This window comes from Hemitrygon akajei, chromosome 4 (genome assembly GCF_048418815.1).
Source record: "Hemitrygon akajei chromosome 4, sHemAka1.3, whole genome shotgun sequence".
Lineage (NCBI taxonomy): Eukaryota > Metazoa > Chordata > Chondrichthyes > Myliobatiformes > Dasyatidae > Hemitrygon > Hemitrygon akajei.
Window position 1 is genome coordinate 54,947,230 of NC_133127.1, and position 469,123 is coordinate 55,416,352.

The window sequence follows — 469,123 nt, forward strand, 5'->3', positions numbered from 1 at the left end:
ATAGATCGGTGAGTTGTTTAGTCTATCCTCTTTCTGTGAAACAGGGACAGCTCTTTTCCCCTTATTAGGGAGAGAGAGAGCCTGTGGTATGTCAAATTACTGAGTGAACGAGTAGTCTTTGGGGTACTGCAAGTCTGTGTCTTTATTGATGCTTTGCTGCACGCTTGGTGCTCAGTGGAGGGTGCAGTTGCTTTTTTGCTGATGGGGGTGTCATTTTGCTGCTTTTTATGCATGGGAGGGGGGAGCTGGGGAATTTTGGGGTTCTAACATTTAACTGTCATTCTTTGGGACATTCCTGTGTTTTTGTGGATATTTGTGAAGAAAAAGAATTTCAGGATGTATATTGTACACATTCCTCTGACAGTAAATGCACCCATTGAAAGCTATTGAAACTGCTGCACAAAACAACAAACTTCATGTCAGCGATACTAAAACTGATTCTGATTCTGATCCAATGAATGTAATGCCACTGTTGTTCTGCACCACCTTTCATATTGCAGTGAATCTGAATCTGAATTACCCACTTCCAATTATTAAAATAATTCTGTTGCCAGGAAGATAGTGATAACCTTGTAAGATTCCATCTTTTGATTCGCAGTAATGGCACCATAATCCGCACACCTCATTCTTCTGGTGTTTCATTAAGAATTTTAGTCAACTTGGCTGTTTTAGAGATGATATTGCCTCATTTAATTGTAACAATGTTCCCTCTGCTGGTCAAAATACAGAAGAACATGGAAGTCAAATATTTTCTTCTTTCTGATAATTTTATTTGAAACAGGAATGATGAGAAAAATCAAGAATCTTGCCTTTTACAAAAGAGGTCAAAAACAATTAAAACATCCAATCCAAGAAAGGAGCTTCATAAAATATTATGGCAAAGGACGAAATACCAATTTGAGTTGCCAGAAACATTTCTAAATCTCACACAGATTTTCACCGTGAAATAACTAAAAGCAAAGGGAATATTTAACTGTAGGTTACACTATACAGAGCAGGCCATTACATTATCTGGGAGGATGGTTTGAGCAGATGCTTACATAATTGGGTATTCCATTGTACATTAGAAGTAGTGAGTAGAGAAAAGATAGTTTAGTAAAGAGCTAAAGGAAGCATGATTCATTCAGACCAACCCAGACAATATGCCACGAAATAGATAGGCGTCTGGGGATGACTGAAGAAGATATTGTGGAAGGAATATCCTGTCCCTGTGCAGTACAGTTCTAAGTGTGTGCTAGAGTCAGGTTTAATAATGAAATTTGCACTGGATTGTACCTCTGCTCAAGAGGATTTGTAAGGGGCTTGTAATATTACACTGAAATACTAGTTGCAAAGGCCATTTCTTGTACCTCATGTGACATATTATTATCACAAGCACCCACTAATGCTGTGCCATTAGCCACCAAAGAGAAGCTATGGACACCAGCCTCTGTAATGTCCAGCAATGAGAATCAATAACTGCAGCAGCTACTCCAGACACAGCTGATGTTGAGCAGGATTGGTGGCTTTTCCTTTATGAAAGCATGCACCGGCAATGTCGACATAGCCATTTAGAAAATGACTTGGACATCTATTATGAACCTTTCTTAGAGCCTTACAGCACTGAAGCAGACCCTTCAGACTATGGAGTCCGTGCAGACCATCAAGCAACCATGAATCACCTTCTCACTCGTGTTACCTTTGTCTTTTTATGTGACTATGGCAAAGTGAAATCATAACCAAGCAGAAAAATCAATCACTGCACTTGTGACTCAACCTCCTGGTTGCTGTAGTCTGACTCCTTATGCCTACAACAGAAGCAAGGAAAAAAAAACTCTGCAATTTGCTTCCAATGGGCTTGTGAATGGTATAAACAAGATCAGCACACAGAAGTGATTGTCGAGCTTACCATCTACTGTTGTTCCTCTGTGCAGAAAGCTAACTTAGTATTCATTTCAAAGTTCAGAAGTTCAAAGTACAGAGTAAATTTTGTTATCAAACTACATACGCAACCCTGAGATCTATTTTCTTCTGGGCATACTCAATATATCTGGAGCATAATAACATTACAGAATCAATGAAAAACTGCCCAACTAGGGTGTTCAGCCAGAGTGTAGCAAAACAAACTGCAAATACAAAAGAAGAAATAATATTAAGTAAATAAGCAATAAATATTGAAAACATGATATGATGAATCTTTGAAAGTGAGCCCATTTCATTGAGAGGGCAAGTGAAGTTATCCCTTTTGGTTCACCAGCCTGATAGTTGAGGGGTAATAACTGTTTCTGAACCTGGTGGTGTGAGTCCTGAGGCTCTTGTACCTAACAGTACCTCCTTTTGGCAGCAGCAAGAACAGAGCATTCCCTGGGTGTCAGGGTCCCTGATGATGGATGCTGCTTTTATATGTAGATGTGCTCAATGGTTGGGAGGTGGTTACCTGTGATGGACTGGGCTGTATCTACTACTTTTTGTAGAATTTCCGTTCAAAGGCATTGGTGTTTTGAAAACAGGCTGTGATGCAGCCAGTCAAAATACTCTCCACTACACTTCTATCGAAGTTTGTCGAAGTTTTAGATATCATGCCAAATCTCCACAAACTCCTAAACAAGTATGTGCTCTCTTCACCATTTCAATTACATGCTGGGCCCAGGACAGATCTTCCGAAATAATAAAACCTCAGAATTTAAAGTTGCTAACCCTTTCCACCTCTGATCCTCCAATGAGGACTGGCTCATGGGTCTCTGGTTTCCTTCTACAGTCAACTCTTTGTTCTTGCTGACACTGAGTAAGAGAGGTTGGAAATCTAGAGGGCACAGCCTCAAACTTAGGGGCAACCCTTTAGAACAGAGGTAAGGATGTATTCTTTTAGCCAGAGAGTAGTAAATCTAGGGAATGCACTGCCACAGACTGCAGTGGAGCCCAAGTCCGTGTGTATATTTAAGACTGAAGTTGTTTGTTTCCTGATCGGTCAGGGTATCAAGGGATATGGTGAGAAGGCAGGTGTATGGGGTTGAGTGGGATCCAGGATCAGTCATGATTTATTGGCGGAGTAGGCTCGATGGGCTGAATGGCCTTGTTCTGCTCCTACGTCTTATGGTTGGTGTTATGACACCACTCTCTCCTATATGCAGATTCGTTGCCACCTTTGATTTGGTCTGCAACAGTGGTGTCATCAAGAAACCTGTATATGGTGTTGGAGCTGTGCTTAGCCACAGTGTAAAGTGAGCAGAGCAGGGCACTCTATTGAAAACAAGTCCAACGTATTTTGCATCGGAAGTTATTAAGAATGTTAATAGTGGAATACATTAAGTCTTCAAATGTGTTAAGTCTAAGATAGACATTGGTGTTCCACTGATACATAGTATTATGAAGTGTTTTCATACTGGAAAGTTAACTCTCCTTGTCTTTCCATTCTCCAATTTCCAATGCTCTTGATGTTCAAACGGTTCCATTTAATGTCAGAGAACGTGTACAGTATATAACCTGAAGTACTTAGTCTTCACAGACATCCATGAAAAGCAGAAGAATAAACGACAGAAAAACATTATAACCCCAAGGCCCCCTCTCCCCGCTCCCCTGCAACAAGCAGAAGCAAGGCATCAAACTCCCCTTCCCCCACCACACTGTCAGTGCCCAGCACCCACCAAGCAACCGCAAAGCACCCAAACAGAGGTCATGATCTGCAGTCAGCACAAACTATTGTTTACCTGACAGTTCGATAGGCCACAGGCTCTCCCTCTCAATAACGAGGGACAAGTGTCTTGACAATTCTACAGCATGCAATTAACATCATTTCAGCAGGGAATCTGTTGGTGTGAGATTGCAGAAAGGGTAATACAACCTTGCTTGGCTCCAGTGTGAAGGCACAAGATCAATGATGGGCCATTGGTTGAGGTCAGGTCATGTCGTCATTACTTAGCGGATATAAGAATGGTAATGCATTTTTGAGGACAATGTATTTGAGAAGGATTCTTCATAATTCCCTTTGTTGACAGAGATAGTGGCTCTTGTGTGCTTGAAAAGGCAATGCACAAATGTTTGTGCTATTGTCTACATTTTTCTTGTTTGTCCTACAATGAAGTATCATATCCATTTGCCCATTTTTACCTTTTAATTGACAGAATCTATATTCAAATCTGCAAGGGTCACTTAAGCCACTGGGAGGATTCATTTGATGTGTATTCTTGTGATGACTTTCTCCTGGCTCCCAGAAACAGACCCATTGTATTTACTGGAATTGGACATCTTGAAAGTAAACATCATTACAGTGTCTCAGTCTACCTGATCATGGCTCTTGCACTTTATACGTCTGCCCACGCTGGGCTTTCTCTGTAACTAGAGCAATATATTCTGCATTCAGTTTTCCTTTTCTGTACGGCCTTGGTGTCCTTATGTCTGGAGTGTTCTGTCTGGATGGCATGAAAGTAAAAGCTTTTCACTGTATTTTGGTACATGTGACAATAATAAACCAACTACCAATGATTAATATTCAGGCCCTTAGCTGTTGGATCTCCTGACAGGTCCCGAATCTTAGACTGAGGAGCAGAAAATCTGAGAGCTATCAATCTCTGCTGATGTGCTTTCTTCATCATTGAGACTTGATTGAAATCCAAGTCCAAAAAACAAACCTCACATTTATGAACAGTTAGCTCCTGGATCTCCTGGTTATTGTCATCAACCTATTCTTGCTGTTACCTAATATGGAAGTCAGAGAATGCTAATTACGGAGGCATCCAGGGTAGTTCAACAGCTGTGGCCACTCCTGTTGGGCAGGGGTCTTCAGGTTGTCCGTTAGGGAATGGCTCAGCGGAATACCTTTCACTGCTTTCTTCATTTCCCTTACTTTCGATTTACTGTCAGTCCTGGGAGAGATGAAACCTTCCAGCTGACTACAGCTGGCTAAGGTACTCACTCCTGACATCGATGGCCAGAAACACTTATAGTCAGGCCAACTTCTGGACACTAACTGCAGCCATCCTGGACTGTTAAATTTTGCCTAGCACAATTTCGTTCACCTATTTAAGAGAGGATATGCTACCATTAGATGGAATCCAAAAGAAATCCATTTAGGTAATTCATGAGATGAGAGTGTTGTAGTTTCTGTGTTGTACAAATCACATGTGGAACCAGAGGAGCCAACACACTAGGCCACTGTTATGCTACCATCAAGAGCCCTTCCCATGCCAACACACAGCCACACATTGGGAAGTCTGATTACCTGACTGTACTACTAATCTCCGAGTATAGGCAGAGACTCAAGACCGAAGCACCAGTAGTGAGACCAAGAAGGTATGGACAAGGGAGGCACAAGAGCACCTACAGGACTGCTTTGAGTAAGTGGACAAGACTGTGTCCAAGGATTCATCTTCAAGTTTGAATGAGTATGTCACTGACTTCATTAAAACTTGCGTGGATGAGTGAGTGCCTACAAGAACATACTAAGCATACCCGAATTGAAATCCGCGGATTAACCAGGAGACTTATAGTCTGCTAAGAGCTAGATCTGGTGACCCAGGCCTGTACAAGAAGACCAGGTATGACTAATGGAGGGCTATCTCAAGAGCAAAAGAACAATTCTGAACGTGGTTGGAGGCGGAATTGGATGCACGTCAACTCTGGCCGGGTTGGCAAGCCATTACTTCCTACAAAGCGAAACCCAATGTAATGAATGGCAGTGTTGCTTCACTCCCAATACCTTTTGTGAACGCTTTGAAATGGAGAATAAAACTGCAGCTAAGAGGTTCCCTGCGACCCCCAATGACACAGCGATCTCTGTCTTGGAGGACAACATCAGATTGTCTTTCAAGGGAGAGAACCCTCGCAAAGTGACAGGCCTCAGTGGAGTGCTGGTAGGGCTCTGAAAACCTGTGTCAATCGACTTGCGGGTGTATTCAAAGACATTTTTAATTTCTCATTGCTACAGTCAGAAGTACCGACCTGCTTCAAAAGAGCAGCAATCATACCAGTGCCCAAGAAGAGCAGGATTATCGTCCAGTAGGACTCACATCTGCAGTGTTGAAATGCTTTGAGAGGTTGGTTATGGCTAGAATCAATTCCTGTCTCAGCAAGGACCTGGAACCACTGCAATTTGTCTATCAGCACAATAGGTCTACAGTGGATGTAACCTCATTGGCTCTCAACGCAACCCTGGATGACCCAGACAGTGGCAATACTTACGTCAGGATGCTGATTATTGACTACAGCTCAGTGTTTAAAACAATCATTCCAACAGTTCTGATTGAAAAGCTCCAAAACCTGGGCCTCTGTACCTCCCTCTGCAAATGGATCCCCAGCTTCCTCACTGGAAAACCGCAGTCTGTGCAGATCAGAAATAATGTCTCCTCCTCGCTGACAATGAACACTGGCACACTTCAAAGATGTGTGCTTAGCCAACTGCTCTACTCTCTCTACACCAATGACTGTGTGACAAGGCACAGCTCAAATGCCATCTATAAATTTGCTGGTGATGCAACCACCATTGGCAGAATTTCAGATGGTGACAAGAGGGCACATAGGAGTGAGATACATCAGCTAGTTGAGTGGTGTCAAAGCAATAACCTTGCACTCAATGTCAGTACGACCAATGAACTGATTGTCACCTTCAGAAAGGGTAAGAGAGGAGGCACAGAGGCCTGAATGCACCCAGTCAAGGATTAAGGAACAGCTTCTTACCCTCTGCCATCAGATTTCTGAATGGACATTGAACCTATGAACATTACCTCACTACTTTTATTTTGCACTGCCTGTTTAATTCAAATATTATATATATATATGTTTACTGACTGTAATTCATGGTTTTTATTATGATGTGTTGCATTGTACTGCCGCTGCCTGTGATATTAAACCTGTTTCTGATTCTGTCAGTATGTGCTGCCTTCAATGATGGATGCACCAATTCATAATCAGTAGTGGGGACTCTCACATTCTCAACACTAGATGGTGCAATAAGTGTAGAATTGAGTTGCTGAATAAATCAGTGTATCTGGAGATACTCGACAAAATCTACATTACAAGCATGATTTCAAGAATTAATTGTTTTTATAAAACGATTAATTATTCCTTGCTGTTTCCTCCGATGAACACTTATTTGGACAACTTACCTTTGCTACGGAGTCAGTGCAGTTTATTCCACATTCTAAAAAAAACAGAAGTAGAACTATACAATGTGGAATAATTATTCAACAGAGAAGTTTAATTCTGCATACCCTTATTGCCAGCGGGCACATACTGCGGCAGGAACCACTATCCTGTGAAGTTCAACTTCAGAGAGGGCACTTGTGTTAAAAACTTGAGTGAAATCAATTCCTTGTGGGCAGATTTTCTAGAGTTGTTGGCGAGAATTTAAACTAACTGGCAGGGGGATGGGATTAGCTAAAGGTTGAAGCAGTTGATATAAAGTTAGATGCAACATGTAGAGAGATTGTAATGAAGGACAGGCAGTGGATAGGGCTTAAAAGCAGTCAGTTGGATGGGTTAAATGTGTCTAAATGTTAATTGAGAAGTACCAGGAACAAGGTTGATGAACTTAAACCATGGATCAGTGCAAGGAACTGCGATGTTGTGGCCATTACAAAGACTTGCCTCTCTCAAAGTCAGGAATGGCTGGTGGATGTTCAGGGTTTAGATGTTTTAAAAGGGACAGGAAGAGAGGTAAAAGAAGTGGTGGAGTGGCATTGCTAATCAGGGATAGTATCACAGCTATAGAAAGGGAGGGCATTGTGAGGAATCATCTCCTGAGTCAGTGTGCGTATAAGTTAGAAAGAGAAAGGGAGCAATCACTCTATTGGGCATATTCTATAGACACCACCCTGCCCAATAGCAGCAGAGATATCGAGAAATAGATTGGGAGGCAGATTTTGGAAAGTTGCAAAAATAACAGGGTTGTTGTCATGGGTGACCTCAACTTCTCTAATATTAATTGGCACCTCCTTAGAGCAAAAGGTCTAGAAGGGGCAGAATTTGTTAATTGTGTCCAGAAAAGATTGTGAAACAGTATGTGGACAGGCCGACTAGAGGAGGGGCCATACTATATCTAGTATTGGGCAACAAACCAGGTCAGGTGGCAGATCTCTCTGCTGGTAAGCATTTCGGGGACAGTGACCACAACTTCTAGACCTTTACCATAGCCTTGGAGAGGGCGAGGACCAGATGGAATGGGAAAACATTTAATTGGGGGAACTTGCTATTAGGCAGGAATTTGTAAGTGTAAATTGGGAACATATATATTCAGGGAAATACACAACAAAAATATGGTTGTTGTTTAGGAGCACTTGTATGGGCTTCCGATCGGTATGTTCTATTGTGACAGGGTGGAGGAACCATGGTTGACAAGAGAAGTGGAACCTCTGGTTAAGAGAAAGAATGAAACATATTAAGGTTTAGGAAGAAAGAAGATAACTTAGAGTTATAAGGTAACCAGGAAGGAGTTTAAGAAGGGACTTAGGAGAGCTACATGGAGACATAAGAAGGTCTTGGTGAATAAAATTAAGGAAAACACCAAGTCATTCTACACGTACACAAAGTAAAGTAGGATGAATACAGTGAGGGTAGGACCAATTAGGGATAGAAGAGGAAGCATCTGTCTGGAGTCAGAGGAGGTATGAGGAGGTCCTTAATGAATACTTTGCTTCAGTATGCACCAGTGAGAGGGGCCTCAATGAATGTGATAATAGCGTAGAACAGGTTAATGTGCTGGAACGTCTTAATGTTAAGAAACAGGATATGAGAGAATTTTCAAAAATATTTGAATAGATAAGACCCAGGGCCAGGCAGGATATACGCCAGGGTGCTATGGGAAGTGAGGGAAGAGATTGTTGTATCTTTGCGATGATCTTTACTTCCTCACTGGCCACAGGAGCAGTATCAGAAAATTGCAGGGTGGAAAATATTATTCCTTTGTTCAAGAAAGGTAATAGGGATCATTCTTAGAATTATAGACCAGTGACGTCTTACATCAGAGGTAGGCAAATTATTGGAAAATGGTCTTAAAGACAGGATTTGCAAGCATTTGGAGAAGCATAGTCTGATTAGGGATAGTTAGCATGGCTTTGTGAGGGGACAGGTCATGCCTCATAAGCCTGATTGAATTCTTTGAGGAACTGACAAACCAAATAATGAAGGTAGAGCAGTAGACGTGGTGTAGATGGATTTTAGTAAGGCGTTCGACGAGGTAGGCTTATTCAAAAAGTCAGGAGGTGTGGGATTCAGTGAGAGTTGGCTGCATGGATTCAGAATTGGCTTGTCCACTGAAGAAAGTTGGTGAATGTGGTGGTTGTCCATCATATCAGACAATGACAAGAAACCCCTGCTGGAGAGTTTTTAAAGTGGAAAAGCCATTCCACTCCTTCAATCTCAGAGGTCTGGATCCAGTGATACGTTCAAGCATCACAAAATGTGGTCTTCCTTGGTCGCAGTGGATGTGCAGGATGTCTTCTGTGCCTTTGTGCTCTTCACCCTCCATGAAGCATTACATTACCAGCTTCTTAAGAATTGGATCTCACTGTAGATTTCACCGCCCAGTCCCACAGAGCGGATTTCACATACTAGGACAGGCACGTCATTATCTCACTGGCTACCCTCACCTGGTTTAGCCCGACTGTTGAGTGGTGTCCTGGGGAGTCACGTGCAAACAGCTACTTGGAGCCACAGGTGACAGCTGAATGTCCATTGGGGAGAAAAAGATGAGTGAGCTGCCCCAGAATGGACATGACAAGCTCCTTCACCCCGTGCACCCCACGTGGTGATAGGAGACGATGCATATTCTGGATAGAAGTCAGTGACCAGCGATTTTCTGCAGAGAGATCTTTGTGATTTTTTTAATATAAAAAATGACTTGGATTAGGTAGCAGAAGGGCAGTGTTGTGTTCGATATTGAGGGAGTGGCAGAGCACACCAAAATGCTAGCCTTTCAGGATATTCAGCTGAACTTTATTAATAACACTGCTTGTACAGTAAGTGAACTCCTCCCATGCAGGGTGGCAAAATGAGTGACATAGGAATAGCACCACTAACGACCATGACCTCTCCCTTTTTTGAAGAACAAGACAAACTAGGCATGTACTTCATGTATACAGAGCTACATTGAAATTATAGTCACTGAAATTAGACTATAAGACGTAGGAGCAGAATTAGGCCATTCTGACCATCGAGTCCGCTCTGCCATTTCATCATGGCTGATCCCGGATTCCATTCAACCTTGCACACCTGTCTTCTCATTATATCCTTTGATGCCCCAACCATTCAGGAATCTATCAACTTCCACTTTGAATGTATCCAAAGACTTGGCCTCCTTTGGCTAAAAAAAAATTAATCTATACTTCTAGTCCTGATGAAGAGTCTCAGCCCGAAACGTTGACTGTACTTCTCCCTATAGATGCTGCCTGGCCTGCAGTGTTCCACCAGCATTTTGTGTCTGTTACTCATCTATACTTCCGTTCTGAAAGATCCCCCCTCAATTTTGAGGTTGTGCCTCTAGTTCTGGATACCCCCATCAGAGTGAACATCTTCTCCACATCCACCTTACCTAGTCCTTTCAACATACTATAGGTTTCAATGAGAACCCCATGCCTTCTTCTAAATTCCAGTGAGTACATAACCAAAGCTGCCAAGTGCTCCCCACATTCCCAGAATCAAGCTCATGAACCTCCTCTGGACTCTCTCCAATGACAATACATCATTTCTGAGATAAGGGGCCCAAAACTGTCGACAATACTCCAAGTGTGGCCTGACTAGTGTCTTAATAAAGCTTCAGCATTATCTCCTTGTTTTTCTATTCTATTCCCTTTGAAATAAATACCAACATTGCATTTGCCTTCTTTACCACAGACTCAGCCTGTAAATTAACCTTGTGGGAGTCCTGCACAAGAACTCCCAAGTCCCTCTGCACCTCCAATGTTTGAATTTTCTCCCCATTTAGATAATAGTCTGCACTATTGTTCCTTTTACCAAAATGCATATTTTCCCACACTGTGTTCCATCTGCCTCTTTTTTGCCCATTCTTCCAATTTGTCTAACTCCAGGTGCAATCGCATTGCTTCCTCAGCACTAGCTACCCCTACCCCTCCACCCATCTTTCCATCATCTGCAAACTTTGTCACAAAACCATCAATTCCACGATCTAAATGACTGACAAACAATGTGAAAAGTAGTGGTCTCAATACTGACCTCTGAGGAACACCACTGGTCACTGGCAGCCAACCAGAAAAGGCCCCTTTTATTCCCACTCCTTGCCTCCTGCCTGTCAGCCATTCCTATATCCATTCCAGTATATTTCCTGTAACATCAAAGGATTTTATCTTGTTAAGCAGCTTCATGTGAGTCACTTTATCAAATGGCTTCTGAAAATCTAAGTAAATGACATCCACTGCCTTTCCTTTGTCCTCCCTGCATGTTACTTCCTCGAATAATTCTAAGAGATTTGTCAGGCAAGATTTCCTTTTTCAGAATCCATGCTGCTTTTAACTTATTTTATCATTAGTCTCCAAGTACCCTGAAACCTCATCCTTAATAATGGACTTTTCCAACACTTTCCCAATCACTGAGGTTAGGCTAACTGGCCTATAATTTCCTCTCTTTTGTCTTCTTCTTTTCTTAAAGAGTTAGTGACATTTGCAATTTTCCACTCTTCCAGGACCATGCCAGAATGAAGTGATTCTTGAAAGATTATGACCAATGCATCTGTTATCTCTTCAGCAACCATTTTCAAGACTCTGGGATTTAGTCTTTCTAGCCCATGTGATTGCAATGGCATTTACTCCTGCTCCCTGACACTCACAGACCTTTGACACACTGCTAGTGTCTTCCACAATGAAGACAGATGCAGAGTACCCAATAACTTCATCTGCCATTGTTTTGTCCCCCATTACTACCTCACCAGCACCATTTTCCAGTGGCCCAATATCAACTCTCACCTCTTTTTTACTCTTTACATAAATGAAAAACCTTTTCGTATCCTACTTTATATTATCGGCTGGTTTACCCTCATATTTCTTCTTTTTCCTTCTTATAGCTTTTTTAGTTGCCTTTTGTTGGATTCTAAAAGCTTCCTAATCACCACCTTCCCACTCACTTTTGCTACCTTATACGCCCTTTCCGTGGCTTTTACGTAGTCCCTTGTCAGCCATGGTTGCCTAGCCCTTTCGTTTGAGTACTTCTTTCTCTGTTGAACATATATATTCTGTGCCTTGTGAACTATTCCCATCAACTTCAGCCACCTCTGTCTGCCATCTTCCCCGCCAATATTCCCCTCCCAACCACCTGGGCAAGCTCCTCCTCATGCTTCTGCAATTCCCTTTATTCTATTGTGATACTGATACATGTGAGTAGGCTTCTCCCTTTCAGATTGCGTTATGAATTCAATCCTATTATGATCACTGCCTCCTAAGGATTCCTATACATTAAGCTGACTAATAAGATCTGGGTTATTACACACACTCAATCTAAGGTAGCCTTTCCCTGAATAGGCTCAAGCACAAGCTGCTCTAAAAAGCCCATCTCATAAGCATTCAACAAATTCCCTCTCTTGCAATCTGACAACAACCTGATTTTCCTAATTCCTTTGCATATTGAAGTCCCCCATTACAATTGTGACATTACGCTTTTTATATGCCCTTTCCAGCTCCTTTGCAATCTCAACTGTACATCTTGGCTGCTATTTGGAGGCCTATATATCTTTCCCATCATGGTTACTTCATCCTTGCAGTTTCTTACCTCCACCCACAAAAATTCAACATTCTCTGATCTGATGTCATCTCTTTCTAAAGATGTAATTCCATCTTTTACCAACAGAGCCACACCACCACCTATGCTTTTCTGCCTGTCCTTTTGATACAAATTATATCCTTTGATTTTAAACTCCCAACTATGAGCTTCTTTCAGCAACGACTCAGTGATGCCCACAACGTCATACCAACTGATCTCTAATTGTGTCATGAGTTTGTCCACCTTATTCCGAATGCTGCGTGCATTTAAATACAGCTCCTTCAGTTCTACATTCTTCGCCCTTATGAATTTTGGTAAAACTTAACTCTTTGCTCTTTCTGTAGTTGCACCCAGTCATTGGCTCCTTCCTTACATTCATATTACACCAATCATCTACTTGTAAACCTGCTGGCTCCTCCTCAGCTCTATCATTCTGGTCCCAAGTCCCTGTCATATTAGTTTAAACCACTCCCAACAGCTCTAGCTAACCTGCCTGCAAGGAGAATTGAGCAATTCAGTTTATTTTACTCATAGCATGTAACTTATGCTCCTTACCTAAACATTAAAAAAATTGGGAACATTATAACAGTCTTTCTCTTTCTTTGTTTTCCTCTTTTTTTACCCAATACCTTTTTTTTCAGGAACAATCTCGTTTTGTGAAATTTTTTCGACATTAAGACACTAAATCTAACGAAGGTCAGGGTAGACTACCTGAACACTTTGGCATTATTCTGCCTCTTTAGTCACTTGCCCTAAGCTATTAGGCTGTGGAATTTACCTATGATGGGACAGATGAACAACCTGATCTGGTGCTATATGTTCCTGGAAGTGTTGGAGCGCATGGAAATTCTTGAATTGGTGCATCCACCTCAGGCAAGTGGTCCTCATCATAAGGAGCAGGCCACTCTATTTCTTTCTCTAACTTTCGTGGACTTTGAAGGCTTTGGAGCACATGCCTGTTCCGCCTGATTTCACCTTGCGACATTCTGATCACAAATAATTGTAGTGCATGCTGCTGGACTATTGTTCCTTTGGTCAATTGGTCTGAAACCCTAACAGCTTCACCACTCCTAAGTGGCAACAAAGACTTTGCTCTGTGTCTTTGATCATGCAAGCTCTTGTTTTTCTCACGCAGTGTTGTCTCAAAATTTCTAACTTGTCTAAGTCAGGTAAGTGATGTTCTCAATCTCTGGCCCATTTATAGCTCTGATGGACTGTAGCCATTCGCAAGAGGCATGGAACAATAAGCTAGCAGGGCCTTGTAGGGATCTTTTGCCTTCTATGGGAGACACTTAGCACTGTCTTTCTGCTTTTTCATTTGCCTGTGGGTACTGCGAGCTGCTTGTTTTGTGTTTGAACTTATAGTTCCTAGCAAAGGCTTTGAATTCTGAGTAGCTGAATTGTGGACCATTGTCTGACACAAGTGTCTCTGGTATTACATGGTGAGTGAATACAGCTTCCAGGTGCTTTATAGATGCTGTTGACAAGTAGAGGACAGCTTGGACACCTCAGCATTCCATGAGTAGTAATCCACACTGAGAAGATATTTGTCTTTTCTCAGCTGGAAAATGTCTGTGTCTGCAATTTGCCATCAACAGTCTGGGAATTCTGTGAGACAGAGAGGTTCAGCATGATTTTTGTGAACTTTTCTGCATGCCTCACATTGCTTTACATAATCTCCCAGTTGTGTGCTCAGCTGGTCACCACATGGATTGTCTTGCTCTTAAGTGACTTTTTTCATGCCTTGGTGAATTCGATTAATGATATTGGTGTGCTTAGAAGCAGGAATGACGAGTCTGGAGCCCTTTAGCTGCAAGCTATCAAGAATGATGTCTGTCTCTCTGTCAAGCCAATAAGGTCTGAGTTCCTGAGCTCCTTTTGGAGCAGCTGGCCACACATGCTCAGATTTGCTCCAGATCTGGTTGTTTGTTTAATTCAGCACAAGTTTCATTCAGTTTACTCTGTTGCAGGAAAGCTTTCATATATCTGAGCTAAGTAGATGTTGATGTCTTCCATGAGGACGGAGTCAGCTTCCATCCACTCACTTTTGCATGGCCTCCTTGACAGAGTGACTGGTGTTGTGAAAGATTTGCTGCGGACATGTTCAATAACAGTATCACAAAAGCTTCATTCTGAATCTTTGCAGACGTGGAGGTAAGCCATCCAAGTGTTAGAGCCGAAGAGGCTGGCAGGTGGCAAGGAGTCCTGATGAAGGTTCTTGGCCTGACATGTCGACTGTACTCTTTTTCATAGATGCTGCCTGGCCTGCTGATTTCCTCCAGTATTTTGTGTATGTTGCCAACATCTCCTTTTTGATTTGGGTGTAATGCCGTCAGTGGGAGTCAGTGTTCCTGATGCATATGCGACTGGTTTCCATACACCTCTGCAAATTTGCATGAGCACTCTCCCTAGGCCAAAGGAAGAGGTGTCTGCTGATACCTTGGTTGCTTTGTTTGGTTCAAACAACAGCAATGTTGGCGAAGAGATAAGCTCCGCCTTAAATGATGAGAATTACCCCTCCTGTGGTCTGTACCAGGTCCAAACACTTCTCTGAGGGAGGAGGTCACGCAGTGGCTTTGTTTTCTTTGCCAAGTCTGGAATGAACTTACCATGCAAAGGAAATTGCAAATCTCTGATACATTCATAGGTAGTTTCATGTTTCAAGCTCTTGCCAGTTTCTCTGAATCTGGTTGCTCTCCCTCTGCAGACAGTTGGTGGCCTAAGAAATTCACCTCCAACTTTGCCAATTTTCATTTCTTTTTTTTCAGGCTGATTCCAGCCTGTTTCAGTTCTCCAAGGCAGCTTCCACTCTTTTGTCATGTTTCTCACTTGAGTCTTCGAAAATGAGTATATCATCCATGTGGCAGACTACTGCTTCCAGTCACTCCAAAATTTGTTTCATCCTCATCTGAAAGAGTTCAAGGACTGATGATATGACAAAAGGGAATCTCTTGTAGGAATAGTGTCCAGGTGGTGTGATAAAGATTGTGAGTTTCTGTGACTCAGGAGCTAAACGGATCTGCTGGAACCCTGAGATTGCAGCTAGTTTGGTGAAGAACTTTGCTCCACCCAGCATACCCAATGTGTACTCAACAGCGAGCAGAATAAAATTCTCCCACCTCACTGCATTATTCAAGTTTTGTACATCAACACAGATCCTCACTGTGCCATCTGGAACAGTAACAATACCTGCACACCAGTCGGTAGAGCCATTCATTTTAATTATGATGTAGAGAGAGAGCATATCGTGCAAACAATAAAAGTAAGCAAACAGCAATTAGAAGGTTATCCACTTTGGGAGTAAGAACAGGAAGGCAGATTATTATCTGAATGGTGTAGAGTTGGGTAAGGGAGAAATACAAAGAGATCTCGGAGTCCTTGTTCATCAGTCACTGAAGGTGAATGAGCAAGTGCAGCAGGCAGTGAAGAAGGCTAATGGAATGTTGGCCTTTATTACAAAGGGAATTGAGTACAAGAGCAAGGAAATCCTTTTGCATTTGTACAGAGCCCTGGTGAGACCACACCTGGAGTATTGTGTACAGTTTTGGTCTCCAGGGTTAAGGAAGGACATCCTGGCTGTAGAGGAAGTGCAGCGTAGATTCACGAGGTTAATTCCTGGGATGTCTGGACTGTCTTACGCAGAGAGGTTAGAGAGACTAGGCTTGTACACGCTGGAATTAAGGAGATTGAGAGGGGATCTGATTGCAACATATAAGATTATTAAGGGATTGGACAAGATAGAGGCAGGAAATATGTTCCAGATGCTGGGAGAGTCCAGTACCAGAGGGCATGGTTTGAGAATAAGGGGTAGGTCATTTAGGACAGAGTTAAGGAAAAACTTCTTCTCCCAGAGAGTTGTGGGGGTCTGGAATGCACTGCCTCAGAAGGTAGTGGAGGCCAATTCTCTGGATGCTTTCAAGAAGGAACTACCGTAGATAGGTATCTTATGGATAGGGGAATCAAGGTTAATGGGGACAAGGCAGGAACTGGGTATTGATAGTAATTGATCAGCCATGATCTCAAAATGGCGGTGCAGGCTCGAAGGGCCGAATGGTCTACTTCTGCACCTATTGTCTATTGTCTATTGTATAAAAGTGAGTTCTCTGTCACGAAACCTGGAGCAGCCAGAGCAGGCCCACAGTCTCAGCCCCAGTTTGGTACTGAGCAGAGTAAACTTCACAGAGCTTGGAGCAGCAGGGGCAGTCTCACAGCCTGATTATGATAAGCCCCTGAATATTTTGCATAGATGTGTGTTTTACGGTAAATTCTTCCTTGTTGGGGATCACACTTGGGATTGTCGTTCCAATACATTTACGATCCATCACTTTTGACACCATGTTGTTTTCATTATTGACAGTGCAAAGTGCCACTTTATTGAAAACTTTGGTTGCATAGTATATGAACTCCTGCCATGTGGGAGTGGCTAACTGAGTGGCATAGGAATAACCTATTAACTACCACCGCAGGTGGGTTAATAAGTTTGCAGAGGGCAATAAGTTTGGTGGTGTTGTGGATATTGTGGAAAGATGTACTAGGTTACGATGAGACATTGATATGATGTGAAGCTGGGCTGAGAAGTGGCAAATGCAGTTCAATTTGGGGAAGTGTGAAGTGGTACACCATGGAAAGTCGTACTTAAAGGCAAAGTATAGGGTTATTGACAGGATTCTTAGCAGTGAAGGGGAACAGAGGGACCTTGGGTGTGTTGGCCTTCATCAATTTGGGGGATTGAGTTCAAGAGCCAAGAGGTAATGCTGCAGATCTATAAAACTCTGATTAGACCAACTTGGAGTATTGAGTTCATTATTGCCTCATTATAGGGAGGATGTGGAAGCTTTAGTGAGAGTGCATAAGAGACCTTCCAGGATGCTGCTTAAAATAGAGAGCATGTATATGGGGAAAGATTGAGTAGCTAGGGCTTTTCTCTTTGGAATGAAAGAGAATTAGAGGTGACTTGATGAAGTTGTATAAGATGATAAGAGAAGTACCATAGATACAGAAGATAGCCAGTGCCTTTTTCCCAGGGTAGAAATGGCTACTGTGGTGTCAAAGGTAAGTTTTTTAAACAGAGACTGATGTGTGTATGGAACACACTACTAGGGGTGGTGATAGAGGCTGATACATTAGGGACATTTCAGTAACTCTTGGATGGGCACACGGATGAAAGAAAAATGGAGGGCAATTAGATTGGTCTTGGAAGGTTGGCACAACATCATAGGCTGAAGGACGTGTACTGTGCTGTACTTCTCTATGCTATATGTTTTTGCACTATATCTTAATTTAACAATTTAATATACATATACCTACTCACTGTAAATCAGTTTTTTTCTATATTTACAATATATTGTATTGTACTGCAGCTGTGAAGATAACACATTTCAAGACATATGCTGGTGTTATTAAAACTGATTCTGATTTGGATTCTAATTATTTCTCCTTTCATCCATCTGCATCATTATTCCATTTACCCATATGTCAATCTACAGTATCTATTCTCCCGTAAACATAGCATGTTTGTTTCTTATAAGGATGTCATATTTCAGATGTGTTATTTAATATGCTATGAGCGTTATTTTTCTGTGCCAAGGAAAATCATGGGCTGAGAGTCCTACTGTATTTATTGAGTTTGAAGAAGAAGCTGAAATGAGATCTCATCTCAAAAGTAACAGTACAGACTGGCTTGACTGTTCAGTTTTTTTTAATGTTTATTGATAACAGAAGCAATTTACTTAGTATAATTTATCATTCTCTTTTTGTGATACATTTCAGATTCCTCTCACGACCTTTTGAAGTATGTTCATGGAAATGCATTATTTCATTGAGGGATAAAATGGTGAATACAGTTTGAAGTGTCGCCACGTTGCTTGTTCATATTACATTCAACTCTGGGTGTGTATATTTGCAATGTCCTTGAAACCTAAAGGTCATTGATAACATGCAATTTTTAAATTACAGCATAAAATTCCCTGCCTTTGCTGGGGTTGATTGAATTTTGTTTGATCATTACCAAAATATTAACAAGAACTTTTCCACTGCAGCAAATGTCATGAAGTTATGCTGTGCATTTTAGTGTATGAATGATTAACATGATTTCTTTTGATTTATAATATGTTTGATATAATTTTATATTGAGTGATGGATTTTTAGTACTACTGCCTCACAGATCCAGCACCTCACTCCTGGAATCCAGTGCGGTCTGTGCGGAGTCTGCACACTCTCTGGTCCGCTTGCTCCAGGTGCTCCAGTTCTGTTCATCCCAATGCAATGGTGGTAGGTTAATTGGTCACTTTGAATCGCATTTTAGTGTAGGTTAATGGAAAAGAATGTCAAGGTGTGTTAATGGGAATATGTGACAAGAGAATAAGTTGCAGGTATGTTTATAAGGTTGGGAGACAAGAGACTCAATGGAAAAGCTTTAAAATGCTCGAGTCCAGGGATAGCAAAAACATAAATGACAGTTTTGGAGAAAGATGAATTGAGATGGATTAAAAGTAATGGTAGTGGAGTGGATGTTAAATACAGCACTAAGTTTGCAATGGTTTGTTTCATTCTCAGTGAGTTACTATGAAAGGGAAAGGATATACGGCTATTTGTTTTATTATAATAGTGCCAGAAACATTACACTGTTATACGTAAACATGTACCTCGCACTGTATGTCAACCTGTCAATCTTCAGGCCGTGCCACTCAGGCACTCGTGCTAATATGTGACTATATGTGCTGGATCATAACTGTATGTGCTGTGTGAGACAAAATAAACTGTGTTTTGCACATTGGCACCAGAGAAAAGATGTTTTGTTTAGCTATATACATGTGTATGATTGAGTGACAATAAACGAGAACTAGAACTTGACTTAAATAAAGTTTTGGTAAAGGTCAAAGACAACTACTCTCCCCAACATTACTGGAAGGACATTGGGCTGTAAACGAAGAGAGTGACGAGTCAGAAACAATCAGCGATTCAAAAGCAAAGTGGTGGTTTGATGCAGGTGGGTTTAGTCAGCTGGAAAATGAGTGCCTTTCTGAATCCTGAGGGGTCCCAAGTGCATGAGAAATTGGATAGATTCCGAAGTATTATTGTAGGAGCTGGAAGGAAAATAGTTATTAGTTTGTCTCTGGTTTTGAGTGGATAGTTTAAAATCAAAGATTCACTGATGTTTAAGGATTTTAAATGTTAAGTATATCAGATTTTGCTCATTTGTGTACCGGGGTGGGGGGGGGGGGAGAAGATATATTAACAATGGTGTATTAACAATCAGCATAATTACATTTTACAATCATAGACCTATCTACAATCATTAACAATCTGGTTGTTGTGCAGGGTTAATTAATTCCAAAACTTGATGATTGTGTAGAAGTAGCTCTTCTGTACCTCCTGCCTAAGTGTAGCAGTGAGAAGATGGCATGGCCCAGACATTGGGAATCTTCAATAATCCACGTTACCTTCTTGAGACAGTACTTTACGTAGACGCTTTCAGTGGTAGGGAGGGCTGTGCCCATGATTGGCTTTGCAGATGACACAAAGGTTGGTGGTGTTGTGATTAGTGTAGTAGATTGTCGAAGATTGCAGAGAGACATTGATAGGATGCAGAAGTGGGCTGAGCAGTGGCAGATGGAGTTCAACCCAGAGAAATGTGAGCTGGCACACTTTGGAAGGACAAACTCTAAGGCAGAGAATAAAGTAAATGGCAGGATACTCGATAGTGTGGAGGAGCAGAGGGATCTGGGGGTACATGTCCACAGATCCTTGAAAGTCGCTTCACAGGTAGATAGGTTAGTTAAGAAAGCTTATGGGGTGTTAGCTTTCATAAGTTGAGGGACAGAGTTTACGAGTCATAAGGTAATGATGCAGCTCTATAAAACTCTGGTGAGGCCACATTTGGAGTACTGTGTCCAGTTCTGGTCGCCTCACTATAGGAAGGATGTGGAAGCATTGGAAAGGGTAAAGAGGAGATTTACCAGGATGCTGCCTGGTTTAGAGAGTATGGATTATGATCAGAGATTAAGGGAGCTAGGGCTTTACTCTTTGGAGAGAAGGAGAATGAGAGGAGACATGATAGAGGTATACAAGATATTAAGAGGAATAGTTAGAGTGGACAACTGACACCTCTTCCCCAGGGCACCACTACTGAATATTAGAGGACATGTCTTTAAGGTAGGGGGTGGGAAGTTCAAGGGGGATATTAGAGGAAGATTTTTTACTCAGAGAGAGGCTGGTGCATGGAATGCACTGCCTGGGTCCGTGGTGGAGGCAGATACACTAGTGAAATTTAAGAGACTACTAGACAAGTATATGGAGGAATTTAAGGTGGGGGGTTATATGCGAGGCAGGGTTTAAGGGTTGGCACAACATTGTGGGCCAAAGGGCCTGTAATGTGCTGTACTATTCTATGTTCTATGTTGTGTCCTCAGCTTTCTGCAGCCTCTTGCATTCCTGTGCATTGAAATTACCCTATCAGGTCATAATGCAACTGATCAGGACACTTTCAACAGAGCATCTGTAGAAGTTTGTTACAGTATGTACAGGCATACCAAATCTCCTTAAGCTTCTAAGAAAGTAGATGCAGTGGTGTACTTCCTTCAAGATCACATCTATGTGCTGGGTCCAAGACAGGTCATCTGAAATGTTAATGGCCAGGAATATAATTATGCTTACTCGCCCCACCTCTGATCCACCAAGGAGAAATGGCACATGCCATCCAACTTCTCCTTTTGAGATCAACAATTTGCTTCTTGGTTTTATTGATGCTGAGCGTGAAGTTGTTATTGTGGCACCACTCATCCAGGAGTTCTATCGCACTTCTGTATGCTGATTTATGGCTTTCTTCCTTTTGGGAAAATTGATTATCAATGTATGCGTTTCTGAGGACGACTGCTTTCAAGACATTGTCATATCATTGGTATGATAACTTAGAGGAAGTGGAACATAGGGACAGAAGTGACTAATGGGAGTGGAATCCAGCCATGGTACAGGACTAAACTGAAAGTAGTGTTGTTCTTATTTCACCACAAGAAACAATTCCAAAGTGACTCTGCTAAACATATATATGTGTTTTACCTTGATTCAAAAAGTCGGTTCTATAAAACTGGAATACAATTTTCACCCTTTCAGATCTCTTTGCTGTAAATCGCAATAACTGTTGAATAATAGTTGAATGAACTGGAATGATATTTTATATATACACTACTAAAATTAAATGAGGGTACTGTAGAATTAAAAATATTTCAATATTTAACTATTTTGACCTCCTAAATATATGTCTTTAGATGATATTAGAGGAACAAGGATTGAAAGAACTAACTGTGATGTTGGTGTTATAGCCTTGAGGAAATACTTCAAGGTGTTCTGTTGGTCTTAGGCAGGTAGCTGGCTGGGTGAATGGGGAAGATTTTCAGACCTTGCTTGTTAGCTGTCTAATCTCCTGCAAAAGATCATTAATACAATTTTGTATAAAATTCTGGGAGTTCCCCTTCATTCAGGTGGCTGCTTCTACAACCTTAAATATAGAGTCATCATAAAATTGCTGTAGTGTGATACTGAAGTGGATATTGGCCAAATTAGCTCAATTTTAACTGTGGTGCTCACTAGGGAAGCGATCTTGGTTTAGGTGGGTGTGCTTGTTGGGGGCTTCTGTTAAAATTAACAGTTTTGAGTCTTACGACAAGTATCTATAACTGATGAAACATTATGATAAATACATAATAGTTTGAACTTAATGTTGTTTTTAATCTCAAAGTCCATAAAATCATGTAGAAAATATATTTTGTAACTTTCTGGGACAAATAGTTCCCTGGACATATTTAAAAGTTGAGTCTCAGTGTTTCCAAAACAAATCAAATATAGTTAACAATGTGCAACCAAATTCAGTTGTGGTTATTATCTCAATGCACATAATTGCACAATATTAGTCTTTTTGAATTCTGTTGCATGAATTTAGTTGTTTCATTAGATGCCAAATGGAAATAATAAGCAATTCTGAAGTTAAATAAAATAGTAAGACGATGCCTGAAGTTAAATTGTTTATTAGTTTATATGCAAAATTCATAATGTACTGGAATCCTGTTTAGCACTGCTCTGCAAGCCACCTTTGTGCTGGGAACTTGGTGCAAATTCAGTAATGAATCAACAAGGGGGATGGTTGTGAAATAAGGGGCTAGTGAATGATAACTGAGGCGCATAGAAATTTCTTCTTTCAAAGTGTAGAAAGTCTCTGGAATACCCTATCCCTGAATTGTTGGAGGTCAGGTCACAAGATATACAGTGTATCCTGCATTACTCAGGGGTTGTGTTCCTAGAAAACTGTCTATGTTGTGAGTTTCGGCAATGTGAGTCATTATTTTCACGTTAAGTTCTATGTTACAAATGGAGATGCATTCCTACTGGAAGTTTATTTGCCAATAGTGATGCACAGTGTATGGCAGGTCTATAGAGAAGGAAGTACTGATTCTACTGTAGTGTCTGCTGTGATCATATAGAATCGTGGGGCAGGCTTGAGGGGCCTGGTGCTGGCTCTTGTGTTCCTTAACCAAACATGGCACAGTGTAAGGTGTAGTACTGGCCTGGGAAAAGGATAGAAATGTCGGGCCTAGGTTGCAGCCTGCCGGCAGTAGCAGTGACAGACCGCACGGATCCTACGACTTCTCACCTGTATGTAATGACTTTATCTCCATCTTAATTCACCTGAGAAAGCCTGAGCTGGGGAGAGATGTGCAACCAAGTAAAGACTCATCGTGCTGGCCTGGCTGCATCTCTGTAGTTCAGTTCTCAGCCCTTAATGGTCAAGTCACTTGCCCTAGTCTGCACAGTGCCAACCTCTACATGCTGAGAATTACTGATACATGGCTGGATTCTTGGCAAGACAGTGTGTAGTAGTGAAGAGGGCAGGGGATTGAATGAGTTTACCTTGTTTTCCTTTCCACAGATGCTTCCTCATCTCAACAATTCAAAGATTCAAAGTACAGTTATCGTCAAAGAATGTACAAATTATACAACCTTGAGAGTTGTTTGCTTACAGGTAGCCACATGACAAGAAACCCCCAAAAAAACCCAATTAAAGAAATATAAATAAATAAAAGACCAACACTTGAAAGAAAAGTAACACAAATCATGCAAACAATTGAAGCGAACAATAACATTCTGAACTAAGTTAAGTCCTGAGATCTGAACCCCGGAGTAGGCCCAAAGCCTACTAATGGTACTAATGGTTTAATGGTTCATCATAATAGCAGGCATAGAGCACAGCAGCTGGGGCAGTCATTACAACACATTAATAAATAATTACTATACTTTCTTTTTGTATATTAGCTTACCTGCATCTGTAGATTTGGTTTTCCCATATTATGAAGCCTTTCTATATTTCTTTGAAACATTGTGCCCTTCAAGTAATTGTTGGTTAATAGAACAATTCCACTAATCCTCACTAACTTTCACTGTGGTTATTCCCTCTACTTTCCCGTTAATTCCCACAGATTTTACCATTCACCAACACACTATGGGCAATTTGCAGTGGCCAATTAACCAACTGAACCAGACATCGTTGGAAAATGGGAGGAAACTGAACTAGAGGAAGCCCACCCAGTATTTGGGAGAACACACAAATTCCACACAAGTAGCATCAGAGGTCAGGACTGAACCTGGGCCAATGAAACTTTGAAGCAGTGACTGTACTAGCTCTACTTGTCTGGTAAAATCCATTTTGTACAATTATTCTGTAATTTATATTTTAAATAATTGTTATAATCTTATTATTTCAATTGAATACCATCTATTCACATTCATGTTTCTGCATAAAAGCTCTGAACGCATGTCAGACTATCTGAAGAACCTCTTCTTGCAAATTGCAACAATCATACTTGATTAATTTGGCAGTTTCCAAAGAAACAGGAATGAGTTGCAGCTACACTGCTTAAAATTCAATGTTATTTTAAGCATACTAATTATTAAAAGTTGTGAAATAATAATATACTGTATTAAAATACTTATTTGTTGCGAGGGAGTTTAAGTGCAGAAAAATCGACTGATAGGTTACACAAGCTGATCCATTCACTATCCATTAAAGAAGCGGAGCAGCCAAAGACGACTATCCAACTTCATTCCATTATACAAAATAAAAATTCCTAAAAGGAAGCAGGGCCATAGGCCTAAACGGATAGCAGCAAAGCGAGAGGGAGTCATCAATAACCCATTGAAATGCCGTACAAAAGGGAAGGCTAGTTTGTTTTGTCCTTTTATACCTGCATTCTTTCATCTGGGAAACTGGCAAGAGTAGTGAATCTGGGTCAGCATGAGGTGCAGTGAGTTAATGAATGAAAAGGTTTCAAGCAAATGGGGAACCAGTATTTATTGTACCCGGATGGCTGATAATCATTGAGTTCAAGAAACACTGAATAAACAGCTATACATTAAAAAAACTAATTTCTTTCACAACATCTACATCTCTATAGTTCTATGCTACACCAACTAGACCAAGAGGATTTGGGGACAGGATAAAATTCTGGAGGCCAGATTTAGTGCAAGATCCAGATAAATTACTGCACGTGGCTTTTTCCAGTCCTTTTGGTTGCAGGACTAGGTGCACTAAATACAGTCCAAGGTTCAAAATAAATTAGTGGTTTCACACTCTCTTATATGTTCTATAATTTATGCTGTTTGTGGCCTGGTTCACTGACTGCTTATTGACATATTTAGTTGTCCCCCTCTAAGGGTGGGGATGGCCTGGAATCTTGGTTTGTAATGTAATCATCTTGCTCAGATGCTGAAGTTACATAAAAGAACCCCTTCCCCATAATGAATTGACTGAGATTATCATATACTATATAAACAAAGACTTAACCAACATGAAGATAATAAAATAATGTATTTCAGCCAAATTATTTATGGTACTTATTTAAAATACATAGTTACAAGGCAGCACTAGTGAATGTGTTAAACCAGTTGGTGCCATTATTGCCAAATGGACAAAGTTTAATGTGAAACCTCGGGGAATTAAAAAAGGTAACACTCCTCTCTCAGAGATTACCCTTAGCATTATTTTGACAAGATATAGTCCAGCACCCATCTAGGTCTATAGAAAAGAGATTTCTGGATAATTCCAAACTGCAGAGCAAATCAACATTCTGTTTTCTTATTGTGTTTCTGACCAATCTCTGTATAATTATAAAAATGAAGAATGCGTAAAGCATTAAATATTTAACATTTATCTCTAGTAACTGGTACTGCATCAAGACTTTGATTCTCAGGACTATGAGAAGTCCTGTGAAGAAGCAACTTGACGAGATAACGTTGGGGAATAGTCTCCAATGAAAGCACAGAACCGATACTCCAGAGGATTCACACGTTCCAGTTTCAACTCCACCAATGATTTCCTCATATTCTGATCCTAAAATTAATAAAGCAAAAATTAATATGCAGAACTCTAAATGATTGAAAAGATTTAAAACCTTATTCTCTTTATTCCCAAAAGTAAACAAGTTTATTGCACATTGACTTTGGATGAAGCATAGCATAAGTCACATCAACTATGAGTTACAAAAATCTTGTAAGTGGGTATTCTCCAAATGTCATTATTGTTGATAATTTCCCCACATTAGCAACTTAGGCACAGGCACCGATGCATCAACCAAATAAAGTTATTTAAGTTTCAAAGTCGCTGAATGGCTCGATAATTGAATCATCACTTTTCCAACTGACAACAATTAAGCACTACTAGCGACGGTGAAACAATGCAAGCTTGTTGATTACAAACAAGAGAAAATCTTGAAATACTGGAAATCCATTTCTGACACCTCCCTCCCCTTCCTCGATCTCTCTGTCTCTATCTTTGGAGACAGCTTATCTATTGATGTTTATTATAAACCTATGGACTCTCACAGCTACCTGGACTATACCTCTTCCCACCCTGTTACTAGTAAAAACACCACCCCTTTCTGTCAATTCTGCCACATCTGCTTTCAGGATGAGGCTTTTTATTCAGAATGAAGATGTTCCCTTTTTCAAAGAAAGGGGCTTCTCTTCCTCCACCATCAAGACTTCCCTAAACCACATCTCTTCCATTTCAACACGTCTGCTCTTACCCCATCCTCCCGCCACCCTACTAGAGAAAGCATTCCTCTTATCCTCACCTACCACCCCACCAGCCTCCGCATCCAGCACATAATTCTCCGGAGCTTCTGTCATCTCCAACTGGATCTCACCACCAAGCATATCTTTCTCTCCACCCCAATTTCTGCTTTCCATAGGGATTGCTCCCTATGCAACTCCCTTGTCCATTTGTCCCTCCCCACTGATCTCCCTCCTGTCATTTACCCTTGCAAGTGGAACAAGTACCCTACAATTCATCTCTCACAACCAACCAGGGCCCCAAACAGTCCTTCCAGCCGAGGTGGCACTTCACTTGTGAGTCTGTTGGGGTCATATACTGTGTCTGGTGCTCCCAGTGTGGCCTCCTGTATATTGGCGAGACCCAGTGTAGATTGGGAGACCGTTTCGCTGGAGACCGTTTCGCTGAACACCTACCCTCCATCAGCCAGAACAAGTGGGATCTCCCAGTGGCCACCATTTTAATTCCACTTCCCATTCCGATATGTCAATCCGTGGCCTCCCCTACTGTCGTGATGAGGCCACACTCAGGTTGGAGAAAGAACAACTTGTATTCCATTTGGATAGCCTCCAACCTGATGGCAGGTACATCGACTTCTTGAAAGGCCCCCCCCACCCACCTCTCCTTCACCATTCCCCATCCCTTTTTTCTCTCTCTCACCTTATATACTTGCCTGTCCATTGCCTCCCTCTGGTGCTCCTCCCCCTTTTCTTTCTTCCATGGCCTTCTGTTCTCTCCTATTAGATTCCCCTTTCTCCAGCCCTGTATCTCTTTCACCAATCAACTTTTCAACTCTTTACTTCATCTATCACCTATCACCTAGTGTTTTTCTCTCTCCCCTTCCTTTTAAATCTACTCCTCATTTCTTTTCTCCAGTCCTGCTGAAGGGACTTGGTACTTTTTCCATAGATGCTAAGTTCCTCCAACATTTTGCTCAAGTTTGTTGATTGCTTTGATTCAAGACCAGTAAAATATCCTTTTTACATCACTTTCTGAAATATTCTGAAAATAATAGTTCCTATTTGCTCTCAGCACATTTGTTTTTGCAGTCAAGAAATATTCATTTGTAATATATAATGGCACATGTGCTATAATAGTTGAACGTCAATTGAACCCTATGCAAAGATACTTTCTTCCAACATTATGCACATTTTGTTACAACTGACTCAGAATATTTTTTTAAAAATGTTTTATTTTTGTTTTTTGACCAATAATTTTTTCTCCTTTTTTACTCAGTGTAAGTTCTAGTCAATTGGCAGGCCATGCCTATTCATTCTCTACTGGTCAGGTATGATTTTCTACAATAGTTGTGCAATATTACTCCACCAGAAGGAGTCATCAGATGCTATGAGTTTTCCTAAGTCTGATCAATATTTTGCTTCTTTACAGCCATCTCTATTCAGACAAGGTATTCCAGCAGAGACTGTTAACAGATGCATGTCTTAAATATCTTGTGGGGCAGAGATATCCAATAACCTGAGAACAGTATAGTTTATGCCCATGATATGATGAAGGCTTTGAGTAGTGAAAACTGGTGGGAGATTGGAGATTCAAAGTGATAGGGAACCAGGGCTCAGAGTCAGCAGAGTGTTAAGGTCAGTATTGGGAGTTCTATTCCTCTTCCTCTCTGTTCCAGATTCACCTAAATGAATGCAAGAAACCTACTTCGAGGCTAATTGGGAAGGTTTTACAGAGTGGAGATACTGGCCTAACTAGACTTATCAGGGCCTTAAACATGTCCATTATTGCATAGACGGATGGGCCAATGATAATTCAGACTTGTCCATGCATGCTTATTTTGTTTCCTTTGTCTATGTGATGGGCAGCAGACCATACTAATGGTGTTTTTCCACAGATGCAACCTGACTTGCTGAATTTTTATTTCACAATTGTCAAGTCTACAATTTTCCTTTTTTTATATATTTAGAAGATCCATCGCGGTAAGAGACTCTTCCCATCCAATGAGCCCATGGCACTCAATCATACCCATGTGACCAATTAACCTACTAATCAATATGTCTTTGCAATGTGGGAGGAAACTGGAGCATCTGGAAGAAACCCACATGGTCATGGGGAGAATGAACTGTGCAAAATCCTTATAGGAACTGAACCTGGGTTACTGGCACTGTAATAGCATTCTGCTAACTGTTGCAGCACTGTGCTGCATGTACAGTATACACTTACCAAAAAACATTCCACAAGCTTAACTGGTAGAAAACCTTTACGAAAACTGCACAATTGAATTTAAAGGCCAATATGCTTTATATATTTTTCATAAAATATCTTCTAAAAAAAGTAATATCCTTTACTTCAGAATTTTCGTCCTCTTGCAAGACTGCCATGCTTGCATAATTCTTTCTTCTTTGCTTCTGATGACATTGGAGCCGGTGCTGTAATTTGTGTTCAAAGTTCTTGCCTTTGGGAATGCTAGTCATCAGAAGATAAAAGAAATAGCAAATTTCAAAAATTCATTTCTCAGCATCTATAGTTAAAAGGTCATTAATGCAAACCAGGCACTATATTAGTTTGAACAGTACCTCTTATAATCCCAGGGCACAGAAGTGGGGGGGGGGGGGGGGGAGCATAGGGTACTGCTGGTGGAGGGGAAGGAGAAAAGGTTCCTGCAGGATCTAAAGAACTGCAGGAGGTTAAAACTGCCAGCAGGATCTGTGGAAAGAGATCAAAAGGTGCTAAAATGAACATGGAGGGAAAAAGATGAATGGCAGTGAACTGACAGAAGGCAACCAACTAAGAGCCAAAATTAATTAGTATCAAGAGGTGTGACAGGACAAATATAATGCCCTGGGAAATGTCTCACCGCTAATCTCTGTAGCAGCAGTGTTTGGGTTATGACTAGAGATAACAAGGAAATTGCGGCGTATGATGAGGGGAGGTTGTTCTTTCATATATGCCCAAGAGCAAGGGGTTGGCGGAAGATGGAGAGAGAAGATGCCAGAACAGAGAGGTCGTAGACTGCAGGACTGAGTGGATGTGGAATAGGGTCAGGAGTTAACAATGCCCGGGGAAAATCAACGGAGAACAAACAGACGGGAAAATCATGAGCTTCAATGTGCGCATTAGACTGTTTCATTAAAATTAGCCATTTTCTTTTTGTTTTCTTTACTTATCCTCTAGTCAAATTAAGAATTATAAAGCTAAATTGCTTAATTGCATATGGTGTACTTTCTGTTATTTCTTGGTACTGATTTGTAACGGGGAACACATCACACAGCATCCATCCAAATGAGATTTTACCAGTTTGGTGGGGCGGCAACTGCCTTCCCCTAGACTAATGCAGCCCCCTGAATCTGGGGCTACACAAAGTTTACATATATGAAGAGGTAAAGGGTACAGAGTATCTCTGTGTTGAAGTGAAGGACCAGTCAATTAAAGACCATAAGATACTGGAGCAGAATTAGACTATTTGGCCCAAGGAGTCTGCTCCCCTATTTCATCATGGCCGATCCAATTTTCCTCTCCGCTCCTATCTCCTGCCTTCTTTCTCTTGAGATGAATGCTAACATTGCATTTGCCTTCATCACCACAGACTCAACCTACAAATTAACCTTTGGGGAAGCTGCACAAGGACTCCAAAGTCCCCTTTTGCCTCAGTTTTGTATTTTCTCTCCATTTAGAAAATAGTCAACTCTTTCATTTCTTCTACTGAAGTGTATGACCATACACTTCCCAACACTGTATCCCATCTGCTATTTCTTTGCCCATTTTCCTAATCTAAGGCCTTCTGTAGCCTCTGGCTTCCCCAAAACTACCCAATCTTCCACCTATCTTCATATCATCTGCAAACTTTACAACAAACCTTCCATCATCCAAATCATTGACATATTAGGTAAAAGAATCAGTCTAAACACAGATCTCAATGGAACATAACTAGTCACTGGAAGCCAAGCAAAAAGTTTCCCTTTATTCTCACTCTTTGCCTCTTGGCAATCAGCCACTGCTTTACCCATGCTAGAATCTTTCCTGTAATACCATGGGTTCATAACTTGTTAAGTAGCCTAATGTGTGGCACCTTGTAAGAGGCCTTCTGAAAATCTGAGTACACAACATGAACTGATTCTCCTTTATCCTGTTTGTTATTTCTTCAAAGAATTCCAACAGATTTTTCAGGCAAGATTTTCCTTTGAGGAAACCATGCTGACTACGACTTATTTTATCATGTGCTTCCAGATATCCTGAGACCTCATCCTTAAATATCGACTCCAACATCTTCACTCCAACTGAGGTCAGACTAACTGGCCTATAGTTTGTTTTCTTTGGCCTCTCTTCCTTCTTGAAGACTGGAGTGACATTTGCAATTCTTCAGCCATCCGGAACCATTCTAGTGATTCTTGGAAGGTCATTACTAATGCCTCCACAATCTCTTCAGCCACCTCTTTCAGAAACCTGAGGTATACACTGTCTTGTCCGGGTGACTTATCTACCTTCAGACTTTTCACTTTCCCAAGAATGTTCTTTCTACTGATGGTAACTTCACATATTTCATGACCCCTGAAACTTGCAACTTCTGCCATAATGCTTGTGTCTTGCACAGTGAAGGGTGATGCAAAATACTTATTCAGTTCATTTGCCATTTCCTTGTCCCCTATTACTACCTCTCCAGCATTGTATTCCAGTGATCCGATATCCACTCTCACCTCTCTTTTACACTTTATGTTTCTGAAGACACTTTTGGTATCCTATTTAATATTATTGGCTAGCTTACTTTCATATTCCACCCTTACCTTCTTAAAGACTTTTTAGTTGCCTTCTGTTGGTTTTTAAAAGCTTCTCAATTCTCTAACTTCCCACTATTTTTTTTGCTCGATTATATTACCTCCCTTTGGGTTTTACGTTGGCTTTGACTTCCCTTGTTATCCGCGGTTGTGTCATCTTGTCTTTAGAACACTTCTTCCTATTTGGGATGTATATATCCTGTGCCTTCTGAATTGCTTCCAGAAATTCCAGCCATTGCTACTCTGCCATCACCCCTGCTAGTGTTCTTTTCCAATCTATTCTGGCAACTCCTCTCTCATGCCTCCATAATTTCCTTTACATTGCAGTACTGATACATCTGACTTTAGCTCTGCTTCTCAAATTTTGAGGTGAATTTGATCATATTATAATCACTTATCTTAAGGGTTCTTTTACCTTAAACTCTCTAATCAGTTCTGGTTCATTGCACAACACCCAATGCAGAATAGCTGATCCCTTAGTTGGCTCAACCACGAGTTGCTCTAAAAATCCATCTCATAAGCACTCTAGAAATCATCCCCCCCCCCCGGGAATCCAGCAAAAACCTGATTTCCCAAATCTACCTGCATATTGAAATCCCCCATGACTACTGTAGCATTGCCCTTTGGCATGCATTTTCTATCTCCCGTTGTAATTTGTAGACCACATCCTTACTGCTGTTTGGCAGTCTGTATACAACACCCCTCAGGGTCCTTTTAATCTTGAAGTTCCTTAGCTCAAAGTAGAATGATTCAACACCTTCCAATCCTATGTCACACCTTTCTAATGACTTGATTTTAATTTTTACCAACAGAGGAATGCCACCCCTTTGCCTTCCTGCCTGGCCTTTTGATATAATATGTATCCTTGGACATTAAGCTCCCAGCTATAATCTTCTTTCAGCTATGATTCAATGACGCCTACAACATCATACATGCCAATCTGTAACTGTGTTACAAGTTCATCTACTTTAATCCATATAAATGTAACACCTTCAAACCTGTATTCACCCTTTTCGATTTTGTCCACCTTTTAAGTTGCTAGTCATCCTGCTGACTGCAATTTTGCCCTAGCAACAGCCTCTCCTCAGTACACATTGCCTCTGTTTGTAAACCAGCTACCTCGTCTTCACCACTATCATCCACCTTTCCTGCAATACTTCTTGCATTGAAATATACGCAACTCAGAATCCTAGTCGCATCATGCTCAACCTTTTGGTTCCTAATTTTGTCTGCAGTCTTACCAACATCTTAAAGGAAGAGACAGTCACAGTGACAACTGAGAGGAGTGAAGATATGGGTGATCTTTTGAATATTGATAAACACAGGTGTTCCTAAGAATTACAGAGTAAAACAGCAGAGAAACAGTCCTTTTGATTCACTGTGGCATTGTCAACCTGTCAACACTAATCCTATTTTCTAGTATATGCTCCTTGGATTTCTATGTCTTGATGATTCAAGTACAAATCTAAACACTTCTCAAACACTGAGAGAGTCTCTCCTTTGGCATCCTCCTCAGGCAGTTATTAACTAATGATTCTTTTATACAACTGATGCAATTTCCCTTTTCTTAAGTAAACCTGAAGTGACTGACAATTTAAAAACAGTTTTTGTCTTCTTAACACCAGGTAAAGGAAACCAATAGTATTGTTCTGGTCAACATATATTCCTCTATAAAAACCAATGAGCACAGATGAACTGGCAATCTGTATCATTTGGAAGAGGGAAGAGTTGCTGATGTTTGAATGAAGCATAGAAGTAGCATGGATTATTGGTACAAATGGCTTGTTACTGCATCTTTTGTCCCAGAAATCCTTTGCAATTTGTGATTGGAGACTTTGCAATAAACAAGTTAGTTGAAGGGTGTTTCTGTATAATGACAGAGATCACAGTTAAGTCCCTGTATAAAACCGAGACAAAGGATATCTATATTAAAATAAACTCTTCCTTCAATTTGGGTAAATTCTTTTATACAGTATTTGCATCATTCCCTTCAAAACGCATTTCCAGAACAAGCTGGTCCTTATCCCTGGCAGAGAGACCTTTTATGGCTTCCCACATTTAAATTTCACACTACCACAACTCTTTTTCCCAATTAAGTTTGTCTCTCTCTGGTTGTCTTCCCTCAGTTCACTGCCATGCATGCCCCCCCCCCCCCCCTCCCTGTTCATTTTAACACCTTTTTGCTCAGATCATGCTTCCAAAGGGCATGGAGCATTTCAGTTTCATGTCAGAGAGGAAAAGAGGATTTTCCCGATACATTGCTTATGGTACACTTACCATAGGAATGCTGATAGAATGGTTCCTAAGATATCTCATATAGGATATTGGGCATCCTATGGCCAGATCCTCCAAGCCTTATACTAATAAATCCTCTGGGTCCAGTACATGGACAAGGCAGGATATCCATGGAAGACACAAGTTCAGTAAAATCTTCTATAAGCAAATAAAGCTCCGTGTGCATGGTAGAGCGCCAATATGGAATTTAATATTTATTTGTCATAAAGCATTGAAGTGCAGAAGCACGGCCTTTGGTCTACCACACCGACGCTAACTTTTGTCTGACTTTGTATTCTCTCAATCCTTCTTCTTACTTTGGAAATTATTTATTCCATGTTTTTTCCCTATATTTAGGGGGATAGCCCATCCACCTGAAATGTTAATCACTATATTTCTCTCTTCTAACTTGCTGCATCATCTCTTGAGTATTTCCAACATTCTACATTTAGTTTGGATATTAAGGGGCCTACAGCTGAGGGATGAGGGAAAGGCCTATTAACCTGAATGCCCTCTGAGATGTCAGAAAGAATGGAGTAATGACTAAAAGTCAAAATAAATGCAAGTGTTCAAAATCTGAAGGGAAAGCAGAAAATAAATAAAATACTCAGCAGATCAGGCAGCATCTGTGAAAAGAAAAAATGGAATTAATATTTCCAGTCAAAAATTCTTTATCAAAACCTGCATCAGGAAGGAGGTACAAGAGTCTGAGGATGCACACTCAACATTTAAGAGATAACTTCTCTGAGTCAGAGTCAATATCAGAATCGGGTTTAATATTGCTAGCATATGTCATTCCCCTTTGCCATCAAATTTTTGAACGGTCCATTACTACCTGACTATTTTGCTCTCCTTTTGCACTCTTTATATATTTTTATTTATTACTTATTACAACTTAAAGTGATTTTCATGTATTGAACTGTACTGCTTCCAGAAAACAACAAATTTCACCACATATGTCGGTGAAAATAAACCTGATTTTGATTCTGATTCAGAGACAAAGAAATTGAGAAAATGAAATGAAATGCAGTTGGGTAGGAAAAGCATAGTTATGACAACTCTGGAGATCTGAAGCATAGCACTAATTTTCTTTCCACAGATACTGCCTCATCTGTTGTGTGCTTCCTGTACTTTCAATTTTTATTACCACCTTCTGCCATCTGTATCTTTCGGTTTTCATTTACTTGTTATGAATGTGTGTCACTGATCTATCTCCCATGAGATGCAGACAGAGAAATCCTAAAAAAGAAGGAAAGAATCAGAGATAAACTCTCTTTAAGTGAGAAGAAGGTGGAAAATTGGAGTAAAATGGTGACAATTTTGAGCTCTGCATGAGTTTAGGAAGATTTGGCAATGTATGAGAAACAGTGTTGAGAGAGGGAGTTTGAATAGAATTAAAATAAACACTATTCCACAGTAGAATGGAGCAATGAGTTATACACCAATATTTGCCGGGTCTTCCTGCCCAATTTAGATCTTAAAGTGAATTCAGACCTGGGATTTTAGGTTGGTTTGTATTCAAGGTACAATGTCCACTACAGCGCAACAATACTTTTGATAGCTTGATGAAATTAATATCACACATTAACATCAAATGATACATTTACTTTTCAGAGTGAAAATAGCTTTTAAAACTTGACTCTTCCCAGGTATGGTTGAGCAACTTACATTAGCTTTTTTGCTTTTCCTTCTTCAGCTTTTCCTTCAGTGTTCTCTTCTGCAAAGGTGTTTATCGCCTCTTCATTCTTCTATGTTCATAATGTAAAGACAGAAGAATTAATATACTGTAATTGTTTAATGAAACTGATGAAACTACCTTCTCATTTGTGATTCCAGCTGATATTTCATGAAAGATCATCCTAAAAATAAGAGAACCTTTTGATAATAAGGTTTACTTCCAACTCAACACAAAGCCAGATGAAGATTGAACCAAGCTCGCTGCACTGGTATTAGAATCAGGGTTATTATCACAGATATGATGTGAAATTTATTGTTTTGCAGTAGCATTACAGTGCAAACCCACAAACAGATAGAAAGTTTATTGATCCCAAAGGAAATTACAGTGTCACAGTAGCCTTAAAAGTGCACAACTATGCAAATATTAGAAAAGAAAAAAAAAGATGTATAATGATTTACAAGTCAAAGATTACAAGGTCACTTGTAATAGAACAAAGCTACTATAAATTACAAAATAAATACATAGTGCAATAATAAAGGAATGATGAGTTCATGGACTGTTTCTGAATTGTTGAGTATAGGCCTTCAGGCTTCTGTATTTCACTGCTGTGCCATTGGCCAACATATTACCTGTAATATTAGTGTTTGTAAACATCTGCAATGTAGCTTATTTCCACATCCTTTTTCCCTTGTAACTAGCTACCTTATTGTCTCTTATGCTGCCTCAACATCAAACCCATTGAACTCTTGGCAGAACTTTTGGGCATAACAATGGCAAAGACATTTGTAGTGTTGGATCGGAGTTCAGGTGGAAACCCCTGCCCAGATAAACCAACTGTTAGAAGACTCCTATCCCAAATATTTATACTGCGGTACTTGCATTAGTTCCACTGGTAATTTATGGATTGACTGGAAGTCTATGCAATAAATCATCATCATTATGTGCCATGTTATATGATGTAGGCAATTATGGTGTCAAGACCATGGATTATTCCTGGCAAATTTTTCTACAGAAGTGGTTTGACATTGCCTTCTTCTGGGCAATGTCTTTGTAAGACAGGTGAGCCCAGCCGTTATCAATACTCTTCAGAATTTGTCTGCCTGGAGTCATTGGTTGCATAACCAGGATATGATATGTGTACCAGCTTCTCATACGACTATCCACTACATTCTCTCATGGCTTCATGTAACCCTGATAGGGGGGCTAGGCGGTGCTGCACCTTTCTCAAGGGTGACCTGCAGGCTAGAGGTGGGAAGAAGGGCCTTACACCTTCTTTGGTAGAGATGCATATCCGCCCCCCCTCCTCCACCCAAATAAAAGCTAACTGAAATTGAACCATTTAATTTGCAAATATCTTTATTTCTATGAGCGTAAGAAATACAGAAGTAGTAAATCTTAATGCCCTTGGAATCCTCTCCACTATTTAATAAAATTACAATCAATCTGATTTTCAACTTCAGTTTCTTACCTGATCCTTATACTCCTTCTTCCTCCAGAATCTGAAAGTCCGTCTCCCTCAGCCTTCAGACACAAGAGGGACTGCAGATGTTGGAAATATGGAGCAACACACAGATAGTTCTGGAGGAACTCAGCAGGTCAAGCAGCATCTATGGAGGGAACTAAATAGTCAACCAGGTGAAGAGTCTTGGCCTGAAATGTTGACCGTCTATTTCCCTCCACAGATTCTGACTGACCTGCTGAGTTCCTCCAGCATTTTGTGTGTGTTGTTCCCTCAGCTTCAAGTATACTTAATGATTCAGCATTCACCTCTGGATAGAGATTTCTAAAGGCTCTCTGTGCCCTGAGAGAAGAAATTCTTCCTCATCTTTGTCTTAAATAGGTGACCCTTATAGGGAGATTCTGATCCCGAATTGCAGATTCCCCACCAGATGAAATAATGTCTCAGCATTTCCTCTATCAAGTCCTCTCATGGCCTTGGATGTTTCAAAAAGATCATTTATTTCCTTTTATTCACATTTGAAGAAAATGTGAGAGAACCAACAATTGAGAATATTATTTTGTCATAATATTATTTAATAGATGAAAATCATACTTGCACAGTGCATAGATAATGCCACACCATTCGTAAGTTACAGTCAAAGTTACATGTAAAGGGATGGGATAACTATTGCCACTTAAGCAGAATCTTCATTAACTGGGAGGTCCAAATAATATTCTTCCTTTCTGTATATTAAAACTGAAGAGGATATGTAGGAGCGCCAGTCAAATTTAGCTTTGGATCTAATTTGTATGCTGTGAGGTAGTTGCAGGCACCCCAAAGCAGCTAAAAGCAAACTGCTGGAGGAGCTCAGTGGGTCAGGCAGCATCTGTGGAGGGAAATGGACAAGCTGATATTTTGGGTTGAGATGCTGCATCAGTCAAGTGAATCTCATCACTTGTGGGAGGGGACAGGAAGTCAGGTCTGGGATGACAATGATATGGATCAGTGGTAAATTCCTATATATACTTGGTCAGGAGCCATTTTATTAGTTATTAGTTACTTTATTAGTTACCTCATGTACTTGATAAAGTGGCCACTAAGTGTATATTTGTGGTCTCTTGCTGCTGTAACCCAACCACTTCAAGGTTCGATGTGTTGTGCATTCAGAGATGCTTTTCTGCGCACCACCATTGTAGCGTATGTTTATTTGAGTTATTGTCACCTTCCTGTCAGCTTGAACCAGTCTGGCCATTCTCCTCTGGCCTCTTTCATTGACAAGGCGTTTTCACCCACAGAACTGCCACTCACTAGATGTTCAGTTTTGCACCATTCGCTATAAACTCTAGAGAATTTTGTGTGGGAAAATCCTAGAACATCAGCAATTTCTGAGATACTCAGACCACCCCATCTGGCACCAACAATCATTCCACAGTCAAACTTCCTTACATCACATTTCTTACCCATTCTGATGTTTGGTCTCAACAACTGAACCCCTTGACCATGTCTGTATGCTCTTTTGCATTGAGTTGACTCATTAGATACAGTGGATTCCAATTAGATGGGCCTTCAATTAATCGGGGTACCAGCTTACTTGGGACAACTCTTAAAGAACAAAAGCTATTTGAAAAAAATACCTGGGATTCCCTTTGTTTATTTGGGATACTATTTCACTTACCTAGGCACGAGATTGTTGCCAAACACTTTCTAACAAGCGCCAGTCATGTGCAGATGTGGCAGTTAGAGCAAACAGTGCTTAGAGCAAACCGTTTTTAAATAGTGTCAGTTGCGTATGCTTGTGTTATGTTATCTATTTGGGCTGATGGATGACAATTCAAAAAGCAGTGATTTATGATCATTTTGCTTTTTATTTTGATATTTAAAGATTTCAGACTCCTGCCATGATACCACAAAAAGATCTGACACTAACTGAAAAAAATTAAAAGCTTAACACCACTCATCGTCAGCTGGCAGACATAATGGGAGTGCTGAAATCTACAATTGCACAGTCAATACATCTACAAAATAAACTGCGAAAAGAATGAGCATTACACGAGGGACAACAGGGATCATTGCAAAAATGAAAGCATGAAGGTATGGATCCAGATGTTGAAGAGGATTTCCATTATAACTGGATAAGAAGCGCGTGTTAGTGGACCAATTAAAAAAAACCAAGTTAGAGCGGCTCGATAGGAAGCCAGTCACGAAGATTTTAAAGCAGATGGTTGGTTGTCTGGATGGAAATGTTGGCACCATATTAAATTCAAGAAAGCACATGGAAAGAAAGATGGTGCTAGTGCAGTAAGTGCAGAAACATAAAAATTTACAAAACCCCCGACTTGTTTCAAAAGTTTTGTGCAGATGATAGCTACGATGCTGATAAAGTAGGCCTTTTTAAAAATTCTGCCACACCAAACAGTGCCCTTGGTTATAAACACACAACACTATCAGGTTCAAAGAAAGCAGTGGATCAATTACCTGCACAAAGTGTCTGCGTTCTGCGTTCATTTACAGTCAATTAAAAAACATGGCAGCATGCACTGAATGAATTCCTCCCTCAATAAATTTAGGAACTAATATACATTTGTATAGTACTGTAGTAGTATTTGCATTAGTTTAATTTTTTCTGTATTTTTTAAATTCATAATTTGTTACTCAGTTAAATGGTGGTTTGTCTTCTTTTATACTATTTCAATGAAACTTCAGCTAATTGGGGAAGGTGCTTCATTGGACCAAAATCTACAAAAATGGTCCTGATATGACTCTTAACTGTAATCCACCATATATGTATTAATCAGCAGGTGTACCCAGTAATGTGGCCACTGAGTATATATGGAAAGTGATTAAATGTAAGTACAAACAAGAGAAAATCTGCAGATGCTGGAAATCCAAGCAACACACACAAAATGCAGGAGGAACTCAGCAGGCCAGACTATGGAAAATAGTACAGTTGACATTTCGGGTCAAAACCCTTCAGCAGGACTGGAGAAAAAAAGCTGAGGAGTAGATTTAAAAGGTAGGGGGAGGGGAGAGAAACACAAAGTGGTAGGTGAAACCTGAATGGGATGGGGTGACGTGAAGAGCTGGGAAGTTGAGTGGTGAAAGAGATACAGGGCAGGAGAAGGGCGAGTCTGATAGGAGATGACAGAAGGCCATGGAAGAAAGAAAAGGGAGAGGAGGAGCACCAGAGGCAGACGATGGGCAGGCAAGGAGATAAGGTGAGAGAGGGACAAGGGGATGGGTAATGGTGAAGGAGCTAGGCTGGGCTACATTATTGGAAGTCTGAGAAATCAATGTTCATGTCATCAGGTTGGAGACGACCCAGACGGAATATGATGCGCTGTTCCTCCAACCTATGCGTGGCCTCATTACAAAAGGGATATCAGAATGGGACTGGGAAGTGGAATTAAAATGGGTGGCAACTGGGAAATCCCGCTTATTCTGGCGGAAGGAGCATAGGTGCTCAGTAAAGCGGTCTCCCAATCTATGTCATGTCTCATTAATATACAGGAGGCCACACCAGGAGCACTGGACACAGAGAATTACCCCAACAAACTCACAGGTGAAGTGTCGCATCACCTAGAAGAACTGTCTGGTATGGTAGTGAGGGCGGAAGTGTTGGAGCAGGTGTAGCACTTGTTCCACTTGCAAAGATAAGTACCAGGAGGGAGATCAGTGGGGAAGGACGAATGAACAAGGGAGTCACATAGGGAGCGATCACTGCGGAAAGCAGAAAGTTAGGTGAAGGGGAAGATGTGTTTGGTGATGGGATTCCGTTGGAGATGGTGGAAGTTCTGGAAAATTATGTGCTGGACGTGGAGTCTTGTAGGGTTGTAGATGAGGATAAGAGGAACCCTATCCCTAGTAGGGTGGCGGGAGGATGGGGTAAGAGGAGACAAACATGAAATGAAAGTGATGCAGTTGAGGGCAGCATTGATGGTGGAGGAAGGGAAGCCCCTTTCTTTGAAAACGGAGGACATCTCCTTTGTTCTGGAATGAAAAGACTCATCTTGAGAGCAGATGCACTGGAGACAGAGGAATTGAGAGAAGGGGATGGCATTTTTACAAGTAACAGGGTCAGAGGAGGTATAGTCCAGGTAGCTGTGAGAGTCCATGGGTTTGTAATAGACATTGCTGTGAGAGTCCATAGATTTGTAATAGACAAGCTTTTAGGGAGAATTATCACCTTCTAAAACTGAAATTCTTGTTTTCGATAATCCTTTGAAAGGAAGCTGAGGGAGGTCATTAACAGTAAGTTGAAGGGAGTTAAGCACATTGAACTTTCTGTTTATTTCTGACCTCCCAAGGTTTGTTTTTGACTGCTTTGGTTAATCAGAGAAAAATATCTCAAAATTTACCTGAGTAAATGGTAGGTTGTTGGAATACATATCTGGGCTGTTGCTGTTAGTAGTGCTAAGAATACCAAGATTAAAGGGAATCAAGTGCAAATATAAGGGAGTATGAGCAGTAAGAGGTTAAGAAATGTCTGACAAACATTTGTCTAAGTACTACAGTTCCTTTCCCATGTCTTTGGTGTGTGTCTGCCACCCCACCCTATTTTACTGTCTTCTGACTTCAATGCATTTGGCTCAGCTGTAAAATCAAAGGTGCAATCAATTTCATCAGTGTTGTGAGCTCCAAATTGTTAAAATTAACCTTGTTGCTCCAGTGGAGTAAGCCAGAACAAACAGCTTAAATACTAGGAAATCTCTTCATGTGTAAAGAGATAGCCTTAGATGCTGGGTAAATTATAATGTTTAATCGGAGATCAATAGATTTTCATTAGATGAGGATAACAAGGGATTAGAGGTCAAAAATGGAATTGATATTCAGATCAGCCAAAACTATTCTGATTGGTTAAACAGACTTGAGGGTATAATTCACCCAATGTGGTTACTATTCTATGTTACCATAGTCCTATTTTCATTCTCTCTCCCACATTCACTAAAGCAAAGAATATATATATTATTTATGCAGGGTTTACCATGCCTTTAACAATGCAACTGTTCACTTCCTGGTAAAATACTATCACTGGTAAATACTTCCTGGCAAAATCTAACAAGACTGTCACTGACCATAAACGAAGAATCTATTGAAACAACATTTATTTGAGACATATAGAGTCACAGATATATGTTTTGGAAAGTCCTGCAATTGAGAGAATCACACTGTGATTTCACTGTATTTTCTTTCCACAGGTTTCTACCTGTCTCCCATATATTTTCAGAGATATGGTTTCCCAGACATGCTCCAGCATAGGACCAAAATATATAGGAGCAGAATTAAGCCATTCAGCCAATCGATCTGCTCAGCCAGCAATATTAATATATTTGTTCTACTAATAGAGAGTGGTAAGGGACAGGGTGGGGATGGTGGGTGAAGAACGAGGTAATCCTGATCATATGGCAGTGGCTTTAATGAGCAATGAGCAATTAAAAAATAATTTACAGATTCAGCATTTCATTAAAAACAACAGGAATAAAGGGTTAACACAATGGACAATCTGCTATAAATGCTGAACTGTAGTTTACCTGAACAGTCTCTAATGGTGTCAGCTTGACATCTTCCTTTATTTCATGTTGTATATCCTGTTTTGTTAATTGCTTCTTCTTCCTTTAAATACATTAAGTTATATTTTTATTAATCATCACATCAGTTTTAACAGACAAAAACTTTAATTTAAAAATCATATTACAACCCTTGAAATTTAAAATTGCAACCTGCCTTCTGTGGTTCAGTCATCCTAAATGCTGAATGAGCGTCCTTTCCTTATTTGAGTGACAGTAATTGAGAGTGACAGTATTAGCAAACTGTTGTGATTCAATCAATAAATTCATTTCTCTAAGCTATTTGGTATGAGAAAGGATCTCAGATTATGATACAAAATCATACAACTGCTTTATTTTTTAGGACTGTCATTATGATTGGACTTCTTTTGAAGAATCTGTGTGTAATGAAACAGAAAGAGGAACAATCCAGGGTAACGATTCAATTAAAGAAAACATTCTGTTTGATGCCTTCTGTATACTCTAGACAGAAGTAGTTGCTATCTACATTAATTTAGAATTTTTTTCACTAAACTCCCTGATGTTTTCCAATAATCTTCCTCTGTTAACTGGGAACTTTTATTCAATGTATTTAATTTTCACCTAGCTTTTGGATTTTGTGATGCAGCAAGAAACCAGAATCAAGTTTATTATGTTTGACATATATGATGTAAAATTTGTTGTTTTCCAGCAGCAGTGTAGTGCAAAGACATAAAACTATATAAGTTACAGAAAAAAATTAATAGTGTAGTAGTGAGTGGTCCAGTGACACAGAGACAAAGATTCAGTTTCTCTTGGCGCTCTACTTTTGTTCTACATCCCAAAGATATGCTGGTCATTGGATTAACTATCTCATAAAAGTTATCCTGAATATCAGAGGGCATGCATTTAAGGTGACAGGGAAGTCGTTTTAAAGGATGTGAAGTGCAGGTTTTTATTTTTCACAGAGAACAGTGGGTGCCAGGAATGCAAGGCCTGGGGTGGTAGTAGAGACAGATATATTAAAGACTTTTAACAGACGTTTAGACAGGCTCATGAATGTGAGGAAAGTGGAAGGATATGGACATGGTGTAAGCAGTAGTTTAGTTGGATATTTGATTACTAATTTAATTGGATTGGCACATCATTGCAGGCCAAAGGGCATTTTCCTGAGCTGTATTTATGTGGGTGGTTGGTGAGAGAATCAGAGGGATATTAATGAGCAGGGTTGGGGGCATAAGTTACATGAAAATCAGTCGAGGAATTGAGGTGATAGGATTGCTCTGGGAGCTGGCATAGACTCAGAAGTCTCAGTATCCTCCTTGAATGTTATTTGGAATATGAGACTAAATATAGAAACACACACAAAATGCTGGTGGAACTCAGCAGCTCAGGCAGCATCTATGGAAACAAATAAGCAGCCGACTTTCCAGAAGGCCATAAGACATAGGAGCAGAATTAGGCCATTCAGCCCATCAAATCTCCTCTGCCATTCCATCATAGTTGATCCTGGATCCAGTCAACCCCATACACCTGCTTTTGATGCCCTGATCAATCAGTGCACTATCAAATTTCACTTTAAATATACCCACAGACTTGGCCTCAACCTCAGTCTGTGGCAGAGCATTCCACAGGTTCGCTACTCTCTGGCTAAAAGAAATTCATACTTATCTCTGTTCTATGAGGTTGCCTCTCAATTTTGAGGCTGTGTCCTCTAGTTCTGGATACCCCCACCAAAGGAAACATCCTCCCCACATACACCTTATCTAGTCCTTTCAAAATTGGGTAGGTTTCAATGAGATTCCCCAAACTTCTTCTAAATTCCAGTGAGTGCAGTCCCAAAGTTCCCAAACACTCCTTATGTGTTAACCCCTTCATTCTTGGAATTATCCTTGAGAACCTCCTCTCGACTCACCAATGACAATACATCCTTTCTGAGATATGGGGCCCAACACTATTGACAATACTCCAAGTGCAGCCTGACCAGTGTCTTATAAGCTTCAGCATTATCTCCTTGCTTTTATATTCTATTCCCCTTGAAATAAATGCCAACATTGCATTTGCCTTCTTTACCACAGACTCAACCTGTAAATTAATCCTCTGGGAATCTTGCACAAAGACGCTCAACAAATTCCCTGTCTTGTGATCTGACTCCAATCTGATTTTCCTAATCCCCTTCATATTGAAGTCCTCATTACAATTGCGACATTACCCTTGTTACATGCCTTTTCCAGCTCCCTTTGCAATCTCAACCCCACATCTTGGCTACTATTTGGAGGCCTATTTATGATTTCATGTTAGTTATTTTTATCCTTACAGTTTCTTAACTCCACCCACAAAGATCGAACACTCCCTGACCATATGTCACCTCTTTCTAAAGATGTAATTCCACCTCTTACCAACAGAGCCACACCACTGCCTTTGCCTTCCTGCCTGGCCTTTTGATACAAAATATCAGGCCAGGACCATTCATCAGGACTGGAAAGGAAGTGGGGGAGTTGGGAATTGATAAATGCAAAAGGCAAAGGGCAGGAGAAGAAGGAATCTCATAGGAGAGGACAGTGGATCATGGGAGAAAGGAAAGAAGGGCACCACGGGGAGGTGATAGGCAGGTGAAAAGAAGAGGTAAGAGGCCAGAGTGGAGAAATGAAGAAGAACGAGCAGGGAGGGAAAATACATTACATAAGTTGGAGAATTCAAGGTTCATGCCATCAGGTTAGAGGCTACCTAGAGGGATATGAGAGTGACAACATCATGGCATAAGAGAGGCCATGGGTCTACCTGTTGGAAAGGGAATGGGGATAGAAATTGGTGCAACACACATAAAATGCTGGAGGGACTGAGCAGGCCAGGGAACATCTAGGAAAAGAGTGCATTCAACATTTCGGGCTGAAACCCTTCAACAGGACTGGAGAAAAAAAACTGAGGAGTAGATTTAAAAAGTGGTGGGAGGGGAGAGGGAAACACAAGGTGATAGGTGAAATGTGGAGGGGGAAAAGATGAAGTAAAGAGCTGGGAAGTTGATTGGTGAAAGAGACAGAAGAGAGAGAAGTGGGGAGGAGCACCAGAAGGAGGTGATGGGGGGAGCGCAAGGAGATAAGGTGACAGAGGGAAAAGGGGTTGGGAAATGGTGAAGGAGGGGGTGTGGGCACATTATCAGATGTTTGAGCAATTAATGCTCATGCCATCAGATTGGAGGCTATCCAAACAAAATATAAGGTGTTCTTCCTCCAACCTAAGTGTGGCCTTATCATGTCTGTGGAGGAGGCCATGGATTGCCATATCGGAATAGGAATGGGAAGTGGAATTAAAACAGGTGGCCACTGGGAGATCCCGCTTTTTCTGGCGGCTGGAGCATAGGTGCTTGGTGGAGTGGTCTCCCAATGTATGTTGGGTCTCACCAGTATACAGGAGGCCACACCGGGAGCACTGGACACAGTACATGACCCCAACAGACTCACAGGTGAAGTGTCATCTCATCTGGAAGGACTGTTCGGGGCCCTGAATGGTAGTGATGGAGGAGGTGTAGGGGTAGATGTGGCACTTGCTCCACTTGCAAAGGTAAGTGCCAGGAAGGAGATTAGTGGGGAGGGATGAATGGACAAGTGAGTTGCGTAGGGAGTAATCCCTGCAGAAAGCTGAAAGTGAGGGGAGAGTCTGTGGGTTTGTATTAGACATTGGTGGATAAGCTGTCTCCAGAGGTAGAGACTGTGAGATTGAGAAAGGGGAGGGAGGTGTTAGAAATGGATCAGATAAGTTTGGGGACAGGGTGGATGTTGGAGGCAAAGGGAGTGAAGTCGACAAATACAGCACGGGTGCAGGAAGCAGGGCCAAAGCAGTTGTTGAAGTAGTGCAGGAAAAGTGCGTGACAGTCACCAGTGCAGGCTTGGAAAATTTTCTCTTGCTTGTGGGGGCAGAAATTGAAATGATTGGCCACTGAGAAATTCCACTTTTTGCAAATGGAGCTGAACATAGAAAATCTGTAACCATGGTTAATCAAAATATTATTATTCACAAGTTTCTAGATTCGCCATCATATTCTTACAATATAGGTGCTATTATTTCTGATAGCCTCCTCTGGTACTTCATGTTCATAATATGAATTGACCCTGCATCACAGCACCACATTTTCTCTTCCTTTCTGTGTAACACTCTAATTCTCAATAATGTTGAAAAGTGAATGGAATCTGGTGGAAGCAAGACAACGACGATCTGATTCACTCAAGGTGTTCGGATGTAATCGAAACAACACATTACAATTCAATCCACAGGCTTAGGGCTCTGAGAAAAATATTTTCTCTAAAATATGCAGAGTTATTCAGAACTGGAAGTCATTAAACACGACCCTGGATTTGTTATCACATTTATACCAAAGGGCCTTCAGACCCAAAGGAAACTGATCAGTAATTGCTAAAAGAGTTCAATTTCACAAAGAATTTTCATGAAATCATAGAATCACACAATAATAACAACACAAGATGTCATTTGGCCTTTCACACCTGTTAACAATCTTCTTTTCTGGCTGACACAAGAAGGATTTGACACCAGGCTAAATAACGGAAATTTGTAAAAAAAAGTTTTAACTAAAAGAATAAAGATAAAATAAATTCTTGCAGGCAGTGATTGTGTGCAGATGTCAACATGTTTCAGTATATAGAGAGAGGAGTTTTATTTACACAGAGAGTGTTGGATACATGGAATGCACTGCGGGGATAATGGTAGAGGCACATACATGAAAGAAAGATGGAGGGTTAGATTGATCTGAAGAGTATGTTAAAGGGTCAGCACAATATTGTGGGCTGAAGGGCCTGCACTGTGCTGTTCTATGTTCTATGCCAGAATCAGAATCAAATTCAGAACAGGTTTGATATCTCTGGCATATGCCATGAAATTTGTTGTTATGTGGCAGTAGTAAAATGCAATACATAATAATAAAATATTATTATTGTAAATTACAGTAAGTACATATATCTGTCGTGGGCAAAGTACTGGAGAGTTTAACATCGGTAGCTGAGCGAAGGGCGCTGAGTAGGCTACGGTCAATTATGGAAAACTCTGAACATCCTCTACATAGCACCATCCAGAGACAGAGAAGCAGTTTCAGCGACAGGTTACTATCGATGCAATGCTCCTCAGACAGGATGAAGAGGTCAATACTCCCCAATGCCATTAGGCTTTACAATTCAACCGCCAGGACTTAAGAACTTTTTAAAAGCTATTATTAATGCTTTTTGAGATAGTGATTTAGATGCATATCATATTTTTTACTGAGTTAAGTATTGTATGTAATTAGTTTTGCTACAACAAGTGTATGGGACATTGGAAAAAAAGTTGAATTTCCCCATGGGGATGAATAAAGTATCTATCTATCTATCTATATTTAAAAAGTTAAACAAGTAGTGCAAAAAGAGAAAAAAAAGTAGTGAGGTAGTGTTCATGGGTTCAATATCCATTCAGAAGTCTGGTGGCAGAGGGAGAGAAACTAATCCTGAAATGTTGCGTGTGTATCTTCAGGTACCTGTACCTCCTCCCTGATGGTATCAATGAGAAAGGGCATGTCCTGGGTGAGGTGGTCCTTATTGATGGATGATGCTTTTTTTAAGGAATCCTCCTTGAAAATGTCCTAGGTGCTTGGGATGCTGGTGCCCATGATGGAGCTGACCGAGTTAATAACTTTTATAATAATCCTAAATCAATTAGAATTCAAAAAGAGTGTTGCACTCTGTCAATCCATATTCAATTTTTTGTTTGGTGAATTCCTGGATAGCTGGAGTGAACTCCATGAATATTATAATGAATTCTATTAATTTCAAACTCCAAGAAACAAATCCATTAGGATTTGAATCTGCATCACTGTCTTACATGACTTGCCAGTAATTGCTTTGTGGATGAGAAACCACTGGCAGTTGTTTCAGATGCAGTCTTTTCAATATTTCATATTCATCAGCTACAGCATAAATTGTTCACTAAGCCTAAATGTCTTGTAGGAACTGAAATTTCTCCTGTTTAACTAAGAGTGCAGAACTCTCCCTGATAATTCCCATTTGACTTTCTTTTGCTCTGGTAATACGAGACCAGGCAAATGCATGTGGAAGACTTTTCTTTATTGAAGCACTGCAAGTTTATTTTTGGCCCATTATTCACAAGGTTACAAATGAAGGAAAAAATCTTATTATCTAACTTCTCAAGCTTTGGGATTTTATCTTTCCTGAGTAATGCATAGCAGTAGCACATCTTTCATACTGCTCTTTGTGATATAAAGCAGCTTTTTAAAAATTTCTGTACCCTGAATAATGATAACTTGATTTTTTTCCTGACAGGATAAGGGAGAATTTCATACTCAACTTTTTCTTGATTTATTTGATATTAATGTCTTTCCTCCTTTGGAATTCTAAAATGATGTTTAGCACAAACACTCACTTTGAATGTCATAACTGCTAACTGGATTGATCAATTCAAATTACTTTATTTTATAAATAGGCTTTTATTTATAATAAACACAAAAGATTCTGCAGATGCTGAATATTCAGAGCACCACAAACAATGCTGAAAGAACTCAGCAGGTCACGCAGCATCTGTGGAGAGGAATAAACAGTTGATGTTTTGGGCTGAGACCCTTCACCATTTTGCTTATGCACATCACAACCAGCCCAAGGAAAAAAATTATCAGGGCCCAGCATTCTGAATTGCGTTGTCAGCTTCTGATGCTTTAATCAAGTACAGTACATGTCTAATGGTAGCCTAAGTTCCTGGGGAGAACTAATCAGGTAACACAAAAGACTGCAATGTTATTTGATGTTATACCTTTGAAATATACCCTCCTAACAATGTATTTTGTTAGCAATTTTTTCCAAGACCATTGCTGCAGTTCTTTCATGTATCAGATACAGGCATGGAAGTATTGAAAGAGTAGGATTTCACCACACCCAACTGACCTCCACAGTTATGGTACAATTAATGCCCTGAGTTTGGACCTTTCCTGCATCAACCAAAGGGGATTATACTGGTAAGAGCAAGCCACCAAAAATAAAGGAGAAATCCAATAGACATGTGGTTGCAATGAGAGAAGATCCAGCAAGGGACATCAAAGTGACAGAGCAACCAGAGTTCTGGTTTAATGTACAATTAAATACCTTTGCTATCAGAATCAGAATCAGCTTTGTTATCACTGACATATGATGTGAAATTTCTTTTGAGACAACAGTACAGTGCAAAGACAGAAAGAATTATAAATTACAAAAATAGAGAAATAGTGCAAAACATAGAATAACGATGTAATGTTCAACGTAACAACGTGAAGAAACTGTTTCTAAATCATTAAGTGAGGGCTGCTGCATCTCCTCTCTAATGGTAAAAATGAGAAGAGGACTTAGCTAAGGATGTGAAGGTCCTTAATGATGGATGCTTCCTTCTTGATGCACCATTTCGAGATGTCCTTGGTGGTGGGAGGATTGTACTTGTGATAGGGCTGGCTGAGTCTACAACCCTTGGCAGCTTCTTGTGCTATTGTGCATTGGGGCCTTCATACCAGGCTTTGATGCAACTAGTCAGAATGCTCTCCACAATATATCTATCCTGATTTTTGTTTTGTGACACACTAAATCTCTTCAATCTTCTAACAAAGTAGAGCCGCTGCTGTTGTCTTCCAAATGCATTAATGTGTTGGGCCCAGGATCGATCCTTTGAGATATTGATACCCAGGAACGTGAAGCTGCTCACTCTTTCCACTGCTAAGCCCTCATTAAAGATTGTTGTGTGATCTCCTGACTTTTCCCTCCTGGTCCACAATTAATTCCTTAGTCTTACTCATGTTAAGTGTGAGATTGCTTCTCTGACTCCACTCAAACAGCTGATGTACCTCACTCCTGTACACCTCCTTTTGCGCACCACAGTTCCCGAGGAGACACTGGATTGTGTAGAGGGAGAGGCAGTTTAAAAGAAGCGAATGGTGGCAGTAGGCACGTTTTGCATGCCACAGTTCCCAAGGAGGCATTGGATTTCCCATAATTAGACACTTAGCAAGATCCAATAAAGTTAGGTTTAAGTGGAGAAGCCATTGTGAGAGAGGTCCAGTGTTTGAGTGGCTCATTGAGGCTTCGGTGAGGAGAGACATAGGCCATAGGTAGATTTATTCTTTCTTTGCAATTGCACATTTAGAGCAGTGGAGATGCAATGCAGGATAGTGGAATGCTCCTCTTTCGGGATATGGGAAGGCCGGGAGACCTTCACTGCCACTTACGACTACAGCCATGAGAAGTGCATCCAGCTGCAGCTTCTAACAGACCACATCATAGAGGTGGAGTTGGAACTGGATGAACTCCGGATCATTCAGGAGGTTGAGGGGTTGATAGACAGTACATACAAGGAGGTAGTTACAGTCAAGGTGCAGGACACAGGTAACTGTGTGGCTTTCAGGAGGGGGAAAGGGGATAGGCTGTCATTGCAGACTACCCCTATGGCTGTTTCCTTCAACAACAGTTATACCTCTTTGGATAGTGTTGGGGGTAGACGACCTAGTGGAGGAATGCCACAGCAGTAAGGTCTCTGGCCCTGTGCTTCAGAAGGGAAGAAGCGAGCTGTAGTGAAAGGGGATTTGTTGGTTATGGGAACAGAAAGGAGGTTCTGTGGACGAGAACTCGATTCCCGGATGGGTTGTTGTCTCCCAGGTGCCAGGGACAGGGACATCTCTATTCATGTCCAGAGCAGTCTTAAGTGGGTGGGTGAGCAGTCAGAGGTTGTGGTCCGTGTCGGTACCAATGACATGGGTAGAAGGGCTGATGAGGTCCTGCAAAATAAGTTCAGTAGTTAAATGCTGCATTAAAGGATAGGACCTTCAGGGTTGTGATCTCAAGATTTCTGCCTGTGCACATTTTTGTATCATTGGGCTCTCTTCCAGTGAAGGTGGGACCTATATAGAAAGGATGGCTTGCACCTAAACTGGAGGGGGACTAATATCCTAGTGGGATGGTTTGCTAGTGCTGCATGGGGTGGGGGCAGTGTTTAAGCTAGAGATGCAGAGGTATGGGAAACAGAGAACCAATACAGATAGTGGACTGGTAAGCCTAGATACAAGTCAGAAACCAAAAGGTTGAGCATAATGTAATTAATGTTCTGAGTTGCATATATTTCAGTGCAAGGAGTATTGTAGGAAGGAAGATGAGCTTAGGGCATGGATCAAAGTGGGATTATGGCATTGCTGCCATTATTGAAACTTGGTTGCAGAATGCCAGGACTGGTAGTTCTATGTTCCAGTAGTTTTAGACATGATAGAGTGGGAGGAGTTAAAGGGGGGAGAGGGCATTACTAGTCAGTGAAAATGTCATGGCAGTGCTCAGACAGGAGAGATCAGAGAGCTTGGCTAGGGAGGCTTTATGGATAGAGATGATGAATAAGAAATGTATGACCATGTTATTAGGACAATATTACCAACCACTCAACAGTCCAAGAGATTTCGAGGAACAAATTTACAGAGATTGCAGACTGTTGGAAAAATGACACAAGTTCATCAAAGTAGGTGATTTTTAACTTTCCATACATAGACTGGGACTTTAATATTGAAAAAGTAAAAGTTTTTTGAGGAAGTTACCAGGAAATTTGACGAAGGCAAGGCAGTGGATGTTGTCTACATAGCCTTTAGCAAGACCTTTGACAAGGTCCGGCATGGACATTTGGCCAAGATGGTTTAGTTGCTCAGACAGACAGACATACTTTATTGATCCCAAGGGAAACTGGGTTTCGTTACAGCTGCACCAACCAAGAATTGTGAAGAAATATAGCAATATAAAACCAGAAATAATTAAATAATAATAAGTTAATCATGCCAAGTGGAAATAACTCCAGGACAAGCCTATTGGCTCAGGGTATCTGACACTGCGAGGGATTCAAGATAAGGCAGTAAATTGGATTAGATATTGGCTTTGCAGGAGGTGGTTGCTTCTCTGACTACAGGCCTGTGACTAGAGGTGTGCCTCAGGGATCTGTGCTGGATCTTGTTGTTTGTGATCTGGATGATGATGTGGTAAACTGGATCAGAAGATTTGCAGATGACACCAAGATTGGGGGTGCCGTGGACAGCAAGGAAGACTATCAAAGTTTGCAGCTGGATCTGGACCAGCTTGTAAAATATGACGAAAAATGGCAGAAGGAATTTAATGCAGTCAAGTGTGAGGTGTTGCACTTTGGGAGAACCTATCAGAGTAAGTCTTACATGGTAAGTGGTAGGGCACTGATGTGTGCAGAATAACAGAGGGATCTGGGAATACAGATCCATAATTCCTTGTAAGTGACATCACAGGTAGATAGCATCTTAAAGAAAACTTTTGGCACACTTGCCTTCATAAATCAAAGTATTGAGTACAGGAACTGGGATTTTAGGCTAAAGTTGTATAAGACATTGGCGAGGCCAAATTTGGAGCATTCTGGTCACTTACCTACATGAAAGATGTAAATAAGATCGAAAGAGTACAAGAAAACTTTCAAGGATGTTGCTGAGACTTGAGGACCTGAGTTACGGTGCAAGGTTGAATAGGTGAGGATTTTTTCCCCTTACAGCATAGACGATTGATAGGTTATTTGATAGAGGTATACAAAATTATGAAGAGTATAGAAAGGGTAAATACAGCAGGCTTTTTCCACTGATATTGGGTGAGACTATAACTTGATGTCATGGGTTAAGGGTGAAAGGTTTAACGGAACATGAGTGAGAACTTCTTCACTCAGATAACGGTGTGAGTGTGGAACAAACTGCCAGCCCAAGAGAAATTTGGATAGGCACACAGATAGACAGGACTAAGCAAATTATTGGTTCGGCACAAACTAAATGGGCCAAAGGGGCTGTTTCGGTGCTGTAGTGTTCTACGACTCTCTGACTCCTGATTGTCATTTGAGATTCCACAACAGCAGTGGGGTCATCTGTGAACTTATAGATGGCATTTGAGATGTGCTTAGCCACACAATCATGAGTTCGGAGAGAGTATAGCAGTGGGCTAAGTATGCACTCTTAAAGTGGGCCTATGTTGATAGTCAGTGAGGAAGAGATGTTATTACTGATCCACACTGACTGTGGTCTCCTGATAAGCAAGCCAAGGATCTAGTTGCAGATGTATAGAGGCTCTGGTGTTGAAATGAGTTATTAGTCCTGAGGGAATGATATTGTTGAATACGTGGTTGTCCCAGAATGTCTTCCAGCTCCAGTAATGCATTCTTATTTCTGATATGTCAGAAGATGATGGAGTTTCAACCTCTGAATGTTTTCCAAGCAATCACACCACAGGTAAATGGAATCATAATTAAATATATAATATGAAGTGTTGCATCCGACCTCCTACATTGACCTTGTATATCTTAACGAAAATTGTTGCCAAGCATTCTGCTGTAGTCCTCTGGCAAACATTATGAAAATAAAGTACAATGAAGCCTTGAAAATAAATACTTAAAAATGACAAGCAATTTTGAAACCATTTTATGGTGGCTTGAAGGTGGTTTTCATTTGTGACCCACTACTCAATGGCCGAACATCTGCTTGCAAAGCTCTAGGTGCCAAAAAGTTGGTGAAGGTCAACAGTTGGCTGCCATTAGTCTAATGCTTGTGAGATGATCATTTACTGTATTTTAATAATCAGTAACCTGGCCACCAAAAGCACTTCTCCTATTCTGATTGTGAATTTAATACAGTTCTTTATACTTATTTTATTCTTATTTTCCATATCTAGCTTCAGTCATTCAATGAAAACATTAAATATGGTTTGGCACATTTTTGTTCTATGTCTGCTACTAGATGAGGAAAGGGAACAGAGAGACTAAGGAAATTAGAAGGCCTGTGAAACCCACTCACAGAAAGAAAGGGGATCTTAAACCATCACAGCAACCAAACAGGAGGGAAAGGGAGATTCACCTCCTGAGAAGTGAGATAAAGATCCTGAACAAACAATTCAAAAACAACTCACCTGATGAAAAAGAGGGTGTCAAAGAACTAACCAGCAAACTGCGGGAACAGCTGCACAAGCTTAGGAGGGTATAACAGCTGTGAAAGTGAAGAAAGGAGAAAGAGATGAAAGCGCAATCTGTTTAAAAACAATTCAGGTTCTCCAGGGTTCTCAGCCAGCAAAAATCTGGCATCCTAACCAGCTCAAAGCAGGAGGTGGAAGAACTTCTGCAGTAATCACACAGTAATCCCCATAGGAATCAGGGACGAGATTTCAGTCTGAACGTCCTCCAACCAAGAGTCCCAGCAACTTGGTTCTGGGAAACCAAGCATCCCAGAACATGGCAGAGCCCACAAGGCAGGAAGTCCAGGATATCATCAAGAGAGCAAAGCCATCTGCCACCCCAAGACCAAGTGGTATACCCTACAATGTATATAAAAAATGCCCAAAACTCCTCGGGAGTTTGTGGAAGATAATGAGGAAGATTTGGACCAAAGGCTCTATCCTGCTGGAAACTCTATGAAGCTGGAGACTGGCTGAAGGATGCTTTGTTCCCAAGGAAGATGATTCCTCTACAATCCCCCAGTTCAGGACAATCTCCCTCCTCAGCGTGGAGTGCAAGATATGCTTCTCAGTGCTTGCAAAAAGGCTGACATTTACTGAATGGAGAACCACTACATCAATACATCCATCCAGAAAGGTGGCATCCTGATTTTTCTGTGTACCTTGAACACACCTCAATAATCAGCCATTTGATCCATGCAGCCGGGTTGAAGAGGCGACCGAACAATTGTCTGGTAAGGTCTAGCCCACACTTAGGGATCAATTCCACACATCCTCATCCAGGTTGGCCTGGACCACTGCCATACCCTGCCAGTAACGCAAGGCATGATCACCAGTTCGTAGGAGGATTCAAGCTACACTTCATTTCAGCTCACTATACAGCCAGGTAGCAAGGCCTCCAAAAAGGGATCCCAACTGGCTGTACCATCTCCCCCACCTTGTTTGCCATAGATATGAACCTCCACAAAGCAGCAAACGTAACCCGAGGTCCAGTGTTGGAGCCTGGAATCCAACAACCTGCAATACGGGCGTTCATGGATGACATCACAGTAACCACTGTAACCCATGCCAAACAAGATGGGCACTGGAAACCCAGAACAACATAGCTACCTGGGTTTTTCTTCAGTGGGGCTCTACATAAGATCAGGCCTGCTACAGCTCTCGCTGTCATTGGCGGTGGAGGAGTATAAGGTGGCAAAGTGTAGAGTTGTGTTAATACTGAGGGGCTCTGATGACAAGCTAATAAATCAAGTAGGAGTCACAACAAGATCAGGTCGAAAGTGGCCTGCCAACTCAGCCACAGACCCAGCACTGAGCTTCCTGCAATTGAGAGACATCATCGGCAACAAATGCCTGGGACGGCAAGGCCTCGGCTCTGCATACTTCCAATGATGGGGAGTGCAAATGCAAGGGGTAGGTGTGACACGGTCCAGGCAGAGGTACGGAACCGCGAGAACGAAAGGTGATTATTGAAGGCGTGGAGTTGGGGTTACAGGTTCCCGGACAAAATGGGATCTTCCCAAGCACAAGATCACCTGGGCAGAGCTTTGGAGACTGCAGCTCTTCCATATTTCTTCCCCCTGCGGTCCGTGTATGACACTCTTCCTACAGCATCAGAGCTGCATTGATGGAGGCTGAGAAAGGACCCTAATTGCAAGCTTTGTGGTCAGCAGGGTTCACTGGCACACATACTCTCAGGATACAAAACAGCTTTAACACAAGGACAGTATAGGTGATGCCACAACAAGGTCCTGTTGTCCCTTGCTGACACACTGGAGCAGGAGAGGTCTAAAAGGAGACCAGCTGGCAGAGAGGCAAACAGGGTAGTTATTTTCATTAGTCACATCAAAGAGGCCTCAATCCAATCTGCTGCTAACTGCCAAATCACGGGAGCTGAGGCTCGATGTGGGGAGGAAGCTGCAGCTCCTGGAGGTGATGCAAACCACACTTCGACCAGACATCATTCTGTGCTCCACCGAAGACAAGAAAATCATCCTGGTGGATCACACAGTACCATGGGAGGAAGAATGCGAGGAGGCTCACAAGAGGAAGGCCCTGCAGTACCAGTCCTTAGTCCAGGAGTGTAGGGACAAAGGATGGCAGACGTGACTATTCTCCGTAAAGATTATTATATTAAACAAATCTCAGTGGTGCTGCTTTCTAAAATTGGCTAAATGCTTCGCCTGACTTTGAGGACAGTAAGTGAAGACTGTCCTCTTTAGTAATGGGGCTAGATTTACTAATTAAACACATCCTCCTTATTCTTATGCAGTTACCACTGGAAATTGCACCGGTATAGGTAAGTGGTCAAATCTGCAGGAGTTGATGAGAATGTAGAGAGAATGGGCTACTAGGAGAATCAGAATGCGGCTGGGATTGCATAGACTCAATAGGCAGAATGGCCTGCTGCTATGTTACACAGAAACATGGAAATCGATTATGGAGACAAGGGGCGTGTCAGGAGACTGAATATTCTGGAGAAGTTGCTGACCCACTTGCCTCTCCTATTTTGTCTCCGAGTCTCATAGTTCGTTGATCTATTGTAGACAGTTATTCTTTTATCATTATGCCATTATCCCAGAATTCTTTAATGCAAACTAAAATATTAGAGCACCACCAATATAAAGATTTCAAGTCAAAAAGATCAAATATCACTTTCCCAAGGCAACTGATTAGAAATTTCTTTGAATGTATCCAAAGCAGGGAAGGCTATATCTTCATTTTTATTTATTTTATGAAGTGATCATGAAAATACTGAATAAAAAGATAAATATGCTTCAAGTCTTTTAGCTATTTTAAGTGAATGGATGAACAAAAGAGCCAGAGAAATTCATCCATTTTTGGTTTCCTGTGGCTTAAACCCAGCCAAGCAACCAAGCAAATTTGAATCCCGAGAAGAAGACATTGCAAACAAGAAATTTATTCCAAGGCAGATGTCAAACTCAGGAAATTTTAATGCAGAATTCACATAAGCACATGTGGAAAATATTATTTTAGGATTATGCACATGGGGCCAATTCTTATAACATTTGCTTCAACATATGGATTTCAGAGGTCACATTTAATCATACGCTTACCTTTGGACTTGTTCTGTGTAGTTTCGCTTTTCCAACAATTCATTGAAAGCAGGAAGATTTTTCTCTTTAATTATTCTCTTCTGATGTAAGTTTCCATTGGTGTTTGCTTTAATATCAAAGTTTTGCCTGTAGTCACCACTGTGAGTATAATATTTAATTAGCTTATGAAGACAGCCTTCAAAACACCAAAGAGAATAGCTAAGGTACTTAGTTGAAACTGATCTCTGATTGAACAGGCATACACAAGCTCAAAGAAAAGAAAATCCAGTAGGTGTTAGGAGCTGCCAAGTTACTATTGTTATTTGGCAATTATGTTCTATAGAAATAGAAATGGACAAAGAGGTTAAAACCAGGAGTAAGTCATTGAATCATTCAAGACTGATGTGCCATTTCATATGATCATGATCCATATTCAGTATCCTGGCCCTAGCCTTTACTCCATATCCATTCATCTCTTTATCCATTTATGTTACACCCAATTCTTCTTGGAATATATTTGACAATTTGGTTTTAATTGCCTTCTGTTGTAAAAACTTTCACAGTTTCCCCACTCTTTGATTGAAGAAAATTTTCCTCATCTCAATGCTAAATGGCCTATCCTAATTTCTTAAGGCATGTTTCCTGGATTCCTCAACATTTTTTTGGATCTAGTTCCATCAGGATTTCATAAATTTCAATGACATCCCCTTTTATTCTTTTAAACCAGAGTGAATTTAAACTCTGTATTCCTAATCTCTCTTTATTATTCAATCTTTTCATTCCAGGAATCAATCGGATAAACCCTTCTGCACACCCTCCATAGCGCATATGTCCTTCCTTCGATAAAATAACACAGCAGTGAAACTAATAGAGTTCAATCCTGACCCTTTTTTTTCCTGAGTGGAGCTTGCACATTCTCCTGGTGACTGCAGGACTTTCCTTTAAATGCTACAGTTGTCTCCCACATGCCAAGGAGTTTAAGTTAGTAAGTCGACCTGCCCCTTGAATGTAGGTGTGCAATATAATTTGGGAGCTAGATGAGCAGAATCTGGAGATAATAAAAAGGGACTAGTGCAGGATTAGCTTTAATGGGTGCTTAAAGGTCAGTCCACACTTGATGGGACAGAGAGCCGGTCCAAGCTGGATCAATGTCTGATTCCATGTCTCTATGAAGAAATCAACTGCTCTCTCTAAGGGCCTGTACAAGTGCAATAAAATATCTCTGCTCTAGTACTCAATTCCTCTTTCTGTGAATGCCAACATAGCATCTGCCTTCATAACCTTCTGCTGTGCCTGTATACTTATTTTAGAAACATGGAAAATAGGTGCAGGAGTAGGCCATTCGGCCCTTCAGCCCTTCACCACCATTCAGCATGATCATGGCTGATCATCCAACTCAGAACCCTGTACCTGCTTTCTCTCCATACCCCCTGATCCCTTTAGCCACAAGGGCCATATCTAACTCCCTCTTAAATATAGCCAATGAACTGGCCTCAACTGTTTCCTGTGGCAGAGAATTCCACAGATTCACCACCCTCTGCGTGAAGAAGTTCTTCCTCATCTCGGTCCTAAAAGGCTTCCCCTTTATCCATAAACTGTGACCCCTCGTTCCGGACCTCCCCAACATCAGAAACAAGCTTCCTGCATCTAGCCTGTCCAATCCCTTCAGAATTTTATACGTTTCAATAGGATCCCCACTCAATCTTCTAAATTCCAGTGAGTATAAGCCTAGTCGATCCAGTCTTTCTTTGTCAGGGCTGCACAAGAGCTGCTTCACCTCTCACTTTTCTAATCCCATGCTATTCAGACAATAATCTGTCTTCTTGTCTTTGCCACCAAAGTGGATAACCTCACATTTATCTGCATTGCACAGCGATTGAGAATTTCATTAAGTCTGAAGCAGCTGCCCATCAATACAGCTTAGTGTACAGGTCTCTTCCATATGACAAAATGGTTTAATTCTTAGTGAGTGCTTAGTTATATGAAAATTCAGAGTGGGAGGCACAGCAAGTCTTAACTTTTAAGGGGATTCTAGTTATTATAGTTGGTAAGAAATGTCAGAAGCTAGTCAACATCCTCCCAGTAAAGGGGCAGTAAATCAAAAACAATGTACCCACCTTCTAGAAACTGAAACCTACAGACTGAAACTTACAAGCCTTTCATCCAATAGCTACTGCGGTCTGATAAAAAAAAGTGCAGATACGTAACAGATTTTTAAAAACATAATTGTTTATTTCTTTAAAAGATTTCCCCATAACCTGATCAAAAAGATTGTTAAATGTAACCATGAGAGCACACCAACACCTCTATGCTCAGGAGGCTAGGCTTCTCAAAAGGCCCAGGAAATATAGCTGGTCCCTGATTTTTATAAGTGCACCAATGAAAGTATCCTATCTGGATGTATGTCAGATTGGGATGGTAACGGCTCTACCCAAGACCACAAGAAAATGTAGAATGTTATTTATGCAGCTCAGCCCCATAATGAAAATCAGCTTTCCCTCCATGGACTCTGTCTAAACTTTTCACTTCTCAATCACCTCAGAAAAGCAGCCAGTAATCAAAGACCACTCCCACCCTGGACATTCACTCATTCAGCTCCTTCCATCACGCAGAAGATGGAAAAGCTTGAAAACATGCACTGCTTGTATCCCACTGTTAGAAGACTTTTAAATAGACTTCTTGTATGTTAAAGATCAAAATCTACCTCATCATGGCCCTTACACCTTACTGTGATCCAGCAGTACACTTTCTCTATTGTTGTAACAGTAGCACTATATTCTTCCCTCTGTTACTGCTTTTCATATATTTATTTAACAGTACAACGTAGAGTAGGGCCTTCCGGGGGCCTTGTAACCCCCGACAAACCCAATTAACCTTAAATAAGTCAAGGGACAATTTACAGTGACAGATTAACCTCTGCGGTACATCTTTGGACTGTAGGAGGAAACCAGAAGACCCAGAGAAGATCCATGCACTTCGCAAGGAGGGCGTACAGAGACTCCTTACAGAATGGCATGGGAATTGAACTCTGAACTCTGGAACGCCCCGAGCTGCAATAGCTTCATGCTAACTGCTATGCTACGGTGGACTTGTAAAACAATAGAGGTTTTTCAGTATACCTTATCCTTCACTGCAGCAAATACAACCTCATTAAGTAACCAATTGAATTAAATAAATCCCCTCATTGTAGCAAACTTTTTTAAGAGACTATTCAGTTTAAAATCAAATATTTGATCACCTAAATCAAAAATAAATTTAAGAACCAAGGTTAGAGTTCCACAAACAAATCTTCTTCAGTGTCAGGTACTTAACCAGCTTACCAAAAGTAATGCAATCACTGAGCATATTTTGAGAAAACGTTTGGAAAAGTATGGCTTTGATTTTGTTTTCTGTTCTGATTTCCAAGAGACAACAGAGCATTCGGCTGGTTATCTATCAGCTGCTATGATGCATAAGGCATCATTACAGCAAGATGTTTGATGTTTTTTATTTTGGTGCCTGTGTCTATGAGGTCATAAGCCAAATAGAAAAGGGAACAAAATCAAAAGGCAAAAAAATCCTTGAAAACTGAAGTGACCCTCCCTTGTAAAGGAAAAAAACCAAATCTCTATTAATGAACTTTCCAGGCTAGCAGGCTTGAGGTACCTTGGAGAGCCACCCACACCAAGAGCCATGCATTGCTGACATGCGCCGGAGAGGAAGAGTGGTGGCGGTGGAATGGGAACATGCGCCTAGTGAACGACATATGAGATTGGGACTAATGAGCTTATGTCAAACCTGACAGGTTTCCTTTACAAAATGAAAATAGTTTGGCATTAATTACAATCAGAACCTCAAGTTATCGAAGGACATTAATTCTAAAAGGCTTGCTTATCTGCGAAACAAATCAATGGCATTTTTGTAACTGTATTAGACCATAAGACAGAGGAGCAGAATTAGTCCATTTGGCCCGTCAAGTCTGGTCCGCCATTCAATTAAGACTGATCCTCTTTTTCCACTCCTTAGCCCCACTTTCCGGTCTTCTCCCCATAACCTTTGATGCCGTGTCAAATCAAGAATCTATCAAACTCCGCTTTAAATACACCCAATACACCCAGCTTGACAGCTGAACATGGCAACAAATTCCACAGATTCACCACCCTCTGGCAAAAGAAATTTCTCCACATCTCTGTTTTAAATGGATGACCCTCTATCCTGAGGCTGTACCCTCTTGTCCTAGACTCTCTCACCACGGGAAACATCTACTCTGTCTCAATCTTTCAACATTCGAAAGGTTTCAATGAGATACCCCTCATCCTTCTGAATTTTAGCGAGTACGGACCCAGAGCCATCAAATGTACCTTGAATGATAAAGCTTTCATTCCCGGAATCATCTTTGTGAACCTTCTCTGAACCCTCTCCAATGCCAGCACATATTTTCTTAGATGAGGAGCCTAAAACTGTTCACAATACTCAAGGTGAGGCCTTACCAGTGCCTTATAAAGCCTCAGCGCATATCCCTACTCTTGTATTCCAGACCACTGGAAATGAGTTCTAACATTGCATTTGCCTTCCTCACCACCGACTCTACCTGCAAGTTAACCTTTAGGTTGTTTTGCACAAAGACTCCCAAGTCCCTTTGCATCTCAGATTTTTGGATTTACTCCCCATTTAGAAAATAGTCTGCACATTTATTTCTACTACCAACGTGCATGACCATGCATTTTCCAACATTCTATTTCATTTGCCACAGTCTTGTCCATTCTCCTAATCTGTCTAAATCCTTCTGCACCCTACCCATTTCCTCAACACTACCTGCCCCTCCACCAATCTTTGTATCATCTGCAAACTTAGCAACAAAGCCATCTATTCCATTATCTAAATCACTGATATACAGCTTAAAAAGAAGCAGTCCCAGCACCAACCCTGTGGAACACCACTTCTTACTGGCAGCCAACCAACCAGAAAAGGATCCTTTTATTTCTACTCACTGTCTCCTAGCAATCAGCCAATGCTCTAACCCCATACCAATAACTTTCCTGTAATACCATGGGCTCTTAACTTTGTAAGCAGCCTCATGTGTGGCAAAGGCCTTCTGAAAGTCAAAATATACAACATCCACTGCATCCTCTTTATTAATCTCCTCAAAGAATTCCAACAGTTACAACAGGCAAGATTTTCCCTTATGGGAACCATGCTGACTTTGTGATACCTTGTCCTGTCTCTCCAAGTATTCCATAACCTCATCCTTAACAGTTGACTGCAACATCTTCCCCACCACAGAGGCCAGGCTAACTGGTCTATAATTTCCTTTCTGCTGCCTTCCTCCTTTTAAAGAGTGGAGTGACATTTGCAATTTTCCAGTTCTCTGGCACCATGCCAGAGTCCAATGATTTTTGAAAGATCATTACTAATGCCTTCCCAATATCTATCACTACCTCTCTCAGAACCCTAGGGTGCAGTTCATCTGGTCCAGTGACTTATGTACCCCTAGGTCTTTCACTTCTCTTCCCTCACACCCGTCAACATCTGGCACACATCTCTAGTGCCTTCCACAGTGAAGACTGATGCAAAATACTCACTTAGTTCATCAGTCATCTCCTTGTCCCCCATTTTTATTTCTCTGGCCTCATTTTCTAGCAGTCCTATTTCCACTCTCATCTCTCTTTTATTTTTTACATACTTGATAAAACTTTTACTGTCCACTTTGATATTGTTTGCTAGCTTGCTTTCATATTTCATCTTTTTCCTCCTAATAATTCTTTTAGTTACTCTCTGTAGGTTCTTAAAAATTCACCAATCCTCTGTCTTCCCACTAATTTTTGCTTTGTTGTATGCCCTCTCTTTTGCTTTTACATTAGCCTTCACTTCCCTTGTCAGCTACAGTTGTACTATTTGGAGTATTTCTTTGTTTTTGGAATGCATCTATCCTGCACCTTCCTCATTTTTCCCAGAAACTCATGCCATTGCTGCTCTGCTGTCATCTCTGCCAGCAGCTCCTTCCAATTTACTTTGGCCAGCTCTTCTCTCATACCACTGTGACTTGCTTTACTCCACTGAAATACTGCTATGTCAGACTTTGCTTTCTCCCTATCAAATGTCAAGTTGAAATCAAACACATTGTGATCACTGTCTCCTAAGGTTTTTTTTACCTTAAGCTCCCTAATCACCTCCGATTCATTACATAACACCAAATCCAGTACAGCTGATCCCTTACAAGCTGCTCTACAAAGCCATCTCATAGACATTCAACAAACTCACTCTCTTGAGATCCATTACCAACCTGATTTTCCCAATTGACCTGCATGTTGAATGACTATCATAATATTGTCCTTTTGACATGCCTTTTCTATTTCCTGATGTAATCTGTAGTCCACATCCCAGCTACTGTTGGGAGACCTGTATATAACTGTCATCTGGGTCCTTTTACCCTTGCAGTTTCTTAACTCAACCCACAAGGATTCAACATTTTCCAGTCCTATGTCACATCTTTTTACTGATTTGATGCCATTCTTTACCAGCAGATAAATGTCACCCCCTCTGCCTACCTTCCTATACCTCTGGTACAACCTGTAACCTTGGACATTTAGCTCCCAACTGCAACCATCCTTCAGCCCTGATTTAGTGATGCTCACAACATCATACCTGAGAAACTGTAATAATGCAACAAGATCATCCACCATCTACCTTATTTCTTATACTCCGTGCATTGAGATATAAACACTTTGAATACTGTATTTGCTATCCTTTTTGATCCTGCATCCCTAACGTACCGACACTCACTTTGCTAGCTGCAATTATGTCCTATCATCTGCCTGCCCTTCCTGACAGTCTGATTGCACGCTATCTTTGCTGTTTTACCATCCGTCCTATCCTGAGTCCATTCACTCCGGTTCCCAACCCCCCCGCCAAATAAGTTTAAACCCTCCCCGACAGCTCTATTAAACCTGCCTGTGATAATATTGGTTCCCCTTGGGTTCATGTGAAATCCATCACTTTTGAACAGGTCATACTTCATGAGATTCTGATGATCCAAGACCCTGAAGCTCTGCCCCCTGCACCAGCTACTCAGCCACGCATTAATTTGCCAAATCATCCCGTTTCTACCCTCACTGTTGCATGGCACATGCAGCAATCCAGAAATTACTACCCATGAGGTCCTGCTTCTCAGCTTTCTACCTAGCTCTCTAAATTCTCTTTTGAGGACCTCTTTGCTTTATCTTCCTACGTCACTGGAACCTGTACATACCAAGACATCTGGCTGCTCTCCCTCCCACTCCAAAATGCTGCGGACACAATCCGAGATGTCACTGTGCCTGGCACCTGGGAGGCAACATACCATCCGGGTGTCCTGTTTATGTCCACAGAATCTCCTGTCTGTTCCCCTGACTACTGAGTCCCCTATCACTACTGCTCCCCTCTTCTCCGTCTTTCCCTTCTGCACCACGGACCTATACTCAGTGCCAGTAACCCCACCTGCATGACATTCCCCTGGGAGGTCATCTCCCACAATAGTATCCAAAGCAGTATACTTATTTTTTCAGGGGAATGGCCACAGAGGTGCTCTGCACTAATTGCCTATTCACATTTCCATTTTTCCCTGACAGTCACCTATCATTATGTACTGAGATCTTACAGCATTCTTAACGTTCATCATTCTGTTACATTCAATTAAGAAATCTGAATGAACATGTAGATGAAATAAGTAGTTTCTTAAGATAAGAATATTGAATTAAGGAAATGAGTAGACATTTAGAATTGTATAATGTAGCAATGGAAATATGTTAGCAATTGTCTACTTATATTAATGTCTTCTTTATTAAAGTGATTGACTCATTGCAGGAAAGATAGAGTTTGTTGCTGATATTGGGATTCATTATCCAGCTCTGCTTTTAAGAAGGTGGGTGAGCTGCCACCTTGAACCACATTGGTCTATTCTGAGGGGTAGCGAGTTTGCAGACATCAAGTCAGCAGTATTGGAGAACATGGATGGAAATTGTAACCTACAGAGCTTCTCCAATTTATGAAATTGGTTTAAACAATGATTTACATTGGATTATAAAACATGTAATTTAAACACTGCTGATGCAAGAAACCTGAAATAAAAGCAAGATATGACCAAAACACTCAACAGGTAAGGCAGCAACTGTGGGGCCAGAAACAGAGTTACCATTTCAAGCTGGAGACCATTTGTTAGAACTGCTAAAAATTATTAATTTTTCTTTTGTTGTTATTTTGCTTTCAGATTGCATTATTACAATAATTACATAATTGCTAATTTGCATGATAAAATATTACATACCTTTGTACAATATTTTTTCTGTTGTTTACAGGATTGTGAATGAATTTGTGATGAAGTGTTTGACCTTGGATCGATATTAATGAATCTGCGGCACTTGGAAGTTTACATCCACTCTGGGTATTGGAATGACCCTCCAGTGAATTATGTATCTTTATTACTTTATGATGTCGATTTGATTTTGTGATGGAGTGATTGGGATCTGAAGAACATAAGTAAGAAACTAGCACTGTCAATAAAGTAATAAAAGATTGTATACTGTTATAGAAGATCTTTACTCCTTGAAATTTAAACCAATGAGAGAGTGTTCCTTATGGCTATTTTAAAAAAATCTTTTTTTGCTAATAGGCCACATTGATTTGCAAAATGACTCACTATCCTGCCAAAAAATGGAAATTCAGATAAAAGCTAGTTCTGCCATAACCAATTACAAAAGTCTGTTGACAAGATATAACTAATTTTAGATAGTTAGCATAAACAAGGTGAAATTCATCTCTGGTGAGCACACAAAATGAGTGAAAATAGAGCAACAGCCACAATCAGTAACTTGCTTCTTGTATGATTTGTATTGGATCTGTCAAAAGCATTTTTTCCACTTTTCTTTTTAAAAGCTTTTCCCACATGTCCTAGTTTTAACTAAATATTGCAGTTAGATGGTTGGGTACAGATGTTCCAACACATTCTGCATTGGATCCCTTGAATGTTGTTAGACAATGTTGAACATTGATGTTAACTTGAAATTAAATAAGTTATGACTGAAAGCAATCCAGCAGCAGTCCTGGTCCAGGAACAACAAGTCTGCTCCACCATCTCATCATGGCTAATCCAATTTTTCTCTCAGCTCCAAACTCCTGCTTTCTCCCAGTATCCCTTCATGTCCTAACCAATCAAGAATCTAGCAACCTCTGCCTTAAATATACATAAAGTCTTGACCTCCACAGCTGCCTGTGGCAAAGAATTCCACAGATTCACCACCCTCCGGCTAAAGAAATTGCTCTTCATCGCTATTCCAAGAGGACACTCTCTGTTCTGAGGCTCATCTCTATTCTAAAAGGACACTCTCCTCTGGTCTGAGACTCTCCCACCATCAGAAACATCCTCTCCACATCCACTCTATCAAGGCCTTTCACCATTCGATAGGTTTCAATGAAGTCACTCCCCCCCTTTCTGCTGAATTCTAGTGAATACAGGCCCGGAGACATCAAACGGTCTGCATATAACAAGCCATTCAACCTTGAAATCATTTTTGTGAACCTCCTTTGAACCCCTTCCAGTTTTAGCACATCCTTTCTAAGATAAAGTGCCTAAAACTGCTCACAATTTCCCAAGAGAGGCCTCACCACTGCTTTATAAAGTCTTAACATTACATCCTTGCTTTTATATTCTAGTCCTCTTGAAATGAATGTTAACATTGCATTTGCCTTCCTCACCACAGACTCAAGCTGCAAATTAAATTTAGGGAATCCTGCACAAGGACTGCCAAGTCTCTTTGCACCTCAGTTTTTTTAGTATTTTCTCTCCATTTAGAAAATAGTCAACCCTTTCATTTCTTCTATCAAAGTGCATGACCATACACTTCCTGATATTGTATTCCATCTGCCATCTCCTTGCCCATTCTCCTAAACTGTCTGTCCTTCTGCAGGCTCTCTGCTTCCTCAAGCCTACCTGCCTCTCCACCTATCTTCATATCATCCGCAAGCTTTGCAACAAAGCCATCAATTCCATCATCCAAATCATTGAGATTTAACATAAAAAGAATTAGTCTCAAGACAGACCCCTGTGGAACACCACTAGTCAGTGGCAGCCAACCAGAAAAGGCTCCCTTTATTCCCACTAGTCCCAGTCTTTCCTTCCTGCCAATCAGCTGCTGCTTTATCTATGCTAGAATCTTTTCTGTAATACATGGGCGTGTAGCTTGTTAAATAGCCACATGTGTGGCACCTTGTCAAAGGCCTTCTAGAGATCCAAGTACCAATTCTCTTTTGTCTATCCTGCTTGTTACTTCTTCAAAGAATTCCAAAAGAACTGTCAGGCAAGATTTTCCCTTGAGGAAACGATGCTGACTACTGCCTAATTTTATCATGTGCCTCCATGTACCCTGAGAACTCATCCTTAATAACTGACTCCAACATCTTCCCAACCACCAAGGTCTGACTAACTAGACCATTGTTTCCATTTTTCTGCCTCTCTCCCTTTTTGAAGATTGGAGTGACATTTACAATTTTCTAGTCTTCCAGAACCATTTCAGAATCTAGTGATTCTTGAACAACTGTGTTGGGATGTTTTGGACTTTTTTCATTCGGATTGAAAAAACAATCCCACTATACTGGAAAGCACAATACAGTTCTCTTATGTATTATTAGGTCAAAATAAAAACACTAAGCTTCCTTCATTAAAATTAAGTTTGGTAGATGAAAAGAAGACCGACCCTGCACAATTATTAATTGCACATTTGTCTTGTGATTGGCTGAAACAGGGTATGCTTTAGGTCAATAAACAAAACATTGGAGGAATTCAGTGGGACAAGCAGCATGACAAGTACATTGATTTCCTCTCTGACAATACATTTCTTCTTAAAAGAATTCATGCAAGTGTAAAAAATGTTATTATATAAATTAATATTTGATCTGTGATTAATAATTTTGCAGCAGTGTAGGTAAATCAGCGAGCATCAATAAAAAGAGAGAATACCGTATCCCAACAGTTGGTTACAAAGTGGTCTTTATTGGAAATAGGATACTTGTAAAGTTAGAGCAACACACATAATTTGCTGGAGGAATTCAGCAGGCCAGGCAGCATCTACGGAAAAAAAATGCAGCCGACGTTTCGGGCCGATACCCTTTGGCAGGACTGGGGAGAAATAGCTGGAGTATATTTGAAAGGTGGGGGGAGGGGAGAGAGACATGCCAGTTGATAGGTGAAACGCGGAGGGGAAGGGATGAAGCAAAGAGCTAGGAAGTTGATTGGTGAAAGAGACAGAAGGCCATGGAAGAAAGAGGGAGGGGGTTGGCAGAGGAGCACCAGAGGGAGGAGATGGGCAGGCAAGAAGACTACATGAAAGAGGGACAAGGGGATGGGAAATGGTGAGGGGGGGGGGGGGTGGAGGCATTACTGGAAGTTTGAGAAATCAATGTTTATGTCATCAGGTTGGAGACTACCCAAACAGAATATAAGGTGTTGATCCTCCAACCTAAGTGTGGCCTCATCATGATAGTGGAGGAGGACATGGATAGACATATCAGAATGGGAATGGGAAGTGGAATTTAAATGGGTGGCCACTGGGAGATCCCACTTGTTCTGGCGGATGGAGAGCGTAGGTGCTCGGCGAAGTGGTCTCTCAATGTAAATCATATCTCACTGATATACAGCAGGTCACACCAGGAGTACTGAACACAGTATATGACCCCAAAAGACTCACAGGTGAAGTGACACCTCACCTGGAAGGACTGTTTGGGCCCTGAATGGTAGATCTGCAGATCAATCATCCGTGGCATCTGCAGATTTTCTCTTGTTTGTACTTTTAAAGTTACTTGACAATAACTCCATTGAGAGTAAATTGGTGTTTTAAATTTACTGTTAGATATTTTAACATTATGTAGATGATATAACAGTTCTTGCTGGTTTCTTCTGATAATTAATCATTGTGTGTTATATTTTACAAACTGTGCATACCTTTTCTCACAAATCTTTCTGGTAAATTCAGTGGTGTTGGCTTCAGAATTTAAAGGAATTGAATAGTTTGCTGAAGAGAAGAATCAATATTGATGTTTGATAAATGGATCATCCTATGTAATTTCCATTACATGTGTTCTGACATGCAAAGCCCTTGGATTCACCTTGCACGGAAAAGGTTCCACTTTGGATAATAGCTACTTAAATTTAAGGCATTCAAAATAATAATATAATTCCAAGACTTACCTGTTTTGTGATTTAGTGTCTCAGGAAGGGATTTAGTGGCTTGCTCTCGAAGAAAGGAAAGTATAATTTGTGTGCCTAAATTCACTACATCTGAAGGTGGAAAGTGAAGTGGACAGTTCCTCAGATTAAGCGCTTTAAGAGTTGATACATTTCCTGAAGAAACGAAGCATAATAATTTGTTATGGCAGGAGGCAGTACAGTGAAAAGATAATTTAATATCTCAAATTCTATACTTGCAAAAGTAATACTTATACAGTCACTAAAATAAACCAGCATTGAAACAATATGCATTCCACTAGATTATTAAATGATAGGTTTAATTTAAAATATTATGTCATAATACTTACCTAGTTCCACGGGTAACTCTCTAAGTGGATTTGTCTCCAACAATAGTGTTCTAAGACATCTGCAAAATAACCCTTTGATTACATTAGATATTAAATTTATTCTATTGCTTAAATACTGAGTACCAAGCACATTTCTGTTTTACTACAAATATGTATTTCTTGTGTTCTTCTCATTCCAAGCACAAGAGTAACATCAAATACAGATCTCTTCTTAAGCGAATATGTTTTTTTTCTAATTATTCATTATCATCCATCAGCTTTCTTCTTTGGTAGTTGGTAGGGGGTTGACTTTTTTAATATAAAATATTTCTTTTATGATGTATGACCTATCTTTAAATTTTTGATTACGGAGTGGTATACCTTTATGTGATATGCTATAACATTTTGATCAATTTTATTACAATATATGAATGTACACACTTTATGTTGAGATGTATTACACTCTGTAAATCTTGCTTTTTCTTCTGAATAAAAATACTAAAAAAAAAGAATACAGATAATTGCAAAAATTAATAGCATTCATAAATACTTCTAGTTTATATTATCATTATTCCCAACAGGCTGAGTGATCAGTTTTAAAATCCCCTGAATATTGAGGTTAAACAACATAATTCATGGTGGTGACAACTCTTATAATATTACTCTTGTTCCCTATATAAAATGATGAAGCATCAGCTTATTGTGTATGTTCTAGTCTTAGAGAGAGGTTTGCAATAATTCTCTGATTCATGACCAAGATAATAACTACTAGAGTCAAAACAATACATTAAAACATTTATTTTGAAACAACCCAGTAATTCTGGAAACAGGACTTCTAGAAACAAATGCCCAATTTTGCCTGAAGCGATGTTATGTAATTCTGCTAGAATGGAATTGAGCTGAACATTAACTCAATTTCACCCTTTCTTCATGCTACCTGGCCTGTTGTGTATTTTCTGTTTTACTATAATGGCATATTTCTTTTGTTATTTACATCAGGAATGCAAGATTGATCTTTTCATTTCAGTAATTTAAAAACTATAATTATAATTTGAATGTTTAGCAAAATGTTGAAAGTAGTTGAACAGTAACTTCCAAATGGGAATTATGTACGCAAATAACAGAACAATCTGTAGAACAGAGGACACAGATGGATCAATAGATAGATAGATACTTTATTGATCCCAAAGGAAATTAGTGTCACAATAGTATTACATGTGCATAGATATACAAATATACAAACATTAGAAGAGAAGTAAGAAATATTAAAAAATAAGTTCCCTCAAACAGTCCAACAGGAGGGGTGTCATCACTTCCCCAGCTATACGTTGACTTATTATAACGGGTAAGAATGACTTCATATAGCACTCTCTGGGGAAGTGTAATTGTCTAAGTCTATTACTGAAAATGCTCCTCTGTTCAGCCAAGATGGCATGCAGAGAGTGAGATACATTGTCCAGAATTGCCAGGGTTTTCCATAGAGTCCTTTGTTTTACCACAGCCTCCAGTGTGTCCAGTTCGATAGCAGAGCCAGCCTTTCTAATCAGTTTATTGAGTCTGTTGGCATCTCCGGTGTTGATGCCATTGCCCCAGTGCACCACCACATAGAAGGTTGTATTGGCGGTAACAGACTGGTAGAACATGTGAAGGAGAGGCCTGCATACTCCAAAGGACCTCAATCTCCTCAGGAAGTAGAGGCAACTCAGGACCTTCTTGAAAACAACATTTGTGTTGGTGCTCCAGTCAAGTCTGTCATCCAGGTGCACCCCCAGATACTCAGAGGTCCTCACCATCAATTGTAACAGGGAGCAGTGCAGGCTTAGTCTTCCTAAAGTCCATCACCGTCTCCTTTGTCTTACTGATTTTGAGCTGCAGATGTTTCAGCTTGCACCATTTGACAAAGTCCTCCACCAGGACCCTGTATTCATCCTTTACACACCCAACTACTGCTGATTCATCAGAAATTCTACAGATGACTTGACTTAGAGTTATACCTAAAGTCCGAAGAATACAAGGTAAACAGGAAGGGACCCCTGTGGGGTCGCAGTGCCGCTTACAGCTAAGTCTGACACACAGCTCTGAAGCCGCACAAACTGTTGTCTGCCGGGGACTGAATCTAAATGGTGATTTATTCCAAGACGTAGCACAACCATGATAGGCTTAATGGCTGCCTCCTCAGCTGTGTGGTTTTTATGATCTGTTGAGAACAGCGAAGTGTTCTTCATGATGAGAACATTTTGTGGTTTAATTTAAAAGTCAAAAAAGTGAAAACATACCCACTGCCATATGTGGAAAACATGCAATACAAAAACAATTCCATCATTTACTCCTAGATTTTTGAGGAAATCTCACTTACACATTTTTAATCTCTCCCATGCTAGCAAAATATTGATGTGTCACCTGTGGTGGATTATATAAACTCCACTCTCGGAGCAATAAAGTGGCCTGTTTGTTCAGAACCAGATGGTTTCAACAAATTTTTGGCTTTGCTGGATGCAAGCAATGCCATCAGTACTTCTCTGCCATTCTGATGAACCCTTTTCAACTATTCAAGTAATTTCTTTCCTAGCATCTGGGATGGGGTTAGCGGCTAGTACACGACACAGCTGGGTGCTCTTTGTTTACATTTATGTCAGCAAGGTGGGCTCCCAGATATTCTTAAACCAATGATGCTTCAAAATATCAGTGGTGTCTTGAAAGATGATTCAAAAATATTATTGTTAAGATCCCCACTTGGAATAATTTTTGTTGCTCCCTCAGTCTGAACGATACGAGCTTACAGATATATTTTCCAAAGTCCACGGACTTGCGGAAAAAAAAACTATTACTCATTCAAGATACCAGATTGTTTAATGTTATTTTCAGTACACAAGTGTAAAGGAGAATAAAATAATTGTTACTCTGGGTTGGATGCAGCACAAAAAGAAACACAATAAGATAAAGAACTCAATAATAAAAAACAATAAATATAAACAAAGATAGCTTATACACGTATATTGATTGAATGTCCATAAAGTGATTTCAGGCACTGGAGTGTCTGTATATATTGTGACTATTGTGAATATTGATGATGAATGATAATAAATATTCTACTAAGGGGAACATTGCCATTTCAGAAGTGGTTCAATGAAATAGCAATCAACTCGGAGTCAATGATAGAATCAGCAGTAATGCCCTCCTGTAACCAATCCAGTGGGTTCTGATTCCATACCTGTGATTTCCAATTCTAGTGGGTATTTTCTGGAGTCTGTTCTTCCTTAAGTCCAACCACACGAGATGTGGCAGGTGATCAAACAGTTCCTCTGGTAATTCTTGAAGTAAGTTGCCCTCCAGATATAGATGCTTTAGAAGAGGAGAAGATATTTATAATAGGAGTTGATAAAAGAAGGTATTAATCTTTGCATACACTTTCAGAAGATTTGCAAGAATTAGAAAAATTGAATTATACAAAGAGGCTGGGCAGGCTAGGGCTTTATTCCTTGGTATGTAAGAAATTGAAAAGGTGACTTTATAAAATCCTGCCTGGCACAGATGGGGTGAATGTTCACAGTCTTGTTCTCTAGAAAAGAGGACCACAAACTCAAGAGCATAGGTCAAGATAAGACGGAAAGAATGCAAAAGGGACCTGAAGGACAAATTCTTCATTAAGAAAGTGGTGTAGTGTATATAAGGAATGAACTGCCAGAAAAAAGTAGTTCAGGCAGGTACGATAGCAATATTTAAGAAACATTTGGATAAGTTTAAGAATGGGAAAGGTTTAGAGCAGAGGTTCACAAACTTTTTATGCTTTGGATGCCTACCATTAACCGAGGGGTCTGTGGACCCCAGGTTGGGAACCCCTGGTTTAGAGGGGTACAGGCCAAACACAGACAAATGGGACTAGCTTACTTGGGTATCTCTGTCTGCTTGGATGAATTGGGCAAGAAGGCCTGTTTCCAGGCTGTTTTACTCTGTGACTATGACTCAAATCCCCACGTACACACATTTGCCCAAAGTAGTTCATTATTATTATTTTTTATTTATTTAGAGATACAGCATGGAATAGGCACTTCTGATCCTTTGACCCAGGCTGCCCAGCAGTCTCCCAATTTAATCCTAGCCTAATCAAGGGGCAATCTACAATGACAGATCAACCTACCACTTTGGACTACGGAGGGAAACCAGAGCACAAGGAGGAAATCCACGTGGTCATGGGGAAAATGTAGAAACGTTGATGGGAATTTAACCCGGGTGGCCTGTACTGTAAAGCGCTGTGCTAACCATTATGCTACTGTGCCTCCATTCTAACCATACCCTACTGGAGCCCATCAAGAGCGTTTTGGCCAGTTGCATCACCATCTGGTATGGGAGTTGAAAGCCATCTGGTCTCAAGACCCTGCAACGGATGGTGAGAAGTGTTGAGAGAATCAACAGAGTCTCTCTTTCCACCCCCACCTCCATCCAGTATATATACCACAAGCTCTGTGTTCACAGAGCCCCTCAGCATTGACAAGAAGACCTCCCACCTGAGCCACAATTAACTTAACCTCCTACCATCAGGTAGAATAAGAACAAGGGGCTGCTAGGTTGGGTAACAGCTTCTTCCCTCGGGCTGTGAGACTTCTGAACACTTCCCAGTACACATTATTTATGTCAGCAGCAGTAGCATTATACTGTTTAACTATATGCCATGTATGCATTTTATGAATATTTGTTCCATTATCTGTTAATATTATTTTATGTGCTGTATGTGAAATATGTACTGTGTTTTGCACCTTGGTCCCAGAGAAACATTGTTAAGGTTTAGCTGTATACGGTTGAATGACAATAAACTTTAAATTGAACTTGAAGTGGCATCAAACTGAACAAGAAATTTGATTACTATCAAGAGAAACTCTGCAGATTCTGTTAATTTCCTGCAACACACACAATACTGGAGGAACTCAGCAGGCCAGGCAGCATCTATGGAGAAGAGTACAGTCGATATTTCAGGCTGAGACATTTCATCAGGGCTCATGAAGGTCCCGATGAAGGGTCTCGGCCTGAAATGTTGACAGTTTACTCTTTACTGTCTATGCTGCCTGGTCTGCTGAATTCCTCCAGCATTTTGTGTGTGTTGAAAGAAATTTGATGTCTGAAAACTAATTTTCTTAATATTCTTAATCTAAATTAAGCCTTGTACTTCTAAATGACCACCAATTACACCTCAAATTATGGATTTGAATAGTTTGTCCACAAATAATATTCTAACTACTACATCTAACTACATTATGCCCCAATTTTAGCTTCTTAATTATAGAATTGATTTTGTAAATTTTTGACTCTGGCATAATCCAAGCTACATTTCTAAGATTGAAAGGGAATCAGAATATGCAGTGTATATAATGGGCAGATCAGTTGAGTTGAGTTCATCCAGAATCATTCTTAAACTCTGCCAGTTTAACTTATTGTGTTATTCATTTGTCTGCATTTCTGTGGCCTGCTTTACTGAGCCAGATATTATCAAACTCAATTTGGACACATCTGTGAACATGTGCATTCCTTTCTATTACAGATTTTTAATGAAAGGGGTCGTCTCTTTGATATTAGTCACTGAAAAGCAGAACATTTAGAAGGAAGTTGTGGCCATGGGCAATGTCCCAGAAAGTGGAAGATCTGAGGCCACTGCATTCTCTAAGAGAATTTGGACACAATCTGAAAAACAGGAAGACACAAGATTAGGCTGTAACTTTAGTCTTAGATTTTTCTAGAAATATAAATATTTCAGGCAAAAAAAAATGATCCGGCCAGTAAAGTTCCTGAGTTCCTCCAGCATTTTATATGTGTTGCTCTGGACTTCCAGCATCTGCAGAATCTCTTGTGGTTATCTTGCCAGTACAAAGACAAATGTTGTGCATGGAATGGATGATGTCAGAGGAATTGGGGTTGATTATACACGCCTCAAATAAATTCATTCAGATACTCATACAGAATTTATACTCAAATAGCTCCAAACATAATTCTTATCTCCGAGTAACTGGCTGTCAGCATTATTATGTATTTATTACCAAACAACTGGTCAATCACTAATCAAGTCCATGCCAGCTTCCAATGGAATAATTCCATTAGTCATACCCTCTCTCCTTATTCCCCTGTATCTGTGCAACCTCTTCTCTCTCACATACCCATCAACTCACTGTGATTCTTGTGGTTCCTATTTACACTAAAGAGCCAATTTAGTCTACTACCTCTTCTTTGGGATATGGAAGGAAACTTGGGCACCCATTGCAAGCCCACAATGTCACAAGAGAAAACATGCCAACTGTATGTAGGTGGTATGTGAGGTCAGGATTAAACCGTTTTCCTAGGAGCTGTGAGACAACAGTACTAATTGCTGTGCCACCATTGGACTCTCCATTCTTCCCATATGAGTAAATTAGGAGATCACATTTTTGAGCTCAGGAGAATGAACAACACAAGGAATTTGCATCAAATTTCTCCTTACTCTTTCTATTGCCTGGCCTTCCTGGGCTTCAGATTGTCTCTTGGAACCCAAATTTCAGGAAACTGTGTTTACCTGATGCATTGCTTCATGTAACTGGAGTCCCAAAGGGGCAGGTGCCAGCAGTGTTAGCACTGGGGCCTGTGGGTCAATGCACGTCGCACAGAATCTTCAGCAGAAACTGCTCTCCTGGTCTGCTGAATGCACCGAGTCTATAGTCCACCACTCACTGATGTTACCATGGAAGATAGGTACAGTATTGCACAATAACAGGCCCTTCAGCACACAATGTCTACAGAAAGTTATGCAGAATTAAACTAATTCTTTTCTGCCTGCACGTGATCCTCATCCCTTCATTTCTTGCATATTAATCCAATAACACTATTGTATTTGCTTCCACCATTTACCCAAGCTACCGCTTTCTGCATACATAAAATTTTACCCTACACAACTCCTTTAAACTCCTCCCCTCTCACATTCAAATGCATGTGGGATTTTACCTCAGAACATTGTTGCACTGCCATAGACGTGTCTCTCCTTGTTTGTGTATTAATGCTTCATTTTTGCAGTCTTTTCTTTACCCTTTGTATAATTTACCTACAGTTTATGTGTGGCCCGCTGTCTGAACCTGCCTGTCTGTGATCTGATGCGAGCAAGTTTAAGTTGTTCCTGTACTTCAGTATACTTGTGCTCACAATAATCTCGACGATTGAACGAGGCCCCCAAAGTGGCCAAACTTTTAAAAAAAAATGCAATATGAATTGAGAACTGTGGTCAATTTTCAAAAGTTCATGCATCGGTCCTTTCAAAAAACAACACAAAGAACAGGCAGATTTACATTTGAAATTCTAAACTAAGTGAAGCAAATACACAAAAATAAGAGCCAACAAAACTAGCGAGGGCCGATTTACCTCGATACATCTTGGCATGTCACAACTCAGACAGGTTAAGTTGTTCTTGCAAAGATTGAGTGACTTGTCGCTGCACCAGACATGAGGCGGCCTATCATTCTCGCCTTCCTCGTTGTCCGAAGTCGGGGTGCAGGGGTGTCGAACTTCGGGCTTAGACCTCGCCGAAGGGTCCGGGCGCTGACTGTTGAGTTCCATGAGGAGTTAAAGCCACCACACGGTAACAGTGTCAAAGCGACCTGCAAAGTAGCACAGGCAGCTCTGGCGTCGTGCCATGCAGGATCCTGTCAGCCTGAGACTCTCACGAACCGAGGCAGAACAGCTCAAGAACTAATCAAAGCAATCTTCATTCCAACGAATGAAGCGTCCAAGCGACTAGTATTAAATGATGCTTAAAATTCAGTGAAGGGTATAAGGAGCTTTTACTTCTAAACTTTCCGACGGCAATGCTGGGAAGTTTTCTCAATTTCAGAGCAGTGTAACACCAACGGTGCGGTTACCATAGAGATTTCTGTAACATATGGCCGCTGACAACCTATTTGCATGTGGGCTTGGCGCGGTCTTTAGGTACCAGGCGTCCATCTTATATGACAAACGAGCACAACTCTGGGCGAGTGGGTGCAGGCTCCGTACGGCGCTGCCCAGCCAAATGCCTAGGTTCGGTGACATCGCGGTTGTAGGTATTGACCTGACGCACACGGGGATATAGCGCCTTTCATATAAACCACCGGAAGTGTTTCTATCGAACATAATCAAGCACCAAGCTACTGAAGAAGGTATCAGAGCAGGCGAGAAAAAAAAACTTACAGAAGAAGAAAAACAAGTTGCAAAACTTTTGAAAAACGAAGAAAGTCCACTGGAATTTTGTGAAAACAATTGGAAATGTTGGGGGTATTCAGCAGGTCAGAAAGCATCAGTGGAGACACGAGACTGCAGATACTGGAATCAGGAACAGCTGAGCAGCATCTGTGTGTGTGTGGGAGGTGAAATTGTTGACGTTTCCGGTCGAATTCCCGCTGATGAATTCGAACCCAATCGTTGACGATTCAATTCCCCTCACAAATGTTGATCCAGTAGATTGTTGCGGTAGGCAGGTTATGTGGAAGGAGAAACGAAGTTATATGCCCGATATAAATATCCCTTGCAGACTAAATAGATGTTCTGTAAATATGTTGTCTGAGCTTTTTGTTCCTTCTAATACAGACACGAAATAAGTACAGATTGGGATTCCTCTTTTAGAAGATCCTTCACTCAACAACACAGTAGCATAGCAGGTAGCAACGCTTTACAGCGCCAGCAATCGGGTTTAATTCCCGCCGTTGTATCTATGGTGTCTGTACGTTGCCTCCTGTAAGGTGTCTCCTCATAACCATGTGGGTTTCCTTAGGGTGCTCTAGCTTCCTCCCACATTCCAAAGACTACCAGTTAGTAAGTTAGTATGTTGAGGTCATCCAAACCATGGCAACACTAGCAGACCACCTCCAGCACATCCTCAGACTGTATTGGGCATTGATGCAAATTATGTATGTTTGCATGTTTCAATGTTCATGTGACAAATAATGTTAATCTAACCTATTTCTCTAAATCAGCCCTCAAGGTCAACCCAGAGCATCTATTCTAGGTTATAGCAATCATAGCAATGTAATTTTCTAAATGTGCGGACAGCACATTGTCATCCCTCTAGGCATGTAGCAGCCCTTGAGATTCAATAATGAAATAAGTTCAATAGGTCCCAATGCAAGGTTATCCACCTTTAACACTAACTTAGTTTCTCTCTCTCTACAGATGTCTCCTGATATACTGAGTATTATCTCTCTCTCTCTCTCTCTCTTTCTCTTTACCGTCCTTATTCATCCTCCCAGTATTTTACTCCTTTGGTAGTGAAAACAATTGTGTCCTGGACAGCCTTGGTGTCCACCCAATCACAGACACCCCAATCTGCCTGCTCTTCAATTTATTGGCATGCTCTCCCCCTCACATTTCCAATTCTAATGATGAATTACTGACCTGAAATGTTAACCCTGTTTCTATCTCTACAGATGCTGCTTGATCAGTTGAATATTCTCAACATTTTTCTATTTTCTTGCAGAATCTTGCTGGGTTTCAGGAAGCATGTTCAAAATGAAAATGACATTGAGATATTTTAATCTTTGGTAGCTGAAAATGTGATGGTCAGTGGTTTAGCAATTAAGTCTGAGAAAGAATGAGATCTCGGAGGCAGTTGATTGTAGATATCTTGGAGAGTTAAGGCAATGGTGAAGATGACTGAGATGGGGGAGGGGTGACTAAATGGAGCAATTTGAACAACAAGACAAGAATTGGAAAACAGACAATGTGCATCCAGGAGTCAGAATAGGTCAGAAAATCCAGAGATTATGAACATTTAGGGATTGGCTGGGGTTTTTAATGCTGTTGAATTCACTGAGCATTCAACCAGGAGTAGGCTTGACATAACAAAGAAGCTTACAGGGATTTCAGCAGCAGATTCCCTGGGGCAGTGGAGTTAAGTGACTCCATAGACCTTGAAATAGGCTGTCTTGGTGGTGAGGTTTAAATATATCTAAAGGTCGACTTGTGGTCAAGTATAACACCAACATTTCAGATTGAAACTACAGAAAAAAAGATGGAGGTGGTTCCAATGTAACAACTTTTGTGATGGGGCCAAAGAAGATTATGTCATTAAAAAGATTCTTAAACAATGTAAAGGATGGGAAACTGCATGTACCAGGGTGATAGTATACAACAGCTGTCATAAAGCATAACCTTACATAGAAAAATAAGGACTAAGCCTTTCAGAATACAAACAGCTTTGAAAGGGTAGATGTGTATAAAGTATTGCCACATGATAGAGAGTTTACATGAGCGAAAGTAAGACTTCATCAACAAATTCAATAAGGAATTCAGGAGTATGTTTACTGAGAGATTGGTTGAACACAGAATCTGGTATCACAAGGAGTATTTAGAGAAAATGGCACAGACATTAATGGAGATGCTACATAAACACTGGCGAGCATATGAGGTGACAAAGAGGGAGGGGGAAGGCTACTCATGAAGTATAAATATTGACACAGACCAGTTACACAGAATGGCCTTTTTCTGTGAAGTATATTTACATAATCTTATGAAAACTGTGATTAGAAACAGAGAATTTCTGTTCACCAGTGAAATACTATAGTTGCTTATGTTTAGCTACCATATTTTTAAAAGTGTAACATTAGATTTAAGAAGGTAATGCATGGACGATGAGATAAAGAAATCTTTATTAGCAAAAAGAACTTTAATTCAAAATAGGCTTATTCCTTTTACAATGGATAATAAACTTTTACATAATTGGTTCCAAAAGGGGATTAAATATATAGGTGATTGTTTTGAAGGAGGTATATTGATGTTGTTTGATCAATTAAAAAATAAATATAAAATATCAAACAACACTCTTTTCTGTTATTTTCAATTAAAGCCTTATTTACGAGAAAAGCTGGGTCAAACAATGTTGATGCCAAAACCTAGCAAAATAGAAATACTAATTCAAAAAGGAAAATTTAAAAAAATTACATCTTGTATGTACAATTTGATTCAAAAACAGACAATTAAATCAGGAATTCATAAATCAAGACAAAAATGGGAATCTGATTTGAATGTTAAAATTGATGGAAAAAGCTGGTCAAGATTATGTTCTGATAGTATGATAAATACAATAAATGTTCAACTTAGATTAATACAATATAATTTTTTACATCAATTATATATAACACCACAGAAAATAAATAGATAGAGATAGATAGATAGATAGATAGATAGATACTTTATTCATCCCCATGGGGAAATTCAACATTTTTCCAATGTCCCATACACTTATTGTAGCAAAACGAATTACATACAATACTTAACTCAATATAAATTCAAATATGTCTGACCAATGTTTTCGATGTAATCAAGAAATTGGTACTTTTTTACATTCTACTTGGTCTTGTTTTAAAATTCAACCATTTTGGATAAATCTAAGACTTTTATTGGAACAAATTACTGGAGTACAACTGCCACATAGTCCAATATTATTTTTATTAGGAGATATTGAAGGGACAATACCGAAACTTAAATTGAATAAGTATCAGAAAAAATTTATAAAAATTGCATTGGCAGTAGCCAAAAAAGTTATCGCAGTTACTTGGAAATCTGATTTATATTTAACTATGGATCGTTGGAATAATGAAATATATAGTTGTATTCCACTTGAAAAAATTACATATAATCTAAGAAATTAATATGATATATTTTTGAAAATTTGGCTCCCATACCTACAAAAGATAGGATTAAATACATAGGTCCTTTGAAGATAAAATTATAAAGTAATTGGGGAAAGTAAAAATAAATATTAAAATTATTTTGAACTCCATGGAGCATGTGGGGATCCTCCGATATCCAGGCAATCTTTCTTTTCTTTCTTTCTTTTTTTTTCTTTCTTTAGATAAGGGTTGGGGGGGGGGAGGATTAATATTATTTTTCTCTTTCTTACTATTTTATCATCACATTTATTCTTTGTAATTTTCTAAAAATTTAACAAACAAACAAATAAATAAATAAATAAATAAAAGTTAATGCATAAAAGCATTATATTAATGTATTAGAAGAAAAGGAAAAACAGTGAAAATGCTGATTTAACTTAATTTGCACCTTTTGATTCTTTAGGCTTAGATTTAGAAATATTCAAGGATTATTTTTTTCAATGATGGCATCTCAAAGTTGCAGTGTGCCAGAGGAAACATACAATTGACAAACTTTGCTTTTATATAACATGATGCCTTATGAATAATTAAGCAGAATGTTGTTGATAATAGATGTCTTATGAGATAGCAATTTGTCTTTATATATGGAGCTCATTCACTCCACACCAAGGAACCCATAACTTGATGGAGAAGTGCAATTCACATTATGTGAATGCGGAAGCTAATCTTTCACTGCTGCTGATTTAAATGTTTTGCTCAAAACATGGGTTGTGGGCATCATAAAAGGATTCAAGAAATTAATTTGCAAGAGACAGATACATAATTCTGTTCACACTGTGACACTCTACCAGCAGAAATGGTGGATGCAGTATCAATTTCAATGTTTAATATAAGTTTGGATAAGTATGTGGATGGAAATGGTATGGAGAGCTATGGTCCAGGTGCAGGCAGATGGGACTAGGCAGAATAATAGTTTGGAATGGATTAGATGGGCTGAAGGGCCTGTTCCTGTGCTGTAGTGCTCTATGCATCCTAGAGCCAAGGTCCTCTAAACCTCAGATGTCAATTTGTAACAATTAGATGATGCTTGCGCTTGCACACACTCAACTTCAAGTCATCTTCGACTCCTTCACTGGAGTATACACTAGAATGGGTGTTAATCACTATGTCTGTAAACAAAGATTCTCTACAAATCTGCTCCCAGGATACACTGCCATACCACAATGATAAAGGTTCATCAAGGTTAACATAAGTGCTATCAATCATCACAGAATCCACAAAACTATAGTGGAAGTGAACCATCCTTAATTCTGAAAGACTATCAAAGAAGTTAATACTCCAAAAGAGGTGTTATATTAATTAATAAGTAAACACAGAAAATTAGAGTAAAAGTGGATAGTCAAAAAGGTTATCAAAAGATACCACAGAATTATTCACAAACTGAGTGCAGAAATGGCAAGTGGTGTTTAATCTAGACAAGTGTGAGCTGTTACACTTTGGGAGGTCAAATATAAGAGGAAAATATACAGTAAGTGACATTCATGTACAGGAAAATCTTGAGGTGCAAGCCTTTAGCTCCTTGTAAGATCCAACACAAATGGATGGAGCAGTAAATGAGTAAGGATTGTTTGTCTTCATTAGAGCGGACATTGAGTATAAAAGCTGGGAGTTCTGTTGCAGCAGTATAAAGCTTTGTTTAGAGCACATTTGGAGCATTATGTGTAGTTCTGTTCACGGCATTGCAGTAAGGATGTGAAAGCTTTGGAGATGGTACAGAAGAGATTCACCAGGATGCTGCCTGGATGAGAGAGTATTTGTTGTAAAAAGCAGTTGGACAAACTTGGACTGTTTCTCGAGTCTGAGAGGCAAACTGATCAAACTATATTAAAGTATGAGAGGCATAAGTAAGGTCAGCATCGTTGTCCTAGTGTGAAAATATCAGATAAGCTTTAAGGTGGGACAGGAATCATTAAAGGAGATCTGCAATGCAAGATTTTACACAAAGTGGCAGTACCTGGAACATGCAGCTAAGAGAAGCATGTTCCTGGCATGAAAGCAGAATTAATAACAAAATTTAAGGAGCAGTTTGAAAGTCACATGGGCTGGCAGGGAATGGAGGAATATAGATCATTTGCAGAGAATGGGAATAGTTTAATTTGGCATTGTGTGGCACAGATGTCTTGGGTCAAAGGGTCTGTTTCTGTGTTGTACTATTCTACTGAATGTTATGTGAGTGACTGCACTATACTTTGTGCTGTTCTGTAAGGAATGAAGATTTTGGTGGTCAATTGGGTACCAGTAAAGTGAGGTTCTTTGCTCTGGATGGTGTGGAGCACCATTTATGTACAAGAACTGGGATGAAATGTTGGTAAAAGAAGATTTATTAATGATTTTCAAAAGAGGATTGCATATCAAGTCAAAATGAAAAACATAATATAAGAATATTTACTAATAATCATGAAGTGAATTTGATTTGGTAACCATTCAAAGAATAATCATTTGCCCAAAGCGCCAATAACCTCTTGTATAGAAACAGCAGTGCCAACAACCACACAATTGACAAGACAAGAATACATTTCAAATTGAAACATAGTCATTTATTTTGCTAATATTGTTCACTCACTTTTGTACAATCCAGCAATAATCAGCGAGCCAAAATAGTTTTAGTCCAGTGCCACACTACACCTCTCATATAACACACATAAATTGATTAGATCATTGAATACAATGTACCAAATGGTTTTATATAATCCAAGTCTGCACTATCCTATTAGAACTAGCTCTGTGGTTAAAATAACGTGGTGGGTTTTCATATGGAGAGACTGTTGGAATAATACAAAACGTGTGATACCACTGAATCTGTTAACCCAAAGGATTCACTTTAAGTTGTCTTCTTGAGGTTCTGGGGGTGGAGGCCGTTCTAGTGCCGGGCAATCATCAGTGAGAAACACAAGATCCTGAAGGGGGGGGAAAACAACTGTAATTATTGACCATGCGGTAAGTGCAACGTTATCCAATTAGAAAGCAAATCAAAATCAGGATAAGCATACAGATAGTAAGCTTGGTAATGTATTCAGAATATAAGCCGCATGAATTGAGTTAAAGTTCCACTAACTATTTAGTTTAAATTTGAAAATTGACGATAACCGATTCTATGTTAATGTTAAGTAATGGAATAACACTATTTGTTTGAAAATATTGATTTGAATGATATTTTAGATCTGTTATATGAATAAAGTACTTTTTGAAATACATATGTTTTTATCTATAGTCCTCGCTCAAGACCTGACGTTCGACTTGAGGTGTCAACAAGATCTATACTGTATACGTTACCCGGCGGCAGAGTCGGCTGATCATTGAATACAATCGCGCAATACGGAATTTCAGAAAAGCAATTCTTTTTAATTCTTTGCATTTGGCAGTGATGAGATTTTCCAAAGCATAGATGTGATCGCGAAGTTTGATCAACACGCAAGCGTTCTGGAACACGAATATACTTAATCAATATTTTCATTAAGAACAATAGCAACAAATCACTGAAATAGTAACTGCGCCAACGGTGCTTTCCTGAAGTCGAAAGTACTTACGTGTACATCAATGTATAGTTTGGGCAAATGGGCAACACAACGGCTCTGTGGAAGAAACATATTCATGTAACTATTCTGCAAGCACAATCCACTAATCAAGACAACAGATTGCCTTTTTAATTTACCGTGACAGGATATTTCTCTAATCTTTCCATTGTCACCATAATTCCTTTGCTTAATTTCAAAACAGCCGAATAACAAGTCGGCGGGGCGGAATCAACGATTATCAGGAGAGTGGACAAGAGGACAACTTTTCTTAGCAGATCCCATAACTCGTTAAAGTATGCAGCCAGCTGTAAATCCTAAAGTGAAGTTCCCCTCCTGGCGCCTTCCTTCTATTTCCGTGAAGTTTGAAATGTGCCCATTCCGAAATATGCTCCAGTTTATGAATCCAGCGCATGACCCCTGGATTCGGTGATGACTATTGCTGACGTCAGTCTGGATGTATTCCAACAGAAGGATCCCAAATGTGAACCAGACTATATTGAACTAAATTTAGGAGCATGGTTCTCAAGTTCCTATCAAAACCACAACACAAAACCGTTTTGTTGACTAACTTTAGACCAGGTTATAATTAACAGAAGCGTTCCTGTTCATACAGGGTGCCATTTGATATTTCAGGTTTGCCTTGCCTTATTCACGGCCATCGCTAATAGCTGTTGTCCTAATTCCTTATGAACCTTAACAAAAATCATACATCGTGTGAATTGGAATGCTAAACATTATAGTCCAGACTCTGTCATCATAGGTAGGTGAAATTAAATTATTTTAAGGAAATTGTATTATAAAAAGCTGGGAGCTGGAAACCAATTCTAAATCAAGTCAACATACACATAGTGCAAAAAGCAACAGAATGAAACATCCTGTGTGTTTTTATTCTGTTTCCTAACATAGGCAATAACTTAGTATGGGACTTGGACATGGAGAATTACGCATGAAGAGCTAATTAACACAACTAAATCTACACTGGCTCTTTAGAGGAGCAATCTATTTCCTATTATTTCCATAAATCCCACTCTTTACTTTTTAAGTATTTGCCAAATGTCCTTTTGAAGACTACCAGTGAGTTCCTATCTTTCTTATATTCAGCCAGTGCATTTGAGATCTGAGCCACCCATTTATTTATTTATTTACTTACTTACTACTTACTTATCTATATATCTGCCTATTTATATATTTATTTATTTGGTTGGTTGTTATTTAGTGATATAGTGATGAACAGGCACTTCTTTGAGCTGCATCAATGAACTGCACCTCCCAGCAACTCATCTATTCTCCCATCAATTCTAGTCATTTTGTTAAAGGACTCAAACCTGTGCTTCTGGTTCTTGGCTGCTTTAGTTTGGAAAAATATTCTCATTACTTAAATATTCTCATTACATTAGTTTGGAAAATATTCTCATTACTTAACTCTGTCTACTCTAAATCCTCTGTGATTTTACAACGAATCAAATCTCCCCAAACTTTGATGAAAGAACCTTAATCCATCCTAAACTTCCATCTTCCTGCAGTCTTTTTAATAAATCAGTTAATCTCATTTGTTAGTGATGTAAATTCTCTCTACTGAGTAACAATTGAAGCACTGTTTTTCTAATCTAAGCATGCTTAACCCATTGTGACTGCTTACAATAAACAGGCTAATGTGGAAAGTTAAAGATTGGAGCTTGGACAATCCCTATGTCTTTTGGTTGGAGACTTGTTAGCACAATGAAACTTTCCATTGCTACAGTAGGAGCCTCTATTCCATGGTCATCGTGGGACTCGGATTTATTGCTAATTCCACAATCATTGGTACCCTTGGAAACAAGAGTCATCATAGTTTCTGTTTAAATGTACAGAAAACTATTATTGATCTTGTTCAGTTTTTCAATTGCTCTGGGAGCAATAATCTCATGAATGGTATGATCTAGCAATGGCCTCGTTCTCAGAGAGCCTGCCATTCCTTAATTGGAAACAAAGAGTTATTATGATGTAGAAAGGTTCTGTAGGAGAGGACCACAGTATAGAGTTCTATCACTACTGGACAGGGAATGGCCAGGATGGATGAATAAACCTCTCAGATGGAAAAGTTCTGAGATGCAATGGGACTTGGGAGTCCTCGTGTAGGATACCCTTAAGGTTAACCTCCAGGTTGAGTCGGTGATGAAGAAGGTGAATGCAATGTTGGCATTCCTTTCTAGAGGAATAGAGTATAGGAGCAGGAATGTGATGTTGAGGCTCTATAAGGCACTAGTAAGACCTCACTTGGAGTACTGTGTGCAGTTTTGGGCTCCTTGTTTAAGAAAGGATGTGCTGATGTTGGAGAGGGTTCAGAGAAGTTTCACTAGAATGATTCCGGGAATGAGAGGGTTAACTTATGAGGAACGTTTGACCACTCTTGGACTATACTTAGAATTTAAAAGAATGAGGGAGGACCTCATAGAAACTGTTTGAATGTTTATAGATTATAGCAATTGGCAGAAAATTGTGTATAGTATGATTTGTACATCGTGTCATAATGTGTGGAGATGAAGGGAAATCCTGTCTCATATAATATTAGAAAAAAATGCTGGAAATTCTCAGTGAGTATACACCAAGTCCATGCAGAGAATCTCTGTTTCTGATATAGTGGCCCTACATTATATAATACATTTTGTGTTTCGTTCTGTAGAGCTTATTGTATACCAATTACAATTTGACATAGAGAAGGCATGTAAAAGGGCAATGTTGTGATAGTCAAGGGGGATTTCAATATGCAGGGAAATTGGGAAAATCAGGTTGGCGCTGGATCCCAAGAGAAGGAATTTGTAGAATGCCTATGAGATGGCTTTTTAGAGCAGCTTGTGGTTGAGCCCACTAGGGGAAAGGAAATTCCAGATTGGGTGCTGTGTAATGAACCAGATTTAACAAAGATTGTTAAAGGAAAAGAACCCTTAGGAGGTAGTGATCGTAATGTGATAGAATTCATCCTGCAGTTTGAGAGGGAGAGGCTAAAGTTCGATGTCTCAGTATTAGAGTGGAGTAAAGGAAATCACAGATGTATGAGAGAGGAGCTGGCCAGAATTGATTGGAAGGGAACACTACCACAGATGATGGCAGAACAGTGTGACTGGAGTTTTTGGGGACAATTCGGAAGGTGCAGGATAGATATGTTCCAAAGACGAAGAAGTATTCTAAAGGTGGATGAAACAACTGTGGCTGACAAAAGAAGCCAAAGGCAGCATAAAAAGAAAAGACAAGACATATAATTTAGCAAATATTAGTGGGGAGAGTATTGGGAAGCTTTTAAAAACCAAGAGAAGGCAACTGAAAAAGAGAGAAAAGATGAAATATGAAGGTAAGCTAGCCAATAATTTAAAAGAGGATACCAAAAGTTTTTCCAGATATATAAAGAGTACAAGAGAAGTAAGAGTGGATATTGGACCACTGGTAAATGATGCAGGAGAGGTAGTAATGGGAGACAAAGCAATGGCAGACAAACTTAATAAGTACTTCACAGAGATTCAAAGATTCAAAGAACACTTATTATCAAAGAATGATAAATTATACAGGTTGAGATGAATTTGCTTAGAGGAAGCCACAAAGCAAGACACCCAAAAAACCCAATTAAAAAAAAAAGACCAGAAACCACAGCGCAGAGAAAGAGAAAACAAAACACAAATCATGCAAACAATGGAAGTAATCTAACAGCATTCCAAATTAGACTGAGTCCCCAGATCCATTCTCAGAGCAGCTGGAGTAGGCCCAAGCCTTAGTCCTAATTCATCACACCTGCAGGACAAAAACACACAGTAACTGGATCAGTTCACAGCCTCAGCACCACAGAAAAAGAATGAGTATTGGCAGGAGAATGAGCAAGTCACCCTGACCCTCACCTCTATTCCCAACACTTGGGCTTCCAGTCTATCTGTACCAGCGTTTAACTTGTCCAAGCACCAGCTGGCACCTCTCCCTAGGACCTGTACTGCAGTGCCACGATACGCATGTGCTGCCCAGCTCGAAGGTATTTTTGATCTCACCAAATTGGCTCAGTGCTTGGAATGATCCAAGCTCACGCCCGGGTTAGGTGGACGGGCATTGAAACTCTTCTGCATTGACTCCTCTCCAAATCGCTCACTCCATCTCCAGCAGCGACAGGAGCTCTATCTGCTACCCCGGTTTGAACATGCTCTCCTAGCACAGTACATCCCCAAACCAATCTCACCTCTGCCTGCCTCCTCACTGTCTGCGGCAACAATTCACCACAATTTGCTTCAAAAATGATATGATAAATAACGGTTTTAGTCAAATCTCTTGCCTTCCAAACTACCAGTAAGCCGTCACACATCTCAGGTAGCACCATTTTGAACCAGAAGTACTTGTCTCAGTCTTCACTGGGGAAGACGTTATTGGAGTGCCAGAAATGCGAGAGTGTCAGGGGGCAGAAGTGAGTGTAGTTGCTATTAATAGGGAGAAGGTGCTTGAGAAGCTGAAAGGTCTGAAGGTAGATTAGTCACCTGGGCCAAATGGACTACACCCCAGGGTTTTGAAAGAGGTAGCTGAAGAGATTGTGGAAGCATTAATAATTATCTTTCAAGAATGACCAGATTCTGGAATGGTTCTGGAGGACCGGAAGATTGCAAATATCACTCCACTCTTTAAAAAGGAAGGGAAGCAGAAGAAGGGAAATTATAGGCCAGTTAGCCTGACTTCAGTGATTGGGAAGATGTTGGAGTCCATTATTAAGGATGAGGTTTTGTGATATCTGGAGGCATATGATAAAGTAGGCCAATGTCAGCATGGTTTTCTTAAGGGAAAATCTTGCCTGACTAATCTGTGGGATTTTCTTGAGGAAATACCAAGCAGGAAAGACAAAGGAGAAACAGTGGATGTTACTTACTTAGATTTTCAGAAGACCTTTGATAAAGAGCAGCACAAGGGGCTGCTTAACAAGATGTGAACCCATGGTATTACAGGAAAAGTACTAGCATGGATAGGACATAAGCTGACTGGCAGAAGGCAAAGAATGGGAATAAAGGAGACTAATTCTGCTTGGCTGTTGGTGGCTAGTGGTGTTTCACATGGGTCAGTGATGGAATCACTTCTTTTCACATTATATGTCCATGATTTGAATGAAACATATGATGGCTTTGTGGCCAAGTTTGTGAACTATTTGTAGATAGGTGGAGGGGCAGGCAGTGTTAAAGAAGCAGGAATTCTACAGAAGGACTTAGATGAATGGGCAAAGAGCACAAAAAACTGAGACCTCAAGCAGGGTCCCTGAAGATTAACTTGCCGGTTGAGTCAGTGTTAAGGAAGGCAAATGCAATGTTTGAATTCATTTCAAGAGGACTGGTATATAAGAGCAAGGATGTAATGTTGAAGCTTCATAAGTCATTAATCAGAGTATTGGAGCAGCTGGAGTATTGTGAGCATTTTTAGGCCCCTTATCTGAGAAAAGATATGCTGCAATTGGACAGAGCATTGGAGAGGAGGCTCATGAGAATGAATCTGGAAATGAGAGGGTTAATGTATAAGGACTGTTTGATCGCTTCGGGCCTGTATCCGCAGGAGTTTAGAAGAAAGAGGGGAGATCTCATTGAAACCTATTGAAAATTAAAAGGCCTCGATAGAGTGGATGTGGAAAGGATGTTTCCTATAGTGGGTAAGTCTAGGACCAGTGAGCACAGCCTCAGAATAGAGGGACGTCTTGTTAGAACAGAGATTAAGAAGAATTTCTTTAGCCAGAGAATAATGAATCTGTGGAATTCATTGCCACAAATGGCTGTGGAGGCCAAGTCATTGAATACATTTAAAATGGAGGTTGATATTTTCTTGATTAGTCAGGCATCGAAGGTTATGTGGAAAAAGCAAGAGAATGGGGTTGAGAGGGATAATAAAACAGCCATGGTAGAATGGCAGAATAGACCCGATGGGCCAAATGACCTAATTCTCCTTCTATGTCATATGGTCTTATCAATGTTGATCTGACCTGTTAGTTGTCAGCAACAGACAACTATGGACCACCTCTTGCAGTACCATGGACTTGTCTCTGATTGTGTTTTTTTGGCAAAATATCTTTGTTTTTGAGTCTTTTTCTTCACTGAATTGTATAATTTATGTATAGTCTATGTATATTTTATGCTCTGTGTGTTGTTTGAATCTACATGTCTGGACTACAAGCAAATTTTTTCATTGTAATTTACCTCACCTTACTTATGAGGATGTCAATAAACTTGACTTGACTTGATGTGAAATGTCAGATGGTAAAATATATATAGATCACCTGATTTGAGGTGTCAAGGAAAATTGATGAACTGAAAAGTTGGGTAAATGAAGCATCTTTATGTGTTGTAACACTGAGAGCTGGCGCATATTGCTACAGTAACTACTATCGCTTGGCATTAACATCAAGGCAGATTTATATTCACAATGAACTTAACTTTAAATATGGATACAGCTGTGTCAACCGTTTTAGGAAAGGAAACAGGAGAGATCATAGATTGAACAAGAACATAGGACAGTACAGCACAAGAACAGGCCCTTCATCCCACAACATTGTGCTGAACCAATTAAATTGGTAATCTAATAGCCAACTAAACTAATCCCTTCTGCTTGTAATGTCCATATCCTTCCATTTCCCTCACGTTCTTGTGCCTATCTAAACATCTATTAAAAATCCTGAAATGTCTTCCTCTACCGTCTCTCCAGGCACCTACCAACACTCTCTGTATAAAACTTGCCCTTCACATCTCCTCTGAACCTTAAATGCATGTCCTCTGGTTTTAGACATTTCAACCTTGGGAAAAATATACTGTATTTCTACTCTATCTAATCATATAAACTTTGATCTGACTGCCCCACAGACTCTGCCACTCCAGAGAAAACAACCCAAGTTTGTCCAACTTCTCATTATTGCACCTGCCCTCTAATCCAGGCAGCATCCTGGAAAACCTCTTCTGCTCCCTCTCCAAAGCCCCGACATCCTTCCTATAGTGGGGTGACCAGAACTGTATGCAATACTCCAGATGAGGCCTAACAGGAGTTTTATAAAGCTGCAACATAACTTCCTGAGTTTGGAATTCAGTGCCTTGACGAATAAAGGCAAGCATGCCATATGTCTTCTTAACCATGTTATCAAGCTGTGTAGCCACTTTAAGGGGGCTGTGGAATAAGATCTGGGGAGGGAAGGGAGAATGTCAGATAGTGGAGAGCACCCATGTGGCTGTCTCCCTCAACAACAAGTATTCCATTTTGAGCACTGTTTGGTGGGGACGACCTACCTGAGGGAAGTAACAGCAGCCGTGCCTGTGGCACTGAGTCTGGCCCTGTGGCTCAGAAGGGTAGGGAACTGAAGGAGATGGCAGCAGTCATAGGGGACTCTATAGTTAGGGGACAGATAGGTGATTCTGTGGATCGAAAAAAAAACATGGATGGTTTGCTTTCTAGGTGCCAGGGTCTGTGATGTTTCTGAAAAGGGAGGGTGAGCAGCCAGAAGCCATAGTACATATTGGTACCTATGACATAGGTAGAAAAAGGGAGGAGGTCCTGAAAACAGAATATAGGGAGTTAGGAAGAAACCTGAGAAACAGGAATTCAAGGGTAGTAATCTTGGGATGTGTGAGGGCGTGTGCCATGCAACAGTGAAGATAGGAATAGAGTGAGGTGGCAGATAAATGTGTGGCTGAAGAATTAGATTCAGATTTCAGGATAACTGGGACCTCTTCTAGGGCAGGTGGGACCTGTAAAAATGGCACAAGTTGCATTTAAATCCGAGGGGGACCAATATTCTTGTGGTCATATTTACTAGAACTGTTGGGAGTGGTTTAAACCAGGGCTCCCCAACCTTTTTTGCACTGTGGACTGGTTTAATATTGACAATATTCTTGTGGACCGGCGAACAGGTGGGGGGCGGGGGGGTTGGGGTGTTCAAGTAGGGTTGCCAACTTTCTCACTCCCAAATAAGGGACAAAAGTAGCAGTCAAATCCGGGACACGTGTTTACCCCGAGAAAGACTACCATGACCATGACGCCTTGTGCAGGCACCTGTGTGCGTATGCATGATGTGTGCATACATGATGTGTGTATGCGTGTACGTGCCGATTTTTTTCTCTACAAATCAGTTTTGGCTTAATCTTCCTGATTCTGTTAAGTGAAACTACACTGTACATACATTATTTCTACTTTATATAGGCTGTGTATTTATCATATCATTCCTGCTTTTACTATATGTTACTGTTATTTTAGGTTTTATGTGTTATTTGGTTTGGTAGGTTACTTCAAGTTCAACAGTGCGTGACAGGGAATGAGGAAAGGTGCAGCTGACTCATATCGTTTCGTATTGTCAAATCATATTGTTTCCTCGCGGCCCAGTAGCACATGCTTTGTGGCCCGGTGGTTGGGGACCACTGGTTTAAGCTAAAATGGCAGGGGGGTGGGAACCAGTATGATAGATCTGAGGAAGAGCCAGCAAGCTTACAAGTAGATGCTGGATATAACATCATTGCAAGGAAGGATAAGCCAATGATTGGGTATACATGCAGACAGAGCAAAGAGTTAAATTGCACCAGAGGCAAAATTCAAAAGGGCGAAGAATGCAGGACTGAAGGTGCTGTATTTAAATGCACATAGCATTCGGAGTAAGGTGGATGAACTTGTGGTGCAATTACAGACGTGGGCATCACTGAGTCGTAGCTGAAAGAAGGCCATTTTTCAGAGTTGAACATCAAAAAATATACCTTGTATCAAAAGGACAGGCAGGAAGGCATAGGCGGTGGTGTGGCTCTGTTGGTAAGGGATGGAAATACATCTTTAGAAAGAGGTGACATAGGATCAGAGAATGTTGGCTGGAGTTAAGAATCTGCAAGGGTAAAAAAACATTATGGAAATTATATATAGGCCTCCAAATAGTAGCCAAGATATGGGGTTGAGATTGTAAAGGGAGATGGAAAAGGCATGTAATAAGGGTAATATCATAATTGTAATGGGGGACTTCAATATGCAAGAGGATTGGGAAAATCAGGTTGATATCGGATCACAAGAGAGGAAATTTGTTGAATGCCAGCAAGATGGCTTTTTAGAGCAGCTTGTGCTTGAGCCTACTCGGGGTAAGGCTGTCTTAGATTGGATGTTGTGTAATAACCCAGATCTTATTAGGGAGCTTAACGTTAAGGAGCCTTCATGAGGAAATGATCATAATATGGTTGAATTCATACTGCAATTTGAGAGAAAGAAGCACAAGTCACATGTATCAGTATCACAATAGAATAAAGAGGAATTACGGAGGCATGAGAGAGGAGCTTTCCCTGGTGGATTAGAGGAGGGCACTGGCTGGGATGACAGCAGAGCAGAGGTGGCTGAGGTTTCTGGGAATAGTTCACAAGGTGCAAGATAGATATATTGCACAGAGGAAGAAGTTCTTTAACAACAGGGCCAGGCAGCCAGGGCTGACAAAGGAAGTTAATAAAAGCCAATGATAGGGCATATAAGGTAGCAAAGGTTGGATGATTGGGAAGCTTTTAAAAGCCAACAAAACTCAACCAAAGAAAAGCTATAAGAAGGGAAAAGATGAAATATGAAGGCAAACGAGCCAATAATATAAAGAAGAATGCTATTTTTTTTCAATCATATAAAGAGTAAAAGGAAGGTGAGAGTTGATATTGGATCACTGGAAAATAATGCTGGTGAGGTAGTAATGGGGACAAAGAAATGGCAGATGAATTTAATGGGTACCTTGCATCAGTCTTCACTGTGGGAGACACTAGCAGTGTGCCAGAGGTCCGTGAGTGTCAGGGAGCAGGAGTGAGTGCTATTGCTATTGCAAAAGAAAAAGTGCTAGGCAAACTCAAAGGAATTAAGGTGGATAAGTCACCTGGATTACATCCCAGAGTCCTGAGTGAGAGGTCACTGAAGAAATAATTGATGCATTGATCATGATCTTTCAAGAATCACTTGATTCTGGCCACATATGACGCTGCTTAACAAGATAAAATCCAGTGGCATTGCAGGAAAGATGCTGGCAAGGACAGAGGAATGGCTGACAGGCAGGAGGCAGCGAGTGGGAATAAAAGGGTCATTTACTGGTTGGTTGCCAGTGACTAGCGGCATTCCTCTGGGGTCGGTATTGGGACAACTACTTTTCACATTGTTTGTCAATGATTTGGATAATGGAATTAATGTCACAACCACGGATTCGGCAATTCCATCCGTGAATATGCACATGTCAGGTAATTATTATTTCATTGTGATAGTATTTAACTCCATTCATTCGGTTGTAGTGTTTCTTGAGACTTGGACACAGCTACGCTTCGTTATCTGCATTCTGCCTTACCTGAGAAATTGGACTGTCGAGTCAACTGACTCTGAAGACTCATGGTATTCGTTTTATTCTTGGTTGTTCTTTTCAGCCGCAGCGTAGGCTTCGTTTTCCATTTGAGTGTTTTAGTCAGTGGCCCTGTTTGGCCTAGAGTTTATGATTTTCTTTTCCCTTTAACACTGTTTGCATTAAGGTCTGTGAACTATCGACCTGCTTCAGTGTCTCTCACTTCTCACTTGGGCCATACCCATGCCATACCCATGCCATACCCATGCCATACACTTGGGCCATACCCATGCCTGGTGACAATTAATGGCTTTGTGACAAAGTTTGTGGATGATACGAAGATAGGTGGAGGGGTAGGTAGTGCTGAGAAAGCAATGCAATTGCAGCAGGACTTGGACAAATTGGAAGAATGAGCAACAAAGTGACAGATGGAATACAGTGTTGGGAAATTTATGATAATGCGTTTTGGTAAAAGGAAGAATAGTGCGGATTATTATCTAAATGGGGAGAAGGTTCAAACATCAGAGGTGCAGAGGGACTTAGGAGTCCTTGTGTAAGACTCTCAGAAGGTTAATTTACAGGCTGAGTCTGTGGTAAAGATGGAAAATGCAACATTGACATTTATTTCAAGGGGAATAGAATATAAAAGCAAGGAGATAATGCTGAGGCTTGATAAGACACTAGTCAGGCTGCACCTGGAGTATTGTCAACAGTTTTGGGTCCCATATCTCAGAAAGGACATGTTACCATTGGTGATAATACAGAGGAGGTTCACGAGGATGATTCAGGGAATGAAGGGTTAACATATGAGGAGCATTTGGCTGCTTGGGCCTGCACTCACTGGAATTCCCATAAGGTATATAGAGGTATAGAATTGTGTTATCATTCTTTGTTTCATGATTTTTATATTTGTTTCAAAGTAACTGAGTTTTCACACTAGCTGTGTCTTTTTTTGTCATTCCAGCAGCAGTACTTTTATCCCCCAGGACATCAGCATGCTTCACATATTCTTCTTTATTTATTTGAGGAAATAATATTTTTAGAGAGACTCCAGGATGCCTGTGGTTGCTTTGGACTAGGCGGAAATCTGAGGACCAAGTATAAAATATTTTGTTTTCCTCAAATTTCTCTAAGGGACAACATTTTAGCAATGCTTAGTTTGAATATTTTATTACAGCAAGAAAAGTGTATAAGCAGTACAAACATTTTCTGTAAGTTTTATAACTTTATATTAGTCAACAAAAATCTTCCAGAGTGATATTAATTTGCACAACTATGTGATTCATAAAATATAATGGAATGCACAAGTTTCTAAGATAACTATTAATGTTTAGAAAATGTAGTAACTTGTCCAATTATGTACTAAAGGTCCGTGTACATTCTAATATCAGTGTCTAGAAATTAAGTGAATTATTTGATTGTTAACAAGGTTCTATGATAATTATCTATTCACTTTAATTTCTCTGTTTTATATAACATAAATATATTGTGCAGGCATTGTCCATAACACAAGACAAATTATGAAGGAGTATTTGTGGTAGTGTTAAAACCATAAATTTGGTATGAAGAACCATATACAGAGATTGAGATCTCTTCATTCATAGTTATAATGATTAAAATGATTGCATCCAGAAGGAATAATAGAACATTGCAGGCAACCCACAAAACTACTAGGTATATTTCTTCTGGACTATGATCACTGCAATCCACAGTCTGCAATTTTCCTGTAGGAAATATACTTCTGAACCATCCAAACAAATTAGAGATTTTATGATCTCTTGAAGGATCCGATGAATTTGACTCTAGGGAATGCAGGTATGGTGCCTTGAGGAAGAAGGGCAGCCATCCGTGGGGTGAACTACACGTTAGGTTAAAGTGTCTAGGACCAAGAGCAGAAAATGAACAGGTATTCAGCCTCACTACTGTATGCTGATTAAAATGCCAAATTAATATGTCGAGGCCTGAGAGGGGAAAACAAACCGGTGTTCAGCCTCACTACTCCAGGCCAACCGAGATCCCACACCTGGGACTGTCCCAACGCCTGGTTTTGTCATGAGCTCTGCAAACTTTGGTTGTTAGCATTGGGCTAGGTTTCTCAAGCACCTGTATTTGTTGTCCTAATTGCAGCCGTTGAGCACTTGTGCTTTTTGTATAATCTTGACAAGTTTATTTTGACTGGCATGGGTTTTCTGCATCCTGTGATTATTTAAAGCAGACTCCCGATTAGCGTCCCTGTCCTGAGAATGATTCATCTTGTGGCGTGGCTTGTTTGTGCACTGATGTTCTGTCAGAATTGCTATGTATAAGCTCTTGTTTCTAGCTCTACGTGAGAGGGTTGTTCCTCCACACCCGGGTTCAGTCGTTGCTAGTGCTCACCATGACTGTGTTTGACCTGTTGCCCTCGTGTCTCACTATTCCCTTTGGGTGGGAGGAGCAGGCGTCTCAGATTCCAAGCTGCCAGGTTCAGGAGCAGCTGCTGCCCTTGACAATTGAGCTCCTGGACGGCCTCAGCACTGAGCTGACTCTGTGAACGCTCTTTTGGGCACTCTGCTGTTCACGTTGGAAACCTGGAAACCTGAAGATGAGCAAACACCAGGAAATCTTCAGATGCCGGAAATTCAAACAACACACACAAAATGCTGGTGAGACACAGCAGGCCAGGCAGCATCTATAAGGAGAAGCACTGTCGATGTTTCAGGCCAAGACCCTTCATCAGGACTAACTGAAAGGAAAGATAGTAAGAGATTTGAAAGTAGTGGGGGGAGGGGGAAATGCGAAATGATAGGAGAAGACCGGAGGGGGTGGGGTGAAGCTAAGAGCTGGAAAGGTGATTGGCGAAAGTGATACAGAGCTGGAGAAGGGAAAGGATCATGGGATGGGAGGCCTCAGGAGAAAGAAAGGAGGAGGGGGGAGCACCAGAGGGAGATGGAGAACAGGCAGAGTGATGGGCAGAGAGAGAGAGAAAAAAACAAACAACTAAATATGTCAGGGATGGGGTAAGAAGGGGAGGAGGGGCATTAAGGGAAGGAGGTTGGAGGAACAACACCTTATATACCGGCTGGGTAGCCTCCAACCTGATGGCATGAACATTGACTTCTCTAACTTCTGTTAATGCCCCTCCTCCCCTTCTTACCCCATCCCTGACAATATTTAGTTGTTTGTTTTTTTTCCCTCTCTCTCTGCCCATCACTCTGCCTGTTCTCCATCTCCCTCTGGTGCTCCCCCCTCCCCACTCCTTTCTTTCTCCTGAGGCCTCCTGTCCCATGATCCTTTCCCTTCTCCAGCTCTGTATCACTTTTGCCAATCACCTTTCCAGCTCTCAGCTTCATCCCACCCCTTCTGGTCTTCTCCTATCATTTCGCATTTCCCCCTCCCCCACTACTTTCAAATCTCTTAGTATCTTTCCTTTCAGTTAGTCCTGACGAAGGGTCTCGGCCCGAAACTTCGACAGTGCTTCTCCCTATAGATGCTGCCTGGCCTGCTGTGTTCCACCAGCATTTTGTGTGAACCTGAAGATGAGACCTGGGTTGAGCACCCAAGTCACTGCTCAGCTTGTGAATTCCTGGCATTGAAAATGGATGCATTGTATCTGATGGTGGAAGAGTTCTCCAGGCTGGAGATGGAGCAGCTGCAATTGTACCTGCCAAACGTTGCCTCAGAATAAGACATTGTCTACCGAGGGCCAGTGAAAGTTCTGGGAAATCTACATCTGGACTGTAACACCCTTCCCAAAGTGAGATCTCAACAAACTTTAACTGTTGATAGTAAAGTTGCATTAATATTTTAAAAAAGGTGCCACTTAAATTATTGGTAGCAATTTATTATTGTCATGTGTACTAAGATATAATGAAAAACTTGGTGTGATATCCAGGAAGATCATACATACATGTATACATCAAAGTGGTAAAAAGAAAAGAAAACACAGAATGTACTGTTGCAGTTCTAGGAAAAGTGTAGTGTAATTAGACAAACTGTGCAACAAGGCACAGTAGATTAGAAGATAAGGATTAGAAGGATTATAAGATTAGAAGATAACGCAGAAGTGGCTCCTCTAACCCATATGTTTTGGTCATGTGTAAGTTTAAATAATTTTTGGAGGGATGTGTTTGGAATATTATCTAAAGTTATAGATATGGATGTTCAACCTAATCCATTTACAGCAATTTTTGGGATATTTCCAGAGGAAACAAGCAAAGTGTCTGCTTCCGCCCAACATGTGATAGCTTTTTCAACTTTACTGGCTAGGAGAGCTATTTTGCTACACTGGAAAGAATCTAACCCACATACTGTTTTCTATTGGCTCTCCTCCATTATGTCATGTCTAAGTTTGGAGAAAATTAGAAGCCAGACATTTGATACATCCTTTGATTTTGAACAAGTCTGGTGACCCTTTATTCAATATTTTCACATGATTTAATTTATCTTTATTTATTTATTTTTCTTTTTTCTCTTCGGGGAAAATCCTTATCCATGAAGGTTCAGAGATGACTGGAAGGATGTGTTTTTTTTCTCCCTCTTTTTAAAAATTTTATCCTCAATTGGACTGCCCAATCTTTCTTTTTCTTTCCTCTTTTTTCTTTCTCTTTTTTTGTTTCAGTTTAGTTACTGGGGTTTTTTTCTTTATCAATAAAATTTCCAATCTTATTTTATGATTGCTATGAGGAGTTGTAGTTTCTTTTTGACCATTGTATATATAACAGCATAATATTTTACCTATTTGATTTTGACATTATATACTTTCTGTTTTTACTATTGCTGTTTATATGTCTTTTATATTATCTACTTGTTAAACTCCTCTTTTGATTTGTATATTCTTTATTTGAAAATCAATAAAAAAGATTGAAAAATGGGGAAAAAAAGATAAGGAATTCACCTTTAGTGTATGAGAGGTCCATTCAGGGACAACAGAAAATGACCATTGGGGGAGGGATCTTGATTATATTCATGAAAATGTTTGCAGATGCTAGAAATCCAAAGCAACACATACAAAATGCTGGGGGACTCAGCAGGTCAGGTAGCATCTATGCAAATGAATGAACAGTCAACATTTTGGGCCAAGACACTTCTTCAGGACTGTAAAGGAAGAGGGAAAATTACACAATAAAAAGGTGGAAGAGGGGAAGGAGGATAGTTAGAAAGTCATAGATGAAGCCAGGTGGGTGGGAAAGGTAGAGGGCTAGAGAAGAAGGATAATGAGGAGAGAGGACCATAGGAGAAAGGGAAAGAAGAGGGTACCCAGAGGGAAGTGATAGGCAGGAGGGAAGACGTCAAAGACCAGAGTGAGCAATAGAGGAAGGGGAGGAGGAGAAATTGAGGTCATGCCATCAAGTTGGAGAGTACCCAGATGGAATATAAGGTGTGGCACCTCCACCCTGGGATGGGGAATCAGAAATGGTTAGAAAGAGGTGATATCAGATTGGTAGGTGTAGAATCTTTGTGGGGAGAGCTAAAATACCGCAAGTGTGAAAAGAGGCTGATGGGTGTTGTATACAGACCCCCAAAGATTAGTAAAGATATGGTCTACAAATTACAACAGGAGACAGAAAACGCATGCCAAAAGGGCAATGATGTGATAATCATGGGAGGATTTCAATATGCAGATAGATTGAGAAAAGCAGGTTGGTACTGGATCCCAAGAGGGGGAGGTTCCAGAGTGCCTACAAGAGGGCTTTTTAAAGCAGCTTGTGGCTGAGCCCTCTAAGAGATCAGCTATTCTGGATTGGGTGTTGTGCAATGAACTGGAACTAATTAGGGCGCTTAAGATAAAGGAACACTTGGTGTCAGTGATCATAAAGTGATAGAATTCACCCTGCACTTTGAGAAGAAGAAGCTAAAGTCAGATGTATCAATTTTGCTGTGGAATAAAGGGAATTACAGAGGCATGAGAGAGAAGCTGGCCAAAACTGATTAGAAAAGAGCACTGACAGGGAAGAAGGCAGTGCAGCAAGGCTGGAATTTCTGGGAGCAATTTGGAAGGCACAGATTATATACATCCTAAAGAAGAAGAAGAATTTTAAAGGCAGGATGACACAACCATAGCTTACAAGAGCAGTCAGAGGCAGCATAAAAGCCCAAGAGAGGGCATATAACATAGCAAAATTGATGGGAAGTTAGAGGATTGGGAACCTTTTAAAAACCAACAGAAGGCTAGTAAAAAGTCATTAAGATGGCAAAGGTGGAATATGAAAAACAATAATATTAAAGAGAATACCAAAAATTTCTTCAGCTATATAAAGTTTAAAAGAGAGGTAAGAGTAGACACTGGATCACTGAAAAATGATGATGGAGAGGTAGTAATATGGAACAAGGAAATGTCAGATGAACTGAGTAAGTATTTTGCATTAGTCTTCACTGGAAGTTCTAGAGTGTCAGATGGCAGAAGAGTGTCATGTTGCCATTAATAGGGAGAAGGTACTTGGGAAACTGAAAGGACTGATAAGTCACCTGGACAGATGGTCTACACCACAGTGTTCCGAAAGAGATGGCTGAAGAGATTGTGGAGGTATCAGTAATGATCTTTCAAGAAACAATTGATTCTGGCATGGTTCTGGAGGACTGGAAAATTGCAAATGTTACTCCACTCTTCAAAAAGGGAAAGAAGCAGAAGAAAGGAAATGATAGGCTAGTTAGTCTGACCTCAGTGGTTGGGAAGATGTTGGAGTCAAATTGTTAAAGATGTGGCTTTGGGGTACTTGGAAGCATATGATAAAATAGATCATAGTCAGCATAGTTTCCTCAAAGGAAAATCTTGCCTGACAAATATGTTGGAATTCTTTGAAGAAATAACAAACAGGATAGACAAAGGAGAATCGGTGGATGTTGTGTACTTGGATTTTCAGAAGGCCTTTGACAGAGGTTGCTTAACAAGTTAAGAACCATTGGTGTTAAAGGAAAGATACCAACATGGATAGAGTATTGGCTGATTGATAGAAGGCAATGAGTGGAAGTAAATGGAGTCTTTTCTGATTGGCTACTGGTGACTAGTGGTGTTCCATAGCAGTCTATGTTGGGACTGTGTCTTCCACTCTTTGCCTTCTATCAATCAGCCAATACTCTATCCATGTTAGTATCTTTCCTTTAACACCAATGCTTCCTTTTATGTTGAATGTCAATGATTTGTATGATGGATTAATGGTCTTGTGGCCAAGTTTGTTGATGATATGAAGATAGGAGGAGGAGCAGGTAGTTTTGAGGAAGCAGAGAGGCTACAGAAGGACTTAAACAGATTAGGAGAATTAACAAAGAAGTGGCAGATGGCATACAATGTAGGGAAGTGTATAGTCATGCACATTAGTAGAAGAAATAAAAGCATAGAATATTTTCTAAATGGAGAGAAAATTCAAAAATCCGAGGTGGACAGGGACTTGGTAGTCCTCGTGCATGATTCCTTAAAGGTTAATTTGCAGGTTGGGTTGGTGGTGTGGAAGTCAATTGCAATGTGAGCATTCATTTTAAGAAGACTGGAATATAAAAGCAAGGATGTAATGTTGAAGCTTTATAAAGTACTGGTGAGGCCTCACTAGGAGTATCGTGAGTAGTGTTGGGCCCCTTATCTAAGAAAGGATGTGCTAGACCTTGGAGAGGGTTCAAAGGAGGTTCACATAAAATGATTCATTGGGTTGACACAAAATAGTTAAGATAGCTTGTTGATGACAAGCTTAAGCATTTTCTGCCTGATGTACTGTAGACAGTTGATCACATGAGCTGCAGGAAATATCACTGCACAGGGCCAGATTCTACTACCAAACACATCTTTACCTTCCCCCTACTCTCCACTTTCTACAAGGATTACTCCCTCCATGATTCCCTTCTCTGTGTATCCCTACCCACTAATCTCCCTCTTGGTACTTACCCCTGCAAGTGGAGGGATAAGTGGTGGATAAGTAAAGCTCTGCCTGCCGATTCACCTCTTCCCTCACCATCATTCTGGTCTCAAACGGTCCTTCCAGGTAAGGCCATATTTCACTTGCAAGTTTTCGGAGTAGTCTACTGTATCTGTGTTCCTGGTGTGGTCTCCTTTACATTGGTGAGTTCTGATGTAGATCGAAGGATCACTTTTTCAAATACCTTTGCTCCATCCGCAACAGGGACGATATCCCGGCGGTTAACCATTTTAATTCCACTCCCCATTCCCATTTTGACATGTCAGTCCATGGACTCCTCTACTGCAACAATGAGACAATGTAGGAGGAGAATTGCCTTATATTCTGTTTGGTTTGTCTCCAATCTGACACATGAATATCAATTCCTACAACCCTGGTAATTTCTTACTCCTGCTCTTTCACTGCTTTTACACTCCCTATTCTGGCTCCCCCTACCTGCCTATCACTTCCCTCTGGTGCCCATCCATCACCCCTTTCTCCAATGGTCCACTCTCCTCTGCTATGAGATTTCTACTTCAGCCCTTTACCTTTATATCTCCCAGCTTCTCACTTCATTTGCCCTCCCCCACCCACTTCCCTTCCTCTTCACCTGGCTTCACCTAGCACCACACAGAAAATGCTGTAGGAACTCAGCAGGTCCGGCAGACATCTATGGAAAAAGTACAGTGGACGATTCGGGCAGAAACATCAACTCTACTTTTTTTCCATAGATGCTGCCTGGCCTACTGAGTTCCTTCAGCATTTTGTGTGTGTGTTCCAGCATCTGCAGATTTTCTCTTGTTTGTGATTCACCTAGCACCTTCTAGTTTGTACACCTTCCCCATCCTTATCCTGGCTTCTTTGCCATTCCTTTCAAGACCTGGTGAGGGGTCTTGGTCTGAAACACCGACTTTTTATTCCTCTCCGTAGATGCTGCCTGACCTGCTGAGTTTCTCTAGCACTCAGAAAATATAACTCTATTTTCACGTTTAGATCATTTTATTATTTTTAAAAATATATTTTGCTGGAAAATACGTATTTTGGATACGTGATTGACATTTGCAAAAATTCCTAAACATGTTATGTTTTTCTTTGCCCGCTACCACAACATTATTGACATTAACTAATCAAACCATCTCTGCTATTTGGTCTCGCTCTCTCAAAAAAAAATTCTGCTAGGGTTCAAACCAACTTAATTCTTGGCTGTGTGTTTTTTATATGTATTTCTAACAACACTGAAGGCTTATTCAAATATTTCTAACAGAAATAGTCGGTTTTACTGTTTCTTGGTACAATTTCGCCTTGTGTTCATTCTTAACTTGGAGAAAAGACCCATTGTGCATTCCCAGTACTGTATTATATAATTGCAAAAAATAAAGCAGAGGTTAGCATGTTAACATTCCATCCATTCATCAAAACTCCTCAAATTACAACAGTCTGGCACTTAAAGTGCATTCTACAAACGGTAGGGATCTTTTTGTGGTTGCAGTAAAAGGAAGCAGAGAACACAATTATGCTAACTGAATAGCAAGTCCTGTGTTGAAGTTTAACCCTCATTAAAGCAACAAGTGACAAACACTGCCCTTAAAGTGCTTCATCTAAAAGCATTCTTCTAATGCAAAACATGACTGATTTGCATTTATATTTTGTCTTTTACAGCTAAGGCACTTCAAGCCAATTAAGTACTTTCTGCATTGCTGGGAGACACAGACACTAGACTGTACACTAAGATCTAACAATTTTACAAACTTCTGGACAAGATTTCTTGATTTGCCTGGTTCCAAGATGAATAGAATTTTTGGCTAACCACAGGGAGTTTGAAGAGCTGCTACCTCAGAGCTCCAAGGACTTAGGTTCTATCCTGACCTCTGGTACTTTCTGCATGGAGTTACCATATTCTCATGTCAGTTGTTAGCTTCCTCCTGGTGCTCCAGACTACTCCACCACCCCACCCCCCAACAATGGCACAGATTGTCTGGATAATTGGCCACCTTAAATTGTCTTTGGAAAGACAGGGAATGGTAGAATCTGACGGGAGTTGATGGGAATGTGGGGAGAATAAAACGGATGGGATTAGATTAGTGTAAATGGATATCTGATCACTGATATAGGTTATTTTTTCCCTCTCAAATTTCAATGTGAACTCGATCATATTGTGATCACTGTTTCTTAATCTCTCATCTTGCACATCATTGCACAACACCCAATCCAGCACAGTCGATCCCCTAGTGGGCTCAACGACAAGCTGTTCTAAAAAGCCATCCCTTAGACATTCTACAAATTCTCTCTCTTGAGGGGCAGTACTGACCTGGTTTTCCCAATCCACTTTCATGTTAAAATCCCCAACGATTATCATGACATTGCTCTTCCAACACACCTTTTCTATCTCCTGCTGTAATTTGTAATCCACATCCCGGCTGCTGTTTGGAGGCCTGTATACAACTGCCATTAGGGTCCTTTTACCCTTGCCATTTCTTAACTCAACCCATAGATTGATTAAGTCTCATCTCCTGCCTGTTCTTTTTATAATTTCTGTTGCACGCTATCTTTGATTTATTTCTGTTTTCCCCTTCCTCAGCCCTATCACTCCAGTTCCCATCCCCCCCGTCAAATTAGTTTAAACCCTCCATAACAGCTCTATTAAATGTGCCTGCTAGGATATTGGACCCCTTTGGGTTCATGTGTAACCCGTCCTTTTTGTACAGGTCATACCTCCCCCAGAAGAGGCCCCAATGATCCAGGAATCTGAATCCCTGCCCCCTACACCAGTCTCTCAGCCACACATTAATACACCTGATCATGCTATTCTTGCACTCGTTAGCACGTTGCACAGGAGCAATCCTGAGATTCATACCCTAGAGCTCCTGCCTTTCAGCTTCCTACCTAACTCACTGAATTCTCTCTTTAGGACCTCCTCCCTTTTTCTACCTATGTCATTGGTACCAACGTGTACCAAAGCTTCTGGCTGTTCACCCTTTCCCTTCAGAATACTCTGCACCTGATCCGAGACATCCCGTACCCTGGCACCTGGGAGGCAACACACCATGCGGGTATCTCTATCAGGCTGACAGAACCTCCTGCCTGTTCCCCTCGCTATGGAATTTTCTATGACTACCGCATTCCTCATCTTCCTCCTTTTCTTCTGCACCACGGAACCAGGCTCAGTGCCAGAGACCCAATCGCTGTAGTCAACCTCTGTCAGGTCACCCCCCTCAACAGCATCCAAAATGAGATAACAATTACTGAGAGGGATGGCCACAGCGTTGCTCTCCACTTTCTGAGCTCTTTCCCTTACTTCCCTGACCATCACTCACTTATAAAACTCCTGCAGCCTCGGGATGACTAACTCCTCTCTATATCCTGTTCACTCTCCCTAATAAGCTGTAGGTCTTCGAGCCACAGCTCCAGATCCCTAACACGGTCTTGCAGGAACTGCATCTCAGTGCACCTGGCACAGATGCAGCCATCTGTGACACTGGATGATTCCCAGGATTCCCACATCCGACACCCAGAGCAAAATACTAACCCTACTGACATGCTCACTATTCCTCAAAAAAAATGTAAAGAAAAATCAAAAACAATTCCACTAACTCGGTGAAGCCCACCTTCACCGATACCTGAATGAGCAAAAGCCTGTCGCTTCTACCCTTGCCACTGGCCTATTCCCGACAACGGCCGCTCCACTTATCCCTTCTGTACTTTTATTTAGTTTGTGGAGCTCAGAGCCGCCGCTGAGGTGTGACCAGGTGTGTGAATTCGTGGATGACTTCCAGCACATAGTTGACAAAGTTAACGGATGGTTTGTCATCAACGTCTTGTCCATCACCTGTGCCTTCATCAGGTTGATAGTCTGGTCAAACTCTCTGCAGGCTTCCGCAAAGCGGGTCATGAGATCTTGTAGCAGTTGTGACAGCTGCATCATCGGCAAACAGGAAGTCTCTGAGGAGCCTTATCTGCACTTTGGTCCTCGCTCTGAGTCTTGATGGTCTGAAGAGGTTCCGTCTGATCCCGAACAGCAATAAATGCCCGCAGAGGCCTCCCCAAAGGACGACTTGAGCAGGACTACGAAGAAGATGGCGAACAGTGTCAGAGCGAGGACACAGCCCTGTTTTACCCCGCTGAGGATGTTAAAGGACTCTGATGTGGAGCTGTCGAACACTATGGTCCCCTTCATGTTGTCATGAAATTACCTAATGATACTGAATAGGGGGGCAGCCAATCTTGGCAAGAATCTCAAAGAGGCCCTTTCTGCTCACAAGGCTAAACACTTTAGTAAGATCAATGAAGGTGATGTAGAGTGGTCTCTGCTGTCCTCTGCACTTTTCTTGCAGTTGCCTGAGGGAGGAGGTCATGTCAATGGTGGACCGCTCAGCTCTGAACCCACACTAAGTCTTGGGATAGACCCTTTCTGTGAGCAGCTGGAACCTCTTCAGGGTGACTAAGGCAAAAAGCTACCCCACAATGCTGAGAAAAGAGATGCCACGATAGTTGTTACAATTGCTTCTGTCGCCCTTGTTCTTGTAGAGAGTGGCGATGTTTGTATCCCTCGTGTATTGGGGGTATGCTGCCTTCTCTTCAACACTGGCAGAGGATTTGATGCAGCTCTGGGATGAGGGTGCTCTTGGAACATTTGAGAACCTCAACAGGGATGCCATCTTTTCCTGGTGCTTTCCCAGAAGGAAGTGCTTCCAGTGCCTTGCTGTGTTCCCCTGATGTGGGGTCTACATTAAGTTTGATCATGGTGGGTGGAGGTTCAATGCTGTTCAGAGCTTTTTCTGTAATGATAGTCTCTCTGGCATACAGCTCTGAGTAATGTTCTACCCAGCATTCCATCTCTTGTGTTCTATCCTTGAAGACCTTTCCCATTGATGACCTTAACGGGGCAGTCTTGCTCTGTAATGGACCAATGACTTACTTGATTCTGTCATGCATTCCTCTGATGTTGCCAGTGTCAGCAGCCTCCTGGATCTTGAGGCAGAGCTGGAGCCAGTAGTCATTAGCAAACTGCCTGGTAGCCAGTTGAACTTTGTTCTGAGTAGACCAGAAAATTTGCAGGTTCTTCTCACTAGGAGAAGACTTGTATACTGTCAGTGCTTTTCTCTTCTCCTCAATCAGAGCAGCAGCACTTCAGAATGGGCTTCAAACCAGTCAGCAGATTTGACTGTCTTTTTTTAACGAAGGTGAATATTGCAGTGTTGTAGATGGTGCCCTGTAGGTTTTCCCACCTCTTGCTGACATTGGTGTAGGGAGAGCCAGGCAGAGCTTCTTCCAGGGCTTGCACAAACTTGGCTATCTTTACAGAGTCAAGAGTATCGCTGGTGTCAATGCGTGGCCTCCCCTCCCTTCTGGAATGTTGAAGTTTTACCTTGCCATAAACAAGGGAGTGGTCAGCGTCACAGTCTGCACTCTGGTAACTGCGCGTCACCTTGACAGTCTGAAGACTGCTGCGTCCTGCAAGGATGACATCAAGCTGGTGCCAATGCTTAGACCTTGGATGTCTCCATGACACTTTGTGCTGAGGCTTGGTGTTGCAGAAGGTGTTAGTGATACAGAGTCCAAGGAGGTGCTGGCTATTTTCATTCATCTCTCCAGTTCTGAACTGTCCCAAACAGGAGGGCCAGCTGTGGTGGTCTCTGCCAACTCTTGCGTTAAAGTTGCCAAGAATGAATAGTGGCTCTTGAGAAGGGACTTCTTTGATGGCAGTGCTGAATTGATCATAGAATGAAGAGTGCTGGGAATTATTGCTGCAACATTAATTGAGCCCAGTTATTGACACTGATGGTGGTACACTCATCTTTTCTCAAATTCCACTTCCTCCTCATCGCATGACCTTTTATGATTTACAAGAAGAAGATGCATAAACATCAATCTCTTGTGCGGACAGCATGGTAGCATAGCAGTAATACAATGCTTCACTGAGCCAGTGATCGGGGTTCAATTCCCACTGCTGCCTGTGAGGAGTTCGTATATTCTCCCTGTTACCAGATGCTCTGGTTTCCTCCAACATTCCGAAGATGTACAAGTTGTGGGCATGATACCAGAAGCATGGTGACACTTACAGGCTGCACCCAGCACCTCTCGGACTGTTGGTCGTTAATGAAAATGATACATTGTACTGTATGTTTTGATGTACATGTGACAAATAAAGCTAATTTCTAATCTCTCATACTTGCCTCATCTCATTGCCAGCAATCTACACTTTTACCTTTCTTCTTTCGAATAACCAACAACTCTTATCTGGCTGGACAGTGGTGGCAGCTGTTGAGCAAGGCAGAATCTAGGAAGGTACTCCAGCATTCCGTCTGACATCAGTCCTGGTGCCAGTACTTTTATGCACAGTGGAGGCAGGATTGCCCTGTAGTAAATGAAATACTAATGAGCAAAAGGATTTAGTTCCTTCCCAGTGTATATGACAAATAAACTCTTCTCAGGCTTCCAGCCAGATACAAGTATCAATTTTAACCAATATTTCAATGACAATCTCTGCCATCTTCATCAGGGATGATACCTAAGCATGTTTAGTCCAGTGGTACATATAACCCCATCATCCATCCCCCCCCGATTGGTTAGTCCTCATCCAATCAGGTTTCCACTGTTTCACCTAATTTATAATCGAATTCCAGTACTAACTTACAGTGAGCTCTTTCGATTCAATTATAAACAAGGTGGGACAGCAGAAACCTGACTGGATGAGGACTAACCAATCGGGAAGGATGGATGACAAACTAGCCATGCCTAGGCATCATCCCTGATGAACATGGCAGAATTTGTCATCAAAATGTCAGATAAAATTAATACTTGTATCCGGCTGGAAGCCTGAGAAGAGTTTATTAGGCATCAGTAGTTTGCTGCCAATCTGCAGCCATGACAATTGAGTTCAAGGATGTCTAAGGTCATTTGTTCAGAACTCTCTTTACACCCCTCTCCTACATATAATCAGCCTTTCATCAGTCAAACTGCAAACTTCCAAGATTCGATGCAGTAAGTAGTATTGGGAAGCACCAACAAACTTGTATGTTTTAGACTTGACTGAATGCACAAACATAGATCGGAATAAAGATTTAATTTGGTTTTCTCTGCTGTGACTTTGTGCCACATTGAAGCTGGAGCTGTACATGTAAATTAATCTTTACTCAGTACAAGTAGACTTTCAGGAGAAGAGCTGGTGGAAGAATCTCTCTAGGGAGAATTACTCAGCAGAATCTCTCTGAAGTCAAAGTACATTGTGTTACTTTTAAGAACAAGGTTAACAGATGATGATTAAATACTGCTTCAATAGTTACAATTGCATGATTTACTTCAATATTTTTGCATTAGACAAGTGGTTCCATTGAATTACAAATTTTTATTGGGAGTACATCTTAAAGGGCAAGAGGCCTCTGAATATTCAACCACCCTTCCTGGGACAAAGTAACCTTCCTGGGACAAAGTAATTCACATGAATGCTTCTAAGGTTTCTGAGGACAGAAACTACAGCCAGTTAAAGTTAGTGTTGTGAGTTTTGATTCTCTGGGGCACGTAAATACAGTATGTCAAGTATACCCATGACCATCTTTGATCCTTTGTTAATCATTGTCATAATGTACAAAACTACCTCAGCTGAACATTTTTGATACTTACTTTGATGCAGGGTAATTAGGCATTGTTTATGCTTGGCCAATGCATATCTAGATGTCATATGATCTGTCAGTTTACAAACCATATCTCACAAGGTCTTTTCAGACAGTAGTATTTATTCATTCAGCTGTACTTTTAATTCAAATTGATCGGTATTTGTAGTTTCCATTTCCAAATAGTTCATGAAGACTGGTACTCATTTGTATTAATAATTACCATATCTTTATTCTTTGACTAAGTAGCTTCTCCCTCACATGCTCTCCTGTTGGTCCCATGGACAAAAATCTGCCCCTGGGAGGTTGGTGGTTCTGATTAAAAGGGCTGCAATGGCTTTCACTCGAACGCTTCCCCAAGCTTACTATAAAAACATATCCATTCAAGGACCTAATTCAAATCTAACAATGATGGGAAAATATATTGGTCTAGGTATTTGATCACATTCACTTTGAGATACATTTTATATCATAGTTAAAAATTTATAATTTGACTGTAGCTGTTATGTTTCGTAACTCCAAAACATCAAACAAAATGGAAGGAAAACAAGGAGCTGGAGATAACATATCTAACTTTGTTTTTACTTTAAGCAAAGTTGGCACATATCATGTGGTGGCATGATGTATGCAGACACATTATTTTACATCTAACCCTAATAAATTATTTAAATAACAAAGTATGCTTAATCAAAGTATATATTTACAATATTACTGAAATATTAAATACACAACACTCTTCCCTACTTAGCTATAAACGCCAACTCAATATAGAATGCAACTCAACTTATATTCTATACATATATATATAAATAAATTTTAAATTGTCTGATTCAAGGCTAAAGGTTTAATTGCTGTGGAAGCTTTCTTGCTCTTGTGGGATAACATCTATTCTGACAAGTGAGATCACTCTCCTTGGCAGGTGACACTTGTGGCTGTGAAACAATCTCAGTTTCTGGGTCCTCCTCCATGGTGCTTGTAGAAGTTGACACTGGGACTGCAGGAAATGGTTCTGACAGCTTTGGCCACATTTCTTCTCAAATAAATGACAGCTCTCCTCAACTGATCGATATGTCATCTCTACATGATATTAAATACCATCTCCACTGTGTAGGAGAGTGGTCCAGTTCTGTCCTTAATCTCTCTGAGTACGCACTTTTGATCATCTCTCTAGTTTCCAATCAGGACTGCTCTAACCTCATTGTTTGATAAGCCCGCAATTAGTCTCAGCTTTTTGTCCTGCATTCTCCTTCTGGGACTGGTTTTGAGGAGGTTCACTCATGAATGCAAGGGGTGACACAGGAACGGCATAGCTGGTCAGTTGTTGGTTGTGGAATTTGCAGCACTGAGACGTGAAAGGGGAAAATTGGTGAGCTTCTGATTCAGTTTCAGTGTAGTGTGTTCTGCTGACATTGCTTGCAGTACGTATAGTGCAGATGTAATTTATCTTATTCCATTCATTTTCAGGAATGATTGAAACTGTCCATTGTCACTGACCAAGTGAGCTACACATCAGCCTTGGGAAGAGACTTCTCAACACATCAATATTGGAAGCTATGGGAACACTTCTGGCCACTTTGTAACTGCATCCATAACTACCAAAAAATTTGTGCTGTTACGTATTCAGGCAACAATAAATATATATGAGTTAGGCAAAGGTTTTTATAACAAATAGCACGTTTATTAAACACTGAAAACAAACCCCCTCAAAAGTAAACAAACTCAAATGTAACCGGAAAACAGCTGCTGTGCGGCAGATTCACAGTTCTTAATAGCGTTGCAGATCAAACAGTCTTTAAAGCGGTATTGAAAAAAAACAGTTCTTTAAAGCGGTATGCCGAAAGTTCAAAAGCTCACAGTCCATTTAAAAGGAGAGACTTTTTAAGACGATTTAAATTCTCTTCCACGTCGTTGTTCTTCGATTCCCCGGCGTCGAACTTTCCCACGAAGAATTTTATAAAACATAATGGTTTAATGGCACTAACCTCTTCTTCCACACTCTGTCCTCAATCTCCCGCTATCCCAGCGGAGATTAACACGAGAACAGTCAACGAAATCCTTCCGAATGAGGATCAAATAAGGTCGAAGCCAATCCACCCCGAAAATCAATTCTCCTCGATCTTTATCTTCCAAATTCTTATCTTCACTCTCAACCAGCAAAGAAACCGCTGGCAATGACCTTTTAAACTTTAGGCATTATATAAAACTTCATTTTTCAACTAAACTGCGTCATCGCATTAAATCACGCAGGGACATGAAGTCATCTTGGCAAATCCCGCCACGAACTGCCCCACCTGACAGGGTGGGTCTTCCTTTTATACCCTGTAAAAAAAACCTGTCACATGACCTCTACTGGCGGGAAAATGACATCACTCCACCATCACAAGACCATTACCTCAAGTCCAGTATAACTTCAACCCCAGTCACGTGACAAGGGTACCACTGTCACATGTCACGGGTACGTAACAGTGCCCATAAATAATCTGGTAAGATCTATATGAATCCTCTGTCAGGGAAATGCAAGCCACTCCCAGGATATAGATGTGCTGATCTTGGCATCTTCTGGATGTGTTGGAATCCAATACAGAGCATGGCAAGTTGCTTGATCTGCTGATCTATCCCAAGCCACCAGACAAAACTTCAAGACAACACCTTCATTTTCAACATGCCCAAATGACTAGCATTTTAGCTCTCAACTTGGATGGTGCAACAACTGTCAATCCCCACATAAGGCAAACGTCATCAAGGGCAGGTTTATCCCTGTGCTGGTAAGAATGGGGGAAGTTAAATTTCTGCTGCATATTCCAGCTATTTTGGGTTGCCACAAGTGTGGGGTCTTCTCTGCTTTCCCTCTGGATCATCTCTGACATAATAGAGGAGCTTTCAATTTTCATTAGGGAGAATACGACAAGAGGGGTCTACTCTTTGGTAAATTTTTCAGACATTTCATTTCTCAAGGGTAAATGGAACAATCCATTAGCATTTCCATGATTAGTCATCCTCTTGATGTTACAAGGGGGTGCTGGGAGCAGACCCAAGTGCAGGACACAGACACAGAGTTAGTATATTGATAGTTACTAGGAAGGCCAGGGAGTGAAGACTAAATGTCAACATGGACATAAACATTAGATAACAAACCAGTAAAATCTGGACTCGACTTGGACTAGGAACCTGGACTTGGATTCATACCCTTGATCTCGATTTGGACTCGGGACTTGGACCTTGGCTTGGACTCGGGACTTGGACCTCAGCTTGGACTGGGACCTCGATCTTGGCTTGGACTGGGACCTGGATCTTGGCTTGGACTGGGACCTGGATCTTGACGTGGACTCAGCTTAGAATTGGAACACAAAGCCTGGAACTGGAACATGGCTTGGAGCCTGGATTTGGAGGACTTGGACAACGAGGAGACAGACTACCCAACTCGGAGTAGCGGCAAACAGCCGGGCCTACTCAGCTGGAAGGACTTGGACAGCGGGCTCTCGACTTGACCCAGCAACAGCAGATGACAGGCTCTGGACTCGACCCAGGAACTGTGCACGGCCGGCTTCCGACTCGACCTGGTCTCAGCCGGCCATGAAAATGACGGAATTCGTATCTTACATGGAGTAGCGGCACATCAGCCAGCAACCCAGCTGAACATGAAAATGACTGAATTCACTAAGCGGCCACAGCACTGAAGCAACTAGAGTTGACGATTCTCAGCGGCCCCGAGACAAGCATAGCCACCTTGCGGAGATGACTGGCTTCCAGTGACTGGTTACTGGTGATGAACTTCAGACGATGGTCCTGCTATAACCGCTGTAACCCGGAGCCTTTTATGTTGACGGTACAAAATGAAGATCAGGTGCCTTAATCAAGGCATCCAATGGAACACGGGGAAAAGGAAATAACTGGAATGAGGAATCCATGGATCGGACCGTGACAATATCACCCCCCCTCAATGGGGGCCTCCAGGCGACCCAACAGGCTTGCCCAGTTTATCGACGACCTGGGCAGGGAGTGGGGTGTGTTTGGCAGGAAAGGACTCTGGTTAGCGAAAGTCTGAAGACAGTGTCTGTGTCGCTGGTGTTACGAATGTGCCACAACTCTGAGGGGCCGAAGGGTACAAAGTAGCCCCCTCCTTTTCGAGAATCGCAAGATTGCTATTAATTCGGGTCTGGGACCCAGGAAATGAGAGAGAGACGTCCAGAATACACAGGTTTTGGAATGTGCCCTGGCCCCAGAAAGGCGGAACTATTGATAACGGCCATTGTCTCTTGGAGACAGAATTGTGTATTGAATACTGTACTATTCATTGAAGCCCTCAGGGAATGACCAGAGTGGGCTGGTTGAGGGTTTGCATCATCCCAACCTGATTGACATCTGAGACCCCGTGAGTAAGGATAAAAGAGGGTCTGGGGAACAACCCCTTCAGACGCACCAGGAGAAACACTAGAAATCCCGTGATAGCGTTTAATAGTGACAGCCAGTGGGGCTCGCGTGCGTCCTTTTCCCTCGCCTGGGAATTGGCAGGCTCGCCACGGAAGAACGGCTTAGCTAAAGAAGAGGCCACCAACGAAATTTCGAAGGATCGACATCATAAAAAGGAAAAGCTGGCAAGTTTCTAAAATCTCTCTCTTGACTCCAACCAAAGGCTGAAGCCTGCATGAACTGAGTGACTTTTATATTTCCATTGGACAATACATTATCCCCTAGACAACGATAGAGCTTATTTCTTATTGATTATTATTATACCCGCACTTTTAGAGTTAGTATTGACAACGTATATTATCTGTATGTTTGCATTGATATTATTTTTGTGTATTTTTACCAATAAATACTGTTAAAAATAGTATCATCAGACTCCAACGGACCTCTCTATCTTTGCTGGTAAGTGACCCAGTTACGGGGTTCGTAACACTGGGTCCATGTTTGGCTGGTCCGTTCTGCTACAAGAGGGCGTTGGGAGTGGACCCAAGTGCAAGACACAGACACAGATGTACTATAAACAGAACAGTGTTTGTTGATAGTTACTAAGGATAGGGAGCGAGGACTAAATGTAAACATGGACATAAACTTTGGGTAACAAACCGGTGAAACCTGTACTAGGACTTGGACTTGGAACCTGGACTTGAACTTGCCTTGGACTTGACTGGGACTAGGAACCTGGACTCGGTCTCGATTTGGACTAGGAACCTGGACTAAGATTCGACTTGGACTCGGACCCTGAACCTCGACTTGGACTCAGAACTTGGACCTCAGCTTGGACTCAGAACTTGGACCTCAGCTTGGACTTGGAACTTGGATCTTGATGTGGACTCAAGAGTCAACTGGGACTCAGCCTGGACTTGGAACTTGACTGGGACTCAGCCTAGAATTGGAACACGAAGCCTGGAACTGGAACATGGCTTGGAGTCTGGACTTGGAGGACTTGGACAACGAGGAGATGGACTACCCAACTCAGACTAGTAGCAAACAGCTGGGCCTACTAAGCTGGAAGGACTTAAGCAACGAGGAGACAGAATACCCAACTCGGAGTAGTGGTAAATGGCTGGACCTACTTAGCTTGGAAGGTCTTAGACAAGAAGGAGACAGAATACCCAACTTGGAGTAGCAGCAAATGGCTGGACCTTCTTAGCTGGAAGGACTTAGACAATGAGGAGATAGAATACCCAACTCGGAGTAGTGGCTGATGGCCAGACCTACTCAGCGGGAAGGACTTGGACAATGAGGAGACGGACTACCCAACGCAGAGTAGTGGCTGATGGCCAGACCTACTCAGCTGGAAGGACTAGGACAGCATTCTCTGGACTTCACCCAGGAACAGCCGACGACAGGCTCTCGACTCAACCCCGAATCTGCACACGGTCGGCTCCTGACTCGACCCAGTCTCAGCCGGCCATGAAGATGACAGAACTTGTATCTTACTTGGAGTAGTGGCAAAACGGCCGGCAACCCAGCTGGGCACGAAAACGTCTGAATTCACTAAGTGGCCATGGTACTGAGCAACTAGAGTCTACGATTCTGTGGCTTCTGGTGACTGGTTACCGGTGACGAACTTCTGACGACGGTCCAGCAATAATCGCTGTAACCCAGAGCCTTTTATGTTGCTGGTACAAAATGAAGATCAGGTGCCTTAATCAAGGTGCCCAACGGAACACGGGGTAAAGGAAATAAACTGGAATGAAGAATCCACGGACCGGACCGTGACACTTGAATTCAATCTTGTACTGTCTCCTTCAACAAACAGAGCCTATCTCTGCATCCGTGCTGCAGCTGTTAGTGGTTCACTTTTCTGTGGATTGAAGATAGACACTAGTGGCTGGTGATCAGTAATGAAGATAAACTCCCTCTCATGGTTTAAACATTTTACACTCCAAACCAGACTTTTTCTCTGTGATGCAAAGGCTATGGCACATTTACAAATGTACTTTTATCACTCATATGACATGACTGCACTGAGAGCATAAGGTGAAGTGACACAGGCAAGCTTCACTGGATGATGTGGATCAGAATGTGTGAGTACAGTGTTGGATGTCACCATTTTCTTTACCTCTTTGAATGCCACCTCACACTGCTTCATCCATTGCTATTTCTTTCCAATCTGTTATAGTAATTGACAATTCCTAAAAAGGATTGCAAATGTGACACGTCCTTTGGCCTTGGGGTATTTCCCACTGCTTGAATTTTCTCAACACACTTGTGTAATTCTTGTGCATCAATAGTGTGACCACAATAAGTGATGCCTGATTTTAAAGAATTCATACTTGTTTTGTACTTTGAGACCGTCATCTTCTCATCTTTTGGACACTGTCTTGAGATTTTGGAGATGTTCTTTGTCATCCTTACCAACAACAATCATGTCATCTAGGTAAAACAGAGTACCTGGACTGCCCTGCAGCACCTGGTCCATAGCTTTCTGCCAGAGTGCAGGTGCAGATGCTACTCCAAAAATAAATCCTTTGTGAGTGCTTATGGTGAGAAACACTGGACTCTGCTTCAATCTCCATCTGTCGGTAGGCCTCAACTAAGTCCACTTTGCTGAGGTCTTTTTCTCCAAAAAAGGTTTACAAAGTTATCTGCTATCTCGAGCAGAGGGTATTGATCTACTTTCAGCACTGGGCTGATAGTGACTTTAAAATCACCACAGATTCTGACTGACACATTCTCCTTGGCTACTGGGACCACTGCCATTGCCCATGGCTCCATGTGACCTTGGAGAGAATTCCTTCAGCTTCCAGTCCACCCAGTTCACTGGTTACTTTGTCATGGATGGTATCAAGAACTGAATGGGTTTTGTAAAACTTGAGTGTGGCAATTTCATTTAACACTATTTTATCCTTGATATGTTTGATTTTCCCAATGCTATCTTGAGCACTGATGTTTCCACTTGACTCTTGCAAGGGGTGTGGCATGCAACTGGTGGATGGATCTCCAATCAAGTTGTTGCTGTCTCAGCCAGTCACATCCCCACAATGCTGGCCCTCCTGTTTTTACCACATTATAGCCCAATGTGACTTGTTGAATTTAATTGATTGACTTTATTACTTACACCCTTCATATACATGAGGAGTGAAAATCTTTACGTTACTCTCTGACTAAGTGTGCAATGTGCAATTTATAGTAATTTATAATAAATATTATGTACAACAGGATAGTTAATATAACATTGAAATACAGTTGTGTCAGCATGAATTAAGCAGTCTGATGGCCTGGTGGAAGAAGATGTCTTGGAGCCTGTTGGTCCTGGCTTTTATGCTGCGGTTCCGTTTCCCAGCTGGTAGCAGCTGGAGCAGTTTGTGTTTGGGGTGACTCGGGTCTCCAATGATCATTTGGCCCTTTTTACACACCTGTCTTTGTAAATGTTCTGAATAGTGGAAGTTCACATCCACAGATGCGCCGGGCTGTCCGCACCACCTTGCAGAGTCCTGTGATTGAGGGAAGTACATTTCCCATACCAGACAGCGTCAGCTAGTCAGGATGCTCTCAGTTGTGCCCCTGTAGGCATTTCTTAGGATTTAGGGACCCATACCAAATTTCTTCAATGATCTAAGGTAAAAGAGGAACTGTTGTGCCTTTTTCAACTCACCCCCAATAGGTACAGACCATGTGAGATCCTCGCTGATGTGGATGCTGAGGAACTTAAAGCAGTTCGCCCTCTCAACACCAGATCCATTGATGTCAATAGGAGTTAGCCTGTCTCCATTCCTCCTGTAATCCACAACCTGCTCCTTTGTTTTTGTGACATTGAGGGAGACGTTGTTTTCTTGACACCACTGTGTCAGGGTGATGATATCTTCTCTGTAGGCTGCCTCGTTATTATTTGATATTACACCAATCAGTGTACTGTCATCAGAAAATTTAATTAGCAGATTGGAGCTGTGGGTGGCGCCACAGTTGTGGGTATACAGAGGGTAAAGTAAGGAGCTAAAGTACACAGCCCAGAGGAGCACCTTTGTTCAGGGTCAGAAGGGGCAGAGGTAAGGGAGCCCACTCTTACCACCTGCCAACGATTTGACAGGAAGTCCAGGATCCAGGTACACAAGGCAGGGTGAAGGCTGAGGTCTCTGAGCTTCTTGTTGAGCCTGGAGGGAATTATGGTGTTGAATGCTGAATGTCCAAGAACAGCATTTTCATTTAAACATCCTTCTTTTCCAGGTATATAAGGTCGCTGTGAAGAGCTGTGGCTATTGCGCCATCTGTCGATCGGTTGTATCAGTAGTCAAATTGTAGGGGATCCAGTGTAGGTGGTAGCATGCTGAATATATAGTCCTTAATTTGCTTATTATTGAGGTGACTGTGTCAGGACGGCAGTCATATTTCACTGCTACAAATGTCATAGGGTCATAGAAAAGTACAGCCCAGAAAGAGGCCCTTTGGCCCATCTACTCCATGATGAACCATTTAAACTGCCTACCCCCATTGACCTGCACCTGAACCATAGCCCTTAATACCCCTACCATCCAGGTATCTATCCAAACTTCACTTAAACATTGAAATTGAATTACATGCACCAATTGTGCTGATAGCTCATTCCACACTCTATGGACCCTCTGAGTGAAAAAGTTTCCCCTCATATTCCCCTGAAACCTTTCACCTTTCAACCATGACCTCTAGTTGTAGTCCTGCCCAACCTCAGTGGAAAAGGCCTGCTTGTGTTTACCCTATCTGTACTTGTTATGTTTGCTCTCAATAAAGGCAAACCTGGTGTGGGTTTACATTAGAACATTTTATAACTGAACTGCTGCTCAACCCTGTGCACATGTAACTAGATCACCGGTTCCAGGTGAACTGAAGTTCTTTATGATTCACACATAATAACACATCTTCCCCCTTGAAAGAAAAACAAACACAATACTATGTCCTCATAAGCCTCCAAGGAACAATAATCCTTTCCAGCAAAAATATACACATTCAGTAGCCAGTCTCTTCCCTTTTCTTCGAGTTTTCAATTGTCTAAACATTTCAACTTCAATTGTAGTCCCCATCCACTCATCAACTTTTAATCAGTCTCTGAGATGATTTAATGGTTCTGTAGATTTTCACAAATAAACTGGAGAGGTGTTATCTATTTAAGAAAAGCCATCGCAACCCATTTATTGAACAACAAAAAAAAACTGAACTCAACAGCCTCTTAAAGTGAACCCCAACCTAATGTTGGTGGTTGTGAATTCTGTATGTTTCCACCAATTACATTACCCTATATACGCCACCCCACCCCTTCCAATGTTTACTAAAACCAGCGTTGTGAGTCTGCCCTGAGCTTGGACAAGCCTCTCAGCTCGGGTCCTGTGTTCCATGGGTGGCGGAACAACAGGTGTATCTGGCTCATCCAGAGGTGTGTTGACATACTCACAGTCATATTGTGATGACAGGGGCATGGTAGTGGTATCCTCCAAATCTTGGTGAGCTGGTTTATGATGCTCTACCAAAACACAGTCAGGTTTACCCTCTTTTCTCTCTGTTCCAGAACGCAGAACGCGGAACGGCCCATCATAAGGGGGCCTAAGGAATGTTGGCGTGCATCATGGTGGACAAAAACAAACGAGGTGGAATGTAGCTCAACAGAAACCCAAGAGTGTTGTAAGGCATGCTGGGAGTTAGGAATATGTGCAATGGAATTGAATTTCCTGAGGAGGATGGAACGCTGCTGACAAGTCAACCAGGCAGTCATAGCTTCAGAAGTAAAATCACCTGGCACTCGTAATTTTGCCCATATACCAACTCAGCCGCAGACAACTTTTGGAGCTGTTCTGATCCTCAGCATGACCCACGGGAGACAATCATGCCGACACTCATTGGTTAGGGAAGCCCTTAGAGCAGCCTTTAAGCAACAGTGAAAATGCTCACATAAGCCATTGGATCGTGGGTGATACATCATGGTGTGATGCAGCCTAACACCAGCGTTCTGGGCTATTGCAGCCCACAGGTCTAATATGAATAGTGGACTGCAGTCAGAGGAAATATCAGGTAGGGTACAAAACTGAGCAACCCAAGTGAACGCCCGAGCCATGTCTATAGACATCATCAATGCTTGCAGGATAACCTCTGGCCACCTGGTGGTACAATCCACCATGGTAAGGAGGTAAGTGAAACTGTGAGGGGGGAAGAGGACCTAAAGGGTCCACATAGACGTGGTCAAACCATCACTCAAGGACATCAAAAGGTGCTATGTTTCCCCTTGAAATGTTGTATATCAGTTGTAAATTCTGATATGTAGACCAGTTGGTGTTGCTGCTGTGCAGAGCAAGGGTCTGAATAATTTGGCTATCACACGCATGAGGGGTTTGTGGTTAATGAACGCTGTGAAATGGCAACTCTCTAGAAGAAAACAAAGATGACGAGAAGCTCATGGCCAAACGAGCTGTAGCTCCTTTCAGAGGGATGGAACTACCAGCTGAAGAAGGCAACTGTTCATGCACAGCACCCACAGCGTAGTCTGAAGCGTCAGTAGCAATGGCATTGGGAAGTGGCTGCACCAGTAGGGTCACTTTAGAAACTGTAAATGGCCCTGGAAGCTGGAACCCATGATGTTCACAGACCTCTGATGTCTTGAGGCTCTGGCATGTCAAAACTGCAAGGCAGTTGTCATTTCCGAGCATTTGTACCAAAGCGAGCATGGTAAAAACACAGGCCTGGCATCACCTATTTTACAGCCATGGGCATCCTTATTTTGGGGGCCTTGCTGAATGGACTTATTGAGGCAGGGAAAGTAGGAATAATGTCCCGTTGCCTGGCTGAGTGTAACTATTTTAGCAAGCTCCCTACAGTCCTTCACGGGTGAATTAGCGAGGGCTATACAAACTTCATCAGGCATTTGCTGCATGAAGAGTTCTTTAAAAATAAAACAAGGATAGTGATTTCCCAGGGGAGACAGTGTATGGTCCATTACCTCTGATGGCTTAGCATCGCCATAGCCAGGCAAGGAGAGCAACTCTTTGGCGCACTCTGATAGTCCGTAAGTCTGTAAAAGATGAGGTTTCAGCAATAGGTATTTATCATGTTCAGTTGGGTGTTCTAGCAGACTCTCCACTTTCACAGCCATGGAATTACTGAGCATTGCTACCCTGTAGAAATAGTTGGTGTCGTCAGCAGAGATTTCTCGCAGAGTGAATTGGGCTTTGGTTTGTACGAACCAAGCAATGGCATTTTGCTCCCAAAACTCTTGTCAATTTCAAAGCAACTGCATTGGCCAACATGTTCAATAACTTTGGAATAGTCTCAGAGAATCGGAGTCACCAAGGTAAGTTTTCACATATAGAACAACGGAGGCATTTTATGTTGAAGAAAAGTTGTAGCAACTTATTTATTGAACACCAAAAACTGAACTCAAAGCGCGGTTAAAGTACTTTATGTAATTACGTCATCACACCAGGACAGCCTCTTGACGTGAAACCCCAGCTCAATGTTGGTGGTTGTGAATTCTGTATGATTCCACCAATTACATCACCCAGCAGTCCTTTTTTGTTTGCTATGTGTTGCCACAGGTATATTGCTTGAATTTACTGCATTGATATTTATGCCCTTCTGAGAACACTGATCACTACGTTCATTTTGTACCTATGCTGGCCCCTTGGGTGCACTGACAGGTGACATGTCACATCTACTGTGTTGGAGCTTGTGATTGTAGAACCATGCAGTTCCTTCTCAGAGGTGTTCCTCGCTCTGCCTGGATGTGGTCAGAATGTGGAGCAACTTTCTCTTGCATATATCCTTGCTTGGACTGTTATGACCGCAGCCCCCTCCTTTGTGAGAATCGCAGGTGTCATGCCCGCAGTCCCCTCCCTTCTGAGAATCGCAAGAGCACTAAAGGGAGGGTGAGTCAGTGGACCCAGGAAAGGAGAGAGGGACGTGCAAGATGCCACGTCCCCGGCGATGTAAAATCCCGGGACATATCCATTGTTTCTTGGAGACACCTTTGTGGATTGCGATCCTATACTACGTGACAGCCTTCAGGGCAAAGTGGGCTGGGTGACGGGGAGAGATTGCATCATCCACCAACCTGATTGACATCTTCAACCCTGCAAGTCAGGATAAAAGAGGGGCTGTAGGAACAGCCCCCTCAGACGCACCAGAAGACACGCTAGCGATCCCGTAATAGCGGGCAGCCATTTGAAGGAAGTCACGTGCGTTCGGTTCCCTTGCCTGGAGTCCGGTGGCAGGTACCACCGAAACGATTTTCTTGAACTAACAACGGGGAACCAACTCCCCCGACTCAACGGATTGGCCTCATCAAAAGACCCGGGCAAGTTTCTTTTCTCACAAATCTCTCTCTCTCCAACAAGTGAAAACCCAACGGTCCCCAAAAGCTGAAGCCTGCAGAAACTGAGTGACTTTTATATTTCCATCGGACAATATTTTATCCCCTAGACAAATGATAGAGCGATTTCTTATTGATGATTATTACTATACCCGCGCTTTAGATTGAGTATTGACGACATATATTATCTGAATGTTTGTATTAACCTTATTTTTGTGTCCCTTTATAAATAAAGACTTTTAAAAATAGTACCATCAGACTTCAACGGACCTCTCTATCTTTGCTGGTAAGTGACCCAGTTACGGGGTACGTAACAGGACCATGTGGCAGAATTCCAATCTCAGATTCATACTTGATCTCTAGGCTTCAGGACTGGTAAGCTTTTCACAGTCTTGTCATGATGCTGCTTCTGTCTTTCTTTCCCTTCTTCTTTAACCAGATTGGCCTTATGTGCTCCTTTAGGTGTCAACAAGTTTTCATGCATTGGAAGGTTAATGTGTATGCATCGACACATCAGCATTTGGGCTGGTGAAGGGACATTCTGTAGTGCCACATTTCTGTGAATTATTAGACATTTGTGGAAATCCTCTCATCTGCCTTGCGCTTTCTTCATGAGGCCTTTCACTACCTTGACTGAACTCTCTGCTAAGCCATTAGATTTTGGATGATGTGGGCTTGAAGTTATATGTTGAACTCCCAAACATTGGTGAAGGACTCAAATTCACAGCGTGAATATTGTGGACAATTGTCTGATACCAATTCAGATGGAACCCCATGCCTCACAAACTTGGTTTTCAGGAAGACGATGAATGCTTTGCTGGATGTTTCAAACTCCATGTAATTGGAAAAGTAGTCTGTTACAACAATGTGACTCTGTCCATTACAATCAAACAAATCCACTCCAACTTTGAAGAATGGCCTCTCTGGTACAAGGTGTGATGTAAGTGGCTCTGCTTGATGCTTGGGTCTGTAGGAAGACATATATCACATGAAGGAATGATCTGGGAGATGTCTTAGTTCATTCTTGGTCACTACCTCACTTCACAAGGTCTACATTTACCACTTTCCACACCAAGATGTCCTTCATGTATCTTCTGGAGCATTTCCTTGCAAGCAACGCTGGAACCACAAACCTGGTCCCTTTAAAGACCATATCTTTCACGACTGATATTTCTGCTCTGCATGCCTAATAATCCCAAATGCATATTGAACACTCATTCTTAGCTGCTGGTTATCCTTTCCATACTGTATCTTTGAGTTATTTCATTGTTTCACCTGATCCCACTGCTTTCCTAATCTGCTCTGTTCCTTCAGGAGATACGGGAAAAGAGGTAACAATCATGTCAGCATAGGCTTGTATATCTCCATTAACCTCTTGGTCACTCTCCTCTTTCTTGTTGACTGCTTGAGACAATGCATCAGCAGCAAACATTTATTTTCCTGGTGTGTAAATCATCTTCACGTCATATTTCTGCAGCCTTATCAACAGGTGCTGTATTCAGATGGGACAGTCATTCCAGGGTTTGGACATAATTGAGACTAGTTGTTTTTTATTCTGTCTCCACTTCAAAAGCTTGTCCATAAATGTACTGATGGATCCTTTTGCATGCTTATGTGCTGGCAAGAAGCCCTTTCTCTCTCGGTGCATAGCTGGCTTCCATACTTGTTAAAGCCTTTATGCACAGGTCACAGGATGCCACGTGTCATCATGCTGCTGTAGTCAGACTGCTCCAAGGCCATACTGGGATGCATCAGCCGAGATCCGAGTACACCTTTCCGGATCATAAAACTTCAGCACGGGCCCTTCAGTTACGATGCTTTTCAGCGTCTGTAAACACTCTTTCTCGTGAGACCAAATCCACTCATTTTGCTGCTCAAGGAGTGACCTCAGTGGTGCTGACACAGTTTACAGTCGAGGGAAGAACTTAGCCAGGTAAGCCACCATACCCAAAATCATCTCACTTCCTCCTTGTTTTGCGGCCTCACCGTGCTTTCAATGGTTGATGTCTTTCTTAGGTCGGGCTTCACTCCCTCTTCAGATATGACATCTGTTAAGTAAGTCAGTGTCTTGACACCAACCTAACATTTTTAAAATTTAATTGCAAATTGACATTCCGTGTCACGTCCAGCACCTGTCTCAGTCGTGCATGATGTTCTTCCTAGTTGAACCCCCGTTAGACGATGTCACGACATCATGGTCTTGACATGAGGCATGCCCTCAGAGATCATGTGGATGGTTTTATGGTAGACTTCTGGTACAGACAGTTACCCATATGGTAACTGAAGAAAGGGATCTCTTCCCCGTGGTGTGTTAAAAGTACACAGTCTCAAACTTGACTCATCGAGCTTCATCAGCCAAAACCCAGACGATGCACCAAGCTTCCTAAACCATTTGGCACCTGCAAATCAGGACATGGTCTCCCATGTTAGCAATTTAAAATGCTCTCTCATGATGATTTATTGAGATCATTTTAGTCTAGACATATCCACAATGCTCCGATTTTCTTTTGCACAATGGCCAGTGAGCCCACCCAATCTGTTGGTTCTTCAATCTTCTGTATGACAATTTTCTGTTCCATGCTAGTTCTTGTCTAAGTTTGTCTCTAAGTGGAAATGGAACTTTCCTATATGCATGGACAACAGGTGTCACTGTCTCATCTATATGAATTTTGTATATACTGTACTAGGTAAGCATCCGTGTCCCTCAAAGACATTTGCAAACTCTTCCATGAGTGCCATGTGATCACCTTTGATTTGTGAAGCCACTATGAAAACTTGTTTCACCAGGTTGAGCTTTTCATGTGCACTCAGAGCTAATATTGGCTGTAGTCTCTTTTCTAAAATCAGTAGCTGCACTTCAGGTGCTGTCCCTTGTGCTTGAAGTTTTTTATAAAGACCCATTTTGCTGGAATGTCCTCTCCAGTATAGTCTGTCACTTTTAATTTCACTGTCTAAATCTTGCTCTTTATTGTGGGAATCTTGTATTCATCCATGGTTAACAGATTCACTGGGCTCCGGTATTAAGATTGAATGGAATTTCTGTCTCATTCACAGTCACTGGAATGACTCATTCTGTTTTATCAGCACCAACAATCTGTAGAGAATCCACAAAGAATTGCTCCATTTCAACATCAACCATGTGCACCTTTCTCTTGGTAGTCCCAGATTTATAGCACTTTGCAAACTGATTCTTCTTCCCACAGTTATTGCAGGAATTTCCATAAGCAGGACACAGCTTTGGAATGTAGCTAACTCCTACTTTTCTGCATTTTGCTTGTCTATTTTTAGTTTTAACACTGTAAATCTCAAGGCTATTCAGTCCGATGTCACTCTCATCTTTATCAGATTTTTCATCACAGCGTGCAGATTAGTGCTCTTCTTGAAACTGCTACTGGACCTTTTAGCTTTTTCTCTTCTCTATGCAGTCCTTTTTTTGGCTGCTTAACATGCTCTTTGTATATGTTCAACTTTGTTGCATTTTCTGTAAGTTTCGCCTTTAAACCTGCATTGGTCCGGTGTATGTGAGCCCCTGCCACAAGGGTAGCACAATTTTTTCAGCCGGGCCGATTTATGTTTAGAGACTGCAATTTTGTTCATGCTCACTTTCATTCTTGGCTGCAACTCAGTTGTGTCACTGCTTGCTGTTTCCATTGATACTGCAATATGTCTTTTATATGTAAATTTTGCTTCAGTTAGGAGCCACTTTTGCATGCTTTCTTATCAGATTCCACAAATTAAATGATCCTTTAGAGCATCATTAAGTCCATTACTGAACTTAATGCTCAGACAACAATTCAAAATAGACTCCACTTTCTTTTGATTCTGCTTATGAATCTCAAAGTGCTCGGCAATAAACAATAGTTTCAGTTTTAAATGTTCATGAACTACTTCCACAGCATTAGCAAAGCTTGTTTCAGCTGGTTTATTTGGAGCAGTTAGACTTTTAAGCAAACAGTACGCCTTTCATTCCAATGTACTCAGCAAAACTGGCACTTGTTTCTCATTGGCTATTCCAATACTGGTCAATCTGTTCAAGATGATAGATAGATAGATAGATACTTTATTCATCCCCATGGGGAAATTCAACTTTTTTCCAATGTCCCATACACTTGTTGTAGCAAAACTAATTACATACAATACTTAACTCAGTAAAAAATATGATATGCATCTAAATCACTATCTCAAAAAGCATTAATAATAGCTTTTAAAAAGTTCTTAAGTCCTGGCGGTAGAATTGTAAAGCCTAATGGCATTGGGGAGTATTGACCTCTTCATCCTGTCTGAGGAATGTACATATTCCAGCTATATTTTGTGTAATCAATCTTTCCAATGTAGCCAGCTATTTCTGCTCTTTTTTAATGATTATTATCACCCAGTATTCACAGTTAATTAACCCATGAATGTGTCCATTTCCTGCCTTTTTAAAAACTCAACCATATTTCTTCCCTGGTGAAGAGAAAAAAACTTTCTCAGCTGCTTTTTCTTAGTCGGACATTTCTCACTGCACTTTTTGTTAACTCGAATGTCTCATTGCTCTTCCACAGGTAGGTAGTCGCCTTGGTTTTGTTTAAAATCTCCTCATCACTACTGTTTTGTTTTGTAACTCCAAAACATCAAACAAATTGAAAGGAAAACTAGGAGCTGAGGATAAGTTATCTAACTTCGCTTCTACTTTAAGCGAGGTGCGCACATATCACGTGGTAGCGTGGTGATGTATGCCGTGCACATACTTTTACATATAAGCCATAGCGAATTGTATAAAAATAACACACACAATATGACTCAAATATGACTGAAATATTAAATACACAAGAATAGCTATATTTCCTTAACACTCCATTCATCAATCGTGGATATGCAGACTCTCAAACCATCATTGACAAGGGAAACTAAAATGGGAGCAGTGATGAAACAAGGAATAATTATTTTTATTTTTAATCACTCAGGGGATGGAGACATGACCAACAGGCCAGCATTTAATTACTGACTATAATTGCTGTTGAGAATGTGGTGACAAAGCACTTTCTCGATTCCAATCTCATGGGAAGATTAGACAAGGAATTTGAGGATTTTTACCATGTAAAAATAGAGAGCTGCAAATACATTTCTAAATCAGCATCATGCATGCTTTGTAGACACACTTTGAAGATGTAATTGTGTTCTCCTCTCCTTCAGGGTGATAGAAGTGATGGCTGGCAAAAGTTATTCAAGAGTCCCTGCTACTTTAATTTGTCACTTTAACTTTGCATGGGTTGGATAATGTATATACTGTAGTCACAATGTGCCAGTGGAACAAGGTACTGTTAGCTTGGTATTGTATAGTAATATTTTAAATATATTGTTTGATTAAGCAGCCTTTGACTGTTTACATAATTCATTATGGGTTATATGTAAGGAGTACTTGAAGGTATGTCATCACATCATCACGTCATTTGTGAGTGCCTCACTAAAAAAAAAGCAAAAAAAAACAAGTAGGTAAATATCCCGGTTCCTGTGTTTTTCTTTCGATTGGTTTCTGAAGTTACAAACCATTAATGGTGGAAATGAGGAAGTTTTAAAACAAACCTTCTGAAGCACAGCACTTTTTTCTTCTAAAGGGTAGACAGATGCTGAAGTTTACAAAAAAGGAAGAAAATGGACAAAATTAACAAGCAATGAGTACAGTCATGAGTTCATAAACAGTGAGTGCCAGGTGACAATAATAATAAAAAGCAGAGATGGCCGACAACATTGGAAAAATAGACACAATGAATTGCACAACAGATAACTGGATGATGTATAGTGAACGAATTGAGCAGCATTTTGAAGCAAATGAAGTAGCTGATGAAAAACATGTGCCAGTGTTGCTGAGTGCATTAGGTGTAAACGCATACCAGTCATTGTGTGTGACTCACTAAAGAAAAAGGATAAGAAAAAATTAAATATCCTGGCTCCTGTGTTTTTCATGATTTTCTGGAGTTACAAAAGTTAACAATTGGGGTGTTATTAAGTTTGTTTATATCCTGAATGGTGTTGAACTTCTTAAGAATTGTTAGAGAGTTGCTGCCCTCAACCAGGCAAGGAATATGCTCCCAAATCACATCTTGCAGATGTTGACTCTATCACCCTAGAATATCTATCATCTGAAGAAGCTTTTATAGCCACAGTAGTTATATGACTGACCCAGCTTTATTTCAGTAATCCTTGGGGCAGAAATGGTGACAGATTCACTAATATTATTGAATGTCAAGTGGGGGTGTTTAGATCTTTCTGGTTGAAGATAACCATTGTCAAGTACTTATGAGGTGTGAGTATTAATTGTCCTTTATCAACCCAACCCAGAATGTCACCCTTGTGATTTCAAAATAACACCATATGTTTAGTATGACCATCAAAAATTGTTACAAATCCCTACATTGAGAATATTATTAATAATGAACTGTTTTTTGTAAAAAGTATGAAACTTTTTCAGATGTAAAAAGATCTGAAATGTTTATTATGTTTTCTTCTCTCAGCAAAATTGTGAGATGTGCTGAATATTTGCAGTATTTTCTATCAGTTTCCAACAGCTTAAGTGTTTTTGTTGTTGTATTGATACAATCAACTTTCAGTTATGGTTGCTAAGTCACTTATCATAGTAATTTCTGGAAGTAGCCTAATCAATCTTCTTTCACCATAGCTCAACAAAAATACTGTGCATTAACAAACATCCTGGCTTGGGAAATTTAATAGCATTTCACATTCCACTATACACTTGCTGCCCTTTTATCAACATAATTGTTTTCATTTTGTATTTTTCTATATACCTCTGACCTTCATAGTCAAAAGGCCCTTATTTTTCCATTTTCGTAAATTATAGCCATTTTCCTTTGATAGCCAACATATAATTAATACCTGTTTTATTTATGGATCATTATCTTTCTAGTTATCAAGATTTGGTTAGTTTTTTGATATTTTTGAGGTAGTTCATTAATTTTTACAGGATATTAAGTCCTTGATTTTCATACATTTGACTGTCTTTTGTAGTTTTATGAAGTTTCATATACCTCTCCTGCCTACTCACTATTTCTTATCTTTCCTGTGCTATTTTAGATTATTGGTACACATTTGGTATACATAATATTTTGCTTTTGTATCCCAGGACTTAGAAATCTGCTGTTAATTTTTCTTCTCAGTTTACTCTCTAGCTGACCAATGTCTGAATTTGTTTCATAGGAACATAAGAAACTGGTAGCAGAAGAAAGCTCTTTGGTCCCTTAAGGCTGTCCCACCATTCAATATGATCTACCTCTAGGCCCAATTCATTTTCTGTGCTTGCTCCTCATACGTTATCTTTCAAACAATTCAAAACTTGCCTTTTTACTATATGAGGGAAATAAAAAATGGAGTATTAGTTATATGTGCAGTTTCTATTAATTTTGACAGTAAAGTTTAGCCTACTGTTCTTTAATAGACTTGATCTAAGCAAATTTAACCAAATCAGTGGAATACATTAGTGTGGAAGTCTTAGGCTCATATATATAGCTCGGGTATACAGTACTGTATTTGTCAGCATTGAGCAGAGAATGTCTTTGTATATCTGGTGGGAGCAAAGGATGCTGGAAATGGTGATGGTGACATTTCATGGGAGGTGTGTGAGACAGGTGGCAGAGAAGGAGTAGCAGTGCTAGGGTTGGTATAGGTGCAGACACACCCAGCCCTGAGACATCAGCCAAGATCATTTGAGTCCACACAATTAATATAGTAATCATCCCAACCATGAATCCCCTTCTTCCTGCAACTTCCCACTCTCCATCTACAGTAAAGTCCTATAGAAGAGTCAGGTTTATCATCACTCACATATGTCATGAAATTGGACTTTTTTTTTCTCTGTGGCAGCAATACAGTGCAATACGTAAAATTACTTCAGTACTCTGCAAAGGTCTTAGGCAACCTAGCTATGCATGTACTGTACGTGACAAAGACTTTTGCACAGAGATTGTAGTTAATTAGAGATCATTTGAAATACACAAATAAATGGAGGCCATGCTAATAATGTCAATTAGCATTGCACATTTGGAAACTCTGGTCTTGAACCAGAGCTTATGGTGATTTTTGAAAATCACCTGGTTTCATTGAAAACCCCAGCTCACCTATATTCAGGCACCTGAGAACGATCCAATATTGAACTGTGGACATTCAGAAGAGCTTGCCATGAAAGTTCCCAATTGTGAAATGTGATGCCAATGGTCTTTCATGAGAATAAGGAAAATCCACATATATAATCCTTACACCATCCTCTAAAATTGCTACAAGATTTCAGTATTTACTTGTTTCTACTACAAAGCATTGTTCAGCCAATGAAGAATTTTGAAATTTTATGACTGTGGAAATGGAGGACGTACAGTATCATTCAACCTTCCAGCATTTTATAAAACAAAATTGCTCTTTAGCATGTGAGTTATCCATAGACATATGGTGAAAAGTATATTGACTTGCCGCATCACAGCCTACTAAGGAAACACCAATGCCCTTGAACGGAAAATCCTACAAAAAGTGGTGGATATAGCCCAGTCCATCATGGGTAAAGCCCTTCCCGAGGAGCACATCTACATGGAGTGTTGTCACTGGAAAGCAGATCCATCTTCAGGGACCCCCACCTTCCAGGTCAAACTTTCTTCTTGTTGCTGCCATCAGGAAGAAGGGACAGGAGCCTCAGGACTCACACCATTAGGTTCAGGACCAGTTATTACCCCTCAAGCATTAGGCTGTTGAACCAGAGTGGATAAATTCACTCAACTTCACTTACCCCATTACTGAGCTATTTCAACAACCTGTGGACTCTCTTCATGTTCTCAATATTTATTGCTTATTTACTTATTATTATTATTATTACATTTTTTTCTTTCTTTTTGTATTTGCACAAACTGCTTCTTTTTCACCCTGTTTGTCTGTTCTTTCATTGATTCTATCATGGTTATTAGATTTATTGAGCATACCTGCAAGAAAATGAATCCCACGGTTGTATAAGATAACATATAGGCACTTTGATAATATATTTACTTTGAACTTTGAACTTTATTGCATGAAGAACATGCACTGACACTGCATTATTGAATGAATCCGCACGAGAGTGTGCAATACTGACTTTTGACTTGGGGAAGTGAGATGGAGACACACACGTCCAATATTGTGGACACTGGCCCCAGACACAGTTTACCCCACCCAATCCCCAAATTTTCCAGTCCTGGCAGCATCCTTGTAGATTTTCTCTGTGCTCTTTCAAGCTTATTGACATCTCTTCTGTAGATAGGTGACCAAAACTGCAAACAATACTCCAAATTAGGCCTCACTAATTTGTGATATATATGTGTGATATAATTTCAACATAACACCTCAACTCCTATACTGAATACTTTGATCTATGAGGGCCATTTCAAGGATGTTGCCTGGATTGGGGAGCATGCCTTATGAGAATAGGTTGAGTGAACTCGGCCTTTTCTCCTTGGAGCGACGGAGGATGAGAGGTGACCTGATAGAGGTGTACAAGATAATGAGAGGCATTGATCGTGTGGATAGTCAGAGGCTTTTTCCCAGGGCTGAAATGGCTATCATGAGAGAGCATAGTTTTAAGGTACTTGGAAGTAGGTATAGGGGGGATGTCAAGGGTAAGTTTTTTACGCAGAGAATGGGAATGGAATGAGCGTGGAATGGGCTGCTGGTGGTGGTGGTGGTGGTGGTTACTATCAGTAACTCCACAATCAATGAATTATGGATCTATATTCCTAGGTCCCTTTGTTCTACTGTGCTCCTCAGTGCCCTACCGTTCACTGAGCAAGACCTACTCTGGTTGGTCCTCCCAAAGTGTAACACCTCACATTTGTCTGCATTAAATTCCATTTGTCATTTTTCAACCCATTTTTCTAGATGATCCAGATCCCACTGCAAGATTTGATAGCCTTCCTCATTCTCCACAACAAACCCAATCTTGGTGTCATCTGCAAATCTGTTAATCCAGTTAACCACATTATCATCCAGAGTGCTGATATACATCCGAGGCGCAGAGGGACTTAGGAGTCCTCATGCAAGACTCCCAGAAGCTTAATTTACAGGTTGAGTTGATGGTAAAGAAGGCAAATGCAACGTTGACATTTATTTCAAGGGGAATAGAATATAAAAGCAAGGAGATAATGCTAAACTTTAATAAGAAACTAATCAAGATGCATTTGGAGTGTTGTCATCAGTTTTGGGCCCCATAGCTCAGAAAGAATGTGTTGTCATTGGAGAGAGTCCAGAGGAGGTTCACAAGGATGATTCCTGGAATGCAAAGGTTAACATATGAGGAGCATTTGGCAGCTTTGGGCCTGTACTCACTGGAATTTAGAATAATGCAGGGGGATCTCATTGAAACCTACCAAATGTAGAAAGAACTGAATAGGGTGGATGTGGAGAGGGTGTTCCCTCTGGTTGGAGTATCTAGAACTAGAGAGCACAGCCTCAAAATTGAGGAGAGTCCTTTTAGAACAGAGGTAAAAAGGAGATTTTCTTTAGTCAGAGAGTAGTAAATCTATCAAATGCTCTGCCAGTGTCTGCAGTGGAGGCATAGTCTACAGGTATATTTAAGGCAGAAGTTGATAGTTTCCTGATCAGTCAGGACATCAAGGGATATGGCAAGAAGGCAGGTGTAACAGGTTGAATGGTAACTGGGATCAGTCATGATGGAATGGCAGAGCAGACTCAATGGGCTGAATGGCCTAATTCTGCTCCCATGTCTTATGGACTTATGGTCTTATAGATGACAAACAACAATGGAACCAGCACCAATCCCTGTGGCACACCACTAGTCACAAGCCTCCAGAATCAGAATCAGGTTTATTATCCCCAGCACGTGACGTGAAATTTGTTAACTTAGCAGCAGCAGTTCAATGCAATACATAATATAGAAGAGAAGAAAAATATAAGAAATAAAATAAAAATAATAATAATATAAATAAATAAGTAAATCAGTTACAGTGTATGTATATTGTATAGATTTTAAAAAACGTGCAAAAACAGAAATACTGTATATTAAAAAAAGTAAGATAGTGTCCAAGGGTTCTATGTCCACTTAGGAATCAGATGGCAGAGGGGAAGAAGCTGTTCCTGAATCGCTGAGTCTGTGCCTTCAGGTTTCTGTACCTCCTACCTGATGGTAACAGTGAGAAAAGGGTATGCCCTGGGCGCTGGAGGTCCTTAATAATGGATGCTGCCTTTCTGAGACACTGCTCCCTGAAGATGTCCTGGGTACTTTGTAGGCTAGTACCCAAGTTGGAGCTGACTAGATTTACAACCCTCTGCAGCTTCTTTCAGTCTTGTGTAGTATATCCCCAGACCAGATAGTGATGCAGCCTGTCAGAATGCTCTCCACGGTATATCTATAGAAGTTTTTGAGTGCATTTGTTGACATGCCAAATCTTTTCAAACTCCTAATTAAGTAGAGCCACTGTCTTGCCTTCTTTATAACTACATTGATAAGTTGGGACCAAGTTAGATCCTCAGAGATCTTGACACCCAGGAACTTGAAACTGCTCACTCTCTCCACTTCTAATACCTCTATGAGGATTGGTATGTGTTTATAGATGGTGTTTGAGTTATGCATAGCCACACAGTCATGTGTATATAAAGAGTACAGTATTGGGCTAAGCACACACCCCTGAGGCGCGCCAATGTTGATCGTCAGCAAGGAGGATATGTTATCACCAATCCCAAGACCCGGTGGTCTTCGGGTTAGGAAGTCAAGAATCCAATGAAGAGGGAGGTATAGAGGCCCAGATTCTGCAACTTCTCAATCATGATTGTGGGAATGATGGTATTAAATGCTGAGCTGTAGTCGATGAACAGCATCCTGACACAGGTGTTTGTGTTGTCCAGGTGGTCTAAAGCCTTGTGGAGAGCCATTGAGATTGTGTCTGCCATTGACCTATTGTGGCAATAGACAAATTGCAAAGTGTCCAGGTCCTTGCTGAGGCAGGAGTTCAGTCGTAATGACCACCCTCTCAAAGCATTTCATCACTATTGATGTGAGTGCTACTGGGCGATAGTCATTAAGGCAGCTCACATTATTCTTCTTAAGTACTGGCATAATTGTTACCTTTTTGAAGTCAAAGAGGCAACCATCTGCTACCATTCTCTGGCATCTCCCACAAAGCCAATGTCTAATCCAACTTACTACTTCATCTTGAATACCAAGCAATGAACCTTCTTGACCAACCTCCCCACAGGACCTTGTCAAGTGCCTTGTTAAAGTCCATGTAGACAACATCCACTGCTTTGCCTTCATCAGCTTCTCTGGTAACTTCCTCGAAAAACTCTATACAATTAGTTACACATGACCTACCATGCACAAAGCCACGCTGGCTATCTCTAGTCTGTCCCTGTTTGTCCAAATATATATCCGGTCCCTTAGAATACCTTCCAATAACTTTCCCACTACTGATGTCACGCTCACCAGCCTATCATTTTCTAGTTTATTTTTAAACAACGCAACAACATTAACTATCCTCTAATCCTCTAGTAAGGATGATTTAAATATCTCTGCTAAGCCCCCTGCAATTTCTGCACTTACCTCCCGTAGGGTCTGGGGGAACACATTGTGAGGTGTTGGGAATTTGTCCACACTAATTTACCTCAAGACAGTAAGCACCTCATCCTCTGTAATCTATGTGGAGTCAATGAGCTTGCTGCTGCTCTGCCTCCCTTCTGTAGACTGGGTCCATCTCCTAAGTAAATACAGATGCAAAAAATCCAGTAAAGATCTCTCCCATCTTTTTTGGGTCTATGTACAGATTACCATTCTGGTCTTCTAGAGGACCAATTTTGTTCTTTACATTCCGATTGTTCTGAACATATCTGTAGAAACCTTTAGGATACTCCTTCACCTTGTCTGCTAGAGCAATCTCATCCCTTCTTATATCTCTATTGATTTCTTCTCTCTTGCATTTCTTATATTCCTCAAGTATCTCATTTGCTCCTACCTGCCTCTAACTGCTATGCTCCTCCTTCTTTTTCTTGAGGAGCAGGTCCTCAATATCTCCTGAAAATCAATGTTTCCTAAACCTGTTATCCTTGTCTTTTATTCTGACAGGCACAAGTATTGTACACTCAAAATTTTACTTTTGAAGGCCTCCCACTTATCAACTACACTTTTGCCAAAATACAGTCTGTCCTTATGTACACTTGCCAGATCCTTTTTCATACCATTCTCCAATTTGGAATCTCAACCTGAGGATCAGACAATTCATTTTCCATGTACTTTAAAACTAATGGCATTATGATTACCAGATATGAAGTGTTCTGCTACTCAAAGTTCTGTCACCTGCCCTGTCTCATCCCCTAACAGGAAATCAAGTATTGCACACAAACTCTTCTCAGTCTTCAAGCGGAGTTCAGATGGCGATAGTTAAAATCAACACCTGGACTCGGCTGGAAGCCCAAGAAAAGTATGTGTCATATACACTGGGAAAGCACTAAATCATTTCTCAAGTATTACACGCTCTCTCCTTGGGACTTCTACGTACTGAGTAAGGAAATTTACCTGAATATGTTTGACATATTCTTTCCCATTCAGCTCTTTTACTGTATGGGAGTTCCAGTCAATATGTGTAAAGTTAAAATCGCCTGCCATCACAACCTTATGTTTCTTACAACAGTCTGTGATCTCTCTACAAATCTGTTCCTCTAAATCAGAGGAACAGACAGGTTGGGAGAATAGACATATATGTGGCAGAAGGATGATAGTGCAGTTAAGTGTATAAAGGCATAGACTATTTTCTTTCTTTCTTCTTACAATATTTTTATTCAGAAGAAAAAAAACAAGATTTACAGAGTGAAACACATAGATACATCTCAACATAATTTGTGTACATTCGTATATTGTAATAAAATTGATCAAAATGTTATAGCATGACACATAAAGGTATACTAATGGCATTATGATTACCAGATATGAAGTGTTCTGCTACTCAAAGCTACTCTGTAATCAAAAATTTAAAGATAAGTCATACATCATAAAAGAAATTTTTATATAAAAAAAGTCAACCCCCTACCAACTACCAAAGAAAAAAGCTGATGGATGACAATGGATAATTAGAAAAAAAAAACATATTCACTTAAGAGAAGATAAAAATATACATAAAAGTCTGTGCACTGTTAAACTTTATAAATTGGAAAAGTAATTTAGGAAAGGTCCCCAAATATCATAAAAAGATTGTTTTGAATTTAAGACTGAGCAGCGGATCTTTCCTAAATTTAAATAAGACATAATATCACGTAGCCATTGAAGATGTGTAGGAGGGGTAGACTCCTTCCATTTAAGCAAGATTGCTCTCCTTGCTAAAAGAAAGGTAAAAACTAAAACCTGTAGGTTAGGAGTATTTAAAATTAGGAATATTTAAAGGACTATTTTCTAAATGGTGTTTTCTTATTCCTCAGTTTCCCTGTGCAGTACTAGTAAACCTTTCCACTAAGATAGGACTTACAGCAGATTGAAAATATTGAGCATATAGACATTTACATCAACGGAGCTGTAGTGGAGCGTGTATCAAGCTTTAAATTCCTTGGTGTCCACATTTCCGATAATCTCACCTGGTTCCTGAACTCCTCCATCCTGATCAAAAAGGCGCAACAGTACCTTTATTTCCTGCAGAGCATCAAGAAAGCTCACCTCTGTACTAGGATACCGATGGACTTTTGCTGCTGTACCATTGAGAGCATACTCACCAACTACATCTCAGTGTGGTATAGCAATTGTCCCGTATCAGACCGCAAATCACTCCAGCGGGTGGTGAAAACTGCCCAGCCGATTATCGGCACCCAATGGCCCACCATTGAGAATATTATCATAAACGCTGCCTGGGCAGGCAAAAAGCATTATCAAGGATGCATCTCACCCTAACCATGGACTTTTTAACTCTCCTCCCATCCGGTAGGCGTTTCAGGAGCCTCCACTCCTGCACCAGCAGGCACAGGAAGAGCTTCTTCCCTGAGGCTGTGACCCTGTTGAATGTCACATCACTGCGCTAAGCAGTATTGCACCCATACTGTGCTGTCTCAGTACTTTTGTATTTGTGTGCTGTAGCACTTACTTTTTATTCACAGTTATTTTGTAAATAACACTATTCTTTTGCACTCCTGGTTAGATGCTAATTGCATTTCATTGGCTTTGTATCTGTACTTGGCACAATGACAATAAAGTTGAATCTAATCTAATCTAATCTAAATTAAGAAAGAAGATGTGCAGGAGATTTTGGAAAGCATCAAGTTGGATGAGTCTCCGGGACCAGACAAGATATATCCCAGGCTACTGTGGGAGGTGAAGGAAGAGATTGCTGAGCCTCTGGCAATGAGCCTTGCATCATCAATGGGGATGGGAGAAGTTCCAGAGGATTGGAGGGTTGCAGATGTTGTTCCCTTATTCAAGAAAGGGAGTAGAGATAGCCCAGGAAATTATAGACAGTGAGTCTTACATCAGTGGTTGGTAAGTTGATGGAAAAGATCCTGAGAGACAGGATTTATGAACTTTTGGAGAGGCATAATATGATTAGGAATAGTCAGCATGGCTTTGTCAAAGGTAGGTCATGCCTTACAAGCCTGATTAAATTTTTTGAGGATGTGACTAACCACGTTGATGAAGGTAGAGTAGTAAATGTAGTGTATATGGATTTCAGCAATGCATTTGATAAGGTACCCCATGCAAGGCTTATTGAGAAAATAAGGAGGTATGGGATCCAAGGGGACCTTGATTGTGGATCCAGAATTGGCATGCCCACAGAAGGCAAAGAGTGGTTGTAGATGGGTCATATTCTGCATGGAGGTTGGTGACCAGTGGTGTGCCTCAGGGACCTGTTCTGGGACCCCTTCCCTTCGTGATTTTAATAAATGACCTGGGAAAGGTAGTAAATTTGCTGATGACACAAAGATTGGGGATGTTGTGGATAGTGCAGAGGGCTGTCAGAGGTTACAGCATGGTCTCAATAGGATGCAAACTGGGCTGAAAAGTGGCAGATGGCATTCAACCCAGGTAAGTGTGAGGTAGTTCATTTTGGTAGATCAAATATAATTGCAGAATATTGTATTAATGGTAAGACAATGGTAGTGTGGAGGATCAGAGTGATCTTGGGGTCCAAGACCGTAGGACACTCAAAGCTGTTGTGCAGGTTGACTTTGTGGTTAAGAAGGCTTACAATTTATATTGGCCTTCATTAACCATGGGATTGAGTTTAAGAGCTGAGAGGTAATGTTACAGCTATATAGGACCCTGGTCAGACCCCACTTGGAGTACTGTGCTCAGTTCTGGTCACCTCACTACAGGAAGGATGTGCAAACTATAGAAAGGGTGCAGAGGAGATTTACAAGGATGTTGCCTGGATTGGGGAGCATGCCTTATGAGAATAGATTGAGTGAACTTTGCCTTTTCTCCTTAGGATGAGCGATGACCTGATAGAGGTGGATAAGATGATAAGAGGCCTTGATCATGTGGATAGTCAAAGGCTTTTTCCCAGGGCTGAAATGGCTATCACTAAAGTGCACAGTTTTAAGGTGCTGGGGAGTAAGTACAGAAGAGATGTCGGGTAAGTTTTTTTACGCAGAGAGTAGTGAGTGCATGGAATGGGCCGCTGGAGATGGTGGTGGAGGTGAATATGATAGGGTCTTTTTAGAGACTCCAAGATAGGTACATGGAGCTTAGAAAAATAGAGGGCTATGGGTAACCCTAGGTAATTTCTAAAGTAAGTACAGTACATGTTTGGCACAGCATTGTGAGCTGAAGGGCCTGTATTGTACTGTAGGTTTTCTATGTTTCTATTAGTTCCCTCCAGTTAAGTGCAAACTGTCTTTTCTGTACTGGTCCCAACTTCCCTGGAAGCGAGCCCAATGATCCAGAGATCTGACGTCCTCCCTCTTACATCAACTCCTTAGCCACATATTAAGCTATATGATCTTCGTATTTCTGGCCTTACTGACATGTGGCACAGATAGCAATCCTAAGATCATAACCCTGAAGGTCCTGTCCTTTAACTTAACACCTAACTCCCTGAACGCTTTTTGTACAACCTCATCCCTCTTCTTACCTATGTCATTGGTACCTAGATAGACCACTACCCCGGCCGCGCACTCTCCCACTTAAGAATGCTAAGGACCCAGCACTTGGGAAACAACATACCATCTGGGCAATCTCATTCTCGCACACAGACCTCTTTTCTGTGCCCCTAACAAACAAGTCCCCTATCACCACAGTTTGCCTCTTCTTCTCGCTTCCATTCTGAGCCTCAGAGCCAGACTTAGAGACCTGACCATTGTGACTTTCTTCTGCTATGTCATCCTCTCCCCTCAAAAGTATTCAAGGTGATATACCTGTTGTTGAGGAGGATGGACACAGGGTACTCTGCACTGGCTGTTAAACCTTTTTCACTATCCTGACTGTTACCCGGTTTCCTGTGACCTGCACCTTGGGTGTAACTACCTCTCTGTATGTTCTGTCTATCACCCCCTCAGCCTCTGGAATGATCCATATTTCATCGAGTTCCAGCTCAATCTCCTTAATGTGGAATATTAGAAGCAGCAGCTGGATGCATTTCTTGCAGGGGAAGTCATCAGGACACTGGAGGTCTCCCTGCCTTCCCACGTCCCTCAAGGGGAGCATTCAACTATCTTGCCTGGCATCTCTACTGCCTAACTGTGCAATGAAAAAGTGGGGGGGGGGGTAAAACTGAAAAAAACATCTACATACAGCTTTTCGCCTTCTCCCACTCAAGACACTCCACACTGAAGCCTTGAAGATCTAAAGCTTCAAACCCCCTGCTCCAACACTGTCCATTTCAGCAAAAGCCATTCCACTTGCCCTGCCTTATTTTTATTTGCCCTTGCTAATGAATCCCAGTCTCTGATTGGCTACAATTCAAGTGCCGGAACTCCCATGAAGAACTGCTTTTTAATGCATATTCATCGACCTGTGTGAGTCACCTCTTCTCTGATTGATTATAAAGAGAAAATAATTACTCATATATGAAGCTGGGTGTCACTATCTTTGGCACTCAGTCCAAAGTTCAGAGTAAATTAATTATCAGTGTATACATATACAACCCTGAGATCAATTTTCTTGCAGTCATCATAGTAAATACAGAAAACATAATTGAATCAATGAAAGACCACAACAAATAAGACAGACAAACACCCAAAGTGCAAAAGACAGTAAACTGTGCAAATATAAAAAGAAAGAGAAAACTAAGTAACAATAATTAAATATGAATCAACTCTTCTTGGGCTTCCAGCTGGGTACAGGTATCGATTATAACCATTATAATTATTATCGGGCTGGAAGCCTGAGAATACTTTCTTTGTCATATGTGCTGGGAAAGAACTAGATCTTTTTTAAATATAATTAAATTAGCAATAAACATCGAAAACATGAGATGAAGATTCCTTGAAAGTGAGTCCACAGGTTGTTGAAACAGTTCAGTGATGAAGTGAATGAAGTTAAGTGAAGCTAGATAGATAGATATACAGTTAGATACTTTATTGATCCCAAAGGAAATTACAATGTCACACAAGCATTACAAGTGCGCAGATATACAAATATACAACTATTAGAAGAGAAGTAAGAAAGATTAAAAAATAAGTTACTCAAACAGCAGGGGGTGGTCATTGCTTCCCCAACTCCTTATAGAATGTAATAGCTGAGAGTAAGAAGGACCTCACATAGAGCTCTTTGGACCAGTGTAGTTGTCATAGTCCATTACTACACGTGCTCCTCTGTTTAACCAAGGAGGCAAGCAGAGTGTGAGATACGTTGCCCAGAATTGCCAAAATTTTCCATATAATCATTTCATATAACAATTACAGCACGGAAACAGGCCATCTTGACCCTTCTAGTCTGTGCCGAACGCTTACTCTCACCTAATCCCATTGACCTGCACTCAGCCCATAACCCTCCATTCCTTTCCTGTCCATATAACTATCCAATTTTGCTTTAAATGACAATACCGAACCTGCCTCCACCACTTCTACTGAAAGCTCATTCCACACAGCTACCACTCTCTGAGTAAAAAAATTCCCCCTCATGTTACCCTTAAACTTTTGCCCCCTAAGTCTCAACTCATGTCCTCTTGTTTGAATCTCCCCTACTCTCAATGGAATAAGCCTACCACGTCAACTCTATCTATCCCCCTCATAATTTTAAATACCTCGATCAAGTCCCCCCTCAACCTTCTACGCTCCAAAGAATAAAGACCTAACTCATTCAATCTTTCCCTGTAACTTGGGTGCTGAAACCCAGGTAACATTCTAGTAAATCTTCTCTGTACTCTCTCTATTTTGTTGACATCTTTCCTATAATTCGGTGACCAGAACTGTACACAATATTCCAAATTCGGCCTTACCAATGCCTTGTACAATTTTAACATTACATCCCAACTCACAATGCTCTGATTTATAAAGGCCAACATACCAAAAGCTTTCTTCACCACCCTATCCACATGAGATTCCATCTTCAGGGAACTATGCACCATTATTCCTAGATCACTCTGTTCTCCTGCATTCCTCAATGCCCTGCCATTTACCATGTATGTCCTATTTGGATTATTCCTACCAAAATGTAGCACCTCACACTTATCAGCATTAAACTCCATCTGCCATCTTTCAGCCCACTCTTCTAACTGGCCTAAATCTCTCTGCAAACTTTGAAAACCTACTTCATTATCCACAATGCCACCTACCTTAGTGTCATCTGCATACTTACAAACCCAATTTACCACCCCATCATCCAGATCATTAATGTATATGACAAACAACATTGGACCCAGTACAGATCCCTGAGGCACACCACTAGTCACCGGCCTCCAACCTGACAAACAGTTATCCACCACCACTCTCTGGCATCTCCCATCCAGCCACTGTTGAATCCATTTTACTACTTCAATATTAATACCTAACGATTGAACCTTCCTAACTAACCTTCCGTGCGGAACCTTGTCAAAGGCCTTATTGAAGTCCATATAGACAACATCCACTGCTTTACCCTCGTCAACTTTCCTCGTAACCTCTTCAAAAAATTCAATAAGATTTGTCAAACATGACCTTCCACGCACAAATCCATATTGACTGTTCCTAATCAGACCCTGTCTATCCAGATAATTATATATACACCATCTCTAAGAATACTTTCCATTAATTTACCCACCATTGACGTCAAACTGATAGGCCTATAATTGCTAGGTTTACTCTTAGAACCCTTGGAACCACATTAGCAATACACCAATCCTCCGGCACCATCCTCGTTTCTAATGACATTTGAAGTATTTCTGTCAGAGCCCTTGCTATTTCTACACTAACCTCCCTCAAGGTCCTAGGGAATATCCTGTCAGGATCCAGAGATTTATCAACTTTTATATTCCTTAAAAGCTCCAGTGCTTCCTCCTCTTTAATTGTCATAATTTCCATAACTTCCTTACTTGTTTCCCTTACTTTACACAATTCAAAATCCTTCTCCTTAGTGAATACCGAAGAAAAGAAATTGTTCAAAATCTCCCCCATCTCTTTTGGCTCCACACATAGCTGTCCACTCTGATTCTCTCAGGGACCAATTTTATCCCTCACTATCCTTTTGCTATTAATATAACTGTAGAAATCCTTTGGATTTATTTTCACCTTACTTGCTAAAGCAACCTCATATCTCCTTTTAGCTTTTCTAATTTTTTTCTTAAGATTCTTCTTACATTCTTTATATTCCTTGAGCAACTCATTTACTCCATGCTACCTATAGATAGATAGATAGATAGATAGATAGATAGATACTTTATTCATCCCCATGGGGAAATTCAACTTTTTTTCCAATGTCCCATACACTTGTTGTAGCAAAACTAATTACATACAATACTTAACTCAGTAAAAAATATGATATGCATCTAAATCACTATCTCAAAAAGCATTAATAATAGCTTTTAAAAAGTTCTTAAGTCCTGGCGGTAGAATTGTAAAGCCTAATGGCATTGGGGAGTATTGACCTCTTCATCCTGTCTGAGGAGCATTGCATCGATAGTAACCTGTCGCTGAAACTGCTTCTCTGTCTCTGTATGGTGCTATGTAGAGGATGTTCAGAGTTATCCATAATTGACCGTAGCCTACTCAGCGCCCTTCGCTCAGCTACCGATGTTAAACTCTCCAGTACTTTGCCCACGACAGAGCCCGCCTTCCTTACCAGCTTGTTAAGACGTGAGGCGTCCCTCTTCTTAATGCTTCCTCCCCAACACGCCACCACGAAGAAGAGGGCGCTCTCCACAACTGACCTATAGAACATCTTCAGCATCTCACTACAGACATTGAATGACGCCAACCTTCTAAGGAAGTACAGTCGACTCTGTGCCTTCCTGCACAAGGCATCTGTGTTGGCAGTCCAGTCTAGCTTCTCGTCTAACTGTACTCCCAGATACTTGTAGGTCTTAACCTGCTCCACACATTCTCCATTAATGATCACTGGCTCCATATGAGGCCTAGATCTCCTAAAGTCCACCACCATCTCCTTGGTCTTGGTGATATTGAGATGCAGGTAGTTTGAGTTGCACCATATCACAAAGCCCTGTATCAGTTTCCTATACTCCTCCTCCTGTCCATTCCTGACACACCCCACTATGGCCGTGTCATCAGCGAACTTCTGCACATGGCAGGACTCTGAGTTATATTGGAAGTCTGATGTGTACAGGGTGAACAGGACCGGAGAGAGTACGGTTCCCTGCGGCGCCCCTGTGCTGCTGACCACCGTGTCAGACCTACAGTCTCCCAACCGCACATACTGAGGTCTATCTGTCAAGTAGTCCACTATCCAATCCACCATGTGAGAGTCTACTCCCATCTCCGTTAGTTTGTGCCTTAAGATCTTGGGCTGGATGGTGTTAAAGGCACTAGAGAAGTCAAGGAATGTAATCCTCACAGCACAACTGACCCCCTCTAGGTGAGAGAGTGATTTGTGCAGCAAATACGTGATAGCATCCTCCACTCCCACCTTCTCCTTATACGCAAACTGAAGAGGATCCTGGGCGTGCCTGGTTTGTGGCCTCAGATTCTGTATTATCAGCCGCTCCATGGTCTTCATAACGTGCGATGTCAAGGCAACAGGTCTGAAGTCATTCAACTCCTTTGGTTGTGGTTTCTTCGGTACCGGGACAATACAGGATGTTTTCCACTGTCTGGGTACTCTTCTCTGCTCCAGGCTCATGTTGAAGATGCGCTGTAGTGGTTCTCCCAGCTCAGTCGCACAGGCCCTCAGTAATCGTGGGGAAACTCCATCCGGTCCAGCCGCCTTGCTGGTACAGATCTTCCTCAGTTGACCTTCCACCTGTGCAGCCGTAATCCTGGGCGTGGGCAAGGTCTCCTGTGAGTGGCTATTTTCCTGTGAGGGAAGTAAGCCTGGTGTGGATTTCTGCGGTGAGGATGAGATTGAGCTGTCGAACCTGTTGAAGAAGTTGTTCAGCTGGTTCGCTTTCTCCACATCTCCACTTATGTTCGCCCCCCGCTTTGGACCGCATCCGGTGATGATCTTCATCCCATCCCACACCTCCTTCATGCTTTTTTTCTGCAGCTTTTGTTCTAGCTTCCTCCTATACTGCTCCTTTGCCCCCCTTATCTGTACTCTGAGTTCCTTCTGAACTCTTTTAAGCTCCAACCGATCACCATCTTTAAAGGCCCTCTTCTTCTGGTTTAGGAGGCCTTTGATGTGACTAGTGATCCAGGGCTTATTATTGGGATAGCAGCGAACAGTTCTAACAGGGACAACTGCATCCACACAAAAGTTAATATAGTCCGTTGTGCATTCAGTGACCTCCTCAACGCCTCCACAGAGCCCCCCTTGCAGTACATCCCAGTTAGTAGTACCGAAGCAGTCTCTCAGGGCCTGTTCAGCTTCAGGAGTCCACTTCCTAAAAGAGCGTGTGGTAGTGGGATGCCTCATCATAATTGATTTATATCTGGGCTGTAACAAAACCAGGTTGTGATCAGCTTTCCCCAATGAAGGCAGTGGGGATGCACTATATGCCTCCTCTACGTTTGCATACAGTAGGTCAATAGTCCTATTACCCCTGGTGTAGCAATCCACGTACTGGGAGAAAGCAGGTAGTGTCTTGTCCAAAGTCACATGGTTGAAGTCCCCTGTAATTATCACCAGTGCCTCAGGGTGCTGTGTCTGAAGCCTAGCAACAGCGGAGCTAGGATATATTTATTGTATATCCATAGGGTCCTTTGTTCTACCACAGTCTCCAGTGTTTCAAGTTTGACTCCATATATTGGCAAGACCCGATGCAGACTGGGAGACCGTTTCGCTGAACACCTATGCTCTGTCCGCCAAAGAAAGCAGGATCTCCCAGTGGCCACACATTTTAATTCCACATCCCATTCCCATTCTGTTAAGTCTATCCATGGCATCCTCTACTGTCAAGATGAAGCCACACTCAGGTTGGAGGAACAACACCTTATATTACCAGCTGGGTAGCCTCCAACCTGATGGCATGAACATTGACTTCTCTAACTTCCATTAATGCCCCTCCTCCCCTTCTTACCCCATCCCTGATATATTTAGTTTTTTTCCCCCTCCCTTTTTTTTCTCTTTCTCTCTCTGCCCATCACTCTGCCTATTCTCCATCTCCCTCTGGTGCTCCCCTCCCCCTTTCTTTCTCCCTAGGCCTCCCCTCCCATGATCCTTTCCCTTCTCTAGCTCTGTATCCCTTTTGCCAGTCACCTTTCTGGCTCTTAGTTTCACCCCACCCCCTCCGGTCTTCTCCTATCATTTCTCATTTCCCCTTCCCCTCCTACTTTCAAATCTCTTACTATCTTTCCTTTCAGTTAGTCCTGACGAAGGGTCTCGGCCCGAAACGTCGACAGCGCTTCTCCCTATAGATGCTGTCTGGCCTGCTGCGTTCCACCAGCATTTTGTGTGTGTTGCTTGAATTTCCAGCATCTGCAGATTTCCTCGTGTTTGTCAGCCTTTTTAATCAGTTTATTGAACCTGTTGGCATCACCCATGTCAATGCCATTGCCCCAATACACCACCACATAGAAGATTGTACTGGCAACAACAGACTGGTAGAACATGTGAAGGAGAGGCCTGCATACTGCAAAGGACCTCAATCTCCTCAGGAAGTAAAGGTGACTCTGGCCCTTCTTGTACACAGCTTTTGTGTTGGTACTCCATTCAAGTCTGTCATCCAGGTGCACTTTCAGGTACTTGTAAGTCCTTATCACATCCACATCCACACCATCAATAGTAACAATAGGAGCAATGCAGGCTTCATCTTCCTAAAGTCCATAAGACCATAAGATAGAGGAACAGAATTAGGCCACTTGGCTCATCAAGTCTGCTCTCCCATTCAATCATGGCTGATCCTTTTTTCCTCCTCCTCTTCAATCCCATCTCCCGGCCTTCTCTCCATAACCTTTGATGCCATGTTCAATCAAGACCATACCAATCTCTGCCTTAAATACAACCAATGACCTGCCCTCCACAGCAGTATGTGGCAACAAATTCCACAAATTCACAACCCTCTGGTTGTGGAAATTTCTCCACATCTCTGTTTTGAATGGACGTCCCTCTATCCTGAGGCTGTGCCCTCTTGTCCTAGACTCTCCCACCATGGGAAACATCCATTCCACATCTACTCTTTCTAGGCCTTTCAACATTTGAAAGGTTTCAATGAGTTCTCCCCTCAGCCTTCTAAATTCCAGCAAGTACAGACCCAGAGCCATCAAACGTTCCTTGTATGATAACCCTTTTATTCTAGGAATCATCCTTGTGAATCTCTTCTGAACCCTCTCCAATGCCAACACATCTCTTTGAAGATGAGGAGCCCAAAACTGTCCACAATACTCAAGGTGAGGCCTCACCAGTGCCTCAGCATCACGTTCCTGCTCTTGTATTCTAGACTTCTTGAAATGAATGCTAACATTGCATTTGCCTTCCTCACTACCAACTTAACCTGCAAGTTAACCTTTAGGGTGTTGTACACAAGGACTCTCAAGTCTCTTTGCATTTCAGAGTTTTGGATTTTCTCCCATTTAGAAAATAGTCCACACATTTATTTCCACCACCAAACTGCATGGCCATGCATTTTCTAACTTTATATTTCATTTGCCACTTTGTTGCCCATTCTCCTAATCTGTCTAAGTCCTTCTGCATCCTACCTGTTTTCTCAACACTACCTGCCCCTCCACCAATTTCATATCATCTGCTATCTTGGCAACAAAGCCATTTATTTCATCATCTAAATAACTTATATACAGATTAAAAAGAAGTGGTCCCAACACCAACCCCTGCGGAACACCACTAGTCACTGGCAGCCAACCAGACAATGATCCTTTTATTCCCACTCACTGCATCCTACCAATCAGCCAATGCTCTAACCATCTTGGTAACTTTCCTGTAATACCATGGGCTCCTAACTTGGCAAGTGATCTCATGTGTGGCACCTTGTCAAAGACCTTCTGAAAGTCCAAATATACAACATCCACTGCATCCCTTTTATTATTCCTACTTGTAATCTCCTCAAAGAATTCCAACAGGTTCATCAGACATGATTTTCCCTGAAGGAAACCATTCTGACTTTGTACTATCTTGTCCTGTGTCACCAAGTACTCCAACACCTCATCCTTAACAATTGACTCTAACATCCTCCCAGCCACTGAGGTCAGGCTAACTGATCTATAATTTCCTTTCTGCTGCCTTCCTCCTTTCTTCAAGAGTGGAGTGACATTTGCAATTTTCCAGTCCTCTGGCACCATACCAGATTCCAATGATTTTTGAAAGATCATTTCTAATGCCACAACAATCTCTAATACTACATCTTTGAGAACCCTAGGGTGCAGTTCCTCTGGTCCGGGTGACTTATGTACCCTTAGGTCATTCAGCTTTTTGAGCATCTTCTCCCTTGTAATAGTAACTGCACTCACTTCTCTTCTTTCACGTACTACAACATCAGGCATACTACTAGTGTCTTCTACAGTGAAGACTGATGCAAAATACTCATTTAGTTTATCTGCCATCTCTTTGGAACCCATTATTATCTCTTTGATCTCATTTTTGAGCAGTCCTATATCCACTTTTATCTCTCTTTTATTTTTACATACTAGAAAATGCTTTTACTATCCACTTTGATATCATTTGCAAGCTTGCTTTCATATTTCATCTTTTCCTTTCTAGTGATTCTTTTAGTTGCTGTCTGTAGGTTTTTAAAAAATTCCCAATCCTCTATTTTCCCACTAGTTTTTTCTTTGTTGTATGCTTTCCCTTTTGTTTTTAAATTAGCTTTGACTTCCCTTGTCAGCCACAGTTGTACTATTTTGCCATTTGAGTATTTCTTCACTTTTGGAATACACATGTCCTGCATTTTCTTCATTTTTCCCAGAAACGCACTCCATTGCTGCTCTGCTGACATCCCTGCCAGTAGCTCCTTCCAATTTACTTTGGCCAACTCCTCTCTCATACCACTGTAATTTCCCTTACTCCACTTAAATACTGCTACGTCAGTCTTTACTTCCTCCTATCAAATTTCAAGTTGAACTCAATCATATTGTGATCACTGGTTCCTAAGAGTTATTTCACCTTAAGGTCCCTAATCATTTTCGGTTCATTTGCATAACTCCCAGTCCAGTATAGCTGATCCCCTAGTAGGCTCAATGACAAACTGCTCTAAAACGCCATCTCTTAGTCATTCAACTAACTCACTCTCTTGAGATCCATTACCAACCTGACTTACCCAGTTGACCTGCATGTTAAAATCACCATCACGATCTCCTTTGTCTTACTAATATTGGATTGCAGATGATTCAGCTTGCATCATTGGACAAAGTCCTCCCTTTATACACCCAACTATTGCTGAGCCATCAAAAACTTTCTGCAGATGACCTGACTTGACATTATATCTAAAATCCAAGGTATACAGGGTAAGCAGGAAAGGAGCCACTACAGTCCCCTGTCCCAATGCTGCTTATAGCCACGTCTGATACACAGGTCTGAAGCCCACATAAAGACAGACAGTCAATATAAAACCATAAATAATTAAATAATAATAAGTAAATTATTCCAAGTGGAAATAAGTCCAGGACCAGCCTATTGGCTCAGGGTGTCTGACACTCCGAGAGAGGAGTTGTAAAGTTTGATGGCCACAGGCGGGAAAGACTTTCTATGATGCTCAGTGTTGCATCTCAGTGGAATGCGTCTCTGGCTGAATGAACTCCTGTGCCTAACCAGTACATTATGGAGTGGATGAGAGACATTGTCCAAGATGGCATGCAACTTGGACAGCATCCTCTTTTCAGACACCACCGTCAGAGAGTCCAGTTCCACCCCCACAATATCACTGGCCTTACGAATGAGTTTGTTGATTCTGTTGGTGTCTACTACCCTCAGCCTGCTGCCCCAGCACACAACAGCAAACATGATAGCACTGGCCACCACAGACTCGTAGAACATCCTCAGCATTGTCCAGCAGATGTTAAGGGCCACAGTCTCCTCAGGAAGTAGAGACGGCTCTGACCCTTCTTGTAGACAGCCTCAGTGTTCTTTGACCAGTCCAGTTTATTGTCAATTCGTATCCCCAGGTACTTGTAATCCTCCACCATGTCCACACTGACCCCTTGGTCTACCAGTCCATTATACAGGATACAATGGAACTGCCAATTTTCATTGAATGGAGGTTTACCTCCAGCAATGAGGGCTGTATAGCATTGCAGGCACTCAAGAGCCAGTTGGCTGAGGGGCAGAGAATTTGCAAAACATATAATTTTGAAATTAAAATCCTGTGGGATAAAGTGTATTTAATGGAATTGTGCAATTAAAATGAACTATATAAATAATAAAAAGGCAAATAAAAATAAATTTGAAATTCTGATAATTCAAGGAATAAGAGAAGCCCAAAGGACAGGTTTTCAAAATATGTTTTGTATTTGATTTTAAAAATTTATCCTCTTGCTAACTTGCAAATGAATTAACCCATTAATATTTGAAAGAGCAGGCCGTACACAAAGTACAAAACCTCCGGTGTACAGTGCCTATAAAAAATATTCACCTCTCTTGGAAGTTTTCATGTTTTTCTGTTTTATAACTTTGAACCACAGTGGATTTAATTTGGCTTTCTTGGCGCTGATCAACAGGAGAAGACTCTTTCATGTCAAAGTGAAAGCAGATCTCTACAAAGTTATCTAAATTGATTACAAATATAAGACACAAAACAATTGATTGCTTAACTATTTTAATTTCCCAAATATCAATTGGCATCTCTCTAAAGCAAGGGGTTTAGATGGGAAGGACTTTGTTAGGTGTGTTCAGGAAGGTTTCTTGACACAATATGTAGATAAGCCTATATAAGATAAGAGGAGAGACTGTACTTGATCTGGTACTGGGAAATGAACCTGGTCAGGTGTCAGATCTCTCAGTGGGAGAATTTTTTGGAGATAGTGATCACAATTCTATCTTCTTTACCATAGCATTGGAGAGGGATAGGAACAGACAAGTTAGGAAAGTGTTTAATTGGAATAAGGGGAAATATGAGGCTATCAGGCAGGAACTTGGAATCTAAATTGGGAACAGATGTTCTCAGGGAAATGTATGGAAGAAATGTGGCAAATGTTCAGGGGATATTTGCATGGAATTTTCCATAGGTACATTCCAATGAGACAGGGAAAGGATAGTAGGGTACAGGAACCGTGTTGTACAAAGACTGTTGTAAATCTAGTCAAGAATAAAAGAAAAGCTTATGAAATGTTCCAAAAACTAAGTAATGATGAACATACCAAATCATCACTGGTGTAGCCAATTGGCTTTAGAGGTCACATATTTAGTTAAATGGAAATCTTATTTTGGAGAATTGTGTGCAGTCAGGTGTTTCAATTCATTGTAGTAAAAATACACCTGTATCTGGAAGGTCTAAATGCTGGTGAGTCAGTATCCTGGCAAAAACTACACCATGAAGACAAAAGAACACTCCAAGCAACTCTGAAAAGATTATTGGAAAGCACATGTTAGGAGATGGATACAAAAAAAATTTCCTTGTCACTGAATATCCCTTGGAGTACAGCTAAGTCAATCATTAAGTAGAAAGAATATGGCACAGCTGTAAATCTGCTCAGAGCAGGCTGTCCTCAAGAACTGAGTGACCATGCAAGAACAGGATGAGTGAGGGAGGCCACCAAGAGACCTATGACAGCTCTGAAGCAGTTACAAGCTTCAGTGTCTGAGATGGGAGAGACTGCACATACAACAATTGCTGCTCAGGTGGTTCACCAGTTGCAGCTTTATGGGAGAGTGGCAAAGGAAAAGCCACTGTTGAAAAAAACTCACATGGAATCTCAGCTAGAGTTTGTCAGGAGGCATATACGAGTCTGAAGTCAGCTGGAAGAAGGTTTTATGGTCTGATGAAAGCAAAACTGAGCTTTTTGGTCATCAGACTAAACACTATAGACCAAATACCACATATCATCAAAAACACACCATCCCTATTAGCCTGCATCATGCTGTGGGGATGCTTCACTGGAGCAGGCCCTGGAAGGCTTGTGGAAGATAGAGGATAAAATGAATGCAACAAAATACAGGGAAAACCTGGAGGAAAGCCTAATTTAGTCGGCAAGAGAACTACGACTGATGAGAAGATTTGTTTTCCAGCAAGACAATGACTCCAAACATACAGCCAAAGCTACACAAGAATGGCTTAAAAATAACAAAGTTAATGTCCTAGAATGGCCATGTCAGAGTCCAGACCTAAATCCAACTGAGAATTTGTGGCTGGACTTGAAAAGGACTGTTTACTCATGATCTCCATGCAATCTGAAGAGCTTGAAAAGGTTTGTAAAGAAGAATGGGGAAAAATTGCAGTGTCCAGATATGCAGATAGGGGCCTATCCACACAGACTCAAGACTGTAATTGCTGCCAAAGATGCATCTACTAAATACTAACTTCAAGGGGATGAATACTTAAGTAATTAATTATTTTGTGTTTTATATTGGTTATTAATTTAGATCACTTTATAGAGATCTGTTTTCACTTCGACACAGAAGAGACATTTTCTGTTGATCAATGCCAATACAAACCAAATTATATCCACTGTTGTAAAACAATACTACATGAAAACTTTCAAGGGGGAGGGTGAATACTTTTTATAAGCACTGTAGGTAGTATAGTCTGCACTCTCTATCGTCTGTTTGGTTGTTCACTACAGATCAATAGAATTTCCATAATCTGCTATCCAATTGTTGGGAAATCCAATTGGTTTTTATTTGGCTAGTCAGGTGATTTTTATAGTGTTACGTTAAACTCACCAGGCCCTGTATCTCATGCTCATTGAAATACATTGAGATCCTTTTCCCCACACTCTCCTGAAGTTCACTGGGTGCTCTTTCTAATTCTTTCCTTATTTGATTTTTTAAAAACATCTTTAAAAAGCATATTATTATTGTGTTAGTGTATTAAACAAGTAAGATATAATTATTTGAAAATCTACTAATCCAACACCAAAACCCCAGTATTGCAAGATTATCACATTTTTACTGTACCTGTTGGTGATGCCCCACAACAGAACAATGGGGCATTGCTTTCTGCACCGTGGCAAAATCTCTCATCAGTCTGCTTGCTTACACCTTCAAAGAATCAGGAAGGTGGAAACTTCCAAACTTTCTTAAAAGTCAACAAAGACCTTGTCATTATGGATAAAATGTCCATGGAGTTCATTAGTTGCACTGCACTAAAACCAGTTTAGTATCACAGTGGGTTTGGGATATTTCATACGAGTATTGCAGCAATAGCTTGTGAATTTTGAGTCTATTTTAAACTTCCCATCAATAGCTCTTTTTTGCTGTCCACCCAGGCTAACATGTTCAATCAAATCATCCCTTTACCCTTATCCATTCCAAGAAATACAAGTATGAATTACATAATTGCTTCTCACATTTGAACACTTTGCTATCTTCTATTGGTATTGGATTATTATTGTCACATGTACCCAGATACAGAGAAAAACTTTTTGTTTGCATGCCAGCTTGACAGAACATTCCTCACGTAAGTAGGTCAAGGCAGTAAAAATGAAATTAGAATGCAGAATATACTGTTAGATTTATGGAGAAAAAGCAATACAGGTAGACACATGAAGTGTGATGGACATGACAAAGTAGATGAGATAAATCAGAAGATCAAGCGTTTATGTTCTGGCATATGAGAGTTTGATAACAGCAGAATAGAAGCCTGGTACCTCACACTCTCTAGCTTTAGAATGTTCTGTCCAATGGGAGAGAGGAGAATAGAGAATGACAGAGTGGAGGGGCCCTTGATTAATATTCCTGTTTTCCCAAGATAGCGGGAAGTGCAGACAAAGAAAATGGAGGGGAGGCTGGCTTGTATGATGGATTGATTCGTGTTCCCAACTCTCGGCAATTTCTTGAGGTAATCTCTTTCTATAGCTTTTGTGAGGATTCATAGACCTGTAGAGTACAGCAGGCATGGTCTAACAACAACTAAAAAGCACCAACCTTTGAGATGCCAAAATGGCATTGACCTGAAAGGCTAATTTTGTTTCTTTCTTCACAGATCTTTCCAGATCTGCTGAATATCTCAGGTATCTTTTTTAAAATTTCAAGTATGACTTGACACAGTTTTGTCCAGATACCAAAACTGCATATATTCTTCTATAGTACTAATTGTTTAAAAATGAATATTCCATTACCCTTTATGGTTATTATTTATCCTTGACTGTTTATTGCAGTGATTAATCTATCTTCTTTAGTCCAATCTTTATATTTACTTGTAATGAAATTAATCATCTGCAGCCTTGCCTCCTCACTTAATACATCAAATCCCAGATTCAACTTTACACTCTTGGGATGAGGTGCAAAGTGATAATGCAGCCACAAGCAGTACAGCAGATACTTGGTATTAGATGAATGGAAACTGACTGAGGTCCAGGACTCAGATTAGATTCAGTTTCAGCTTTATTTATCACACGTACATCAAAACATATAGTGAAAATTGTTCTTTGCTTTAACAATGAACACACTCAAGGATATGCTGGGGAAAGCGTGTAAGTGTCGCCAAATATTCCAACACAAACATAGCACGCCCACAATGTTCAGTAGAACAACACATGCAGCAGGAGCAACAACAACAGAACAAAACACGCCTCTTCCCCACCCCCTCACTCACTTCGACAGGCCGCTAGCCTCAGCACGGGCTGTCTCCAGGGTCTTTATTCATTAACAGGTCATGGCTTGCAGTGATTAGCATGAATTCACATGTAGAAGTGAAGCATGCATTGTAACTAATATCGAGGTCAAAGCTGTGCATACTAAGGCTATGATTGATTCAAAAGAGAAATAAGGAGAGACTTCTTAAATATTTAGGTTTTGGAAGATTTATCTTTGTGTGAGCAACACTGTTGAATGTCATAAGAGCTTCAAGAGAAATAGCTTGAGATGCATAATACTAAACCGGTAGAGCTGAGGGGGAGTTGGGATGGGAGAAGGAGCTGAGGATAAAATCATATTCAAAGCTTTCATTCCCACTGCCAGCCAAAGCTTCAGCAAACAAGTATTATGAGTGACTTGGAGACTCAAGGGACTGTAGACTAGAGCAACACACATTCTCACATGAAGGAACTCAGCAGGTCAAGCAGAATCCGTGGGAGGGCAGAGTTTTGACCTGAAACATCAACAATTTCTTTAATCTATGCTGCTAGACCCAATGTGTTCCTCCAGCAGGTTATGTGTTGATTATTGTTTACTATTTCACTGTGAGAGGTGATATTTGTATCCCATCTATTCCTACTTCCACATTAATTCCTTTCTGCTCTTGGTCATTATTTAAAGGGAGTTATCCATTACTCAATCATGTTCCCTGTTCCCTGCTATACTTCATAAACCTATGGTTTTTATTTTCACAAGTGGGCCTGCTTTCTGTAGTCACAACCAAACTGACCTTCTCTGGACTGAGAAGACTGATTTGCTGACCCATATAGTCCTGGAACTGAACGGCAAAATTTCGAGTGTTGTCATAAGGACATAAGATGACTAGGCCATCAGCTTATTTTGCCACTTCATTAAGATCAAGACTGATCTTCTACGTCAGTTTCATATTCTTGACTATATTCCAAATCCCTTGATGCCCTTAATATCCATAAATTTTACAATTTCTGTTTTGAAGGAACTCAATCCACCACATCTCTGTGGGGTAGAAAATTCTGAAGATTCACCATCCTCACAGAGGACACATTTTTCATCTCAATTCTAAGCGGCTTACCCTTTTCCTGAGAGTTGACTCCTCATGTTATACTGTTATACTGATGCTTTAAAAGACATTGGTCAGATTGCTCCTGGATTGTTGTGAGCAGTTTTAAGCACCTTATCTGAAAAAAAAGATGGTCTGGCATTTGAGAGGATCCAGAGGAGGTTCACAAGAATTATTCTGGGTATGAAAGGGTTAACATACAGTATGAAGAGCTTTTGATGGCTCTGGGCATGTACTCGCCGGAGTTTAGAAGAATATCAAAAGCCCTAGAAAGAGTGATTGTGGAGAAGATGTTTCCAATAGTGGGTGAGTCTAGAACCAAAGGGCATAGCTTCAGAATAAAGGGACATCCATTTAGAACAGAGATGAGGAAGAATTTCTTTAGCTAGAGGATAGCAAATCTGTGGAATTCTTTACTAGAGATGGCTGTGGGGGCCAATTATTGAGTATATTTAAAGCAGAGGTTAATGGGTTCCTGATTATTCAGGGTGTCAAAAGTTACAGGGAGAAGGAAGTGGAATGAGATTCTGAGGGATAATAAATCAGCCATGATGGAATGGTGGAGCAGACTTGGTTGGCCGAATGGCTTAATCCTCCTCCTGCTTCTTTTGGTCTTGCGGTTTAATTCTAAACTCCTCAGTTTGTCGAATCCTGAAAGACTTTTATAAGGAAATGACATTTTATTTCCTAAACTCTAAGGTATGTAAGATGATGTGGGTCGGCCTTAAAAAGCCCCACATATAGAACTCCCCAGAAAATAATTGACTCAAGGCAAACCCACACCCCCAGCAATGCTGATCATCAAAGAATTTGTCAAATGCTTCTGAAGGGGTTAAAAAACGTAACAAATAACAATTTTAAAATATTTAATTATCAGCTAAAATACTGTATCTTAATTATTGGGTTAGATTAGATTTATTTATAAATCTCTTGTATATCAAAATATACAGTGAAATGCGTCATTTGCGTTAACAATCCACACCAACATAGCATGCCCACAATGGTCAGCATTTGTAAACCTTAAGCAAAACATAAATAATATCTTTAAAAATAGAATTTCTTTTCTTCACAATCCCCAGTTAAGTAAATTGGTCCATACATCCTTTAGCAACTCTTGTTTCAGCACCGGCCTCACAGAGAGTAATGAACAGAAGGCATACAGAGCTGGACACAGCATGATGCTGGGAAATTTCCACACAGAACTGCTGGGTTCTGTGGTTCTTTGTAACCTTGCTGTTTGCAAATTGGTCACAGCATTTCCTGTGATAAAATATTGATATATTTTTAAAAGTACTTAACTGGCAATAAAATGTTTTAGAATCAGTGTCAGAATGATAAAGGAAATGCAAGAAACTGCTGATGCTGGAACCTGGAGTTAAAAAACCCCCCAAAATGCTGGAGGAACTCAGCAGGTGAGGTAGCATCGATTGGCAGGAAATGGACATATGATGTTTCAGGTAGAGACCTTTCTTCTGGACTGATGAGTGATAAAATATGGAAAAGGCCCTGTGGCCCACTGTATTCCTGCCAACCGTCACACACCAGTTTCACAATAATCCTGCTCTATCCATTTTATTCTCTCTACATTCCCATCAAATCCATCAGATTCTACCATTCACCTGAACAGTAGGGGCCATCTACAGTGATAAATTAACATACAAACCTACATTTCTTTGGGGTATGGGAGGAAACCACAGCACTTGGAGGAAACACACATGGTCACAGGAGGAAACAACACACAAAATGCTAGTGGAACTCCGCAGGCTAGGCAGCATAATGGAAAACAGTACAATCAGAGAGGCCCTTTGGAATGTGCAAACTCCACTTTGACAATAACAAAGGCCAGGATTGAATCCAGGCAGGTGTGCAAGGGCAGTTATACCAGATGTCGTCACTATGCCGCCCAAAGGAAGGTTTTGCAGTGACACAGAGTGGGATGGTAAGGTGCCATGGTGAAGTTACTGGGTTAGTAAGCAGAGTTTTGGACCATTGATCCACAGAAACTTGCAGTTTGAAGTCACTAGAGCACCTGGGGGATTCCAATTTAAATGATTAAAGATATAGAACTCGAGGAGACTGAAACAATTCACTGATGTTCTTCAGGGCAGTAGGTTTGTTACAGCGTACTTAAACAGCCTGGCTGAAAGCCTTCACCAATTTTTATAGGTGCTCTAAGAGGCATCTTAGCTGGATGCATCACAGCTTGGTATGGCAATTCCTCTGCCCAAGATTGCAAGAAGCTGCAGAGAGTTGTGGACATAGCTCAATTCATCACGGAAACCAGCCTTCCCTTCATAGACTCTCTACTCTTCTTGCTACCTTGGAAAAGCAGCCAACAAAATTAAAGATTCCCCCCCACCCAGGGCTTTCTCTCTTCTCCCCTCTCCCAACAAGCAGAAAGTACAAAAGCCTGAAAACAACTACAAAATGCTCGAGGACATCTTCAACCCCACTGCTATATGACTATTGAACAGACCACATGTATGATCAAGATGAACTCTGAATCTCTTAATTTGCCTTGACATGGCCCTTGCACCTTATTGTCTACCTACATGAACTTTCTCTGTAACCCTAACCATACACTTATTATGTATTCTGTTATTGCTTATCCCTTGTACTACCTCAATGTGCTTACAGTATGTTGTGAAATAATCAATATGGATGGCATGCAGAACAAAGGTTTTTCACTCTTCCTCAGTCCATGTGCCAATAATAAATCTAATACCAATTGTATGGGTCTTTTCACTCATTGTTGTGGTGACAGTTGACTCAGATAGGAATGGACAATAGACACTAGCATTGCTCACCATGTCCACACAGGCAGATAAATAAATTTTTAAATTGCAACTTCTGTAATTTCTGTAGCATTCGGAAACTCCACACAAGTCAGAATTGATCCTGATCTCTGATGTTAGTCCATCCTACATCTGGCTGTATGTTTCCTCAGGTTTTCTCCTAGACCCAAAGATGTACTAATTGGCTACTGTAAATTACATTAAGTGTAAGTTTGTGACAGGGGAAGTAGGGTAGAGTTGATGAGGATATAAATTCAAAGTGCAAAGTAACTTTTTTATCAAAGTTCATCTATGTCACCATATAAAACCCCGAGATTTGTTTTCTTGCGGGCATACTTAATAAATCCAATGACCGTAATAGATCAGTGAAAGACCACACTAACAGGGCAGACAGCCAGTGTGCAAAAGACAACAAACTGTGCAAACACAAAGAGAAAGAAAGAAAAATAATAATAAATAGAAATGCAATATCAAGAACATGAGATGAAGAGTCCTTGAAAATTTGTTCCAATAAAACTCTTAAATTTGTCCAAAAAGGTTGAATTTTAGAACAAGACCAAGTAGAATGTAAAAAAGTACCAATTTCTTGGTTACATTGGAAACACTGATCAGATAAATTTGGATTTAATTTATTTATTTTTTGTGGTGTAATATATAATTGATGTAAAAAATTATATTGCACTTATCTTAACCGGACATTTATTGTATTTGTCATACTATCAAGACATAGTCTTGACCAATTTGTTTCTTCAATTTTAATATTCAAGTCACTTTCCCATTTTTGTCTTGACTTATGGATTCCTTGTTTAATTGCCTGTTTTTGAATCAAGCTATACATACAAGAAATACATTTTTTAGTTTTTCCTTTTTAAATTAAAGTTTCTATTTCATTAGATTTTGGCAATAATATTGTTTGACCTAATTTTTCTCTTAAATAAGCCCTTAATTGGAAGTAACAAAAAAGAGTGTTGTTTGATACTTTATATTTATTCTTTAATTGATCAAATGACATTAATATACCTCCTTCAAAACAATCTCCTATATATCTAATCCCTTTTTGAAACCAATTATATAAAAGTTGATTATCCATTGTAAAAGGAATGTCTATTTTGAATTAAAGATCTCTTTGCTAATAAAAATTTCTTTGTCTCATCATCAACATTTATCTTATTCCATAAGTCAATCAAATGTTTTAATATAGGAGATTCTTTCTTTTCCCGTATCCATTTAGATTCCCATTTATATATAAAATCTTCTGGTGTATTTTCTCCTATTTTATCTAGTTCTATTCTAATCCATGCCGGTCTATCTTTCTCAAAAAAAGATGCAATAAATCTAAGTTGATTTGCTTTATAATAATTCTTAAAATTTGGAAGTTGCAACCCTCCTAGATCGAATTTCCATGTCAATTTTTCCAACGATATTCTTGACATCTTACCTTTCCAAAGAAACTTCCTCACATATTTATTTAACTCTTGAAAAAACTTTTATTGGAACAAATTATTTGAACACAACTTCCACATAATCCAATATTATTTTTATTAGGTGATATTGAAGGGATAAAATCGAAACCCAAATTGAATAAATATCAGAAAGGATTCATAAAAATTGCACTGGCAATAGCCAAAAAGGCTATTGCAGTTACTTGGAAATCGGATTCATATTTAAGTATAGATTGTTGGAAGAATTAAATTTCCAGCTGTATTCCACTTGAAAAAATTACTTATAATTTAAGAGATAAATATGTAACATTTTTGAAAATTTGGCGCCCTTATTTACAAAAGACTGGATTAAATATATAGGTACTCTGAAGATAAAATAATTGGTTATTTGGGGAAAGAAATAAATATATATACTAAAGTTATTACGAACTCCGTGGAGCATGTGGGGATCTTCTGATACCCAGGCACTCTTTCTTTCTTTCTTTCTTTTTCTTTTTCTTTTTTTCAAGAAAAAAAGGGATGTTAGGGGGGAAGGGTATATATTTTTTTCTTTCTGTAATCATTTCTGTAACTCAATAAAAAAAGTTTAAAAAAAAGAGTCCTTGAAAATGAGACCATTGGTCATGGGAATTGTTCAGTGATGGGCAAGTAAAGTTGAGTGAAGTTATCCTCTTTGGTTCAAGAGCCTGATGGTTGAGGGGCAATAACTGTTCCTGAACCTGCTGGTGTGAATCATGAGGCTCCTGTATCTTCTTCCTAATGGCCGCAGTGAAAAGAAAGAATGGCTTGGGTGATGGGGTCCCTGATGATGGATGCTACTTTCCTCTGACAGCACTCCATGTAGATATGCTGAATGGGGGAGAGGGCATTACCTGTGATAGACTGGACTGTATCCATTATTTTTTGCGGGAATTTCCATTCAAGGGCATTGTTGTTTCCATACCAGGCTGTGATACAGACAATCAATATACACTCCATCACACACACACACATCTTTAGAAGTTAGTCAAAGTTATAGATATCATGCTGAATTGTTGCAAACTTCTAAAGAAGTAGAGTTGCTGCTGTGCATTTTTTTTTGTACTGGGCCCAAGACAGATCCTCTGAAATGATAACGCTGAGGAATTTGAAGTTGCTGACCTTCTCCACCCTGATGAGGATTGTCTCTGGTTTCCTCCTCATGAAGTTAATCATCAACTCCTTTGTCTTGCTGACATTGAGGTTGTTGTGGCACCACTCAGCCAGGTTTTCATTCTCCCTCCTAGATGCTGATTTGACACCATCTTTGATTTGGCAAGCTTAAATATGATTTTGGAGCTGTGCTTAGTCACACAATCATTAGTATAAAGTAAGGAGAGCAGGGGACTAAACGTACAGCCTTGTGGTGCACCTATGCTGATGGAAATTGTAGATTATGGATTTGGAATCACAGATAAAGAACCATAGCCTTAGACCCATCAAGTTTGTGCTGACTATCAAGCATTCATTTTCAGTAATCTGACTCAAATCCCATTTTCTCTTCCCATACTTACATCAACAATCTGCAGATTCTACAAGTCATTTACACACCAGGCAATCTGCAAAGGCCAATTAACCTATCAACCAGCACATCTTTAGCATGTGGGAGGAAACTAGGGCACACAGACAAGTCCATGCACCAGAGGCAGGTCATTTTTATTCCACATGACCTCAGAGCTGGAACTGTGAGGCAGCAGCTCTGCTGAGCTGTATCACCCGTAGGCCACAGGGAAATAGATGGGGAGAGTTGTATTGATGGGATTGTTCTAAGAACTGGCATAGCTTCTTTCAATATTGTATGAGAATATGGCTCAAAAGTTTTCAAGAGTTTTGGAATAGAAGAGATCTACTCAATATGTATCAGCCTGGTATGGTAACCTCTCTGCTCTGGACTGACAGAAGCTGCAAAGAATGGCAAACACTGTCCAGTTCATCACAGGCTCACCACTTTTCTGGTTGGATGGCATACAAAACAATGCTGTTCACTGTATCTTGGTGCTTATGACAATAATTAACCAATTACCTATTTCTAATTCCTTCCACCTAGTCTGTCTCCAGGCTGTGTTGGATTAGGAAGTTGAACGGTACAGTCGAGAACGCCTTCCACTCTTTCGACTCCCTTTTCTGTCTTCTGAGAGAAGATACAGGAGCTTGAAAGCCCTGAGGACCAACTTCAAGAACGCCTTTTAACCAGAATGTAATCAAACCTCGGAACCAATTACCTTTTCATCCCTTTCCCAGAGGTGCTGCTACCATCTTGGACTCTTAATTCCATGTGCCCAGGTTGATGTGAGAATGAACTAATCTAAATGTGAATTTAATGAGTTTAAGTTGTGCATTGTGCAGGCCGGTCTCAATCTTAGCACTTTGCGTGGAAGTTCAATTCCCAGAATTCCTTCATATGATTGCAGGCACCAACTCCGACCCTCAATTATATTGTCTTTCAACAGTACACCTGCGACCCACTTCCAACTAAGGGAAATTACAAAACATGGCCAGGAGAGCTGCAGACTCTTAATTTTTAAAAGAAACCCTGTCTCTGTTATGTAATTAAAATGCAAATTGAGACGACGTATTACAGCGGTACTATTGAAGCAATGGATTTAGGAGGTGCACATGTGCAAATAAATTAAGTTCTGTCTCGCTCGATTATTCCTTTTCGAACATCCATCTGTTTCCTGTGCACACTATTTAATTACGGCTCCAAAAGGAAAGAAAACGTATTTGCTCTGGGAAAACACTGGAACGATTTGAAAATTTCCCCGATTTAATTGCTTAGGTAGGGAGTTACTTTCATAGATACTTCTGAAGCGAATTTAAGTACGTCACACCAGCTACTGAATTCAAATTAGTGTTACGGGTAGTTTATTTTTGTTGTTTACTGACAATTCCAGATGTAGAACTAATTATTGAAATGGTTCATCCCACAAAAACATTTGCTCTCAGTACTGTGCATTTGTCTTTGTGTTGTTTTAGGAAGCATTGTATGGTGTTACTTAGCGTAACGCTGTATCCTGTGAGCATATGTCTGGTTTGCCCAAAGCGGTCTTCACAGCGTATTCACATTCAGCAGGCGATTTCAATAGTTCAAATAAAAAAAACCAGGGAACTGCCCCCACTTCAGGTGGCTAGGAATATTGCCAGGAGTGACGGTATGACAACATGTGTATGGAAGCATAATGTTGCTTCAGCAACAAACGTGAGACGGCAGAGGTTTCTGTTTAACTCCTTCAGTTTCGAATCCAGTGGAACTTGGCAAAGTGGGAAGAGTCACATTTTCCCGTGGCTTGCAAATCTGCTACGACTGGAAGCTGAAGGCTTCGAGGTTTGCATTCCAGCGCGTCACGCACAGCCCCAGAGCTCAGAACATTCTGTGTTTGCATCTGGGAAGCTTGGTGGGTGCAGCTGTCCTTTAATTGGCCAGTCGAATAATATAACGGTAACCCAGTGACCCCTGCGATGGCTTAGGTCTAGCTCCGATCGTTATCATTACCACGTTGGCGGCGATATTATGTAGACCTGCCTTTTATAAGAAGTTGTCATTTAACTGCTTCAGTCTGGAAGCAATGGGTAGAGATAACACAAGGACCCTTTTGTATAATCGCTGCAACTCAGCTACGAAGAGCCCGCGCCCTGCTGTCGGAGCAGTCCAGAAATTATTCTATTGAGTGGTCTTATTTTCCGTGGGATGCTTGTCGTTCACAGCTGGTCGGAATTCTCGGGGTATGCGGAAGAGGAAGAATATGGGCGCAAACCATTCCCATAAAACACCAGTCTTTGACGAAAACGAAGATGGTAAGATCCCATCCTTTTGTTAAATGTTTTCAGTTCTTTACTATTCAGCCCCTGCTTCTTTTGTTCGAACCACTTGTGTTGTTACCTTCTCTTGGCCGCCTGAGGTACCGGTCCTTTACTAGGCTTGAAAATAAGGAGAGAGAATTTGCCCAATCTGTTAACATTTATTTTTGTGTAATTGGCAATTCTTTCATTTAAAGTGAAACGTAGCGTTTTGGAATGAATCGCATTATTGACGCAGTTTCATAATCCTAAATTTCAACTTTTGAATACATTTTAACGGTGAAGAAACCGTGATTGAGAAATACGTTTTAGACCAACTTAACATTAGTTGGTCGTAATTTTGTTTCGGAGGCAGCTGCAATGAGTTGTCGTTTCAGGAATAATTCAATCCACAAGTGGTGTGCCGTAACCGAGCCCCGTTTTCATTCAAAACTGACGCCAACTTAATTTGGCGCAGTTAACCAGTTCCGATGTACCACTTTTTAAAACGGACTTTGATACACAGATAATTTGTATTCTTCAGCATAGCTTTGGTTGTTTTGTCTGTGCTGGCAAAGCAGATTTATTGCACTGATCTGGAGGTCTCTTGCAATAATCACACCATTGTATTCAGAATCCTCTTCGAACAGATAGCGGACACTTGGGTTTAAACTCAATCTGCGCTATTGACGGGACCGCATTAGGCGGTATATCCAGGCAATCGTATTCAGAGTTTTTGTCTGCCTAAAGTCTAACTTGTGAACTGTTAGAATCTTATAGAACTATTGCCCAAGATAGTTGATAGAACTGCAGAATGCTGGTTCTATGAATACAACCCGACAGTGTCTGATAATGCCATTTCGGTTTTGGGACATGTCTGTAATTTTAGCTTTTTTCTCCCGTTCGATTTCAGCAAAATTTAGCCTACAAAGTGGGAACTCATTAATAGTTATAATCTACTTTTACTTGCTAAATATATATGTTAACCTTGTCATATTGACTCTCTTTCTATTTACAAATATTAGAACCAATATTGAATTCAAATATAACTTACCTGATGACACAAATAATTCAGTTTTACCAAGTTTTACCAAAAGTTAGCGTTTTCTGCTGCAGTGCAGTGATCCCTTCATTAGGCAAGACAACCCATCAGGTGCATTTGGTTGTAGCCAAGTAAATTTTAAATAAATACCACACTGGTGCAAATGCAATTTAATAACTGCGCTATTCTAATCAGTAACGACAATACACTGTAACTCGTTTCTCGTTAAAGAATATTATAAGGATACTCTATTAAGACCTTGGAAATTGTTGTTTGTTTTAAGGGGTAGTCATAATAAACTTTCCAGAATGGGATTCAATTTCCTTTATCATTCTGCTTAATTGCATCCTTGAAAGAGTGCTTTTAATACAAGAATCCATTTGGCCTTTAATGTGAACATCATTATAAGTATATTTTCTGAATGGCTCATTATAACTATAAATTTATAAGAGAAATAAATTTAGCCTAAGAATAAATTTGGCATAACTACTGAACTTGATTAATAGTGAAACAATTTTCTGACCACTTGAATACAAAGTCAATTTGCAAGCTATATTTAGATGTACTGAGAGTCTCATCTGAGCAGAGTATCAAATTTAACAGAGGTATAACACCAGAGCAAAAGAATATCGGGGACTATCCATAAAGAAAATAACAGAAGGTCTAACATAATTAAATATATGAAGAGGGGCAATGAGATAGTAGCACAGGTTGCAATTGCTGGCCATCTGTTTTACAGAGGAATGACAAATCAGAAGAGTAAATCCTACTGGGCTCTTTCATACTTAATTCCATTTCTGATTTAATTGGTTACCATTCTTTTAGTAGACACCCTGCATTTTAAGCCAGAATCGTTTGGGGGGGGGGTGATGGGGGGAGTGTGAGATGGAATGCAGACTTGCATTCTTCTACTGTTGCTGATAAATTTAGAACCTCTCAATTTGTGTATTACCATTATTATCATCATTATATTAGGAAAGCACCAGCCAGTGAATATGTGGCAAAGTCCTTAAGTAGCAAAGCGATAATGAGTAGGTTCTGATGAAAAGTCATTGGCCTGAAATATTAGCCTTTCCTCGCTACATGGATGTTGTCTGACCTACAGAGTTTTTACAGCATTTGCTGATGCTACTTCAGAATTCCTGTAATATGAGCAAAAAAAGTGTTAGAATATTAGCTGAGGGATATTTATTAAGCAGAATGACAGGAAGGACTCTGCAGTTCTTCTTGAAAAGGAACCCCAAAGATCTTTAAAGAAGTTATTAATGGATCTTGGTTTAACACAAAGATGCATAATGTGTTCTGTCTTGCCTGAATGAGCAGATAAACACCTAAATCACCATTCCACTGTGACACTCTGAGCTGGAGTGGCAATTTGATCTCAGGAGTCATCTCCTGATTCTTCTTGCCACTGGAAAGAGCAGGTACTGCCTGCAAAAATGGTCTGACATCTGACCCAGATTTCAAAATTAACACCTAAAATTCTGTCAAGTGTCTCTGTAAGCATTAAAAAATTTTAAAAAATATATAGCCATTAGGAAGGAGGTACAGGAGCATGAGGTCCCTCACCACAGATTCAGGAACAGTTATTACCCTTCAACCTTCAGGTTCCTGAACAAGCAGAGATAACTTCATTCACCTCATCTGAGAACTAGTTCCACAAACAATGGACTCACTCACTTTCAACGACTCTACAACCGTGTTCTTGGATTTGTTTGTTTGTTTATTGTATTTGCACAGATTGTTTTTTGCACATTGGTTGTTTCAGTCTTTGTTTCATTGATTCTATTGTATTTCTTTGTTCTACTGTGAATGCCTGCAATAAAATGAATCTCAGGGTAGTGTATGGTGATGCATATGTAATTTGATAATGACTTGACTTTGACACTTGAAATACTGAAATATGTTTTCAGTAATTAAAATTATTAAACTGTTTTCAAAAAGTAAATACAATTAAATGATAAAACAATAAAAATAGTTAAAACAATTAAATGTACTTAGTCACAGGGCCATAATGTCATGAGGCATAGAAACAGGCCCTTCGGCCCAACTGGTCCATGCCATCCAAACTTCCTATTTAAGTGAGTAACACACACAAAATGCCAGCAGGCCGGGCAGCATCTATGGAAAAGAGTAAACAGTTGACGTTTTGGGCTGACACCTTTCTTCAAGACTGAAAGGGAGAAGTCAGAGTAAGAAGGTGGGAGGAAGAAATACAAGGAGGCAGGTGATAGGGAAACCCACCAGTCTCCTATTCTCCAGTGAATTTGGTTCCAATCTGCTCAGCTCATCTTCATAACTCAGTCCCATATGACCTAGCAGCATCCTCATAAATCTGCTCTCAGTCTTTCCACCTGAATGATATTTTTCCTGTAGCTGGGTGACCAAACATGAACCCAATATTGCAAGTGCAGTCTCAGAACCATCTTGTACAACTGCAGCATAACATCCCACCTTTTCACTCATTGCCCTGACTGATTAAGGCCAGTATGCCAAAATCCTTCCTCTCCATATTTTTCTACATTCAAAGCCACTTTCAAGGAACTGTGCACTTGTACTCTGAGATCCCTCCATTCTGCAACACTCTCCAGGGCTCCACTATTTACTGCGACCACCATTGCGCAGCATGGCTGACATACTCGTGCGGCAGGTTGTGTGATATCATACAGCACCAGTGATCAGGGTTCAATTCTTGCTACAGTCTGTAAAGAGTTTATACGTTCTCTCTGTGTCTGCATAGGCTTCTTCTGGGTGTTCCTGTGTCCTCCCCCATTCCAAAGATGGATGGGTTAGTAAGTTTACTTTATTTAGGGATACAGTGCTCTTCCGGGCTATCAAGTTGCACTGCTCAACAGCCCACCGATTTTAACAGTAACCTAATCACAAGGTGATTTACAATGGCCAGTTAACCTACAAATATCTTTGGACTGTGAGAGGAAAACAGAGAATTGGAGAAGCTGTGGGCATGCTATTTTGGTGCAGGAAGTATGGCGACATTTGTGATCTACCCCCAGCACATCTTTAGACTGTTGTACGTTAACACAAACAACACACTTCACTGTTTGTTTTGATGTACATGTGACAAATAAAGCTAATCTTTTATCTTTATCCTTTACCTACCTTAATTTATCTTTCCAAAATGCACCACCCCACAGTTTTCCAAGTTAAATTGGAGTTTAATTTGAGTTTGATATTGGAGCTTGATTTAATTAATCCACTTAATTTAGTTAACTTTAAACAAAATACACAAATTATATGAAAGTGGCTGATCTCCCCTAGAATTGCTCATCTCTCTGCAGGCTTTGAAACTTCATCATGCACACATTTGGTGGGCAGATTTCCTGAGGTTTATTATTACCAACATACATGTAAAATTTGTTGTTTCATGGCAGCGTTGAAGTGCAAGATATAAAAGTTCTTGTAAGTTATGATAAATGAATAGGAGTAGTGAGGTAGTATTAAAGGACCGTTCAAAATTCTGATGGAAGAGAAGAAGAAGCTGTACTTAAAAAATATTGGGTGTGGGTATTTAGGCTTCTGTACATCCTCAATGATGGTAATGAAAAGTGGGAATATCCCAGATAGTGAGAGTCCTTCATAATAGATGCTCTCTTCCTAAGGCACCACTTCTTGAAGATTCCTTCAGTAGTGGAGGAAGATAATGCCATAATGGATCTGGCTGAGCCTACAGTCCTGTGACCATGAGATGATGAGACATTGGAGCAGAATTAGGCCACCTGGCCCATTGAGTCTGCTCTGCCATTCAATCATGGCTGATCTTTTGCAGGCTCTTTTGATCCTGCACATTTGAGCCTCCCTAAGAGGCAGTGATGCGGTCAGTCAGAATGCTCCCCACTGGGCCGATTTGCTCTTCTTTGGTGATAAACTTGTTGAACCAGGATATATCCTCTTGTGATGTTGATAGCCGGGAACTTGAAACTGCCTAACCTTTTCACTACTGACCCTTCAATGAGGAGTGGTGTGTTTTCTCCTGATTTCCCCTTCCTGAAGCCCACAATTGATTCGTTGGTGTTGCAGACACTGAGTGTGAGGTTGATTTTGTTCCTGCCGTGAGTTTGTGCTCCGCTGCTGCTCCCCATGAGGAGCCCAGTGTTGGAGAGCAGTGGGAGATGACAAGGTGAGGTCCTGTTAAGCTCAGCACTTCGTCAGTCTGGCTTGCCTCACACAAAATAAAAAGCTGCACCCCATAGTTCTAGTATATAACAGTGTAGCACTCTCCTAGTACTGGTTAGATTTAGTGATGAAAGATCTGGAATGACACAACTGTCCAACTTGGGGGCAGAAATTATGTCACTGAACCATGGCTATTGCATAATTTTTTGTTCATGTAAAATAGCATCCAGAGTTTCAAGGGACACCAGTATGTGTGGAGAGGAATACGGAGCCAATGTTTTAGTCCCGATTAAGGATCTTGGCCCAAAATGTTGACTCTTTATTCCTCTCCATTGATCCTGACTGCACTGTTGAGTTCTTGTATTTTTTTGTGTTGTTACTCTGGATTGTCATGGCCAGGAACAGTCTGAAACAATATCTATCCATGCTCACCCACTCTTCCAAGCCACACAGTCTCACAGAGAAGTCAGAAGCTTTTCTGCAGTCCTAAAGCAGAAAGGACCCTGAAACTTGTACATAAATACTGAGGCTAAAAATCATTTAAAGCCCCTAATTGTGACTTTAACTTTTTAGCAATCAGAATTTTGCTGAATTTATTATAGATCCAGACTGTAAACCTCTCTCATCTTTAGTAGTACCTAAATTAGCTTAAAAAGGTGTTAAGGACAGAACATCATCGCTGAGAAGTGCAACTGGTCTCTCACTTACTTTCTTCCTTTTTAAATTAGTTTTTTTTTAGTCATATTATCTATTTAACTCAATGTAACTTGCCCCATTTTTTTCTCTACTTGTAGCAACAATGTAAGTAAAAGTGAAAATGTATTAAATGCCAAGTTCATATGATGTTTTTCTTAAAAAGAGATGAGTTGATTATGAATGAAGTCATGATAGATCAGTGACTTACAACTCAGTAGATGTGGAAAGGCAAAGGAAAGTCCTGGAGTTTATGCTCAGATCCAGAACTTGCAGAGAAAAGCATCTGAGAATCAGTGTTCAAATGCATCACTGAGCATTTTGCCATTGACAAAGATAACCATGTATGGGAGTAGCCATAGTTAGGGAATAAAAATAAACATTTTCTCTTGGAATTAGAATGCTGAATGAGATATGATTGTATTTCAAAGAGATTGATACTCTGCCCTACTGAACAGTTTGCATTTCTATGAGGGAGTGAAAGGTGTTTAGTAATGGAGAAAGTCAACAAAAATTGCTTGTTAGTCTATAATCACTATTTCAAAACACTTCAATCATCTTAAAGAAATGTACTGTCATCTCTGACCTTTACCATACTGCTTTTATTGTGATGTTTTAATCCTTAATGATATGTCTGCAATATTATGACCTTTATAGTTTTCATTTGATATTTTACTCACTGAAAATCAGCTAGCTAGAAAATGTGTCAGCAAAGCATCCCTTCTACACTATTGATTTGATAAGGACCGTGGAATAACATAATATTTGATTGTTTTACATCCATTTTTCTCTAATAAATCTCATTTACTGAATACATGAATGACAAATATTTGAAATTAAAATCACATTGTTAGATTATTTCACATGCACACACTATCTTAATCTCTGATTATTTATTTATAGAGCTTAATTTTATTGGATAATTTAACATTGCAAACAACATGCTTCAGAAATTCAAGTGGTGATTTCATATCCAAGCTGCTCCTTTTATTTCATTTACCTAAGCAAATCGAAGATTATTACACAAAATCGAATCAGTTCCAGCCCAGGGCAGTATTTCTTTCATAGTATGCGCCACTTAAGAAATTAGCCTGGTTTTTGAGGATCCAAACGTGTTAGTATTCCTTCTCTGGACATTTGATTCATCTTTAGAGCAGGGGTTCCCAACCTTTTTTATGCCTTGGATCCCTACCATTAACTGAGGGTTCTGTGGACACTAGGTTGGGAACTCTTGCTCTAGGGGAAAGCTTTGTGGGTGAGAAGATGTTCTTGCACCTTCAGTGATCCAGATTTGAACTTATTCTTGGGTGCTCTCTGTGTGGAGATGGCTCATTAATCCCATAACTGTAGGATTCCCTCAGGTTCTCCCATTTTTGTCCCACATGTTTATAGGTTACATAGTTACTAAAAGTAGGAAGGTGGCCAAATTAGCACAAGGAAGTTAATGGATGTGAGAGAATAAGTTGGAAGGGAGGAGGGAAATAGGGCTGATGTGATTTCTCTGCTGCGAGCTGACAAGGACCTGATGGGGGAGTGGCTTTCTTCTTTGCTACAATAGTAAGTTTCCTTAAATATTGTGCACACTAGTTGCCTTAGGCACACCTGTACTTTCAGCCTCTGGACTGGATTGACTGAGGAAGACTCTTGGGTAAGGCTGATCTTCCCAAAAGGATGAGTATGGAGAATGTATGGAAATAATCAAGTTCTCCTTTGCCTTCCCCGGATGTGGAAGAACCTCCCCAAAATATCCATCTACATAGATGTATTACAGTGGGCAAAAATGTGGAAGATAGATAAAGGATACCGATTATTTCTGATTTCTTTAGAAATCAGTCAGTGTGGGTAAAAGGGATTGAATGGCCATTTTCACCTTCCACTACATCACCATGTTGGAATAGCTATCAGTCTTTCCAGTGATTTGGAAACATGATATGCAATTTGTTTAATACGGCACTAGTGATGTATCCCTGGAGTCACTTCAGAGTGATCTGTTGGTTGCTACATTAAAAGTGAGAGGATGGGGATTATAGGGCCTTTCCAGATGGTTGCTAACAGTGTTTGAATGACTTATGGATAGTTATTTTTCAAGCCTGTAATGGTTAACTCCATATAAATTATTAAAAAAAAGTAATAGCACTGCCAGTCAAATATTATGTTTTGTTATTGGATGTGTGTGTGTGTGCTTATACTCACCTCTGTGAACAGAAGAGTTGGATCCAGGGGTTAAATGATTTTGTTTTCCCCAAGGGCCTTTCTCTGTTCATTTCAAGTTTAAGCATTTCAGATCTTGCATAGTATCCTGCTATATAAATGGTATCTGAACAAAACTGTCATTACTCGAAAAAAGTGTAGGGCATGGTATTTTTTCCTATTTAGATCCAAACTAACCAGCTTTTTTCCCCATCAGTCAATGAATTTGCAATGGCTTTACTAAAGAAATTATACTGAGCAAAAAAAATCTTCACCCCCCCCAATTAAAGCTGCCTGCACTTTCCTGAAGAGAAGATCAACCAGATAAAACCATAGAATTGATAGTCCTGTGAATGAACCCACAATGAGAATGAATACTTGTGATTCAAATCATCTACAAAATTATTCCAGACCAGGATTATTAAACATAATAGTTCCTACAACTTCTCACAATCAAAGCAAGATGAATATCTTGTATCTAATGTCAATTTTCTTTTTGTCTTGAAAACTGTATTGTTGATTTCATTTAGTTATGGATATCCTTCCTAATTATGTATAATTTCTTAAGCACAAGAAGAATTTTATTGTTCGACCCGGTAATGGTTGCTTGTGCATTTAGTGGACTGTGAAGATAGTTGATGGCTGATAGGTTTAAATTATCCCTGATTACGAAGGTAAGTGGCTCAGCAAAAGGACACTAGAATGGAATAAAATGAAAACATAAAGTTTATCCACTTTACTATTGAGAACAGAATATTTTTACATTGTGTGCTATTATAAAGTATTGGTAACCAGAAATATCTGGATAGCTTTGCAGATAAAAGTTCCCATGCCAGTATAGCAGGTACTGAAGAATGCAAGTTCAATTTTGGATTTTATTGCAAAGGAGATGGATTGCAAAAAACTTTTACTATAATTCTACATTATTTTGGCAAGGCAATGTATAGCTTTAGTCTCCTTTAATGAGGGTTTTACATGTCTTGGAAGTGAAAGAGAAAAAGGTTTATTTGGAATGGCCAATGAGGAAAGTTTACACATAGTGATGACAGGACATTGCTGGGTAATGAAGGGCTTTGTTGTTACAGATGCCTGTAAAGTTGATTTTGTGCATATAATCAGAAAATATACAAAATTCATGGTCACTATATTATCACAGTGTTGTGCTGAATGTCATCAAAAACACATAAGACTGAGAAGAAAGTACAATTATAAAAGTAGAGAGGGGATACTTGTTCTGCCATTTGTAGGAACCAAGTTATGTACATATGTTGGTCTTTTAAATTTGATATTATTGGAGCTCATTTGAATGTATGGGTGCCTATGTGACTGATGTTCTTAAATTGGGGATCGCCTGTAATGTTCTCATTGAAGCATACACCGCATCACTGCCACCAGCCTACCCACCATCAAGGACATAAACACTGAAAGGATCCTGTAAAAGATTCAGATTCAGTTTATTGTCATTTATAAACCAGAAATTCAATGCAGTTTAAAAAAAAAGACAATCCCCAATCCAGACTCCGGAGAGGCTGCTGCCTCGCTATTGTCTTAGCACGTTCCCTGGAAAGGAACTACGAACCCATCAGACAAACCTAAAGCTACAAGACATACACAAAACCACATAGTTACATATAGTTATAGTTAACGTATAGTTTCAACAGTGCAGACAATACCATAATCGATAAAAGACTGACTAACACATGGTTTCAACAATGCAAAGCAATACCGTAATCTGATGAAGAGCAGTCCATGGCACGGTTTAAAAGAAAGTCTCAAAGTCCCGACAGCCCATCATCTCACGCAGACGGTAGAAGGAAGAAAAACTCTTCCTGCCATGAACCTCCAGCGCCGCAGCTTGCCGATACAGCACTTTGGGGTCCCCGAGCACAGCCAGCTCCGAGTTCGGCCGAAAACTTCGAGCCTCTGACCAGTCCTCCGGCACCGAGCACCATCTCTGCCAAGCGCTTTGGCACCGGCCGCCAAGCAACAGGCAAAGCCGAGGATTCGGGGCCTTCCTCCCGGAGATTTTTCCGATCGCACAGTGGCAGCGAACCAGGCATTTCAAAAGTTTCACCAGCTGTTCCTCTGTGCTTCGCACGTCCATCTCCATCAAATCAGGATTGTACACGGCATCCTACTTGACAGATTACAGATATTCATTCCAAAGTGGCTGCTGCGCGCTGCGTCATGCCGCCATCTTGCATGAAAAGGCCTGCAATATCGTGAAATATCCCACCATCCTGCTCATGGACTGTTTGTCACTCTCCTGCCAGGGTAGTCTATGTTGCATCCACAGCTGGGCCACTTTGCTCAAGAACAGGTGCATTCCCCAAGAAGTAAGTATGTAAAAATACGTGATTTGCATATATCATCATGCTACCATGTGACACGTGCGCCACACTTAAAGAAAAAAATCAGTTAGACACACATTTTGGACTCCCTTGTCTTCCTTTGAATTAGCTTAATGTTTTGAAGTTACAAAGCATAACATTGGCAACAAGTTATTTTTAAACAAACCTGGTATGGCTACCAACCTGTTCAAGCACAATGAGGCATTCAAACTAAAAAACACAGCCCCAAACATGCAGAGACGATTAAGCTACAAAATGCAACACAGCACATGTTTTTTGAAGGTGAAGACACGATCGAGTTTTTTTTTTAAGTCAGAAAATGGAAGAATTCACTGTTGCATAAACAATGAGTACCAGGTGATAATAACCATAAAAAAATTAGAAATGAATGGCTACATCAGAAAGATTGAGTTTGATTACACAGTGGGTAATTGGCTCATGTATACTGAGCTATTGGAACTGTATTTTGAAGCAAATGAAAGAACCAATGAGAAGTGAGTGGCATTTTTTGCTGAGTGCATTGAATTTAAAGGCAATTTCTTTCAAAGTTTGTGCCAACCAAACCATTAGAGATGAACTTCACTACTGTTGCCAATGTATTGCAGAAACACTTACAACCAAAACCATTGTGGATTACAGACCACTTTAGGTTTCATAAGCAGAATGAAAGAAATATGTGGCTAAATTGAAGAGTTTGTCTGAACATTGTCAGTTTAATAATGGGCTTAATGATGCACTAAGAGATTGTTTAGTTTGGAATTTTAAAAGGAAGCACTCAAAAACTATTCCCAACAGAAGCATAACTCACATTTAAAAGAGCAGTTGAAATTGCTGTTTCAATGGAAACTGCAGACAGAGACACAAGTGAGTTGTAGCCTGTAATGAAAATGAGCATAAATAAAACTGTAGCAGCCTAACAGAAACTGTCTAGGCCAAAGAAATCGTGTTACCATTGTGGCAGGGACTCACTTACATCAGACCAATGCAGATTTAAAGGGGAAACTTGCAGAAAATGCAACTAAGTAGGAAACGTACAAATAATGTGTTGGGCAGACAAAAATAAACAGACTGCACTGCATAGAGAAAAAGATAAAATTTCAAGAGGAGCACTAATCTGCATGATCTTGATGAAAAATGTGATAATGGATAGAGTGATACGGAATGGTGTGAAAATTAACAATAGGCAGGCAATATGACTTATGCCAGAAGTGCACAGAAAATTAATAAAAATTGAATTGGACACTGGCCTAGCTGTTTTAGTTATTCCACAAAATAAGTTTGAGAGGCATTTCAAAGATGCTAATCAGAAGCCTGTAGATATCCAACTAAGAACTTATACTGGAGAAAACATAACTCCTGTGGGAATGATATTTGTTACTCTGAACTACAACGGCCACCAAACCACCTTGGGCTCATATGTAGTAAAAACATGAGGACCAGCATTTTGGGGCATGATTGGAGATCCAGCCACCATTTGCATACCACAGCCCCTACAATGAAGCCATCTGAAAGTGAATTAAGAAAGGCACTGGATGATGCCACACCTGTCTCCATGCTGAACACCATGAACTGTTGCCCAACAGAGGACAAACAGGTGTTGGTATCGACCTCTGTCTCTAGTTGGAAAGCATATGGAACCAAGGAAAGGCCATGCTGCTCAGAGGAAGCATGGAAGTGACTAAAGCAGTGGTCTGACTACAACAGATTTTTGTAGGTGGCATACCTGAGAAAGCTTCTGATATGTTAATCAGATAGTTACTTGTGGCTTGTTTTTAAGCTGGAAGAGGGTTCAAAGAGCTTTAGGACAATTGAAAGCATTTGGCTTTTGTGAGTATAAAGAACCAGAATCTACTCTTCATACCTTAAGGTTAATGCATGAACTTCCAAGTAGGAGACAAACAGCTGCTTGTTAAAGTAGATGCAAAGACCAAAGCCCAGATGAATGGAAGGCCAGAAAGAGTCAATAGAGATACACAAACAAAGCATTTGTCAGATGATGTCGATGAGGGAAACCAAGAGGAGAGATCAGAATGTAATATTTAATATTTCAGTTATGTCAGTACTACGTATTATGTGCACGCCTTGCTTAAAATAAACACAAAGTTAGACCTACATTTTGGACTCCTTTGTCTTCCTTTGAATTATTTTAATATTTTCAATTCATAACAAGGCTGATGAAAACTTCCAACCACCAACTCTCCTCTCCACACTCCCACCAACACTACATTATCATTTCTTGTTAGTCGCCTTATGTACAGATACTCCTGTACCTAGTATCACATTATGTATATATAATCTATGTGTATAAGCTAACTTGTGTATATAGTCTTTCTATTATTGTGGTTTTTATCTTAGTGTGGTTTGATATGCTGCATTGGATCTGGAGTAACAATTATTTCATTCTCCTTTACACTTATGTACAGGGATTGACATTGAGCGATCTTGAACTTTGACTATAAGGTTCTGAAGTATAATTTTGGCTATTTAAGACTGAGATGAGGAGAAACTTCTTCCCTCAGTGCATTGTGAATTTGGAATTGTCTGCCCTAGACAAGTTTGGATACTGTGCCATTGGATATATTGAAGGCTGGGATGTTGGGGTTTTGACAATAGGAGAATCAAGCACTATGGAGATCAGCAGGAAGTGCAGGTTGAAGACTGAATCAAGCATGCCCTTACTAAATGGTGAATCCAGCTCCCTGGGCCTTGGGTCTAATCCTGTCCCTATTGTTTATTCATATATTATCTTTGTGTTCCAAAAATGTAGATTTTTCCACCCACTTATTCATTGGAAACGGGTTCATGCTTAACATAATGTTATGAACGTGCCACAGCTCTGAGGGGCCGAAGGGTGCGGGGTAGCCCCCTCCTTTGTGAGAATCGCAAGATCACTATTAAGTTATTTTGGGAGACCCAGGAAATGAGAGAAAGACATGCAGAATTCACAAAGAGTTGGAATATGTCCTGGCCTCCGAAAGGCAGACCCATTGATACCGGCTATTGTCTCTTGGAGACGGACTTGTGTATTGCATCCTGCACGATGCACTGAAGCCCCAGGCAATGAACCGAGGGGGAGGTTGGTGAAGGGATTGCATCATCCCAACCTGATTGACACCTGAGACCCTGTGAGTCAGGATGAAAGAGGGTCTGTGGGAACAGCCCCTCAGACGCACCAGAAGAAACGCTAACGATCCCGTAATAGCAAAACCCAGTGGAAGGCCACGTGCGTCCCTTTCCGTTTGCCCCGGAATCAGTGGGCCCTGTACCACGGCAGAACGGTTTTTAGCTAACAATGGGGAAATCAACTCCCAATGACTCTCGAAGGATTGACATCATAAAAGGAATGGGCAAGTTTTAACCCGTCTTTCTCTCCAACCCAAAAGCTGCAGCTTGAATGAACTGAGTGACTTTTATATTTCCATCGGACAATACATTATCCCCTAGACAACGATAGAGCTATTTCTTATTGATTACTATTAGACCCGTGCTTTTAGATTTAGTATTGACGACATATATCTGTATGTTTGCCTTGATATTATTTTGTGTATTTTTTATCAATAAATACTGTTAAAAATAGTACCATCAGACTTCAACGGACCTCTCTATCTGGTAAGTGACCCAGTTACGGGGTACGTAACAATAGATATTGTGAACTGAAAGTTAAGTTTTTGCATGGTGCCCTATATTGGCTGCTTTCAAACATAGATGCCTTCTAGAAGGATAGGTTCTACTGGCACTTGCTGGTACCTGGACTCTTTGTCTGTGGATTGAAGTAGAGCTACTTTTCTGTGTCTCATGAGTGCCACAGTAATTGCCTTAATAGGAGAGGGCACAAGTCGTAAGAGAAATCGTATCCTGATTAGTTAAGAAGCCAACTAGCTTTTAGTCTCATGCCCTGTCTGCACACATGAAGTTCCCTTCCACAAGTGTGTAGCTTCTCATTTAGAGATCCTTCTGCAGAGGCATCTCTCAGCCTGCCTGAATCCTTTGCCACCTAACCTGCAGTGAAGCAATGAAAATAAATATGGCAGACAGTCCTACCTCTCCATGGTGTGCCTTTGTTTAGCTTCCTGGGCATGGCTTGGTTTTGGGTTTACTCAATAGTTTCAGAAGTAGATAAATGTCTTGCTTTGTGCAAACTTTTATCTTTCATTATGCTATCTAAGGTGGGTATTCAATAAAGACATTATTGCCAAATAATTACTAAGGACAAGAGGTCAAGCTACAAACATAATCTGCTCATTGTGGTTGTGACTGGCTTTTCACCTTGTGCATTAAATGGCTGCAACTTGCCTGGTTTATCCTCATAATGCTTCAAAGTGAGGTAGGTGTTGTGAGGAAGGATAAGCCAAGAAAGATTAAAACCCAGAGCATCCTACTTCTACAATACCATGCATAGTTAGTTGGAAGTTTTACAGTGAAATAAAATGGTCTCTCAGTGCCCATGATTCAAAGGTTTCATAGGTACATTTAATGTCTGGGAAATGTATAGGATATACATTCTGAAATTCTTTTTCTTCGTAACCATCCATGAAAACAGAGGAATGCTCTAAAGAATGAATAAGTTAAATGTTAGATCCCCAAAGCACCCCCAGCTCCCCCTCCAACACATATGCAGCAACAAAGCAATGATTCCCCCTCCCCCACCAGCAAAAAAAGCATCAGCACCCCCCACTGAGCACTCAGGCATGCAGCAAAGCATCGATAGAGACACAGACTTGCAGTACCCCAAAGACCGGTAATTCGACACACCACAGGCGCTCCCCCTCCCCTTCCCAACCCTCCTTTCATGATGAAATCTGTGGACAAAAAGAGAATGAAATCACCTTGTGGACCATAATATGAAATAAAGTGCAATTTTAGAGGCATTCAGTAATTGGGATGTGATACTGTTTGCCAAGGTAACTTCCTCCTTTTGATTATATTTTGAGACTGATGAGGGGCCCAAAACATTGTTGGCTTAATTATTTCCATAGCTGCTGCCTGACTCATTGAGTTCCTAAAGCATTTTGTGTGTGTTGCATTGAAGAAAAATGACTGGATCTTGAACTTCAACTACTTCCTTCAGCAGTGAGAAGTTGTACCCTGCTTTGTTGGTAGCATTCATCATCACTGTCATCATGTGCTGTGTTGTACAACGTGAGCGTTCATGGTCCTCCTTCTCTATCCATAATCTTGGCAAATTTTTCTACAAATGTGGTTTGCCATTGTGTTCTTCTGGACCAGTCTTTACAAGATGAGTAAACCTTGGAGGTTGTCTACCTGGCATCTGTGGTTGCATAACCCGGACTTGTGGCATGCACCAGCTGCTCATATGACAATCCACCTTCTCTCGTGGCTTCATGTGACCCTGATTGGGGGCTAAGCAGGTACTGCACCTTGCCCAAGGGTGACCTACAGGCTAAAGGAGGGAAGGAGTGTTGTACATCTCCTCTGGTAGAGACATATCTCTACCCTGCCACCAATTTAGCAACATTTGTGGGTTACAGTCAGGAGAGGGAAGGGCAAGAGTCGGGTACTAGAGAGTGCCCCTGTGGCTGTCCCCCTTAATAAGTACGCCTGTTTGAGTACTGTTTGGATGGTGATGGTCAACCTGGTGGAAGCAACAGTGGCTGCACCTCTGGCACAGAGTCTGGTCCTGTGGCTCAGAGGGTAGGGAAAGGAAGAAGGCAGCAGTAATAGAGGGCTCTACAGTTAGGGGGTCAGACGAGCAGTTCTGTGGACACAGGAAAAAAACACAGATGGTAGTTTGCCTCCCAGGTGCCAGGGTCTGGGATGTCTCTGAATGCATCCATGATATCCTGAAGTGAGAAGATGAACAGCCAGAGGCTGTGGTACATATTGATACCAACGAATAGGTAGGAAAAGGGACGAGGTCCTGAAAACAGACTACAGGGAGTTAAGAAGGAAGTTGAGAAGCAAGACCTCAAAAGTAGTAATCTTGGGATTGCTGCCAGTGCCATGTGACAGTGTGTATAGGAATAGAATGAGGTGAAGGATAAATGCTTGGCTGAGGGATTGGAGCAGGGGGCAGGGATTCAAATTTCTGGATCATTGGGACCTCTTCTGGGACAAGCGTGAGGTGTACTGAAAAGGATGGGTTACATTTCAGTCCAAGGGGGATCAATATCTTGGCTGGGAGGTTTGCTAAGGCTATTGAGGAGAGTTTAAACTAAAATTGCTGGGGGTTGGGAACAGAATTGAAGAGATGGAGGAAGGAGCAGTTGGCTCACAAATAGAGAAAGCTTGGAGACAGTGTAAGAGGGAGGATAGGCAGGTGATCGAGAAGGGACATGCTCAGATGGTTTGAGATGTGTATTTTAAAGCAAGGAGTATCATGAACAAAGCAGATGAGTTTAAAGCATGGATCAGTACTTGGAGCTGTGATGTTGTGGCCATTACAGAGACTTGGATGGCTCAGGGCAGGAATGGTTACTTAGAGTGCCAGTTTTAGATGTTTCAGAAAGGACAGTGAGGGAGGCAAAAGAGGTGGGGGTTTCTACTGGGTGTTTTTGTTTTATATAGACAGCTCAATAGTGACAGGGACATTGAGGAGCAGATAGGGAAACAGATTCTGGAAAGGTGTAATAATAATAACAGGGTTGTCGTGGTGGGAGATTTAATTTTCCCAAATATTGATTGGCATCTCCCTGGAGCAAGAGGTTTAGATGTGGTGAAGTTTGTTAGACGTGTCCAGGAAGGTTTCCTGACACAATATGTAGATGAGCCTACAAGAAGAAAGGTTGTACTTGATTTGGTATTGGGAAATGAACATGGTCAGGTGTCAGATCTCAGTGGGAGAGCATTTTAGAGATAGTGATCACAATTCTATCTCATTTACCATAGTATTGGAGAGGGATAAGAACAGACAAGTTAGGAAAGCGTTTAATTGGAGTAAGGTGAAATATGAAGCTATCAGGCAGGAACTTGGAAGCATAAATTGGGAACGGATATTCTCAGGGAAATGTACAGCAGAAATGTGGCAAATGTTCAGGGGATATTTGTGTGACATTCTACATAGGTACATTCCAATGAGACAGGGAAAGGATGGTAGGGTACAGGAACCATGGTGTACAAAGGCTGTTGAAAATCTAGTTGAGAAGAAAAGAAAAGGTTACGGAAGGTTCAAAAAACTAGGTAATGATAGAGATCTAGAAGATTATAAAGCTAGCAGGAAGGAGCTTAAAAATGAAATTAGGAGAGCCAGAAGGGGCCATGAAAAGGTCTTGGTGAACAGGATTAAGGAAAACCCCCAAGACATTCTACGGGTATGTGAAGAGCAAGAGGATAAGACATGAGAGAATAGGACCAGTCAAGTATGACAGTGGAAAAGTGTGTATGGAACCGGAGGAGATGGCAGAGGTACTTAATGAATGCTTTGCTTCAGCATTCACTACGGAAAAGGATCTTGGTGATTGTAAGGATGACTTTCAGCGGACTGAAAAGCTTGAGCATGTAGACATTAAGAAAGAAGATGTGCTGGAGCTTTTGGAAAGCATCAAGTTGGATAAGTCTCCAGGACCACTTACAAGGATAAGTGGCAGGAGGGAGATGCCTAGGGAGGGCTGAATGGACGAGGGAGCCATGTAGGGAGCGATCCCTGTGGAAAACAGAAAGTGGGGCATAGGGAAAGACGTGCTTGGTGGTGGGATCCCACAGGAGATGGCAGAAGTTATAGGGAATTACGTGTTGAATATGGAGGTTGGTGAGGTCAAGAGGAACCATATCCTGGGTGGGGTGGTGGGAGGGTGGAGTGAAGGCAGACGTGCAAAATCGAAGAGATGCAGTTGAGGGCAGCAATGATGGTAAAGGAAGGGAAGTCCCCTTCTTTGAAGCAGGAGAACATCTCCTTAGTTTTCGAATGAAAAACATTCTGAGAGAAGGGGATGGCAGGGACGGAGGAATTGAGAGAAGGGAATGGCGATTCTACAAGCAACAGGGTGGGGAAAAGTGTAGTCCAGGTAGCAGTGAGAATCAATGGGTTTATAATAGAAATACAATTTGTAATACAAATGAAATGCCTCATCCTAAGAGCAGACAAATACTTTCTCATTCTGATTTGTTTTTGCTTTTTCTCCAAAATAGAGAAAAATTCTGAATGACATTATTTCAGATTCACTTTGAAATTGAGTTTAATGCAAACTAATCATTGTGTCTAGCCCTTATTTAAAGGATGAGAATGAGCCAAATAAATTAAACCAGATGGAAAAATAAATTTTACTCTGGAGTATCCTTTAAACTAATTGAAGTAATTAAGGCTGATGATTTGGTTTCCAAAATGTACAAAAGTCTTGCAACACTATTTCCAAAACAGTGAGTAAAAACAATTTTTTAACATCAGTGACTGATTTTAATTAACATGCAATCAGTTTTGTTTTCAGGGAGCGTTTTTTGATGTGGCATTGCCAGTATCTCAGTATGCATTACAGACATGATGCCTGGTATAAGAAAACCATAAGTCCACTTGGCGTGATATCCATCTTGCACGCAAGTTGATTATTTGTGGTGCAAGTCGACAATTTTTTAAAGGGTATAAGGATTTGGAATACTTACAAATTTTAAGTCTTTTTATACTCGCGGAGAATATTTTGAACTTGATTTGTTAGACTTTTCCATTACACTCTCTGGGTACTTTTGATTCAGTAAAGGCAAACTTCACTCGCTACTTAATTGGGCAGAAAATCACCAGGACACACTGTCAACCTACAGGTGGACTTGGGTTGATAGAACTTTCATATCACTTTTATAAAATTGGCTTCTGATGTTCTCTTGAAGGATTGCTGTTTAGTTGATTAGAGCTTGGTGAAGATCAATGGAGTTTGTTAATTTGATTTGTATGTTCCCTGCTCCTATTGTCTGATTTTTCTGTAGCTATGAGATATCACAGTTCAAAGTCATGAGTACTATAAATGTGCACATGATACACATACGGTTTCAAAGCCTGGAAATAAAATTGCATCATGACCACATAGCGTCAGTTGTGATTAATCATGGGAGTTAAACCTGTTGAAAGATCTCCTTGTCATTAGTGCAGAAACAAAAGCAATCAGCTGTTCTTTAAATAAATAAATACATACATTGACTGTCTCATTAAATTGAGGAACATGTTCACCATTTAAGATCTGGCTTGAGGGATTTACAGTTAATGATCCAATCTAGGATTAAAATTGAAATAGCTTGACCAGGTATCTTTGTGGGAGTCAACAGAAATGCTTCTCATTCACGTGGAGCTAGAGGCAAAATATTTTAAATAAATGCTGAAAATCTAAATTAATGTAGATTATGTTGCAAACCATTCGGCATCTGCAGAGAGAGAAAGAGTTAATGTTTCAATTCCAGAATCTTTTGCCTGAACAGGAAGCAGAGAACTTACTTTCATTGGCGTGATGGTGGGGCAGGGATGGGTGGTTCAAAGGTATTATCTTAATGTGAAAGCAAATGTGTTAATGGGGGCAGTTACCAGCGCATTATTCATCTTTGTGTAATGCAATGTAAATGATGAGCCCCTAGGAGTGTTTCACCTGGTCAGTTTCTTTGGTTGCACCTAATATATGGTAGTGCCTAGTTCCTACACAATCTGCTGCTAACCTGCACAATATCAAAATGGATAGTAAAAGTATTTTTTCAAGTATGTTATAAAAAAAAAATTTAAAAAAAAAGAGATGAGAGTGGATATAGGTCTGCTAGAAAATGAGGCTGGAGAAATAATGGGGTACAAGGAAATGGCAGATGAACTAAATGAGTATTTTGTATCAGTCTTCACTGTGGAAGACACTAGCAGTGTGCTAGATGTTGAAGGGTGCAAGGAAAGAGAAGTGAGTGCAGTTACTATTCCAAGGGAGAGGGTGCTCATAAAGCTGATATATCTAAGGGTACATAAGTCACCTGGACCAGATGAACTGCACCCTAGGGTTCTGAAGGAGGTAGAGGTTGTGGAGGCAGTAGTAATGATCTTTCAAAAATCATTGGACTCTGGCATAATGCCAGAGGACTGGAAATTGCAAATGTCACTCCACTCTTCAAGAAAGGAGGAAGGCAACAGAAAGGAAATTATAGACCAGTTAGCCTGACCTCAGTGGTTGGGAAGATGTTGGAGTCAATTGCTAAGGATGAGGTTGGCAAGTACCCCGGTGATGCAGGAAAGACAGGACAGGGTCATTCAGGGAAAATCCTGCCTGATGAACCTGTTGGAATTCTTTGAGGAGATTACAAGTAGGATAGATAAAGGGGATACAGTGGATGTTGTATATTTGGACCTTCAGCAGGCCTTTGACAAGGTACCACACGAGGCTGCTTACTAAGTTTAGAGCCCATTGTGTTATCGGAAAGTTACTAGCCTGGTTAGACCATTGGCTGATTGGTAGGAGGCAGCGCGTGGAAATAAAAGATCCTTTTCTGGTTGGCTGCAAGTGACTCGTGGTGTTCTGCAGGGGTCAGTGTTGGGACCACTTTTTATGCTGTATGATCAATGATGTAGTTGATGGAAAAGATGGCTTTGTTGCCAAGTTTGCAGATGAAATTAAGAATGCTGGGGGGGCAGGTAGTGTTGTGGGAACAGGATGCAGAAGAACTTGGACAGATCAGGCAAATGGGCAGGAGAGTGGCAAATGAAATACAATGTAGGAAAATGCATGGTCATGCACTTTGGTAGAAGAAATAAATGTGCAGGCTATTTACTAAATGGGGAGAAAATCCAAAAATCTGAGATGCAAAGGGATTTGGGAGTCCTTGTGCAGAGCATCCTAAAGGTTAACTTGCAGGTAGAGTCGGTGGTGAGGAAGGCAAATACAATGTTAGCATTCATTTCAAGGTGTCCAGAACTCAAGAGTAGGGATATGATGCTGAGGCTTCACCTTGAGTATTGTGAACAGTTCTGAGCTCCTAATCTAAGAAAGGATGTGCTGGCATTGGGCAGGGTTCAGAGGAGGTTCACAGGATGATTGCATGAATGAAAGGTTTGTCATATGAGGAACGCTTGATGGCTCTGGGTCTGTACTCGCTGGAATTTAGTAGGATGAGTGGGGATTTCATTGAAATCTTTCGAATGTTGAAAGGTCCAGACAGAGTGGATGTGGAAGGGATGCTCCATGGTGGAAGAGTCTAGGACAAAAGGGCGCAGTCTTGGGATAGAGGGGCATCCATTTAAAATGGGTGTGGGGAAATTTCTTCAGTCAGAGGTTGGGAATCTCTGGAATTTATTACCACAGGCAGCTGTGGAGGCTAGGTCGTTGGGTGTACTTAAGGCGGAGATTGATAGATCCTTAATTGGACATGGCATCAAAGGTTACGGGGAGAAGGTCAGGGAGTGCGGCTGAAGGAGGGGGGAGCGGGAGGAAAAGGATCAGCCATGAGTGAATGGTGGAGATGACTCGATGGGCTAAATGCTCTAATTCTGCTCCTACATCATAGAAACATCGAAAACCTACAGCAGATTACAGGCCCTTCGGCCCACAATGCTGTGCCAAACGTGTACTTACTTTAGAAATTACCTAGGGTTACCCATAGCCCTCAATTTCTCTAAATTCTATGTACCTATCCAGGAGTCTCTTAAAAGACCCTATTGTATCTGCTTCCACCACTGTTGCTGGCAGCCCATTCTACACACTCACCACTCTGTGTAAAAAAAACTTACCACTGACATCTCCTCTGTACCTACTTCCAAGTACCTTAAAACTGTGGCCTCTCATGCTAGCCATTTCAGTCCTGGGAAGAAGCCTCTGACTATCCACATGATCAATGCCTGTCATCATCTTATACACTTGTCTTATGGCATGATTCTAACACTTATTTACAGACTGATATACAATAGGTATAAGCTACATTATAAAATATGCAATATTTGCAGGGTTCATGGTAAAATTCAAACACCTTGGGTCTGGAATTGCAGGACAATGAATAAGCAGTTCAATTCTGTTCATCCTACGACCAAGAATCTAATTATGTTTCATTCAAATTGACTTAAATTGGGATTCCAATCTGCTGTTGACAGTTGTCCATGAGATAAACAACTTACAAATTTGGCTGATTGATGTACATTCCTTGTTAGAATGCATTCCCTTCCTTTCTCTTTGGAGTTACTCACCATCTCAGTTAGGAAAACAAGTTAGTAGATTATGCTTTGAAGTCATAGTGATTTCATGAGGTAGGTCACATAAAGCAATGTATTGGGAGCTATGAGAAACACATTTTTAAGCAAACTGGAAATCATTGCTATTAATTTTGTTGGAAAAGTGCTTTTATTCTCCAATATATTCAGAGACAGTGATTAAAATGAATACAAAAAAGATTAATTATTTCTGTTTTGAACAAGGGTCTTGCAGTAATTGTTGCATGTTTAGTATAAACAACAGAGAAACAGTATAAATTGTGGATAATGGCTATCTGAATAATTTCCATGGAAATTTAATAGAAAACATAACCACTGTGGAATATAAAAGTAGTTGGATTTTTTGGTTAATATTAGAATTGGAAATATGTTCACTGTTTGTAAAATATGGCAAAGCTTCCCTACTGAGGTTAGATTAGTAGTAAAGAATTTTTTGATAATTTCTTTTATCACTTTTGTACAAATGGTTGCTTCATTTTTACTATTACAGTTTCTAATAAGTCATTGGTAGGTTTCTGAACTCAGGTCATGTGCATTGTTTCATTCAGCAGGGCCAATTTTCAATGTCTATAATCAACAGAGAGATCCTTATCAATACAAACAACTAGTTTGGTTACTTATTTACTTTCTGCTCTGATAATACCATTCTTTCTTTGATATGTGAAGACGGGAGAGGAATTATAAATAAATCTGGAAGCAAATTTCAATTATTCCATTCTTGAATGTTTAAATCATTTCAGATTGATTCTTGGTTTGGAAGTATCTTCTTTCAGCATAAAGAATGCTGGATCACATGAAGAGTCAAACTTTTTTCAAAAAAAAAATTCTACATTATAAAGCATTCATACTCACCATTATCTGTCTGCTTGTTAGGCAGTAGTCTGATTTGCCTATTATTGTGACAATATGTAACATGAAAACAATGAACATGGATAATGTTAAATAATAATAGTGTGTTTGCATTAAATTGAAAATCTAATAGAGAGCATTCAGAGCTGTTCACTATTGATATTTGCGAGGCATTTCAGCAAGAGTGTGAGGCGAAATTAAAATTTACAGCAACAAAGATGCATTTGTTATCTTGCCAATTAGAATGCTAATTGAATGATGTACAAATGTTGACTACAATTGAATTGTTCAGTAATTTTATGTACATTTACTAGGAACATTTAAAATTATGTATATTTTCCCTGATTGCAGAGCTGAGTTTGTGCTTTGGCTTGACACATTTTGAGTTGCCTTGAAGAACCCTTACTGAGAAGCACACGGTGACCCTGATGTAACTGAGCAATTCCTAAATCTGCTGACAGGAGCGTTTGGAATTGACATATTTGCTTGAAAAGAGGAAACTTGAGAGTGGTGGGAGGAAATATCTGGAATGGGTTAACCCTAGTTAACAGCTGGAACTGCTGCTGCATCCGATTTTTGTGTGGTGGTTTGGACAACTATCTGGAATGAAGTACTTGATAGCATGCTATATTTCATTTATTTTCCTGTTTTTTTTTGTGTGCCCTTTTTGCATTGAAATTAGTAATGCATGTTATTTCAGAGTTCCTCAAGCTTGGCAGTCGTCCAGTATGTCTCTCTGCAGATAAGGTTTGGACAATGAGCTGGATGTGTTTTATTTTTAATTTCCTCTACCTACTGAGAAACATTTCATGCCCTTCCATTCTTTCATCTGGTAACTGCTCAGCACCACCTGCTCTCCAAACTGAAACTTGTCACTTAAAATTTCAACTAATTAAAAATGCTCTTCCCTCCTTTCCCCATGGAGACATAATTGGTTCTAACACAATGAGTCCTTTCCCTTTATGATAACAATAAATGTAGTGCAAAATATTGTGAATTAGAAACACCTGAACTTCTATTTCACAATCCTTTCTCAACTTTTAACCTAATCACAAATTGGCATTTTACTCTTTTGTAAAATGAATAAAGAAGATTAGTGTGAAACCCTATGACCAGATTATGTTCCTTTCATGTCTGTGGGTTTACTGTTTCTCCTATTTATAGCACAACAAATAATCTGAGTACTGGAGGATTTTCAGCCCAAAGTGGAAGATAGACAAAGGGATTAAAAGGAAGTTGAGAAAGAATCTGGGGGGGGGGGGGGGGAGAAACGCAGAAGAGGACATTTGAATTGAATTTTCAAGGCATATAAATGAATTAATAAAGTATCCTTCAACGAGTAACACATAAAAACAATATAGCAACAGTACACTGTAGTAACATTTAAAGATATGACATCTAATAGAGAACTGGAAACTGGATTGATTGCATTTGAACCTAATAAGGTATGAAATATGCAACAGATGTGTATCAGCATGTGGTGGCATATGTTAGTCTCACGAGACCATGGATCTGCTCCTGGAATGATTTCCAGGATGCAGGCTTAGGCAAGGTTGTATGGAAGACCAGCAGTTGCCCATGCAGCAAGTCTCCCCTCTCCATGACACCGATGTTGTCCAAGGGAAGGGCAAGGGCCAATACAGCTTGGCACCAGACTCGTTGTAGGAGTTGCCAGAGCGAGGTTGAAGACAACGTTGGACTGCCTTAGGGACTCCAGCTCCGGATTTGTCCTCTGGGTTTACTCCCGAAGCCTTTCCCATGAGTGGGTATGGCCACAAGGCAGCGGAGGTTTGAAATCAGAGTTTCCCCTCTCTTCAATGGACTGCCTTCCCAGGCTGACGAGCTCCATCTATATTCTCCACCACACATCAGCATGCATACATAATATAATCAATGCATTTCACTCTCTCACACTCACCATTGTTGGAAGGCAAATATTATTATTGAATGCAAAAAGAGAGAAAATATCCAGGAACCTGTGTAAGTGATAAATCACAATACTGTCAGTATCAGTCCTTGAGGAATATCTTCCATGAAAATGAATAACTACTGAAAAAAACACTGTTCCTGGCTTTAGTGATAAATCTACTGTGGTGAAGATAATAATGTTAATCAGAAAGTTAATAGTTCTGAATGTGCTGCCCGAATGCATACATGGTGTCCACCAACTTATGTGATTCTGCTTTTGTGAACTTGCTTGTGGAAGCTCTCCCACAGCCACAGCCAAGCAAATGTCGTCGTGGCTTATGCAAAGTACTGACTCCATATGAATGGATGAAAAACAATAGACTTTATGAAAGAGGTTGACCAGTTTATTAACATTTTGAAGTAGTAGAACTGTGCATGAAGAGAAACCAACGGAGATACTATGCAGAGTGCAAGCAAGGTTAATGTAGCGGATAAAAGTTAATTGGATTTTTAAAAGTTGTTCATCATTTGTAGAAACAATTATGACAGGACAAGTAAAATCTCATTGTTGGTAGGCTTCTGTTTTGCTACCAACTGCAAGGTGAAGATAGCTGCTTGACATCTAAAACTTTGACAAACCTCCTATAGATGTGTGGTGGAGAATATATTGACTGGTTCCACCATGGCCTGCTATGGAAACACCCGTGCTTTTGAATAGAATATCCTACAAAAATGAGTGGATATGCTCCACTCCATCTCGAGTAAAGCCCTCCTCACTACTGAGGACATCGACATGGAGTGCTGTCGCATGAAAGCAGCTTTCATTGTCAAGGATACCCCTCATCCAGGCCAAGCTTTCTTCTGTCTGTTGCAGTCAGGAAGAAGGCACAGCAGCACCAGGACCCACACCACCAGGTTCAGGAAGTTATTACCCCTCAACCTTCAGGATAACTTCACACACACAAGTAATGAACTGTTCCCATAACCTATGGGAACATTCTCAAAGACTTTCGATCTAAAGTTCTCAATATTTAGTACTTATTATTTTTTTTCTTTCATATTTGCAGTTTGTTGCCCTTTGCACATTGGTTGTTTGTCTGTCCTGTTAGGTGTAGTCTTTCATTGATTATATTGTGTTTATTGGATTTGTCCTGTATACCTGCACAGAAATAAATCTCAGGGTGCATATGATGACAAATGTGTACTTTGATAATTATTTAATTTGAATTCTGAACTTTGACCTGGCCTAAGTGGGATTGGTCTAGGGTTGATGGATGGTCTACAACCATCAGGCTTCTGAAATGACATGGATAACTTCAATTACCATGACTTTGAAAGGAATCTACAATCTACAGACTCACTTTTTAGGAGTGTTCACAGTATTATCTTACCATCTGCACAATTTTTCTTCTCTTGCATATTGGTTGTCATTCAATTCTGTACAGTTTTTTGTAAATTCTTTTTTTTCTGTAAATGGCTATAAGAAAATTAATCTGCAAGCATATAGTATCATAAACTTTGACAATACATTTTACTTTGATTTTGAGACAGAGGACAGTATTAACAGAAATTAATAATGGCACAAGATAAAGTATATGTATTCATACTTAGAGAGAAAATTCTTAAGATTCAAGTTTGTTTTTTGTCACTTCCTGTACACAAGTGTAAAGGAGAATGAAATAATTATTCCTCCAGATCCAATGCAGCATCAAAGAACACAAGTTAAAATACATTCATAATTAAAAAACACAATAAATATAAAGAAATAAGATGGCTTATATAAACAACACACACATAGATGCTGCCTGGCCTGCTGTGTTCCACCAGCATTTTGTGTGTTGTTGTTTGAATTTCCAGCATCTGCAGATTTCCTCAAGATAGCTTATATACATGGATTGTATGTCCAGGAAGTGAAGCTAGGTGGTACATAAGGTGACTGACAGGGAATAATAAAGTAGAGATGAAGTTGGTGGGTGAATGTGTTGAGCAACCTTACTGCTTGGGGAAAGTCTGAGGATCCTGCTGTGGATGCTACATAACCTCCATCTTGATGGGAGTGAGATAAGCAGTCCATGAGCTGGATGGTTGGGATCCATCATGATGTTACTGGTCCTGTTCTGGCATCTTTCTGTAGTTATGTCCCTGATGATGGGTAGGTTGGTGCTGGAGATGCATTAGGCAGTTTTGACTACTCGTAGAGCCGTCCTGTCCACTGTAGTGCACTTTCCATAGCGAGCAGTGACGCAGCTTGTCAGGATGCTCTTGGCTGCACACCTGTAGAATGATGTAAGTATGGATGTTTAAAGTCCAGTCCTTTACAGCCTTCTCAGAAAGTAGAGGCATTGGTGAGCTTTTTTTAAACTGTGTAGCAGGTGTTCTGGGACTATGAGAGATTGTATGTGACACGCATTCCCAGGAGTTTTGCCACCAATGTAAAGGCGCGAGTTCTCCTGAAGTTTTCAGTCATCTCCATTGTCTTGTTGACATTAAGGAAGAGGCTATTTGCCTGGCATTAGGCCTCAAGTTCTTCCACCTCATCTTTGTAGGCAGTCTCATTGTTGTTGGTCACGAGCCCTACCACTGTCATGTCATCGTCGAACTTGGCAACGTGATTGCCCACGTGTTTGTCCATGCAGTCAGGTAGGAACAGAGTGTATAACACTAGGCTTGGCACACAACCCTGGGAGACACCCATGTTGAAGATGATGGGGAATGAGGAGTGGTTTTGCATCCAGAATTCTGAGGTCTGCTCGTTAGGAGGTCCAACGCACAGTGGTGAGTTTAGACTGAGTGAATTTTTCACAAAGGTCTGTGACACAATAAGTGTTGAAAGCTGAACTGAAACCCAGGAACAGAATTCTGACATTGTTTTCTAGGTGGTTCAGGGCCAGTTGCATGACAGATGCTAGGGCATCTGGCAGAGAGCGATTCTGTTGGTAAGCATACTGGTGACCGTCCAGTGCAGCAGGAATGGGTTTTTTTGATATATGCCATTATCAACCATTCAAAGCACTCTAAAGGTGATTAGTGTCAGTGCTGCCGGGCAGTAGTCATTGTGTACTGAAGGTGTAGAGTTCTTAGGCACACGGGTTATGGTGCTGATTTGAAGCAGCTTGGATGAGTGAAGTATTGAAGATGTCAGTGAGCTGGTGTGCACACTCCCTGGGTATTCGGCCTGGGATGTTGTCTGACTGGAGAAGCTAGGAAAATCCATTCAGTAAATTGGGGATGAAACTGAGAGGTTATCCCTCTTGTAAACAGTTGATCAAGATGTGGCTTTTCTCCAGATGAGGCTGAAGGGCAATAAAGTAGATGTCTTCAAGATTATAAAAGAAAATTGATGAGTCCACATCAAGTTGCTTCAATTTGTAGGTGTCCAACATTAGGAGACATTGAAACCAGCCCTCCTCTCTCATGGATTTTGTTTATACTCTTGCTGCCTAAGTAAAGCTGCCAACATAATGAAAGATGCCACCCACCTTAGACATTTTCTCTTCTCCCTCCTTCCACTGGGCGGAAAATAGAAATGCCTGAAAGCACATTCACAAGCCTGACTCAAAAACGGACTCTATTTTCTTTGGTATCAGACTATTGAATGGGATGGGTCCTTGTATGGTAAGATGGATTCTTGCCACCACAACCTACCTCATCGGGCTCTTCGACACTCACTTCACCATCCATTGAGACGTTCGCACAACTAGTGATCTCACCTTAAAGTCTTTTTATCTTGTTATTTCATGTTCTCATTATTTATTGCTATTTATTTTTAGTTGCATTTGCAGTTTGTTGCCTTCTGCAAACTCTCTAGTTGATCTTTCATTGATCCTGTTGTAGTTACTATTCTATAGATTTGCTGAATATGCCCACACGAAAAGGAATCTCAGGTTTGTATATGGTGACATATATATACGTTGATGATAAAATTTACTTTGAACTTTTTGAACTTTGTTCATGGCCTTGCACCTTTATTGTCTGTCTAATGGACTTTCTTTGTAACTGTAACAATTTATTCTGCATTCTATAATTGTTTTTCACTTGTACTAATTTATTTTCATTGTATAAATGTGATGAAATGATCTGTATGGATGGCATAAAAAAGATTTTCATTTACACGTGATAATAATAAATAAATTTATCGATTTTAAAAAGTGTCCATTATAATCTGGAAATTTGGAGGAACCTCTTCAACCAGAGGATTGTTAACACACTATTTTAAGGGATATTTGTAGCAACTAGCATAGATGTTTTTACAGGGAACACAGAAACATGCAGAAGGTAGGAAGGACCAAATTGTTATGATGCTGGGTTAGATACAATTGAGTAGACTGGGCCACCTTTAGAACATAAATGTGAACATGCTGAGCTGAATAGTTGGTTCCTCTTCTGTGTCTTACATGTAGTTTATGAAAGAAGCATAAAAATGATGAGCAGCAAAGATCTTATAAAAATAAATTTGTCTGATTTAGTTTGAATTATTAGACTGACCTAATTTTACTAGACTTTTCATTTAATCACACTGTTACCCTGGCCACTTCTATGTGCAATGAAAATAATTATAGACAAAAGACAAACCGATGTGTCATTTTTCATTAATGAGTTATATGTACAGTACAGAAATCGGTCCTTCAGCCTGTCATGACTGTGCTGACTTTTATGTCCATCTGCACGAATCCCATTTGCCTGCATTAGATACCATGCCATCCTATGCCTTTATCTGTTTTTGGCTGCAGTGCATCCTGTCTTCATTCATGTAAGAACATGTACAAAGATTACGATATTTAATTTTATGTCCTTCAAGAAAGACGACATTTAACTATTCATTGAAATAGTTCTTGTGTATTTAGAATGAACGAAAAGGTTTACCATAATTTTAATGTTGGTATTGCAGAGTTATTTTTCATGGAATTAAAGAGAGAAGTGATGATAGGGTTACTGGATGAAAGCACTAAACATCTTTTTATAATTAAACAAGAAATTCTGCAGATGCTGGAAATCCAAAGCAACACACAAAATGCTGGAGGAACCTAGCAGGTCAGGCAGCTCCTATGGAAATGAATTGATGTTTCAGGCTGAGACCCTTCTTCAGGATTGGAAAGGAAGGAGGAAACAATATTTTAATATTGTTAGCTTCAATCTTTCATGATCCCAAACCTACTATTCCTCCCCCACCCACCATTTGAAATACTTTAAACACAGTGCAGTGGGTTTAAGTATTCTTTCTGGATATCCTTTTGCAGTTAATAAACACCACATACAAAAAAAAGTGGTTCCCATTTCCACCTCTCATAGCTCCCTGCATGGTCCTCATGAAACACACATGAAAGACAATAAATGTAACTGACAGTTTGTATTACTGAGGCTCCCTTTCTCACTGAAAGGAGAGGGCAATTTTCATGAGAGTTTAGATAAGCTCCATATTCCAATAACATACACAAGTTAGCAGCATTTCTAAGTTTTTATTCAAGTGCAATAAAAACATGAAGCACAAAAGCTGAATTCAGAGGCACAACCCCCAGGGAACCATTTTTACTCTTTTTGGATGATAATGTAACTAGTCATCTTGAGATAATTATATTAAAATAATGATCAGTGGCTTCAAGTGATATCTCTTATTATTTTTCTCTGATTACTTTTGCAGAGTTCTTTTCATGAAGTTAAAATTGTGGGAAACTCCTGTTTCCATGCTTAAGTACACAAGAATTACACTCTGTGGCCACTTTAGCAGATACACTTGTACATTAATGCAAATATGTAATCATGTGGCAGACCTCAATGCATAAAAGCATGCAGACATAGTTAAGAGGTTCAGTTGTTGTTCAGGCCAAACAACAGAATGGGGATGAAATGTGATCTAAGTGACCTTGACTGTGGAATAATTGTTGGAGCTTGACGAAGTGTTTCAGCATCTCAGAAACTGCTGATGTCCTAGGATTTTCACACACAAGTCTCTAGACTTTACCAATTATGGTGTGAAAAACAACGAAAAAAAAAATTCAGTGAGCAGCATTTCTATGGATGAAATTACGTTGTTATTGAGGGAAGTCAGAGGAGAATGGCCAGACTGGTTCAAACTGACAGGAAGGCAACAGTAACTCAAATAACCATGCTCTTCTACATGCCACTGTTGTAATGCATCTCAAGTCGAACCTTGAGGTGGATGGGCTACAGCAGCAGAAGACCACTATCGTGCATTCAGTGGCTACTTCATTAGATACCAGTATTACCTAATAAAATGGCTACTGGCTGTATTTCACTGCATAACCAAATGTCAGCTGGAGCTGGAAGAGCATATAGAGTTGATTGGAAATGCAGTGTGCAAACTATCACAGAGCACTTAGAAAGCCAAGTAATGAGCTTTCAATTAAAAACTATGAATAGATTGTGGAGGAAAGTGTTGGTGAGTGGATGTTTCAGGATGATCACTAGCCTGGACACTCTCCTCATTACCACTCCAATACACACACACACTCCCTGCTCTCCCTCCCCATTCACAAGCACATGTGCACACCTAGACTTGTAGACACACACACATGCACTTGCATGATCAGTCACACATGGGATCTCGCCCTTCAACCAAGTACTTCTCCAGATCAGAGGTCCATTTCAACTTTAAGTTTGTAGGATCACAAGCCATAACATACTTCACCAGTTGATCAGCTAGATTTTGATACTCATCCACCAACTGCCATTGTTCATGAGCAAAATTCAGAGTCACCCTTCTAAGCCATTCATTCTTTCTCCTGAGTTTTTATTGTAAAATTTGTTACTTGCACGTATTCATTGTGGATGCATTTGCAATCAATTAGATAGACTATCTTGTATTTGCTGTTTCAGCTCCAGTTACAATAAAGTTAAGCGCCTCATAACATTTGGAAGAGGTGGGAGTGATTTAACTGTATGGTACTGCCTTTAATATTGCGTATGGCTATAGTACACCATTTGCTACTGTGTTCAATCACAGAGAGTGAGAGATCATAATGTACTGTGATGCTCTGCTGATGGGGACAGTGAGGGAAAATAGTGGGAACATTGTTTTGCAGAGGGTCTTAGGGCAGTGAATCAATCTTTTTTTTCTTGGTTATCTTTATATGTGGCTAAATAGAGGGTAGAGCCCTCCCTCAGAAGATAATGTGCAGTAGAATCACTGATAGCATATAGTGTAGCTTAATCATTGAAAGACTTTATTTAATGGGATGTATAATCATCCAAGTAGGCAATTTACTTATCTTAAAATACAATGTTAGAAAGTATCATTGAAACAGTTCAAATTATTTGGAATAAGTCATAGAGGATTAATATAATCAGTGATATTTTGAGCTTAAGAAGATTAGTGTATACTATAATCAATACAATCTTGCAATTGATGTCCAACTCCACTGTATGACTAGAGATTTTTGCTATATTAAAGATTGTAAGATCCACAGTCAATCTCAGTAAATTTAAAAGTCAAAGCATTGGCAGTTAAATTATTTATCTTGTCATGCCTTAAAATGGTTTTTGAAATCTTGGCCTGAAGGAAAGATTCCTAGAGGAAATGAGTCTCTCTAAGAGTAATATTATGCACTAACTAAAATAATAATTCATATCCTTTTTTTAGTTACTGCCCCCCCCCAAAAATCTATTTAGTTACTATATTTGACAGTATGATAGTGGGAAGTTTCCTCCACGTGTCATTCAAGACATTTATGTGATTAATGTGAAACTGGCAAAGATATGGAACGTGAAAGCTGTACACCTCAGACTTCAGATACAACACCAAGTCGTCATCTGCAGAAATTCTCTGATGACCTAGCAGTAGTTGGGTGTATAAAGGGAGGTCAGGAGGATGAATACAGGACCCTGGTAGAGGACTTTGTCAAATGGCGTAAGCTGAATCATCTGCAGCTCAACATCAGTAAGAGAAAAGAAATGGTGATGGACTTTAGGAAGACTAAGTCTGCATTGCTTCCTGTTACTATTGATGGTGAGGATGTGGATGTGGTGAGGACCTACAAGTACCCGGGGATACACCCGGCTGGCAAACTTGAAAGGAGCACCAACACAGAGGCTGTGTACAAGAAGGGCTAGAGTTGCCTCTACTTCCTGAGGGGATTGAGGTCCTTTCAAGTATGCAGGCCTCTCATTCACATGTTCTACCAGTCTGTTGTCACCAGAATAATCTTCTATACAGTGGTGTGCAGGGACAATGGCATCAACATGGGTGATGCCAACAGGCTCAATAAACTGATTAGAAAGGCTGGCTCTGTTATAGGAGTCAAACAGGGACACACTGGAGGCTGTGATAGAACAAAGGACCCTACAGAAAATCCTGGCATTCTGGACAATGTTTTTCAAGTTCTATGTGCCACCTTGGCTGAACAGAGCACTTTTAGTAATAGACTAAGACAACAGCGCTGATCTAAAGAACATATGAGGTCATTCTTACCCTCAACCATAGGGCTCTTTAATGAGATGACCTATTGCTGGGGAAGTGATGACCCTCCCTCCTGTTAGACTGTATGAAGTAACTTTTTTTAAAATTCTTTTTTGCTTCCCTTCAAATATGTGTATATCTGTGCACCTGTAATGCAATTGTGTCACTGTAATTTCCTTTGGAATCAATAGAGTATCTATCTATACACAGTTTAATTGGCATTTCATCTACCATCAGTGGACTAGTGTGTGCCACAGTTTGTTGCAATGTCAAGATGCACTATAAGCAATATTGTTGGATACTATAATTTTGTATTTGGAGTTCTAATATCACCTGCAATACCCTGCACTGCACTGCACAGCATTCTGACACTGCACAGCATTTTTAATATACAATAAATCTGTTCAAAATAAGAATAAACACCCAGAATCAAATTCTTTTTAATACTACAGTTCTGTGCAAAAGACTTAAGCACATGTAAAAAAAATTCTGAAAAGCAAAGGCGCTTTCAGAAAAAATGAAATGAAAAGTTTATAAATATCAAACAAAACTATAAAGAGCAGTAAACAATAAAAAAGACTGAATCAAATCAGTATGCGGTGTGAACACCCTTTGCCTTTAATATTGCATAGTTTCTCTTGGGTACATTGTTGTACAGTTTTACAGGAAAATTAGCTGGTAGGTTATTCCAAGCAGCACAGCTCTTCTGTGGACTTTGGCTATGTCACTCTCTTCTGTCTCTCCAGGTAATCCCACACAGCCTCAATGATGTTGCGATCAGGGCTCTGTGGAGACCATACCATCTGTTGCAGAACTCATTGTTTTTTTTTGGCTGAAGAAAGTTTTTTTTTAATGACCTTGGCTGTGTGTTTGGGGTCATTGTTTGCTGCAGAATGAAGCTGGGACTGATCAGATCCCTCCTTGATTGTATTGCATGATGGATGAGAATCTGCTTGTATTTCTCATCATTGAGGATTCCATTAATTCTGACCTGATCACCAACACCATTTGCAGATATGCCTCCCCAAACCTGCAGGGAACCTCCACCATGCTTCACTGTTGGCTGTTGACACTCATCCATGTCACACTCTCCAGCTTTCCTAAAGATGAACTGTTTTGGCTGAAACTGGAAAATGTCAAATTTTGACTCTTCAGTCCAGAGCACTCGCTGCTGTCATTCAGCATCCCAGTCCATGTGTTTTTATGTACAGGTGAGTCTCTGATCTGTTTCCACTTTGGAGGAATGGCCTTTTGGCAGTAACTCTTCAATGAAGATCACTTCTGACAAGACTTCAGTGGACTTCTCCAGAGGGGTATACTTGGCTTTCAGTGGTTTGACTGAGTTCAGAACTGAAAGCATCTTCGACTTTAGAAAGGACGTTGGTTTGATATATTGCATCTCTCGTCTGCTGACTCAGTTTCTGTGGCTAACCATGACATTTCTGCTTAGGAGAGACTTTGTTGATGCAGATTAACCACCTTGTGTCTTGTTGCTATGCTCACTCTTGTCACAATGTTAGATTCACAATTTGAAGGTTAAACTGTCACATCTGCCACACCCTCACCTCTTAGTTTGGTTGGGCTTCTCCCAGTTTGATTCCTGGCAAAGTGTTTCAGCCCAAAACATCAACTGTACTCTTTCCCTAAATGCTGCCTAGCCTGCAACAGTTTGTGTGTAGTGCTCAGATTTCCAGCATCTGCAGATATTCTTTTGTTTTTTATTCCTTCCATACCTGTTTCTGTTTCAGTTAATCAGGTTAGTTCATTCAAATCATTATGTCATTGATCATTAGCAACTGATTGTTATCTTTGTTTAATCATGTACTGAGCTATATACCTACAAAATGATCTAAAGTTTTTATTTGAAAAGTGGTCTAATACTTAGTATGTTACTTAATTAAATACCTAAATTTCTCTGGTAACATTTGATTTTTGGAAAATTGATGTTTGGAAATTTAAAATATGCTCTTTTCTACTAATACACTAATGCAGAAGACAAAAATCATCTAAAACAAAATTTAGATAAAATATCTGGTTACCTAGAACTTCTGCAAGTACAGTATACACTGCAATTTTATTTGTAAACCTCTAATACAGTGCGGACATGGTGGTTCACCAAGAAACTGACTCATCACTAGCTTCTCAAGGACAACAAGCAATAAATGGTGTTCTTGCCAGTAACACCCAAATCCCTATCTTTATAACTCTTTAATGTTTTTGTATGGAATGACAAGAAGTCAAAGGAACAAATTGTCAAAACAAAATTCTGAAAAGTTTTCAGTTAAGTATTGCCAATTTATGTGCCCAACAACTCTGTTTAACTGAAATAAAAAAGCACATGCTTAAAATACTCAGCAGGTTAGCTATTATCTGTGGAGAGAGTAAAAAGTGTTAACATTGCAGAACAATTATTTTCCAAAGTTGTATGGGATCCTTGATACCCAGTATAAGTCTTTTATTCAACCTCTAGATTTGGCAAAAGATTGGTAGATCTGCATTCTAGGAAAGGTTTGAGACCGAATAAATGAATGCTGGTGGTGAGCATGCATGTGCAAGTGGTAATAAGTGTAGATCTCAGGGTCCAAAGATTTCTAGAATAAATGTGCGATTGTGGGTGAAGGATTTAATTTCAATTATAATGCCACCGAAGAATTATATAGGTGTTTCAAATGACACATTTTATTGGATATAAATTGGTAATTTGCTTATTATTGTCACATTTATTGAGCTATAGTGACAAACTTTTGTTTGTATGCCAACCAAACAGATTATTCCATACCCAAGTATAGAGAGGTAATACAAAAGGGGGTGAAAGGACTGAATGCAGGATGTAGTGTTACAGTTACAGCAAAAGCACAGTTGGTAAATAAAATAGATGGGTCAAGGTGAGGTAGAACAGAAGATCAAAAGTTCATGTTTATCATCCAAGAGAACTTTTCACGACTCATATAACAAAGGGATAGTAGCTGTATACACTTCAGGAAAGGTTACGAGGAGAAGGAACTTCACTTATGCAGATACAATGGAGAAACAAAGGTTGAAAATCAAAAACCCTGCAGATTCTGGAAATCTGAAATAAGAACAGAAAATGCTAGAAATACAAACAGCATCCGTAGAAAGAAAAACAACCCACATTTCAGGTCAAAGACCCAGTTCTGAAGAAGATTCTCTGACATGAAACATTAATTCTATTTTCCCTTCCACAGATGCTGTCTGTGCATCTGAGTATTTCCAGCATTTTCTGGCTTTTGTTCGAGAAGCTGGAATTGTTCTCCTTTGAAACAAAGGAAGTTAAGAGGAGATCTGAAGATCTTACTGGGGTTTCATGAATCACAAGGTGAGTTCATAGGAATATGGGGAAAGGGTATATTTAGCTCTATGGATATGAGAATGCATTTCTAGCCAAGTTCCTTGCGTATACGTGTTTGGGCTGGTATATATACAGTGCCTATTTAAAAAAAAAATAAATAAAAAAAAAAAAAAATTCACCCCCCCCCCCTTGGAAGTTTTCATGTTTTATTGTTTTACAACATTGAATCACAGTGGATTTAATATGGCTTTTTAAAATACTGATCAACAAAGAAGACTTTTGTGTCAAAGTGAAAACAAATTTCTACAAACTGGTATAAATTTATTATAAAACACAAAATAATCAATTGTAATTACTCACCCCTTCACGTCAGTATTTAGTAGGTGCGCCTTTAGCAGCAATTCCAGCCTCGAGTCTGTGTGGATAGGTCTCTATCAGCTTTGCACGTCCGACTACACCAATTTTTCCCCGTTCTCCTTTACAAAACTGCTCAAGCTCTGTCAGTTTTGTAGAAGTCCAGCCACAAATTCTCAATTGGATTGAGGTTTGGACTCTGACTTGGCCACTCCAGGATATTAACTTTGGCATTTTTAAGCCATTCCTGTGTAGCTTTGGCTTTATGTGTGTGGCCATTGTCTTGCTGGAAAGCAAATATTCTCCCAAGTCGCAGTTCTCTTGCAGACTGCATCAGGATTTCTTTGTATTTTGCTGTATTTATTTTTGCCCTCTACATTCACAAGCTTTCCAGGGCCTGATACGGTGAAGCATCCGCAAAGCATAATGCAGACGCCACCATGCTTCACGGTGGGGATGGTGTGTTTTTGATGATGTGCAGTGTTTGGCCTACGCCTAATGTAATGTTTAATCTGATGGTCAAAAAAGCTCAATTTTGCTTTCATCAGACCACAGAACCTTCTTCCAGCTGAGTTCAGAGTTTCCTGGATGCCTTCTGGCAAATTTTAGCTATAATTCTATGTGGGTTTTTTTCATCAGTGGCTTTCTCTTTGCCACTCTCCCATAAAGCTGAGATTGGTGAAGCACTCAGGCAACAGTTGTTGAATGCACATTCTCTCCCATCTCAGCCACTGAAGCTTGTAATGCCTTCAGAGTTGTCACTGGTCTCCCCCACTAGTCCCCTCTTGCTCAATCTCTCAGTTTATGAGGATGGCCTGCTCTAGGCAGATTTACAGCTGTACCATGTTCCTTCCATTTCTTGATGATTGACTTAACTGTACTCCAAGGGATATTTAGTGATTTGGAAATTTTCTTGTATCCATTTCCTGACTTGTGCTTTTCAATAACCTTTTACATAGAGTTGCTTGGGGTGTCCTTTTGTCTTCATTGTATAGTTTTTGCCAGGATACTGATTCACCAGCAGTTGGGCCTTCCAGATACAGGTATATTTTTGCTGCAATCAAATGAAATACCTTGACTGCACATTGATGATCTCCATTCAAATAATTATGTGGTTTCTAAAACCAGTTGGCTGCACCAGTGATGATTTGGTGTGTTATATTAAAGGAGGTGAATACTTATCCAATCAATTATTTTGTTTTTTTTTATTTGTAACTAATTTAGATTACTTTGTAGAGATCAGTTTTCACTTTGACATGAAAGTCTTTTTCTGTTGATCAATGTCAAAAAAAAAGCCAAATTAAATCTTTTGCAATTATAGATAGAATAATACATCCTGTGATGCACTCTGACAGATCATCAGTGATATAACCCAGGATTACAGGGTGTTTTGGGTCTTTCAACATCCGACTCCCTCACCCAGAGCGGGCGACCCAGAATGGGCTGATCAGGCCCCGACTTGTGTCTGAGTAGCATTCTGCCATGGGTCACGCCTCCTGATCCACAGCTATCTGGAGGCTCACTCTGCTGCCTCAGTGGTGTTCCTGACGGCTTTCCTCCTCTGGGGTTCTGAGATGACCATTGGGCGGTCGACCCGGCAGAGGGATTGATCAGCAGACCCTCTGCAGCCCTCCTCTGTGGGCAGGCAGTGTGCTGTAGCACTCCTCCGTCAAGTCTTGGTACTTTGCCTTTTGCTTTTCATGGGCCTCCTCCATCTGGTCTTCGCAGAGAATGGTCAGCTCCAGCATGACCACCTGTCTAGATGAGTCTCACAGCAGCACTAAGTATGGTCAAGGAGATGTGCTCAGGGAATCTGAGCTGTTTCCCTAGGTCGACTCTCAATTGCCGGTCCTTTGCGGTTCCTGGAAGACCAGCAGGTACCTTGGGTTAAATTTGAGCCTCTCCCCTGTCTTGATAAAAGCTATTGCTTGCTTTGCTGGGCAATTGTATATAGCCTGAGAGATGGCTATGCAGAAGGTGTCTGCAACTTTCTTTTTGCACCTGGTTGTGGTGCCAACAAAAATGCTTCTCCCCCCCCCCCCCCCGGGCTTTTGGGCAGAAGCTGAGGATGTGCTCTAATGTCCCCTTCCCTTGGTGCAGAGAGCATGCTGGTGTTTCCACTAGAGGTTCGCTGGGCATGGCAAGATGTCACAGACCGACTGGATCAGGATCTTGATGCGGCGGGGTTCAGCTGGCCGAGTATCCATCCAGGAGATGTTCTGCTTCAGTCCTCGATCGCATCTTGTACGTACGCCTGGTTGCCGCATGTCAACAATCTTGCTGTCACGTAGCTCGTCCACAGCAGCTCGCACCTCCGGCTAGACAAGCTGGCACCTCGCTCTTCCCGGCACCTTATCGTAGTGGACTGTTGGGAAGCAACCCAAGCCATTGGTCATGATGCCCCTGAGCCCACCTCCTGCGCCCTTAACCTCAATGCCGGAGTGTGAGACCTTTGGGTCGCTGGACTGTCCGTACTGTAGCACTTCTCTTGCACGGGTGACCATGAACTCTCCACTCTCGCTGCTGATGGGCAGTTTCAGTCTGCTTTCCTTCCCTTACAAGGAGATGCTGCTTAGGCTCCTGGGCAGACCCAACTACCTGTGAAGGTACTGACTGATTTTACTCTTAAAGGTCTCAGGTAAAATTTCCTTTATTCCACTGAAATACCGACACATTAGATCTAATTTTCCCCCCCCTCAAATTTCCAAGTGAACTCGATCATATTGTAATCACTGTTCCCTAAGGGATCCTTAACCTTAAGCTCTCTTATCACTTCCAGATCATTGCACAACACCCAATCCAGCACAGCCGATCCCCTAATGGGCTCGACAACAAGTTGTTCTAAAAAGCCATCCCTTAGACATTCTACAAATGTCAATGATTTGCACTACGGTATTAAGGGATCTGTGGCTAAATTTACCGATGATATAAAAATAGGTGGAGGAGTGGGAAGTGTTGAGGAAACAGAGCCTGCAGAGAGACTTAGATAGTTTAGGGGAATGGGCAAAGAAGTGGCAAATGAAATACAATGTTGGAAAGTGTATGGTCTTGCACTTTGGTGGAAGAAATAAATGGGCAGACTATTATTTAGATGGGGAGAATTCAAAATGCAGAGATGCAAAGAGACTTGGGAGTCCTTGTGCAAGATACCCTAAAGGTTAACCTACAGGTTGAGTCAGTTGTGAAGAAGGCGAATGAAATGTTGGCATTCATTTCTAGAGGTATAGAATGTAAGACCAGGGATGTGATGTTTAGGCTCTATAAGACACTCGTGAGACCATACTTGGAGTATTGTGTGTAGATTTGGGCTCCTTATTTTAGAAAGGATATACTGACATTGGAGAGGGTTCAGAGAAGATTCACGAGAATGATTCCAGGAATGAGAGGGTTACCGTATGCGAAACGTCTGGCAGCTCTTGGGCTGTATCGCTGGAGTTCAGGAGAGGGGGGATTCTCATAGAAACATTCCAAATGTTAAAAGGCCTGAACAGTTTAGATATGGCAAAATTATTTCCCATGGTAGGGGATTCTAGGACAAGAGGACACAACTTCAGGTTTGAAGGACGTCCTTTTAGAACTGAGATGCGGAGAAATTACTTTAGTCGGGGTGGTAAATCTGTGGAATTTGTTGCCATGAGCGGCTGTGGAGGCCAAGTCATTGGGTGTATTCAAAGCAGAGCTTTATAGGGTCTTGATTAGCCATGGCATCAAAAGGTATGGGTGAAAGCAGCTGGAGATGACTGGATGGATCAGCCTACGATTGAATGGTGGAGCAGACTCAATGGGATGAATGACCTACTTCTGCTCCTAAATCTTATGGTCTCAACTATTGACAGTGGGACATCATAGACTAGCAGAAGCCACAGGATCCGAGGGAGAATAACATGCTAGTAAATCCAAGCCAGAAATTTGCCTGGCAGCCCTGACAGCAGTCAACCACTGCTGCAGATCTTCCCTGGCTGCTTTGTTCTGGCCTTCAATGAGCTGTTAAACACTGTGCCAAGGCTCTGTACTGGCTTCGCTGATAGGCTTGGAATTTGGGCATCTTCCATGTTAAAGTGGAGTTTGTCAGCCATCTTTCCTCTCAAGTACTAGAAAACTTGATTTCTTAGGATTGAAACTCATCCTTGCCCAAGTGGTGAGCTTCTGCAGACCTGGAGGATGTATCTTCACACTGCTGACATTGCTGTTACAGTCAGGACATCCATGAATGCTGTTACAGGTGGTTGACGAACACCAGACCTGGGTAATGGGCCTCTGCTGACTTGGCCAACGTGTTCATCACCAAGGAGGAGATGATCACAGACACTGTACATCCTGTTAGGATTCCCTTCTCAAGACAGTGCCAATCAGATGTGACTGTCCAACAAAATATAAACCAAAGGGGAGGGGATGAATACTTTTTATAGGCACTGTAAATGTCGTGGATTTTGGAGCAACTGCTTATTTGGGAATACTCTTAAAGAACAAAAACTATTCAAGAAAATATCAAGGATTCCCTTCTTTATTTGGGACTCTATGCCACTTAATTCGGGTAGGAGATGAACAGCTTCCTACTAGTGTCATTTGTGTGCACTTATGTGGCGATTAGACACTATGCCCTACTTGTGCAGTTTTTGAATAGCATCAGTTGTGTGTGTTTGTGTTCAAAAAGCAGTGATTTTTGTCACTGATACTTGGTGAGAAATAAATAGTAGGACAATTTGTAACTATTCAACGGGGTTTCAAACATTCAATCTTGGAGTGCAAGAAATGGCTGGCAGTGAAAATGAAACTAGCTCAACAAGTTAGTAACTACAAAGAATTTGAAGGTATTGACAATGTTCTTGAATATTACAATGAAAATTAAGATTTGGTGGATGCAATCATCAAAAGCATTGTATGAAGACAGTGCATTATGTACATGAGGTATCTGCGCTGATTTGGTTTATTTACATTCAATCAGAAGAACACGGCAGTATACACTGGATCTATTCCTGTCAGTAACTATTAGGAACTAACTGATGAACTCACCCCCGATGAAGGGTTTCGGCCCGGAACGTCGTCACTACCTCCTCCTATAGATGCTGTCTGGCTTGCTGAGTTCTGCCAGCATTTTGTGTTTTTATTAGGAACTAATACACAGTTCATGCAACTGTAGTAATATTGGTATTATAATTTGTTCTGTATTTCATTTAACTACGTAATTGGTACTCAATTAAATAATAGTTTGACTTTTTTTAATACCTTGTTAACTACTTTCATAATACTTTGGTTAATTGGGGCAGCCGCTTAATTGGGCCAAAATGTACTGGTCCTGATGTATCCCAATTAACCAGAATCCTCTGTGTACACACTCACTCACTCAGTCCATATCAAGGCAGCCCAAGTGTCTTTTATGGTCTGATAAAATTCCCTAAAATAAGCCTAGTACATGCAGCTGCCATCAGGAAACAAGCAGTTCAAGCTTTCCACTTTTCTGTGACATTTTTATAATGAACTTGTCTTCCAATTCAGCTTGTCATTAGTGGTGACCATTTCAGGTAACAATGTTGTACATAATATTGTGTCAATGAAGCTAAACACAACCAGTCCGGTTTTTCAGTCGCAATTTTGCAAAGCAGCATGAAGATATACCAGCCAGTGTGTTATGCTCCACCGGACATGCTATTGGGAGAGTCTTACGCTTGTAATAACTGGAAAGGCTGAATGTGGTGGGGGGAAAATATCATACAGCTATCCCTAAAATTTCCTGCAGCTAAGAGCAAACTTGGTTTCAGATCTTAAGACATGAGCAAGAGAATCTGACAAGGATTAGATGGTTCTAATAATTGGTTTCTCAATGCAATAGATTCCATTTAATTGGGACACATCAGTTCCTGTACATTTTGCTTCAGTTAAGTGGCTGCCCCAATTAGCCAACGTTTCATGGAAATAGTTAAAAAAGGTATAAAAAAAGACAAACTACCATTAAACTGAATAAAAATTATTTATTAGAATGAAATACAGAACAAACTACAATACTATAAAACCGTGTATTAGTTCCTAATAGTTATCAATGGAAGAATTCATGTGTGCACTGCCTCATAGGGGGTGTTGAAGAAGGTGTAGCACCTCTGGTGAAGGAACTTGTTGTGTCCATTCTCAAGTAGCTCACTCATCTTTGGTCCGCACTGAATACTCAGCTCTTTCTTTTGACTCTAAGCAACTATTTGCATATGACTGTGGACTGGGCAAATAAAATCATCAGTGAGATCCAACGGCCAAAAAGGCATTTCTTTATTGCTTTTTGGAGTGCGAAGGATATGAAACAGAAGAAGTCATGGTTATCCACTGCAACCAAGGAAGACCGCGGTTTGAGACATCTATACGTACCACTAGAAGACCCAGACATCTGATATTGAGAGGGTGGATCTGTCCCAGTGCAATGGCTTTTCCATTTTAAAACTCTCCCACACAAGTTTGACTGTCATCGTTGGATGCAATGGACAACTAGCACACTACTGTTTTCTTTTGATTGACTGTAAATGAACAAAATTAGTACAGGCACCCAATGCAGATAATAGACTGCCTTCATGCAATGCTTTCAATGACTACATCCATTAAATCTTCATTTGCATTGTATCATTCCAGATGATTGTCAATACCGTCACAGTCTTCATAGTTCTTGTTGAAGTAGTGAAATTGTTTCACTTTCATTCCAACATTCATGCACCACTAAGCCTGAATGCTTGAAATCACAATGAAATGAACAACTCTGGGGGGGGGGGGATAATTTTTACTGTTTATTTTTCACCAACTATTGAACACAAGCACACACAGCTGATGCTATTTCAAAACTGTTAGCTCTAAACATAGTGTAGTGTTTAACACAAGTTCATGTGACCTGACTTCTCCTGTCCCAATTAAGTGGTGTAGTGTTCCAAATAAACTAAGGAAATCCATGCCATTTTCTGGATTAGTTTTAGTTCTTCAAGATGTGTCCCAAATAAGCAGCTGTCCTGATTAGCCGATAGCCCAATTAACTAGAATCCACTGTATTACTGTATGATTTTTTTTGTTTTTGACTTGTCATACAGATTATGGAAACCACTGAAATTACACAGCAGAGTTTCACAAGAATTATACATGTAATGACAATGAGAATATAGTTATGTGAAAGGGGGCAAAAGATAACATTTTAAGAAGTAGAAAAGTATAATCTAAAGGGAATAAAATAATCATTGTCATATTATAATAGAATTTGCAAGGAAAAAGATTTGTTTTTACTGCTTGAGAAATTGATCGTGAAAGGGCATAGATTCACGAGTAGAATTAAGGAGAAATCACTCAGAGGTTGGTTAGACAGGGAGTAATTTTGCTACTGAATTATAACAATTTATTCTTAGATAGGCCTTTGGGATCTTTTATTGCTATAGAGAATCTAGGACTAAAGATGAAGAAGGCAGGAATCTGCAGAAATATTTCACAAGAATGTGCAATGGTTTGACCAATAGAACTCGAGGGAAGAACATTCCAGTGGAAGCTTATAAGTTGTGGTGACCTGAGCCGCTAAATTAGTCTTTAAACTCAACGAATGAGCTGTCTAAGGAAGTAGTTGATCCAGGTACAATAACAATAGTTATAAAACACTTAAGACAGGTGGATGGATATGACAGGTTGTGCTGAAGAACCTGCTCTCATACTGTATTAGTCTGTGACTGCATTCTTCACCAGAATGGAGTACATCATGCCACTTCTGTTTTGGCTTCCAGTCTGCTGTGTACATTCAAGCAGTGTTCTTAATGTGGATTCAATCTCACACCAACAGCATAACACTACAGCTCTGCTGTGGTTCTGATTTGGAACATTGTAGATCAAGTAGGACCACATATATCTTTAATTTTTGATATTTCTGCTTTAAATTTTTATTTGTCTTTAAACCTAGCTTACACAGTACCTGTGCGCTGTACAGCAGCTTCAATATCAACGTGATCCTCCAGCTTGATGGTTTTTAGCAAGAGTTCAAATATCGGGTAGTCCCCATGCACAACAATGTCCAAGTGGTTTCTGTTTTTTTTTAATGAGTATGTACTTCACTTTACTGAAGCCTCTTTCAACAAAGTAGGAGGATGGAGCAGTTTGGCTCTTCTCCAAAGACCAGGAAACTTCATATGACAGTGTAGTCACATACCACAAAAGTCAACATTTTTGAGAAGCATTTTTGTTTCTTCATCATTCTGAATTTCAATAATTTCATCTTGGGAGCTTTCTTCATGTTCTTCCACCTTGCAAAGAATTGGAATTTCCAGTTGTCAAATCCTTGAATCGATTCTGAAAATGCTTCTTCAGTGACTACAGATGTAAGCATTACTCTTGCAAATCACCATTATGAAAGAGAGTGGCAGACATTCCATGCAGGGAAACTGTGAGGACATTCTTCTCCCAATGTTTTGCTTTTTACCTTATATTTCCAATTCTCCAATAATAGTGGACACTGCACACTTTTTGCTGGATTAAATTGAAATTCTCACCCTGCAGTTTCATATTGTCAGACCAATCGGCTAAGTATGCCTCATATCCACATCAATGTTCAATCTTGTTTCCCAGGCTCTTGTTGATTCTGAGCAAAAATTCAACCATAGTGTCAAAAAGGTAAAAGAAATGTTTTAAACAGCAGATAGGTGGAGGGGTAGGTAGTGCTAAGGAAGCAATGTGATTGCAGCAGGACTTAGACAAATTTGAAGAATGAGCAAAAAGTGGCAGATGGAATTCACTGTTGGAAAATGTATGATTTATACATTTTGGTAAAAGGAACAATAGTATTATTACTAAATGGGGAGAAGGTTCAAACATCAGAGGTGCAGAAGGATTTAGGTGGCCTTGTGCAAGGCTCTCAGAAGATTAATTTACAGGCTGAGTCTGTGGTGAAGAAGGCAAGTGCAATGTTGACATTTATTTCAAGAGGAATAGAATATAAACACAAGGAGGTAATGCTGAGGCTTCATAAGACAGGCCACACTTGGAGAATTGTCAACAGTTTTGGGTCCCATATCTCAGAAAGAATGTGTTGTCATTGGAGAGAATCCAGAGAAGGTTCACGAGGATGATTCCAGGAATTAAGGGGTAAACATATGAGGAGCGCTTGGCAGCTTTGGGCCTGTACTCACTGGAATTTAGAAGAATGTGAGGGGATTTCACTGATTATTGAAAGGACTAGATAGGGTGGATGTGGAGAAGATGTTTCCTATGGTGGGGTTTTCCAGAACTAGAGGGCAAAGCCTCAAAACTGCATGGCGACCCTGTAGAACAGAGGTAAGGCAGATTTTTTTAGCCAGAAAGTAATGAATCAGTTGAATGCTCTGCCACAGACTGTGGTGGAGGCCAAGTCTGTGCGTATATTTAAGGCAGAGATTGATTGATTCCTGATAGGTCAGGGCATCAAAAGATATGGCATGAAGGCAGGTGTATGGGTTGAATGCGATCTGGGATCAGTCATGATGGAATGTTAGAGTAGTCTCAATGGGCTGAATGGCCTAATTCTGCTCCTATGTCTAATGGTCTTATGGTAACCACCCCTGTTGGGATTCATTGATGTAGAGTTTACAGCAAAATGGTGCAAGAAACAAAAAACATCCAGTCTGCAGCAATTGCTCTGGGCAAAAATGCTTTGTTAATGAGAGGTCAGAAGAGATTTACCAGACTGGCGCAGGCTGATAGGAAGCTGACAGTAACTCAAGTAAACAGTGGTGTGCAGAAGAGCATCTCTGAATACAATGTGTCAAATTTTGAAGTGTATAGGCTACAACAGTGGAAATCCATGAACATACACTAAGTTGACACTTTATTAGGTACAGGAATTGTAGAGTTGGAGAATCAATTAAAAAAAAATTCAAAAATCCTCAGCAAGCTAGGCAGTATTTGTGGAAAGAGCTAATCTTTCACATTGAAGACTATTCATCAGAGATGATCCAGCGGGAAGGAATAGCAGTCAGTATGGAGAAATACAAAATAGCGACAGAAAAAACAACAAAGAAAGTCTTAATTAAATTAAACAAAATAATGTGCATAAAATATTAAGGAGATTCGGGTGTCCAAAATAGCATAGTTTTGAAGTTGATGTATTAGCAGTATACAGATGAAGATATCTTATTTGGAAACCAGTTATGCAAGTTGCCATGTTGCAGAAGTAATTGGGAAGTTGATACGTAATCCGTTAAAGGAATAAGATTATGTAACCATGATGAACTTTTTTTCTCCTTCTACAGAAGAGTAGGATTAAGCTTGTAGTTAAGGAAAGTAAATTCCAAACTAACTGCAGCTTGTGTTGGATCAGTAGAACTGGTTTCATAGGAAGGTTATGGAAGCAGTTTCTGATTTCATTCAAATACCTATTCAGTAACTCTCCTAAAAGTAGCAATTTTCTGTATATAGTGATAAATGTAGCAAGCTTTGGATGTATAGTTGACCTTGCATCTGTGATTTCCTCCAGATACAAGATTATTTGTGTTTAATTTTCAAAGGTTTGGCTGGACAGTGTTGCTGTGTGACTACTATTGTAGGGGCTGTGTGGTTCCATAACTTGTTTCCAACTGGCTATATAAACTACAAGCACATCCGCAACTCAAGTTGAACCAGTTGCAGGACATCTATAGATATGGTAAACACAAAATATACTGCAGATGCTGTGGTCGAATCAAGATGTATAAACAAGCTGGATGAATTCAGCAGGTCGGGCAGCATCTGTGTCGATATGGTGCTTTCACAAACTGGAAACTTTGCAAAGTAAATGGATTGTGACACTGTCCAATTCTCCTTTGACACCAGTATTGGATCTAAACAGTGCAGCTAATGCCTTAGAAGATCATTCACACAGCTCCAATAAAAATCTTGTTAATTAAAAGTTGGCATAATCCAGTGTGGAGCAATTTGTATACAGTTCTTGTTTCTTTGAATCCATCTTAAAAATTGATCCTAATTTGCTGTTAGTTGTTCATGCTGATTCACTTGGCAACTGACAACTGTTTATTCTGTAATTCCCTCTGTAGATCCGGTTTCAGGAGGTCTGTGCGAGATCTCAGATTCCTGCTTATGAACAGCATTGCAGATGTTTGATTAGTTCAGATTCAGTTTATTGTCATTTAGAAACCACAAATGCAATGCAGTTAAAAAATGAGACAACATTCCTCCAGAATGATATCACAAAAACACATGACAAAACAGACTACACCAGAAAATCCACATAATGTTTGGCAATCCCCCAATCCAGAGTCTGGAGAGGCTGCTGCATATTAATATCACGCTACCATCTTTGCGCATTCCCTGGAAAGGAGTTCCAATCCCACCAGACAAACAAGACCAAAAACTAAAGCTACAAGACCTGCACAAAACCACATAGTTACAACATATAGTTACAAAAGTGCAAACAATAGCATAATTGATAAAAAAAAAATGTGTTATCACATGAACAGAGTTCCAATACACAAAAAGGAAGTTGTCCACCTTGTAACATAGAAAAATGTACTCCTTGTCCATAGCTTTAATGGAATTCTTGACAGTTTGAATAAACCTTTCAGCTAACCCAATCATTGCTGGGTGGTGAGGAGCTGATCTGAAATCTTTGATGTCATTTTTCTTCATAAATATTCTGAACTCTTCAAATGTGTTTTGTGGTCCATTGCCACTCATAATTTCTTCTGGTAAGCCATTCCTGGAGAGGATAGTCCTCGGACTGAAAACAGTCTTTTCTGAAGTTGACTTCATTGGTATGACCTCAGGGCACTTTGAATGAGCATCCACAGCAATCAGAAACATGGAGTCTATGAATGGCCCAGCAAAGGCAATATGCACTCTTTGCCATGATGAAGATGGCCACTCCTTTGAGTGTAATGGTGCTTCAGGGCGTGCATTTTGATCTTTGTGGCATCCCAGGCAGATTTTGGTTAAGTCTTCAATCTGTTTATCTATTCTCAGCCACCACACATAGCTCCGGTGAGGCTCTTCATTTTGACTACCCAGGTGTCCTTCATGCAGATTTTCTAACACTCCAGTGGGCAGATTAGAGGGAACCACAACACGAGCTCCACACATTAGTGTTATTTGACAAACACACGGTTGGGCTCATCTCACTGAGGACTCTGGAAACATAAACTGGCCATCCTTGAATGGTAATGTCATACGGCTCAGGCAATGGCCCAAGTGTGGAGTGAGAGATACTGAAGCGGGTTGATAGTTCACAGACTTTAATGCAAACAGTGTTAAAGGGAGAAGAAAACAGTAAATGTTAGGCCAAACAGGACCGTTGGCTAAAACTCTCAAACGGAAAACTGGGGCTGAAAAGAACAACTAAGAAATAAATGAATACCACTAGTCCTCAGATTCAGTTGACTCAACAGTCCAATTTCTCAGGCAAGGCGGAATGCAGGCAGCGAAGTGTTGCTGTCCTGAGTTCAAGTCTTGACCAATTCTACGACAGAATGAATGGAGATAAATACTATCACAATGAAATAATAATTAGCTGGCACGTGCATATTCACGAGTGCAATTGCCAAATCTGCTGTGCTGCCGAATCTGTGGTTGTGACAGGTAATGTCATAGACTTCTGACAATGTTGGGCTACTCTTTGTTCCTCTGCATTTCTGAATGCGTTACTGGCAGTTGGTCCACAAATGCTATGTGGAACACCTCTGTTGGGTCACAGAATGAAGACCTTTCTTCAGCTAGCAATAGTGGAAGATGTGACAAGCCATCAGCATTGCTGTGTTGTTTGGTATCCTTGAACTCTGTTATAAGAGTGGCTTCCTAAGAAAAGTGTCCAAGGTTGCAACTGGGTTCGGACGTTACTGGGATTCCTGTCCTGGGATTGAAAATGGATACAAGGGGCTGGTGGTCTGTCATTAGTGTAAACATCCATAGAAGTTGTGGTGGAACTTCTTTATTCCCCATACTAGACTAAAGGCCTCTCAGTTCATCTTTACATAGTTACATTCTGTGCTCTTCAGTGATGTTGAAGCAGGTGCAATTGGACATTCAGATCCACTTTTCACAGTGTGTGACAAATGTCGTAAGGGGACACATGGCACACCAGTCTGATGGGCAGAGATGGGTCATAATGGACGAGCAGTTCATTGAATGTAATTAGTCTTTTTGTTTCCTTGAATGCTCTTTCACATCCTTCTGACTACTCTCACTTTGGACAATGGGTGTAGCACAGTGGCAAAATGAAACTTGGTTGCCTACATTCATGACTGCATCCCATTTGATGTGCCTTAGTAGAGCGAATGAGGAATCATGTTTCTAGTAGCTGATTGCATCAAAGTTTCCACCAACCTTTGTGCTCCTTTGGCCATGGATGTCAGTGATGGCAATATTTTTAAGAATATTGATCCACAAAAGGATTAATTGCACCTGGAGAAAAGTAATTTAAAACACATCAAAGATTCATTGTGAGCCAGCTGTGTTTAACCAATTGGAAATGAATTTTTGATGTTGTCTCAGATAGAGTTGATAAATGTACTGCAGTCAATATATGTACATGGACTTACAGAATGTCTTTGTTAAGATACTGCATAATAGGGTTATCAGCAAAGTTGAAGGACCTGGCATAAAAAGGACATTTAAAGCATAGATACAAAGTTGGCAAGTAACAGCGAACAGAGGGTGATGGAAAATTGCTATTTATTGGAACGGAGGATTATGAATAATAGTGTCCAAAGAGATTGGGGAAAATACCATTGCTTTTAAAAAATATTCATTAATGACTCATACTTGGACTGTAAGCACAGCTTCTATATTTGGGGATGAGACACAACTTGGCAGTAATGTGGACTTTAAAGAGGATAGTGATTAATTACAGCAGTAAATTAACAAACTGGTAGAATGAATGGATCCAAGGCAGGATAAGGTTAGAAACCATAGAGGAATGGGGCATTAAAGTCATACTGAACTTTATAAAATACTAGTCCAGCTTCCAATAGATCATGCAGTATAGTTAAATTCATGTTGCTTCATTATAACAAGACTGTTTCCTCCTATAATTAATAACAGATCTTCGGTTTTGCTGACATTGAGTGAGAGGTTGTTGTTGTGGCACCATTCAGCCAGATTTTCAATCTCCCTCCTATATGCTGATTCATCACCACCTTTGATTCATCCAACAACAGTGGTGTCATCAGCAAACTTGAATATAGCATTGGAGCTGCCTCATTGTCTTTAGTATAAGGTGACTAGAGCAGGTGGATAAGCACACAGTCTCATGATTCTGATGGTGATTGTGGAAGAGATGTTGTTGCCAATCCCAACTGACTAGTCAATGAAGAGCATCCTAATGTTTTCATCTTCACTGTCCAGATGTTCTAGGGCTAAGTAAAGAGCTAATGAAATGGCATCTGCTGTTGACCTGTTGTGATGGGTAGGCAGATTAGAGCAAATCCAAGTCACTCCTCAAGCAGGAAGTTATGTATTTCATCAGCAACCTCTCAAAGCACTTCATCACAGTGGATTAAGTGCTACTGGAGAATAGTCCTTGAGGGAGGTTACCATGTTCTTCTTGGGTACTGGTATGACTGAAGCCTGCTTGAAGCAGGTGGGTGCCTCAGACTGATAAAGTGAGAGATTAAGGATGTCAGTAAACACTCCAGGCATTTGATTAGCACAGGTCCTCAGTACTTGGTCGGGTACACCATCTTGGCTAAATGTTTTATATGGGTTCACCCCCCGAAGAATGCTCTCACATCAGCCACAGAGACTAGAATTACAAGGGGCTAGGTGAGTTTGTGAAGGTGCGTCCATGTTTTGTCAATCAAATCAAGCATAAGAGTGATTGAGATCATCTTGCAGTGAAACCTTGTTGTCACATATGCCGCTTGGTTTTTACTTTGTAGGAGGTGATAATATTCAAGCCCTGCCTTAGCTGGCCAGCATCCTTCTGAGATTCAAGTTTGGTCTGGAGTGACCTGATGAGATTGCACGTTGTGTGCATACAGCTGGTGTGTAGTCTTATCCAGTCCACCAATGTAGTCACTGCACCATGGCCAAGGAGCATTAATCTGCACTCGACCATTGTGTCTGCCATGCCAAACCCACAATTATCTCCTGGACAACAAATGCGGTTTTCTTACCACTTGGCATTTAACTCCAGTGCGTCAGCCACATGCACCTGGGCAATGTGTATAATGAAAATCATTCTGCTGTCAGTAATATGGCAGAACAGGCCCAAGATCTGTGTGAGCATTTACTGCACTACCCCAACCGCTATGGAGGTCCTTGTAGTATTTGGCAGCAAAGGTTTCAAGACTCATTGTGCTTTTCTCATAGCTGCTTACCCTTGGATCACTTGGGAAGTGGTAATTATGTAAATTAATGTTAAATATAAGCCTTGATTCATTGTGATTATTTATAGTTGAGTAATGGACATATTGTGCCTTGAGCAGTATGTGAAACTTGTGTCAAAGTTAATGAGATGTGTAGCTTGAAGATGTACCCACTAGCCTTGATTGTGCAGGTGATGTCCTTAGATTCTTTGAGATGCTAAACTAGGGTGGACAAACTAATTCAGATTCCAAAGTATAAAGGTGACATATAAATTGGCTTATGGAATTCTGAATCCTGTGGAAGGATCCAAGGCTTCCACTGTAAAGGCATAAACATTTTTATTCTGAATTTTGCATCTTCACTCTGTCTGCCTCAAAAATGGGATCTCCCGATGGCCACCGATTTCAATTTTACTTCCCATTCCCTTTCCAACATATTATCTATGGCCTCCTCTACTGCCAGGATGAGGCCACGCTCAGGCTGCAGGAGCAAAACCTTATATTCTTTTTGGGTAGCCTCCAACCTGATGGCATGAAGATCGATTTCTCAAACTTATGATAATTGATCCCCATCTCTCTTCTTCAGCATTCCTGCTTCCCTCTCTCACCTTACCTCAGCTGCCCATCATCTCCCCCTGGTGCTCCTCCCCCTTCCCTTTCTTCCATGGTCTTCTGTCCTCTCCTGCCAGATTCCCCCTTCTCCAGCCCTTTATCTCTTTCACCAATCAACTTTACAACTCTTTACTTCACCCCTCTCCATCTCCCGTTTTCACATATCACCTGCCACCTTGTACTTCTTCCTCCCCTCCCTCCACCACCTTCGTTTCCACTCCTGATGAAGGGTCTTGACCTTTACTCTTTTCTCAGCTGTTTATTTTCTCCATAGTTGTTGCCTGACCTGCTTAGTTCCTTCAGCATTTTGTGTGTATTGCTTTGGATTTTCTCATGTTTAGAATTTGTGAAGATGGAAGTATCAATGTACTCCACAGGGAAAGCACACACATATTCTGCAGATTCAAGAAATTGCATTTTTCCTTCATACTATATTGCAAGAAATATTCAAAATATGCACATTAAAAGATCAACAGACTTGTATTGAAAAAGAGTGTTTGATAAATTAAATGTGGGTATAATTCATCAATTTTTTTTAATTGAACTGGTTTTAACAGATTTAAAGTAAAAGATATTTAATATTATGTACTTCTTTTGTAGCTAGTTCCCCAAACTTCTATGTATCTGATTATTGATTATTTTGGAGGAGGTCAAAGCAGCTTTGACAAAAATAAGATGGTGTGCTGTAAATCAGAATCATATTTATTTTTATATATCAGTTATCAAAGCTTTATTCTCTATAGTGAGAAGCTGGCTACATTCTTGTAGAGATTCATCATTTTAAGGCTTGATTCAGTCAATTTAATCAGCTATCACTTGCATTGATCCATTGGGACTTGACTTTATGCTTGACACTTCTTTTATAATAACCCAAAATGTCAATCACTATTGGTCATTACTGTCTGGAAAATGCTCTTCATTGAGCTAGACAGCAATGCAACAATGATGGCATTAGTGAGTATTAATAGCAGCTATCATTTCTAGGGAGATAACTTCACTCACCCCGACACCAAACTGATTCCACAATCTATGGACTCACTTTTAAGGACTCTACCATTCATTTTCTTGATATATATATATTATTTATTTATATTTACACAGTTTGTTGTCATTTGCAATTGGTAGTCCACCTTTGCCGTGTGTGTCTTTTTGTTAATCTATTGTGTTTATCTGTATCTACTCTGAATGCCCACAAGAAAATTAATCTCAGAGGGTGACAGACAGCGGCCGACAAACCCTGTGCCTTGATCCTGATACAGAAGATCCCCTAAGCTCTCTCTGCTGCCTATGAAGGCCGCTCCGTTATCCCATTTGCGGAGTGTGGGTCCACTTGATCTGGTGTGTATGGATTTCCTATTAATAGAACCTGATGACAGCAACACAGCGAATGTCTTGGTTATTACAGGTCATGACACCAGATATGCACAAGCCTTCCCTGCAACGGATCAGAGGGCGTCCGCTGTGGCCAAAGTGTTATGGGAACAGTATTTCGTTCATTATGGGCTCCCCAGGCAGATACATGGTGATCAGGGACGGGATTTCGAGAGTAGGCTCACGCATGAGTTACTGAGTATGCTTGGAGTTGAGAAGTCGAGGAACACCCTCAGGGTGTTCCCAGCCCAAGAGGTTCAACCAGACATTGCTAGACATGCTCGGAGATCAGTAAGAACAGGTGGAGCCAACATATTGGACATCTGGTCCACTGCTACAACTGTACACAGAATGAACCTACCAGGTACTTGCTGTATTACCTGATGTTTGGGCGAGGTTGCACTACATATTTATTTTTTATACATTTCTCATTGTAACTTATAATAACACTTTATGTATTGCACAGTATTACTACCCCAAAACAACAAATTTCACAACATATCAGTAATAATAAACCTGATTCTGAAGGGCAGCAAAAGCATGGGATCAATGTCACTTGGAAGTTGGCTTCCATCCCAACCTGGAAGTACATTGCTGGTACTTCACTGTTGCTGGGAGCTCCCTTCCTAACAATATTGTCCATATAGCCACACCTCAAGGACTGCAGCAATTCAAAGCAGCTCATAACCACCTTTTCAAGGGCAATTAAGTATGGGCAATTAAATGCTGGGTGAGCCTGTGAAACATATATCCCTTAAATAAATAAAAACAATGTATTATTAATATGGTGGAGATAAATATATGATATTGGCTTTCTGTCACCAGATCAATGGAGCAGGAGCATTGTTATGTACGTTGTGCAAATCATCCAATTGAATTTAAGCTGCAAGGTTTGACTTTGATATCTCAGCAACGGCCTGAATAGATAGAAAATGTTAATAGTACAAGAAAGAAAAAATGCAGGAATCCAAACCTGAAGTTGGTTAAAGGTGTTGCAGTTACATTTCTAAATTAATTTCCAGAAAACTCTTTGGGGGGGGGGGGGGGAAATCTGGTGTCAATAATAGTGATTGTGAAACTAGGGAATTATCATAAAATCCCACCTGTTTCACTATTATGTTTAAGGGACGCAAAGCTGTTGTGACCCCCACCCCCCCCACTGTGGTTGACTCTTGGCTGAAATGGGCCAGTAATCAATAAATTCTAGATGAGCAGCACTTTCCTCATCCCATCAATGAATATTTTGTTCTAAAACTGCAACATATTTATGTACTGTAAAAGAGCTGTGTAGTGTTTTATTTACTCCATCTGGGATAGTCATCAGTCAGGTTCATGGAGTATTCTTACATGGGTTAACCCTCACTAAAAATGATCAGTTAGGTACAGAGAGGATCTGTATTTACTGACAAGCATCTTTATTGTCTCAACTAACATACACATGAATTTACAAACTAACTAACTGTGTGCACACCCACTCCATGACCAGAGAATAGAAAAGGTAATAGCTGGGAAAAGGTGTCTACACTGACCAGGCATTCCTTGTGGTTCTGAAGTAACCTCCATGTTTCCATTGTGGGGTCCTTCACATCCACAATGGTTGTTCTCCAGAGCCACTGCCTGTGCTCCCAAAATTCTTGATTCTCATTCTTTTCATTATTTGATCGATCTATGACATTCCAATATAGTCGGTACAAGGTCATCTGACTGACCTTTGTCAGCTTCGCATTGGATGAGTCCCAGTGTTTCAAGCAGTATTGCTTTATCAACACACACAAAATGCTGGAGGAAATAGCTGATCATGCACCAACTATGGAAAACAGTTGATGTTTCTGCCCGAGAACCTTCTTCAGGACTCTGAGGTGATTTTTGTAGAGGATTATAAAATCATGAATGGCATAAACAGGATAAATGCACTCAGTCTTTTATTTTGGTGTGTGAAATGTAACTAGAAATCAAAGGTCTGAAGAGAGAGGGTAAAAATTTAATAGGAACAAAAATTTTAATAGAAACTTGAGAGGCAACATTTTTCACACAGAAGGTGGAATCTACTTGGAGTGATCTGCCAGAGCAAGTGATTGAGGCAGGTAGAATAAATTTAAATGGCAGATAGGCAGGTAAATGAATAGAAAAGGTTTACTAGCATATGGGTCAAACATGGGCAAATCGGATAGGCATCTTGGGTGGTATAAGCTACTTAGGCCGAAAGGCTTTTTTGCATTCAGAATAACTGATTAGTTGCCTCTAGATTTTGAATAAAATTTTTGATGCAATTTGCTGATTAGCCCATTCGCTAATATGGGAACAAGAAGGTTCAAATATGTATAGAGCCACGTTTCATAAAAGCATAAATAATTGAGTTACTGTTTTCAGCTGAAAGGATCTTAGCCCATGGATAATAAACAACTGCATAGTATGAGTTTCATGTTTAATTGGAAGACTGTAATCCAACAAGTACACATGACACTAGACAGTATGTCTATTAACTCTGTCTGCTTGGCCGGAGGTTAAATCCAGGTGACAAGTGTTTAATTTTCACAGTAGTCCAATTTCTGCAAATTCCTATTGTAGATTTGAAGAGAAATGGGGTCCTTCTACTCCAGATTAGATATTACTTCAAAAATATGAAAAATGCCAGCAATCTTTACTGCTTGTTAAAGACTGGTCATGACATTGAATATACTGTACCGTTATAGGTCATTTCATAATAAATTGCTCGCTTTCTTTGTATTTGCGCTTGTGGAAAAACTCCACATAAACGTGTTACTGAGGTCAAGGAGGAGGTAAAGTTGCTGTCTTTGAACACAGAGGTGTGAAATCATGGGACCTATGCACAAGTGCCCACAATAACTTCTGAAAATTACCTGGCTACAATAAAGAAAAAGGAGCATATACAAATACATGAAAACAGCCCTGAATAAAAGCTTATTGACAAGTCGAGGGACAGGTTGAAGTTATATTTATTTTTATTGCTTTGGATCTTAGGATTTTTATTAGTGTTTTGGAGGCAGATTCGGCAATTAAGTTTGATTTTCTCAGAAAACTGAATCACTCCTGCTGTTCTGGCATTGCAAAAATGTAATTAAGTAAAATTATTTTATAGCCTACACAGAGTTCTTTTGGGAGAACTGGATAGGTCATTATGGAGCTAGAAGACAAATAAGACAGTAGCTGGCAATCCTTAAAGGGACCACTGCAGAAAGCTGTTTTTAAAAAAAAGCTCCAATAAATATTAGCTTTCAATATTCTATTCCATTCCATATCCAGCATTTGGATATGATAAGATGTTTCTTTTATTTTATATTTCAGTTTCCAGGGGATTTGAAGTTGTTTATTTTTCACTAGAAATCTTAATTGCAGAATGTGAAGCTAATTCCATAGATCCATTGAATTCGCTGTAATCTGAGGCTGTGCTGCTCACTTTGTGCCCATCATTCATTATGATATAAATAAGACCTGCATGCAGAACTTCTGTTCCACCATCTGTATAGAATTTAAAATACAAAGCCAATTTTGCAACTAAGGAATCAAAAGTTTTGAAATACAAACTACCTCTTTAATATTACAAGAATTATATTGAAGTGAAACTCCTGAAATGCTCCCATAATGATGAAAATTGTCAGATTTCTATTTCATCAGCCAGCAATAGTTCAAATTTAAGATACTGAATTTAGTGTTCATATCCCTTCATAATCATGTTATTTCAATTCTCTGCAATGTTCCAGCCCCTTCAGGACCTCTGCACTACTTCAGTTTTAGTAAATTGCACACTCTGTTGCTTTGTCACTGTTAGAGGAGTCTTCAAAGTCAAAGTTGAGTTTATTATCATATGCGCAAGTACAGCACATGTATACACTGGTGCAATGAAAAATATGCTTGCAAAAGTATCACAGGCACATAGTATAATATCAGTCTGATTCACAAGAAAAACATAAGTTATACACAATTTTTACAAGAAATGAAATATTAAAGCAAAGTCCATTGGTTTCTTTCTTGAGCCATCATCTCCTGTAGGTACTACTGACAGTTGGGAGGTATGTGCCCGTAATATACCAGGCTGAGTCCACTACTCTCATTAGCTTTCTAAGTTCAAGTGCATTCAAATTACCCAAGCCCCAAACTCTGGCATACCGCTCCATTCCCTGTTTGGTTTGTCTCTTTGTCAAGATCCTCCTGCTATATTCCATGGTGACCATGCCTTCTGTTGTCTACTTAAGTATCTCTTTATATGGCTCAGAGCAAAGGCTGTATGATATAGTAGAATTATTTGTTCCATTGTTACATCATGGCTGTTTTTCTCCTGTCATCTCTCTGTGTCCCTTTCCTGTTAAGAACCTATCAATTTCTGCCTCAAGTACAGTCAACAACTTAGCCTCCAAGTCATGGCACTGAATTCTACAGAATCTCCATTTTCTGGCAGAAGAAATTCCTCGTCACCTCTGATCTAGTGGGACGTCCCTTTATTTTGAGGCTCTGCCCTCAGATCCTAGGCTCTCCTACTAATGGAAACTTCATCTCCACATCCGCTCTATCCAGGCCTTACAGCATCTGGTAGAATTCAGTGAGATTCCCCCTCATCTTTCTGAACTCCCTAAAGTCTGATATATTAAGCCTTTCATTCCTGGAAACTCTCCTGTGAACCCCTGTTAGAATGTACTCTTAGATGTGGGGCCCAAAATTGCTCACAATATTCCAAATACAGTCTGATCGACACCTAATAAAGCCTCAGCAATACATCCTTGCTTCTGTATTCTAGTCCTCTCAAAATGATTACTAACATTGCATTTGCCTTCTTTACTTACTTACCAACTCAAACTGCAAGTTAACCTTTACAGAATTCTGAACTAAACACTCCCAACAACACACACAAAATGCTGGTGGAACACAGCAGGCCAGGCAGCATCTATAGGGAGAAGCACTCACGACGTTTTGGGCCGAGACCCTTCGTCAGGACTAACGAAGTTAGTTAGTCCTGACAAAGAGTCTCAGCCTGAAACGTCGACAGTGCTTCTCCCTATAGATGCTGCCTGGCCTGCTGTGTTCCACCAGCATTTTTTGTGTGTTGTTTGAATTTCCAGCATCTGCAGATTTCCTCGTGTTTGCTCTTTAAACTCTCCCAAGTCCCTTTCCTCCTCCAATTTCTGAATTTTCTCAACATTTAGAAAACCTTTATTCTTCCCACCAAAAAGGATAATGATACACTTCCCTATACTGCCTTCCATCTGCTATTTCTTTGTCCACCCTCCTAACATGTCCAAGTCCTCCTGCAGATTCCCTGCCTCTACAACACTGCCTGTGTCTCTGCCTATTTTTGTATCATCTGCAAACATGGCCAAAATGCTATTATTACTTAGTTTATTAACACATGAAGCAAATAGTTGCAGTCCCACCACCGATCACAGGGGAACTCCACTAGTCACTGTTGGCCATCCTGAAAAGAACCCTTTATCTCCATCCTCTGGCTTTTTTCAGTTTGCCAAGCTTCTATCCTTTCTAGTAACTTGCCTCCAACCCCATGGACTCTTATACTGTCTATCATGTACAGTTTATTTATGTACAGCACTTTGTCAAAGCCTTTCTGAAAAGTCCTAATAACTAAGGCACACTGATTCTCCTTATTTTAACTTATTTGTTAACTTCTCAAAGAATTCTAACAGATCTCCCTTAACAAACCCGAGCTGACTTCACCCTTTTATTAATTCTGCTTACAATCTGATTTTGATGAGAACGTCATCAGCATTCAATATAATTCGGTGACTGCACGGTAGCATAGGGAGTAGCACAGTAGTGCAGTTGCTTTGCAGTGCCAGTTATCAATGATTGGAGTTCAGTTCCTGGCACCGTCAGTAAGGAGTTTGTACTTTCTTCCCATGAGCGTGTGGGTTTTCTCTGGACGTTCTGGCTTCCTCTCACATTCTAAAGAATGTTGGTTAGGGGTAGTGAGTTATGGGCACACTGTGCTGGTGCCAGAAGTGTAGTGACACTTGCAGACTGCAAACCCTAGCACAATACTTGGACTGCGTGGCTCATTGATGCAAAACAACGCATTTCGCTGTGTTTCACTGTTTCATTATACATGTGCAAATAAAGCTAATCTTTAACTCTGCTAGCATAGTGGTCAATCAACATTGCAATTCTGATAATAAAATAGACTGCATACAAATTGTCTGATTCTAGTAATGCTGTAGTCTGCATACAATCTGACTCCAGTAATATACTGTAGCTTGCATCAAATTTTTTCGAGTATTATATGATTGCCCACCTAAAGTTGTCCTCCTCCTGATCACTTATATATTTTCTTCTCTGCATGCACTGTTGGAGAACTTTCACTAGAAATTTACTGTAATCTGTACACATTTTCAATCCATTAAATCTTAATTCTTTTTGCTACAACCACAAAAACCTTTTGGGCCAGAGTTTCAAATAATATATTATTATGAAACTATTCTTTAAGATCCTCCTTAATACATGCCACTGCTTCCAAGTTTTTGTTTATCTGAGCTAAATTTTCTTCTGGCTCAGTGACAACATTTTTGTGAAGTATTGGGGTATTTTGCAGTTAAGGAAGTGAAACACAAATCACATTGTTCCTGTGATTACATGCTTCTGTTATTGTAGGATCCGTTCTGGTAAGAAGCTATATTTATATTGAGATACAGTATGTTTGGTAGACCGTTTCTATTATGAATGTGGATATGGGAAATTTTAAATCTATGGCCAGATTTCATGTATACCATGTTATTATTAGAACCAGACTGAATACAATCTATTATTACCAGTCAGTTTGTATGCAGACTATATTATTATCAGAGTCAAAATGGATGTAGACTTCATTATTAGCTGTATCCTAGCCTCTTTCTGTTAACACTTAGTTTATCAGTAAAAAATACTGCAGAACACAAGATTCAGGATTGTTTAATGTCATTTCCAGTGCCCAAGTCTAAAGGAGAACAAAATAATTGTTACTCTAGATCCAATGCAACATAAAAAAGCACACTAAGATAAAGAACAGAATAATAATAATAATAGTAATAAACAAAATAAATTTAAATATATAAGATAGCTTATATATGTAGAGTCATTATTTGTCCATAAGCTTGTAACTGACTACAGTACTGTGCAAATGCTTTAGGCAAGTAAGATGCCTAAGACTTCTGCACAGTATTGTAATTGTCAATGTGGAGTGCAAATTTGGTGAGAACAAAGGATTTTAAGAATGTTGAGGGTGGAACACCATGGGAGTGGTGTGGGACACACCCAGCCCTGAGATATAATAGGCAAGGTCATTTGATTCCAAAGAATTGGTTTATCGATCATTACAGAATATCTTTCTGGTGCTTTCCACTCGCTCCCCTCGCTCTTCCTCTTTTCCCAATCATGATTCCCCTCTCCCTGTCCCCTTCCTACTCTCAGTCCACAAAGACCCATATCAGAATTAGATTTATTATCACTCACGTATGTCATGAAATTTGCTTTTTTGTGACAGTGCAATATACAAATTTTTATGTAATAAAATATACTTAAAATTTTTATAGTGCAACACATAACATTACTACAGTACCGTGCAGAGGCCTTAGGCACCCTAACTCATATATAGTATCTGTGTGTGGGTGTGTGTGTGTGTGTGTGCCTAAGACTTCTGCACAGTACTATACAATCTGCTCATATTTCCATTTGAGTAAATATTAATTTATGTTGCCATACATTATTTGGAATTTTAAGCCAGCATTTCTCATTATAGCTTCTTATATTATGGAAGTTATTTATCTAATCACATTACCTGATAATTGTATGATCTGACCACTCGATGGCACCATATCATCCAACTCAATAAATTGCTTAAAATATGGAAAAACTTCAATTTTCATTCTTTCTCTTAGTAGTTGAAATTTGTAATATCCAAAAGCAGCTTAAGTAAATATTGAAACTAGATTATTGCTAAAAAGAATTTTACTTTGAATTGTTAGTGGTTATTTTCATATTTTTCTATTAAATCTTTTACATGACAACTTTACTCTTTGTTGAAAACTTTGACATGGGTCTTGAATGAGTATTCTGATGCTGTTGGTTGAAATTGTATGTGTGATGTCATTAATGTCAAAGGTTGCATGTATCTGGTCATCTGCCGGTCCAATCAGTGGCAGGAGCAGGCCACAGTAATGAGATTCTCACAGGTCAGTGACGCTTGTTTAAAAAGAGAGCTTTGTGGGTGTTCAGGCTCGTTCTGACAGTCCAATCTGTGGCAGGAGCAGGCCACTGCGCCGAGATTTCTTGCAGGTCAGCGACGCTTGTTTAAAAGTACAGAAGGGACAGGTGGGGCGGCCGTTGTTGGCAGTAGGCCAGCGGTGAGAATAATAGTGTCAGGCTTTGACTCAAAGGAGGCCCCAACTCAAAAGAGGTGCTGGCTCTGGGTAAACTTCTGTTAAGGTTCTTTTTTGGCTCTTACTGTACCTAGTGTAGTAAATGGGTGTTGTATTTTCTTCATGCCGGAGACCCAGAGCCTCCCGAGAACAACATCTGCATGAAGTGCATCTGGCTGCAACTCCTTGAAGACAATGTTAGGGATCTGGAGCAGCGGCTGGATGACCTTCGGCTTGTATGGGAAAGTGAGGAGATAATCGATCAGAGTTACGGGGAAGCAGATACCCCAAAGTTGCAGGAGGCAAGGAGCTGGGTGACTGTCTTGAGAAATGGAAATGTGAATAGACAGTTAGCACAGAGCATCCCTATGGTCACTTCCCTCAAAAACATTTATACCGCTTTGGATACTGATGTCTTGCTTGGTGGCACAATATTATCAGAGCACCAGATTCCAGAGCAAAGGTTCCCAAGTTCGAATCCAAGTCGGGTTGAGCGTCGAGCTAGCAACTCGGCCTCGTAAAAACAAGAATAGCTTGCTATAGAAACACCATCATGACGGTGCCCCGATAACTCCACTGACGAGTTAGGGGCTATTCTTCTTCTTCTGGGATACTGTTGTGGTGTTGACCTGCCAGAGAATTGCTATGGAGACCGGGTTACTGACACTGAGCATAAGTCCGGGGTGCAGAAGGGAAAGAGGAAGAAGAGGCGAGCGGTAGTGATAGGGGGCTTTGTATCAGAGGAGCAGACAGGAGATTCTGTGGATGTGAATGGGACACTCGGATGGTATGTTGCATCCTCGGTGCCAGGGCCAGGGATGTCTCAGATCGCGTCCACATCATTTTAGAGAGAGAGGGAGAGCAGCATATTGGTATCAGTGACATAGGAAGGAAAAGCAAAGAGATCCTGAAAAGAGAATTTAGAGAGCTAGATAGAAAGCTGAGAAGGAGGACCTCCAGGGTAGAAATTCCTGGATTGCTGTCTGTGCCATGTGTCAGTGTGGGTAGAAACAGGATGATTTGTCAAATTAATGCGTGGCTGAGAAGCTGGTTCAGGGGCAGGGCTTCAGGTTCTTGGATCATTAGGATCTCTTGTGGGGGAGGTATGAGCTGTTCAAAAGTGATGGGTTGTACCTGAACCCGAGCGGAACCAATATTCTCACGGGCAGGTTTGTTAGAGCTGTTGGGGAGGGTTTTAATTGATTTGGCAGGGGGATGGGAACCAGAGTGAAGGGACTCAGGATAGGTTGGGTGGTAAAAAAACAAAAACAAAGCATGCAGTCAGACCGTCAGGAAGGGCAGGCAGATGATAGGGCATAATTGCAGCCAGCAGGGTGAGTATCACTGCACTACAGATGCAGAATCAAAAAGGGTAGCAAATGCATGGAGTATAAGAAATTAGGTGGAGGATCTTGTTGTATTATTACAGATTGTCAGGTATGATGTTCCATCCTTCAGTGAATCGTGGCTAAAGGATGGTTGTAGCTAGGAGCTGAATGTCCAAGGTTACATGTTGTGTTGTAGGGATAGGAAGGTAGGCAGAGGGGGTGGCTGTACTGGTAAAGAATGGCATCAAATCAGTAGAAAGATGTGACGTAGGATTGCAAGATGTTGAATTTTTGTGGTTTGAGTTAATTAACTGCAAGGGTAAAATGACCCTGATGGCAGTTATATACAGGCCTCCCAACAGTGGCTAGGAGGTGGACCACAAATTACAACAGGAAATAGAAAAGGCATGTCAAAAAGGCAATGTTATGATAGTCATGGGAGATTGCAACATGCAGGTAGATTGGGAAAATCAGGTTGGAAATGAATCCCAAAAGAGTGAGTTTGTTGAATGTCTATGAAATGGCTTTTTAGAGCAGTTTGTCGTTGAGCCTATTAGGGGATCAGCTAAACTGGATTGGGAGCTGTGTAATGAATCAGTGGTGATTAGGGAGCTTAAGGTAAAAGAACCCTTAGGAGGAAGTGATCACAATATGATTGAGTTCAACTTGAAATTTGATAGGGAGAAAGTAAAGTCTGACATAGCAGTATTTCAGTGGAGTAAAGCAAGTTACAATGGTATGAGAGAGGAGTTGGCTGAAGAATATTGGAAGGAGCTGCTGGCAGGGACGACAGCAGAGCAGCAATGGCATGCGTTTCTTGGAAAAATCACAAAGGTGTTAGATAGATCTATTCTAAAAACAAAGAAATACTCAAAATAGTACAACTATGGCTGACAAGGGAAGTCAAAAGTAATGTAAAAACAAAAGAGAGGGCATACAACAAAGCAAAAGTTAGTGGTAAGACAGAGGATATGGAAGCTTTTAAAACCCTATAGAGAGCAACTAAAAGAATCATTAGGACGGAAAAGATGAAATATAAAAGTAAGTTAGCAAATACTATCAAAGTGGATAGTAAAAGCTTTTCTCAAGTACGTAAAAAAAATAAAAGGGATGAGCGTGGATATAGGACCGCTAGAAAATGAGGCCAGAAAATAATATTGAGTGCAAAGGAGATGACAGATGAACTAAATGAGTATATTGCATCAGTCCTCACTGTGGAAGACACTGGCAGTGTGCCAGATGTTGATGGGTGTGAGGGGAGAGAAGTGAGTGCAGTTAGTATTACAAGGAAGAAGATGCTCAAAAAGCTGAAAGACCTTGGGGTATATGAGTCACCCGGGGCAGATGAACTGCATCCTAAGGTTCTGAAAGAGGAAGTGGTAGAGATTGTGGAGGCATTAGTAATGATCTTTCAAAAATCATTACACTCTGGCATGATGCCAGAGGACTGGAAAATTGAAAATCTTACTCCACTCTTTAAGAAAGGAGAAAGGCAGCAGAAAGAAAATTATAGACCAGTTAGCCTGACCTCAGTGGTTGGAAAGATGTTGGAGTCAATTGTTAAGGACCAAGTTATGGAGTACTTGATGACACAGGACAAGATAGGACAAAATCAGTATGATTTCCTTAAGGGAAAATCTTGCCTGATGAACTTGTTGGAATTCTTTGTGGAAATTACACATTTGATAGATAAAGGGGAAGCAGTGGATATTGTATATTTGGACTTTCAGAAGGCCTTTGACATGGTACTACACAAGAAGCTGCTTACCTAATTAATAGCCCATGGCATTACAGGAAAGTTACTGACATGTTAGAGCATTGGCTGATTGGTAGGAGGTAGCGAGTGGGAATAAAAGCATCCTTTTCTGGTTGGCTGCCACTGACTAATGGCATTCTGCAGAGGTTGGTGTTGGGACTGATTTTTAGTTACTTTATATCAATGATTTAGATGATGGAATAGATGACTTTGTTGCCAAATTTGGAGGGGTGTGATGCTGAGGCTATGTAAGGCACTGGTGAGGCCTTACCTTGAGTATTGTGTACAGTTCTGAGCTCCTCATTTCAGAAAAGGTGTGGTGACATTGGAGAGGGGTCAGAGGAGGTTTATAAGGATGATTTCAGGAATGAAATGATTATCATATGAGGAACATTTGATGGCTCTGGGTCTGTATTTGCCGGAATTTAGAAGGATAATTGGGGATCTCATGGAATGGATGTTTCCCATGGTGGGGGAGTCCAGGCCAAGAGGGTACAGTCTCAAGATAGAGAGGTGTCCCTTTAAAACAGAGATGCGGACAAATTTCTTTAGCCAGAGAGTGGTGAAATTGTGGAATCTCTTACTACAGGAATCTGTGGAGGTCAGGTTGTTATTTGTATTTAAGATAGAGCTTGATAGATTCTTGATTGGGCAGGGCATCAAAGGTTACAGGGAGAAGGCCGGGGAGTGGGGCTGAGGATGGGAAAAAGGATTAGCGTTGATTAAATGGTGGAGTAGACTCGATGGGACAAATGGCTTAATTCTGGTCCTATGTCTTATGGTCTTTTTATATTTACAATTGCCACTTTCAGTGAATTCCAAAAATTATATGCAAGTGAATACATTTCATATTTTTTATCTGTAATTTTTTCTTTTGAACAGCGTGTGCACTCACATTTGAGAGAGAGTGAAAAATGACTAAAATTGTTTTTGCTTGTTTTAGAATGAGCATATGTTTAAAGTTCATTATGTTCACAGTTTGCATTTTCATCTGCTGCAAGCTAATCCCAATATTCATTCCATTAAACTGGACAGCTCCAAATTGGATCATCTCCCTGTAAAACCAGAATACCACCAGATAATGACGAGAAAATATCCTATTGTGCTTGTTCAAATGATAGAGTGAGATCCTTGATGAGATTTTGTTTATTTGAACTAAGTACTCTCATTGCACACCGAAGTAAGAAAGTCAGTACTCCAAAGGAGAATACACCCTATCCTCATTATATGCGGGGGATACGTTCCTCGCAGTCGACGCATAGTATGGAAACGCGTAATGTGAATAATTATTTAAATGGAGAAAATAGGGATGCGTTCTGGAGTGCTTCCTAAATATGTTTTATCTGTAATTAATTCACATTTTCATACCAATACGACACAAAAGCAGTACCACAAGGCAACATTTGTATTATATTTCATCAATTTAAGGTAATATTCTATGTAATAAATCATGGAAAGTTAACACAGTCTTTCCATCCTTATGTAAGTGCATTTCGGCATACGCTTCCTACAAAGCCCGGTCTCGTCTGCATTAAACACCTGCTTTGGTGTGATGCCTAACTCAGCTATCATAGCCTGCAACTGCACAGGGTAGCGTTCAGCAGCTTCGAGGTCAGCACTAGCTTGCTCACCATGCACAGCTAAGTTGTGAAGCCTGTGACGATTAACAAACTTAAAAAACCATCCCCTACTTGCGTTAAAGTTAACAATATCACTTGACACTTCCTCACTAGCCTCTGAACAAAGGCGACCATAAATTTCCAAAGCTTTCACACGAAGATGATCAGAACTGAGTATTGTTTTTCTCTTTGTTTCATGCCCAATGTACAAACTCAACATTTTCTCCATTGTTGTCATAATCAGGTTACACACTTTGGTAACAATCTTTGAAGACACTTGTGATGAATCAATCACGGCACTTTTTATTTTCTCAGCATTTTTCCTTATGTTTCTGATCATGGGCTCACCCAGGCTGAAGTAGCATCCCAGAGCTGTGTTACCTTCACCTGATGCCGCCCTGTTTATAACTTCCAACTTTTTTTCAAGTGTTAAAGCAGTTCCCTGCCGCTTGGCTGATGGCCCAGGACTTGACATAGGATGCTTAGGAGGCATAGTTAAATATTTCAAGCACAAAATCAGTGCACCGTAGGTAATAACAACAAAAGTTTAAGAGTGCAAAATAGCACATTCACATGCTGCCAAAACTAATGCGAGACTGGCGGGAGTGAGACTGTGAGGCGTGTGCATGTGACTCGTATTGGTGGGAAAGCGGTGCTTCTCATCCCAACAGCTTCACATAACTGGGAGTTTTGGGCGCATATAAGGAAAAGTTAGTAGAAATAGGTTCGACACATTGTCTGAAGACTCATATAATGAGGATAGGGTGTATAGATGTGAGCCATGACATGAGTATCATCGTGTATGAATAGCCAATAGTGTTAATTTGTTTACTTTTTAACTTGCATTTGCACTCTCATTTATTAGCTTATTTGCGGTAATATTACTTTGTATTATGTGTGAGTTATATGGACTGAATTGTGCACCTTGGTCCGGAGGAACATTGTTTTGTTTGGCTCTATACATGTGTATAATTGGACTTAAACTTGTTCATGGATTTTAGTAAGACATTTGACAATGTTCCATATGGAAAGCTTATTCAGAATGTCATGAGGCATAGTATCCATGGAAATTTGGTGACGTGTATTTAGAAGTGGGTTTAGAAACTCCTCATAAGGTAGAGAGATAATAGATGTAGTGCATTCTGCCTGCAGTGGTCCACAGGGATTTGTTCTAGTACCCCTGCTCTTTGTGAATTATTATGGTGGCTTGGATGAGGTAATGGAAGGGTGGGTTAATGAGCTTGCAGATGACACAAAGTTGGTGGTGTTGTGGGTAATGTACAAGGTTGCTATCAGTTACATCAGGATATAAACAGGATGCAGGGAAGTGCCAGATGCTGATCAAACTGGAAAAATGAAAAGGAATAGACTTTGGACGAATAAACCCAAAGGCAGCATACAAGCTCATGGCAGAATTCTTAGCAGTGTGGAGGAAAAGAGGGATCTTATTCATAGATCCTTCAAAATTGCCACACAAGTTGACAGGACAACCAAGGAGGTATATAGTGTGTTCGTCTGCATTGGTTTAGGAACTGAGTTCAAAAATCACAAGGTAATGTTGTAGCTCCATAACATCCTGGTTAGACAATATTTATAGAGTATTGCATTCAGTTTTGGTGGCTTCTTTAATAGGAAGGATGTGGAAACTTTAGAGAAGGTGCAGAGGAGAATTACCAGGAATTAGAGAGCATGTCTTATGAAGATAGATTGGGAGAGCTAGGGCTTTTCTCTTTGGAGCAAAGGAAGATGAGAGCTGACTTGATAGCTGCATATAGGATTATAAAAGGATAGAGTGGAGAGCATTGCAATTTTCCAGAGGACACGTTTTTAAGGTGATAATAAACACAGGCATACTTCAAGGATGCATGCTTCACTGTCTGCTTTACTTACTCCACACTCTTGACTGTGTGGCTAGGTACATCTCAAACTCCATCAATAAATTTGTCATGATACAACTGCGGTTGGCAGAATCTGAGATGGTGATGTGGAGGCATACAGGAGTGAGATAGATCAGCTGGTTGAGTGGTGTCACACAAACATCCTTGTGCTTTTTGAGAGTAAGACCAAGAAATCGATTGTGGATTCCATGGAGAGGTCAGAAGTGGAAAGAGTGAGGAGCTTCAGGTTCATGGCTGTTAACATCTCAGAGGATCCATCCTGAGCCCAAGCATGTTAACCTTGTCATGAACAAGGCATGCCAGTGCCCATACTTCATTAGGAATTTTAGATTTAGTATGTTACCAAAGACTTTAGCAAATTTCTACAGATGTGCTTTGGAGAACATTCTGACTGGTTGCATTGCCACCTTGAATGGAGGCAGTAATGCACAAGATCGATGAAAGATGCAGAGGGTTGCAGATTCAACGAGCTCTGTCATGGGCACTAGCCTCCCTTCACTGAGGCATCTTTGAAGGTTGGCAGTTCAAGAAGGTGGCATCCAATATTAAGGACCCTCACCATCAGGGACATGCCCTCTTCTCCTTACTGCCATCATTGAGAAGGTACAGAAGACTGAAGACACATACTGAACATTTTAGGAACAGCTTCTTCCCCTCTGCCATCAGATTTCTAAATGGTCCTTTCTATATTTCAGGACTCTGGAATCTCTCAACATTAGATAAAATATCTTTACTGTTTCTCCTGTCAGAAAAGAAAATTTCACATCTTGCGATATTTATAGTCCATTTGGTGGATCTTTCTTCTTCACTCAACCTACCTAAACCTCTTGATAGCCCATTTAGAGCATAGAACTGCATAGCACAGCAAACAGAAGAAACGAGATTGTAGATGCTGGATTCTGGAACAACACAAAAGGACTGCAGAAACTCAGTAGATCAGGCAGCATCTTTAAAGGAAAATGGACAGTTGACATTTTGAGTTGAGACCCTTCATCTGGACACAGAGATTCAGGATGAAGGGTCTTAACCGAAGCATTGGCAGTCCACTTCCCTCCATAGATGCTACTTGACCTGCTGAATTCCTCCAGCATTTTGGGTGTTGTAGCATCGGAATAGACTCCTCGACCCATCATGGCTATACTGACCACGCTGTCCAATGAAACTAATCCTATCATCTTGCACATGGTCCATATCCTTCCATTCCCTTTATATTCCTCTAAAAATTCACTGTAGCATTTCCTTCCACCACCCACTTCTATCCTCTTCACAATTTTCTCTCCTGCCTGTCTTTGGGTTATTTGCAAGCTTTGTGTCAATGTCTTCATCCAAATTGTTTATAGAAATTGTGAAAAGTTGAAGTCCTAATATCCATCCTTGTCACACAGCACTCATTATATCTCGCTAACCAGAAAAGAAGTCCAATTTATGCCTTCTCTCTATTTCCATTAGTCAGCCCATTTTCTATCCAGGACAAATATTACCTCCTATACCATGTATTTTTATTTTGATGTAGTACCATATCAAAAATAAATATTCACATTCTTACAACTATCTTTTTAAATGTAGCCTGAAATCCTTGGGGTGGATGTTTTTATGCAATGCAATGCCTTATCACCAAGTAATTTCCACCAAACTGGAAATAATAAGGAAAAACACATGAGAAAAAGGGAAACAACAGAATGATCAGTACAAGAGCATTCAAGGATTTCTTCAACGTGAATAAGATTTAGGTGTAACAGCAGCGACATCAATTAAGCTGTGATTGATACAAACCCAGTGGCCATCTTAGATAATTGTAAAGGGATGTGTTACAATTTGATTTGGACATTGGGAAAGCATCAATTGAATTTAAAGATCAATTTCAGTTTCAAATCTATCATGAGGTATACAGTGCTATAATGTGCTATACAGTACAATTTCCAGTGTGCAATCTTCTCACAGTTAGAAATATATTGTGTAAAGGAAATATGATGGGTGTAGATATAAATACATGAAATATTGTATCTGGCAAGCATTTTCTGTATTCCATAATTGAATCATGCTTTCAATCATGTTCTGACATTGTAAATCTTCATCAACTAGTTTGAAGTAATAAGGGATTACAAATCTTTGGAATATATCGAATACAAGGAGAGCAGATTTTACTTGATGGATTTGAAAATGAAATATGTAGGGAAACTGTAAAAGAGAAATTCTCAAGAATTTATGATAGCAAAAGTTTTAAAGAAACCCCAGGAGAAGCAACCACTAAAAAGATGCTGATTCAGCTGAATTAATCAACATACTTTGAGAAAAATATTGCTTGCAGTTTTTCCCAGAAACCACAATTTGATAAATTCAGAAACACCAGAAATACATTGTAAGCAAATTAAAACATATAAACATTTCAATATTTCATTAATGTCACCCATATATATGTATTTCTGCTGCTTGTGGTCTTCTGCATTAATTGGCTGCCACATGATTGGCTGATAATACAGGTTCACAAACCCTTAACCGAAATTCTGAAATCTGAAAAGCTCCGAAAACCGAAGTTTTTTGTTGTGGCGTGTGGAACGTGTCGTAACAAGGCTTGTTTGGCGCGCCAACAGCTGATGTCACTCAGGTGTGACGTGGCAGCACTAGCAGAGGCCACCAGACATCAGTTGTGGCTCAGTGCTCGTACTGGTTACACGTGCATTTGCTGACTTTGTGTTTAATTACACTGTGAAAATGTCAAAAAGAGAAGGAAGCATCTATCATTATCAACAATGCAGAAAGTGGAGTTATTGCAGAAGCTTGATTGTGGTGTGTCTGTGCGGCATCTTACTGAAGAATATGGTGTCGGAACTACCACTGTATATGATTAAAAGAAACAGAAAGACAAGTTACTGAAGTTTTATAGTGACAGTGATGACTATAAACTAATGAAACATAGGAAACCACTGCATAGGGCAAAAAATGAAGATCTTGAATATGTGTTGATTGAGTGGATTAGACAATGAAGAAGTGAACGTATGCCACTGAATGGCATGTTGATCATGAAACAAGCAAGAATATTACCATGAAGAATTGAACATTGAAGGTGAGTGTCAATATTCAGAGGGTTGGCTGCAGAAATTTAAGGAGCGTCATGGTGTAAAATATCTGAAAATCTGTGGTGAAAGAGCTTCTGCTGATCATGAAGCAGCTGAAAATTACATTGACGAATTTGCCAAGATAATATCTGATGAAAACCTTAGCCCTGAACAAACTTACAGTGCAGATGAAACAGCTTTGTACTGGTGCTATGTTCCTAGAAAAACATTAACAACGGCTGATGAGAGAGTACCAACAGGTTTTAAAGATGCTAAGAACAGGTTAACTATTCTTGGGTGTGCCAATGCAGCAGGCACACACAAGGTGAAGTTGGCAGTGATTGCAAAAAGACAACATCCGAGATGTCTGATAGGTGTAAACAATTTACCTGTGCATTATTATGCAAATAAGAAAGCATGGGTAACCCGAGAAATGTTTTCTGACTGGTTCAATAACCACTTTGTAACAGTGGCACGAGCTCATTGCAGGCAAGCTGGACTGGAAGAACACTGTAAAATTCTATTGTTCCTGGACAACTGCTCTGCACATACCCCTGCCGAACTTCTTGTGAAACTTCAGTTCGTTTGAAGCTGTATATTTTTATGTTTTATTGAATGTTTTTGTTGGAAATAAAATGTACTAGTGTATTTATGGTCTATAATTATCCCACTATTTCATTTATCAGTATATTACTCTATAAATAAACTGACTGTAATAGTATCTGTAAAAGAGCGCGGATCGGGAAAACCCAGTTCTTTCTCCAGCACTCGTTCTTTGAGCATGTACAGACTTTTTTCTTGTCATTATTCCCTAAACAATACAGTATAGCAACTATTTACATAGCATTTACATTGTATTAGGTATTATAAGTAATCTAGAGATGATTAAAAAGTATATGGGAGGATGTGCGTAGATCCACAGCTCCCCCGGGTCCTAAAGTCCACCCGCACTGAGACAGGTTAATCATCAATATAATTACCAATTTTCTGAAATCCGAAAAATTCTGAATTCCAAAATGCAACTGGCCCCAAAGATTTCGGATAAGGGATTGTGGACCTGTATATTTGTATTAGTGGGCAGGTGTATAAGTGTACCTAAAAAGTGACCACTGTGTATTTTGTCTGTTTAGATTTTACAAGAACACTGCACCTATTTTCAGAAATCTACATTCAAAATCTATTATCATTTACAAAAACAGGTGTGTAAAAAGGGCCCGAAGGATCAGTGGGGAACCGAGTCACCCCAACCACAAATTGTTCCAGCTGTTACCTTTCGGGAGACGGTACCGTAGCATAAACACCAGGACCAACAGGCTCTGGGCTAGGCCATCAGAATGCTTAATTCATGCTGACAGAACTGTATTTCTATGTTATATTGACTGTCCAGTTGTACATACCATTTATTATAAATTACTATAAATTGTACATTGCACATTTAGATGGAGACGTAATGTAAAGATTTTTACTACTCATGTATATGAAGGATATAAGTAATAAAATCAATTCAATTAAATTCAATTTCAAGTTCCTGCAGTTTCTTCAATGTTAAATAAAATAAGTAAGTTATTCCCATGAGAATGTGGTACACTTTGTTACTACAAGAACTCAACTTCAACGGGCTATGATGATCATGCTTAAGAAAAAGCCTACTTCCTATTTTGTAATTTATTTTTTTATTGAAGTTCATCATCGAACAAACATTTCCATAAGATGTATTTCAGACATTGTACATATAATCATATAATCATGTATATCACAAATCTCCACAAAGTATTTATCTGAGGTATACACTTATAGAAAAGGGCAGAAAGAAAAAAACAAGCAAAAGGGAAAAAACTATGTACAAGTAGGGAGTGATCTTTTTTTTACACCATATTCATTGATTTGTGAGAATAAAATCAGGCCTATGAGGCATTATGTAGTTAAACCATTTTTCCCAGTATGAATTAAATTGTTCCAGCTTATGATTAACAGATGCTGTTATCTTCATTTTGTAAATGTCCATTGTAATTTCCATCCATGCATTTAAAGTTGGGCTCTCCTGTGATAACCATTTCCTAGTAAGAGTCTTTTTACCAGCCATCAACAGTATATTCATTAAATATTTATCTCTTTTCAACCATTTTTGAGGTATATATCCAAAATATATGGTCTTACTCTCTAAGGGTATTTCACATTTAAAAATGTCTTGTAGGGCATTGTGTATCCCCCTGCAATAGTCTTTGATAACAGAGCAATCCCAAAAAATATGATAATGATTTGCATTTTGATTTCCACAATTCCTCCAGCAAACAGGGAGGTTACTATCATAATGGGATTTCTGAGAGGGTGTAATAAAATACCTTATCAAGTTTTTCCATCCAAACTCCCTCCATTTCTGTGAACTGGTACACTTCCATCGATATCTCCATATTGTTGTCCATTCTTCCTCAGATATAATTATCCCTCCTTCCTTCTCCCATTTTGTTTTAATGTATGAAGTCGAATGTGTTTTAAGATTTGACAACCCCTTATACATGTTTGAAATGATTCTACTACCATTATCTGAATTATATGCTTTTCTAAATAGCTCTATCAAGCATGTACTTGCCTTGGTTACATTTTTAAGCGTCTTATTAACATATTGTCACATCTGTAAATACCGATAAAAGTCTTGTTTTTCTAATGTGTTTCTCTTTAATCATTTCAAAACTGAACGGTGTTCCTTCTTTCATTATGTTGCAAAGAACTGTTATTCCTTTAGCTGTCCAGTCCTTAAATCTAGCATCCAATTTATTTGGTGTAAAATCTGAGTCATATGCACACCATTTAAGAATTACAATATCTCCCTCTAGAATATATTCTTTTATAGTAGTTTTCCATATTTTAAGAGTCAATTTCACCCATGGGTTATCAATAGTATTTTTGTACCTTTGCAGGTTGTTATCAGCCAAAAGTGCTTGTATGGGGATGGGAGGTACCCGCTCCTCAATGTTTTTCCATTGAGTATCATATGATGGGTTGCACCAACATATCATAGCTCTCAACTGTGCTGCAAAATAATAATCTCTGAGAGAAGGTAGGCCCCATCCCCCCTTTTCCTTTGCTAATTGCAAAGTTTTGAGATGAACTCTAGGCCTTTTACCCTGCCAAATATACCTTGATAACATCTTGTTCCGTTCATTGAATTGATTTTGATTCATCTCTATTGGTAGGGTCTGAAAGAGATATAACAGTCTGGGCGGTATATTCATTTTAATAGACTCAATCCTTGAACTGAGACTGAGAAAAGGAATCAGGTTCCATCTTGCCATATCTTCCTTAATTTTTTAATATAAAGGCTGATAATTACATTCTGATAATTTTGCCAAATCTTTTGGCATAATGATGTCCAAATATTTGAAAGACTCTGTGTGCCATGCCCAGGGATATCTACTTTCAATTTCTCTTGGTGGGCTATAGTAATATGAAAGTAATTGGGTTTTATCTATGTTGATCTTGTATCCTGATAATTGACCATATTGTTCAAAGGATTGCATCAATTTAGGTAAAGAGTATATTGGTTGCCCTAGATAGATCAAAATGTCATTCGCTTAGCAAGCCAATTTATGCTCTGTCCCTTTAATAGTAATTCCACTGATATCTTCATTTTGAGCTAATGGTTCTAGATATAATGCGAAGAGTAGTGGTGACCATGCACAACCCTGTCTCGTGCCCCTTTCTAGGGTAAGACTGATAAATATCCATTGATTTTAATCCTAGCAATAGGGTTGTCGTATAGTGTCTGTATAGTTTTAATAATTGTGTCTTGGAAACCAAATCTGTGTAAAACTCTGTAAAGAAAATTCCAATTAACCAAATCAAATGCCTTTTCAGTGTCCATGCTTATCACTATTGCTTTGATTTTTTTTGTATATGATCCATAATGTGAAGTGTCCTTCGTATATTGTCTTGTGTTTGGCGTTGTCATATAAAACCTGTCTGATCGTTACATATCAGTATGGGTAGAAACTCCTCTAATCATTTGGCCATGATGGAGGTAAATAATCTATAATCTACATTAAGAATGGATATTGGCCTAAATGACCCACATTCCGTTTTATCCTTGCCTACTTTCGGTATAGCTGAGATTATCGCTTCCTTCCAACTGGGTGGCATTTGTGCCTTTTTTAGAGCCCAGTTCAGTGTGGGGAGTAAAACAGGAATTAACTCATCTTTGAATTCTTTGTACCACTCTGCCGTATACCCATCTGATCCTGGTGACTTGCTTAATTTAAGCCTACTAATTGCAGCTTTTAATTCAACTTCATTTATGTCAGCAGTCATCATTCTATTTTGTTCTTCACTTAAAGTGGGTAACTCTAGAGAATTCAAGAAGGTGTCAGTTTGGGTTATGCTTCCCCCTGGAACTTTGGAATATAGAGTTTTGTAAAACACTTCAAAAGCTTCTTGAATTTCACTTAGCTTATTTTATTTATCATTTTCATTCTTGGGCCCCTAATTCTATGAATTGTATTTTCTGCTATTTTTTTTTCAGTTTCCACGCCAGTATTTTCATAGATTTTGATCCACTTTCATAATGTCTCTGTTTCAGAAACATTAAATTTTTCCTGATTTCTTGCGTAGCCAAACTATTGATTTCATTTCTAATTCTTTTAATTTCCCCTAATGTATCCTGTGCCAAATTCAATTTGTGTTTTTTCTCTAGTTCCTTCAGCCTATTTTGTAATTCATCTAATGTTTTATTCCTTATTTTTTTGTTATATGAAGATATCACTATAATTTTCCCTCTTAAGACAGCCTTCAGAGTATCCCATAAAATGGGGGGTGAAACCTCTCCATTATCATTAAATTCTAAGTAGAGACCAATTTCTTTTTTAATTTGTTTCTTGAAGTATGGATCATTGAGTAGACTTGAATTTAGTTTCCAAATAGTATTCTTTGGTTGTAGGTCAAAATCAACAGATAAATATATAGGTGCATGGTCACTTACATCTATTGTCCCAATTCCACAGGTGTTTATTTTGTCTTTGTCTTTTCCAAATGTTATGAAATAGTCTATTCTTGTGTATACAGAATGTAGAGCAGAATAATGAGTGTAATCCCTTCTGTCAGGGAAAAGGTCCCCCTATATATCAATTAAATCAACATCCTCAAAAAGTGGATTAACTTTCTTATTTAAAGATTTTGTTTCATAGGTTTTTCTATTGGAAGAGTCTAAGTTTGGTTGTAATTGTAAATTTAAGTCTCCCCCACATATCAGGAGACCTTCTGTTTCCGCTACCAAAATATCAGTAATTTTCTGAAAGAAACCAATATCACTTCCCAGGGGTGCGTATATATTCAATAGAGTAACTGAATTTCCGTCTATGTTCCCCCTTACCAGAATATATCTGCCCTCTTTATCTCCCATTTTGAATACTTTTCAAAATTTAGCTTACTTGAGATAAGAATAGCAACTCCTCTCCTATGTCCTGATTTATATGAGGAGAAAAACAAATTAGTGAAGCCCATTCACTTTAGTTTTCTATGCTCATTATCACTTAAATGAGTTTCCTGTAAATATACTACATGGAATTGTTCTTTTTTCATTTTGGATAAAATTCTCTTAAGTTTGATTGGATTTATTAGCCCATTGACATTAAAAGAAATGAATTTTATGTTGTCCTTAGCCATCTGTATTTATCTGTCAATGTATCATTGAAATTAGCAGAATAAAACTTAATCGATCTCCTCCCTGAACAAATAAGAGCAAAGAAATGCAAATAATAACAAAAATGGCAATGAACATGTGATTCCAAGGCTGAGGTCTCTAGTAGATGACCCTACATTGAGCTAGAGGAAATGCCTAGTTGTGGGCCCTACTTCCTATTCTTAATGCAGCCATGTCATTCCTTCATTCTCATTTTCGTAAAAATATATAATAGTGCTGGGATTTTTTTCCCCTCATATACAAGGGTGATTGATAAGTTTGTGGCCTAAGGTAGGAAGAGTCAATTTTTTAAAAACTTGCACATTTATTTTTCAATATAGTCCCCTCCTACATTTACACACTTAGTCCAGCGGTTGTGGAGCATACGGATCTTGGACCTCCTGAAAGTGTCTATAGGTGGGTGATTGATAAGTTTGTGGCCTAAGGTAGAAGGAGATGAGTTATACAGCTCCCATAACATGCACAAGCAGGTCAACTCTTTGAGTGATTATGCAGAAAGTTTGAAGTTAATAACACATCTTCTACCTTAGGCCATGAACTTATCAATCACCTATCTGTGGACACTTGCTGGAGGTCCAAGATCCATATGCTCCACGACCGCTGGATTAAGTGTGTAAATGTAGGAATGGACTATATTGAAAAATAGATGTGCTAGGTTTTCTAAAATTGACTCCTTCTACCTTAGGCCACAAACTTATCAATCACCACCCTCGTAGTTACTGGTCAAAATGTTGGAAAAAGTGAACCATGGTCTCAAGGTTTGTTGAGCATATTCTGGACCTCTTGCGAATATTGAGCTACACACACACAAAATGCTCAGAAGGCCAGACAGCATCTATGGAGTAGAATAAAAAGTAGCCATTTTGGGCTGAGACCTTTCATCGGGCTGGAAATGAAGGAGAAAGAAGCCAGAAAAATAAGGTGGGGGAAGAGAAGTAGAAACTGGCAGGTAATAGGTGAAATCAGGTGAGGGGGATGAAGTGAGAAGCTTCGAGGTGGTAGGTGGAAGAGATAAAGGGCTGTAGAAGATGGAATTGGACAGCTGATTTTATGTGGCAGCTTGTCTTCCACTGCATGCATGAGTTGCACATCTTGCAGTTGTAGCCATGAACACAGAAGATAGTCCTTGTCACACAAAACTTGTTGTTTTGTTTTGCCAAAAAAAAATCTTTATTTTCTATCTCTTGTCTGACTTTTGGAATCTCCTTATCAAACTTCTGTCTTAATTTATTATTTCTCCAAGTTTCTCCCCTGCTTTCTGTGTGGCATCCATTAAATAGAAGCACCTTCAAACAGTCTGTTTGGTTTGTGAACATAATTGGTCAGTGTAGCAGTTCCAAAAATTACATGGATAGAATGTGATTTACTGTTTCATAATTTTTGAATTTGTATAACGTCTTTCCTAGACACCTGATGAATAATAACTACTTGAATGATTGCTCTACATTTCTTGTTTCTTTTGTGTTCTTTCTACAGTTAACTTTGACCATTTTCAGATCCTTCGAGCAATTGGGAAAGGAAGCTTTGGAAAGGTAAATGATACCTTATGTTCATTAAGAAGACCATAATGAATGATAGTATCAGCAGGTTTGCAATAATAAATTTCACTTAGGTGAGTACATTTAGCGTATAGTCACAAAATAAAATAATATGAATAAACACACCTTTTTTAAGACATCTGCTATTGTGTGTGCTCTATCTGTTTGTTCAACCAGAGTCATTAGGATAACACAAAACTGTATGTTGTGGATTCTGGAAATTTGAAATGAAGTCAGAAAAATTGCCATTTCATGTCAATGACTTATTATCAAAATTGCCAGACCTGCCAAGTTTTGTTAACACTTTTTGTTAACACATTTTCCTAACACGTTTTGTTTCATAATGCAACATTTCTCAATGAATAACATATGGTTTCAAGAATCCTGATATGACTAATTACTTTTTTGTTTAGAACTTTAAAAATTAGAAGCTGCTTTAATGGCTCATATAGTCTAAATATTAATCAAAATTGTGTCAAATAATTTGGCATGTCCTATATGACGTTCGACAAAACAATAAAGAGAGAGTTAGTTGGAGTTTCTTGATAGATTTCAGTTCTCTTCTGGACTTCTGAAAGTTGTCATCATGGTCAGCTTGGCAAATTGGAAATAGTGCTCCTTGGCAGAAGTAGCAAACAATGTAATTTATAACAAATAGATCAAAGAGGATATGTAGCAAAATGTAAGCAGCATGGAATCATCTACTAGATAAAGGGAAGGATTGGGACTGATCTCATTGTGAGAGTTGATGCTTGCACTGTTCACAATGATGAACTCAAAGAAGCAGTCACAACTGCCGGACAGAGGCCCGGGCACTATACTAAGATACAGTAATTATGCCAGAACGGTAAACTCTGAAAATTTTGTACTGAATTCCTCATGCCTGCTGGGGGGAAAGCTTTAGAGACAATAATACTAAACAAAACTATTAACACCTGGAAAAATGTGACAATAAATTAAAAAGCAGTATTGATTTGTTACATATAATAAGTCATGATTGGAAAACTAACTCCCCTTAATAAATAGAACCTGGTTGATAAGGCAACAACTTGGGGGACAGAAAAGAGAACAGATTTGTATGGTTATTTTTCATACTGAAGGGATCTGCTTAATGGTATCTCCCAGGTCGGTCACTCTTTTTGACATAGGTTAATGATCCAGATTTAGTGATAAAATCAAAATGTCAAATAAAACTTGGATATGTAAAGGATGATGATGAGGACATTAATAGATCAGGAAGAACTGAAGAAATGAATAACATTGAGACAGATTATAATTCATTCAGAGAAGTGAAGTAATTTGTTTTGATTGGACAATGAATAAATTGTATTTTGTAATTTTAAAGGAAGAGAGTGAAATGGAGTGAGGATGGGCAGTGAGAGAATGTATGTAAAAGTCTTTGATTTGTCAGGCAAATTACAAAGACCACCAAAAGATATGGTGATGCCAAGACATTATGTAAGATGAACATCAGCGAAACTGAACAGAATTATGCTCAATGCTCATAAATTTAACTGGCATTTGGAGACAAAGTTTTAGTTCTGGGCAATTGAAGGTGGTTAAGGGCCGTGTTGAGTCTGAAGATGAGATTTATTAGGATAGCCTCCATTGTTAGGGAATTTGCAGGGGTGACCTAACAACCAAAGTTTCTAATGCTTTTGATGATGGAATAATTTGTCTAAAATTTCTACCTTGGTTAGTAGTGCTATATGTGTAAAACAGTCGTGTCTGTCAATTGAGCATTCATTCCAATCATTCATTCTATATACAGCTTGTCGTTAAGATGACACTACCAAATGTGTGCAACAGTTTTCTGGTAGTCAAAAAGCTAAGAAATCTGACTAAAAACAACACTAAAAATACCTTTTCTAAGATAAATTGTGAAGGGGTGAGCAATGGTGAGGCGAGTTCAGAAGATGAACCAAGATGGTGTGTTGCAGAATTGTTGTAGATGGAGTTCTGATGCCAGTATAACTGGCACGGGACAGAGGTTGGATTGCCCTGGGAGCCAAAAAGAGAAGTTGGGGCCTGGGCAAAGGAGATTTGGTGCCTGTACAGCTAGCCTGGGTGCAAGGCTGGATTGCTCTGGTCACTGAGCTAATTTGAAGAGCTTGAGAGTGACTTCAGGCTGGTCATCAAAACAACAGGGCCCAGAGCAAGTCACTGGGTGGCACAGTCTAGGCCTGGAACCTTTTGCAGCATCAGTGTCTGCCTCCTAGTGAGGTACAATTAGCTGTTTAAGCAATTTAAACGCTGACCCAGATTAGAGGCAAGAGCCAATTTTGCTTGCTTTCCACAATCTTCACCTCTCCAAGGTGCCAGAGAGTTTCACTGTTCCATTGTGTAGTCAATTTAAACTCTGGCCCAGATAGGCGGAAAAGACAGGGTGTTGGTCAAGATGGGAACTGATTTCACTTGTTCTCCACAATGGTCATCTCCATGGTGCTAAGGCAATGAATATGTCTTCAGCTGCCATGCTCCATGCCCAATAGTATGATGAACTGATAAGTGAGGCTTTGGGCCTATTCCAGGCTATTGCGGGATTCCTATCAGTGGACTTAATCAATTGCTTGCATGATTTGTACTTTTTTTTCTTTCTTTTGCATATTGGGTGTTGGTCTTTTGTTTGATCCTGTTGCATTATTACAGATTGCCAAGTGTGATGTTGTGGCCATCACTAAATCGTGGCTGAAGGATGGTTGTAGTTGGGAGCTGAATGTCCAACATTGCACATTGTAATGGAGGGATAAGAAGGTAGGCAGGGGGGGAGTGTGGCTCTACTGGTAAAGTTTGCTGGAAAGATTTGACATAGGATCCGAAGATGTTGAATCCCTGTGGGTTGAGTTAAGAAATTGCGAGGGTAAAAGGACCCGGCTGGCCGTTATATACAGGCCTCCCAATAGTGGCTGGGAGTTGGGTTACAACAGGAAATAGAAAAGGTCTGTCAAAAGGGCAACATTATGATAGTCATGGGAGATTTTAACATGTGGGTTGATTGGCAAAATCAGGTTGGTAATGGATATCAAGAGAGTGAGTTTGTTGAATGCCTAAGAGATGGCTTTTTATAGCAGTTTGTCATTGAGCCTACTAGGGGATCAGCTATACTGGACTGGGTGTTATGTAATGAACCCGAGGTGATTAGGGAGCTTTAGGTAAAATAACTCTTAGGAACCAGTGATCACAATATGATTGTGTTCAACTTGAACTTTAATAGGGAGAAAGTAAAATCTGATGTAGCAGTATTTCAGTGGAGTAAGGGAAATTACAGTGGTATGAGAGAGGAGCTGGCCAAAGTAAATTGGAAGGAGCTGCTGGCAGGGATGTCAGCAGAGCAGCAATGGCAAGTGTTTCTGGGAAAAATGAGGAAGGTGCAGGACATGTGTATTGTAAAAGTGAAGAAATACTCAAATGGCAAAATAGTACAACCGTGCCTGACAAGGGAAGTCAAAGCTAATTTAAAAACAAAAGAGAGGGCATACAACAAAGCAAAAATTAGTGGGATGCTAGAGGATTGGGAAGTTTTTAAAAACCTACAGAGAGCAACTAAAAGAATCATTAGAAGGTAAAATATGAAATATGAAAGCAAGCTAGCAAATGATATAAAAGTGGATAGTAAAAGCATTTTCAAGTATGTAAAAAGTAAAAGAGAGATTAGAGTGGATAAAAGACCAGTAGAAAATGAAGCAGGAGCAATAATAATGGGGGACAAGGAGGTGGCTGATTAACTAAATGAGTATTTTGCATCAGTCTTGGCTGTGGAAGAGACAAGCAGTGTGCCTGATGTTGTAGTCTGTGAAGGAAGAGAAGTGGGTGCAGTTACTGTTACAAATGAGAAGGTGCTCAAAAAGCTGAAAGACCTAAAAGTACATACGTCATGCAGACCAGATGAACTGCACCCTAAGGTTCTGAAAGAGGTAGCGCTCGAGATTGTGGCAGCATTAAAAATGATCTTTCAAAAATCATTGGACTTTGGCATGATGCCGGAGGACTGAAAAATTGCAAATGTCACTCCACTCTTTAAGAAAGGAGGAAGGCAGCAGAAAGGAAGTTATAGACCAGTTACCAGTTAGCCTAACCACGGTGGTTGTGAAGATTTTAGAGTCAATTGCAAGGGACAAGATGATGGAGTACTTGGTGACACAAGAGAAGATAGGACAAAGTCAGCATGGTTGCCCGACTAACCTATTGGAATTCTTTGATTACAAGTAGGATAGATAAAGGGGATGTAGTGGATGTTGTATATTTGGACTTTCAGAAGGCCTTTGACAAGGTGCCACACATAAGGCTGCTTACCAAGTTAAGAACCTGTGGTATTACAGGAAAGTAACTATGATGGTTAGAGCATTGGCTGATTGGAATAAAGCAGTGAGTGGGAATAAAAAGATCCTTGTCTAGTTGGCTGCCAGTGACTAGTGGTGTTCCGCAGGGGTTGATGTTGGGACCACTTTTTTATGCTGTATATAAATGATTTAGGTTATGAAATAGATGGCTTTGTTGCCAGGTTTGTAGATGATACAAAGATTGGTAGAGGGGCAGGTAGTGTTGAGTAAACAGGTAGAATGCAGAAGGACTTGGACAGATTAGGACAGTGGTTCCCAACCGTTTCTATGCCCCACACCCCTAGGAAATGTTTGATTAATGTTCGCACCCCCTACAAAAGTAATATCACATTTGAAGATGAAGAAGTCTAATTTCTGATTTTTGAACCACAAATTGAACCACATACAATACTACGGGTGAACAAGTTGAACTTAAAAAAATAAGCTTTTAACTCAGTGCATAAAATACAAATATAAATTGAGCAATTAGGTTCTAGTTAATTCAGAAAAAATTGTGTTATGATCCCAGCCCCCTCCTTTGTGAGAATCGCAAGAGCCCTAGTGAAGGGGGGGTCAGTGACCCAAGAGAAGAGATAGATACGTGCGGTGTCCCTCGTTTCACGGCGAGACAAAAGCTGGCGACTGTGGTCATTGTCTCGTGGAGACACCTTTGTGAATTGGGAACTGTACTACATGTATACCCTCAGGGCAACGTGGGTGGAGAGACGGAGACAGATTGCATCATCCCAACCTGATTGACATCTGAGACCCCGTGAGTTCCGATAAAAGAGGGGTTGTAAAGACGGCCCCCCAGATGCACCAGAAGACACGCTAGAAATTCTGTGACAGCGTTTAATAGTGACAGCCGATGGGGGGGGGGGGGGGGGGGGGTTCGTGTGCGTCTTTTTCCTTGCCTGGGATTGGCGACCTCACCACGAAAGAACGACTTTAGCTACCGGAGAGGCCACAAGTGAACGGTCACCCCCCCCAACGAGACTCCGATGGATCAAACTCCTAAAGGTTGGAAAAAACCCGCCGGGTAACTGTTTCATTCAATCTCTATCTCTCTCTCTCTCTAACAAAAGTGCACCACCGCGACACCCCAGAAGACGGCACCTGGTGGAACTGCAGTGAACGCAAGAGACTTTTAGATATACAGTGGACAATATATACCTTACCCCTAGACAACGATAGAGCTTATTTCTTATTGATTATTACTATACCTGCACTTTAGATTGAGTATTGACGACGTATGTTATCTGAATGTTTGTATTAACCTTACTTTTGTGCCCCTTTATAAATAAAAACATTTAAAAATGGTACCATCAGACTTCAGCGGACCTCTCTATCTTTGCTGGTAAGTGATCCAGTTACGGGATACGTAACAATTGTAAACAGTAAAATCAATCCCAATTGTGAACATAAAATTCAATGACTTCTTTGCTCCTGCTTCTCATTCATGATTTGGTCAAAACGTGGAACTTTCTTGCTGACTGCGATCCGCAGGCTTGCCTGTGGATTCAGGCGATTCCTAGATTTTGTCTTGATTGACAAAAGAGAACTGAATCCAGATTCACACAAGTATGTTGTTGCAAATGGAATGAGGACATGGAGTGCTTTTCCACCAAGTCTTGGGAATATATCCAGTGCAGCACACCAAAACTTTTCCAAAGTCTTGCTTTCAAATTGCATTTCAAGAGCTCGATTTGTCCACAAATCAATAAGATCTTTCTTCAGCTCTTCATCTGACATTTTCTCCAAATTGTAGGAATATGGATTCATGATCCATTCTTCTGAAATCTTCAGGTCTCCAGCAGCAAAATATCCATCAAACAATTCTGACAGCATTTCCAAATGAGCCACAGTTTCTTCACGCACAGTAGGAGTTATGGATCCAGCATCATCAACCAACTCTTCTAGTGAAGGAAAATTTGAGAGACTGCCTCTTTCCATCCTTCGATGCCAAAGACGTAACTTTTCTTTGAAGGCATTCGACTTTTCACAAGCCTTCAATATGTTTATCCCTTTTCCTTGAAGAGAAACACTCAGGTCATTCATATGAGTGAAAATATCAGCTAAGTAAGCCAGCATTTGGGCGAATTCCTGTGGTTCCATTGCCCCAACCAGATCACATTCACGCTCCTCCAGAAAAATTTTGATTTCTTCCCGCAGCTCAAAGAAGCGGGTTAAAGCTTGTCCTTGTGACAACCAATGGACTTATGTGTGGAAAAGCAAAACTGAATGCTCACTTCCCAGATCCTCACAAAATGATTTGAAGATGCGATGGTTCAAACCACGTTCCCTGATCCAGTTGATGATCTTCACACAAGTATCAAGGACTTTCTTCAAATTTGGAAGCAATGTTTTTGATGCCAAAGCAATGCTGATGAAGAAAACAATGGGTAACTTGCAAGTCTGGAATCTCCTTTTTCATCAATGCAGAAAAGCCAAATTTATTTCCAAACATAGCAGGTGCCCGGTCAGTGCACACAGAACCAATGAATTTGATATATATATCATGTTTGCAAAGAAGTCTTTCACCAGCTGCATCACATCCTTTGCAGTTGTGTTTGTTTTCAGATCTTTACAAAACAGGAAATCTTCCTTCACAGCACCATCATTGACATACCTCACTAATGTGATGAGTTGACTACAACTGGAGGCATCAGTTGACTCATCCAACTGAATAGAGATTTTAAGAGGACGAGCTCTGACATCTGAGATGATTCGGTCCAAAATATCTTCACTCAATTCACTGATTCGGTTGTGAATGACATTATTTGATAGGGGCACCTGTTCAAATTTTTTTCTTGCTTCTTTGCCCAGGATAATTGTTACCATTTCCATTTCACATGGCTTGATGAGATCTTCTGCAATTGTATGGGGCTTCTTGGATTTGGCCACTTTATATGCCGCTTGGTATGAAGCAAGAAGTAGTGGTTTTTCAACAGAAACTAAACCTAATTTTGGAAGAGTTCCTTGTGAATCAAAATGAGCTCTTTTGATTTTCAATGACCCAACATCATGAAGCTTGGATGGCTTCAGATTTGAGTTGTAAAACACAGCGCTACAAAGAATGCACTGGGGTTTTTGCAAGCCATCATTTCCTGTTGTGCAAGTGAATCCAAAGCACACGTAGTCATCATTCCATTTCCTTCTTTTTGACATGATGAAGGGTTAATGAAGGGTTAAGAGTAAAGAGAAAAATATGAGCTAGTATGAGAAAAACTATCTGACTAAGTCATGGATGACTGCTTTACTCAACCAGACACGCCTATAGCAAAGTATCGCGAGAAATATGCTTTAGAATATTATATTATGATATTATCTGCGGTTACGCCAAGATAAATCGTCAGGTGGAAATGCTACGGGGATGCAACGCAAATATTAGGCTACTCTCTACTGAATTTACACACCTATTTCCGATGATTACCGGAGATATGAACTCCCATCACACGATTCAAAGTCCTCGGTGCTAACCATGATACCTCCTCAACTAACACAATTCAAAATTATCAATGATTCAAGAAAAAAACCTTTTAAGAGAAAAAAAACCTTTGAAATTCAAAAACGTCTTTAATCCATTGAGACAAATACGAATGAATGACTTCAGCTGGTTTTAAAAATTTTATAATTGAATAATTTACCTACCATCTGCGGGTTTGGTTTTAACGCGAAGTTGTTACTCGATGGTTGATTCGGAATGAATAAAGATTTTGGCATTATGAGATGATTTTTAACTCTGAGATGTAACCTTCTAGCTAACACTGATGAGACTCCTCAGCTCTGAGGTGTAACTTCCCAGGTAACACTGATGAGAATCCTCAACGCTGACTCGGGCAGCGGGAGACTGGAGTGAGTTTACGTCTCTCTCGACTCGGGCAGCGGGAGACTGGAGTGTGCTTGGGGTAAACATTACTACCACTTCTCGAGGCACACTGGCAGCTGGCTGAGTGATGACTCGTGACTCGTCACTCAAGGACACAAGCACTGTTTGTTGCACCCACTGAAATTCCATCTCGCACCCCAGGTTGGGAACCCCTGGATTAGGAGAATGGGCAAGAAAGTGGCAAATGAAATATAATGTTGGAAAAGGCATGGTCATGGAGTATAGACTATTTTCTAAACTGGGAGAAAATCCAAAAATCTGAGATGCAAAGGGACATGGGAGCCCTTGTGCAGGTTAACTTGCAAGTTCAGTCAGTGGTGAGGAAGGCAAATGCAATGTTAGCATTCATTTCAAGAGGTTTAGAATACAAGAGCAGGAATGTAATGCTAAGGCTTTATAAGTCACTGGTGCGGCCTCACCTTGAGTACTGTGTACAGTTTTGGGCTCCTCATCTCAGAAGAGATGTGCTGGCATTGGAGAAGGTCCAGGGGAGGTTCATATGGATGACTCCAGGGACGAAAGGGTTATCATATGAGGAGCGTTTGATGGCTCTGGGTCTGTATTTGCAGGAATTTAGAAGGATGAGGGGGGATCTAATGGAAACCCTCTGAATGTTGAAAGGACTAGATAGAGTAGATGTGTAAAGGATGTTTCCCATGGTGGGAGAGTCCAGGACAAAAGGGCACAGCCTTAGGTTAGTGGGTGTCTATTCAAAACAGAGATGCAGAGAAATTTCTTTCACCTGAGGGCGGTGAATTTGTGAAATTTGTTGCCAGGTCATTGGACGTACTTAAGGCAGAGATTGATAGGTTCTTGATTGGACATGGCATCAAAGGTTACGTGGAGAAGGCCAGGAAATTGAGTTGAGGAGGAGTGAAAACGGATCAGCTATGATTAGATGGTGGAGTAGACCCGATGGGCCAAATGACCGAATTCTGCACTTATGTCTCATGGTCTTAAGGTCTTATTTTTACTCTTCTTTTTCTTTAATTGGGTTATTTCAGGTTTCTTGCTTTGTGGCTACCTATGATCAAGCAAATCTCAATGTATAATTTATACATTCTTTGATAATAAATATACTTGAATCTTGAACTGATAGAAAATGAAAATGCAAGTAAAAATTTCCACTGCCAGTAGGGTTTAACCGAAGGTCACAGAGGTAAATGTCAAAGGAAACAGAGGTAAAAACTACAAAAAAATACACAACAGTGGTTATAATGCACTGCCTGAAAGCAATGTTGATGAAGATTGTTATAAGTATTAAAAGTTAATTGGATAAATACCTGAAAAATTACTGTCATAAGATTAAAGAACAGAGGTGTGGTACAAATTATTTAAAGTGTCAGTATAAACATATGATCGTAAGATCCTTGTCATGGTAAGAAATACATTCTGTCGCATTTTACAAAATATAACTTAAAGTTAATCAAATAGATGAGGTTTCTCTTATTAGGTCAACAATTTCTATCAGTCAACAACATTGGTTTAAAGTGAAACTATATTTTATTTACAAAAGTTAACAGATATGGTGTAACTTACCATTTTTGCTTCTGTGGTTAGAACTTTGTTTTTAAAGGCACACCATTCACATCAATTGTAAGATATTAGCATACTGATATGATACAGCATAGAAAATGTTGCAAAGTCAGTGCACATAATCTATTGTATTTTTCAGATAAATTTTTAATATGATTTCATTTTTAAACCAAGTAAGTAGCCTGCTAATTTAATATGAGCTTCTTTTACACCACTGGAAAGGTAGAAATATGAAATCTGTGCAATTTTAGTGTAATTCTTCTAAATGCTATTCAATTAGGCACTTAATAAATAACATGGTTAAAGTCTCGGCCTGTGAAATTTTATTATTGAAGTCTTATCAAGATTTTTGTTTTTGGAAAATTTGCTCTTTGAACTGCAGATTGAATCAAAATTGGCAATTGTAAGAGTGTAAGCTTCTCTTTACATGTCAGTCTGTCCATGTCTTTGACAGTCTGTCTGTGATCTCTGGTCTTTGCAACAATCATTCATTTCATATAAGGCATTGGTAACTCACCTCAAAGTACCACTCAGGGCTCTCTTTCAAAACCACTGGGATCACAATTTCACCATTTATATCTATAATTCTCTTCCTACCCTGAAATTTAACTTTGGGTAGAGTATAGGCTGCATCACAATTTGATGATCTGCTTAAAATCCAATTTTAATTGCTTTTACAGGAATCTACTGTATACCCATTTCTCACAGGATAACACTCCAGTACATAAAGCTTTTCGATGAAATCAGTTTAAGTTGATAAATTTAGATTTCCTTCTCTTTGTGATTTTAATTAGTATTATTCTTTATTTAATTCACTAAAATAATACTCACCACACTACTTGCCTGCTTCCAATATTTTGTCTTAGTTTTCAATTAAAGGAAGTGACAGTGCTTCAACATTTATTGACAATTTGCGTTATTATTGGTAAGTCATTAAAAATGCATTGAACATTTGAAACTTAATGAAAATTTTCCTCAATGTAATTGAAAAGTTAGTTTCTTTTGCACTTTGAGTGGATTAAATTAGCAGGACATTTAAATTTAATGAAAGTTAATTGAAAATCTGTACATTAAAATATTTCAGCATTTAAGGAAAATAACATTGGTTTATTACGTTATTGCAGTTTTAAACATGATGAATTAGCAATTCACTTTATCCATTTTCAGGTTGTTCAGAGGGAATGAACAATTAACTGCTGAAAGTAAGCCTTAATGAGTGCAATAAAGGAAAGTGAAATCCACTGAAAAATGGCATTACCTAAATAAATGATGTGGTATTCAGTGTTGGTTATTTACAGTACATTAGATCAATTATTAACCATTCATTACAAACTTCAGTCTTAATTTAAATTCCTACCAACAGTGTTGTTTCTTTAAATCCCATGTCTAATTTAATCAATTAATTAACATAATTGGTTTGCTTTTTGTTTTTCTGCATGATAAAATTTAATTATATATTGGGAGTCTGAAAGCATTAATTACTTCTCCTTTGAAGTACTTTTATATTACTTGGTGTAAATATATGCTCTTGAAATGCTTTCCCCCTTATTAATAATGAATGTATTAATCATTCAACTAGATATTGCAATTTAACATCAGAATATAAGGCTAGCATAAAGTATATATTATGCAAAATATACAATATGTGTACATTCCTGTGGAATTACAATCAATAATGCATCCATCAACGTACCGCATTGTAAAGTTTCAGAAGTTTTTAAAAGCAGTACAAAGTGCTTCCACTGTGTTTGATATACTTTCATGATTAAAAAAAAACTATTCTATCATAGTGTAGTTGGTAAAGCCCCATAAGTGAGTAATTTTCTCAAAGTCTTTTCATCATCTACAAGGCAGAAGTCAAAAGCACAATGGACTGCTTTCTGCTTGCCTGGATCTGTGCAGTTCCAGCAACATTCTAAAAGCTTGCTACCATCCAGGGTAAAGCAGCCCACTTGATTGCCATTACTGACTTTCCTAAATACTTATTTCTTTTACTGTTGGCTTACATTGGTTGTTGTGTACCATCTACAAAATGTACCACAGTTACTCACTTTGGACATTTTGAAGGCACCTTCCAGATTTGCCACCTCAGCCTCAGACAAGGACATGGGCAGCAGGCGCATGAGAATGTCACGGCCTGTGAATTTCCCTCCAAGTTGCTTACCATCCTGATTTTGAAATATATTGCTGATCCTTTGTCCCTGGCTCTAAATTCTGGAACTCTCTCTCGAATGACGCGTGCCTTATTATTTCTGTAAGTGATTTTCAAAGTTCATAATTTACACCCAAGACTCCAATTTATGCCAGCTTTTATTCTGAGTGTGACCAGTGACATTATTTGGTACAGGGCTGATGCTATGATTTTCTCAGCCTCTCCAAGGTGAATATGCGTAGAAGTGCTCATGCCAATTTCCCATTTGAGTTAATTTCACCCAGAAACGCAGAATATCCTAGAGCTGTGTCTCAGACTGAGTCAGCCAGCAGCCCTCAAGAAGACAATCTTGCACTTTAATTAATCCACATATGTTCAAGCCAACCACTTTTGCAAATATATTCAATATATTTGCACTCATTTCACACAACATTAACTGAGCAACCTCATGCCATGTGATGTGTATTATGAGACACCCATGGTCTTGCCGTATGGGGAAAATTGCTTTGGAAGTTTAAAGGGGAAATTAATTATGGTGATTTATTTTAGGAAGTTTATGAAATATTGGCACCTGCCACTAACATTAAGCAAACACTTTTAATTGTATATTTCACTGCACAGCAGAATGCAAAACATGAGGCGACTTTGACCCAAGGGATGAGATAATAATGCAACAGAACTGCATTAAACCAACATGACTAGCTGCAAAATGTGATATTTTTGATTTTGAGTCATCTGAAATCACAGGTTATTAAAGGACTGACATCAAAGCAACTTGGATAGAAATCTCTTGCAAAGGATAATATCAGTCTAAGATGAATCCAAGAGCAAGATCGTTTTCATTTTCAGAGAACAGGTCTCTTCACTAGATCACAGGTTGTGACTGGAATAGGAGGAGAAAGTAAGTGCCAGGGCTGAAATTTTCTCTCAAAGCCATCAATGAAGAAGAATTGCTGTCAAAAATCAATATAGTGCTATTACTGTCATGGTGATTCTACATCACCAAGGGTGAAATAACGTGCAAGGCTTAAACTTCAATAAAGCTTGTTGTTCAGCAAACCCAAAGAATCTGGAATCAACAAAATATGTAGCAAGCATTAAGGCCAAGCTGGAGATCACCAATTACTCTGATAATTCTGAGTAAGTATTTATTATTCATTACACCAATGACAACAATCAACTATGGGTTGACATGAATATTTTGCAACTTGTGAAATTTTAAAGTGAGAGGCGAAAGATTTAATAGGAACTTGTGGAATCCACGTAAAGACTAAACAAACTTTCAAAAATCTTCACTGTTGTGCAATATTAACTTAGTGAGGAAGTTCCAGGATGTTCTGGAAACATTTAGTTGCTAATGAGATCAAAATTCAAGAATGTTAACGTGACATTAGATGTAATCCCTGGTGACTGTGATCATTTTCTGTGTTTTGATGCGTTACCAGGTCTTCACATTGTCTATGTGATGCCCTGACGTGATTGTACTAGTTGTTAAAAACAAACCTTTCAGGGCTTTTGGTTATGTGAATGCTAGTGCAGTGCCTATAACAATAATACTGAGTGAAATCTAAGCTCAACAAAGCAAAATGTTGTTCTATTCCAGAGCTAGAAATTCAGTTAGAAAAATGGGAGATTATTCTGGGACATCACACAAGTGCTGGAGGAACTCAGCAAGTCACACACCCCATGGAAATATGCTCTTTAGCCCACCTGATCCAAGTTCTCAAAAAAAAAGGTGAATTTGAAGTGTGGAGGAATGTTGTTTGTTTTTACTGTGTACTGTACCAGCAGTTATGGTTGAAATGATAATAAAAGTGACTTGACTTATTGTATGACATGCTACAGTATGAGAATCCACTAAATCATCACCATCAATATGCTGGGTTAACTGAGTTTTTCTGTACTTTGTTAGCAATTTATCTGTTTATTGAGGAGGACATTTTGTGAATGATGAAGAGAAGTACAGATTGTGGTAGCTGCTCATAAGTGGGAAGCCTGTGGAGCAGGCAGAAGATGAAGAAGTCAGCTTGGTAATGTTTTAGGAAACTCTTAGGCCAACCTCGAAGGCTTGTGTTGAGGAAATTTGTGAGCCAAACCTGCACCTGATTCAGGAATTCACATGGGGCCTTGTCACCTTTTTATCAATGGTTCAGATTGAAACAGAACACAAAGAAAATCTCTTGTACAGCAGTGGTGAGTTTCTCAAACAAGTATTCAAGTCTGTGAAAGTGTGTACTGTGGAGTAGTTTGAATGAGAGCTTAAAGTTACTCCGCTGGCCCAAAATTTTTCCAGCAGTTTATTGTATTTGCATTACAATAGTTACATGCTAATTTCACAGTTTCATCAATAGCTCACTTTTCTTTGTAGTATTTGATCTTTGTTTTAGCTGTGCAAAGGTTGCTTCCAATACCTGACAAATGGGACTTGCTTTGCCAGACCTTAAATGCATCATTCTTCCTGAAAATGGGTGTTCATTTATGATCTTGTCCTTCTGCCGTGACTTTGACCATTTTGTGTTATTATATTTGTACATAACAAAGAACTGCAGCTCCCTGTGTGCAATGCACCCAGAACTGGAAGTGATGTTGTGAGATGGTCGCACAAGCTTGTGGCAGGCTGAAGCCACTTTACTGTAAATAAAAACAATGCTAGCATGTTTACCCACGCTGTTTGTCTTTATTAAGAAAAAAAATAACACATCGGGATGAGATCTAAACATGGAATGTAAATGAAAACCTTTTGCTTCTGAAAAAGAGACACTGGTTCCAAAGGACAAAATAAAAACACACCAAGTGAGGTTGGGCAGCGAGGCGACAGAGCACATTGTGTCCAGAAGTCCGCCAGTTTCACCAAAAGAGATCCAGAAGAGAGAGACCGAAAAGACCTATAATGGGATGAGCTGAGTCCTCTGCATCCATGCATTTTACCAGCAATTTTACTGATAACTGGAAATGCGTCAAACAGTGATTCAAAACATATTTTGCGGCCAGTAGAGCTGGAGAGGCAGATGAAAAATTGAAGGTGTCTGTCTTTCTACACAGAATTGTCAAAGATGCTTCGGACATCTACCACAGCTTTCAAATTGATGAGACAGACTTTAAATTGGATACTCTGATGACAAATATTGAGGAGTATTTTGTCCCAAGTAAAAACATCACATTTGAAAGGTATGTTATTTCCTGTGATCAGAAACAAGGTGATAGCTTTGATCAATATTTAGCTGAGCTTCACACACTGAATAAGTTATGTGAGTTTAGAGATTTCAGAGACTCACTAGTTAGAGACAAAATAGTTTGTAGAATTTCAAATAATGGGCTCAGAGAAAGATTGTTCTGTGAAAAAGATTTAATGCTGGAAAAGGCTGTGGATATGTGTGAGACAGTGGAGATAACACAATCTCAACCTGAACTGTACAGGGCAGAAACAACAGTGCCTGCTGTGAAAACAAATGGCCAGAGCGCAACATTTTTTGCAAAACAAAGAGGAAGGCTCAAACAGCAAATGTGGAGGTAGGCACATTCCAAAGATGCGTCCAGGCTATGGAAAGCCCTGCAACAACCGTGGGAAGAAGAACCATTTTGCAAAGTGCTGCAAAGCATGGGGCTACCCAGAGAAAGGGGCACATGGTTGATGTTGAAATGGAGGAAGTCTTTGTGGATTCTCTACAGACTGCTGCTGCTGGTAAAACAGAATGGGTTGTTCCACTGACTGTGAATTAGACAGTAACTCTATTCAAGCTTGACATCAGGTGAATCTGTTGTCCATCAATGATTATAAGACTCTCAAATTAAAGAGCAAGATTTAGATAGTGAAGTTAATTGCATCAGGCTGTACTGGAGAGAACGTTCCAGTAAAAGAAAGCTGTTTAGTGACCTTCAAGCACAAGGGATATTACCTAAAGGCACAGCTACTGATGGTTGGAAAGTGTTAGATCTGAGTGCATGTGAAAAGCTCAACCTAGTGAACAGAGTTTTTGCAGTGGCTTCACTGACCAAAGGTGACCTCACTTCACTCATGGAAGAGTACCCAGATGTCTTTGAGGGGCTCGGACGTTTACCTGGTATACAAAAAGTTCATGTAGATGAGACAGTGGCTCCTATTGTCCAAGCACACAGGAAAGTTCTGTTTGCACTTAGAAATAAACTCAAATAAGAACTGGCACACACAGAATGGATAAATGTCACACAGAAAATTGAAGAACCAACCGACTGGGTGAGCTCACTGGTCATTGTGCAAAAGAAAAGTGGAGCATTGCGGATATGTCTAGACCCAAGGATCTCAATAAAGCCGTCAATAGAGAGCATTTTAAATTGCCAGCACAAAAGGGGGTCATGTCCTGTTTTGCAGGAGCCAAGTGGTTTAGCAAACTTGACGTGGCATCTGAGCTTTGGCAGATGAAGCTTGAGGCAAGTTTGAGACTGTGTACTTTTAACACACCAGAGCGAAGATAACGATCTCTTCAGTTACTGTATGGGATCCTGTCCACGCCATAAAACTATCCACATGATTGTTGAGAGCATATCTAGTGATGAGACCATGATGGATAGCATCATCATTTGGGGGTCCACGAAGGAAGAACATGATGCATGACTGAGACAGGTGCTAGACATGACATGGAAAGTCAATTTGAAATTAAATAAAGAGAAATGTGAATTTGGTGTCAAGACACTGACTTCCATAGCAGATGTAATATCTGAAGAGGGAGTGAAGCCTGACCCAAGAAAGACATCAGCCATTGAAAACATGGAGAGGCCCCAAAAAAAGAGGTGAGATGTTTCTTGGGGATGGTGGTTTTCCTGGCAAAGTTCATCCCTCAACTGTCTGCTGTGTCAGCACCACTCAGGTCACCCCTTAGGCAGTGAAATGAATGGATTTGGTCTCGTGAGCAAGAAGAGTGTTCCAGAGGCTGTATAGAATCCTAACTGAAGAGCCCATGCTGAAGTTTTATGATCCTGAGAGGTGTACTAAGATCTTGGCTGTTGTGTCTCAGTACATACATCCTTTTTATACATGAGGTGTAAAAATCTCTATGTTATATCTCCGTCTAAATGTGCAATGTGCAATTTATAGTAATTTATAATAAATACTATATACAACAGCATAGTCAATATAACATAGAAATACAGTTGTGTCGGCATGAATTAATCAGTCTAGTGGTCTGGTTGGGAGAAGCTGTCTCGGAGCCTGTTGGTCCTGGTTTTTATGCTGCAATACCGTTTCCCGGATGGTAGCAGCTGGAACAGTTTGTGGTTGGGGTGATTCGGGTTCCCAATGATCCTTCAGGCCCTTTTTACACAGCTGTCTTTGTAAATGTCCTGAATAGTGGGAGATCCACATCGACAGATGCACTGAACTGCCTGCACCATACTCTGCAGAGTCCTATGATTGAGGGAAGTACAGTTCCCATACCAGGCAGTGATGCAGCCAGTCAGGATGCTCTCAATTGTGCCCCTATAGGAAGTTTTTAGGATTTGGGGGCCCATCGGAGGTGAAAGTGGCACTGTTGTGCCTTTTCCACCACACAGCCGGTATGTACAGACCATGTGAGATCCTCGGTGTTTGGTATGCTGAGGAATTTAAAGCTGTTCACCCTCTCAACCTCAGATCCCTTGATATCAACAGGGGTTAGCCTGTCTCTGTTCCTCCTGTAATCCACAACCAGCTCCTTTGTTCTTGCGACATTGAGGGAGAGGTTGTTTTCTTGACACCACTGATGATGACTTCTTCAATGTTGGCTGCCTCATTATTATTTAAGATTAGGCCAATCGGTGTAGTGTTGTCAGCAAATATAATTAGCAGATTGGAGCTGTGGGTGGCGAGACAGTCATGGTTTTACAGAGAGTAAAAGAGGGGACTTAGGACACAGCCCTGAGGGGCACCTGTGTTGAAAGTCAGAGGGGCAGAGGTAAGGGAGCCCACACTTACCACCTACTGATGTGGAAACCAACTATGCACAGATAGAGAAAGAGCTTCATGTCAGCACATATGCATGGAAAAGGTTCCATCAGTGTATCCATTTGCAAGCTTTTGAAGTGGAGAGACCATAAACCATTATGTCCAAATCACTGAATGACTGCCCAATGAAAATACAGTGCATATTGATAAGGCTACAAAAATATGATGTGAAGATGACGTATACACTGGGAGAATATATGTTTGCTGCTGATACGTTGTATCAAGCATTCAACAAGAAAGGTGAGAGTGACCAAGTGATTAATGCAGCTGTTGACATGATTGTCACCTCCAGTCCAGTATCTCCTGAAAGAATAGAGAAGATTAGGATAGCAGCAGGGACAGATGAAATAATGAAAATACTCAAAGAGACAATACAGAAAGGATGGTTAGAAACTAAGAATGAGTGTCCAATGTGTATTTGGGATTATTTGGCATACGGAGCTAAACCATCAGTAGTGAAATATATGGTATTTAAAGATACGGTTTGTGATTCCAGTGTCACTACTCAAGTAAATGCTCCAGAAATACATGAAGGACATTTTGGTGAGGGAAATGTAAATGAAGAGATTGTAAAGTGATGTTCTGGCCAAAAATTAACCAGGATATCAGCTTCCCACTGCTTCATGTGAAATATGTTTACCAACAGACTAAAGCAGCATTCAAAACTGCTTACAGCACACCTTGTACTAAAAGGCTGTACTTCAAAGTTGGAGTGGATTTGTTTGAATGAAATAGGAGGAGTCATATTGTTGTAACAGACTACTTTTCCAATTGCCCAGGCGTTGCAACACTGTAAGCAACATCCAGCAAATTAGTCATTAAATTCCTGAAAGCTGTGTGTGTGAGGTGTGGAGTTCCTTGTGAACTAGTATCAGGCAATGGTCCACAATTTTTGAGCTGTGAATTTGAGTCCTTTGCCAATGATTGGGGGTTTCGATATATAACTTCAAGACCACATCACCCAAAATCTATTGGCCTAACAGAGAGTTCAGTCAAGATAGTGAAGGACCTCATGAAGAGAGTGCAAGATGGACAAGAGGACTTCCACAAAAGTCTGATGATTTACAGAAATGAACCACTGCAGAATGGCCCTTCACCAGCACAAATGTTGATGGGTTGACGCTTATGCACTAACCTTCCACATAGCCAGCACATGGTCGTAGATATGCTCAAGAGGAAATTGCTCCACATTCCCACAAGATCTAGATGGAGTGAGGAACACCTCTAGGAGGGAACTGTGTGGATCTATGACCACAAGCTCCAACCCATAGCTGTGATACGTCACATGTCAGTACACAAAAGAGGCCAGCAGATGTGAAAAATAAATGTGTTGTTCGGAGTTGTTAGAAAAGCTCTAATATTAACACAGCCAATGAAGGCAATACATTTGTGGAAACAAATAGCAGATCAAAAAGTATCATCAAATAACGACAGAGACTGATTGAAAGTTGATAAGTGAATAAGGGACTGTTTATGTTCATTACAATTGACATTAATGTAAATATCTTTGTTGGAAAGCATTATTGTTTCTTGCAAGTTTATGAGGACATAGTATCGTGGTTGTTTTTTCTTTAAGGGGAAGATGTGTTGTTATGCATGTACATTTTAAAAAAACCCCTGCAGTTCCCAGTGGGTAATTCAGGCAATTCACCCGGAACCAGAAGTGACATTGATGAGCTGTTTGCATATGCTCATGTTGGGCTAAAGCCATTTTACTCTAAATAAAAATGTGCTAGCTTTTTTACCCATGCTGTTTGTCTTTATTAAGAACAAATGTAACACATCTGATGAGCTACTTTCCTGCAATTATTCCTATCTCACAACCTCCAATTCTTTCAGCTAGCTATGCCCTGTAATCTAGTGACTGATCTGGTCATCAAATATGACCTTCAAGCTACCTCCAATATTTGTCAATTTCCCATCATGTCTTGCTAGATTGTGTAACTCAAGGTGACCAGAAATACATAAAATTCATGGATATTCCATCAGTTTTCCACCTTCTGGCAGCTACTCTGAAGTATATTGCTCAACTTTTCATTTGGTACAGATCATCACCAAGGGAAGAGCCAATGACAAAAGCCCATAGGGGCATATAATTAGCCCAAAGCAGAAACATGAAATGCACCTCTGTATTGAATGACAGGTAAATAAGAACCTTCTCCACTCTAACAAAGGAGAATCCACGAGATCCACAACAACTTTGGGAAGTGTTTGGGCAGATTTAAGGGCTGAGTAAGGAAAAAAATCATGGCCAGCTTCCCAAATGACAATTGATCCAACATGTTTTCCCAAATAAACCTGTCACAAAATCTGCATGTGGCCCCAAAGGGAGGAACTCAAACATTGTTATTTTTTTGCCTGCAGTATATATAAGGTTCTAACTGTTTGATGGAATTGAATGCGTTCTATAGAGACCAAAACTGAATATTTTACAGTGAGTTATTGCCACTGTATCTTCTATTATTGTGAAATATGTGAGTCAGTGATGAAAGCTAAAATTTTCTTACATTCCCTGCTTCATTTATGATTTGTGTTAACAGCACAGTGTAAATTGTGGTTGAGATATATATTACTTGTTTTTTGTCAGAACAGTGGTCAGATGGCCTAATTTAATCCTAAAGCTATTAATCTATTCATCAGCCTAGAAATTACTCAGTGTACTGTTTGTAAAATGAAAACTTAGCCCAATACAGTGGGTGATGTGAGTGTAATTTTCTTCACCAGAATGAAGCTGTGTGGCAACTTAGAAAAGGCATGGATGTCTAGTGCCCATGCCTAAATCTGTAAACATTGGGTTATGACATCTATTTAATGCCATTTTCAATATTTAGTGATTGACTGCAGCTTATAATGTTGAAAATTGTGAGGCCATCCACCTATAATAGACAAACAAGAAAGACAATGCAAGAAAATAGGGACAGCAATAAGGTAGCTAGTTCCTCAAGCCTGACTTGCCCCCAGTATGATCAGGGCTAATGTAGCCTAATCCTCAACTCATCCTCTGTGTGATTTCCCGTACTCTCAATTCCCCTGTCTTTCAAGAATGTATCTATTACTTCGTTAGATACCCTCAATGATCTAGTCTCCCCAACCATTCATGGCAGAGAATTGCAGAGATCCGCAACATTCTGCAAGAAGAAATTCCTACTTGCCTCAGTTTTAATGACCAAGACTTTACCTTATAACTATACCATCTTGTTTGAGTTTCTCCCACTTGTGGAATATTCTTTACATCTACCGTATCATGCTCCCTTAGCATCCTATAAATTTCAGTAATTTCAGCACTCCTTAGCAACCTGTAATAGGATAATCCTACCTTCCCAGGAATAAGTTTAGTGAATCCCTTTCGACTTTCTAGGTGGCGTTATATTGGAAGGAATCACCTGGATGTAAATATCATTGAAAAGTAACACTTACAAACTATTATGAATGCAAACAGCATGTTGGTGTTTATGAGGACATACAGTAGAACTATGCAGCACAAGAATAGGCCTTTCAGCCAGTAATGTCTACATTGACCGTGATGCCTATTTAACTGTCTATCTGCCTGCATGTGCTCTATATCCCTCCATTTCATGTGCCTATCTAAATGCTGCTTAAATCTTGCTGCTTCCACCACTTCTGTTGGCTGCATGTTGCACACACCCACCATGCTCTGTACTGTATAAAAACAAATTTGCCTTACAAACCTAAACTTTCCCCTTCTCAATATAAAGCCATGTCCTCGAGTACTTGACATTTCCTCCCTGGAAGAAAGACTGTTGACCATATCCACATCGTTCATAATTTTATATACTTCTGTTAAGTTGTCCGTCAGCCTCTGATGAAAACAATGCAATTTGATCCAATTTTTTCTGATGCTTCCAATCTAGGCAAGATTTTGATGACCCCCTTCTGTCCCTTTTCAAAAGCTTTTATATCCTTTCTGTAATGTACACAATAAAATAAATATAGTCTAACCAAAATTTTATACAGCTGCAACATGTCTTCCTGACTTTTATACGCAGTCCCCTTTCCAATGAAGTCAGGAATGATATACTGTATGCCTTCTTTCTCAGCCTATTTGCTTGTGTGGGTATTTTCATGGAGCTATGGATGTGCAACCCAAGATCCCTCTGTACATTGTTACAAGAGGGTTTGAGTGCAAATATTGATCCAATTCTTTAGGGTGTCTGTAATGCTGTAAGCAGATTTATTCTCTCTACATAGGGAAGATATACGTACTTGCAATAACAGCGATGGTCCATGTTGAATTTGGGATGGTGGAGGTTGTTTTGTATACTTAAGTTCAAAATTCAAAGTAAAATTTATTTTCAGATTACATATATGCCACTGCATACAATCCGAGATTCTTTTTCCTCTGGGCATACTTAGCAACTCTATAGAACAATAATTGTAAACAGGATCAATGAACAGCAAACTGTGCCAATGCAAGTATAACTAAATAGCAGTAAATAATGAGAGCATGAAATAATAAGATAAAGAGTCTTAAAGTGAAACCATCAGCTGTGGGAGCACCAGAGAGAGAATGAGTGTAGTTACCCACTTTTCTTCAAGAGCCTAATAGTCAAGTGGGTAGTAACTGTTCTTGAACCGGGTGGTGCAAGTTTTGAGGCAGTTATAACTTCTGCTTAATGGCAGAACAAAGGAAAGAGCAGGGCCTGGGTGGTGAGGATCTTGGATGATGGATGCTGCTTTCCTACGACAACATTTCCTACGACAACATTTCATACAGATGTGCTCAATGGTTGGGAGGGTTTTACCTGAGATGTACTGGGCTGAATCCACTAACTTTTGTAGGATTTTCCACTCATTGGTGTTTCCATACCAGGCCAAAATAGAGCCAGTCAGTACGCTTTCCACCACACACCTATAGAGGTTTGTCAAGGTTTTTGATGACATGCCAAACCTCGACAGACTCCTGAGGAAGCAGAGGCGCTGGCGTGCTTTTTTTGCAATTACATTTATATGATGTGCCTCGGACATCCTGGAGAACGTGGAACATGGTGGCAATGAGGCCATGTTGCCCCAGACCTGCTCCATTATTTAGAATAATCATAGCCGATCTAATCTTTGGCCTTAACTCCATTCTCTTGCCAGATTTTATAGCCCTTGCAGCCTGTGATCCTAATCAGCTTCAGCACGGAATATATGCAGTAATCAGCAAAGATGCAAAGCAGCGCTTGATGTGGAAGAGCAGCAAATCACTGAAAACAGCTTTTGGATTACCTGTCTTTATTGTCATTTTTTATTGGTGCAATCACAGTGATTGCTGACAGTTTCACCATCATTAGAACAATAAGACCTAACATACAGGCCCATGTGAAATGTGGTATTACAGAGAACTACATATGTATGACACTAAATAATGTCAGTTGTATTTTTGTCTTCTCTAATTCAGGTTGAAGTGTGTTGAATTTATCACCAAAATTGGTAGAAAGCAGATGCTAGAATTTTTTCAACAGAAACCTCATGATAATTCATAAACACAAGCAGATGCTAGAAATTCAGAGCAACACACAAATGCTGGATGAACTCAGCAGGACAGGCAGCAACTATAGAGGGAAATAAACTGTTAATGTTAATAAACAGTTGAGACCCTTGGGTCTCAGCCTGAAACATTGACTGTTTATTGCCTTCCATTGACGTTGCCTGACTTGCTGAGTTCTGCCAACATTTTGTGACTTGCTCATGATAATTCAACTGTCCTGAATTTTCTCAGCTGTTTTGTTTTCATAATTCATGAATGGAATGAGGTAATTCATGTGAAGAAGACCAGTATTCATTACATGTCCCTCAATTTTGGTAGGAGGGGTTTATATACAATATGATAAAATTCAACTATAGAAAATGGAGCTCTGTTCCATACTGAACGTTGCTTCAAGTGCAAGGAATTGAAATTAAATGTTCTTCCTACATCAGAACGGCACGGATTATGTGCAGCTCTTCCAGAACTCTTCCTGTAACAAGAGCTGTTATTTTTTAAATAAAGTAAAATGGCCCAGGGCACTTAATGACTTCTCCACATGTTCATAATATTGTCAGCATTTTGTTTGATGATTTCATTGGGCAAATAATAAACAAAAGAAATTTCTGTTGAATAGTATTCATTTACTGTATATGAAATATGGATAATTAATTTGAAATCTCGAATGCCAGTTATTGTAAAAGCTATTACAGTTCTATATAATATACTGAAAACAGGCAAAACCTCACACTGAACTCTTGCATTCAGCATTAATCAACTGCAGGTTTGGATACACTATATACTGTATCACTCAGTTATTCACCAGCCTTAACATAGACCATCTACCCTATCCCCATTCTCTAACATTAAAAAGTTAAGTAACTATTAATCATTTTTGAAAGTATATTTTAATTAACAGTAATATCATCCTACTGTTATCAGACTCCTGTACGATAAGATGAATTCCTGACCGCACAAACCACCATGCTATGATCTTGCACTTTATTGTTTACCTGCACTTCAATTTTTTGTTATATTTTACGCTTTATTTTGCACTATTTTAGCATTACCTTATTCTAGTTCAATGCACTGTGTAATGATTTGGATAGTACAAATAGATTGCAAGACAAGCTTTTCATTGTTTCTTTGTATGTGACAGTAATCAATAACATCAATATTTTAGTTAATTTAAATAACTAGAAGGTGGTTTGAAGTCATTTCCTTTATTTAAATATTTTTCAGTTTTATAAATGTCTCTGTAACTGTGAGTGTAGAAAAGCCTTTTAATATTGTAGACTACCAAAGTTAGGGTGGTAGTTTCAGTGATCTAACTGCCATGTGACTGCTTCACCTCACAGTCACTCTAAGTGCCAATGCAGGCAGGACACTAGGAAATTGTGTGGAGGTAAGCGTCCCAGCAGAGACAAACAACAGGCCATGGATAGGTTAAGCATGAGTTAGGCTGATAAGTTTTAAATTGTTGCATTGTTATGAAAAAAGTCAGAGAACATGAAGTCAGGAATTCCTGAGATCAGATGTCCTTGAATCAAAGGCAGCATTTAACTGTGTGGCATCAAGGATTCCATGTATAAATGGAATCTATGGCCATCAAGCACTCCACCGCCTGGTGTCTTACTTCACACAAAGGAAAATCATTGTGGGCTTTGCAATTCTCTCATCCCAGGGTGGTGTCCTAGGCTCAGACATCTCCAGCTGTTTAATGGCCTTCTACTCATCAAAATATTCAAAGTGGGGATGATTACTGACAATTATTCATCACTAATTGCTGATACAAGATTCATTGTCTTAACTTCTCTGCCATGCTTACTGAGTTTAACCCTTTCACCTTGAAGGACTCTCCTCTCCTCACTAAGAACTTAGGTGAACATTGATATTAAACTATTCAACAAAGGCTAGGATTTTGTAGCTCGGCAAGTTGACTTCAAGCCAGAAGGTTAAACGTCAGCTCTTTCATACCTCTTTCTGGACCATGGCCCCACCATTAAACATCGTATCTCCCAGACAGTCACAGATCTCATAGAAGATTTCCCTTCACAACCTCCATCCTGATTATCCCCCTAGCTCAAGCAACGCACACACAAAGTGTTGGAGGAACTCTGCAGACCAGGCAGTATCTATGGAAAAGAGTAAAAAGTCAGTATTTCAGGCTGAAACCCTTCATGATCTTTTTTTTCCTCTCCAGTCCTGGTGAAGAGTCTCAGCTCAAAATGTCAACTGTACTCTTTTCTGTAGTGCTGCCTCGCCTGCTGAGTTCCTCCAGCATTTTGTGTGTGTGTGTTGCTTGGATTTCCAGCATCTGCAGATTTTCCCTTGTTTATGATCCCCTGAGTCATGCTGCTTGCTTTTAGGAGACACGTAAGACAGCAGATGCTGAACCTAGAGCATAAGATTGCCAGAGCAACTCAGTGGGTAAGACAGCATCTTGTGGGGGGAAACAGGCAGTCAACATTTTCCTTTGAGACGTCCAGATGAAGGATTTTAACCCAGCATTTCCTAGCCCAGGAATTTGTTTTCTGCTTGCTTCTACCTACTCTCCCATTGGTCAGTCTTTTTCCACACACAATATATTCACAAGATCTCTGATGCCCTCCACTCACCATTTTGACAGTTTGTAGTTTCTTGGTTATCGCCTGCTCATCCTCTTCATGGATACTCAGTACCTCTACACCTCCATACCAGACTAGCATTATCTAAACTCCCTTCATTCCCTCATTGAACAGAGATCCAACCAATCCATAAGCCCGTTCAATCACAAACAAGAGAAAATCTGCAAATGCTGGAAATCCAGGCAACACATGCAAAATGCTGGAGGATCTCAGCAGGCCAGGCAGCATCTGTGGAAGAGAGTACAGTCAACATTTTGAGCAGATATCCTTGAGCAGTACTAGAGAAAAAAAGATGAGTAGATTTGAAAGGTGGAGGGAGGGGAGAAAGAAACACAAGATGATAGGTGAAACCGGGAGCAGGAGGGATGAAGTAAGGAGCTGGGAAGTTGATTGGTGAAAGAGATACAGGGCTGGAGAAGGGGAATCTAATAGGAGAAGATGGAAGGCCCTGGAAGAAAGAAACGGGGGAGGAGCACTTTTTTTTAATAAGGCAATGGGCAGGCAAGAAGATATGAGAGAGGATTTAGAGAATGGGGAATGGTGAAGGGGTGGGGGACATTACTGGAAGTTCAAGAAATTGATATTCATGCCATCAGGTTGGAGGCTACCCAGACAGAATATAAGGTGTTGTTCCTCCAAACTGAGTGTGGCCTCATCGTGTTAGCAGAGGAGGCCATGGATTGACATGTCAGAATGGGAATGGGAAGTAGAATTCATTAAATTGAATGTCTTCTCCTTCAACTGGTCTCACTTTCTACAAGTTAAAGGCATAGCTATAGGACTTTGTATTTGCCCACAGAAGGCCTACCACAATATCTGAAGCATAAGATAGTCTTTGTATTAGTCCATTATCCATTAGTATGACTGAATTGACACTTCCTGCACTTGTACAGGACTTAAAAATGTTTTTAACTTTTTTGTGGACTTCTTCCCTTTGTGTCCAGCCCTGAAGAAGGATGTTGGCCTGAATCGTTGACCGTTTACTCATTTTCATAGATGCTAACTGGTTTTCTGAGTTCCTCCTGCAAATTGTGTGTGTTACTTTAAAAATGTTTTTACCTTTATGCCAACTTCCACCCTGGTCTCAAGATTACATGATGCACTTTTGACTCTTCCCCTCTTTTTTTGATAACTCTCTTACTGTTCTAAGCGATTGGCTAGCTATCAATATTTTTTTTATAAGTCTTTGGTCTCCCACAGATATCTGACTGTAACTCCTCCCACTACGAATCCTTTAGTGACTCCATTCACTGTCTTTGTTGCAACTTTACTGATAGTAGGTCTTTCCAACATCATCCTCACCTCATGTCTTTATCTCTGGCATAGTTCACGTACATTATACTGTGTCTCTTCTGTTTCCTGCGCTCCTGCAGATGTTGTTGAAAAGTGGCAAATCTTTGCCTGCGACTCCAATGTGAATCATCATAAATTTCCATTTCAGATTACTACAGCTGAAATCCACAGTCACAACCATGAGTACTTCAGTAAGCAGCATCGTTTTAAGACATTTCAAAAAATCTAGCGATATCAACAGATCACGTACTGCAGACTCGGGTCTTGTGTGCAGTTCTCCTTTAAGGAAACAGAAGCATGGAAGATGAGCTGGTCTGCAGGTACTCTTGAAATGCACAGGCCTTAGAGCCACACCCAACTATCCTGCTTGCGAATGTACAGTCTCTGGAAAATAAAACTGAAGACATCAGAGCAAGATTGCATATCAGAGGGACATCACAGACTGCTATTTACTTTGCTTCACAGAAACTTGGCTCACTTCCCACCGTCGTGGATGCACTGTTGCAGCTCGATGGCTTCACAATTCTGCACAAAGGCAGCACAGCTCAGTCTTCTAACGATAGAAGAGGTGGAGTATACTTTATGATTAACTCATCATGGTGCACAGAATTGACAGTTCTGCCTCAATCCTGCTCATCTGACCTGGAACATCCAGTGGTCAAATGGCATTCATTTTATCTGCTGATGGCGGAAATCTCCCTCATCCTGTTAGCAGTGTAGATTCCACGTCAGGCCAATGTCAGGCAGGCACTGGAGGAGCTGAGCACCATGATCAGCAGTCACGAAACAGTGCCTTTTCTATCATTGCGGGGGATTTCAACCTGGCCAGCTTGAAGAAGTCTCTGAACAAGAGTCACTAACGTATCAGCTGTGGAATTAGAGGAGCCAACACAACTGGCCAATGTTATACCACCATCAATAATGCTTACCGTGCTATCCCATGCCCACACTTTGGAAAGTCCAATCAACAGGCTGCACTTCTACTCCAGGCCTATAGCCAGACACTAAAGACTGCGGTGATGTACCAGGAGATTCATATTCTGCTGAGAGCTAGCTCTGTGAAATTCAAGGCCAATGATCCAGAACTATTCAGGAAGTCCATCTACGACCTGTAAAAGGCTATTTTAAGACAGAAAAAACAATTCCAGTTGAAGTTATTGAGGGAACTAGATGCACATCAGCTCTGGCAGGGTTTGCAGGCCAGTACTTCCTACAAGCAAAACCTAACATCATGAATGGCTGTGATGTTTCACTTCTAGATGAACTCAACATATTTTATGCACACTTTGAAAGGGAGAATAAAACTACACCTGTGCAAATCCCTACAGCATCTGATAACCCTGTGATCTCTGTCTCTGAGGCTGAGGCTTCTTTCAAGGGGGTGAACTCTACCAAGGCATCAGGCCTTGACGGTGTACCTGTAGAGCATTGAAAACCTGTGCCAACAAACTGGAAGAAGTATTCAAGGACATCTTCAGTCTCTCACTGCAGCAGTAAGAGGTCCCCACCTGCTTCAATCATGCTAGTGCCCAAGAAGAGCAGGGTGAGCTGCCTCTACTGTGATGACAAGCTTTGGGAGGTTGGTCATGGCCAGAATCAACGCTTGCCTAAGCAGGGACTTGGACCTGCTGCAATTTGCCTATCACCACAACAAGTTTACAGTAGATGCACTCTCATTCGCTCTCCACTTGGCCTCGACCTGAACAATAGCAGTACCTTCTTCAGGCTGCTGTTTATTGATTATGGCTCAGTGTTCAACACAATCATACCTTCAGTTCTAGTAAACAAACTCCAAATCCTGGGCCTCTGTACCTCCCTGTGCAACTGGATCATTGACTGGATCACTGGCAGACCACAGTCTGTGCAGGTAAGAAATCCCATCATCTCCTCTCTGACAGTCAACACTGGTGCACCTCAAGGATGCATACTTATGCCACTGCTCTGCTCTCTCTACACCCACAATGTTGTGGCTAGACACAGATCAAACACCATCTACAAATTTGCCAAGGACACCACTATTGTTAACAGAATTTCAAATGGTGACAAAGAGGCATACAGGAATGAGATAGATCAGTGGTGCTGCAACAACAACCTCACACTCAGCATCAGTAACCAAGGAATTGATTGTGGACTTCAGGAAGGGGAAGTTGAGGGAACACACACCAGTCCTCATCAAGGAATCAGAAGTGGAAAGAGTGAGTAGTTCCATTTCCTTGGTGTCAAAATCTCTGAAGATCTATCCTGGGCTCAACATGTTGATACAATTACAATCAAGGCATGACTGTGGCTATATTTTATGAGGCATTTGAGAAGACTTGGTATGCCACCAAAGAGTTTTGCAAATTTCTACTGATGTACCACAGAGAACATTCTAACTGGTTACCTCACTGCCTGGTATGGAGGGGCCACTGCACAGGACAGGAGAAAACTGCAGGCAGTTTTGAACTCAGCCAGCTCCATCATAGGCACTAGCCTCCACAGCATTGAGGACACCTTCCAAAAGGCAGCAGCCATCACTAAGGACCCTCATCACCTAGGACATGCCTCTTCTCGTTGCTACCATTGAGGAGGAGATACAGGAGCCTCAAGACACACACTCAATATTTCAGGAGCTTCTTTTCCTCCACTATCAGATTTCTAAATGGATAATGAACCCATAAACACAACCTCATTATATTTTTTCTTTTTGCTCTCTTTTGGCATTATTTACTTGGTTTATATTTATATCACTTATTGCAATTTATAGGTTATTATTATTATATTGCAATGTATTGCTGCTGCAAAACTACAAATTTCATAACATATGCCAGTGATATTAAACCTGTCTCTGATTCTGATTCATACTGCTCTCAACTTCTTTTTTCCCAGTTTTGTCTTTGACTTCCACTGCACTAGCCTTTATATTTGATGGATCATTCTCCATAATTTCTGCCAGTTTCAACATTATTCTGTCACCAGTTACATAGAACCCTCTCTTAACTTCAGCATGCTAAAGTGACTATTTCCTCTGTAATTGATCCTATCATCCATCTCACCAGCTTTTCATATTTTCATGAATCTTCAAGAGATGCAGAAGCTACCTTTATAATTTCCTTTATTTCACCATCCACAGACCCAACCAACCATTCAGTTTGAAGTAATAATTCACTTGTATTCTTCCAACCTAATTTATTTACATTCAGCATTCACTTTCTGGTCTCCTCCAAAATGGAGAAATAAAAAACATGGATGGAGTGACCATTTTGCAGAACATCTCCATTCAGTCCAAAAGCTTATCCATCTCCTGTCCCTTAAATTCACCACTCCATTCCTATGTATTTGACTTTAAACATTGCTTCAATAATGCCCAATGATCACTCTAGAAATAGCACCACATATTTAGTGTGGGAATGCTACAGCTATCAGGATTTAAGTATTGAATTTAATGTTTTCAGATAAGGATTTTTCTACCTCTGCATGGAAGTACCTGAAGATATCTGTTTCAATTTGTTTCAGTTTACTTTTCTGTCAGCAAACTAGTAGCTTTTGAAGTATGTTTTACCTTGACGGCTTTGATTGACATCCTGTTATGGGCATTCTCTGTACTCTCTTTATCTTCCCATCACAGTAATATTAAACACATTTGTCTTCTCACTTCTCCAGTTCTGATGAAGAGTTCTTGAACCAAAATGTTGACTCTAGAGATACAAGTGACTGCAGATGATGGAACCTGGAGCAAAAAAGAATAAACGGGAGACAAAAGGGATTTTAGATGTTGGAATCTGGAGCAACACACAAGATAGTGGGCCTCCAACTGAAATGTTGACAGTCCATCAACCTCCATAATGCTGCCTGACCCATTAACATAAGTCGGCTGGTGGCGCAGTGAGATCAGCGCCGGGCTCGAGAACGGAGGTTCCCGAATTTGATCCAGTGACAGACCGCTCCCGAGCGTGCTCTCCATTTGTGCTGGGTTGATGTCGGGTTCACAACTCGACCTCATAATTTAAACCTCCAGTTTAAATTCCCACATGGAATATTGTGAAGGATCAACTACCCAAGCCCAAAACTTCCTCCGACAACTTGTGTGTTGCTCCAACTACTGGAAGGACTCAGCAAATTGAACAGCATCTGTGCTCCTGCAGCAAAGTGATAGTTGACTTTCATTTGAGATCCTGCATCAGACTCTTTTCTTTTCTCATTTATCCTGTCTGAACTACAATGTGCTTCTATTTCTTTGTAACAAATGAATCAAACTATGTGGTTAAAGGATTGGAATATGTTTTTGATGCTTACTATTGAAAGAACCTGCAAGATCAAAAACCCATATAACAGTTCAGAACAAAACACTACTAAAAACATTCCTAGAAGATATCCTAATTATTAGCTAAGCACTAAGATATTCCTTCAATTTAAATAGTGACTTGTTCATTTTATATAAACATACACAGTGAAACATATGCTAACTGCCTTTATTGATGAAAGAAGTGTGTATTATTTTAGATAGTAGGATGGGACAAGAATCCCTCAACTTGATAAAATCAGAGGAATGTATTTTCACACCATTAAAAATAGCAGAGTTTTCATGAACATACAGTCAGGAAATTAGAAATAATATTATCTAGAGTAATTAATTCACAGCACATTGGTTTCAAAGGTAGCAGAAATTAATTGAAATGAGGTCAATGAAGCTCTGTAATATTTAATCTCAACAGATAATGAATCTTGTGAAAGCCATTTAAAAAGAAATATAATGGATATATTTCAAACCAAGGTAAATTCTTCAAAGCCTGATGAATTATATGATATTATAGTGGCTGAAAACAAAATTTAATATTGCTGAACATATTAAAGAACTTTGAATGAATTATAAAATGATTGAAAACAACCAGCTAAATCTAGTAACTAATAAAAGATTGAAGTATGAATCTTTCATTACCATATTCTTTAGAACTAAGGTACCTCCAGAAAAATTTCATGTGCTGAGGTAAAATACCAGAACTTTGGTGTTGTTTAGGGAAGAATCTCTGAAAAAGAGATATTCAAAGTAATGAAAGTTATATAATGTAGATAGATGGGACAGAGAAAAATAGATCTTCCAGAAGAATATTCTCCAAATTCTTCCTCTAAATAAATGCACTAAATGAATGATAAACTGTCACAACCATAATGCACTCCTGTTCTAAAATTCAGTTGCGTACAACACACTGGAATTGAATATTGCACATGGTGTACAGTGCATAGCTGCGGTTACCAAAAATAAATTTCTATCCAAGAGTCTTAAGGGATATATGATTTACTTTTAGATTCATAAAGAGGTTTGATTCTGCCCAACAGAGTAAAATACTTGAGGCAAAAAGGGAAAACAGATCACAACAACACCTCTGTAAGACGTTTAGGCAAAGTTGGTATCAGACATAATAGATGCAGATGCTGTAAATTCAGAGCAACACAAACAAAATGCTGGAAGAACTCAGCAGGTCAGGCAGCATCTGTAGAAGTAAAACAGTCAACATTTTATGACAAGACCCTTCTTCAAAGAATGAGGTTTACTTTCCTCCACTATTGATGCTGTCTCACCTGCATCTCCTCCATTTCACAGGCATTGCTCTCATCCCAACTTCCCACTATCTTAACAGGGATACAGTTCCTCCCATCCTCGCCTACCACCTCATGAGCCTCCATATCCAACATATCATTCTCTGCAACTTCCGCCACCTTCAATAGGATCCTACCACCAAACACATCTCTAACTCCCTTCCCACTCTCTGCTTTCCACAGAGATCATGCCCTCTGTAATTTCCTTGTCTATTCATCCGTCCCCAGTAATCTCCCTCTTGGCACATCATTGCAAATGGAAAAAGTGCCACATCTGCCCATTCATTTCCTCCATCACCTCCGTTCAGGACCCCAAACAGTCCTTACAGGTGAGACAACACCTCACCTGCACATCTGTTGTGGTTGCCTACTGCTCCCAATGTGGACCCCTCTAAATTGGTGAGACCAAACATAGATTAGGGAATCACTTTATTGAGCACCTTTGTCCAATCAGAACAAGCAGGGTTTCCGGATGTTCAAATATTTTAATTCCAATCCCCATTCCCATTCCCATTCCCACATGCCGGTCAATGGCTTCCTCTACTACGGCACTGAGGCCACTCTCAGTTGGAGGAGCAAACTCACATATTCCGTGTGTGTAGCCTCCAACACAAAGGCATGAAATCAATTTCTTTAACTTCTGGCAATTTTTCCATCTCCTGTTTCCCTCTTCTTCCGTTCCACTCTCTGGCTCCCTCACTTCTTCTGTTCTCCTCATCTGCCTATCACCTCCCCTTGTACCTCTCCTCCTTGTCTTTCTCCCATGGTTCACTTTCCTCTCCTACCAGTTTCCATATTCTCCAGCCCTTTACTTTTCCAGCTATCACCACCCTGCTTCACCCACCCAGCTTTGACTATCACCTTTTTTTCTTGCACTCCTTCCCCTCCCGCCACCTTCTTATTCTGTCTTCTTCCCCTTCCTTTCCAGTCCTGATGAAGGGTTTCAGCCTGAAACATCGACTTTATTCATTATTCATTTCCACAGGTGCTGTCTGACCTTCTGAGTTCCTCCAGCATTTTGTGTTGATATCAGGCAACTGGCGTCCTCTAGTGTACGCAGGTTAAATGTGAAGTGAATAGCATTTCCTTTCAGGCAAAGCTTGTGGGTCATGAGAGGAGATGAGATGAGATTTCTTTTTATAATTTACTGGTTATCAGGACTAACCAAAGTTAATTTGATTTTTTATGGAGTTTCAATAGAATTTCCTAGGATTTTTCTTCAATTGAATTTTATGCTTGGGAAGGCAAGACTACTGGTGACTGATCTCTGTGCAATTTATTTGTGGAAAATTTGATAGCATGCAAGGCAGGCCTTCTCCCTTGGACACAAAGTTAATTTGATAAGTTTAGAGTTGAAGGTAGGTTCAGGGACTGCAGGAAAGGGCTTTGAGATAAGAGTTATTTAGGTGGGATCAAGTTTATCAGGTGCTGATAAAATTACCTTTCGCAATATAAATTTATATTCTATTAGTGAGAATCACCCCTTTTTATTCATTAAAGACCATTTATTTCTCTGTGCTTGTCCTTAGTAGTCCTGTTATCTTAATATCCACTTTGTTTATAGAAGATAGATAAAAAAAATTGATTACATGTCCACACCTTTTCCTGTAAGGCTTCCAGTTTCTCCTTAGCTCCATAAATGTATATAGTTAATTTTTCTCCACATCTGCTTAAAGGAGATCTTCTCGTTGCTTATTATGCTCATAGTTTTGAAATCTCCATTTTTCTAGCACTTTTGTCATGCTAGATGTTTTCATTATTTCCTTTTGATTTCAAAGTCAATCTCTCAATTGACTTAAGCACAACTCATTTGCTAAGACATGTTTGAATTGTGTACTCTCCTGTCTAAATAAACCCCAATGCTGTTTTTGCTGTTTTTGACAATTTTTGCTTCTGTTTAATTACAAGTGTTAACTCAAAATAACTTGCTTCTATCAAGAGATTTACATAAAGCTCTTCTGTTCTGTGTGTACCTTTCAAGTTAATAATGTACTAGTTTGTTTAATAATTTAACTAGAGATTACTACAGTGACATTAGAACATGAATGCTTAATGTAGCTGCATGACACTATGTATTATTTGAGTAGAGATGAGCTGTTTATTTTAAGAATCCATTTAAAGCATCATTATTTCTAAAGCTAAGTAGAACTCTGGCAAAAATTAGCCTTATTTTAGCTTTCATGTAATATATATTCCCTGAAATACAGCCACATTGCATAATGAGTTTGTAAATTGCCTGCAGTTTGAGATGCCGGTATCTCAATTTATTCAAAGCTGTTTGGCAAGTTTCATTGGCTTCAGACTTGAGAAGGGACATTGCTGACAGTGCTTCAACAGATGAGAATTGACAGTGGGTTTAAGGTTGACCTTTGTGAAGTTTCAGAAATAAAGGTACCGTTGCTGAATTGAACCCATTACCGATAATTCTTAGCAATGTGTAGGTAGATAAAATGGATAGAAACACAGTGACAATTGATTCCATGTTTGCCTCTTCATTGGCAGACATTCTACTGTAAAGGCAAAAGATAGTCTTGTGGTAGCTATCCATGTTGGACATAATTGGCGATGTTTTGCATCTCCATACCTAAACCTACAGGAGATATTTCAAAAGCCTACAAGCCGAAACTTGCAATGGTGATTAATTCATAAAAAACTTTTTAAAAAGAAGTTTTGACTCCTTGTGCCTAACTCTTCACAACTCTTTTGGTTAGAGGTTATGATCAGAGGATGGGGAAAGGAAGCTAACTTTGAAAACCCCCAGCACATGGAAGCACAAACGTGTGCTTGAAAGTTTGAGATCTGTGTTGTTTCTTTGACCTATTCTGAGCAAATTATGACAGAAGAATTATTATGCATTTCTGGAATCTGAAGTTTCTGGAATCCATTGAGCAGAATGAAACTATGTAAAAGTATTCAGTCAGAATACTATAGCAGGGCCTTTATGAAGGGAAACTTCTTGAGAAATAGTTGAAGGAAACTATGATATTCTAAGAAAATGTTGTAAATAATAACCTCACCAAAGTAAGTTGTTCATTTGAAGGATGATGTTTGCCAGTGAAGCCCATTAAGTCTATTGTCTGTTCCTTGCATTCTGTACTCAAAAAATAAATTTGTAGATGAGGAAGCATTGCACCAATATATAATCAAATAGGGGACTTTAGCTTGTGCATCTCTGCCTAGGGAAGTAGTAGAGGCTACCTCATTAAATATACTGTATTTGAGACACAGATAGCAGAGGAATTGAGTGTTATGGGGAAGAGGCAGGTAGGTAGGCTAGAGTCCACAGCCAGATCAGCCATGACCTTACTGAATGGCAGAGCAGGCTCAATGGGTCAGATGGCCTCCTCCAGCTCGTATTTCTTATGTAAACCAAGAAAACTCCACATTATATTGGCACAAACCATTTGTCTCTAATTACTGATACTTTAAAGGAGTAACTCACATACCACGAGAGAAGGCCATTCAGCCTATTGGATCTGCACTAGCTCCCAGCAGAGCAATCCTATCAGTCCCATTGACCTTAATTCCCCTTTAGCTGTACAACTCAGCAATCAACTCCCCTTCGATTCTTTTGCTATTTACCTACTAAGCCATTTAACCAGCCAGTCTTTCTGTGGGACATGGGAGGAAAGCAGTGCTCCCAGGGAAACCCACATGGTCACAGGGTAAACTCTACACTGATCGTTAGCAAAGTCAGGATCAAACCCATCTCCCTGGAACTGTGAGGCAATAAATCTAATTGGTACATCAATTCTGCTAAAATGTCTAAAAGGTAGGAAAAGACACATAAGTTATGTAAAAAATAAATCTTATAAATACAGTCACTTAGTCAGACATTTTTATCAGCGTCGCACAAAATGATGAAATCTGATAGGAGGGGACTATCCGATATCAGAAGCTGCCTGAGCCATCATTCCTCCAGCACTTTGTGACTTACTCTAGAAAGTTACCTGATCGCATTCACTCTCCTTGATAACAAGTTCCTTCATCTAGAGCTGGGTTTCCCAACCTTTTTTTATGCCGTGGACCAATACCATTAAGCAAGGGGTTTGTGGAACCCAGGTTGGGAACCCCTGATCTAGAAAAATTAGCTCAGAGACTTGCTTGTCATTATATATATTTGTTCTTGAAAGTACCTTGCAAAATAATTAATTCTTGTAATTGTAAGCATTTATGTCACTTCAAGAACACTTGTCTTATTACTTTTGTTATAGCTCTAGTTGGATGGTATACTGTAGTTCTACATTTATAAGAAATCCCTCTGATAGCATTAACTAAAAGCAGAAGGAGAAGAACACAGATATCAAAAATTATCACCATTTTGGCTTAGCATTTCCATGTAATATCAGAAAGTCTCAAACATCCTGATAAATCCTAGCTGCTTTCTTTCAGACTGTAGTCTGTAGTTGTGCTTGTCAAAGATCTTCAACTCCTGCAGTTTCCCAGCAATGTTACTAAGAAGTAAGAAGTCTATTTTAATGAAGAGGAATGGTTGCAAGGTTGGGAGGGTTGTTTCAGGGAATTTACATGATTTTATTAATGTATTTATGAACTGCTCGAATGCCCTATTCACCTACACCAGTGGTAGTTTAACCTACTAACCAGCAGGTGTTTGGGAGGCAACCAGAGCAGCTTATAGAAGCATAAAGTCCACAGTCAGAGCACTCAATGTCAGGATTGAAGCCAGATTGCTGGGACTGTGAGGTAGCCATCCATTGAATGTACTCAGACTAGGCATGAAAGCTCTCTGTGGTGCACAATTCCTTCAGGTTCATAACCAGCAGGATAGAGAAGTCTTTCCTCCGCTCAGACAAATGGGTCATTACTTAACTCTCCTCACAATCTTAGGTATTAATAAGGTAACCTCCCATTCTATAAAACACCAGAGTAAAGACCCAACCTGCTCAAATGCTCCAAATAGCATAATATCTCTTTACCTGGAGTTGATGAACCACTTCAAATGCAAGTCAAAGGTGAAGAACTGCATGTGGTACTCTAAGTGTGTTTTTATTGAAGTCTTCTAGGATTGGGCAAAGCTCTCCTGGTTTTGTACTCTATTCCCCTTACAATAAGGATAAGCATCTCTTTTCCTTCCAGTTTACTTGCTCTTCCTGCTAACATCCTGGATTATTTAGCACAAGGACACCAAAATTTTATTGGTATTAACATGTCAGTAATGTGTCCATAGATTTATATTCTGTGTGTATAAGCATACATTTGCATCATTAGATTTTCTTTTATGATCAGTCATGACATTTTCAATATTAAGCTATATCTCCAAGCTAAATCTATTTCTCAATGCATGCTCCTTTTTATTAGTATTACTTCAGATTACTATTGTAAGTGCTGCTATATATTCTTTTACCATCTTTGCAATCAATATCATTTCTCATTTGTATGCCTGACATATAGCCATCTGAATGTCCTTTTCCTTCTGCAATCCCATAAATATTAGCACAGAGATAACTTAAACAAACTTGGCATTAACAATATGATTAACCCATTGATTATAAAGCAGGCAGCACGCCAAGTTCCTGCTTCCCACATAGATCAATAATATCTGTGCAAGGTCAGCAGTAAAACTACGTATTGGCTCAAATCGTCAACACGGAGTCAACTGTTGGTATCCCTACTAATTAATCATGTTTAAAGGCACTCCACACTGTTGAATGCTAGCCCACATATATTGAAATGTTTTTAAAATTGTGTTGTGTTATGGTTCTAATGTCAGGGGTTGATTCTTCAATTGGTTTGCAATGGTGACTTCCTGTTTTTCAAAAGTGCCAAACAGCGATGGATCTATAATAGTTATATTAAAGTTCGATCTAAGTTTTGACTGAAGTTTTATATCCACAATGATGATTTTCTGCAATGTTGCACCTTAAAGAGGGAATTTTTACCCCCACTCTCCTGGTGAAAGTGGAACAGGAAGATGGTTAAAATGCAATGCTGTTCCTTCTCTTTGCACTTTCATTTTATTTTGTGCCCGTCATTATTTTCACTACTAGGTGTTTGCTGCTAATGTGACCTCTTGCTGCAGGCAAGCAATGATGTCCTTATTATTTCTTTCATAGTCCTAGAGAGATCCAGAATGGAAATAGGCTCCTCAGCTCAATGAATCCATCACCACTACATATGTTAAACTTATTTTGTTTCTCCCTATCTTCTCATCAACTCCCCTGGATTCAACCACTCACCTGCAGACTGGGGGCAATTAACCTCCCAGTCTGCATGTCTAGGACATGGGAGGAAACCAGAGCATCCTGTGGAAACAGGGGGGTGTGCAAATTCTACTCAAGTAACTCTCAGGGTCAGGTTTGAGCCTGTATCTGGAACCATGAGGTAATGGCTCCACAAGCTGCAACACAGTGTAATGAGCACCCCTGTTCACTCTTGTCATTTTCCCTTCCCACTTGTCAACAGGAACCATTCATCTGAGTCCTAATATCAGTCTGTGTTTAGTCTAATCTCCCTCCTACCTATCTCATGATATGTGAGCCTCCCCTGAATGAAGGGAGCGATGCCTCAGATTTAAAATTGAATCATATCTTCACTGTCAGAAGTGTTTTCCACAGTTCCCAGATGATCCTTGATATAACCACATTCCAAGTTAAAATTGGGACTGAGGTCTTATTCTACACAAAATCTTCTGAAGACGGCTCTTTATACACACAGTGAAATGAGTGCAACCACTGTTCTCTCTAAATTAATGAATGATGTGAAACAGTAATGATGGAGATTTGTTTAGAAAATTGCCTTCACTTATTCTTCTTTACTTCCCTTCAGCCATGTAGTTTTTAATCTGTGGATTTCTATGTATGTATAATTAACACACTTCTTTGTTGCCCATTGATGCATTTCTTCTATGTTTTTATTTATCTATTTGAATAGAAAAATGCAAAACAAGAAAAAGGATGAAATGTTTTCTCAGTGTGGAAGAATACATATTGTCCCAGAAATAGGGAAGCAATTATTTTTTGATGTGCAGTGACTCAAATTGAATAAATCACAATGTATGACAAATTCATTTTGGGAGTCTGCTTATCTCTTAAGTCCTCTCAATATCATCCTTACATGTGGATTTTGCATTGTGAGAGCTGAATAAGCACAGACAAATCGTTTGCACAATTCACCAAAGGATGAGGGCAACAGAGTTCAGGTCCTGGGATGGCTGAGGTACAAGACGATGAAAAACAAGACTTCTTGTCAAAACAAAGAGACAAGTCAATACTATGAGGATCAGTACTGAATAAAGAGCACAGGAAACAGTTGGAATCATTTAGAACAGAAATAAGAAAAGCGGAAATGGGGAACTTGGAAATGTTTTGCAATAGTGAAATACATGCTTTCCTTTGGGGATTCCAGGAACTCTAATCCTGACCTGGATTCCCTAGTGCAGCTGAGGATTTTCCTTTGCTAGAGCAGGCATATTGCTATCATTTATATATTGGCTTCTCTGACAAGTGACAGCAGGTAGCCACCAAGCATTAGGAATTTCTGAACCCTTGCGTTCCAGGCCAAGTAGTTTTCAATACATTGAATGGACTAGACAATGACATCAAGAAAGGGTGGTGGCTGTGACATTTGGTTCATGATAAACTCAGCATAGTGATTGGATGCAGATATTACGTACCCCGTAACTGGGTTACCAAGCCAGCAGAAATGGAATAATATATTGGAGTCTGGTAGTACTGTAACTAATGATGTTTATTAGTAAACTAAGTAATACAGTATCAAAAATGCAAATATACATATAAAACAGGTTAGCAATGATAAATACAGAAGTGTAGAAATAAGAATCAAAACCAAGCTCTGTCAAAGTCTAGGGGTAAATGAATAGCCTTAAGATAATGCAGAGTTCAGTTCAGTTTAGGTTGAGGTAGTTGCTATTGGAGAGAGAGGGAGAGGGAGGGAGGGAGGGAGGGAGGGAGGGAGGGAGGGAGGGAGGGAGGGAGGGAGGGAGGGAGGGAGGGAGGGAGGGAGGGAGGGAGGGAGGGAGGGGAGGGAGGGAGGGAGGGAGGGAGAGAGAGAGAGAGAGAGAGAGAGAGAGAGAGAGAGAGAGAGAGAGAGAGAGAGAGAGAGAGAGAGAGAGAGAGAGAGAGAGAGAGAGAGAGAGAGAGAGAGAGAGAGAGAGAGAGAGAGATGTGAGCAGCTGCGAGCAGCTGCAGCAGGCAAACCTTCCGTTGTCTTCTTGTCCCGTTGTACTGATGTAGTCATTCGGATATGACCCCTCCGTTCTTGGCTAGACTGTTCTTCCGTGGTGGACTCATCACTCAGGCATGAGTGGACGCACACACAAGCCCCCACCGGTCCTGCCGTCACACTGTGAGCTCTGTGACCGATCTCCGGATTCAGTCCTCCAAGCTCCCACCTTCCTGTGGGTGCACAACACTCTTACAGTGTCTCGTGGCATGTCTGCTGGTGTCTCAGCAGACCCGTATTTTATCTCCCCTGACGAGGTATCAGCCATCCATCAACTCCATGTCCATCAAACTGGCCACTCCCTGCTGTCTCCGCAGGAATGTTAACGAGCAAAGAAGAGTCCTTGTAGCAAAAAGGTAAATAATCAGTGAAGAAGCCATAATACTAAATCATGTGTGTCTCTCTCTCATCTGTATCAGATGCCTCTCCCTCTGTTCTTCATCTCTCTCTCTCTCTCTCTCTCGTTTACGGGGGGGGGGGGTCAACTCTGGACCCCATCTCCATCTGGTTTTCTCATCACACATAACACAGAGATCTTGTCTCACTCTTGTTCTCCTAATCTGGAACATTTAACAATTAAGTGTTGACTTTTCTACCTACCAAGAGAGTTATTTGTTGTGATCATGCTGGCAAACACAGATGTCATGCTAGCATTCAGCGTATTGAGTGCCATGATTAACAAACAAGGAACAACTTACACTGAAGTCTTTGACAACTTTACCAGAACTTCAGTTAGGCTTGCTGAAAGAAATCTCTGACGATCTACTATCAGCACATCACCAGCAGCACCAAAAAACATTTGACCACTGCTACACTACCATCAAGAATGCCTATTGTTCTGTCCACCAACTGCATTTCAGGAAATCTGACCATCTGGCTGTCCCACAGGCAAAGACTAAAGAGCAAGGCACCAGAGTCAAGGAAAACAAAGACGTGGGCATGGGAGGCAGAGTGACAGCTACAGACTGCTTCGAATCGATGGACTGAGCAATGTTCAATAACTCATCAGAGGACCTGAATGAGTATGTCACTGCTATTACAGATTCTATAAAGATACACATGGATGAGTGCGTCCCTGCACTATCATTCAAAGTCTTCTCTAAGTTTGCTGATGACACCACTGTTGTTGCAAGTAATCGGCATATGGGAGGGAGACTGGAAATCTGGTTGAGTGGTGCCACAGTGACAATGCCCCTCTCAGTGTCAGCAAAACCGAAGAACTGATCATCAACCACAGGAGAAAGAGGCCAGAAGTCCATGATCTAGTTCTCATTAGGGATTGGAGGTGGAGAAGGGTAGTAGCTTTAAAATACTTGGTGTTATCAGAGGATCTGTCCTGTGACCACCACGTATGAGCCTGCACAAAGAAGACACTTTCTTAGAAGTTTGCATAGATTTGTAAAGTCACCAAAACCTTTGACAGACTTCTATAAAAGCACAGTGGAGAATATCCTAACTAGTTCTATCACAGACTGGTATGGAAGCATTAATGCCCAGGAATGGAAAAGACTACAGAAAGTAGTTGATACAGCCCAGTCCCTCACAGAAATAGCTCTCCCCACTATTGAGTCCATTTACATGGAGCGCTGCCACAGGAATGCAATGTTCATCATCAAGTATCTACACCATCTGGGTCATGCTCTCTTCTCACTACTACCATAAGGGTGGAAGTACCGTAGGACCTACACCATGAGGTTCAAGACAGTTAATGCACTACAGCCGTCAAGCTCCTGAACCAGGCTGGATGACTTCACACATCAAAAACTCTGAACTGATTCTATTACCTACAGATTTACTGTCAAAGACTCTTTACAATTCATGTTCTCAATTTTTTTTATTTTCAAGTTTGGGAGGAGGCCACTGGAAATAGGCACGTGGCTAGGAAAGGTTTCAAACAATAAGGGAAATATGGTAGGGAAAGTATAAAGTTTCATCCCAGTCTCATAAGAACACTTAGGGCTGAGATTCATTTGCTCCTTTAATGGAGACATATTTAATCAGTTATTTTTGGGTAAGAGACTGTCAGGCAGTCATCAATAATTATCTCACTTATACACTGATAATTACTAGCATTAGCATTCTGTGTTGTATTTAATGAATTATCGGTTTTAAAAAGCAAAACATTCAATGTACATCAAAGTGAGGTTATGGATGAAATCACATTTGGTGAAGCTGACTGAGGCCAGCGTACTTCAACCAGGAATCTGTGGCAATCTATAATTCACAGAGCATTTCTCCCTGTTCCAAACTTCTGGCTAATTCCCCTCTCAACCAAAGGCATTCTGACTCCACTAATTTTGTTCAGCAATGTTAGCCCATAATTTTACTTTGGTTTAAAATATGGTTTGTTTCTGTAATTTATTTAATTGAATCAGGAAGCCCATTTCCTATTCCCTATCTATTGGCACATTCCTAATGTCTACTATTTCCACATAATAGGATAAATAGACTGAGGTAATAAACACTGGGCTCAATATGACCTAACACAAGGAATTATTGCTTTTAAATCTCTTGGCTTCTCTAGAACTTCTAACACAATTGAATTGAAATCCCGACTTTTGCCTTGAGAAGCTAATCTTTCATGATTTTTTTCCATTCTGAAACTCTGCTTCAAAGTAACTCACATCTAATGTTCCTAGCCTTAAGATATCCACCCAGTACTGAAGAAATTTATATTTTGACTCTGCATCTGTCTTCTTTATTAGCTTGCCCTGGTCCCCAGTGAACACCCCAATGTTCAACCTCTTAATGCGTTTCTGCCTGATCCTTTCTTTCATTGCCATTGAGCTGAGACTTTGCAACAACACGTTTACATTTCCGTTTTTGCTTCCTGTCTAAATTCTTTCTGAAGACTTTATGAAGCAGTAAATGGTTTTCCTTCTTAAAGATGCTATATAAACTCAAAGGTGCATATGAAATTCAATGATTTTTACCTTAAAACAATATAGTTCGACAAAGTACAGGTTTTCTCTGTCATTAAAGTAGAAATTAATTTAACCTTAGGAGCTACGGTGTGTTAATTAAAAACATATTCATCAATTGACCACTGATACACATTTTGCAATATTTAGTATCTTTCAAATTAAATAAAATTGTTACTATACTATTAGTGCTTGCATTGTGCTTTCGGGATTCTGAGGTCACTTGATAAGATTTAAGACAAATAAACGGCCACGTTTATTTGTTTTGTACCTTTCACTACTTCAAAGATTTTTTGCATCTATGTGACATCACTTTTTCCATTAGCACCAAATGTCAGTGAGTTCAATCCCTAACCACCCTGCAGACTTTACTTCTTCATAGGATGTAAATGGAGTTCCTTTATTTCATTTATTTAGGCTTTCTGTTTGGAAGTATTTTCCAATGGTTCCATGTGAGACGTGCATGCTGGGGGGACTGGAGATGGGGCTGCATAGCCTGTTTTTTTAACACTGCAGATGCTAATTTCCTTCAATAGTTTTGTTCACAAATGATTGAGGATTTTGACTATTTTCCACTTGCAATCCAATATTTCTGCACTGCATGTGAATACTGGAACTCTAGAGGAGTCAGTGACTCAACCTCTGTGCAATGCTAGTTTCTCCTGCAATGTTACTCTGAACTACAGCCCTGCCAGAATGGTCTCAGATAATGCAGCCAACACTATCTGTTAAACGCTGGTAGTAGTTGGTAAATGGACCCTGCCTTCCCCACATGCCCAACCCCGTCAGGATATGGTATTGAGATAATTCTCAATGGTTTGTAAGGCTGTGTTGACTGAGTTATGGTCTAGTTTGTTTGAGAAAAATGTGTCTGGTAATTGGGTAAGGAGGTTCCACTGAAATTACTGTATAAAAGGCTAAGCTTGGAATCTGAATTTATTCCTATTGTTGACACAAGTGGATGCATTGCTGGCCAAGACTGCATGGCCAACTGCTTGAAGAGGAATGGGAGGGTGAAAGGGTTGTATAGATGAGCATGTTGACAAGAAAGCTTTGAATTTTCAGGCTTGGCATTAATCAGTGAATGTTAGCTTGAGTTGGTGCAGACCATTCATGGAACTGAATCTCGTTAATATCTGCTAAAGTAATCTGAATAAATCTTGTGGCTGGTACCAGATCGAACCGATATGGGTTAATCACTGATCAGAATACATGGCCACTTTCCAGGACCCTCCAAATTAATCCCCACAGTGCCTATTGTGTTCTGCTTCTTCCGTGCCTTTCTTACTGTTTTTTCCTTTCTTTTCACTCCACCTGTTTTCATTTAAGTCTTTCCTGTTATATCTCCTCCAGTCAAAGTATCTGTGAATAACATGCCTTCAGCGCCCTCTTTCAGCTTACATAACTGCCTCTCTGTGTCATTCATATTTCCTTAGTCATCACCCCATCACATACCATCATCCACTACAACAAGACATTAAGCTTTTTAATGTCCTTTCAAGTCAACACATAGTCTTTTCAAAAGGTCATTGACCTGAAATATTCACAAACAAGAGAAAATCTGCAGGCGCTGGAAACCCAAGCAATGCACAGCTAAGTCCCTTCAGAGTCCTGCTGAAGGATCTCAGCCCAAAACGTTGACTGTGCTCTTTTCCAAAGATGCTGCCTGGCCTGCTGAGTTCCTCCAGTATTTTGTGTGTTTGACTTGAAATATTGTTGGTGTTTCTCTCCAATGATGTTTCGTGATCTAACACTTTTTGTTTATATTTATTTTCCACGTGGTTGGATTTGACTTTTGACTTGTTTTGTTTAATCACACTTGTAGCCAAATAATACAATTTAACAGTTCATGTATAAACTTGCTTTAAATAAATAGAAGTGCCGATGCAAAATCACTTATCTGATGTGATTTTATTCAATACTTTCCATGTACTTTGACCAGGTATGCATTGTCCAGAAGAGAGATACGAAGAAAATGTACGCTATGAAATACATGAACAAACAAAAATGCATTGAACGTGATGAAGTTCGCAATGTTTTCAGAGAATTGCAGATAATGCAGAGACTTGAACACCCTTTCCTTGTGAACCTGTGGTAAGTGACTTCAGTAACTATTGTACAAGCTCATAAAGTACAGCAATGTAAAACCATGACACTTTTAAGTAATTTAAAATACATCCAATATGGTGAGAATGTTTCTGAATAATAATTAATTGCTTGAGTACTTTTATATAATTAGTATGCTATAAATAAATAAACTGGAGCTGAATGCATGAATATTTGTGGAAGTAGAACTACTCTGTCGTGAGAAGAATACTTCAAAACTGTAAGGCAATATGAAAAGATATTTCATAACAGGAAGACACTTGGCAATTGAAGTTTAATGTAAAATAACACAGCTTGGGAGAAATAGTAAGGTGAGGGAATATAACTAAAAACTTTAAATTTGCTGCAAGAGTATAGGGACCTGGGGTGATAATTTTTAAATCTTTTAATGGCACCAAGCAACTGATAAATCATGATAGTAAAGTACAGTGTCCCCTCATATTATAGACAGGTTGTATTGCCAGAATACTGTCTCCATGATCTTCCACAATATAATCCCTTTTCCCCATTGAATCCTGGGTTAAGTGGAAAAGTATTCCTGCGGGCTGTTTTTTCTTTCAGCAATAATTTCCCCATGGATGTGTGGTCTTTAGGCAAGTGAATTTTGCTTGTATTGTAGACAAAAGAGAAAAAGTTGTTGTTTTAATTAATTAGAAAAGGATGTTGCATTGTTGAATAATTGTTGTCCAGGTATCAATCAGAGATTGTCTTGTCAGTTTCAAAATCAAATATTTTCAGTGTCCTCCCACTGTAAACAGCAACCTGCAATGGTTTTTTTAAATTTATGTAACCTTATTAGAAGTAAAACCCAAAGGATATTTGCTGTTATTTGCTCAATCTACTGAAAGGCGAGAACTATAACTCAATGCCGAGTTTAAGTGTTGTGAAAAAAATGGTATTTAAAAAACATTGCAGTAAATGACATTTCCAAAATCATTTGAATTTATGTCCTTGGGGAAGAATATTTAGAGAGAATAATTTCTATTTCCATTCTGCATATAACCAAGAAAGACCGTAAGTCATTTTATTAACATGCATAAAATACTTTTCAATTAATGCCAATAATATAACATTTGGAACCAATCCACCATCCAAACCAAAGTTCTGAACATAAAGTAAATACAATGCTTCAAAACACTATTCAGTCCCCAACCCTTTGTTCACATAAATGAGTATTACAACCAGGGATTTTGATCAATTTAACTGCGAATTTTTATTTGTGAATAACATGCTCCCTTTTTTTCCTATAGTAGAGCCAGAAATACAGGGAAAAGTGTGAAGTATGAAGAACTAAAATGACAGCCAGTAGACTTTTTGGAAATAACTCTATTAACTTTGCACAATGAAATGGAGCAAGATTTGCCCATTCCTCCTTCCAAAATTATTCAAGGTTTACCATGTTAATTGGGAAGCGGCGGTTGACAGCAATCTTGAGGTCTTGCCAGAGATGTTCGATCGAGTTAAGATCAGGACTCTTGACTGATCACTCAAGGTCATTAATTTTCTTCATTTGAAGCCACTCATGGTTGCTCTGGCAGTGTTTTTTTTTTGTGTCATTGTCCTGCTGACAGACAAACTTCCTCCCTAGTTTAAGCTTTCTGGCAGAGGCTAGTAGATTTTTATCTAGGGTCCCATCAATCCTGACCAAAAGCTGAAGAGCATCCCCATAGCATGAGGCTAAATCCACCATACTTTACAGTAGGGATGGTGTTACTTGGATGATAAGCAGTATTAGATTTATGAGGATTGAAGACATTCCTTCATTCTTAAACACATACTGAGAAAAAGGTTTTCAATTTAATTTTTAATAATGCATAAAATGCAATTCATGTCAAGGCTGGGAGTGCAATACCAAGTGTTTAGTTTCAGAAATTTCAGAATATCATCAAGTGATGTAATAAAGGAAATATATATATATATATATATATATACACACACACACACACACACACACACACACACACACACACACACACACACACACACACACACACACATATATATATATATATATATATATATATATATATATATATATATATATATATATATATATATATATATATATACATATATATACATATAGTGAGATAAACATATAAAAGAATATGATAAAGAGAAGAACGGATAAGCAGAATAAAGTACTTAATGTGCTGTATTTTTACAATTCTGTTTTATGTATTTATTTCTAATTTAGAAAGGGCCGCACAACTAATAAGTTTACTTCTGTCAGTATATCAGCCTTCTGCTGTAACATCGAGTTGTTACTGTCACTATACTTGATCAAAAAGGTTTGCAGTTTTATTTCTCTGAAACTTCTCCAGTCAGAAGGGAGGGCAGCAGTCAAGTCTTGGGTTAAGATGACAAATGTAAACTATTTGAACCTCATTCTCAAGATTTATTGATTCTCCTTAAAACTTTGACTGAATTGCTAACTTCAAAGTCTTAAGTAATGAAATATGGTGGAGAAAGTAGAGCTTACACATGTTCAGAACTCACACAGAAGTTACCTGATTTACCACCACATCAATGATACATCAATAAACCACAAAGAAACAAGGTGGGTGGCAGTAATAGTAGGTCCCAAACACAAGAACGTTTGCAGATGCTGGAAATCCAGAGCAACACACACAAAATGCCAGAAAAACTCAGCAGGTCAGTCAGCATCTATAGAAATGAATAAACAGTCAATGTTATGGGCTGAGACCCTTCTTCAGGTGAAGTAAGGAGCTTGTCTGTGGATTATTTTCACAGGCTAATATATTTTTAGACATGGGCAGTTCAGAAGTCTGGACTTAAATATGTAAAAATAATATGAATTAAGCAGTTTTCCAAATTGTATTTCTGAATAATAAGAATATTACTTGTAAACTAATTTTCAAGTGCATTATTTGGTTCTGTTGTACAGTATGTATCAACAGGTTAGAGTCTATAACCGAAATAGTTGTTAATTTCCCAGTACTGTCATCATGTATGAGCACAAACACCCACCGAAAAGGTAAATGAAATAGAATAATGAGAGGTATAAGTGAAAATAATTCCAGAGTAAATGGTGTGAATGTTGAACATTTATCTAGAAATAATTTCTCCTAATTAAAAGCTGCCTGAGAATAATCATAATTACAGTAGAGTAATAGACCCATGAAATAAATTGACTGTAATGGCATTTGTTATCACCCTTATTTCTTTACTTTCATGGCTAGATTGCATTTTCTAAACAGACTGAATACTGTGAATTCAGACTTTTGTCTTAATTCTCCATCCAGCACACAGCGCTGATCAATTAACTCTCTATCACAGTATATTATTTCACAATCATGTTAGGAATGCACATCATGTTCCCTCATTATTTTAGAGAGCAAAATGATAATACAGTTAGATCACAGCATACTAATTCTACAGAATTAATGGGAGATGAGATACGTGCATATATGAAAGCAATGACCAGTGAAAAGGTGTGTCATTATTTCTTTAAGTAAGGAGTCTGTGAACTATTGACATCCATTTACACAAGTCTGATCTTCCCTCCACCCCTCATCCACCTTCCCCCCACCTGGTCTCACCTATCACCTTCCAGCTTGTACTCCTTCCCCCTAACCCAACATTCTTTCTGATGAAGGGTCTTAGCCTGAAACATGTTTGTTCATTCCCTGTCATCAATGCTGTCTGATTTGTGGAGTTCTTTCAGAACTTTGTGTGTGCTGGTGGTGACAGAATGCTTTTTTGATTGGAAGTCTCTGGCCAGAGGTCCCTGCAGGGATCGGTGCTGGAGCCTTTGTTATTTGTGATCTACGAGGGGTGACTGATAAGTTCATGGCCTAAGGTAGGAGGAGTCAATTTTAGAATACCTAGCACATTTATTTTTCAACATAGTCCCCTCCTACATTTACACACTTAACTCCAGCGGTCGTGGAGTATACAGATCTTGGACCTCCGGAAAGTGTCCACAGATGGGTGATTGATAAGTTTGTGGCCTAAGGTAGAAGGAGATGAGTTATACAGCTCCCGTTACATGCACATGCAGGTCAACTCTTTGACAGATTATGGAGAAAGGTTGAAGTTAACGCATCTCCTTCTACCTTAAGCCACAAACTTATCAATCACCCCTGATGAGTATGCTCCATGACCGCTGGACTAAGTGTGTAAATGTTGGAGGGGACTATGTTGAAAAATAAATATGCTAGGTTTTCTAAAATTGACTCCTTCTACTTTAGGCCATGAACTTATCAATCATCCCTTGTATTGGTGACATGGAGACAAGTAATGTGGATAGCAAAGCAGGCTGCTTAAGACTACAATAGGATGGAGATCAGATTTGGGAAGAGCACTGTGGACGGAATTTAATCCTGAAAAGTGCAAGGTGATGGATTTTGGGATTTCAATTAGGATATATACAGAGTAAATGTTAGGGAGCTAAGAAATGTTGATTAACGGAGGGACACTGGGATTCAAGTGCCTAGTTCCTGAAAGTTGAGACAAGATACACAATGTGGTGAAAAGACACATAAACATAATTGGATTTCATAGATCAAGGCATAGAATGTAAAAGCTGGATGTTATCTTGCATCTTTATAAAACTCACAATATCCTGCACTATGTGTGCAGCTTCGGTTGGCAGACTGTAGGGATAGGCAAGTCATAGAAAGTTGTGCACTTAATGTAGGACAATTGGATTTGTGTAGATGGGCATGATCCTCAAGATCGAATGCCTCTCAAATGTTGACACACTTTAAAGAAATTTGAAAGCAGTGAGTACCAATTTGGTCAAACTATTACTTGTTGAAAGAAAAGCTTAGAAAGAAAAGTGTAGCACAAGTGTAGTGTGGAGTTTTTGGATTGATTGAATCAGATACAAATGTTATGTTTAGACTATAAGACCATAGGACCATGAGATATAGGAGCAGAAATAGGCCATTTGGCCCATCAAGTCTGCTCTGCCATTTCATTGTGGCTGATCCAATTTTGCTCTCAGCCCCAATCTCCAGCCTTCTCTTTATATCCCTTCATGCCCTGACCAATCAAGAATCTATCTACCTCTGCCATAAATATACATAAGGACTTGGCATCCAATTCTGCCTTTGGCAAAGAATTCCACAGATTCACCACTCTCTGGCTAACGAAATTCCTCCTCATCTCAGTTCTAAAAGGATGCCCCTCCTATTCTGAGGCTATATCTTCTAGTCTTAGACTCTCCTATATGAAACATCCTTCCCCCAACCACTCTATCAAGGCCTTACACCATTCGATATGTTTCAATGAGGTCACTACACATAATTCTGAATTCAAGTGAATACAGGCCCAGAGTCATCAGACACTCTTCATATGACAAACCATTCAATCCTGGAATAATTTTTGTGAACCTCCTTTGAACCCTCTCCATATCTGTTCTAAGATAAGGGATCCACACCTGCTCACAGTACTCCAAGTGAAGCCTCACCAGTGCGTTAAGTTTCAACATGACGTCCTTGCTTTTACTGTATATTCCTGTTCTCTTGAAATGGATGTTAACATTGCATTTGCCTTCCTCACCACAGACTCAACCTGCAAATTAATCTTTAAGGAGTCCCTTTGTGCCTCAATTCTTTTGTGTTTTTTTTCTCTCCATTTATAAAATAGTCAGCCCTTTCATTTCTTCTACCAAAATGCATGACCATACACTTCCTCACACTGTATTCCATCTTTCATTTCTTTGACCATTCTCCTAATCTGTCTAAGTCCTTCCATAGCCTCTCTACATCCTCAAAACTGTCTGCCCACCCTCCTATCCTCATATGATCTGTTAACTTTGTAACAAAACCATCAATTCCATCATCTAAATCATTGACATATACCGGAAAAAGAATTGGTCCTAATGCAGACCTCTGTGGAATACCACTAACCACTGGTAGCCAATCAGAAAAGGCTCCCTTTATTCCCTCTCTTTGCCTCCTGCCAATCAGCCACTGCTTTATCCATGCTAGAATCTTTCCTGTAATACCATGGGCTTGTAGCTTGTTAAACACCCTCATGTGTGGCACCTGAAAATCTGAAAATCATTCTGAAAAGGCATTCTGAAAATCCAAGTACATATCAACCAATTTTCCTTTATCTATCCTACTTGCTACTTCATCAAAGAATTCCAACAGATTTGTCAGGCAAGGTTTTCCCCCGAGGAAACCATGCTGACTATGGCCTGTTTCATCATGTGCCTTCACGTACTCTGAGACGTCATTCTTAATAATCGACTCCAACATTTTCCCAGCCTCTGAGTTCAGACTAACTGGCCTATGATTTCCTTTCTTCTGCCTCTCTCCCCTCTTAAAAAGTGGAGTGACATTTGCAATTTTCCAGTCTACTAAAACCATTCCAGAATCTAGTGATTCTTGAAAGTTAATTACCGGTGCCTCCATGAAATCTTTAGTCATCCCTTTCAGAATTCTGGTGTGTATTCCATCTGGTCCATGTGACTTATCTACCTTCAAACTTTTCAGTTTCCCAAGAACCATCTCTCTAGTTATGGTAACTCCACACACTTCATGACCCCTAAAACCTGGAACTTACACCATACTGTTGGTGCATTTGGCAGTGAAGACTGATGTAAAATACTTATTCAGTTTGTCTGCTATTTTGTTGTCCCCCAGTACTGCCTCTCCAGCACCTTTTTCCAGTGGTCCAATATCCACTCTAGCCTCTCTTTTACACTTTATGATGAAACATTTGATATGCTCTTTAATATTATTGGTTAGCTTCTTTTGTATTCCATCTTTCCCTGCCTTCTGTAGATTTTTAAAAGTTTCCCAGTCCTCTAACTTCCCATTAATGTTTAGTCTATCATATGATCTCTTCTGTTGGCTTTGACCTCTTTTGTTAACCATGGTTGTATCACCTTTCCTTTAGAATACTTCTTCCAGTTTGGGATGTATATATCCTGCTCCTTCCGAATTGCTTCCAGAAATTCCAGCCATTGCTGCTCTGCCGTCATCCCTGCCAGTGTTCTTTTCCAATCAATTCTGGCCAACTCCTCTCTCATGCCCCTGTAATTCCCTTTACTCCACTATAGCACTGATACATCTGACTTTAGCTTCTCCTTCTCAAATTCAGGGTGTATTTGATCATATTATGATCACTTGTTAAGAGGAAATGAGACAGTTATTTCCTTGATTCCTTAAGTGCTGATTCTATCACTTGAATCAGCAAGACATAGAGAGATACAGACTTCAAATGGGCCAATCAGAGGGTGCAAATGGTCAGAATGAAGATGATGGGTAGAAAGGACTTTATCTGTCTATTGAATTGACTTTATTTCTGACATCCTTCACATACATGAGGAATAAAAATCTTAACGTTATGTCTCCACCTAAATGTGCAATGTGCAAACATAGTAACTTGTAATAATTTATAATAAATAGAACAGTCAATGTAATATGGAGTGCACTCAAATCAGTGTGAGTTCATCAGTCTGATGGCCTGGTTGAAGAAGCTGTCCTGGAGCCTGTTGGTCCTGGCTTTTATGCTGTGGTACCACTTCCTGGATAGTAGCAGCTGGACTGGATTGTGGTTGGTGTGACTCGGGTCCCCAGTGATCCTATGCACTCTTTTTACAAACCTGTCCTTTTAAGTATCCTGAATCATGGGAAGTTTACAAATACAGATGCACTGGGCTGTCCGCACCACTCTCTGCAGAGTCCTGCGATTAAGGGAGGTACAGTTCCCATACCAGGCAGTGATGCAGCCAGTCAGGATGCTCTCAACTGTGCCCCTTTAACAAGTTCTTAGGATTTGGGGGGCTCAAACCAAACTCCCTCAACCGTCTGAGGTGAAAGAGGCACTGTTGTGCCTTTTTCACCACACAGCTGGTGTATACAGACCATGTGAGGTCCTCAGTGATGTGGATGCTGAGGAACTTGAAGCTGTTTACCGTCTCAACTCCAGATCCATTGATGTCAATAGGGGTTAGTCTGTCTCCATTCCTCCTGTAATCCACAACCAGCTCCTTTGTTTTTGCGACATTGAGGGAGAGGTTGTTTTCTTGACGCCACGGTGTCAGAGAGATGACTTCTTCCCTGTAGGCCACCTCCTTATTGTTTGTGATTAGGCCAATCAATGTAGTGTTGTCAGCAAATTTAATTAGCAGATTGGAGCTGTGGGTGGCGATACAGTCATGGGTGTACAGGGAGTAAAGGAGGGGACTCAGTACGCAGCCCTGAGGGGCTCCTGTGTTGAGAGTTTAACGATAAGAAGTGCATGATGACATATACAGCTATGTAGTAATGAACTGCTTTATAGACGATGTGTTCTACGTCATACAATAAAGTGCAGATGTGCTCATTAGTAGTTTGCTGCCACATAATCGCTTCATACTTTACACACTTCATCCTGCACTTAATCTTAAATTCCATTCCTTTTCAAACTAATTTATTACATAGTTCAACTTCATTTCATTTCCATGCAACAGCACTTCTTCATTAATCTAATTTATTTTAAAGCAATCCGTGTCACCTTATAATCATTAATTCAGTAACTAGCCAAATGGTTTTCCAGCAATATAGTACATTATTGCTTGTCTGTTCGAGCTGCTCATTATTATAGATCGTACACTTCTGCTGCAAAATGTGTCTGTAGGGCACCAATGGCTTGGGTGCTACAGTTATTACTTTGCATCAAATTTAGAATATGATTTGCATGACTGGCATTAACCTCCATAATGGGAAGATCAGTATCACCTGCAGAACTCTTGCCTACTCAAAGTAAATGGCACAGGCCGATTATTTTGTCATTGATCTAAGTCACATATGAAAAATTGTACATTATTGCTGCTATCAATGGTCTGTCATCAACATATGCATAGGATCAAGCATTCAGCATTAGGATAGACTCCAGTTCGTCCTTCATCGTGTGCTGTTTAAAGAAGTCAAAATTTACTTGCTGGCTATTTAGTTGACTGAAGTGGTAAAGTTTGACAAGATTGAAGGAGCTCAGGATTTTTATTGATCAGATTACGTGAAATGGCAATATGGGTTATAGAATGGATGCAGATAGGCTTCAGAGATTACAGACGGGCATGATGTAGATAAATGTGAGCTCATCTACTCTGATTGAAAAAGGATCGGAAAATGTTTGATTTATATGGTAAGAGATTGAAAGGTATTGTAGTTCAGAGAAATCTGATTATCCTTGAGTAAAAATAACTGACAATTCACATGCAGGTTCATCAAGCAATAGGAAGGTCTGTTAGTCTTTATTGATCTTGTTACGAACCCCGTAACTGGGTCACTTACCAACAAAGATAGAGAGGTCCGTTGAAGTCTGATGGTACTATTTTTAACAGTATTTATTGGTAAAAATACACAAAACTAATATCAATGCAAACATACAGATAATATACGTTGTCAATACTAACTCTAAAAGTGCGGGTATAATAATAATCAATAAGAAATAAGCTCTATCCTTGTCTAGGGGATAATGTAGATAGATAGATAGATAGATACTTTATTCATCCCCATGGGGATGTATTGTCCGATGGAAATATAAAAGTTACTTTAGTTCATTCAGGCTGCAGCTTTTTGGGTGGAGTCAAGAGAGACAGATTTTTGAACTTGCCAGAGTTTCCTTTTTATGATTTCGATCCTTCCAGAGTTCCATTGGTGGTGGTTTCTCCTTTTAGCTAAAGCCGTTCTTCCATGGTAAGGCCCCAATCCCGGCAACGGGAAAGGACGCACGTGGGCTCTCCACCGGCTGTCACTATTAAACGCTGTCACGGGATTTCTAGCATTTCTCCTGGTGCGTCTGAAGGGGTTGTTCCCCAGACCCTCTTTTATCCTTACTCACGGGGTCTCAGATGTCAATCAGGTTGGGATGATGCCATCCCTCAACCAGCCCACTCTGGTCATTCCCTGAGGGCTTCAATGAATAGTACAGTACTCAATACACAATTCCGTCTCCAAGAGACAATGGCCGTTATCCATGGCTTTGTATCGTGGAGGCCAGGACACATTCCAAACATCTCTCTCTCATTTCCTGGGTCCCCAGACCCGAATTAATAGCGATCTTGCGATTCTTGAAAAGGAGGGGGCTACTTTGTACCCTTCGGCCCCTCAGAGTTGTGGCACGTTCGTAACAATCTGAGTTAATGAATAAAGGCAGTTTATGGTAACTATATAAGGGTCCACTGAGTTCTGGTCTCCCTACCCAAAGAAAGGCATACTTTCAATGGAAGGTGTGCCATAAACGTAACCAAATAGATTCCTGAGATGGGAAGATTGTTTTGTGAATGGGTGTTAAGCCTACTGGGTCAAAATTCTGTATAGTGATGATCTTGTTGAAGATGCAAAATTATTATATGGATTAAGAGAGTCTGGCTGGGGTATCAAAAAGTTCAAAGTTCAACATTCAGAAGTTCAAAGTAAAATTTATCATCAGAATACATAGATGTCACCACATACAACCCTGAGATTCTTATTCTGCGGATATACTTAGCAGATCTATAGAATGGTAACAGTAAACAGGATCAATGGACAACAAATTGTGCAAATGCAAATGTGATTAAATAGCAATAAATAATGAGCACGAAATAACAAGATGAAGAGTCCTTAAAGTGAGACCACCGGTTGTGGGAACACCAGAGGTAGAATGAGTGTAGTTTTCGTATTTTGTTCAAGATCCTGATGGTTGAGGGGTGGTAACTGTTCTTAACTTGCACCTGCTGGTTCAAGCCCTGAGGTACCTGTACCTTCCACCTGATGGCAGTAGCAAGAAAAGAGCATGGCCTGGATAGTGAAGATCTTTGAAGATGGAGGCTATTTTTCTATGGCAACATTTCATGTAGATGTGCTCAGTGGTTGGGAGGGTTTTACCCATGATGTACTGGGCCAAATCCACAATCTGTTGTAGGATTTTCCACTCAAAGGCATCGGCGTTCCCATACCAGACCATAATGCAGCCAGTCAGCACACTTTCCACTACACAGCTACAGAGTTTTGGCAAGGTTTTTACCAACATGATGAATCTCCACAGACCCCTGAGGAAGTAGAGGTGCTGTTGTGCTTTCTTTGCAATTGATGGGTCCAGGACAGGTCCTGTGAGATAGTGACACCCAGAAATTTAAAATTACTGACCCTCTCTACCTCTAATTGTCCAATGAGTACTGGCTCATGGACCTCTGGCTTCCCGCTCCTGAAGTTTACAATCAGTTCTTTGGTCTTATTGACATTGATAGATTGTTGTTGTTACACCACTCAGTGAAGTTTCATTCTCCCTCCTGTATGCTGACTCATCACCACCTTTGATACAGCCCTCAGCAGTGGTGTCATCTGCAAACTTGTATATGGTGTTGGAGCAGGACTTAGCCACACAGTCATATGTGTTAAGTAAGTAGAGCAGGGGACTAAGCACACATTCCTATGGTGCAGCTGTGCTGATGGAGATTGTGGAGGAGAGCTTTTTGCCAAATTGAACCGACTGGGGTCTACAAGTGAGGAAATCCATGACCCAATTGCACAAGGTGACATTGAGACCCAGGTCTTAGAGTTTACTGATTAGCAATCGACAAAGAGCATCCTGATGTATGCACCTTTGCTGTCCAAATGTTCCAAGTTTGTGTGAAGAGTCATTGAGATGTATCTGCTGTAGACCTGTTGCTTCATTGGGCATACTAGAATGGATCCAGGTCTCCACTCAGACAGGAGTTCATAACTTCAAGATAGCGGCGCGATGCAGCGCACAGCGGCCACTTTGGAATGAATATCTGTAGTCTGTCAAGTAGGATGCCGTGTACAATCCTGATTTGATGGAGACGGACGTGTGAAGCACGGAGGAACATCTGGTGAAACTTTTGAAATGCCTGTTTCGCTGCCGCTGCTACTGTGCGATCGGAAAAATCTCCGGGAGGAAGGCCCCAAATCCTCGGCTTTGCCTGTTGCTTGGCGGCTGATGCCAGGGTCGAAGTGCTCGGCAGAGATGGTGTTCGGTGCTCGATGTCAGAGGGCTGGTCGGAGGCTCGAAGTTTTCGGACAGACTCAGAGTTGACTGTCGTCGGGGTCCCAAAGTGCTGCATCGGCAAGCTGCAGTGCTGGAGGTTCATGGCAGGAAGAGTTTTTCTTCCTTCTACTGTCTGCATGAGATGATGGGCTGTCGGGACTTTTAAATTGTGCCATGGACTGCTCTTTATCAGATTACGGTATTGCTTTGCACTGTTGAAACTATGTGTTATAATTATGTGGTCTTTGTCAGTCTTTTATCAATTATGGTATTGTCTGCACTGTTGATACTATATGTTAACTATAACTATATGTAATCTATGTGGTTTTGTGTAGGTCTTGTAGCTTTAGTTTTGTCTGATGGGTTTGTAGTTCCTTTCTGGGGAACGTGCTAAGACGGTAGTGCGATATCGATACGCAGCAGCCTCTCCGGACTCTGGATTAGGGATTATCAAACGTAATGTGGTTTTTCTTGTGTGGTCTGTTTTGTGCTTATTTGTGATATCATTCCAGAGAACGTTGTCTCATTTTTAACTGCATTGTATTTGTGGTTTATAAATGACAATAAACTGAATCTGAATATGCTTCAACACCATCCTCTCAAAACACTTCATCACTGTGGATATAAGTGCCACAGGATGATAGTTATTGAGACAGGTTACCATACTCTTCTTTGGCACTGGGATTATTGAAGCCTGCTTGAAGCAGGTGGGTACCACACACTGCTGAAGTGAGAGGTTGAAGATATCCGTGAACACACCAGCCAGTTGGTCAGCACAGGTCTTCACTACTCCGCCAGATACTCCATCCAGACTGGAAGCTTTCTCTGGACTTACTAGATACAAAATAAGGTGTTGGCCTTTTACGATTGACATGAGAAGAAATTTCTATGCCAGAGGGTTTGGAAGATTTGGAATGGAAGCATCGGAGTTTCATCAACAGAGAAGATTTAAGAAATATTGATGAATGCTTTATCTGAAGGCAGTCAAATACTAGTGCAGCAAAGTAGTGATAAGGTAAATATGACAACATATGGCAAAGTTTGGAGTCAAGGTGGGAAATGTGAACTTCAGTACTGATTGCAAATGATTCTACGTGTAACATGACAAACTATACAGTACATAACTCTCTATTGAACTCTGAAAGGCAGGAAACAGGATGTTTGTAGGTGTAACCTAGAACGATCTGTAAATTAGTCAGGAGAAATGGGGTTTGTTCTAATGCGAGTTGTACAATGTCAGGGTCTAAGCAGGTGCCCAGAACCTGGGTAATGTGATTAGTTGTTCATTGGCAATCCACGTAGTAATCTGTCACACTATGTTAATAGCCACAAGTAATTGACAGCAGAGTCTTGAAGAGCATATGAGTGACATTCTATAGCAGCCTCCAATTATATAGGAAGAGCACTAAACTCTATGAATCAGATAATTAGGGAGTAATGGAAGGTGCAGAGGAGCACAGAAGCAGAGGAAACTTTGGAATTTTGTCAAAATGGTGGTTAATATCAACAAAAGAGCTTGGTTTTCATTTCCTTCTTCTTTTCCCATCCAGCAAGTAACAGCTATTCAGATTGAGGGGCAGGAAGAGAGAGATCAGGACTGCTTGTGAGGAGTGAAGGGTGGATGGGGATGAGGGACAGAAGGATTTGGAATGCAATGGCATGGAAGGAAAGGGCTTGGGATAGAGAGAAGGGAATCATTTAGGATGGGATGAGGGAGAGTGGCATAAGGGAGGAAGGATTGTGCAGTGGGGATCCATTCATAGGCTCAAACCAATAAAATCAACAATTTTTCTTGCCTACACAGATGCTGACTAGCCTGATGAGTTCATACAGCAGCTTGATTTTTTTCAACTGTTTGAAGTGGTATGTTCAGAAAACATTCAAGGAAAGAGCTTGTGATGCTGATGTTAATATGGATATAGAACTGACTGGCTTACAAATGAATGGATCACTTTTAGGTTGCAAACTTTAACCAGTGGGGTGTCTTGCATTTTAATGACTGAGATGAAAACACTTGGTGTAGTGTAGTCAGATTTGTAGATAGTACAGGTAGAAAACAAGTAAAGGGGAGACTAAGTATCTGCAAGGGGATAATGAATGAATAATGGGTGCAGTTTTGGAAATATGAGGTTGTTTGCTTTGGTAGGAAAGGTAGAAAAGCGTCATATTATTTATATGAATAAATAGACTACTCCTGTGGAGAAGGATCAAAGGATTCATAAATAAGAAGCACAGAACATTAGCTCACAGGCAAAACAGGAATTAGGAAGGAAAATAAAATCTGGCCTATATTACAAAGGAACAGAACATAAATGCAGAGAAGTTTGCTAACTATACATGTGTAGTATTGCATGCTACCTTGGCTTTATTTCATTGGATATACTGCTACTGGAGACAGTTCAAAGGTTTACAAGACAGATTCCTAGGATAAAGAATTCTCTGATGAGAAAAGGCTGAGTAGGTTGGACTTACATCCATTGGTATTGAAAAGACGAGAGGTGATCGTATTAAACCAAATAGGGCTTGATAATAAAACAATTCATTTGTAAATGAAAATGTAAAAAAAATCCAGATGCTGAAAATCTGAAATGAAATCAAAATACACCAGAAACATGTAGAGTTTAAGAATCCATACATGCCAATTCAAGATAGAGAAGAGGATGATTTTTATCTCTCAGAGTTGTGAATCTTTGGACTTCCAGAAGGCCATAAGACACACGAGCAGCATTAGGTCATTTAGCCCATCGAGTCTGCTCCACATTCAGTCATGGCTGATCCTTTTCCCCTTCTCAGCCCCACTCCCCAGCCTTCTCCACACAACCTTTGATGCCATGACCAATGAAGAACCTATCAATCTCTGCCTTAAATACACTCAACGATCTGGCCTCCACAGCTGCCTGTGGTAACAAATTCCATGAATTCACCACCCTCTGACTAAAGAAATTTTTCTGCATCTCTGTTTTAAATGCTGCCCCTCTGTCCTGAGGCTGTGCCCTCTTGTCCTAGACTCCCCCACCATGAGAAACATTCTTTCCACATCTACTCTGAAGAGGCCTATCAACATTCAAAAGGTTTCAATGTGATACCCCCACATCCTTCTAAATTTCAGCGAGTACAGACCCGGGGCTATCAAAAGTTCCTCATATGATAACCTTTTCATTTCCAGAATCATCCTGTGAACCTCCTCTGAACCCTCTCCAATGCCAGCACATCCTTTCTTAGATGAGGAGCCCAAAACTGTTCACAATACTCAAGGTGAGGCCTCACCAGTGTCTTATAAAGCCTCAGCATCACATCCCTGCTGTTGTATTCTAGACCTCTTGAAATGATTGCAAACATTGCATTTGCTTTCCTCACCACCAACTCTGCCTGCAAGTTAACCTTCAGGGTGTTCTGCACAAGGACTCGCAAGTCCCTTTGCATCTCAGATTTTTGGATATTTCCCTGTTTAGAAATAGTCTGCATATTTATTTCTACTACCTAGTGCATGACCAACATTATATCTCATTTGCCATTTTCTTGCCCCTTCTCCCAACCTGTCCAAGTCCTTCTGCAGCCTACCTGTTTCCTCAACACTACCTGCCTCTCTAACAATCTTCATATCATCTGCAAACTTGGCAACAAAGCCATTTATTTCATCATCTAAATCATTGATATATAGCATAAAAAACAGCGGTCCTGACACTGACCCCTGCGGAAAACCACTAGTTATTGGCAACGAACCAGAAAAGAATCTTTTATTCCAACTCACTGCCTTCTACTAATCAGCCAATGTTCTAACTACGTTAGTATCTATGCTGTAATATCTTGGTAAGCAACCTCATGTGTAGCACCCCGTCAAAAGCCACCTGAAAGTCCAAATATACATCATCCACTGCATCCCATTTATCTATCCTACTTGTGATCTCAGAGAATTCAAACAGGTACATCAGGCAAGATTTTCCCTTAAGGAAACCATGGTGACTTTGTCCTATCTTTCCTGTGTCACCAAATACTCCATGACCTCATACTTAACAATTGACTTCAACATCTTAACCACTGAGGTCAGTTTAACTGGTTTATAATTTTCTTTCTGCTGTCTTCCTCCTTTCTTATAGATTGGTGTGACATTTGCAATTTTCCAGTCTTCTGCAACCATGCCAGAGTCAAATGATTTTTGAAAGATCATTGCTAATGCCTCCACAATCTCCACTGCTACCTCTTTTAGAACCCTAGTGTGCAGTTCATCTGGTCCGGGTGATTTATGTACCCTTAAGTTTTTCAGCTTTTTGAGCACCTTCTCCTTTGAAATATTAACTCTGCTCACTTTTTCCCTCACATATGATAAGGCACACTGCTAGTGCTTTCCACAGCGCAAAATACTCATTTACTTAATCTGCTATCTCCTTGTCCCCTGTTATCATTTTTCCAGCCTCATTTTCTAGCAGTCCGATATCCACTCCCATATCTTTTTTTATTTTTTACATACTTGAAAAAGCTTTGATTTTGTTTACTAGCTTGTTTTCCTCCAAATGATTCTTTCGGTGGCTCTCTGTAGGCTTTTAAAGCTCCCCAATTCTCCATCTGCCTGCTAATTTTTGCTTTGTTGTATGCCCTCTCTTTTGCTTTTATATTAGCTTTGACTTCCCTTGTCAGCCACAGTTGTACTATTTTGCCATTTGAGTATTTCTCTGTTTTTGGAATACATCTATTCTGCACCTTCTTCATTTTTTTCCAGAAATTCACACCACTGCTGCTCTGCTGTCATCCCTGCCAGCATCTCCTTCCAATTTACTTTGGCCAGCTCTTCTCTCCTACCACTGTAATTTCCCTTACTCCACTGAAATACTGCTATGACAGACTTTGCGTTACTGCTACATCAATCATACTGTGATCACTGCCTCGTAAAGGTTCTTTACCTTAAGCACCCTAATCACCTCCAGTTCATTACATAACACCCTATCCAGTATAGCTGATCACCCAGTAGGCTCAATGACAAACTGCTCTAAAGACTATCTTGTAAGCGTTCAACAGAGTCACTCTCTTGAGATCCATTTCCAAACTGATTTTACCAATCAACCCGGATGCTTACGTCTCCCATGACTATCATAACATTGCCCTTTTGACGTGCATTTTCTATTTCCTGTTATAATCTGTGGTCTGCATCTCAGCTACTGTTGGGCACATATATAACTGCCATCAAGATCCTTTTACCCTTACAGTTTCTTACCTCAACCCACAAGGATTGAACATCTTATGGTCCAATGTCACATCTTTCTACTGATTTTATGCCATACCAGCAGAGCCATGCCACCCCCTCTGCCTAACTTCCTGTCCCTCCTATAAATGTGTGTAATGCCCTGTTTCACATCACTGCTGTAATGCTGTAAGTATTTCCTTCAGCAGCTCTGTTCTGCTTTCAGCCTGTTTGGGTTATTGTTGATGATAGGGGATGATGTGCAACGTGTGCCATCCAATTAGTGGGAGGGTTTCTCCCTTAGAAACATGGAAACATAGAAAACCCACAGCACAATACAGGCCCTTCAGCCCACAATGCTGTCCCAAGCATGTACTTACATTAGAAATTACCTAGTGTTACCCATAGCCCTCTATTTTTCTAAGCTCCATGTACCTACCAGGAGTCTCTTAAAAGATCCTATTGTATCCGCCTCCACCACCATGGCCGGCAGCCCACTCACGCACTCACCATTCTCTGCATAAAAAAACTTACCCCTGATACCTCCTCTGTACCTACTTCCAAGCACCTTAAAACTGTGCCCTCTCATTTAAGCCCTGGGAAAAAGCCTCTGACTATCCATACGATCAATGCCTGTCATTATCTTATATCAGGTCACCTCTCATCCTCCGTCACCCCAAAGAGAAAAGGCCAAGTTCACTCAACCTATTCTCATAAGGTATGCTCCCCAATCCAGACAACATCCTTGTAAATCTCCTCTGCACCCTCTCTATGGTTTCCACGTCCTTCCTGTAGTGAGGCAACCAGAACTGAGCACAGTACTCCAAGTGGGGTCTGACCAAGCTGCAACATTACCTCTCGGCTCCTAAATTCAATTCCACAATTGATGAAAGCCAATGCACCGTATGCTTTCTTAACCATGGAGTCAACCTACGCAGCAGCTTTCACTGTCCTATGGACTCGTACCCCAAGATCCCTCTGATCTTCCACACTGCCAAGAGCCTTACCATTAATACTATATTCTACCATCATATTTGACCTACCAAAATGAACCCACCTCACACTTATCTTGGTTGAACTCCATCTGCCACTTCTCAGCCCAGTTTTGTATCCAATCAACGTCCCATTGTAACCTCTGACAGCCTTCACACCATCCACAACACCCCCAACCTTTGTGTCATCAGCAAATTTAAGAACCCATCCCTCCACGTCCTCATCCAGGTCATTTATAAAAATCACGAAGAGAAGAGGTTCTAGAACGGATCCCTGAGGCACTCCACTGGTCACAAAAAAGACACTGGTGTTTCCAGTACCAAACACAGCAATGACTGTGGATAGAAGCTTAGGCACAATTCAGTCTGATGCTGATTTTCCCCCTGAGGCTTGTCCAGTGCAAGTCCAAGTTTTCAGGTCCCATGAATCAGATTGAACCTGGGCCAGTGGATAAATGAAAGTGATAGCCAGGGATCAGAGACAAAGTGGCCAGGTTAGGCAAATTCAGTCTTCTGCCTATATTGTTCATTCTTGGCTCTGGATTCGTATAGCCTGGGTGGGTATTGTTGTATCACTGTTACACAAGAAGTAGGATCAGGCTTGTCACCATGATCAACAGAAGAAAGAGGCCTTCCAAAATTACATGAATGTTAGTGTCATAATCAAGCAAGTGGCTTATCATTAAGCTGCTTCCCAAGAGCTGTGTTATATTGAGGTTGCACTGTCTACATCTGTGACTGCCTGTACCATGCCTCATGATTACACAGTGATGGATCTGCCATAAGCAATATTGTAGCCCAGTGTTATACGAGAGGTGATTGACAAGTTTGTGGCCTAAGGTAGAAGGAGATGAGTTATACAGCTCTTGTTAATGCACGTGCAGGATAACTCTTTGAGTGATTATGCAGAAGGTTTGAAGTTAATAACTCATCTTCTTCTACCTTAGGCCACAAACTTATCAATCACCCATCTGTGGACACTTTCTGGAGGTCCAAGCTCCGTATGCTCCATGACCGCTGGACTAAGTGTGTAAATGTAGGAGGGGGACTATGTTGAAAAATAAATGTGCTAGGTTTTCTAAAATTGACTCTTTCTACCTTAGGCCACAAACTTGTCGATCACCTCTCGTATAACACTGGGCTACAATATTGCTTATGGCAGATCCATCACTGTGTAATCATGAGGCATGGTACAGGCAGTCACAGATGTAGGCAGTGCAACCTCAATATAACACAGCTCTTGGGAAGCAGCTTAATGATAAGCCACTTGCATGATTAGTGAAACTAACATTCATGTAATTTCCCAAGACCTCTTTCTTCTGTTAATATAATATAGTAAACAGACAGTTTGAACAGGTTTCCCCAACACCCTCCCCCTTCCTTCAACTTGATTTTCATTGCTGTATCCGACAACTAGTGCAGATCCCCAGCAATGGGTTGCTGCTTCTTTTCAAGAAATTACTGCTCCTCCCCAGTATTACCATTGTCAGGCAGATTTTCGCTAAGATATATTACATTCTGTGCAATATTATTGCTTTCCTGTCATGGAAAATAAAAATGTTAAATGTCTTGGGAACATGGTTAACACTTGTATAGCACACACAATATAATAAGACACATTAAATCAAGATTTCACTGCGCTTAAGGACAAGCCATGTACGCAATAAACAATGTTAGAGCAGGATTATATTGATTCACTTTTTAAATGCATTGATGTCAAAACAATTGCAGAACATTGATATTGATATGGTGGCATCTGCCTTGTCAATCATGTCCCTAATTAACCTGCTGTGGAAAACTGTGAAGAATGGCATGCATGTTTTACACTTTTTAAGATTCTGTACTAATTACAAGGTACCAATTAAGAGAATGCTATTGAGTTTATGAAGGTTATTTTCATTGATTTCTTAAAAGGCACCTTGGCTGAGGTAATTTTAATAGTCTTGCTGCTGTTGTGGAGTATGATTTTGAAAAGCCCATTCACTGGTCTTCAGTAAATTAAAATGTAGATGATTTTTCACAAAATGGAACCCAGTGTTTAAGAGATTTTGAAACAACAATTCTAATGCATGACTCAAATCTGTACAGAAGAGGATGTGAGCGCTATCAGGGTACTCTCAGACAGGGCTGTCTCTTGCAGCTGATCCAGCATCTCTGCTTCTCTCTCCTGGAGCATAACAGGCAGTATCAGACAGTTAATGCAACCTCTCTTTCAAAATGCACCATCCTTCCACTGTGGAAATTGGCTGGTTGATATAAATAAGAACCAGGAACTGGAGTAGGCTAGATGGCTTCTTGACCTTGTTCCACAATTCTGTAAGAGTTTCCTGCTCTCTCCCCATGTTCTTTGATTCCTTTGTGGACTGAATATTTGTTATACTGTAACTGGAATATATTCAATGACTCTGCCTCCACCACTCTGGGGAAAGTAATTCAACAGTTCCACAACTTTGAGAGAAGAAAATCCTCCCCATTTTTACCTTAAATTGGTAATCCCTTATTCTGATATGATGCTCCTTAGTTCTAATATTCCACTAAAATAAACAGAGGCTCTTGGAGGTCTATGAGCTAGTCCTCATAAGAGGTTTGGAGGTGGAGAGGATCGGTAACTTTAAATTTCTTCACATTATTGTTTCAGAGTATCTGTCCTGGGACAAGCATGTAGGTGCCATTGCAGAGAAGGAGCATACTTTCTTAAAAGTCTGGGCAGATTCAGGATGTCTTCTAAAACTTTGACAAATTCTAAAGATGCTCATTGGAGAGTATCTTGACTGGTTGCATCAAGATACAAAAGCCTACAAAAACTACAGGGTACAGCCCTGTCCTTCACTGGAAGACCCCTCCCCATTGAGTATGGAGTGTGTAAGAAAGCAGCATCTATCATCAAGGATCCCGCCATCCAGGCCATGATCTCCTCTTGCTGCTGCCATCGGGAATGAGATACAGGAGCCTAAGGTCTGCACTTTTTTGGCTAAATCGACTTAAAATGCATGAACTTACAGAATGCAGGCAAAGTTCAGGGTTATATATTCGTATAAAATTGCTCATTGACCAAGATCAACAGGCTCGCTTTCACTGGAGAGCTGACCTGCCATCATGGAAACCGGGACACGACACCACGACGAATGCGCACAGCCAGCCTTAGCAGCGACACCAACCGGAGCAAAAGGGCTGGGCAGGGCAGCTCTATTTTGAGCGATCACAGATCTCCATCAGCATGTACAGGATTGGGCCGATCTAACTGCCACCCATCAATAAGAGATCATTAAATCTTATTGTAATGACGTACTTCTCTTTCAATATTTTTATTAGTTTCTGCATAGAAAATAGAGTACAAGAAGATATATAAGTAAAAAAAGAACCAAATACATTGTATTAAAAATACAGTTACAATCACAAAACCCTGTATTCATAAAAAATAAATTAAATCTAATATTGAAATATAACAATTTTGTTATACAGAAAAAAATCTAAACCCACTACCAAAGTCAGAGCTGTTAGGAAAAGCAAGAAAAAAGGGGGAAAAAATCCTTATCATATAATAAAATATATTATTAGCCACCATCTGTACTTTTACAACAAATCAAAGGTTTTGAAAATAACTCAAAAATGGTCCCCACAATGTATAAAAGTCTTGACTAGATTCAAAAACTGAACATCGGATCTTCTGTAAATTTAAGCATGACATAACATCCCGTAATCCGTAATGACGTACTTCGAGACACCCATCAAACCCTTTGCTGCAGTCAAAGGACAGCGGTGACTATATCACATCCATTTAGGAGAGCGCCAACCACATCATCAAGAATAATCAGCTTCCTTTGGTATTACTGATTCATATCTTCTATCCAGCATTAGGGTAAAAAAAATATGGTCACCCTAATTATGCTACGTGGAAAGAGAAGGGGGACATTATGGTCAAGAGATGACGCCAAACGTCATCGGGAAGTGGCAAGGAGAGGGAGAGACCAAGAATTGGATGAGGCCAGGGCTGCACGACTCCAGGATCAAAGAGTCAGGACAAAAAAGATGAGAGAAGAGGAGGAGAGGCATGCACGTCTCCAGAATGACAACAACAGGCACAGGAAGAGGAGAGAGAAAGAGACAAAGGAGCTGAGAAATGCACCAAGATCAGAGACAAACAACAAACAGCAGAAGAGATGAAAAGATGATGGATAAAAGGTTTGCACGTCTCCAGAATGACAATGAGAGGCATGATGGTGGCAGATCAACCAGAAATGTTGCCATCAGAAGTGTCTTTCGTTAAACAAGGAGGAGCTATATTTGCCTTGCTACGTGTCTTTCTTCTTTAATAAACTGGCTTTTCTTCTTCAATTTCCAAAGCAAAGCGATACCAATAGCATTCAGGAAAATATAATCTTCATTCTGGTCACATCAGACTGCACTACCTTTCTCTCAAAGGGCGCCCTGAGTCACCCCATTGTCTAATATATAATATATATAAAACAGATTTTTGCACAGTACTGTATTTGTCAACGTGGACTGGAGAGTGACTTTCTGCTGGGAGCAAAGGATATTGGATTGGTGAGGGTGGAACTCTGTGGGAGGGGTGTGGGACAGGTGTTGAAGAAGGAGGTCCAGGGGTGGGGTTGGCGTGGGTGCAGACACACCCAGCCCTGAGACTCCAAGCAAGGTAATTTGATTCCAAACAACTGGTTTATTATTCATTACAGAATGTTTCTCTGGTGCATCACACTTCCTTCCCTATCTCTTCCCATTTACCCCATGATTCCCCCTTCCCTGCCTCCCTTTCCTATTCTCAGTCCACAATAGAGACCCATATCAGAATCAGTCTTATCATCACTCACATACTGTATGTCATAAAATTTGTTTTTTGCAGCAGCAATACATAGAATTCCTGCAGTACGGTACAAAAGTCTCAGGCACCCTAGCTATATATGTACATGTGCCTAAGTCTTTTGCACAGTACTGTACATACTTAGATAATAAATTTCCTTTGAACTTTGAAAATTACCCTTTCAGCATTCACCCCATCAATTCCTTTCAAAGTCTGATATTTTTCAATAAGATCATCTCTCATTTTTCATAACTCTAGTATAGGCCCAAGCTGCCTAACCTTTTGTCCGTTGTCAACATTTTCATCCTAGGGATCAACCTAGTGAACCATCTCTACTCTGGCTCCAAGCAAGTACATCTGTTCTGAAATATGGAAAACAGAAGTCCTCGTGGTGCTGCCTCACCAGTTCCCTGTAAAGCTGCAGTAAAAACATTTAACCCCAGCCCATGCCTCTTTGAATAAAGGCAAAGGTTCTATTGGCTTTCTCAATTACTTTGCTTGTACATACATGCTCATTTCTTATATTTCAGATCTTCTTGCTTCATAACATTTTGTAATCTATAATTTACTTTTTCATTCTTTTTTCTGAAGTGGATAACCTCGTATTTTCCCAAATTATACTGCATCTGACACATTATCCACTTTGCTAATCATCATCAGTCTATCTATATCCCTTTCCAAGCTATTCATACCCTCCCCACAACTTATTCACTCACCTGTCTTTCTTTTATCTGTTCTGCCCAGCTAACCACTGACAAGTAACGTTGTTTCTTGCCGCTGACAGCTCATCAGCATATTATCTACTGAACTTCTGTCTCCATTTAAACCTTTCATGGCAATCTGAGTGTCAGATTGCTGGTTGGAGAAGTTATTTTTTCATAGATTCTGGAAAAATATCTTGATTCAGTGGAGAAGTTGCACAATAGATGACTAAATGGGAATCTCTCTTTGCACATTTTATTTGGTAAGGAAGAACACAAGAGGTTGGGGGGGGTGGGGGGGGGAAAGCGGTTAGTCAGGCAACACCTAAAAAAAACCCACTCCAGCTCAGCAGGACATTCAGCTGGAAGCATCACAGCTGCCTATCACAGATTTCTGTAAGAGCTCATCTTTTATCCTTTATCCCATAACCTTCACTGCTGACCAACTGTTTTCAACTCAGAAAAAAATTACAGCTCTCCTTCGATGTGTATGTGAGTGCAATTAAATATTTATATTGAATCTTGAAGTTGTAACCTGGGGTTAGAATGTGCATCCAAAAGTACTCCTTGGAACATATCTGCACTGTTTTGGCAATAAATGTAGGCAGACCCTTGAAAGATGCTGTGCAAGTAGGTAATGATGGTGTATGGAATGCTTCCCTTCATTGGTCAGAGCATTGAATATGACATTAAGAAAGTCATGTTGCAGTTATATAAAGCTTTCATTAGGCAGCATCTGGACCATAGTGTACATTTCTGGGTGTCCCATTACAGGAAGCTTTGGAAACCATACAGAAAAGATTTACCAGGATACTGCCTGGATTAGAGGATGTGCGCTATAAGGAGAGGTTGAACAAAATTAGGTTGTTTTCTCTGGAGCATTGGAGGCTGAGAAGAGACCTAATAGAAGTTTATTATTTATGAGAGGCATAGATAGAGGACACATTCAAAATCTTTTTTATTTCCCCCAGGGTACAAATATCAAATACTGAAGAACATGCATTTAAGGTGAAAGAGGGAAAGTTTCAGGGAGATGTGGGGAGCAAGTTTTTTACACAGAGAGTGGTAGATGCCTGAAACTGGCTCCCAGGGGAACTGGTAGAAGCAGATATGACGATGCCTTTTTATAGGCTTTTAGATAGACAAATGAATATGCAGAGAATGGAGGGATATGGATCATGCAGAAGCAAAGAGAGTTAGTTTAATTTGGCATTGTGGTCAGCATAGACATTGTGGGCTGAAGGGGCTGTTCCTCTGCTGTACTCTCCTATACTGCTTTATATCAACTTTGCTGCTCATTATATATTCTTCTGCGAATATTTATAAATAGCTAAATATATATACGAACAAATTAATAATCAATGATCTAACAGAATGAAACAACTGGAGTTTAAATGATAGTTCAGTTTTGTCACTATAAATTAACATCGGTTGCAGGCACTAAAAAAGGCAGAGATTTGATCATATTTAGCATTTTTTGGAGAGTTGAATAGTTTCAATGACTAAGTTTTGCAATGCATTTCCAAATGTCCATGTTATTCTGGAAAGTAATTGAAATGTAAAATCAGAAAATTTTCAGAACTGTATTGAGTACTGGATACTGTCCATGATACATACGTTCTTTGTAAATAATAGCTGCGAAATCAATGGGCTGACCCAGCACTGCTTTCTGTACTGTTCCTCAATGCCATAATTGATTTAGTTAGTCATTTCCTTCAAATAAAGAAAAATTGTAAATATAGGATCTTCAATAAAAGCAGAAAATACAGAAAACACTATGTTGAAGCTGTATCTCTGGAAAGATGATATTAAAAGAACAATCATTGAAGTTAGACAAGCTGGGCCATTGAACTGAGAAATTAATTCTGCTTCTCTTTCCATAGATGTCACATGACCTGCTGAGTACTTCGAGTATTTCCTGTTACAATTTTGGATGTCCAGTTTCTGCAGTTTTTTTATATTTTCATTTATTTTTGCCCCTTCCTCACTACGAAACTAATTTTGAACATGTTTAGAAATTATATTTTGCAAATATTTCTTAAACATGAATTATACATGGTTTTGTTTCCTCTGTAGTGAGATATAATACATTTTATTTTAAAGATTATATTGTATAATTATATGGTTATAAGAAAATCTTATAATCTTATAATGACTATTTCTATGCAGAGATCCTTTTAAGAAATCTAGAAAGGGATTTCTGGCATATAAGTTTACACCTTTGAAAAAGGTCCTGCTCAATTAGAAAAGTAAATATGTGGGGGGGGGGAATGCATACTGCTCTCACCCTATTATGATATTCTACTCAGTACAATATCCGCTATACAGTAATAGTTCAGCACAAAATTATTATCAATTCATTCACAAGCTCGGTCATATGTCTTAAGGCATGTAATAAAGGTAACGACATAATTGTAATGGACAATTGTATGTAAGGGAATTGGGAAAATCAGGTTGGTGTCAGATCGCAAGAGAGGGAATTTGTTGAATGCCTACCAGATGGCTTTTTACAGCAGTTTGAGCTTGAGCCTACTCGGGGGAAAGGCTGTCTTAGATTGGGTGTTGTGTAATAACCCAGATTTATTAAGGAGCTTAATGTAAATGAACCTTTAGAGTAGTGATCATAATATGATTAAATTCATACTGCAATTTGAGAGGAAGAAGTATAAGTCACATGTATCAGTATCATAATGGAATAAAGGGAATTACTGAACCAGGAGAGAGGAGCTCTCCCAGGTGGATTGGAGAAGGATACTGGCAGAGATGACGGCAGAATACAGGTGGCTGAAGTTTCTGGGAGTAGTTCACAAGGCGCAGGATAGATATATCCCACAGAAGAAGTTCTCAAATGGCATGGGTAGGCAACTGTGGCTGACAAGGGAAGTTAAGAACTGCATTAAAGTCAAGGTAGCAAAAGTGAGTGGAAATCTGGATGATTGGGAAACTTTTAAAACCCAACAGAAGGCAACTAAAAATGCTATAAGTAGGGAAAAGATGAAATATGAGGGCAAACTAGCTGATAATATAAAGAATGATACTAAAAGTTTTTTGCAGTTATCTAAAGAGCAAAAGGGATGTGAGAGTTGGTATTGGACCACTGGAAAAAGATGCTGGTGAGTTAGTTATGGAGAACAAAGAAGTGGCAGATGAACTTAATGGGTACTTTGCATCCATCTTCACTGTGGAAGACACAAGTATTGCACCAAGGTCCGTGAGTAACAGGGAGCAGGAGTGAGTGCCATTGCTATTAAAAAGGAAAAAGTACTAGGCAAATTCAAAGCTCTTCAGGTGGATAAGTCACCTGGGCCAGATGGACTACATAGAAACATAGAAACTAGGTGCAGGAGTAGGCCATTCGGCCCTTCGAGCCTGCACCGTCATTCAGTATGATCATGGCTGATCATCCAACTCAGAACCCTGTACCTGCTTTCTCTCCATACCCCCTGATCCCTTTAGCCACAAGGGCCATATCTAACTTCCTCTTAAATATAGCCAATGAACCGGCCTCAACTGTTCCCTGTGGCAGAGAGTTCCACAGATTCACCACTCTCTGTGTGAAGAAGTTTTTCCTCATCTGGGTCCTAAAAGGCTTCCCCTTTATCCTTAAACTGTGACCCCTCGTTCTGGACTTCCCCAACATCGGAAACAATCTTCCTGCCTCTAGCCTGTCCAATCCCTTTAGAATTTTATACGTTTCAATAAGATCCCCCCTCAATCTTCTAAATTCCATTGAGTATAAGCCTAGTCGATCCAGTCCTTCTTCATATGAAAGTCCTGCCATCCCAGGAATCAATCAATCCCAGAGTCCTGAGAGAGGTTGCTGAAGAAAGAACGATGCATTTGGTCATGATCTTTCAATAATCACTTCATTCTGGCATGGTCCCGGAGGACTGGAAGGTTGCAAATGTCACTCCACTCTTTAAGAAGGGAGAAAGGCAAAAGAAAGGAAATTATAGGCCAGTTAGCCTAACCTCAATGGTTGGGAATGTGCTGGAGTTGATTATTAAGGATGAGGTTTCGGGGTACTTGGAGACTAATGATAAAATAAGTCAAAGTCAGCATCATTTCTGTCAAGGGAAATCTTGCCTGGCAAATCTGTTAGAGTTCTTCAGGGAAGTAGCAAGCAGACTGGACATACAAGAGGCAGTGGATGTCATTTACTTGGATTTTCAGAAGACATTTGATAATGTGCCACACATGGTGTTACAATCCTATGGCATTACAGGAAAGATACTGACATGGACAGAGGAATGGCTAACAATCAGGAGGCAACAAGTGGGAATAAAGGGGGTCTTTTCTGGTTGGCTGCCAGTGACTAGTGGTGTTCCTTAAGGGTCAGTATTGGGACCACTACCTTTCACATTGTTTGTCAATGATTTGGTTAATGGAATTGATGGTTTTATGGCAAAGTTTACAGATGATACAAAGATATGTGGAGGGGTGGGTAGTGCTGAGGAAGCAATGTGATTGCAGAAGGACTTAGACAAATTGAAAGAACGGGCAAAAAAGTGGTAGGTGGAATACAATGTTGGGAAATGTATGATAATGCATTTTTTTAAAAGGGACTATAGTACGGACTATTATCTAAATGGGGAGAAGGTTTAAACATCAGAGGTGCAGAGGGACGTAGGAGTCCTCGTGCAAGACTCCCAGAAGGTTAATTTACAGGTTGAGTCTGTGGTAAGGAAGGCAATTGCAAAGTTGCATTCATTTCAAGGGGGATAGAATGTAAAAACAAGGATATGATGTTGAGGCTTTATAAGACAGTAATCTGGCCATTGGGGTTTTGTCAATGTTGGAGTATTGTCAATGGTTTTGGGCCCTATATCTCAGAAAAGATGTGTTGTCTTCGGAGAGAGTCCAGAGGAGCTTCATGAGGATGATTCTGGGAATGAACGGGTTAACAGATGAGGAACATTTGGCAGCTTTGGGCCTGAACTCTCAGGAATTTAGAAGAATGCTGGTGTGGCGGGGGGGCAAGGGGGTTCTCATTGGAACCTACTGAATGTTGAAAGGACTAGGTAGGGTGGATGTGGAGAAGATGTTTCCTATGGTGAGGGTATCCAGAACTAGAGGGAACAGCCTCAAAATTGAGGGCCAACCTTTTAGAACAGAAGTAAGGAGGGATTTTTTAGTTAGAGAGTAGTCAATCTGTGGAATGCCCTGCCACAGATAGTGGTGGAGGCCAAGTCTGTGGATATATTTAAGGCAGAAGTTGATAGATTCCGAATCAGTCAGGGTATCAAAGGATATGGCGAGAAGGCAGGTGTATGGGATTGACTGGGATCCGGGATCAGCCATGATGGAATGGCGGAACAGACTCATTGGGCTGAATGGCCTAATTCTGCTCCTTTGTCTTATGGTCTTATGGACTGAGAGTTCACATTGTTAGTATTTTAAAATATTTCTATAAAGCTGTAAATATTTATTTAACCCCATATCTTTCAGACCCCACCATCAGCTCTTGGGTCTTTGGACCCTTCGTCTTCCACCCACCCCAACCGTCCTCCCTCCTCTGACACCACCAACTCGCTTCCCCCCTCTGATCCCAATTCTAATCCGTGCCATATCTTCACAATTCCTCTAATCTTCTCGGCAGAACTTCTGTCCTCAGTGAAGGCCTCACCTTTGTCCTCCTTTGAACATGCCTGCCACCTGTGTTGTCCTCATCTCTGTCTCTGAGCCCATTTCTTTGGCAGGAATTCCACACCCAGCTCTGACGACTCCTTTTCCTGTCTGCAAACCTCCTCCTCCTCCTCTGCTTTGACTCCCCACTCTAGTTCTCTGCTTGCTCTGCACCTTTTCATCTCGAAATGCTGATGAGGCATCAACTGTTTCGACTTGAGCACTCTCTCCTCCTCCAACTTACCCCTCAGAACATACTGCCCTCCAAACTCTCCACACCAATCCCAACCTCACCATCAAACCCGCAGACAAAGGGGGTGCTGTTGGAGTGTGGCACACTGACCTCAAGGCCAGGCAGCAACTCTCAGATACCTCCTTATACCTACCCCTCGAAGGAGTTCTCACTCTAGAGCATCAGAAAATTGACTCCAACACTGACACTGACCTCATCCACTCTGAAGAGCTCCCATCCACTGCCACCAAATTCATAGTTCCCTTAACTCGCACTGCTCACTCCTACCTCCTGCCCAAGGTCCACAAGCTGGAGTGTCCATGTAGGCCCATTGTCTCTACCTGCTCCTGCCCCACTGAATTCATGTCCTCATATCTTGATACCATTCTATCCCCCTTGGTTCAGTCTCTTCCCACCTAGATCCACAACACTTCTCATACACTTGATCTGCTCAGTAACTTTCATTTCTCTGTCCCTGACCACCCCATTTTCACCGAACAATTTTTCCTTTGGCTCCTCCACTTTCACCAAACTTGAGGGGTAGCCATGGACACTTGCATGGACCCCAGCGATGCCTGTCTCTTCATTGAATGCATAGAACAATCCATGTTTGAAGCCTTCCCTGATTATACTCCCCAATTTTTCTTCCGCTACATTGATGACTGTATTGGTGCTGCTTCATGCACCCATGCTGAACTTGTCAATTTTATCAACTTTGCCTCCAAACCTGCTCTTAAATTTACATGGCCCATTTCTGATATCTCTCTCCCCTTTCTAAATCTCTCTGTCTCCATCTCCGGAGGCAAACTGTAAACTGAAGTCTTCTATAAATATACTGATTCACACTTTTATCTTGATTCCCACTCTTGTCACCCTATCTCCTGTAAAAATGCTATTCTCTTTTCTCTGTGTCTTTGCTTCTGCCATGTCTGTTCCCAGCATGTATCTTTCCATTCCAGGACATCAGAGAACAGGGTTAAAGAATAGGAATTCCCTCCCTCCACTATTGATGACACCCTCACCTGCATCTCCTCCAGTTCCCATACATACATGCTCACCCCATCTTACCACTGCCTTAATAATGATAGAGATCCCCCTGTCCTTATGTACTACCCTATCAGCCTCTGCATTGAACACATTATCCTCCACAGTTTCCACAATCTCCAAAGGGATCCCACTACTAAACATATCTTTACCACCCCCATGTCTGCTTTCCACAGAGATTTCTCCCTCACGTTTCCCTTGTCCATTCATCCCTCCCCACTAACCTCCATCACAGCACTCAGCCCTGCAAGCAGCCTACATGCCGCACCTGCCCACACATCACCTCTAGCAGGGCCTCAATCCTTCCAGGTGAGGCAACACTTCACCTGTGCATCTGCCTGGGTCGTCTATTGTCTCCAGTGCAGCCTCCTCTACATTGGTGAGCCCCGTCATAAGTTAGTGGACCGCTTCATCGAGCACCTCTGCACCATCCACCACAAGCGGAACTTGCTGGTGTCCAAATATTTCAGTTCCTGTTCCGACATGTCAGTCCATAGCCTTCTCTTGTGCCAAGATGAGTCTACCCTCAGGGTGGAGGAGCAACGCCTTATATACTGTCTGGGTAATCTCCAACCTAATGGCATAAATGTTGATTTCTCCTTCCAGTAAACAAATTTCCCATTCCTCCTCTATTCCCCACTGTGATATTTTACCTCTTCTCACCTACCTGTTATATTCCCAGGGTTCCCTCCACCTTCCATTTTTCCTATGGTCCACAATACTCTTCTATCAGATTTCCTTGTCTCCAGCCCTTGACCTTTCCTACCCAGCTGGCTTTAGCTATCACTTCCAGCTAGCTTCTTTCCCCTCGGCCATTTTTTTATTTTGGTATCTTTCCCCTTCCTTTTCAGTCCAGAAGAAGGGTCTCAGCCTAAAATGTTGAATATCTATTTATTTCCATAGATGCGGCCTGCCCTGCTGAGATTCTCCAGCATTTTGTGTGAGCTGCTCTGGATTTCCAGCATCTGCAGGACTTCTTCGTGTTTATTATTTAACATCTGTTTTAGTAGCTTTTTGAGTAACACTGGGAGTATTTTTTTAAATTCATCTTTTGATAACAAACTTCCCTTAACTCACAAATTCCATTGCTTTAAAATTTCACTGAGAAGTGAATCTTTGTTTAAGAAATGAGGCTACGCTCATACTCTACACATTCTGGCTTTAAAAGAAGAGTTTTTTTTCTTATAGGTACTCATTTCAAGATGAGGAAGATATGTTTATGGTGGTAGATCTGCTGCTAGGTGGAGATTTACGATATCATTTACAGCAAAATGTACACTTCAAGGAAGAAGCAGTGAAGCTCTATGTGTGTGAACTGGCATTAGCTTTGGATTACCTACAAAGCTACCACATCATCCACAGGTTCGTGTGAATGAAATATATAGTACTGTGTTGCCACACCTGTTGAATTCATTTTCATGAACATCTGATCATTAGTAAATATCCTGCATGCTCATCAGCTTTTATATACATACTGTCAAAAAGAGAACAGTGCCTATGTGTTAAGGTATTAGCAAGGAAGTGTATAGAAGACAGAGACATTAAAATGTTTGAGTCATTCAGAAGTTGTATAAAAAAAATTACTTTTAACGAAATGTTTTTACTTTACTGTATATGTATTGAAAATGGACTTAACAAATGAAAAAAAATGCGCTGTTGGAGTTCTAATGATGAATTATTTGAATAATTTTATAAATGTAGAAAACTTGGTAAGACACAGAAGACACACATACAGACAGACAGACATACTTCATTGATCCCAAGGGAAATTGGGTTTCGTTACAGCCGCACCAACCAAGAATAGTGTAGAAATATGGCAATATAAAACTATAAGTAATTCAATAATAATAGGTAAATTATGCCAAGTGGAAATAAGTCCAGGACCAGCCTATTGGCTCAGTGTGTCTGACACTCCGAGGGAGGAGTTGTAAAGTTTGATGGCCTCAGGCAGGAAGGACTTCCTATGCCGCTCGGTGTTGTATCTCGGTGGAATGAGTCTCTGGCTGAATGTACTCCTGTGCCAAACCAGTACATTATGAAGTGGATGGGAGACATTGTCCAAGATGGCATGCAACTTGGACAGCATCCTCTTTTCAGACACCACCGTCAGAGAGTCCAGTTCCACCCCCACAATATCACTGGCCTTACGAATGAGTTTGTTGATTCTGTTGGTGTCTGCTACCCTCAGCCTGCTGCCCCAGCACACAACAGCAAACATGATAGCACTGGCCACCACAGACTCGTAGAACATCCTCAGCATCGTCCGGTAGATGTTAAAGGACCTCAGTCTCCTCAAGAAGTAGAGACGGCTCTGACCCTTCTTGTAGATAGCCTCAGTGTTCTTTGACCAGACTTTCTTATAAATGAAACAATTACTTGCAAAAGGAGAAATATTTAAATAGTAGCCATCTCCTGTAAATTTGTTTTATTTTGCAAGTCTGTTTATTCATTATCAGATGTATAGGACACATAAGTCTTCTCTGGTGTTAATGGGCCCACCAATCCCAAGTATTCCATGAACTTTCCATCTACACACACATGGCTGAGACATACTATTGAAAAGAAAATACTATTTGCTGATATGTATAGCATACTAATATATAGCTTAGAGCTTTAAAGTTTTAGTAGTTAGTGGGATGCTTCATATCTGAACACAAGATACAATACGCATATGCTGCAACAGAATTCTATAACAAAAACAAAGGATGTGATTTGATTACTACTTTATCATTTCCTGTCAGCCATCTTATGTACAGTGCCTAGAATGACTTTATGGGCATACAATCAATAATTTTTAAAAAATATATATATAAAAGCTATCTTATGTATTTATATTTATAGTACTTTTTATCCTTATTGTTTTTGTTTTTTGTGCTGTATGGAATTCAAAGTAACAATTATTTCATTCTCTACTACTAGTAGTGACACTACTAGAAATCTGAAATCTTGAAACTGATGATATTAATATCTCAATGATTTATCATCATCAAATCAAAGTTTTTTGCCTAGAGAAATATTTATACTTTGCTTTCATAAATTCAATTTAAGCAATAATTTGATGACTGGTATCATTTAAGTGGATATCAACATTTTGGGCTTATTTACACAGTTCTTTGCAGTCTCATTAGAAGATGCTATATATCTATAATAAGAAAGACACATTCCTTGGTACCGGATGATTGGGACAGGCTCATTGAATAAGTAATCCAATAGCCAAGCTGTCAAGATTCTGAAATGGCTTTTTGAAAATGGTGCAAATTACCAGGTTGATACTGTGATAGTGACAGCGAAAGGCCAATAGCCCTGTTTATTCAATGATGCAGTCGGAAAAAATGTGCTAGCAGGTATTTACAAAGTCTACGTCTCTAACCACATCATCAAATTAGACAACTAGATCCAATAGATTGATTGACAGGTGCTAAATTCAATGGTTTTACAAAGATTATACTTTTGAATAGGTGAGGAAATGCTGCATTGAGCTCACGTATGTCTCTTTACACCTTAATTATGCTGAGTTTTATTCAAAAAGAACATTCAATATTTTTCTTAAGTTTTCTGGATCTTTTGGTTCAAAATTCATTGGTTCAAAAATACATAATTCCAGCTGCTCACTTAATTTCTTGGATCCTGAAATGGACTCTAAACATTTTGTTCTAAACAGTAATTAAGCAGATTTCCTGACATTACACTCTGCTGCAGCTGCACTGTTTCTCATATCACTTTATTATGATGTTTACTGCTGAATGTGCAAATTAGGAATTACAATGCATTGAACCATAGCCACAACATTAATGCTGTCAAGAGCTGTGAACCTTCACTGTAATTACACTAATTGACATTACCACTTTAATGGATATTTCAATGGTTGTTACAGGAGAGATATAAAGTTTGTGCCAATGGCGAAGGAGTGTTTTTGCACCAGAGAATCTAGGGCTGGATGGTGGCAAAGTGGTTAGGATAATGCTGTACAGTGCCAGCAATCGGAAGATTGGGGTGTTGCCTGTAAGGATTTTGTATGTTCTCCCCATGACCATGTGGGTTTCCTCCTGGTGCTCTGGTTTCCACCCACATTCCAAATACATGCTGTACGGGTTAGGGTTGGTAAATTGTGAGCGTGCTACGTTGGCACCAGAAGCACGGTGACAGTTCCAGGCTGCCCCCAGCATATCCTCAAACTGTGTTGGTGGTTGACACAAATGAAACACTTCACAGTATATTCTGATGTTTCAACCTACGTGTGACAAATAAATCTAATCTAATTTAATCTACTGCCCATATGGACGTGTCTAAGGTCTCAACAGAGTCACAGATTAAGAGTTATACAGCATAGAAATGGGCCCTACAGCCAAAGTCATCCAGCCAACCAAGTTGCCTACCTGAGCTAGTCTCATTTATCTGTATTTGCTTCATAGCACTCTAAATCTTCCAATCCATGTACCTGGCTAAATGTCTTTTCAATATTGTAACTGTACCCACCTCTACTACTTTCTCTGGCAGTTTGATCCATATACCTACTGCCCACTGTGTGAATAAATTGTCCTCTAATCCCTTTTAAATCTTTCCCCTCTTTAATCTATGTGCTCTATTTTTATATTCTCCTCCCCTGAGGAAAGCAGAGTGAAAATTCATTTTACCTAATGTCCCTTGTGATCTTATATACTTCTGTAAGGTCACCCTCTCAGCCTTCTACTCTTCAGGGAAAAATAACCCAACCGTAACTCATCCCTCCTTATAACTCAAGCTCTCCAGTGCCAGGAACATCCTTGTAAATATTGTCTTCATCCTTTTCAGCCTAATGATATGCTAGGTGATTATAAGTGCACATAATGCATCCAACTGTGGCTTCAGCAATGCCTTCTACAGCAATAACATGAAATCCCAACTCCCTGCGTTGAAATGGCTAATAAGAGGGGGCATAACATTAAGGTAATTGGAGGAAAGTATAAGGGAATGTCAGAGATAATTTTCTTTACACAAAGAGTTGTGGGTGCATGGAACATACTCCCAGGGTAGTTGTAGAGACAGATACATTAGGGACATTTAAGAAATTCTTAGGTGTGTGGATGAAAGAAAATTGGAGGACTATGTGGGAGGGAAGATTTAGATTGATCTTGGAGTTGGGTAAATGTACGGATATACTGTGCTGTTTTCTGTGTAACTGTTGAAGATAACCACTGTGAGAAAGCATTTGGATTTATTGCTTCAGTTAGTAATTCTTTAGAAAACAGAAAGATCCATTATTTGTACCTTGAACAATGTGACAGTTGATTATTTTTAAGATGAGTGGATACTTGCAGCTGGAGTACATCAATACAGAGTAAGCACTGTATTTCAGCAAGTACTAGGATTTGTGGATTACACTGAAAATAAGAAACATATTTTACCTAATTGAGATCTTGTGTGGTTGACACTATTCAAATAAATAATGTGAGACATTTCTATCCCTTTTCATTTTACTTGTAAAGCTGAAATCAGAATGAAGTGATTTGTAAAATGAAATATCATCAAGTAATTTATGGTCTTCTTGATGACATTATCTTTTGAAACATGACCCTTCTTTATGCCAACATTTTAAAAACCTTAACATCAGTTTAATGAATCATTTCTTGCTTGCACATAAGTGGAACAATATTGTGGGAGTGAATCATTTGAAATCGTGCTATTAAACATGATCAAGGGTTTTCATGGAAGCTAGTATGTTTGTAGATAAGTTTATCCTTTCTCAGCAGTGAACATATGGGCTGAATTAGATGGGTGGAAAATCCAGTTTCAAGAACCAATTTGAGCCTGGTTTGTTTGCCTGGGCATAGAATGTAGAGGAAGAAATTAGTCTTCTACTGTCTTTAAGGGAGAGCATATTAAAGGAGAGGTAGGGAACAAACTATTTCACTGTACCTCAGTGCTTGTGACAATAGTAAACCAATTTACCAAATGACTTGCTTCTCCAGTTTCCTTGCTGCTAAGATGGCTGAAATGTTTTGTGGGATATGCAGATTCTGTAGTAGCTGAGAGAAGTGGCACTAGACAGAATGGGAAAGTGAGTGAGTAGTGTTGGATTTTGTGTGATCCTTTCTCTAAAACCTGTCCGCCGTTTTCAGGGCTCAAATCAGGAACGTGAAGTAATACTCACCATTTGCCTGGATGAGAGCAGCTGCAGCAACACACAAAAAAGGGCAGCGCCATCCAAACCATAGCACCCCTCCACAACCATTTACTCACTTCACCACTGATGTGCAGTGGCTGCAATTTGTACCATCTGTGGGATGCACTGCAGGAACTCAGCGAGAGTCAATTAGAGAGCACAGCCTCTACCAGCTAGAATGAGGAAGACAGCAAAAACATGGGAACACCTGCACCTGGAAGTTCCCCTTTCTGTGCAGCCATTGTGAGTGTGGTTTGTGTAAGTGTGGGGAGCTGAGGCTTCGGCTCAAGAGGTTTCAGCATGAGGAGGCTGAGTAAGTGGCCCAATTATTAGGAGTGAGAGGGGATCTTTACAAAGCCTTTGGTAAGGAAGTGCAGGTAAAACCAAGTAAGTTTTCAATTTGCTATTGAACCTTAGTACTGGATTTGTATTTATTTTGGGTTTATTTACAGAAAGTGTATACGACAGGGCTTTGTGGCCCAACAAGTCATGCTGCCTGGCAACCCCCCTATTTTAACACTAGCCTGATCACAAGACAATTTACAATGACCAGTTAACCTATTAACCAGTATATCTTTGGACTGTCAGGGGAAACTGGAGCAGATGGAGGAAACCCATGCGATCATGGGGAGTACATACAAACTCCTTATAGATGGTGCCAGAATTGAACTGTGTACTCTGACTCTGACACCCCAAGTTGTATTAGTGTTACACTAATTGCTCTGTTGCCATTGATTCTGTGCAGGCTGGATAGTAGTTAGGGCAGTGGGCTGCTCCTACTGATGTGATGATTCAGGGGTCCTCGCAATCTCCCTGATGATTGCACCTGTGAGAAATGCACTCAGTTGTAGCTTCTGACAGACTGGGTCAAGGAACTGGATCTGAAGTTGGGCCATCTGGGAAGCTGAGAGAATCATAGGTGAGGCCTTTACTGAGGGGCTCACACCAAAGGAACAGGTTTCTGATGGAGGAGTGACTACCAGAAAAAGTAAGGGGAGTAGTCAGTGTTTGGTTCCCCCTGTGGCCATTCCAGCACCAGCAGGTGCACCTCCTTAGATACTGTTGAGAGGGATGTTCTTTCAGGGGATAGCAGTAATAGTCAGGACTCTTGAACCTTGGCTGGCTCAGAGGGGAAGAGTGCTGTCAGAAAGGGCGATAATAATGGGAGTCTGAATAATGAATGGACATGGGATTCTGAGGCCATAGAGGAGATGCCAGGATGGTGCCAGGGTCAAGAATATTTCTGAGCAGTTGCAGAAAATTCTCGGGTGGGATGGGGAACATCCAGAAGTCGTTACACATGATGGGACAAAGGACATAGCTAGAACAAGGGACAAGGTTCTGTGAAATGAGCATAGGGAGTTATGAAAGTTAAGTTAAGAAAGAGGACCTCATGGGTAGCGGTCTCTAGCTATCTTCAGCTGCCAAGTGCTACTGAGGACAGAAATAGAAAGATAGGCCAAATGAATTGGCAGCTGAGAAGCTGGCGCAGAGGACAAGGATTCATGTTCTTGAAACATTGGGATCACTTCAGGAGTCAACCAACACCTGGCAGATCCTTTCTAATGCCATCAAAATTGGCTTCCCTTTAATTTGGAATCATATCCCAAGGACCTGTCCTATTCTTCTCCATAATTTTGTCATGAAATTAGTAACTTGATCTAATGCATATCCCCATTCACACTTCTGTCATTTGTCCTGTCTCGTTTCCAAACAGGAATCCAGTATTGGCTCTCTCTTGTTATATATTGATTAAGAAAACTTTCCTGAACAAATTTGACAAACTCTTTCTCATCCAGTCCTTTTAAAGTATGGAAGTTCAAGTTAATATGTGGAATCACCTATTATCAAAACCTTATTTTTCTTCAAACAGTCTGTGATCTCAGTACAAATTTGTTCCTCTAATCTCCACTGACTATTAAGTGGTCTGTAATATAATCCCATTAATGAAGACATCCCTTTATTATTCCTCAGTTCCACCTGTATAGCCTCAGTAGATAACTACCCAGTCCGTTCTGTCTCAGCACTGAGCACTGCCGTGACATTTTCCCTGAGGAGTGATAACACCCCTCCTCCATATCTATCATGTCTAAACCATCAGAACCCCAGAAAATTGATAAGGCCTCCTGCAATCAAGTCTCAGTAATGGTTACAATGTTATAATTCCACATGTTGATCCATGCTCTAAGCTCATCTGCCTTCCTTACAATCCTAGCCTCACTAGCAATTTTGAGATCACCACCCTAGAGGTTCTGTCCTTTAACATTGCATTTAACTCCCTGAACAAACTTTGCAGGACCTCCTCACCCCTACTGCCTATGCCATTGCTACCAATGTGGACCATGACTTATGGCAACTCATTCTCTCCCTTAAGAAAACCATACATTTGATCCAGGATGTCTCTGACCCTGGCATCTGGGAGGTAAAATACCATCCAGGAATCTCATTCTCATCCCCAGATCCTCCTGTCTGTTCTCTAGCCAATGACTCCACTAACATTTCTGCTTGTTTCTTCTCCCCCTTCCTTTCTGAGTCACAGAGCCAGTCTCAGTCCCAGCAACCTGATGGCTGTAGCTTTCCTTAGTTAGGTCATTCCGCCAAATAGTATCCAAAACAATATACTTGTTATTGAGGGGTATAGCCACAGGGTTACCCTGCACTATACTCCCCTTTCCCCCTCTTGACTGTTGCTGAGTTATTTGTGTCCTGCACCCCAGATGTAGCTACCTCCCTGTATCTCCTGTCAACCTCCCAAATGGACTGAAGGTCATCCAACTCCAGCTCCCCTTCCCTAACATAGTCTATAAGAAGTAGTATTGGATGCACTTCTTGCAGGTTTAGTAGTTGAGGACACTGGAGGTATCCAAGTCTTGAGAGGGAGAGAGAGAGAGAGAGAAAAAGAAAAAAGACACCCACTCGAACCCTTGCTCACACTACGGCTGCTCCACTTAAATCCAATTTATCTTTATTGGCTCTTGCCAAACACTTCATAACCCAAACATCAAGATCCTCAGAAAGTCCTGACATGCCCCACTTGCATTTTTGATCTTGGGATTAAAATCCACAACTAATGGCTTCTACAATCTCAGGATTCACATATCTTTGCACAGCTGAATTATAGCCTGATTGCATATTGTCATAACACACCAACATTCAATCCATAAACACAGAAGTGATCTTCATACTCCAGTCACTGAGATGAGACAGGAAGTATGTCAGTTGTTTTAATCACAATTTATAAGTTTGCTTGCCCATTGTTGGTTGCATAGATTAATAATCCTCCACACTTCCTGTCAAAGTTCCAGGTATGAGAAGGAAAGCAGAGAATCACTTGTATTGCTGATGAAATAATGTCTCATCCATGTACTTTATATTAGCAGGTGTAATTTCAACTGAAACTCCTCCATGTTAGTGTATTCAACCTTGTTCATAGTATCACACGCACACTTCCCTATGTACCGTTGTATGAATTACATAGTTTGATTTCTAGTTATCACATGAATATGTTCAGAGTTGATATCAGATCCTTCCTTATTTCTGGAGATTCAATGCAGCCATGACTGGAGTTAAAATGTAGTAAAATAGAGCTGTATATCTGAATTAATCAAAATATCAATAATATTTTCTTATTGGGTCCTTAGAATTTTCAAATCATTTTGTAAATCCTGTCTTTTATTTCTAATTTTTCATCTCCAAATGTACAGGTATCATTTACGTAACTGTACCATTTGGCTGCTAATATTGTGTACAGGGAACCACATCTACAGTGCAGTTGCAAGCAATGAATCTTAATGGATGTTGCTGTGAAGCCCATGGTAGCTTTTATGCAGTGTCACTTCATGAACTGAGATCTTAAAGCTGAATAATAGGATTTTTCATGCTTTCGTGAGCTGGGTATAATTGATTAGAATTTCAGAGAAATAACTCCATGATGTAGCTGTTTGCTTTATTTTAAAGACATCCATATACACAATGAACAATTGCCTCAAAAATCACAGCAATTTAAATAAAATTTCAGACATTTCCTTTTATTTGCTGATGAAATTAATGTTTGTCCCATTTTCTGAATTTCCTTTGTCACTGTAACTTGTCAGCTGGAAAATAACTTGTCAGCTGCAGTCTTTAAATCCTTGGCATTTAGATTGGCACTTTATTCTCACTTATCTTCAAGTTTTATTGTTTATTCCAGTGGATAATAAGATGGTTATTTGAATGTGCATAATAAACCTTTGTTTTTCATGCAAATTATCCACAAGCAGCCATACAAAAGAAATTTAGATTTTACACTGGAATCGTTAAGCATTCCTCCAATTATTTACAAGCATTTCTTTTACTTATTTTTCACAGTCCAGGCATGAAAAATATTTGTTGCCCAATCCTTAACTGCTCTTGAGTTCTCAATTTCCTGCAGTCTTGCAGATGAATAAAACTCTACAGTTCTGTTGGGGGAGGGAGTTCCGAGATTAATGCCAAGTGACAATGATGGAATGGTAATGTATTTCCTACTGTGCAATTCAAAGGAGAATACATAATTAGAGGCCTGAAGCCTTTGTCCTTCTTGGTAGTGGAGGTTGTGGGTTTTGCATAGACTATTTTCTGAACGGAGAGCAAATTCAGAAATCAGAAGTGCCAAGGAGCTTGGGAGTTCTAGTGCAAGATTTCCTAAAGGTTAACTTGTAGGCTGAGTCTGTGGTGAGGAAGGCAAATGCAATGTTATCATTCATTTCCAGAGGATTAGAATATAAAAGCAAAGATGTAATGCCGAGGCTTTACAAGGTGTTGGTCAGACTGCACTTGGAGTATTGTGTGTAGTATTGGTCTCCAGAACTACTGAAGCTTTGGGCCTCCTCCAGGCTGCTCTGGGGATTTGGATCTAAGGACTCAGTTTGGTTCAGAATGCTAGTTGCTGCTTGCTCTTGTTTGCATGATTTGTGTTTTCTTTTCTCTTCCTCTGGGGTTAGGCTTTTTTTAACTGGATTCTTTTGGGTCTCTTGCGGTGCGGCTGCCTGGAAGCAAACAAATCTCAAGATTGCATAATTTATACAATGTACTATGAATTCTTTGAATCTAAGAAATGGTGTGCTGGAATCAGAGAGCGTCCAGAGGAGGTTCACGAGAATGATTCCAGGAAGGAAAGGGTTAACATATGAGGAATGGTTTATGGCTCTGGGCATGTACATGCTGGGGGTTAGAAAAATGAGGGAGGGTTCTCATTGAAATATTGTAAGGCCTAGATAGAGTGAATGTGGAGAAAATGTTTCCTATAGCAGGGGAGTCTAGCAGGGGAAGACACAGCCTCAGAATACAACGAGGTTGCTTTAGAACAGAGATGACAAGGCATCTCTTTACTGAAAGGATGATGAATCTGTGGAATTCATTGCTATAAAGAGCTGAGGCCATGCCTATTTAAAGTGGAGGTTGATAGGTACTTAGTTTGTAATTGTGTCAAAAGGTTATGGGGAGAAGGAAAGGAATAGGCTGAGAGGGAAGATTAATCAGCCATGATGGAATGGCAGAGCAGACTCGATGGACCAGATAGCCTAATTCTGCTCCTATGTCTTATGTTTTTATGGTGTTTAATGAATATCCTGGACAACTGATTGCCATGCATTTTGAAAGAGTAGCATTGAAGAAGCGGTTTACCATTGGTGAAAGGAATGAATGTTTATGGTGGCTGTGAAGATGCCTGCCAATCAAGTGTGCTGCTTTGTTTTGAATTGTGCTGTGCTCCTTGAGGGTCTTTGGAGTTCCAATGAATCAGACAAGTAGAAAAATACTTTGTAAAGCAGTAAAACTAGGCAGTAGATTCTTCACCAAATTAAGGCAGGGCAATACATTGAATGATTTTCTGAAATTTGGCTACTGCTGTATGGAGTTTACACATTCTCCCTGTGACCACGTGAGTTTCCTCTGGTAATCCACTTTCCTCCCACATCCCAAAGATATGTAGCTTGACAGATTAATTGAATTTTGTAAATTGTGGAGCTGAGTTGTAGAGTCTTGGGGGAGTTGATGAAAATGGGGGGAGAAGAGCAGGTGGGATTAGGGTATGATTCATGTAAAAGGGTGATCGATGGTCAGCACAGACTCAGGAGCAAACATTTCTCATTCCATACTGTATGTCTCTGTGACTGCTTAATTCCAAATACTACTAGGATCAGGTAAAGTTCTAACTGATTAAAATTGTGTTTTTGCTTCAGTAAATCTGCAATAAACCATCACTAACAATCATTAACAATTCTCAGATGCACAATCTACCACAGGAAACTGCTACAAGTACTGGAAATCTGAAATACAAACTAAATAAAAGCCCAAACTGCTAGTAATTTGAATTGTTAAATTTAGATGCTATAATGTCCTGAGTCTAACAAGAAGATGATACTCTAAGTTGGGTCCATGTTGAACTTCAGCAGAATATGTAGTTGGCTAAGTTGTAACTGTGATGGATAATTAATGTAACTGAGGATTGCTGAGCTTCTCTAGCAGATTGGTTGTTGCCACAAGTTCCAGCATCTGCAGTCTCTTGTGTCTTCACTAAATAGATGGGAAGTATCTAGCAATGGAATTTGTCTTGCGGTACCCACTTCACCATCGTCAGTGTTGAAATTTTGAACCATCTTTTGAAATAATTCTTTGAGACTGAAGCACCATTTCATATACCTTGCAATGTTGTTATCAGAGGAACTGAACTGTCATAGTGCTTTTGAGCAACAGTACCAAAAGGTTGTTCGTGGAAAAAAAATCATCTGTGCCATATCCAGGTCAACCATACAACATGCTGACTTAAACAGAAAAGGCTTGCAATTTATGCTTCTAATTAACAGGGATTCTTTAAAGCCACCTGGGGCAAAGTAAAGAGGAAGGGCAGAAAAAAAGGCTTTTTGCAAAGGTCACATATGTTGACAATAAAGAGCTTTCCTTGGCAAGCACCCAGAATGTATTTGCCTTTGATATGCTTATATGGGGTGAAGTGCTATCAATGAGTAAAGGATATATTTCCTTACTCAAAAATTAAGATAGCTTTTTGCATTTTTTCCCTTATATATTGAAAGGTGTTGAATTTCTCAACAGCAGAATTCCTTGGAGTTTGAAGAATGAGCTATGATTTTATTTAAACATGTAACATGCTTGATAACGCAAATGGTGAAACTCTCTTAGTGGGAGAATTGAACAAAGGAATATAGTGGCAAGACAAAAGACTGGTCATTCACTACTGAGGTTTGTACAAATGTCTTCTCTCAGAGGTAAGTGAACCTCTGGAATTCTCTGCTGTTCCCAGGGTGGAGGAGGCCAGATCATTAGATATATTTAAAGTAGAATTATATATTTGAAAGACTGCTGAATGGGGAACTGGCACAGAAGAGGAGCTCAGGCTAGGACAGATCATCTGTCATCAAATTGAATGTAGGAGCACGCATCAGGGGTCTGGTGGCTTGCTCCTGCTCTTATTTTCCTGTGTTCTTGTACACATGCAGTTAAAATTAGAAAAACTTTTATTCATACACAATCAGTTAGACACTCTGCTTATTGCAAAACATATGACTTTTTGGAATGGAGTCAACTTTTGAAGTATTGGAAACTCAGCAGCCAAGTTGCACATAGCAAGGTCCCACCAAAACAAGGTAATATCATTCATTGACTCATTGAGTCAATATAATACTGACTCATTGATATTACCAGCAAGATAATTATTGACTAGGGTTAATGAATAATTGTGCTACTCTTTAAAATACAGTCATGGCATCCTTCATATCCATCTTTGTTTCAACATTTCATCTAAAAGGCAGTATCTCTAATGGTATCCATCTATCTCAGTCCTGTACCACTATCAGTCTTAAATTTCTGATGTGGGTTTTTAACACAGAACTTTCTGAAGTACAGGTATAAGAAAATATAGGTTAGTGATGCAAAATATTTACCTAATTTCAAAGCTGTCTTAACTGTTCGTTAAAATAACGATGTGAAGTGAATGTTTTGCATAATATTTCATGAGTGGCCAGATGTTAGAGAACTTGGTGTTAACACAGATGATGTGTCAATTACGAATATCAATTATAAATACTTTGGAAAAAATACTTCCGGAAATCTTTCAAACACACATTGATTTACGTTAAAGACTATTCATGAATTCTATAAATTTCCATGAGAAATGAATTGACACTGATCTATTGGCAAACATCAAGAGGAGTTTTAGAAAGTAAAAATGATACAGGAGAGAGACTGAAAATCTGGCTGAGTGGGGTCATAACAACAATCTCTCACTCAATGTCAGTAAGACCAAGGAGCTCGTGGTAGACTTTAGGAGAGTGAAATCAGAGGGCCAGAAGCTAGTCCTCATTGGAGGATTGGAGGTGGATAGGGTCAGTAACCTTAAATTCCTGGGTGTCACTATCTCAGAGGACTTGTTGTGGGCCTATTATATAAATGTAATTTCAAAAGAAGCAGGACAGTGTCTCTACTTCCTTAGAAGGCTGCAGAGATTCAGATTGACATCAAAAATGTTGACAAATTTCTATAGATGCATAGTGGAAAGTGTATTGGCTGGCTGTATTACAGCCTGGTATGGGAACACCAACTTGATTTTCCTAATCTGCTTGCATATTAAAATCCCCCATGACTATCATAACATTGCCCTAATTACATGCCTTTTCTATCTCCCATTGTAATTTATATCCCACATACTGGCTACTGTTTGGAGGCCTATTTATAACTCTCACCAGGGTCTTTTTACTCTTGCAGTATAGATTGGTTTCAATGAGATTCCCCCCTCATTCTTCTAAACTCCAGTGAGTACAGACACAAAGTTGTCAAGCACTCCTCATACATTAACCCTGTTATTCCCAGGATCAGTCTCGCTAGCCTCCTCTGGACCATCTCCAATGCCATATATTTTTTCTCAGATAAATGGCCCAAAACTGCTCACAACACTCCAAGTGTGGTTTGACCAATGTCTTATAAAGCTTCAGCATCACATTCTTGCTTTTATAATCTAGTCCTCTCATAGTGAATGCTAATACTGTATATGTCTTCCTTACCCCTAATTCAAAGATACGTGCATTTATTATCAAAGTATGTATACAGAATACAACTGAGGTTCGTCCTCACATAGACAGCCATGAAACAAAGAAGCACCATTGAACCTGTTCAAGAAAACTTTAAACACCCAAAGCGTAACAAAAAGAAGAGAGATGAGAGAACGGCAAAAAGCAAGCAAACAACACATTGAATATCAAATATCAAACCAGTAGTATTCAGCTTCAGTTCAGCACCTCACCTCACCACGAACCACTGCAGGCTACAGGGCCATTCTTCACCAAAGCACCATCATCTGCATAGATCGCCCTAATCAAACTGTTCAAAAACAGCAAAAAAAGGAGAAACCAGAACCCAGGAACACGTGCAACATGAACCTCAAAGACCCCAAAAACAAGCCCACAGCCTCGCCAATCAATCCTGACAACCTGGAGCTATGACTCCTGCAGCTAATGACAGAGAGAAAGACTGGACCAATGCGGGCAGATGGTGCTGAACATCCGCCTGTGCTCAGCTCTCATCCTCGTTGATTTCAGCCTGCAAGTTACCCTTCAGGGAATTTGGCATGAAGATTCCCAAGCCCCTTTGCATTCTCGAGAACCTCCTCTGGACCTTCTCCAATGCCAGTACCTGTACATAATTTCTCAGATAAGGGCAGAAAACTGCTCACAATACTCCAAGCATGGTCTGACCAATGTCTTACAAAGCTCAGATTTACATCATTACTTTTATTTTCCAGTCTTCATGAAATGAATGCTAACATTGCATTTGTCTTCCTTACCACCAATTCAACCTGCACGTTAAGCTGCAGGGAAATCTGATTGGGGATTCCCAAGTCCCTTTGTATTTCTGATTTTCTGAATTTTCTCCCCATTTAAAAAATAGTCTATGACTTCATTCCTTCTACCAAAGTGCATTCCCTACACTATGGGTATATTCCATCTGTCACATTTTTGACCATTCTCCTAATCTCCCCAAGTCCTTCTGCAGGCTCCGTACTTTCTCAATGCTATCATTTCTATCAATTCCATCATTGAAATAGTTGACATATAATGTGAAAAAAACAGTCCCAATACCAACCACTGCAGAACGCCACTAGTCACTGGCAGCCATCCTTTATGCCCACTGTTTGGCTTCTGCCAGTTAGCTGATATTGTATCCATGCTAGTATCTTTTCTGTAATACTATGACTCTCATCTTGTTTAACGGCCTCATGTGTGGCATCTTGCCAAAGGCTTCCTGAAATTCCAGGTAAAAACATCCACTGATTCTCCTTTATCTACCCTTGTTATTTCCTCAAACAACTCCAAGAAATTTGTTAGGCAAAATTTCCCCTGAAGGGAACCATATTGACTTTGACCTGTTTTATCATGTGCTCCAGAGTACCCCAAAACCTCCAACAATGGAGGTTCCCAAAGTACCCCCAAATGGACTCCAACATTTTCCCAACCACTATGGTCAAGCTAACAATCCAGTTATTTCCTGTCTTTTACTTCCCCTCTCTTCCTAAAGAGTGGAGTGACACTTGTAATTTTCCAGTCCTCTGGAACCATTCCAGAATCTAGTTATTCTTGAAAGATGCTTCCACTATCTCATCAGCTTTCTCTTTCAGAACCCTGGGTGTAGTCCATTTGGTCTCTTCAGTCCTTTCAGCGTTCCAAGAACCTTCTCCTTAACAATAACAACTACACTCACTTCTGCCCCCAGCACTGTCCAATTTTTGGCATACTGCTGGTGTCTTCCACAGTGAAGACCAATACAAAATACTAATTAAATTTGTCTAGCATTTCTTTGTTCTCCATTACTACGTTTCCAGTATCTTTTTCCCACAGTCCAATATTCATTCTCGCCTTTCTTCTACTCTTTACATATCTGAAAAAGTACTCTTGATATCTTCTTTTATATAATTGGCTAACTTACGTTCATATTTCTTTTCTCTCCTTTTTCGATTTCATTCTGTTGGATTTTGACAACTTCCCAATTCTCTACCTTCCAGCTATTGTTTCCTATATTATATGTCTGTGCTTTTGCTTTGAAATACTCTATTACAATGAAGTACTCCTACCCGTTAATACAAATATCTAATCAATCAATCATATAATAGCAACTCAATGCATTACAACATGCAGACATGATCAAGGGGTTCAACTGTTGATCAGAGCAAACATCAGAATAGGGAAGAAATATGATCTGATTGACTTTGACCATGGAATTATTGGTGGTGCCAGATGGGATGCTTTGAGTATCTCACAATTGCTTATTTATTGGGATTTTTACACAGCATAGTCTCATGTGGAAAAAAAAATCTAGTGAGTGGCAGTTCTGTTGGTGAAAATATGTTTGTAACTTGTTAATCAGAGATTTCAGAAGAGAATGACCAGACTGGTTCAAGCTGACAGCAAGTGACAGTAATTCAAGTAATCACACGTTAAAACAGTGACGTGCAGAAGAGTACCTCTGATGTACATTATGTCGAACCTTGAAGAGAATGGGCTACAGCAAAAGAAGACGCTGAACATACACTCAGTTGCCACTTTATTAAGTACAGCAGGTACCTAATAAAGTAACTACCGAGTGTATAAACAGTCAAAGTCCTACCTTAACTTCTGGATGGAATTATTTTTTAAAGCATGTTTATAGCACAAGATCATGGAGCAAACACTGTTGACAGTGTACACTTGTTTTATACTGGTTCAACAATCTGGCGAGGACAAATCAGCTCCATGGCAATTTTTGTTTAAGTTCCCAATTATCCAACAAAAAAATAAACACAGAATTGGGTCAACCTTTGGTGCAAATTTCAGGCTAGGACGATCCAGAAAATTGGGTGCCTGTCAAACAACTGCTGATGAGTTTTCAAAACTGGAGAAGTCTTGAATAAGTTTAAAATCCAATTCAACAAACAGCCCAAGTTATGGTTAAAATCTTTTCAAAGTTTAAAATAGCTTGATAAAGAATTACCATGGATATCTGTTTAGCTAGATTTCCTGTAGGTGCACTGTTGCCCACAGGTAAAAATAAGGCTTCAATATATGCCATGCTTACATCTATTAGAGTGTGTAGCAAATACCTCAGGAGGTCTCTGTAGAACCAATGGTAAGACAAGAAGTAGCCATCATTTTACATGATGATTGGGTTGGTATGACTAGCTGGTTGGGCTCTGCAGTCAGCTTGGACTCATTGTGCCCAAAGGCCTGTATCTGTGCTGTATGACTCTATGTGAAGATGGTTTCAAACTTTGCAACTGAGACATTAGTCCAGTACTAGGAGTACTTTCTCTGATAACTCTAAAATATTACAAGGATCTTAAAAAAAACAAGGCGAGGAGATCTAATCAACTTCCATTGATTATATCTTTCAAATTTTTTTACTTCTTAATTATTTTCCACTGGGACCTTCTAATAGATCAATGGACATCATTAGTGCAGTTTCATCCAATATTTATTCCTGATCTAACACCTAATCTAACAATATGATGTTAAACTGATGATAGTCCATCCCTTTCACTGGAGTGCTTGCATTGCTTTCGATGCTGTGCACGACTTTACTCAAGTTTTATGAAAACAAGTCTTGTAAACAAGTTACTGATTATGTATTGCTGTCGTCTTTTGCCTAAGGATTAGTAATCTCACATTTTAATTATAGAAAATTATCCATCAATTACGTGATTCACAATATAATAATATACATAAAAATGAAACATTTACAAAAGTAAGGAAGAGTACAGTTCTCCTGTTGAGGATTCTGTCTCATCTGTTAATTCTAAATTCCCAGAAAAATATGTCACAATGTAAAGATTTATGATGACCCTCCTGTGGTACTGAACACCCACTGGTATGCTACAACTTAATATTCAGATACCAACCATACAATCTACATAAATTTCTTCCTATTTTCATGATTCTGGTCTCTGTTGATAATTACAAACAAGAGAAAATCTACAGATACTGGTAATCCGAGCAACACACACAAAATGCTGGAGGAACTCAGCAGGCCAGACAGTATCTATGGAAAAACGTACAGTCGATGTTTTGAGGTGTTTTTCTGTCATTGTTAAATGTCATTTTTACAGTAGCAAGACAATGCTGGACACCAAGAACTTCAGGTACTGCAGGTCTGCCCCATCAGTGAGCTGCTCATTGGTGAAGGTGCTGGACTGGGTGTAGACTGCTACAGGAAGGCATCAAAGGCATCAGAGGCACAAAGGTGGCTTGCAGTTTAACTATGGATGATTATCTTGAATGTTTCTCTTGTGATCGCAAGACCCTCTTGGACATTAGTAACGTAAGATGCCACAGGCCTGTTTCCCTTGTTTAGTGGCACAACAGACAGCAGGGAAGCTGTGTGGCTTTGGTTGTATTGAGGACCAGGCCTCAAGCCGTGAGTTTGCCTGATGCTGCAGTCCAGGAGAGGAGCTGCTGGAGGCAGTATAGCATGGCAACCATGCTTGGTTGGGGGCTGACCTCTCCCACTGGTGCTGCCCTCCAGTGTTCGATTGGTGGATTAACAGGTGGGATTACACCCATCTGTGCACTGCTGGGAAATGTTTCATCAATTTGCAGGACATGTTGCTCAGGGGCTTGAGCTATATATATATATATATTCCCAACAGGGTGTAGGGGTTCTGTGGTGGACCCCTTTACGGGTCTAGTCTAAGAGTTCCACTCATTTTGGGGGGATAACTCTTGTTGAGACAGGTCTGATATTCTCTATTTGTACAGTTTTACTTACAGTCTTGTTTCCCCTCCTGGTCTCGACTACCACATTGATAACCTGGGTGATGAGACAAGGGTGATTCCACTTAGGAAACAAACTAGGAAAAAATAAATTATTTTTATGGAATTTCTTTTCTTGAACCCAGTCTCCTTTTTGTGGTATCTGAATGTTCTTGTCAGGTTCCTTTGCTTTCTCTTGAATTCCTTGAGGAGAGTTGTATCGGTTTTAGGCGATGGCTTGCCTAAATTAATGATCAAGCGTGTATTTAGGTGGACATTGTTCATTAAGAAATATGGTGTAACTTTCTTCTGTACTCCTATTTTCAGAAAGGGTATTTTGTTTATAGACATTTGCACTTCAGAGTCACGTGTAGCCCATTATTGGCCCCTCGAGTAGACCAGTTTTGCCAGGCCTCGTTTAATCTCCTGATTCCTTTGCTGCACCATGCCTCTTGATTATTGGTGGAATGGAGTGCTCTACTCCAAATGCATACCTGTTTGTTCACACGTGCCTTTGAATGCTGGAAGTAAGCAAATATAATCAATTTACCACACCTGCATTGGTACAGTTGGTTTTCTTTGTCTTATAGGAGATGGGCTTGTGACTGCTCCCTCACTGTATTACAAATTGCAAACATTCACTCAACATGCAAGTCCACCAGTATAACATGGCTAGTTTCATGTGAGCAGTTTGTCCACCACGATGATTAAGTCTAAACCCTTGGTGGGCTTCTCGAATCAGTGCTTCCCACTTCTGAGAAGGAGGTATTTGCTTCTTATCATTTTTAGGATGGCATTCCCAAACCTTAGCTTCACTATTGTGCCATGTTGGAAATCATTTGTGATTGGATTCAGTGATATCTAGAATTCTTAAAACATCATCCTAGTTATTTTTATTTGTTGCTTAGTTACTACACAAGTCCTGGCTTCCCTTATCATTGTAAGGTCCTTCCACACAGCTTGTTTAGCTTGTTTATTTGCCTAGCTAATATATTAGAACAGATGTGTAAGACCTGTACTAATGGTTGAGTCAATAATAATTCATAAATATCCTTCAACATGGACAAACATGGAAGCAGTTTACCCTTGTGTGTTCTCCATCTGGTAGTTGACCAGATGGGAAGGTTTCTTTCTACCACATTCTTGAGGAAATATGGTCTGCCTCAGGAATTGCTGCTGCAGTTCTACACTGCAGTCATTGAGTCTGTCCTGTGCACCTCCATCATTGTGTGGTTTGGAGCCGCCACCAAGCAGGATAGAACCAGACTACAGCGCACAGTGAGGACTGCCGAAGTCATCATGGGAGCCCCCCTGCCCTCTATTGTGGACCTGTACTCTTCCAGGTTGAAGAAGAGGGCGGGGAACATCATAAAGGACTCCTCCCATCCTGCGCACGGACTGTTTGATCTGCTTCCATCTGGTAGGCGCTTCAGATCCCTCCAGACTAAGACTAATAGGCATTGGAGAAGTTTTTTCCCTACTGCGGTCACTTTGCTGAACAGTTAACTGCCAGTTTACTGTCGGCTAACTATTACTTGGATTGCACTACCTGTATGTATAATCTATATTTTCATTTATATTTATCATTATTATTGTTATGAGCAGAGAGACAACATCTGCCGGAAGTAAATTCCTTGTATGTGCATAGGTATTTGGCGATTAAAGTCTGATTCTGATTCTGATAATTAAAGTCCGTACTGGTCCTGTTCGATTTTCTTGTTTTGGAGCTTTAGCCTCTAAAAAATGACTTGGATTATTTCTTAAAAGATGCACTTGCAACTCGTGGTTTAAAGCCAGTTACCAATGAAAATTATTTATTTTATAATCCCTATTCCTGTTTCCAGTTGAGTGGATCCATCTTTCTGGATTTTCATTGCTGGTCCATCACAGTACTATATTTGAGAATAGTGCTGTAAAGGATGTCATGGCATTAGGTGGTGGTAAAGATGCTTCTGCATTTTCCATGAAACGCAAGGATGATGTCATAGCTCTCAGGAATAGATACCCATTTTAAGGTGTTGACTTGTAGAAGTGTTTGCAGTTTCCCATATGTACTTACGGTAGCTCTCCATTCATTTGTTGGCAGTTTGCTCAAAGTGTATGGAATGCCACAGTGATTCATCGTTCTAAGCTGGTAAATATTCTGTTGGGGTGAAGTGACCATACAAGACATAGTGTATGAGAGCTTGTGTTTCTCCTCCCTGATTATGACAGATGGCTACAGCGGTCTTTGGACAAACACAAATTTGCAGAACAAGAAATTTTGTTAGGTTCTTTATCCAGAGATCTATTGCTTGCTGAACTGCATTCATCAATTTCTCCATTGCCTCATAATTTTCTGGGGGAGAAACAAGAGGCTTTCAATTTTTTGGTGTACACCTATTGTATAATGGTTTTGATTATTGATCATAGTCAGATATGAAAGCTCTAGCGTAATTCAATAGGCCTAGGGTTCATTGTAAAGCTTTTAGGGTCTTCATAGATCCTACTTTTTCCTTTAAATTCAAGGGTTAAACCATGTCCCTGATTGGTAATTATCATGCCTAGGAAATTTACTTCTGTCAATCTTTTAATGACAGTCTCAATCTGTGTTAAATGCTTGTCCAGGCAGTATATGTCATCAATGTATGCACAAGTATCTGGTATTCCCTGTAGAGCCTGAATGACTTATGCAGAAAATAGCTGTGGGCTATTCCAGACACCTAGTGGGAGTCTGATCCATTGTTATTGTGGCCACTGGGTGCTGTAAAGGCTGTATAATGTCTTTCACTTTCAAAAATTGTGTGTGACCAGAAGCCACTGGCCAGATCCATGCAAGATTTATACTTTTCATGAGTCAATCCTTGCAGAATTTGTTGTAATGATTGTTGCTGGGCCAAATTAAGTGCTGTGTGTTTATTTAGGACAATGTAGTTGATGGCCAATTGCCATCAACCATCAGACTTTGCTATGCCAACCATGGGTGAGTTAAATTGAGAAGGTTCTTTTATCAAAACACTTTATTTATGGAGGGAATCTACAGGTTCCTGTGTGGTTGGGAATATGCCACTGTTTCTAGAGTGGGAAAGTATGGCATCCTAATATAGTTGGTTCAATATCAACCATCCCACAGTGGTTAGAACGTTATTGTAGGTTGTCATACTATTTGTACAAAACATGTTTCAAATTCACTCTGATCATTTTATCCTGATGATAGTCTAGCTGTTTCTGAGTATGTGTGTCTTATTCATCTGGTGCAGTTGTATTGTTGTTGGTTTAATTGTAGCATGAATCCAACAGGAAACATCTGATGTTCCTATTAGAAGTGCTAGTTTAGTAGCAAGCTGGTGTGGACATTTTATGGCTAATTCTATTGTTCATTTAATTCTGTGTGTATGTACAGAAAACTTGTGTCTACCTCATTTCCACATATGTCTACAATTTTAATTTTTCCTGTTGATTACCCTAGTTTATTGCCTTGAATATTAGAATTTAGCATTGAAATGTCTGCACCTGTAACAAAACGGCAGGGTCAAATTTTGCCAAAAATACAAATTTGGGCTTATGAAAAGGCAGGACTAGGTAAGCCTATATTCTGTTTGTCATATGTAGCATTTTGAGTAGAATTGTTGCTGGAATTCTCCTGTGTAGTTTCTATTATATTTAATGTTGGCCTTCCTCTTCTTTACATTTTTATTTCCCTGAGCTGCAGGGAATGAGTCTATGGTTGGGATTGTAGCGTAAATGTGACTCAGACACCGCAGTATTAAACACACACGTTTATTCACCAGACTTCCATTTTACAAAACCCTTGCGTTCTGACGTCATACGCACTCTGACCTATGAATACTCACATAATACATTACATCCCCCTTCTCAAGTTTTTTTTTACAATACTGTGAATTACCAAAACAATGCCTCTAGGTATGACTTTCTAACATTACAACAGCCATGACATAAACTAATAAAATCTTAACTTCTTATGCTGTATTCTACATTGTATCTTACAATACTAACAACAGTATATTTTCTTTTACTAACATAGACTAATAAACCTTTTATTTCACACCTTGGAACTTATAACATGTGTGATTTTGTCTCAAACTGTGCGAGACTGTAGGTAGATCTAGTCTCTGTATCTAGCTGCAAGTTTGACTTGTCTCCCAGACCTTGTGCGATAGAACTGTGACTGTGCTTGTCCTTCAGAGTCAGTCTCTCGAGTAACTTCTGTGTCCGCATTTCCACCTCAGTCTGTCTGCGCCAAACTTTCACCTTCATTGCATCATGGGGTTTCGTCACGCCCCTCACTCTTGGTGTCGTTTGTTTCCATGTCTGTATCCGTGGAAATGTCCTGTGTATCTGTACGTGGAAACACCCTCTCACCTGTCTTCAGCAGATGCTTCCTGTTCCTCCTGTAGACTCTTCCATCTGGCGTGCGAACTATGAAGGATCTTGGTTGCTGATGCCTGTTCACAACCACAGCTGGCTGCCAAGTGTCTCCTCTCTGTATTCTGACATTTTCACCTGTATGCAGATCTGGTAACTGTCTTGTATGTCTGTCATAGTAGCTCTTTTGCTTTATTTGCTTGTACTTTAGCTTGTCATGTACTTGACCATTACTTTCAGGAGTCAGTAGAGTTGTGGATGTTGGCAGCTTGGACTTCAGACGACATCCCATCAACAGCTGTGCAGGAGAGAACCCCACACCCTCAATCGGTGTGTTGCGGTATTCAAGCAGAGCAACGTACGGGTCACTGTTGCTGCTTTGTGCCTTCTTGAGCATGTTCTTCACAGTTTGTACAGTTCTCTCTGCTTGTCCATTAGACTGAGTGTGCCCAGGACTGGAAGTAACATGTTGAAATTCCCAGCTTTCTGAAAACTCTCTAAACTCACCACTGGCATATTGTGGACCATTGTCACTGACGACAATATCTGGAATACCAGGTCTTGCAAATGTCGACTTCATTGCGGTAATGACACCTTGACTGGACGTGTCACTTAACTTGGTGATTTCCGGATATTTTGAATAGTAGTCCACACAAAGCAGATATTCTGCACCATTGTAGCGAAAAAGATCTGTGCCAAGCTTCTTCAATGGTCTTCCTGGTAGTGGATGAGGAAACAAAGGCTCTCTTGTATTGCTGTTTTTATTTTCATTACGAACAGCACACTGAGACACAATGTCCTCTATCTGAGTTGACATACCTGGCCAATAGAGAATGTCCCTTGCTCTTTCTTTACATTTCACTATCCCCAGGTGTGACTCATGAATTCTGTTGAGCATTTCCTGTCTCATTTGATTTGGTACTATGAGTTTTGCCGCTTCGAACATTAGTCCTGATGCATAGCTAATTTCCTCTTTAAATGTCCAGTATTTCTGTATTTCTTTTGGAACATCTTTTCTTTCTGTTGGCCATCCATTCATTGTAATGTCTCCTAGCACTTGCATTTCAGGATCTTCTGCAGTCGCTTTCCTGAACATGTTCAACTTCTCCTCAGAGATGGGTAGCTGAGGTGTAACCCAGTTGACCTCCAGCTCTCTTCCTAGCAACTCTTCCTTTTGCTCTTTGAGGTAAGCATGGCTCAAAGCATCAGCGATGTGCAGTTCTTTTCCTGGCTTATAGGCAACTGTGAGAGTGTACCTCTGTAGCCTGAGAAGCATCCTTTGCAGCCTCATAGGAGCTTGATGAAGTGGCTTTTTGAAGATGCTCTCAAGTGGTTTGTGATCACTCTCAACCTGGATTTCTTTGCCATATACATATTGGTGGAACTTCTCACACCCATAAACTATGGCAAGTAATTCCTTCTCAATTTGAGCATATCGGCATTGACAGTCTGTAAGTGCTTGTGATCCATATGCCACAGGCCTCCCATCCTGCAGTATAACAGCTCCTATTCCTTCCAAACTGGCATCCACAGACATTGTCACCGGTTTATTGACATCATAGAACATGAGTGCTGGTGCATTGGTAACCAACTGCTTCAATGTGTCAAAACTTTTCTTTTGTTCATCTTCCCAATGCCATTCAGTATTGCTCTCTAGTAGTTTTCGAAGTGGAGCACTGATCTCCTGTACCACTTCAATTGTTCCAATGAACATGTCACTGTTGCACTCACTCTGTTCCACAGCATGCATTTTCCTTGCTTGCTCCTGCGATTTGCACATCTTTGCAAAGTGATTTCTCTTTCTGCATAATTTGCATGTCTTACCAAAGACTGGACATTTTCTGTATCCGTGTTTATAACCACATCTGTTGCAGTTAACTTCCTTTTGATTATCCTGTGGAGCTGGCTTTGTCCTACTCTTGTCAGTTTTCACAGCTTTTATTTTGTATACTTCAGTCTCTTCATTAAGCATTTTAACCTGACTCGACGTGATCTTGCTAGCACGGCACATATCAATCGCTTTTTCCAATGTAAGCTCCGCCTCTCTCAACAGCCTGCCTCTCACATGATCATCTCGTATGCCGCAGACAAACCTGTCGCGTATTAAAGAATCATGCAGTTGTCCGAACTCACAGTTTTTTGCCTTGTTCTTCAAATCTGTTACGTAGGCGTCTATAGTCTCTGTCGGTCCTTGAGCCCTCGTAAAAAATATGTGTCGAATGTACGGTAGGTTTTTCTCGGTTCGCAGTAATCTTGAAACTTTTTCTTCAACACTTCAATTTTATCTCGCTCACCCTCTTGGAAGACAAACGTGTTGCAAACCTTTATTGCCTCTGCTCCTGCTACATGCAGAAACGTAGCACATTGCACTTTCTCCGTCTTGTCATCTACGCCGCTAGCGGTGTAAAACAGCTCAAACTGCTGGAGCCATACCTTCCAATTCTCAGCAATATTACCTCATAGGCTTAAACTCAACGGTGGCTGTAACTGTGACATCTTTTTACGTGTCTTCTCTTCCTTTCCTTTCCGCTTTCTTCTGACACCATGTAGCATTAATGTGACTCGGACACCGCAGTATAAAACACACACGTTTATTCACCAGACTTCCATTTTACAAAACCCTCGCATTCTGACGTCATACGCACTCTGACCTACGAATACTCACATAATACATTACAGGGATGGGCCCCGTCCCTATATTTAGAGGTTGAAGGTGAGGCAGGACTTGTGGAAAATGTTCAGTTTCACACTCTTCTCCATAATATTGATAGGGCCTATGAATGCTCCCTCAGTCCCAGAAGGAGTACCTTGGTCTAAGAATTCCTTCCACAAAGAAGGGACTGGAGCTAAAGGCCAAGCCCCATGCCTAGTGTCCGGCCATCTAGGTTTGTGGCTGAATATCTCTTCCTCTGGCAGGCGGTTGCTAGGGAACGTCTTTGGTTTGCTGATTACATCTTCCCTGCTGAGGGCCTGGTATAGGAGAATGCTGTAAATGCTATCAAGCCAAGGAATAAGCTTGGTTTGCTGACTTTGTTCTTGAATCTACGTGCCCTTTAGAGGGAAAAGGGGAGGATCCTGTGCCTGGACAAAGCCCTCGTGTGGGAATGAAGGGTAATCCTTTACCATATGGGATGTGTAGGATCTTTTCAACAACCTGAAATCATTCATGAATCAAGTGTTGATTAAGTGTTGGTCTGCACATGGTGCAGAGATTTTTGTTAGTATAAAGGAGTAACATTATAGAATAAACTGGGACTCAGTATGCTTTTTGCCATTTGTTCTCTGATCTTATAAGCTGTTACTAAGCCCTTGATTTTGACTGCTTTCACTCAACATAGTACTCGGAATTCCATGAATATCTGCACCATGTTTATAAATCTTTATAAATCCTCACGTACTGTATCTGATATAGATCTCCATACTCATGTGGAGGTGGTATCAAGGCTAGGGGAAATAACATGACAAAGAATTGCTGAATATGTTGGGAAGTATGACTGGCCCCAGAAGGCCTGTAACCTCCCAGTATTTTGAAGGAGCCACTTCAGAATTCCTTCAGCAACAGCTGGAGCCATGGTACATATTGGTACATATGTATAATGGTACATATTGGTACATATGTACAATGGTACATTGTACATTGCTACATAGTACATATTTTTCCACTGAGGCTAGGGGAGAAAAATACCAGAGGACACGGGTTAAGGGTGAAGGGGGAAAAGTTTAAAGGGAACATTGGGGAGGTTTCTTCACACAGAGAGTGGTGGGAGTGTGGAATGAGCTGCCAGATGAAGTGCTAAATGTGGGCTCACTTTTAACATTTAAGAAAAACTTGGACAGGTACATGGATGAGAGAGGTTTCGACGGATATGGTCCAGGTGCAGGTCAGTGGGACTAGGCAGAAAAATGGTTCGGCACAGCCAAGAAAGGCCAAAAGGCCTGTTTCTGTGTTGTGATGTTCTATGGTTCTATATTGACTGCAAACTCTGAATAGTCAAAGGTCCAAAAACGTGATGGGAAGTTTGTACGGGGAAGCCGCAGAGGCTCCTAGTACAGGAAACTGCCCCTGTGTCCTCCTTTTACAAGCTATGGTCAACCATTTTTTTTTGAAATTCTAGTGCATGTGCCCAAGCATCTGTTCTCAAGGCTTCATTAGTACCTCTGGGGTTTACTGGTGTAGCTGCTACCTCATGTCTGCCTAGAAGGAATGCAGCATATCCCCATTAAGATATGGGTCAATGGTTCTATCACATAAGCATGTTGTCTCCTCCCCCTCTCCCCCGGGTGCTTGATTTCTATCTGAAAAAGGGCCTATTTGTTGTCAAGGCATGATTACTACATTGCTAGGATCTGATACAAACTGTGATGGTCCGAGTTTAGCAGGTCGTACAGTGAGGTTTGTTCTGTCTAATTTGCATCATGCCTTATGTTCTACTTTCATCATTTTAGTCTCTGACTTGAAAAGTAAAATATTCATCATGTTCAATTTGAAGAGCATTTGGGGTAGTATCCCATATTTCTGATACATTATTAACATATTCATATTATCATCCAACATTTGCCTGCACAACTACCGGAACCAAGATGTTGGCATTTTATAGTACTAGGTGGAGTGCCATAGTACTTGTCAAGAGCTCTGTGAGTTAGACTTCTGCTAAATAATATTTCTTTCTAAAATGATACTTTTCGTATAACATGACAACATTAGGTGCCTACTGTGATCATATTGGGTCTGCTGAGGCCAAAGTTCTAAACTCAAAGAAAGACCTAAAGCCCTCTTGGATATAAATAGCCACAAGTAGTCTCACAAAAGGGAGATTATACTGTAACTACCCAATCTCAAAGACTAATCTACCTCTCCATTTATTCCCCACAGCAAGTCTAGTGACCAATACCCACTATTTGAGCAGTGGGTCCCTCTCCCCTCCAAGGAGAAGATACTTCCAGCTAATAAAGTAGTTCATTTATTTGCAGTGATACATGTTTAAATCCAAACATCATTCTTGAAACATATTTAACTCTCATAGAAGATTTCTATCTTCTAAAACATTTTCAAATTTCAAACCATTTCTAAAGCACAAAGGATTTCCAAAACAGAGGTACAATTCTTAGAAACTAAAAAGAAATACCAATTATGCAGATGAACAAATAGTCAGCTATGTAAACCAAAGCCAGTGAAATGGATTCTAGTCATCCTGTCTTGTCTTATTCTTCTTGATGATCTTCAAGCACACCTAATAAGAGCATCTACCATCTCGGAGCTTGTTTGCAAAGCTGTTCTATAGACAGTACTTGTTTTAAATTCAAGCTGATTACTGCTTGTCACGTACCTTCTTAAGAAAGGAAGACTGACTTCCATTTATGATCTGTAAATGGAAGCTGGAAGTTCACTTTCAATGGTATGGGAGGACAACTGGAAGATGTGGTGTTTAGAAAGCAAGATTAGCAAACAACCAAGAGGCCTACTGGCCAGGTGTGAATATACCGGTACTTCACAACGAGAGACCAGAAAACCAATTATTCATCTTATTACTGTTTTGAGGATCTTTCTGTACATAAATTGTCTGCTGCATTTCCTGAATTGCTATTGTAAGTATGCTTACACTTTACCTTATAGTTGAGGCATTTTTGGCATGTCATGAAGGGTATAGATAGGGTGAATGCATAGTCTTTTTTCCCCTCAGGTTGGGTGAGGCTAGAACTAGAAATCATAAATTTTCGGTGTAAAGCAAAATATTTAAGGGGAATCGAAGGTGAAACTTCTTCGTTCAGAAGGTGGTGTGAGTGTGGAATGAGCTGTCCGTGGATATGGTAGGTACTGGATCCGTTGTAACATTTAACAGAAGTTTGTATAGGTACGTGGATGGGCAGTGTTTGGAGGGACATGGCCTGAGTGCAGCTAGATGAAATTAGTTCAACATGGACTAGATAGTCCAAAAGGCCCGTTTCTGTATCGCAGTGCTCTATGATTCTGTGAAGATGGGAGAAACTGAATGTATCATCACACACCTTTGTGACTGTATTGCAGCTCTTTATAATTTTACAAATAGTTTGGACTATAAGGAGTAAGAAGATTTACTGAAGGAAGTCTATCAAGGATGGAATTATTTCATATTATCTACTTTTATGTACTAAGTACAGCTCGTATGCCTGAAACTCATTTCCAGCTATCGCTCAATCTGAATGCAGTTTTATCCTGCTGCTGAAATATCCATAAAGTTCTGTGCCAGAATTTGTATCAGTAATTTCCAGTTCCTGAAATTCCAAGAAAATATCTACACTTAAATAAAAATATTAACTTCCAATATTCACTTCCAATACATGGAAAGTATGTGGATTTTTTTCGCCTATCAAAATTTTACTAATGGATTTTTGAGTTTACAAGAATTAAAGATTTTTCTGCAGTTATTGCATGTTTAAGCACCCACAGACTCCTGTAACAGGCTTAACACAGCCAGAGAGGCACACCAAAGGTGGATTAGTCCGAAAACACACAAAGAAATGTTTATACTTTCCTCTGTAATATTGTTCCACATTTCACATTAGCAGTATCGTGGTCATTATCAATGAGTTTGTAAATATAGGGCCGATCTGTACCTAATTATGCAGAGAGTCACAACCAAAAAACACTACATGGTCCTTTTACTGTCAGTAAATAGGCTTTCACCACATTCTAGAAAGATACAAAACCCAGACTTTCATGGAATATATCAGTCTGTGCCCCCATGCAGAAAGAAGGTGGGAATGTTCAGGGCTGGATCGACAATAGGGTAAATGACATTTATCCCACGCAAATACTTACATAAAAGAAACTGCATGCTCATGCATGAGGTATTAAACTAGTGGCAAAATGTGTACTGTACAAAGGGAAATGATTTCTACCCTGATTCTTTCTCCAGGATGGAATTCCACTAAATTTTGACTGCAATCTGAAGACAGGAATTCTCTATTTTCCCCAAAATGCACCATCCTATTCAGTTTTCTGCATTGACAAGACATTTCTCATTACCTTCCAACAGCTCAAAACCAAACAATCTAAAATTTTTGCCATAAAATAGAATGTCTATTAAAGTTGCTTGGGTTCCCTTTATTTTGCCACCGGTCTATTCCCTTTTTCACAGTAGCTCTAATACTTGATTATGCTCTTCGTTGCGTGAAGAACCTTACGTTTCTCACTAACTCCATTTTCTGACTCATTTGCTCTCTTTGAGGGAGATGTAACTTCAGTCGAACCAAATATGTAAAGTTAAGTACAACCAATGGTGTTCAGCACAGTTGCTGAGACATTATCTTTAAATATAAGGAACATTGACATTGATATTGTTCCTTTTATATACATGTGACTGTAACACTCTGTATCTGCATTTTCCCATTGTTTTGCCCACCAATTTTTGATATCAGTCTCAGATCAGACCCATTTTCTGTTCACTGAAATTAGCTCTTCTTCTCTCGTTTGATTGCCTTTTGTTATTTTCTGTATCCTTTCTAATAATATTATGCACAGTCATACTCAAATTTTCTCCTCCTGAAACAAAATATACTTGCTCTAATTATTTGTGGAATTGCTTCCTTCTTTGTTCAATTAAGTTTGAAAAGGGATTCCCTTCTCCATTGGTCTTTCATACAGTGGCAGTCTATCAGAATAATCAAAATTCTCCATTATTATCAATAGTAATCCTCTTGAAACTTTCAGTAATTTCTCTATAGTTTTCCTCCTTTTTCTCTTTCCTGCCATTTTCTGATTTACAGCACACCCATGGAATTTAACAATGCTCAATTTTTCCAAATATATTGTATCTTGGATCAATGAATTACATCATTGTTTGTGCCACTATGATCAGCTAGTTCATCAGTACTGCCAACCATTTCAAGATCTTGATCCTAAGCTAATAAAAACACTTGAAAACCAATGGTTTTCCTAAATTGTGGCAAATATGAAGTGATAAATTTAACTGGGAAAATAAGGTTTGAAAGTGTTAAATTATGACTGATTCTAGTAAAAAAAAATTAAATAATTTAGAAAAAAATTATGTCAAATTTGCTGAAAATATCGATAGTTCTATTTTTAGCAACATCTTTAAATTTGTCAAATTAAACTGGCGAATTAAAGATTGTCCTTTAATCTTTAATCTGATCACCAACGTCAGATTGTGCTGGCTGGAATTGTCATTACAGATTTGAAATCTTCAGACATCCTTAGATTTTATCTTCCCTTCATTAATTTTGATTTCTAATCATAGTAGTTTGATAAAATTTCAAAAGAATTCAAAATGTGATGAGATTGTGTCTGATATTCACCTGCCTTTGAACTGCAAAGAACATAGCAATGTCAGCTGTGTCAAAGTAATAATATCTACTTTGGAACAAAACTTGTGAGCTGAGATTGCCATTTAAAGCACACCCAGGAAGACACTGGAAGTATAGTAACCATACCATCTTCAAACATCGAAACCAGGTGTTATTCTACGTCAACCATTTTCTAATAAGCCTTTTATTAACCAGTTTTTTTATTGCAACACATTTGCATAGTGGTAGCAAATGCATGAAAATTTAGTGACTGATGGTTAATAGTCACTGAAAATAATAATTTTAAATTAGGTTATCAGCAATTGGACAACAAAAAGACCAAAGTGAAAGTATATCTTGAATATGAAATTAGAAAGTAGGAAAAAACTGCATAAGAACATTTGAAAGAAAAAAATGAAAGGAAATTAAAAATGGAACTAGTGAGAGTTGATCAACAGTAGAAAAATAGCAATTATTTCACTTAATCTCCTGTTTGAAGACAGCAATTATGATATTGGTGCAAACTGTGTGCATGGTGATTGAAAATTGTGTTACATCCAAGCTCTATGATTAATGAAATATCTGTATTCTGCAATATACTATATATTCATTCAATACTGCAAAACTTTCACCATACCTGGCAACTTCCAGGAGAGAGCACAAATGAAGCACAAAGCAAGAACTTTGAACTGCTCAAGGAATTTCTGGGTTTTTCTTAAGTGGAGACTCTTTCCCTCCAGTCAGCAGCATTATAATTTCATGGCAATACAAATTAAGTAGACTAAAGAAAACCTGACTACTCAACCTTTCCCCGTAGCACAGTACTTTTCACCTCGCCTCACTGGGAATCTTTTTAGAAAATTACGATTAAATCACTGGATCAGATCCTTCCCCATTACAGGTAGAAGAACTAGCAATATAATAAAAGAACAGATGTCTAAAAGACTAAATGCTCTTTCTCTCACCGTGTTGCCCTTAAGGCATTTATTTAACTTTATTACAGTTCCGCTTTGAATAATTTGTTTGCAACTATTTCTAGTTAAAGTTAAAGGTTGATAAGTATGTTACAGTTTAATGAAGGAAAAGTTCATTGTCTGTGATGTATCGTGGCATGTGATGACGTCACCCCCGGTTTTGCCGCGTCTTGTGGGTAAGTTCCGGTTTGGAGGAACAGGGAGGTGGGGGCCTGCACGTGCAGGACCAACGCGAAAAGCTTCATTTCTACCCACAAAGAAACATCATAGAAGCAATGCCGTAAGTTCATATGACAGTTGATATGTTGAAGTAAAAATATTAATGCTGACTCTGTTAAAAGAAATGATGGTTGATGAGGTTTATTTTCTTGTGCCTTTGAAAGAATTGCTGGAAAAATTGTGTTGGAGTCTACCTAAAGCTGTTGATGGCTTAAGCAGATTCTGCCTGTATGTTGTACTTTAATGAGACTTTAATGTAATACAGTTTGTTATAGTTTTATTTTTACAAATATTTTTGATGCAAATGTGGTGCCAAGAAGGAAACAGATACTGTATATATTTTGTATTACTTTATCAACAGTTTTCACCATATGTTAATGTGGAAGAGTGAACAGTAAACAGTTAATCTTAATGCGACTCTGTCTTCATTGGCTGCGGTTTAACCTGGTGTTTAGTCAGAGTTTCAACACACTGCACGAGAACTCTACACTCACCATTCATCACTTCCTGGATTTGAATCCATCATGTTCTTTCATTAAAAGCCCTTTTCTCAATAATCTTTCCTACCTCCATTCATGCCTTTCTAAGAGCTCTGGTGCACAATAATCACCTCCTGTTTATTTCTTACAAGCTAGACAAAAGCAAAATAACTAAAGAGGCTGAAAAAATTAAATTTTAAAAAATTCTGTTAATATTCAGCAAGCTAGGCATGATCCGTGGAGAAAGTCAGAGTTAAAGTTTCCAGGCCAATGTCATTTCATCAGTTCTAGAGCCAGCTTGTTATTGGCAGGTATTTTTAAATAAAACAATAATCTCAGATTTGATCTCATGGTCCTGAAATTTAAATTCCTACTAGAGCATTTTCTCATGAGCATTTAGGGATAGGGTACTCTCCATTTTCCTGAATGAGTGCTGTTTCAGTAATATGAGCACTATCCAGGTGGGATCCACTACCCTAAGCATATATTCCTTCTGTCATCTTCAACAATGCACTAGGTTCTTGCAGGCACTCATGATTAAGACAGAGTAGTGATTACGTTTGTGTGGCACGTTGTTGAAAGGAACTGCACACATCGAGGATTTCCTCTGCATTAGTGCATCAGAAGCAGAGAGCCTCTACAACTCTGTTTCATAATACACATACAGGAGAAAATCTGCAAATGTTAGAAACCCAAGGAACACACACAAAATGCTGGAGGAACTCAGCAGGCCAAGCAGCATCAATGGAAAAGAGTACAGTCGACATTTCAAAAAAGGGGCTTCCCTTCCTCCACCGTCAATGCTACCCTCAACCGCATCTCTACATTTCATACACATCTGCCCTCACCCCATCCTCCCGGCATCCCATGAGGGATAGAGTTCCTCTTATCCTTACCTAACACCCCATCAGCCTCCATTTCCAGCACATAATTCTCTGTTACTTCCACCATCTCCAACAGGATCCCACCACCAAGCACCTCTTTCCCTCCCCTGCCCCCCACGTTGCTTTCTGTAGGGATTGCTCCCTATGGGACTCCCTTCTCCATTCATCACTCCCCACTGATTTCCCTCCTGGAACTTAACCCTTGCAAGTGAAACAAGTGCTTCACCTGCCCCTACACCTCCTCCCTCACTACCATTCAGTCCTTCCAGGTGAGGCGACACTTCACCTGTGAGTCTGTTGGGGGTCATATACTATGTTTGGGGTTCCTGGTGTGGCCTCCTGTATATCGGTGAGACCCAACATAGATTGGGAGACCACTTCGCCGAGCAGCTACGTTCCGTCCAGCTGAAAAAGTGGGATCTCCCAGTGGCCACCCATTTTAATTCCACTTCCCATTCTGACGTATCATTACACGACCTCCTCTGCTGTTGTTATGAGGCCGCATGAAAGTTGGAGGAGCATCGCCTTATATTCCATCTGGGTAGCCTCCAAACTGGTGGCATGAACATTGATTCCTCGAACTTCTGGTAATGCCCTCCCCACCTTCACGTACACCATTTCCCACACTCTCTTTATCTCCTTACCATCTCTCTCTGGTGCTTCTTCCCCTTTTCTTTCTTCTATGGCCTTCTGTCCTCTCCTATCAGATTCCTTCTCCTTCAGCCTATATCTTTTTCACCAATGGCCTGCTGAGTTCCTCCAGCATTTTGTGTGTGCTGCTTCACAGTAGGTCCAAAATTTTAAATGGTGTTTCATTTTTCCTGGAAACTGGACTGCATAATGCACAAAGTCGTAGACAAATCCAATTTCTAGGAATGCTTTTTGGATTATTATTGCAAGTCCCTGGAATTTCTCCCCCCACTCCCCCCCCCCAATTGAAGTACCAAGCATTCTCTGCAGTATATCTGCTCATTCTCCGTCCTGAAATTTAAGGTCAGGGATTTGCTCTTTCTAACTACGTGTTAGCTATTCACAAATTTTGTTAATGCGCAACACTTGTGCACTTAGCAAGTGTGGAGTGGAGCAGCTGTAACTAATTATTTAAGAATTCAATTTGCACCATCTGTTCATTTCATTAATTCATTGCATATCACATTGCAGTTGACAACTCTATCCTGGACAGAGCACTTGGCAGTTTTCTTGCTCACTGAGACTGACCAAATATCAGCCTAGAAATTAATCTTGCACTTGGCTGGGAAAGCAGGCTTTACAGCCCTCCTGCTCAGGTGGCCATTGAAAAACCGCCAGAAGTTCCCAGTGGCTTAGTTAATATTTCTCCTGTGTTTGGATCGGAATTGTCCATTTACCTTCCCAATCTATTCACGGTTCTTTTTGTTGATGACAATGATACCTTAGAGCCCAAATAAAGGTTGCTGCTCTGGGACTTTGAGTCCGCCTCTTACTTTGTGTTGCATATGTGGTATGTTCTTTGTTCTAATCCTTATCAAGGCATAGAACTCAAAGATTGACCATTCCCCTGCAATTATGTCATCATTGTATTGTTCCGTTTTAGTTTCTGTCAGCTATAGCCTGTGGTACGGGCTTAAGGCTCTCAATCCTTCCCAAATGCTTCTCCATTGCATGTTCATGTGCAAGAAGTTCCCAGGCACCAGTGGGGACGTTGCACTTTTACAGGAAGCTTTTTGCCCATCCTCTTAGAATCTTTTTTTTCTCTGTCCGCCTGGTAATTTTGTCCCATGGCAGAAATCAGAATATACTACCTGGTGTCAGGCACATGAATGACATCCCTCCCTCCCACTTTCTGCTTTTCACAGGGATCGCTCCCTACACGACTCCCTTGTCCACTCGTCCCCCCCATCCCTTCCCACCGATCTCCCTCCTGGCACTTATCCTTGTAAACGGAACAAGTGCTACACCTGCCCTTACACTTCCTCCCTCACCACCATTCAGGGCCCCAGACAGTCCTTCCAGGTGAGGCAACACTTCACCTGTGAGTCGGCTGGTGTGGTATACTGCGTCCGGTGCTCCCGGTGTAGCCTTTTATATATTGGTAAGACCCGACGCAGACTGGGAGACCATTTCGCTGAACACCTACACTCGGTCCGCCAGAAAAAGCAGGATCTCCCAGTAGCCACACATTTTAATTCCACGTCCCATTCCCATTCTGATATGTCTATCCATGGCCTCCTCTATTGTCAAAATGAATCCAAACTCAGGTTGGAGGAACAACACCTTATATACCGGCTGGGTAGCCTCCAACCTGATGGCATGAACATTGACTTCTCTAACTTCCGTTAATGCCCCTCCTCCCCTTCTTACCCCATCCCTGACATATTTAGTTGTTTGCCTGTTCTCCATCTCCCTCTGGTGCTCCCTCCCCACTCCTTTCTTTCTCCTGAGGCCTCCCGTCCCATGATCCTTTCCCTTCTCCAGCTCTGTATCACTTTCACCAATCACCTTTCCAGCTCTTAGCTTCATCCCACCCCCTCCGGTCTTCTCCTATCATTTCGCATTTCCCCCTCCCCCCACTACTTTCAAATCTCTTACTATCTTTCCTTTTGGTTAGTCCTGACGAAGGGTCTCGGCCCGAAACGTTGACAGCGCTTCTCCCTATAGATGCTGCCTAGCCTGCTGTGTTCTACCAGCATTTTGTGTGTGTTGTTGTTTGAATTTCCAGCATCTGCAGATTTCCTCGTGTTTGCACATGAATGACATAGCTTACCCAGCATAGCTGACTGGGTACAATCAGAGCCTCAGCACTGGGAATGCCGGCATGGAAGAACCATTGACATTGTTTATCCTAGCAGTATTACATAAGATCATAAGAAATAGGAGCAGGAGTAGGCCATCCGGCCCATCGAGCCTGCCCCACCATTCAATAAGATCATGGCTGATCTGTCTGTAACCTCAGCTCCATCTATCTGCCTTTTCTCCATTACCCTTAATTCCCTTACTATGTAAAAACCTATCTAACTGTTTCTTAAATATATTTAGTGAAGAGGCCTCAACTGCTTCCCTGGACAGAGAATTCCACAGATTCACCATTCTCTGGGAAAAACAGTTTCTCCGTCTTAAATCTGCTCTGCTGAATCTTGAGGAAATGTCCCCTAGTTCTAGTCTCACCTACCAATGGAAAAAACTTTCCTACTTCTATCTTATTTATATCCCTTTCAAAATTTTGTTTGTTTCTGTAAGATCCCCTCTCATTCTTCTGAACTCCAGAGAGTATAGTCCCAGGCGACTCAAACTCTCCTCATAGGTTAACCCCTTCATCCCTGGAATCAACCTGGTGAACCTGCTCTGCACTGCCTCCAAAGCCAGTATATCCTTCCTCAAGTATGGAGAACAGAGGAATTTAAAGAAAAGAATTAGAGAAATTAAAAGAATTAGAGAAGAATTAGGAAATTAAAGAATTAGAGAAAAGAGGAAATTACGACACATTTGGATAGTGGTAGAAGGATCAGTCTGAGTCAGCATGGATTTACGAAGGGAAAGTCATGCTTGACTAATCTTCTGGAGTTTTTTGAGGATATAACTATGAAAATGGACAAGGGAGAGCCAGTGGATGTAGTGTACCTGGACTTTCAGAAAGCTTTTGATAAAGTCCCACATAGGAGATTAGTGGGCAAAATTAGGGCACATGGTGTTGGGGGCAGAGTACTGACATGGATTGAAAATTGGCTGGCTGACAGGAAACAAAGAGTAGCGATTAATGGGTCCCTTTCAGAATGGCAGGCTGTGACCAGTGCGGTATCGCAAGGTTCAGTGCTGGGACCGCAGCTGTTTACAATATACATTAATGATTTAGATGAAGGGATTAAAAGTAACATTAGCAATTTTGCCGATGACACAAAGCTGGGTGGCAGTGTGAAATGTCAGGAGGATGTTATGAGAATGCAGGGTGACTTGGACTGGCTAGGTGAGTGGGCAAATGTATGGCAGATGCAGTTTAATGTGGATAAATGTGAGGTTATCCACTTTGGTGGCAAGAACAGGAAGGCAGATTACTATCTAAATGGAGTCAAGTTAGGAAAAGGGGAAGTACAACGAGATCTAGGTGTTCTTGTACATCAGTCAATGAAAGCTAATGGCATGTTGGCCTTTATAACAAGAGGAATTGAGTATAGGAGTAAAGAGGTCCTTCTGCAGCTGTACAGGGCCCTGGTGAGACCCCACCTGGAGTATTGTGTGCAGTTTTGGTCTCCAAATTTGAGGAAGGACATTCTTGCTATTGAGGGAGTGCAGCATAGGTTCACAAGGTTAATTCCCGGAATGGCGGGACTGTCATATGTTGAAAGATTGGAGTGACTGGGCTTGTATACACTGGAATTTAGAAGGATGAGAGGGAATCTGATTGAAACATATAAGATTATTAAGGGATTGGACACGCTGGGGGCAGGAAGCATGTTCCCGCTGATGGGTGAGTCCAGAACTAGAGGCCACAGTTTAAGAATAAGGGGTAGGCCATTTAGAACAGAGATGCTGAAAAACTTTTTCACCCAGAGAGTGGTGGATATGTGGAATGCTCTGCCCCAGAAGACAGTGGAGGCCAAGTCTCTGGATGCTTTCAAGAGAGAGTTAGATAGAGCTCTTATAGATAGCGGGGTCAAGGGATATGGGGTGAGGGCAGGAACGGGGTACTGATTGTGTATGATCAGCCATGATCACAGTGAATGGCAGTGCTGGCTAGAAGGGCCGAATGGCCTACCCCTGCACCTATTGTCTATTGTCTATTAACAGAACTGCACACAGTACTCCAGGTGCAGCCTCACCAGTACCCTGTATAGTTGCAGCCTGAACTCCCTGCTCTTGAATTCAATCCCTCTGGCAATGAAGACCAACATTCCGTTTGCCTTCTTAATAACCTGTTGTACCTGCAAGCTAACTTATTGCGATTCATGCCAAGCACTCCCAGGTCCCTCTGCACAACAGCATGCTGCAATCTTTCACCATTTAAATAATAATCTGCTCTTCTAATATTCCTTCCAAAGTGGATGATCTCGCATTTCCCAACATTGTATTCCACCTGCCAGACCTTGGCCCACTCACTTAACCTATCTATATCCCTCTGCCGACTCTCCACGTCCTCTGTACAATTTGTTTTTCCACATAGTTCAGTGTTAACAGCAAATTTTCCTACACTACACTCAGTCCCCTCTTCCAAATCATCAAGGTAAATGGTAAACAGCTGCGAGCCCAGTACCAACCCCTACGGCTCCCCACTCACCACAGACTGCCAACCGGAGAAACACCCATTTATACCAACTCTCTGCCTTCTATTGGTTAACCAATCCACTATCCATGCCAATACACCTCCTCTGACTCCACACATCCGTATTTTATTTATAAGTCTCTTGTGCAGCTCCTTATTGAATGCCTTCTGGAAATCCAAGTATACGACATCCACCTGTTCCCCTCTATCCATTGCACTCATTATGTCCTCAAAGAACTCCAGTAAGTTTGTCAAACAGGACCTGCACTTTCTGAATCCATGCTGGGTCTGTCTAATGGAACCACTCCTTTCTAAATGTTTAGCTATTTCTTCCTTAATGACAACTTCAAGCATTTTCCTGACTACAGATGTTAAGCTAACAGGCCTATAGTTACTCGTCTTTTGCCTACATCCTTTTTTAAAAAGTGGTGTGACATTTGCTGTCTTCCAATCCTCTGGGACCTGCCCCGAGTCTAGAGAGTTTTGATAAATGATTACCAATGTGTCTACTATAACCTCTCCCAATTCCTGCAGCACCCTGGGATGTATCCCATCAAGACCAGGGGCTTATCTATCTTCAGACCCTCTAGTTTGTCATCACTGTCTCTTTAGTGACAGTGATTTTATCGAGGTCCTCACCTCCCATTTCATCCATAACTTCCTTCTTTGGCATATTAGACATGTCCTCCACTGTGAAGACTGACACAAGATAGTCGTTCAATGCCTCAGCCATTTCCTTTTCACCCAATATCAATTTCCCCTTATTGTCTTCCAAGGGACCTATGCTGACTTTAGCTGCCACCTTCCGCTTTATATATTTATAAAACCTTTTGCTATCTGTTTTTATATTTTGTGCTAATTTACTTTCATACTATATCTTCCCTTTCCTTATTTCTTGTTTAGTTGCTCTCTTCTGCCATTTAAAGTTTTCCCAATCCTCCAGTCTCCCACTACTCTTTGCGACTTTGTACACATGAGCTTTTATTTCTTTAGTTATCCAAGGCTGGCTGTCCCCACACTTACTGTCCTTACTTTTGACTGGAATATGCTTTTGCTGAGCATTGTGAAAAATCGTAGATCATGCATCATCCAGTGCAGGCGTTTCTTCAGTTTCAAGGTGATCTTACCTGGAGTCCAGAGATTTTGGAAACACAAAAGTCTGCAGATGCTGGAATCGGAAGCAAAGTTAAAAAAAAGCTGCATTGAGGAACTCGGTGATGTCAGGCAGCACTTGAGGAAGTAGACTGATAGTTGGCGTTTCAGACCCTCCATCATGACTGCAGTGTAGTGGGGAGATAACCAGCATGAAGAGGTGACGCAGAACCTGGAAGCCAGGAGGTGGGATGATGGGCATGTGCGAAATGAGCGACTACAGTATGGCTGCTGGGTGAAAGGTAGAGACGGATAAGGAGAGAGAAAGTGGCATATGGAGACAGGTGGGACAAGAGGATGGTGAGATGTCGGAATGAGATTTATTATTGATGTACTGTATGACGTGAAATTTGTTGTTTAGTGGCATCAAGACATTAAAAAGTTACTATAAGTTCATCAATAATTAGATACAGAGATAGAGCAAAAGAGGCAACATGAGGTAGTGTTCATAGAAATATGATGGCAGAGGGGAAGAAGCTGTTGCTAAACACTGTCAGCCTTCAGGCTCCTGTACCTCCTCCCCAATGGTAGTAATGAGAAGATGGCATGTCCCAGGTGGTGAGCTCCTTAACGATGGATGCCACGTTCTTGAAGCGCTGACTTTTGAAAATGTAGTGACAGAGGATAAAAGGTGATAAACAGCAACAACAAAGAGCTGCAGATTCTGGAATCTGATAAGTAAGGGAGACAGTGTAGAGCCGGATAAGATAAGAATGATGTGCAGTTGGAAAAGAGAGGAAAGGAACTGTGTAACAGGAGTCTGGTGTGATGGGGGAGAATGTTGGAAAGAAGCAATGGGGCTGGAGGTGAGTCAATCTGATTGGATGAGAAGGAGAGAGAAAGGAATGTACCAGTTTACCTGAAACTAGAAAGTTCGATGTTTTTAACCATGGGATTGTAGATTACCCAGGTGGAATATGAGGTATTGTTCTAGTTTATGTTTGCCTTCAGTGGAGAAGACTAAGAACAGACAGGTAGGTCAGTGGGGAGCTGAAATTGTTCACAACCAGGAGCTCCAGCTGCCAATTGCAGACAGTCTTTAGATGCTCAGAACACCAGTCACCTGGCCTTTGCATGGTCTCACCAATTTAATGAAAGTGACACACATTGCCAGCATCAAAAGTAGTGGACAAGGTTGAAGGAAGTGTGTGTGAATCTCTGCCTTATCTGGAAGGACTGTTTAGGTGAGTGAGAATGTGTGGGACAGGTGACTTTGTTTATCCTCTCACATTGGTCCTATGTTCCAGATGGTTGTTAAATTATTAAATTAACTTAAAAAAAATAGCCCCTGAATAGGGACACAGCATTTCCAAGAGAAAGTTGTCGACTAACCATTTTAACTTTACATTCCTGATGGTGTTTAAAGTATATGTCAGTAGGATTTCAAATATGTTCACTAACATTGTAAATAGTTTCAGGAGTTCTATAATGATACAGCCCAACATGTTAATAGTCCAGGTATTGAACAACACACAGAAACCTCCCTTTAATCAGTTCTCATGGTTTTTATACTTGAAGCCTTTATTTTCAGACACTGTGTAAATTGCTTGCTCTGAACATACTGCATTCAGAAAGTCTGTTGGCTAAAACTGTGCCTGCACTCATAAAGCAAACCCTGACAGACCTTGATGGAGGCAGAACCCTTAAAAAAAACAAAATGTACATCAAATTTCTAAATGAAATCCTGTTTTGGAGTGCATAGGCCTTGCCTACAGTTATGTGTTAGTGGTGTCATAACCATCACCGCACAGTTGTTCATATCCGGCAGCTTCATGCTTACACATCTATGGAAGGACAAGGGAGGCAGAAAATCCTCAAAGCACAGCACGTCAGGCAGCTTTTGTGGAAAGAGAAACAGTTAGCAAGTCAGGAATATGACTTTCAGGATGTACCGGATGCAGAATTTAAAACAAGGAAGATAGATTGAAAAAAATCCCAGATAATTTATTCACCAGATTGCTTTCTCAGCACCTTATCACCACAACAATGCTGACCTCAGTGTTTTTCCTATCCATCCCTCCTTCACATTCTCTCCAGCTTAAAATAATTTTCTTCCTCTCCAATTTTAAACTGTGTGGTTTGGAGCCACCACCAAGCAGGATAGAACCAGACTACAGCGCACAGTGAGGACTGCCGAGCGCATCATTGGAGCCTCCCTGCCCTCTATTGCGGACCTGTACTCTTCCAGGTTGAAGAAGAGGGCGGGGAACATCATAAAGGCCTCCTCCCATCCTGCGCACGGACTGTTTGATCTGCTTCCGTCTGGTAGGCGCTTCAGATCCCTCCAGACTAAGACTAATCGGCACTGGAGAAGTTTTTTCCCTACTGCGGTCACTTTGCTGAACAGTTAACTGCCGGTTAACTGTCGGCTAACTATTACTTGGATTGCACTACCTGTATGTATAATCTATATTTTCATTTATATTTATCATTATTATTGTTATGAGCAGAGAGACAACATCTGCCGGAAGTAAATTCCTTGTATGTGCATAGGTACTTGGTGATTAAAGTCTGATTCTGATTCTTTCTCTCCTTCCCAATTCTGATGAAGACTCACTGAACTGAAATTTTAATACAGCTTCTCTTTCCACAAATACTTCCCAGCCAGCAGAATATTTCTACCCAATCTGTGCTTCTACGGTGAAAGCAATTTTTATATTTTCATACATCCATGGGTAATGCTAACACCCTTACCTATCTCGTATTGCACTAAAGCAATATGTTATGTAAAAGCATTTACACTTTGCTGTTCTTCAGTGGTTTTGTAAAAATATCATCAGCCCCAGATTCATTCTCCCATTACATATACTTTAAGTGATAACTATCACCTAGCACAGGGCTTTTTCAGCTGGTGCAGCCTTGACAAAAACATAGACGCGAAAAGATGAACATGAATTTCATTTATCATTAAATGCAACCACTTCATGGCAACTGGTTTCATATTGTAAGGATTGTGATAACTTCAAACATGGATATCACTGAATAAATATTTACAGGTGTAGCACTGGATGTGAAAGAGCAAACCAGATGATAAGGCATTTAATGAGGAAAAGATGATTGTAAATTGTAAGCTTGTTGATAATGATCCCAGAGGCAATAACTTTACTCATCTTCACTCGCCTCATCACTGAACTGTTGCCACAATCTATGGACTCACTTTCAAGGATACTTCATCTCATATTCTTGATATTGATTATTTATTTATTATTACTATTATTTTTCTTTGGTATTTGCACAGTATGTTGTATTTTGTACATTAGTCGTTTGTCCATCCTGTTGGGTGCGGTCTTTCATTGATTCTATTGTGTTTCTTGGATTTACTGTGTATGCCTGCAAGAAAATGAATCTCAGGGTTGTATATAGTGATATATGTACTTTGATAATAAAGTTACGTTGAATTTTGAATTTTGACAGATGACCTCCTAGCTTACCTAACCTGGTGAGATCATTAAGCTTCTTCAGGCATTTCATTACCTCAGCTGGTACGATCTGTCCTAACAAAAAACTTACATTACAGATGACAGAGAACTAGGGAGTCTCACTGTTGTTTCTCAAAGCTTCTTTCTCATATGTATAGTGGTTTCACATGAACTGCAGAGTCTTGTGACTGACAATCCCTCAGTTTTTACAGATGAGTATTTCTGTAGTAGATGCTCACTAAAAGATGTCTGATGCCCAGAAATAGCACTGAGTGGACAATACCTACTGTACTGTTCTGCATATCTGAACTGACTTAGATTTATTGTGAATTACACGTGTAACTAAATGGGCCTGACAGGCATCATCTGTGAGTTTTTAAGAGCCTCTGTGTCCTGCAAGGTTGAATAGATCTAACATCATTATCATTATGTGGCCTGCAATATGATGTGGGTGATCGTGGTCTTTTTGTCCAGGATGGTTCTTGGCAAACTTTTCTGCAGAAGTGGTTTGCCATTGCCACCTTCCAAGCAGTGCCTTTACAAGACGGGTGATCCCAGTCATTACCAATACTCTTCCGAGTTTGTCTGCCTGGTGTCAGTGGTGCATAACCAGGACTTGTGACATGCACCACCTGCTCCCAAGGCTTCATGTGACTTTGAACAGGGAAGCCAAGCAGGTGCTACACGTGCCCAACGGTGACCTGCACATCAGCAGAGGGAAGGAGTGCCTTACATTTCCTTTGGTAGAGACATATGTCCACCCTGCCACTCAATATTTAATATAGCTTTGTTAAATTACACAGCAAGAAAGGCAAGGAAAGTATAGGTGTATGGATAATATTTGTAGTATGGAGAATATAATTGATTTTAGAGTTCAATTATTGAAGGGGAGATTAGTCACTTTCCTCCTGTCTGTCAGTTATCTAAAGATGGGGGCTAGGTGTTGCAAAACATGTTAGAGTGAAGGTTATTTGCAAATGTTGAGTATATAAACTCTTCCTCCAGATGGGATGTACCCCTGGTTATTACAGGAAGTGAGGGAAGAGACTGCTGCACCTTTGGCGATGATCTTTGCAAACTCACTGGCCTTTGGAGTACCAGAAGATTGGAGGATGGCAAATGTTGCTTTGTTCAAGAAAATCAATAGGAATTACCCCGGGAATTTTAGACCAGTGAGTCTTACATCAGTAGTGGTAAACTACTGAGAGGATTTTTAGAGACAGGAATTTACGAGTATTTGGAGAAGCATAGTCTGATTAAGGATAGCCAGCATGGTTTTGTGAGGGGCAAATCATACTTCACAAACCTGACTGAATTCTTCACGGAAGTGGCAAAACAAATTCATGAAGGTAGAGCCATGGATATGGATTTTGGTAAGGCAGTTCCCCATGGGAGACTCATTCAGAAAGTCAGGAGGCATGGGATTTAAGGAAATGTGGTTGCATGGATTCAGAATTGGCTCGCTCACAGTAGGCAGAGGGTGGCAGCAGATGTGATGTATCCTGTCCTGAAGTTGTGACTAGTGGTGTTCCACAGGGATCTGATTTCTGATCCTTGCTCTTTGTGATTTTAATAAATGATTTGGCTGAAGAAATGGAAAAGTGGGTTAGTAAGTGTAAGTGTACAAATGCACAAAGGTTAGCTCTGGATAGTTTAGAAGCATGTTGTAGAGTACAATGGGGTATCGACAGGATTCTGTCAAATTCTGCTTCAAAGCCCATTTTAATTTCCTATAAAGATAGTTTAGGTATGATAAATCCTCTAAAGTTGAAAAAAAAGAACAATATTTTTGTAGTCCTGCTGTTGTTAGTAGGAATAATTTAAATATATATTTTTTATTAAATGTGCACTGTTGGATTTCACTGAAAGAAAATTTATTTATTCATGAATTAAAACTTGTTTTAAAAATTCTGTTGTGAAGCAATTACAAACTGCAAGTAGAAATGAAACAGATTTAAAAATAGAGCCCATTAAAAAGAATTGCTCCAGTATCAAATTCCATAGATGAAATATCAAGTGCACCCAAAACACAGATGCAATTTTCAGTAAGGTTTTCAAATCTGGCATGATACATAATAGCTTGGCATTACTTTCATTGTAGAGATGGGAATAGCAGAAATGTAATTAAAGAAAATAATTAAGAAACTCTTTTCATTTTCTTTTAGGGATATCAAACCTGACAACATTCTTCTTGATGAACATGGTAAGTTGCTTATACTTGTATATGCCTGTGTCTTTTGTAATATGTTTCTTCAAATGCCTTTTTTGAAAAGACTATTATGTATCCTTACAGTCAAGTTATTTCACAATGACTAAATATGTTGAGCAATATTTTTAAAGAGTCACAAAGCATCATGGTTTGTGGAATAATATAACTATTGAACATGAGATGCTTGTGTACATTGGTGTCTTGTTCTGATTTACCTAAACAAAACAATGTTGGATAGCTCTATTGATTTCTAGATTTCTTGCAACCTTTTCTCAATGTAATAGTCTTTCCAATCTATGTAGATGACTGCTTGCTATGTCTCTTTGTTTTTTACCCTCCGCCACTGCCTGAGGAATTCAGTGACTCTCCAACAGAGTAAAACTGATCTGTTACCAGTTGGTAGCATTTTATTTGTAGATTGTAACTAAACATTAAAGTACCTCCTTTAACATTACAGATAATATTAGTGTTTTATTTAAAAATATACTCAGTGATGTACCTTGCTTTAAATTCCCAACTTCGAAAGATAATCTTCAGATTCTATCCATAGAGGTAAGGCAGCATCTGTAAGTAGAGAATTAGGTAATATTTTATGCCATGACCGTTGAAAAATGGTGAATGCTTGAACTGAACCAGTAACTGTTTCACTCTCTGTAAATGCTTCCTAACCTGTTGAGAATTTACCACCATTTTCATTATAATGAATGCTGGCTCAATAACTTTTTGATTAGTTGTCATATGTTCATCTCTAGCATGTCTTCTAAATTGGATCCACAAGATAAAATCCTAAACTCTGATGAATAATCTCACTATGGCTGCACCTAATGTACAGTTTATTGGGGTAATGGATTAGAAAGAGAAGTAAGTTCAATGGAAACTATGATATTTTGTTTCCTTTCAAACAAGCATTCATAAAAAATCCATTTGTTTTTCAGAATTATGGTGTAAAGAAAAAGAATATTTTATTTATAAGACTATTTTCCAAAATAGCTTGGTAACTTGTAATAACATAGCTAAAGGGGATGAGGAAATATAACCAAGTAAGGTTGCAAAGACCAAATTAGTACAAAATATTTTATTGTTTGCTGTGTAGTAGGGAGATAGGGCAGACATCAGTTACAAGCACTAAAGCCCTCAGATAAAGCATAGCGAATATTGGTAAACAGCATCGATAAAGCATCCTAATAATTTACAAGTTATCCCACAAGGTAATAAGATTTGTCTAAATGCTAAAGTATGAAAGCTAAAAATATGGCTAGTCTTGAAAGCCCAGACATGGTGGTGATGTAGGAAGTGGAGTGTAGTAAGGTTGAAACTTCTGCACTGCTGCAGGCATCCTTTCTGACTCTCTGTGATACTGAAGATGAGAGGACTGTGATTTAAAATAAAAAGGAGTAATACATGTCTTCATTCAGGGCTGAAGCGGATTCTGCCAACGAGTAACAAAAGAAGACATAAGATGTAAGGTTAATGATGGGATGGTGTGTGTGTGTGTGTGTGTGTGTGTGTGTGTGTGTGTGTGTGTGTGTGTGTGTGTGTGTGTGTGTGTGTGTGTGTGTGTGTGTGTGTGTGTGTGTGTGTGTGTGTGTGTGTGTGTGTGTGTGTGTGTATATATATATATATATATATATATATATATATTATATATAAGAGAGAGGTTCAAGGAGCAGGATAGCAGGCTGTGATGGGTTACCACAGAAGTACTACAAGGTAAATGGTGAGACTGCAACAAGACCAGGGCTAGGGTCAGGAGAGAGCTGCACAGAGGCTTGAGATGACAGCACACAGACCAGGATCAAGGATTCTGATCTGATTATAGAGCAGAAGAAAAACAAAAAAGCACTGGCTTTGGAGAAGCGGCCTCCTCTGCTTCCATCTATTTACTTGAATTACTCTATCCTGTTCTTTTGACCAGACTCTCTTCGTATAATGAAAAAAAACACTGGACAAAAAATAATAAAACAAATTTCACATTGGTGAATGTCCTATTGCCATGGTAACATGCTGGTGGTTAGTCTTATATAGCTGTGCTTCACCTGTCAAAAAGGTCACCAGCTGCCGCTGAAAGATAATGTTGACATTTAAGAAGCGGTGGCTCATGTGGTCACACTGAAGAAAGTAGTGCTTGGATTAACTCAATGAATACAGTTCATTTAACATATTAGGTATTGTAGGCTGGTGGAATTAATGGAAGAGAAATTATTCTGAAATTCTGAAGAGTTTAGTTAGCATTGGATATTCAGCATAGACAATATTTTTTTTCAAATAAATGACAATTATATTCTGTAGTACATAAACTAAGTGTACCATATTCTCTAAAGAAAGAAAAGGTAAGATGCAAATGATCTAGCGAATGAAAAGGTCTGTAATTTCACCTTAATAATGAACAGGAAGAAGAGGTATACAAATTACATTTTACATCAGAAATCAAAGATTACTCCCAAAATTTATCATCAAAAATGTACTATGAAATAATGATAGACAAACATATTATACACATAGAGGAATAAAGTTAATCAATATTCTTCTTAATATGTTAATCAATTATAATTAACTGGGGAATAGGATGTTCAGACATGTGTATTTAATTGATATAATATTTTCTTCTTCAACATCTCCATTTATTAGTTGGAGAATTGTATACAGTTACTTATCCAAATGATCTTCCTCTTTGATTACTGGCGCAAAAACTCTGTGCCAATCTACGGTAACATTGGTTGAATTAAGGTCAATGAAAGCATGTGAACTGGATTGAGTAAATCCAACAAGTACCTTTGGATGTGTACATTTCATTTTATTGGGCAAAAATTAATTACTCCTTCTTTGTCCCTAAGAAGGTTAATTTCAAATAAATTATTTTTTATTTGATTTACATTAACAAAGTTGGATTCACAAAATTATATATTTTTCTGCACTTTGTCTCCAACATGGAATAAAAAATTGGAATTAAAATTCATATGGCTTATTAATAGTATCTAGGAACGTTTCTAGAATGTATTTTGGTTGTATTTCAAAGTGTGATTGGATTTATTTGCAAGTTATTTAATGGCTTTGTTAAAATAAAAGACAAAAGAAATACAATCCAGCACATTCATATACTCTGTTCCTCTCGTACAATGCAATCCCAATAGAAATCAATTCTGTTGAATCTGCAACTTCTACTTCAGATGTCATATTCATCACCAGTAGATTAATTGAATCAGACACTATTAAGGGAAAACATTTGAAAAATGCAACATTAGATTAAGCTTAAATTGTAAATGTCCAAAAGAGAAATCAATTTGATTTGCAACAATTGATTTTGAAGTGAAATATAGTGGTCCCATCTTGGTTCAAATCCTCTAATGGCAAGGCTCCAAACATCAAAAGAACTGGATTACTTTGGTTGGATAAATTTTGTGTAAATTTATCTGTTAGAAAGAAATAATCTAATCATATATGCATACTTTCTTTATCTTATAGCATCACTGAAAAAAAGGATGGAATAATGACAGTGAGGATTTCTTTTAAGGTTGCCATTTCTAATCAGTTAAATGTTCTCCAAGAAATCATTAAAAAGGCTGGATCCACTTTTCTCAATTTTGCTACAAAATGTCCTTCTGATCTTGTAGTGTAATTGGTCACATCTTCACTGCATTCTCTTGACCAATAGCCAAATTAGTCCAGGGATGAAACATTTTCCTTTTGTTGTCATATCTTGAAATTTTGCAGGGCACATTTGTCCAAAACAGCAATTTATTTAGTTATAGGAAAGGACAATTTACTATTAGTTAAGTTCACAACCCATTAGGCAAGAAATTTCATTTGTTAATGTTTCTGATGTTCAAAAAATAAGCCTACTATTATTTGTTTAAAGTAATTCATATTGAAAATACTGAACATATGTTTTAAAACTTATAAAAATATTTGAAAACATTTGAACAATGGAATTCAAAACATTTAAATCAACTAATGATTCAGAAATTGTAAATGGGCTGAAACTTGTTCTTCTCCCTCGGAGCTGTTCTTCCCTTTTGAAATGAGTGGAGTCACTAAATCTTCACTAGGTCTAACCACGGGCAGGTTCAGCACCCAAACTTCCCAAGCTAGTTACTGGGAAACTGCTGGAAGCTGGCTTTTCACTGCAGGGTTCTATCATAGTCTGAATGACAGAGGTGAGGATATCTAGGAGAGCCTCATGCTTTGCAAGAGTCCCTCCAGCTAAGTGTCAGACACCCATTTTTAAGAAAGGATTTGCTGACATTGGAGAGGGTTCAGAGGAGGTTCATGAGAATGATTCTGGGAATGAAAGAGTTATCATATGAGCGGCAATTGGAGGTTTTGGGCCTGTACCTGCTGGAATTTAAAATAATGGTGGGGGCAAATCTCATTGAAAGTAGGCGAATATTGAAAGGCCTGGATAGAGTGGATGTGAAGAGGATGTTTCCTTTGGTTGGGGAGTCTAGGACCAGAGGGCGCAACCTCAAAGTATAGGGACATACAATTAGATCAGAGATGAGGATGCATTTCTTTAGCCAGCGGGTGGTGAATCTGTGGAATTTATTGCCACAGACTGCTGTGGAGGCCAGGTCACTGGGTGCATTTAATGCAGAGGTTGATAGGTTCCTGATTAGTCAGGGCATGAAAGGATATGGCAAGAAGACAGGATAGTGGGGTTGAGAAGGGAATGGATCAGCCACGATGAAATGGTGCAGCAGACTTGATGGGCGAACGGGCTAATTCTGCTTCTATGTCTTATGGTTTTATGATGTATTGTCTGGGTTGTATAGCACTGGCCAAACAATAGTCACATTAGTACATCTGAGCCATTGATAATGGGTGCGTGTCACAATACAAAAGAGAATAAATTTCAACACAATAAATAAAGTTTTCTTCATATAAGGCAACAGAATGAAAATGCATAAGTAAATACCTAGATAGTAGGGTAGATGTCATTGCAAGATGCTCTTGGTCCATTCTACAGTAGATAGGATTGTTTACAAAGAAACACATCCATAATCAGTAGATCTTACCATGCTCTAGAGTTGTTTTGGAGAACTTCTCAGCACAGATATAGTCACAAACTAGCTCTTGCCAACCACATTGCTGCCTAGCTAGACCCCAGTTTCCTGGTTTTGGTCCATATCACTCCAAGCTCCACTCTCCATGTACCAAACCAAGTGCTTCTTAAATGATACTGTTGCACCTACATTGACCACTTCCCCTGGCAACCCATCCCATATACTCACCACCCCCTGGGTGAATAAGTTGCCGCTCAGGTTCCTTTTAAAAATTGTCCCCCTCACCCTAAAACTATACCCCTAGTTTGGATTCTCCTACCCCAGTGAAAAGACTGCTACCATCCACCTTATCTGTGTGACTCAATTTTTAGCTTAACTATAAGCCCTCTGGTCCTGGCAACATCCTCATTATTTTTTTCCTGCATTTTTTCCAGTATAGCCGCTACTTTCCTAAAAAGGGTAACCAAAACTCTGCAGAGTATCCAAATGCAGCCTCGCATGCAGCTGCAACATATTGTCCCAACTCCTATACTCAGTGCCCTGACTGACAAAAGCTAGTGTACTAAAGAAAATTTTCACCAAAATGTCTACTTGTGATGCTGCCTTTGAAATTCTTTTCACTTGCTTTCATAACTGCTTTAATATGATTGCTTGGTGCAAATCAATCTACAATTACCAATAAAGCTCCAAAAGAGAATTACTTTAGATTCATTTCATTCCACATACATGACACAAAAATCATAAGAGCACAAAGGTGACCCACAATGCCTGAGCCCAGTAGAATTTCTGCAGTGACATAAAACATCTATCTGTAAAGTGCCATTATCATGTTTCAGTCTGAAACGAAAAGGATATTCAAATGCACACTATAAAATGCATTATTCAACTGAATTTTGATGCATCTTTTGTCTCTTTGGTGAAGAATAGACGACGAAGATAAATCCATCAGATCAATTTAAATAGCCGCATATTGCTTTGTGGAAGTGTTAGTTGCATAGAGGATGTGTCAGTGATTTACATTTATGCAGATCAACTGCACACCCTATTCCAAAAGGAGAGCTTATAGAAGTATAACCATCAAATTAAGTATAATAGCAGATTAAATGCAAAACCAAAAAAAGGCAACAATTCTAATCTGTAATAAAAATGCCCCATTTTACACTGACATTAGATTGTGTGGGCCATGAGCAGATGTCTTTTTATAGATGCTCTTATTAAAATGGTTCACGATTTGAAATATTAAAAATGAATGATGCATGGCACTGTATATTTAAAGCCAAAGACCAAAGAATGGATTTGCAATAAGAGACTTGTTAAAATCTGAATATGGCTAGAAAATAATACATTGAATAAAGAAACAGAGGTGTTCACCGGGTTGACATCTGTGCTACTAACATGTAGAGAAAACTAGTCTGAGTTCCTCGACAAGCAGGGACATAAGTCCTGCTGCAGGGTTTTGGCCCGAAACATCAACTGTACTCTTTTCCATAGACGCTGCCTGGCCTGCTGCGTTTCTCAAACACTTTGTGTGTGTTGCTCAGATTTCCAGCATCTGTAGATATTCTCTTGTTTGTGAACCTGACTTCTCTGTGGCTACTTTAGTAAAAGTTCAAACTTTTCCCATGTACTGCTCAAGCTACTGCATTGAAGCTGAAGTATAAGGCATTATTTGTCGAACTATCAGTGTTTTATTTATGAACTCAATTTATCTCATTTCAGAATATTATTTTTTTCCTGGCGTTCAATTAATTTTTGAAGGAAGAACAATGATCAAAATGTTGTTAAACATCAATGAAAAGCTTGTTATTTTCTTCTACCTGCATCTGTGCATATATTTTAAACTGGTGCATTTTTAACTTAAAATTTGTGAATGAAGCAGTTCCAATTACTTTGTTAGCAAAACTTGGATGGAAATTATGTGTTAAGAAAAGGTAGCATGTTGCTAACAAGAAAACTGAGTTTAGATGATTTCAAAACTCTTTAACCGTTTGTAATGTTGGAAAAAGGAATTTTATATGATGTTTCAGGCTATTAGCTTTTATATTATTGCAAATATTTTCTCTAACCAATTTCCATTAAAGCAAAGACTTCCATGAATTATCAGCATGCTCTTTGTATCCATAATTTTCAAATACAAGTTCACTTATTAAAAGTATCATGTCTGTTAATGAAAAAAATCCTGGTACTCCTGTGAAACAAATAGATTTGGAATGTGCTTAAGACATTATTCCTGGAGTTTCATAGCATTATGAACTGAACAGGCATAGGGCCTATGTAGAATGGCATCCAGTTAATGCTCTGAAAATTATGTGAACACTAATTCTGGGACTTAGTGTTCGCAAATCTCAGACAATAATTTGATTAGAAACTTGCATTTTCCAAACAAATTTCAAAATCCATATAACATCTAATTCATCCAACTCTTATTTGTTTATTTTTCAAACTTGACTATAGACCACTCTTCTGCAATATGGTTACTGATATTGTTCAATATTGTTGACTGAAGTGTGCACTCTCTTCTAGGCATCATTTGTATTTTTAATGAGAGTTTACCAGTAAATTATTATTTTTTTTAAAGGGCATGTTCACATCACTGATTTCAACATAGCAACAGTGGTGAAGGATTCTGAGAAAGCCACATCAATGGCTGGGACAAAGCCTTACATGGGTAAGCAACCTTAAGAAGCCAGCAGTAGTAATGATAATATAGATTCATTATTAAAGACTTGATTTCTAGAAGAAGTGAAGGAATTCAAAATAAGACATTGAATCAAAAAATATTATTTTATTCAGCATATACTCCAGTTAAATATGATGAAATAATATTTGTAAAATTATGATTTTGAGCCTGAACTGTGGACAACATTGATTGCAATGGATATTTTAAACTGATTGCTTAATATGGTCATTTAATTACTGATTTCATTAATTTAAGGTTGAGAGTAGTGAAAATGGAAAACATTTCAACATAACCTATAATCCAAAACCAAAGTACAGCAGGTGTCAAAAATCCAAAATAAAACTGATAATGCTGCAAGTACTCAGAAGGTTAAACAGCATCAGAAAAGAGAGAAACAGTTTGTACTTTAGGTCAATAAGCTTTTCATCTGAATTGATGAATATTTTGAGTTGAAGCATAAACTGCTTAACTCTCTACAATTTTGACTAACCTGTTGAGAACTTCTAATATTTTTCATTACAGCAGAAAGCCAGCTCAATTAATCTCAAGTTATTAGTCTTGGGCACAATTATAATGTATTCAAATTTAGAAGCACAATATAACATGATCCTAAATCTGGGTGAATAACTTCACAATATCTAATGTACAGCTTATAAGGGTAATGGAAAGAAAAAATAAGATTAATGGAGACTATGTGATTTCTATCTAATAAGCAGTCATTATATATTTTTTCAAACTATTTATTTATTTATTATTTAGTGGTACGGCACTGAGTAGGCCATTCCAACCCCTCGAGCAACACCACCCAACACACCCTGACAAATTTGATTAACCCTAACCTAATCTGAGGAATGGGAATTCTGGTTACTTTCTACTCTCCTTCATTTAGAATTGCTGAACCCAATCATTGAAGCTCCATGCAGCCATGTCATACTCAATTAATGCAGTACAGACGGGGACAGCCAAAGCAGGGAGTGGTGTGTAATCAGCTTCATGAATTTTATATTCACTCTGCCAACAAAAACATCAGAGTAACGGAGGCTGTTCATTTTGGAATGGTTACAGAACCTTCCCTAAATCAATTCTGACTTAGTTATTATTAAACCTAGGACTGACTGCTCCTCTTCATTCCTCATTATGAAGCATTTGAAGCCACTGTAAATCTGAATAGAAGCCTTTATTTTCTAGTACAGTTTGTAAGACATTCATTACCACTACGCATTTCACAGGAAGGACGTACTGAGACTTCTTGGAATTGAACTCCAAACTCCGGAATTCCCTAGACTGTAATAGTGTCGCACTAACCACTATGTTACCGTGGCGTCCTATCTGATACCTATTTATGTTGCATTCAGCATCTTAGCCAATTCAATCACCAGTCAAATACTGACAAATGCTTGCATGGGCAGAGGTGAAATGGCATAACACAGATGCTGTAAATTAGGCTGCCAATTCATTACATCTCACTTTGCATTCCTATCAGCTATTGGTCATAAAGCACCAATAATCAAAGAGTATCCAGCTCTGTTAGTATCCAATTGCAGACATCTGGAGTAATGTGTGCAGTTTGGATCACCTACCAACATGAAAGATATCAATCAGATTTAAAGAGTGCAGGGAAAATGTACAAGAATGTTGCCAGGACTTGAGGACCAGAGTTATTGGATAGGGCGAATAGGTTAGGACTAGAGCGTAGAGGAATGATGGGAGATTTGATTGAGGTATGCAAAATTATGAGAGGAATGCATGCTTTTCTCCCCCAAGGTCAGGAGATACTGGAGCTAGAAGTTATGGGTTAAGGGTAAAAGGTGAAATGTTTAAAGGAAAAATGGAGGGAATTTCATCACTCAAAAGATAGTGAGAGTGTAGAATGCTCTGCCAGCGGAAGTGGTGGATGTGAGTTTGATTTCAACATTTAAGAGAAATTTGGATAAGTATATGGGTGTGAGGTCTATGGTCTGGGTACAGGCCTTGAGTCCTGGCAGATAAATTATTTAGTGTGGGCTAGATGGGCTGAAGAACTTGTTTCTGTGCTCTATGATTATATTAAGCTTCAATAATGTTATGTGAAGATTGGCAAATCTATAAGACATGTAAATGAGCCACATCTGCCTTATCTCTTCCAGCAGCAGAAATGTTTAGTATTATAACAAATGTAAAAATCAAGTAGAACAGCTAAGAGGAAAAGTAAAATGCCCCATAATTTAGCAAAATCTCCACAATTTATAAACCCCAGCTGGACTGTTTATACATTACTCTTTGGTCTATCAACTAAAATACTCAAAACCATCGACAAATATACCGAGGAGAACATTCTGACTGGCTGCATCATCATTTGGTATGGAGGGTGGGGGGGTGGGGGTCTACTGCACAAGATCAAAATAAGTTGCAGAAACTTGTAAAATTAGACAGCTCCACCATGGGTACAAGCTTCCGTAATATCCAAGACATCTTCAAGGAGTAGTGCCTTAGGAAGGCAGCACCTAGGACATGCCCTCTTCTCAATTCTCAAAAAGTCTGAAAGCACACACTCAGTGATTCAGGAACAGCTTCTTCCTCTCTGCCATCTAATTTTGAAATGGACACTGAAACCATGAACACCACCTCACTACTTTTTTATATCTGTTATTTTTCAGTACTTATTTAACTTACCCATTTAAAAGACATACATATTCTTAAAGTAACTCAGTTTTATTTTCTTTATATTTATTTTTATGTATTTCATTGTCCTATGGCTGTTAAGTTAACAAAATTCACAACATATTCTTGTGATATTAAATGATTTTGATTCTGATTCTGGAATACTACAAGTCTATACAATTAATAATTCAAAGTTCAAAGTAAATTTATTAACTAGGTACATATATGTCACCATATACAACTCTGACATTCATTTTCTTGCAGGCATATTCAATAAATCTATAACTGAATTATAACAATAACAGAATCATTGAAAGACTGCATCAACTTAGGCGTTCAACCAGTGTGCAAAAGACAACAAGCTGTGCAACTACAAAAACAAAGACGGAGACAAACAAACAAGCAAGCAATAAACATCAAGAAAATGAGACGAAGAGTCCTTGAAAGTGATTCCATAGGTCCTTTAACGTGAGGGACCTTAAAACTGAACTTAATCCAATCTATTAGAAAACATTATTGCCTTAGACATCTAAAAATTTCTATGTTATGCAGTACCACATAAAACATTGATACCTGAATATTGGCAAGAAATTAAGATAGACTTGTCTATTCTTTTGAGGCAGTCATAAAATTAAAATATTAATGTTCTCTATTAAAGTGAAATAATTGTGCATTGAAGTACTGTAAATCTAAAATCAGAAAGGGATTCAAATTATTCAAGCTGAGACTGAAGCTGAGTCTTGTACTAAGTATGCATGAGTGTGTGTGCATTATTAGCATAAAAAACTACTGATAGTTTTTCTTCATGCTTCCAAAGGTAATGTGTTAGATATTCCACATGTTGAGGATAGGGGATTTCATTTCAACTTCAAACCAGCCTGCAAATGTTATCAACCCTGCACCTTGCTGGTAATACTGACTATAAAATGGTATTTACAATGATAAAGTGAGCTAGTAGAGATCTAATGGAGGATCTCACAGGACCACCAAGTCTCATTAACGGGATAACAGATGAAACCACAGCGTACAACAAAGATTTTCAGTAGAAAAATTTTATGTTCATGTTGTCAAATTGTGAGTGTATAATCAAAAGTATCCATGCTCCACTTATCATACAAGATAAAATACACTTGTGCTTTTAAGCTACACAACTTCACTTGAGTCAGATGCAAAATACTCTGATTTGCACATCACTGATACTGCATTTTACTGCCAAGGTGCTTGTTTTGGTTGCTATTAGCAGGTAAAGCTCATATTTTCCTGTGGCTTGCTTCTTTGTGATGCAGCCTGGGTTTCCAATTGGATCCCTGCCACCAATTGGGAGCTCAAGACTGTGAGTGCAAAATCTAGATGGCATTGTAGTTCCTGGCATTTGCAGCCTCAGATGAAGCTACTAGAAAAGCTCTTGATGAGCAGCAATATGGGCGTTAAATTCAGGAGGAAAGTTGGCCACTTAAAACCAACATTTTGTTTGCTGCTGCTCTCAATAATATTAATGAGCCAAAAGTTATTAATGACGCTCAATTTTGAATTTAGGCCTATCATTTCAGCCAAGGTAAAATCCTGTCATTTGAAGTTTTGATGAGCCTCAATAGGATGTTGTATAAATAAGAAGCCTAGAACTATCTTGTTCATTAGCTTTCATTAATTATAATTTTCTGCCAAAATGGAGCATTTTATATATTTTCTATATTGACTTTCATTGGTCTACATTGCTCCATATCTGTTCTTTATGTTTTACATTCTCCTAATTTGTTATTATTAGCAAATTTACATCAGTACTTAACATTAACCACATTCTGCAATGCGAAAGAAGTTCCAATAGGAAGTCCTGGACCTTACATAACAATTTGCATTTCATTAACTGACGGAACATTAATTAACTCCCTTCAGTTAACAGCTTACCTTCTGCTTTTTTTGTTGCCTTAAACAGACACACAGTAAATTCCTTCATTACAGTACACACAAAATTCTGTGATAAACCTCTTTCAGATGCCTTCCACATGTCCAAATAATGAACATCCACTTCAACTTTGCCTTTAAGAACTCATTAGAGTATACTTCATCCCTGCCACCGACAAAAAATTATTTTGATCAATTTTGTCTTGTACAATTCCCAAGCTATCTGCTTGCAAAGATTGCAGGTGGCTGGTCGTCAGGGATCATAGACAATGTGCCGGAATTTCAATGGACACCCTCCATGGCATCCATACCAAATGAACAAAGGGCTATCTGAGAGAGACGGATAACTGCAAAGGACAGATGTTGTGTCTGACTATATTCCTTTCCACTTTTCCTGAGTGATCTTGCAACCCTTCCTCCCTCCCCCACCCATTCCAATGTACTCTCCAGCCTTATGTTGCCCCCCCCGTAACAAATTGTAATGCAGATAGTGATCACAATAATGAAGAGAAGGGCTGCTGCGGACACACATTCACAGAGGACTGATTTATTGTATAAGCTTGCAGGCACATTGAGGATGAAAATCATTGATGTCCCTACAAGGACAGTTTTACTAACTCCCTGTTTAATGGTAAATGACAATTGCAGGTTGTAGGGTGCATGTTTACCACCAAGTTCAGTCATCAGTCAAGAACTGAACATCATGAACATGGTGATATCATCTTATACACTCCGACACTAGCTAATGACCGCTTTACTAACTACTAAAGCCAAGATAAGTGCATTTTTGTGACTGTGCTGGTAAATTTCAGTCCCATCAAAAATAGCCATATAATTGTTACTAATATTCCATCACTGCATATTTAATTGAATTTTTGAATGAAATAATTCCCACATATCCTTCAGAGATGTCTTTGAAATATGAGAGTGATTAATAGTGGTAGTGTATGTGTGTCGTGTTCAGGAAATGGCACATGTTGCATCACAATATCACTTCCACATCATTTCAATAACTTACTGATACCCCCGACTGTTTTAGACCATTATGTATATTTATTATTTCCACTTAAATGATGGTTTGAAAATCATATTTATATTAAGTAACAGACCACAATTGGAGCTGGACTCAGGTGACAACAGTTTGTCTGAAAGCTGGTACAAGACACAGAGGTGTAAGGTAGATGTGTGGTAGAGGCTGAAGATGTGAGCCATGTTAGTATTTAAATGCTTCAGTGAGGTATAAATAATTCAATTAAGCAGATCTGTTTGAAAAATGTAAAGTTGCTGTAACATATCATGTGTGCTTACACACCATGAAATGGAAGACCTGTGTTTTGGAACTGACATGGGAGGTGACAAAATGAATCTTGGGAGATTATTGAATGTGCCTTTCATGAAATAAAATATTGGTTTATGTTTCACATTATGGTAAAGGTTGGAATGCAAGTAAAGCAAAAAAACACGACAGTACAGTACAGGCCCTTTGACCCATGATGTGCCGAAGCTTTAACCTACTCTAAGATCTATCTGACTCTTCCCTCCTAGATAGATCTCCATTTTTCTATTATCCACATGCCTATACAAGAATTTCTTAAATGTGCCTAATGTATCTGCTTTTACAACCTCTGGCAGGGCTTTCCACACTCACACCACTCTCTGTGTAAAAAAAAACTTCAACCTAACATCACTCTATACTTTCCTCCGATCATTTTAAAATTATGCCCCCTGGTGTTAGCCACTTCTGCCCCGGAAAAAGTCTTGAACTATCCACTTAATCAATACCTCTTGTCATCTTATACATCTCTCCTTCGCTCCAAAGTAAGAAGCCCTAGCTTGCTCAACTTATTTTAATAAGCTGTGCTCTCTAATCCATGCAGCATCCTAGTAAATCTCCTCCGCACTCTCTCATGGTTCAACAACTTTTCAGCTGAAGAGTTTTTAAGATTTTGGTACAGTTGAAGTATGACAGGCCTTTGTATTTGTATTGCAGAACACATATTCTAGCCCATTTGAACTGTCAGCATAATAACTGAAATTGCAACTAAGTCTGATTTTTATTAGTTAATGCATCATCAGAATCAGAATCAGACTTTAATCGCCAAGTACCTATGCACATACAAGGAATTTACTTCCGGCAGATGTTGTCTCTCTGCTCATAACAATAATAATGATAGATATAAATGAAAAAATAAATTATACATACAGGTAGTGCAATCCAAGTAATAGTTAGCTGACAGTTAACCTGCAGTTAACTGGCAGTTAACTGTTCAGCAAAGTGACCACAGTAGGGAAAAAACTTCTCCAGTACCTATTAGTCTTAGTCTGGAGGGATCTAAAGTGCCTACCAGACGGAAGCAGATCAAACAGTCCGTGCGCAGGATGGGAGGAGTCCTTTATGATGTTCCCTGCCCTCTTCTTCAACCTGGAAGAGTACAGGTCCACAATAGAGGGCAAGGAGGCTCCAATAATGCGCTCGGCAGTCCTCACTGTGCGCTGTAGTCTGGTTCTATCTGCCCAGGAATAAAGGATATTTAATCATTTGTAATATGATTGAAAAGATGGTGCAGCATAATGTAGGCCTCTAGTTTTCAGATTCTGACCCATATAGGAATGAGACTTTAAAACAATGTCTGCATTCCACAACTGCAATCACTGAATTAGGGATTGTCGGAATCACACTAGTGTATTACAGTGTGCATCCACATTTTAATAAACTTAGCATGTTGCATAACCCAATGGAGAGCAACATTGGGAGGAACTCATTTTAAACCATAAAGGGGCAAACCTGAGATACACTTTGTAAGTGCAGAGAAACAGATAGCCACCATCAGGTTTAATTTTTAAGTCTTCAGCAGGAAATGCAAGTTATTCACATTCAGCTTAAAGTCATTTGAACCTGGAAGATGAAGTTTCTGTCCTTGACATTTTTTGGTTCCTGTTGTAGAGTAGTTACTCTCGTGTTCCCTATCCAGGATAAATCAGTATTATATGCCTTTCTGCTATTGAAGTGTTTTTCAGTAATTTAGATATAGATCTTCAAGCTCTATGCTTAAAATTCAGGGTGAAATTATAAATGTGAACTTGTGCTAGCCAATACTAATTTCACTTTCATCTCCAAAACATTTATGTACCACTTCTAAAGGAAATACGAAGACTAAACTGAATAGAAAATAAAGCTCTATGTGGGGAAGCTTTTCTTCAATCCAAACATATTTAATATAATTCTAACTCTGACTATCTTAAATTCCAAAATTTATATAACTTATAATGGTAAATATATTCAAAGAAAACATTTTCAGTGAACAAGGTGTAATGTTAGATTATGTACTCTCAGTGACACCTCCAATTTTGAGATCGAGACAAAATTAGAAGAATAGTTGGGGAAGTAATTCATATTTTTGGATTTCAAGTGCTCAAAATAGTAAAGACTATTTTCTGACCCTTTACACTCATCGATGGACATGAGGGAAAATACATAAGTCAGTTCTTCCAAATTATGCAAATTTTTCTACCTTCTCTTTGCCAAATATAACATTCTCCCTAGTAATTTTCAATTATCCAAGCATTGTAAGTGAAAGAATCAACAAAATTTCATATGTTCAGGGCTAGAATGGGTTGAATGGCCATTGTCAAAACTATTTTTAGAGTTATAACAATTTTATAAGCAGAATGCTCTGGAAATACTTGAAATGTAAACATGCCAGATGAAAATATTGCAAATTTTCTCTGACTGCTGTTTACTTTTTAAATTCAGTGTTGCAAGATCTTGTAATGTTTTCTGTTTTCTTTTGGGCATTCAGGTCTCCATATTTCCAACAGATCTCTTGAGATCTTGGGACTACATCCCAAGCATAAAATTTAATTCATTATGTCCACTTTGGGGAAGTTGTGAGATTTTGAAAGAGATTGTTAATGAGAAAAAATAATTACAGGAGTTCAAAACTGGAGACCCAATGCATGTATAAACTAATGCTGTGTTTAAGTTCAATGAGACTCCTTCCTTGTGACAAAGCTAAGTGATCTGATTACAGTCACTGATTCAAATTGAAAACTGACTACTATCATATTCAAATGTATGGTCTAATATTATCCTTTTGAAAATGTGTCACTTTAATTACTCATCTCTGAGATGGAAACATGCAAATAATAATCACAAATGTATACATTAATATATCCAAGAATAGTATTTTGAAATAATGGAATGAAATACTTCTCCTACCACAGCTTATTGGGTTAGAGCAAGGTTAAATCTTTGAATCTACTACTTATTAGTATGCTTCTCAAAATTTAAAAATGCTATCTATTTATCTATCTGTTCATTATTCCACTGATTAACGTTGCATAAAATATTCTGGATATTTTTCCCCTTTTTTATTGCTGATCACTATAAGAGAGTGGAAAGCAAAGGTAACATTCAGTTGGACACTCGGCATCTGTGGATAGAGTAACAGAGGTAATGACCCAATTTTGATAGGGATGAGTAGCTGAAATTCCCTTGAGCAGCTATCAGTCTAGACTGTGACCCACAGCAATCTTTGCGTTTCTTTGAAAGGATCCTCATTTGGAAATCAGTCCAATTGACAGGTTTAGTTACAAAAAGCCCTTTGGTGCTGGATACAAGCACAAGCAAATTGTTGGCTAAGTTGAGGGGAAGAGATGGAAGGAACTTATTGAACCTTGGGCAACCACTGGGGAAAGCATTTACCTTGAAGCCCTCTGGATCGCTGAGATCTGGGTCTCACCAATCCAGGATAAGGTCAGAGTGAGGTGAGGTGGCTGTCTCCTATTAACATGATTCCAATGAAGCACAGCAGTACCACAAGGACGAGGTATCTCACCTTTTGATTTGGCACATCACAGACTTCAGGTATGACATAAAGTTCATTGGTGAAATCTCAACTACTACTCCCACATTTTCAAACAACAGGTACCAGCAATGATTCTGACAGCTACATTTACACTCCTTTTAGGCCTATACTTAGCTTTATTCCTAGTTGCACTAGTATATCATTTTGACTTAGAGTTTACCTATATTATCACTTGTCCATTCTGAGAAAGCCGTCAGAAATGACTCGTCTTACAGATTGTAGGTCTAACAGTGCGGCCCTCCTTCAGTGATACAGTAGAACTTCAGGCTGATTTGTTTTTTCTTGCACATGGGGGAGAGTTGATAATTTTCTTTGAATAGGTTCCATAGTTGTCTTTGTTTCATGGCTGTCTGTGGGGAAGACAAATCTCAGGGCTGTATACTGCATGCAGACTGTGATAATAAACATACTTTGAATATTGAATCTTTGAATGTATATTCTCCCAACCAGCAATGAAAAAGCACTTATTATTGTTACTTTGGGTATTTAGTGAGATCTTTGACTGATGCAAATTAGTGAGTTTTTGAATATCTCCTTGCAACTTGGTTAAAGACGATCGATGATCAACTCTTTTCATAATATCAAGATGGTTACGAGCTTTCGTTGACAGGTGAAGAGCTTGACTAAAACCACAATCAACTAGGTAAGAGGTGGGAAATCCAATTTAAAACAACTTTGCTTCCTCCCAGAGCTGTGGAAGCTTATTTTCAATATTACTAGTTAACCAGAAATTTTGCTTGCTGTGTTTGAATTTTGCCGGAGTTGTTATATCACTCTGCAGCTCAGTCAGACATCATTGCAGTGTGGTGTCAGCATCACTCACATTCACCTCAGATGGATCCACCACCCCACCTGCATGAATATCCATCTCCAGCAGGTGTCTGAACTGAAATTCCATATCAGTGTGCAGTTATTTCAAATGATCAAGATAGACAATTAGGTTATCATCTTGCAATTCTATTTTAAGAGTGGCCACTGTAGGAAATTGTATCCAATATTGCAGCTGAAAAGTTTGAGTTTTCCATGGAAAGCAGTAATAGCCTTTTTGCATGATATGAGATTGCATTTTTTCATATATTGTAACTGTTGGTTTAATAAATTCAGGTTTTCAAATATATCTGAGGTAACATATGACAGACTTAGCTGCTCCAAGCTGGTTATCACTCAGAACTGTTTCAATATTCTCAAGAAAATTGAATTGAAACTTCCTTTCAAAATATGATAAGTATCAGGGATTTAATGGGATTTGTAGTGGTAGAGAGTGGTGCAATGATTCCTGCCTGTCTGCAGTTTAGCCATTTCCAACATTTCCCACCCCCTGTCTGTGCCGTTGGTGTAGTGGCATCCACACCAGACTTCAGAGTGAGAGGACCCGGGATCCAATCCAACGGCTCCTTGTTTGAATGCTACTCGTGCTGGGTTGAGCGTTAAGCTAGCAACTCGGCCTCATTAAACAGACAAACACTATAGAAACAGTAAGGTTGCCGTCCACTGCGCCAAATTGGTGCGGAGAGGAACTTGACAGATGACCCCAGTGCAGTAATTGCAGGCTTCATGTTATGCTTTTTTAAGTCATATAACATGCACAGGTCAAACAGAACCAGCCTCCTGCTGCTTACTCACTGATTGGCCTTGCTGCAGACAGACCCTCTCAATCTACAGCTTGTGATTTGGGGGAGGAGGTGGAGTGGGGTTCAGCGGGCTGCCCTGCATAGTGTGAAAGGTGATTTGTGTGTGGTCAAACAGAAGGAGAGAATACAATTGACGTGTGCACCCATTCCTCACCCCCCCCCCCCCACAAAACACACATACAGGCTAAGCTATGTTGATGCCTCATTTTCATCATCTGCATATTTTCCCCAATCATTTCATTCAGGGTCCCAATTAAATTACATATATTCATTTCTTTTTCACTTTTGTGTTTTCGTAATATTTTATTAAGTCAGTAAACTCATTGTGGCCCATTCAAAAACTCCTGTGGCCCCCAGTTTCTTGTATTTTTACTTGTGGCCCCTATGAGATCTGGCATGGCCCATGGCTAGCACGAGGGCAGGAATGGATTCTCAATATTCCTGGATTTCAGTGCTTTAAAAGGGATAGAGAGAGGGCAAAAGGGGAGGAGGCATGGCATTACTGGTCAGGAATACTATTACAGCTACAGAAAGGGAGGGTAATATAGCAGGATCCTCTTTTGAGTCAGTATGGGTGGAAGTCAGGAACAGGAAGGGAGCAGTTACTCTACTGGGGGTATTCTATAGGCCCCCTGGTAGCAGCAGAGATACCGAGGAGCAGATTGGGAGGCAGATTTTGGAAAGGTGCAAAAATAACAGGGTTGTTATCATGGGTGACTTTAACTTCCCTAATACTGTTAAATAGCTGCTCTACCTGACTCTGCTTTGGACACTTTTAACTTGCACTGGACACTTATAACTTGTTTTTAACTGACATGTGGCTGTTGTGTTTTACTATTTATTGTTATGTTTATTATTTAGTGTTGTGTTTGTTATGTTATGATTGCACTGCTCCTGGGAAACGCTGTCTCATTCTGCCCTGCAGAGCTGATGTACGGTTAGAATGACAATAAAGTTTTTGAATCTTTGAATTGATTGGCACCTGATTAGTTCCAAGGGTTTAGATGGGGCAGAGTTTGTTAAGTGTGTCCAGGATGGATTCCTGTCACAATACATCGACAGGCCGACTGGGGGAATGCCATACGAGATCTAGTATTAGGTAACGAACCGGGTCAGGTCACAGATCTCTCAGTGGGTGAGCATCTGGGGGACGGTGACCACCACTCCCTGGCCTTTAGCATTATCATGTAAAAGGATAGAATCAGAGAGGACAAGAAACTTTTTAATTGGGGAAGGGCAAATTATGAGGCTATAAGGCTAGAACTTGCGGGTGTGAATTGGGATGATGTTTTTGCAGGAAAATGTACTATGGACATGTGGTCGATGTTTAGGGATATCTTGCAGGATGTTAGGGATAAATTTGTCCCGGTGAGGAAGATAAAGAATGGTAGGGTGAAGGAACCATGGGTGACAAGTGAGGTGGAAAATCAAGTCAGGTGGAAGAAGGCAGCATACACGAGGTTTAGGCAGCAAGGATCAGATGGGTCTATTGAGGAATATAGGGTAGCAAGAAAGGAGCTTAAGAAGGGGCTGAGGAGAGCAAGAAGGGGGCATGAGAAGGCCTTGGCGAGTAGGGTAAAGCAAAAACCCAAGGCATTCTTCAATTATGTGATGACAGGAGTGAAGGTAGGACTGATTAGAGATAAAGGTGATAAGGTGTGCTTGGAGGCTGTAGAAGTGAGCGAGGTCCTCGATGAATACTTCTCTTCATTATTCAATAATGAGAGGGAACTTGATGACAGTGAGGACAATATGAGTGAGGTTGATGTTGTGGAGCATGTTGATATTAAGGGAGAGGAGGTGTTGGAGTTGTTAAAATACGTGAGGATGGATAAGTCCCCGGGACCTGACGGAATATTCCCCAGGCTGCTCCACTAAGCAAGGGAAGAGATTGCGAGCCTCTGGCTAGGATCTTTATGTCCTCTTTGTCCATAGGAATGGTAGTGGTGGATTGGAGGAAGGCGAATGTTGTCCCCTTGTTCAAAAAAGGTAGTAGGGATAGTCCGGGTAATTATAGACCAGTGAGCCTTAAGTCTGTGGTGGGAAAGCTGTTGGAAAAGATTCTTCGAGATAGGATCTATGGGCATTTAGAGAATCATGGTCTTATCAGGGACTGATAGAGTTCTTTGAGGAGGTGACCAGGCATATAGATGAGGGTAGTGCAGTGGATGTGATCTACATGGATTTTAGTAAGGCATTTGACAAGGTTCCACACGGTAGACTTATTCAGAAAGTCTGAAGGCATTGGATCCAGGGAAGTTTGGCCAGGTGGATTCAGAATTTGCTTGCCTGCAGAAAGCAGAGGGTCATGGTGGAAGGAGTACATTTGGATTGGAGGGTTGTGAGTAGTGGTATCCCACAAGGATCGGTTCTGGGATCTTTACTTGTCGTGATTTTTATTAACGGCCTAGTTGTGGGGTAGAAGGGTGGGTTGGCAAGTTTGCAGACGACATAAAGGTTGATGGTGTTGTGGATAGTGTAGAGGATTGTCGAAGATTGCAGAGAGACATTGATAAAATGCAGAAGTGGGCTGAGAAGTGGCAGATGGCGTTCAGCCCGGAGAAGTGTGAGGTGGTACACTTTGGAAGGGCAAACTCCAAGGCAGAATACAAAGTAAATGGAAGGATACTTGGTAGTGTGGAAGAGCAGAGGGATCTGGGGGCACATGTCCATAGAGCCCTGAAAGTTGCCTCACAGGTAGATAGGGTAGTTAAGAAAGCTTATGGGGTGTTAGCTTTCATAAGTCGAGGTATAGAGTTTAAGAGTCGCGATGTAATGATGCAGCTGTATAAAACTCTAGTTAGGCCACACTTAGAGTACTGTGTCCAGTTCTGGTTGCCTCAGTATAGGAAGGATGTGGAAGCATTGGAAAGGGTACAGAGGAGATTTACCAAGATGCTGCCTGGTTTAGAGAGTATGGATTATGATCAGATATTAAGGGAGCTAGGGCTTTACTCTTTGGAGAGAAGGAGGATGAGAGAAGACATGATAGAGGTATACAAGATATAAAGAGGAATAGATAGAGTGAACAGCCAGGGCCTCTTCCCCGGGGCACCACTGCTCAATACAAGAGGTAAGGGGAGGAAAGTTCAAGGGGTTTATTAGAGGAAGGCTTTTTACTCAGAGAGTGATTTGTGTGTGGAATGCACTGCCTGCATCAGTGGTGGAGGCAGATACACTAGTGAAATTTAAGAGACTACTAGACAGGTATATGGAGGAATTTAAGGTGGGGGTTATATGGGAGGCAGGGTTTAAGGGTTGGCACAATATTGTGGCTGAAGGGCCTGTACTGTGCTGTGTACTGTTCTATGTTGAGAATCACTGCTTTAAAGGGTGTACTGGACTTTTTCCTTGAGCTATAGCCTATTGTGTGTTAGCTTCTCTGTGGATTGACAACTTGACATGGTGGAGAAGCTTGTGTGGTCCTGAGATCCCAAGAGCGATGTCATCTAGAGCTATGCTCCTGGTAGGGTCTTGCATGGCGGGAAGGTCAAAGGTGAGGTCCCTGACAAAGAACAATCCAACAAAGACCTCAATGGTGGAACAGACGGACGAAGTTACTTTGAACTCAACAGCTGTGAAGGCAGATGAAGGCTGCAACAAATCCATCAGCTCCAATCATCATGGTTTCCATGCCATTGGAATCAGTTGGTTGATTTGTGAAGTATCGTGTGCTTCTTGGAGTGCAACATTAAGTACATGTTAAACAAATACATGTGCAGGCGTCTTCGCTCTGTCATAGATCAACGGAACGAAGACGATCATCCTTGACCTTGAGGGACAGACATGACAATTGTGTGTTCGGTTGGGGATTCCTGTAAGGGCTGATAATATTTTTTTTTCCAAATTTGTGTCTTGAGCCCACTAAAATCACTATTTTAAAGACAGCTACAGATGCCAATAAATATTGGCAGTGATGCTCACACCATAGAAGTAAATCTTTCAAAATATAATTTCCACAGAAGAGTGTCTGTGATAGATCAATTGTATACAAATGCCTTTGAAGATACGGAAATAAATTGTCTTTTAAGACAAGAAGTCTGAAGCATCCTTTAACATCATCCTATAAAAGTCTCCATCAGGAAGTCAGTCCTAACATAAGCAGCCAAAGAAAGTAACACCTGTGACCGAGACTGCTATTAAAAGTCATCAGGAGTCCCAGATGAAGGACTTGTAGCTTTAGTAATTGGTATTTAAAGTGCTTATCTTATGTTTTAATACTTTCCTTTCTGAAGGATTTTGCTTTGTCATATTAATTCTAGATCCCTACGTTCTGAAAATGAAAAACTAAATTCTGAATAGAGTAATTTGAAAGATAGACTCAATGAGTTTAAGATAGAAAAATAAGAATGTATCATTTTTTTAGAACTTATAAATACTATCCTTCCCTGATAATAAAAAAAATCATCCTCTAAGTGCTAGGCTTCACATATTTCTGGTGCACTAAACCACTGCTGCATTTAGTGCTTATGCCTATTTGATACATTGTAAGAAATCGTAAAACAGCTGTTTGAAATATTTGTTTAGTCTGAAAGACCCTGAAAAAAAGGACCCCAGGAAAAAAAGGAAGATGCATTGAACAAGGCCCTATGTGCTCCCCAGCAGGGGATGCATAGAGTTATTTTGATTGCTGTGTCTTTGCCAAGCTGTGTGTATCGAAGGTCGTCACTTTTAAAGGTTTCATCCCTTCAGCAGCCCAGCCACAGGGTAGCATAAAAGGCTGCCGTGGGAGTGAGCAAAGATGTGGGGGAGGGAGGATGAGGTGCATGCCCATCTCCCCATGCAATCCTGATGGAGTCTTGTGTAGTGAGTAGCCTCGGTCACTGCAATGTATGAAAAGATCAGTGAAGAATAAATCATATTATCGCATGAAATAGTTATCCAGTGAACATTAATGGAAAGAGGGAGATGATTGTAAAAATATTTTGATCAGTTGGAATATGAATCCAATGGATGCAGTGATCAAAATATTACTCAGACAGGGGCCCTCTTAAATCATGTCCACTGATTTCAAAACAACATTCTTCCTTCTTTTTTGTGCCTTTTACATAAAAGCTTTAGGTTACATCTCTGAGCTCCAATTTAAGTAGCTAAGGGAAGATGCATGTTGTGCGCATTGTAGAATCATTGCTGCACCAGTAAGGTAACATTAATCCTGGAGCTGTACGCTATAATTTTACAATCAGCAGGAAATACCGCAGAAATCATCGTAGCATGCCTAATCCATTTGTACATTAATGTATGTGCAATTCTGGTAAATAAAGATGGTGATCAAACATTTTTTTTAGGGGCCCACATCACCTCATATTTAATCATTAGGGTTAACTACACATTTTACAAATCCTGAAGTAGTAAGATTTACAAATTTGGGACAAGAATTGGCATATTGTCTCAATGCATTTTCAGCACAACAATGAGCTGACTGATCAGGCAGAAATTATTTCCACTTATTTCTTACCTCCCCCCAAAATTCCCCAGTAGTCTCTCATGTTTTTACGCCTTTCCATTGATACACTCACTAAGTCTTCAGAAGACTCTGAAAGTCTTCAGTCCTTCAGAGGACTCACTAAATCCTCACTAGATCTTCAAATCTTATTTGAAGATTTCAAATAATTTTCACTATTTGAAGATATTGTAATGAAAACCAACCTGAGTGGAAGAATGGTTCCAAAGGACTGGAAAATTGCAAATGTCACTTCACTATTTAAAAAGGGAGGGTGGCAAAAGACAGGAAATTATAGGCCAGTTGGCCTGACTTCAGTGGTTGGCAATACGTTAGATCGATTGTAACCCTCAGGCTCACCCAGCTTGTGTTCATCTAGGGCATATATGTCAAACTCAAGGCCCGCGGGCCAAATCCGGCCCGCGGTGGAATTATCTTTGGCCCGCGAGATAATATCTAATTACTATTAAAGCTGGCCCCAGTAATCGAAGCGCCTATGGTGTATGATATGGCTAATGCTGATTTTATTCAGGTACCAGGTTTTCAGGGTTTTTAGTGTTTATTCGGCAGTCTTGCTCGGCAGTCTTCTTCATAAGAAACGGAATTTGTAAAGTGAAACACTTTGTAGTTATAGCAGAGACTGAGACACATGAGAGCAGGCTGAAAAAACGGAGGCAACGAAAGCTGCGTTCGCACGCGTCCGACTGATCCGGCCCACATGAAGCTGCATTTTGCTCAATCCGGCCCGTGACCTAAAATGAGTTTGACACCCCTGATCTAGGGGAACAGCCTTCGGCCCCGAGAAATCACGTTTGTGTGGATGCTGTGTAATGTACCCACAGTTACAAACCCACAATGCAAAATATCAGACTGTACACCATATGCAATTAAATGAATGAACTTTATGAAACTTAATCTGAATATAGGGTTAGTAATAAAAATTTTAAAAAGGGCCCAATTCAAGGAAAAGTCAAAAGTTCACGTTGGAGCTCACTCAGTAGTTATTCTTCCACCATCGGTCTCCTCCGAGCGTCACCGACCTTCAGGCGCTCAGATCCCAGTCCACTCCATCCGGTGTGGAGCTATCTCCACATGCGTCTTGCCTCTTCATCTCTCCTCGACCAAAGACTGCGAAAAACATCCATACAGATTCACAAGACAGAGCAACAATCTCCAATTGGCTAATATGCATACTACAGTCCTGTTATCTCCAGCCATAACCCAAACAATGTTGCTACAGAGAAACCGTTACCTCAGCAGTGAACATTACAGAGAAACCATTACACTAGCCTTAGCAGTGAAACATCACAATGCGTTACATGATTCTTTTGTGGTAGTTGAAGGCACATGATAAAATAGGCAGAAACTGGCATAGTTTCCCTCAGGGAAAATCTTGCCTGACAAATCTGTTTGGAATTCTTAGAAGAAGTAACAGTCAGGTTAGACAAAGGAAGAATCAATGGATATTGTTTTCTTGTATTTTCAGAAAGCGCCACAGTAGTGTAACAGTTAGCATGACACTATTATGATTCAAGCCATCGGAGTTAGGAGTTGAATTTTGGTGTCATCTGTAAGAAGTCTGCATGTCCTTCCTGTGGAACGGATGGGCTTTTCTCTGGGTGGTCTGGTTTCCTCCCACAGTCGAAAAATGTACCAGTTGGTAATTTAATTGGTCATTTTAAATTGTCCCATGATTAGACTAGGGTTAAACCAGAGGTTGCTGGATGGCAGGGATCGAAGGGCCAGAATGGACTATTCCATGCTGTATCTTAATAAATAACCATATAACAATTACAACACGGGAACAGGCCATCTCAGCCCTTCTAGTCCGTGCCGAACACTTACTCTCACCTAGTCCTACCAACCTGCACTCAGCCCATAACCCTCCATTCCTTTCCTGGCCATATACCTATCCAATTTTTTTAAAATGACAATATCAAAACTGCCTCTACCACTTCTAATGGAAGCTCATTCCACACAGCTACCACTCTCTGAGTAAAGAAATTCCCCCTCGTGTTACCCCTAAACTTTTGCCCCCTAACTCTCAACTCCTGACCTCTTGTTTGAATCTCCCCTACTCTCAATGGACAAAACCTATCCACGTCAACTCTATCTATCCCCCTCATAATTTTAAATACCTCTATCAAGTCCCCCCTCAACCTTCTATGCTCCAAAGAATAAAGATCTAACTTGTTCAACCTTTCTCTGGAACTTAGGTGCTGAAACCCAGGTAACATAAAAAGTCCTTTGACAAGATGCAGCACAAATTAAGAGCTCATGGATTTACAGGAAAGATACCAGCATTGGCAGAAGATTAACTGGCTGATAGAAGGCATAGGGAGCAAGTAAAAGGTTGACCGTCGGTGACCAGTGGTGTTCTCCAGGAGTCAGTGTTGAGTCTGCTACTTTTCATGTCCGATATTAATTACCTTGATGGAATGATAGCATTGTGGCTAAGTTTGCAAGCAATGCAGAGATAGGTAGAGGGTTAGGTGCTGTTGAGGAAGCAGGGAGTATGCTAATGGACTAGAATAGGCTAAGAAATGGCAGATGGAATACAGTGCAGGGAAGTGTATGGTCATGCACTTTGATAAAGGAATAAAAGGATAGAATATTTTCTAAATGGTGCAAATTCAGAAATCAGAGGTGCAAAGGGACTTAGGAGTCATGCTGTCAGGAAATGTAGAAGAGGCTTAACCCAAAAGTGGAAAAACATTGACAATCCAGCAATGACTTTAATAATAGATTACAAAAATAACCATCCACAAGGGGTCACAAAATAAGAGAGAACAGATACAAAACAGCTTAGGCAATAAGGTAACTGAAGACAAGGAGCAATTGATTGAGACTGGCTAGTTCAATTAGTAAACAAGGACTGTGGGTGAGAGCTGGATTTAAATAGGCTGCAAGTAATGCACTGGAAACAAGTGGCAGGTGACTCCTGTTAGCTGGTTGGAGACTGGGAGGCCTCACACATAGTCCAGGATTCCCAAAAGGTTAACTTGCAGCTTTAGTTGGTAATAAGGAAGGCAAATGGAATACTAGCATTCATTTCAAGAGGACTAGAATCTAAAAGCAAGATGTAAAGCTGAAGCTTTATAGGGCATTGGTCGGGTCATATTTGGAGTCGTGTCAACACTTTTAGGCCCCTCATCTAAGAAAGGATGTGCTGGTATTGGAGAGGGCCCAGAGGAGATTCACGAGAATGATAAATAATCCTGGGAATGAAAGGGTTAACGTGTGAAGAGCATTTGATGGCTCGGGGCCTGTACTCATTTGAGATAAGAAGAATGAGTGGCATGCAGAAGCTGTTTCAATAGTGGGAGAACCCAAGACCAGAGGACACAGCCTCAGAATAGAAGGACTTTTCTCTTTAGAGCTGTCACAACCACGGATTTGGCAGCGCAGTAGATACGGCAATTGCGCTTATGAACTTGCATGTGTCAGCTAATTATTATTTAATCATGATAGTATTTAACTCCACACTTGTCGAGACTTGGACAGAGCAACGCTTCGCTGCCTGTCTGCTTCTGGCCTTCCCTAAGAAATTGGACTTTCAAGTCAACTGACTCTGAAGACTAGCGATGTTCATTAAATGTTTAGATTTTCTTTTCAGCCGCAATGCAGGCTTCATTTCCCATTTGAGAGTATTAGTTAACGGCCCTACTTGGCCTAGCGTTTGTTGTTTATATTTTCCCTTTAACACTGTTCACATTAAAGTTTGTGAACTACCGACCTGCTTCAGTGTTTCTCACTCTGCACTTGGGCCATATCTGAACCTGGTAACAAGAACAGAGATTGGGAGGAACTTCTGTAGCCAGAGGGTGGTGAATCTGTGAAATTTGTTGCCATAAGCGACTGTGGAGGTCAAGTCTTCGATGTATTTAAAATGGAAGCTGATAGGTTTTTTTTGTTAGTAAAGGCATCAAAGGTTATCCGGAGATGTCAGGAGAGTGGAGTTCAGAGGAAAAATAAATTAGCCCTGATGGAATGGCAGAGAAAACTTGATGGGCTGAATGGCCTAATTATGCTCCTGTGTCTTAGGGTCTTTCCTGTGCTATTGATCTCCAAGCTCCTGAAGTAATATTGGCTCAGAGACAGAGCAGTTGGCTGTGATAACAAAGACAGGCAGATGCCTAAGGCTACTGAGGGAGGAGAATTGCACTTTTGCAATCAGAATGACTGTTTCGGGCTATTTATTTTTAGAAAACAAATTAACTACAGATCCTAGAATATGAAACAAAAACAGAAATGCAAGAAGAACTCAACCAGTCAATCAGCATCAGTGGAAAGAAAAATACTGTTAATATTTTGGGTCAGGGGCCCTTCCTCAGAACTGGGAAAAGAGTGGGGTGAGTGCTGTGGGCAGAGAGAGTGAGGGATAACACAAAATACTCAGTCGAGTTTGGTTAATGCTGATCACATGACAAGGAGTATGCGTACCGGCCACTGGGGAGACATTTTATAGAAAGGATGAAAGAAAGGGACATGAGAAAGAGACGAAGGGACAAAGAAGGTAGGTAAGAGTAGTAGATGATGGAGACGATTAGTAACTGAGGATACAATGGCAGCACAACATCAGTGATCTGTGTTCAACCCGACCTCTAATGCTGTCTTTGTGGAGTTCGCATATTCTTCCTTTGATTCCAGGTACTCCAATTTCCTCTCACACCCCAAAAAATATGTGAGTTGGTAGCCCCTAATGTGTAAGGTAGGAGTAGAATTTGAAATTAAATTTATTCTTATTTCAGTCCTCTCAGTTATAGCTTGCTAAATTGATTTCACGTAATAGACATTCAAAATTTCATTTCTATTGATAAAAAGAAATGCTGAACATGATTGTGTAAAAAGGCAGTTAATCAGAGGATTTTTAGCAGTATTTTTTTTCATATAAATATGCTAATATACTTGTGAAAAAGAGACGGATATGACTAACTTTGCCTCTCCAGTGGGTCCAGTACCAATCAATTTTGATTGACTGAGCATGGACTGAATAGTGACTTCTGCGTTTGGCTCTGTTCATGATCTTCTTCATGCTCTGTTAACCTCTTCACAATTTGGCAGTAATGTATTCCTCTGCTGCTTTGCTTCATGCAAATGTAACAAAAATTATAATTCAAATTAGTTTACTCTCACTGTAATGAAATTTTCAGCAACAAGTTAATTTCCAGAGGATAAAATTGCAATATGTTTACTGAAGTTTCTTGTAATTCCAAAATTAAATTTGCAACATTTCTCCAGTGACAAATAGCAATATTATGAACATTTTTCTTTGCTTTGTGATGTACTCATGATGGTAAATTGAACTCAGTGCCATGTCAAGGGTATTTCTTTTTTTTTTGTTCCACTGAGTTTTATTGAGTAGGAATCGATGGAATATATTTGAATAATATTTAGATGCAATGCAAACATTCATTTCTATTGGTAAAGTTTGCCATTTGTAAAGTATTTTTTGTACAAAAGGACTTGTACACAGGATTGTGGACTAACATTTTATAATATCTAAAAGGTCTTTGCAGGTCGAAGTTGGTACTCATTTTGCACCTTTTCTGGGCCTAATGTGGGTGTTTCAGAATTAAGTCCTGCAGTACAGGATCTCATGTTCAGGATGCCTCCGGCTTGTCTTACTGACACTGTCCATTATTTTCATTCTATACATTTTCAACAACTGTAATTGTTAACAAACAAAAAACACACACATAGCAAAGTATATATCAAAAGTTAAAAGCAAAGGTTTCCTCCTCGAGCAGATATTGAGAGTTTGTTAAGGCAAAACCATTTACAATTATCATAGATTAGCTGTGGTTTGCAATTACAAACTTCTGTTGTTGGATACAGCCTGGATGTCAGCGTTAACAGTATTGCCAAATAACTTGGCAAGCCTGTAACTACATATGATTCATCTGCAGTATAAAAGAATAAATCAAACTTACATTGATAGTGAACTGAATATCGTGAATGACAGCAAATGCTGTAAATGATTGAGATGAATTAGCAGTTTTTGGCTGGTTAATCAAGTTTCTGTTTCAATTCTGGGGATTTTGTTCCAGAAAATAATCCATAAAGAACTGGCAACTTCCAAAAGAAATAATGTAAATTTAAATATTTTGGTTAATCGCAGTTTATTTTAGTACCTTTTCAAAATAGGATAAATTCTAATCAAACCAATAGTTTGGATACTGAAAACATTTATTCTCATTACTATTTGGTTTTAGTTTTACTTACCTTCAGGATTTCTTTAACTGTCAAATACAAGGTAATTGCAGCATATTCCAATAGGACGTCTTGGTAGCATAAGGCTTAGTGTGATAGTATTAGTGCTTGGGGTATCAGAATTTGGAGTTCAATTCCAGTATCAATTGTAAGGAGAATGTACATAATCCCTGTGACTGCATATGTTTCCTTCAGGTCCTCTGGTTTCCTCCCACAGACCTAAGTTGTACTGGTTAGCAGGATATTTGATCGTTGTAAATTGCCCTGTGATTAGGCTAGTGTTAAATAGGTGGGTTGCTGGGCAATGTGGCTCATTGGGCCAGAAGGGCCTGTTCCACATTTGTATCTCTAAATAAAATGATAAGAAAATGTATGCATCTGTACTATATTGTTGTGTTTATTAAGTAGTGGTGATAAATGTCTTACAAAATGTACTGGAAAATAAAGACTGTTATTCAGATTTACAGTGGTTTCAAATGCTTCATAATGAGGAATGACGGGTAGCAGTCAGTCTTGGGATTAATGATATGCATGTAAAATGACTAAATCAGAATTGATTTAGGGAAGGTTCTGTAACCATTCCAAAATGAACAGCCTCCATTACTCTGATGTTTTTGTTGGCTGAGTGAATATAAAATTCATGAAGCTGATTACACACCACTCCCTGCTTTGACTGTCCCATCTGTACTGCATTAATTGAGTATGACATGGCTGAATGGAGCTTCAATGATTGGCTTCAGTCTTTCTAAATGAAGGAGAGTAGAAGGTAACCAGAATTCCTATCCTTCAACTCGAGCTAATAAATACGTACTCACAGTACTTGAAACTTCTGGCTTGAGCCCAATATCCAGACCCATATTTCACTTGTATTCCAAGTCTTAACCCAATCCCAACTCATCTTCTGGGACCAAGAAGAAATTTTCAAAAGGAAGCACATCAGTACTTGCCTATAAATTAATAGCAGAGTAGAGGTCCCAATTTCAGAATCAGGTTTATTATCACTGATCCTGTTGTGAAATTTGTTGTTTTTTGGGCATCACTACAGTGCAAGACATAAAAATTGTTCCAGATAAATTACTATAAATAAATAAATAGTGCAAAAGAGGATTAGTGAGGTAGTGTTCATGAACCATTCATAAATTCAGTGGTGGAGGGGAAGAAGTTGTTCCTTTGAGGATTTTTAGGCTCCTGCATCTCCTTCCTGATGGTAGTAATGAGAAGAGAGCACGTCGCGGGTGCTGCGGGTCCTTTACGATGGATCCAGCCGCATTAAGGCACCACCGGAAAGAGCTGAACAGCAATGGAAGCAGAACTATTCAAAAGGCCAAGAAATTGGAATCGGTTTACTTTTGTCACATGTATCAATGTACAGTTAAAAGCTTGTCTTTGCATATTGTTCACACAGATCAAATCATTGCAGAGTGCATTGAGGTAATACGAGGTAAAGAAGTGCAACAGCTAAAGAGAAAGTGTTGTGCAGGGAGACAATTAGGTGCTGGATCAGAATAAGGTAGATAGTGAGGTCAAGAGTCCATTCAGTAAATTTATAACAGTGGATGGAGGCTGTCCTTGAGCCTCGTGGACTGTGCTTTCAGGCTTTTGAATCCTCGGTCCGATGGGAGAGGGAAAAGGGAGAATGTTCGGGATGGGTGGATTCTGATTTCTTTGGCTGCTTTACTAAAGCACAGACAGATTCCATGCTTAGGAAGGCTGGTTTCTCTCATGTGTTTAAACTATTTCACATCTCTTGGCAGTTTCTTGCAGTCGTGGGCCAAGCTGTAATGCATCCAGATAGGATGCTTTCGATAATGCATCGAGAAAAATTGAGAAGGGTTGATGGAGACACACCAAATTTCCTTTTCCTCCTGATGATGTAGAGGAGGTGGTGAGCTTTCTTAGCTGTGGCACCTACGTCGGTGGACCAGGGTAGGCTGTTGATGTTGTTCTGTCTTACGAAATTGAAGCTCTCAGCTCCAGCACTGTTGATGTAGACAGGAGCATGTGCACCACCCCTCTTCCTGAAGCCAATCACCAGCTCTTTTGAATCCTGATGAAGGGTCTAAGCCCGAAATGTCAAATGTTTACTCTTTTCCATAGATACTGCCTGGCCTGCTGAGTTCCTCCAGCATTTTGAGTGTTTTGTGTGGATTTCCAGCATCTGCAGATTTTCCCTTGTTTGTGACCAGCTCTTTTGTTTTGCTGACATTGAAGGAAAGGCTGTTTCCACAACACCTTAATTCTAAGCACTCCATCTCCTTCCTATACTCTAACTCATCACTATTTCAGATATGGCCTTCTGGGGTGGTATTATCTGCAAACCTGTAGATGGAGTTAGAGCAGAATCTGGCAACACACTCATGAGCATATGGGGAGTAGCGTAGGGGCTGCAGTTGCAACCTTGAATGGTACCAGCATTGTGAAAATTGTGGCAGGTATGTTGCTGCCTAATCTTACTGAATATAGCAGAAACCAACCAAAGTTAAAATTGACTAATATATTCCACATGCCTGCCAATTCAATCTTATCAAGAGAGTCAATAATGAATAAATTGAGTTTAAACTAAATATGAATAAAGTAGTTTATTTTGTTATAAAATAAATATTTGAAAATTATAAAATGTGATCAAGACTGCATATGAGTAATGGTATTACTTACGTTGTCCTGTGTGAAAATTGTAGGATCTTTTAATTACACAAAAATTGAGGAGTAAGACTCATTGCTATGTTGTGATGTGCTGATTATTTCTGTGGTTATTAATCATAACTTGGAATATTTATTTTGGATGTAAGTAACTACGGTTAATTTTGTTTTATTTTGCTTTTCTTTAGCTCCTGAACTTTTTCAGTCTTTTCTGGAAGGAGGCCCTGGCTACTCGTATCCTGTGGACTGGTGGTCCTTGGGAATAACATCTTATGAACTATTGCGGGGCTGGGTAAAGTGTACAGTTTTTGCCTTCACAAGTTTTCACAGAACTTTGCTCATTTACAGCTATTGTTGGAAGCTCATAATAGAGAGTGAATGACTTGCCAACTAATGGATGTAAAAGCAACATTGTATACAAATGCATTCCAACTTTTGTGACTATTATAAATCTGCTTTTACTTGCTACCCATGTACAGTAATCATATCACATGCAGTACTTCCAATGGAATTTCTAACAAAGTGAACTATGGAAGCTATGCAGGATGGTTAGTTTGGGTCATAAATGTCATAATGTAATCATGAGTCAGAATATCCCCACATTTCTATTAAAATAAGGGAAGCAAGAATACATTTGTTGTCTGATAATAATTTTTCCTTTTTCATATCATGCAATACACTGAATAGCTGGCCGGTGGAGTAGTGGCATCTGCACCAGATTTTGAGGCAAGTGGTCACGGGCTTGAATCCCGAGCTCCCTGCCCACTTTCCATCCATTGAGCGACTAGCTAGCAACTTGGCCTTGTAAGAAAAGACAAATGCTAAAGAAATGGCAAGTTTGCTGCTCAATCCGCCACAAGGCACAGGGAGGAACAAAAAAAAAACCCTGAATAGCTATCAGTGGCATCTCCTACAATTAAAGGTTTTCTTTCATCACTTTGCTGGAATTTAATGTTCCATATTGCCATTGGGTTAATAGAATTATAAATGCTTACTAGAATTAGGATTATGTGACATTTAATGAAAGGATTGAGGACTCAACTAAGAAAATCAATGGAATATTATAGTTGTTGACTTACAGTTACCCCCATAAATATTACATATAGAATTGCTAGAGTCACTATGTTGTACGTATGATTGATCCAAAAAGAAGTTGGCATTCTTCCACACACCCAGAGATTAATATATCTTCACTGAGGTTGTTTGTGATATTTTAAAACTAAGGTTTTCTGCAGTCCAAAACTTATTTAATTTTTAACGTTACATTCCTTCTGTTTTTCTTCTAATAGTAATTGAATGACAAAGCATTCTCATGTTCTATTTCTGACATCTACATGCTTGTAAATGTTGTTATTATTAGTATTGGTGATTAGCTACATAAAAGTCACTATTTGTTTATAGGAAAACAGGTGTAATTTTCATTCTTTATCAAATCATTGTAACTGTACAGAAATGTAATTGCCATTAAGAAAATATATCAATAGCATTAGTAGAAGTAAAGTATTAAGTCTGTTTTTCAGTCTGAAAAGGGCATAGTTAGCCTCCACGGTTCAAACAAAGAAAATGAAAGGAAGCACTTGTGATTGGCTCCATCTACAAAATAATCATCACTCAGTGTAGCATTCTGAATGCAGGAATATGTTGTGACAGTTTCCATTCCAGTTTGGGGAAGGATTAAGGTCTCTGTCACAACATTAAAATATCTTGATGAAGTAAATTAAGTTCATCTAGACAAATTCACTGGTTGTTCGATGTGTCAGGAAACAAATAGTTTTAGCAATCCTATTTTGTTTTCATTCTTGCCAATTTTCCACTGAGGTTTTAACCCTATTTTTGTTTCTGGTATCACTTTCGCACACTACCCAGTTGTTACACCTTATTTGACAGCCTACACAGAATTTCAATCCAGTCACAAACATCTTCATGCAAGTGCAACATCTAATAATCCAAAATGGGTACACTGTCCACTGTTGAGACTTTAAAAGAACCATCTGGAGTCTTGTGCTGTAGATGTAACAGGTCTTTGTCAGCAAAGGCAAGCACACAAGAGAGAACTGGTGAAAGAATCATAGTTTACTGCCAGCATTGGTGTGCTTCTGCTTCTGCTTGGTACCGCGCAGGCTCTGCCGGACGGCTGTTATAAGGCGCAGTTGGTGTGAACGGCGTGAGAGTTAAATTGTAAAGTGAGCTTTTTCAACTAGATCCCCTAAGTTGATTTGATTGGATCTATCTTTAAAAATATTAATGTCAAAAATACTGAGCAGGTCTGACAGCAGAAGATTTCATTCTCTTCTTGATCTTGGGTAGAGGGAGTACTGGTAGCAAATCCTGTTGAATGGAAGGGTTTCCAGTATGTAAGGTCCAGTTTGCTGTCGAGTTGAACAGACCCTGTGACGAATTTGGATATTTGATGGAGTGATGTTGTGAACTTCTTTGAAAATGGAGATTAACCATAACTTAGTACGTCGGTTTTCAAGTGGTTCCCACTGAAGGTTAGAGAGCACGTTGGTGACACTGGATTTCCTGCTGTAATCGTTTAGCACAAAGCGAGCAGCACAGTGTTGGATTTTTTCAATGGACTTCTTATTGTTAGCTTGATGGGGATCCTATATGGCCTAGCAATATTCCAGCTTTGGATGGACGAGTGTCTTGTATGCCATGACCTTGACAGATTTACTACGAGTGGAGGTTTCTTCGCAGGATTCCCAGCATTTTGTTTGCTTTAGCTGTAATGTGATTGATGTGGCATGCCCAGTTAAGATCCTTGCTAATTTCAACACCAAGATATGGGTGGTGGGTGACTGGTTCAAGAATATTTCCTTTCATGTTATATGTCGTGTTGATTGGTTTAACTTTGTGACTGACATGCATAGCATAACATTTAGATGAGTTGAAGGACATTTGCCATTGAGACTCCCATTGACATAATGAATCAATATCGTTTTGCAGCAGTTGAGCATCTTGGTCATTTTTTTATCTCACGATAGATTATGCAGTCATCTGCAAAGAGTCTGACTTTGGACTTGACTATATTTGGCAAGTCGTTGATGTAAATGAGAAAAAGTATGGTCCCAACATGGTCCCCTGGGGCACTCCGGATGTTACTGGAGATTCAGGGGACTCTGCCCCCTCAGCCCCCATGTTGCTGTCTGTTGGTAAGGAACATGTTTAACCAATGTAGAAGGCTGTTGTTAATGCCCATGTGTTCAAGCTTACATAGCAATCTCTGGTGGGGGACCATGTCAAATGCCTTGCTGAAGTCAAGTATGATCAAATCTGCCTGACTTCTGTTTTCAAGGGTCTTTGATAAATCGTTGATCAACCCTGCAAGTTGTGTGTCACAAGATCTGCCCTGTCAGAATCCATGTTGGTGGAACATTGTGTCTGCCTAGATGGTCCATAATGTGACGGTGAACAATATGCTTAAGGATTTTACAAGGAATGGAAGTGAGTGAAACCGGTCTGTAATTTCCCGGATTTGTGCGCTAGCCCTTCTTATAATTGGAACAACTTTCGCTTTCAACCAATTGCCCAGTAATGTCCTAGTATCAATAGACTTATGGAATATCGTTTTCAAAACGGGAGCTAGACTAAAAGCACAACTCTTCAGAATCATGGCTGGTATTTGACCAGGTCTGGTGCTTTCTTAGGCTGTAATTACTCAAGAAGCTTCTTAACCCCTGTTACAGTTATAATGAGATCTGGCAAGACTGGGATATTGCTGGATTCAAGAAATTGCATCCACAGAAATGTTCATCCACCATTTCATTGTCGTCCCCCCTTACTACTTCTCCAGCATCGTTTTCCAGTGGTCTGATATCCACTCTCACCTCTCTTTTATCTTTGTATCTGAAGAAACTTTTGGTATCCTGTTTAATACTACTATTAAAGAGGCTAGCTTACTTTTGTGTATTCCATCTTTACCTTAATGACTTTTTAGTTGCCTTCTGTTGGTTTTTAAAAGCTTCTCAATCCTCTAATTTTCCACTAATTTTCACTCTATTGTATGCCATCTCTTTGATTGTTATGTTGGCGTTGACTTCTCTGTGGTTACCTCATGGTTATTAGTTTCCAAAGTATCTATATTAAATGGCCTCCCACAGTGATCTGCTGGCCTGCTTATATTTTTCAATGCAACTCTTCTTATAACTTCAAAATTAATGATTGTTTGTAATTTACATTTGGAAATAGATTGAAGAGTGGTTCTGAATTGTATTAATAGATCTATACTTTATACCCTCTCACTACAAATTTGGCAGCTCCCTAACATTCAGGGGTAATGGAAATTCCCTTTCCATTTGGTTTAATAACTCATTGATAAGACTTGAAAGGAGTGAATTTGTTAAATTGTAAACTGGATGATATGAAGTAACAGACTTCAGCAACATTCAATGATGGCAGGGTGGATCTAAAATGAATAAAGAACATGTAAAATTAATAAGCAAGTATGTTTAATTGAAAACTTATTAATATGCCCAAAACTAACAGTTATATTTGTTCTTAATAAAATGCAAACTTGGTGTGGGTTTTCAAAGCTGGAGCATTTATTAACAATCATAGTTCTAGCTCCACACCTTTTCCCAAGCTTCCAGTTCACCAACATCACTCACAGTTCCCAGTGAACCACCCACATTGCACACTAGGAACTGCTCTTAATTATGTACACACATAATAACAGATCTTCCACCTTTAAAGCAAGCAAACACAATACTATGTCCTCATAAACCTGCAAGAAACAATAATCCTTTCCAACAAAGTTATTTATATTAATGTCAATTGTAATGAGCAAACACAGTCCCTTGTTCACTCTAAAACTCTCAATCAGTCTCTGAGGTGGTTTGCTGATCCTTTTGGTCTGCTATTTGTCTCCATTGAAGTATTGCTTTCATTTGTTGTGCTAAATCTCTGATCAACATGTTCATTTTTTTCATATCCTTTGGCAAAGATCCTATCTATTCGTCCTTGTTTATGTTCTTGTTATGTGATCATAATTCACTCCATGTGCTTCATAATAGAGCCCTGGGCTACATCCATGTGATCAGTGAGTCTTTGTACAAGTTACAACTGAGTTTGTGTCAATTCACAGAGCTCCTTCTGTTGGCTGTGTATCATAAAGAGCAACGCCTCCTGTTGGCTTGAGTTGAACTGGTGCTATTGTTCTGACATTTGGTTCTGTGTGATCTCCCTGTCTTCCTTTTCATTTTTCCTCTCCCCCTTCAGTGAGGATTATAGAGATAGTTTTGATTTCCAGTCTTTAATTGGAAGTTGATGAGAGAACCATAACAGCATTATACGGAAGAAAAACTGGCAACTTCATCATTACCACTCTGTTTAGCACTGGCATCCTGACTGTCATGTTGGTGTAGCAGGTACAGATGTCTATGGAAGGTTCTTGTGCTTCTCTTGCATAACCTCTCTGCATCTCCCATGGATGCTGTTACAAGTTTATTGAGTTACATTAGATAAGCATCCAAGCCCCTCAAGGACATTGGCGTACTCTAAATTGAGTGTTGCCTGGTCACCTTTGGTCGCTACAAAAACTCTTTTTGCCAGATTGAGCCTTTCACATGCAGTTATGCTTAATATTGACTGTACTCACTTTTCAACAATCAGTAACTGTACCTTTAGATGCTATCCCTTGTGCTTGAAAGTCACTGTACAGCTCCCTTTTACTGGGACATTCCAGTGAAGCTAGCATTTTTAACTTAACTGGGTAAATCTTGCTCTTTACTTTGAGAGTCTTGTAATCATCAATGGACAACAGATTCACCTGGTGTCAAGCTTGAATGGAATTACTGTCTCATTCATGGTCACTGGAACAATCCATTCTATCTTACCAACACCAGAAATCTGCAAAGTATCTGCAACAACTTCCTCAATTTCCTAATCAACAGTGTGCACCTTCCTCTTGGTAGCACCAGCTTTGCAGCACTTTTCAAAATGATTCTTCCCATAATTATTGCAGGACTTCCCATAAGCAAGACACATCTTTGAAATGAGCTACCTCCACATTTGCTGCATTTACTGTTTGAGCCTACCACTCTGCTATGCTGTTGTTTTGGGGTATGCATTGCACTCTGCCCCTCTGTTTTCACGGCATGCACTGTTGTGTCTGCCCTGTGCAGCTCCTTAGCTTGTGCTCCTGTGGTCTCTGCTGCCCTAAACATATTCAAAATCTTTCCTAGTTAAATCTTTTCTCAGAGCAATCTTTCTCTGAGCTCATAGTCTGGGACTCCAGAAACAATTTTGTCTCTGACTAGCGAGTTTCTCAATTCTCCAAACCTACAGGACTTACTCAATGTGTGAAGCTGAGCTAAGTATTGGTAAAAGATAACACCTTGTTTCTGTTCACAGAAGAAGAACTTACAGTATATCTCTCAAGCATTACATATTTACTTGGGACAAAATGCTCCTCAATATTTATCATCAGAGTGTCTTATTTAAAGTCTGTCTCATCAATTTGAAGCTGTTGTAGATGTCCAAAGCATCTTCACCAATTATGTGTAGAAAGACAGACGCTTTCAATTTTTCCTCCACGCCACCAGCTCTACTTGTGGCTTTATAGTGAATTGCTGTTTGAAGCATTTCTAATCTTTAGCTAGATTGTCAGTAAACTGTATAGTTGCAGGGGAACTTTAGTTATCCATAACAGAATTTTTTGGACTTCTCTCACCTAAGACACTCGGTGAATTTTGAGGCAGTGTGCTCTCTTGCCAGCAGATTCTCTCCATTGGAACCTAGTATGTCTTTCTTAGTCGCTCACCGTATTCAGTTATGGTCCATAATTAGACCTCCACCAACTTCTGATACCATGTTTTGTTCTTTATGAAAGACAAATTTTGTGTGTGTTTTCAAATGCTAGCACATTTATTAACAATCATGGCTTCTAGCGCCATAGTACTCCCAGTTCACCAACATCACACCCAGTTCCTGGGAACTGCCCGCATTGCACACTGGGAACTAAAGTTCTTTATTATGTACACATATATTACCACAGTAACTAAAACATTAAACTGAAATAAAGTTAAATAAAAAAAGGACTGAGCTGATCTTTCCTCCTTCCATGGGGCAGGTGAATAGGGTTGTCAATCTTGTGCTAGGCCCCCATAGATGGATGTAGATCTTCTCCACAAAGTGCTCCACTGATGGGGTCAATGGTGGGTCCAGCTACAAACCCAGCATTCAGAGAAGCTGGCATTGACCTTCTGAACATCTCAGATATCTGCTTTTGGCTACACTTACATGGGAAGTCCACGATTTCCTCTATCACTGACTGTCACTCAGCATGAATCTGACATTGAAGTTAATCTTGCCCTGGGGAGCCCAAGCGTTTAGATACAGATGGTAACTGTAAGAAGGGACCATGTATCCTTCAAGCCTGCTCTGCTGGTCAGTATATTCATGTCTGCGTATTTACCTCAAACCGTGTTCTTGTTCTTTCTTCATAACTCTCGCTCTTTCACCATAGCTCAATAAATTTTATTTATCTCCTTATTGAAATTTTATATTCCTTTATTTAGCCTTTATAGCCCTCTGAAGTAGAACATTCTACTGGCTCACCAACCTGTGGGTGAAGAAATTTCCCCTTATCTTGGTCCTAAATATGACCTTGAATATATGCCTTGTTTTAGACCCCTCAGTCAGGGTACATATCCGCCCCAAATCCAGCCTGTCTAATCCTATTCAAAGTGTTCTAGGTAAATATAGACCTAATTGACTGCCTAAATACAGAGCAATCCCAGCTTTCTTGAAATCAACAAACATAATTCAATGTAATTTCATGGAGTGATGGCTAAATTTTGATTGTTTGAGATTTTCTCTTGAATGACAGGGTGATGCAGAACAGTCTGATGGGCTAAGTTATGGCCATAGAGCAATAACTTAAAGCCATAAGTTATAGAGCAGTACTTCTTCTTCTCCTTTTTCTTCTTCTCGATTTTCGATGATGACTGAAGCTTGGGCAAGGTTGTATGGAAGACCTGCAGTTGCCCATGCTGCAAGTCTCCCCTCCATGCCACCGACATTGTCCAAGCGAAGGGCATTAGGACCCATACAGCTTGGCACCAGTGTCGTCGCAGAGCCTTGTGGTTAAGTGCCTTGCTCAAGGACACATCATGCTGCCTGAGCTGAGGATCGAACTAGCGACCTTCAGATCACTAGACCGACACCTTATCCACTTGGCCATGCGCAGTATAGAGCAGTACAGCAGGGATACAGACCTCTCAGTCCAACCTGCCCATGATGACCATTTTGCCCACCCAGCTAGTTCCAATTTCCCATGGCCCACATCCCTGTAAGCTCCACTCCTCTATGTACCTTTCCAAGGGCTTTTTAAATGATACCATTGTACCTGCCACCACCATTTCTTCTGATACCGCTCACTACTCACTGAACGAACATGTTGCTCCTCAAGTCCCTTTTAAATCTTTCCCCTATTGTCTTAAATTTATGCCACTAGTTTTGGAATTCTCTAACTTGGGGAAAAGTCTGCTACCATGCACTTTATCTTTGCGTTTCATAACTTTAAACTCTTCTGTAAGGTTGCCCCTCATTCTCCGACATTCCAATGAATAAAGCCCTAACCTGGCTAACCTCTCCCTATAACTCGGGCCCTCTAGTCCTGGCAACATCATTGTAAAAACTTAGTTATAATATTTGGAGGAGGAGGAAAATAAATCAAAAACACAAAAGCAAATAGAGTGTGCAAGTAGGAAGTGTTGATCAATGCCTTGCTAGCATCAGCTGTAAACACAAATGGGCTGGATTTATGCTTTGAAAGCTGTGCAAGTGTTTGAGCCAAACAGCTGGACTGTGAGAGAAATTGTCCAGCTGAGCTGCTGGCATTTAAATGACAAAAGACTCACAGGAAGTTCTGAGGGGATTTCACTGTTGACGGTCCCTGAAGCACAAGTATTTGAAGAGACAAATGAGAAACAAAGATAGTGAATTTGCAGTGAGACACAACAGAATGTGTGGAAATAAAGGGGAAATGATCTTAATAAGCAGCAGGAGAGACATTATTCAAAGTGCAAGACTATCTATTCATATGATGAAGAAACTGAACAACAAATGCATTTCCAAAAATATGTAGGACAAGGCAGTTGTACAAATTCAAAGATAAGAAGGTGCATTGACAGACTGGGTGCAGGGAGGATATTTACTCTGGCAATGGAGTCTGGAACTAAGGATTACATCCTCAAAATAAGGAGTATGATAGCAACGCACACAAAATACTGGTGAAATGCAGCAGGCCAGGCAGCATCTATAGGAAGAAGCACAGTCGACGTTTCAACCGAGACCCTTCGGTCCTGATGTAAGAAATGCAAATGCAATGTTAGCATTCATTTCAAGAGGATGAGAATAGCAAGAATATAATGCAGAGGCTTTGTAAGACAATAAGAAGGCTGCACAGAGGATTGTGAACAATTTTTGGCCCCTTATCTAAGAAAGGACGTGTGTGCTGGCATTGGAGATGGTCAAGAGGAATAAACTGCAACTGTCCTTCAAATCCCTGGAGGAGGAATTCAAAGAAGGCAGCTGTTGGTGGACTTTGAAAGGCAGCTGTTGGTGGACTTTGAAAGGCAGCTGAGGGGTTTCCCGACCATATCACAGCCACCACCCTGTGACCAGACATTGTCCTTGTGTCTGAGTCCACGAAGCAGGTGGTGATGCTGGAGCTGACAGTCCCATGGGAAGATCACTTGGAAGAGGCCTTTGACAGGAAGCTATCTAAGTATGCAGGACTGGTCAGCAACTGCCAGCAGGCTGGATGGAGAGCGAGGTGTCTCCCAGTGGAAGTTGGTTGTAGGGGATTCGCAGCCCGTTCCTTAGCCAGAGCCTACAGCAATTTGTGCATCGAGGGAAAGAGGAAGAGGAGAGCCATCTGCAGTATCACTGATGTGGCAGAGAGGGCCTCAGGGTGGCTGTGGCTCAAGAGAGGGGAGCCATGGAGTCATGTGTAGCTAGCCATCTGGACACAAGCTGGGGTCTGATCAGCCCCGGCTGAGTCACCTGGAGAAGGGTGTATGATGCTGAAAGACCCGAAACACCCGATGATTCCAAGAACATCACTGATGATGTGTCCAGAAGCATCAGTAGATGTATGCACACAGCGGCCCCTTATCTAAGAAAGGATGTGTGTGCTGGCATTGGAGATGGTCAAGAGGAAATTCACGAGAATGATCCCAGGAATGAAAGGGTTAACGTATGAGGAGCGTTTGATGAATCTGGGCCTGTGCTCAATGGAGTTTAGAAAAATGGGGTGGGGGTGTGTTCTCATTGAAACCTACTGAATATTGAAAGACATAGATATAGTGGATATGGAGAAGATGTTATAAATAGTAGGGGAGTCTAGGATTAGAAGGTACAGTCTAAGAATTATAACAGAGATGAGAAGGAATTTCCTTAGCCAGAGGATAGTGAATGTGGAATTCATTGTCACAGACAGCTGTGGAAGCCAAGTCATTGAGTATATTTAAAGCGGTTCTTGATTAGTCAGAGTGCCAAATATTATGGGGAGAAGGCAGGAGAATGAGGTGGAGAGGGATAATAGATCAGCCATGATGGAATGGCAGAGGAGGCTCAATGGCCCAAATAGCCTAACTTTGCTCCATTGTCATATGTTCTTATGGTCAGAGATCGATAGATTTCTAAACATGAGAGGAATCAAGAGATGAGGACAATGCAGTAAAATAGAGCTGAGATCAAAGATCAGTTATGAATTTATTGAATGGTGTAACAGGTTAAAGGGGCTCCTTCTCCTAGTTGCTATGTTCCAATTTATGTTGAATTAGAGACATAGAATATAGTAAATGTGTAGTTAAGAAGCCAATACTCCTGATTTTTGCACTCAGCTGAACACCAGAATTTGATCAAAAGTCATAAGTAAAACAGAAATGATATTTCTGTCTCCACAGAAATTGTTTTCCCTGCTAAGCAATCCTTCTAGTATTGTATTTGTACATCAAAGCCTTACAGAGCTAAACTTCAGCATCTGAAATTCTACATTTGCAGATATGAATATTGTTGGTTTCTCCATAGGTGGTGGGGCTCATCACCAACAATGAAGAGATGGCTAACAGAGAGGAGGTTGAAGAGATCGAGGCCTGAGTGCCAGGCAACTATCGTCTTCCTCAATGTCAACAAGACAAAGGAGATGGTTATCGAGTTCAGGGGAACTCGAATCACTCATTCCCCTCTTTACATCGGCAATGCAGTTATAGGAACTGCGGGCAGTTTCAAACTCCTGGGAGTGCACATGTTGCACAACCTCTAGTGCTCCCAAAACACATGCTAGAGAATCAAGAAAGCTCAACAACACCTCTACTTAATGAGGAGGCTGATGAAAGCTAGACTATCCACATCAATACTCACAAACTTCTGCAGAATACAGCATCCCAACATGCAGTAACACAGCATGCTACAGAACCTGCACTACGGCAGTTAAGAAGGCTCTGCAACGGGTTGTCAAAACTGCTTAATGCATCACTAGCACCGGTCTATCCACCATCATGGACATATATACAGACAGCTGTTTTAAAATTCCAGCAGCATCATGAAGAATCCCATCCACACTGCTCATGGACTGTCTGTCCCACCCCCATCAGGGAGGAGGCTACATCAGGAACATGAGACCAAAATAATTACTTTCCCCAAGCAATAAGGCTGATCAACACCTCCTCCCACTAACTCATTCTATCACACCACTCACTGCCACTTCTATATCATTTCATGTCACTGCTCCTGTGTGCCAGCACCGTTGTGCCTAGCATCACTTAATGGACATACAATCAATCTATATTAACTCTCTTGTGTATTTATATTTATTGTGTTGTTTTACTGTTGTGTTCTGTCATGAAATTTCTTGTTTTGTGGGAGTACATTGCAATACATAATTAAAAACTATAAATTACAATAATTATATATATATTGCAAAAAATAAAGCAGAAGAAAGCTGTGAAGTAATGTTCATGAGTTCATCGTCCATTCAGCAATCTAATGGCAGAAGGGAAGAAGCAGTTCCTGAAATATTCATTGTGTGTCTTCAGACTTCTGTACCCCCTCCTTGATGGTAGCATTTAGACAAGGGCAGGTCTGTGTGATGGGGGTTCTTCATGATGAATGCCACCTTTTTGAGGCGTCACCTTTTGAAGGTGTCCTTAATGCTGGGAGGGTTAGGATGGAGCGGGCTGAGTTTACGACTTTCTGCAGCTTTTTTAGATCCTGTGCAGTGGTCTCTCCATGCCAGAAGGTGAGCCAACCAGTTAAAATGCTCTCCACAGTGTATCAGTAAAAATTTGCGAGTGTCTTTGGTGATATATCAGGTCTCCTCAAACTCGTAATGAAATATAGTCGCTATCATGCCTTCTTTTATCAATATGTTGGACCCAGGATAAATCTTCAAAGATGTTGACACCAGGAACTTAAAACTGCTACTCTTTCTACGGCTAGTCCATTAATGAGGACTGTTATGTGTTCCCTTGACTTCACCTTCCTGAAGTTCACTATCAATTCCTTGGACATTTACTGACATTGAGTGCAAGGTTATTGTTAGATCACTATTCAACTAGCCGATCTATTTTACTCCCATACACCTCCTCATTACCATCTGAATTTCTGCCAACAATAGTTGTATCATCGACAAACTTATAGATCACATTTGAGCTGTACCTAGGCACACAGTCAAGTGTGTAGAGAGAGTAAAGCAGTGGGCTAAGCACAAATCCTTGAAGTGCATCAGTGTTGATTGTCAACGAAGAAGATATTTTACTTCTGATCCGCACTGTGGTCTTTTGATGAGGAAGTCAAGGATCCAGTTGCAGAGTGAGGTACAGAGGCCCAGGTTTTGAAGCTTGTTGATTAGAAATGAGAACAGGATTGTACTGAATGCTGAGTTGCAATCAGTGAACAGCAGCCTAACACAGATATTGCTGTTGTTCAGGTGACCCAAGGCCAAGTGGAGAGCCAGTGAGATTGCATCCGCTGTAGACCTATTGTAGTGATAGGCAAGTTGCACTGGGTCCAGGTTCTTGGTTAGGAGTTCATTCTGCCCATGACCATCCACTGAAGGCAATTGGCTGTAGATATGACTGCAACTGGGCAATAATTGTCACCCTTTTGAAGCAGGTGGGACCCCTGAATGCAGCAGTGAGAGATTGCAGATATCCTTCGACACTTCACCAATTGGTTTGTACAGGCTTTCATGCCCTACCAGGTACTCAATCAAGGCCTGACACCTTGTTGCCAATTGAAGTAAACTGTATTCAATAAAGTATGTTCTGATACCTCTGTTTATTTGCTTATGCAAACAATAACACCTTTGGAGTTAAGAATACTACGTCGATATAGTTTGAATATTACTGCTTGAGTAAGTACCAGAGATCAGATAAGACAGTGGTGACAAGAAGGCATACAGGAGTGAGATATGCCAACTAGTGGAGTGGTGCCGCAGCAACAACCTGGCACTCAACATCAGTAAGACGAAAGAGCTGATTGTGGACTTCAGTAAGAGTAAAACGAAGGAACGCATACCAACCTTCGTGGAGAGAGTGAGCAGTTTTAAGTTCCTGGGTGTCAAGATCTCTGAGGATCTAACCCGGTCCCAAAATATCGATGTAACTATAAAGAAAGCAAGACAGCAGCTATACTTCATTAGGAGTTTGAAAAGATTTGGCATGTCAACAAATACACTCAAAAACTTCAATAGATGTACCATGGAGAGCATTCTGACAGGCTGCATCACTGTCTGATGTGGAGGTGCTACTGCACAGGACTGAAAGAAGCTGCAGAGGGTTATAAATCTAGTCAGCTCCATCTTGGGTACTAGCCTACAAAGTACACTGGACATCTTCAGGGAGCAGTGTCTCAGAAAGGCAGCGTCCATTACTAAGGACCTCCAGCACTCAGGGCATGCCCTTTTCTCACTGTTACCATCAGGTAGGAGGTACAGAAACCTGAAGGCACAGACTCAGCGATTCAGGAACAGCTTCTTCCCCTCTGCCATCTGATTGCTGAATGGACATTGAACCCTTGGACACTACCCACTTTTTAAAAATATACAGTATTTCTGTTTTTGCACATTTTTTAACCTATTCAATATAGATATACTATAATTCATTTACTTATTTACTATTATTATAATTATTTTATTATTTATTTTTTCTCTTCTATATTATGAATTGCATTAAACTGCTGTTGCTAAGTTAACAAATTTCACATGCCGGTGATAATAAACCTGATTCTGATTCTGAAATGGAGCAATTGCCAAGTATTCTTAGATTGTTCACTGTGAGGTTGCTCAATGGAGCTCAGGTTGGTGAATGAGGGAAATCAGGCAGGACTACTTAATAAAGTAAATCTTTTGTTAAAGAGAGCATTTTAGGATGGCCACCAGCATAGAGGTGGCACTTTAAAACATGATAAAAACACAAAATGCTGGCAGAACTCAGCAGGCCAGACAGCATCTATGGGAGGAGGTAGTGACAACGTTTCGGGCTGAAAACCTTCATCAGGGTTTCAACCCTTACTCCCGATGAAGGGTTTCGGCCCGAAACGTCGTCACTACCTCCTCCCATAGATGCTGTCTGGCCTGCTGAGTTCTGCCAGCATTTTGTGTTTTTATTTATTTCCAGCATCTGCAGATTCACTCGTGCTGACTTTAAAACATGATGCCATTTCAGTCAAACCAAGCAGAGAACAAACTCATAGAAACAGCAATAGCAGTGTGGTCTTCTTTGCAGCTGAGACACATGGATGCCACAGGTAGGTTTACCAAGAAACCAGTGAGTCATTTGCCATGGATATCATGGGAGTGGTCCCAGAAGGCCATTCAAGATGGCTAGGTGCCTCTTCTTGTCACAAAGCGGGACATATTAGATGGAGATGCAAGGAAATAATGACCAATAAAGAAGGCTGTGCCCTTTGGACAAAAGTACAGTCCTACATGTGGTGAAATTAGATAGAGCATTACAGCTCAGAAGCAGGCCCTTCAGTCCATCTAGTCCAAACTATTATTCTGCCTAGTTCCATCAATCTGCACCTGTACCATAACCCTCAAATTGCTTCCATCCATGTACTTAGCCAAATTCCTCTTAAATGTCAAAATCAAAGCCTCATCCATCACTACACTGTCAGTTTGTTCCACACTCTCATTATCCTATAAGTGAAGAAGATCCTCCTCATGTTCCTCTTTAAAATTTCACCTTTCTCTCTTAACCTATGACCTCTAGTTCTAATCTTACCCAACCTCAGTGGAAAAAATCTACTTGCATTTCCTTTTAATTCCTCTCATAATTTTATATACCTCCATCAAACCTTCTCTCATTCTCCTGTGCTACGAGTAATAAAGTGCTAATATAGTCAATCTTTCCCTGTAACTCAAATCCTCAAGTCCTGGCAAAACCTTGGATTTTTTTCTCTGTAATACTTCAATCTTATTGATATCTTTACTGTAGGTGGGTGACCAAAACTGCTCACAATGCTCCAAATTAGGCCTCACCAACATCTTACTCAATTTCAACATTACATCCCAACTCCTGTACTTAATACTTGGATATGAAGGCCATTGTGCCAGAAGCTCTCTTTACAACCCTGTCTACCTGTGTAAGGAATTATGGATCTGTATTCCCAGATTCCTCTGTTCACTGTGTAAATCCTACCTTGGTTTGTCCTCCCAAAGTGCAACTCTTCACACTTGGGAGCATTAAGTTCCATCTGATGTTTCTCAGCCCATTTTCCCAGCTGATCCAGATCCCAATGCAGATCTTGATAACCTTCCTTCCTGTCCACTACAGTAATGAAGGGATGGGAAAAGGAATTTTGCGCACCTGAGGCGAATGATTAGAACAGTACATTTATGGACACTTTGGTCCAGAGGAACATTATTTTATCTAGTGGTATACATGTGTACAGTTGAATGACAATAAACTGAACTTGAACGTAAACTTGATTGAAGAAACATCTATAGCTTCTTCAATCAATGACAGTGCGACAGAAAGTCACTCTGTCATTGGCCTAGAAGTACAACTGAAATATCTCAGCTTTGTTTCACTGAGCTAGAGCAAAATATCATTGGGTTAGTATGCAGAAGGGACCTTCCACTTTATTTGGGGAGCAGCTAAGCTGTTGGACCACTGATAGAGATGGATGGGTTCAGTTGCCTATTATAGTTATAGGCTATGAGCATGCACCAGCAATCATGAGAATAGGTTTTATGAAGTTATTCAGATTGAGAGTTTATGTTCTGAAAAGGACATCAGTTTAGGTAGAAAGAAAATTCCACTCACACTTTGGAAGGCTCTAGATCCATCCAAGTAGAATACTGTTCTGGTGGGTTTGGATGGTGGCTTCCTTGAGCAGATTCTGGCAGAAAATAATTATATGCTGTAGCTTGAGTGGGACGCTTTTAATAAAGAATAGATAAATGGCTACTTTTATAGTGAGGAAAGATCAACACTGGATGCTAGTACATTGATTATAGACAGCACAATACAGGCAGGTATATATTCTGACCAAAATGAAGCTGATAATGCATCTGTACCAATGTAAATGGATTTAGCAAGGGAATTTGGGAAGCAAATACATGCAAGCAATGAAATATGAGACCTTCCTCTGGGGAGGTAATCCAATCACAAACAAGAGAAAATCTGTAGATGCTGGAAATCCAAGCAGAACACACAAAATTCTGGAGGAACTCAGCAAGCCAGGCAGTATCTATGGAAAAGAGTACAACTGACGTTTTGGGCCGAGACCCTTTAGCAGGACTGGAGAAAAATAATGATGAGGAGTCAGAATAAGAAGGTGGGGAAGGGGAGGAAGAAACAGAAGGTGATGGATGAAACTGGGAGGGTGGTGAAGTAAAAAGCTGGGAAGTTGATTGGTGAAAGAGATACAGGGCTGGAGTCTGATAGGAGAGGGCAGAAGGCCATAGAAGAAAGAAATGGGGGAGAAGCACCAGAGGAAGATGATGGACAGGTAAGGAGAAAATGTGAGAGAGTTTGGGGAATGCTGAGGGTTGGGGGGCATTACCAGAAGTTCAAGAAATGTTTGTTCATGCCATCAGGTTGGAGGCTACCCAGACAGAATATAAGGTGTTGCTCCTCCAACATGGAGTGTGGCCTATTGTGATAGTAGAGGAGGCCATGGACTGATGTGTTGGAATAGGAATGGGAAGTGGAATTAAAATGGATGGCCACAGGGAGATCCTGCTTTTTCTGGCAGACGGAGTGTAGGTGCTTAGCGAAGTAGTCTCCTAGAGGAATATCATGATTTGCAAATCATAAACACAAGAGATTCTGCAAAGCTGGAAATGCAGAGGAACAAGCCCAAAATGCTGGAGGAACTCAGCAGGTCAGGTAGTATCTATCGAGAGGAAAGAACAGTCAACATTTTGGGCTGAGGCCCTTCATTAGGACTCTAAATGATTTACAAAGATTTTCCTGTGGGTTTTACTTACAGAAGAGAATTTTCATATTGCAGAAATGAGAACCTGGTATCTCCAAAAATAGATTTGCAATAGACAATATTAACTTAGAGACATAGAACACAACTGGAAGGCAGGTTTTGAGAGTCACAGATTCAAGTTGTTTATTTTTCCAGTGAATGTTGATCTTCTTGTGAGCAGATATTGAGAAGTATTAAAGTGGAAGACCTCAATTACAGAAACATTTGCTAATATATCCATGAGCTTGAGAAGCAAATCTATAGAAGAATGTAATCAATTGTTCATAAAATTGAACCAAGCTGATTGTCCCAGAGGAATAGGTTTTCCAAATATAGGTTCAATAAAAGACAATATACTCCGAGTAGAGTGTATTGGCAGTGCTCTGGCAATTTCAAAATAATAGGATTATTCACAAACCTGGAAGGCAGGAATTCAGAATGGCTAAAATCTGACAGCTGAACATAAGAGAGCCAGTTCACAGGAGTGATGGGAATTCAGTTATAAAACAGGCTAAGTATAAGTTGCTGTAATGAGCGAATATTGTTTGGGTCTGGCAAAGTAAGCAAGTTCAGAGTAAGTCTCTGTCTACAGGACTCTTCCTTTTACAGAATGGTGAATGGATATAAGCTCAGTTGGAAGTACAAGAGAGCATTGCATCACGGTTTAGGGCATGTGATGCACCATCAATAACTCTCGGAGACGTGAGGCAAGATATAGGCTTTTATTGGCTGGAAGAAATAACAAGCAGCAAGTGACCACCACACTACATCCTGGAGACTGAGGCCGGGGCTGAGTCTCCAATCGCCTTTATACAGGGGTCCGTGGGAGGAGCCACAGGAGCAGTCAGTGGGGGGGGGGGGGGGGGGCGTGTCCAGACAGGTATATGTAGTTCACCATAGCATGACACAGAAAAGTTGGTTGATTACAAGAAAGTGGACCCTCTTTTGTCTACATTTAGATTGGGAATGAGAATGGAATGTGTGATATCAGAGGTAGAAACCTGGAGAGTAAAAAGCAACCAAAGAGGAGATTGTTGCAATAGAGTTCATGGTGCCAGATCTATCAGATGGGATGTATTCCATAGGATGTATTGTAACTATGTCATTATTACCAAGAGTTATTAAACTATGGACAGTAATTTGTTTAGTTATACATGTGAACCAAGAAAATAGTTCTCCAGCTTACGTATTATAATGTATTCTAAGCCATAAAGTCAGTTTTGTTGATGTGACAGCTGCACAATAGGATATGAGATTTGATATGTATGTGATCTTCGTGGGAAAGTGATGTACAGTGATTACTGGAACCTGATGTGAATGCTTCAGAAGCAGCAATGCAATTTGCAACAAGGAGTGAGCAGAGAATAAAAGTTTGAGTGAATTCATAAGTGGTTGGATGTACAACTCTCCCTTCAGATAATTTCTTTAAACCACATATTAAATAGTTATCATTGCATGAGCTTATTTCCATTTTAAAGAGAAAGCAGTGTAGTGCATACTGTGCGTATTACTGTGATTTGCAACATTATAATTTAGTGAGGCATTACTACTTTTAATAAAGCATGTTTTGTTAGCCTCTCTTTATTTGCTAATTCACACAGTAACACAAAGCAGTCCACACACTCTACAACTGTTTGTCAAATAGTTTCTCTCCACCATCAGATTTCTGAATGGACAATGAACACCCTTTTTTTCTTTTTTCCTCTCTTTTTGCACTGCTTATTTAATTTAATTTTTATATACAGTATATGTCTTACAGTAATTTAGATTTTTTCTTATTAATATGTATTGCCACATACTGCTGCTGCAAAACAACATATTTCACAGTATATGCCAGTGATAATTAATCTGATTCTGATTCTCTTCTTAAAAATAACTTATCACACCAAGTGTTAAAGATTTGCAGGGAGTCTAGTTCCCACACATTGACTCCAAAACTGTTGTGTAAACAGTTTCCCCAAAGCAGTAAGAAGCAGTCAGTATGACCATGTTAAGTTTGTGAAATTCTCTCGATGCTTCTGTGATTGATCTGCCAGGTGTTCCCTCCGGAATTTGGCTACCTAACCCAAAGCAATGACTTACTTGTGAAGATTCAGATCAGATATTAATATTTTACAGCATGGAGTTATAGCAACATAGAGCCTTTCAGCCCACCCTCATCATGTGATTAAGGACCAATTTATACAAATCTCATTCACCAGCCCTTGGTCTCTCGTTCTTGATGCCTTGGTGATTCAAGTGCTTGGTAGATACTTCTTAAATATATTGCAAGTCTCTGCCTCCACCACCTCCTCAGACAATGGTTTCCAGAAACTGATTTAATACCCCTGATGTCCTTGAAACTGGGTCAGGTTCATCTTAGCCCTGGTAGCATTGAGATTTACATTTTTACCTGTGTATAGATGAGGGGTGATTGATAAGTTCATGGCCCAAGGCAGACGGAGCCAATTTTAGAAAACCTAGCACACTTAGTTTTCAACATAGTCCCCTCCTACATTTACACACTTAGTCCAACGGTCATGGAGCATACGGATCTTGGACCTCCAGGAAGTGTCCACAGCAGGGGAGATTGATAAGTTCATGGCCTAAGGTAGAAGGAGATGAGTTATACAGCTCTCGCTACATGCACATGCAGTTCAACTCTGAGTGATTATGCAGAAAGCTTGAAGTTAATAACTCACCAGTTAGTGACCTAAGGTAGAAGGAGATGAGTTATTAACTTCAAAGAAGGAAGCATACATTGTTTTTAACAGGTTGTAGACAAGTGAAACCCTTGAGGGCTCTAAATAGATTAGGAATATACTTAAGGAGGAAATCAGGAGGGAAATGAGAGGGTATGAGATTGAACTGACAGAATAGGTTAAGGTAAATCGAGTAAAAGATCGAGGAGGCAGAGAGTAGATCCCGTTAGAGATCAGAAGGGCCACATATTTCCCTTGCAGAAAGTAGATGCAGCAGATGGGTGTGATTTTAAAAGAATGACTATTTCTCCTTGGTGTTTACTTATTGTATTTTGATATTATTGTTGTTTTGAAGAGAAAGGACATTATCAGTAAAGGTTTCTGACATTTACTGAAGAGAATTCAAGGTAATCAATATTCATTTCTGTTATATTTTGTCTTACAGAGACCATACGATATTCACTCCAACACTCCAGTGGAAGAAATATTCCACATGATCACCAGAGAGAAAATCCACTGCTCCTCCTCATGGTCCAAAGGACTGGTGACATTAGTAAAAAAGGTAAAGAATGGAAAGAGAAGGTCATGGCATGCTCTCTGACTCTTCTAACCATACTCAGAGTCAGAAAAATCAATCATGACATACTAAGCTACTTCAAGTTGACTTACTGCGGTTAAGGGGATCTGTTGGGTATCATGGTTGCTAATTTATTCATCCCCCAATAATGTTTGTTTGACTGATAAGTTTGGATGAGATTGTCGCATTTCAGACACGTTATGACAACAAGCGCTCTCTGCCTGCAGAGCTATGGTTCTTCCTGTGTTTGAGTGCCTCATTCTTTTTTCTTTGGAAGTGCCTGCTCTACTAACAGTCAGTCAGGTCTTGTTCTCAAGTTAGGGTGCCTCCCTCCAAGAAACTTGAATACCCCCTGATGACTTCTGTTTCCTCTAACGTCCCCTTAAGAGATGTAACCACCCCTTTGGGGGGCAGTACGGCCCCCGTTGGGAATCACTGGCCTAGTTCTAGTCCTAATAGCCATCTTGGTCCAAGAGAAATACAGCTAGCCCTTGTCTTACTTTCTTATTCCCATACACTTGTAACTATTTTACTTTGAAATATTACCCTATTTCCCATTTGAATACCATGATTCAATTTTCCTCAATAACACTTAGTTATGCATTCGGACCTTAATTCACTCACTGTGTTAAACAACTTACCCCTCATGCCAGTCAAAAAATAATATATACCGTAGTTGCTTAAGAATGGACCATCCAACTTTACCACCCCAACTGTAGTGGCCATCATTTTAAATGCTTATGGAAGATATTTTCTATAACAATAGTGAGACCTGTAATGTATTTTTATTCACCCGAGGAAATGGCTATTAGCAAGTGTCTATGGGCAAGAAGAAACTGAGAGTGAATCAACCCACACCATCCCAACACCCTAAAACAAAATGTATTCTCTGTGAGTGAGTGAAAACTAAAGTGTATCTTTGTGGTACACAACGGGCACAGCACCTTGTGCTTTAGACATGTACCCTTACTCCCAACGCATTTTCCACAAGCCTCTTTCTATTGCATTACCTCGAGGTCAGTGGAATTTCTTTTGAAGCTGGCCTGATATTTGGCCCCAGCATTCTTTTCTGATAGTTCTTAATCCTCCCTCTCACTACCACCACCACACCCTTCTAATGCCCACTTCAAGTACCAAGAAAATTAATATCAATCACAAAGTTGTACTTCAGGGTTCCCACAAAAAAAAACAAATGCACCATTGATTTCTGGTGATTTCATAGCAATTGAAATTGGTCAGATGCCTGGTAGCTCACAAAAAGGATACACAAGTTAATCTGAAAGTTGTGTTGAAGGCCCTCGAGGAGATATTTGCTTCATCGTTAGCCGCCAGAGAAACTCTGGAAGACAGCTAATGTTGTTCCATTGTTTAAGAAGGGTAGCGAGAATGAGCCAGGGAATTACAGGTTGGTCAGGAGTGGGAATTCACTGGAGGGAATTCTGAAGGACTGGAGATGCCAGCATTTGGATAGATAGAATCTGAATAGGAGAAATGTGCATGGATTAGTGCAAGGCAAGTTGTGCTTGACAAGACTTTTGGATATTTTTTTCAAGAGGTAACTGAAAGGACAGTGAAGGCAGGCTAGTGAATGTTGTCTATTTAGACTTTAGCAAGGCCTTCAACAAGATCCCACATGGTAGGATGGTCTGGAAGGTTAGGTTCATGGAATCTATGAATAGCTTGTCAGGTCAATGCAAAATTGGCTTTGAGATGGGATGCAAGTGGTGGTGGTGGTGTTGAGGTTTCTCAGAATGGAGTCCAAAGTCTAGTGCTGATGTGCCCCAGGGGTGGATGTTGGGATCCTCATTATTCATTAATTACATAAATGATTTGGATGCTAATTCACAGGGTTTGATCAGTAAGTTTGTGAAAGACACAAAATTAGATGTTGTTGATAGTGAAAAAGGTTACAGTGGAGTTTTGATTAATTAGGGAAGTGGGTTGAGGAGTCGCAATGGATTTCAGTATAGGTAAGTATGAGGTGATTTTCAATTCAGGAAATTGAGACTAGCTGGATGAGTACAATGGTTGCCATGAACTCATTGGACTGAAGGACCTGTATCCATGCTACATTGCTCTATGATTCCATGGCTGCCCAGCTGGTTTAGTGGTTTGGTACCATTGCTGCCCAACAGAAGGTACAGAAAAATTCTGAGAATAAAGCACCCTTTCTGCTAGACCAGCAGATTTTGCAGTCTTTTGCAATTTTGTCTGATAACTGCCCAAAACTATTTATTTTGCTTTTTTTTACACACAACTCATAGTAGTGTAATAATTTTTAAATACACCCAATGAGTTTAAAGAAAGCAGGAAATGGAACCCAATAAGTTTCAGCTTGTGAAATGATGCCTCAGGAAAGCAGCCAACATATTCAAGGACCCCTCCCATCCCAGTCATACTCTCTTCTCCCCCTCCCCATTGAGCAAAAGATACACAAGCTTGAGAACATGTACCATCATACTCAAGGACAGCTTCTATTCCACAATTACAAGCCTCTTGAACAGCTGTCTTATACGCTAAAGATGAACTCTTGATCAACCTCGACTCTAACTCAGTATGGCCCTTGTGCCTTAAGTGTATAATTGCACTGCACTTTCTCTATAAGGTAGCATTATATTCTGCTTTCTGTTTGTTGTACTACTTCAATGTACTTATCCATGGAATGATCTGTCTATGGTATGAAAACAAAAGCTTGGTGCATGTGAAAATGATAAACCAGTTACCAATATAAAGGCATCCGATTCTCAACACTGGCTGCAATCCTTCTCACATTCCTGACCATTGGTGTTCCAACCCAGGACCGGCTGCATTCTAACCTCCTGACTCATGCTGAGGACTATAGTGAGCCAAATATCAAACCATTGGATACCACATTTTTGGAGTTTTACTGTAGCTGACAGCGGTTAATGATGGGAGATGAAATTTTTCCCACAAAAGCACCCTGTACTTTGTGGGCAGATTTCTTTGTGCCTTTTGTCAAATACAAGGCCTTCTTGTGAAAATTCTGGCCATCATTAAACTAGAATAATGGTTTAATGTTTTAATGCGTTGCTGATGCTTCTCATTGCAACATCAGAAGTTATGGCATGGACAGAATTTATCTTTTTACTTCTATTCATTCTGAGAAGTTGGTGGTAAGCTTTTTTTGTTTGCTATTATTGAGTGAATTACAAAATGATTAAGGCACCCACATAAACGTAAGATCACAATCATACATAGAACTCCCTTAGTGAGACCTTCTTGAGAGGAAATTAGTCAGCAATCAAAGTTTCATGGTTCTCATTTCCAGATTTATTTTCAAATGAAATTTGAATGCATCAATGAAGGTAGAATATGATTTGCCATTCTCTGGACAAGACTGACTATGTACTCCTATATTGCAAGTTACTACTAATTACTGGGAAAATATTTAATCTTAGAAATTTCTGTGCTTTTCTATGTATTTCAAAGCTTAGTGACTGTTTTATCAATCAGCAGGATACAGTGTTAAAATACAGTATTTCATGTCACTTTAGCTTCTCATGAAAGAGCCTGAGTATCGCCTGTCAAGTCTCAAGGACATTCAGAATTCTCCATACTTGGCTGATGTGAATTGGGATGCTGTTCTGGAGAAGAATCTCACTCCTGGTTTTATTCCTAATGTGAGTTTAAAAAATGAAGGCAAAAGATACCAGTTTTCATTTCATTAATTTATTCCTGTACTTGGGTTAATTGTCGCACTTAATAACGCTGATCACTGCCTGAAACAGTGGGGGAGAAATTTTCCTTCGGTCATTGTATTCACTTGCAAAAACCAATAGAAATCAACAGAACTAAATGTACAACTGGTAGCAGAACATTTTGTGCATACTGAGCACAAATGACCGAAAGCAATCTTTTCCCAAATACATTTTAAAATTCCAGAATTAGCAGCACTGTAAGTTGTGTGAGGGAGGAATCACAAAATGAATAGAACATAGTAGAATAGTATAGCATAGTAATAGGTCCTTCTGCCTGTCATGCCTCCGTCAACCATGATGCCAAAATAAACTATACCATCTGCCTGCCAATAGTATCTCTATTATCTCTCTCTATTCCCTGTCAGTTAAAGTGTTGGTCTAGATGCCTCTTATTTAACAGACTACTAGACAGGTATATGGAGGAATTTAAGGTGGGGGGTTATATGGGAGGCAGGGTTTACGGGTCAGCACAACATTGTGGGCTGAAGGGCCTGTACTGTGCTGTACTATTCTATGTTCTATGTTCTAAACGTTGCTTTTGTATGTACCACACTCAGTGGCGTATCTAAGGTATGGCAGGTATGGCACGTGCCCTGGGCGCCACTTGAAGGTGGGCACCACTGAGCAGTTTCTATTAAAGTCAGACAAGCCATTCTCGGATAGTGAAAAAAGAATTTTATTCCGATGTGTGATCTGTCTTTGATTATCATGGGTGAGAAGTACTAGGATGGCCTTATTTCAGAGCATTGTGTAAGATGACCGTGAAACGTTTCTTCACGAAGAAGAAGGAAAGTGGAGCTGAAGGATGGAAGAGATGAAAGTTGGAGGTGGAGGAAGCCAAGAAGTCAAGCAAGTTCTTCATGCCCTTCTTTGAAAAGCCCGGAACAAGTAGTTCAACATGTTCCATGGAGTCTCCTTCACCTGCTACAAGTTTGTTAGATCTAAAGGTGGATCAAGTAAAAATGCGTCACAAGCCGAGGAGGAAGTGAAGTCAGATAAATCCGAGTATGACGAGATTAAGAGTGAGGCTGCCACAGAGAACGTGGACATGACAGGAGGGGAAGACGATGGTGGTGGTGGTGATGTTGAGTTTATTGATGAGATTTTACCTGCCGAGATTGAACCTGACGACACTGAACCTAGTGAACTGGATGGTGTCAAAGAGCCTCAAACTGTCACACCAGAAATGATTGAACAGCATGAAATTGGACTTCTGAAGTTCGACAAAGATACTGGAAAAGCAATTCTGCCTGACGCATTGAGAACAGAAATAATAAAGCTGGATTCGGAGTATTTCCAGAACAGTGAGGGGCCTTTCCTACCAACAAATAACCGCTCAATGAACAAAACTCAGTTCAAGAGGAAATTGGGAAATGGTCGTGGTGAGGAAGTGACTCGCTCATGTCTGCTCTATTCCCCTTCTAAAAAGTCTGCATGTTGTATCTGTTGTCTTCTCTATTCCTGGTCAGACCATCAATCCTCATTGGAGCAGGAAAGTGGATTCAACCAGTGGAAAGCACCTGAAAGGATTAGTGTTCATGAAAATGCCGAGAATCATCGGGAATGCTTCACACAATGGAAAGAAATGGAAAGAAATTTAGCTGGAAGCAGAGGAGGTATGGACGCGGTATTTCAGTCACAGATTGAGAAGGAAAAGCAGAAGTGGCGTGATATCTTGACAAGAATTCTTCACTGCATAAAATTCCTTGTGACTCAGAACCTGGCTTTGCGAGGACACAGGGAGTCACTTCAGCTGGACGATGACTCCAATGTGGGAAATTTCCTTGGCTTACTGAAACTACTGGCCATCTTTGACCCAGTCGTAAAAGACCACCTCACTCATTTGGAAAGTCATCCTAGATCCTCGTCTTATCTTTCACCGGGTGTCCAGAACGAATTCATCCACTTGATGGCATCCACTGTTCACCAGAGTTTACTGAGAAGTATTCGTAAAGCCAAGTAATATGGTCTCATGTTCGACTTGACTCCTGATCAGGCACACCGTGAGCAGATATCAGAAGTAGAGAGGTGTGTGGAAGTTGATTTTGCGAGGAAAACAGTCCGTGTTAGAGAGTCCTTCCTTGGTTTTATCCAGATAAGCCAGAAGGACACAGAGCTTGGTTGAAGACATCTTGAAACAGCTAGAGAAGGACAAAATGAAGCTACAAGATTGTTGGTCACAGTGCTATGACAACGAATGCTGCTGTGATGGCTGGACACAGAAGTGGTGTTCATCAAAGAATAAGTGAGAAAAACCACCTGGCAGTGTTTGTGAATTGCAACAATCACTCACTCAACTTGATGGGTGTACATGCAACTAAGCAGGATACAATGATGGTCACGTTTTTTGGAACCATCGAAGCTCTCTACATGTTTTTCTCTCATTCAACACAGCGCTGGGAAAAACTCAAAAATGCCGTGACTGTGGTTGTTAAGTCGGAGTCCGAAACCAGGTGGAGTGCAAGGACAGAAGCAGTGAAGCCCATTGACAGGTACTTTGAGGAGATAATTCAAGTTCTCCAGGACATGATAGACAATGAAAACGAGACCAGTGAAACAAGAAGTGATGCAAGGCAGCTGTACAACTGCATGTTGAGTTACGATTGTCTGATTTTGCTAGGATTTGGGAACAAAGTACTCATTCGCATTGACCATATTCAAAAGAGGCTGCAGGATCCTAGCATGAACTTCCACAATGTTGCTCTGGATTTGAAAGCCTCCAAGATCATTTTTATGATGAAAGAGAAGTGTTGGTCAGTGAGTCACTCGAAGAAGGAGTCGGTCTCTGTCAAGAATGAAATATTGAAGTTGAAAGACGTCAGAGATGAGAAAAATGAATGGCTGATGAGAACTCGAGAGTAATGATCTAAAGAAGAAGTGTGAAAATTTGGGCGAATTGTACAGCTCTGATGTTGATGGACAGCAGCTATATGAAGAATATTGCTATCAAGGTGGGTCAACATGAAAATATCAAGACGTGAAGAGCTTCTTGAATTTACTGTTCAGTATGGAGATGAGAGCGTCTTCCCCAATCTTCGCATTGCTATTCAGATATGCTAACCATCGCAGTTTCCATCGCCAGCTGTGAGAGATCATTCAGCAAGTTAAAACTAATACTTTTGTATTTGAGAGCCTCCATGGGTCAAGGCAGACTCTGTGATCCTGCTCTGCTAAGTGTAGAAAGAGAAGAAACTGAAAAAACTACTTTGATCTCATCATAGACCAATTTGCAACAGTGAAAGCAAGGAAGGTACAGTTATAATTTTTTTGTAATGTCATAATTTGTTAATTAAAAGATTAACAAGCCTGACTTGTATTTTTGAACTGATATTATGGTAAAGTTAACTAAAAGATGGGTGTCAGACGTTTGGGCAGGGGCACAATTTCAGTGCTTGCCATAGGCGCTATTTTCCATAGATACGCCCCTGACCACACTCTGTGTAAAGACACTTTCCTTTTCAAATCTCTTTAAAAATTTTTCCCTCTCTTCTAAAATCCCTATAGTATCTGACATTTCAATAATGGGTAAAAGTCTTTCTCTGCCTATTGTGATTTTAAGTACTTCTAGCAGGTCACTTCTGAGCCTCTGATGCTCTTGAGAAAACAATTCTAGTTTATCAAACCTCTCCTTATAGTTAATAGTCTCCAAACTAGGTAACGATGAGATACATTACCTGTTACACTTAAAGTAAAAGCTGTTTGGAAGTTCCTTTCTACTTCTGTTTGCATGCACTATGTAGAATGTCACTAAAGAGCAATTCTGTGGACAAAAATTGCAATTGAATAATTTGGTGAAAAACCATTTAAAATATTCAGATTGCTTTCCTATTTGCGAGTATAATCTTATACACCTGATAGGGGTGTATAAGGTGATGAGAGGCATTGACTGTATGGATAGTCAGAGGCTTTTTCCCAGGGCTGAAATGGCTAACACAAGAGGGCACAGTTTTAAGGTGTTGGAAGGAGGTACAGAGGAGATGTCAGGGGTAAGTTTTTTTTATGCAGAAAGTGGTGAGTGCATGGAATGGGCTGCCGGCAACGGTGGTGGAGGTGGAAACGATAGGGTCTTTTAAGAGACTCCTGGAGAGGTACATGGAGCTTAGAAAAATAGAGGGCTATGGGTAACCCTAGGTAATTTCTAAAGTACATGTTCGGCACAGCATTGTGGGCCGAAGGGCATATAGGTTTTCTATGTTTCTAATCTAGGCATTAAATGATTTAATAAACATACAATAAAATATTCCTAATAAATGGTCCTCAGTATTCTGTTGCAATTATCAATTGAAACAATAATAATTCAGAAGAAGATTTATGAGAAATTGCAGACCTTTGATCTAGGGAATGTGAAGACAGCAATGAGGAAGAATTTCACCTTTTGGAAGGTTGTGTATCATCAGAATCCCCTCTTCCAAAGAACTGTGAATGCTCGATCATTAACTATCCTCAAAGCTGAGGCAAATAGATATTTGGATCCCAAAGGAATCAAGGGTTATGGGAGATGATCAATATATTGAAGTTGGAATAACGTGTCAATCATGATCTTGGTGAATGGCTGAACAGCTGAAATATGATCACTATAGACTCAATATCTCAACTAAATTTATTGACCATTCCTGTCATTTGTGTTCTTGCTTTTTCTGTTCTCATGATACTAAAGTGTAGAAACTTCTTTTTTCTTTAAATACATTGACTAACCTGTTGGGGGATTCAGACATCCAGCATCCATAGCAATTTATTTTTATTACCTTTTAATACATGCAAAACTGTTGCCAGGGCCCATTACCACTGGCTTTCAGAAACCCCCCCCAATGTTACTGTCTAAGATCCCTCCAACCTTCTACCCTCCCCTGATGCCAGCTCTGACCTCTGCCGTTTCTTCACCACCTCCTCCCTCCTCTCTCTGAGGCAGAATGTTCTGACCTCAGTAAGGGCCCTACCTTGCTCAAACCTCAACAATTTCCACTCCTGTCATGATGCTGAGCTATTCTTCTGCAACCTCCATCACAGCCCACTGCTTTGGCAAGGATTCTCCAACTCCCCCCACTCCCACTGATGAACCCCTTCTCCCATTTTTAACCGTCCGCCTCTTCATGAACGTCCCACTCTGGCCTTCTGCCCACTCTCGATCTCTTCATCTCTAATGGCCAATGAGACATCTTGATTTTACCATTCCAACTTCACTCCCTCTGAATACATTGTTTTCCACTGCTTCCACACAAATCTCAAACTCACCATCAAATCCATAGGCAATGGTGGTGCCCTTATATTCTGGTGGACTGAGTTCTACCTTGCTGAGACAGGTGGCAACTCTCAGACACCTCCTCTTACCCCTTGAACAGGACTCTGTTAAAGAACATCAGGCCAGTGTCTCCTGCACCATCACCAACCTCACTGACAAATGAGAGAAAATCTGCAGGTGCTTGAAATCCGAGCAACACACACAAAATGCTGCAGGAACTCAGCAGGCCGGGTAGCATCTATGGGAAAAGGTACAGTCGATGTTTCGGGCCAAAAACCTTCAGCAGGACTAGAGAAAAAAGCTAATGAGTAGATTTAAAAGCTGGGGGGAGGAGTGGGAGAAACATCAGGTGGTAGGTGAAACCTGGAGTGGGAGGGATGAAGTAAAGAGCTGGGAAGTTGATAAGTGAAAGAAAGAGAAGGCCATGCAAGAAAGAAAAAGGGGGAGAAGCACTAGAGGGTGGCAATGGGGGGGGGGGGGGGCAAGGAGATAAGGTGAGAGAGGGAAAAGAAGATGGGAAATGAAGGAGGGGATGTGGTGATTACTGGAAGTTTCAGAAATCAATGTTCATTTCATCAGGTTGGAGGGTACCCATACAGATTATAAGATGTTGTTCCTCCAACCTAAGTGTGGCCTCATCCTAACACTGGAGGAGGCCATGGATGGACATATCGGCGTGGGAATGGGAAGTGAAATTAAAATGGGCGGCCACTGGGAGATCCTGCTTGTTCTGGCGGACGAAGCATAGATGCTTGGTGAAGAGGTCTCCCAATTACCGATATACTGGAGGCCACACCGGGAGCACCAAACACAGTAAATGACCCCCAACAGACTCACAGGTGAAGAGTCGCCTCACCTGAAAGAACTGTCCAGGGCCCTGAATGGTAGTGAGGGAGGAGGTGTAAGAGCAGGTGTAGCACTTATTCTGCTTGCAAGGTTAAATGCCAGGAGGGAGATCAGTGGGGAAGGACGAATGGACAAGGGAGTCACATAGGGAGTTATCCCTGCAGAAAGATGTGCTTGGTGCAATCCTGTCGGAGGTGGTGGAAGTTTCGGAGAAATATGTGCTGGATGCAGAGGCTGGTGGAGTGGTAGGTGAGGACAAGATCAACTCTATCCCTGGTAGGGTGGCAGGAAGATGGGGTAAGAGCAGATGGGGGTGAAATGGAAATGATGCCGTTGAGAACAGCATTGATGGTGGAGGAAGGGAAGCCCCTTTCTTTGAAAAAGGGGGACAACTCCTTTGTTCCAGAATGAAAAGCCTCATCCTGAGAGCAGATGCAGAAGAGATGGAGGAATTGAGAGAAGGGAATTGTGCAGGAAGCAGAACTGTCCCACAGTTTTCCTACATCACAGCACTTCTCCTAATCTACATTGGTGCTCTATACTGCACCCATGCTGGACTCATCGACTTCATCCACTTTGCCTCCAACTTCCACCCTGCCCTCAAATTCACCTGGTCAATTTCCAACACCTCCCTTCCCTTTCTCAATCTCGCTGTCTCCAGAGACAGCTTATTCACTGATGTCCATTACAAACACATGGAATTTCACAGCTACCTGGACTACACCATCCCCTTCTCTCAATTCCTCATCTCTGCCGCATCTGCTTTCAGAATGAGACTTTTCATTCTAGAATGAAGGAGCTGTCCTCCTTTTTCAAAGAAAGGGGCTTCCCTTCCTCCACCATCAACACCACCCTCAAACGCATATCTTCCGTTTCACGTATGTCTGTTCTTACTCCATCTTCCTGCCACCCTTCCAGGGATAGGGGCCCTCCTGTCTTCATCTACCACCCCACAAGCCTCCATGTCTAGCATATAATTCTCCGAAACTTCCGTCACCTCCCACGGGATCCCACCACTATGTACATCTTTTCCCTCCTACTTTCTACTCCTTAGTTTCAATATAATTATGGAGAAGGATAGGACTGGACCCAGGGTTGAGATTTTTGATTGGAGAAAGGCTAACTTTGAGGCGATGTGAAAGGATTTAGAAGGAGTGGATTGGGACAATTTGTTTTATGGGAAGGATGTAATAGAGAAATGGTCATTTAAAGGTGAAATTTTGAGGGGACAGAATCTTTATGTTCCTGTTAGGTTGAAAGGAAAGGTTAAAAGTTTGAGAGAACCATGATTTTCAAGGGATATTGGAAGCTTGGTTCAAAAAAAGAGCGATATCTACAATAAATATAGGCAGCATGGAGTAAATGAGGTGCTCAAGGAATATAAAGAATGTAAGCAGAATCGTAAGAAAGAAATTAGAAAAGCTAAAAGAAGATACGAGGCAAGTAAGGTGAAAGTACATCCAAAGGGTTTCTACAGTTATATTAATAGCAAAAGGATAGTGAGGGATAAAATTGGTTCCTTAGAGAATCAGAGTGAACAGCTATGTGTGGAGCCGAAAGAGATGGGGGAGATTTTGAACAATTTCTTTTCTTCGGTATTCACTAAGGAGAAGGATATTGAATTGTGTAAGGTAAGGGAGACAAGTAGAGAAGCTTTGGAAACTATGACGATTAAAGAGGAAGAAATACTGGTGCTTTTAAGGAATATAAAAGTGGATAAATCTCCGGGTCCTCTTTACCATGGGGTGGTAAATTGGATTAGTAAGTATGCAGATGATACTAAGGTAGGTGGCGTTGTGGATAATGAAGTGGGTTTTCAAAGTTTGCAGAGAGATTTAAGCCAGTTAGAAGAGTGGGCTGAGCGATGGCAGATGGAGTTTAATGCTGTTAAGTGTGAGGTGCTACATTTTGGTAGGAATAATCCAAATAGGACATACATGGTAAATGGTAGGGCATTGAAGAATGCAGTAGAACAGAGTGATCTAGGAATAATGGTGCATAGTTCCCTGAAGGTGGAATCTCATGTGGATAGGGTGGTGAAGAAAGCTTTTGGTACGTTGGCCTTTATAAATCAGAGCATTGAGTATAGGAATTGGGATGTAATGTTAAAATTGTACAAGGCATTGGTAAAGCCGAATTTGGAGTACTGTGTACAGTTCTGGTCACCAAATTATAGGAAAGATACCAACAAAATAGAGAGAGTACAGAGAAAATTTACTAGAATGTTACCTGGGTTTCAGCACCTAAGTTACAGGGAAAGATTGAATAAGTTAGGTCTTTATTCATTGAAGAGTAGAAGGTTGAGGGGGGACTTGATAGTGGTATTTAAAATCATGAGGGGGATAGATGGAGTTGACGTGGATAGGCTTTTTCCATTGAGAGTAGGGGAGATTCAAACAAGAGGACATAAATTGAGACTTAGGGGGCAGAAGTTTAAGGGTAACACGAGGGGGAATTTCTTTACTTGGAGAGTGATAGCTGTGTGGAATGAGCTTCCAGTAGAAGTGGTAGAGGCAGGTTCGGTATTGTCTTTTAAAGCAAAATTGTATAGGTAGATAGATAGATAGATAGATACTTTATTCATCCCCATGGGGAAATTCAACTTTTTTTTTCCAATGTCCCATACACTTGTTGTAGCAAAACTAATTACATACAATACTTAACTCAGTAAAAAATATGATATGCATCTAAATCACTATCTCAAAAAGCATTAATAATAGCTTTTAAAAAGTTCTTAAGTCCTGGCGGTTGAATTGTACAGCCTAATGGCATTGGGGAGTATTGACCTCTTCATCCTGTCTGAGGAGCATTGCATCGATAGTAACCTGTCGCTGAAACTGCTTCTCTGTCTCTGGATGGTGCTATGTAGAGGATGTTCAGAGTTTTCCATAATTGACCGTAGCCTACTCAGCGCCCTTCGCTCAGCTACCGATGTTAAACTCTCCAGTATTTTGCCCACGACAGAGCCCGCCTTCCTTACCAGCTTATTAAGACGTGAGGCGTCCCTCTTCTTAATGCTTCCTCCCCAACACGCCACCACAAAGAAGAGGGCGCTCTCCACAACTGACCTATAGAACATCTTCAGCATCTCACTACAGACATTGAATGACGCCAACCTTCTAAGGAAGTATAGTATATGTACAGTATACAGTATATGGACAGGAAAGGAATGGAGGGTTATGGGCTGAGTGCGGGTCAGTAGGACTAGGTGAGAGTAAGCATTCGGCATGGACTAGAAGGGCCGAGATGGCCTGTTTCCATGCTGTAATTGTTATATGGTTATACATGATTCTCATGTCCATTTGTCACTCCCCACTGATTTCCCTCCTGGCACTTATCCTTGCAAGCCAGACAAGTGCTACACCTGCCCCTACACCTCCTCTCTCACTACCATTCAGGGCCCTAAACAGTCCTTCCATTCCTTATACGCCCAGTCCCTGTACATTTCCATCCTCCATCAGGGAAGCCTTGAAGCTCTCTGTTTCTTTCTGGACAATAGATGTAATCCATTCCCCTCCTCCACCACTCTCCTCTGACTGGCAGAACTGGCTCCCACCCTCAACAATTTCTTTCTTGGCTCCTCCAAACCAAACGTGTAGCCATAATCCCCAACTCTTGCTCCATTATTTTGTCAAATAAATTTGTATTGCTTCCTACACCCATGCTGAGCCATTAGTTTTCATCAATTTTGCTTCCAACTTTCACCCTGCCCTCAGATTCACATCTGAACTTCTCTCCCCTTTCTTTATTTCTCTTCCTCCATCTCCAAAGACAGACTATGGACAGTTTTTACAACTATCAATTGAGCATACCTTTCCCACCCTGTCACTTGTAAATATGCTATCCCCTTCTCTCAGATTCTCTGTCTCCACAGCATCTAGCCTCAGGATAAGGTTTTCCATTCTAGAAAATCTGAGATGTCTCGCATCAAAAATGGGGTTTCCCTTTCCTAATCATCGATGCAGTTCTCACCTACATCTCCTCTGTTTCCTGCACATCTGCCCTTTCCTCATCTTCCAGCCACCATAACAGGGATAGATTTCCCCTTGTCCTTACCACTCCACCTGCTCCTGTATCTAGAACCTCATCATCCACAGATTCTGCCATCTCCATCGGGATCCTATCATGAGGCATATCTTTTCCTCACCTCCTATTCTGCCTTCTGCATGGATCGCCCCCCTAGGTGACTTCCTTGAACACTTGTTCCTCCCCACAGATCTCCCTTCTGGCATTTATTCCCACAAGCATGACAAGTGTTACACCTGCCTGTACAACTCCCCTTTCGCTACAGTTCAGGCCCTAAACAGTCCTTCCAGAAGAGCCAACACTTCACCTGTGAGTCTGTTAGAGTCATCTGCTATATCCGATGCTTCTGGTGCAGAAACCTCTATATCAGTGAGACCCAGTGTCAACTGGGAACCACTTCATCAAGCTACTACACTCTGTCCATAGCAGAAGGGAGAATCTCCTGGTGGCTTCCGTTCTTGTCTTTCCATTTCCATGTGGTCATGACTGTCCATTGCCAGTTTTACTGTCAAAATAAAGCCAAACTCAGGTGGGAGGATCAACACTTCACGTTCCATCTAGGTAGCCTCCAACCTGATGGCATGAACATCAATTTCTCTGATTTCTGGTAATTACTCCACCCATCTATTTTATTTCCTCTACCACCTTCTGCTATGGACAGAGCTCACTCTAGGTACCTTCTCATCCCTTCTCTTCTTCTCCCCCACCCTTATGTCCTGCCCATCACTCCCCTATTGTTTCTCTCCACGTTCCCTTTATTCCATGGCACAGTGTCCTCTCCAATTAGATTCTTTATTCTTCGGCCCTTTACCCTTTCCACCTATCACCTTCCAATTTGTTGCATCCCCTCCCCACTCACCTACAACTTGCCAGCTTGTACTTCCAACCCTCACCATCCATACATCTTTTCATTCTGATGAAGTGCCTCAGACCAAAATGTCGACTGTTTATCCCCCTCCATAGATACTGTACTTCCTAACCTGCTGAGCTCCTCTAGCAGATTCTGTATGTTGTTCAAGCTTCCTAGAGATTCTGCAGTCTCTCTCGTGTCTATTATTGTTAATGTTTTCTCAATGTACAGCAGATTCCGAGCTTCAGCACTAATATTCAGGCAAGTTGCAGCATGCCTGTAGTTCATGGAGCCTCACTGAAAGTCAAAGTCGAGTTCATTGTTGTATGCACGAGTGAAATAAAAAATACTTACAGCAGCATCACAGGAACAGGGCATCATATGAGCAATATTCACAAGGAAAACATAAATTAAACATAAACACAATTTTTAAAAGAAAATACACAATTAGAGCGGAATGAAAGAAGTCCATTTTAATGCGGTGATCAAGATGGTCACAGTTTTGCTCAACTCTAATGATTCAGGTTGTACTGATATGTTCAAGTACCAAATGCTTGCAGGGAAGATTTGATTTCTGGCTTCTGTACCTCCTGCTCACTAGTAGCTGTAAGAGAGTGGCACGGCCCAGATGGTCGAGACCTTTGATGATGGATGTCATGTTCTCCTCCTCTGGGTACTACTGATGGTGCAGAGGGATGTGCCTGTGATATGTTGGGCAAAGTCTTCTGCTGTATAGCACTGACTAACATAATTGCTTCAAACCAGTTGTTCTTTTATACTCCACCTATTCATTCTAACCCTTCACTGGTATTCATTTGTTGATGTTATCTATTTCAACCACTCCATTAGTTACTGAAAGCATTCTTATTTCTGTCTGCTTACATTCTCTGTCTAACCTGTTGGTAGTTGTCATTTATTCTTGCTTTGTTGGTCTGGCAACCCCTAGAAGGAAAGCTATTTCTCATCTTTCATCTAAATGAACCCCACTATAATTGGTCTCTGTCAAGCTGCTGGTTCTGATAACATCTTTATAATTCCTTAGCGCATGTCTCCAATACTTCAGTTTTCTTTGTGTGATATTTCAAGTACAATCCGATAAAGGTACAATTGAAATTTAAACAAAACATCTCTGCCTTTGTATTAACTTTCAGTTATAATTACATTTCTCTCTACAGCTTTACTAAATTGCATTGCTACATCTAATGATTTTTGTAACAGTAATCCCAAAGAATCATAATTCCCTATTCTTTTGATCCATTCAGTTTCAAACCTTTCACAGAATGCTTTATTGTTTCTATCAAAACAAGATTAATTTTGTTATATTGAATTGTGTGTCATGTTTCCACTCACTGTAAGATTATTACGGCCTCTGGTATTCTACTGTTTTTCAGTATAAAGCTACACAGCTTCAAATATTGGCATCTTAGCTTAAAAATTGATTCAATCTTTGTATTGTGAAATGCAGAACCAGACTTGCAGAAACCTAGTTGGTTTTGTCAGTTAGTTAGCTGGTAAAGATGAGTGTTTTGACTTACTGCATTGTTGGTAGTAACTCTTTGCTAGAGCCTAGGAGGATGCGTTGAAAAGGAAGAATGTATCTGATCAGAAATGCTGCCATTGAATAAATGAAGAGAAGGTTTATTTTCGGTATTCTCTTTTATCATCTCAGACTTCCAACAACTGATGTGTTTTACAGCTCACACTTTCATGATATTTTATCTCTTGTTCACTCTCTCACTCTCATTGTCACTTACTCTCACTTTCACTCATACTACTATTGTCCTCTTCCAACTTCTACTTCCTTCAATTTATATTCACATGTAAATTACAGACATTCATTTCACCTCTCCTGGACAACAACCAAAGGTAATTGTGTCTCATGGACAACCCAATCTCCATCCTGTCACAGATGCTCCCTCTATTGTCTGCATTACCCACTTTGCAAATTAAAAGACACGTGTTTTCTTACTTTCCCGCTTCTAGTGATAAGTTAATTTGAATTTTTCATTCTGTTTCTCTCTTCTCAGTTGCTGTCTGTGCTGTGGTGTATCTCCAATGTTTTCTACTTTTATTGAATTGATTAGATCTATTTTAATGGTCACAAGTAGAATCTACAGGAATATTGAAACTCCAAGATAAAATAAATTTCAAACTATCTAAGCAAACAAGTCACAGAACACAAAACTGAACACTTGAAGAACTCAGTTGGTCAAGCAGCATCTGTGGAGGCAAATAGTTCAGGTTCAAATTTCAAAGTTCAAACTACAATTTTATCGAAGTATATATACTATATACAACCTTGAGGTATGTCTCCTCACTGGCAGCCACAAAACAAAGAACCAATAGAACCCATTTTAAAAAAAGGACTATCAAACACCCAATGCACAAAAAAGAACTTATTGTGCAAACACTAAAACATATGAAAATAATATTCAAAACAACAGTTCACAAAAGTGAGTTCACAGCCACAAAGCCAGTCAAAACAACAGCCGGTCCAGGAGACTGTTAGGAGCACAGAGACGAGTAAATCTTGCTGAGCTGCAAGCTGAACAACTGCCCATCCCTCGCCTCTGGTCTGACACTCTGACCTTTTCAATCTGGTCTGGCACTTAAGCTGGCCAAACATTGGGTCATTCCTTGCTCTTGGACCTGAGCCCTGCCAATTCAATACACCCTTGAACCTGGGCTCCACCACCTCGATTTGGTCCCTACCCAAACTTTTCCAATCTGGTCCCGTACTTAAATTGGTCAGACATCAACTTGTTCCTCGCCGGTGCATCAGGACTGAGAGGGAAGAGGGAAGAGGAAAGATTATTGAACTACTTAGAATGTCTTTAACCAGCCCTGTAGTAGGATGACTCTGAAATAATGAAGCTATTGGCAATTCATAGTAATCACTCTATATTTTTCAACATATCCAACAGGTGTAAGGAAAATTTCAGTATGCAGAGCTTTGGAAGTACTAAATTAAAATTACCTGTTGCTCCCTAGTGAGTTACTACAGGTTTTGCTTAAAATTATTCATAGATTTCATCCAAAAATAGTAAATAAACAAAATTTAAATTCACCTCTTTTAGCCAAATGCAATGTTCCCTATATTCCAACCCATTCTAAGATACCTTGGAGAAACCTAGCAGAAAAGCACTACCACACTCTGATAGGTATATAGAAACTTTAAAGCAAGAGCAAGATCTGCTGGAGTATCTCAATGGGCTCAGCAGCCTCTGTGGGAACAAAGTAATTGTCCTCGCTTCAGATTGAAACCTTGCATCAGGACTTAATAGAGAGATAAGATGGCCAGTATAATGAGAATGTGAATGGTTAGAAATGTGTCTGAAGTGATTGGTGGAAAGTGAGGGGAAAGCAAAGTGGTTGCATAGAATAAAATTGACAAAATAATGTCTTTTTCTCTCTCTGACACTCCAAGGCAGGATTCTTGATTGAAATATTGTAACACAAAAATAACTTATTTGTTGGAAACACAATTCACTAACCTTCCTGATTTGGACACCACTATTTTCTCTTTCCTCTACCAACTATCTCTTCTCTTTGCTATATGTTCTACATTATTATGCCATCTGCCGCACTAAACAGTAATGGTTGCATCTTAACTTCAGTTTCCAAGCACCATTAAGCTGAAAAATTTCTTTCACAGATTTTTATCAAGAGTACCAGCTGCATTTGCAGCTTCAATTTAAAACTCAGGTTCAAAGGGCATTAAACTCAATTACTCTTTAGTAATGAATCACTTTTAAAAGTCAAACCATTGTTGACATTCAGTCTCCCATTGCCACATTTTCTCTTTTCTAACAGAAAAGAAGGTTGAATTGTGATCCAACCTTTGAACTAGAAGAAATGATATTGGAGTCCAAACCTCTTCACAAGAAAAAGAAAAGACTGGCTAAAAATAAATCTAAGGATCTCAGTAAAGAATCTTCTCCACTGGTAAGATGTCTTAATCTAACTTGATCAAGTTTGAGACATCCTATTCCAAATGATCAGTGTATCATAAAATGCCAGAGTAGATCTTTGGATGCAATTTTCAGCAGGTTTTGTAACCCAATAAAAAAAAACTGTAAATTATGGAATAACTCTTCTCTTTGTTGTTTTTCTGGGCGATCCCTTATCATTGCAGAACCCAGCGTTATTCTTCCTGGAATTCAATCTTGATACTGAACTTAATGCACTAGCACATCTGGGAATTCCAAAAATTGCTGGGATGAATGTGGTGTTTTAAAGGGTTATCATTTGTAGATTTTATAACAATTATACAAATTTATTTTATCAAAATGGCAACAGCAAAATACTGTGTTCTTTTCCATGTCATTAAAGTTGACACGCTCAGTAATTAACTTACAAATTTTCAAAAATCAGATTTGCAGCTGATTTGCTTGTTTCTCTGGTTTTAACATTTTTCTCACACTTCCACTCTTCTGATTTTTCCTTGAACGTTTACATGGTGTTGAAGAACGGACATCTTCAACAGTGCCTGGAAACAGTCCACAATGATTTCATCATATTCAACAGGGAGAAGTAAGTGCATTGATTACTTAACCATCATCTTTTGTGAAAAAAATGAGTAACCTTATAACAGAAATGGCTGGTTCTGGTACAAACAAATAGTGAATTGTCTAAAGCAGCTGAATTTAATATTGAGTCTGGAAAACTGCAAATGCCCAGACAGAAGTTGAGGTACTGTTCCTAGAGCTTACATTGATCCCTGTTGGAAGAGTGAAAGAGCCCACAGGCATTTATGTCAGGCAGTGAGTGGAACTGAAGTGACAGGCAATTGGGAGCTCTCTCTGTCTTTTTTTCTCAAAGTCAAAGCCAAAATAAATCTATTAGCAAAGTATGTATATATCACCATATACTACCTTGAGATTAATTTTCTTGCAGTCACTTTCAGGAAATTAAAGAAATATAATAGAATTTATGAAAAACTGCACATGAACACAAATGACTAATGTGCAAAAGAAGTCAAAAAGTGGAAATTAAAATCTAAATAAGTAAACAAATAATTAATACTGACAATATGAATTTGTAGAGTCATTGGAAGTGAGCCTGTAGGTTGTGGAATCAGTTCAGAATTCTGGTGAATGAAGTTATCCATGATGGTTGTAGGATAAACCTGGTTTCTTCAGCAAACACGAGGAAATCTGCAGATGCTGGAAATTCAAGCAACACACATAAAATGCTGGCCTGCTGCATTCCACCAGCATTCTGTGTGTGTTGCTGGTTTCTTCAGTGTAGTGGAGACCATATTGTGAGCACTGAATGCAGTAAGTAAAGTGCAAGCTATTCTCGGCTTCTCTAGAAAGGACTACTTGGATCCCTACATTGTGAGACAGCATGTGGGGGGGGGGGGGGGGGAATATTGCACGTCCTGAGGTTATATGGGAAAAAAACATCAGAAGGACAGTGATCAGAGATGAAAGATGAACCAGGGAGTCAGTCATAAAAGGGAATTTTATTTGAATAGTGAAATGAAAGCAGAGATTGAGAAGGATGATTCACTCAATGAAAAGGCTGGTGGTACTGGAACATGAGGACCCTCATAATTCTATCCTGCTCTGGCTGAATTGAGAGGGATTGAAAGCAGAGATGCAGGAAAGAAATGAAACATGGCCAAACCACCTATTGTAGAGAAGAAACCACAGTTAAGGATAAAGGGAAGTCTCATAATTGGAGCAGTTACAACAGAGACAGTGGAAATAAGAGAATACAGTGGAATTGTTAGATGAATAAGAATGGAAGGATAATTGAAAGTGTTGCAGGAGTATGTAGTTTGTAATGCAAGTTTGCCACTAACCAATCCTCAGAGTCAGAAACTAAGAAATCCAGAAAGAAAAGGGGAGGTCACAGATGGACCAATTGAGTGTAGGGCAGAAACTGGCAACAAAAGTAATGACAGTTTTGAGTTCTTAATGAGTATATTTCCATAATTTTCTGTTTTTATTTCAGGTTAGAGGCATCTGCTGTTTGTTTAATTATCATAATCAAAATCTCTGATGTGCAATATAGAGACTGCATGTTGGGGAATAATTTTCACATGTATCTGGCAGAGAAGATTACTCACCCATTAGAAAATATATTTGCAATTCTAAAGTGAAGTAATGCAAAGTATTGGAAATATTCTGCAAATGTTACAATAGTCATGGGGGACCTCAATATGTAGGTCGATGGGAAAATCAGGTTGGCGCTAGAGTCCAGGAGGGAGAATTTCTAGAGAGCCTACGAGATAGCTTTTTAGTGCAGCTCATGGTGAAGTCTACTAGAGGATCAGTTATTCTGGATTGGGTGTGCCAATGAACCAGAATTGATTAGAGAGCTATAAATAAAAGAACCCTTAGAGGAAAGTGATCATAATATGATCGAATTCACCCTGAAATTTGAGAAGGAGAAGCTAAAGTCAGATTATCAGTATTATAGTGGAGTAAAGGGAATTACAGAGGTATGAGAGAGGAATTAGCCAGAATTGATTGGAAAAGAACACTGGCAGGGATGACAGCACAGCAACAATGCCTGGAATTTCTGGAAGCTATTCGGAAGGCACAGGATATATACTGTACATCCCAAAGAGGAAGAAGTGTTCTAAAGGAAAGATGACACAACCATGGCTAACAAGAAAAGTCAAAGCCAACATAAAAGACAAAGAGAGCGCATTTATCAGAGCAAAAATTAGTGGGAAGTTGGAGGATTAGGAAGCTTTTAAAAACCAGCAGAAGGTAACTAAACAAGTCATAAAGGAGGTAAGGATGGAATACAAATGTAAGCTAGGCAATAATATTAAAGTGGATTCCAAAAGTTTCTTCAGATCCATAAAGTGTAAAAAAGAGGTGAGAGTGGATATTGGATTGCGGAAAAATGACACTAGAGAGGTGTAGTGGGGGACAACGAAATGCAGACAAACTGAATAAGTATTTTGCATCAGCCTTCATGGTGGAAGACACTAGCAATGTGGTAGAAGTTCCAGATGTTAGGGGATATGAAGTGTGTTAAGTTACAATAACTAGAGAGAAGGTTCTTGGGAAACTGAAAGGTCTGAAGGTAGATAAGTCACCTGACCAGAATGTGTACACCGCAGGGTTCTGAAAGAGGTGGCTGAAGAGATTGTGCTGGCTTTAGTAATGATCTTAAAAGAATCACTAATATGGGCAAAGAAATGGCAGATGGAATACAGTGTCAGGGAATGTATGGTCATGCACTTTGGCATATAAAGATAAAGTGGTGATTATTTTCTGAATGGAGAGAAAATACAAAAATTGAGGTGCAGTGTGACTTGGGAGTCCTTGTGCAGGTTAATTTGCAGATTGAGTCTGTGGTGAGGAAGGCGACAGCAATGTTAGCATTCATTTCAAGAGGACTACAATATAAAAGCAAGGATGTAATGTTGAGACTTTATAAAGCACTGGTGAGGCCTCACTTGGAGTATTGTGAACAGTTTTGGGCCCTTATTCTAAAGGAGATTCTAAAGCTGGAGAGGCTTCAGAGGACATTCAGGAAAATGATTTCAGGATTGGATGGCTTGTCATATGAAGAATGTTTGATGGCTCTGGGCTTGTATTCGCTGGAATTCAGAAGAATGAGGGATGACCTCATTGAAATGAATGGTGAAAGGTCTTGACAGAGTAGATGTGGAGAGCAGTACACACAAATTGCTGGAGGAACTCAGCCAGCCAGGCAGCATCTATGGAAAAAAGCACAGTCAACGTTTTGGGCCGAAACCCTTCAACAGGACTAGAGCAAAAAAAAGCAGTAGATTTGAAAGGTGAGGGGAGAGAGAACCACCAAACGACAGGTGAAACGTGGACTGGGAGGAATGAAGCAAAGAGCTGGGAAGTTGATTGGTGAAAGAGACGAAAGGCCATGGAAGAAAGGGGAAAAAAAGGGGGTGGGGGAGGAGCACCAAAGGGAGGTGATGGGCAGGCAGGGAGATAACATGAGAGAGGGAAAAGGGGATGGAAGTGGTGAAGGGGGGTGGGGGCAGGCATTACTGGAAATTTGAGAAATCAATGTTCATGCCATCAGGTTGGAGGCTACCCAAACGGAATATAAAGTGTTGTTTCTCCAACCTAATTATGGCCTTGTCACACCGGTGGAGGAGGCCATGGATGGACATATCGGAACGGGAAGTGGAATTAAAATTAGAATTTAGGACATACATGGTAAATGGTAGGGCATTGAGGAATGCAGTAGAACAGAGTGATTTAGGAATAATGGTACATAGTTCCCTGAAGGTGGAATCTCATGTGGATAGGGTGGTGAAGTAAGCTTTTGGTATGTTGGCCTTTATAAATCAGAGCATTGAGTATAGGACTTGGGATGTAATGTTAAAATTGTACAAGGCATTGGTGCGGTCAAATTTGGAGTATTGTGTACGGTTCTGGTCACCAAATTATAGGAAAGATGTCAACAAAATAGAGTACAGAGGAAATTTACTAGAATGTTACCTGGGTTTCAGAACCTAGGTTACGGAGAAAGATTGAACAAGTTAGATCTTTATTCTTTGGAGCATAGAAGGTTGAGGGGGGACTTGATAGAGGTATTTAAAATTATGAGGGGGATAGATAGAGTTGACATGGATAGGCTTTTTCCATTGAGAGTAGGGGAGATTCAAACAAGAGGACTTGAGTTGAGAGTTAAGGGGCAAAAGTTTAGGGGTAACACGAGGGGGAACTTCTTTATTCACAGAGTGGTAGCTGTGTGGAACAAATTTCCAGTAGAAGTTGTAGAGGCAGGTTTGATACTGTCATTCAAAAAAAATTGGATAGGTATATAGACAGGAAAGGAATGGAGGGTTATGGGCTGAGTGCAGGTCAGTGGGACTAGGTGGGAGTAAGCGTTCGGCACGGACTAGAAGGGCCGAGATGGCCTGTTTCCGTGCTGTAATTGTTATATGGTTAAAATGGGTGGCAACTGGGAGACCCCTCTTGTTCTGGCAGATGGAGAGTAGATGCTCGGTGAAGAGGTCTCCCAATCTACATCGGGTCTCACTGATATACAAGAGGCCACACCGGGAGCACCAAACACAGTATATGACCACAACAGACTCACAGCTTAAGTGTTGCCTCACATGTTTGGTGCCCTGAATGGCAGTGAGGGAGGAGTGTTAAGCTAGCAAAGATAAGTGCCAGGAGGTAGATCAGCGCGGACGGACGAACGGACAAGGGAGTCGTGTAGGAAGTGATCCCTGCAGAAAGCAGGAAGTGGGAGGGGGGAAAGATGTGTTTGGTGGTGGGATACTGTTGGAGATGGCGGAAGTTTCAGAGAATTATGTGCTGGACGCGGAGGCTGGTTCAGTGGTAGGTGAGGACAAGAGGAACCCTGTCACTGGTAGGGTGGTGGGAGGATGGTGTAAGACCAGACATGTGTTTCACCTATCACCTGGTATTTCTCTCTCTGCTCCTCAGCTTTTTTCCTCCAGTCCTGCCGAAGGTTTTCCGCTCGAAATATCGACTGTTTTTTCCATAGATGCTGCCTGGCCTGCTGAGTTCCTCCAGCATTTTGTGTGTGTTGCTCAGAGTTCCAGCATCTGCAAAATTTCACTTGTGTGTGGATGTGGAGAGGATGTTTCCTATGGTGGGAGAGTCTAAGACCAGAGGACACAGCCTCAGAATAGAGGGGCGTCCTCTTAGTATGGAGATGAGGAGGGAATTCTTTAGCCAGAGAGTAGCGAGTCTGTGGAATTCAGTTGCCACAAGCAGCTGTGGAGACCGCACTGTATGTATATTTAAGGGAGGGGTTGATAGATTCTTGATTGGTCAGAGCCTGAAGGGATACAGAAAGAAGGCAGGAGACTGGGCTGAGAGGAAAATTGGATCAGCCATGATGAAATGGCGGAGCGGACTCGATGGGCCAAATGGCCTAATTCTGCTCCTATATCTTATGGTCGTAAGGTATTAAATCCATAGCCAGCAATCTTGAGGGTGAAAATAAAACTTAGAATCTGTACTTCTCAAATAGCCACTCAGTATAAACTATTAAAAACTAATACTGGAAACTCACCAATGAAAGAACATTTTATGGTATCATTATACCTAATGCCTTGGAAGTTTTAATTGTCTATTCTCATGGCATTTAATTCTTTGTTAAGCTATTTGATGATATTTGCATACTTGGTTAAAATTTTACTTTATAATATTGAAGCTGGAATGCTGTGGGATGTGTTGCATGTAAATTATTGTTGCTGCCTGTCCTTTGATTACTCTTTATGTAAATCAAATCTCCAGTTAATTGAATGGTCATCGTCCTTCTTTCTAAACTTCAAGGCAGAATTGACCTTCACAACTGATAAATTCAATCTAATTTTTAAAAAGATTTAATGACAGGCAATAGTACCTGAACAGGACTATAATTTTATATCAGTTACTATAAAATTAGTATGGGTATTAGCATTAATATTAGTATTAGACATGACTGAAGCATCAGTCCTAGGATTGTGTTGAGAATCCATCTAACCAACACAGAAGCTAGTTTTCAGCCAAACTGATTCACAGCACACATTACAAAGAAATTGTCAAGACACTGTTAATACGGCAAGTGCTGCAATGCAGCTTCAGGACACAAAAAAACACTGAAAAATGCAGAAAATAACCCAAATACATCTTATTGACAAAAAGCAGGACAAATCCAATCTAGATAACCACTACCCAATCAGCCTTCTCTCAATCACCAGCAAATTGATCGAAGCTGTCATCAACGGCACTTTATTCACTAATGACCTGTAGTTTGATGCCAAGACCACTCAACTGCAGATCTCATCACATCCTTCGCCCAAACACGGTAAAGAGCTGAATCCCAAAGGTGAGGTGAGAATACTTTCGCTTGTCATCAGGGCAGCATTTGATACTGTGGCATCAAGCAGTGCTGGTAACAATGAGGTTATTGGATATATCAGGGGAACACTTCAGTGATTATAGCCATACTTTGTGGAAGGAAAATGCCAATCATCCCAGCTGCAGGAGTTCCTTAGCAGCATCCTTGGCTTAACATCATCAATTACCTTCTTTCTAGTACAGGTGGCAATCACAACTCCTCAGAAAAAGAAGCAATCTATGACCACATGCAGCAAGACCTAGGCAACAATCCTGCATGAACTGTGAAGTATTACATATGTACCACAAAGTGCCAGGCATCTCCAGTAAGAGAGGGTCTGACCACCTACCCTAGACATTCAGTAGCATTGCTATCCTTCAGACCATCAACCTTGCACAGAGCGGTCATTATTAACCAGAAACTCAACTGGATTGCAAGAACAGATCATAGACCGAGTCTTCTGTGGTGAGTGACTCACTTAGAAACATAGAAAACCTACAGCACAATATAGGCCCTTCAGCCCACAAAGTTGTGCCAAACATGTCCCTACCTTTGACATTTGACATAGAGGGCTTACCCATAACCCTCTAATTTACCAAGCTCCATGTACCTATCCAAAAGTCTCTTAAAAGACCCTATCGTATTCGCCTCCACCACTATTGCCGGCAGCCCATTCCACAAACTCACCACTCTCTGAGTAAAAAACTTACCCCTGACATCTCCTCTGTACCTACTCCCCAGCACTTTAAACCTGTGTACTCTTGTGGCAACCATTTCAGCCCTGGGAATAATCCTCTGACTATCCACACGATCAATACCTCTCATCATCTTATACACCTATTCTCATAAGGCATGCTCCCTAATCCAGGCAACATCCTTGTAAATCTCCTCTGCACCCTTTCTATGGCTTCCACATCCTTCCTGTAGTGAGGCGACCAGAACTGAGCACAGTACTCCAAGTGGGGTCTGATCGGGGTCCTATATAGCTGCAATATTACCTCTCGGCTCCTAAATTCAATTCCATGATTGTTGAAGGCCAATATACCATATGCCTTCTTAACCACGGAGTCAACCTGCGTAGCAGCTTTGAGTGTCCTATGGACTCGGACCCCAAGATCCCTCTGATCCTCCACACTGTCAAGAGTCTTGCCATTAATACTATAATCTGCAATCATATTTGACCTACCAAAATGAACCACTTCAAATTTATCTGTATTGAACTCAATCCGCCACTTCTCAACCCAGTTTTGTATCCTATTAATGTCACGCTGTAACATCTGAAAGCCCACCATACTATCAGCAACACCTCCAACCTTTGTGTCATCAGCAAACTTATTAACCCATCCCTCCATTTCCTCATCCAGGTCATTTATAAAAATCACAAAGAGTAAGGGTCCCAGAACAGATCCCTGAGGCACTCCACTGGTGACGGACCTCCATGCAGAATATGACCCGTCCACAACCACTCTTTGCCTTCTGTGGGCAAGCCAGTTCTGGATCCACAAAGCAATGTCCCCTTGGATCCCATGCCTCCTTACTTTCTCAATAAGCCTTGCATGAGGTACCTTATCAAATGCCTTGCTGAAATCCATATACACTACATCTACTGCTCTTCCTTCATCAGTGTGTTTAGTCAAACCCTCAAAAGATTCAATCAGGCTCGTAAGGCACTACCTGCCCTTGACAAAGCCATGCTGACTACTCCTAATCATATTATACCTCTCCAAATGTTCATAAATCCTGCCTCTCAGGATCTTCTCCATCAACCTACCAACCACTGAAGTAAGACTCACTGGTCTATAATTTCCTGGGCTATTTCTACTCCCTTTCCTGAATAAAGTAACAACATCTGCAACCCTCCAAGCCTCCAGAACTTCTCTCGTCCCCATTGAAGATGCAAAGATCAATGCCAAAGGCTCAGCAATCTCCTCCCTCACCTCCCACAGTAGCCTGGGGTACATTTCATCTGGTCCCGGAAACTTATCCAACTTGATGCTTTCCAAAAGCTCTTTCTTAATCCTCTTTCTTAATATCTACATGCTCAAGCTTTTCTGTCTGCTGCAGGTCTTCACTACAATAACTAAGATCCTTTTCCATATTGAATACAGAAGTATTCATTAAGTACTGTACCCCTGCTATTTCCTCCAGTTCCGTACACACTTTCCCACTAACACATTTGATAGGTCCTATTCTTACACGTCTTATCCTCTTGCTCTTCACATACTTGTAGAATGCCTTGGGGATTTCCTTAATTCTGCCCGCTAAGGCCTTCTCATGGCCCCTTCTGGCTCTCCTAATTTCCTTCTTGAGCTCTTTCCTGGTAGCCTTATAATCTTCTAGATCTCTAACATTACCTAGCTCTCTGAACCTTTTGTAAGCTGCTCTTTTCTTCTTGACTAGATTTATTACAGCCTTTGTACACCACGGTTCCTGTACCCTACCATAACTTCCGTCTCATTGGAACGTACCTATACAGAACTCTACACAATATCCCCTGAATATTTGTTACATTTCTTCCGTACTTTTCCCTGAGAACATTTGTTTCCAATTTAAGCCTCCAATTTCCTGCCTGATACCCTCATAATTCCCTTTACTCCAATTAAACGCTTTTCTAACTTGTCTTTTCCTATCCCTCTCCAATGCTATTGTAAAGGAGATAAAATTATGCTCACTATCTCCAAAATGCTCTCCCACTGAGAGATCTGACACCTGACCAGGTTCATTTCCAAACAGCAAATGAAGTACAGCCTCTCCTCTTGTAGGCTTATCTACATACTGTGTCCAGAAGCCTTCCTGAACACACCCAACAAACTCCACCCCATTTAAACCCTTTGCTCTAGGGAGATGCCAATCGATAATTGGGAAATTAAAATCTCTCATCACGACAACTCTGTTATTATTACACCTTTCCAGGATCTGTTTCCCTATCTGCTCCTCGATATTCCTGTTACTATTGGGCGGCCTTTAAAAAACACCCAGTGAAGTTACTGACCCCTTCCTGCTCCTAACCTCCACCCACAGAGACTCCGTAGATAAACCCTCTATTGCGTCCATCTTTTCTGCAGCCATGACACTATCTCTGATCAACAGTGCCATGCCCCCACCTCTTTTGCCTCCCTCCCTGTCCTTTCTGAAACATCTAAAACCCGGCACTTGAAGTAACCATTCCTGTCCCTGAGCCATCTAAGTCTCTGTAATGGCCACCACATCATAGCTCCAAGTACTGAGCCATGCTTTCAGCTCATCCGCTTTGTTCACAATACTCCTTGTGTTAAAATAGACACATCTCAAACCGTCGATCTGAGTGCGTCCCTTCTCTATCACCTGCCTATCCTCCCTCACACACTGTCTCCAAGCTTTCTCTATTTGTGAGCTAACCGCCTCTTCCCCAGTCTCTTCAGTTCGGTTCCCATTCCACCCCGCCCCCAACAATTCTAGTTTAAACTCTCCCCGGTAGCCTTAGCAAACCTCTCCGCCAGGGTATTGGTCCCCCTGGGATTCAAGTGCAATCCGTCCTTTTTGTACAGGTCACACCTGTCCAAGAGAGGTCCCAGTGATCCAGAAATCTGAATCCCTGCCCCTGCTCCAATCCCTCAGCCACACATTTATCCTCCATCTCATTCTATTCCGATTCTCACTGTCGCGTGCCACAGACAGTAATCCCGAGATTACTACCTTTGTGGTCCTGCTTCTCAACTTCCTTCCTAACTCCCTGTAGTCTGTTTTCAGGACCTCTTCCCTTTTCCTACGTATGCCATTGGTACCAATATGTACCACGACTTCTGGCTGTTCTCCCTCCCACTGCAAGATATCGTGAACGCGATCTGAAACATCCTGGACCCTGGCACCTGGGAGGCAAACTACCATCCGAGTTTCTTTCCTGCATCTACAGAATCACCTGTCTGACCCCCTAACTATAGAGTCCCCTATCACTACTTCCTTCCTCTTCCTTTCCCTACTCTTCTGAGCCACAGGGCCAGACTCTGTGCCAGAGGCACGGCCACTGTTGCTTCCCCCAGGTAGGCTGCCCCCCCGCAACAGTACTCAAACAGGAGTACTTATTGTCAAGGGGTACAGCCACAGGGGTACTCTCTAGTACCTGACTCTTCCCCTTCCCTCTCCTGTTACCCACTTGTCTGTCTCCCATGGCCCCGGTGTGGCCACCTAGCTATTACTCCTTTCCATCATCTCCTCACTCTCCCTGACCAGGCTAAACTCATCGAGCTGCATCTCTAGTTCCCTAATGCGGTCCCTTAGGAGCTGCAGCTCGACACATCTGGTGCAGATATGGCTGTCCAGGAGGCTGGGAGACTCCAGGACCCCCCACATCTGACACTGAGCACAGAAAACCAGCCTCACACACATACTTCCTTTCCACAATTAACTCAGGTAAACCTACCTCACCTCGTTGTCACTTAAGCCTGTTGAGCCAAAGCCCTCTCACTTCGCTACCCTCACTCGGCTTCCCGCTCCAAATGTTGCTCACTGGATATGGCGGTCTTCTTTTTAAACTTGTCCCGCTGTACTGGCTGACGTCACGCGCCTGCGCAGTCTTGCCTCTCTTTACCCCGAGTAGTAAAATGCCTTCGCTCCAGAAATCGTTAGCCGTTCCACTCGCAGCCTTCTTGCTCCAAATCTAAAACCGCTGAAGATTCCTTGCCTTTTTAAACTTTTCCCGCTTTACTGGCTGACTTTATGACATTCCAGTGCATTTCCATTATCAATAATGCACAAGCTGTTGTTGGTTTGGAATACTTACCACCTGCCTGGATAAGTACATCCCAAACAACACTCAGCACCATCTAGAATGGAACAGTTTGTATGACTAACCCCTCATCAACCACCATAAGTGTCCCGCACCATCAATACAGAAATGCCGGCAAATATGTCATCTACACAATTAACCAACTCATCCAGGTCACATCAAGAGCAATTCCCAAACTTGTGACCTCTACTGAGAAGAATAACAAAGAAAATTTTGGAAAAATGTAGAAAACTTAAAAATAATGTGACATAAAATGACAGCTTTACAATTATCACTGTATTTAGGATTTGGGAAGTTATTGTTCCATGGGGAAACAATAGATCAAGTGTTATGATTTTTTTCATGCTTACTTATCTATTTAGTATGTGAAGTAAGCTTTCTTCATAACTGTACTCAAACATCATTTTATGTTTTTTGCTCTTCAGATTACGAAAATCACAGGCAGAAGTTGAGCAGCCATCCAGCAAAGAAAATGGAATTTGCAGTCTGGCACATGAAAAGTCAGAAGATGGTCACAACAATAATATGCCTGGATCTGTCTGCACAACTATTCCAAGCTAATCTACCAGAGTTAGTTTGAGCTTGCCAAGAACCCTAAAGACTATGTGTATTGTGGTGTGCATTATTTTGTGCATGCCTTGTGGGTTAAATATCTTTCTCTGCATGGGAAAGCAGCTTGGATGAAACAGTCAATAAAAGATTGAAGTTAATTTTCTACTCTTGTGATAGACTAGAAAGACTGAAAGTATCAGTAGGACAACAGCCTTATTTAGGACAGTAATAACATCGATATATCTTTAAGCTGTCCTGAAGTCAATTTATCATATTCATTCTTCTAAAGCTTGTAAGATCTTTTAAGTGCAGACATCTCACCTAAGCCTTTGAGAATAGCAAAATTTTATGGCTTCATGTTGACTTTAAAGTATGCATAGCATTGAACTATGACCACAGAAAGTTCCAGGGTGCAAACTCCCTGATATTTTAACTATCTTATGTCTTCGGTCTGATGGAAATACTTTTTAGACACTTGGATTAAATACACATACAGTTACAAAGTAATTCAATGTTTCAATGGGAATTTTCTTTTTGTGTGATCATAAAATGCTGTGTTAATAAAATGTTGAACATCGAGCTAATATTGACCAAATACCATATTCTGTGGTTCGTGAAAGAACATGCACTTTCAGAGGACTGCTGGTAATGATTACTACAAGAGTATGTTCCGTTGTAATGTAAATTTCATTGTCAGTATTAATATCCTAGTTATTATTCAGTGTTTCTGTTTTTAAATTAACAACTCGACTACCATTTTCAATTGTTTGCTTTTGTACAAATTGAGAAGACAGTAAATACAATGGTAATGTTAGGATTTTTCATGAATATTCACATTGGATATTGACTATTCTTTGTCATTTAACTAACCTGTTGTCAGAAAGCATCATCAATAAGAAGAATAGCATTTATACTGTAAATGAATAAATCAAGTTAATGCCAGGGTAATTTATTGCTCAGTTCTTTTTGCTCGCTTTGCTATTACTTTGAAGCTTTTAACTGTCAAATGGAAGGTTTGCTGTGCCCACTCAATCTCCTGAAGTTCACCTTGACTTTTGCCATTCATTCAGAGATACCACCTGGCACAGAGTGCTGTCAAAGCTCAATACATTATAGATGCAACATGAAAGATTTATATAAGATGCAAGTCTGAATAGTGCGAAGATCCTACATATTAGTATTGTTAGCATATTGCATGAACAAAATGGAATGGTGAATCAAAGTCTGACCAGTTATTTAACATCAGCATTGATAATGTTAGAAGAGTTAGAACGAAATGTTATGAAAGTTCTATTGTTATTTCAAAAGTGACAATAGTATTAAATCATGATTGAATAATGTTTATGGTTTTTGATACCTGCTCTATTTAGAATACATTCTGTAATCCAAAGTAACACACACAAAATGCTAGAGGAACTCAGCAGGTCAGGCAGCATCTATGGAAATGAATAAACAGTCAGCGTTTTGGGCTGAGAACTTCTTCAGGACTGGAAAGGAACGGGAAGGCACCAGAATAAAAAAAAGTGGGAGGAAGGGAAGGAGGATAGTAGAAGGTGATAGGGAAAACCAGTGGGTAGGAAAGGTAAAGGGCTGGAGAGGAGGAAATCTGATAGGAGGGTGGACCATAGGAGAAAGGAAAGGAGGGAACCCCGGAGGAGGTGACAGGCAGGTGAGAAGAGGTAAGAGGCCACAGTGGGAATAGAAGAAGAGGGGAGGGGGAGGGAAGTATTTTTGCCAGAAGGAAAAATCAGTATTCAAGCCGTCAAGTTGGAGGCTACCCAGATGGAATATAAAATGTTGCACCTTGACTCTGAGGATGGTCTCATCGTGGCACCAGAGGAGGCCACGGACCGACATGTCAGAACAGGAAAGGGAATCAGAATTAAAACGTTTGGCCACTGGGAGGTTCTGCTTTTGGCAGATGCAATGGAGGTGCTCGACGAAGTGGTTCACCAATTTAGGGCAGGTCTCACCAATGTAGAGGAGGCTGCACTGAGAGCGATGGACAAAATAGACAGCCCTAGAAGTTTCACAGGCGAAGAGTTGCCTCAACAGGAAGGACTGTTTGGGGCCCTGAATGGATGGTAGTGGTTAGAACAATGCTTTATAGTACAGGTGATGCGGGTTCAATTCCCACTACTGCCTGTAAGGAGATTGCACATTCTCCCCATGAATGCATAGGTTTCCTCCAGGTGCTCCAGTTTCCTCCCACAGTCCAAAGATGTACCAGTTGATAGGTCATTGTAAATAGTTCCATGATTAGTCTAACATTAAAAACTGATTGGGGAATTGCTGGGCATAGCTCAAAGGGCCAGAAGGGCTTACTCTGTGCTGTATCTCAATGACAAATAAATAAAAACAAAGTCCAACAGAAGATCTCATCAATTCAACTTGCAGTACTATAATTATACAGTGATCAATGATTACCTCAATTTGTCCCTTAGACATTAAAACCACTTCCCAAATGCAACTGTATAATAAATCAAGCTGAGTTATAATGAATACACAATACTTTGTCTCAATTATCTTGCCAGAAGGCATCTATGTATTTAAATAAGATCAAACAATAAAAGAAACATTTGAGACAAAATTATGCTGAGTAAATTAATCAAACCTGGAAAACTTAAACCTCTGCTCTAAATGAAATGTATTCTTTAGTATTAAAGACAATTAGGAAAGAGATAACAAAACCATTATCACATTTGGGTAAAAGAAATTTAAAATAGTGGTACCAAATTATTGGAGACAACCCTTGGACACAATGAACCAGTTGGTTTGACTCCGGTGCTAAGAGAAAGAACTAGATATTAACTCAAAGATGTAAAAAAATTCAGGAAACAAGAATTACAGTTTTCAAAGGGAGTATCGTGTATGATTATACTATGGGATTATTTGGGGAACTGACAAGTATAAAGGTTACTGCACTGGATCCAACATATTTGAATTTTCAAAAGGCCTCAGTAAAGTACTAAATGGTAGACTCCAGAGCATGATCAGAGGAGGTCACATTATGGAATCACTGGAAACAAAGAAGACAGTAAATAACAATTAATTTTGGCTAATCAACCTGCAGGGGCAAGAATTATTCTATTCTGTAATGTCCACAATGGAAGCCATTGCTCCATCTATACATAAATCCTGATTTAGACATTAGAATCAGAAGTATAAAATCAAATGCACATCAGGCAGAATGCAATGATATCTTCATTATAAAAGTGAGAAACTAATATTAGGTGCGCACACTTTTCAAACATAATATCATTATTGGGTCAATAAATCTTGAGTCATGATTTCCTTTACCTATGCAAAACCCTGTGGTGTAGGCAGGGAATGCATGGGCAATTTGAGTCATGGATCATACTTCATTAACTCAGAAATTAAAAAAAACCTGCAGATCCTGGATACCTAAAATTAAACACAAAATACTGGAAATGCACAATATACCAGGCAGCATATGTGAAATTAGATTAACGTTAGCACTGCAGTTCTATGATCTTTCTTCAGAATGCGATAATCAGATTTTAAAAAGTTTCAATTTGCAAAAGGGGAAGGGGTCAAAAAAGCAAAAGAGAAGATCTGTGATAGGAGAGAATTTCTATTTATCATATAGATTAGCTCCACTCCAGCAGAAAGCTTGTTAGAGGTTAAATATAGCATTGTGTCAAGAAAGGTTAAAAGTTTTGGAGCAATGGCATAGTTTAGCTTGGTGTCAGTTTCCAATGAGATTGGGTTTATTGTAGTCCCTTTGGTTAAGGTTATCTCTAGGGCTTCTTCAACCACTTGCTTCCTGTGACTAAAGAACTGTTCCCTGAATTGTCATCCATCTAGAGGCATAGTTGACATGATCTATACATGCAACAAATCTTGGGCATTTAAGATATACATCAGTTTTTTGTGTGGCAACTTGTCAAATGCCTTTTGGAAATCTAAATACATTACATTTACAGGTTCCCCTGTATCAACTTTCCCTGCCACATCCTCAATGGATTCAAGTGAATTTGTCAAATATGATTTACTGTTCATAAAACTACATTGATCTGGTTTGATTATATTCAATTTTCCTAAATGCATAGAATTTTTTTTTTCTCCTTGGAGTGACTGAGGATGCGAGGTGACCTGATAGAAGTGTATAAGATAATGAGAGGTACTGATCATGTCAATAGTCAGAGGCTTTTTCCCAGGGCTGAACTGGCTAACATAAGAGGGCACAGTTTTAAGGTGCCTGGTAGTAGGAATAGAGGAGATGTCAGGGGTAAGTTTTTACGCAGTGAGTGGTAAGTGTGTGGAATGGGCTGCCAGCGACGGTGGTGAAAGCAAATATGATAGGGTCTTTTAAGAGACTCTTGGATAGGTACATGAAGCTTAGAAAAATAGAGGGCTATGGGTAACCTTGGGTAATTTCTAAAGTAAGTACATGTTCAGCACAGCATTGTGGGCTGAAGGGCCTGTATTGTGCTGTAGGTTTTCGATGGTCTAATGGCTGGAACTCAGTTTCCAGCTCATTGACCCCGAGCAGCCAACATTTGCTAGAAATCTGGCCACAATGGTGTCCACCAGTTCCTACATGTTGCAACTGCAACACATCGTTTACCCAGCCATCTGTTTGATTTATTGATGGCTTAATTACTTTGTATTAGATTTGAACAGACAAACATCCCTGTATTGATACTCCTGGATTTAAATCACTTGACCAATCAGAATAGAAAGAGGAAAATAATATTTTAAAAATACCCTCTGATCACTTAACAGTTGTTCTGTCACCTCACACTCTAGCATTGGTAATCAGGAAGAGATGATGGAGATAGATAGATAGATAGATAGATACTTTATTCATCCCCATGGGGAAATTCAACTTTTTTTCCAATGTCCCATACACTTGTAGCAAAACTAATTACATACAATACTTAACTCAGTAAAAAAATATGATATGCATCTAAATCACTATCTCAAAAAGCATTAATAATAGCTTTTAAAAAGTTCTTAAGTCCTGGCGGTTGAATTGTAAAGCCTAATGGCATTGGGGAGTATTGACCTCTTCATCCTGTCTGAGGAGCATTGCATCGATAGTAACCTGTCGCTGAAACTGCTTCTCTGTCTCTGGATGGTGCTATGTAGAGGATGTTCAGAGTTTTCCATAATTGACCGTAGCCTACTCAGCGCCCTTCGCTCAGCTACCGATGTTAAACTCTCCAGTACTTTGCCCACGACAGAGCCCGCCTTCCTTACCAGCTTATTAAGACGTGAGGCATCCCTCTTCTTAATGCTTCCTCCCCAACACGCCACCACAAAGAAGAGGGCGCTCTCCACAACTGACCTATAGAACATCTTCAGCATCTCACTACAGACATTGAATGACGCCAACCTTCTAAGGAAGTACAGTCGACTCTGTGCCTTCCTGCACAAGGCATCTGTGTTGGCAGTCCAGTCTAGCTTCTCATCTAACTGTACTCCCAGATACTTGTAGGTCTTAACCTGCTCCACACATTCTCCATTAATGATCACTGGCTCCATATGAGGCCTAGATGGGCAGTGTCTCTTTAAAATCTAGCCTGAACACTAGCCAAGTGATCGTGCCCATTGTTTTTAACGTTTCTGTTTCTAAGAGTCGGATCTCACAGTCCACTTTACTCATCCTCATCCACTTCTATCTAGTGATATCAATTCATCCAAGAAATCGGGTTTTTCTTTATTTCCCCTCAGCTGCATATGGGTGAAAAATTGAGACATATCAATTTACACGGTAATAAAATTGAACAGAAATCATACCAGGAAATGATGTAAATGTGCTGCAAAATCAGTCCAGTTTCAATCGCTTAATAAAAGAATGTAACAACTGAATGGTAACCACTTCAGTAGTGGCAAAACTGCATTGGTAATAATGTCTTTGAAAATGGTGATCATTCACTGCTTTCTCCAACGAATTCAGTTTACTGTAATGGTGATGAACAAATTCAATGGAAAATAATTTGTGGCAACATTTATGAATTTGGATAATATTTGGTAGCCTTTCCTCCATCAATAAAAGCATTTAATTTTGGCCAACCCACTGCTGAGTTAATGGGTCTGTCTTATCTTTTTATAACTCAGTGCTGAAAATGATTTATTTAGAGGTGACTGCGTGGTATAGAGCTTTCCTGCCCTTTGAGCCGCACAACCCAGCATCCCCCAACAACTCTGATTTAACCCTGACCTAATCACAGGACAATTTACAATGACCAATCAACCTACCCAGTTTGACTTTGAACTGTGGGAGGAAATCCGATGACCCAGAGAAAACCCACGTATTCCACGGGGAAGCTGTACAGAAACTCCTTATGGAGGATGCCACCATTGAACTCTGAACTCCAATAGTTCAAGCTGTAATAGTATTGCGCTAACCACTGTGCTACCTGGCGCTCAATGTCTTTATTGAATCAACAAAGTAAAAATAATACCGTAAAACCAGCCAAGTTATTTCTAAATTGGCTGATTTGTGTAATTTTATGATAATACATTTTAAGAGGCTCTTAGATAGGTACATGGAGCTTAAAAAATAGAGGGCTATGCGGTAGGGTAATTCTAGGCAGTTTCTAGAGTAGGTTACATGGTTGGCACAACATTGTGGGCTGAAGGGCCTGTAATGTGCCGTAGATTTCAATGAATACAGGTATTAATAACCAATTAAATCTATTCATTAAAGGCCAATGATATTTCAGAATTAGTAAGGTGACCAGTAGTAAATGTTATTGGCATCATCTTGTTTGGTGTGACAAATAGCTCCAATCCCGTGTTGTGCAAAAGGGATTCAAAGAGCTCTCTTGCCTGGGTTGACTGCACAATATCCACTGCACATTACCTTAGCCTTTGCTTTGTCATAATATCTACAATACAGCTGAGACCTCACTCTCCCTCCTGTGAGTCACAGGTCAGCTTATTTGGTCTTCTATGTCAGCCCAAGTAAGTGCAGGAGGTTAGGGACCAAAGGCACCAGAACGTATCTAACGAAAATACAGTTCAATTCAGCCCAGTGAAAGCAATGCTTGAACAAGGGTTTACACACTATTTAACCTCATAATTCTCATTTCAAAAGCCTTTGCTGGAATGAGTGCACTTGGTTTAGAGGCGGCTTTGTCTTTCTATTCACTTTTTGCTAATTATGGTAACTGCTTGGTCACAATCTGAAACAATTACTCCATTTCTCCCCCAGAGATGCTGCCTGACTTGCCAAGTATTTCCAGCTCTTTCTGTTTTTATTTCAGATATTCAGCACCGGCAGCTTAGATTTTTGTCAGCAGTTTATTTTATGATGATTGAAAACAGTTAAATCAGACCTGGCCAAATTATTAACTTGGAAAGGTGAACTTCAGGAGATGAGTGAGCATAGTAGACTGTTCACTTTCCACTTGACAGTTATAAGCATCAAAGGGAGCAAAACGAACGACTGAGCAATAAATTACCCTGGCATTAACTTCATTTATTCATTTACCATATAAATGCTATTCTTTTTGCACTCTAGGAAGAGAATACATTGCACCTGCATTTTTTCATAAGCCTTTTTTCCTGCATCACCACCAGCTCATGTGCTAACCAGGTTCCGCTTCAGGATTTGTATACATTATAGATCAATAAAATAGTATAACTTACTTGATATGATTAGCACTACACTTCTGAATTATCATTATCGATATTCTTGGCAATGCAGTTCATCCAAATTGTTGAAATCCTGCTGTTTTCAATAATCTAGGATTGGTAGTTGTAGTTATAAAGCCCCAACCGCAAAATGATATTATGGCTAGCCTTTGATTCTTCACAGTTCCAGTAACATACGAAGTCTCAGGGAATAGTGTAGACTCTGTGAAGTCTAACATTTTTTAATCTACCTGAGCTTGTTTGTGTGAAACAAATTTTGCTACCAAGATAAGACCATAAGACCATAAGCTATAGGAGCAGAAGTGGGCCATTCAGCCCATCGAGTCTGCTCCACCATTCAATCATAGCCTGATCCAATTCTTCCAGTCATTCCCACTCTCTTGCCTTCTCCCCATACCTTTTGATGCCCTAGATAATCAAAAACCTATCTATCTCTGCCTTAAATGCACGCAATGACTTGGCCTCCACAGCCGCTCAAGGCAACAAATTCCACAGATTTACCACACTCTGACTAAAGGAATTTCTCCACATCTCTGTTCTAAATGGACGTCCTTCAATCCTCTTGTCCTAGACTCCCCTACCATGGAAAATAACTTTGCCATATCTAATCTGTTCAAGCCTCTTAACATTTGGAACGTTTCTATGAGATCCTCCTTCATTCTCCTGAACTCCAGGGAATACAGCCCAAGAGCTGCCAGACATTCCTGAAACAGTAACCTGGGATCATTCTCGTGAATCTTCTCTGAACCCTCTCCAATGTCAGTATATCCTTTCTAAAATAAGGAGCCCAGAACTGCACACAATACACTAAGTGTGATCTCACAAGTGCTTTATAGAGCCTCAACATCACATCCCTGCTCTTATGTTCTATAGCTCTAGAAATGAATGCTAACATTGCATTCGCCTTCTTCACCATCGACTCAACCTGGAGGTTAACCTTTAGGGTATCCTGCACAAGGACCCCCAAGTCCCTTTGCATCTCTGCATTTTAAATTCTCTCCCCATCTAAATAATAGCCTACCCATTTATTTCTTCCACCAAAGTGCATGACCATTCATTTTCCAACATTGTATTTCATTTGACATTTCATTGCCCATTCCCCTAAACTATCTAAGTCTCTCTGCAGGATCTCTGTTTCCTCAACACTACTCGCTCCTCCACCTATCTTTGTATCATAGAAGCATAGAAAATCTACAGCACAATACAGGCACATCAGCCCACAAAGCTTACTTTAGAACTACCTAGGCTTACCCAGAGCCCTCTATTTTCCTAAGCTCCATGTACCTATCCAGGAATCTCTTAAAAGACCCTATCATTTCTGCCTCCACCAGTACTGCTGGCAGCCTATTCCATGCACTCACCACTCTCTGCGTAAAAAACTTACCCCTGACATCTCCTATGTACCTACTCCCCAGCACCTTAAACCTGTGTCCTCTCATTCTAGCCATTTCAGCCCTGGGAAAAAAGCCTCTGACTATCCACATGATCAATGCCTCTCATTATCTTGTACTCCTCTATCAGGTCACCTCTCATTCTCCGTCACTCCAAGGAGAAAAGGCTGAGTTCACTCAACCTATTCTCAAAAGGTATGCTCCCCAATCCAGGCAACATCCTTGTAAATCTCCTCTGCACCTTCTCTATGGTTTCCAAGTCCTTCCTGTAGTGAGGCAACCAAAACTTAACACAGTACTCCAAGTGGGGTCTGACCAGGGTCCTATATAGCTGCAACACTACCTCTTGGCTCTTAAATTAAATCCCACGGTTGATGAAGGCCAATGCACCATATGCCTTCTTAACCACAGAGTCAACCTGCACAGCTGCTTTGAATGTCCTATGGACTCGGACCCCAAGATCCCTCTGATCCTCCACACTGCCAACAGTCTTACTATTAATGCTATATTCTGCTATCATATTTGACCCACCAAAATGAGCCACTTCACACTTATCTGGGTTGAACTCCATCTACCACTTCTCAGCCCAGTTCTGCATCCTGTCAATGTCCTGCTGTAACCTCTGACAGCCCTCCACACTATCCACAACATCCCCAACATTTGTGACATCAGCACATTTACTAACCCATCCCTCCACTTCCGCATCCAGGTCATTTATAAAAATCACAAAAAGTAGGGGTCCCAGAACAGATCCCTGAGGCACATCACTGGTCACCAACCTCCATGCAGAATATGACCCATCTACAACCAAGCTTTGCCTTCTGTGGGAAAGCCAGTTCTGGATCCACAATGCAATGTCCCCTTGGATCCCATGCCTCCTTACTTTCTCAATAAGCCTTGCATGGGGTACCCTATCAAATGCCTTGCTGAAATCCATATACACTACATCACTGGCTCTAACTTCATCAGTGTGTTTAGTCACATCCTCAGAAGATTCAATCAGGCTTGTAAGGCACAACCTGCCCTTGACAAAGCCATGCAGACTATTCCTAATCATATTATGTCTCTCCAAATGTTCATAAATCCTGCATCTCAGGATCTTCTCCATCAACTTACCAACCACTGAAGTAAGACTCACTGGTCTATAATTTCCTGGGCTATCCCTACTCCCTTTCTTGAATAAGGGAACAACATTGCAACCCTCCGATCCTCTGGAACCTCTCCCGTCCTCATTGATGATGCAAACATCATTGCCAGAGGCTCATCATTCTTCTCCGTCGCTTCCCACAGTAGCTTGGGGTACATCCTGTCCAGTCCTGGTGACTTATCCAATTTGATGCTTTCCAAAACCTCCAGCACATCCTCTTCCTTAATATCCACATGCTCAAGCTTTTCAGTCCGCTGCAAGTCATCACTATAATCACAAAGATCCTTTTCCGTAGTGAATACTGAAGCAAAGTATTCATTGAGTACCTCATCGGCAAATTTAGCCACAGATCCATTAATACCATAGTCCAAATCATTGACATACGTCATAAAAAGCAGCGGTCTCAACAGCAAACCCTGTGGAACTCCACTGGTAACCAGTAGCCAGACAAAATAGGATCCCTTTATTCGCACTCTCTGATTTCTGCTGATCAGCCAATGCTCCACTCATGTTAGTAACTTCTCTGTAATTCCATGGACTCTTATCTTGCTAAGCAGCCTCATGTGCTGCACCTTGTCAAAGACCATCTGAAAATCCAAGTACACCACATATACTATATCTCCTTTGTCTACCCTGCTGGTAATTTCCTCAAAAAATTGCAATAGGTTAGTTAGGCAGGATTTTCCTTTCAGGAAGCCATGCTGGCTTTGGCCTATCTTGTCATGTGCCTCCAGGTATTCCATAATCTCATCCCTAACAATCAATTCCAACAACTTCCCAACAACTGATGTCAGGTTAACATGTCCATAGTTTCCTTCCTGCTGCCTCCCACCCTTCTTAAATAGCAGAGTAACATTTGCAATTTTCTATCATCTGGTACAAAGCCAGAATTTATCGAGTCATGAAAGATCATTGTTAATGTCTCCACAATGTTTCCAGCTACTTCCTTCAGAAATCAAGTGTACATTCTATCAGGTCCAGGAGATTTATCCACCCTCACACCATTAAACTTCTTGAACATCTTTTCAGTTGTAATTTTCACTGCACATACTTTACTTCCCTGACACTCTTGAATTTTCGTATACTGCAGATGTCTTCCACTGTAAAGACTGATGCAAAATAAGCATTCAGTTCCTCTGCCATCTCTGCATCTCTCATTACAATGTCTCCAACGTCATTTTCTATTGGTCCTATATCTACCCTCGACTCTTTTTTACCCTATATATATTTTAAAAATTTGTATCTTCTTTGATATCAGTCACTAGCTTTCTTTCATAATTCAACTTTTCCTTCCTAATGACCTTCTTAGTTTCCTTCTTCAAGTTTTAAAAAGCCTCCTAATCCTCTATCTTCCCACTACCTTTGGCTTCCCTGTATGCCCTCTCTTTTGCTTTTACTTTGGCTCTGACTTAACACTAGATTGACGCTAAATAAAAAATCTGAGGCCACTATGATTTCTCCTCAATCTTGCAGAATTCGAGCATACTGTCCAAGACATTATCTAAGACTCTAAAGTGGGTTCAGTGGTATGCTTTGATGCTTTTAAAAGCATCACAGCAATGGCAGTGCCTTTCAACATGATAAGTACCGGAAAATGTGATTCAGATACCCAGTGCTCAAACCTAACAATTCAGAACGCGTGATAGAATATTAGAGAAGATGGTGAGGTAGGGAAGTAAGAAAGCAAATTAATGTTAATTAACTTTATGAGTGAAGTGGCAATTCCAAACTAAACTTTAATCATCGAAGGATGCTCAACAGTTGTGTCAGGGCTTCAGTGCTCTCAGATCTTATAAAGTAAAATCAAACAAATAAGCAACAAAATGGCTGCGCTTCCAGATGAGCTCAATGCCTTCTCTGATCGCTTTGACCATCAAAACATGGAGGTAACATCACAAACTCCAATGGCTGCTGATGATCCCACGATTTCAGTCTCTGAGGCCAAAGTGCAAGCACTGTTCAGGAGGGTGAAGCTACAAAAAGCATTTGGCCCATGACAGCATGACCTGGAAGAGGGGGGTCCTTGATGATGGATCCAGCTTTCCTGAGACAGCGCTCCATGTAGATGTGCTCAATGGTGAAGAGGGGTTTACCCGTGATGGACTGGGCCATATCCACTCCCAGTTGTAGGCTTTTCTGTACAAGGGAACTGGTTTCCATACCAGGTCATAATTCAACAAGTGAATATACTCTCCCCCACACATCTATAGAAATTTGTCCCAGTTTTAGATGACATGCTGAATCTTTACAAAATTCTAAGAAAGTACTGGCACTTACATGCTGGACCCAGGACAGATAAGACCATAAGACATAGGAGCAGAATTAGACCATTTAGCCCATTGAGTCTGCTCTGCCATTCCATCATGGCTGATCCTGGCTCCCAATCAATCCCATAACACTGCTTTCCTGCCATAACCTTCGATGGCCTGACATATCAGGAAAATATCTATTTTCACTTTAAATATTGCAATGATCTTGGCCCCCACAGCTGACTGTGGCAGAATATTCCACAGATTCTCTACTCTCTGGTTAAAAGAATTCCTCCTTATCTCTGTTCTAAAGGTTTGTTGCTTAATTTTGAGGCTGTGCCCTCTAGTTCTGGATACTCCCACAATAGGAAATATCCTCTCCACGTCCACCTTACCTAGTCCTTTCAATATTTAGAAGGTTTCAATGAGATCCCCCGTATTCTTCTAAATTCCAGTGAGTACGGGCCCAAAGCTCCCAAACGTTCCTCATATGTTAAAGCCTTCATTCCCAAAATCATTCTTGTGAATCTCCTCTAGACTCTTTCCAATGACAACATATCCTTTCTAAGATATGAAACACAAAACTGTTGATAATACTTCAGCTGTGGCCTAATTAGTGTCTTATAAAGCGTCAGCATTATCTCCTTGTTTTTATATTCTATTCCCTTTGAAATAAATGCCAACATTAAACTTGTTTTCTTTACCTCAGACTCAACCTGTAAAGTAACCTTCTGGGAGTTTTGCACGAGGGCTCCTAAGTCCCTCTCCACATCTGATGTTTTAGTTTTCTCCCCATTTAGATAATAGTTCGCACTTCGCATTTTACCAAAATGCATTAACATACATTTCCCAACACTGTATTCTATCTATCAACTTTTTGCCCATTCTTCCAGCTTGTCTAAGTCCTGCTGCAATTGCATTGCTTCTTCAGCACTATCTACCTCTCCCTCTATCTTTGTATCAATGACAAACTTTGCCACAAATCCAACAATTCCATTACCTAACAACACACACAAAATGCTGGTAGAACACAGCAGGCCAGGCAGCATCAATAGGCAGCATCGAAACGTCGACAGCGCTTCTCCCTATAGATGCTGCCTGGCCTGCTGTGTTCCACCAGCATTTTGTGTGTGTTGTTGTTTGAATTTCCAGCATCTGCAGATTTCCTCGTGTTTGCTCTTTAAATTCCATTACCTACATCATTAACAAACAAGGAACACCACTAGTCACCGGCAGCCAACCAGAAAAGGCCCCCTTTATTCCCACTTGCTGCCTCCTGCCTGTCAGCCATTCCTCTAACCATGGCAGGATCTTTCCTGTAACATTATTGGATTTCATCTTGTTAAGCAGCCTCATATGTGGCACTTTTTCAAATGCCTTCTGAAAATCTAAGTAAATGACATCCACTACCACTCTTTGGTCCACTTTGTTTGTTACTTCCTCAAAGAAATCTAACAGATTTGTAAGGCAAGATTTCCTTTGACAGAAACCATGCTGATTTTGATTTATCTTATCACTGGTATCCAAGTACCCCAAAACCTTACACTTAAAAATAGACTCCGACACTTTCCCAACCACTGAGGTTAGGCTAACTGGCCTATAATTACCTTTCTTTTGCCTTCCTCCCTTCTTAAAAAGTGGAGTGACATTTGCAATTTTCCCATCCTCCAAAACCATGCCAGAATCAAATGATTCTTGAAAGATCATAACCAATGCATTTGCTATCACTTCAGCAACCTCTTTCAAAACTCTGGAATGTAGTCCATCTGGTCCAGGTGACTTATCCACATTAAGACTTTTGAGTTTGCCTAGTACTTTTGCCTTTGCAAAAGCAATGGCACTCACTCCTGCTCCGTGACACTCATGGACTTCTGGCACACTCTTAATGTCTTCCACAGATGCAAAGTACTTATTAAGTTCATCACCATTTCTTTGTCCCCCATTACTACCTCACCAGCATCAACTCTCACCTCCCTTTTACTCTTTATATAATTGAAAAAAATTTTAGTATCCTGCTTTATATTATTGGCTAGTTTGCCCTCATATTTTATCTTTTCCCTTCTTAAGGCTCTTTCTAGTTGCCTTTTGTCTAATTTTAAAAACTTCCCAACCATCCAACTTCCCACTCTCATTTGCTACATTATATGCCCTTTCCTTGGCTTTTAAGCAGTTCTTTATTTCCCTTGTAGGGCTGCCTACCCCTACCATTTGAGAACTTCTTCTGTGGGACATATTTATCCTTTGCCTTTTGAACTATTCCCAGAAACTTCAGCCACCTCTGCTCTGCCTTCTTCCTTATCAGTACAGTATCCCCCTCCAATCCACCTAGTCAAGTTTCTCTCTCCTGCCTCTGTAATTCCCTTTATTCCATTGTGACACTGATACATGTGACTTATGCTTCTTCCTCTCAAATTGCAGTATGAATTCAATTATATTATGATCACTGGCTCCCAAGGATTCCTTTACCTTAAGCTCCCTAATAAATTCTGGATTACACAACACCCAATCTATGTCAGGCTTGCCCCAAGCAGGCTCAAGCACAAGCTGCTCTAAAAATCCACCTTTTGGGCATTCAGCAAATTCCCACTCTTGCGATCATCCTAATTTTCTCAACCCCCTTACATACTGAAGTCTCTCATTACAATTGTGACATTACCCTTATCACATGACCTTTGAAGCTCCCTTTGCAATCTCAACCCCATATCTTGGCTATTATTTGGAGGCCTATATATGATTTCCATTATGTTTTTTATACCCTAGCAGTTTTTTCACTCCACCCACAAAGATTGGTCATTCTCTGACCCTATGTCACCTCTTTCTAAATATGTAATTCCATCTCTTACCAACAGAGCCACACCACTGCCTATGCCGTCCTGCCTGTTCTTTTGATACAAAGTATATCTTTTGATATTAAGCTCCCAACTGTGACCTTCTTTCAGATCCGACTCAGTGATGTCCACAATGTCATACCAACCAATCTCTAATTGTGCCATGAGTTCATCGATCTTCAATCCTATATTCTTCATCCTTTTGAATTTTGCTTTTGTGGTCAATTTAAATCCTTGCTCTGTCTGCATTTGTACCCAACTATTTGCCTGCCCTTCAATACGTCCATATTACACCGATCATCTACTTGTAAAGTTGTTGGCTCATCCTCAGCTCTATCATACTGGTTCCCATCCCCCTGCCATATTAGTTTAAACCACTCCCAACAGCTCTATCTACGTTGCCCACAGGACCTTGGTCCCTCTTGGATTCAAGTACAGCAACCATCCCTTTGTACAGGCCACACTTGCCTCAGAAGAGGTCCCAATGATCCAGAAATCTGAATCATTGTTCCTGCTCCAATTCTTAAGCCACCCCTGTGGTTTAAGGGATAAGCTTGCAGGGATAAGTACCAGGTGGGAGGTCTATGGGGAGGGACGTGTGGACCAGGCAGTCATGGAGGGAATGATCCCTGCGAAAAGCAGAGAGGGGTAGAGAGGGAAAGATGTGCTTAGTGGTGGGGTCCTGTTGAAGGTGGTGGAAGTTGCGGAGGATAATATGCTGGATCCGGAGGCTGGTGGGGTGGTAGGTGAGGACAAGGGGAACATGGCCACTGTTGTGGTGATGGGAGGATGGGGTGAGGGCCGAAGTGTGGGAAATGGAGGAGATGTGGGTGAGAGTATCATTGAAGCCACACCACTTAACACGCACACATGATTCACCGGTACG

General features: G+C 40.3%; 3 protein-coding genes across 8 annotated transcripts; 1 reads left to right on the top strand and 2 right to left on the bottom strand.

The window, feature by feature from the left end:
* Positions 1-25,003: 25,003 nt before the first annotated feature.
* Positions 25,004-78,071, bottom strand: LOC140725910 (uncharacterized). Of its 2 annotated transcripts, XM_073041845.1 has the most exons (10): positions 77,361-78,070; positions 73,201-73,331; positions 70,011-70,069; positions 69,664-69,816; positions 65,749-65,947; positions 57,489-57,626; positions 42,431-42,512; positions 35,452-35,531; positions 29,086-29,203; positions 25,004-26,056 (listed from the first exon to the last, which is right to left on the bottom strand). In XM_073041845.1, the coding sequence occupies exons 1-10, from the start codon at positions 77,553-77,555 to the stop codon at positions 25,919-25,921; spliced, it is 1,293 nt and encodes a 430-aa protein (XP_072897946.1). In that variant the 5' UTR covers positions 77,556-78,070; the 3' UTR covers positions 25,004-25,918. The 2 variants fall into 2 exon arrangements, with proteins under 2 accessions (XP_072897946.1, XP_072897947.1); XM_073041846.1 differs by lacking the exon at positions 57,489-57,626 and having other exon boundaries at positions 77,361-78,071.
* A 6,084-nt stretch (positions 78,072-84,155) lies between these two features.
* On the bottom strand, positions 84,156-85,554 carry cytl1 (cytokine like 1). The gene is made up of 4 exons (XM_073042631.1): positions 85,293-85,554; positions 85,168-85,212; positions 84,914-85,060; positions 84,156-84,537 (listed from the first exon to the last, which is right to left on the bottom strand). The coding sequence occupies exons 1-4, from the start codon at positions 85,329-85,331 to the stop codon at positions 84,457-84,459; spliced, it is 312 nt and encodes a 103-aa protein (XP_072898732.1). The 5' UTR covers positions 85,332-85,554; the 3' UTR covers positions 84,156-84,456.
* A 78,703-nt stretch (positions 85,555-164,257) lies between these two features.
* LOC140726361 (serine/threonine-protein kinase 32B-like) lies at positions 164,258-455,583 on the top strand. 5 transcript variants are annotated; one of them, XM_073042632.1, is made up of 12 exons: positions 164,259-164,943; positions 244,710-244,765; positions 290,653-290,804; positions 322,549-322,722; positions 368,424-368,461; positions 376,046-376,135; positions 401,673-401,776; positions 422,050-422,166; positions 425,697-425,822; positions 440,675-440,806; positions 441,330-441,394; positions 452,867-455,583. In XM_073042632.1, the coding sequence occupies exons 1-12, from the start codon at positions 164,874-164,876 to the stop codon at positions 453,000-453,002; spliced, it is 1,260 nt and encodes a 419-aa protein (XP_072898733.1). In that variant the 5' UTR covers positions 164,259-164,873; the 3' UTR covers positions 453,003-455,583. The 5 variants fall into 5 exon arrangements, with proteins under 5 accessions (XP_072898735.1, XP_072898733.1, XP_072898737.1 ...); XM_073042633.1 differs by lacking the exon at positions 164,259-164,943 and adding an exon at positions 213,001-213,018; XM_073042634.1 differs by lacking the exon at positions 244,710-244,765 and having other exon boundaries at positions 164,258-164,943.
* Positions 455,584-469,123: the final 13,540 nt, after the last annotated feature.

Coding starts and splice junctions, on each gene's coding strand:
- LOC140725910 (XM_073041845.1), bottom strand. CDS start 77,555: ATGGAACTCAACAGTCAGCGCCCGGACCCTTCGGCGAGGTCTAAGCCC. Junction 57,627..65,748: donor AGAAAAAATATTGTACAAAG/GTATGTAATATT, acceptor TTATACTCACAG/TGGTGACTACAGGCAAAACT. Junction 26,057..29,085: donor AAGAGGACGAAAATTCTGAA/GTAAAGGATATT, acceptor TATTAATTTTAG/GATCAGAATATGAGGAAATC.
- cytl1 (XM_073042631.1), bottom strand. CDS start 85,331: ATGGTGACAATGGAAAGATTAGAGAAATATCCTGTCACG. Junction 85,213..85,292: donor TAGAGAAATATCCTGTCACG/GTAAATTAAAAA, acceptor TTTCTTCCACAG/AGCCGTTGTGTTGCCCATTT. Junction 85,061..85,167: donor AACTATACATTGATGTACAC/GTAAGTACTTTC, acceptor TTCGTGTTCCAG/AACGCTTGCGTGTTGATCAA.
- LOC140726361 (XM_073042632.1), top strand. CDS start 164,874: ATGCGGAAGAGGAAGAATATGGGCGCAAACCATTCCCATAAAACACCA. Junction 244,766..290,652: donor GGAAAGGAAGCTTTGGAAAG/GTAAATGATACC, acceptor TACTTTGACCAG/GTATGCATTGTCCAGAAGAG. Junction 441,395..452,866: donor ATCATATTCAACAGGGAGAA/GTAAGTGCATTG, acceptor TTTGCTCTTCAG/ATTACGAAAATCACAGGCAG.